This window comes from Dermochelys coriacea, chromosome 16, assembly GCF_009764565.3.
Source record: "Dermochelys coriacea isolate rDerCor1 chromosome 16, rDerCor1.pri.v4, whole genome shotgun sequence".
Lineage (NCBI taxonomy): Eukaryota > Metazoa > Chordata > Testudines > Dermochelyidae > Dermochelys > Dermochelys coriacea.
The window spans coordinates 23164393-23654219 of record NC_050083.1 but is presented as its reverse complement, the minus strand read 5'-3'; the positions used below and the strand labels follow the sequence as shown (position 1 = coordinate 23654219).

Sequence of the window (489827 nt, the reverse complement as noted above, 5' to 3'; positions counted from 1 at the left end):
GGGGCGATCTCCAAACACCACAAGTCAGCAGCTACCTGCTGTTCAAGCTCAGGGCCTGGCACGTCTGCCGGGCACTGCTGGGGAGCTGGGCCTTGTCTCTCCGACCTGCCCGGCACATGGGGCATGTTCCTTAAGCAGTGTGGGAAGGAGCCCCGCGGGAAGAGGGGTCAGCCTTGAGAAAGGGGACACTAGGAAAAATTCACTGGCAGAAGAGTCGGGCTGGGAATTGCCCCCCAGTTACTTCAGGCAAGGGTCTGGCCTGGCTGATGGATCAAGCTTTCCATCTGCGATGGCCATGAGCCAATCTCGGGGGCCCTGGTTCATGGCAGCCAGTACTCCTGTCCCCTGCTGGAGCCAGGCTGCGGGCAGGAAAGGCTTCCCACTCTGGCCAGCGTTGTCTCGCTCAGGGGCTTGTGGAAAGAACAGCGATTTTTAAGGGCAGAAACCCGCCTTGTGGCCTGAGAAAGGAGCTGAGAGGCTTTGGCTGTTTCCCTGGTGCAGCTCTACCATCGGCCTGACAATCATCCTTCAGGCCTCCCTACGGCCTGTCCTCAGTACATACAGCGCACCATGCAGTCTCTGCTGCAACAGCAGGGTCCTGTACCCTGCTGTCCTGGCCCCTTTGGTAACTGTCGCAAGGGAGCTGAACCAGGATCTAGCTACAGTAGGTATGTGGCCCTAGCCCATAATATCTGAGAACCTCTCCGTGTTTACGGCATTACCCCTCAGACAGCCCATGAGTCAGGGCAGGGCTGTTCTCCCATTGTACAGGTGGGAATTGAGCCATGGAGGGGCTAACTGACTTGCCCAGGGTCACACGGGAGGTTTGTGGACAAGCAGGGAGTTGAGCTCATGTCTCTCACATCTTAGGTTAGCGCTCTAACCACTGGGAATCCTGCCTTCTTTGTGTGTGATGCCATTTCTCTCTGAGCGCCACCCCGTGCTGGCAATGGTAAACTCTCCAGTATCCTTGGCACTAGCTTGCCTCAAGCGGAGATCTTTTCAGCTAAGCGAGGCCAAGCCGGACCTGCACTTGGCTGAGAGGCCTTTTAAGTGTGTCTCATTTAATGGAGAAGGCCAGAGTCCATCGGTAACCAGGGTCTGTGATACAAAGTGTCTCTCTCACTGCCAGCAGTGTGAGATTTGCTCAAAGATTGAAGCTGCTCGTAGCTAAGTTGAAGCCTTTCCACAGTAGCTAAACTTTGCTCTCCTCCATTCGTTCAGCCCAGCCCTGCCATGTTCAGCATTGCTCGATGAGAGAACCCATTCCCTTTTGAGGCCAGTGCTTTTTCTGTTCTTTGTGTTTCTGTCTTCCCCAATCTCCTTTCTCTTTGCTGCCTTTGCAAGCCTCCTCCCTCCTTCCCTGCGCAACAGGATCTCTCAGCCCTTCCCTGACCCTTTGTGTGGACACCCAGTGAGATTAATAGGGGCTGCAGGAGCCCACCACTGTGGGTTGTGGGCTCAGGCTCTCTGCAGACTCAGGCCGACCCACTGCAAAACAGACCTCAAAGCTAAGACTCTGCATAACATGAGCATCTCCAGGGGCCGGGTAAATACCTAAAGTGGGGCAGCTTCAGCTCAGGGTTGGGGGCGGTGGGACTGGGGTCTGGGGGCCAATGTGTTTCTTTTCTTAGGATGGACTGTAAGTTACTAGCTCCAGTGTGACAAGGGCTTCAAAGAAACTATACCCCGCCTCTCTGAGTTCAGGGTGTTCCTCGGGAGTGCACTGCACCAGCCCAGGCTTCTGCTCCAAGCTTCTCCAGACGTGTCTGCACCTAGAACAGCAGCATGTCTAGGTCTCCAGGCCCTGGAGCTGCAGGGATGTGGCAGCTCCCCAGCACCCTGCATGGAACGCAGCCCAGGGCCTTTGGGATTCCAGGCAGTTCAAAGCTCTCCCTCTCTTTGCTTGCCATTGAAAGGTTCATTTTCTTTCAACCCAAACAGTGAAAGAATCTGCATCTTTGCTTTTGTCCTTAGTAGAGTCCTTTTCCCTGCTGTTTGTGTTAATTCTTCCAGGCTCTACAGCATTTCTCCTCCTTTGACATAGCTCAACTTGTTTGACAACATGCCACCCTTGTGGATTTATACCCGCCAGTGGGGTGCTGAGAGTTAGTGTTGGGGGGGTTTCTGACATTCGGGAGTGGATAACGACACTTCCTTCATCTAGAAGGATGGGTTTGTCCCTACCTTAAAATGAAGGTGGAGAGTGTGCTGAGAGCCTGGCCACAGCTTGGGGTGGTGATGGCTGCGCTGTGTTAGTCACACAAAGGGCTATTTGAAAACCAGAATTGGAGGAGGGAAAAGTACCAGCACATTTTAATTTTCAGTTCAGCCTCTCCGGACCACTGTGTTTTGATTAGAACTCTGCTGGCCTTTCAGCTCTTCGCTCGGGCTGGTGACAGCGGCCATTGCGTTGTGTGTGGAGCAATAGTTTATCACCGAAGGCCAGCTGTTCTATGAATTCAGAGACAGCGCTGAACAAATCATGCTGTCACTAACGTCAGCCGTGTTAACCTGATCTTTGGTGGATCACCAGTGTCAACATTGCCCAGAACATACATTATGAGGCCCAAGGACTCGGCGCTGTGGTTGTCAGACTGTTCTATCATAGTCGCACTCTTTGACCTTCATGGAGTAACTTCCAAGGATAGGCTGCCTTCCTTTCTTAAAAAAAGCCCCTCTCGGAGGATGTGCACCAGCCCATCCCTGCCGCTCGAGAGGGCCTGGGAGCCAGTAGCCTCCTAGTCAGCGAACTGAGGCTGGATTCCCCGAGTCATGCCCCATGGTAAAATGGCATGTTCTGGCTGCCCTGGGACCAGGGCTGGCTCTAGGTTTTTTGCTGCCCCAAGTAAAAAATTTGCTGCCCCAAGCTCTGAGAGCGCAACTGCCCAAGCAAAAAAAAAAAAACAAAAACAAAACAGGGTGGCCGGAACTGTGCTGCCCCTGGAACTGTGCTTGCTTGGCTGGTGCCTAGAGCTGGTCCTGCCTGGGACACGCTTGTGTCTGAGGAAAGTCTGTGGCTGGTCAGCCTGCATCATTCATACATGGCTCAGCTGTATGCAATTTATTCTGTTTGTGGAGCCTTCCGGCAGAGGGCCAATGACTGGCTGGAGAGTTCTGCCCGGGTATTCCTGTGTGAAACCCCCGGGGGAGCTGATTCTGAGCCTGGGGGGGAGACGTTCTTCCCCAGCACTTGTGGGGGTCTTGCCCAGGCATCCCTTCGGAAATCCCTGAGTGGTCGTCTTTACGTTTGACTTCTAGACCGCTTAGTGGCTGGATGGGCCAGTCCATTTCCCACCCTAGAGACCTGAATGTGATCATGCACCACACCAAGGGATGCAGGACACAGCAGGGTGTAACACCGGGGCTCAATACAATCTGTTTGTAATGGCCAGGAGCCTCCTTCCCACCTATCCAGTGGCAGGTTTAGCTCGTGCGCCCCATTCACTCTGGCTCTCTGCTGAGGCTCTCAGACAGGTGAGGCCCTAAGGAACTGGTCTGATCCTGCACAGGGCCACTACACAGCCAGCTGGTTCACTCCCAACCCGGGCTTGGTGTGACCTGGCGACTCAGAGGCAAAGGACTCCTGATCCTCTTGCCATCCGGTTCCCTGAACTAATTGTCGTCTAGAACCTAGCGCAGTTGGATTAATTGTGGGAGATGGATCCTGCTCCTTTGTTACATCCTTTGCATTGTGTGTTTAAAGTACACTAGTTGCTCATGCAAATGGGTTCCCAGCCTTCTCCTTGGAGTGAATTGGTGGGAGATGAGCCTGCCACCCCTTCACCATGTCAGCAGAAAATCAGGCCTGTCACTAACTGGGTCCCTAGTCTCAGTAGTTAGTGAGCTGGAGCTCTTGTGTGCCCTGGGGCCTCCCCAGGAGGGCTGGTGGGGCTGGCAGGACATTGCTGTTCAGCGTGCTTTCCCGAGGGATTGTCAGCTCTCTGAAGAATCATAGAATACCAGAGTTGGAAGGGACCTCAAGAGGTCATCTAGTTCAACCCCTGCTCAAAGCAGGACCAATCCCCTCTCAGACAGCCCAGCGACAATAAACCTCTCATGAGAACCACTGTAAGTCCTGATGGCCGGACTGTCCAGGGCCATTCGCACCAGAGCCAAGCAGCCTTTGCTTTTAGCCTGCCCTGTTCACCCTAGATTCACAAGACCCCCCAAACATGAACGAAGCCGAATGACTCCCAGGCCATGGGCCAGGGCTGCCATCCCTTCATTGTGAGAGAGCCAGGCGCGCAGCCGGTTGGTGACTAGCAGGAGGCCCCCAGCGAACTAGTGATAGGTTCAGGAACGGAACCCAGGAGTCCTGGCTCCCAATGCTCGTCTCTAACTAGATTGCTCTCCCTCTCCTCCTTCATCCTCCTTGCTGGGCTCGGGGTTGGGTGTGTCTCTGAGACAGGTGATGTTTTACAGCAATTGGATCTAGCGCAGTAATTCAGGGCTTAGCCTAACTTCGTTTCCCAATCATTGTACCAAGATCTTACTGCACCCTCCCAATCACAGATGGGATCCATTGGCGGGACCCTCCAGCCATGCTGTACAAAGTGCTGGTTGCTGCCCAAATCCTCGCATGGTGACGGTCCAGGGGAAGGCTGCTTAGAAGTGTGTTTCTATGGCAGAGAAGAATGATGTCACTCATGCTAGGTACTAGAACAGGATGCTGGTTTGATGATTTATAGATTTACACCTAAACATGCTGGCAAATCCCCATGGTGAGAACAGAAATCTTTGGGGGTTCAGCAGCATCTTGCAGCAGTGCTGGCAGCAGTTAGCAGGCATCTCTGGGGTGCTAGGTTAGAGGGTGGGACTCAAAGCCGTTGCATGGATTCCCATTCATAGCCCTGCTTCTAATGGAAACAAAGGTAAATCCAGCAGAGTGCACCTTCAGGAGCCGCCTGGCTGACCGGCAATGTCCAGGCAGATCTCAGGGGTCTGCAGAGACTTGAAAGCAGCTGCAGTGTCTCCTGCCTGGGCGAAGCTCCCTGGGAACTGAGGGGTGTGTCTGAAGGAAGTAGGACAGGCAGCCATGTCAGGGGCTGAGCAGGGCCTTTTTGCTTGGGGAAGTCTTTTTGGGGGCTTTTAGGAAATAGTAGTGAGCAGAAAGGTCAGACCCCCATGGGCAGTGGCTATGACTCAAAGGGAACCTACAAATGAGAGATGACAAAAGCTCAGCATTGACATGCCCAGATTTTACCCAGCAAAGGGACCTATTGACAATGGCAGATGTTATTGGCTCTGCATTAAATATAGTCTGTTAAAGACCCCTTTCTTTATAGAGGTTACAGATCCCAGCATGCATTGCTGCTTTTTATATGAAAGAGAGCCTCTGGAGCGAGATGCATAAGTGCATGTTGGGAACTGTAGTTCTCACATGCTGCACCTCCCAAATAAGGGTGCAGGTGGCTGCCGGCTGTGTTGTGGAACTCCATGGGCTGCATTTGGCCGGGGGGGGTCACACTTTACCCCCCTCTAAGCCCCAGTCCCTCCCTAGCTGGCCAGTGCATTCTAACCTGAGAGAGTACAGGAGTAAACCTGAGCTAAAGACCAAACATCTCCTTCCCAGCACCCACAGGAGCAGAGGACCCATGCTGTCCCCCTCCGTCCCTGGGTCAGTTTGTCCCAGGTGAATCAGCCCGACCTGCCTGGGTCAGGCTGCTGCTAGCCTTTGTAAGATTGAAAGGGTGCCGGGGGTGCTATCCTGCCCCTTGTGGATGCCTGGGACTCCCCAAGGAGCTGCAGGGCAACAGACACACACATCTCATTGCATCTGGGCACTCACCTCCCTTTGGCTCCTTTAAAAATGCCACTCGGCACGACTAGCGTGTCCCCAGGGTGGGGTGGTCAGTACACGAGGGGCAGATCCTGGCAAGTCGGATCCATTCCCAGGCCGATCTTGCTGATTAGTGGCAGGTGCCTTCGTAATGCCATGGGTCTGTAAAGGGGCACGTCCAATTGGGGCAGAACTCCATGCTTCCTGGTCCCCTCATTTCTAATGTCCCTTATCCTGTCTGTCTTTATCACATTCAACAACCACATCCCCGGGGTTCGGTCTCCAGGGTGTACAGTACACATTTAATTCTGTTAATGATTCCGAACCGTGTCTTCCTTCCAAACCCTTCCATCGGCCTTGTGGCTCTTCCCTGCACTGCCAGCTTGGGGCGGGGGGGTCTGCTCTGCAGGAAGCCTCTGGCTCTACAGCAGCGATATTGGAGGAGGAAAGAGAATACACTTCAAGGGAAGAGTGCCGGTTCTTTCTCATCACTTACTGATGTCAGCAGTGTTCTGTGGCATCATTGCTCAATCCCCTGTCTTGAGCTGACACTACCTTGGACAAAAAGAAAAGGAGTACTTGTGGCACCTTAGAGACTAACAAATTTATTAGAGCATAAGCTTTCGTGAGCTACAGCTCACTTCAAATGCAAATGCATCCGATGAAGTGAGCTGTAGCTCACGAAAGCTTATGCTCTAATAAATTTGTTAGTCTCTAAGGTGCCACAAGTACTCCTTTTCTTTTTGCGAATACAGACTAACACGGCTGCTACTCTGATACCTTGGACAGTAGCTCCTGCTGTCTTAGGGGTTTGGCACCCAGGATTGGCAGGTTGCTCTGGGGGTTGCTTTCAGAAACTGCCCCTCAGGGATGTCCTAGGGTCAAACATGACCATCTGAAAGGTGCCTATTTCCTCCAGCTTGGGGAGCTCAGAGCTGATCCACAGCACATTTATTTGGCAGGTGATTTAGCTGAGATTCTGCGGCAATGGGCCAGATTGATACTTGGAGAGAGACAAACTAAAGCAATTTCAGTCCACTAAGGCAATGAGCAAACACTAAAGATTCTGATCTATTCCTAAGCAAGAGTCACATCAGTGCAAACACTTGTTGGCTCCTGGTTTGTACCAGGGCATGTGGGAAGCCAATCACAACTGCTGTGCCTCCTATCCATCCTGCAGAACGAGCGCAGGTCTGGGAGAGTGAGCTGGGTGCTCTGCCTTGAGCAGTGACAGATCCTCATGGCAAGCTCTTTATTGCTGCCACTGATGCAGGAGGCAGAAAAAAGGACCCTTGATCTTGCAGGCGCAGGACGTCTGCAGCACAAGAAATTAAAGAACAGTCTTCAGGCCGATTGTGGGCTGAGACCAGTTTGCTGAGACGATACCCATGGAGCCACGATGGCAGCCACTTCTCTGGCTTCAGGCCAATTGCAGTCTGATGAAACCAGCCAGCTGTGTATGGCAAATCTGGGAGCACTTCAGGGGAAGTCTGTAGCTCTGACTCAAAGCTAGCATGGTGGTGGTGAAGCCTTGCACTGCACTGATGTGGTCAGCTCCCTCCTGGGCCACTTTCCTTTCAGGCTGCGCCCCTTTCCACTACCCCTTGGTTACGGTTAGTTTGTAAGCTCCATGGGGCTGGGACCCTGACTCCGGAAGGTGAGCCATGGAGCCACCCCTGGCAGTGAGCAGTAATGCTGAATATCATGTCCAGTTACCCAAAGGTAACCAGCTCATGTGCGGCGGGGTCCTGCCTGTCACTGGCACATATCCCAGCGCTGCTCCTGTTTGCCGGGCAGATGCGGGACTCTGTGCCGTTCTGCGTGGAGCCTGCCTGGTGTGGCAGGTGTCACACTGAACTGGAACAGCCACTGCTCATGACTCCTGCTACCCCCCAACCAGAGTCTGAATTGCAACGCGCCATCCAGTCGCTGTGTATTCCGACCCAGCTAATCAGCTGTGAAAGAGGAACAGAATGCTGGAGAGAAATCTTTTCCTCCGCCAACCTCATCACAATAAAGATTCCTATAAAGAGCTTTTATCCTTGAAGAAAACGAGGCACATAAGCAGGAGTAGTAAACAAAAGGCTGTCAGTTTGACCTAGGAGTGCTTCATATTGTTGGCAACTGCCAAGAGGATACACAAAGTGAGGCTGCATCCAAGTCCCAATTATCCAGAACTATGTGACTGATATGTCAGAGCCCCTCCAGGGAGCAGACCACCAGCAGTTCTGAGCACTGTGCGAGCACCATCTGCAAGCAAGGAGATGCGGAGGGCCCTATCTGCAGCCACAGAGCGGAAGGCTTGCGTGGCATTGGAAGAATGTAAGGAACAAGGTTATGTCATCTGGAGTGCTATCAGCGAAGTTATTGCAGCACATGTATTATCAGCAGAGGGCCCAGGAGTCAGGGACTTTGGGGTCTGACAGTAGAGGCAGAGATAACTGGCAAACAGTAGTGTCGGCCACACCTGCTGCAGGCACGCTCCAGGAACGTGGCAGAGGCAAGAGGCATGGCCCTGCTGGAGAATAACTAGTGGATGGAGATAAAGTCCGAGAAGGAGATATGCTTTGCTTAGCGTCAAGGCTATGCACCAGCAAGGAGACCATGTTCCAGCAGGCCTGTCCTGCTGTTGACTGCTCAGAAACACCAGCACTGTCCCCCAGCCTTCCATGGAGAGGTGGATGCGTGTTCTCCCACCAGGGTCCCCAGCCCAGCAGGAAGGAAGCTGGCAAGGCGGACCCTTTCCATTGGAAGCTGCACCAAGTGTTGGATCAAAGGGAAAAGATACACCTGGTTTTGAGGCTATTTGCAGCAGGGCCACAGGCTGTTCACAGCCCAGAAGAGGAGAGAGGCCAGAACAGGCACTGCCAGAACCAAGGGCCAGGTGTTTGGGCACCTAGAGACGCGTATTGGGTGCCTGAGGCATACATGTTTGGAGCTTGTCTCTGCGGGTTCTCGGGCAGGAGGACAGAGGTGGTAGCTAGCTAAGGTTCTTCTCTGGCCCCTTTCAGCGTGGCGTGGGAGCTCCTCGAGGTGGTTACTGTGTTTATCTGTACACCTGCTGTGTGGCACGGCAGGGCGGTTACCCTCATGGCCCAGACGAGGAGTGCAGGCAGAGAGAGACTAAAGGACCCTAACCCTGCCCCAGCCTGGCTCTCTAGCATCCCCCTTCCCTCTGGCAAACGGCATGGAGCTCCTAAGGGCTGCCACTGAGAGAAAACCAAGCAGCCTCCACCCCATCCCATCCTTTCCCAGAGGGCTGGAGTGAAACTGAGGCCAGCTGCTGGTGTGTTGAGCCTGGTAATACACTCAGCTCTCCTCTGGGTAGAGAAAGGTCGGTTACCAGACGCTCTGCCCCCAAAACCTCCCACTGCCAGTGCTTGGTCTCCTTGTTCCCCCTGCCCTTGACTCCCCCACCCTCTGTCTCCTGCTTCTCCTGCCCACACAGGGTCAGTGTTAAAGGGACCTGGCCCATCCTTGCCTTTCCTGGGCTTCAGTCTGATAACTCTCTCCCCGCCCGCGTGGAGGCAGAGCATGGCGCTGGTGCAGGGACTGCAGGCTGCATTGCCAGAGGACTCCAAATGCAGATAGCTCGTCCTCCAGCAGCTCCTCTGAGCTCTTGGGGGGGAAGTTCTTTAGGGTCTCCTAATGGGGACGGTGGGCCCCGGGCTGCTCTAGCCTTCAGGGGGCAAATGGCCAAGCGCTAGTAGCCAGAGCCGGCTCTGGGTCTGGCAGCCAGGCCAGAGAGGTGAGTGGCCCAGAGTTTGTGGGAGGAGGGTTGAACTCAGACTCTGGAGGTGATGCTGTGGCTGTGAGGAGCTCCCAAGGGTCTGTGTTTGCACTGGGGCTCATGAGCTGCATAACTCCCAGTCCTCAGCAGCTGAAGACAGCCCGAGGGGCGGGAACCTAGAGCCATCACTCTCTGTTCTGTGTGCCCAGCCCCTGGAGCTGTTTGTTTCTGGGGTCGGGGGCTGTGCGCTGCTCTTAGTCCATGTCCCCTGTGCACAGGGATGCCCGTCCAAGCCGCACATGTGAGCCTAGGTCTGTATTAGCCCCTTGCAGTGAAGGGTCCTGGCACTCCCCTCTCTGTCAGGCCATTCCCCAGGCTGGGGACTGGTTCTCTAAGGGCTGCCCATGCCAAAGGAGGGCCCCCCTGCTGTGCCCAAGACCACTGGCAGCTGTCGGCTCTGCTTCCAGCACCACTGGCGGCGACATGCTGGGCCCTTTCGCCTGGTCTCCCAGTCCCATGCCAGCCCCACCTTGCTCAGCATGGGAGACCTGCTGAGATGGCAGCCTGGCCTGAGGTGGCTGCCATGCCATGAATTCAAAATGATCCCGGGGTACTTGCTAATTCTAGAAGCCAGGCTAAGTCCTTGGCACGAGCCTGTTCCAAGGCAAATACCCAAGGCCAGCGAGGACGCATTTACCCCTGAAAACACCTAGTTGCAAAAATAGCAAGTGAGCAGTGTGTGGTCGGGGCATCCCAGGGGAACAATGCCCGGCGGGAGGAAGTGGACACTCTGCGAAGAAGCCTTCCCTGCCTGTGTTTTGTGTTGAGCAGCTGAGTCGCTGTATACCCAGCCCGGCCAAGACCTTGAACCTGCCAAAGATTTATTTTCCATGACATTGGCATCGCATCGGAACATCTGGCATTCGGCTGATAATTGCTTGGGATCGTGGCGGAAGCTGCCTTTCCAGAGCCTGGCTCTTCTTCCAGAGCTGTGTTTTCATTTGCTTTCTCTTCGCTTCAGCTGCACAGCAAGGAAAAAACAACCAGGCCTGCAGAGCCAGGGGCTTGTCATTGCAGCCTCTCTCGGCTTTCTGTTGTGCCCGGGGCTGGGGTGTCTCTTCTTGCTGGCTGAGCTCCAGCGGCCTGCCCCGTGGTGCTAGCAGTCTGATGACAACCCCAGAGCCTGGGTTGCAGGGCAGTGGTTGCAGTTGGCTGTTTGTTGAACTGTAGCCCCTTGGGGGGGTTGTTGTCAGCACCAGACTGAGTGGACTAGGAGCCAATGTCTCATAAAGCAGAAATGATGGGGAACCCCTCCCCCCACTCCATCTGCCTGCCCTAAGCTAGACAGAGGCCCTCCGAAGGGTCACATGGCTGGAGTTTCAGAAGAGCTCAGTGGACACAAGGAAAGAGCTCAGTAGCTGGACTCCCTGACCTGAGCCAGCTCTGGAAGGAGTCCAGCAATGGAGCAAGGTCTCTCTCAGCTGGAAGGAGGGTAAGATCTAGGCTCTCCACAAGTATTCAGGACCTGAATTATTAAGGGTCTTATCCCACAGGGCTGGAAGGTTCTGGCTTCTTGACTTCCAGAGGAAGGCTGTTTTCTCTGTTTCCTAGACATGGAGGCTGCTTTTCCAGGCCTTGCTTGGTGTTTACAAACACTAACTAACCCTCCATCCCTTTGTGAGGTGGCAGGATCCCACTGTCATTGTCTTCGTTTTTCAGCAGCTCTGACTCAGTTTCCCCACCTGTAAAATGGGGGTTATGATACCAACCCTCCTGGGTAAAGAGCTTGGAGATCTTAAGAGGAAAAACAATGGATAAGAACTGAGCTTTTATCAATCCCCATTAAAGTTAGCCCTGGCCCAAATAGCGCCCAGCCGCTCTGGCTTCCAAGGCAGAGCACTCCTGGTTCCAGCCCTCTCCACGCAGCCCCTAACCGCACAGCTATCTTCCTCCCCATCTCTGACCAGCTGGAGCCATTGTCTATTCTCCCTGCTGCCTCTGGGTATTCCTAGCACCAGTCCCAAACATTTGCAATTCATGAATCAACTGATCAATTCAAAAATCATGAGCTTTTATAAAAAAAAAAATGGTAGGTTTTCATTTGCCTTCTGGTTTCTCAGCTGTTGGGCACCTTTGGGTCATGTTTTTGAGCTTTTCTCCACTAACGGGAGGAATTAGAAACACTGTAAAAATGAAAACTGAGAGTCTGATACAATCACTTGACTCCAGGAGCTGGGGCTTTATCGTAAACCCCCCAGTACTGAGAGACATGGGATAAAGTAACTAGCGATGCTAGCACTCGACTCAGCTCTGCGCTGCATACACAATGGCCACTGCCATTTGCTCACCAGCGTACATGCCCGTCCTCTCATTCTCACCATGTAACCACTTCTGCTGGCTTATTTCCTCTCCAGGTGAGCAAGCAGCATGCTTTGCAACCAAGGGCAATATTGTGTATATATAGTAGCAGGAGAAATCTTATTTTTAATGCTGCTGAGACCAAACTGATGTTTAACTGCTAACACGAGCAGTTGTCCCCCCTTTAATTCCTCATAGATATTAATTATGCTAATCCACCTCTGCTACATTGGCTCCTTTTTTTTTTCCTTCCATTGTTTTTTTTTTCCACCAAATGCATCCGATGAAGTGAGCTGTAGCTCACGAAAGCTTATGCTCTAATAAATTTGTTAGTCTCTAAGGTGCCACAAGTACTCCTTTTCTCATTGGCTCCTCTGAAGCTCAAACCCTGACCCTTGGCCTGTCTTCCTAGCAGCAGTATGAAATCATCTCTCCTTTTGCTCATTTCTTCTGATACGGCTGATGGAGACACTTGATCGGTGGGGTTTTTAGAGAGGGCAGATCCTGCAGCCTTTTCTTGTGTCTTGAGGCTGAGAGAGACCCCAGGCTGGGGGTTAGAACCCAGGTAATAAGCAGGTGGGACTAGAGCAGACTTCCACGGAAGCTTTCTATGGTGCCTGGTTCTGGTCAGCACCGTATGCTCTGCCTCAGTCTATGCTCCGTGGGGCACTTCCGCTGGACGTTTGCTGTTGGGTCTGTGGGTTGTGAACAACTCTCTCACTTCAACACTTTCCTGCAAAGGCAATGTTAAAATGACTGGTCAAATCCAAGCCCTGGGTGATTTGATGTCTGTGCAGAATGGGTCTGTCCTGGAAGAGGGAAGCTTGGGCAATGCCACCGCAGGGGAATGGCTGCTGTTAGCATACCTTTGTTAGCGCTTCTCTCCCCCCCCCCCCTCCAATGAGCAGGCCTCCACAGCCCTTTTGAATTCAATGGGGCTTTTTGTGTGGGTGACTGCTCACACATGGACCCCTGCCTGAGTGTCTGTCTGTCTGTCTCTCTCTCTCTCTTTAGCTATTTGTTCTTTTCGCCTCCTAGTCCTAAGCCCTGCAGCGAGAGCCCTGCACTCAACCCACTGACTTCAGTGTAGGTGGGTAAAGATCTCCTTCTCCGGGATTCTCTGCAGGACTGGGGCCAGTCCTCACCCTTTCGTCCAATCTGCCAAAGGGGTTGGTGTGTTTAGTCAGGCCCCTTGGGTGCTGATCTGTTTAGGGTGACCTGCTGTCCTGAATTGATAGGAACAGTCCCACTATGCAGGGCTTTGTTTTGTATAGATGCCTATTACCCTCCTCCCCTACCCCCGGCCCAATATTTCACATTCACTATCTGGTCTCTCTAGGTGCGTTACAAGGAGACTTCGTGGTCCCCCAACAAACCTTTGTACGTGTCCCTTAGGCCACTTAAGGTTAGTTTTCTTGCAGTGTGCTTGTTTTAGGGTTTGTCTGTTATATGGAGTAGACCAAGGGGTCCTAAAGGAGTCTCCATGCTGAACAAAGGATTTTAATTTCCAGTCAGTGCCTTCTGAGTATTACTTTCTCTAACACATTTTTTTCATCAAATGGCTTTTTCCCACCTCAAACTTCCATGACTGGAGAATGAAAATATCCAAGTCAGGTTCACTTTCTGGCTTTTATGCACAAGCAAAATGCCGCAATGTTTGAACTGGAACCATCGCAAGGTTATATTTCAATCTAAATTTAAAAAACCTATTTCCATTAAAATATGCTTTACACAAAGTATTTTAACTGCTATATATGTTCTTTGCACTAGGTTTTAGCAACTGGGGGCTCAGTACCTGAGTCTATTTCACACTGGTTAATTAGACACCAGGTTCCTGTGTTATAATAAAATCTCCCCAGGGGCCCGGTGGGGGGGAGGAAATAATGTGACAATGAATGTTCTAGCTTGCACCTGTGTCTGCCTTAGAAGGAACGCTGTTCAGCTGAGGTGTGACCGCTACAGAGCAGAAAGAGGCGCAGCCTGGAAGCTGGTTATGGTGCTGCTCCAAGTTCTCTCTCTCCCATTGGGAACTTTGTGCATAATAATAAAAGGGGAAGCTTTTGTTTCTGTAAATCCAAGCAGCTGTCTGCCCTGGACTTCTCCAGTTCTCTACACAAACATGTCTATTAATAGCTTTCTGTGGCTGCAGGGAAAAGACTGGGGCTGTTCATTTTAGAAAAGAGACGACTAAGGGGGGATATGCTAGAGGTCCCTAAAATCATGAATGGTGCCGTGAAAGTGAATAGGGAAGTGTTATTTACCCCTTCACAAGAACCAGTGGGTCAACCAATGAAATGAATAGGTAGTAGGCTTAAAACAAACATAAGGAAGTATTTCTTCACACAATGCACAGTCAACCTGTGGAACTCCTTGCCAGGGGCTGTTGTGAAGGCCAAAAGTATAACTGGGTTCAAAAAAGAAGTAGATAAGTTCATGCAGGATAGGTCCATCAATAGGACACAACCCCAAGCTCTGGATGTCCCTAGCCTCTGTTTGTCAGAATCTGGGACTGGATGACGGGATGGATCACTCAATAATTGTTCTGTTCTGTTCATTCCCTCTGGGGCACCTGGCACCGGCCACTATCAGGAGACAGGATCCTGGGCTGGATGGACCCCTATGGCCATTCTTATGAGCTCAGATGATGAGCTGTGAAGTGCTTCATTAAGCTCTGGAGCCCTTGAGTCCCCCAAGCCAGACTGGTTTGGACTTTGTGACCCTAGTGACACAAATCCGTGAACCATAGGTTTCCAATCCCAGGAACAGCACTGCCTGATGGAAAGGAGGGAGTCTCTTCCCAGGGGCCCCTGAATTGTGCTCGGCCTGTATGGGAAGGGTGGGTGCACAATCCCCCATTCTTTTATATCTCAGGGCAGGAGAGGGGACCAAAAAGCCCAACCCCATGCTTGAGCGGGGCTGTAAATCCGTCTGGTTCCATTCCCCTCCCTTGTGTTTTAATGAACTCCTTCTCCCCTCCCTGGCTCGTTTGTGTCCATCCCATCCCTCCCTTTGCACGTTTCTTCTCCCTCTTGCTTTATCTATGGCAAAGGTCCCACTTATCTCCACTCCGTCACTTTCTAATGCTAGTTTATGAGCAGGGTTTTGTATCTTAATTATTTTTTAGCGCAGTCACGTGGCCACAGAAGCCAATGAGGCAACTAGTTTGGCCCCGTCTTCCCCGAGCCTAGCCCCCAGCGGGGAGGAGATTGGCTGGGCCTCCAGCACAAGAGAGTGTGTGCGTGTGCATGTTTAAATACCCACGCAAGAGACAGAGGGCCTGCAAATCAGCTCCGTACCCGGCCGTGTGGGACAGTCCATCTGAACAATTAAAGCCAAGGCTCGTTGGTCTGGAGTTTCACTTTGGAGGTGCTAACGAGAGCGCCAACTCGCCCGCCTGCCCCAGCCTGCCAAGCAGAGAGCTGCCTTCTGAGTGAGTATTTCACATCAGAGATAATCAAGGTCATTTCAATCATTGCACTTTTAAAATCCTTCAGCGCTGTCTTGGCTCCTGCCTGGGGGTGAAACAGGCTGAGCCGCTTGCTCTTGGGGCTGGCCAGGACTGTGCGGTGTCTGGCGCGCAAAGCCGCACCAGTGCAGCCCTCTGCTTGGGCGTTGGTCCCTGTCTAACTCTGCGCGTTTGCTGTCTGGGCTGAGAGGGAGGCTCCGGTGGTGCCTTGGGAAGGGAGGCTGAAGCTGCATCTCCCCTTTTCAGTTTCCGGGTATTGGAATAAAAACTTTGGAATCAGTTGCTATTGTGAATTCCCACCAGCACTTGGCCCAGGCCACGCCATGTGGAGCTGGGACAGCTTGTGCCATTGTACAGCACACACCTTGCTGCTTCCCAAAGTGCTGAACCCCACCCCTGCCCCTCCAGGTGGTTCACTTGTTTAAGGATTGGTGCTGCCTTAGTCCCAGGGAACTTGTGGTAATGGGCCCAGGAGAGCTGCCGGTCTCCACACCTGGCCCAAGCCACCTCCAGGGAATGCTGAGGCTTGAGCCACTTTTTCACTTTAATACAAATTGTTTCCCAAACTTTCCTCACAACCAAAACACAAGGGGGGGAGGGGCACTTGGGCAAGCCGCCCACCTAGCTGCTTTGTACTGCTCCAGGGAGCTCTGAACTCCTGTTCTCCAGCTGGGCACCCAACATGAGAAAGTCCCATGAAACAGGATCTAAATACCAACAATTACTTCCGGGGAAATCCCTCACGAGGGCTGTTCTCATTATTACCGCTATCCTAGTTTAAGCCTGGAGAATGTGCTAGGATGAGGTGTATTTTTCCTCCCACAGACAGGAAATTCACCATCTGGGGTACAGCTTATTGTTAATGTACGTGGCACCTCAGCCCATGGAAAAGGTTCCCTACAGCCATGCTGGCTGTGTAGCAGTTTGGCAGTGGGAAGATGGGTTAATTGGTGAGGGGGCAAGGCTACAGGATGTGTGTCAAGCAGGCAAATGTGTCTACCCCCCGGGAACAGGTGCAGAGAAGAGCTACTCGTCTGATCAGGAATTGGAGGAGAGGAGACTGGAACAGCGCGGCTTGTTTAGTCTCGCCACAAGACAGCCCAGAGGGGAGCTGACTGCGCTCTATAAATACGTGAGGGGTAAACACCAGGGAGGGTGAAGAGCTATTGAAGCTAAAGGACAGGGTTGGCACAAGAACAAATGCAGCTAAACTGGCCATGAATTCAGGCTGGAAATTAACAGGCAGTTTCTAACCCTCAGAGGGGTGAGGTTCTGGAACAGCGGGAGCCGGGGGGTAAACCACTGAATTAGTTTTGAGAGAGAGCTGGACACGTCTGGGTGTGATTGGATGTTGGGGTTGCTTGTGAGGTAGGGGAGCAAATGTCCTTCCTGCTGCTGCCTCCTCAGTGGTGTCATCTCTAGGTTTGGGGAGAGTGAAAGATACAAACAGAGCCTGCAAAAGCCTCTGAGGCTGGGGAAGAGGTTAAAGAGTTAGCAATTTAAAACTCCTCAGTGCTGAGAGCAACTGACCCAGGAAAGATTCCTCAGGCCAAGCCGTCCAGAGGATTAGTACATCTGGGCAATGGCAGGACACACTTGCCAGATGTGGTCTTCAAGAATTTGGTGCTTAAAGAGCACAGAAGAGATCTGCTTTATTTGGTGTCTGGGTCCAGCTGGCTGTGCATAACAAGAGCTTCCCAGCACCCTGCCCAGGCTCTCTGTCAGGGAAGCTCAGCCCTTAAAGTCACAGTCCCCATTACCACACATGGCTCTGCTCTGCCAGCGTACTTCAAGGGGTTACAGGCATGGGTGGGAGACCCTCCCTGGACTTCCCAGCTCAGACTGCCACCAACTTAGCACCAGGTGTGCATTTGCAAAGAGCCATCAGCTGGTTCCAGCTTTTATTCCCCTGGCTGACTTAAGGCCAGAGTACTAGAGCAGAGAGGCCTATGGCCCATTACCAATCAGCTGACTGCGTAGCATACAGAAATCCTTCCCTTCAATAGTATACTGTCTGATTTCCCCTCGGGCTCTTGGTTAGGGTGCAATACATGCAGGAGACAGCAATAGTCTTTGGCTCCCAGTTGCTTTCAGTCCTTACCATTTTGGATCATTTCCCCCACCAAACTTGAGGCTGTGATTGCCTCTTCTATTCTGTTCTTTGTGAGACAACAATTCTTTGGTACGACTCCACCCCCGTCCTGCTCTTCAGCCACCCAGCTACTTCCCTGAGATCCTTGGGAGGAACATGATAGTGAATGACGGGGCTGCTGAGCTTTTAAGGGGAGTTTTCCTTCCTCTAACAATAGCCAAAGCACTGGGCTGATTTGCAGCTATTATTAGAGACAAGGTTCTTGTAATGGTGTGTTTGAATGAAGTGATCCTATCCCGCTGGAGTCTATTTCCTGTTCACTGCACAACCCACTGGGAGTGCAGCTTCCACCCCCATGCAAAAGCTCAGGGAGCTGGAGCCCTCTGCTTGGGCAGTGCGTGTGGAAGGCTGAGGCTGCTACCTTAGGAGGAGACCGCCGTGCGTCAGAGGGGCAGAGCCCCACACACGCTGGGCCCCAGCAGAACTTTGTGAGGAGCGACAGGAGTTTTGCTTGCAGGGGGCTGGCTAGTGGCTTTTGTTCCCATGAGATTCGCACTCCTGCAATTTCACTGTGGGCTCCAGAAACTCAGAACCAGCCCAGAACCCCCTGCCGGAAGCTCTGGGCGGGGAAGAGGTGCACCTGAAATGGAGCACAAGCCTCAGGCTGCGAGCTCTGCAAACCTTCCCGGGCCCTTGAGGCCAAAGCCAGCCCTTCTGCACATCCATGCAACTCCATTGGCTTCCAAAGGCTGAGCGCATCATGTTCCCATCGACTTGGAGGGAGCAGAATTGGGCCCTGGCTGGGTGACTGGGGAGTTGTAACAAGTTCTGCCTTGTTTGGGGGGTATCTGAATCCTTTGCACTGCTGGAGTCGTGTTGTGCTGCAGCTGTTTAGATCTGCTCCTCGACTTAGTTAGAATCGGTTTGATGTCAGGGCCAGGTATCGACCCCTCTCACTGAAATGCTACCCAAAGGCAGTCGCTTTTCCCATTCAGGTGCTAGGTGGCAGGGCACTGCACTGCACTGGAGGGGTGAATTTCTGGAGCAACAGTAGCGGAGCAGTTGCTTTTGCAATGGGCCTGTGTCTCTCTCGCATGTTTTGCAACCTTGTTGATATGGAGGGTTTCCAGAGGAGTGAGAGTCAGGACTAGATTTGGCCCAGTGGCACGAGTTAATGCTCTGCACACTGAAGATGAAGTGTCTGTCATAGCGCAGATAGTGCACACCCAGGGGAAGTAATGCACCAAGCTACAGGTGGGAAGATAAAATAAGTAGCTCTCCTGGGCTACACCAGTCATGGGAGCAAGACAGAATGCTGGGCGTGCACTGGGATTTTGTGAAGGGAATTGCAGTTTGCTCGGGCCCATGCCTTGTGTGCAGATACTCCTATAACCCTGTGATGTGCTTCTCTTTGTAACGTCAGTGCTGGCCCCTGCCCAGTGTGGCTGCTACAGAGGGGTTTAGCTGTGACATTATTTATCAGGCATCTTGTGTGTGAGTGTGTGTGTGGTAGGATAGTGTTTGTAGGGGATGGGGATAATGTTTGTGGGGGAATTGTGCAGGGGTGGGGGGGTGTGATGGAGGTTGGATAGTGTGTGTGGGGTGGAATAGTCTTTCTGTGTGTTAGTGAGGGCAGTGGGATGTGGGGAGAGCCTTGACGTCTGTTCTCAGATGGAACATGACAGGTGCCTGTGTGTGGGGTTCACACCTGCTTGCAAGCAGCAAACTTCCATTAACAGAACAAAACCCGCTTGATCAGTAGAAAACGTACGGTGCACATTAGTGCGTTCCCCAGTAAGCTGTGCTTTGTTGTCGCTGCCATGAAATGTTTCATTAAGTGTCTCTAAACTAAGTGAAGCAATGAGTTAAATCCCAGCATTGAGTAACTGCCCTCAGCTGAGGGGTCAGGTCACCATTTGCATTAGTTACTGCACGCTGGACATGTGCAGTGCTCTTATAGTTGTCTTTCAGTATTGACATTATTAGTTTTCCCTAGCAAAGGATGTACACAGCACTTCAGCAGCACTTTTCACCTGAGGATCTCAAAGCATGGGCCAGCCTGGATTTCCTTATGGATGGATTAATAGCAGTTCCCTGGTGAAGTCAGGGGGTGATAGTCTTATCTCCACTTTATGTTTGGGTGAAATTGCCTGCCCAAGGTCCCAGGGCAAGGTGGGCAGCAGGGTAGACCAAAGCTCTGGTGTCTGCCCTGGAGCTGTCAGGGGGAGATGGAGATTCAGTTATCAGGTTGTGGATTTGAGTAACTAGAAATGGGTTCTGGAGCTGGCCCTAGCAAGCATAAAACCAGCAGCAAAAGGCCCATCTCTTGGTAAGGAGGCAAAGCTTCCTACTATCAAGTCAATATCAATCGTTAAAAGGATTTCTACAGCCCTGCAAGGGAATGAGAAGCCAGTAAATACAATGAGAACAGGCCCAGCTGATTTTTAAGAGGCTGTTTTATTCTGGTCATCTCTGGGCCTGCTACAGTTTCAGTGATTGAACTACAGTTCATGCCCTAGGCATTGTCTGTCCCTGATCTCCTAGGCCCAGGTTGTGCATGATGTCTGCTTCCATAGGCGTGTGCAGGTTCATCCTACAGCTGCTTTTCCCGTGTTTACGGGGCCTTGGAAGAGACTTGGAAACAGGAGCACCTCCCATCTTTCCATGATGTGTTAAACCCATGCTCTGCTTGAAAGTAGCCACAGGCAAACTGGGTAAAGACTTCTTTCCAGTCTCTGTTACCAGGGCTGAGGCTGGCACTGCCTGCTGGCCTTCTGGAAGGAGGAGGGTGGCTAAATACAAACCTCTGAAAACCACAAGGGACAAAGCTGAGGAAATGGCTGCCACCCCCTACCTGAACTCTGCTCTTGGCCGTAAGGCCCTAAACTGAGCCTTCATCTCAGCCATCCCCCTACTGGGGCCTTCCCTCAGCTGTGGTGGACAGTGGAGGAGGTGCCCCAGAGGCTGGGAGAAAGTCTTGGGCTGGGTCGTGCCCAGGGTAGAGGTGGAGTCTGGGTGGAGTTTAACAAACCCCAGCTCCAGCCCACCCTGTGGCCCAAGCCTGCCCTGCTGCACTTCTTCCCAGGCCAGCCCCAAGCCTTGCCAGCTGTGAGCATCTGCTGGGGCCCCTGGCGGTGCCCTGTACTGAACGCCAGCCCTCTGCTAGGACTCCCCGGGCCGCCTGCAGTGCAGAGGCCTCAGGGCCGCTGCAGGGTCTGAGTGGTCGTGGCAGTGTGCGAGGCTGGGGAAGCGCGCTCCCCTTCCCCCGGCTCCTGGGCAGACGGGCCCAGCTTCCCTGGGGCAGCCTCCTGGCAGCTCTCAGAGGACAGCTGTTTTCACGGCTCTTTTATACCTTCCTGGAGCAGGGAGCGCCAGGGCCTGGGTAAAAATTCCCTCTGCTCCCAGGCTCCCTCCAGGCAACTTTCAAGCCCAGGTTCTTAGCTTGTTAGCTAAGGGGCTCCCACTGCTCTGGGGCCCTTTAATGTTGGGGGGGGGGGGGTTGGGGCATGTAGAGCCGTGTTTCTCAAGGATGGATCTGCCTTTCAGAGCTGCTCCCTGGGATCCCCGGGCAGGGCGGGGGCCAGGAGCCGGTCCCTGATCTGGAAGAGGGTTGGGAAGCTGCTGCGGGGGAGAGTGAAGGTCAAATGTAGAAGCCGGTCTCAGGGCGGGGGGAGTGGCCAGCACGGTCCCCTTGGCTAAATACGGGGGGCAGGGGCGGGGCTAGCCCATTAGGGGCCCTGAGCAGGCCTATTTGCCCCCCCACACAATAAAAAGCGAACGGGCGGCCCTTGAGCAGCTCCGGGCCTACGCGATTAGCTGCTTATGCCCAGCGCCGGCTCTGGCGGGGTCCAAGCGCAGCCCTGACCCTGGGCTCGGGGCTGCCTGCGGGGCCACCCTGCCCGGGGCGGGGGCGGGGGTCTGGCCGTGGGGCCACCGCTTCGCTGTGAGCAAAGGCAGGGTCTGGTCCGCTGTCTGCGCGCGGGGCTGGGCGGGGGAAGGTTGGGGGGGCTGAATTACCCCCACTGGCCAACGGGGCAGCTCTGGGGGCCAAGCCGGGGGCCCCCAATGAGCCTGCCCGGAGCCGAGCTCTTCCGGGGAGGTGCTGAGCCCCCCCCGCATCCCCCCGGCCTTGAGCGGCGGGTCAGGGCTCTCCGCTGAGCGGGGTCGGGCGCGGGGCGGGTTTCCAGGGTCCGTGTGTGGTTCTGCCCCTGGGCTTTGCCCCGGTTGGGAGCTGAGGCGCCCCGCTCCCGGGAAGCTGGTCTCCGACGTGGGTCCCTGCGGCGCCCCGAAGCCGGTGCAAACGGAGACACCCCCGGGTCCCCAGCAGCCCCGCAGCCGGTGCCCGAGGTGCGCTCCCCGCGCCTGCCGGGTTGGCTGCGGACGTGGGGCAGGGAAACCCCAGTGCCCCGCAGGAGCCGGGGAGCAGCCGCTGCCGAGGCCGGGGGGTCCGGGGGTGCGCGCAATGCAGCCCCCTGGCCCTTGCGCTCCGGGGCTCGGTCTGGGCCGGGGCTGCCAGGACCCGCCTGTGGCAAGGCCCCTGCGCGGCACGGGGGATAGCGGGACATTTGCGCCTGTTCCCCTGGCGCCGCTCCCGGGTCCCGGGTCCCGAACGGGCCGGGGAGCGGGGGTTGCTCTGAGCCCGCGGAGCTGAGCGGCGAGCTCTGGGCACCGGGAGACGGGACCCACCTCCCCTCGGTGCTCAAAGGCCGGCGGTGCCTGAGCCACGGTCGAGTGTGGGGCGCGCTGGGGCCCGGGGCCGTTCCGGTCCGTGCCGGGCTAGAGCGGGGGGTAGCGCAGCAGCTCTGCGCGGGGCCGGGCTGCGCTCGCCGGATGAGTGCGGGGCTAAGGGACGCTCTCGTGGTCGCCGAGGAGCTGGGACGGGCCGGGTCCCTGCAGGGCACTGCCCCGGGCACGGGTCAAGCCCCTGGTGGCTGCAGGGGCCAAGGGGCGGCCCTGCCCGGCGCGCTCTGCCTGCCAGGCCACTGCAGAGGGCAGCCAGGGTCCGAGTCACCCGGGAGAGGCCACCGCGCCGGTGGCCGTGTGCGCTCCCCTGCGCCCCTTCCCCGCCGCTCCGGGCAGCTCCGGGCTCCCCAGAGAGCCGGACAGGGCCTCGGGCGGGCGGGCTCAGAGGCCTTGGGCCCCCTGGGGCAGGGGTGGCGCTGGGACCCCTGCAGGGCCCGGGGCCCGCTCTGCGCCATGGCCCGGTACAGGCGGTGCCGTCGGTGCACGGCGCTGAGCTCCCGCCGGCGCTTGGGGCGAAGTGGAGCCGCCGAGGTGGGGCCGCGCTCGGGCTGCCCAGGGCAGTCCCCGCGGGCGGGCTCGGTGGTGGCAGACGCCCGGAGGTGCCCGCGGTCCGCCCTGCGGCCGAGGCGCGTCCAGGCCCCGGGGGAAGCCGGCGGCGGGGAGCAGGGACAGCCCGAGCCATGACCTGTCCCCTGCCCTCCCTCGCCTCGGGTCTAGGATTGTCCCGGACGGCTGCAGGGACTCGCGCGTAGGCCCGGCCAGCGGGACCCCGAGCCCGGAGCTGGGGACGGGCGGTTTCCCTCTCAGCCCCGGGCCTGTCCCCGGCCGGGAGTTCCTCGGGGCAGGGCGCAGCCAGAGCCAAGACCCCTCGGAAACCCGGCCCGCTCCCGGGCACAGCGCCCGGCCCCTGGCACCCCAGCCCCGCGCCGAGGCGGGAAAGCCGAGGGTGGTGCCGCTCTCCGGCCCTGCCCTCCAGGTCCCTTCCCCCGCCCCCGCCCTCGCCCTGTTCCCAACCCCCCGCGGCTGGTTGCGGCCCCCCCACAGGCGGGCTTGCCGCCCCTGGGGGTGGTCACTTCCCCGCGCCAGCCTGGATCCGCAGCCTCGGGCGCTATAAAGGGTCCACCCGCAGCACCCACCACCTGCCTGTCACGCTCCGCAGCGCCCCGCGCTCCGCTCCGCGCCACCCCGCCGGGCCGGCCCAGGGGCTGCCGGGCTTCTCCTCCCGCGCTGACCCGCTTTCCTTCCCGCAGGCGGGCCGCTGGAGGTGATGGACTATACCTATGATGAGGACCTGGATGAGCTGTGTCCTGTCTGCGGGGACAAGGTCTCCGGATACCACTACGGGCTGCTCACCTGTGAAAGCTGCAAGGTAGGAAACCGCCCAGCCGCGGGCCGGGCACCAGGCGCTGTTGCCATCGATAAGGGACCGGGAGGAATTGTCCGATCGCCCCTTCCAGGCGGGCTTGGCTCCAGTCCCCTCGCTCCGCCGCGAGCTGGGGAGGCTCGCCCTGAAAGGGGCCCCTAGCAGCCGGCTGCCGCCAAACGCGGGCGGGGGCGCGGCGGGCACCCCGGCCGCTCCAGGCTTTCGTTGGCAGGAGTTAGGAATTGATCAGCAAGGCCAGGAAATCGTTGTGCTCTAATTCCACGCGCTCCAGCGCTCGCCAGGTCCGTCTGGTTGGGGGTTTTAACTCTCAAAATGTGCCTGGCGAATAACTTATGGGGGGGGGTTCATTTGCCTGGGAAAGCCCCGATCCCCCCCTGCCGGTGCCCACCCTCGATTTTAGCCGGGAGCGCGGGATTTAACAAATATCGTTTCTCATAAAATCCTGGACGAAGCGCTCGGCGGTTTTGAAGCATGCGACGCTTTGCACTTGTAAAGCCTGAAGTTGCACGTGAATTTCAGCGAAGGGGCTGCCCCTCTCTTGGAGCGACTCCGCAGATACAGGCGTGGGGGTAGCTGTACTTCTAAAATGGAGCTTGCATTTTTATCATAATAAATGCAAAGTCCGCAGTCCAGCACCCGCGAGGGACAGGCTGCATTTGAAAACACTGCCGGGGTTGACGTGTCAAATCGGGGAAATGTGGCAACGCACATAAATATAAAGGATAATTAAGGAACTAAAATAATTTCTGTTCTTGGAGTAGAAATTAATGGGGTTAGTCTACAAACCAAACCCAGACTGACCGCGGGGAAGTATTTAAATCATGGCGCTTTGCTTTAAAGCGTCGGAGAGTTGCTGGATTCTGTTTCCCCGATTTATTTAGTGTTTCTGTTGCAAACCCTGATTAAACTGCCGGGGGAAGTCCCGCAAAGCAAGGGGGGTTTATTAAACAAAATCCGACCCCCGCGCCAGTGTTAAAGGATATCGCAGATACCTGAAGTCCAAAGTAATATAATTGTTGTTTGCATATAAGACAAGTTTCTGGACAGGTTTCGCTGCGTGCCATTTAATTTGTTAAAACGAAACTGCGGCCGCTGCGAGCTCTTTGGGTGAATTGTTGCCTTCCCAGAATACTGGGCAGTAAGTCAGACATTTATGGCCGGAGTGTAGCTCCGGAGCAGGTACAATCATTTCCCTCCGTATTTATATACCTGCATTTCCCCAAGTAACTTAAAAGTTCATTGAGTTTAAACGGCGCAAGCGAGTTGCCGAGCTAGAGTGGTTGTTGTATTTGTGTTTTAGTTTCCGTTTGACTCTTCGGCTCATCAAACAAACCAACATAGATTTTTAGGCTCTTTAGATTTTTTTTAAATAGCTCTTTAGAAGAAATATTCATTTTATATCAATCAAAATAAATTAAATCAAATGGTTCAGGGATTTTTTTTTTAGTTTAAAATGATAACCCTATCATTAGTCCTCTCAGTGCTGCGGGTGATTTAATTTCGCAGTCAGAGGGGTGCACCGTTGCTTGCACCACTAATCTGCACAACAGACTGTCCCGAGCCCCCGTGACGTTGCTTGCTGTAAAATGTGTCCTGTCACTGGGCACCACTGGGTGCTGGCCGCTGCGGTGAAAGGTGCCACACGGGGAGATACTGCCGGAACCGGGGGTGCGTCTAATGAGATCAGAGCGCGCTGTATTTCTGGGGCATCCTGTTCAAATTCCCTCGCAACAGCGCAGGTGACAGGCGCTTTAGAAGGGCCGGAGACAGAGAGAAAATCGCGGACCCACATCCCAAAGTGACTAGAAAGCAAAGCGAAGAGAAGCCGACTCGTGCAGAGTTTTGTGGTCCCTGCAGGGGTGATGCGGGGTGAGGAGAGGCAGCACCCGGGGCGCTGACCGCTGGTCGAGGCCCCTCTGGAAGGAAAGCGGCTCCCCCGACCTCGGAACGTGTTTTCCTTCCCCCTTTAATTCCCACCAGCTGCTTGTATGTGTCCGGCCTGAAGGTGCAATAAGGTGAAATGGGAGGCTCTCCCAGGCAATGGCAAATATCTTTTGCAAGTTGGAGGCTGGCCGCTACCTGTAGCTCTGGTTTAAGCGGTCGGCGGGGGACGGGGAAGAGGGGCCTTTCCCTTAGCACAGCAAGAGTCCCTCCACCTGTCTGGGGCTGGGAGGAACGGCAGAAGCTGGAAAGATCCTCGTTTAAATGCCGCGGATCAGCCAGCCCTTGGCTGTGTTTTATTTCCAGAGGCTTTAGACTGAGGGCAAAATCCGGCTCCTTAAAATCGGAGGGGAGCGGGGAGCTCTCAAATTGCTTCTGAAGAACGGAAACCAGTCTCTTTGCTCTCCGCGGGGAGCATCGCACCCACAGGCCCTATGCAGACAGCCTGGCCCTGCCTTTCATTCTGCCTGAGCCCCGGTCCCCTCTGGGGCAAGCCGACAGCCCCTGAGCGTGGGTCCCGGGGGCATTCGGGAGAGGCGGAGGCCCTGCGGGTGCGCTGCGCTGCGCAGGGGGCTGGCCTGGCCTGCGGGGACCCTGCGCTGTGGTCTGCTTCACATGGGTCTTTCTGGGGCCTTTCTGCGGGGCCCACTGGAGTGTCCCAGCCTCCTCATTGCTCCCGCTGACCGGGGGGCGGGGGTGAGGCTGGGCTGCCTCTCACAGGTTTGGGGCGAAAGTTTGCCCAGGTCTTTGAAGATATAAACCACGCTGTAGACACAGATTTGTATTCAGAGAGCAGGCCCTTTTCTAGCCTCCGCTGTTAATGGAGATGGAGAGGCAGGCTGAGGTGCCCCCCAGGAGGGATTCATCTTCTTCACAATTCCCCAAATTTGTTTAAAAAATAAATCTACAAAAGGAAAGCAGGGGCCTCAAGGGCTTCCCCACTGGAGCCCGGGCATTTCCTAAGCATTCAGCACTAGCTGCTGTAAATAGGTGTAACTCCATTGCCTTGAATACTTTGCTCATTGACACCAGCTGAGCATCTTGCCCATCGTATTTCAGCAGAGCCCTAAGCGGGTGAAAACCATCAGATGTTTCCCGTGGTCTTGCAGTCAGAGTCCTGGAGGTCAGAGCATGTCTGGCTGAGAAGAGAAACCTTCTCAGGGCAGGGGAGTTCAGCCGCTGGGGGAGAGAAGTCAAGCCTGCAGCCTTTGTCTTTTAAAAACTTGAACGAAAATACATGACTTCTGGCTCTGCAGCTCCTGTCTGTGGCTGTCCGCTTTTCTGGCAATGTGCTTCCCCCAGGGCACGGCTCACTGCCGCTAAATCCAGATCCGCGAATTTGTTCTTGCCGTTTTTTAAGTAATTTCCCCCAACTAGAATATAGGGGCCAAGAAAATAAAAACCACCAGCTATGATGCACTGTTGGGCAACAGCAGAGCTATTGTAATTGATGTGTAGTGTCCCGCTCTCCCAAAGCCCCTTGTTCCCCTGCCCCGAGGACGGTGGGGCTGCAATGAAATTCTCCAGGCATCTGTGTTAAACAGCAGCCCAGGGCAGGATCGTCCCTTCCCCGGGATGCCTGCTTAGTCCTGCTCATACTGTAAATGCTGGCGTGGTAATGCCCCGCATTTCTGCCTTCCCTCGTTATCATCAGGGCTTTTTCAAGCGGACCGTGCAGAATAACAAGCACTACACCTGCACCGAAAGCCAGAACTGCAAAATCGACAAAACCCAGAGGAAGAGATGTCCGTACTGTCGCTTTCAGAAGTGCTTGACGGTGGGAATGAGACTAGAAGGTAAGAGCCCGGGTCTGCCACCTCTTGCCACTTAATTCTGTGTGCGCCAGGGGAAGAAAGGAGGGGTCGTCAGTGGTAGGGATGTGGTGTAAACTGGGCCTGATCCTGTGACATGTGGAGCACTGTCTTCTCCCATTGATATCACCGGGACTTGAGGGCAGCCAGAACACAGGATCAGGCCCAAAGCCAGCTACCACAGCTGCTTATAGCAAAAGAAATTATTTCTTCAGTGTGTTGGAATTGTGGTTCCTTCATTTCTTTTTATTTAAACATGATTTGGGTTGGGTCAGTGGATCTGTATCTTCCTGGGCAATATTTTAGGTTATGAGACCATCTGGCACAGCTGTGCCTGGGAATTAAGCAATGACCTCAGAAAGAAAAACAGCCCTTGGTTCTCACTGTAGTATCATCATTCCAAGTAAACTCTCTGTTCAGGGCTAGACAGTTTTTTTTTCTTCACCAGCCTTCAGGATATAGCATAGCCAACCCCTATCATTCAAAAAACATGAGTCAGCCCCCTCCAAATCATGAGATTTAAAAAAAAATGTCGGGTTCTTTTGATTTGCCTTCTGGTTTTTCAGAATTTAGGGTTCACACTTTCAAGGCTTTCTTTGCAAGCTAACGGGCTTGAAAATGTTCTGGTTTTTGTTGTTGTTGTTGTTTTATTTTAAATGAAAGCCAAGATTCCCCTATTTTTGCATAATTCCCAGAAGCGAGGCTTTAAGGAGAACACTGAGTATCGTGAGAATCAGGATAAAATGGCAGGATGCAACAGTGAGAATACAATTTTTCTTTTGCCACATTCACTGTAACAGGAATTTCTCATAATACAAGGGGACCCATAGTAGCACAGGGGGTCTCTCACCAGATTGACATTGGGGTCATTCTAATGATGTCAATGTTGATTTATGCTGGCTGATAGCAGAATCAGGCCATGTTGTTCTCTGTATTATGATGTGTTTGACGAGGTACTTACCCACTGATGTTGCAGAACTTCACACTGCACACAGGGCACAGAGCCAGGAAAAATCATTACAAACACTGGGTAACAAAAATGGAAAAAAGGGACTAAATTTTACACCAAATGAAAAGATCTGGGCAGACAGTTCTGAGGCTAGTGGGGCATCTCTCACTTGTTCAGGGCTGGAGGACTCAGTGCTCCATTCACATGGGGATTAAGGGCAAAGTGGGGGTGGAACATAAAGTACTGCTAATACCTGAATAGAAACTGAAATCATTTCCCAAGCAGGAAGGAGGCAGAAGGCTTTGGAGGCTGAACAGTTAAGAGCAGGACACAACGTTTAATTGCAAAGGCGGGCAATGCAAACTCCCACTACATGGAGCAGGCATCAGCGCTGAGTGTCATTTCAAAAGCAGATCTGAGCCTTAGCCCTGGCTGTGACTGGAATATTAGTTACAAACAGGTCCTGAGCCAACTGTCCAGCTTACCCAGGGACAGGGCTCAATTTGTGCTAAGGCTTGCAAGGGCTGAGCCCTGGCACCTCTAGGCTTGGCAGTTCAGAGCTCTGGCACTTCTGGGCTTGCTGCATCTATCATGAAAATAAAAAAATTGCTTGAGCCCTGGTACCTCTTTCATTACAAATTAAGCACTGCTCAGGGGCTTTGCTAAATCACAGGGTCTGACACTTTGTACCAGCACTCTATCTTGTAACTGAGAACAGTTGGGCAATGGAACAAGGCACAGGTAGGGCACGGTCGCCTTCGCTGGCAGTCCGAACTCATACTCTGCTCCTGTGTGCGGTGAATGGGCGAGGGACACTAAACTCAGAGCCCCGAGTTCCCTGTTGGCAACAGAGTTGCACCCGCCTGACTTCGAGGGGCTTCCCAGGCTTACAGCAGGGTTCAGTGTGATCCTGTGTGTTTGTGGGCCTCAGAGGCAACGCTGGGATATTTGCTGCCCGTCTGTTCAAAGCACCCTTTTCCCTGCCCTCTGAGCTGCTTGATGAAACTCTGCAGTAGCTTATCCACCAGGGATCACCTAGAGGGAAAATGACATTCCAGCGTGACTGTCTGTCTTTTGTAGTGAAAATTGGAGCTTACGTTTCCTTAGTTATTAGTATTTACTGGGCAGAAAATCTGAACCGACACTTCTAAAAAAGATTTTTCAACTCAATAGGACAAAAGCAAGTCTGAAATTATTGATTTTGGGGACAAATATGATGTTGACATAGGCCTCTCTTGATGCTCAAGAAAGGAAACGATCAAGAAGTCTGGACTGTGTGAACAACACAATCTCAGCATATCCCAGACAAATCAGAATGTTCACCTGAGTGCCCTGCCGTAGAGCCACAAGAGAGTCTCTGAAGCTGCTCGGCATTCACAGAGTACAGTGTGTTTTGTGCTGGTCACAGTACAGCTTCAGATAATAATAGGTGTCACATGCAGGCTTCCCCTCTAGAGTGACAGCACAACACGGCCCATGCAAATTCACCCTGGTGAGCATGTTTCACAGAATTAAACGTGCAGCAGAGGGGCAGAAACACAGAGTGGTGCAGGCCAGGGGCAAGAGGGATGCATAGATCCAGTGGAGAAGGCTCTTGCACCAATTGTGGTGCGATTACGTGAAGGGATGGCAAGGAGGCCTGTTCTAGGCCTGAGGGGCAGAGAGGGTCTGTGATATGAGCTGGAACAAATCCAGGGAGAGTTTTAAAAAGAGGAAGAACAATTTCAAAGCAGATCCTGAAATGCATGGTGGGTGCGTGAGGGGAGGAGCTTCAGTGAGAAGATGGGCAGTAACCTTGATCTGTCAGGAATATTCTCCACAGAGTACAGAATTAGTAACCAGATCCTGGTAGAGATGGCTCTTTCTGCACTAACTCCGGAGAATAAAAGAGTAGCTGAGGCCACACTGAAGATGTGTCCGTCTAGAATGGAGATGCGTGAATTCACTTTGCCTAATTCTGACCCTTCCCCATGAGTTGGGAGGTTTACATGCTACTGCCCTACTTAATAGAGTGAAAAATATCATGGCACATAGGGCATCTCCTTATAGCAGCTTAGCTTTGATCCCTCGATCCTTCGCTCATGGCAAAGAGTCGAAGCTAAAGCTGATTGTTTTAAGTTGCCATGTGTATGTGACAGAGAGTGAGAGCAGGTGAGTGTGTGTTAAACTACAGCCAAAAAGATTCATAAACTCAGATTGTGCTGGGAATCCAAGAAACAGTCTAAGTAGCTGCGAAAATCTCAGGCTCCATCATTTTTGTCTGTCCTTAGTTTGGAGACATCTGTACTTCCTGTTTCATTTTGTTCCTGGAGACATTTGAATGAATACAGGTTCCTTGCTTTTCTAACCAGTCCATCTGCCCTGCCCTTGGTTTCCCACTGAGATCAGAATCTTGTGTTTGTGGCAGCCCAATAACACAGTTGGGATGCAGCAAGCAGCAAGGTGTTTATGATCCCAGGTGATGTATAAATAGTTGGCACAGGGGAACGCATGAGAATCAAAGCATGGCTTCTCTCTTAAGGTGTTTGTTTTTAAAGAAAAAAGGGTGTGTTCATTTCCCGCTTGTGAAAGATGCCCCACTGACTGCCCTGGGGCCTGCACGCCTCTATTTATTTGACAGCCCAGGTACAGCCCAGGTAGGAGCTGTGCAAACTTCCTCTGCTCACCCCACTGTGCCACAAGCCTGTGTCGCAGGAATTGTTTCTAAGGGTGTCTTCAAGAGCCATTCTCTCCCAGTGGTACAGTGGCACCGGAGGTAGCAGTGACGTCACAGCTGATGAAGAGAGGGCTCCGGTGGGCATGAAAACCTGCTCTGAGCAGAGAGAAGCACCTGAATGCTCCCTGTGTACTGGGGCTTTTATGCCATGTTAAACTCTGGAAATGGGAACAAACCGTTGTAGTGCAGTCAAAGTATAAGTGTGGAAGGGGAGTTCGGTCTCTCTGGCTCATTCAGTGCTTGGCCTTTCTGTGGAGGCTGCCACCAAGGGCGCAGGTTAGTGCTGACCGTGGAGGCGGTTTTCACATGCTCTCTGTGAGGAACTGGCCTAAGGCAGCCATATAATCTATGACCCAGACACTGGAGGGTAAATCAGGTGGGATCTCAAACAATGATGGAGAAGTGAAGTGTTCTGTATTCCACAGGCATTGTTGCCCTTACCCAGCCAGCCCCCCAGAGAGGCTGTTTCCATGCAAATATCCCTAGGTACGAAAGAATGAGGGAGGAGAAATGGGAAGAAACTGGATTCTCTCTGGAGAGAGCGTTCTCCATGGAGAGCGAGTGCCCCTTCAAGGAAAGTCTCTGCAAACATCTCCTGCCTCCTGGCTGGCTTTCGGTCCCTAATCAATGCTCCCATGTTCCAGCTAGTCTCTGAGAAACTTGGCCAGCACTGTGGTTCTGTTCTGCAGTGAAGGTTGCTAAAGGGGGTTTCCAAGGCTGCAGTGAAAGGAAAGGTTAGTGAGAGGTCTTTTGCAGAAATAACAGCTTAAGCACAAACACTTGATCTCTCCACTCAGAATGGGGTGGCAAAGCTAGTTGCTTTCCCCTTTTGTACACATTTTCCATGGCTTCCCAAGCCCTGGGTTCACCAGCCACCCAGCCTTTCTCACATCCGTCTGCGCAGATCTCCAACGCAGAGCTTTTAGCTATTTGAGGCTCTTCCAAGAGTGTTTTTTTAAGGCAAAAACACCCTTGAGAATGGCCGCAGAGGAAAGTGAATGATCTTGTGAAGCAAAGAAGCACCTGTTTCCTAGAGCAGTGACACATTCTTGTGTTTCTTTTGGGATCCAGAGAGAATATCTGTTTCTTGGAAAGGGGAGAGGTTCTAATGGGATGAGGAGCTTGTTGTAAGACTCCTTGGACAAAGTTTTAAGCCATTTTTAATAACACACACACTGGGCCAGACCCACTGCTGGTGCAAATCAATATAGTCCAGTTGAAGTCAATGGAACTAGGCTGGTCTGCACCAACTGCAGATCTGGCCAATATATTTTGGAGAGCTCTCCTGACCATTTGTCTTGCGTGTAATGGTGTTATTGGAAGGGACTGACAGGAAGGAGTGCACAACTGGATCCAATTCAACAAAATCTCAGAGAAACTATTGTAACTCCCAGTTATTCCAAAATCACGAGTCAAGATCCAGCATATTGTGAGGTTATGTTTAAAAATCTTCAGATTTTAAAAAACAATAACTTGGGGTTGTTTTTATTTGCCTCCTGACTTCACATTTTCAAGCTTTTCTCTGCAAGAATGAGCACTAGAAACTTAATTTGTTTTCCCTTTTTTTTAAATGAAAGATGAGATTCTCACATATTCACCTGACTCCAGGAGCTTGGACTTTAAGAAAAGCACCAATATTGCAAGACTTGTGGTAAAATAGTGAGACTGGGCAATGCTGTTGAGATATAGTTTTCTGCAAATTGATACTCTTTGATTTGATGGCTAGTGAGTGGCAATGCAGGGAGTGGCTGAAGATGGTCTTACTGGTGGGGCTATTCCTGCTGGGGGGCAGGTCTGCGATACTGATCTAGACCCCGGGAAAGAAACAGCTCTGTCATGGAGGACGGGGCCTCAGGAAGTGTTCTCAACCTGATGCTCTTAGTGTTCCAGGGCCAGGGGGTTATACTGCCTCACTAGGACAGCATCCCCTACTCGCTGCTCAGAGGCAGCATAACTGCCCCAGGACAGACTCTGAACCAGGAGCCCTGTGTCCCGATGCAGCTGTCCATCACTCCCATGATGGAACGGCTGCAGGACAAGATGCATTGTTTCACCAAGAGGGTGTTTGAGTACTACCCGGTCTTTTCCCCTCCTCCTCACCACCCTCTTCCCCCCAGTCTATCTGGACAGAGCCCTCAGGATTATTTGTCATGATCTTTTGGGATGATAAGGCTCCCCTGGGCTCAGCTGAATTCCTAAGGCCCTTCTTTCTCTCTGCCCCACAGCTGTGCGTGCGGACCGAATGCGAGGAGGAAGAAATAAATTCGGCCCCATGTACAAGCGAGATCGTGCCTTAAAACAGCAGAAGAAAGCTCTGATACGTGCCAATGGCTTTAAGCTGGAGACTGTGCCTCAGATCGTGTCCCCAGTGCAAACTGACTACAACCTGTCCTCCACCATCCATGGCATCCACTCGGTGTCCAAGAGCCTGCCTCCCAACCCGGCCACTATGACGCCAGTCGACTACGACAGAAGTCCATATGGGACGCCATCCTTGGGAATGACTGTGCCAAGCCATGGGGCACTGTCCAGCTACCATTACCCCTCCTTTCCCAACCGCACCATCAAGTCAGAGTACCCCGACCACTACACAAATTCCCATGAGTCCATGGCCAGCTACATGTATCCAGATGCCTATCCCAACAGTGCCCCACCCGACATCCCAGAGGTCATTCTCAAGCTGCTGCAGCTGGAGCCTGACGAGCCACAGGTCAAGGCGCGGATACTGGCTTGTCTGCAACAGGAGCAGGGCAAAGGCCGGCATGAGAAAATCAGCACCTTTGGCCTCATGTGCAAGATGGCAGACCAGACCCTCTTCTCCATTGTGGAGTGGGCACGGAGCTGCATCTTCTTTAAGGAGCTGGAGGTAGGTGGTTTGCTTGGCTGGTCACTCAAGGGTGGGGCCTGCAGGTACGTTCCAAGAGGCAACCCTTGGGAATGAAATAGACAGTGGGGCTGAAATTTTTCCCAGCAGAGAGGGACCCTGCAGGCCCCTCACACCACTGAAGCCCTTAATAAGGGCCCAAACTAAAGGGTGTAACTGGTGCAGGGGGCCTGGTGACCCCCTGGGCTGGGAGGAATCCATCCTGTGGCATCTGGCTTCCACCAGTCTGTGCACAGAGCAGGATCCCGAGTCACTGGTCTGTGGCAGGTCCTCCCTGCCCCCTTCCCACACACTCCCGGGGGCACAAGGATGCTCAGACCTGGAGCTGGGCATAGGGAAGACAAGAGAGAGGGAAAACCCCAGTGTGAGAACCACTAGGCTGCCCCAGTTTAACTGTGAAGTGTCTGGGTGAGGAGCCTGCAGGCTCAGCACTAATTCTCCTTAGAAGTCTCTGCCCAGGGGACAGAGCAGCTCAGAGCCCAGGCATCACCTCTCCTGGTGGCTGTGTGCTGGCCTGGCTGAAATGGGTTTAATGGGTCTCAGCCCAGTCCCTAACGGAGAGCTGCCTGCACCCCAGTGACACTAACTGGTGCCCTCACTGGCAGCATTGGCCTCCAGACTGGGGGAATTTCCTGCCATAGCAGGGGTGGGGGGACATCACTTGGGCTTTGACCAGCTGCCCACATTGCTGTGCTTGCATAGACCAGAGTCTGGCGTGGGCCTGCCCAGCTGCCTCATGACAGTGCAGTTGCTGCCACATGATGCCAGCCGGGGGTGGGTACCTCCCTGCATGAATCCCCAGCTGCTGCTGACCCAGATGTGGTATCTACAGGCTCTAGATCAGTGACACACCTCAGTGATTCAGGAGCCAAGTTAGCAATCAAAATGACCAGAAAGAGCCACAGAAGGAGCTGCAACCAGCTTGCTCTTCAGCTCTACTTGCTCCAACTCTAGTTCTCTGAAGTGGGAAGTGGACAGGATCTCTGCTGACCCCCAGAACCCTCCCACCCTGTCCCACCTTCCAATCCTGCTTTCCATCCCATACACATTGCAGAGTCTGGGAGAGAGTCTCGTCTTCATGCAAATTACTGCTTTTTTCTTTAAAATAGCTGTCCTGCCCCTTCCTCTGGGCCAAACCGTAAACCAAGCCGTTTATGTGCATCCCCTAGCATTACTGCATGTGGCCACAGATTTGTTTATGTAGGACCTACAGGAAGTATCACACTCAATTCCTTAAAAATTATTTAGTGCAGAAGGATTTTCCCCCTCCCCATAATGACTTGTTTGGAGTACAGGGGTGAGGGAAAGTGGGGGTGTCATCCCCAGAGGACTGTGCTGGATTTGTGTCAAATTCATCCCTGGTATGAATCTGCTGAAGTCAGTAAGGTTACAACAGGAATTAATTTGACCCTTGAACATCTGGATCTGTTGTGGGAGTCACGCTGATCCCCTGTTTCATAGAATTGAGGGTCACGGCATCTTGTGATTTTTTAAATTTTATTTAATTTTTTACAGCAGCAAGAATTGAATATGTTGTTTTCTGACGTTTCCCCAGGCAGCAGGTGCTGCTCCCAGCCCAAGGGGACGGCCTAAGGCAGATCTGTGAGATGGATCTGATTAAACTCTAGCAAAGCTCTGGGGATATTTGGGAGTGGGATTCTGGGGTGCACGTCGGTTCGGGGGTGTGGCTTTTGCTCTGAACCTGTTTGTCCAATGCCTCAGAGAAGCAGTCAGTGGCCTGATGAGCACAGGGAACCGCGGGCCCCTGCTGGGAGTGTTCTAAGGACCGAACGGGGGCCGTTTTGGGAAGAGTCCCAAGACATTTGGACTCTAGGCAAAGTGAGGCAGATGGCAGAGTGAGGTGCTGTAATGGGCAGTGAAACTGGAGATCTGGCCTTAGCTCCCAGTCAGCGCCTGTCACCAAATCCCTGCAAAGCTCCGGCGCTGGGCCCTGTCCCGGAGCTGCAAATGGAAAGGAAAGGCAGCGACCTCCAGAGTAGCTCCCTCAACAGTGTCCCAACGTTCCTATGAGCTTCCATGGCGACTGAGCTGCTTCGCTGGGGACAGCCAGCCCCAGAGTGGCTGGGCCCACGGTTCTGCTCCTCTCCAGACCATCGCAGAAGGTGGGGTCTTTCGCACTTCAGCCCCCTCCTTGGGCCTCCAGAGCATGGCAGTGTGCTTCCCTGCTCAGAATAACCTCTCCCTGCCCCGAACAGTGCCAGGAAGTTGCATTGTGGAAGCGTTTTTTGTTCATTTCAATCATATCAGTGTTCTGCTTGGATTCTGGGAATGGGGGATTGTTGTTTTGCAGGAGATATTGTAAACAGTGGCTTCAGCTTGCTGCTGCCTTGCTGGGTAGCCTTGTAATTCCATTGTCTGCGCGGTTACACCATTCAGACATGGCTTTGCTCCATGTGAATACAAATCCATCAGCCCCTCTTCCCCCCAGAGTGACATGTGCTGTACAATAGCAATGCCAGGGCTTCACCTAGTCAGGACTCCGCCCGTGTGCCGGCCTGGTAAACAAGTGTCACACTGTGTAACAATGCACCAAGTCCCTGGAAACTGGACTCCACAGATCTCCGGGTCTCCCAGTGCCAGGAATGCTAGGAGATGGGGATTGGTGGGCAGAGATTTAAACACAGATCAGTAGCTACCTGCTTTGGTTAGGTTAGAGCAGGGCTGCAGTCCAGCCGTGGATAAGTGATTCAATCCTGTGGCCTGTGTAGTGCTTTGGAGAGCACAGGCCCCGCCCAACCCCAGATGTTCGAGCACGGCAAGCCTTGGGGCGGATTTTCTACCCTTTCAAACATGAGCTGTAGGAACTTGGAGACTCCTGTTTTCCTTTGGCTGCGTTTCCTTCCTCTGCTCGAGGCTGAGCGTGTGGCACTGGCAGGAGAAGCTGCTGTCAGCCCCCATCACTCCCTGGTAAAACCATCTGCAATCTGATGCTGCATGTCCCGCGTGGTTAGTGCCGCCTTGACCTTATTTCGCTGATTTCAAGAATGCCACAGGGCAGATTTCTTGTTTGCTGGGGCAAAGCTGTCAACACTGGGGCCAGAGACTTCTTCACCCACTGTGGCTTGGGATAATTTAATGGCAGCAATAGGTTTGTGTGGCTAAGGAAAGAACACTAGTGAGTGGATTTAGTAGGCAATTCTCCTGGGGCCGTTTACAGTCTATGGTCATGACTGCTATTGGGCATAGGACCAGCAGGTGGAAGCAATATACAGAGATCGCAGCACCCAGGAAAGAAATACAGCCACCTCTGGGGTGGAACATGGCAGCCCTTCAGCAATGCAGAACAACACTATACAACATTTTAGGTAGGAAGGGATGAATGTTGCTTCCTATGGAAGCTGCAAAGGGGAGTGTAAGAAAGTGGGGCTGTTTCTGGCCCCAACCCCTATGTGCTGTACTGGCAACACATAAAGGCTGCAAAGAAGACGGTGCAAGGAGATTTCTATTCCCCTGGGGCAGGAGCTGTGCAGTGTTGACGTGAGTATCTCTGTCTGCCCCTGCCCCCCTGATCTCTGCATGGGGGCAGCCGGGGGCGGAAGGTGCCCTGGGGGTACCACAGCCCTTAGGCAGCAGTAGGGAGGTGGCTGTTGCATGTGCCAGGGGCTGAAGTGGCCTTTGCAGAAAACCAGGTGACCTAAAGCTGCCTCCTCCCCCTGGGCTGGGCTATCTGCGTCCTGTGCCTGAGCACGGATCCGCCTTCCAGAGCAGAACCGCCCAGGATGCTGGGGCTAGGATTATTGCTTATTTGTGTTACAGCAGTCCTAGGGGCCCTGTCAGGACCCAGAGCCCTGTTGGACTACGGGCTCCATAAACCCAGGACAAAGCTCCAGCCCTGCCCTGAAGAGCTTCCTGTGCGGAAAGTGCCCTGGGCCACGCCATGACCGCAAGCGATGGTGACCTTCTCGGACAGGCTGGGTGTTAAGGTGCTCTCTGTTCTCCGGGGCAAAGGGGGTGTCCAGTCTCAGCTGCTGCAGATCTGTGTTTCCACTGAGGCTCACCCGGCCTGTGCACTCTTCCCGGGGAGCCGGGGCTAGGCCCAGGCCCTGGGGGTTTCTTTCACAACAGTGCTCAGCCAGTGCTTCTCTGCCTGTTTTTCCTTGTGGCAGCAGGATGGTGCAGCAGCCCCAAGGATGCCCTTCTCCCTGCTCCCCACATCTGCCTGATGAAAGCCAATGGGTCGCCAAGGCGGTAGATGAACTCCTGCCAGCACAGACTTCACAGCATTAAACTAAGGCCATGAGCAGGGCTAAAAACACGGCCAGAGCAACACATGAATGGAACTGGGGCATTTAGGGACTCTCAGAATGGGGGATGTGGGCTGCCTTGGCCATCACAAAGGCAAGTGCTTTCTCAGACATGTACCCAGCCAGTTTCTGTATTCCCGTGGAGGCATTTGCTGCCAGCTGCCGATGTCGCCCCATTGACAGGGGGTTCATGAGACAGTTCCTTCCCCTGCAGCGCGGTGTCACCCCTCCCCTGCAGCCTCCAGTGCTCTGGGTTCCCCGTCGCCTTTCCGTGGGCAGGTTTCAAGGCCGAGCTGCTGTCTTGTCCCCTGCTACTTCTGAGAAGCCCAGGGAAGGGATGCGGGGTGTGCCGACACTGCCCCAAAGGAATGGGGCTGGGAAGGCTGCCAGCCTCCCAAAGCACCCCTGGTAGGTTGGCGCCCCAGACATGGGAGAAGCGAAGAGTGGAGTCTTTTTAAGCTTCTGCTGCTGCTCCTTTGTGCGGGGGCTCGGGGAGCGAGCAGGGAGCCTCCCAGTGAAGGGACTTAGTTGGTCCCTGTCTCTGTAGCATCTGAGCACCTTTCAGCCTTCAAATGGCTTTATCTTCAGAGCCCCCATGAGGCAGGGCTGTTCTCCCCATTGTACAGATGGGGAACTGAGGCATGATGAGGCTAAGTGACTTGCCTAAGGTCACACTGGGAGCCTGTGGCAGAGCAGACAATGGCCCCCAGGCCTCCAATGGCTAGTGCCCCACACCGTTCGGCTGCCAGGCCGCTGCTGTTCTCTGCACCCTCCTTACCCAGGAGAGCACACATGGCTGTGGGCTCCCAGCATCGAGCAGGAGCCATGCAAGCGGGGCGAGCGCCCCGGGCAGTGTCTGGGAGCGGGTGCTAAGCAATCAGTTTATTTTCCGGGTGGCACATCATTCTCTTTGCCATCCACTCTGCGGCCCCCGGGCCTTAAAGCCAGGCACCTGTGGTAAGAGAAGCAAATTCTAGGGAGTGTCAGGGCCTCTCGCACATGCTGTTCCCATGGGTCTGGTGTGTGTGCAGCGGGGAGCGGAGCACGCTTCTCAGATCTTTTCCACAGGCCGCTTTGGGCATGGGCTGGACAGGGAGCTGCTCGGGCCAGTGCTGTGACCTGCAGGAGACAAACCCTGCCCCCCCAAACAGGCCAGCATGTACAAGGCATTCTGCAGGGAAAAGCCAGCCAGCCTCCTTGCTCTAGGACTCCCTCCTGGGGGCATGGGGAGCTGCAGGAAGTGGGCTGGATAGAAGTCAGCTCGCTGTTGAGGAGGCCAGAGAGAATAGGCCCCACGGGGGGAGCTGGGGAATGGGATGGCTCGGGGATGGAGGGAGCCAAAGGGGGAAAGGGGCAGGTGCGTGGGGTGGAGCAGGGGCAGGGCAATGCTGACGTTGCTCCTAAGGCAGCGGGGTTTGGGGGCTGGGATGGCTTTGTGTGTGAAGGCTGAGAGGCTGCATTGCCTCGGGGGGGAGGGGGGACCATTCTAGGCTGTTTCTAGGCTTCTGTGGCAGAGCAAGTGGCAGAAAACCTGGAAATGGGGGTGCAAGCTAGAGAACGGAGCGTCTGTTGCTAGCGCTGACCATCCCTCGTGCCCTGCCTGGCGTTACAGATGTGGCCGGGCTCTCGCCCTCCTGCCAGGCTGAGCCGTTACCTGCAGTCACACGCTACTCGCGCACTCCTGTGGGGGCAGCTCTCTGTCCAGAGCCCTCCCCGCACAGAGGGTAAGACCCATCTCCCAGTCTGGCTGCAGGGCGGGCTCGCTCAGGGGCCTGGCTTCCTGGGCTACTGTCTGTTGAGCTTTCCCAGCTGGCGGCAGTCTGGCTGGCCTGGCCCAGCTGTGCTGGGATCTCAGCAAAGGATGGCTGGGTCAGAGCAGGGAGCCGCAGGGTGAGCGCGCCTGCGTGTCTCTGATCCAAAGGAGGAAGACGATTCTGGGGCAAAGGGTCCCAGGGGCTGTCACCAGGCTCAGGGAAGAGCTGCTATTTAACAAACCATTGACTTCATTTTGTTTTTCACTAGTAGTTCAAAGATAACTCCCAGAATGAGCGCACCACTGAGAAAGCAGGGGGTGAGGCCTAGCTGCCCCGGGGTAGGGACACATACGGGTGTGCTCATCATCAACTCAAGCAGCCGGCTCTTTGTGATACCATCACAGCCATGGGAACTCCCAGCACCGGCTGGGATAGAGCCCAGGTCCCTGAGCTCCAGGGGAATCTCTGCTAGCCATTGAGTTGGTCTCCATGGCCCTCCCATTCACCTCTGCCTGCCCCGCCCCTTTGAGGTCTTGAAAGAGGATGGGAGACGCCTGTCCCTCCCGACCCAGCTGTATTAGTCTTTCATTAGCGGTATGGGGCACTAGCCATTGGAGGCCTGGGTTCCATTCCCTGCTCTGTGACAGACTCCCTGTGTGACCCTGGGCAAGTCACTTAGCCAGGAGTCACTTTTGCGTGAAGCCAGGTGCCTCTCACTTGCTTTGTGAGGGACAACAGACAGTCCCTGTTCAAGCTGCCTTCTGGTTCCAGTACAGTTCTTTGTGCCAGTACGAAAGCTGGACTTTCAGGGCTGTTAACGGGGCTTCTGGGACGGTGTGTTGCCGCTGCAGCGAAAGGGGGCGCAGAGCTGAGGTAAGAGAGGAGTCTGCCTCCCCGGCTGTCAATCCAGCACCTGATGCCAGCGCTGCATTTACTTGGAAAATAATTTTCAGAGGGGGGGCACGTCTACCTCCCCATCTATTACCAGCCCTGAATGCTGGTGATTTGGATGGTTTGTTTCCAGAGACCAGGGGCTTGTTTCCCAAGTAAATACACAGCAGTCTGCTGTGCCCAGCCCAAGGTGGCTGGTGAGCAGCACGTTAACCCCAGGACTCCCCGGGAGAGAGGGTCAGAGAGTGCAGCTCCTATCTACACACCAGCCCTTTATTCCTTTTACATCAGTCCCACAGTGGCTGCTAGTCATAAAGGGGAACCCTCTGTCTGTCAGTCTCCCTTTCTCCCAGACAGGCTCCCTTTCTATTTGGGTCAACCAAATTGTAACTGCTCTGTTTACCCTGACAGATTTTAGGAAGCTCTGAGACACTTTGCTCCAGAAAGCTCTAAAAGTCACAGGGGAGTCAGCCGGTGCTGGGACAGGACAAAATGCAGGAAAACCAACTCAGCCTATCGCAGAACTGCTTGGCCAGAGGGTGTTGCTGGGCATGGACTGAGCTCTGAGCCTCTTTCTTCCTGGCTCAGGTGTTTGTATAAAGAAAGGCGGTGGTGAGCAGCGGGCAGGGCTTTCATAGACTCATCGACTTTAAGGTCAGAAGGGACCATTATGATCGTCTAGTCTGACCTCCTGCACCACGCAGGCCACGGAATCTCACCCACCCACTCCTATGAAGAACCTCACCTATGTCTGAGCTATTGAAGTCCTCAAATCATGGTTTACAGACTTCAAGGTGCAGAGAATCCTCCAGCAAGTGACCCGTTCCCCAAGCTGCAGAGGAAGGTGAAAAACCGCCAATCTGCCCTGGAGGAAAATTCCTTCCCGACCCCAAATATGGCGATCAGCTGAACCATCAGCATTGCTTACTGACAAGCCTGTGCACAGAGCGGAGGGTCTGCACAGCAATAACGCTCTGTCTGCCCGGGACCACTCCATTGTAAGGAACATAAAAACGTAAGAGCGGCCATACTGGGTCAGACCAAAGATCTATCTAGCCCAGTGTCCTGTCTGCCGACAGTGGCCAATGCCAGGTGCCCCAGAGGGAATGAACAGAACAGGTCATCATCAAGTGATCCATCCCCTGTTGCCCTGATGGCTAGGGACACCATCCCTGCGCATCCTGGGTAATAGCCATTGATGATGAACTTATCTAGTTCTTTTTGAACCCAGTTATAGTCTTGGCCTTCGCAACATCCTCTGGCAAGGAGTTCCACAGGTTGACTGTGCGTTGTGTGCAGGGCAGTTCGTCCAGCTGAAGAACCTTTTGTGGGGCAGTTATGGGGCTGCTGTCTGGGGGAAGATGCAAACTGTGTCCTTGTTGCCTCTTGCCCAAGTGGGCGTTGGTGCTACTAGCCCAGGGTGCGCAGGGAGCAGTGCTTGGGCACGGGAACAGGTTGCAGAGGGGCTGCAGTGCAGCAGCTGGCCTGAATGCACACACTCTTTGTGGGCAGCTTGGGGCTGAGCTTCTGGCAGGCCTGGGCTGGCTGACGTTTCAGACTGGAGCCAGGCAAGGCCTCTTCGTTTGACCCAAACTCAGCTTGTTTGGCCTTGAGTTTCCAGGTTCAAGGCCCGAGCTCAGCCAAGCTCGGGGTGGGATGGGCGAACACACCCAAAACGGGAGCTGGCACCTACCTCTCTGAGCTCTACTCCCTCCTGCTCCAATGCCTGCCTGGGATGTAGGGGGGGCGGGGTGGTAGGGAACACCATGGTCTGCTGGGCTGGAGAGCCTGCCCCCTGTCTGCATGTGGAAGGGCAGCTTGTAAACCCCCAAGTAGATGCTCCTCCGTTCGCTCCCTCACTGTGGTGTGAAGTGGGGTAACTCCATGGCAGGCAGAGGCAGTCTCCTGGGAAAGGAGGGTCAGGCCCAATTTGCTTTTGAGACTTTTCTCCTTGGTGTAGGCTCTTGTTACGCTGGGCAGACTAATGGGGGGGGGGCTTTGGGCCTCTATGGGCCTGCGAAGTGTTGGTGGGGGAGGTATTTTCTCTACAGGTGGTGACGGTTCTATCTAATTATTTCCCCCTCAGGAGCCCCACCAGGCCCTGGCTCAGCGCAGTGTAGCTGCGGGGCGGAGGGGGGCCTTGGAAACACTCCCCAGGGGCTGTAGTTGTGTTATTGTGAAGGCTGTGGGAGGGGGAGCTGGGCTAATGGCCTCTGGGCATCAGTTCACACGCCACGTCCACCTGGAGGTGTGGGGCAGTCAGAATGAAAACAGATTTAACGTCCCAGATATATCGTTTCATTTAAGGGCTAGTAATTCTGTCAGTCTGCCACTGACAAATGAGGGCTGGCCTGCCAATCTGCTGGGGAGAGTGATGCTGCCGTGTTCATCTTGTGTCATCAGACAGAGAATTACGGACTACACTGGCCTTCGGATGCAAGACTAATAATGCCGCTCGACAAAGGGGGATTTGGGGGCCTGCTTGTTTATAGAGGGTCGGTGAGGGAGCCGGGGTGGAAGAGGTCAGAGCTGACACCCATAAATACAAACTTTAACTGAGGCTAGATGAGATGTGTCAAGATTCAAGAGAAGATTTGCAACATCTACTCGTCAGAAGAAAAATATGGGAAGGGAGGTGAAATATATTTTGCCGGGTCATGAAGCTCAGGCAACTTTGTCCTTTCAGATGTAATTTTTTATATATCTATGTATGTATAATGGAAGTCCAGGCAGCAGGGCAAAGTGACCTTTAGCTTAAGGTGAGAGGCCTGGAAGGTTAAACAAATTGCATTTGGTTCAGCAGAACCCCCAAGCCCTACCTGAAATGTGCCATCAGGGGGAGCCTGGTCGCAGCCAGGAGGGGGGCAGACGCCCTGAGGACAGGGAGACACAGCTCCAGAGGAAGGTTTTGGTTTGACACTAATCACAGCCATGACTGGTTCATAGAATATCATAGAATATTCTTAGTCCTTAGTCTCTGGGCAGACAGGCTGGTCCCACGCTGCAGAGTCAGGTCTAGGTCCAGATCCGACCTTCTCCAAAGCGCTGTGCCATGCGGTGGCTGGGTCCAAGTCTGTGCAGACCCTAAGCTCCCTGTTGCACTGTGTTAGGGAGGGTGCCTCTGAGAACCAGCTGGGCACTGGCTGTGCAGATCGCTTGGCTCTGCCCTGCCTGACGAGAGAACTCAGTTTCACTCCCTGTTTTTGCGGAGAGGGAAAAGGAGCAAGGGGGTGATGGGGAAAGGGGAAGGGAGGAGCATGGCAGCAGCACCCTGGAGGAGGAGAGGAGACCATCTCTTCGTTGGCTGCTCTGCCACTTGCTGAGGTTTTATAAAACAATGTGGCCTGTTTGAGAGACAGACTCAGGGCTCTGCTCCCCTCCTGGATCCCTTGCGTTTGCTGGGCAGGCTGGAGGTGAACTTGCATTTTGTATAGGGTGCAGAGATTCTGGGGCATCCACAGTGAAGCTCAACTGTCTGGGGACTCTGCCGAGGCTAGGCTGGGGCGGCTGACAGGGGACACCTGGGGCGGGTGACAGGAGCTTGCATGGGCAGGTTCTTCAACCAGGCATTGTTCTGGATTCAGAAGGATAATTCCCCCAGTCTAGTGCTTTCAGGGCCCTCTGCTAATGCTGCCATTGAATAATCTCCTTGGGCTTTGGCTCCCGGCCCTGGGGTTCAGTTGGGCCCAGATTCTGGGATGCTCTTGAAGGTCTGATTCACAGGACAATGGCAAGTCTTTGACACTAAGCACTAGCATGTTACTACATGGGTCCTCTCTGTGTATGGCTTGCTGGGCTGCTTTCCTAGTGCCGTGAGGCTGTGGGCTCCTGTGGTGAGCAGTGCTGCAGGAATAGCCAGATCGCTGGCGTCCCAGGGAAACGCCGCTAGGGGAGGGAATGTTTCCTTGGGCTGGAGCCCACCCCCACTCCATGTAACTTTTCTAACTTCCAGGGCTTTCCTGGGATGGGGGGCAGAGCTCTGTCCATTGACGCAGCAAGAAGGGGGTATCTGGTGCCATTGAATCCATTGCCCAAACTCGACTCCCTGGGGACATGGAGGGAGATTCGAGGAGCTGGGCTTCATGTGGGGGGAAGGATTCTGAGCCCCCTCCTGCTGCTCTCCTCCGGAGTGGAACTGTGGCTTGTTGCCAGGGGAAGGGGGTAATTATTTCCTCCCAGGATAGGTCACGGAGCAGCTGAAAATCCCGAGGGCATCTCTGTTCCTGAGGGTGGAGGGACGGCCATGGGCTGCGCTCGCCATATCTGCCTTTTGGACGGGTTTCCTTTTTCATGCTTGTGAGCTATTTGTAGCTGGTTACTGCTTTGGCTTTAACACACATGGGTCATCTTGACCCCCATCTCCTGACTATCGGCCAAAGCATTTCTGGCTTATCGAAAATCTCCTTCTCCTCATGGTGCTCTAGCAACAGCTAGCGTCATACGCACTGGGGTTCAATCCAATTCCTTGTGACAGTCGCTGTCTGGTTGCCAGCCAGTCTCTCCCCCCACGGCCCCATCTCTCTCTAATGACAGCATGCTGGTAGGAGCAAATAGAAATACCAAGGGGCCATGACGTGTCTCTTTTTCCCAGTGGGGAGATGAAGTCTCTGCCTGCTGAGTTGTGTTATATATCGCAGTCACTAAAGCCTTGGAGATGTGGGTACCAGTCTCCTTTGGGGAGAGCCCCCATAGGGAGGGGAGGGACCTTGGAAGCTGTGGGCACAGTGCGTGGTTAGAGCGCCTTTGAGGACCTGGCCACTGTAGGCAGAGCTCAGCCGGCTTGTCAGGTGGTAGCCATTGCACATGGTGTTGGTGGGAGACTGGCCCCAAACCGGAGCAGGATGGACTGGTCCTGTTCACTTTGCTAACTCAGAGCGCCGTCGTTCTGCTCCAGGTGAAGTTATTGCAGGTGATTAAAAGGGCACGTTTGGCTGCTTGCATTAGGAAACAGCCATTCAACTAGATGTCTTAGTGCAGGGTGCCTGTCCCTGTGGTTCTGACCAGAGGGGGCGGGGGACAGGGACCTGCATCTGACCATTAACGCCTTCCGCTAGTGCAGAGCTTGGATTGTCAGTTATTGGCAGAACAGGAGCCCACTTTCTCACCTCTCATTTGGCAAGGTGACACTTCCTACCTGCACCCAATAATTGCCCCCTTGTAATTGTTACCTCAATCTCCGCCTCCCCAGCTGATTCTGTCTGAGTGGCCAAATCTGGGGAACAGTTCTGGGCACATCCACCCTTGCTTGACCCTGTGTAGGAACAGGGACCTTTCCTGTAGGCTGCCTAGGCAGGGAGAGGTGCTCACTGGAACAAAAACTGAGATTCATGGCCAGAATTAATGTAACAAAGGCTGTGCATTAATCCTGGGTTTGTCCCACGAGTGCCACTACCCTCCTGAGAAATAATTACAGCTGGAGATATTTTAGTTCAAAACCATCTTTTTAATAAAAACTGGCCTTTTTTCCCTAAAGTGTACAAAGACCATTTTAGGTTTCAGAGTAGCAGCCGTGTTAGTCTGTATTCGCAAAAAGAAAAGGAGTACTTGTGGCACCTTAGAGACTAACAAATTTATTAGAGCATAAGCTTTCGTGAGCTACAGCTCACTTCATCGGATGCATTCAATGCATCCGATGAAGTGAGCTGTAGCTCACGAAAGCTTATGCTCTAATAAATTTGTTAGTCTCTAAGGTGCCAAAAGTACTCCTTTTCTTTTTGCGAAAGACCATTTTAGTTTCATGTTTTCCAGTTTTTTGATGAAAAACGAACAAACAAAAATTATATTCAAAAATATTTTTCCAGTTTTTCATTTTTTTCTCCCTTTCTTCCCCCCTCCCCCCATTTTGCTACTGGAAAAGAGGGGGAAAGGGAGCAAGAAAGGGCAAATAAATGAAAAGCTATTTTTTTTGCATAAAATTTGCAAAAACACCACCACCCTAAACAAACAAAAAAGTGATACAAAACCCCTTTTTTGACCAGCTCTAATAATAATGACACTTTGCTCTTCCATAGCACCATCCTCAATAGCTGTGCAAATGCTTTCCTAGCACAAATGAATTCTAACTCCCTGCCAAAGCAGAGTTATATTATTTCTCAGGTGACACTGATGAGAACAGCCGAGGGCCAAAACGGGTTCAGTGTGTTGGAATTAGGACGCCTGGGTTCCATCCCTGGCTCTGCCCCTCTCTAGCTGTGTGACCACTTCTCATTTGTGCCTCAATTTTCCCAGCCAGAAAATGGAAATAATAATTCTTACCTAACAGGCACGGTGTAAACCTTTAATCAGCATGTTACAAAGTGCTTTGTCACCCACGGAAGTACTACAGATGTACAAAACAGGATTAGAATGATGATTTGATTTATCTAGCACCAGGATTATTTCTGCCAGCCATATGACTTTTCGAACGTTCAGGGAAAGTTAAAGGCAGCCAACTTGTACAAAACTAATAAAGTCACTCTTGCTTTATACCAAATATATCTGAAGATGTTGGTTAGAACATTTAGGTGATAGAGCACTTGGCAAAAATACCTTGAATTCATCAGCTCTTAAGTGAGAGACAGTTGTCAGCCATTTACTGTACACTTTCCAAAGAAGCCAGCTCCATGTACAGTTATTTGGTGCTGTGGGTCAGAATTCTCTCTGTTACAATGAAGTTGTCCTATAAGCTCCTCCAATGTCGCCACAGAAATGAAACTAACCATCTACATACTTTGTTTGATGAAAGGATCTAAAGTGCCTGAGTCCCTGGGGGAAGGAGTGAAAAATAACTCAGCAATCGGACTTTTAAAAATCATATTTCATCACAGAGAGGAACTTCCTGGCACCTTGTTCTGCATTGGGACTTGGCAGGGCAAAGTGGTGCTTCTGGTTTTAGAAGTTCTGGTCTTGTCCTCTGAAGGGGGGGCTGCTGAAAGCTTCCCTGGGTGGGTACGTGAGAACTCTGGCAAAGCACCTACTGCTTCGGCACCACCACAGCAATGCTGGGAAGAGCGAGCTTGGTCAGCGCTCACAGACAAGCAGAGCAGGCCATTGTCTCCTCTGCTTTTTGTGCCAGCTGCAGAGCTTTTCATGGAGACCTTGAGCTCTAGTGAGAAATCTAAAGAGGGTCACAGGTCGGCAGGATGCTGGTGCTGGCGACTTTTGTGGATCTGAAATGTAACGCTGGCAGAGGGCATTCTGAGACCCGCCGGCGGTTCTAATGTTGCCGCGCCTTCTCCAGTAGAACCTGCATGTTCTGTCTGCAACAGTGCAGCCAGCACACCAGCCCCAGAGACCTGCCCACACCCCACTGAAGAGGTGGCAGCGCTTGTCCCTGAAGGAACTGCAGATATTCCTGCAGGCCAAGGACTCTGCCGGATGTATTCCTTGTGCAGCCACTTTTCTGGCTCCTGATTTACGGCTGGGCTGGCCTGGGCTTTAACAGGACCCTCTTATCTTTTGCTTGAACCTCTGCAATGTTAAAAAAGTTAAAGATGCTTCTCTGAAAAACCAGGCGGGTTCCAAGGATCGGGAGACAAGAACCGTGAAAAGGGGGATGTTGCTGCTGAAGGCTCTGAAGACAGTGAGACCTAGACTCAGCCTCATCCTCTGCTAAATGTCACTCGGTTTGTATTATGCTTCTGGAGGGAATCTGACCTGTCTGAGGTACTTCTCTGGCCCCAATCACCACAGTATCTGAGAGCCTCATGCTCTTTGCTGCGTTGATCCTGTGGGGCAGGTCAGTGCTGTTGGACAGAGGGGGAACTGAGGCATCAGGAGATTTGCCCAGCGCCACACAGGGAGTCTTTGGCAAAGTGGGGAATTGAGCCCAGGTCTCCCCAGGCCTATGCCAGTGCCTGAAGCACTGGAGCTTTCTTGAACCTTGTCCTCCTGCTCTTTACGTTGCCCAGCCTGCTTCTGGTGCTAAAGACATAGTAATGGGGCCGGGCTGGGACGCAGCCATTTCGCAGTTCATCTCTGCTGAAGTCAGCCCTACTTCAAGGGAGGAGCACAGGCAGGTCCAGTCTTGGGCAGGGAAGGGGTTCGCAAAATCTGAAATCTCTCCATGACTTACAGGCTTTCAACAGCCAATTGTGGGTCAGCTAGTCCCTTTTTCCCCCTGCATCAAGCAGGACAGGGTCATATGCTGTACTCTCCACTCCGTGGACTCGGTTAATTTTGCCTTGAATGCTCCCAGAAACTTTGCCTCACGCTCACCTTCCTGTGGTCCTGCCTCACTTGTGCATCTGCAGAGATCCACGTTCTGGGGCTTCCTTGCACTCAGAGGGATTTAGAAAGATCAGCCCTAGCAAGGTAGATGGACAGACCTGGGACCAGGTAGGGCCAAGAGAAAGGGAGGTGGAATTCACAGGATGGGAGGCATGTTCGGGAGAGAGAAGCCTGTCCGAGCCAGAGCAGGATTAGGAGGAAAGGAGAAAAGCCAGGCTGGGCTGGAAATGAGAAAGATGGGATGTGGAGTAGGGCAAAGGAAAGCCAATGAGCTTTGGGGGCTTATCTCATGGTATGGGTGAAAGGAGCTGCAACCCAGCCACAGCATATTGGATGCTGCACATCTCCCCTGAAAAGCAGGAACGTGTGGCTAAAGCCCATGGAAATGTTGGGCATGGCTTTCTGAAGCTGTACCTGGGGCGGGGCGCTGGCATGTAATTCCTGCTCTCTGACCGAAGAGCCTTAGGTGTGTGCTGAAAATGTGAGCCTGTGTCACTGAGCCATGTACGAGCTTCACTGCCCAGACCTTTTCAGTGATTTTTAGACAGCCCATGATGGGGAAACCAGCACCAGTGTTTAGTGCTGTGAGGCTATGAGGTGTCTATAATGCATCTTCCATCTTTGTGTCATGGTCATGCAGAGGCATGCATCTTCCTTGCAACATAATGCTAAGGAATGTGCAGAATGCTGATCTAGGCACTTCGTCGACAATTCCATGTCAGATTCATATATGGGTTTAAAGGAAAACGATTAATTGTTAGACACGTTAGTTAAAGTCCCTTCAGATAACTCGTGAAGCTGAATACTTTTCAAGGCTTTGAAATTTCATGTTGTTCTCAGGAAGTATGAAGAACTGCTAGGGAATTTTTATTGTTCACTATATAAGCTTTACTAGCTTTGAACCCAGACTTTTAGTAGTGATAAGTTACTGTATTAGGTGACCATGTTGCCTAGACCTTTAAACAATTTGTGCCTCTTAATAGCAACACCAGGTCTCTGGTAATTTGTTGTATGTGTTGAAATAGCTTCTGCCCTGTCTCTCCAGCCCTCTCTATTCCAAAGACCATTTATCACAGGTAAATGGATTTTTATGTAGAGCTCCGATCATACCAAAAGAAAACCTTATTTAATCATAAAGGAATTTTCTTGTGGATGCTGCAGCTGGGGTGATCGCCAGGTCTTGGAATGTCCGTTACCGGGTTTTGTGAACACGTTAGATGCTTTCTTTTAAAATGAAGAATGTGTTCTCTAAAGATAGTGTGTGTTAGGTCCTTGATAAAGTACTTGATTAAAAAGCATTGACATTAAATAGGAAAACTCTTTGCTTAGCTTTTAGAAGAGTATGTGTGCGTGTCATCTCCGCAAGAAATGATTGATGGATTCTGTTTTATGAATGGCCATCCATTAAGAGTCCTCTTCTTGTTAGAGGACATTGGTAAGTCACAGGTTTTATGGAGCTCTACCCTCTGTATCTGTAATGGAGACATACCAAAGCAAAGCCCCAACAACTGAGATTCATGGAGCTGATGGTCCAAAGTCAATGGGCATGTTTCAATGGCAAGGGGGAAAGCCAAGGGAAGGAGCCTTTACACACTGATGCTGGGAGTTCAGAGAGTTTGAATTGTGATTTTTGTTCCTGCTGCCCTATCCCATTAGAACCTGGTAGTGCATGACATGGGTAGAATGCAGTTTGATCTTGCAGCATAGATGGGATTTAAACTTCCTTTAACCATGTCTGAACTGTGCTATTGCCTTGCAGAGTCCAAGGCTGTTGAGAGATGCTGGGACCCAGTTCAAACACATTTCAATCCCACTTACATGGTAAATCCGAAGCAGGTTTTAATGGTGTGGTGATTCCATAACCACACTGCAATGCAGACACGCCTCCTCAAAGTCATTCAGCCATGCCTGCAATGCTGCTAGTTCCACCCTCCCTCTACCCTGCCCCAAAGGAAGGGCAGGTGCCAGGTTACACTCTGCAGCACTAGAGAGCTTAAGGGCAGTGGGTCCCTCCCAGCGCTAGCACACATGTGATGGGGCAGCCAAATACCCACTGATTTTTCACAATGTATTTAATAGGGATGGACGGCTTTTATTGACTGAATCCTGGAGTTTGGTAGCCCCACTTCCAAGCCCTCTGGGTCCATGTACAGTCACAACAAAGGTTTGCACAATTTGCTGTGCATTCCGGGGACATCAGCAGAGCTGGAATAAAAAGAGGGGCTGCAGAGCAAGTCTGAGCTGCATAGACAGAGGGGCGTGGGGGTCAATGGCTGGAATAGCTGGGGGGCCAGAGCAGGAGGATCCAGTAGCCCTGGCAGAGCTGAGTGTGGAGGAAGCGCCAGGAAAGGCTTCCTTCACTTTGTCTGTCTGTACCCAGCACCGTCCGTCCCTCTCTCCTGAATTCTAACTTCACCCAAAGCATATCAAAAAGAAACCCAGAAATTCTCAAAGGCTGCTGGGCACAGAAACGATAATGCTCTTTCTTGTCTGATGTCTATTCCCTTTGGAATCTACAGGCGCTAGTTTATTGCAGCCCTTTCAGCAGAATGACGATATTATTATCCAGTTCCATGACACCGCATTTGTCTTCCCTCTATTAAAAGCAGCAAATGCAATGGCATTGCAAGGCCCTTCTAATAGACCTGAATTCATTCTTGGTGGAGGTATACCTCATATTCATGATACACTTTCCTCTCTCTTATCTCATACCAAAGTGCTCAGCAGCACTTGGTAGACCACAGCATACAGTAGCATGTGGTTCTTTCCCTCCTGATGGATAAGATGAGGGTGGCGTCTCTATAGGGATTGAAAGCCACTCACAAAATCATTTAGAACCAGGATCCCTTATGCTACCAGATGGATCAGCCTATAGAAAAAGGGAGGGGGAAACTTATTTTGGCTTGTTAGGTTTGGACCCACTGAAACCCCACAAGTTCTAGGTCCAGTACAAAACTTGGAACTCCTGAGGTTCATGCATCCTCTGCTAATTCTCCCATTCCTCCTTCCCCTGACAACAGCGTATTGTCTCACAAGGCCAGATGTTCACGAGAGCCCAGAGCCAGGGGTTCAGCACTTGCAACTGGGGCTTGGATTTCAGAAGAGCTCAGGACTCATCTAGGCACCAAGACAAGGGTCCAGATTTTCAATAGTGTTTTCAATAGCTGCTCCCACTGTGACACTTCTGGCCAGGTTTTCCAAAGGGCTCTGCCCTCAACATGCACCCAGCTGGGTACACTCCAGCCTTCGTGACTCACACCTGCTTCCCAGAGAGCACGACGCAAGGCTGACAACCCGGAGCAGGACTCAGGTGCCTTACTGCTGTTACCCTGATGGGTCGAAACAGGATCCAGCTCTGCTGTTTCGTCCTCTCTCCTCACTGCCCAAATCCTGGTGATTCGCTAACCCAGGCCCTGGCAGCTGGGCTGACGATGGAGAAAAGTGTGGTAAGATGTCGGCAGAATTCCTTCCCCTCCTGCACATTAAAACAAAGCAACATTTCTTCAGTGTCCTTCACCCCGCTGAAAGCAGGGGTGCCCAGGGAGAGAGACGCAGAATAGCAGTTAACCCTGCAGCCTCTGGCTGCTCCCCAGCAGTGGTTGCTATGGGCCTGGTTCTCCATTGCCTAGCACCTTGTCCAGCTCTCTGCATCTGTCCGAGATTGGCCAGACCTGATGGAGCGTGTTTGAACTCCCTGCGCACAAGGTGCTGGCCAGCGCAGATTCATGCCCTAGGGCTGCAGCCCCAGGGGAGGAGAGCGTGTGGCCAGTAAGAGGCAGGGCAGATTGGCACCCTGGTGAAGCCCACCCCAGCTGTCTCAGCCCAAGCACCAGAATGATCCACCTCACTTTGCTGCTGATTCCTGACTTCTCCCAGGAGCCAGCAGGGACAGCTGGGATGGGCCACACCTGGGCTGGGGGCAGTGAGGAACTGGCTCTGCGTGGGCAGCGTGAGGAGCTGGGGCCAGCTGGAGCAAGGAAGCAGCAGTGTGAGGCTGGGGACTGCTGGGATGGGAGAGGGGCATGTTTGGAGGCTTGGCAGGGGGCTGGGGAGGTGGTGGGAGGGGGGCAGGGATGGGGGAGGAGGGTGTGGAGGGGAGGGGCTGGAGAAGGGAAAAGTGCCAGGAGCCGGGGAACTTCCCCTACCCAAAGCTGCTTGTTTTGCATCAAGGGCAGCACAGTGGCTGGTGAGTGTGACAGGCAGCGAGCTATGGCCAGTGTGTGTGTGTGTGTGTGGGGGGGGGGGCTGCAGCTCCATGGCCTTGCCTTGGCCTCTGTGCTCGAGTGGCCAGATTTTTCAAAAGAGCACAGCACCCAGCATCTCGCACAGAGAACAGTGCATGTGTGTGTGTGTGTGTGTGTGTGGTGGTGGGGGGTCCTCTTTGTTCTTTATAGTGTCTGAAAGTCTCAGTTTTGCCAACCCCAATCATGCAATAATCCTGAGCCAGGCCCCCCAAAGTCATGAGGTTGGCTTAAAATTGAGGAGATTTTTAAACAAGAAATGTGGGGGTCTTTTTATTTGCCTTCTAGTTTTTTTGTCAGCAGAGCCCCCATTTCTAGGCTTTTCTCCATGAGAGCTAGAACCTTCTACTTCGTTTTTAAATGAAAGCCGAGATTCTTCTTTCTCCCCTGGCTCTCGAAGATTCCTGAAAAACACCAAAGATCACAACAGAGTGGATAAAAAATAGCAAGAGTTGGCAACACTTGTGGTGCCTAGATGGGAGCAGAATTTGTGAGAAAATCTTGCTGCAGATTTCCTAGAATTACAGGGTGTCTGTGCAGCAATCTCATCTCCTGAGCATGTCACCACAGTCACCTCACGTCATCACGACAAAAGAATTAACCCTCCCCCCCAACTTTGGTTTTTATTTCGGATGTTGTTTATTTTCTCTCTTTGCCTGGCCAGCAGTGTTTGGGCTTCAAATCCAGGGTGGAGTGGAGGGGATACATTAAAATGCAAACTAATAACTGTTCCAGTTGTTATTTATTTTTTAAATCATGAAAAAATTTGTATTAGTTTTTGTAATTTTTTAAATACAAAAGCTGTATTTTGTGCCTGTTGCACTGGACAGTTATTTTCATTTAAACCTGAAAAGGGGACTAGTTATTACAGTTATTCCGATCCCTTAGAAGGATCCTTGTCTGTGGCATGTGGCTGGTTGGATACATTCCTGTCTAATGCCATATATCAGAAAAGACATATGGTTCTAAACATAATAACGTGGAATCTGTTCTCAGTAGGTGGCATCTGGTCGCTCGATACCTGATTTCTGCAACCCGGGCTGCTCTGTCCCATGCCGGCTGAGAGAATGGGGGGTCTGTGGGCAGGGTGTAGAACTGGATCACAATTAGCAGTGGGCCTAAATCACAAAGTCCAGCTTCAGAGGTGGGATCTAACTTGTGGACTGTTGGGAATTGTTGGGAGCTGCAGCTTTGGGACCAGATGCCCAGTTACACCCATTTACACCAGCTAAGCATCTGGCCCTCGGGTTTAGCTCTCCTCTCTCCTCTATTAAAAGAGTGAGTGAGGAGCCCCTCTTTGTTCAGCAGCTGTGAGCAGATGCTCCTGTCCCTGTTGATCTGCCCAGAGACAGCCTCATTACTGCTTCCTGTCTCTCGACGCAGTGTAAAATCGTGAACAGGAATAGGGGGCAAATCAATCCCAAAAGAGCCAGAGGTGCCCCCATGCCAAAAATGGGGTCTCTCACGGCATCGGCGCTACCTGGCTTTTATTGTGGACACTGGCTGCTGTGATTTGCAGTCTGCTCATGTTATGGCAGCAGCTGGGAAGAATGCTGGAGCCAGGAAAAGAGGCTCCTGAGAGGCAGAGGCCACTTGGAAAGAAATCGGGTCACTTCGATTTGCAAGTCCTGGAGCCGGAAATAGGGTTTGCCTGCTCTGAAGGTGAGGATTGCATTTCCTCCCTGAGCTCGGGGCACCCCCCAGGCCTGCCTGCAGAATGCACTCCAGGCCTGGAGTCAGTGAGTTAAAATACGCTTCAGGAGTGACACTCCCCAAAATGGGCCGTCTCCACCCCACATTCCTGGGCAAGGGAAGGATGGACACTGTATTCTTTCATTTAAAAAGTAGCCAAAGCTCCATCCCGGGAGACACAAAGCCTTTGTGTAAAACAACAACATTGCATTCTCTCGCTCCAGGCAGCTTTGGGCGAAGGGCTGCGTCCAAGAGTCATTTTGTTAAAGATTTGTGCATGGGTTGTGTTAGATTCTTGCCTTATGGAGGCAAACCAGTGCTGATAAGAGTGCGAATGAAACAAGCTTACTTGTCTTGAAGCGGTGTGGGGGTGGCAGTAGCACAGCTTGGTGCTTGCTTTGCACAGTGGCTGGCTCCTTCCCTCTCCTGTACCGTGTGGGTCTCTGTTTCCTTAGTGCAATGCAACTTGCCATGTCCTCCATACCTTTGCACCTTGTAGCGCCTTTCGTCTGAGGAGCTCCCAGGACTGTAACCTGAATGTTCACTGAGCACTGACAGCGCGCTTGGTGCTGTACAGGTTCAGAGGAGCAGGCAGTCCCTGCAGACACAGTACAGAAGAGACATACCTCTGCAGACTGCGGGTAGAATGCAGCCGTTGTGTATTCTTATTGAGCCTGTCTATCTTGGAGGGCTTATCAGCATTGCTATCGATGGTAGTTAAGTCTTGCAGCCCCCTTGTGAGGAAGAGAAGAAAGAGCGGTATTCTTACATACTATCTATGGTACAGGTGGGGAAACTGAGGCACATAGCACATAAGTGACTTGTCATCTTCCATGTGGCTTGTGAAGTTACCCCACCAGTGTTGGGAACACAGCACAGGGGCCTTAGCTGGAGTGGAGTGAGCTGTTTGCAGTTGACATTTCTCTTATCAGCTTTAGCTCTTTCCTGTTCAGTGACTGCCCACAAGCAGATCACAACTTCCACAGGTGTATTGGCATGTTGGAAAATACCCCCTGGATAGTTCAGCTGAACATGTTTCAGTCAACGGGCAGGCTGGACGGCTGCGAAAAGTTCAAAAGTCCCTGCTTGAAACTGGAGCTCTTTTGACAGGCTGTATAAGTCACGTAAGTGTCTGTTCCCTGACTGGGTGAGCAAAAGGCAGAGGTGAATTCTGGCGATTACTAAAAGCGATTCTAAATTCGCTTGGTGCAAGTATCTTGCTGTGTCCCCGCAGAGTCACTGCCTGTCCTGCCAGCACTCACTGTGAACAGAGGGTGAAATTCACCCCTGTGCAAACAGTTGACACAGCCTTGGCCCCCCGGGCACTGAAAGGGGTTCTTGTGGGATTTAGGGGGCACGCAGGCTCAGAAGAGTGAACTCAAAATGGGGGCACTAGATGGACCCGGGGTCTAATCCAGTCTGTTTTGTGTGTGCGTATGTAGTGATAACAGACATGTCTATAGCGACGTGCCACCAGGCATGCTGGGACAGACTGCACACACCAAATGAGAGAGCCCCTGCCAAAAATGACACGCCACGGGCTTTCTGGTCTGCATCAAACTCCAGAGCTCAGGGGTATTTCTGCCTCTCCCCTGACTCTGTCAATCTCCATGCGGAGACATAAAAGGTGGGTTTTTTTAATTAATTGGCACCGATTGTGTTCCATGGAAACGCTGTTCAGGAGAGGCAGGAGTACCACGAAGCCATGGGGACCAAGCTGGCTAAATGCTGCTTCTCTCCACCTATGCTCTCAGAAAACAAGGTACAAATCTCGCACCTGACCTGTTTTAACCCAGGGTGACACTGGTCAAATGTTCCGTTAGATAATTGCTTAACAGAAATTATTCCCAGCAAAAATTTGACCTGCCATCACAGAGCACTTCAGCTTATCAAGTGTCCAACTAATCCAACTGTGCATAATGTAGTGAGGGCACTGAACAGCGCATCCTGCTGGCAGACGCCTCTGGCCACTCTCTGCTGCATGAGGTGGAGTTGGGTTAGATTCCAGGGTGCAGCTAGCTGATGTATTTCTTTAAAGTGAGGCCATGCCAAACTAACTCCTTATGCTAAGATGTTAATTGTCACTGTGGTGCATAAGGGTTGCTCTGTCTCTTTCAGTGACAAGACCACTCTTGTTTCCCCAACTCTGCTGTGCTGAACACCTGCCCTTTACTCTTTGCTGTTTGCACTCTGGGGCAGCTTCTAATTCCTTGATCCTTTGGGGGAAGAAGTAACTCAGCTGACTGAACCAGAACCACCCAGTTTGAAATAGTCCAAAGCCCTGACGGCTGAACCAGCCTGCCTTTCTGTGCTGGTAACATGCTGTCTGACTTTCGAGAACTGCATTTCGCTTCTCCATTCAAATTGCTCTGCATTCCTGTCTTCCAGCTGGTAAACGTAAAATGCTTTCTGGTCCAGCAGTTTGTTTTCCATCTTGGCACTCCAGCACAGCCCACAAACACACATGCAGACCCATATCTCTCCAGCGCACTGGCTGTAGAGTGTGGACCATGACCCAACATAGCTGGAAAACTCAAAATCATATATAAATATATGTGTGTAGTGGTGAGTGAGTCAGCATAGATGGAGCTAAGGTGTGCATTTCTATCTATCAGTGTACATACAGGCATGCTCCTTGGCTCCAGCTATGCTCTTTCACCCAATGCTACTGCGTGGGGTGGGGGAATTCTCTATTAATAGCCTTGTACATTTTGTGTACAATCCAATCAATACCGTATTTAAGGGAAATTGACCGACCGCTCGGCTTTGCTGGGGATCATGGCACATGAGGAAAGCCCTGTTGGGAGCTGCCTCTGCTGCTGAACTGCCTTATTCTGCTCCAACACGTGCTTCTTGTGCATTGTTGCGGGAGCATAGTGAGATGTGGGAAGCTCACTGAGGCCCTCACCAAATCTGACATTGATTCATACATCGGCTTTTGCAGCTGACAGTGTGAATTCAGCCTGTCACCGATTCAGGAGCCAGGAGTGCGCTTGATCACACTACTGTCACAATGCATTAATGGGCCATGGACTGGCATTGACAGGAAGGGCTTGAGGAATGAGCTGGGGGAGAGGGGGTATGTCAGAGAGCAGAGGGAACTCTGATGCTGGCTTTTCTGCAGAGACACCGGACAGGGTAGGGGGAGCGCATTCATTTCAAAAGCATCCAAGACCTCATCCGTTGACAACTTTGCATCCAAGTCCAACCTTCCTTCTGCATTGTGTGTTGCCAGGTCCCTAGCCTATGAGCAGATCTAAGAGGTTTTAATGGCTGTGTTTTCAACTGTGTTTCAGGTAGGCGATCAGATGAAACTGCTGCAGAACTGCTGGAGTGAGCTGCTGGTATTTGACCATATCTACAGGCAGGTGCAACATGGGAAGGAGCACAGTATGCTGCTTGTGACAGGCCAGGAGGTAATGCCCTCTCCTTTGATGGGAAAAGCCTTCCAGTGTTTCAGCAGACTGTACCTTTCCACTGCAATTCCTGCATTGCTAAGTGGAGTAACAGCATGAAAGGGTTGGGACAGCACAGCTAATAGTGAGCCTGCATTATTGTTGCAGATGGATAGATGGACACAAAGAGTGAAACATCAGAGGGGAGCAGGCCCTGTGCCTTTGTCGATGCATTGGGATATTAACCAGAGCCGGGTGATATGGGGACCAGATCCTTCCCCATTTGTAACTGTGCTGCTGCCCCAATCAGTTCTCCTGTTCACTTCAGGATTTGCAAATCTGCCATAGTTCTGCAAAGGAAAATCTTCCCTCTCTTACCATTTATTCCCAAATGGGAGTGATGAAAAGCCACTTTTCTTTGCCATTTTTGTTTTCACCCAATTGAAATCAGAAATTCCACTGCTTCCTCGCTGGGTCAGAACCAATGTTTTTAATCCAAAAGGAAAGCACATGAAAGGCACCATGTGCCGGCTGGTTAATCTGGTGTTATTAAGTGTGTTTCATTGCCCTAGTTCGCAAAAAGAAAAGGAGTACCCGTGGCACCTTAGAGACTAACAAATTTGTTAGTCTCTAAGGTGCCACGGGTACTCCTTTTCTTTTTGCGAATACAGACTAACAAGGCTGCTACTCTGAAACATTGCCCTAGTTGTGGTTCTGGTAGCATCTCTCTAGGATCAGAGTTTTGGGTGAGCCTTGGACCAATTCAGGGGCTGTGGGGCAACATTTAAAGTGGGGGAGTCATCGACTCCTCCCCCGCTCTGAAATTCCCCCTCCTCCAAGCAATCTAACCCCCCTGGCCCATCAGCCCATGCAGCTACTCCCTCCAAATTTTAGTGAGTGGATTTGTGAAATGGTGCACAGGGTCACTCAGGTTTGGTCTGGCCAAAAAGTAGTTGGGCCATGGCCCCCCTGGCTCTGCAGTCTATGGGCTAACTGGTTTTGTATGGCAGCCATTGGAAACTCAGTGGCTTTGCAGGGCTGTAGTGTGAAGTCAGGCCAGCCTGGGCAGTTTTGGTTGCTTAGCTTTAAATGTTGGGGCTGGTTTGAACTTCAGACTCCAGAATGGGAGCCCATGGGAACCAAAATCCATCTCTGTAGTTTCAGACAATCTCAGCTACATGGAGCCCAAACTGGGAAGGAAAAATGGGTGACTTTTGTCTTACTTCTTTCCCTCTGGTGAAGGCCCTCCCGTCCTGTCCCGCCTCCTGCATGAACTGAGGCTGACCCAAGCAGATGCCTGGTGTTTTGTTTTTGCTGGGTTCCGGAATTGTTTTTGCACAAGGGGAGAAATAATGATCTGTAGATAGACCCAAGCCATCCCCGGAGCGCAGGCGGCCGGCATGTACTGCCTTCCAGCCAGGGGAGAATTCTTGGGTTTGGAGCAAAATGTTTCTCATAAGAAAAATCAACAGTCATGTCTGTATTTACAGAAACTGGTGTGAGAACAGACCAGCTCTGTTTGAATAGTAGATTTTGCAGGGAACATGGGAACAAAGTCTCCCCAGAATTGCAGCCTGATCTTCCAGCTATTCCCAGGGCAGCATTGCTGTTGTGCAGTGAGGGCTTCCTCTTTAAACACAAATTAGAACAAATAATAACCCAGAAGATTACTATTTTCTCTTGTGTGTCTCCAAGTTACTCCTGTTTATTCTCTAAAGCGAGATTCACGCTGTCCAGAGGACCTGTGCAGCACTGTTTGTGATGCCATGGGACTTAAATAGTCTCTTGGGTTTATACTGGCTACCCAGGGATGAATTTCACCCTGACTCCGCAGTTTTGCTGCCTCTGTCCTGTAATGTTTTAGCCACATGCCAGAATTGGCTGCTGCTCCCTGCCCTCCTGGGAATCAAGGACATCCCTCATCTGTGCCTGAGGTGCTGAGAGCCATTGACCAAACTGCAAACCCTGCATGTGATGAAAACCGCTTCAAGACAGTGGGTGCGGCAGCTCCCCCTACACCCCTAGTTCCAGCACCTATGGCCTGTGCATGCAGCCAAGCTGCTCTGTAGCTAGAGTTTGGCTAGCTGAAAACCCTGCCAAGGAATAGTTTGTTCCCTTCCCTCCACTGCCATTTCCTTATGATAATCCAGCCAGAGAGCTTGAATAATTCTAAATCCCATTCAGCCAGTCTTACGGCGGTGGGGGACACTGTAAGGACACCTGTCCTGCCAGTACCATTATTGTTTCAGTCACTTAGGGTGTATTCACCCTTAGGGTGCAGAGGGCTAGTACAAGACCTAGGCACCACCGAAGTCCTGCCTTGTGCTGGCTCCTCTGCTGGGGGGTGAAGCTCACGAGAGGAGTCTTTTCAAGTCCACTTCCAGACCCACTGCGGTGTTGGCTATTTGCTGTCCCTAGGGCAAGGAGCGGGGGGGGGTTTAAAATGAGCAGCTCATGCCCTCTCCACAGGCAGGGCGTAGCTAAGAGACACAGTGGGGTCTCGACCCCGCTCGATGCCTCGCAGTGTGGTACTCACCACTCCTCAGGCCCTTGCAGGGTGTGATGCTCCTGGCCACTGAGCCCGGCTTCCTTCTTTGCTTTCAGGTGGAGATGGCGACAATCGCGGCTCAAGCAGGGTCCAACCTGAATAACCTGGTCTTGAGGGCACAAGAACTGGTCCTACACTTGCATGCGCTCCAGGTGGATAGACAAGAGTTTGTGTGTTTGAAGTTCCTGATACTCTTCAGTCTCGGTAAGTGCCCCCGAAGGGACTGAGTTCTGCAGGGTGCCGCGGGGGAGACACTGGAATGCAAAGCACTTTCACGCACAAAGCTAGCAAAGGGCAAGGCGGAGCGGCTGCTCTCTCGCGTCGTGCCTGGTTGGTGGAGGCATGGAGAGCTGTTATTAGTGACTGTTCTTATTTACTCGTGGCCCAGGAGCACCGAGAGACCCTCTCCATGACCGAGGGCGCATTGTGCCAAGCACTCTGTGAAGAGACAGTAAAAGACAGTCCCCTGCCCCAAAGAGACAAGGAAGAGGGGGAGAAAGGGAGTATGGTTCTCCCCATTTCACAGGGGGAGTGAGGCACAGAGCGGCTGCGTGACTAGTATCCTGTAGCTTGTATTCAGACAGAATGTGGCTTGTTTTTAAGCTGACTGCACCTCTCACGGTGTGTCCCGTGGAAGCCTTTCATCCTTCGGGTAACCCCTCCAGAGATAAGGGGTTTGCACCACAGACACATTGGTGCCTCCTTGTTGAAAATCCTCCCCGAACACCTCTCTGCTGTCTGACAGCCAGCGATTTCTCACTGTGGTGAGAAGGGGGTGAAGCTGCAAATCACCAGGTGCTAAGTAACAGTTCTCTGCAGTGCTAAGGGGTAGCAGAGATTCGAGGGAGTGACAGAGAGATGCACACAGGAACAAAGCAGTCAGCGGGATATGGGATCTAATCTTCCCCTGGCAGAGAATCTCAGCTTGGCGAAACACAGCCTCCAGGGTATGTCCGCCCAGCACTGGGAGCATGTGTCCCAATGCAGGGAGACAGACATGGGCTAGCTCTCTTTGTTAAAAATCATAGCACAGGGGCACGGGCACTGGTGTGGGCTAGCTCACTGACTACAAGCCCGCCGATCCCCTGCATACATACTTGGGTGGCCAGCCCAAGCCACTGCCCGTGCCATCTTGACCACACTCATGTTCGGCACGTGAGCTCACGCAGTGCTCGCGCCCCTCTGTCACCCTGCACTGGGAAGTGCCCTCCCAGCTGCTGTGGAGATGCCTTGGTGGGCTAGAGGTCCCTACGCTGCTCATGGGGCAGAGGAGTGCTCAGGTACCGGGGCCAGGAGAAACACACAGACAGGGCCTGCTGCTCCTGTTAGGGTGGAATAGCTAGAAATCAGAAGCCTGGTTTCTAGAGACATGAGGCCCCTCCGCTCCTGCTGATGTGTGTCCTGCTTTGGGGTGAGCTGCTCTGAGCAATCCCCTGGCTCCTGCTCGCTTCTGCCTGCTCAGTGCAAGGTGCTGTTCAGAAATGTTTAAGTCCTGCTGGCTGGCTGAGACCAGCTCTCCCCTGTGTCACCCCCACGAGGGCTAAGATCTGCCAGGGTCTCTGCTGGGAGTTCCTGGAACAGCAAGTGCTAGAGCGTTTTGGACAGAGGGCACTTGGCCTGTGTGGCCTGCCAGAGCCAGGGCTGTGCTGCCTTCAGGGCACTGTGTAAAGTGTCACGCAGGGTGTTAACTGACCACCACTGTGGCAGGGCAAGAGGCACTCAGAGGTGGATAAGTGTGCGGCAGCCAGAGGTGATGGGCATTGGGCACTGAAGACATGGAATGAAATGAGCACATGGGTGAAGCAGAGTTTGCCTCGAGGGAGGGGTGGTGCCATGCTGGAAGTCAAGAGAAGAGCCTTTATTTGAGGGGATCCTTAATAGCAGCCAGAGGTTTGCAGTGGATGGACCTTCCCTTCGGTGCTGTATGCGATGAGGGCTTCTGCTCATGGCTCTAGCTTTCTGTGCGCAAAGAGCCGCTGGCTTTCCCGGTGGCCTGGGCCCCAGAGGGGAGGCATAGGGCCAAAGGGGTCCAGAGGGCCAGTACTTCTTCCTGCTCAGTACTGCAGGCTGTTCTGTAGGTGATGGCTTTCTGGGGCAGTAAAGACCAGAGGCAGCAGCACAGATGACAGGTCTTGGCATCTCCCCCTGCCCTGAAGGTTTGCTAGATGTCTAGGAACCTGCCGGGCGCAGCTTGACAGTGGGCACGTCCCTGCTGCGTTCTCTGAGTCGCCGAGCCCAGTTCAAAGCTTCTCTGATGTGGTGGAAACTAAAGGGAAGCTCTCACCAGCCCTGGTCAGAGCCGCACACAAAAATCGCTGTAACCTGCCATTATCTGTAAGTCTGTGGGAGTGGAGCGTGGTGATTACAATGTAGAGTCTAAAGGGAGCGCCAGAGACAAACATGCTGAAAATAAACCTGCTGAGCCCGCAACAGCCAAAGCGCTAAAAGTTAATTAGGCAAAAACCTTTGTAAAATAGCTTGTAATTTTATCAAGAACAAGGAGGGACACAAATCAAATGATGACTCCTCACCTTTGCCCCCCGAGTCTCTCTCTGGGGATGCAGCACCTCTGCCTGAGACCTGGGGCTGTTTGCAGCCGCGCGAGTTCCCAGAGGCTCGTCCCACTGTGGTGTTTTCCAGGGGCTAGTGTTGTAGTGTTGTAGCTCCCGGGGGAGGAGTGGCCACGCACAGCCTGGGCTGAACAGCAGCTGGTTAGATTGCTGCAGCAGCAAGAAATTGCACAGGCTCAGAGGCTGTAATGTGAGTGTATTAGGGCTTCGGGACAGTCTCTGGCCAGTGCTCTGTGCCCCTCTCAGCACCTGGCATCCCTCCTCATTCTGTGTGTATTTATTTGTGTTGCATTAGCATCTCGACACCCAGCCAGGGCTCAGACCTCCATCCTGCTAGGAGCTGTATACAGGCATATAATACGAAGATGGCCCTGGCAGTATAAAATGAAAGACAGCAGGTGGATGCAACGTAGCAGTGAAGGCAGGCACCCGGTGACAGTCCACTGGGTATGAGCTGTGTGACGAGCAGCAGTCACAGTGCACCAGCTGCTGAGCTAGTGTTGGCATCGCAGCAGAGGTGAGCTCTAAGGAGAGAATTGAGGACAATGAGAGGTAGCTTTGCAGACTGAAGTTATTCACAGCTCTCTCTCCCTATTAGGGACCTCATCCTGAAAACGTGTAGGCATGGGACTAACTTTGCTCATGGACACAATCCCATAGATATCTGTGGGGCTATTCACAGGAGAAATGAATATTCACCAGCAGAAATGTTTGCAAGATTGGATCCATGTACTGCAAAGCCGCTGCGTGAATGACACTGGGCCATGCTACAGCTACAGTTAGTTATTTTTAATGTGGCATCTGGTACGAATACATTCCATGGGGCGAGCCCTTCAGAGAGCACTTGGGTGAGAAGGGGGAGCATTAGACAATGTTATTTCAATAGGGCCTGATGAGGCTCAGAAGCTCATCATGGGAGGTGCTGGACAGACACGTAACAGAAAGTTTAGCAGTCTAGATGACCAGATAATATACTGACATCCCTCTGTCTCCCTTGGCTTGCAGCTCAACAGAGACATTTTTAAAGCAAAAATATTTTTATTTTCATCAGAGTGTTTCCCAGAATGTCCTTTTCTCCCCCTGAGCCCCAGAAAACAGTCGTCCTGGCGAAAGGAAAGTGGTGGGTAAGATTCCACCTTGGTCAGCATGCAGGGGCCAGTGCAGGCTCATTCCCCATCTGGCATTAAATAGGGCCTGTTTTGAGCAGTGAAACAAACTGGCTGATAGGGCCTTTACAAAACAGCCGTGTTGACAGAGCCTGGCGCAGGGACTGGCCCTATCTCGCTGGATTGGCGTCAGAGGAATGCAGGGCAGGGAAGCGCAGACTTCTCGTGATATAGCCACCGTCTCGGAGTCTGTGGTAAAAGTAACTCAGGCTGATTCACATAGTTACTTCTCACCTAGACACAATATCCCCAGCAGCCACTGGCTGGGAGAGCTGGCCCTCCTGCTTGGCCCGGCACATTTCTGGGGGCTTTGCCACAGCCTTTGCCAGCCCCTTTTGCTTGGGCCTTGGCCTCCCATCCCGAAAGCCCCACCCTTGCCACAGTTACCATAGCAACACGCAGCTACAGGACCGAGAGCCTGCTGCCGGTGCAGGCTGCTACTGATCCTGCAGGCGTCTAATGCTCACCTGGCGATCGTCCCATCCTCAGGCAGAGCACCTGCCGGGCTGCCTTGTCCCCCTGGCACGTGCACGGCAGGGGCCAGCGGCGTTTATCTGTCACTCGCCTTGGTGATGGAGAGGGGTGGGTGGGCGGCTTTGGGGACTGGCAGCCTCTGTTCAGCCACAGAAGAGGTACAGCCTGGGCATCCACAGGGCACACGTCCCCCCGTGTGCCCACCCTGGCCTGGAGACCCTGTCTGGGGCACTGCCAAGCCTCCGCGTAGCTCTGTCAGAGCCAGAATCGCCCCTGCGGGTTTGAGTCATCTCATCAGCACCTTTCCCTTCTCCCCAGGCCTTCCCCTCGTGGCCTCCATCCCTGTGGTCTCCTCCTCTCCCACTTCCCTCTCTCCTCCCTGCCCTTCCTGGTGACCAACAAAAGTCCCAAGAAAATGAAGTCCTGTTTGCAAAGGTGGGTGCTACACTTGCTGTAGGGTTGAGCCCGGCTTTGTCTGACTATGGCCCACCTGGCTGACTGTTTGCCTGCCTATAATTGTCACTGTGTTCCTAGGGTAGGTGCGGATAATAAGAGATGTCTCTTCTGGCTAGTTTAGCACTTTGCACCCTCGCCAAAGGATGCCAACATTCCTTAGCTCCGAGTATCACCTTCCATTCTCACCCGGCCCGCGGGAAGGCAGATAAGTATCCTTACCCCCATGTTATGGACGGAGGAAGTGACTTGCTCAGGCTTACAGTTGGCTGCAGAGCTCTCAGATCTCACCTCAGCCTAGTAGATCATGTTCCCTCTTGCCCTATTAACACGGATCTTGTTGTTGTTCATTGGTGTGCCAAGGACCTTTATAGAGAGATATAAAAAAACAATGGGTCTAAATTTTCAAAAGATGCATGATTCTGGGGGGCCCCAGTCTGAGGCACCTTCAGAGGATCCTGTTTTTCAGAGGGCAAGTGCTCAGCACTTCCTGAGAATCAGGCCCATTTAAGGTGTCCCAGATTGTCAGTCCAAAATTGAGACACTGCTCACTTCGGCAAACTGAGCCAGTCTCTCCTGCCCACTTCCCTGTGAGGAGTTACAAGTGGGAGTGGGGAATAACAACTGTGTGGTGTAGTAAAGTTGTGTGCCTTATATTACAAAGGCAGTGAGCTCAAATGCTGTGAGGTTATTGCTCTTAGAAATGGGTCACACCTTTGATTCCCTCATTGCCAAATGGATCACTAACTTTTCCGCACTTTGTGAGCTTTAATGAGCTCCATTGAATATTCTCCATTGAATGAAAATATTTACATGCTTGTTGCTCCGGGAACAAACCAAGAGGTAGATACAGTCCAAGGGGTATATTCTGTGCACATTTAATGCATAGAACCAACGTTGCCAACTCTCCTGTTTTTATCACAAGTCTCATAATATTGGGTGTTTTCTTAAAACTCCAGCTCAGGGAGTCAAGTGATTGATTATGTGAGCATCTCAGCTTCTAGCCTTCAGAGTTGTGGAGAGGAACTTGAAATCATGACCTCTGTGCACCTTAAAAGCTCTAAAGCTAGAAAGTAAATAAGAAAACCCCCACATTTATTATTTTAAAAAAATCATGATTTTGAAGCTAATCTCATGACTTTTAGGGGCCCAGTCATGATTTTTGCGCACTTAGGATTGGCAATAGTGGAACATCTCCTGGCAGAAGGCGTGTGTTTTACACCTTTAGTTTTCAGGACACCATTGAATGCTGCGTTGGTTTATTATGGAGTTAGGCTCCCACTGCCAATGCTGTTTCCTAACTGTCTCTCAGGCCCCTTTGGAAATGACAGTCAGAGCTTTCATTGTCCATGTTTTGCAGTTGACCAAGAGTGCTTGGTTATGCTCCTGGCACATTCAGGGCTTAATACCATAAGAATTTCTCCAGCTGTGAATTTAACACTAGCAAATTCCCATGTCTGCAAAGTACCCAGTGTGCAGCTCTATGGCACACAATGACTGAGGTCTGATCCAGTTAGGGACTTGACCTGTGCTATTTAAAAGGTCTATTCACCCTTCCCATCAGCTAATTCTGCTGAGAGAGAGAGAAGGGATAGAATATGATCCACAATATTTCACAAAGCCACGTTTCATCTGCATTCAGAGACCATGGGCTTAATTTTGCCCTGTGCAATGCCACAGGTGGGGAGTTGGCCTGGATATAGCTGATGGCAAAATTTGCCCTAATAGCTCTGGCAGGAGAAAAGAAACTTTAGAGATCAGTGAGTGGAGTAAACGGTTACATTAGCATGATACAAATAGAGCTAATTTGTACCACTCCGAAGTTCTGGCCTGGTACGTGGGGGTTTATGAACCCTAGTAGCAATTAGGTATTATGTAGGATTATTTTTTAACAGATGTGCTCTAGGTTATATCTCATTTAACTGGGCTGCTCAGCAGGTCACACCTATTCAAACCTGGCTGATTTATACTGATTTCTGTAGCTCCCATCTCTGTGCAACTGGGCTCTGCTTGGGAAATGCTGGTGAGCAGACACATATTTAGTCCTTGATCCTGCAATGGGGTCCAGGCATGAGGCAGCTTCCTTGCCTTCAGAGTGGCTGTGTGAGATCAAGGCTTAGCCCAGAGCTGATGAGAAGGAGCTGCTCCTGGCACCCGAGAGCACATTTATAACCTTCCATCTCACTTGTTTCCTTTTGAAAAAGCTGTTTTAAAGTACAAGAAAATTAAATACGATAATTTGCTGTTTAAACAGTGATAAGGCTGTGACACAAACAGAACCCAGATTGGAAAATAAAAGGGCTGGAGATTTGGGATGGCAGAGTCGATCTGAGGAGGGATGGGAGTTTGGGGGAGACCCTAGCCCCTTTCCCACTCCCCCAGTGGGAGCAGATGTTGTGGTGGAGTATCCTGGGGTCCTGCTCTCCACTCTGGCTGTGCCCATAATAAAAATCCTATGGTAGTATCCTCACACATTGTAGGAGGGTAGCTGTACCTTGCAGGGCTGGAGGCCATTCCGGGAGGATGCTGCAGTGTTTTATTAGGATGGGGTGCTTTGCCAGCCCAACCCCATTTGAACAAACCAATCTGTGTCAGGATCCTCAGAGGAAACATTCCCAGTCTGGTGCCACTGCTCCTTGTTTGGGACATGGGAGGCACTGGAACAGCAGGCTCAGCTTGGCTTGTTCCTTTCCTCTATGGGCATTTCTGTTGAATTCCCATTGCCTTTCCTGTGGATGAAATGTCAGTGGTGGCTCCGAGGGTGATAAGCCGCAGCTTCAGGGTGGCCACAGTTTAAAATCCTGTCTCCATTGCATGCTTAGAGCAGGCAGTAAAAAAACCTTTCCAAAAGTTAAGTGAACATACCTGTATTGCTGTGCATTGTGCTAAGTATATTACATTTCTTCCTCTTTTTTCTTTCTCTGTGGCTTTCCAGGAAGGATGTGCAACAATACGCTGTATTTTCCTATGTCTCATTTTGCCCCAAATCCAACTTTTTCTCTCCATAATGCAAAGCTCACTTGGAGCAATAAGAACATAAAAATGGCCATACTGGGTCAGACCGATGGTCCATCCAGCCCAGTGTCCTGTCTCTGACAGCAGCCAGTGCCTGTTGCTTCAGAAGGAATGAACAAAACAGGGCAATTATTAAGTGATCTCCCTTGTCGTCCAGTCTTAGCTTCTGGCAATCAGAGGTCTAGGGACACCCAGAGCCTGGGGTTGGGTCCCTGACCATCTTAGCCAATAGCCTTTGATGGATCTATCCTCCAGGAATTTATCTATGTCTTTTTCGAACCTAGTTATAGTTTTGGCCTTCACAACATCCCTGGCAACAAGTTCCACAGGTTCACTGTGCATTGTGTGAAGAAGTGCTTCCTTCTGTCTTTTTTAAACCTGCTACCTATTCATGTCATTGGGTGATCCTTAGTTCTTGTGTCATGGGAAGGGGTAAACAACTCTTCCCTATTCACTTTCTCCTCACCATTCATGAGTTTATAGACCTCTATCATACCCCCCTTTAGTCGTCTCTTTTCTAAAGTGAACAGTCCCACTCTTTTTAATCTCTTTTCATACGGAAGCTGTTCCATACCACTAATCATTTTTGTTGCCCTTCTCTGTTGCTTTTCCAATTCTAATATCTCTCTTTTGAGATGGGGTGATCAGAACTGCACACAGTATTCAAGGTGTGGGCGTACCATGGATGTATACAGTGGCATTATGCTATTTTCTTGTTTATTATCTGTCCCTTTCCTAATGATTCCCAACATTTGGTTCGCTTTTTTGACTGTCACTGCATATTGAGCCGATGTTTTTAGAGAACAGTGCACGATGACTCCAAGATCTCTTTCTTGAGTGGTAACAGCTAATTTAGACCCCATCATTTTGTGTGTATAATTTGCCCGTCGCAGGCTCAGCTGTGGAGAACAGGATTGCATATTACGTGTAGGATGTAATTGCCTTTAACAAGAGAATTTCCACATTTACCACTCTGCCACAGCACAATCAAAGCCAACGCCACAGACACAAGAGGCTGCCATTTGAGTTCTAAATAGATTTCTCTCCTGAGCAGGTAAAGAGGTTTAATTAAAATTAGGGCTTCTCAAAATAGCAATATTTATGAGGACAACACAGGTTAGCTTTGTTCTACAGAAGGGCTTAATAGAGCCTTAATGGATTGACCTATCATTCGATTTCATGACTTATATTCATGAAGCAGCTTCTCTTGGGGAGGGGAGTAAGAGAGGCTTTTATAGCCCACATTCCCTTAAGCGTTTGCAATTTATCAGCAGCTTCTCCCAAACAAAAGGAGCTGTGAATAGGAAGAACACTTGAGGGCATAGAAATAATCCCAGGCATATCTGTATGTGTGATGCGCTGCTTTGTCACAGGACAGAGTCTTTGCAACTGCTGCAGTGTCTCTAAATGAAGTGAGTCAATGTTATTTGGACAACATTCTTTATTCATTGCAGGAATGAAAAGATTATTCAAATATTCAATTAACCAGTGAATAGGGTCTTTCTGAGAACCAGGTGAGTTCATCAAGTAGAACTAGCTATTGTTGAGCCAACTCAGGGTATAGATTTGACATTTATCAATATAACTTCTGTTTTTTTAAATGACACTCACAATAACCTTATACAGATAAAGAGATTTCATAACAACATGCTGTAATATAACATAGACAGGCGCGTTAAGAACAAATGTGCCACAGGAGTGAAAAGGGAATTCTGATCTGATAAGGTGTATGTTATACAGAATCTCAGCTACTTTGTGACTATGCTACACAGTACAAAACAACAGTGAGATGGGAACGGCCCATTAGATCATCACCGTGTCCAGCCCTCAGTCAGTTCAGGATTGTTCCCTATGGCATATTCTTGTGGGCTTTATTCATCTGACTGGAGCAATGAGGCTTCTGCCACTTCCCTTATAAGACTGCTCCACAGTCTGATAGGCCTCCATGACAGATATTTACCAAAAAGGGTTGCAACTCCTTTCAATTTAGGCCCCAGTTCAACAAAGCACTTAAACACCTGCTTACCTTGAAGCCTAATGGCACTTAAGCACATGCTTGGCTGCTTTGATGAACTGGGGCCAAATTTCAGTTATGCGCTGATTCTGAGTTCCTTTTTTTCAGACCATGTAGAGGTATTTATTAAAATTAAAACATTCTGAAAGGGCAGTGGGCACTGTAGCTGTTGTGAGGCAGAGCAGATTGTGTCACGGCTCTTTGTTAGGGCTCTTCAGCCAGTTTTCATTCCAGGTAACTGCTCATATCACCAGCTGGAAATATTTGTATGGTAATAATGTGTGAGACTCTGTATCAAGTGCTTGCTATAGTCTAGCTACATTGAATCTGCTGCATTCCTTTCCATCATGGAGGGGCCAATCCTGTAGACCCTCACTCAGATAAACATTTACAGAAGTAGGACCGTTGGTCTGCTAAGCCTGATTCTCCATCACTTCCAGTAATGGTATCCAATGCCTGAGTTCATTCTCCAAAAGCCTTGGGGTGCTTATCCTACTGGCCTGCTGATCTGTATATATTTAACTTTTCCAAGTACTCTGTGACCTGCCTCTTATCATCCTATCTCCATTGTCTATTCCAGACTTTGTTTTATTTTGCTTGTTGGAGACAGATTCCAGGAAGAAGTTCAGTAGCTCATCCATCTCAGAAGCACATACTTGATGATTGTGTTTCTCTCCCCACATACAAAGAGACTTCCTTTGCCATCACTGCTTCTCATCTGTCTAATATACTTTTTAAAGTCTTTAATCCATTTGGGTAGAACATTAACTCATTCTACTTTTCTGCAGTTCTAAAGCCAAATTCAGTCTTGGTGTAAAACCCTATGGCAGTCAATAGAATTACCCTAGGAATTTGTACCCTAATCTTTTCCCTGTAAGTCACTGTGTATTCTTGCTCAGTCCTTTCCCTGGGCAATTTCCATTACAGATTCCTTTGTATTACAGACGTTTGGGGCACTCTCACGTTTAGGCATTTCCAGGGAACTGCTGAGTCTTTATTAGACTAAGATCTAATAGTGTCTATAATGGGTAGAAGGAAACCTCTGCCCCAAACACTCCAAACTGCCATGCTCCAAATCTGGACCCAATTCTGACTCTTCACAATATTCAGCTTCGAGATGTTTGAGTTGCCATCTCTCATCTGAACTTGAACCTAAAAGGGCTGGTTGCAGAGGCCCATCTCTCCACTGGATACATGCACACAGACGTAACAGATTGGCTATCAGACATAATGGCACTTGTGGCTGCAGCTCCACCAAGTACAGGCAATCCTGTTAACTCCATCGGCCCAAATGTTTTCAGAGAGGATGTTTATAGCACAGTCTCATGTAAGTCGGGTCTCAGGTATGATCATTGTGTACTTCTGTAGTAGCCTAATAACATGGAGTATGTTTAGTGCCATTTTACCAAAGCCTTTGTTAAATCCACACATCACCCAGATTTCAACATGTTAGATTTAAAAAATGAAATTAATTAGCCAAACAAAAATGGAAAACTCAAGTCTTCTGTATTTTCAAGTGCCAGAATAGCATCCTGCCACCCGCTGGGAAGAGTTGCCGTAAAACTCCTTAAACTTTCCTAACTTTCTGGACTGGCCAGAAAGACTAAAGCCATGCCTACGCTACCACTTATGTTGGCAAAACTTATGTCCGTCAGGGGATGTGGGGAAAAAGTGGTGATGTGCCCAACACTGTCAGTCAGAGAGCTTCTCCCGCCAATAGAGCTACCGCTGCTCGTGGAGGTGGTTTTATGTCATCTGCAGAAGGCTCTCTCCCATCGGCCTAGAGCAGCTACATGAGCGGCCTTACAGTGGCGCAGCTGCATTGGTACAGCAGTGCCACTGTAAGCTCGCTAGTGCAGACTTGGCCTTGGTGTAAGAGAGAGTGAACAAGAGAAATGAACTGCACATTAGATTAGCTCAGTGAAGCCAAATCCTTCCCTTGGGATCTGATTAGAATACCATTAAGTGCTGACATTTGGATAACTCACTCTGATTTTTGTCAAATTACTACTTAATACTGATTGGTGGCCAGGTTCTGGGTCTATCTCACCTGAACGGTGGTACCTCCATCAGAACACATCCCACTGGAGCACTGGGCTCAGCATAGTTCTGGAGGAAGAGGTTCCTCCTCGCAGTGAGCAGCATCAACCCTGCTTGGCTTATGAGGTCATAGTCCAAGATAGCATAGCTGCAGATCGTGGAAGTGAGATGGGTCTCTATGGCTGCTGGGAAGTACCTGACTGAAGAGTGGCTTGATATGGAAAATAGGATTACAGTCAGGCATTAGCCCCACTAGGGCTCTTCACTTTGGAGGGACAGACGAAAGCCAGGGTGCGTTTTCTTCTCTCACAAACAGCAGCAAGTGTTGTTAAGTAATTTTTTTAATCGTGATCTTTTACCAGGGCGGCATCCTGGTCTTATTGATTTAAAACCCACAGCAAGGTGTGTATTATAAGGATAATCTGGGGATGCTCACGTAACTCAATGTGCTAGGAGCTGAGTCTCTCAGTAGCTAGGTGGTGGCTCCGCACCGGAGAGCTTTCTGCCTTGCATTTCAGTAAGGCCAGTTCCAGGCAACAACAGTGTTACCGGAGAATTGTTTAGACACTTGTGAGGCATAAAGGCTCAGGGTTACTATGTTTGCTGAGCTCTGTTGCCACATTGAAAACACCAGGTTTATCAGGGAATTAAACCAGTCTTTTCATAGACATTCAGAAATGGATGAGCTCTAAGGCTAACGGCCTATAAGATTTTCTTTGATTGTGTGAGATGGAAGTGGGCAGAGCAGCCATTAAAAATTCATCAGCTCTAGAAACTGCAAACTTGCTGACCTGGCAGCTGTTTAGCTGCCTGGATTCTGGCTGTACCCTGCTGGCTCTGCAATATCCTCCATGGTTCTGCTCATACAAATGAGGGATGAAAAGGTCCATAAGGTCCTCTAGTAGTTCATCTGTCTTCTGCTACTCTGCTTTATAACAAGGGGCAGAGTTCCTGCATAGGTTTTTCCTGTCCTTTATACAGTATAAGAACAATTCCATTTTCTAGCTATGCAACTTCTCTCTCTCCCACCCCTTTCTGTGGATTGCAGAACACGCCCCCTCCCCACACACACGCATGTGCATATATATACACACACACACTCTCTCTCTCTCACTCTCCTGTTAAGCTGAAAGTTTTCACCTCCAGTTGTTCCTCTTTCCAGAGCTTTGTACTCAGCTGTATAGCCCTGCTATGACTTGCCCACTTTCATGGTTTGATGCCCTCATCCCCTTGCTGCAGACTCTCTTTTCTCTCGGGGGCTGACTGATTAAGTGAACACCAAAACCCACCCCAAGGCTGGTCCTGTGTGGCCTTGCTAGTCCCCTTCCTCCAGCCCAAAGTGCTTCCCTCTCACAAACACCCTCTTTCCTCAAGCTCCAAGCCAGTTCCTAGTGCATTCATGAGTCAAGCAGGTCAAAGAACAGGTGAAAAAGCATAACAAGTTTTTTCACATTTTTTCATAGAGAAAACTCTTTGATGAACATTTGCTGCCCAGCTCTCTTCCCGAGAGTGTCGCCGAGATGCTTCATCACCTTACTAGGGCCTGTGGGATGGTCCACAAGAAACTCTCCCCAAAACTCCTTCCCTTTCCCCACCCTGGTACCTGCAGGATTTGATGGGAACTTGGCAATGCAGCAGGGCTTTATTTCCCACTTGCTGAGAGATCAGGGTTTGGAATTCTCTGTCTCAAAAGTGCTAGTAGATTCAATCAGGTGCAACAATTGTTTGGACAGCAATGGCCTCTCAGTAGAGTACTCACACACGTAAGAACTGGCTCACATGCTCAGCATTAAATTCATTGCTGAATGTGATGGACAGGGTGTCGGGATTTCCTCCCTCCCAGTGGCACACTGGATGGATTTAATCTTTCTTTAGAGTACCCAGCAGTGATCAGAGGAGGCTGTGTCTCACAGTCAGTGTCCCACCATTGCAGTGGTGGTGATACAGCATTGCTGTATCCTTACATCCTAAGCATTGCTGTCCTTCAGTCTTTCCTGTCTCCTCCCAGGTTCCTGTTGTCCCTTAATGCTATGCTTTTCTATACACAAAGAGCAGCCTCTTGTAGACTTAATCACTTTTACTTGAGAGTCAGAAAAACAACAATAATAGGAACGTCCCCGCAGAAGAGCACCAGGTGTGGGCATCTCCACTTTAATGCGTGCAGCCACCCTGGGAATGGAGGAAGTGCTGTCTGGAGCAGCAGTGCAGCGTTCTTAGAGACCAGTGTCTAGGTGCATTGTGGGTCCATAATGTGTGCTGATGTAAATGTGACACAGGTCTGCACTTTCTGCCATTTCATGAGATGCTGCCTTTTGTTTTCCTGTTGCAGATGTGAAATATTTGGAAAACCACAGCCTGTCGAAGGATGCTCAGGAGAAAGCCAACGCAGCTCTGCTGGAGTATACCATCTGCCACTACCCTCACTCCGCAGACAAGTTCCGTCAGCTCCTTCTGCGGCTGGCTGAGATCCGCTCCCTCAGCATGCAGGCCGAGGAGTACCTCTACCACAAGCACCTGAGCGGGGAGGTGCCTTGCAACAACCTGCTCATTGAAATGCTGCATGCCAAGCGGACTTGAGTGTGGCTCGTCCCGACAAGAGACTCGCAACGGAGCTTCTCAGAGACGTTCCCTGCTGGGAGCATGCAGGAGAGGCAGAAGGAAGCTGGGGGGGCTGGCCTAGCAGCACTGCCTGTCCATCACTGCCTCACCCGGTGATTATATTTAACCAGTACTATTGGAAAGTTTCAGATGATTTATTTTAATATACAGTAACTATGGTTTAACAGCTCTAAGACGAATATGTTCCATTCTATGCGGACTGCCCCTCTGGGACCATTGCCTGTCCTACATTTGGCTTTCCCTGTCTACATAGCATCGATTTGGCTTAACACAAATTCCGGGGTGTGGAGGATTGAACCTTAGAAATGGCTTTTCTCTTATTTATGTTCATTTTGACTCATTTTTCCTCAGCAGTTGTCTGCTCTAACCCTGCCCCCTCACCTTCTTCCCACAAACATATCTCAGGACCCCACTTGCAAAGGCGGGAGAGAGAGGTAAAAAGATACCTTGCTGGTTTTACCCTTCCAACAGGCCAGGGCTTCTCCAAATGATGCTCTGTGGTTGTCGCCACCTCCCTGGAGATGAAACACTTTGTGGAGCAAGCAATGGGGCTGCAGGGGTTGAGCAGGGAGCCTGCCTTGTGGAATAGTTTGCAGAACAGAGATGCCAGAGACCCCTGGAATGGACATAGACTGGGACATGGTACTGGGGAAAATGCAACCACCTACATGTACCTGGATCCAGCCATTAAATCCAGGGAAGAGAAATGATCATATCACCATCCTGCTCCTGCCCTGTGTCCCAAGGGGGCCTGGGGTTTTGTGCCCCAGAGCTCAGGAAAGCTGTGAGAGTCCCATTTTGGGTCAGGAGACAGTGCTTGAGATAGGATCTCTGTGTCACCACAGCCAGTGCATAGTTGCAGCAATAGGCCTGCTGACCAGCATCAGGGGCCTTAGCAGACTTTTGGTCACATTCTGACTGGGGAATCTCCTTGTTCTCTGAGGTCAATATTATAGCACAGCCCCAGAGTATCCAAGTGCTAAGAAATCGCAGTTCCTCTGTTCAGTCATTCGTCTCTGCATCTCCTAGCCTGTGTCCTGCAGCCCCTCTGGGCTGGAAGCTGCTTGCGGGCTGGCCAGGCGAGTGTGCCCCTAGGATGGGCTGATGGACTCCTGCAGTTACATGAATCAGGAGGCTGTTACAGGAAGGAACTGGGAACGGGACAGTAGAGAGCCATCCCTTCCCCACCAGCTGCCCCATTCCCCGTGGGGTGAAGAGCAGGTGCAGACTCTGACTGAGGGATGCGGGCGCAGTGGAAGGTACCATTCCTCGTTCCAAGCAGGGTGGAGAGCAGGGTTGCTGGGACAAATTCCTCCCTGGTGTCACTGCACCGGGCTGTTGCTGAGCTGAATGTGGCCGGTTGTGAGTGCAGGGGTGGGCGGCAAAGGGTCCGTTTCTGAATAAGCAGCTTCCTGACTGGCTGCAGTTCTGTTTCTTCAAGTTTTGTGGCTGGATAACAGGAAGGGCTAGCACTCACCCCACCCCCACCCCCAGCCCAGCAGCGATTTCAAGCTCTGCCTCATCCTGCTAATGAGTGTCCGGGGGCTGCCTGCAGCGGGTGGGCAGCAGGGCACCAGGGAGGGGGGTGTCATCCTGGAGTTTCAAACTGTGCTTTATGTCTTCAGTGCTCAGCCCTTAGCTTCAGGTCGGCCCCTGCACACTGACCTGCTACACCCAGGCATGCCAGTGAAAATCCAGAGCAGCTCCATTCCAACCGCTTCAGTGACCCCAGGTCACACCATGGAGCGGAGTCTGGCCCTGACGCTGACATTTCAGCAGGGATGCTCGCAACTCCATCGAGCTCTGGCCCCATCTCTTGGCTCAGCCTCCGTCTCCGGGAAGGTTTTCTCCCGCCTCCAGTCCCAGCTCACTCTCTTTGGAAGGTTTCCAGCTGCAGCTTCCCTTCCTTTCTGCATCACAACATTCCCGTTCCACACTCAGGTGCTTTCTCAGCCTGGGGCCAGGTCCTCCTGTTTCTTAAGCCAACTTCCCTAGCCAGCAGAAATGCAGTTAATGACTCGCTGAAAGATTCTAACAAGAAGGCAGGTGAACCCTGGCCACTGGGGTTGGACAAGACAGCCCTCATCCCATAGCAGCTTGTTCTGCTAGCACCCCCGAACGTCCCTTTTCAGCCGTTTGTTGCTGGTAGTACTACGACTAGCCCACCAGCCGTGGTCTTGTAATCTAGGGACCAGAGCAATTGGGATGCAGTTCCCCCACTCGGAGAGTCAATCAAGAAGCACAGTCTCCTGACCCCATCTATTGGATTTCTCCACATAATGCCTGGTATGTGTGAAGTGGCAGAATTAGCAGGAATGAACAGGGCTGAGATGTGCCACAGGAAATAGACTACGGGCAAGATGTAACCATCAGAGGACTTTTTTTCTCACCATATCTAACAGCAAGTCTGACTGTGACATCTCACCAGCTGCTCCGTGCGTGCTCTAGGGAATGCTTCCCATGGGCTGGAACTGGGGGAACATTTGGCAGTAGCCTAGCACCAAATACTATCAATCGTCTGAGCACTTTCTTAGTGGAGTCAGTCCCTTTTGACCATTTTCTCTGTTTATTCTACTCAGGTTCTTTTACACTGTGCCCATCTGCACCATATTGTAGCCTTTCCACTCTGCCTCTCCTAGCTCACTCACGTTGTATTTTCCTCCACGTTTTTATTTAGTGTCCCTTCTGTTTTTGGACACTGAAGTCAAAGCAAAGCACTTGACCCTGCTGGAGGACTATAGGACCAGGTGGCACAAAGTCCCGGCCCAGGGGTTTTGCAGCTGGGTAATGAAATGGCCACAGCCCTTCTGAGCATCGTGCTGTTCAAGCCAGTGCAGGATACAGAGCCTCCAGAGAGACTATGAGAAGAAAGGGATTTCTTTCTGCTCTCTGGGTCTTCTGTGTGTGCATCTGAATTAGCGGCCATAGTACAAATATGCCAGCCATGTGCATAAAGGCTGCCCTCAGGTTCCTGAGCTGGTTAGTAGGGTTTCTACTCCACTCCCCATTTGCCCGCTTCCTCTGGCTGGGAGTAATTAGACCCACGCCATAACCTACAGCCCAATGGTGAGACGTCCGAGCATCACCCCTGGCCACTCAGCAGTGCATTGCTTCAAGCCCTGGTTAGCAGCGTCTGTCCATTGGCAGCATGTTCATGCATGTCAGTTAATAGAGCTTTCCTACCCAGGGAGGTGAGAAGTGCTGAAGATACAAGAGCGAGCCCCTTTGACCATGGATGCATCCCCCTCCCCGCTTAGTTAGCAGGGCAAGGTAAAACCAGAAGGTGCTTTATTCTGGCTGCCATGTTGGTTTACTCAGCTCAACTGTCCTTTTCTATTCCCCAAGCACGGGACCTTCCCCAGGCTCCAACACAGGCCAGGCTTAAACGCCATTGCTGTGTGCTCCCTGTTCTGAAGCTCCCTGTCAACACCGGTCATAGTCTTGGTGAATAACGGCCCTTTGTAACGGGTGGGGTCTGATATATTTTCCATTCCAGGTGCTTGTTTCTTGTTTAGAGTGGACTTTTGTACCCAGAGAAATGCGGCTTCTCCTGAAGTTTGGTGCTTTGCAGGCCTTGTGCGCTGCTGCCGCCTACCTTCTCAGCAGACTTTTGTGACTATAAGCAGCTCATTTTCTGGAAGCTTATTAGATGCAGATGAGCATGTTTGTTTCTGCATTTTGACATGTTCATGCATTTTCCTCTCCACGGCCGTGGTTCAGTTTCACTTTGTATTTTGTGGATTTAAGGAGCTGGGGAATACGGTTTGGGCGTTAAAATATGTTTTATTTTCAGCAAATGCAAAGTGTCCTTAAGTGTCTCTCTCCCTTCCGCCCTCTCCATTCCGTCTCTGGCAGGAGGTTGTTAGCAATGTTCTTGTCAGGATCAAACCACTGTAATAAATTTTGCAATTCACTTAAAAATACAGATTCTGCATTTATTTCTAACTCCTGTTTGCTGGGTTGCTGTCACATCTCGTTCCATTACTGCTTTATGCAGCAGAGCAAAGAACTTTCCTGGGTTTCAACACCATGCAAACTGAAGGGCAGATGATGATGTTAAACAGTGCTCAACCCTGATGATACTTGCCTGGGGGTTCCCCTTCTTTGTAACTTAGCTGGTATCTTTAGGAAGAATAAATTAGAGATGAGGGTTGAATTGGTTCCAAGGAGCCACTCAGGTCCCGGCTCTCAGTTTGCTCAGTTTGCTAAACCTTGGGGATATTGTGTGGGAGTCACACATTCAAGCCAGTTGCTCTGCTGCAGCTCTTGCCAGACCTTGGGGGCAATAGGCATTGCATACTGGCGCCCTTTTCATGAGCAGGCAGGCAGGACTGTGACACTCGTACTCGTGGAGAATATGGCTCAGGTCTATGCACAAGCACTTCTGTGGCTCTTCTCTCCATAGGATCAGAGTGGCTATTCTTCAACAAAAAAACTTCAAAAACAGACTCCAACGAGAGACTGCTGAATTGGAATTAATTTGTAAACTGGATACAATTAATTTAGGCTTGAATACAGACTGGGAGTGGATGGGTCATTACACAAAGTAAAACTATTTCCCCATGTTATCTCTCCCCCCCCCCCCACTGTTCCTCAGACGTTCTTGTCAACTGCTGGAAATGGCCCACCTTGATTATCCCTACAGAAGGTTCCCCCCCTTTGCTGGTAATATCTTATCTTAAGTGATCACTCTCCTTACAGTGTGTATGATAACACCCAGTGTTTCATGTTCTCTGTGTATATAAATCATCTCCCCATTGTATTTTCCACTGAATGCATCCGATGAAGTGAGCTGTAGCTCACAAAAGCTTATGCTCAAATAAATTTGTTAGTCTCTAAGGTGCCACTAGTCTTCCTTTTCTTTTGACCCTAACAAGTGATCTTGAGAGCAGCAGCATTTAGGGGAGATAGTTAACTTAGGTACTAACCCCTTGATATGGCTCTTAGTTATAATTATCAGGCTGTGCTAGGTACACCAAGCCAGCAAAATCCCTGCTCATACAACTGAAAGAGCTTTTAATACCACACATCCCTAGGGAGAAAACTCACAGCTAGGCGACAGCAAAGCCCAAATAACGGACTGCATGTACTGTGACTCAGTGTGCACCTGTATTTGTTCACACAAACCCTGCAGCTGTGCCTGTGGATCAGCAATATGTGCGCACAAACAGCTGGCTGGGCAATTGCTGACACTGTCCAATAATGGTAACTATGCATAAAGCATTGCCACAGGGTCTTCAGTCACCTGGTTTGAAAATTTGGGCTCAAAAATCATGCAGTGAAGTGTAATTAACCAGGAGGGTTTCAAGGCCCGAGCCAAAACCCAACTGAAATCAGTAGACACACTCCCATTAACTCCAGTGGGAGCTGGATCAGACTGCAAGAGGGGAGACAGTATGAAGAGAACAGCCTCCATGCTGCACTAAACCATCACAGCTAACAGAAGTCACACATTCAAGGTGCAGTGTTGCTGAAGTCTTACAAACAACTGCCAAGTTCTAGCCCCAGAATACTAGCAGACGAAGTGATTCCTGATGATATTTGTAAAGTGCTGTGGGAAGAACACGGCTTCAGGAGTATACTCAGTTCCTGACGGGCCACACGACAGCAGAACCAGGTAGTTTCTATTATTGCTTTAGTGCTACCATGGTGAACACAGATGACACTGGCAGGAAGTACCCACAGTGTCTTCACTCAGCACGGGGATTGTCCGGGTATCAGCTGAACGAATTAGATAATAATGCCTCTATTGGCCTATGGGCCTGATTCAGGAACACAACTAAGCACATGCTTAAAGCCCTGCTTTGCTGAGTGGGGTGGGCCAAAGACCACACTTAACATGCTTTGCTGAATCAGGGCTATAAAAGACAGTGTAGTTGCCCCTCTGTACCATAGCCTGCTGGGAAGGAGGTGGCCATTAGCTGGAAAGGCCTGTATCCTACACAAAGCGTTCATTAACTCTCAGCATAACCCCTGCATGGGTTACTTTGAAAGGGTTCTGAAAAGCAGGGCCCACGGCTCGGCTGGCCTTTGAGATGGAATATTCGTCCCACTCCAGTGCTGACTCTGTGGCCTCATTCCAGCTCCAGTCTGTGCCTTACAATGTCTAAACTATGTTACTGAGCAGAGCGTAAATAGCTTCAGCGAACAGCTGTTCAACTGGGGGCTAGCGTATCATATGAGCCAGCATGTAACAGCCACTACGGGGGCTGGATGGGAACAGTGTCACATCTAGCTGGCCTTTGGACATGCAAAATGGACCAAGTCCACAGGAATCAGCCACAGCATGAAGGCAGCTTTTCGTTGGAGGTAAAGCTAGAGTGGGCTGAATGCCTGCCTTGCCTGTCATTAAACCGGGACATATTAACACGCAGTAACGTGACTCTTTATGAGGCTAAACAACAAAAAATCACAGAGCCCGGTGTCTTTAAAATCAGCATTTACTCAGCTATAATATGCAGCAAACCTGATACCGAGTGCACGTGTACTCTATGCCTAGGAGGAGAAATCTGCTGCTGCAAAGACTAGCGAGAGCAGGATAACACACCCTCTGCCTCTGTGCAGCACTCCACTAGACAGCGGGTAATGAGTGTAGTTCATCCATCTAGCATACAGTGAGATTAAAATTAGCTTGTTTAAAAATGAAAAAAACAAAAACAAAATCCAGCTCCCGTCTGTCTCAGAGTGCCTGCTTCCCAAGCACCCCGCGTCTGACCCCGGTAGGAGGTGTGATGGAAACACTACAGGTGCCTCACATTGCACCAGCCCCCTTTGCTGTGGGCAGTGGTGGGCATCCAAACAGTCCTTTACAATGCAGCACTTTGGCTGGTCCTGCTGTTCACACACCTTGCTTTCCCTTTGCACTCATGGCCTGCAGGTCATGTTATTGCTGGCCATTTGTGGACACCAGCGGTGCAAGGAGATAAAGTACGTACAGGTTTGGTTTGTTGTTGTTCATCTACAAGGCCCTGGCTTTTAACCTGGAAGAGAAGGAAAGGACCCTGCTAGTCTCCAACAGCCTACTAACCTTTGCGGCTAGGCGCGAGGGTGTCTTGCTGAACACATACACCAGGTCTCCACTAACCTTCTCTCACTAACACAGGTTAAGGGGAGCAGGAGGACTTAGGCCTTTGCTCCCACACACCTGGTGGTCACCCTCTCGGGCTGTTAGCACATGGCAGGAGTGGTTTATCCGCTGAGGGGGCGAAGCACACTGTCATGTAACAATGTTGGGGGGGGCACATAAAGCCCCCTGAAATTAGAATTAAATAGGGGCTGTGTCAGGGAGACCCCACAAGGCTTCAATGCTGCTGTTTGTTTGGTCCACGCATCGGTGAGCTAAGTGAGTCCAGCTAGGTGGCATCCGTCTAGAGCTGGGCTGGTCTAGCAAGGCAACCTGGGGAATCTACAGTAATTCAGGAACACACTATTAAAGCCCACTGATTGCAGTACATCCTTTACTGCGCTTCTGAATCATGACCTGGAGAAACAATGCTGAGCTGATGGGGTGACGCTGCCCTCAGAGGTGTGGTCAATACAGTTCCTTCATAGCCGTTAAGGCCAGCGGGGCCCATGGCGAGCCGTCTCTTTGACCTTCTGCAAGGCACAGGCCAGACTCTCACCAAGTGATTCCTGCACCAAGCCCAGCACGTCTGGTTGAGCAGCAGCAACACGAATAGAAAACCGGCTAATGCGAGACTAATGTACAAGCATTGCAGTTAAGGGGAGGGAAAGTTTTATTGTGTGTACAGAACACGAGGGGGCTCGTGCAGTGCAAGAACTACTTTGTGTGCTGCCTTTTAACGTGATGTGCTCAGGCATTAGATGAGTGAGTGGTAAGGAGAGCGTGTTACCTTTTCCTTCACTTTGCCTCCAGCCCAGTTAGTGTCTGAAGGACAGAGCTAACATTAAAGGACTGGTTCTTGCCCTGGCTAGTGAGCCAGAAACGACACTATTCTAGCTAGACACACCTAGTTCTGCCCCGATGTTACACCCACCATTTCACAAAGTACCATGCCCCACTGACTGTCTCATGTTGAGCCTTCAGCCGCTCCAGAGCCCTGCATGGTATTTTCATGAAATGAGTCATTTAGGCTTTTGCCCCTGTATGGAAAGCCTGTGAGCTTTAACTGTTCTAACAGGCAAGAGGTGGGGAGCAGGGAAAGCTGGCAGAGCCATCAGCTGGCTGGGAAGTGTGGCAGTATCACAGCTAGGTTTTGTAGTCTTGCTTCAGTATGGGGGGGCTGGACATTGTGACTTTTCAAGGCTCCTTCCAGCCCTACATCTCTCTGATTACTCAGTGGGCATGCACCCAGTGAGGAAATAGGGCTGCAATCCCCTCCTCTCCTTGGGGGACACTAACCAGCCTGGGGGCTGGAGGGTAGCTTTGCTCACTAGCCCCACTGAACCAGTGAGGTTCCAATCACATTTGGGAAAACAGCTTTCTAGTGGGTGTTTTAGCTGAGCCTTTCAAAGTTTGTCCCTCCCCGTTTCATGGCAGACTAGCAAAGCCGAATGGTGCTACCTAACCAAGGACCAGAGAGGAGCAGCAGCTGCCCATTAGAGTAGGTTTAATGCCAGGTGCAAGGGAAATGGGTCACGTGTGAATGGCCAGTGAGGAGAAGGGCAGGGAAGCATCCTGCCTGGCAGGATCCCCAGGCCTGCCTTGGTTTTAGCTGCATGTGCCGTAAGTAAAAAGCACAAGTTCAGCAGTTTTGTGTGGGAGGCTGTGACTCTCCAGGAGGAAATCAAGATGGCCGTTGCACCCGGCTTCCATGGACCTGCCTTCTGTTTGGAGAGCCCAGGGGGAGAGGGGACTGGGCATCACCTGGAAAAGCTCCTCTCAGAACCCTAAATCCAAGGAGAGAGTGCGTTATTCAGCACACAGAGAGCCTCTGTATCCCATCCAGTGCCTTGCTTGGCCCTCTGCTAGAGATGGGGCTTGGGCTACTTACATAAAAGGGAAGGGGGGCCTTAAGTGCTGCAACAGCAGGGGCATTTAGCCTTTATTTGGTGTACAAATATGGCTCTGAAAACCCAAAGCTTCCAGATTATGGATCCAGGAGCCTAGATTCACACTGCACAGCAAGTTCCCATGGCTTGGTCAGTTGCTGATGCCTGACTCTCTCCCCTCCACCCCCCTACCCCGCCACTGCCTCCCACCCTCACCTCCATCCCAGGTAGACTCCGTAGCTAAGGAGGAGGGCTTCATAAAAGACTAGAGGTCACTAAAATATCAGTTTAGAGAAAAACAGTTCGGAGCTATTGTTATTTACTTTTTTGCATAACAACGAAGTTAAAAGGCAAGAATTTTTAACTGATAGAAAGGATGATTAGAAAAACCACCACAGCAAATAACTTGTGGAACTCACTGCCAAGATGTATCAGAGAGGCCAAGTGTTTGGCAGGATTTGCAGAAAGAGCCTTACACGGTTATACGAATGAGAACAGCCACAATTACATTGGCCATGATGTCGCTTTATGACGGCTATAAACCCTTCTGCCTTGGGCCATAAAGCAACCTCTGAATGACAGTGGGTGGGAAGAACTTTCTCTTGTGGCAGGCTAGTCCTTAGCTGGCCAGCAAGGGCCTCCTTGCACCCCAAGCTAAAGCATCTGGTGCCAGGCACTGTGAGCAGCAGGCTACCGGGCTGGATGGGCTCTGTGGCAGTTCTGATGGCTGTATTTGTCAGTATTTATTCCCACTGGTTGTTTTCCTGACCAGCTAGGAAGCAGTCAGATGTCCAGTCAGCTTTTGATACCTCAGATTAATAGGTTATGATTATTTTTTAAAAAAGAGACTATTTAATGAGACATTGTGATTTGTTAGCTCTGCTTAATATTGATCACAGAAGGATTGGGTCATGGAGACAAGCAGACACTTGTTGCTATGCGTGGCTTAGCAACATACACAATGTATTCAAAGGGAATAATGAAATTATCATGGGGAAACAATGAAGCCATCACTTGACGAGATGGAGGATGTGGAGCTCGTTTGCCAAAACAAGAAAGACACTACTTATTGTTTGCACAAATCTGTGAACTGCCTGGCCCACCCCTCCCTATGTAATGGGGTGTAATGAATCGCTGTGGGCTATGCCGTTTAATGTGCAGCTTTGTACAGTGGGGCAGGAGCTCGCTACTGGGAGAAACGTGTGGCCTCTCAGCATGAACTGCATCCTTAGCAGGGGAATAGCCTGTTGTGAGGCATCTTAATATCAGGTGGAGGTGTGGGGAAGGGAGTGGGGCAGGACAAGAGAATGTCTAGGGGGACTGGAGATCTGTAACTGACAGCTGGCTCCCACTCTAAATTTTAGCTCCTCGCATGTTGCAATAATTTTGTTTTAAATATTTTTGTAAAACTTAGCCACAATATTTCCATTTGAATTGTCTTACTCTTACCTGGTGATGCAGCTTTGCTTAGAAACTGTACCCGCCACTAACACTTTTATAGAGCTAATTAAATTGATTTTCCTAGGCAGTTTGAGCAAAATAGGTGGCGACTAAAAGATCATGGTTATGAGTCATGAATGGCTTTGAATATGATACCAAAGAGAAGCAAGCACTAGGACAGGGCTTTGAGGGGAAGGCTGTCTTTGTGGTTAAAGTCCTGGCCCACTGCTTGGAAGAACTGGTTACAGTCCCTGGTATTGATTTCCGGTGTGAGTTTAGGCAAGGGAATAATTGTTTTGGGCCTCAGGTCCCACTCTGCAAAATAAGCTAGTGGCATTGCCTTTCTCGGCCCTCGTCACGTTAGCTTGCGGGCATTATAGGCAGACCCTGGTACTCACTATGTGGTTCAGTGTGGGCCTGGAGGTGCTACCATCAGATGGCTAATAATCATTACAGCTGGTTGAAATTTCCAAAGTAAACTAACAGCTGTGCTGTGTCAGAGCTGCCCAGGGGGCGGCCAGGCAGTATAGAGCTGGAGAATTATTGTATGTCAGCTCACTTCATCGAAAGCTTATGCTCAAATAAATTTGTTAGTCTCTAAGGTGCCACAGGTACTCCTTTTCTTTTTGCAGATACAGACTAACATGGCTGTTACTCTGAAACCTGTCATGTATGTCTTGTGTGGCGGAAGGCACTTGACTTTGTGCCCAGTGCTTCACAGCACCGCTGCCGCCCTGACAGTCCAGCTGCAGGGGGCTGCCCGTAGGGCCGGATGTAGTTACGGGAGCGTGGAAGAGGGCTTGTCAGGCTGGAAGGGGGGCTCCTCATTCACGCTCAGCCTCAGAAAATTGCAAAGCTGAGTCCTGCAGGCACCTGGAGGATGCTACAGGAAATGCTCTTGGCACCAGAGAGGCTGCTACACAAATCTTAGCAGGGCACAGAAGGTGCTGGGCTGTGGATTTTAGGTCACAACTTGGGACGGGCGTGCGTGTGTGTAAGCACAAGCATTTCTACTAGCTTTAAAGGACTCTAGGGTTCTAATCCCAGTTTTGCCACAGGTTTTCTAGATAAGTCAGGTAACCTGCCTATAAAATACAACTAATTCCTCCCTTTCCGGTGGGTGTGACCCCCACCCAGCCTCTGAAACACCTGCAGCACCTTGACAGGTTTCAGAGTAGCAGCCGTGTTAGTCTGTATTCGCAAAAAGAAAAGGAGTACTTGTGGCACCTTAGAGACTAACACATTTATTAGAGCATAAGCTTTTGTGAGCTACAGCTCACTTCATCAGATGCATTTGGTGGAAAAAAAACAAACAAACAAAAAAAAACCAAAAACAAAATGCATCCGATGAAGTGAGCTGTAGCTCACGAAAGCTTATGCTCTAATAAATTTGTTAGTTTCTAAGGTGCCACAAGTACTCCTTTTCTTTTTGCAGCACCTTGAGGAACTTGTCCCATGGTCGTTCTCCCTCACTCAAGCCTGGATAACGCTGCCAGCATTGTGGGCTCTGGTGACAGACAGTTGCATTGGCCCAGTTCATCCCTTACTAATGTAACGCTCAGAGGGAAAAAATCTCCAACAGGACTCGCTGTGCACACCAACAGGTGATGCATCACATCACCCTGTGCATAGCAGACGTTCTCACCCTTAACCTGGCACTCCACGCTGGATCTATGGGAGCCTAGGCCATCAGAGTAGAGGCCAGGCCCCTGACCAGCTCCAAGCATTGCAAGTTCCCCAGACTTGTCTCTGGTGCAGCTGTCTCTGGGACCCTTTTGTCAGGGGCTGCATGGAAAAGCTAACAGAGCATCTCTGAAGCATCAGTGCATTGGTGAGGGGACAGAGGCCCAGAGAGGCTTTGTGAGTTTCCCCAGAGGCAGAGTCAGGACTAGAACTCAGGTGCCCAGGCTGCCGCCCGTGGCCCAACCCAACTAGCTGAGCAGCAGAAGGGGGCACAAGGACAAGCAGCCATTCTACTCCTGCTCCTGCTCCACCAGGTCCAGGTCTCTAAATCCCCTGGGAAAGCAGCAGTGACTATAGCCAGGCCGTGCTGGGACCCTGGTTCTGGGCATTGCACAAGCCCTTAGCAGGGAAGGCCATTCTCAGCCTGGGTAGCGAATCCTGAGCCATTTATTGCTACTGCCGCTACCATGAGAAGGGCCCAGTCCAGCCTGGGGCCTGCTGCTGCCTGGCAGGGGCAGTGAACCCCCTCTCCTCGTGATAGCAGCAGGAGCTGAGGGTACTCAGAGCCACGCCAGATTAAGCTGTTTCAGCAGAGCATGGAAATCAATGGTGCTCAGATACTGGGGGGCTGCACACATACCTAGATAGGCTGGGCAAAGCTATCAAGCCATGCGAGAAGCCCAGGCAGCCTGCTGGGTTCCACACTGCCAGCCACATGGAGGCATCAGGCAGTGGGAGCATCGATATACACAGGCTGTAAAGAGTTAACTTCCTAAAAGAGACAGGCTCTCTCCCACCTCCTGACACTGGCCCCAAGACACAGAGCAGCTCCCAAGTCTGTGCAGAACTCACTGCCTGGGCTCCAGTGCTGTAAGAGGACTCGTGGGGGTGGGAGGGGGGGGGACCGAAAAGGTGGCTAAGTGGCTTTTGTAGCAGAGAGGCACAATTCTCAGAGAGCTTGATGCCTCGCGCATGTCAGACTGGTGCAGGTGGATGTGCAAAGCTTCCCAGCTGAAGAAATGTTTCTAAGCAATTCAAGGGGCAATGCCTATTTTAAGGAGCTGTTTGGTTTCACTCACTCGCTCCTCATTGGGGTCAAGCAATGCCTCTTACAGGTACAGCCTGCAGGCCTGACAAAAGAGCGAGTTTTGTTTGCACCATGGCAGGGGAGGCTGCATCAGAGGTTCCCCTCAGAAAAAATACTGCACCTGCCTACTGGGTTAGTTTGACTGTTAATATGCAGGTTAGTCTGAAAGTGTGTGAGTGAGAGCGAGAGCGAGCGTACATGCACATATTATATATCTACTGCATGTGCTTCTGTGACCCTAATGCCTGTATTTCCTTCCTCAAGGGGATTTAGTGAGCAGGTCCCTAGAGTGCAAGATTCCCCCGACTACCCTCACTGCACACAGTGCACTGGGGAGCACTGCCCCTGGAAGTGCTGCAGTGGTGACTTCTGCACAGTGGTGCTGCATTGGACCAGAGAGTCACTTACCCAGAACTGCACAGAGGCACCCAAGAAGGTTAAGGCAAATTAACGAGCGTGAAGCCAATGCACATAAACAAAAGCATATTAAACCCCGTCTAGATGTGCTAAGACAGGAGTAAAATTGCCTTAGTTCACTGGTATATTAGGAAGTTTTTCGGGCAAATTTATGTTGGGTAGGAGAGTGAAAAAAATTATAAACCTCCAGTCAGCACCGCTATGCTGGAAAAAGCCACAGTGTAGTCTTTGGCTGGCATGGCTTAGCCTATTTGAGGCCCTAGCAATCCCAGCAAAGCTCTCTTTTGCTGATTAAGCTCCACCTCCCTTAGGAGGTTTCCCTATATAGCTCAACTGATCTAGCTATACCAGAAAAACACTTTTCAGTGTAAACAAAGCTTACGGTCACTTTACTTGGGGTTTAACCAGATTCAATTTATGCACATGGACTTCACCCCTTCAGCTGATTCGTCTTAGTATTCCAGAGTGTCACCAAGCAGACATGGCCTTAGATTAGAGCAGGGAGAAGCATTGGGATTAGATGGGGAGGGAGTCAGAGCAGCTACAACTGGACCAAAGGAAAGCATTTGAGCAGCAGGTGCCCTGTGCCTCACTATCCTGACACACTTTAAGGTTTATGTTTTACTACCTAATATGCTTCTTCAGGTTAATGATTTGATGAGCCAGTAGTTGATTATTTCTGCCTTGCCAATCTGCCCAGAGATGTGGGAAAATTGTGACATTTCTAGGTGACACCTTTTTTAAAATAAAAAACTCAATGTACCCTGCACAACTTCCTCCCCCTGGAGAGAAAACATCATCCGGAGACCAACAGCTGCTGAAGTCCTGCTAATGCAAGGTATGCCCCAGATCAACTTTTACAGCCATCACAGTGAATCTTACATAACCACATCCCAGAAAAGCTTCATCAAATTTAACAATGCAAAAATAACATCCATTTATCCATCCATCGCCGGCATTTCTACGGTCCCAATCACAATATCATCTGCAATAGGTGCTAATACCCTGAATTGAGTCTAAAGAGTTCTCAGAAGAACCAGGCAAAGAAGCCATAAAAAAATTAAAACTGAGCTAATCAGTGGTGCTGGAACATTTTAAATAGTGGGGGTGCTAAAAGCCAGTTCCCTGACCCGTCTGTCATAGAATCATAATCATAGAATCATATGTCCCCTCCCTCTGAGCTGGGACCGGGAGCAGGGTCGTATTTCAGGGGGGCCAAGGCTGGGGCCACAGCTGGGGGTAGGAGCAGGACTGGCAGCCGGGACCCCTCAGCCATGTGCGGGGCCAGAAGTGGAGGCACATGGCCTGCACCCCCAGGCGTGGGAACTGGAGCCCACATGCAGGGCCAGAAATAGAGGTGCAGGGTAGTAGCCGGGACCCCTTGGTGCAGGGCCTGAAGCGGAGGTGTGGGGCTGGGACCCAGTACGCAGGGCTGGGAGTGGAGCCCCGCATAAAAGTTGGGGGTGCTTAGTTCCTGAGCCTATGGAGTTAATGTATGCAGATGGGCCTTGGTGAAGGCACTCTGCCTTTCATTAACACAGTCTCTGTCAGTTTCCCCTTTTAATAGTCTTTAAGAGGAATAAAAGCAGCACAAAACAATCCCCACTGGACAATATCTTCCTGGAGGAACTGTCATCAGGGCGCTTGAGAACTGAATCATGTTTGACTGTGAGATAGAAAGGGACACAAATTATCTTAGGACACAAAGTACATTGTGCAGAGGCTTTTGTGTTCACTGAATATTAAAACCAGAAAGGAAATATTTATTTTACTCCGATACATTTTGTCTCCCTCAATGACAGAGGCAGCATAAAGCCCTCCTTTTGTCTAACTGCTGGCTTCAGAGGTCCTCAAACGCATCTGAACAGTTGGAGGTGTGCATTAGTGGGGCTTGCTAATGTGCCAGGGGAAAGAATTCTCTCACACACTGAGCTGAGCAGGACGCCTTGGCCAAACTGCAAGCCCAGCAAGACAAGGATCAGTCTCCCCGAAGGCTCAGGTAAGTAATTTTCACAGACTGGACTCTGCCCCAGCTCCATTGATTACTACTGAAGTTAGGAGCCTAAACATGCGCAAGGCTCTGGGCTTCTGCCATCAGCGGTGAAGAAATGTCAGCGTTACCTGTGTGCAGCTGTGTTCTCTACTGCGGGGAGCACTGCTTACTGGCCTGGCAACAGCCCAGCTCTGGCACTGATTGTGTTATCTTAGGCAAGTCATTTACCTAGTGAGGGTTTCAGAGTAGCAGCCGTGTTAGTCTGTATTCGCAAAAAGAACAGGAGGACTTGTGGCACCTTAGAGACTACCAAATTTATTTGAGCATAAGCTTTCGTGAGCTACAGCTCACTTCATCGGATACATTCAGTGGAAAATACAGTGGGGAGATTGATATACACACACAGAGAACATGAAACAATGGGTTTATCATACACACTGTAAGGAGAGTGATCACTTAAGATGAGCTATTACCAGCAGGTAGGGAGGGTGGGGGGAAGGAAGAAAACCTTTTGTGGTGATAGTCAAGGTGGGCCATTTCGAGCAGTTGAGAAGAACTTCTGAGGAACAGTGGGAGGTGGGGGGGGGGAAATAACATGGGGAAATAGTTTTACTTTGGGTAATGACCCATCCACTCCCAGTCTCTATTCAAGCCTAAGTTAATTGTATCCAGTTTGCAAATTAATTCCAATTCAGCAGTCTCTCGTTGGAGTCTGATTTTGAAGTGTTTTTTTTTTTTTTTTTTTTGAAGGATAGCCACTCAGGTCTGTAATCGAGTGACCAGAGAGACTGAAGTGTTCTCTGACTGGTTTTTGAATGTTATAATTCTTGATGTCTGATTTGTGTCCATTTATTCTTTTATGTAGAGACTGTCCAGTTTGACAAATGTACATGGCAGAGGGGCATTGCTGGCACATGATGGCATATATCACATTGGTAGATGCGACCCTATACCGGAAACCTACTGACCACTATTCCTACCTACATGCCTCCAGCTTTCACCCAGATCATACCACACGATCCATTGTCTACAGCCAAGCGCTACGATATAACCGCATTTGCTCCAACCCCTCAGACAGAGACAAACACCTACAAGATCTCTATCATGCATTCCTACAACTACAATACCCACCTGCTGAAGTGAAGAAACAGATTGACAGAGCCAGAAGAGTACCCAGAAGTCACCTACTACAGGACAGGCCCAACAAAGAAAACAACAGAACGCCACTAGCCATCACCTTCAGCCCCCAACTAAAACCTCTCCAACGCATCATCAAGGATCTACAACCTATCCTGAAGGACGACCCATCACTCTCACAGATCTTGGGAGACAGACTAGTCCTTGCTTACAGACAGCCCCCCAATCTGAAGCAAATACTCACTAGCAACCACACAACAGAACCACTAACCCAGGAAGCTATCCTTGCAACAAAGCCCGTTGCCAACTCTGTCCACATATCTATTCAGGGAACACCATCATAGGGCCTAATCACATCAGCCACACTATCAGAGGCTCCTTCACCTGTGCATCTACCAATGTGATATATGCCATAATGTGCTAGCAATGCCCCTCTGCCATGTACATTGGTCAAACTGGACAGTCTCTACGTAAAAGAATAAATGGACACAAATCAGACGTCAAGAATTATAACATTCAAAAACCAGTCGGAGAACACTTCAATCTCTCCGGTCACTTGATTACAGACCTGAGAGTGGCTATCCTTCAACAAAAAAACTTCAAAAACAGACTCCAACAAGAGACTGCTGAATTGGAATTCATTTGCAAACTGGATACAATTAACTTAGGCTTGAATAGAGACTGGAAGTGGATGGGTCATTACACGAAGTAAAACTATTTCCCATGTTTATTCCCCCCCACCCACCTCCCACCGTTCCTCAGACGTTCTTGTCAACTGCTTGAAATGGCCCACCTTGACTATCACCACAAAAGGTTTTCTTCCTTCCCACCACCCTCCCTACCTGCTGGTAATAGCTCATCTTAAGTGATCGCTCTCCTTACAGTGTGTATGGTAATACCCATTGTTTCATGTTCTCTGTGTGCGTATATCAATCTCCCCACTGTATTTTCCACTGAATGCATCTGATCAAGTGAGCTGTAGCTCACGAAAGCTTATGCTCAAATAAATTTGTTAGTCTCTAAGGTGCCACAAGTACTCCTTTTCTTTTTACCTAGTGAGGGTAATTACACACTGGAACAATTTACCAAGGGGCGTGGTACATTCTCCATCATGGACCACTTTTAAATCAAGATGGGATGTTGTCTAAACGATCTGCTCTAGGAAGGATTCTGGAGCAGCTCTCTGGCCTGTGTCATACAGCAGGTCAGACCAGATGACCACAGTGGCCCCTTCTGTCCTTGGGATCTATGAAAAGTCTCGGTCCATTTACCCAGCTGTAAAATAGAAGGAACAGGCCTGACTTACCTCCCTGGGGCGCTGTGAGCCTTAAGTCCTGCGGCGGTGTAACGTGCTTTAAGATTCTTCTCCTAGAAGGCAGTGCCAGGCACCCCAGCCAGGCAGTGTTACTAATTAATAATCATTAGTGATTATAAAGACAAAGCAGCCATGCTTTATGCTTCTTTGATTCTATGCCAGCCAACCCAATGCAACAGCCACAGTTCTAAGGGTGATTACCATTTTCTGCTGCAGAACAGCGATTCAATCAGCAGCCTCACAGGCATCTTTGGCTTCTTAAGGGACTTTGGTACACTGGCCATTTTAGGAACTGTCCTATACTTTTCTACCCAACCCTTTGCAATTTCCAGTTTACCATTCCTCTTGGGCTTGCGGAGAAGCCCCCAGGTCCTAAGACCCTTGCCTCTCTAACCCAATAATTCTGTTGTCAGCAATCTACGTCTCATCAGTTCTCCTCTCCTTGGCTGGCTGGATATTCATCTCCGCATAATATGGGGCACGGGTCAGCCATTTGTCACCCAAAGCTCTCACAGGCAGTTACCAAGAGAGGTAAATGTCATCACCTGCACACTGACACTGGGCTGGGAAGAGAATGAGGCATGTTCGGGTCACAGGGTGAATCACCGGCAGTATCTGGGCTAGAAGCAAGTCTCCTGCTTCGACCACTGCACCTCACTTCCCCTCCCTGGGAAAAGAATCTTTCCTCAGACCTCTTCAGTTTGGGAGGTACCCCCTAGCTTTACCCGCACATTAGGACTGATCTGGATGGGGCATTCAGTGCATTGCTGCCATCTTTTCCCTTGTACTATCCTGCATCTGGCTTTGGGAACTCAAAAAACACAGGTTCTCTACAGCTCGGGGCAGGAATTTTGATCCTACCAGCATCAGCTGGTGACAGATTTTCCTTTCACAAAGCTAACAAAGGGCTCTGGCACCAATAGCCAGTTCAAAAATGCACTCAGGAGGCAAAGAGGGGTTTGCATTGCCCGGATGCACAGGCTGGGTCCCTGAACTCAGCCCAGCCAGCAAACCCGCTCTCTCTGTCAGCTGAGCACAATAGTGGGAGACTGGTGAAGATAATGGAAGAATCCAGTCAAAGTCTCTTGCCTTATTTCTGACAAGGCAGAGAGTTGGCTGCCTGGGAACCGATGGGGGCCAGCTTCTGGGCACAACAGTGGGAATTTCTAAGCATGGCATCTGCCTTCAACAGCTGTCCAGCAAAGTGCTCCCCGCCCCGTACCAGGCAGAACCTTCACCTCCTTGGAGCTGTGACCTTGAGCAGATTCCTTTGGTTGTGCCCAGGAAACTCCTGCAAATCTGAAGTGAGTGGTGGGCTGAACTGGCCAGGGGAAGTTGGAACTGGCCCAGCTAGGGACAAAGAACAGGAGCAGAACTCTGCTCTCATGTGAAACCCCTCCCTTGGCAGCGGGAAGGAGCACCGGCCTCTGGAGAGGGGAGAATTCACCCTCTGTCTATTGATGCTACTTACAGAGCCCCCCCACCCCACTATTTGAGCACCCTCCTCTTTACTGTATTTATCCTCACAACATGCCTGGGGGGTAAGGCAGTGCTACTGTACAGCTGGGGAAACCAAGGCAGGGAGTGACACCCAGGTAGCACAGAAGGATTAGCCCACCTTTCCTTCTGGGCTCCCAAGAGTGAGGAGGCAAAGCTTAAGGGGAGGGTCAGTTTCTAATTCTGCTGATTTCTAGTCTGGCCTTGGTCTTTCCTTCTCATGAAGTGTTTCCACACTGCAGGGGCCAAGATCTGCCCCACCAGGCTCGGCAGGGCATTTCAGAAGAGAAGGACATTAAGCAATTGCATTTATCTTTGGAAATCTGGCCTTTCCAACCCATGCCCTCCCTGGCTTCACCTGCCAGCAACAGCATTTTCTCTCCCAGGCACCCAGCTTCAGTCACACCCATTTCTCACTGGGGAGGTGGGGGGTGGGGAGGCGGCTTTAGCATTCCCTAAGTCAGCAAGTCTCTGCAAAGAGCTATTGCTGCTGAAATGTGCCTCTGCCCACTCCTCCCAGCAAAGTGATCAATGATCCCGCAGCACCTGGCACTGACACCCCCCCCCCGGAAGGAAAGCCAGATGGCGTTGTGCTTTGACAGGAAGAGCTCCATGCACTGGGTGCAGGTGCAGTGCGGGATGCTTTTAAATATCTGGCCCATCTGGCACATAAAGCTGCTCTAAGCAGCTAGAGGCGGTAGCAGTGCTCCTTCCAGAGCATGTGGCACAAGGGGTTGGTGACTGCAGCAGAGAGAGGGATAGTGGAGATAGCAAGAAAGGTGTGCATACAGGAGCGCAGAGGTTCTCAACATGGGGAGGCGGGCTGGGCATTGCAAGATGTGGCATGGGCACACAAGACAGCTCTCAGCAAGGCATGGCTCTGGTTGTCTCGAGTACAGCCGGTATGTACAGAGCATGGTGGGGTTTGCAGAGCAGTGAAACAGGATGCAAAGAACACAAGATGGCGAGCTGCTGGGAGATATGGCGCTGTGCATGCAAGGAGGCCCAGGACAGGATGAGGGTAGCTAACATCGCTTCCTTGGCACTAGCCCTGCCTGTGCAGCAAGGGAGTCTCCTAGCTGAGAGCCAGGTCAGTCTGAAAAGTGGCATTTCATTGCGGCTGTGCCATACAGTGCTCTGTGGACATAAGAACATAAGAGTGGTCATACTAGGTCAGACCAAAGGTCCATTTAGCCCAGTATCCTGTCTTCCAACAGTTGCCAGTGCCAGATGCCCCAGAGGAAATGAACAGGGAATCATCAAGTGACCCATCCCGTCGCCCATTCCCAGCTTCTGGCAAACAGAGGCTAGGGATACCACCCCTTCCCATACTGGCTAATAGCCATTGATGGATCTATCCTCCATGAACTTATCTAGTTCTTTTTTGAAACCTGTTATGGTCTTGGCCTTCACAACATCCTCTGGCAAGGAGTTCCACAGGTTGACTGTGTCTTGTGTGAAGAAATACTTCCTTTTGTTTTAAACCTGTTGCCTATTAATTTCATTTGGTGACCCCTAGTTCTTGTATTATGAGAAGGAGTAAATAACACTTCCTTATTTACTGTCTCCCCACCAGTCATGATTTTATGACCTCTATCATATCCCCCTTAGTCATTTCTTTTCCAAGCTGAAAAGTCCCAGTCTTATTTATCTCTTCTCATACAGAAGCCGTTCCATCCCCCTAATGATTTTTGTTGCCCTTTTCTGAACCTCTTCCAGTTCCAATATGCCCCCCCAATATTTCAAGAAACACTTGAGTTGAGATTGTTTGAATGTTGCAGTCTCGACAAAACTCCATATTTTGTAATTAAAAACAGAATGAGGAGAACATTTCTGCCTGTGTGCATGGATCCCCCCTTTCTGCAGCCAGCCCTCCTCAGTGTAGAAACAGGTAGTGCAATATGATTTTTAATACACTCAGCAAGACATTATCCCAAGCACAAAGAGAAGAGGAAATGATGGAGGGAGAAGTTACCTGAGGATTTGAACGCTGTCAGCTCTACAGCCTGAAAGAGGGGAAAATGCTCGTTAATTGAGATTTGTTCAGGGAGGGAGTTTCCAAGCCCCAAGGAGCCCAGATCCGTTCACAGCCATTCCCCAGGTCAGAGTCAAAAGCCCCCAGTCAGGGGCTTTTTTCCTGCCACCAATGCAGCCAAGAGGGGCTTTGCCACATGCGCTCTCCTTTCCCATCACTCCCTGCAGCTCCACTGCTTCACAGGTACGGGAACAACCCTGCCCCTCATGTTCACGGAGCTTTGGTGAACTCACCCACTGGTGCCAGCTGGGCATTCTCCCCAGTGCCCAGCACGTGTGCTTAGGGAGAGCGCCCCAAAAGTGGGCCTGTGGCATGAGAGACCTGCACTGGCAGCAAGCTCTGCTGAAAGTGGGGCTCCCGTCCTTGCTTGGGGCAATGCAGTGGACTGGGCACAGTGCTAGGACATACAGAACAATCCAACGCAAGAGAGGACTGGACTAGCTGACCTAAGCCAGCTTTTCCATCTCTCACTGCACTGGATGGAGCATAGGACCCCCCAGAGCCGGCCATGGGACCTAGCCAGGCTCCAGTAAAGACCACCTGCGGCCACCTCCTCCACCCTCTCTTCCACGAAATATTTACTAATTTAAGGCCTAATCCTGGCAATGGCTTCCCAGCATCGCCAGCCCCACGCATTCACAGATCAGGCAGGCTCCGAACAACCACAAGATTGGCTTAAAAAAAATCACAAGGTTTGTTTAAATGATAAACTTTAGATAGGAATGGCAGAGCTGTTTCTGTCCCCTAAGCGCTGTTGACAAGGGTGAGAAGGATTCACATTAAGATATTTTGATACAAAACAGGAGGCCAACCTGATCTCTTCTTAAGGAAAACAGTATCGGCTGCAGCCTCTAGGTTCTACTATTCTTAATCTTAAACATCATCAGTTTTACTTCCAGTGGGGACCTGTCCTGGCTGCCCTGTTCAGCCAGATGACAGTGAATGTGAAGTGTCTGCACGGTCCACCCAAGGGGCACAATGAGGAACCATGAGGCTGGGGGCGGGGGTTAAACACATTGGAGGTGCCAAATCCCCAAAACCTTTCACCAAAAAATTTGTCACATAAAATGTGGATGAAATGCAGTGAAAACACACTGATGTTTGCACCTAACGGAGCACAGCATTTTGTCATTGTAACATTGTCATGTTTTCAGATTTATTGTAAAAAATGGCTTCTTAATCAGAAGGAGGCTACGTTCAACGATACCATTTTTAATTCACAGCTCATGCCCGTCAATTACGTAAGGGATTCAGTCAGGGAGCTGAAACAATGCCAGTGACTTATGTAACTAACCTGCACCGCAGGCTCTTTCTAGCTAGTCAATTACAAGCTGCATTAACACACACACAGCACAAGCTGCAACAATGCACAAATCTTACATTCAAAACATGCTTACAACGAATATATCAGCTTCAAAATTCACGTTTCCTAAGCATTCACTTGTGGAGCTCAAATGTTCATGAAGAGAGAACATGAAAGAGTTGCAAAAAGTCACTTGTGAAGACAAACGAATATTTAAACAAAAACTGGCTCAGCTTTGCTTCCTCCCCCACTGGCTCCTTGGGTACTAGGGAATTTTGTATTTTGATTGTTGTTGAATTTGTATTGTTTAGAAAAGGAAAATAAAACATTTTAAATAAAAATATTTAAGTAACAAACAAAAAGAGAAGCTCTGGATGACCCCACCATGGAATTAAGCTAATTCTATCTTTGCCCCTAGTCTACCAGCTAGGAAGTGCTGTGGCCTTGGCATTTAGGAAATCTACAGGCTCCTCTATTAATGCCCTGTGCATTAGAAAACTCAAGCCTCCTGGTTAATCTCTTTAGCTCATGTCTCATATTTTGTGCCAAGTAGCTTAGCAATGGTTCTAATTTACAGAGCCAGCACCTGCCTGGGTCAGAAAAGCACCTATTGGAAAACCTGCCAGGTATTTATCACCCGGAAGAATAGCAACATTAAAACAAAAATAAACCATGAGAGACAATAAATACTGATTTTACTAAGTTGCCTTGAAATAGAACAGAATGTTATCTGTAAGATAAAGAAGATAGCACTTCAAAAGCAATAAAGGAGAGAGAGAGAGAGAAATTTTGGTGTATATCTAGACCCTTTGGTAAATTCCACACATGAAAGTAGCATTATGTTTTTTTCTGAAGAAACTATATAGTTAACTTCTATGTCAAGTGCACAGAACTGTGCACGATCATTTCAGTGGTGGGAATGGAAGTGGTATCAGAATAGTCACATTTAAATTATTTTCCAATTTACGGCATGCCTTGTTGAATTTGGCAGAAGATTAGTTGCTGCCTGGGAAATGAAATGGGCCAACTGAAGAATATCCCATTTGCACAGAATGTAACTTGGGTGCTGAAACACAACAAGCCCTTTTCTAACTTGCTTCATTTTGGGGAGGCTTGTAGCCATGACCTCATTTCTGTCTTGACATTCTGATTGCTCAGTTCCATTTGTGCTTTTATGGATGCCCCTGTTATAAATAGACCTGAGAGTTGATTCCCATCTGATACAGAATGGCAAAAAGAGACCACAAATGTTACCAACAAAACTAGGAATCAACATGCTGCAGAGAGACTCCCCCACCGCTCATGTGTCAAACCAACCCATCTCTCCCTCCCCTCTGCAGTCCAGGAGTCAGCACAAATGGGTCTAACAGCACAGGGGCCCTTTATATCCAGGAGCTGGACAGCTGGGCATCTCCCAAACACACAGACAGTTGATTCTCTTTCTACTATTTGTCTTCCAAGGGCAGGGATAGACAGACGCTTCCTTACTCGTTTGCACGGGTAGCAGGTGCGCTGATTGCTTTCGAGCAAGCCCAGTACGATGGGGTAGAGCATGAAGGACGGCAATGTCTGTAAAGGGACTACATGGGCCACTTTACACCAGAGGGTGAGATCCCCCTACCATGTCTGAGTCCACAGCTCACCCTCACCTGAGGAGCCCTCCTGGGGCTGTCTGAGAACCCTAGACATGAAGACGTTAGGCTGTTTGCTGTGACTCCCAGTAGACAGTGCAGGGCTGTTCCATTCTGTATGTTTGTAGAGCCTTTTGTCCAGTCTAGTTCGGGGTGCCCTGAGCCACGGGGTTTCCACCCCTTTCCCTTGGCCAACTTCCTGGCAAGAAACTGTTCAGTCTAACAGGCTGCATTTTCTTATCATAATTTCACCCCATTATTGTTCGTCACACCTGCTACACCACCCTCCATAGGCCAGTGATTTGCAGCCTTCAGATACTTCATTACAGGGTCCTTTCACTGGGGTAAATTCCTTCAGCTTCCCAACCCAATCAATGCTTAGCAGGAGGCGCATACGTACATTGCTACCAACCTGGCTCACAAAGTCTGCTATTACCACTGATGGACCTTCACAACTCCCCCAAGGAGGAGGTAACTGATATGAACCCCATCTTACCAAAGGGGCAGCTGAGCCACAGACAATTACATGATTTACCCAGGATAAGACAAGACATCTGTGACAGAGCTGGGAATAGAACCCAGGAGTCCTGAGTCCTAGCCCTTTGATATAAACACTAGACAACACTCCCGTCGATGTATCTATTCTGCATGTGAAAGGTGGAAAATAACTCAAGACATTACGTACCGGTCTCTCTGGTGACATCATTGAGGAAATCCCCATAGGAATTTTAGCACCGAAGTTTCCTAAAGTGTGAAGTGAGACAATGAATGTGGATACACCTGGAGAATGGAAATGTGCATTCCTTTCAAAGGGCTCTATCATTTATTCCCCCAAAATATCTCCCAAGGAAGTAAAGGGCCCAGCCAGGCTGACTGAAGAATTGCAAGCTAGTTTTCAGAGCTGCCAATCGGTTTGAGCATGTGAACTTTTCTTTCTCTAGTTTAACACCGATTTCCTGCTCTCTCCCCCATATAAATCGATGTTAAAGTACCAACATGCTTCTCTGCCTAGAGGGAAGGCCATGCTGTTCAGGGCCAGCTGCAGGGGCAGGTGAACAGGGCAGAAGCCCTAGGCACCAACTTCCAGGAGCACCAGGCTGCCGTGTCCCTCAACTCCCCCCCCCGGCCCCGCCCCCGCCAAGGCACTGGGGGTGGAGATACTGAAACCATTTTCCGCCCTAGCTGGCAAAATGGCTCAGATCACTCCTGGTGCTGTGTCTTATGGATTGAAGATTCCCCACATCTGCTCGCCTTGAATGCACGGATGACCCATATACACAATAGGGACTGATCCCATTGAAGTCAATTGGCCTTCTACCACTGTCTTCTTCGGGAGCCAGTCAGCCCCTCAGTGCTGTATTTATATTTTCATCAAAGTTTCTTTCTCACTCCAAACCTAATAACATTCATGTCCACTATGATGCTGGCAGGCCTGGTGCCAGCTCATGTTAAGGTGCCCATGTCTCTCAATGGACACTGACGGATGCCGTTAATATTGATAGATGAGGTATTAGAAGATAAGAAAAAGTGTTCAGAGTCTGTTGAATTCTTGTGAGATGCTCCCTGCATTAATCTCACTTCTGATATCTGTGCTCCATATTGTAAGGTAACATTAGATTCTGTGACCATATGAATGGCCATAGAGGAGACGGACGTTAATCAGTGCAAAGAGCAGGAATTGTCATGCCCCTGACCCCAAAGAGGAGACGCGTTGAGAGCAGACGGGCTCTGGGTGGATTTTACAAGTGGTAACTCCCTACGTCAGGATCGAGAAAATGTCAACAAAAGGGGTAAAGACTCTTAGGCCTGGTCTAAAGTGGGAAAGGAGGTTGGTACAACAACATCACTCAGGAGTGTGAAAATCCTTGAGCGATGCAGTTACACCAACCTAACCTCCAGTGTAGACAGTGCTATGTTAATCGGGGCTATGTTGATCAGAGAATTCTCCTGCCAACCTAGCCACCGTGTCTCAAGGAGATGGAGTATCAACACAAGTGGGAGAACCCCTCCCATCAGCATAGGTCATGTCTTCACTGAAGCCCCGCAGTGGTGCCACTGTAACTGTTTATATGTAAAAAGAAAAGGAGTACTTGTGGCACCTTAGAGACTAACAAATTTATTAGAGCATAAGCTTTCGTGAGCTACAGCTCAAGCTTATGCTCTAATAAATTTGTTAGTCTCTAAGGTGCCACAAGTACTCCTTTTCTTTTTGCGAATACAGACTAACACAGCTGCTACTCTGAAACCTGTTTATATGTAGACACACCCTTGTTGTTTATCTGTGAAGATGAGTCATGCAAGTGAACTCCTCCCATCAGCTGAGTTTGCAGCTCAGAGCACATGGCAGGAGGGGGATAAAAACCTCAAACAAAAGGAGTTAGGGATCTCTCTGCTGCTTGGGGGAGCCAGGTGTTTCTAGACATAAGCAAGAGATCCCCAGCTGCTTAGCCTGGGTTAGCCCTAGAGGTCAAATAAAGCTTGCTGATTACAGAAGCCTAGATTACCTTTTGAAACCTAAGGCTGTAACTCGTTCATGGTCTATATTCACTTGTTTTAACCTTATAAATAACTCTCTATTTTCCTTTCCTAGTTAATAAATCTTCATATTGTTTGCTATAGGATCGCCTACAAGCGTTGTCTTTGGTGTGAGCCCTAAAGTACAATTGACCTGGGGTAAGCGACTGGTCCTTTGGGATTGGGCGTAACCTGAATATTGCTGTTATTCTTGGTGTATGGGGCCATCAATATCAGAGAGACACTCACCTGGATGGCAAGACAGACTGGAGTACCCCAGGGGACTGTCTGTAACTCCATTTTCAGGCTGTTAAAGTGCCTGGGGGGTCTGCATATGGTGCAGTTGGTTGGTGAAATCTAAGTCTAGACCTCACAGCCCATCAGGGTGTATCTCCTGGTTTGGAACAGCCTGCCCTGACATTGGCACTCATACTCTAGAGTCACCATTGGGAACTTCATAACCATGTCAAACTTTCCAACTCTGTGGTGTTTAGGAGGGTTCAAAACTATGCAAGGGATGAAATTGCATGAAAACTGGACCCTCTGGAAAGCTCAGCCTACCTTCCCCCGTGCTCTGAATCTGTGCCAGCACCACTGGCAACCTGAATACAAAGCTGAGGTCCGAGAAGGGGCTCTTTACCTTTGTTGGTAATGTTCTTCAGGGTGGGATCTTTCTGCACAGGGCTGGACACGGCGCTCTCGGGCGCAGAAGGACTCAGCTTCCCAGTCTCCCAGGAAGTTGTATTTCTTGGACTTGACAGATAATTGATCGGATGAGAACAGTTCTGCAAAATGACAGAGAAGCAGGACACAACACTCAGGAATCCGCGACACATCTGCCTTTAAAGGATTTTGATACCATGCATCATTTTAAAAACCTGCTGCAGCTGTTTTCTTAACTATCACCTCCTTGCCGATAAGGCCACTCTTCAGTCTGTGTGGATTCTCCAGGCAGGTCTGCAGCAACTGCCCAAACTGCAGAACCAGTGGCATGTTCCCCTCCACCCTCCCCAGTGCTGTTCAGGAGGAAAATGATGTCCCCCGACTCCATGTTCCTGAATATGCCAGGTCCATTCAAAAGACATTCCCAGGGCCAAGTTTTGTCCTACAATGCAAGCCCAGGACATCAGGGAGAGCCCAAATGTATCACGGAGGGCAGACTTTGGCTACAAACCTGGATTTAAAGGGGTACTGTGGAATGTGGATCAAAGTCTCACATCAACCAGAGCAAGGGGAGAGGCTTTTTGCCTGGCCTTGGAGTCAGTCACATCCTATAAACCTGTGATGTGATGACTCAAGCTGCCCTGTTTTGTGGATCAAAAATGAGTCCAAGCCCAACTCAAACACACAACTATCCACAGATGAGGTATGATGGGAAATTTCAGCGTTTGAGCCTTTCTTTAGAGTTTAGTTTGAAATCCTTGGAGAGACTGTGGAGGGCTGAGAAGGTTTGGCCAGCTGCGAAGAAGAAATCAGCATGCCCTATCGGCTACATGGCTATCAGAGGGGGTTGATAATCCCAGTTGGTAGTGAGGGATGCCCACTAAATTCTATGCTGTGGATTTGGGGGAGGGGACACAAACTGGGTTTCCTAGAAATCCACCATTGTGAAAAACGAAAAAAAAACCGCATCCTCTGAAACCATCTTGTGTTTAATGAAACCGGAGCAGCATCTCTGCCTCACACTTACTGTGAATGAGAGCGCTTTCTTCTTCTCCTTCATCCTCTGTATGGCGTTCCTCACCTGAAAGTTGAGCAGGGTCATGAGACAGGGCCAGTGCTGTTCTGATAAAACAACAACATCCTCCGGACAAGTCAAGGGAGCAAAAGCAACAGCTGTTGCAGGAGCAAAGGGCCAAGACAGAATATCAACCTTTGCATTTGCTAAGATTCTGGTTACCAGTTTCATTTCTAATATAGGACTGTTCCAATATGGATCAAAACCCAGTGAGAGCTTCCTCTTACCTCACTGTTATAGATTGCATAGACCAGGAAGATGTACAAACCCTAAAAATGAGAGAAAATACAAAATATTATGGGCTTGCAATAGATTGACCATTTTGAAACAGGGGAAGTAAGACACTGCTACTGTGTGCCCGGACAGCGCCTAGCGCAGGAATAGCTCCTGTTACTGTTCCTTGTGATGCCACCGGAACATACATGCTTCAGAAATCTCAGCACTCAGACCTGCTAGGGTTCATCTCCAAGCCAGTATTGTGCTCTGCTCACAGCTGGCTGGATCTCCAAACTGATTCCACCCGAAACCTCAAACTCTACTTCTCAACACTTGTTCCACTCCCTGCTCTGATTGTGACATAGACAACCCCCGTCAAGGTTGTCCCTGCAATCTCAGTCTTCTAACACGTCCCCTTCAAGAAGTAGAAGAGAACTATGGGAGTGGACTCTCAATACGGAACGATCCCTATACACACTGGCTGCTACTGTGTGTGTGGACAGACCCTAGCACAAGGGGGGACCTGTGCTTGGTGGGTCCCCAGCACTATGTTAATAAATGTGATCCATGGCAATAATAACAGAACTCAGATGACTTCATTCAAGAGCGGTAAAAGGAGAAAGTCTTTTCATTCCTCCCCACCCCTTCCTTCTGCTACCATTGCAGCATCCACACACACTCGGTTTTGCAAGGATGTAGGCACAACCCCTGGCAGGCAGGCAAATGTGCACCTACCGCCTTCCGTGCCCAGGGGCTGCTCTATTGCTCTGTGATAGAGCTGGATGGTGCTGAAGAGCAATTGCAGCTGTCAACCCACTGACTCCATCAGGCCTCCCTACCATTCCCAAGCCCAGGGTTCCCCGCTTCATTCAGTGGTGAATGGGAAAATCCCTCCAGAAATTACTAGGTGGAGCTCACCTCCCCCCTTCAAAAACGTAAACATGGGGAGACGACCCCTGTGTGGGAACAACTGAAATTCGGGAACTAGACATCCCTTCCTGACAACTGAAGTAGCCACGGGGTGAGCCCAGATGGATGCAGCCTTTGCGTGGGCAGAGCAGAGCAAGGTGACGGGGCCTTTTCTTTTTCAGTGTGATACCTCTATTGGTGACACACTATGGCAGCTGAGTGATTGCCAGATAAGCCAGGGGCTGCTGGGGGGGGGTGTCCTCTGTCCTCCTCTAGCGGCGGCCAGACTATCAAGAGTGTGAGGCGCGCACCGCCATGGCTAACACAGCTCTCTCTTTTAGCTCACGCAGCAGTGGCTCATGCGTTAAGGGTAAGATGTACTGGGCTTGATCCCCACTGAGCCATGTCAGTATTACAGCCCATGCTAGGGAGATTCGAGGTAAAATGCGAGGCAGATCCAAACCTTCCTACCAAGGCACTATTGTGAAACCCAAACCCACCACATTTGTCCTCCCTCCCCACTCAGAGAAGGCTAGAGATCGGAGTATGGACCTCATGCTGTCAACTCCACATAAGCTCAGCCACCACCAGTGACTCCAAAATACAGAGCACCAGTCAGAACCTCCTCCCCAGCCTGCTGTCCAGTAGAGAAACAGCTGTAACAAGACACAGGCCTAGAAAGAGCACCACCTAGGGGTCAAAACTGGGCTAAGCACCAGGGACTAATTACAGCTTTACACAAAAGAGTTTGTCCATTCAGGCAGTCCGATCTGGCGCACCAGATTTATGTTATATCTGCAGAGTGTTCGTTATCGCAGCTAGATAAATCAGCGGCAGTAAGAAAAGTAATTCATCTTGTTTTCAATGAGCCTTGCTCTTCATCTGAAAACTCTTGGCAAGTGCAGTGGTAGCAATACCCTGGCATGGTGCCATGACCTGTCCTTCAAACAGCAGAGTTGGTCACTCCTACAGACCAGATTTCTGGTGCGGCTGCCAAGACAGGTCTTCCTTGAAATAATCCTTTTGTATAGAACTGGGAGGAGAGGTGGTGATGTCGGCTGGGAGGGGAGCCCGGGAGAAAGAAGGCCCAGCTGCAGAAAGACTGAATGTGGCTAAAATATGGAAGAGAGAGTTAAACTGGCACAAAATAAATCACAAATCCAGTCCCAGAGGCCACTTTGCAGATTCTCAAAGTACTTTGCAAACATAGTTGTCTTTTCATGATAGGTTTGTGCAGCACCTCGCACAATGCGGCCCTGACTTCTGACTGGCACAACCACAACAGAAATACTCAATAGTGAGAAGACAATCACTAAAGCCTCAAACTTCAATGGTGAGCAGGTCACAATGGTCTAGGGTAGGACAGTGAGAGTTAGGAGAGCTGGACCCTATTCCCAGTTCTGCCACCGACCTGCTGTGGGACCTTGGCCTTCACCACTCAATGCCTCAGTTTCCCCATCTGTAAAAATGAGGATAGTGATACTTACCCATATTTGCAGAACATTTGGGGTGAACTCCTGGCTCAACTGAAGTCACTGGCAATGGCTGTAACGGAGCCAGGATTTCACCCCAAAACTCTGCAGATGATGTGTCCTATGGGTGGGATTTTTAAAAGCACTCTCCACTTGTCTAACTATGCTCCCACTGAGCACTGGTGGAACAAGGTGAGCACTTCTGAAAAGCCCCCTACAAGTGCTAGGAAGTGAGGGGATAAGGTCACACCTTGTGAGCTATTCTACCCAGAGGACTATTATAAGAACAAACACTCCCCACTGCAGAATGAGAGTTAGTAATTGTTTGTTAAGCCTGGTGATGTGCCTGGCGCTATCCAGGACACTACAGCCACAGACAGCATACAATCTAATTCCAGAAACCCAAAAATCTATTGTTTAAAAAGTCAGGCTCTTTAAAATGTGAAGCGTAAAAAATAACTAGATAGGATGGCCTACCACACAGAGTTCAGTGAAAATAAATCTGTGAAGCATGAAATTTAAGTGGATCCGCACACAAGCTGTGGGAAACGTGATGAAGAGGACATCCCAGCAGTGATGAGTCTCGCGCCCAATACATCTCTTGGCTCGACAGCCTGGCCAGGTGGCCAAAGTGGCAAAACAAAACCAGACAGTGTGGGTCTTGGCCCAGAGGAGCCAGCATCACACCTGTTACCCAGCCCAGTGGGATCAGACCACCCGATTCCTCCATCCGTGCTTGCTGCTGACGCAGCCTGCGGGCCATCTCCCGGGGGCAGGAACGATCACTCCGAGCTTCTTTACAAATGGGATCAGTTTGCTCACTCGGTCCTAACGTATTGCATGTCTTAGTCACACCCTGCACGGCCACCCCGGGCTCCCAGCAGGATTGCCCACATTACTGAGGAAGCAGCTGCTATACGGTGAGGGCACAGGACTGACAATCGGGAGATCAGTGTTCTATTCTTCCTGCTGCCACTGCCTTGGGCAAGTCCCTTCACTTTGTCTTGACGTCCCTGTCTGTAAAATGGGGCAGCACTTAAACCAAGTACAGTTAGTCATCAGACGTCAAAGGAGATTTTGGCCTTCTGTAGTAGCTGCAGTACGCGGATTTCAAGCACAGCTCAACACTCCCAATGCTGCTGGCAGGAAGGTCCCTATTTTAGAGACGTGGAGACTGACATGCAGAGGGGTAAGTGACGTGCTCAGAGCACACAGCACGCGAGTCAGGAGTAGAACCCAGGAGTGCTGACGTCCTGTTAGCTGTCCCAGCCACCAGATGACTCTCCCCTCTCTGCCATATGCCACGTGAACTCATGCAAAGCGAGAATCACTGGGCGTGCATTATGGCACATAGCACACAACTGGTTTCAGAGACTCTCTCCTACCATCTCCTCCCCCCACACAGCACACAGAGAGGACTCAAGCATCAGCACATCACCCCAGGACCACAGCAAGTCAAGCTCAAACCCAGATTTCATAAAGTATTTGGTTGGCCGTGATGGAAGGGGGAGGCAAAGGAGTGAGTCTTGGGTGATAAATTCTGCAGGATGCCATTTGGGCGGGGCGCTGGGAAGAGAAGAGTGTGCTGTTCTGAAAGTGCTCCATGATTTTTAAGAGGCCAGCAGACCCTGCACATCTTTGCCTAGATGCACTGTTTAAAAAAAAAAAAAAAGACCAGCTGGTTAGGAGGATGAGGTAGCCCACTTGCTAGAGGGATTTTCAATTTGGTAGCTGGACCAAAACATTTTTAAAAATTTCCCTCGGGTCGACCCAAACCAATTTATTTTTAAATTTTTCGGCAGAATGAACGTTAAAAATAAAAAGTTCATTTCAGTCTGAAACACACATTTCGTTTAGTTTTTGAGGTTTTTTAAACTTTTAAAAAATATTAAATAAAACGTAGTGAAATTCCAAAATTAAACATCTTTCCAAAACTAAAAGGTGAAATATTTTGTTTTGGAAATGCCAAAATGAACCATTCCCACATTTCGGACTTTGTGTTTGGTTGTTTGACCAAAACAGTTTGCTGATGTTGATCCAAATTTGTAAATGGTTTTGGCCAATCTGAACCTGCATTTATCAGTGAAAACACGATTTGTATAAAATGTTTTGCCCAGCTCTAGTTTTAACCCCTACACCTGCCAGAAGCTCCAACCCAACTCCCCGCTGCAAGGCAGAGGTCCCCCTGCAAGTCTGGTAGGTGGAGAATGGAGAGACGAGGGGCGTGGGGGGGGGGCAGTGTGAGCTGCACTTTAATGGTAAAAGAGCTGCATGTGGTTTGCGAGCCACAGTTTGGCCAACCCTGTTTTACACTGTAGTCAAGTCACCTTTTGACCTTCTCTTTGTTAAGCTAAATAGATAATGCTCATGTTTCCTAATCCTTTAATCATTCTCATGGCTCTTTTCTGAACCCTCTCCAATGTATCACCATCCTGCTTGAATTGTGGACACCAGAACTGGACACAGGATTCTATCACATCAGTGCCAAATACAGAGGTAATATAACCTCCTTACTCCTACTTGAGATTCCTCTGTTTGTACATCCAAGGATTGAATTAGTCCTTTTGATCACTGAGTCACACTGGGAGCTCACATTCAGCTGATTATTCATCATAATCCCAAAGTTTCTTTCAGAGTCACTGCTTCCCAACTAGAGTCACCCATCTTGTAAGTCTGACCTGCATTCTTTGTTCCTGGTTGTATAACTTTATATTGGCTTTATTAAAACACACAGTAAGGTCCAGCTTGACAAAGCTCTGGCTGGGATGATTTAGTTGGCATTGGTCCTGCTTTGAGCAGGGGGTTGGACTAGATGATCACTTGAGGTCTCTTCCAACCTTAATCTTCTATGATTGTTTGCTTGTGACCAACTTAGCAAGCGATCCAAACTGCTCTGTATCAGTGACCTGTCCTCTTCATTATTTTCCACTCCCCTTTTTTTATGTCACCTGCTAACTTTATTGGTGATGATTTTATGTTTTCTTCCAGGGCCTTGATAAAAATGTTAAATAGCACAGGGCCAAGAGCCTGTGGGACCCAACCAGAAACATACCCAATCAATGATTTACAATTACATTTTGAGAACTATTATTTAGCCAGTTTTTAAATCCATTTAATGTGTGCCATGTCAATTTTATATCATTCCAGTTTTTTAATCAAAGTGTCAGCATGATACCAAGTCAAATGCTGTATAGAAGTCTAAAAATCTTTCATCAGCACTCTTACCGTTATCAGCCAAACTTGTAATCTCATCAAAAAAAGATATCAAGTTAATTTGACAGGATCTATTTTCCATAAAGCCATTAATTATATACCCTATTTTAATTCTTTATTAATTGAGTCACATATCAGCCACTCCACTACCTTGCCTTGGATCAATGTCAGACTGACAGGTCTGTAAATACTCAGGTCATCCTGTTTATCCTTTTTAAAAATTAGTACAACATTAGCTTTCTTCTAGTCTTGTGGAACTTCCCCAGTGTTCCAAGACTTACTGAAAAATCAGCATTAACAGTCCAGCGAGCACCTTAGCCAGCTCTTTTAAAACTCTTAGATCCAAGTAATCCATACATATGGATTTTAAAATATCTAACTTCAGTCATGGCTGTTTAACATCCTCCTCAGATACTATTGGAATGGAAACAGTGTTATCATATGATGTGACTATATCATTTGTTTTTTCCCCAAATACAGAACAGAAATATTTATTGAACACTTCTGCCTTTTTTGCATTATTATAGATAATTCTATCTTTTCCATCTAATAATGGACTAATACCATTGTTAGGATTCTTTTTTTCCTAAGATACTTTAAAAATTCCTTATTGGCCTTAACTCTGCTGGCCATAGATTTCTCCTTGTGTCCATTTGCTTCCCTTATCAATTTTCTATAATTCCTAGCTTCTGATTTATATTAAAAATGGTCATCTGCCCTTTTCTTCCATTCATTATATATTATGTTTCTATTTTTATAGCTGCTTTCACCTCCCCTCTAATTTATGTCTTTTTTAAATCCATACAGCCTTCTTCCTCAATTGTGGGGGATTGTGGCTTTTTGGGCATCTAGTAAAGTGTTCTTAAACAATTCCCAATTATTATTCATATTTTTCTGATTAAATTCTTCCTTGGAGCTGATTTAGCTCAAAATTGCTTTTAGCTTTGTGAAATTGGCCTTTTTAAAGCACCAAGTATATCTATCACTGGTCTGGACTTTATTCTGTTTGCACATTATAAATGTGATCAAGTCATGATCACTTGTACCTAACTGACTATTAATTTTTAGTTCTATGATCAGTTCCTCTTCATCTGTCAAGATGAGATCTAACACGGACCTCCCCTGTGTTGGATGTAACACTTTTTGAGTAGGAAATCATCATCTCTACTATTTCGAAATTCCAAGGATGTTTTAGTACTGGCAGCATGAGACAATTGTTTTATATTCAGGGATGCCTGTGTGTGTGAACCACTACTAGTACATTTATAGACTGTCATCATAATAATATAGTGTTGTCCAGTCAAGCATCTCAAAGTGTTCAACATCAGTGAATTTAGCTTCAATCCCCCCACCCCCACTGAAGTATTATTGTTACTAACCCTATTTTATGGATGGGGAAACAGAGGCATAGAAAGGTAAAGAGACTATTCAGCACCACAAAAGGAGTCTGGGGTAGCAGTGTCAATGGAAGCCACGGCTCATGACTCCCAGGCCTAGACCAACCAAAAGGACTATCCTTCCTATCTCCTAGGTCAATAAAGACAAAGGCTGCTATTTGGTGTTATATAAAACACTCCCTCATAAGGCAATCACCTTTACCCACTGTTCTGGCATTTACCATCTTTGACCATTTTTGAAACCATGAATGAGCATTGTTGGCCGGCCAGTCTTCTAAGTAACACGCTAAGGGCAGCAGTTAACACAGCATGGCAGCCTGTAATACTGCTGGTCTTGTAGCTTGTTTTCTTCCTCCACTGTCTGGTTAGGAGAATGATTAGTTGGATTTGGCATTGACATGTGAACTAATCTTGAAGACAGATCTGAATTTCCACAGACAAACAGAACACAAGTCAACAACAACAAAAAGTTGTCTGCTACCACATTGCTACATGAATAAACAAATGCACTTTAAACGCAAGTCAAAGGTGATCTGCTGAAGAAATCTTTTTGAATAGGCCAAGCAGCAGAGAGATTGAAAAGTGATGTTGTTACTCTGCTTTCCCTTTACTCTGTAGCCTTCTGGTCAGGATCCCAACTTCTTCTCCTAGGTAATCTTCTAATTAGAATGACCTTACTTGGCAAAGGGGATAAGGCAAACAAAGACAATATATTTATGAGCTAAAAACTCTCCTGGCCCCACTGTTTGACTGTACTGCAAGCAAGGGCGCCTCTGCTATGATTTATGACAAAGTGATTACAAAGATTGTCTTCTTCTTAAAAAACAAAGAAAGAAAGGGGGAAAAAAAGAAGCAGCAGCTTGAATGGAGACTGGAGAGAAAAAAGCAGCTCTGAACTAATATGAATCTTGCCCCTTCAAACACCATTCAGTGAAGCACTCAGCTTCCATCTCACTTCAGCAGTGGAGTTTAATGTGATTCATGATAGATGAACTCTCAAGAAATGTGTCATCCTGAGGATGGCATTTAAAAATGTAGGGATCATCCCCTTCATCCCTGAACTCTCTGCCATCACTTGAAAATTGTAACTTAAATGTGGCTTACAACAATGGACTACAGCACAGTGGCTAGTGTGAAATGAGGATGGAAGAACAGTTCCCGGTTTGCATGACACAACAGCCACGGCTAGGCAACCCTGTTTTTGGTGTATCCGCAGAAGCAAAAGGCTGAATAGGTCATGGAAAGCAAACTCCCCTGGCACCAGCGAGGTGACCCCTTCCAGCCAGGAGTGAGGCACATTAGCAGTGCACAATGAGGAAGCGGGTGCTGCAAGTCCTGGGGATAAATAGAGGAGGGCAGCCCTGAGGGCTGTCAGATCAGGCTATGTCCATGAGAGCTAAATGAACACAAGAGCGGAACCCTCACCCCCTGTGCCCGCAGAGACACAACAAGGAACCTGGAGGAGGAGGAACAGGGGAAATGCTATCCCCAGAACAAGGCTGGGGGCAGGCAGGCAGGACAAAGTGAGATTCCCCACCAAGCCCAGGTTCTCCACACTGGCATTCAGGAATGAACAGAAAATTACTACAATCTCTTCCACAGTGCAGGCCAGGACAGGGTGTTGGACGAGGTTAAAATGCACACAGCTGGGAAGGACAGCAAGACTGCGGGGCTCAGCATGGGACCAGAAGCAGGACTCCATGTTTTAATCTGCTTCCCTCCATTTACTTACACAAAGACCATGCTCTTTAATTCTGACCGTTCTGAAGGGTTTTGTCCCAGTTGGGAAATAGGTTTGTTTTAATCTTACATCTAATGTGAATTTAGAGCGTTGGTGCGGTTCTCTGCCCATCTCTGAGATACACCTTTACAGGAGTGAGGTTGGAAGGAGACAAGAAGCATTGACACTATATTTAATTACAGCTGACAGGCCTCCTGTCAACCTCCCGACATCCCTTAATAGCAGAAACATGGAGAGGTGGCCTTTGGCTGGCCTTGGGCCTTCACCATCTGACAGCAAACGGATGTGCGTTAGCAGCACCTCACAGCTGGACAAGCTCCAGCAACAGGCAGAAAATTCATTCAAGCAACTATCCATCTTGTGCACGTGGCAATAATGGCTTCATTTCAGCTATTGGAAACTTGGAGTCATTATTAAAGTGAAACCTGCCAAATATGCCAGAGTTGGGGGCCACAGACCTCTCCCACCCCACATCACAAAGATGCCATCAGGACCATTTTCTATTTTACAGCAGGAAAAAATTAAATAGTCATTGAAAGCCTTTGAATCCCAGTTATCCAAATTTTGGATGCACCATACAGGAGTCAGCCAGGCTGCTCTCTTGGTTTCCAGTGCCTCTGATTTCGGAGTCATCACTGAGCGTTCGTGAAGGAGTTTGTCAAGTGCATATATAAATTTGATGCACAGAAGGATGGGAACTGCCATCTGGGGCCATTTCATTGTTATTATTAGAGCTGGGTGACATTCATCAAAACTTGCTTGGGCAAAAAATGCAGATTCTGTGAAATCAAAACATTTCACTAATTTATGTCGATTTTGCCAAATTCTTTCGATAAAAAAACCGTAAGAATTCTTTTAAACAAATCAAAACTTTGTATTTGGATATTTTCTGAATGAAATGTTTTGATTTTTCCATTCAAATTGACTTTTCATTTAGAAATTTCCTTTTATTTTATTTTTTTAATTTTAACATTAAAAACTACTCAGAATTGGAACAAAATGGTTTAATTTCAGATCATTCAACCTGAAATGTGGAGGTTTATTCTGATTTTTGATTCACCAAAAAAAACTGTTTTCAGTTCAACCTTAAACTATTTTAAATATTATTCCCCCCACCCACATGCACATTATAGAGCTGATCCAATGCCCACTGAAGTCGATGGGAAGCTTTTTACCAAATTTCAATGGGCTCTGTGTCTGCCCCTACATCCAATTTAATTTAGACCCAGATTCAGGTAAGTATCACTATTTGGCACAGCACTGTGTGTTTAAAATTAGGAACATGCTCAAATATCTTCCAGAACTGGAGGTCTTAGGGCCTGAAGAAAGCCCATTAAAATCAGCGGGAATCTTTCCATTGACCTCAGTGAGGTTTGTGTTAGGTCTTCGGTTTGCAAGCTCCCCAGGCTAGAGATCCTGTCTTCTCTCCATTGGGGAAGGGCCTCTCATCTAATAACAATTAACAGTTGCTGTCTCTTAATAAAGAATTCCACCCTTTATCCATCCATAATTCTTTCTCCGGCCAACATCAGGACCAACTGTGCTTCTGTGCTTCTCTAGCTCCATCTACAGCTGCTTTCTTTCCAGGTTTAGTAAGCCTTTCACATGCCATGTGGCTGATGCTTTGACACACATTGTGGGCCTGCTGTGTATTCTGTGACTTTACTCTGCTCATGATCTGGGGATCTGCTTTGACGCCAGGGTCACGTGAATGGCTATTTCTCAGTTGGACTGCGTCCAGGATTGCAGAGAGCTGCTGGCTGTTACATTTCTAACAGGACTTGGCACCATTCTCTTTCCCAAATGAGGGATAGGAATGGCCTTAAATTCCCTCAAGAAAACCAACAAACTTGTAACCCCAAGAAACAAAATTAAATATGGTTTTCAAATAAAGTTTGTGGTGTGGTTCCATTCTCTCTTGGGGGACTATTATTATTATTCTTAGTTATTTGTACTACAGTAGTGTTTGGGACCCATGGTCCGAGACCAGGATCCTGTTGTCCATGGTGCTGTACAAACACAGCAAAGAGTCAGTCCCTGTGGCCTGCAGACCGAGTCTGATCTGTGGCATCCCACAGCCAATGCCCTAGACACTACACTACAGTGCCAGCACACAGTGCTCCACTCTGAGCACAGTGGAGGCTGCCATTTCCACAGGCTGCACTTCCAGACTCAAGATGATGGCAACTGCAAGCATCTGTGGTACAGGTTTCAGAGTAGCAGCCGTGTTAGTCTGTATCCGCAAAAAGAAAAAGAGGACTTGTGGCACCTTAGAGACCAACAAATTTATTTGAGCATAAGCCTTTGTGAGCTACAGCTCACTTCATCGGATGCATTCAGTCGAACCTCAGAGGTGCCAACAAAGATCTGGGCCCATTGCACATAGGCACTGTGCAAACCCATCTTGAGACACAAGCACTGCCCTGCAGAGCCTACAGACAGCACGAGAGAGGAAGCAGCAGCAGCACGGGCAGGCGACATGACATACCCAAGGCCACACAGCAAGTGGAACGGCGGAGTCAGGAATAGAATCCAAGGTCTCCTGACTCCCAGCCCAGTACCGCAGCTACTAGACCGCAATGTCTCAGTTATTCCATGTTATGCAAATCAGACCCATCCCTTGTGTTCCTAATGCAGCCCTACTTGGACAAAGTGTGGGCATCTTTGGGATCAACTGCAAAGCCCTTCATGATAAGGATTTTAAGGATGAAGTGTTTTAGTCCAGAAATGTATTTGATTCCTAATAACCTGGAATGCGAGACATCCAGGAATAATATCTGTTTATCCACAATTAGACACCAGGGAGAGAAGTGCTGGGCCAGACATCTCAGAGGATTGTATGTGGACCATCCCTGATGAGCACTATTCTTGATGTCAGTACTGGAGTTCATAGTGTGTGTAGGAGTTAGGCTTGTTTTACTGATGCAAGCTGCAATTAGAATGTCTGCCTCGGAGCTTCATTAAAATGAAACATTACACAGTAGTAAATTCTCCGGTAAATGACCAAAACAAAACTCAGATGATATATTTTATGAGGATATAAATTTAGAAGAGTCATTCCAAAGCCATGATTTAATGTCAGGAAATCTAATTATGAGAAACAAGATTTAAACGGCAAAACCGTGACACCAGTCAGCCAACCCAGAGATTCAGGGAGTGGGCTGCAGAGAGCGTTAAATAAACACTCTACACAGGGCTGCATTTCACACCTCATTATTATTTACTTAGGTTCCTCAGATGCTGAACGACAGCTTGGAAAAGGTCATTGGTTCTCGAGGTGACAAATGCCTCCGGACATTAGAATAGAGATGGGACTTAACTACCCAAGGTACACAGCCCACTGCGCTTATTCTGAAAACACCTCCCATTCTGGAGGAAACAGCTAGCTAGTCTAGTCTGAAGAATTCCTTGTGTACTGTCTCTCTAGCACGGTAACCCTACCAGGATGACAGCGTGAGACCTGGGCTGGAACAGTCGGTGCCTAGCACCAGCTGGCTGGGCACAGTCTTCCTGTGTGATCACAAGTCTCTCTATGTTTTGGTTTCTCACCCGTACAATGGGAATCACAGCACTTCCGTATTTCATGGGGTTAGAGGCTCAGATTCCATGGCAATGGAAACCATATAACTTCCAAGATAAAGGACTTGAAATAATTTCATTTTACTAAAGCTGTATTTTGCCAGGACTTTAAAACAAACACAAGGCAGTACTTCTGCACCCAACGCACTATCCAGAAGCTGGGAATGGATGACAAGGGACGGATCACTCAATAATTGCCCTGCTTGTTCTTTCCTTCTGAAGCATTTGGCATGGGCCACTGTTAGAAGACAGGGGACTGGGCTAGATGGACCATTGATCTGACCCTGTATGGCCGCTCTTATGTTCTTAAACTGATAATCTATTATATGGAAGATGAGAAACCACCACAGTAGTCTAAAAGCTGCCCATAAAAGGTCAGATCTCCAAACCTGGCTTCCATTTTTTGCAGGTGTAATTTTGCGAATGCAACAGATTTTAAGGAAAAGCACAAATAAATTATGGATGAAAAAGTGTGCTCCCAAATCCAGATGCCTGGTTTGAAAATTAGGCCTTAATAATGACTTAGTCCTCCTGCAGGTTTTCTGATGACTGGGGTTCAAATGCATAGAACAGGTCAATGGAGATGGGTACTCTGATTGTAATTTAATGCACCATACGGCAAAGGCACTGAGAGCCATGGATCAACCCCTTTTTAGTTAAATTGTGTGAGTCACACAAGGTAAATAAATAGGTAAAGCTGTTGGTTTGGAATAATACAGTTAAGTGCAGCAAGGAATATAAAACTTTGTTCAACTCCAGTTCAAGCTTTTATCAAAATGCAATTAACCACCAGGCTTTTATGTGTTTTACCAGAACTCAAATACTCTGGTGATAAGCATGGTGTAAGAACCTGAAGAGAACAGAACTGAAACAACCCGACACAAAAGAACTCTATGTGGGGTGGGTGAGATATTAGGAAGCAAAAGGCATTACACCAGCCAGCATACAGGTGGGTTTCTGCCTTCTGCAAGAAATCTGCTGCTTATTGCACCGACCAAGTCCCCGTGCCTCCCTGTAACAGGGCAATGGCCTCGTTTCCCAGCTATCTGTTTAGAATTGCTTCATGCTGCAGCAATGTGCTTTGGGGGTATGCACACATCTCCCAGCTGTGAACCCCATTCATGTATTTCTAGTATCAAGACACTGCAGAGGAATCATCAGCTGGAAATTTATGCCACTAATCACATTTTGTTTTAACCCCCACCCACTGAGCCCAGGACCCTCAGGACATTGGGGTGTCTCTGTCTCCATGCAGGAAGGGAGATTCCTTTGCTCTCTGATGGTGTCTTTACCTGCACAGTGCTGAGACAGAACCCTGAGGAGACCTATTGAGAATTTTAATCTTGCTTACCAAGGGACTAAGTTCCTTAGGCTTTTCCTTGCTGGAGAGTGTCCATTCCCCATGGTGCCTTCTCATGCCCTCTCCCCCACAGCATACCAGTTGTTAGACGGGACTGGAGAAGCTGGATAGTTCATTCAGTGCCTGACAGACTCTAGTAACCTCAGCCAGGGAGCTCATTCTCTGAAAACCTTTGGTGCTCCAAGCTTCCCAGTCACCTGAGTGGGGCCTTACCTGGAGGGAGTTCAGCACAATGAAGACATGAGCCCAGATGATGCTGAGGTGAACCAGGACCCCACACACCCACGTCAGGCCCAGGACTGGCAGCAGCACCAAGATGGGCTTGGCCGTGGCCCTGTTAGAAAAAGAAACTCAAAGTGACTTGGGCTCATGGCAAATCTCCCTCATTCGGGAATGGGGGAAACATAGGAGAGCAGGAGAAGCAGAGGCTCTGCCAGTCCCATCCCTGCCCTGCCTCTTAGTAGCGTCCATCTGCCACTTCTCTGGCTGCATCTCCATCCTGCTCTGCAGGCATCCTTGGGTTACAGTACTCCCTGCTATCTTCTCCGGCAGGCTGCACCTCCCGCCAGGGACCTGGGAGCAAAGCCCTCCCCAGCATCCAGCCTTGCTCTCTCCCTGGCTTCACCTCGGGGCACGACTAGAGGGTTTTGCCCTTGTCCTGCAAAATAAAACAGCTTTTCGCTTTGATCTTATTGCTGGGCCTTTCTGAGGTTACAGGCAATGTGAGAGACAACAACCCTGGAAAGACACCTTAGTTTGAGGGGACATTGGCTGATGCTCTGATGTTTAGATTCTCCCATTTCGCTGCTGTGGGGACACCCTGTGCACTACAGAGATCTCCTCCCCTGAAGCATTAGGCTGTCCTCTGGGGCAGGGGCAGGGAATTGCCTTCTGCAAGGCAGCACAAACGGCTCCCCCAGTAGCTAAGCTGTGTGCAGCGATCTGACATGGCAAGAGGGAGGGGCCAAGAGAAGAGGTTGCAAAATGCTTTGAAAATATAATGAGCCACCCCAGAAAGCCAGAGGAAAAATGCCACATGCTTTATCTCCCAACCCCCACTCAGCCACCCCTGCTCTGTATTTATAATTACAAGTGAGCTATAAGGGAACTCTTTGACATCATTAGACACAAGAAAGCAGCCAATCTCCCCCAGCTCGCCATTGCCAAGAGGGCTTCTGTATTTGTTTTATTAGCATGTGTGTGTCATCCTGCCCTCCAGCACCATCCTATCTCTGTGCTTCTGTAAATTTAGTAAAAATTATTTAGGCAATGGAGGAACAATGTGTGTCTAGCAATGGTGACTGGCGCCGGCAAACAACAATAAAGATTCATAAGGAGTGATAAAGTAACAGTTTGAACAGCAGTTTTTAAAATCTCTTTGAATTAACTGATTACTGGAATCCATGTTCCATATCCTTCCTTATGCATGTCACCAAAATCAAAGCCAACTCTCTAGACAGGCACTAATATGGACTTAGTGCTATAGTATTCAAGAGCCTCCCAAGTCCTTAGGGATTTATCTTAACAATTCCCTGTATTATCCCTATTTAACATATGGGGAAACTGAGGCACAGAGCAAGCAAGTGATGTGCCCAAACTCACTCAGGAGGACTGTGGAGGAGCTAAACAGAAACCAGATCTCCCAAATCTCAGTCCAGTTTTTTTAACCACAGCACCTTCTTCCTTGCCATTCCAAGTTTCTGGCGTTCCATAGGGTTTATGCAGTGCCAGCAACTCAGGAACAGAACAGCCGTGGCTGCTGACTGTGTCCATATAAATTTTGTGCTCCTGAGGACTGGCAGATAGATTACAGGGCACCCAGGAGAAAACCAGGAGGAGTTTGCAAGAGCAAAGGCAGGCCAGTTTCACTCCTGCCCCAGTCTGATTTCCCTTCCTAATTTTTGGGTACCAAACTGAACTCAAAGCTTTCAAGTTTCATCCATCAGCAAAATAAGACATCACATAAATCTCATTGAAATCCATGAAGATCCAAATGGCTGGAAGGAACTTTGTTTTTGGGGTAAATATCTGCAGAATAACAGTGAATTCAAATGCTGAGTGATGGATGTGACTGAAACACATGACTTCAGGACTTCAAACTGGACCTACCATCAAAGTTCTAGAATCTGGTGGGGAATCTTCTTCACCTGTTAATCCTCAAGGGATTAAGGAATGTTTAAAACCCAAAGAAAATGATTTGCTGGGAGAGTCAAAGATGCTCGAGTAAGATGCCCAAATCCCATAAAATTGGATGTCTAATGCCCTTAGACTACTTGGGAATCTCAGACAGAGCTACCATTACTGCCTGGATTAAGGTTTGATAAGGTGTTTATGTTCCAGCAGCTGAGCCAGTCTGGCAGCACTGGTAGAAGAACTTGCTTAAGGAACACTGGGCTCAGTTCTGCTGGTACTGGTGTCAATTAGAATTTAACTCTATTGAAGTCAACAACTTACAATCCAACCCGTTGTTCCCAGGATGCATCTGTGATGTTAGCAGCCAGGCATACCATAAAGCACAATAAAATGAAAGGTGTGGAGAAAATGAATCAGGAAGTGTTATTTACACCTTCACATAACATAAGAACCAGGGGTCACCCAATAAAATTAAGTAAGCAAGTTTAAAACAAACATAAGGAAATACTTCTTCACCCAATACACAGTCAACTTGTGGAACTCATTCCCAGGAGATATTATGAAGGCCAAAAGTACAAGTGGGTTCAAAAACAATTAGACAAATTCACAGGTCCGTCAATGGCTATTAGCCAAGACAGTCAGGGATTCAACCCCCATGCTCTGTGTGTCCCTAAACATCTGACTGCCAGAAGCTGGGATTGGACAACAGGCGATTGATCACTTGATAATTGCCCTATTCTGTTCATTCCCTCTGAAGCATCTGGCACTAGCTACTGTTGGAGGGCAGGATACTGGGCTAGATGGACCATTGTCGTGATCCAGTATGACCCCTCTTATGTTCTTACCCTTTGATTTCAATGGGAACTGCATGTGTCCCCACCTGAGTCACTTTGATTTAGGAGCCTAAATGTGGATTTAAGAGCCTAAGTGTAGGCACCCAGGTGTGACAGTGTTGGTCCTACTTCCTGGTGTCCCATTCATCAGAGCATAGATTGCTGAGCATAGATTGTTGCACTGCTTCTGAAATACTATACAGATGAAATGCATAATTACTCTGGAGGAGAAAAATCTGGATAGCGTTCCTGCCTTTAGAAGCTGCTATTACTCACAGCATGTGGCCATACGCCAGATCCTTCAGGGACAGGATTCTATCCAAGCCCAATAAAGACTTCACAATGATATCCAAGCACAACTCAATGCAACCATCGGCATGGAAGTCAACTGCTTCCCGGACTCACCATATCTGGATTCCAATCTGTTTCTCCAGGCTGCTGCTGGGGGTCAGCATCTTTGACCTCCTCCGTGCACTGGACACTGTGACCATCACCACCCGGAACAGCACGAAGGTATTTACCTGCGAGTCAGAAAAGAGCCACTAACTCTGTGCACCAGAACAGGCTTTTGAATTTTTAAATGAGCTCTAATGGGGCACGTATCTCTGCTGGGGCTTGCATGCAATTAAGTTTGCATCTTGTAGAATGATCAGCTTGTGGGATTCTTGAGGCCAGTAAACAGCTCAGAGCTTGATTCGCACAAGCATAATATTTGCAAAGGTATCTGTACAGACCCCAGTCCAACAGGTTCATTATTAGATGTCTGCTGGCTCTGTTGCCTTTAAACATTTCACCTTCCTCTAGCATTGCTTTGTTGTACTATGATGGTGGAGTCATTAAAAGGACACAGGTTTTACCATGCTGAATTGGACCTTTGGATATCGAGTCCAGCATCCTGGCAGACAGTGGCCAATACTCTATCTACTTATCCATCTTTGTAATGTAACCTCAGCATAGTAACTAGTATCTTCTGCTGAGGTATTAGATGGTAGGACTCCCTCCAAATACAATAATGCACCTGCCTATCTAACTGTTAGGTGCTTCATGCACAACTGCAAACATTGCTTTAGTCATTTAAAGAGCACTTGGCAGGAATTCACCCCATGTACAGGGAGATCTTTGGACAAGAATGGGAATAAATCTCAGACACTATAAATGCCACCATCTTCCTAGATTAGAAAAGATCTTTGTGTAGGATCGTTGATCCCTTTGGCTTGGCTGACAAAGCTCAGTGCTGCTTTCTTAAAATGAAAAGTAGAAATTGCTTCTATGTGGAATTATACAAAAGGATTTGATTCTTACCGTCAGAACAAAGAGAACTGGCCCAACAAACGCCCAGATGATATCGGTCTGAACGTTCAGCCAGCAATGATGGTCTGCCACGTACTTGTTAAATGAAGTTGCCAGAGTCACACCAACAACAACAACTGGCAGGCCTGAAAAAACAGGAAAACTGAGGACAGCAAATGCCAAATCTGCCATTAGCTGGTTAGTTGTTTTAAACATACAGGGCCATATCTCCTGCTGGCCTAAATCAGTGTAACCACATTGACCCCAACAGAGCTGCACTGATTTACACTAGCTGGGAATCTGGCCCATGCTGTGTAACAAGACTACATTTTACATCCTACGCATTGCTCTTTATTCTCTCATTCATAAAACATTCCAAAGCTGTGTCACAACACATGAGCAACTTTCTCCTAACAAGCAGTACAATCAAAGACAAACAATGCCAACTATTTTGCCAAGTTGTCTCGTATCCTACCCACTATCTGAATTTGGCGTCTGTCTCTCAGCATACTCACATGAGCCCCAGACACTCTTACCTGAACCCCAATATAGTCACATAAATCCCGCGGCCCTGATGCATTCATTTCAATAAATGCATCTCTTTCCAGCCAGAACTATTTTCAGGTTTCTAGAACCACCTGCCCTGTTCAGTGACACTCTCTGATAGCAGTGAATTAGCAGAGTTTTCCTCTGCAAATACTTTGTGTTAATAAAACAAAAGGTTACAAAATAAATGAGACACTTGGCTAAAAGTCCAGCATCCACAAGTTGACATTTAAAGGTGGGAGAGAATCTGTGAGTGAGGCTGGTCCCCAATAAACCCCCAGGTGAATGCAAGCCCATCAGACTTGTGACTCGATATCAGTTACACTGAAATCTTTTCTATGAGGACTTTTAGTTTGAGAGAAATGGATGCACTGTGTTCCTGAGAGTAAGACATAGATGGGTTTCCATTTACCCCAGCCAGTCACATAGTAAAACTTCATTCTCCTGTCTTCACTCATGTTGACGGCAACCACTTTGCTCCACAGGAGAAGCCCTTCTACCAGCATCCAAGAAAAGGCTGCCATGAAGAAGAGGTGGAGGAAAGCTGTGACAGCAAAGCACAGTACCTGGGGAAAGGGAAATTTCAGACAGTTCAGTGAGGTGGAGGCAGAAATCTTCTGCCAAACTCTGCATAGTGCAGAGTGAGGAATGACTCCTGAACGTGCTGCAGAATATTTGCCCATTCAGGCATTTAAATACAAATGATACCAGGATGATTTCATATAACTATAAAACAAGGACATCCAGACTGTGCTTTGCCCAGCTGAGAGCTACAGAGCACCCTGCACCCAAAGTGCCTGACAAACTGATTTACCAAAAACATCCACAAGGTTCACTTCACCCACCATGGAAACGTAACCAGCTCTTAGGTCAAAGGCAGGCCTTAAATACTCACAACAATGCTGTGTACCAGAAGGGAAGGAGAACACTGTCACTCACTGACAGTACTGGGACAATTTAAGCAGAGAGGATGAGCCAAACTCATCCCTGGTGTAATTGCCCAGGTCACTAAGTTCAAGAAGCCAGCTGAAGTAAAAGATACCAAGTTAGCTTAGAATGGGCCCAGCACCTCTAGCAGCCCCATGCTCCCCAGTGCTAGGACACTGGTCCAGCGCATTCCTGGGGAGGGAATCAGCACCACTTCCTATAGCATCTGGATTTTCCTTTCATAATAACTGGTTTCAGAGTAGCAGCTGTGTTAGTCTGTATTTGTAAAAAAGAAAAGGAGTACTTGTGGCACCTTAGAGACTAACAAATTTATTTGAGCATAAGCTTTCGTGAGCTACAGCTCACTTCATCGGATGCATCCGATGAAGTGAGCTGTAGCTCACGAAAGCTTATGCTCAAATAAATTTGTTAGTCTCTAAGGTGCCACAAGTACTCCTTTTCTTTTTTGGATTTTCCTTGGAAGTGTCTCCTGCAAGTACTGACCAGTGCAGTCCCTGCTTAACCTATGAGGTCACAGGAGGTGGTGTGATCACAGGCTGGTATTTTATGCCATTTTACATGGCAGACTCTTCCTGCAGGATTCTCTGGGTTAAAAATAAATATAGTGCCAGGAGTGGGGAATGGACTGTTCCTACATATGGTGCAAAGCATATTCCTCAGGGCAGTGTGATCCTGTTTATTCCTCAACACAGATTACAGGCAGTCATCAATAAACTAGACAACTCTTTTGTCTTAGGGACTGTAGCCATGATGTCACAGCAAACAAGAAGTCTGGCAGCATCTGTTACCAGGTGAGATGAGATGCCTCCTAGCCTTCTTACCTGATTGGTTTTGGCCAATTCACTAAACATGAGCAGAGCTTCAGCTGCAGCTAAAGCAAAGATCAGATTCTTGTGCACTGTTGTTCTTTCGCTCTTAGGAACGCTGAGGAAGGGAAAATGGAAAACCCTGGTCATTAAAAAGCATGGCTGGATTCGGTGGCAGCTGTGTGCAATTTTCTTACTAGCCACTCGTCAGACCATATGGATTCCACCGTGTGGCCTTTTACCTCTCTGCTGCTCATCACAGAGGTGCAATTCCAAAGAGAGTGGAAAGCATGGGTGAAAAGCGGAAAAATACTTGATGCTCTTGGCAGTGCAGTTACTCTGCCACTCAGGGCTTATTTGGTGCCCACTGGTCATGGTCAGTGGCACTGTCAGGGCCCCCAAGGCACTGGGGGTTTTATTCCTTATAAACCTTCTCAGTGATCTGTCTCCCTGATGGTTTGTGGAAATGGTTTTTCCTTTCACAGCAGTGATCTTTCTACAGTCATATTTTAAACAATGAATTCCAGCAGCCTTGCATTCATGAGCACCCGTACACTAACAGTGTGTGCAGCCCTCAGCTCACAGTGACACCCTCAACAAGCAGTCGGTGTGTGCACCCAGCCCCTGGGAACAATCCTGCATGTACAGCTCTGTGCTTCTGGACTATCCCATTAAAAAAACAAAAACAAACTCAGCACTGGTGAGCAAGCCTCCAACAACAAACCAGCTCCCCCTACATTCAGCTTTCGAACAGACGGAGCCCACTGGAATGAAATGGCTACAGCTGTATAACAGTATTAAATACCACACACACACACAAATCTATAATGAATGCTACAAATGTCTAGGTTCTTCTTACCCGACTGCCAGGAATAAAATGAATGTAACAATCAGGGCACAGAAAGAAACTCCACATCCAATAAATGTCAGGGTCTTCAGAGTCAGCTCCTCCTCTGAGCTCCTCTGCTCCAAAACAGATAAAAACAGGTACTGTTTGCAGCAGTGTGACCCTCACCATATTCAGACACTCATGCCTGCAGAGTGCGCTCGATCATTTCATGAGATTTTGCTTATTTACCTGCACTTCATACACCTGCAACAGCACTGCAAAGTTGGTGGTGTGGTTGCAGAAGCAGACTGTGGATTCCAGGTGAGACATTATGATGGAGCAGCCTACAGTGGACCACATTCCCCCGGTTTCTGGGCTAACATGGAGACAGAGGAAAAAGTTCATGGAAATTATCAGTCATCCCAAGGGAAAGTCAAAGCTCCCAGGAGAAATTCACATTCCCAGAGGAAACAGAATTGTGTTGAGGAGTGATAGGGTATTGAGGACATAGCTCAAGAAGCGGATTTCACACAATACAAACACCCTGCTGGCCAGGATACCTCAGAGATTCAGCAGAAATGGAGACAAGCTGTGTCTAGATGAGGAAAAATAGGCTGTGTTTGAATACATCTTAACTCACATGGTTTTAAGCAGCACTTTGCATCTCATGTGCACTGTGCAAGTGGTGTTTAGAAACATGTTTGTTGGGCAGGGTATTGCTGAGGGGAGATGAGGACACCCACAACCAGCTAACATATTTATAACCATGACTTGCCCTGTCTACACCAGGCACAAATTCTGCTTCAAACTATATAAACGAACCCATGTTAATTACAATTTTTCCAAACACATTCTACATTCCTGCTCCAGACAGGACCCGAGCCACCCAGCTCTCCCGCATGTCCATGTGCTTAGTGGATCCACAAACTTGTGCGCTGTGTTCACAGTTTGTCAGATTTGTTCTCCTTCATAAGCAGCACTACATTTTCACATGCCTGGCCCTGCTCCCCAGGAAAGGTAAAACTCCCATCCATGTCCACCGAATCAGTTCTGTGCATCAGCCACAACACACTGAGCCTGTGACGTGAACATGGCTTGGGGAAGCAGGGTTCTGCATTCAAATGATTTAATTACAGATCCATAAAACTTCATTGTCCCACTGCCATCACCCCAGTGATGTATAGTAAAATACACACCCCGGTGCCAGGCAGTATTTATGAAGTGTTTGCACCCTGCATTCCTGCCGTGCTATAACTCTCAGCCCAGCCCGCCTCTGTCACAGGCAGGAACCGCAATTAACCAGAGCTTTACGTTTTAGTCTCTCATACACCATGAAAGGTCACTTGCTTGTGAGTAACTTTTCCAAAGGAAATCATCCCAGGAAAGAACTTAACTGCAGCAGGTCTGGATATCACAGCTCAAAGACCTCTAATGCGGCAGAGAACAGAAACCAATTTAGCTAAAGGCTTGCTTTACCAACAGGTTGGGTTTTCAACTATTTTGCTTCAAGGGGCCAGTGCTCTCAGCATCACATCTCTATCCTCGCTGGACCCCTGGTCACAAAGGCAATGGGGGCTTGGAGAACTCTGTTTGCGCCAGGCCACTCCCCCAGTGAGCATGTTCTGTACAGCACAAGTTGTGCGAGAAACGCACGAGAGCAGAATGAGCTCACAGACTGGGCACCACACAGGCTAACGGGGTTTACTGAGTAATTCACACACCTCCTGGATCTGCCCTGGATTTAGAGCATGGAGGGGGCTGGGCATGCTGATTCCTGGCTGTCTGAGGTGTGAAGTTAGTCAGAAAAGCCAGTGCCTCTGTTTTTTGATGACTGCAGACATGTGTTTCAGTCTTGCTTAGGACCTGACCATCCTGAACTCTTACCCCAAAGATGCCAATCTTCAGCACTCCCTCACTAACCTGACAAGCAGTGTACACTCCTGGCCCGCGAATGGGATGGGGAGAGGGGAACTCCCAGTTCCAGCGATGTCACTTGCGGGGTTGATGGCTTTGCCCAAATCAGTCAGACGCTGGGCCTCAGTTTCTCCGTTTTTAAATTGGTCATAACAACAATTCATTACTTCCCAACAGCAGCAGTGGGGAAGAGCTGTGCGGGTTCATTGCTGAGTGTTTAGGAAACACCCAAATCAGACGAACATGACCCAGGAGGTTTCCAGTCCCACCCCCTTGAGAAGAGTGGGAGGACCAAGCGTTTGGCCAACGTATTCCCGTTGAGACACCTTTAAATGTAGAGGGAGCTCGAACAGGCTTTGACTAAGCAGTAAGGAATCACTGAGCTGTCCACAGTAATGTTAGCACTGTGCCTGCATATCTTCTTTGCGAGACAGGTCTGTTTCTGTCCCAACTCTGTGGGGAGAAGCAAACTCACCCACTGTGTTATTTTATCTGGGGGATTGCACGGGGGGGGGAAGGAAGAGGACAGCTCAGAAATTGAGAGTTTTAATTGGAAAAAGGCACCTGATGCTGAAGTTCCAGAAAGCGCAGATCGGTTCCACAAGCTTGTCAGACGGGTCCTGCAGGCAGAGACGGAGAAGATGCAATCAGACACTCTAGGGCGTGCTGCAACTTGACCAATGCGCTAACCCAGGCCTGTTCCCCACATTTGGTTTCTAGTCTCACACCTCCCCTCGGAAGCTGGCTTTGGTCTGAGATGAGTCAGAGGCAAACTTTGGAAATTTTAAATTCAAAGGGAATTTGAGTCCTAGGAGACAGGCTCTGCTCAGCCTCCCACTGTCTGCCCAGCTTGCAATGCAGTCCCTGTCTCTGGGCTATGACTCTGCAACGCAGTCTTTGTTTGCTCTTGCTTTCTTCCATCATTGACAGGGGAGGAGCATTGCCCCAGGGTACCTGGGTGTGGTGCTGCAAGTGATAGCGTACTGATGTGCTGATTTCCTGGTAGTCGCTGCGTAGAATGGATGAAATAATGGCAGAGCCCACCTGTGTGCTCAGATACCTGGGGACAGAGAGAACCTTCACAGCAAGCAGGAGAGCTGAGCAGCAGGGTCATTTCTTAAACTGATGAATAAAATCTTTGGGAAGATCACTGACAAGGAAACAATTATTCCAGGGAGGGGGCCCCGATGCTGAAACAAAGGCAGCCAATGGCTTATCTAGCCTAGTGTCCTGTCACCAATGCAAAAACTTCAAAGAAGTCATCGCTTCTCCATAATGGACTCATAATGGACTCCCCCATGGGGAAGATGCCCTTCTGCCCTGGCTGATGAAGATGTGTTGATGTACCTTAGCTAATGTACCTGTAGATGCTTTTCTTGCTCATATTAATATCAGATCCTCTTCTAAACCCTAACTCCAGGCTACCTCCCAGGGGCATGTACCATAGGTCAGTTATATCCAGGTGATGTGAGAGACAGCTGAGCTGGCAGCCTGGGCAAAGGGAGCTCAGGGTCTCTGTCTATCAAGCAGGGACCCATTCCGGCTGACACCTGGGACTGGAGTGATCAGAGCCACCGGCCCTTTGCTTCAGGGTGAGCTGATCAGACACAGGTACAGGGATCTTTAGGACAGAACATATTGGGGGTTAGCAGGCAAACAAAAACCAGGCAGCCCCTCCCCCATGGCTAATGTAAATGAGGCTCCCAAGCCAAGGAGCAGCACAAGTAAAACTGCAAAAGGCAGGAAGCGAGAGCGAACAGCTTGCCTGGTGGAGGTGACAGGCTGCTGTCCCCATCTAGTGCTCAGAGAGCTCCCAGGAGAACAGCCAGGCACACGGTGCTGCAGCCTGAGACGGCGAGTGCTTTGCTAAAGCCACTTTCCAGCCTGGTGCCCCTCCAGTGTCTGTGCTGCCCCCCCAGCCCCAGGAACCTCCGCTTCAAATTCAGCCACCGAACTGAGGTGGGGACTGGGCCAGTCCTTTCTGGCTGTTAGCTCATCCCAGCGAGAGGAGCTCTCCGCAGGCTCGTCCGTGTCCTTCTGCAGTGGGCCTACTGCGCAGGAGAGGACCGCCTCTGGGCCCCTCAGCAGAGTCTTAGGTACCAGCCACCGTAGAATGGACTAGCCTGCTCCCCTCTTTAGTGCAAGCCCATGCGCCCTGGGACCAGAGTCTATCACTGGCTTTCGGAGACATTTGCTGTGCAGAACTAGTGGGTGCCCGTGGCTGCGGCAGCGGGAGGACACCCAAAGCACTGATGCTGCTGCGGACTCCCGGAGCCTGGCCAGGTCTGACTGGAACATCCCCGTTTATCGGGGGCGGGGGGAGCAGTGCAATGACCTGGCGAATGCGCCCTCACCTCCGTCCTCCGTCAGACGCGGCCCCATCCTGGAACATGGCGCGGCTTCCCGGGAGGAAGCACTGGAGGGAGGAGTAGCCGTACCACGTGTTGATCGCAGTGACACTGCGGTGACCTGAACGGAGACAATGGAGTGGGAGAAGCAAAAAAGCCTCTGCTCGGTACTCCTGATGACGACGCTCGGTCTGCTGTCGGCGCCAATGCTCTCCTTTGGAGTGGGCCAGCCCAGGGTCGCAGGCAAAGCTGACAGAAACTCACCCGGGTCGATGCACAGGGGGCCTTGGCTGATGAACAGCCATGTCCAGGGTTACGCCCTCTGGGTTCACCCCCTTGCAACTCCCTTTGAGGTTTAGTTTCAAACAAGCCCAAAACTTTGGGACAATGGCAGAGTCTCACCTCTGGGACGATCCCTAGTTCCACCCCATGCAATGGGAATCACAGAACACCCCTCCCCTGCAAGACTGTGGCAAGGACAAAGTCACTAACAACTGGGCGGAGCTCAGACACTCTGGTGATGGGAGCCAGCCACGGACCTACAAGAGACAGGCCACGTCTCAGCTGGCCTTACGATGTCAGAGAAATCCTCGTGCATAACATCTCTACCACCGCTTCTGTTTCCCCTCCAGCAACTGCCTCGTGAGAGACTATTGAGCCTGGGGCAAAGGATGCTCCGTCTCTGGTGCTCGTTGCAGAGTTCGTGTCCAGGGAACTGGCTGGCTTAGGAGATAGGCAATGAGGCCACAGCCAGTGCCACCAGCCAGGGCTGTACCCTAAGGGGGCGCGGGGCCCAGGGCAGAAGTGATGAATCAGTCACGTCGGGGACCAACCCGTCACTTCCGGGATCGACCGCACTGGCCAATCGTGCGAGCCCGCAGGGTCCCCCAAAGCACAGTCTCCCCGATTCACTGTACCCTAGGGATGGCACTGACACCAGCTTTGACCCAACCCCAAGTTGTGACTGAAAGTCATTTGCCCCGATATGGCTGTTGAGTGGGTTGTGTGCCAGGAGCGGGTGGTCTCAGCTCCGAGCAGTGTCACTCCCTATCACACAGCCATGCCTGACAATGGTGAGAAGCCAGGCAATAAAAAGGCCAGGAGCCAAGCCCCGTCTCTCCAGGTCCTGGTGGAGGCACTCGGATGGTGTGCGCACACGCACTGCTGCAGTCTCTGAAGTACCTGTGCCTGGAGAGCTCTGAGACCCAGACCCATTTCCCTCTCACTGAGAACAGCTTCCATACAGCTGCTTTCCATGCAGAATTTGAGCAGAATAAGTTAACTCAGGTATTACCTCCAGCCCCTGTTATGAAGCTGCTTCACAAAGCTTCCCTCCTCCAAGTGGAGTCAGGGAGGGCCCCTCCAGGATGCAGGACATGGCCTCCACCCTACCTTTGGCTTTAAGTCTTTCTACTTCTTCAGGGGGAACTTCTATGAGGTCAGGCCCGCCTGCCTCCTGGCTTTGGATCAGATACACGTCACTGCTGGGTTCCTGCTGGCTGAGCTCTATCTTCCTGACTTCAACCCCTGTGGAAATAACCCCAGTCAGTATTTCCTCCAAAGCCACTACACAAAATGCCATGGCCTGAGGATCTGAGCAGAATATTCAGGATAGACATCGGATTCCTCTGGAAATCAGCCAATCACATTCAGGCTTAGTTCACTCCCCACCTTAACTCCAGCTGAGCAGCATGATATTTGCCCTTGGGGGTAGTCATGTAATAATCTTTGGCTACACAGAGGGAAAAGGCTGAACTAGAGGACGGCATATCTATGGCATGGGGCTTAACAACACACACACACACACACACACCTTTCCAAAAGGGGCAAAGCAGACACACATCAGCACAGTGTCAGCCAACGTCCTATCAGATCCACATATTGAACACAACAGAGCCAGGTGTTCTCAAACCCTGGAAAATCTCGCCTGAAGCCCTTCCAGCCAATTGGAGCACAGCAGCCCCCTAAGTACCCCTAGGATCAAGGAGAGAACAAAGCAAAAGAACCCGTGGGGGAGGTTCCCCCCCACCCAGCCTCCTGGTGAGCCCTTCAGATGGTAAAAAGAAAAGAAGTACTTGTGGCACCTTAGAGACTAACAAATTTATTTGAGTATAAGCTTTCGTGAGCTACAGCTCACTTCATCGGATGCATTCAGTGGAAAGCTTATGCTCAAATAAATTTGTTAGTCTCTAAGGTGCCACAAGTACTCCTTTTCTTTTTGCAAATACAGACTAACACGGCTGCTACTCTGAAACCTTCAGATGGTGACATCACTGGCCAAAGGAAATGGTGAGAACTCAGAGATCTGAAAACTGAGCGAAGTCCAGGAGAACAGACGGCCGGGCGCACTCCTGCTTTGTGTGGGTGAGAGCGTGGGGGGAGGGATGGGACAAACTGACCTACTGGGGGTGCCCCATGTCTAGGATTCGGTGGGGTGTCTGCATGATCCCTTCCCCACACTACCCCCACCTCCCCAGACACCCCAGCCCTCACTTCAGACCCGTGATACTACCCACGCCCTCGGAGTGTTTTATGGAACAAGGCCCGGCCCAGCCCAGCCCAGCCCACCCCACCCGTTTGCTCAGACAAGGACACTGCCTGGACCCTCAGCTTCTCCTGCCAGCGCCTGAACTCAAGTTTGTGGAAAGCCCTTGTTAAAATAGTGGGAGATCTGAGCTTGCATGTGTACCTAGCTGTGAGGTGCCACGTGCGGGGGAACATCACCCTCTTGTGGAGACCTTGGGGAAAGTCACGCTGACTGGAGCATTCCTCACTGCTACTGCACGGAAAGGATTTCTTGTAATTACGCTTCCCGGTTTACAGTTTAAAATGAAACTACAGTGTGATGTTAAATGATCAGGAAGGAAGGAAATACAGCCACAGCCTCACCTCAAGCATCCCCTCCCACCCTTAAAATAGCCAGTTCACTCTCTGCAGCCAGATTTCCAAATGAGGCCTCCAAGTGCGCAGTGTCAGACACCCGGGGCCAGATTTACCAAAAACAGTCAGTGGGAGCTATCGGCTCTCCACATCTCCGACAGGCAGGCCCACCTCCAGGTGAGTGCCCACAAACCAGGGCACCTCAAATCAGCAGATGTAGCTGAAATCGTTGGCCATAATGCTTAGCCCTTGTATACCCAGTGTTACGTGATCTCGGGGGAGTTAGCCGAGGCGTGCCTGTTCCCCCAGTAATGACACAGGCATGGAGGTGGTTCTATTCACTTAACCCATTTCTCCCCAGAGAAGGGTACAGCACAGTTCCCCTCCTGCTGCTGGAGCTGCTGATACCAGTTTCCCTTTCTCCCGGAGACAGGACAGGCACACGCTGCCAAGAATTTCCTCCCTAGATTACTTCCTGAGACGGGATCCCCCTGGGAGCAGCCACGCTCTTTCTGGGCCGCATGTGGGTGTGCAGAAAACCCCCACTCCTCCAGTCAGGAGGGTAATCCTGTTACACCACTTTCACCTTCAAAGTGCTGGGCTAGGAACTTGCTGGGTAAGAGCTCCCAGCTGGAGACACACCCCTGCCCCATCACCATCCCAACCCAAACTAACACTGCCATAAAGGCTGCTCATTCTTGCCCTTTTCAAGTGCTGCCCGGAGCCCGGCTAGTTCATACTCACCAATGTTCCTGTGCTGGATCGTTATCTTTGTCCTTTCTGCAGTCAGAAGTTGATCTAGGTTTGATGCCATTCTGTCCATGTTCTCTACAACAGTCATAGGCCCTCTGATAATCTAAGAAACACACAGTCATTTGTGAGATTTCCTTATATCAAATGGTGCAGCTTAGAACCAGTGTTGCCAACTGTCATGTCTCATGATATTTGGTTTTTTTCAAAGCCTCATCTACAGGAGTCAGGTGATGACATGAAAATCTCAATTATCTGTTTTCTTTTCACTTTGTTTTAAATAAGTCTCTTGACCCACTGGCAGCAGAGAAAAGCTTGCAAATTTGCTCAAAAAACCAACAAGCAAAGAAACAGGACTCAACTTGATTATTAAACCTCATGCTTTTGGGGGCCTGACTCCTGATTTTTGAACACTTGGGTTGGCTGTGCTGTAGCACACACCCACGTCCCCTGAAACCTACTCACAAGGGAAAGAGCTGCCCACAAGAAACTGAGCCATTACTTGAAGAGCTACAAACTCATGGCCTGATCCCAAGAGGTGCTGAGCACGTGGACCATCCTGTGTATCACAAGTGTGATAGTGCTGCATAACGTGGACACTCGGAACCTCATGGCAACAGAGCTCACACCCTCCAGCTCCCCCTGCAGAGGTTGCTACCGCTCAAGCTAAAGGGGAATCCCTGGGAGAAGTAGTGGGTTTATGATGCAGCTGAGAAGTTCTCCAGGAGCAGGCTGTGCCGTGCACGTAACCCCTGGCCACTGCATGTATCCCAGCCAGCGAGCTTGACTTTTGAGCTCAAGCTGAAAAATTCATGCCGTGATCTCTGGAGGTCCCTAGTTCAATCCCCAGTGGATTGGCCATGACAGTAGGTGTTGCACATACACCCAGGAGGGGCCAGGTCATGCAGAAAGGGCTGACATGAGAGGACAAGATAAAAGCAATCCCAGCATCTAATGGAGAAGGCCCCTGCTGAGGGGGACATGATGAAAATTTCTCACACAAGGCTCTACAGTGTTTTGAACAGTTTGGGGTATGGAAACAGATGCTGTCTTGGCATCCCATCTGCAAACATTACAACAATGCACTTTTAAAAAGCTAGTGCACCATCGCTGCCAGGCACAGCGGGGGAGGTGGGGGCACGGGTTCAGTGATTTGCCATGGAGTGCGTTAACCCCATAGGGAACAGGCCCCTGAAAGGCAAGTGTCATGGTGTTAGGCAAGCCGGCTTGAACAGGACAGAAGCCGAGGGGGGCTCCCAAGGGAACTTGCAAGGAGAGGGGCAGCCTGGAGAATTAGCAATGGACAGCAGCAAACAAGACAGCATGCAATCACCGGAGCAAGCAAAAAGACTGCTGTAGGTGGACATTTGATGTGCTGCCCGATGGTGCTTGACAGCATCGGACTAGGAGTCTAGGGTTTGCATCTTCAGACACAGCAATACCTGGTACTGGTGCTACTCTAGGGCAGGGCGAGACAGTTCAGAAATCATAGAATATCAGGGTTGGAAGGGACCTGACCCTCTCGCTGTCCCTCAAAATATTTATGCAGCTCTGGAGCCAAACTGGATCACTGCAAAGGTTCAGAACGCCTGGTTAATTCCTCCATAGATTCCTCCACCCCTACCCCCTAATAACCTCATTTTCATGCTGTCTGTGTAATCCCAGGCTCCAGCCAGGAGCTGGACTGCAAGTACCATGACATTGCCAGGAAGGCTGTTTGCATGAGACCCAGAGCGCCTACAATCTCTAGAAAAAGCCTCCTCTTCCCGTTCCAGCCAGCCCCAAATTCTGACCTTTGGAGGTTTGCCCCACACTCGGCCCACCCACAGGATTAGTCATCAGATCATTGTGATCCAGTGAATCAAGGAACTGCAGACCCCAGCAGTATGGGCAGATGTGACATAACCCTAGTCTGCAGTGTCTACAGACCCCACTGAAGCGAGGCAGGTAGCTGGGTTCATGCATACATCACAAGCCTATTTCACCTGGCTGATTTCTGACCACTTGTCAGTATTTTGCTCCTCCAGGATCAGTCCAGTCACTTCCACGTAATACTGGCTCAGCTGCTCCAGGATCTCCAGCTGTTCCTGCTCCTGGACTTCAACGTCTGAAACTTCCTTTAGAAACTGTACCACGCCAAGCAGGTCAGCTGGCTTCACCAGGGTCTCCTCTTCCCTCAGGACAATCGTCAGAGCATGGAGAACATTGACAGCTGCTGAGATGTTCATGTCTCTAACATCGCCCAAGAAAATATTCTCAGGAATCTGCCAAGGAAAAGCCTTTTACCCCAGAGCAGACCCCACCTCTGCCCAAAGACATCAAATGATGTGGAGTTTATTAAGGGCTATGGGTGATGCTCTGTGACCACCCTCCAATACACAAGGAGGCTGCCCTACCAGTCACCTGCAAGCTGGTGACTAGTGCAAAATGTACCACGTGCAAGGGAAGGGAGATCCACCCCGCTCTGCCACATGGGAGTATATGGGTGTTTGCTGAACTCAATGTGCAAACAAGGCCTGGAATCACTACTGTATACAGGGCTCCCCTGCTCACAGTAACGAGTCCCCCAGATCAGGCCCCGGTACTGTGAAATGGGCTCAGTTTGTCAAAATGATGTAAAGGTAAATATTTTAAAAGCCAGAAAAAGAGGTGGCAGGTCTATTCATGAGGTTCCTCCCATGCCTTGAGTGCGGGACTAGAGGGGCCAAGGATACACAGCTTCTGGCTGGGAGGAAAAGAAACATGCACAAGAATGAACAATGGCACAGCAAGTCGGCTCTGGCCTGTTCTCAGCATGGGGAATTCCCAGCAACAAAAGGTCCCGAAGGCCTGGGTTCTCTCACACTCACCACGGTAGCATTTGCAAGGGTATTAACCCGACTGATCAGTGGCGGGCTGGATTCTGACTGGGTTTTCTTCAAGAGTAAATACATATCTGAGAATAACACAAAGACACAAGTGTTGCTGCAATCCCCAGAAATGTCCCATTTTCAAATGCCTGGACAGTAGCTCCTTGGGACTCACTGATGTGCTGGGAGGACAATCAGGACAAGTGGCTGACACTTGGGGAGTTAATTTGTGCCTTTTACCTTCAGTGCAAAGACATCCTTGGGGAACACCAAGAGCTGACATTTCAGCTGCTCAGCCAAACTTTTGATCTCTGTGACCTCCCCTCCCTCAGCCCATCTCCCCACGCAACAGGACCAAAGACGCTTGGAGTTGATCTTATCCTACAGTGCTGTCACTGTAAGGGAGACAATACCCAGGAGTCCTGCAACGTGCAGTATGGATAACAGAAAACTGAAGATAAAGTTAAAATCTGTAAGAGCAGCAAGCAGGAGCCTCTCTGCTTTGTATTCAGCCAGGACACACTCGTCCTGAGGCTTTGGCTACAGCACATTTTGACATTTATTTAATTCAGAAAGTTGAAAATGTTAGAAATTATAGAAGATTAGACTGTAAACTCTTCAGGGCAGGGACTGCATCTTCCTCGGTGTCTGTATAGGGTCCGATCCTGGCCAGGACCCCCGAATGCTACCATAATGGAAATAGTAAATAGATCACTGGCTGTACCCTTCTTGTAGTGGCAGACGAAAGGCAAGGAACGCGAACAAGAAGTTTCACGGACTCCACCACTGCCAACATCAAGAACTCTGCATTGCTCCACGGGCCCTGGGGAGATACAAAATGAGACCCAGAATGCTGAGACATGCACTGTCCTGTCCCCCCACGGGGCAGGACATTTCACAAATGAGCCACAAACTTTGTTTTAAGGCTGAAAATCACCAAGTGCTCCTTAAATAGCCCCACTGTTCTCCCATACACGGCCTGGCGCATGGATTCCTTGTGCTGCTCCGTAACGCAACTTCTCAGATAGCCTGCACAGTTAGATGCCCACCTCAGATACACCACAAGGAGACAGAAATGCCAGGGCTTGAGTTTTGGGTTTGATTAGGAATTGTCAAGCCAGCTGGGATAAACTGCGGTGTTAAACAGCGCCTTTCGATCAGGAGGACCCAGAAGCACTAGGAAAATGATATACAGGGTCCAACAACAGTAATCAACGGACAACAGGGGAGCAAGCGTAGACTATTTCTGTAGAGGCTATTTCTACACTGTGCCGCTACAGCTGTCCCGCTAAAAGGTGCGCAGTGTAGCTGCTGTTGGTCAGTGGGAGAGAGCTCTCCCGCCAACAAAAAGCTTCCACCCCCAACGAGCAGCATTAGTGTGGTTGGTGGAGCACTCTCCTGACGATAAACCGCTGTTCACACAAGCGCTTGTCGTCGACAAAACTTTTGTCTTTCGGGGGTGTTTTTAACATCTCTCTGAATGACAAATGTTTTGTCTTTCACTTGCCAGTGGAGACAAAGCCTAATTTCTCCAACTGAAATTAGAGGGGAAACATGATGTAGAAAGAGTATAATTTAGCCCAGTGCGAATTTGCCCAGGACACTGGAGTTCATGACAGTAAGTGCCATGGAATCTTTAATGACCACAAATGAACAGGACCTTGGTCTCAGGTCTTACCTGGATGGCAACCGCCCCCCTTCGCCCAATGTTCAAACCAACCTTTCTTTCCTTCCCCAAAAGATACACCTCCGAACATTCCCCAGCTATCCGTCCTCCCAGTGCAAACCTCTCTTCCTATGGGTGATACTTACGGCCACATGGAAGCCTGTTGTCTTCGGTACAGCTGCACCTGGCAGAAAGGCGCTGCCTTTTGCTGATCTGCAGCTCAGAACCTAAGCCTGGAAAGCCAAGTATGTCGAGGCCCTGACGCTGTGAAGGAGTCTTACCTGGGCAAAGGAACTGTGCTGTCACTTCTTGTACAGTGGGCTCAATCTCCAGAGTGTAACTGCCCCACCTGAAGATAAGTTCATGTTCTATCAGGCAGCACGACCGGACTCTCTCTATTTGCTCTTTGCTAAGGACTCTCCGCCACACGTTCAGGTCAGTGATGTTCCCACTGAAGGACTCTTTCTCCTTGAAGGTGCCCCCTAGTGAATCTTGGTCTTGCCCAATAATAAAAGTCCCATGAGCATAAATAGCCTGGCTGGCCGGTGGCCCTGCGGCACACAGTCCAGAGGCAGAGGCCTTCTTCTTCCCATCGGCGTAGATGGCCCATGTCCCGTTCCGCTGCTGCCAGGTGACACAGAAGTGATGCCACTGACCGTCGCTGCGGAACACGGGCAAGTACGGGGAGTGGTGTCCGTGGACAATGATGGCAAATCGTACAAACCCTTCCTCATCAACAAAGCCGCGCAGCTGGAACTCATTAATGAAAGCAGGGACAGCATAGGAGAAGATGGTGGAAATCTCCTGGGTCTTGTTGTCCCACTGGATGTGGGCACAGGCGCTGACAGCAGGCATCACGGGGAAGTTGGCCAGCACCTTCACGTACTTAGTGTCTGTTTTGTTTCTGAACACCAGGATTGGTGCTGTGTGAATTCCTGGAAGAGGAACATTCAAAACTTCAGCCAAGACAGGGCAGGAACCTGGACCAAATCCTGCTCCTTCTCTCTGGGAAACAACCATTTCATTTATTTCATCCCCACAAATGCTAAAGACCCTTGACCCCAGCACACCACAATACCAAAAATACATGCTTGAGGGGTCTCAGCTACTTCTAAAGGGGATGGTGCTGGCTACAGTGATGCCTGGAGAGGGAAAGGGAGTTTGATGCTAGAGCATTTCTGCAATTGCCACTTCTGGAAAGTGACGCTTCCAGCAACCAGGATGGTAAATAATGAATTTGGGATTAACTGCTCATCGCCAATGGCCCATCTTCTGGAGGCAGAGCCTAGAGAAGACCTCCCAGATCACCCGAGTATGCTCAGCACAGTGGTGATATGTGACTACCCAGCGCTGGATTGCTACAACCTATGCCCCCAGTCATATTACTTATAGAATTACTTCTGCAGCTATGTTCCAGGGGACACGTCCAGCAAAACAATCCTTGCCTTGATGCTGAGGTGGAGCATGGAAAATTAGTCCATGACACGCCAGGGCATGAGATCCCTCCTTAAAACTCTCCTTTACCAGGATACCTACAAATAACTGGATACCGGTGAGACATCTGATGTATACTGTCTGGCCTGCTGACCAATACTCTCTCATTGTTTCCTTGTACTCCCCCTTCTCTCTGTGTCCATCTGTTGTGTCTTGTCCTATACTTAGACTGCAAGCTCCCTGGGGCAGGTTCTGTCCTTTTGGCTTGTGTCTGTACAGCACCTCGCGCAATGCGGCCCTGGTCCATGCTAGGGCTCCTAGGCCCTACAACAATACCAATCACAAGAATAATTTTTCCAGACTAATAACTTCCCCTCACAATATCCAGACACATCTGTTTTGTAAAAGATGTATCTGACCTCTGGGCCTTCATGGGTTTCTTTGTCCCTGGCTAGGCCAGGCTAGTTGCCCCAATGCCCATCTTATACTCACGTCTCTGTTTGTGTTTGTGCAGGAATGCCTCCCTCTCGTCTAACCAGACAGAGCTTTCCACTTGGTGGGAGCGCAGCAGTTTGCTGACCGAAGCCAGCTCGCTGTCCCTGATCTCAAAGAGCAGCTGCGCAAAGCGTTGTTCACAGTGTCTGTTCGCATGCCACCAGTCCAAGGGGACGTCCACATATTCATAAACATCTCCCGAGGTTGCGATGGTGGCAGCTGCAGCACCAAAATCTGAAAGGCAGATGTGCAAGCTGGGCCACATGCAACACCATGCAGCACAGAAGCCAGGAGGACACATGCCAGTTTGGAGAAAGCACCAGAGCTGTTTCCTCATTCCTGTCCCATTTGCCCCTGGACGCCTGAGGCCTTCATGTCAACAGCCTCATTAATAATTTTATTAAGATACTAATTACACGCCACACACCCACTCGTGCCACCTGGGGTCAGCCTCACGCAGGAGATCAGCCATGCACTTGCAGACATAGGCTTTGCACAGCCCTTGGAAAGTCAGAAGCAGAATCTAGCACCAGTATGCAGCACAAAGGGACGTTGGAGAACAGGGACAGACTTTAGCCGATTGCCTCGGGCCTAAGATGAGGGAGATCTGAGAGCTGCGCTTTAGCATGTGTCTGGAAGCATTGGCTTTCCCCACTCCCAGCCCTCAGATCTGATGCATCCATATGAAATACCCAAAACAGTGGCAATGTCAGGACAAAACAAAACACGCTGCCGTTCACCTGAGGGATACACTTTAAGACATCTTAGTGAGACTCACTCAGGGACTGAAGGACAGAGCTTAGGCCCCATTTTTCAGCTCCCCCCCCACCCCAGTTCCATATTTGCAAGTGGCAATTTGCACTCACAAAATTGCTCCCACATTGTTTGCACTCCCAAATGCATCACAGGCACAAATATCAGCAGTTGGACAGCACTTACCTGATTTTCACCTGCTAACCTGGTAGTTAGCTGTACAAATACTAATATTTACACCTGCAATCAAATTTGGGTCCAACAAATGTTGGTTGCAATTTACAACCATATAAAAAGGGGTGTTGGGAGGGGAGCGGGGTGTAAACGTTAGCTCTTACCATCCCAAACGTATTTTCATAGATTCTCTGTGCTGAATATTCACACAAAAAGACTCAAGTGCTGATTAGGACACTAACCTTTTGAAGTGTGATTATCAGCAAGGGCAGTAAAGTCTAAGACTTCTCTGGACAGGCTAGCAATCTGCAAGAAACAACACCGCACGGTGGGAGCAAGGTTTAGGCAATAAACAAAGAGGGTACGTTTACTGCTGAGTTCCCTGTTTAAGCCCATGGAGTCTGGTGTGTCTGCTCACACTGCACTGTTCTAGCAAGTTTTCCTTGTTATATACAGGTCTATAAAGAACCTCTGAAAATAAACGTTTCATAGCGAAATACCCTCCTCCACACAGCTACATGGGATAATCAGGAAATTAGAACTATAACAATATCCATTGCTGAGGCAAAGTGCTATTATTAAAGTACCTGAATCTGCCAAGTGAAATCCACCTCTTGCTGAAACCCTGGAAGACGGAACCTACCAGAGCATGACCAGTCGCAACCATCTCCTTTGGATTGCGCCATCAATAACAAGCCAATGACTAAATACATCGAACTATCAGAAAAAGTATAGAAGGATTTATTCATTTTATTTTAGGAGCTTAATTCCAGTGTCACTCAGAATGACCTCACCTAGGACTCAGGCCCAGTGTTTCAACATTCTGACTGTTAGGGAAATGTCTTTGGAAAATTTCTAGCTGTTTTAAGAATTCAAATTATCCAGCTACTATAAGCAATTAAGTCCTTATAAAACTTACCAGAAAGCTGAGGAACCAGTACTCAGGTCTCGAGGGTCGCCGGACCATGTCGACTGGTTGGAAATCTTTCCCTCTCTGCTAGAATGGACAAAGCAATGCTAGATAAAGATGTACTGCAGCCGTATAGCTAACTCTTGCATACAGAAAGGCGGGGAAAGAGACTCAACAGAAAATATCCATCCTAGGTAGTCTGCTAGGCCCACTCGGTGCCTGGGAAGATGAGATACCAAAAGCCAATAACTCTGCAGAAACTGTATCACTAGTTCATAAGTCGGACGGTTAGTGAACCCGCCTTACCTGCTTTTAATCAAATCAAGTCAGATGCATAAATAACATTTCTGAGCAGTGTCAAATGAGATCTTTGACAACATTTCCAAGTAGGTGAGCTGGCCAGACAATGGGATCTTGTAAAGGTTCTGATAAGATGTAGCAATAGATACTAACCATCACAAATTGGTACAATCCTTACACCTTACAGGTGGGTAAAACTGAGGTGCAGAGAGGCTAAGTGACTTGCTCACAGTCACACAACAAATCAGCATTACAGTTAAGAGGAAAGAAACCAGGAGCACTCCCAATCCCCTGCTCTTAACCACTAACCCTGTGGTGCTCCTGTACATAAAAAATCTATTTCTCAACAGCCAATCCTTGGCACCTAGAGTCCTATGAAAATGATACCACATGGAGATTTCAAAAGCTATCTTTTCAAAAAGCAAGTGGGGGGGTGACATTGCCCAAAGAGGAAGTGCTGATCCATTTGGCAGTCAGAATTTAAAATAAAAGCATTTGGAGACCACGTGAAAGAGACTCTGGTTCTACCAGAGCAGCCTGCAGGTCTGGAGGAAACAGACATTGTTAGCTGGCCAAGGAACACCCTCCTCACCCTCCCTCCCCCCAAAAAGAAGAAAAAAGCACATTGACTGAGAAGACAAACGAAAGAACGCATTCAACATGACCAGAGTGGGAGGGGCCAAAGACCAAGAGTCAAGGGACTCTCATGGGACTGCACAGAAGACAAAACTAGAGAAGATGACCATGTAGCAATGGGATAACTGACTATAATGAGCATTACGTCCAAACACCTTGCAAATATCACCAGTCTCCTGTGGCAAAGCCAATTAATACAATGGAAAGCTAAGGGATGTCAATTGCACTTTAGGACAATGACACTTTGCTTTAGTTTTATATTAACTTGTATCAGAGACAAAGACATCTGAACATTTAAAAATCTGATTGAAAAACAAGCTTCTTGTCCATTGGAAGGGAAAGTACACTAATATTATTTTACCTTCTCTAGTGCCTTTCACCCCAGCTTCATAAGGCCCTTTATCAGCAATGGATTGAACTTCCCAGCACATCCCTTAGGTAGGTGTTGGTTTCTCCAGGTGTAAACTAGGAGGTGATGAGTCAGAACCCAGGGCAGATCACGACACACTTACTTCTAAGACCATTTTCAACCTATGAACCACAGGGAGAGCTGTGCTTCTCTGGGACTGTGCGTATCCCAAAGCCCAGGACACAGCGTGTGAGAGCAAGGGACAAAGTGTTCTTGGTTAAGGGGATCCCGCAGCAGAACAATCTTCCAGAGCAAACCAGGCCAATCCAGAGTCTGGTCATCTTTAGGAAACATTCCAAAGCCTTCCTCCTTGAGAAAGCCTTTCCAGCATAAGGAATGAACACTCCTTCTATTCCTGAACCCCACCTGCCCCCCAAAACAAACAACAAACACCCTAACCCAGAGACTCCATTTAGTCTGCTAGTGACCTTCCTGTTTCTACTAAATTTATGTGGCAGACACCTAGATGCTACGGCAATGGGTGACATGGATAATAAATCCGCTAGGTAGACAGTCGGGGCAGAGCCAGGAATGAAACCCAGACTCACTGTGGACTAGCTCTGTGCTTTAGCCTCCAGACCAAACTCCCTCCCTATAATAAAATGTGGCTGCTAAAGGAAGACTTCATGCTCCAAACCCAAACCAGCAGGACACCTGGTATTTCCCACCATCAACCCTTCAGGGGCCTAAAGGTTTAAAGAATCTATTGTTCTCCCAACACTGTAACTAAGAACCAATTATTCTATCCCCTTCATGCCATATTAATTCTTTCATACCCGAACAGCACTGGACACCAGTCACACACTTACTCTTCTTGCTCCAGGATTTCTTCACTTCACTGTAAATTATGTACAATCCATACCTGTCTGGTGGGTGAGTCTGGCTCTGAGAGGGGTCGGGGCAGAATGGTTCTGGGGTGCAGGGTGGGGGGGAACGGAATTGCTTCCACAAGAGGGGTGTTGTGTGCAGGTTCAGCAGCTGGAAGGCTGATATTGTATATAAACACAAAAAGAAAAGGAGTACTTGTGGCACCTTAGAGACTAACAAATTTATTTGAGCATAGGCTTTCGTGAGCTACAGCTCACTTCATTGGATGCATCTGATGAAGTGAGCTGTAGCTCGCGAAAGCTTATAGTACTCCTTTTCTTTTTGAGAATACAGACTAACATGGCTGCTACTCTGCAACCTGCCATTATATAAACACAGTATCTGAGACCCGCAGGATGAATCTGTTAATTCTCACCCCACAGCGATGACCCAGGGAGAACTTTAATAACCTCCTCTCCCCACAAGGAGCCAGCCATGCACACAAGCGACACAAAGCAAGAGACAAAGCACTGAGCAGCTGTACTATCAGCTAGTGGTTATGCTGAGACCACCTAACTCCCTACAGGTCTCTGACGGGACTGGAGCCAATACATACCTAAGAATTAAGGCGATGGGCTTAAAGACTTAGTTATAAAAGTTGTGGGATTTCTTATTCTTGGGGGAGGTTTTGCCTGCACAGACTTCCTGTCTCACAGCCCATCTGGATATTGCACATCCACTTGCAAAGTTTTAAAAATCATTTACTTAAATCAAACTTGTCTTGTTTTGAGAGAAACTAGCTAATGCTGAATAGATATCAATCCGTTGAAACTGGACTTCGCACCAGATGCAAAAATAAGCAGGAAAACGCTTAAAAGGGCTTGATTTTAAAATCCAGCATTGGTCCTTTGCGGCAGGAAGCTGACAGATAATCTTCCCTGGGTGCTACTTGGTATTGTGTTATTCTGAACAGTTTAATCATTTAATGTTGTATTCGAGTGGGTAAAACCCATAATTGTTGTGACTATTTTTGTAAATCCTCCTTCTTCTCCCCAACAAATCTTCAAAGACTGACAGACACAGGGCAACCCGCTCCTCAGCTGCACCAAATAACCAGCCAGGCAACTCCAGGGGAAAATACCCCACTCCCCCAATACAGTGGCTCTCCACCTTTCCAGACTACTGTACCCCTTTCATGGGTCTGGTTTGTATTGTGTGCCCCCAAGTTTCACCTCCCTTAAAAACTTGCTTACACGATCAGACATAAACATGCAAATGGGTCACACTATTACTGAAGGTTTGCTTTCTCATTTTACCACATAATTCCAAAATAAATCAAGTGGCATATAAACACTGTACTTACCTTTCAGTGCGTAGTACATAGAGCAGTACAAACAAGTCAGTGTCTGAACGTGTGGTTTGTCCTGACTTCGCTAGTGCTTTGTAGGTAGCCTGTTGTGAAACTAGGCAAATCTCTAGATGAGCTGATGCACCCTGGCAGGTCTCTGCGTACCCCTGGCTGGGAACCACCCCCCCAAGGGACTGCCTGGGCCGACAGCGGGGCTTTCCGCTCCGCAAACGCGGCTCTGACCCGGGAGCGGTTCCAGCGCGGAGCGTCCCTGCGGAAAGCGCCCGGGGCCAGACCCGGTGGAGGATCGCGCCAGTCCCGGGAAAGCTGCAGCGGCTCCGAAGGGCTCCCCGGGCTCGGGCCGCGCCCCCCCTTACAGCGCCCCAGCCCCAGCCCCAGCCCCGCCAGGCTCCGGCAGCCCGGAGCCAGCGCCCCGCTGACACCCCCAGCGCCCCGGCTCCTACCGCGACGGCTCCGGGCTCACGCCGGCCCCGGGGCGCAGGGCGCTGCTGCCCGCATGGCCTCCCAGCTCCGCGGCGCCCGGCGGGAGGGGACTCGCCCCTGGCCGGCCCCGACGCTCCCTGCCCCGAGCCCGCGGCAGAGGCGGCTCCGGGCGGGGCCATTCACATGCAAATCGCAGCCTGGGGCGTAACCGCGGCCGCCTTCCCTCTCTGGGAGCCGCCCGGGGGCCCCTCGGCCGGCGGCCGCCGCTGTCGGGGGAGGGCAGCCGGCTCCTGCTCCAGCCCAGCCGCCGGAGTAACGCCGACAGCTCCACCGGCTGCACTGGGGGCTCCGGCAGCCAGGCCCAGCTCGGCGCCCCTCCTCCGGCTGGGCACTTGCCCCCCTACCCCCTTGGCGCCTGTCTAGAGCCCAGCTGCTGGAGAAAGAAGCAACAGCAGGATCAGGCAGAGGGGCTGGCCCCAGCCCACTCCTGCCGGCAGCAAGGAGCCCCAAGGACAGCTGGTTAGAAGGGGGGCAGCTTGCCCAGGGGCTAGCTGCTAGGGGAGGCTCCTGGGCTGCTGGTAAGAGAGAGGGTTAGTGTTTCTTGAGGACCAGTCCCTAGCCCATCACCAGACCCTCAGCTCTCCCTGAGAATTTAGGAAGGCACCAAGCCAGGCTCTGGTATCAAAAAGGTTGAGAAACAGCGATAAATACTTCCGAAAAACTAGCTTAGAGAGCCATGTATCTCCCCTAAGGCTGGGCCTGATAGACATGTGGGTGCCACACAGGGGGATGCTTTAACCGGCTTTGCCCTTCTATATCCTACTAAAGCCTCCAGTGTTTTCACCTAGCACCACATAGGCAAACTAAAAGCAGCCTTCACAGCCTAGGTGAGTTTCTCCAAATCTGTTGATTTTACATTAGAACAAAAATAACAAAACATTGGCTTTTTAGTATGAAAAAATGTGGAAAGCATAGACAAGTCAACATGAAACCTTTTGGACAGCAAGAGTGGAGGGACATGATTTAGCCAAAGCAGGTCAGAGAGCCCTTTTGACAAGAGATGCTCTAACAAAACTAGTTAAATTCTTTTTTAACAAGAAACAAAAAGGTGAGAGAGATAGAGATTGTGTTGCTAATGTGCATCAACATATTCAGGTGTCTCTGCTTAATACCTTACAAGCAGTTTGTGCCACTAAAGACACCCCCATGAAAGAGGTGAGATCATTAAGGTAATTATTACATGCCTGAATTTAAACACTTTTTTCTTTTGTTAAAGCTGAGTTGCTCCCACAATAAATAAGCATTATTTAACTTCAGTTACAAACTATTTGTTTTTCACCACTCTGTAATCAAAGGAGTAAAACTGACATTAAATGCCTAGGGCCTTACAGATTAGAACAAGGTTTATAAAGGTTCCCAGGTCGGACAATGTGTAAAGTGCTGTTGTAATTTTCAAAGCCACGTTCCCACAACAGTCCCTGTAGCAGATCTGGAGGCAGGATTTTAAGACTAGAGTATTTGGGCCACCTCCACAGTGCCCCAGCATTCTTAGCCTCTCAAGGGTGAGGCTCTCTTTTGATTAATGCTCAATTCAGCTTTGCTACAGCAACAGGCACATAGTTCCCACTCCTCCCCCGTAAGTGAATGCTTGAGTCAGGCCCTGGATTCATGGGCAACTGCCTTTTGTTCTTTGGGTCTCCATCCCGGAATGAAGGCAATTATCATAACCCAGTGTCTCTGCTAGTTGCAATAAATCTCTAGCAGAAGAATGGACCTGGAAGGCAGCTGCTTTGGTCTGCTTAGTCACCACTGCCAGTTGGTAAACTGACTGATGGAGGAGATTCAGCATGAGCAGCGCTGCACAAAGCATCAAAAGTCTTGACTTGTTTCAGCTTTGCTAGGTCTGGGTCCTGGTCTGCTGCGAGGAGCAGGGGAGGTGGTCAGAACCAAAACCAAAAAAAGTTCAGATTGCATCTTTCATCAAGTTTCAGAGTAGCAGCCGTGTTAGTCTGTATTCGCAAAAAGAAAAGGAGTACTTGTGGCACCTTAGAGACTAACAAATTTATTTGAGCATAAGCTTTCGTGAGCTACAGCTCACTTCATCGAATGCATCCGATGAAGTGAGCTGTAGCTCACGAAAGCTTATGCTCAAATAAATTTGTTAGTCTCTAAGGTGCCACAAGTACTCCTTTTCTTTTTGCATCTTTCATCAAGTATTTAACTAAGTACTTTCCTGCTTACAGGGAGGCCATTAGGACTTCCACAGCACTTAACTAGCTAGAGAACTTTGCAAAACCATTAAATAGTTCTAACACTTCAACTCAGGAGGTAAATGTTCCCATATACCCAGGTGTAAAATAAGGTTAAACAAGTTTTCCTAAAGCAGAGTGCTGTCACTGGTACAGCCAAAATGGAGATGCAGGTGTCCTGACTTTGTGCTTGCCTGGGCTATGCTGCTTTCAACCCCCTCCTGAGATATGGATATAGTACCTGCCTTTTACGGATGGGGGAGGAGAGGAGAGAAGCAGTCCTCACTAAGTACTGCCCCCCACCCATTCTCCACTCACCTACATGAATTTACAGTGGTGCAGTTTCATTGACCTACTGCAGATTTAAAGAACCAAAACAAAGATGTGTAACAGACCACCACCCAGTGTTTCCTGAAGACAGTTTAGCTGTGGAATCAGTTAACTCTTGGGCTGAAAATCTTCCAGAGTTGTGTGCCAACATGTTTCACTCTAAATATTTTAAACAGTAGCTGGTCCTAGTGAGGATCAAAGAAAGAGCCAATTAATTATGTTCAGAAGCTGCATTTGCCTGAAGCATATTCTCAATATTCCTTTCAGAGTAGCAGCCGTGTTAGTCTGTATTCGCAAAAAGAAAAGGAGTACTTGTGGCACCATAGAGACTAACAAATTTATTTGAGATCCGACGAAGTGAGCTGTAGCTCACGAAAGCTTATGCTCAAATAAATGTTAGTCTCTAAGGTGCCACAAGTACTCCTTCAATATTCCTTGTAACTAGAAGGAAATCTGCAGCATGTAGTTGCACCTGCAAGCAAGACCACCCAGCAATTTGAAGACCATCTCCAAATAGACCAGACAAGAGTAAAATGAGTAACTGTGAAGCAGCATTACCTTTCAGACACTGCAAAGCAAATGTAGAGGCCCGTTTCCAAGCCACCTGGAGAGCATTCAAGTCACAACTTAAAGTTTTATAAACAGGAAACAAACACTCTTGAAAACTCAGATTTGGAGGTTTTTCTGACTTCTGTTGTTTGAGGGATTCAAATGCCCTCTATTTAAAAAAAAAAAATTATGAGCTAGACTAGAAACCTGTTCTCACCTCTTCTCTGCTATTTAGCAATTTTCCCTGAATTCTGGGCTATTGTTTATATTCCAAGAGGCATCTCTGCAGAGGCTGGGGAGGAGCAATCACTTGCAGTGTAAATTAGTGAAGCAGACATATGTCTTCCCATGAGGCAGGCTCCTCAACAATGCAGCAACTCCACAGTGTGCCTTGGACACAACGAAAGAGGTACTTTAGAAAGCACTTTGTATGAATGTCTGTATGTCAAGCTAGACAAGTGTCAATGCCACATGAGTTCTCACCCAGAGAAGTTACCATGTGACTTCAGTGAACAACCCATCTTTTACCATGCCCAACCAATGGAGATTATTCCAAGAACAGCTGCACAGCCCCTGCCCTTTCCACATACACATGCAGTCACCCAGAATATTTTGCATTTCTCCATAAAACACTACAGAGAGCTGCCAACAGAGAGGAAGTGTCTTCTGACTTCCTCTGCCAGCTAAAAAGGAGAAAGAAGTGAAGCAAGCACAGAAAGTGGGTCTTGGGGCACCAAGCAGCAGGTATCTTTGTGAGTGAGAGCCTGCACAGCTGTAAGGAAGATGGTGGGCACTGGCTCAGAGTCAAGGTCTTAGTCTGGTAAACTGGACGCCCTGTTGTAGAGGCAGAACCACTGGTGAAGAGAACATTGGGAAGCAATATCAGGGCAGGCTGTTGGATTTGAGGCCTTTGTCTCCTCACTTCATGGGGTAGGGGGAGAAGAGAGAAAGAATAAATGTGAGCAGATTCTCTCCATCCCCAGATAATCAAGAGCAAAGTCAGCACTGATTGGTGCATCCTGTGGGTTTTGCCTTAAATTACAGGTAGCCTAGGTGAGCCCCAGTCAGACTCACTGCCACAGTAAGCATAGGATAGTCCCAGAAGTGTGCCCTTATCCACCACCCTGTAAGCCAACTCTGCACGTGAATTCCCCTCTCCCCAATTAAAATGCAACACTGCAGTTCATTTCCCATGCAGGGAGCAGCAGAATCCCTGCCAGCCATTCAAGGGACACCTGAGAAGAGGGACGAGTGTCTACACAAATGATTAATCTAAGTGTAAACAGTAGTCAAGCCATCAGTACATCATCTCTCATGAGGCAGTTATAAGTACAAGAGACATTCTAAGGCACCCACTGTCTGTGTAAGTAGGAATAAGGCCATTGGGAGAGTCGGTTGTGATACAAACACAACCTGCTTACTCAAAACGTTGCGAGACACCTGAAGGTTTCCAGTTAGTGATGGAATGACAGAGCAAGCTGTGCTGTTGACTCTGGGGGAGTAACCAACCTTGGGTTTGCTTCTATTTAAGTATTTTCAAGCCTGTTAAATATCTGATTACATGGGATTGATTTAAAAAAACGATATTAGTTTTAGGAGGAATTATACCATATTAGCAAGAGTTCTTGATCGCACATCACCACCACAGCTTGCAAATCTTTCACACAGCTTCAGAGCAGAGCTTCTCATTTACAGGGCAGTGATATCTGTATACTCAAACACACTCAGCAAATATTTGCCAAATCAAGTAGGAACCAGTGTTTGTAAATGAGATGCAGAGGTGCAACAAAGCAAGGGAGCGTGTTCATTAGGTCACTTTGCAGCTCATGGACTCCTAAAGTTAAAGTTTTCCCCAACCCAGTAGGGGGTGAGATTCCACATCAGCATGTATTTTTGCCACTCCTCCTACTGCGCAAGGCTGGCCTCCATTGAGTTTCCCCTCAAGTTTTGTTTGAAAGGTTTGCACAGGTAGTGAGAATGTCTGCCAAGTCTTCCCTGAGAGGGCATTCGCAATTATTGTGGTTAGAACAGCAACACCTCCGACACACTCCAATGACAGAGCACTTTGCTCGCCCGCTTTATTGCCGCAGCAGCTATTCTACAATAGCCTCCACGCCTGGAAAGTTACAGTACCTGCTTTTCTGAAGACAAGTTCTGGCGCTGCAGGTCCAGGAGTTCCTCTGTGCTCTTATGAATCTGCATATCAATATAGCTTTCTGCCCCTCAGTGACTGCCTCAGTCACATTGTTTGGAAGGAACTGAAACCACAAACATTCCATCTTAGTGAAGTGTCATCGGATTATCAGCATTGCCTATTTCACAAAGCATTCTGGGAGGGACAACTCAGAGCTGGTCTTATTCACTACTGTGGAATCCATTGATGAATACTGGGGCAGGGGCTGTTGGGATGGCTAGTTGCCAGGATGCAAGAGTAGGAATTGAAGCCTACATTTCCCTCAAGCTCAGTCACTTCCCTCCCATCCCCATTGCAAGCTACAAGAGGAGACAAATCAGCTCCTCAGGACCAAAATTCTCAGCCATTTCTGTCCCCCACTCCGACCCACCAGATCCCACTCTCAGCAGTCAAAGCCTCCAGAGCTGCCATCAACACAACTCTTACGATGCAGATATACATTGGCAATCTGCCAATTAGCCTCCAACACACTGAACATTGAGAATTTGGATACAGTATAAGATGGATTTTAGATCTATGAGCAGGAATACTGGGCTACTCATAGTATTGTTAACCTGGGCATTTAATTCAATTAAAAAAACCCTATCACCTTCACTTGGGAGATCAATCCATCACAGAGATTCCACTTTGCCACAGAAACAAGGGAGATTACTGCAGAGTTTAGCTCCAGCCAGTTAGAAGGTACACCAAGCCTGGTTTCTATCCCAGCTGAACCCGCAGGTCTGAGTAGGAATGTGTGGCAGAGAAACTTTCCAAGATGAGAGTTGATCAGTATTCAAAGAGTGTTTGGCAAATATTTGGACTTGGATGGCTTTTTTTTTTTTTTTGGTAGTGTAGCGAGCTGTTTGTCAAGCAGCACAATGCCCAACTCCCAAGGAGGTTTCCACAATCCCAGGGAGCAATTAGAGAGCATAGGAGTCTCTGAACTATCACCCACGGAAGGGGCTTTCATCAACTGGCTTCTCACAGACAGGGAGCAGCGTCAGCATCCGTGGAAGCAGCATTTTGATTGACAACTGGACAATCATCCCCACCTCCCCCAGGCAAAGATTCAGCCTTACCTCAGCTCATTCAAGATTGGCTTCCAGCCCCACAGCAACCATTAGCTGGCCGAGCCAGTTAGCAACAGCGACCACTGACTGCTCAATTTGCTCCTTGAATTCCAGGATCATAGATGAAATTTCACATTTCATCTGCAGAAGGGAGGCAAGAAGGCTGGCGGCACATGTTCAAGTTGACTTTCTTTAGATTTCATTACAAGCATCATCTTTACAGTGAACACTTAGCGCAGCAAGGCTTTTACAGACAGACACTAGCTCATTAGAGCCCCAGGTTTACACACATTTTCTAGGCAGAGCCATTCTTGCAGGCTGCTTGCTGCCAGATAGAGTGGGGGACATTTCCGCTATTTTCTCCCCTCCCCCATTTCAGCGCTCATTAGACAGATTATTCCGTAGCAGCACAATCACAATGCACACTTAGGCGATGCCTCACCGCTGCAAGGATTAGTTTGAGGTGCATTATAGCCTTAAGTAACATGCCAGAAAAAGGACTAAATCAGCAGATCTGCAACTCTGAGTCAGGGCCACCCCTGTGCTCTGCAGAGGTCCAGGATTCTGTGGTTCCAACCAAATCAGGCAGCACTATGGAGGCTGTGTGCTTTGACTCAACTCCTGGCAAGGAGGAGGGCGAATTAGAGAGAGACACCCCTCTGGTCAGATCAGAAGCAGCATTAAGGGCTCCCAGAAGGGAGGCTGGACTGAGTAGGCTTGAAGATGTCAGGTGTCTTGTCACCTCTCCAGCCTTCCCCCGTACAGTCCTCAGGCTGAGAATTCAGAGTGCAGAAATTCAGGACATTCTGCCTGGTTCTCTGCACCATGGTACAGGCTCTGTCACAGGCTCCTGCCTCCAATGGATGGCAAGAGCTAGGGAGGTGAACTGGTCCAGCAGAGATGTACAGCATCCAGGGTCACCACCACCTGAGTCTATCCTCCCATGGGAGCCAAGCTCCCGACTACCAAAAGGGTAGGACAAAGTTATTAAACTAGTAATGGTGGCAGTATTAAGAGTTTCTGCAGCCACCTTGCTGGTATTTGAGACCCCACATCCTGTGAAGCAAATGGTCCAGTCTTAAACATAATGCAAGATGACTTCTCAAGCAACAGCTGCTGCCCGTTCACCAGCTTCTCCTCCTCATTACAGGGTTAGGAGAGTCCATCGCCATGGTCAGGCAATGGAATGGCCTTCCCCAGGAGCTTTAAGGGGACAGTGACTTACGTTCAGCAAGAAGGCAATATTCCCACCAAGGTTCTTCACTTCAGCCTCTAGATGGTCCTTCAGAGCACCAGATCCAGGAGCACAGGTCTCCAAAAGCCTGACACAGACTGCTAGTTGATCGATTGCAGAGGAAACCTTGATGATGAGGTAGGCCTGGATGCTTCTATCATCAGACACTGGGAAGGGTGGAGAGGAAAGAAGGGGGATCCCTATGCTAAAGGGTGAGAAAAGCCTAGGATGGGTTCCAGGGTCTGGAATGACCAGGCAGACCCCATCCAGCTGCTGGTGTAACCATGACCCAGCCAGCACTTACCCATAGGCAGTGCTGTAGACACACTCTTCGCAGGCTTGAGCAATGGCTGCACTAGAATCCAGTACTGCTTTCAGGTCCAGCAGCATCTTTAAGAGGAGGCTGCCAGATTCTTCCTCTTTTCCAAGAGCCTTCATTGCCGAATCGATCAGCAGTTGGCAGACAGCCGCACAGCTGGCATTTTGAACGGGAGCATCCAGAGGCACTGGGGCGTTAGGCAAAGGGTGGGGGGGGAACTCAACGTGCTGTTTTGTACATGCACTAGGTAGCTGGACGAAACCTGGAGAGCAGTCGAACAGACATGTTCTACGTTGAGAGGGACTGAAAAAAAGGGGGGAAAAAAAGTCACTCTAAGGAGAGAACTGAAGGGTCTGAACCTCCCCGACCCCAAATAAGCAATTAAATCAACTGATTGTCAACATTATTGTGTATAAAAGTGTGTCAAGTCAAGTATTCTATGAAGAAGGCCTTCAATGTCCTGAACTTTGGCCCTGGAGATATGGACCCAGTTTATGGCGGTGAATATGTGAATGCATACATGTCTAGAAAATTGTAATTGAACCATAGTGCAACTGCAGCAACACCTCACAGCTGTGTACAGAGGCAGTTGGGCAGGTGTCCCTGGCCAGATGTTTTGTATGAAACCCACTCCAAGCACCTAGCATTGTTCAGCCAGGAAGGGAAAATGGTTGATAAAAAGTTCAGTTGTTCCAATATTTTCCCATTAAAAGAAAACCCCAGTCTGGGAAACCCCCCTGCTCTCTGTACCCATAAATTACCAGAGTTAAGAAAAAGCCCACTGCAAGCCCTGTAAAAGGGAAGGAGTTTAAGTGAAGGCTACCCAGAAATGGAGGGCCAGCATCTAAGCTAGGGGCTGTCTGACGTGCTGGATCTCTGTAGGGCAGAGGGCATGCTGGGAAGCTGTTTGCAGTAGGAAATGGAATTTAGCCAATAAAAGAGTGCAAACTCGGGCGTTATGCCTTTATATTCATTTTCAGTGTAACTTGTGTTTGCTTTCTCTCACTATTTCATCTTTGAAGCTATGATTTTTCTATTAAATACACTGTTTTTACCTCAAGCAGGTCTGTTGTACAAACTACGTGCACCAAAGCAAACTGACAATTGAGGGCCGGTTTCACACCTTTGGGGTGACAAACCAGAGGGGAAGTCTGAGTGGTATCTAAGAACCTGAGGAGACAGATTTGGGGGGCCCTCATGACCAGATGGGATTTTGAGGTCACCCTGAAGGTCCTAACTAGGCTAATGGAAACCAGAATGGGACCTTATGTCAGCTGGCTACTGGCGTCAGAGCACTGAACTGTAGCATTAAGATACCCAAAGTTACAAGGCAGGCAGTGACAGAACCCCCATTGGTCTGGGTGCTCCCAGAAACATATAGGAACTATAGCTGGCATTTTTTTAAATTTAGTACCCTAACTTCAGAATGACTCAGTCTGGGGTAGGGAGGAGGGGTCAGAGGAAATACAGCAGTGCTCCTCACCTGGCCAAGCCCAATGTCTGAAAATAATCACACTCCCCCACACTTCAGACTCCAAAGTGGGTGACAGGCTCCATGTGTAGCCAGTGGGCAGCACGGGTTACTTGTGTGGTTACTGCCTAGTGCTGTTTTCATTAATGGGAACCAAATCTTTTCCTTCTGTTGGAGAAGGAATTAAGGAGCACTTTGATCTCCTGATTGTCTTAGTTTTATTACCTTTTTTTAACCCTATTTTGATATGCGCAAAAAACAGAACCAGACCCTTCTAGTTCATCATTACATCTAATACTGCTGGGTTATTGATTTTAAGCAGCATTAGCACAGAAGAGGTATTCAATGGTGTATAACAAGCCTACTTACCTTTCCCTAGTAGCTTTCCTGATGTCTGAGAGGACTCCTGCCCCTGACAGAAAACAAGGAGTTTGAGATTAGCTGGCCAAGCTGCCTGCATCCTTGTGGGTTTGTTTCCCCCACCTTAAGAAAAGGATCCACTCCACAAGGGTTAAAGCATAGATGGGATGCTAGTGCTTCCCTTCGATGTAATGGGATTACATCCACTTGCTCAGGGAGCCATCTCCTGGGCTATGGGGCTTTAAGCAGCACGAAGGAAGATTCACATCTGCTTCTCCCCAGCCCTTCCTTACCGTTTCGTTTCCTAGGAGAGCCATTAGGAGCTATTCTGCACCACTTGCAGAAAGATGGGAAGCTGGACTTGGCTCCAAGGAATTTAAGCCCCATTCTTTGACAGCACAAAGAGCAAAGTAAAGTTTCTTAGATTTCTTACCTGGAGAACTTCAGGCTTGTGACTTAAACCCAGAAGATAACTGGGCCTAGTTCCAGCTGCAGTTAGCTTGAGCCTACAAAGTCTTAAAATGGTTTGAGTTATCAAGTACCTCAGAGACCCTTCTTTATGTTGTCTGGTGTAAGGCCATGGCAGTGGAGCTGAGCCAGGCCACTCGAGCTAACTGCACCCCACTTTAGAGGTCAGGAAGGGTGTGTTAGTGGGACACCTGGGGAAGTTCCCCCCGCTCCCGTTTGGTTCACCAGGGTGAGACGTGTTAACTTTCAAGTCAGGCTGCGAGCTCTATTTGTTCTGTGTAGTCCTTCCTAGGAGTCAGGGTGAGTTGAGTGCCCAGAACTGGGTCACGGGAAATTCAGTGCTTTCAGGGGTGGAGGAAGGGGGGGCGGTTGGAGTGCAGGAGGGTTTATGTGCTGGTTCACTTTGAAGTTCATCCATCTATTTCGAGTACTGGGGCAGCACATTTTAAACAGAGAATTGTGCAAATGCTAATTCCATGTGCTATCTGCATAGTGTCTAGTACCCAGACCTTCACATTAGTAAATGTGTTGTGTTTTGTAACTAAACTCCCACAGAGACTTTAAATGGTGAGTAGTCAACCCTTGATGTTTTCAGGGCACCGTAGAAAGATTTTATATATTTAAGTCTTGCTGCAGGTTGTATTTAGACACTACTTGAGGACAGTAGTTGGAGGAACTGTAGCCAAAGTTGGATTTGTATCAAATCCTATTTGATGTATATTTTGGATGGGCCACATTGCACCCAGCTGACTGCTCTGGTACTGCTCAGGTGAGGAGAAGACATTCCTTCCTTTCCTAGGCTCAGACTCAGTGTTGCTGGTTCTATTCCGACACCAGCCTGCGTCCTAGGCTCGTTTGAAGAGTCAACTTTGACAATTTTTTTTTGAATGCCTAAAACAAACCTCACTGAGGTGGTTTAACAAGCTCCTGTAGACATGCCAGGCTTAATCTTGCTCTTCCAGACCCTTCGTATTGTCCAGACTGAAAGCTCAACACAGAGCCTCTTCCATTAATTGCCAGTTTTATGTTTTCTAGTGACAGGCATATTGTCTGCAGGAACAGACTCAATTGTGTCCCTGCGCAGCAGGACACCAGCTGCTGATATTTCAGAGTCTTTCGAGGGAGGCTGGGCAAGGCTCCTATTTAGCGCTATCGTCTGTAACAAAGCAGAGTAACCTAGGAACTTTTAGTGGAAAAAATAGGAGCCGTAGCCATTATTCTTCTTATTCAGTTACTCTCACGCCACTGACTATTCCTGTCTGCCATCCACCCAGCACTCAGACGGGCCATTCGGTTCTATTCCCAGAAACCCCTCCTCCCTACACCTTCACTCCATGCACACAAGTCCCTCCACACACTCCATCCCTTCTCTCCTCCTCCACCCCCCATCAGTTTCTCCTAAAAGGATTTGGCTGGCTTCACCCACATCACATCCAGACTGGCTGTTGAACAGAGTTGGGAAGCCTGTTTAAAGCTGGATTTCAAGAGGGTTCTCACTAAGCCCATTTCTAGTCCCGGGCTAGCCAGGCCTCGAGAGCCCAAAGCTGAGCACTCCCTGCACTTCAACAGGATTTCAAGCCTCTGCCCCATTTTATAGCTCAGGCCCCTTTAAGCTGTATTCTGAAAGCTCACAGTGTCCACTAGCCTCAAGGTAGTTGTCCGAGGGTCATTGTGGTAACTGAGGACCGGTCAGCACAGATCTCAGCCATGTCCTTCAGTTGCTGGTTTTCAGAATAATGCTTCTAACAGAGTTTGACCCAGGCAATGCCATGCTAAAAGCTGCTTTAGCTGCAGCAGAGTTTACATACGGTCCTTGCTTCCAGCCCACATGGATGGGGCCACTTTTGCTAGATCTTCCTTACTACCCCAGCAGCAGTGGACTCTGCAGACCATTCCTTCTGACCTGTAAGGATGTACAACAGAGGCTGACCAGGTTCCAAACAGCAGGCAGGTCTCCAGATTATCGAGACAGTCAGAGTTCCCTCTGATGCATGGGATCACACATAGGGGTAGGGTAGAAATCCCTCCCACATAGAAAGGTTCAGAAAATCCCATCTCTTCCCCTCACCCATCTCTTCCATTTGCCTCAGCTATAAAATTCTAGCTTTTGTCTTAAACACCACACTATGAAGTGCTATCAGAGCCATTTGTCTTAGTCTGTTTGAAAAGCAGAGACCAGTGGTTCCCTCTCACCCAATGTCTGGAGGCAGCTCAGCATCTTGAGACTGTCCTGGAACAGCTAGGAGTTCCTGCCATGGACTATCTAGCCATTCCCTAAGGCTTTGTGGGAAACTCGCCTGCATGAGGCTATACACCCATTAATTCTAGTGACAACAAACTCTAGCTACTTCACTTGCCACTATTTGTGCAAGGCAGTCATTTGTTTGCTTGCAATCAAGCACTGGTTACAGGCAGGGATACAAACAACCCCCCTTAGTGAGTGCCATCTTAAAGGGACTCAGTCAGATTGGTTTAAAAACTAAGTGTTGGGCTTCCACCAACCAGTCCCAATGTGCCAGATGGTTCTGTCACAGTGAGTGGTTTTACAGTTCAAGGACTGGCCAGCTTCCTGGGACAGAGAGAGGAGTGTGGTACCTTTTGGGGAGTCTGAACCAGCACAGGACTCCAGGGCGGCATCAGTGACAGCTGGTCACACCTCCCCTTCAGCTCCCAGCCACTGTCAAGGCAGACAGTGGACATCATGTAAGCATGTCAGGGATGCATGATCCAGAACCGTAAGTGGCTCTGTTGGCCTTCTTTGGGAGAAGGCTAGACTGGAGCGGAACATTCTCATCACCAAGATATCAGACAGCTTCTTTTACATTAAGTGTTTTCCTGCTCCCCTGCTGATGTCCAAAAGAGTCTTTTCAACAAGGGAAAAAAAACGTGGCCAGCAACATAGGGGAAGAGTGAAATTGGCTGCACATGAGTGTGGTCAAATGCCAAAGTGAACTAAAATAAAGACATTCTTTTCTTATTATCTTTTCAATTTCACTCCCCCTACATTACTTGTAACTAGAGCAGCCACAACATTCAGACAGAATTTGATGTGCCCTTTTTATCTTCGTTTCATAGAGACAGTAAAGCTCAGCAGGTCTCACTATAGGACTAAAGCACTAATGCTGTTGGACTCCTCCTGTCTGCCCGTACCTGTTCGGTGATGGAGATGTCACAACTGTTTTCCAGGTACCAGTCAGATCATAAAAGAGGCCATCTCCATTGCCATCACAGGGTCCCTGAGAAGAAGATGGGAAGCATTTAATACAATGTTTGAAACCTCAATAAAATACACCTAAAATTGGAGAGAAAAAACTGAATGAACAAAGCATACTGGAAGGTGTGCCCTCTGTTCTGAAGGGTAAGCACTTGCCAATAGGTAGCATTTTCCTCTGCAAAAGTTACATTAGGAAATAAAGGGGGAAACTGAGGCCAGACCTGTTGACGTACTAGACACGAACATGGGGAGACCCGTGGTGCTTCAGCCTTTGGTCAGCAAGCGGGGAGAACTTGAGCAGGGTAGATCTGTCCCCACCCTGAGCATAGCAGGGTGTACCAAGGTCTGAATGTAGTTTGAACTCTTGGTTTTCCTCATGTCAGTATTAGCCAGAGGGGTAATTTTGCCTTATTTATTGGTATCAGAACATACATTATTTTCCCCTTAACCTCACATTCTGGTGGCTTTTAGCAGATTTCCTGGGCTTGGACTGGCTATTGCAGGAGGCATTGCTAAGAAAGAACATTTGGCTTTGACAGCCATTTTTAGAGGAGGGGATTCTTGTTAATCTGTGTCTGGTCTTTCAATCTCCACAAAACTGCTCTCCTTCTATTGCATCCCCAGCAGCTCATAAGGTAAAAGTGCTGTGTCTGGCACATCTATATCTCCTAGGACCTTCAGGAGTGCCTACAAGAGCCAGGATTGGAGGTTGAAGAGCTCACTAACAACCTACACAGGTGTGACAATTGCATGAAATGTCTGCACCAACTTTTAGTGACAAAGTTTAAACAATAACTGTAGGGAAACATTGAGAGTTTCCTCTTCTCCCTGCCCTTTTCCCCCTTTTATTCAGGCAGTCACAGTATCCACTGAGATTCCTCACAGGGCATGGGCAGCGCTCCAAAACAGTAGCATTAGTAATTTAACAGGCGTTCCCTCATTAAAAAAACAAAGTAGTCCAGGTAAAATTTAACTTGGTCTCAATGCTGAGGCTTTGATTTGTCAGTCCTGCAGAAAGGATAATTACTATGATGTCTCCACGAACAGCACTACCCCTCCTAGGGAACAGACTAGCACTAGTACTGAAGAGCAGGAAGGATGCAGACCCAGAAGAGCTGCAGCAGACTCAGTTTCAACACTAAATCTCAGGCTGGCCATGTAAAAACATTTGTCTCCACTGCCGTGGGTGGGATGGCTGCACACCAAGAGAGCACAAAGCCAAATTTCCCCATGCTTGCTTGTGCCATGGCACAAGAGAGTCTGGAGTTGGAGTGAGTTTTTTTCAGAATCACAAGTTACCTGGCTTCTTTCAATTTCTTACCCTGCCCAAGTAGCACTGAAGTAGCAGCTAATGTACCTGATGCTTGTCTCAATGAGAGAAATGTTTCTCCTCAAATTTTTCTAGATTCTACAGAGTGCAGATCCCAGTTTTGTGTTGGTGACTCGGATGCACACAGTTGTGAGTTCTCCATTCATAGCTGGGAGGTCATACCTAGAAAACCATGCACTGTTCTATCATTTGGAAGTGCGACTATCGGTCTACTGTTAATCTAAGCCCAGTAGCCCTAGCAGTGACTGTAGTTAGCAGATGGATGGAGAAGAGATTTCATGCGTTAACATTTCTCCCCCATGAGCAAGCTGAACTTTCCACCACATGCCATGGTAACTGGATGCATTCTTAAATTCACAAGAAAGCTGACAGCAAGTACATGCAAGCTCTTGTTAAAGATATACCCCTCAAATACATTCACCAGCCATCCAGAGTCGTGCAGGAGAGGCCCTGCTGGAATGTGAAGCCTGCTCCAAACTGTTACTACCCCATTACTACTCTGTTATCTTCTCTTAAAACAGCTTTAGTGATGTTCTCTCTTAGCCACCCACTTTCCCAGTATCCAAGTTTGCTCCCACTAAAGGCATTATAAAATCACAGTGGAAGTTTCATGACAATAGTGAACCAATTCTCATCGTTCTGGTTCAGACATCTGTCCACAGTTACCACACCCCTTTTTCCATTTTGTGCCACACAAGACTGGTGTGTGAAGGGTACTGGGTTCCATCCACACCGGTGGAGTTCCTTACGGAAGCACATTCAAGTTGCACTCTACATTGGACTATGTAGCTGCAGAACCAATATCTAACAGAATGCAGAACATCTAGCTTCATTTTAAGAGGTTAGACCTCTCTGCCTTTTATAAATTTCTTGAGCGGGGTTCAGACCTAACTCCAGTAAACAGGGCTACCTGCTGAAGATCATGTGCTTGTTTAAGTTCTTGCTAATGACATTGACTTCTTGCAGCATTATAGAAAGCTGGAGGGCTGTCCACTGAGCTTGGTCTAGAAATGGAAACAATTCCAGTAAGTTTACCCAGACAAGAAAAGCCTGAAGTTTAGTTTGCGGAGGATTTAAAAAAACCTTACTCTCAGTGGACACAATCTTCCTTTCCTGTTCTTTGGTGGCATACGTCTGCAGTAGCAGCTCCATCTCCTGAGCTAGCTTCTCTTTTTCCTGCTCAAGGAGCTCCAGGAACATGCTGCATTTTTGCTGGGTATTCTGAGCCTTTAAGAGACATCAGCCACAATTCTTTCAGCACACCACTACAGTACCAGTTAAGAACACCAGGGCTCTCCATCCCCAGACTCTTCCCTAAGGCCATCACTCCTTGAAACACTAAATTCCCAACTCTTGTGACTGACCAGCCATTCCATCTTAATGCTTGTAGTCACAAGTTAACCATTTAAAGAACATGACTCTTATTCATCAGGTGCAGAAGCGTGCTAGACTCCTCACAGACAAGTCTAAGCCCAAAGAGTTGATAATCTAAATGATGCACTAGATGGGATAGCATCCCAGGGAGGGGAAATCCAAGGACAAATATAGTTAGAGACAGAATTATGTAGTTGCCCACATTTAGCATCTAGTACATTACTGGTGGTACACACAATTTTAGGGTGGGCTATTCAGAAATGCTCAGCATTGACCAGACTGTATTCCCAATGAAATTGGATTACCGCTGAGTTCAACAGGAGTAGACTTAAGCCAATACTGAATGCTTTGAAAGCCATTTAATTACAAACATTTATTTTCTAGCAGTGCAGCACAAAAGAGGTTTTAGGAATAGGTCTTGATGCTCTGAACTAAGGGATAGTTTGAACGGTGTAGAGGGATCTGTGAGAGGAGACAAAAGGAGTATCCAGGCAGGAACCACTGCTAATGGAGAGAATGAGGCAGGAAAATGCTAAAATGGGGGGGAGGGCGGGGGAGGTAGGATGACGTGTTATGTAATTTTATCTCAATGTAATTACAATGTCAGCAGGTACTATGGAAAGAAAAGTCAAGTCTGCCATCAGTCATGTATGGGAAAGGAAGCACTAGCCACATTTGGTTTATAGTTTTTGTTTAAAGCAAAGCCATTGGCACTGCAGTAGCAGAATCTGTGACTCCTCCAAGGACAGTCACACACTGACAAACACATTCTTTCTTATATAAACTACTTCAGAGCTTGTTCTGCTGCACCACAGAATGAAGCGCCTTCCACTTACTGACTTGAGCGAGGGCGGGCAACTGCACAAGTAGCTCTTCAGCAGCCTTCCTTGTACTCAGGAGTTTCTTGTTCATTTCTTCTTCTTCCTGAGGCAGGCAGAAGTGTGAATTAAGGCCATTCCCCCTCCCCCCTGACAGTTACCAGCTCCCACTGAAATATCTGCCAGGGCCTCAATATCTGCATCTGCACGCCAACCTGGAAGCCTGAAAGCAAAGCCTCGGGAATGGGCATTTCCTCTCCAGCGCATGGGCTATTGCGGGGCTGCTCATGCAGGTGTGTGGGCCATACACTGTACATCCTGCAAGGCTGCTTTTGCATGACTGCCTTGCTTCCTTCCCAAATCCACTAGAGAACAGAAGGTTGGAATTTTAACTTCCTGCTATAAGGTGAGGGTGGAAGGGAATCGCTTGTTACATGGATTTCAGGTGGGTCAGAAATATGAAGCCAGATTTTCCTAGAGTTCAGAGGTGCTTAGATCAGGCATATTTAATTCAGAGCCTTCTACCCTTTGATAAATGTAGGCTGCAGTAAATGCTATTCCTGAGACCCACTAGCTTCGAGCATGACCATTAACATAATCGGCTGTTTCTCATTGATGCAGTTTGAATGGCTGAAGAGTTGGGGGGGGATTTCTTGCTGTTGCTTTGAAATGGGGGGAGGCACTCTAAGAAACTTACCATCTATTCTTCCAGCTGTTTGATGTTATTCTCATAAAGCCTCCTTTGAGCCCATAGCTCCAGCTGAGCCAGCTCCTTGGCCATCTGAAGCTCTTCTATCATTTCCTTCTGTGCCTGCAGTCTGGCTTCCTCCACCTCTATTTCAATTCTGGAAGCAGAAGAAGAGCAAAAGCAGAAGTGGCCACAGCCTGGGCCTACTTTACTGCTTCCTCATGTTATGGAATGGGACTTTCAATGAACTGTTACAGATGGCCCCAAACTCTGCCCATGAGTAGAGCTAAATGCAAAGGGAACCCAGAAAGACATCAGTTTTGCAGAGGGATCAGCAGGTTTGTGTCAGAACACCAAGGACATGGAAGTCAATTCTCATAGGATCTAGTTAAATCCAGTGAAAATAAGAGGGGGAAAGTTATCCTACAACATTCACCATATAGTGGGATTTGGTGCATCATCACTTGGAATGAACATCCTCTGAAATGCATGCTCTTATGTTCCCTCTACTGGCTCCTTCTGCATTACTGTTAAGTATTTCACACCAATACAATATTAGAAGTTTGATAGAATATTGATTAGAATATTGAAATGATTTTATGGGTGTTTATGTCTAAAAACTGGAAGCACTTTGAAACTGAAGAGTGTCTAATGGAAAACTCAAAGGTAGCAGTTTCAGTATGAGTTGTTCAACAATCAAATTAGAAGAGATGCAGGGTGAAAAGACCTATTGAGTCCTAGCCCATCCCTGCCCAGTGTTGGTAGTATACCTCCAGGCTCACCAACATTCTCGCCACTCATTTCAGAAGGATCAAAACCAGTTTATTACAAATTGGGGGTGCGACAGGGAGTCAGGGTTCCTGTCTACTCCCAGGAATCCGATAGTTTCTGGTTCAATAAAGATAGAATTTGAGACAGGTACTTGACAGCATGATGGCCCGGTCAGCTATGCTCCCTTTGAGATCAGAATCTCTTCTGAGTCTCGCATTCATTCAAGTTTCCATGTACTCTGTCTGACATGGGCAGGCATGCCACATTTACCCTAATCCTGCTCTAGAGGAAGAGGAAGTGCAAGCAGACAAGCAGAGTTTCTAATTGAGACTTGTGCAACATTGCCATGTTGAAATATTGATTTTGCCCTCCACATGTAGCCATGAGCAAGTAGCACTGTCTGGGGCAATCTAGGAGCTACAGTCAAGGCAGAACCAGCCCTAACAAATGTTCGTTATTTCAGGAAGTATTTTTGAAGCAAATCTATAGTGCTTGTGAAAGGTGCCAGATTCTAGTAGCACAGTCATTTAGCTATTTTATACTACCTCCCCCCCCGCCACACCCACACCCACCAACCCACTGCCAGCTGCAGGAAGTTTCCCTTATTCCCCCTACCCAGACTAACATGCAAGCATAATTAGCAGAGTCCATTGGAAAATGACATGATCATTCTTATGCACGTGCAGTATTCTACAAAGCCCAGCATTATCCCTTCATTATACAGCAAACAGAGGATCCTCAGCACATAAAGCTGTTAAGACAGAACTGTAAGGGCTCAAATTGCTCGCAAAACGCTTTAACCCTACGACACATGGGGCATTTTCCAAGGCTGCTAGACAAGTTAATACACAGAACAAACTGCTTCTGTCTGCAGTTTCCAGAGTTCCTAGGACTGCAGATCAAATACTTTTGCTCAAAGCAGATATTAGGGAAGGTCACAGAACACATCCAGTTACCTCTGCTTCTGAGCTTCAACTAGCTCATTTTTAGCAAATTCAAAGTCCTTCAGCCCATCAGCTCCCCCTGCTGGCATCAAAGAGGCACGGCACCCATTCTTGACCTCCATTGGGTGATTGAATCTGAAGTAATGGTTCCCACCAAGAATCACTCTGTCCCCCTAACAAGGATAAATAGGAGAGTCACAAGGTATCAAAGCAGTGATCTGAAAGAGGAGCACCATCCCCTCCCAGAAAAAGCCATCTCATTTCAGTATATCCAGTAAGCGAGTTATTAACTTCACACACTGAAGTTATGCCTTAAATATCACAACACAGGGTATCCTCACTGAAACATCACATCTTAGAGTTAACATTATAGGAGACATTCCCAGGCCCAGCCCACAAGGCCCAGAAGAAGCCAGTTTAAGGGAACCACTCTTCTAACAGGGTAGCTTTCTATTGTAATTTAGCCTCAAATGTGCCAGAGTTCACTATTAACCAGTTATTGATTTTAAGAGTGTTTTTCCCTGTTTAATAAGATTGCCCTTGAAAAGGGCTTGAGTGAACCTCAGGGTCACGGATTTGGTATTACAATAGAGATTCACACACAGAAAGATAGTCACTGGCAAAGTGGGTTTACCCCACACACAACCTCCATTAGATATCAAGAACTCTCTTTTCAAGGCTTGTAAAGATCAGGAATAAGGGACAAGAACAGCAGCTATAGCTTTAATAGTTTAAGAGTCATTCTGCAGGTTAGTTCCTCATCTATCCCATACACACTTTACACAAAATCATGGGGAATTGCATGTTAGCTACTGACTGTACATAGGAACACAAGAATGGCCATACTGGGTCAGACCAACGGTCCATGTAGCCCGGTATCTTATCTCTGACAGCGGCTGGTACCAGATGCTTCAGAGAGAATAAGCAGAATAGATCAATTTTAAGTGATCCATCCTGTTGTCCAGTCTTAGCTTTGGCAATTGGGGGTTTGGAGACATCAGGAGCATGGGGTTGCATCACTGACCATCTTGGCTAATAGCCATTGATGGACCCATCTTGCATGAACTTGTCTAATTCTTTTTGAACCCAGTTATATTTTTGGCCTTCAGAACATCCCATGGCAACAAATTCCACACACTGACTGTGCATTGTGTGAAGAAATAAACACTTTGTTTTAAGCCTGCTGCCTATTAATTTCATCAGGCGAACCCTGGTTCTTGTGTTACGTGAAGAGGTAAAACACTTCCCCATTCACTGTCTCCACACCAGTCATGAGTTTAATAGACCTCTAGCATATCCCCCCCCCGATGTCTATTTTCTAAATTGAGCAGTCCCAGTCTTGTTAGCCTCTCTTTATATGGCAGCTGTTCCATACCCCTCATCGTTTTCACTGCCCCTCTCTTCTGCACCTTTTTGAATTCTAATATACATCTTTTTCAATATGAGGCAACCAGAACTGCACACAATATTCAAGGTGTGGGTGTACCATGAATGTACACAGTAGAATTATATATTCTGTTTTATTATCGAACCCCTTCCTTACGGTTCCTATCATTGTTAGCTTTTTTGACTGCCACTGCACATTGAACAAATGTTTTCAGAGAACTGTGCACGATGACTTCAAGTGTTAACAGCTTATTTAGATCCCGTCATTTCGTATGTATACTTGGGATTATGTTTTCCAACATGCATTACTTTTTATTTATCAACACTGAGCAGTAGACGAGGATCTCTACACGGTGTAGGGCGACTGCCTCAGCTAGGAGGTTTCCATTCACAAAGGTCCTGGCATCTGGGATAGGACTTAAGGTGACCACTCCTTGCACATTGGCGATTGGAGGAAAGAAGAGAAAAACCAGCCGTTAGGCCTAACTTCCACTAGACAGAGAGTGCAGCTTTTTGCAGAGTAAGATCATGAATCCTTCAGAATTACACAACAGATAAGCTTGTGAGAAATTGCACTAGTCTTTGAAAGGATACAGTAAGTATCTGCTAGTGTTATGGTTCTTATTTCCAAGGCAGAAGTGGACATATTTTGGAACCCACAAGGTTAAGTGCAGCTCTATTCTGAAAAGAGACTGCAAATAGCACCATGGCATTCCCAGATCATAGTCTCAGTCCCTCCATCAATGGGGGGAGGGATAGCTCAGTGGTTTGAGCATTGGCTTGCTAAACCCAGGGTTGTGAGTTCAATCCTTGAGGGGGCCATTTAGGGATTTGGGGCAAAAATTGGGGATTGGCCCTGCTTTGAGCAGGGGGTTGGACTACATGATCTCCTGAGGTCCCTTCCAACCCTGATATTCTGTGATTTACAAGTAAAGACATTTTTCTACGCGTCAGCCCTTCAAACTCAGTCTGGGACCATAGCTTCAAGCACTCATCTTTCATCCTCAGTCATAAAGGTTCTGCCAGGTTAAACTCAGCCATTAGGGTTTTACAGCTATCACCCCATCTACTTCAAATTGTGCTCTGAGGCAGTGGGTGGCTATAACTGGAGTGCCACAGGCCATTCTGATGCCCAGGTCAGAGAATCCATCTCTTTCAAGGCTGTGATGGCTCTGCCAGGCCAGCCAGAGAATAAAGCAATAGTAACCGACTTCACCAGCTAGGTCTGACTACCCACAGGGAGCAGAACCCGTTGAGTAAGAAGTAGTTTGAAAAGTGAAACTTTTTTTTTTTTAAGACTAGAACCCAGCTATAGTCTGGTATGTACATCTGCCACCAGCATGGACAGCTCCCCTAGCTCAAGCAGAGTGGCACATGACTGAGAAGCTAGCAACCTTTGGGAAGAAAGTCCACGTTCAGGAGTTCAGTGGGGAAATTCAGCAGTTTAGACTCTGGCTAGAAGGCCTGCTTGGAGCTCAGGGAGATCTCCCTTATAGGTGGTTTTAAAATGGTGTCAACTTTAAGAGGACTTACCAGTGGTTCTCTGAAATGAGTGCTCCTGTCAGTTGGATGTCATGCTCAGAGTCTGGATGAAGACTCCCCACTGTGGTTTCTCCCTTTTTGATGATGTAGAGAAACATCTCTGACAGCGGTGGTTCTTTGTTTAGATTTACCAGGTTTGGCAGATGGTTGTCAACTTTAAAGCACACTCCGGCTTTCTATGAGGTGGCAGCAGATAGAACAGGGTTGTAGTCATGAGCGGCTAGTGGGTTAAGGCTAACAGGTGAGAACCTAGCCCTCCCCTCTCACAGTTAGGGGATTTCGTATTTAAAAGGAGGCCTCAGAAACTGAACTCCTTCTAACCTTCAGACAGTCCCCACTACCAGGCAGTAACTTCAGCAGACAGCTGTCAAAGCTGGATTGGCCAGTAGAGGGCACCAGTGTTCTCAAATACAACAGAAGTACACTGAAAATTTAAAGCTGTATATTGTTCTCTGGTACATACAGATACCCAATAGAATAGCAGCCTCTGTTGTAGGCTGGAAAGAGTGTTATGGCAACAAGTTGTCTCACCTATTTTTGTGCAATCAGTTTTTCCAGCTAGAGCTCTTATTGGAATGGGATTTTGTACGAGACAAGTTCTATCACAGAACCCGTCTTCCCATTCAGACAGTTTGATCCTGTACAGAGGATAGCAAGTTTAATATTCCCCCTCCACTCTAGCTTGCTGGTAGTTTTTCAGGACTAATGGGGATTGCTTTGCTTCCCATAAAGTGAGTTACACACTAGGATCTTTTCCTGCTGCTGCAAGGTGACTCTGACTTCACCTGTATCAGTCTTATCCACACATTTAGAGAGAGGTCACCAGCCTCTGCTGGTTAGGAGAGCCTCCCCTCACTCTGGCTATGTAGGATATATGCTTCACTCTCCATACCTGCAGTTCTTGCTCCTCTTCTGTCTTGTGGTGTTCCGCTAAAGCCAGCTTCTCCTTCCAGGACCTAGAACAAGTTTTCAGCCTTACCATGATATCAATTCTACAGTTTCATCACTAACATTACATACATTAGAATACAAAAGTAAGTGTGATTGGCAAAATTAGTGAACAGGAAACCAAAAATCCAGGCCTTTGTCCTAGATGAGTGACATGTGAAGGACCACAGCCCAATGATATATAGAAAGTGGTGTGTTTAAGTAGTAGAAGATCAGAACAGTAAGCTCTGAAATATTTGCTTCTAGCATACTAGAACATTTAACTGAGAAGACCCACATGGCCTATCAAAACCCCGTTCCCTACATGGAGGGGGAGAGATTTCTTACTTCTGTGATTCTGCCAGTTCACTTTCGCGTTCAGCAAGCTGTTCTTTCAGATACTGGATTTCTTGGAGACTAACTTCGTATTTCAGCACATCAATCCCTTGACTGCATTGCTGGGCAGCTCTCAATCTCAGCTTTTAGTTCTTAAGAAGAAGGAAAACACCTCTTTAAAGTTTGTCAGTTCTACTAGTTACATTGGATTCAAACAACTCAAGCCTTCCCCTTTCAGAAGTGACAGCTTTGGCAGTATGGGGCTCCATGGGAAACATCCCTAGGAAAGAGGAAGTTCTCAGTCTGGGAAAACGTATTTTATTAAGTTTTTGCCTGGACTTGTTCTTGACTGTATCCATCTGTGAACATCTAGATCTGATAGTGACAGAATTATTTGAATAATTCTGATAAAAGGTTTTTTGCCTGCAGCTTGTTAGCAGTTCATTGGGAATGTGAGAGATTTGAAAGTAGAGCAGTTTGGATAGAAGAGAATCACATAGTACTTTTATTCTCCAACTCGGAGGATCTCTCTGCCTAGTTCCAGTCCCAGTACCAATTCACTGTGGGACATTCTACAGTAGTTGCTGGCTAGCTACAGGAGTATTCGTCTAGTGAATGTGTTCGCTGGAGTCATCACAGTACATAGATACCCTACGGGTACAGGCACAATTGCAGCAAACATTGGTTTTGGACAATGCATGTCACTTTTGGCCACCTCTAGTAAAAACCCCTGGTGAACTTGGTCAATGTGTACAATACCCTAGCGTAGGAGATTTCTCAGGCAATTATTAAATATAAGAAAAGAAAGCAGCTAGTCACAATATTAGTCTTGGCTCCATACAGCAGAGGCACAAGATAGCGACTCTCGGCTTCAGAAAATATTTCCTTTGGGTCCCTCTAACTTACTGCCCTGTCATGTCACGGTATCAGCGTAATTTGCCTCCCTTCATTTTGTACCATTGTAGGCATCAATCCCAGACCCACAGGCTGATAAGAGACACTTCTCAGCACCATACCTCTGATCAGCACTGCATTGGAATCCTCATTGACCGGGCCACATTAATGATGCTGCAAGCTTGACTGGCGTAGGGCAGCATGCTCAGGGTTTCCTTGACATGTGCAGTGGTTGGGCTGATGGTGGCTATCATGGCTGTCTTAGAGTTACCACCAAGGCTCTCCTCCTAAATCTGCTTTGAGGCTTTTGAAGACAAATTACCAGTGACCACAAGTCACTGGGGAAATGGCAACAAGATCCAGTTTGCAAATCCACCCATCCTCTATCCCACCCTTAATTAAAGGGACAGTGCCATGTGGAATACTAGTTCCTGCAATAGCCTCTAGGGTTAAGGCTCTAAGAAGCCTGGAAGTTTAGCATTAACTTTTGTACCTCACTTACATTGATCAGAAAAGCTCACATGGGAGCCAGAAGCAAAAGTGAAAATGTAAGGGGGAAGTACAAGAGTCACTAGTCAGAGAAGACACTTTTGCTTGTTTATAAAAACTTTGTTAAACCAGAACTATGCAAAAACATCCCTTTAAAATTAGGCCCAATAATCTACAAGGTTGTTAGGCACCCAGATACTACAGTATTGGGCAAATTATAAAATGCCCATGATATTTTAATATCTTGCTTCATTCTATTTTATTAAAGATCAGGTGTCTAATACAGACTTAGGCACAGATTCAGTTAGCATGCAAAGCTTTAAGGAGCAATATCAAGAGACCAGATGGACTAAGCCTTTGATGAAAAATCCCTTACTATTTTTTTCAAAATCTGAATTTGCAGTCCAGCTTTAAAAGCTCCATCAATCGTCCTGTAGGACAGCTCCGTTTCAGTTACAAAACCATGATGTTTAACAAACATGCCCAGAATGGGATTTTAATGGGAAAGCCATGTGAGGGTGCCAGTAGTTTCCTTGCCATACCAGGTTAAGACCAAGTCTCTGTAAGGGATGAAGCACTTCCTCTTGAATAGGGACATTTCAGATAGTGCAGAGATCACCTTCCCGAGGGTGAGCAGGGACTTGTTGATACTAGCACCTTCCTGGAAAGATGCAGTTACCTTTGTAAATTTGGTAATGTAACAGCCAGAAGGGGATTTTGATACAGAAGCTAACTGAATTAACTTAGTTTCTCCCTTTCAGATCCCAGCTATGGCATTCCATCATTATATGGTTACAAAAATGAGAACTGGATCCCAAGACTTGTTCTCTCCCAATAGCTTCCAGATCCAGTTTGCAAATCAGAAGCAAATTTTACATGCTGCTAGAGGTGCGGCTACCAGTTGGATTCTCACATCAGCCCTACTCAAATTCAGCAACCGGAATCAAGCTGCCAGCTAAATTCACAATGTGTGTGGCAGCACAGAATCCAGCTCAGTTGTCTAAAACTGTATTAGTTCTGCTGGATTACCTGTAGCAGGAGACTTCATTTGTCAGTAGAGTAAGCAGATGTGGCACAGAGGAAACATACTATATATGGAGTAAGGTGTGCCAGTTTTATACTGTTACTTTTCTCAACATGGTATCCCATAGAGATCCAGATATTTCAAAGGGTATCCATGTTCTCAGAGTTAAAATAATCCATCTTGCTTAAGTGTGGAGTTTTCCTTGGAGGCTCACATTTTGGGATTAGTTAACCATCATGCTTTAGAGACACCTACTTGGCTGAGAAAAGTCAGTTAAAAATTTAATCAATAGCAGGATGTCAGGACTGGGGATTGTCAGATAGAGGTAACAAGGAGAGACTAACATCAATACTCTGTACTTCTACAGCACTTTCCAGCCAAGAATCTGTTACCCAAGCACTATGAGGTAGGTATCAGATAGGAACTCTGATAAGTAGAGGATCAGGGTCACACTTAATTGGCTTTCCTCTTGGAGACACAGAACCCAGATCTCCCAGTTCTAGTTCTAATGGTTCCTCCAAGGTTGCTACTGCTCCCTTGGAGTTTCATAGACATCATGCCAACTCAGTGGAAGATTTTGCATTTGGATTTAGACAGTTTCCCATCCTCTCCCACCCCAAAGAAAGAAGCATCACCCAACCTTTGTTCTCAGCCCACTGGTTTATGCCAAATTGCAACGCTCACTTCCTGAGAGGTCCACCAAATTCACGTGGCTCACCACCACGTGAGCCTGTGTCTCTCCTCCAGGTGTTATCTCTGCAAGACCACACAAGGGATTAGATTTTGTTGCCACCGAACATAGTGTATGAACATCCAGTATCTTCCCTGCCTCCAGCCTTCAAATCATAGTGGACAGAGCTACGTCATCACATGGCTAGGCAGCAGTCTGCACGCTAGTCCGGTTACTTTAATAGCTCCAAATCTTACTGCACAGGCACGAAAGCCAGTACGGGAAGACTCCAGGGGCCATTTGAGAACAATCCCAGACCTATCCCGAGTCACCAGACTGGAGGGAAGGGGACCACTTGCCTTACTCTGAGCCACGACCAATCTGAACACAATGAGAGGGGGAGCGTCTCTCATTCATGCTAGTGGCTGCTGTGGCTCGCTGCTTGTTTCCAAGTTCCAGCCAGGTCTAGAATAGAAACAAAAATTAGTTTCCACATTGATCCTGCTCAGTGTCCCTCAATGGCTACTCTCCACAACACTCAATGGCCTGGGCCCCAGTCTAACGGTCGCGGTTGACACTTTGCTCCACAGACACAGTGGAGTGGGAAAGGGTAAAGCTAGTCTGTGCAGGAGACAGCTTTTCCAGGAGCCAGTCCCATAGTGTGAAATGAACTCCCCCAGAAGCTAACCCCCCCCCAGTCTGCTTTCAACGGCATGGTGCACTTGTGTCCAGCCTTTTCCAATGGAGAGAGACAGACGTTAAAACAAGTCCCCACACGGCACACAATCCCGCTGTTAGGGAGAAGACAAGAGAAAGAATGAGCCACGAAACAGAGGTTAATCACTTTGCACACTATGGAAACGCGTTCAGACACTGCAGCAAGGAGGGAGACACAAGCACCCGTACAGAACAGAACATCAGCTCCAAGGAATGACTGCATTCCAAGCTATTGCGTGATGCTTTGCTGTTTAAGACTTGCCTGACCATAGCAGCTTACCACGAGACTGCAGGTGTTGCTGATACAGGTTTGCGTCAGGACATATTAACTGTTAGTTCTGACGTGCCCCCCCAGGATACTGGGTTTGCTGCCCCTTTTAGTCTAGGAAGCGGTTCAAAATATCACATAACACTCAATTGCTCTGGCGAGTAAGGGGAGCCACTTATTTATCTGCCTTATCAAATACTCATTACAAACTCCAGGCTACCACATGTTAGCAGCAAATCTGGAGAGCAGCTGCAGCAGACAAGGACAGTCAGTCCCTAAGCTGGTTCTCTCTCTGCTCACCTGTGATTTTCCCCTCCTCCCCTTCCCCCCAGCCCGAATTCTGGATTCGGCCAGCTCCTTATGTGCCCTGGAAATCGGAACGGTTTTGCATGACAGTGCCATATGTAGTTTTGAAGAGAAGGGCTCAGACTTTAAAAAATCTGCTTTCTGTTGATTTTGATCAGCTTGACTATTCCTAGAAGCAGCATTCTCCCTCTCCACCCCTACCCCCCCCCCCAACATTCTCAGCCTGACTGGAGAAAGGAGCAATTTTGTTCCATTTAGCAGAGGATGTCAGTCTCAGCATGGAGCAGGTTAATTGATTTCCAGGTCAGTTAAGAGAATTAACCAGATGAACTGTGGAAACAGCCAAGGAGAGGGGAAACAATAGATGCATGGCTTAGACATTTTTTTTCTTAAAGGCTTTGAAGATAGTTGACCTGGAAACATAATTCATTAGTGAATCTCGTTCTTCCAAAAAAGAAGTCTCAAAGCTTATTTGCAAGCACCGTTGATGGGATAAATGGACAGTGAATCTATGGCATTGCTTACCCTGCAGTACATTGATGCTGCCTTGACAGAACATTCGATAGTCTATTTTATAGTTATAGCCAGCAACTCAGCTAGTAGGGCTCTCTCTCTCTCTCTCTCTGATGTTAGATAGGAAAAACTGGAGGAAATCAGCTCTTTGGGCCAACATAACAAATGCCTATCTCCAGTGCACAGGAGAGAGCTTGGTGGACATTAGAACTAAGCACTGGGATTGGAAGGAGAGACAAGTGTTGACCAGACAGCTCAAAAATCAGAAGTAGAGACAGATGAGATCAAGCATGCCTATTTCATTAGGCCTTGAGTATACCATAAAAATTCAGTTTAGGAGAGATAATATCTTTTACTGGACCAACTTGGTCCACCCTTGTGTGAATATCATCCTGGGCCCAACATAGCTACAACACTGCATACAGATTAGGAGAGCAAGCTAGAGAGACAGAAACCCTCTGCATTTTCAGAGGAGAATGTTATGTGCATTGCTATAAGATTTAATGGGGGAGGTTCATTCATCAAACAACTGCCCTGAAATTGCTGGAAGAGGGCACAAGTTACTGTTATGGAAAGAAAGAACCAGAAAGACATGCCACATGAAATGGTCCAGAAGCCCTGGAAGAGAGACCAGACAAAGCTGCAAAACAGGACAGCTTATGGCATCATCCATAAGAGAGCCAGGAGAAGAGGTTCACTCCTTAGGGATTGTAGAGATAGAGGAAAAAAAAGAATGCCTCAAAACAAAGGAGATGAACAAGAACATTAAATGGGAACATTTCCACTTGCGCACAGGGAATGGACAGTTTGCTAAAATGGCAGGAGCACAAAATTATTCAGTGAGTTCGATAAATCAGCAGGCATTTGGCAGATTCTCCAGGACAAAGCAAGTGCCAAGATTTGTACTTTCAGTACCCTGTTTGATAAATACTACCAGCTCCTGGAATGCATTCAGCACCCAGAGTACCTCACCACGCAGCAACCCACATATGAGAAGGGATTGCAGGAGTGAATGGACACTGATGACAGAGTCATCCCACATCTTGTAGGATACTATGCAGTGCCATGCTTCCTACTGACAGATTTTCACAGGAAGATCCACCAAGCCCCGAGAGCACAAACACAGCCAGGCTAGATACAGCAGTAGCAATACTGCAGTTACTTCCTAAATTATCATTTGTTGTTCCCCTAAGACCTGTCACACAATCATTACTGAAAGATAAGCAACAACTAAAAGATTAAATATTGATGCTACCCAGAATTCACGTACAGTACATTCTTCAGTAAGTTAATGCCACTGATATGCTCCACAGCCTTTCAAACTGACAGGTGGGCAGACAGGTTGAGCCATAGTTTCAATTTTACTGAAATCCCCTTTTGCATACAGATCTTCACCTTTGGGAAAGGGCTTGTGCCAGTGAACTGAATGACTGAGCAATAGAACATCAGAGCATTTTTACATTTAGTAGCCTGGTACCTTAACTATTCATTTTACTTGGCACTCTTTCCCCAGAGGCAGCTATGGGAGTTGGCAGTGTCACCAGGTTACCAGAGAAAACACAGCAATACAATAGACAAACAGACGGCCTAAATGTTGTTTACACACACTCTCTCTCTCTCTCTCTCTAGAGTGAGCAAGTCACTAGCAAGAGATCTTATTTCCATGGGACAGAGCCACTCTGGTACCCAGTGCTTCAGACCCAGCTGTCCCTCTTTACCCAATTCGCTCCTCATTGCAAAGCAGAGAGCATTGTGGGAAAGCAGTTGAGTTTTGTTGTACATGAACATCTGTTCACACTGTACTGAAGGACCAAGCTCAGTCTCACGTCCCAAGTTAATATCGGTATACCATTTGGCAGTATAAAGTACAATTTCTAGCCATTCCAGTCTGTGATTAGACTTATTCAGTGGCCTTAGGAAGTACTGCATGACCACAACCTCCTTTTGAGAGGTGCAACCCCAAAGTTTTGCCTACATATGCTGATCTGCCCCTTCCTGCCTACCCCCTGCACACACTGAGGAAAAAATTGTTCCCATACCACTCAGAGGTAACATGATCCAGTGGACAGGACACTAGACAGTTTGGAGATGTAGGTTCTAGTCTCAAGTCTGCCATACAGCTGGTCCATGGCCTTGAGCCAATCAGTTCACTTTGTGCCTCGGTTGACTCTCCTCCCCCATTCCCCCCCCAAAAAAAACACTTGAACTGCTTTGTAGTAGTTCAGTTGTAAGCTCTTCAAGGCAGGCACTGTCTTGTATCTGTACAGCACCTACTATAAAGGGGATTTGATCTTGGGTATTGCCATTAGGCAAATAATGCCCATCCCCCACAAATTTCCCCAACCTGAAAAATAACTAAGCTCTTACTATTTTGCATTTCCATACAAAGTGCTGTACAGCACGGTGGGATCTCCAACAGGACACAGCATCGTACAAGTAAAAGGCAGCTGGCGCTGAGTCTACCACACAATAATGGGCAAAGGAAAGGGTGGCCTGGCTAAGGACAGCAGGCAAGCTCCTGGCATATTTAATGTCCATTCACTACAGGATGGACACTTATTTTCAGCCATAAAAGTGATTGGAGAGAAGCAGAAATAGCTAGTTTAGATTCCAGTTAGCCACTATCAGGAATAAAGATGAAGGGAAGAAGACAGCAGTAGATGGAGCTAGTGATGCATTAACAGAGCTTTGAACTAAGGCAGATTTACCTGCACATCTGCAAAAGAGCCAACCACATACCTGGGAGGATAGGAAAGAGGCACTATATTACTAGAAGGTAAAATAATAATTGTAGGACATCTGCTTCGTTGTCAAGGACCATGAGGGAAATAAAGCTGTTGTCCCCTCTAGCTAAAGCCTGCTGTTTCTTTTTCCCCAGACTCCCAACCACCAACTGCTCCACGGTTTGGATGCCAATCCAATTTTGACGCCTCTAATTCACTCCAGAGACTGTTTATTTTAACTTTATCAAGAGAAGAGAAAAACTGTGTTAGACTAAAAAGAGCATCTGGCAACACAATGGTCTCCTTTTGCTACCAGGTACCAGCATGGTCCGGGATATTAGCTGAATGAGTCGAGAGAGCAATACACACCATGCGTTGAAGTGCAGGCTTATGGAGTCCCACAACATAGTTACCCTGATCTGGAAGGATAGCTTGTAGAGAGCACAGCTCCCAGTAGGCAGCCCTCCATCTTGAGCCAGACAGCTGGGCCACATGAGGGACCTGCAATATTTTTTCTATTAGAAAAGGAGGCCAAAATGCGGTCTAGCCTGCTGGATTTGACCAGCTGACTAACGCAGCCCTTAGCTGTGCAAGCACTGGGTGTCCAGGCCTGCAGGGTCTTGTTTGGAAGTTAATGTTAACTACAGGAACAGTTAAGAGATACAGCCACAGTGGTTAGGTTGTTCCAGTGTTTCCAAATCTCAGGCTTCCTTTCCCCATTCCCCCATAAGAGTCATGCAGCCTTGCAACAATGGCAGCATATTCCTCAGAGTCCAGCTGATGAGACGCTACCATCCAGAACTAGCAACACTTAGGAGTTCTCCTTTTCCACCCTCTAAAGCAAGCCCTCCCTTCATATCTTTGACAGGCAAGTACAGGAGTTTCATTTTGATTTTAAGAAGCCAGTTCTAGGCTGTCTGGATACAGTCAGTCTGAACACTGCACAACTTGTGTGCCATGAGGTTGCATTCTCTGTTTTGTGCGAGTCACATACTCCTGCAACAGCAGGATCTGCAATAGTTCTGAAGAGACTTCTTGCAGTATAAGAAACAATTGTTTACTGATTAAGCCAGGGAATGTGAGTCCAGACCTCTTGAGTTCTAGTCTCAAAAGGTACCACCAATTTGTTGCAGGGTCTTGGTCAAATCACACCACCCATATGCCTCAGTTTTGCTATCTGTAATGAAAGCATCTTCTTATCTTGTAGGGATAATTCTTAACTATATTCACACAGTGTTTTGAAGATAAAGCACAATGTAAGTGCTATGTATTTATCTGTTTTACTTGGAAATAAACTTTCCAGTTAATTCTACAATGAGAACCTTAACAGCAGAATCAATATGATAGCTTCATGTTGATCAGAGTGCACTGCAGCTACATAGCACGCACAGTGCTGAGCTGAGCAAACCCTGTTTTTCATCTGGGGCTGGAGAGATTAGAATCCTGTTAATACTAGTCCCTTGAAATTAATGCAGCCTCTGCTTAAACCTTGGAGAGTTGTCAAGTGCGATACTTCCTGTTTTAATAGATCAGTATCAAGGAGTTTGGTCTCATGTGCAGATACTTGTCTGGAGTCCCTATAATTAGGCCCATCTTTGTGTCCAGAGCTCTAAGCCTTTGGGATAAGAGCTATAATTCAGTGGACAGCCTGTTGTTAATAGCAAGCGTCAGTTTTCCAGGATGGCTTATCTGAAAGGCACTTGTTAAGCCATTATATACATTGCTTTTCGTTTGGAACAATTAAGCTTCTCTTCACCAGGACACTCCACTAGTGGTAAAACTATGCAGGATAGCTGGTGCCCTGAAGGCTTTAGAAGCTGGAACCTACTACCTAAAAAGCTCTTTGGCGAGGCTTCTCTCCTGTGCACCCCAGAGTTATCCCAGGTTATGGGAGCATTTCCTCATGTACCCCAACTCTATCCATTTCCCAGGGGGAGAGCAAGGCACCCTTCTATATCCTACAGGACACAACTGAACTGCTCACTGGTCTGACCACAAAGGGGAAGAGCAACAACTTGAGATCTAGAGAAAAGTTTTGGAGTCTGTTTAGAGCTGGATTAGACAGAGGCTACTGCTCAAATAAGGCCTCATCAGGATAAGGGGTCATCTGCACTTCTGCTCAGACTTCAGCTCTGAGTAGCAGCAGTCAGGGAAGCTCAGATCCTGTCAGATCCAACACCAGTTCCAGGCTGTAATCAAGACTGTGGGGGCAGTTCTGCCTCCAAGTTTCCGGATGCCCTCCCATCTCCAAGAGGAAAGCCTAAAGGAGTTTAGATTTGGGAAGATTCTCATTTTAGACAGTTTAAAGGAAAGTTAAACAGTAAGGGACAAACTGTTGTTATACCTGCGAGCCACCCGTTGACTTCAGTGCAGAAATCTCTGGATATGTCAATACTGGAAAAAACCCACACACCCCACCTCCCCTGCACACAAACGACAACAAGTCTTACAGCCTGGGCTAACTGTCTCAGGATAGTAGTGTAGACGTTCCTGCTCTGGCCAGAGCCTGGGCTCGGAAACCAAGCAAGAGGAGCAGGTCTCAGAGCTTGGGCTACAGCCCGAGCAGGAGTGTTAACACGGATATTTTTAGCCCTATAGCATAAGCCTAAGTCTTAACCGGACTACAAGACTCACTGCCATGGGGCTTTTTTGTAGTGTAGATATAGAATCAGTCTTCATTTTTACAACTGAGCATGCAGTAAACTTGGAGTTTGTTGCCTAAACAGAAATGTATCTTTAAAAGTAGGATAATTGTACTAGATACAGTTTGGAGGCAGAAGGATGGTGACTGATGCAGGAGTTAGTGCAGTTTCACAATCTAAAATAAATAAATAAATAAAATTAACAGACTATACTTACGTAAAAAGGCCAGTTACATGAGGACCAAGGATTGATGTTCTTGTACTTTCAGCTAAATCGGGTGTGTGGGTGTGTGAGAAGATTGATTATATTAGGATTACTTCTTTAACACAAGCAATAGCAAGGCATGAAAGGTGGACACCTTGGGAATTTAGACACATCATGATAGAAAACACCAAGCAAAGACTGAAGGAGAGATCTTAATAGTCTTGCATTCTCCCACACTGGATTCTCCCTCCAGCAGCGAAGCCTGTAGTCTCTGCTCTGACTACAATGGACTCCTCCAGCTTCTTACCCCATCCCCGTATTAACGGTCCCAGATTGGGCCTCTGCTTCAGCATGCAGTAGTAAGACCACCATCAGGATCCAGGGAGTGATTCTCCCATGCAGGTGCTTGAGTACCACCACTCACAACCCTCTGAACTCCAAAGCATGTTCTTCCCCTCAATTAAGGGCCACACTGATAACTTCTGCTGCAATAAGAATAATGCCAGGCATTTGGCAAGAAGTGACACTTGTCCCAAGCTGAATTTTAGTGATTGCTCAAATAGAAGAGCCCCAGGAGGGTCTTCATCCTGGACTCCGACTAGTCTAGGAAACTGGAACAACTGATTTCAGAGTAGCAGCCGTGTTAGTCTGTATTCGCAAAAAGAAAAGGAGTACTTGTGGCACCTTAGAGACTAACAAATTTATTAGAGCATAAGCTTTCGTGAGCTACAGCTCACTTCATCGGATGCATTTGGTGGAAAAAACAGAGGAGAGATTTATATACACACACACAGAGAACATGAAACAATGGGTTTATCATACACACTGTAAGGAGAGTGATCACTTAAGATAAGCCATCACCCACAGCAGGGGGGGGAAAGGAGGAAAACCTTCCATGGTGACAAGCAGGTAGGCTAATTCCAGCAGTTAACAAGAATATCAGAGGAACAGTGGGGGGTGGGGTGGGGGGGAGAAATACCATGGGGAAATAGTTTTACTTTGTGTAATGACTCATCCATTCCCAGTCTCTATTCAAGCCTAAGTTAATTGTATCCAGTTTGCAAATTAATTCCAATTCAGCAGTCTCTCGTTGGAGTCTGTTTTTGAAGCTTTTTTGTTGAAGTATAGCCACTCTTAGGTCTGTGATCGAGTGACCAGAGAGATTGAAGTGTTCTCCAACTGGTTTTTGAATGTTATAATTCTTGACGTCCGATTTGTGTCCATTCATTCTTTTACGTAGAGACTGTCCAGTTTGGCCAATGTACATGGCAGAGGGGCATTGCTGGCACATGATGGCATATATCACATTGGTAGATGCGCAGGTGAACGAGCCTCTGATAGTGTGGCTGATGTGATTAGGCCCTATGATGGTATCCCCTGAATAGATATGTGGACAGAGTTGGCAACGGGCTTTGTTGCAAGGATAGGTTCCTGGGTTAGTGGTTCTGTTGTGTGGTGTGTGGTTGCTGGTGAGTATTTGCTTCAGATTGGGGGGCTGTCTGTAAGCAAGGACTGGTCTATCTCCCAAGATCTGAGAGAGCGATGGCTCGTCCTTCAGGATAGGTTGTAGATCCTTGATGATGCGTTGGAGAGGTTTTAGTTGGGGGCTGAAGGTGATGCATCATGCATTCCTACAACTACAATACCCACCTGCTGAAGTGAAGAAACAGATTGACAGAGCCAGAAGAGTACCCAGAAGTCACCTACTACAGGACAGGCCCAACAAAGAAAACAACAGAACACCACTAGCCATCACCTTCAGCCCCCAACTAAAACCTCTCCAACGCATCATCAAGGATCTACAACCTATCCTGAAGGACGAGCCATCACTCTCTCAGATCTTGGGAGATAGACCAGTCCTTGCTTACAATCTCCCAAGATCTGAGAGAGTGATGGCTCGTCCTTCAGGATAGGTTGTAGATCCTTGATGATGCGTTGGAGAGGTTTTAGTTGGGGGCTGAAGGTGATGGCTAGTGGTGTTCTGTTGTTTTCTTTGTTGGGCCTGTCCTGTAGTAGGTGACTTCTGGGTACTCTTCTGGCTCTGTCAATCTGTTTCTTCACTTCAGCAGGTGGGTATTGTAGTTGTAGGAATGCATGATGCATCACCTTCAGCCCCCAACTAAAACCTCTCCAACGCATCATCAAGGATCTACAACCTATCCTGAAGGACGAGCCATCGCTCTCTCAGATCTTGGGAGATAGACCAATCCTTGCTTACAGACAGCCCCCCCAATCTGAAGCAAATACTCACCAGCAACCACACACCACACAACAGAACCACTAACCCAGGAACCTATCCTTGCAACAAAGCCCGTTGCCAACTCTGTCCACATATCTATTCAGGGGATACCATCATAGGGCCTAATCACATCAGCCACACTATCAGAGGCTCGTTCACCTGCGCATCTACCAATGTGATATATGCCATCATGTGCCAGCAATGCCCCTCTGCCATGTACATTGGCCAAACTGGACAGTCTCTACGTAAAAGAATGAATGGACACAAATCGGACGTCAAGAATTATAACATTCAAAAACCAGTTGGAGAACACTTCAATCTCTCTGGTCACTCGATCACAGACCTAAGAGTGGCTATACTTCAACAAAAAAGCTTCAAAAACAGACTCCAACGAGAGACTGCTGAATTGGAATTAATTTGCAAACTGGATACAATTAACTTAGGCTTGAATAGAGACTGGGAGTGGATAGGTCATTACACAAAGTAAAACTATTTCCCCATGTTATTTCTCCCCCCCCACCCCAGCCCCCACTGTTCCTCAGACAGACATTCTTGTTAACTGCTGGAAATAGCCCACCTTGCTTGTCACCATGAAAGGTTTTCCTCCTCCCCCTCCCCCCGCTGGTGATGGCTCATCTTAAGTGATCGCTCTCCTTACAGTGTGTATGATAAAACCCATTGTTTCATGTTCTCTGTGTGTGTGTGTGTATATAAATCTCCCCACTGTATTTTCCACCGAATGCATCTGATGAAGTGAGCTGTAGCTCACGAAAGCTTAAGCTCAAATAAATTTGTTAGTCTCTAAGGTGCCACAAGTACTCCTTTTCTTTTTGCGAATACAGACTAACACGGCTGCTACTCTGAAATCTGTCAGTAAGCTTTAAGCTTATCATTGTCACTAGTGCAGATGCAAATGCTATTTTCAATTCAGCTAATAGGAAGAACTATTATAGATAATCCTTTACAACAGTATGTGTATAAACCTACCTACAATATACGTGAAACATGGCTTATTAGAAACAGTCTTTTTTTTAAACGGAAGGATTAAAACTAGCATAAGGCACAAAACTCTTTTCTGATATATTTTGTCTTCTCCCTGCTGAGGCTTGGATGAAGCTGATACTAAAAATAGAACAGTTTTATAGGAGTGATAGCTTTTCATCCAGATTAATGGAGGGAGAGGCAATCCCATAAGGTGCCCTGGCCAATTTTTGGACAGCTCTAATGGAGAGACTGGGGACTTTATTACTACAAAATATTAAGCAAAATGTTACCTCCTCTTGTTGAGTCAGATTTACTTTCCAGACTATTTCCTTGCAAAATCGTGGAATTATGCCCACCTCATCAGCAGAGCCCGTCATTGTGTTGAAGACGAGACCCATGGTTAGTTGTGCTGAAAACCCTAGTCAGAAAAGGGCACTCAATTTTGCTCTAGTCCTTAATATGGCAAAAATGATTTCCATCTGGCCAAGTCACAAGTACACCCCACAGATGAGAGAAAGCCATCGTGTTTCACTTTGAGACAGGAAACAGATGCACTGTACTTATTAAAATTCTATTCTGAGCATCCTCACTATTCTATAGGCTAAAGAGTTGTTACACAAGCTAGTTTAGAAAAAGGTTATTTACGACAGTTGCCATCTTTGTCTTTACAAGAGATTAATTTATGATTTTGCTTCATTCTGAAACAGTATTTGATTCTTTGGTTGAGTTATAGGAGTTTCACCACCTAAGGTTTTGAAAATTAAACTTCTCTAGAGAAGAATTACTTAGTGGCAGATTCTTATCAAGTGGCTGGATTTAGTTTGTTGCCTCAAATAAGCCTTAGATGGCTGGAGATAGCAGTTACAACGTTAATAGTAGAGGTCTTATGTATAAGATTTCCAAGATCCAGTTTGTCCATAAGCAAATAAGCAAGTATTGTAACCTTCAGACTGTCTAGAAGTGGCTGGGCCAACAGACAGTACATTACTTCTTGACTGGCATATCCCTTATCCTCTGGATTCCAAGACCCAAAACAACAGTCATAGGAGAAAGTCAGCTGCCTGTTTGTGTGAGGATGATGGATCAGAATTTCCTTTCCAGAAAGGGACACAACACATTTTATTCCAACTTGCTGTTCTCTGTGAAGTCAGAAAAATTTTTATTGTAGAGATAATTAGTTTGAGTTTCAGAGTAGCAGCCGTGTTAGTCTGTATTCGCAAAAAGAAAAGGAATACTTGTTAGTCTCTAAGGTGCCACAAGTACTCCTTTTCTTTTTAGTTTGAGTTGTCACAGTTGGAACCCAACTGCTTTTTGGAGTCTGCTGTATTTTTAAATGTAATAGTCAATGCTAAACTCTGCATCTCCTATCAGTGCAATAAATTGTGCTTGGTCAGGTGACGTGCCTGCTCCTAGCATAGCATGCCTACATTAGATATAGTTCCAGTGTACCACCATCTCAGGCTTTGCCTTTCTGACATGTGAGAATTAATATTCTGAACCCAAACTTTATCTTGGGCTTGGCTGTACCTCGGCTACGACTCTGCTCCTGGCCCCAGCTCTCACTGCCTCAGTGGAACACTCAAACAGTTTTACACTCTTCAGTTGGAGCTAGTAGGACTCACTTAGTCTGGTATCAAGTTGAGTCAGAAAAGCTGTGTGTAGGTTTCAGAGTAGCAACCGTGTTAGTCTGTATCCACAAAAAGAATAGGAGTACTTGTGGTACCTTAGAGATTAACAAATTTATTACAGCATAAGCTTTCGTGGGCTACAGCCCACTTCATCAGATGCATAGAATGGAGCATATGGTAAGAAGATTGTATGTGTGTGTATATCTCCATACACACACACACACACACACACACACACACACACACACACACACACACAAGTTGAAGTTGCCATACAAACTGTGAGAGGCTAATTAGTTAAGATGGAGCTATTATCAGCAAGAGAATATCAGTAGGTAGGATCCTTCTATGTGCCTTTACTCAGTACAAACAGACAGCACACCACCTGGTCTATTTCAAAGTATACAGCACAAGGAATAGAATCCAGGCTGCTCCTCTTGTTGCTGGCCTCCAGAAAGGTCATCAGAAAAAATGTTAAGTCTGATTCCAAACAGAGGACCACTGCTACCCAGGCTGGCCTGTCAGGTGTAGGATGCATATTTTAAATATTCAACCGGCCCCTCAAAATTTAGAGGAATTTGAAATCTAAGCCAGATTCTGAAATTGGCAAAGAGAGTCATTTATCTTTACAATGGGCAGAACCAAAATCCCAGGCATTCAAAATTCAGATCTGGAATACGTTACTTGAGCCCACTGGCATTTAAAGAGTACAGTAAGACTGAGTTTAATGTTAATGATCAGTAGTTGTAGATTAAAACAGAGAGATGGAAAGAGGAAGAGGATTAGCAGCACATCTACAGACTGATCATACTGGCTTCAATAGGAGCTGCTGACAAGCACAGCGGAGCCAGTAACTACGCCCCGTCTATTGAGAGTCTGAGGTGGTTTCAAGTTCTGCTGTTCAGTTTTTATCTGGGGAGCTGAACCAACAGGCAGGACACTGGATATTCATACTGGAGGCAGGCTGGGGAAGGAGATGGGGCAAGGGCACAGGAAAGGGCAATTCTAGCTGTATGCTGGAACTCAGTATATGACTCCTTGCTCTCATGGATTAGATCACTGCACTGTTTGAAAGTTACCTTTGGGTCAGTGGCCTGACTGACTGCCATACTGATGGCACTGTTATCTCCCGAACAGCCTCCTTTGGAAGAGGTCCTCCACTGTTCTTTCACATGGCCATGGCTCCCCATTTTCACAGAAGACATCCATGGCTGAAGAACTATCAGATGTTGACCTCACATTGCCAGAAGGTTGAGCCACTTGGCTTTCACTGAATGTCCCCTACAACTCTTTCAGGTTCTAATCATGGCCACCCATAGATGAGCAGCTAGTTCCCTAACAGGAGTTCCATGAGGGTGTACAGGGCTTTGTACATTTGCAGTGTTCTTAACAGCTTCCTTTCTAGGGACATCAGAACCTTTTGGAGACTTTGCAGTTTTGCTGCCTAATGTTTTGGTTATCTGGTCACTGTTGAGGAGTGGGACCAAAGTATTTGACAGAGAGGAGTAACCTGCTCTTTGCCACGTTGGGCCCATTTTCCAAAGTACACATCTGGCCAGGAGAGCACCTGAAATGTTTGCTAGTCTCTGGTTTTGTCATCAGAGAAGGATCATCAGATGGACTAGTTTGGAAGGTGCACCTCTTTGAAACAGGCACTTTAATAGAAACAGTTTTATCCTGTTCACTTTGTTCTGTACTTTCCTTTTCAGAGGAGGAAACAGAGATTGTATGACAGCTTTGCTCATCCACTCCATTCTTGGTAGCACATTTTCATCTAAAAAATGTGTTGATGCGCTATCATTCTTTTCAAGAGAAATAGAGAGATTAGAGACATGCAAGCTTCGTTCAGACACCCGAGACATTGCATTCATTCTTGGGCTGTCTGTGATTTGATTACTGTTCAGCAGGAGTCTGCAAGATGTTTGGCTGGCTTCTGGTGTAAAAGGCATCATATCTCCAGGATTCAAACCAAAGCTGCTCATTTCAGCATTTGTAACTACTCTGATACTATTGTGTCCTAGAGATCGAGCACCTAGCGTAGAATGAAGTTTTACTGGGGAAAGAACCTGGGGTAGGCTTCCTTTAGACTTCAGTTGAGAAGAAGTTGCTGCACTGCTTATTTTTCCAATTCTGTTCTGCAAGAGGAAGAGAGTCATCGCATATTAGAAAGCTATCTGTAACCCTGGCAACTCCATAGGATACCCAGATACTTTAAAAAAAAAAAATTTGTAGGTTTGACAAAGACTGAATAGGGGTGAAGGAGCAGTTTTCGCTTTACCGTTCAGAACCTGAGATGACAACTATATGCTGCCAAACTTCTATTAATCACACACACAAAATACTGCTTCAGGAGGTGCAGAATTTTAAAAAAGTTCTCCCTCCCCACCACTAACAGACATGCGTTGGCAAGCCTTAGAATGCCAAGTATTAACAAGCACTTCAGTGAGTTTTGAAGTCTCAAATTCTTATTTGTGTCAATGAGAGTTAGGTGCCTAGGCAGTTCTGAAAAATCTATACATGCCTGTTCTCCACATAGTCCTTTCTTGAAGCCTATGGAGTTTCATTCCTTTTCTCAATCAGTGGGCAGGAAGAGTAGATAGACCAGAGGATTCATTAGTTAATATGGACCAGCCTTCACTACCCCACATCACGTAGACATCATTTGTAACTGCATCTTTGCTCACCCAAAAATGTGTCCTGGAGACCATTGTCCAGATAACACACTCATCTCCTAGGACAATATTTATAATAAGGGACTCTCTTGCAAAACTCTTCACAAAATGCAGTGAACGAGCTTTTCAGCTAAAACAAACTTTTCAAAAACTTATAAGAGGCATTACGGAATCCAGGCTCTTTTCCTCAAAGAAAGAAAAAGAATATGGTAGTGCCAGAACAAAATTTCTAAAAGCAGCATTCTGACTCCTATCGGTGTAAGGTTTTAGAAGCACAGATAGACTTCAGTATTTCAGCCTGTTGGTCTTCTGGCCATTCTGCTAAGAACCTCTCTTAATTCCAGGCTTTTGAGGCATGAGAAGATGAACTAAGAGATGGGATTTGTGCATTGAGGGATAAGATCTATAGCTGAAATGGATTTCCCCTTCCTCTTTCCTCGTTTTTTTTTGGGGGGGGGGAGAAAGAGGAGGAGGATTTATTTTTGATTGTACTAGTAGGGTTGCATTTTCAATATGGCAAAAGCCATACTGAGCCACTGACGGGAACTTTTTTTGTACTGATCCAACTAAAGTATGATTTTTAGTAGTATCAGTCACGCAAAGCCCTCAAGGAGTTTTACAAGGGCAGTTAGTTGTGTCCCACAACCCTAAAGTGAGATAAAATTGCATTACTCTCATTTTAAATATGGGGAAACTACGGCAGAGAAAGGTAACAAGACTCTCTAAGATAACACACAGACACTAGCAAAATCTTGACTAGAATCTAGATTCTGTATTTCCTGATCTAGGAGGAGAGGCTAAATTTTTTCACAACCCTCTCTTTGTCCCCCAGTTTAGTTCATGTGGCTATTTCCTACAGTTTCAGATTAGAACAATGCCAGCATTTGTATCCCCTAGGGTTCAAGTGTGCCTCTAGCTTCATAATATGGACTAATGCATTCCTCTTCACTTCCTTTTTCTGGTCCCTCTGTCACCTTTAATAGATTTCTTGGGGAACTAATGATTTGTTCTTGACTCCAGCTTCACATTAGAAGTTAAATTCCTATAGGACTAGGTGGACAGTCAGTAGGTGCTCAAAGCCCATCACTGGAGGAAATACTTAGGTTATTCATACCCACTCAGTAAAAGTCTGTTCATCCAATTATAAGCTGTACTCTGCATGCCACAGTCAAGCTCAGGGCCATTTGTTTGAAAGCCTTCCTCTGGACACACTCTAAGTAAGCAAACTTCAGCAATGGCCTGGACTGACATGCAAGATTTATACTTAATTTCCTGCCAAAAGGAGGAACTGTCACTCACATCTTTAGGTTTGTAAATAAACTCATTTCACATAACAATTCTAGTAAATCACTCTTGATTTAGACATCTCACTAGGCATGAGTATGTAGTGGTGCTCATTACAGGCCCCACATTGTCAGTTCACACATCCAACAAGCCTTCCCCCTCAACAACAGGGAGTAATTGTTTTCTTTTAAGCAAGTCTATCATAGTGGTTACAGACTGATACCAGATCCAAACCTTGTGAAATGAATTTAGTTTTCTAGGAAAGTCAGATCAAGGTTACATTCCTTATGCCCCCCCCCCATCTGTTTGGAAGGGATGTGTGGGTCTCAAACCACCTTCCCACTCCAAACTCCAGGAAAGTACAGGAGAGTCAATCCTAAATACTAGAAAGCAGCAAGTCTCTCCTATGTCAAGAGGGCTACCACCACATTTGGGCACACTATTTTCTCTTCACTGCTCTGCAGAAGCTATGCTGCTGCTACTCTGAACAGGTAGAAACAACATAAAGTGCCTCATTAAATGTTAATAGCCTCACATGCACAGCTGCATCTAGATGAAGATTAATATTTAAACACAGCAGAGAGAGCTCTAAACATTTCCTATCTTAAAGATCATTTCTTAGCAAGTACTCTTGAAAGAAGAGGAATAGATTTAAAAGCTAAACAAAAAGCTCTTAGCTCACACTGACTGAGTAAGAAATAGACATTAGGGTGAGGGAGGGGGGAAAAAAAAAGCTGGCAACCATTGAAGCAAGAATCACAAGCCTTGGGAGGTACGAGAGGGCACTTGTTGCAGATGAAGAAATCAGAGACTTAATCCAGCATCATACTGGCACATACACACACACACACACACAATGTATTGGCTTGTATAACTCATGCCCGTGAATACTTGATAGTTTAAATTTTTGTTTTTTAGTCATAGGCATATAAAATAGAAAGTTCAAAGGCTTTAGAGGAACATCTGAGGTTTGCAGCACACGTTCTCAGAGTGTTAAGTACAAGTACAGCTACCAATGCCAAGCCCATCCAGTTGACTGAATGCTGTTCAACATACAGCACTTGCAGACTAGCAAGAACAGCTCTGTTAAGCAGCCCCTAGGCAGCAGACCAATAGCCAGCTGGACAAGCAAGCTTTGGAACATTGTTGAAAAGAAATGCCTTCCGAAGTCACATTAATCTATCAGCCAACAATACAGTCTTCTGTCAAGAGAAAGACATTCCTTTGAGGGAGTTTTGATCAACTGGAATACTTAGTTTCACAGAGAGCTACAATGAGATCAATAGGGCAGAAATATCTAGCCACCAACACTAGTGCGTATCTCACATAGAATAGGAACATCAAGTACATTTTATCTAGTGAGTTCTCATTGCCAGGAAGCATTTCTCCCAAACACTTACACAGAAGTTAATTGAATTTAACAAATGAGATCACCTATAGAACAAGGTGATAAAAATCGTAACAGGGAAAAACAAGCCCAAACTCTACCCACCAAATAACAACCTCACCATTCCACCATTTCCTTCCTTTTTATTGCTAGCAAACACCTAGCAACTCCAGTAGAGAAAACTATATAGGGATAGCAACTATGTAAATTAGACAGATAGGTATAGTATTTTATCTACTACTACAGTCTCACAAACTACTCTACCATCTCTCCTCTTCAAAAGACTTGTGGAGGCTATTTTGCTTGGTATATTCCAGCTGCATTAATAATCCCAGCTGCTCTCTCCAAAACCAACAACAGTATCAGAAATTCAACAGCTGGTGATTGGTTAAAGCAGCATCAGACAAGTAATCACTAGGATAGAGCTAATTTCCTAGCAGTCTTAAGCCTTGATTTGGCAAAGACTTGCTTAACTTTATGTACCAAGTAGTTACATTGACTTCAATTAAATGATTCACAGTATGTATGCAAGTTTTTGCAGAATCAGGGTCTAACACTTAATCAAGTTTACTCTACTCAATGGTTTTCATGTGCCTATACTGTTTGCTCTCATTTTACAAGTTGGACTGACTGTCTCTAGAAGAAGCTCCATAGCCCCCTTTGCTCATTTGTTTTCCTTTACAATTTCACTTTCTCTCTTGGTTTTACCTGTGGCTTTTCCTTGTGTTTTTTTTTAAAACATGGATGAGGATTTTTTAAATGTATAGATTCCTTCTCCTTTTCTCAAAAAGAAAAGCAGGACTTGTGGCACCTTACAGACTAACAAATTTATTAGAGCATAAGCTTTCGTGAGCTACAGCTCACTTCATCAGATGCATTACGAAATGCAGACTAACACGGCTGCTATTCTGAAACGTCTCCTTTTCTGTATAAATAGGAAACTAGGACATAGGACTGCAAGGGACCTCTTGGGTCATCCAGTCCATATAATCCCATTCATAAATGTATCAAATTTAATGATGCAGACATAGTTGTTTTCCTCCCCACCTTGGGAGTGGCAACTGGTGGCTGCTGAGGCCAGAGCTCCAGTAGTTTAGTCTTTACCAAAGTGAGAGGCTGGTGAGAGTGGGTGAAAGACAGGATCAGATGATGGTGAGAAGTACAGGATGAAACAAGAAACAGTGAACAAAATACTTTTTTTGGAGGTATAATCAAATAAACCAGACATAGGTGGTTGGTATAACAGGCCAGGGGAGGCTAAGCCAGCCCACCACTTTTAGAGTGTACTGCTGTGAAAAGGATAGGTATCCTGCCTGCACTCCACCCCAAGGTCCCGGTCCTGATCCCACTCCTCCTCTTCCCCCAAGGCTCTACTTCTTCCCATCCCCACTCCATCCACATGAGAGGTGAGTGGTCAGCTGGCTGGCCAATGGGAGGGTGGGGGAGGGACAAAGAGGCAGGTGAAGGGCTGGCCAGGTGGTGGGGCAAAGAAGTGCTAATGGTGGGTGGAGGGGGCCTCAAGGAGGGTGCTGAGCAGGGACAGGGGTGGAGCATCAGTGGGGCTTCTGCAGGAGGAGGCTAATTGGGGCCAGCCTCAGGGGGAGGCCACAGTCTGGGTGTGTGCAGCCTCCCCAAATGGTGGAGTCACATGCCACCCATGAAACTAGATTAATGATACACACTCACAATTGGTGAACACTGTGCTGCCTTGTCTTTAAAACAACTTTTCTTTTGGTATACCTCCAGAATCACCCTCCTTTTGTCCCTTAACTTTGGTTCCCTTACTGTGAAAGGCTTTACGTGGTAGTGGCCAACCCTTTGCTATTGGATTTCTCTCTCACTCTAAAACCTTCAGTTCTCCACCCATATAGAGCAGAATGCACTGGTCACACAGAGCTCCAGAGAGATAACCTATGATCTTTCACACTTGATCCTGCTCCCAACTCAATAGGACCAGGTTCCATGGTAAGGTTTACAACTTCAGCAAGTTAGGTCCCAATCCTGATGATTTTCAGAGTAGCAGCCGGGTTAGTCTGTATTCGCAAAAAGAAAAGGAGTTCTTGTGGCACCTTAGAGACTAACAAATTTATTTGAGCATAAGCTTTCGTGAGCTACAGCTCACTTCATTTTCCACCAAATGCATCCGATGAAGTGAGCTGTAGCTCATGAAAGCTTATGCTCAAATAAATTTGTTTGTCTCTAAGGTGCCACAAGTACTCCTTTTCTTTTTGCGAATCCTGACAATGCTTATGCATGTACTTAATTTTCCTACCAGAAAGAATCACATTGATTTTAATGAGACTACTCATGGCAGTGAAGCTAAGCACATGCAATGATCAGGGTCTTAGCCTGTAGCATATGACACCTATAGTCAGGCATACAGTTCAGCTGACATTTCTTCAGAACATGTCTTATCATCACCCATAGTTGTTGCTAGTGGGGTTTTGTTGTTTTTAGAGCTGGGAGAATAATTCATGATGAATAATATATTCAATAACTTTCACCACCTACCCCATTGTCCATGAACGGACTGTGATTGTCGCAAATGTACTTATTTGAGACACGATTCTTGGTCTGCAACTCATTTGAGAGCATTTCACTGAGACTGTTTGCTATTCGAAACGCAAGATGTTTTGATTGGCTAACCAAGCCACATGAGCTGCTTCTGTTTCCTTAATCATCATCATGTTCCCCTTATGCCTCCTGCATTTAGGGCAGCGATGGAGTTCCTCCACTCCTGTCTGTTTGTGGCAAGCCTTTCAATGGTTCCCCTCTGTGCCCCAGGGTTTTCAGCTCAGTTTCCTTAATGGATGAGCATAATTCCTAGAATGTGGAGAGTGTGCAGACAGACATTATTACAAAATAAAACCTACGTACTCTTGCAATACTTGCTTAAATTGGCTGTTTCTGTGAATATTCCTGTACACTTCCTTACTAGGGTATTTGTAAAAAGTGAGTATTAAAGAGGTGAAAAAAACCCTGGCAAAATCGTTTACAAATCGCATGGGGAAAGCTGGCCCCAGTCACACGGCCCTGCCTTCCGGCTGTGAACACCCTGCTCCGAACAGGCTGCTGGCGGGACTTCGTGCTGAGCCTCGTTCTCCTGGAGTCAAGCGGCCGGGCGCTTTCATCCGCCAGGGGAAAAGAGGCGTCTCGCCCCCGGGGCTGAGAAAGCGCCAAAGGGGGGGCCCGGTGGGGCCAGCAGGCTCCAAAAGCAGAAGCCAAGTGACCCCCCTCCCCCGCTCCGTTCCCCAGGCTCCCGGGACTGTGAGGCCCAGCTCGTGACTCCCGAGCGGCCCGGGCCTGGGCCCCGCCCGGCCTCTAAGGGCCCGATTCTGCAGCGGGCGCGGCGGGAGGGGCCTTCCGGCTCCGGGGGAGGAGAGAGGCGGTGACCCGGAAGCGGTTGCGCGGCCGGCGCTCGCTGAGTCACGCGGCGGCGCCCCGGCGGGAAGATGGCGGCGGTGTCCGTGCTCCAGGCTCCGAGCAGCGGCTTCGGCTTCGACAACTGCGCCCGGTGAGCGCCGGCGGCGGGCGGGCGGGCGGGCGGGGAGGGCGCCGGCAGCGTGACTCGGGTCAAGCCGCGCAGGGAGGCGGCCTGCGGAGCCTGAGCCGTGGGGCAGCCCCGCCTGGCGCAGCCGAGCGGGGCGTATCGTTCCCCACATCCGGGGCCCGGGGCTGAGGCCAGGCGTCAAGGGGAGGGGGGCCGGTGGTGTGGCTGTGGGGGCGGGGCAGGGGGGCGTAGGGAACGATGAAAGCCTTGCTTGTGAAGGTGCCGGTCTCCTTATTCTCCCTCTGGATCCTCCCCTTGTTCCAGGAATGCGCTCCTGGAGGCAGAGTTCACTAAGACGGGGCTTCGGCTCCCTGCAGCCCGGAAGACAGGCACCACCATTGCCGGAGTTGTGTTCCAGGTGAGGTTAGGTTGCTCCTCTACCTCGTTCCCTCCGGCACGTGCTCCTGTAGCATCACAGTGCAACACGGAGCAGCCAAGAGTCACAGGAAGATGTTTATAATGGACTCAGCTCTTCACATTTTCTGGGGTTAGCAGCTGTTGCTTAAGGGGTTTTTGCCCTCAGTAAATGTGGGGAGACTTCTGCTTTGGGTTCCCACATGAGTTTCTGTGTGGGGATGTGGAGTGAATACATCGAGAGAGATCTGCATTCTGTTTTCCCTTGCTGTTTATCAGGAGAACTGTCAGCTAAATTCCCTTTGCAGAATCTTCTATTCTGATGATGAAGAAAAACAGAATTACATCCCAGATGGCCTGTACAGGTCTCACACTTAGGAATAATCATGCATTAAACTCTAAATAGATCATATTTTATCTGGAAGTTAGAGATGAGATGAAATGTAATGTTTAGTCTCTTGTGTCACTGCACTTTAAAAGCCAAACTCCACACACTTGCTGAGGCAACAGCTGACCTGTAACCTGGGTTGGCTGTTCCTTCAGATGGCAAGAGATACTGTGGTGATGCGCACAATATGAAACCTAGTTGGAAAATAATATGAAATCTTACCTCTTCAATTAAGGTCCGCTAGCCCGTCACCTCACTGGAAAGTGCCGAAAGCGTCTTCCTCAGCTGAACACAGCATTCAGTCCACTGCTGACTTAATCTGTCAGCTTTCTTCACTCACAAGCTCTGTTTAGCGTGCTTGCCCTTTCCTGACGCGTTGTTGTATATTTGATGGTGACAGTCTCTTTTTGGTGCTGCGGCAACTTCTGTCAATTACAAATTCTTCTGCAGCCCAGTATTTACCATTTTCTCTCTCTCAGAAGGTACATTATTATTGTGAGAATTGCAGGCAGTGACAGTGGTCATTGTCATTGCATGTTACAGACTACCATAACATGAGCAGTAAAATAATGTTAAATCTTGTCAAAGTTTTGATTCTAAGTATCTCACCTTTTCTGTAGGATGGTATAGTCCTTGGAGCAGATACAAGAGCAACTGAAGGGATGGTTGTTGCTGACAAGAACTGTTCAAAAATACACTTCATTTCTCCTAATATCTAGTAAGTATTAAAATTGTCAGTTTTACAGTAAGTAAACTTTAAGCGTAAGTTTACTGTTGATTCTCGTAAACTGTACACCTTATTGCTAATGCTTCAGATTAAAGATGAGAACTTTAAAATGGTAGTTAATTTCACCAGTAATGCCGTTTGTTTCCTTTTGGTAGTCATTCATGCCAGACCATGAAAATAGGTTGGTTAGTTTCTCGGTTAGTATCCTGTTAGTTTAATTTTTTCTCCTGTACCAGCATAAGGCTGTAACGCTCATGTTGAAAAAACTGCAGGAGTATCTAAATAGGAAGCAGTGAAACATCCTACCTTACAGGTTTCAGAGTAGCAGCCGTGTTAGTCTGTATTCGCAAAAAGAAAAGGAGGACTTGTGGCACCTTAGAGACTAACAAATTTATTAGAGCATAAGCTTTCGTGAGCTACAGCTCACTTCATCGGATGCATCCTACCTTACAGTTGCTATTGGAAAGACTTCTGTCAAAGAAAATGCCTATTGTTAGTTCTGAATGTATGTGAGTGGCCTTCGTATAGTAAAAGGGACAGGAAACTATAAAAATTATGTGAATTGGATTAAATCAAAGCAAACTAGGGGAGGAGACAATGAAAATCTATCTTAATTTTACCTCTCCGAATAGCTGGTATCCACCTTGGTAGTAGCACTGCCTATTTTACACTTCATGGAAGGTTAGAGTCAGTTCCACTTCTAGTGACTAAAAGAAGAGGGACATTAATTAAATACAGTGTTTAAGAGTTTTTAACTTGGTGACTTGCTAAAAATGTTTTCCAGTTGTTGTGGTGCTGGGACAGCTGCAGACACTGACATGACAACTCAGCTGATCTCTTCCAATCTGGAGCTCCATTCCTTGTCTACTGGACGGCTTCCGAGAGTTGTCACAGCTAACCGAATGCTCAAACAGATGCTTTTCAGGTAACTCCATGAATTCACTTTTATATTTTTTTAAACGCTCGCACTGGGTAAAGCTTCAGTTTATTATGAGTAATGGATAACTGGAAGATATATTTTTAACTTGGAGGAATATGCTTAATGAACACAACCTCCTTCAGGGTAAACAACATAAATACATTTTACAGCCTTTGTATACACTTAGCCAATGCAAAGTTGCCTTTTCACTATTTATTTTCAGATTCATAACCAGCTAAAAAGTGAAGCCAATGCTATCAGATTGTGAATTTTACAAAAGCTGGAAATTTTACTTTTAACTTAAGGAAGCTTTCTACAGTTTCGATCTTTAAGTGAATATCGGTGTTCTCTTATTCTGTGTCTTTTACAGATATATTAACAGTACTGTAAATTCCTTGCAGACACTGACCCAAAGTCAAAAAGTATATAAATGTTTTATCATAAAACTGCCATGCACTTTTGTTCATTTTGCTTTGTCAGACAGAAGCAAAGAAGTAATCTGAATTGTTTCTCTGTTTCCTGCACTATATGTGGTGAATTTAAAAGCATAGTCTTGTATCAAAGGACTGAAACAAAGTGATTACAATTTAATACAACAATTTTATGCAGACAGTAATAATACATGATACCTCAGAAGCACCCTTCACCCATGGGTCCTTTGGCACAAGACTGTGCTTTTAAATTTTTACAAACATTATTTAAACATCCACCACCTTTCAGGTACTGTGTAGCTAAGTGTTATATCCATTTTACAGATGGGGAAAATAAGATAGAGGTTGCAAGGCCTCCAAGGTCAGAGTCAGTGGCAAAACTGGAAAAACAAACTGAGTCTTGAAATACTTGACCCTTTCTTTACTGCTAGTCCAACGTTCCCTCAGTTTGTTTGGATCACTTATCCCAGCCAAACAATGAAGGCAGAGGCAGGATGATGGAGAGGAAAATACAGAGTCCCTCAGAACCATTTGGATTTCCCATTTCTCCCTACAACATTGTCCTCTCAAATACAGCTTTGCAAAGAGATACAAAGGTAGGTTAGGTATTTACACACACTCCATAGGATACAATTAGCTGCTGAATTATTTAAGGGTCTAATAGCTGAGGTTTGTATTTTTAGTGGCATTATCTATTGCTGAGAGAGTTTTTGAATGATCAGGTTCTGAAAGACTACCACCAATAGAAACTTATTCTTGACTTATGTAGTCCATTCCCCTCAACTGACACTTCAGACATTTGCTACATTCTTCTAAACAAACTTACGAAGTAGAACTTTCCTGATCTTAATGTTTTCCCTCTTTGCTGTAACCTTCCTCACAGCTGTACAGCCAGCCCTAGTAAACTGGATCTAAATTATGCAGCAAGAAGTCAGAGTATATGAGGAACCATTTTGCCAAAGACTAGGAATTCTGCAGCATCTTCATTTAAATTTAAAATGTGTTTTTATTTAATTTAAAATTAATTCAATCAATATACCCATTGTCACTTTGATATTGAATATTTATTTAGGCTAGTGTCCTCAGATTTTCCAGGTGGCCAATATGCCAAAGAGTTTTTGGTTATTGTTTGGGGGAGGGATGGGAGGGAGACATGCAAAGGAAATACAATGTTTCACTTGGAAATTGTAGGGCATTCATCTTAAAATAGTTTCAATTGATGGGTTTGCCATCAGAATCAAGCATTGTTTTGGGGGGTGGGTATTTAAACCACATTACCAGTTTTTCCAGGCTAAACAGACTGAGGGCATGTTCTCCATCACTTTTTTTTACACCGTGCCAATGTTATTTTAATACAGTGTTTTCCATAAGTAAATTGTGGGTGGGTGGAAGGTGAAAGAATGAAGTATGTGCATGTGATTAAAAAAAGTTTCCAGCAATCGGGAAAGTTCCCAGAAAATTAAAGTCTGGGATGGAAGAAGGAGGAGGAAGAAGAGGGAAAAAAAAAAAACATTCCATGAAACCAAATGATCTGGAGTCAGGATGAGTTACAGTAATTCAGGTCATCAGGTTGGCAGCTTGCTGTTGGCCAGCTTGGCTGTTCCAACGGGCTGTCATGTGATGGTCATTAAAAGCAATCCAGATCTTTGGACCAACCAAAGACTAAAAATAGAGGTGGAGAAGGGCCTGCATTTTAAACTCTTTCCAATAAAATAAAAACCTGTTTCAAATGCAGGAATTACGATTCTTCAAGTAAGACCTGAAAAAGTTAACTTTTTGGCTTCTCTTTCCATTAACGAAAGAAGGGCATGCACAGGATAGTAGTGCTCTAGCACAGCAAGTGTGCCAGTCAAGAGATCCAGCACATTTGCTGCAGCTGAACATTTTTATTCTCCAGTTTCAGGCGATGGTGGTTTAATACTACAGTACCTTTCTATGCACTAGAGTTAATTTTTCTTAATTCGAGTGATCACATATTGCTAACATTTGCAGAGCGCTCCTGATAGGTAGCCACACAGTTATTTTTTCTTTGTATAATAATGATTAAAAAAAAAGGGGGGGGAGGAGATTAACTAGATCAGATAAGGTGTCTGTATTTAATATTGGCTAATAGGACTGGCATGTTTTTGAAAGATAAACATTTAGGTTATTATGCATGGAGAAACAACCTGTTATAATAATGAAAAAGTACTTCAGTTTTTAGAATGCACGTGTTATGTTAAAGTAAAATTAAGTTTATCAATGTCTAAATTCATGTTTGTACTTTGTTCAACAGGTATCAAGGTTACATTGGTGCTGCTCTGGTTTTAGGGGGAGTAGATGTGTCTGGACCCCACCTTTACAGCATCTATCCCCATGGATCAACTGACAAATTGCCCTATGTCACTATGGGTGAGTAATGTTGCTACATTGCCTGCTAACTGAAATGCTTGTGCTTGAATTTCTTACAAATTTAAATTCTGTGATTCGTAAGTGGTGTCAGGAGTTCAGAACAAGAAAGAGCCTCTGTAAGATACTGATGGTTCTACGTTTCAAAACCACTTCTGTAGCTTCTCATGCCAAAAAAAATATGGTGAGTTGTAGAAGAGCTGGTGTTAGATAATGTTCTACATGGATTCCTCAGCAGACTTGACATGTAGAATCTCTACTGTTCTTGTTTACTGGCCATTTGAAATAAAGAATCCATGGCTCTATTTGTAAGAATTGGGTTACTAACCTTCTGTCTTGCCCAAATTCCAACTTGGGTAACTACATTCCTTCTCATGTTTGTTTCCCTGGTGGTTTCAGTGGAGTAAACATGCCTTACTTAGTGTCTGAAATCTTTGTGCAGTGTTTCTACACTGCAAAATAGCAATTGTGTTCCACCCCAGATGCAAGTGTCTGCATTTCACTGATGAGCGAAGTGATCTCTGTGTAGCCTTCTCCCTGTCTTGATAGGATAAAAGCTTAATTAATGTGAGTTTCTGAAAATGGTAAGGAACAGAAATTCTCAAGCAGTCCCTCTCTTTAGTGTTCACTGTAAATTCTAGTGTCAGTAACTGGCCTTATAGACTGCCACCTCAAGTCATTTAACCGTTACCATTTTAAGACTGTTCAATCCCACTCTTTTATAGTATTTTTCTGCAACTGAAAGTCTGAAGAAAATGATATACATTTAATTGCATTTTAGATGGAGTCCTCAATTACTTTATAAGCTGTTTTAGTTATTGGGGAAATGACCTGTAAGGCTGATGTAGTCAACTTTATTCAAATATACTCCTCCTCACACTCTGGCCATCGTAACGTCTCATGTTTTTTCATGTAGCTCTGCACCTAAAACAAAATCCCTCTGTGTGCACCTAATATCCTCATTCTTTGAAACTCACTTTCCCCACAGATTTCCACTCCTGGGTTGTCTGCTCTTCATCTCTTACCGTGTGCAGTATCTATTTAAATATCAAATCTTCTAAAGCATTGAGGACCACATGAAAGCTAAAACTTAAAAGGCTTTTCTAAAACATACACTAAACGGGTCTATAATAAGTAGAGCCCTGTGTGGATACAAAATTTGTATTTGCATCCACTCTGGCATCCTCAAACATGGTTAACAGATATCCACATCCATGGATATAAAGCGGATATTCGCAGATTTGCTGGGCTGTAATAACAAGATCACTTATCTAGTCTGGCATCCCATCATCCAGGCTTCCATTTCCCTTTACAAGTCAGTAGTCTCCCTTTGACTGGTGCAGAGATTCGAGGTTTTGGTGGATAGGTTAGTGAATGGGGGCGTTTTCTTGTAGCGTTAACCCTCTGACCAAACAAATGTTCTCTCCTTCTATGGCAGTGGTTCTCAAGCTTTTGTATTGGTGACTCCTTTCACACAGCAAGCCTCTGAGTGTGATCCCCCTCATAAATTAAAAACACATTTTTTATATTTAACACCATTATAAATGCTGGAAACAGAGAGGAGTTTGGGGGTGGAGGCTGACAGCTCAAGACCCCCCACTTAATAACCTTGCAGTCCTCTGAGGGGTCACAACCCCTAGTTTGAGAACCCCTGTTCTAGGGCAACCAGAAAAGTCCAAACTAAATATAATGCAATCCTTTGGTCCTCCCCAAGCTCTGTCTTCTACTCCATTGTGAAAGATTAGCCAGTCTCTTGATCCTCCTCAGTCTAAGCAGTTCCTTCCCAGGACCTCAATTCTCACCCCTGTTAATACCAGGGAGTGAAGCAGGGCACTTCTTCCTACCCTTGCTGGAAGCCCCAGTCTGGGTTCCTAAACAGGTGCCAGCAGCAGGCCTGCTACCCACATCATTTCTGTATTACCTCATGCTTTCTCCTTCTCATGCTTTACCCCTTCCCAGAGCTCTTCTCTCTTCTCCCAGGCCTCTGTGCCAGCCCTTGTCCGTACCATCTCCTGAACTGCTTCCCCATCTCTCTTGGTAGAAAGCATGCATTTCGGTAGCCTACAATTCCCAGAATCCCTCTGAAGACTAGATCTCCTAGAAGGCCCCTGTTTCACACTTAGCCAGGATTGGGTCATGCTTCATCTACAGTCTGCCTTAAATAGCCAGTGCACACCCAGTGACAGTGCCTGTGTGCTCAAAATGTTTGAGGGGTCTGTAGACCAGAAAGATCACCCTTTGATGTTCCTCAAGAATCCAGGGCTTTCGAGAGGGAGGGAGAAGTATACCAAGAAAAAAAAATTGAGTCAGAAACCCTCTATATATTACATTTCATTTTGGACTAAGGAATGTAACACTGAAAATGGGAACTATAAAATAACAATTTTGTGTCCCGAGTTTGAAGAATTAAGTACCATTGCATCTAGGAGACCAAATAAAAGTAAAATTCAAGGGATGTATAGCAAAGTATTTATAGGCATTTTGCCATCCAGTCCTTGTATCCTTTTTTACAAATATAAAAGCCCTGCTTGGGTACAGCACCTGGTTATCAGAGAAGTTGTTGCTTTTTCTGTTTTACAGCTGATTTTTTGGGGGGAGGGTGGGTACCATGGTGGAGTCAAATAAATTTCCTACTATCACGCAGTGAGGCACTTGCTCAGATACGACTGGAATCCAGGGAAATCTGGGCCACCTATTGACAACTCTTGCCATTAGAGCACATCCTCTTAGCTTTTAGGATACGTCTACACTTCAGATAAACACCCAGGGCTGGCCTGTGTCAGCTGATTAAGGCTACAGGGCTATTTACTTGTGGTCTTGGGCTGGAACCTGGGCTCTGGGACCCTCCCCCCCATGGAGTCCCTGAGCCTGGGCTCCAGCCCGAGCCTGAATATCTACACTGTAGTTAGACAGCCCCATAGCATGCGCCTGTGTCAGCTGGCACGGGTTAGCCATAGGTGTTGAATTGCAGCGTAGAGGTACCCTTAGATATGTTTTATTCTTTTCTAATTGGTGAATGTTGATCATCCTCTTAAAAATCTTGACCTCAACAGGATACATGTAAACCCCCATTATCCAAATGTCTGAGACGTACCTGCAATTTGACAAATTTTGAGTTGTATAGTAGGAGTTCACCTATGCGTGGTGTGTGAGCATAATTGATGTTGAATGTTCAACTTTTGTGTTTCCTCTGTTGTCTTTGCAGCAGCAGAACACCAATCATTGTGCACCTTGGCTGAATTGTGCCTGTCTTTCTTAAAAAAAACAAAAAAACAAAAACCAACTTGTCCCATTCTTTGACTCTCCATCCTAGGGGTAGGAGGCAAGTGCAGAGGTTATTACCCTTGCAACTCCTCAGTTTTGCTCACTAGCAAAAAGCATCATTGCAAACCATAAAAAGGAACTTGTGTATTATCTTCTAACTTTCAGACCTCCTTAAATAAAGTTGCTGAAGAAAATATAAATGTCTCCAGTGAGTATACTAGGAGGTTACTGTGTTATCACAGAATACAGAATCTATATTCTGCTCTAACCTTTGTTCATTGACTTTGCTCAGAGGAGCTTGTCATTCTCTCTCTCTCAACCAGTGTTTGCACTTCATGTCTAAGCAAAGCTCTTCTGCAGTAACTGTTTAGCTTTGCCTTTGTCTGAACTAAAACTGAATAATATTTTAGGAAGAACCTGGAGGAATACTCAGAATTTGTTTTTTCACATTTAATATTGCTTATTTTGAGTAACCTCTTTCTCTGAAGAGAGATGCTTGAACAGTCAAGTAAAAAGAAAACTTCCTGGGGTGTCCAAATTTGAATTCTATGATGCTTCAAAATCTAAAGACTTGTGAAAAATGCTGAAATCTATGGAATGTTCCAATGCAACTTGGGAACTTAGGGCATTCACAGATATTGTGTTACACTCCACTATTACTAAAATAGTAGGAATTACAACAAATGACTATTTAATATTAGAGAAGCTAAAGCAAAATTCTTCATAATTCCATTATTCAGGAAAGTAATCTGATGGCAAGATTTGGACTCTTCAGATGCTTATAAGGGCAACCAAACTTTTGCCCAAAAAGGATTGTACCAGCCAGTTGGTAGTGACATGAGGGCCATACATGACTTCCATAAAGTTAGACAGTGACTTCAAGCACTCATAGTTAATATGGAAGAGATGCCATTTTTGGCTGACAAGATTAAAATGGAGCATATTACACAGGAACCTGTTATCTCTGCTAGCCATGTTAAAGAGACACTGTCTATTTAAAATTCACACTTAAGCGTGGAAATTCTGTATCTGCTATTGTTATAATACTTCAGATTGCTGTATTTGAAACAGATGTAGTTGCTAGTGCTCTATTTCCCCTGTATAGTCAGTTATCTTTATTTCCCCACGTAACACGTGTGACTATTGAAGATATATTTAGACTTTATGTTCTTTTAAAGGTGAGTTGGGGTGTGGGCTACTTGATAAAAGTTATGTATTTGCCCTCAGATGCACTCTGGCCACCTGTATTATATAATAAAATAATAGGTAATGCAAGCAAAGTGTATTCTGCCATGGTAGTAGAAAGTGATCCTCAAATACCATTTCTATAGTGGGGGCTCACCTATGGTCACTTTAAATTACTGTGCTTACTTGATATCCCCACTCCAGTTACTGCGTCTTGGCTAATCAGATGAATCATTTTAAAATGTGTTAGGTAGATTCCTTGTAGGCAGTGTTCTCTTAATTCTCTATTAATTAACTCTACTTTGTTGGGCAGACTTAGCTTCCAAGTTGTAAATGATTGCTTATCTCCAGTTCTTGGCTTGCTGACGCTTCTTGCAGGAGGATTGGTAAAAGTGGATCAGTGTGAACTTTCCAATTTATCCTCTACAAGTTTTTAATACGACTAGAATTATTTTTAAAGAAACAGTTATCTGGAGACTAAGGTATCGGCTGTGTCAGAGTAGCAGCTGTTAGTCTGTATCTGCAAAAAGAAGAGGAGTACTTGTGGCACCTTAGAGACTGACTAACTTAGAGAAAACTACTGCATGCATCCGATGAAGTGAGCTGTAGCTCACGAAAGCTTATGCTCAAATAAATTTGTTGGTCTCTAAGGTGCCACAAGTACTCCTTTTCTTTTTAAGGTATTAGACAATCTGGAAATACTAATTTACAGAATAAACATTATGCCTTCTCAGGGAAGCCTTGGGATATCTATCTAAGTCATCTAGATAAGATTTTATTTCTAGGTATATTGATTTCAATTTATTAATTATTCAGACATGTCCAGAGGACCCCTGTGTTCAGAATCTTGTAGTATTTAACAAGCTCTGTGACTTGCAGGTGACCCATAATGGCTGTCACCTTTGTAGTTTTGTTACGGGAAGGAAAATAGCATGGAAATATAGTGGAAAGTAAAGCCACAGAAATGTCAGTATCTCAGCATTTCACCCCTTCTTTCTCCTAAGTGAGCATTTATAGCAGGAGTGTCAGACTCATTCTTTGGAAAGCGCTGAATTCTATTTAGAATTATGGTCTGTGGGATAAATTTAGGACTACTTGGGTCCCTGCACCGACACCAGACACCTAGTGATGTTAATAGGAGGTTTGCACAAAGTTCAAATATAGAAAATATGGCCTCTAGCCAGTAACTAAAAGTTGTCGTCTTTATTATCTATCCGACTGCAATGTAAATAAGTAATGAAGTACAAATAATTTGTATTTCAGTAGTGTCATGATTGGGCTTTATAGTTAATGCTCATCTGAAATTAATGTGGCTGAGAATGTTGACATTGCTAGAGCCATTATTTCAGGCTTTCTGCAGATTCAGGAAGTCATCTTCGCATCGTTTGACTCTTGGCCTTATTTTGGAGGTTGAGGGCTTTTTTGTTTAGATGAAAGTGCAGATTCTGCAGAATCTGAATGTAATGTTCAGGCCACATAAACGTATCAAGTGGGTTGGATCTGTCCTTCCAGCCAGGAGTTTGACACCCCGATTTACAGTATTTAAATTTGTCCTCATCTCTAGTATGGTTACTGTCATTCTAAGACAGGTTTCAGAGTAGCAGCCATGTTAGTCTGTATTTGCAAAAAGAAAAGGAGTACTTGTGGCACCTTAGAGACTAACAAATTTAGCATCCGATGAAGTGAGCTGTAGCTCACAAAAGCTTATCAAATTTGTTAGTCTCTAAGGTGCCACAAGTACTCCTTTTCTTTTTGTCATTCTAAGAGTTTCAAATGGAGAAAGTTTGAACTGAAATTTAAATTAGGTTACTTGTTTCCCTCTACACAGGCTTGTCAGACTCCTCATATCAATTATATAAAATACTCTATGGTATAATCTTCAAAGTTTTAAAGGGCTGCCTTCAGTAAAAACTTCCATCTAGCTAGAATATCTTTAAAATCAGCTGCCACAACAACTATGTCTAGAAACAGGATGACTTTTTTGTTGCTGCTGACTCAGACCCCAATGGCCAAAGATTCTGCTTCTCTAAAACACTGACAACCAAAGGAATGGATCACTGATGTTTCCCTGGAGGTCTGGGGTGGTACCTCTGTCCAGAATGAGGTGTTATAACACTTTAGGATATCTACCTCAACCTGTGCCTCTCCGTGCACCACCTAATATGCATCCATCAGTTTCTCATTATAATTTGCCCATTCTGCAGAATGCCACCTTAGCGAATGGATGGGCTGAAAAAATGGATGTTTACTAGGGATTGTGGCTAATTGAGCTCCTATTTACCAATCCATTTGACCCTCATGCCATCCTCTTTCCTCTCCCCTGTCCCCCCATGCTATTCCCTACTGAATTGGCAAGAATAATAGGGCTATTTTTATTGGCATCATAGCATTCTACTTAATTTGTTAGAACTGAAGAACACAGGTAGAAGAGAGTCTTTTATTGACTGGATTATAAAAACATTTCTGGTGTCTGCAGAGTGTGTCTTTGAGAATAATTTGGCGACAAAAATGTGATCATGAGAACACTACGATTCATCATTACTTTTGTGTAATTTTAATTTTTTTCTTCCATGTGAGTGAAAACTAGATACATTCTAAACTCCTTTATATAAGCTGATTTTAGACAACTTACAAAAGCTTTCCTTCTGATGCCTCTCTCAAACATCACTGAGAATGGGTTTCTCATTAGTGCTAGAGAGAGAGATATACACACACACATCCATTTACAAGGTAATTGCTTGAAAGACTATGGCCTTTAAGAACTGATTTAATATATTAAACAAAGAGATAATGCATTTAAAAAAAACTAACATCTAACACATCCCTATTTATAACACAGATCCTTTAGCAATTAGGATTTTAAATGCCTTTTAGGTTGCTAAAGTAAAACACTGTAAATTAACAGGATTGTGCAGTTTGTAATGCGAATTCTGATTAATTTACAGATATTCTGCTAAAATGGTATTAGACCAATAGATGGTGCCATTACCTTAGAAACTGGTAAATTGTTTACTTAGCATATAAAATTAATGAATCAGTTGTATTATATGTGATGTCATGATCTACTCTAGCTCTTGATAGAATTAAATTATTATTAATTTGGTTTTATATTTTATAATGTGCTCTAAAACCAATACATTATCAAATATAAAACCATAAATTACTTCATAATGCAAATAGGTAGTGATTGATTAGTGAACTAGTGGTGTTGGAATACAATCTGCTTTTATCGATTTATGGTTTCTTTTGGAACTTTTGCTTTAAAAAGTATTAAAGTCTGATAGTTCTCTAGACGGGTTACAGATTGTGACTTAAGAAAATCAACTAGCAGGAGCAGTTCATATAAGATATACATACAGTTCTAGCCATTTTATTTCTCTTTTGGTTTTTCATTTTCTGATGTACAGTTCTGTGGTTTATTTAAAAGCATAAGCAAAAAGTAATCTCCAGTTTACCAAAGAACATCCTGTATGCTGCCATACTCAGCACCAAATGTGCTGTTTCTACCCCCTGTCTAGTCCACATTGTGCAGACAGGTTCCATGCTTAATTAAAATAAATTTGGTTAAAGCTTGTATAGTAGCAACGTTTAAATAACACCTAGAGATTGTGGTGGTGTTGTGATGTGCAGAAAGAAGTGGTGTGGATTACGAGGTTCTTGGCAGGAAGTGGTAGATTTGACTGGTTTGGGGTGAACTGCCTTTAAGAAGGAAAGAGAGAGAGAGAAAGTCAAGAGTAGTGGTAATTATATGGCTGATGGGTGCGAAGCTGGGGATAACAGGCTGGAACTTCGAAACCTCATTACAGACCAAAGACAGTTATCAGTATTTGAAAAATGGCACAGTATGAATCTGTCTTCATACGCTGTGTGTTTGAAACCAAGTTTATGGTGTTTCAGCTGGTTGCTCAGTACCTAGAACAGGTACACACATTGTATGGTTTACAAATAGATTCCATTTTATAGGGGTTGGTTCACTGAGTCAGATGTGCATAGTATTTGTAATGGAGATGGCTATACCCTTCTCTTTACAGATTCATCTGGAACTTAAGGGTTTTTTTGTTGTTGTTTAATGCCTAATTTAAAAAAAAAATACGTACATTGTCATACTTAACTCCAAAGAATGTTTTCAAATGACAAATTAGGACGAATTAACTGGTAAATTTTTTTGGTCACCATGGATAGTTTTATATAAGGGCAATATGGATTTTTCTGTAGTGAGTGGTAAAAGTACTTTTGTGGATGCAGAGTGTCTTCCTTTGCAAAGGGTTTAAAAGAAATTCAGTGCTTACTCAGGAGCGAAAGCATCAAATTAAACTGTTTATGCTGACAAAGGACAAATTTGGATTTCAGCAAACGATGCAAGATTGTCTGATTGCTTGTCTTGTCTAGGAAAGCTTCTAGTCAAGACTTATAATGAAATACATGCATAAAATTAAACTGCTTGAAGTCTGTAGTTTAGCTTTCGGCAGCAGTAAGATGTATTCCAGTGGTCTCTAGTGGCTGAACCTAGTCCCTTGGTACCAACATTGTTTTATATTCATAAATCAGCTCTTCATGCATTGGCAATGTCAGCCTGCGGAGCAAGCAGTACCACCGAGAGACTAGGCCGCTGATCCAGGAACCAGATTGAAAAATGATCCCAATCGATGGGGCTGTGGAGAGCAAGGAAATTTTACCTAGAATGAGCAGCAAATTGAATAACAATGAGTGTGTGTGAATAAGTGCCCTGTCAGGGAGCCCTGACACTGATGGATTAGAAGGTTCTAAATGTTACTCTCTCAACGCTGAATACCTCCTCCGGAGTGGCAGACTGAGGTAGCAAACAGGTCCTTGGGTGCTGAAAATGGACTGCTGTTAAGCAGTAGGAAGTTCTCTGCAGTAAAAGTTCTGCTAAAAAAGATCCAGTTAAGCTGATTTTAAAAAGCCATTGCAATTAATTATGAAACTGGAGGGGTGGAGGAATAACTTACAACATCTGGATTTTTTTAGTGCAAATACTAAAATTTTAAAATAAAAGTTAGCTGCAAAGACAATTTGAAAACTCCTAGGTTATGTAAAGGACAAAGTGTGATTCTAACATAAAATTCCATTACAACAGAGTCCGTTGTTGTTGTTTCTTAACCTAGTGGCAGATTCTAATGGAATGCCACATTCCATAAAGCAGTTTTAAAAATTAATCAGTTTTGAGTTCAGAAATGCTAGATCACATGGCCATATTAATTACCAGATTAAAAATTTTTTATTACAGATTTTAACCTCTCAAATCTTTAGTTTAAAATTTTATTTGTATGTTTCAACATGTCTAGCAATTTACAGTGTTACTTGCTTAACTGTTAGGTTAATTACTAATTCTTTAAGAAGCATCTTCCTAAAATGATGCTTATGGAAAACATGTGCAAGGTTAACTGTGTTTTAGGGCTGACAGATCATTGGAAGTGCTATACTATTGTATTTTTTGATGTTTACTGAGTTTTTACAGTTCTTAAATTGATCATTTATAGAAATAAAAACTAGTTTAATATGATGAAGCTTTCTGACTGAAGCTGTGCTTCTGAGGTCTACATATCTGGAAGTGTGTGTGTCTTTTAAAATGGACCAGACAATGCACTTTAGAAAAACTTGTTCTTCATTATAAGATTGCTTTATTAATTAAGCATGGTAATTAAGCAGCTTTCAAATAACTTTTAAGAAAAGGTGTTTGTGTCTGTGTGGATCTGAGGAAAGAGATGCTGTTAAACATACCGAAAGCAAATATGTAATATGATTATTATGTTGAATATGAGATTAGTTAGAGATGAAATAAATAATTCATTGAATTACCAAGTTTGACACTGCTTTATTAATCCTTTCAGTGGCTTTGAGACAATTATTAATTAATTGAACAGCTATGCTTTTGATAATCAGTGAGGTTGAATCTCAGCTGCTGGTATTTTATATTGGATGCTATCTATATAAAGTCAGAGCACGTTTCCAGATGAATTTCACATATCCAAGTTGCTGTTACAGTTGGCAAACATAACTGTTGCTGGTTTTCCCTTTGTGCCCTTGTACTAAGTGTGCACTTAGAAATTTGCCCCATTCCTTCTTTTAGTTTTTATGGCCAGATTTTAATAAGAAGTTGTGTCCAATGGCTTCTGTGATGGGGCATTCCACTCACCGCATGGATGGCGCCGCCTCCTGGCTATTCTGGGGATTAGCTCTGCAAGGCCGATGTCCCTTTCTGCGGTTGCACACCATTACTCCATCTCTGTCTTTTGGTCTGCAGCGCCTATCATGCTTCACAAGCTGCTGCTGCCTCTTCATGACTCAGCCTTATGTCCGGGTCACTGTACGTTTTCCCTTCCAGGGTATAGTCCTTCAAAGTCTCTGACACTTACACAGTGACCCAGGCAGTCTTCCCGTTGACTGCCCCGCTGGTGCCATTTCCCCAGTGCTGGTAGGGGAACCTGGGCCCACCTCTACTAGGGTCCCTGGGCTGGAACCAAGAGAATATGCAGTGAAGGTCTGTTCAGTCCCCAACCTGGCTGCTTCCCATACCAGCATGCACCCCTGTGGGGTTTGCCAGCCTCTCTACTCCCTCTTCCCAGGGAAAAACCATGGGCTACTTGTCTCTATAGCCTCCAAGCATATCTTCCTTCTCCTAGGGAATGACTGCAGATTACTTCCCTGGCTTTGTAGAAACCCCACCTGTTCCCACACAGGTGAGCTTCCCCTAATTAGGGTTCTCTTCTCAGCCATCAGCCTAATAGGTTAATTGGCCCATCTGGCTTTCGTTAACCCCTTCAGGGCAAGTGTGAGGTGGACACCCCATCACAGCTCCCATTTGAGCACCTGCTTGAAGTAGGCAGTCTTTTAAAAGTACTCCACTCCCAGCAGCTTACAACTTTTCCCAGTGACAGCTCCTGGGTGTTGAAAATTTTTGAAAAATCTGTCTCCAATTCATTAAAGACAGCGGTTTTATTGGAGGGAAAATGAGTGGTGTTTTCTTTACATCCCTAGCATGTCCTCTTCTGATGCCAAGTGAAATGCCACTTACCAGTAGATTGTTCTGATGTTTATAATATGATTGCCTAATAATTTCATACTTTAATCAGGGGTTACCCTAGTTTACAGATAAGATCAATAGTCTGTATCATTAACGTAACATTGAGCTGAATAGGTGCCATTCCCATCTCTGTTAGAGCTATTGTTTAAGGGTACTTGCAGAGATCACTATACCAGTTACATTTGTTTCACATTTGAAGTTTATTTTTCAACTATGAGGGCTAGAAACTCCTTTTTTTAAAATTAAAGCTTAAAATCTCAAGCACAAGTGGCAGCCACCAGAGAAGCACACTGGTTCACTGTGTTTCTGTGAACTGGCCCAGTTTGACCCCTGCTTAAAGTTCTCATCAGAAATTCTAGTAATTTGCAGTGTTGTAGCCCTGTTGCTTCCAGGATATGAGAGAGACAAAGCGGGCGAGGTAATACCTTTTATTTTGTCAGAAATTGGTCCACTAATGATACTACTTCTCCTACCTAGTGCCTTTTCTAGTAATTGTATTTCTTTCCTTAACTAATAGACAGTAATGGATTATATTTTGCAATGTTAGGATTTTTACATCTCTTCAAGCATTAGCATTGGAAAATATTTAACTTCTTTCTGCATGCTTGTTAGAAATTGTTTGGTGGATATAGAATACATAAATGAGAGAACAGTTTTGGTTCCCACATACACATAGGCTACCCACAGTCCCTTAGGACGTTGGTTTTTCTGTGCTTTCAATGGGCATTGCAATGAAAAAAATTGGATGTCCAGCTTTCACTTAGTTCTATGGATTTTTATTGGCTGCTTGCCAGTCATAATATATAACTTTCCCAAGGCTTCCAAAATACCTGGAACATTGTGGATTTGTTTGGATCATACATTTGACAGCCACTGGGAAGTTGGTGTGTGATAGGGAAGTTCTACAGCTGTACTTGGAAGCAACTGTCCATAGCTGGCGTTCTGCCAGGTCTGAAGCTCTATAGACAGCCAAACATCTCATCTCATGTAATGGCTGAATCCATCATTTTGTACACAAGAATTCAAGCAGTTTTTGCTAAACTGTTTCAATTGATGCATTTTTTTTTAGTGTGAATGGATCAAGCTCACTCTCCAAAGTACCTCACACCAGTGTAGTCAAGTAGTGGATTATTTGGATTATTAGAGGAATGCAGAATAATAAAATGTATTTATTTACTCTTCTAAAAATGCATCCATAATCTTGGGTTGCAAGTATAAGCATAAAAATACAATTTATAAATTTCAGATATTACGCAAAGTCCCTGTTGAGCTCCATCTTTCAAAAATCCATATATCCTCAGAAGACTTGAACTCTGTTGTTGTATATATTGTTGGGCTGTTCAGTAAGCCTGCTATCAGGGCACTTTTCTTTAAATGTGAGGCAGTAAAACTGTACTGTAAATATAAAACAAATACTCAGGATTTACTAACTCAGGACGTACAATTCAGAATTTGTAGAGAAATATTGCACTCCTGCTCCAAGCTCTGCTTTCTATTTTTCCTAGTTTTGTTAGCACCTTCATGGACTTCCATTGTTTGTGGATGTATGTAGGTTAACTAATGTAAAAATACAGGTCTCAGAATTTAGCAGGCTTTCAGCACCTCTTTGAAAGCTTCTTTATGTGTGGGATAAACTAAATTCATTTTTTAATTTGAATTTCAAATCTAATACTTATTTGTTATCTTCACCAGTATAAATAAGGGGAAACTCTAAGGAGCATTTAAATTGTGCATTGTTTTTATTATGTTACGTAACTTTTTTTAAACACTAGAGACTTTCCTTTCTTTAAAAGTTTGCTTTGTTCTTGTCCTGGGATTCTGAACCTTTTGGGCTGAAAACTCACTTAGGCTTTTGTCTTTGGGATCTCTTTTCCCCAAGCAACTGGTGGAGTGGAAGACAACATGTGTTCCGTTTGTGCTTTCTTTGAGATTATTGCTTATAAGGAAAAACCATTCTAATTGGAAAGAGATCAACACAAGTGCTATGTAGAATAAGTGGATGGTTAAGAAAGCTATCTATCCTCTTCTCTAAGAGTATCCACTGGCATACACAGGAAGTGTATGTACAAAAGAAAGGTATATAAAATGGGGGACTTTTAACAGAAGTTTTAGAAAATGAAGGAATATACATTTTTCGCTTATGATATTACTTAAGAGCAATAAACTTGTCTTTGAAATATTACTTTTACACTTATATTCTGGAAACTTTATATTTTGTGCAATCGTACTGTTAATCATGTGAAAGACACCTAGATCCTAGTATAAGCAGTTCTAAAATCCTGGTTTCTGGTATTTTCAGTAGGCTTCCCATCCTGCTTGCAGAAGGCCGTTTCTGAATTAAGGAGGCATCTATAGTTTGGGGATCCATACCCCATGTGGCTCTTTATCTCTCCAGTTAGAATTGCTTTTCCATATAATTTCACTTAGACTAGCTTTGCTTTTGCATCTTCATTTATACATAGGGTCCCATATCTATTCCAGAACACAATTTATTTTGCCCTTGGTTAGAGAAGCAGTGAAATTTCTTTTGTTTGCTGTTTTGTCTGTTGACAATATCTGTTTATATGGTTCTCTTCTGCTGCCAGTCCCTCAAATTCTTTTTGTTTCCAGTTGTAACTGTTAAAAAAAATGGAATCACATATTGCTCCAAGGCCTAAATGAATAGTCATTGCTTGTAATACAAGTACACACTTGGAGCAGCCTACTGCTTTTAGATGTGATGTATTTGGTACTGTAAAGGTAATGATCCTCAACCACAGCAATATTCTGTAACAGGAATATCTGTCATATTCATTGGGATTACTGTGTTCATTGATTTGTGTCTGTAAATCTGCTGTTTCTACCCTTTAAATTTGATCTATAATTGGACCTCCTTAAATGGTTCAGATAAGGTAGTCTGTATTTCCTCAACAGTGTCACTCTCAGCTTCTCCTTTTTCATTATACATTCAGCAGACTGGATAAAATCAGCAGGACACCTCATTTGAAACTGTTTAATCGCTGTCTTTTTCTTTTGCTAAACCATTGAGCTGGTCAAGCGATGTACACAAATCATTTTAAATAGAAAATACGGCTTTCTTTGTGACCCAGCTAAACAGATAGTACTATGCAAAACACTTTAAAAAGTAATAAATGCCAAAAAAAATTTTAATTGGAGTAAAAAATTGTAGATAACTTTATTCACTCTCCTAAACTAGAGCATCCTGAAATATTGTCAGGGCCATGTGCAGACAAGATGGTATCTTCCTAAGAATCCACTCTTTTCTGAATAAAGCAAGTCTAAAATTTCAAATAGTGCTGAGCTGCTTTTTGTCCATGTGTAGGAAGTGCATATTTATGTATAAAGCCTGCAATTACATTGCTTCAGGAAAAGAGGGGTTTTGTTGCATCAGTATTCTTGTAGTGCAATCTTTGAATGGATCAGAGATGTGATATTAAATGCTTGGCTCCATATTTGCCATTTTGTCTATTTTCCTGTTACTCTTCAAAGTACAAAGTAAAAATAATGGTTCAAAATAAATGCTGCATAATAAATTGTTTTAAAGTAGACGTGGAAAATAACCTAGTGGCAGCAGCTATTGCCATTGCTGGTACTCTTGTCTCCATGTGTCAAAATGACTATCCCAGGGCAGCTCATTAAAACAATCTATTCTTTCTAATTGTCTTGGTATTTAGTGTTACACCCTGCAACCTGGCAAGGCACAGGAGTGGGACAGGAAATATAAACTCTGGCATTCATTTAACTCACTTTCTATAACCTTGTTTTCATGCTTCGGCATTTTACTGTAAATAATTTACACTAATAAAAATAGGACCACACTAAGTTGGTATGGACTAGAGGTAAATTTGGGACTCAAGTAAGTGTCACCTGTCATGAGAACAGACATTTAAATGGCATATGGTAAAATAAGGGTCAGTATTTTAATGAGCTTAAGTCAGGTTTGTGGTGTGTTTCCGTTTTATTGACACTCTTGTTTTCTTTTAAAAATACTCTTTAGCAATTCAGCAGTTACTTTACAACTACATCAAAATTTAAATAAATGTCTTAACTTTATTATTGTAGGTTCTGGATCATTGGCAGCAATGGCAGTATTTGAAGATAAATACAAACCAGACATGGGGGTAAGGAATGTTTTGGATTTTTTTAGTATTTTAGTATTTCTTCTTTCAGTAATTCTCAAAACACTGACATACATCGAATGGGTTTGATGCTAATATTGAATGTTGCTTTAGTTTAAAACAAAACAAGTAACCCTCCTGCTCCCAGTGTCACTCTATAGTATGCTGGCTCATTGCAGAGCTGTCAAAAAATTCAAATGGACACAGCCAATTTACAAATCCCAGTACTGCTGTTTGTAATTTCTTTAATTGGTTCTTTCAAAGGCTTCTATGATTAATGTAGGTGAAAGATTGGAGGATAAATAATTCTCTTTACAGGTTACTTTAGGTATATGAGAGTCCCTGTATAACCAGTTTCACTCTTTCCCCTGTATAGTCATTTCTTCATTCTCTCCCCTCTTTGTATATCTTTCACATTCTTTTAAAGAAAGGACAATGTGATTATAAAACCACAAAAATTGGCAGAAGCCAATACCTGAAACTACCTTTAACTCATTTTTGAAACTGACTAGATTTCAAGTTGTCAGTGACCATTCAAATAACTGTACTCCAATCTTCAGGATCTACCTAAAAGATGTTATCAGAACATTTATAAGTTGTTTTGCTGATGGTCTATATCAAACTTGAATAATCTATAAATGCCTGTTACTATACAACCGTAATAATTTAAGAGTAAAAGCTGAAAGCAGTGGTGCCATGATCAGGTTTTGGATACATGATGCACCAGAATAAGATGGTTCATTCTCATTATATCTGTTTACGAACACATGCGTTGCATTATTTTTATTTATGTATAGCTTTTCTTCACACCTATGTAGAATATAAGGTATACTAGGATTTTTAAAAACCAGTTATTGTTCAATAACTATTCACCTAAAAAGGGAAAAATCCACAGTTGTCTGCAGATACACTACTGATGAAAATAACACTAAAAGAATTAAGATGCTTCTTATGACTATATCTGGTAAAATGCCTCAGTAATGTCAAGGCCTCCTTTAAACCACATTAATCTCTTCAAACTTTCCTTGAATGCGTGCTGCTTCTAGTTGCAATTGATTAATGATTCCACGTGTTAAAGAAAAATAATGAGAATCGAATACAAAATAGAGAGTTTGAAGTAGATTAAAAATGACACTACACTTAGTTATTTTTCATAATTGTCACTGGAATATCAAAGATAGCTATAACATTACTTTAAGGTATTTAGTGTTTAACTGAATCACATGGTGGCAAAACGGAAAGTTGATAAACTGCAATAAATGTCTTCAGATTTCACTAATCTGTGTTACATCTCTGCTATAGACCAATTTCTTAAGTCTTTATGCAGTTGTATTCAGCAGTGTGATCCTATAACTCCACTGAATTCCTATCTGAAGTTATTTAAATTTACAATTTTAAGTGCATTGGTTTATTCTGTTAAATTTTCTTATGGAGTAACTTCACGTGGATTAACAATTGATTAAAAATTAGTACTGAGTGCTTTTCCGGTTGTTAACTTCATTAAAAGATTACACAATGGGCAATAAATGGATCACTTTTCAAATTACTCCTAGAGAGACTCTTCCCAGAACGTTTCATATGAAGTAGTTATAGTTCTATTAAAATGTTTTTTTAAGTTTTGATAAACAAGATCATGATTGCAAAGCTGCTGTTGCAGAGAGCACCTAATGAGACAGAACTGTGTAGAATGTATAAGCAATGTTGTCAGAATTTGGAATATTTTTAATGAGGCACTCAGACTCACTCCTTCATTTAAATAGCATGAAGGTTGTGCGACTAACAGAAAAATCCATTAAATGTAAAATAAAGGTAGAGTCTCCACCCATGTAATGCAAAGCATTGTGAGAATGGCACATCACATTTTTGACTCTGTCCCGTTTCCTATATAACTGTGTTTTTTAACATGTGCTGCCTGAATTGACAGCAAGGCCTAAAATCCTTAGGAACAATAGCTACTGCACAATCCCTTCTTAAAATTCAATAGCATAATTTTTTGCCATCTTGAAAGGAAAACCTTAAATCTCATTTTCAATTAGTTATCAAGATCCTTGGTTTTTAAAGTCATTTTGGAGTGTAACTTTTTTTTTTAAAGCACCAAAAATTGGTAAACTTCCAATTGTTTTTACTTAAAAAAGTCAGCCTAATTAAATTGTCTTCATACACAACCTTAAATGGCAGGAGAAATTCACTATTGTATCAAGCATGCAGAAATGTAGTCTACCAATTTGTTGAAATTGATATGTAGGTCTCAAGACTAGCATATAATTTAAGATTGGTTTTATGTTTATTGAGTGTTCTGTTAATTAAAATAGTGATATAATAACACATCAGAACAATCTAATATACCTAAGAGCTAACTGAGAAGACTCAATTGGACTTTTTTTTTTTTTTTTTTTTTTTAAGACTTACGTTCTTCTCCATTTTTCTACTATGGCTAACAGGTTAAAAGTCTAACTGTTAATTCTGCATTTTTGAACACTGAAAATTAAGTTACTGTACACAGTGGGAAGTTCAACAAGATTAAAAAACAAAATAAATATTAATGATAGTTCTATTGATAGGAGTAAACAAAATCACATAAATGAAGCAAATCTTTGTATTATATGGTATGGACATAAATTGTCACTTGCTAAAACACATTGCAATGATGAGAAATGTAAAATCCCTGGAGATTAATTCATTAAAACTGGGTAGTAGATTAATATTTTTCTGTCAAGATCAATACTGCTTGCTTTTGCATTAATTGTCAGAATATCTTGCTAGGGCTACTGAAAGGTAGTAGCGTGCTGCAAGACCATCACATCACAGAAAATGATTCAAAGGCAAACTGTCCTGCACCCTCTGGTATCGACTTGCAAATTAGCATCTGGAATCTAATTAAACAAGCTTAATGAAAGTAGCAGCTGAATACTGCTGGAAAAGACAATCAGCTTTTTTCCCTCTGATATATATTCTGTACTATTGAAGCTGATCACCAAACACATCGTGTGAGCACAGTTAAAAAAAATTAGCATTTATTTGAAGAATAGGAACTGTTTTTCATTCTGTTATGCTTTTGGCATGCACTGGCGTCCCATGAGAGCCATGCCACAGCAGATAGTGCACAATATTTATAAATCCATGACAGGCAATAATAGGAACTTGAAAAATTCTTTTGCTAGAATTTCAAGTTGAGAGCTGCCAAAAGCTGAGAGGATCAAATCTGCAGTGGCAGCTGCTGTGCCCTACAGTTAGAACTGTAGACTTTGAAGATGCTCAACTTAAAGAAATGAAGACTGCAGGCTTAGCCAATTTTTGCAGGTTTCTAGAGCCCTGGCTCTCTGCCTTTTGAAGATGAGTTACTGAAGCTTCTCCCACTGCCTCAGGCATGCTAACACCAACAGGATGTGTTTTTTTTCATAGACTTTGTGTGTCTTCAGTTTTGAGTAGCAAATGCTTTGTCGATGCCAGCTGTGATGGTCCTTCTCTGGTTGCAATGTTGAGAGATGATCTTTACCCAAAATCCTCCAGCGAAACTGCTAAGATGGATAGTGACGTACACAAGTGCTACTTCTGCAGTCTGATTTATGGAGTCATGTTTCATTGAACCAAGAGCTGGCCTCTAGAGGAACTGTTATAGATTGAAGAAGTGAACACTTTCAGCCCTGAAGGACTGTAGATGTTTCAAAATGTGATGCCAAGCACCTGACTGCTGTAGAACAATATTAATTTGTCATGTAGGTAGCTACAGATCTACCTTAAATAATATAAGTGGAAGAACAGCAGAGCTAATCCAGAGTTGTGAGCTTAATCAGTTTTTCCTTTTTGTGGAGTACCACCTGGTGTTAAACACCACATTCCATTTTTTAAGTACATTAATGGTTTGTGCTGTTCAGAAAACAGTATCGATAGATATGGCAATCATCCTGAACTAGGATAAATTCTGCCTACAATATTAGGTGCTGGAGCTTTTGTATTGTCTGTATCCTTGTGGTGATTGGATTCCTAGGGATATTTGGGGGGGAAAAGACCTTTAATAATATAAATGTTGGTGATTGACCCTGCCTCTCATGAAGGAGAAGTTTTTGTAGGTTTATGGAAGAAAATTACTTGATTAAAATACAGTTGTATGCGCCTGTATTTCTCAATCACCTGACGAAAGCTTCATGTTTGACTGAGCAAAGATACAGGCCACTCATGCTTCTGCTTTGTCTTCCATATTTTAAACCAATAAAAAGAGAAGCCAAAATAAGGAGATTCTGGAAAGATGACCAGCAGAAGTCGGAGAGAACCATGATTTCAGGGAAATTTAGTAAAGATGTTTTAAGTGTTCAGGATCAGAGGAAAAATAAGGGTGTGGGGAAGAAATGCAGGATTTAAATAATTGAATCTGAAATTGATCGTTCTAAAAATATGAGAACATGCAGTATTTTTGATTGTGCAGTCTAACATTAGTTTGAATAGTAAATGCAGACAAACATTATACATAGGGGAAGGAGAGCTTTCTGAAACCTATGGACAAAATTTCTCTCTCCCCCCCCCCAACCCATTCTCCTGACCATATTCCCCTTCTTTAAAAGAGTGTTACTGTACAAGACAGGGAAAACCATGGACTGCTGGTTAATCCACAGGAGACAGTGGCACTATTTCTGGCTCTGCTGTTGATCACTGAGACACCTGAAAACCAATGGCTCCATGCACTAGTTTCCCCATCTGTAAAAAGGGGATATTTTCTTCCTCAAAGGGAGATGAGTCTTCATGGACTTAGTCATTGATATTCTAAAATGGAGGGCTTTACTGCAATTTTATTTCTATTTAAACAAAAATACTTAAAAGAGATAATTCTGCAATGTTGCGAAAGCATGCCATTTTCTTCCATTATTAAACATTATTAAAATATTTCATAAGTACTTTGGGGGACAGTGGGAAAACATGAGTGTAGCAATATGTAGCTGAGTATTTGTTTTTACTAACTTTTGACAATAATACTGGATTATTTTTTGACTGTCAAAACTCTAATCTTCATCAACAGTAGTAGTCTGCATCTGTATGACTCGATGCTCAAGAGCAATGACAAGCTGCATATGAATTTTGTATTAATTAGTAATGGTTGATCAAAACGTCTGTGTCCCTGCCATAGGGCTCAGGTGTGGAAGTCTGCGGGCTAATCCCACCAGCTGACATTCAGAGGTTTAATGACTCCATGGGAAGGTGACCACTTGCTGGGAACTTTTCTTGGCTGAACTCAGACAGCAGACATTAGAGATCAAGCAAGACTATCCGAGTTAAGCTGAAGAGCCTGCTTGAGATACTCGAATTCCTATTAGTGTCAAACAGAGCTTAAGTAAACAAAACAAAACAAAATTAAAAATCTGACCCCCCTGCACAAAAAGAAGTGCTTAAAATGTGTGCTCTGTGTATGTGTTTATTTCATTACACAGTGATAAGAGATTAGGCTGTTTAGTAAACGTCTTTACTACTGCTTATTGCTAGAGCTCATGTTAGAACAGATTTGGTATTTCCATTATGTGACTGCTCTACTCCATGCTTTGGAGCTGTGTATCTCTGCACAGACTGGTGTCGGGTATTAGTGCAGACCATCCTTTATTTTCAGGAGTTATATCATACTGTTTCCTATTTTTAAACTAAAATTATTTAAACATGTTAACTCAATACTTGTTTGATATATTGGACAGGTTCTGTTAACTCCTTGCGTGGACTGTCATGAAGAATTGATTTCTATTACGGAACTTATGAAAAACTGGAAATATGACGTTAATTTTAAATGTATCCTACTACTTGGCAGCTAGATATGCTCTTAAATGGCTGAGATTACTGGAGAGGAGTTCTTAATATATGCTCTTTTCACATATCAAAGCACAATTTCCAAACGAAAGTCAGATAATAAAACTGCCTAAGGGTGATTTTCTTCTGAGTTACCACTGATACCCAAAACACTTCTTTGTTCTATACAATGACTATTTCCAGATACAGGAATCCTGTCTAAGTTCATCCATTCTTTAGTTTAAATTGGACCCTGCTGCATGGCAAAGGAAACAATTTCCTTACCTTTGCAGAGGTAACACAAAGTTTGTACATAACAATGTAGACAAGCTATTCACAAACTGTGCTGAACGTTAGAGAACATTTTACAGCACATAGGATAGATGTAGGGCAGGTAATTATTTTTGATGCATTCTCAGGAGCAGGTGTTCCAATCTAAATTGTTTTAGTTTGTATGTTTCCTATAACTGTGGAACAGGGAAAATGTACTGAGAAATATTTCACATTGTACAATGCCTAAGTACTGCCCCTGCAGTGAGAATCTTGAAGGCAGAGTGTAATTTCTGTACGAGCAAAGAACATCGAATTGGAATAAGGTCCCAGCAGAATTTAGACTAGGCTGAGAGAGGAGAGTGAAATGAGTGAATACTTACCAAGTTTATAAAGCATATGGGTAAACTTAAGTGGAAAAAGATTATAAGAGGGCCTAGGACTTTTTCTTTTTAAAATAAAATGTTGATCTTTCTTCATCCTCATCCGTCAACATTTTTGGTGATAGTGAGATGAGCATGGAGTGCTTCATCTGAGGCAGAGGTGTCATTGCTGGACTTTGTTCCTATGGGGTATAATGGCATACAGTTACTTAAAATGACCCCTGTGCTTGGTTTGCTTTTCTCTCTACTTCCCTGTAGCTAAGATCCAAAACGTCACTACAGGGTGGTGGTATAATATTAGGCAGATTGAGGATTTCAGGTTATCAAACTGAAGTCTTTAATGTGGTAGAATTATCAAACTCCTTTACTGCTGAACAAGTCCATTTCATTCTGAGAATCTGTTCCTTAAAAACTCTGAATATCAGAACATCACAAGTGATGGATTAAATCTGTTCTCATGTTAATTCATAGTTATTGTGAATATAGAAGCAGCCAGAAACCCTACAGATTCAAGATGAGGCTTGTAATTTAAGATTTCATACCACTGGAACAATGTATTGTACTATTCTTTATGTAAGGAATGAAATATAGGAACCAATGTTACTGAATAGTATCTTGGAATCGTATAGGTTTTTCTTTTGGCAGGTAATTTGGCATAAATTGTTAATGTAAATCCAGGTTAGTGGGGAAGACATTATTTTACTAAAAAAGATAAACTGCTGATTAATTCAGTATAGAACTCAATTACAAATTGAAAGTGTCTCTGCGGGACTCCAGTACCCTAAAGACAGCAGATGTTGAATTGATACTCCAGCATATTTCACACTGGTATGAAATATTAACATGGTTTATTATACTTGTGTGGTGTACAACATCAGATGGGGGGCGGTAGTGATGAGTCTGGGCTTGCAAGCATGTGTACTAATGAAATATGAAAATACTGTAATTACAAAGAGTAAGGACTTTGAGAGGTGTATTTTATTGAAGAAAAGATCTCAGTAGAAAATGGTAAGTTTAAAATAATATAAATTTAAATTTTGTTTACATGGTATATATAATGTACAAGATAATACAAGAAAATACATCATACAACACAATCTTTTTTTAAATGTACAAAATCAAAGACATTAATATTAAGCTTAAACTGCTGTGTTCACGGGACTGCTACCTTCAGTGCCCTGGTACAGATCCATTTTAGGTAATTAGTTACTGTCTACTCCATATTTGCTGTGTAGTTTCAATAGGATGTCATTCCTCATTGCTGTAGTGAACTGTTTCTTTTAAATAGATGCTGGGTTCACTACAGAAGCGGTTACACTTTGGTGGTGGGTGAAGTGACGTGTGTTAATATATCACCACAATGACGGCAGCATAAATGTTGGCTAGGACTAGGCTGAAAACACGTTTTTAAAAAAACAAAAAACAGGGAACCTTAAAAATGACAAGAATAATCCTATTTTAAAAGCTTGCAGAAAAATTAGGATCCAGGAAAGTGTGTATTGGTTAGCTTTTATTTTATAACAATGTATCACTCCAAATACTACACAGTTTGACCCAGAGTTCCAATAAGTAGTAATTTGCCAAGGGATCCAAATCTAATAATTACCATTTTTTGAGCTTCTTGTACCTCAAAGCTTTGAACAAAAATTGAGAGATTTTCATAGTGGTGTATGTATACAAGATACACAGATTTGTAGGAAGGAGTCTCGGTGTAAGTGCAAATGCTTCAGAATTTGGAGTTCTTCAAATTTGTTCCTAATTAAAGGCTGCAAGCTGGATTGGAAAATAAAGTAATAGTTGCATTATCTTGATCCAAAATATGAAAAATGTTAGTTCTTAGTTTGATCTCTTTATTCACCATTATTCTCCCATCAGCTGGAGTGTTCGTAGGTTTCTTTATGTCCTACACTTTTTAAAGTCTATCTACTACAGCTAAGTAAAACCTTTGTGTGCGATTCAGAGAACCCTTGCCCTAAGAAAAACACATGCCTTCAAGTACCACAAAGTTCCAGAATTCTGTAGGGGAGAAATTCAGCTCTGATTGTAAGGCTCCATTTTTATCCCTGTGCAGGTGGGCCTTGCAGTTCTGGGAATGATTTTGAGGGCAGCAAGTGGCAAGGAACACCCCTATCTTTGAATTATACAACTACAGAGTTACAGTAGTAGTTGAACTCTGATCTAGAAATAGATTTTTTTATTTTTTTTATTTTCACCTGTCCTTGTATCTAGACCATCTATTCTGGCATTACCCTAATTTCCTTCAGTCTTTCTTCTATACACTCTAGAAAACTAATGACTGTTTCTGGCACTTATCTAAGCACCATTTTGAATACAGAAGCAGAAAATTCATTAAATCTTTGTTTCCCCCCCATGTCCACAAACTAATCTTGCAGTGAGCGATCTCATGGTGATCATCACTGACTGCCTTTTCTTCACTGCTGCTTTTCCTTTTTTACTATGTGCTTTTTGTAATTATTTCAGCTGCTCTTTTAACAGTTACTTTAACTGTTGCTTTAATGTACTTTAGCTTTAAACCAATCTAGCGGATTTGAGTGCAGTATTTTTTTCACATTAAATATACAGTAATTCTCTTTAAAGAAATTCCACTTCCCCTCTGTGCTCTGTTGTCATTCCTCCCATGCCTGTCTTTGTGGTGTTAGACTAATCATGACAAGCGGAGCTGTTTACTATGTCCCTCTTCTCGTTCATTTACAGTAAGAGTGATGTATTCCAGAATATCTGGATGTTGTATCACTTTATGGTCCAGCCCCTTACTCCTCTCATCATCCTGGTGCTGCCACATAATTAACATCCTCTTTGCCATCTGCTTTTTTACTTTCATTAATTTCTTAGCTGCTACTTAACCTCCTACAGTCTGGTCTCCAGAATCCTTCTACATTTGATGAGGCCACTTTGAACATCACCCCTTTGAACCTCTCATTCTCTTAAACGTTTTAGACTGTGATCAGTTGTGTGCTAAGATGAGCTTGTTTTTTTCAGGTGTTCAACAAGCCCCCCTTCCACACCCACATGCTCCAGATGTGCTTATTCAGCAATAGCCCCATCTTGCACTGCTGAAACTATAGGATTTCTCTCTACTTTGTGCCCATAGCAGCTCCTTCATGACCCTTTAGAGCATGTACAAAAGATGGTGGGGAAAGAAAAGGCAACAAAACATGATGTGAAGGCAATGTCAGTAACTCCCCCAAGTCAGCACCAGGTCCAGTTCAATTAAACTTAACAATTCCCAAGTGGTCACTCACAAGCACTCACTTCACATAAAGAAAGTGAGATGAAAACAAAGTACAGTCTTTTGATTCGGAGATCCAGTACGATAACTTCATAAAAATATTTTTCTGTTGTAAAGCATTCATCTGCCTATGACATTCATCACCTAAACTTCATTGGATGGGAAGCTCAGTGATTGGGACTTTCAAACAGTCTGAGCTATTAAGATTGTATATCCCAGCGCCTCCCCTCTCAGTTCAAGTTAAAAATGTAGCCAAACAGATTCGTTCCCGACTAGATGGTTGGCTTTCAACCCTCTCTTTAAAAAAAATTAATAAAAATGCTTTGCATCAGAGCTATCATCTTGGTTCCACTGTCTCCTTGGACTTTCCCAAAAGAATTTAGTGTTGCTTCCAGTCACTTATTGATCTCCAACACAATTTCTCCCAGCAGACAGGCATAGCCACGCTTTCACATCCAGCAGTCTGTTGATTACACTTCCAAAGTCTAATTATACTTCTGTAGCCGCTTATGTCCTTCAAGAGGTATTGTTTTCCTAACTCCCAGGCCACCTTTATAGATTTTTTTACTATGTCTCTGTCCTTGGGCTCCCAAATACTCTTCCTCACCCCTCAGATTCTCCCTTAAAGTAGTTGTATATTTTATTTTTTCAGTACAGGAAGGACATGGGACAAATTTCACCCCAGTGCAAAAGTACCACCATGATATTTTCAAAAATTCTTCTACCCTGTATAAATGTACTGCATGCTGATTCTTCAGATTTGTGATGAAAGGTTAAACTTGTTAGAGCATTTTACTTATGTATATGTTAAATTTCAAAATAGGATATTGCTGGTTATCTAGTAGACACTCATTCATTCCAGTTTGATGATTATCTAAATAACTAATTAAAAAAACCTCTCTGTACAATATATAAATCTGTGGGAGAAAAAAAAATTAGGTCTCGTGTATAAATTGCTTGTCAAGTTCCCAAAACATCAGGGAAATAATATTCTCTAAACAGCTGCAACCATTGTATTTGTTTGAGACATCAGTAGGCATAAGCGATGTAATTCTTCTCAAAAGCTTTTTGCAAAAAATAGGATTAATTGGCTGTAGACATAACCAACATGCTCCATAGAAAAGGTGGTATTCCAAATCTGAAAATCATTGAAGTGCGAAGAGAAATTCGATTCAAGCTATATAAAAGAATAATATGGAAAAGTTCCTTATCCTTGCTATTTGGGACTTGCACCATAGCAGATGTAGAGAGGTAATCTATCAGTTTTTGAGTGTCTACAAAATGCAACTCTCCAGATAGCAGGTTTAAAGTAAAGATTTAATACAGTCTCCATCTACTATGATGTTGCAGTGACAGTTTAAAACTCATTCTCTAAATCTCAGCAGACTTTATAGCTAGCAGTGGGCCAATATAAAGTTTAATGGCATTACAACACATAAATCATCTTTTAAAGATGCTACTAGTAGCTCCAATATTAAATGCAGACAATTGTCTACGTTATAAATAATTTATCAAACACCATTTTAGATTAGCCTTCCATGCTGAGTTATTTATTTTAGCCTTTACTGTAGTATTCCTAAGGCACGTTTTGAAAGATCCATTACTGGTCAGTTTAATGAACTTGGGGGGTCTGTTTTGTTCCCTTCAAGCACTATGGTACAGCTGTGGTGACCATTACATGGCTGATCTGGACCTCTTTGTGCCTTTTACAAGTGCTACCCATTTGTCATGCAGTGGTAAATGGAGTTGCACATTGGAGTCCTGGGACACATTGTGTGATGTAGTGATGGAGACAAACAGATAGCTCTATAAAGTGCTGCTTGTCACAGCTGACTTGTATTACAGTACATCACTCTGACTGTAATCTCATTTAAGAAGCAGTGTAGACCCAGGAGAATGATATTCCCAGTTAGCTTGGTCTTTCCAACCATAAAGCAGGAAGTGCTCCTTTTATATACTCTGAACTTTTAGGGTTTTTTTAGATTAATTATTACAGTGACTCATTCATGCCACTGTAGTTAAGACTGCGTCAGCACTTCCATTATTACCCCCTATTTTCTGACCATAAAATCTCACTCATTTGTATGCAGGGTCCCTACACAGGAACAGTTTAAAAAAAACAAACAAACAGTTTTTACAAGGGCATTTTGGTCATCTTTTTAAATTATGAAAGTCAGAGAAAAATGTCACATTTGGGTGCTGTTTAATTAAATGTCTTAGATTTAATTAAATAGGCTGAACTATTCAAATTATGGTCCTATAATATTTAATATTCTGAGAGGATCTTCTTTATAATAGGCATCTACCAAATAGAGACTGTTTTGGTCTATCAGTTACTTTGGGTTTAAGAATATTTTGCTAACAGAGTAACATACATGGTGCATTTTAAAAGCAAAAAAATGCTTTTTTTACCCAGGAGACTGAGGCAACTCCGAAGGAGGATTTAAAATTGAGCACAGTTGTTTTTATGTTCAAATAGAAAAGGCCTCATCTATTGCCAAAGAGAACTAAAGTGGATGTATTGTCCTTAACCTGTGGCCTATAATGTGTTTCTTAGTTTAAATTTCATTTGAGTTTGTTTAAAACTTGTACAAAAGGATTTGTTTAAAATAGTGGTTAACTTCCAGGTAAACAAAAAAGTGTAATTTTATTTGGTTTACTGTGTTCATTTCCATAGGCAGTACTAAAATGTTCCTGTCATGCTAGGATTCTAATTAATGAAATTATTCACTACCACGAAACACTGAAATGATGTGCAGAAATTTTTTTATGTGGCTTTGCTGTTTTGTTCTGCTGGGTGAATCTGTACAAAGTGCAGCTGAATATATTTTAAAAGCTTCCATCTGGTAAAATGTGGGTAAAGTAAGAAACCACACTATTTCTGTGGCTGAGTGCAGACCTCTTGGTCAATGTCATAATTAAGCTGTGAGAATATGAATACTGCTAATAACAAACTCTTGTATGGAGGGTCACTGGAGAATGTGAAGTATGCCTTGGGTACAGACGTCATTGTGGCTGAGCTACTTTGGGGATCCTCTTCAGCTGCACTTCAATACTGGCACTTGTGCAGCTGCTGCTTGAATCTGAAAACATTCTAGGACTAGCACACATACGCTAAGGGTCGTTATTTCCTGTGGCAGGGTTTAAAAAAAAAAGTTTGAGGGCTGTACATGAAGTGAGCAGAGCTGCATTTACCAAAAGCAGCTTTGAAAGCTAATTTGCCAGTGTATTCCCGATTTCTAATGATGGCAAGTCAGATATTCAAACTGCTACATGAACTATTAAGAGCTTGGATAAAACTGGTAACTTTGGAGACTCAAATTTCAATTGCTCCATTGTGCCTTGCTTGTACGTCATGTTTAACTCAACATCGCCACAGTGTTGGAAATGTCTGCAATAACTAAACACCATCTTGGTGAGTTAAGGATAAAACGTTGACTTGGAATTTCCTATACGCATATTAGAGTCATGGTTTTTAGTATTGTTTTGTTACATTTATCTGAATTAACATGTTATGTTTGTTCAAGTCAGAGAATAATCATTTTTTAAAAATTTTCCTTGATCTGATGCATTGGAAGTAAATTATAAAAGTGGGGGTTAAAACAGTATACTGGATGTATAATTATAGCAACTTCACAAGGTGAGATTTACACACCAAAGAGCCCAATCCTGCAGTGTCTACTCAGACAAAAGTCCAGTTGAAGTTAATTCTAGCGCTGGCACTTGACTTAAGTAAAAGTTCTGACAGAGTAGAGCTTGCAGGACGGGTTCTAAGTAATGTTTTCCCCTTGATGAGTATAAATTCACATAATGTATTAATGTAAGTATTATTTGGCCATTAAGAAGATAGTACTTTCTCTTCTGTTTCCTTAAGGGAGTGGTTCCCAAACTGGGGTTTGTGAACTGTTACAGGGGGTTCTCGGGGGGGGGGGGGGGGATTCCCTAATGGCAGACAGAGCTGTCCCTAGGAACCCTAGCAGCATGGTACCCCTGAACTTCCAAGAGCTAAGCAGATCAAAGCAAGCATTTCTATCACACTGAGGAGATTTAAACCTCAAGACTCCTTATAAGACGGAAAGGAAGGTGGATATTTTGTGCTGTTTTTAAAATTAAATAGGCAGCCAGTATTGTTTTTAAAATTATTATGAAGAACAAGTTTAAGCTTTGTTGTAACTTTGTAAGCTTTTTTGCGTTATTTGCCTGGACTGCTGATTGTTTATGTAGGAGGACCTCTGAGTTGGCTTCTTAAATACCTTCATGCTGTTTCACATCTGATACTCCTTGATAAAACACAGGAGCCTTGTGTTACAACAGGCTTATTCAAAGTGATACAAGCTATGAAAGTGAGATTTTGGAAGCTTCTTGCTGTTTTCATAATGTAATAAAAATACTGTAATGATAAATAAGTGTGTGTAATAAGCATGACATAAAAACAAATTTTATATTTCTAAAATCACTGCTTTTCTACTCGGGTAAAGGAGAAAATCCGTGGAACCATTCATTTTTATGAGAGGGTTTGTGAGACTTTTCATTTTAGTGAAAGGGGTTCACAGGTTGTTAAAGTTTGGGAACCGCTGCCTTAAGGTTTAATATATTGCTGCAGGAGATTAAATTGTTTGGGTTTAATACCTAAAAATCACGTTTTGCTTCATTTCATCATGAGTGGGCGTTTTAGTACCTGGGTGTGTTTTTGTTTTTTTAATACACTGTGTATCCAGCCCATTTGTACCAAGTAGCATTGAATTTACTTCACAATTGGTATTGGGCAAGAAACCTATCCATTATCAGCTGATTATCAATGGTCAGATGAATTTTTGCTGCCTGGGTGACACTTGCAAACTCTTCTCCTCTCCCCAGGAGTGACTTCTGAGGATGAGGGGAGAGTGAACAATTTCCAAGGGTCAGCCGCCAAACAATAATTAACACACTAGACAAGCCAGCCTCCAGGTATTTTTAAACAAAAAACAGGCTCCAAATTTCTCATCCCAACAGTGTCTGGAGTGGCTTAATCTTTCCAGTTACAGTTTAGAGAGATTAGAGGGGACCAGTACTGGAATGGAAGGAAACAAAAACAAAACATTTTTTCAGGCCAGTAAATCAATTTAAAAAAAAAAAAACACATTTGTTGTCCCAACTCTCATCCTAGTCAGCCCAAATGAGGGAACATCTTTTAGAAGTGGCTTCAGTGATTGTCTCTAATTTCTGAGGACCATTTGGTCTGTTAGAGATCACTGTCAGTCTTTGAATAGTACATGAATCTTTTATGTGGGTTCTTTTTAATCTCTTTGACTTTAAAACCAATCAGTTGCTCTTTTGGTTCCCAGAGTTGCAATTCATGGATTTATGAAATTTGTATGTGACTTTTCCTAAATAAGCGAGCATTCGTAGGACATCCACTTGTGGTATTATGGTGTGTGTGGAGGACTATTTAGTCCATTCCTCCCCGATGAAGCATGAGGGAACAGTGGGTCCTAAGTTGTGATTTGAAGAGAGCTGGCTTGTTAAATCTTATCTAACAGGTTGGAATAAGGAAAAGTTATATATAATATTCTTACTATTATCTTTTAAAGCAATTGCTGTAGTTGCTACAGGGATGTTTTGTGATCATGAATGGCAGAGAAGGTGAACCATGAGACATCTGTTAAATTTCAGCTAGGGACTGCATCTTTTCCAACTGCGAGCCTTTTCCAGTTCCTGCTGGATGTATGTGAAACATGCTGATGAACTACTCTACCAGTAATATAACCTTTGTCACCTCAATACAACTTTAATGCAGTATGTTCAGTTACAGTGTGAAGTTGCGGATTCGCTTTGTATTGTCTCACAATACCTACTGGCTTCCAAAATTGTTTGCAACATCCCTGGATCTTGTCAGGGATTGTCAGTTCGGAGTTGAATTTGAAATGAACCCTAATCCTTTCCTGTGCTGAGTCTGTAGAGGGAGCTAATGTAGCTGTAATAGGCTTCCCCTTTCTACTACAGAGCAGCTACAATTATGCGCATCCTTTCAGGCCACAACTTGCTGTACAGAATGCATAGTTTGAGGCCAGTTATTCAATGAAGGTTTTTGTTGTAGTTGTGTATACAATTAAATAGATTTTTTTGTCATGTGCTCTCTGGGGGAGAGTTTTGTTGCTTAGAGCACTAGGCAAGCATGGGGCTGATGCATGGAACTTTCTGCAGTGTCTCTCAAAGGTAAATTAGATAGTTTCCATTAAATAGAGAACAATTCAAATTTCCTCTGAGAAACTGTGTAAGGCAGCTGTCTGTATGGTATGTTATTCTTTAAAGCATGCATGTTCTTGAAATGCAAACTCTTTGAGCATTAGAAATCCTGTGCAAATTAGTATGTTGGCATCTCAAATACACATTTGTAAACTTATGTAGGACTAAAACAGTAGTGCATAATTTTAGCCATAATAGGAATTTTCTTTAGATTTGAGGTTTTCCCCCACTTGAAACAAGCATCATCTTTCCTCTCCTAGAATATCCAAGTCTAGAGATGAGTAGAATTGTGCTGCTTCATTAACTCTGAACTAGTTAATGAAATTGCACAGCAGAGTGTCTGTACTACTGACAGAAGTATAAATGTATTACGCATTCATTTAATAGTCATAGTTATAGTCCATTTAAATTGAAAAATTGTAAATCGGTATTTACAAATACACACTTCACTTGGATTTATATAAAAGTGGCCATACTCCCATTCCTGCTATAGATCTTGTATTCTCAAATTGTCTTTATCAACGTTTTTCTTTTAATACTCTTCTCCCGTGCACTACACTGGAATATGAAAACATTAGCTAGCTATGATGCAGTGCAGATCAAAGCTCCCCTGTAATGCAGCTATTCAGAGGAGTAGAATAAATTTTGCGATCCAGGTTTGCTATGTTACAAAACATACAAATTTTCGTACTATAGAGGATGATTAAATCGTCTCTACTCAAGACAGTCTTTAACTAAACTAGTATGCTATTTGTATGCAAGTGGTTTACACAGGGCACTACAGGGAAACTTGCATTATAGATTGCAGTACATCTATGTATTTAGGGTCTGGAAGATACTAAATCATTATGAAGGTTAGTTTCTCCCCTTCATAGTTTAAGGTTTTTCGTTTCTTAAATTTTTTCACCCTGACATTTTCATTATAATCGGTTTGACATGTACCACTGATGGCATTCATCATGACTGGAAAGCTGGCCCTTTCGGTAGTGTTGACCATTGTTCAGATTCACAATACTGCATTATAAAGATGATGCCTGTGTTTCTACCTTTTATCCTTCTCAGACAACTTAGGGCATGTACAGAAATATACATCTCCATCTGATAGTATTGTCTTAGTTAATAGGGCAAGTGATCCTGTTGAATCACACTTCAGTAACCTCTAGAAAGTAGCCCCTTAATTTGATCATTCGTAATTTTACTCCTTCTGTACATTAGATTATTAGTTTTCCCTTTTATTTAAATGAAATGACAATTTAAGAATGTTTCTATCTGGCTACACTGTGCTGCACAATTTCCACATTTACAGGAGTTGGTAAACTAGATAAGCTTTATTTTATATTCCCCCCCAGGAAGAGGAAGCCAAACAGCTTGTGAGAGATGCCATCGCAGCTGGCATATTCAATGATCTGGGCTCCGGCAGTAACATAGATCTTTGTGTTATAAGCAAAAACAAGTTGGATTTTCTCCGTCCTTACAATGTGGCCAACAAAAAAGGCGAAAGGTTAGTATTTCCGAAGCCGCCTATTGTCCAGTCTTTCCCTAACATTCCAGACATTTCAGTCAGATCCTTCCCAGTACATTTTGATACTGCTTTTTCAGTGTCTACCACCATTAGCTCCTGCCCTCAGACAGAGGAAGGGCTCACCCATGTTTGGAGAATAGACACTGCATGTGGTTGCTGAATTTAAACTCACTCTCTGGCTCACTAGCATTTCCTTTAACACACAGAAGGTTGTAGAGGTTTTTCTATAAATCATTGTGGGAGGAACTGTCAATTGTTCTATGGCTAACTTAGGCCTAACAAAAAAAGTCAGTATAATGCAAAGAAGATAAGGAATTTAGGGGAACAAATGTTGCAGTTGTAAGCAATGCTCCTTTCCCCTGGAACATCCCTCTCTTGACCTTTTCACCACCTAGAGTTTTGTGCTATTTATGTTCTCCAGCTCCCTAGTTTGACAGGCCACAGCAAAAGACAGATCCTGCCATAGCCCTCCTTTCACCATGCTGTGTGTAAAACTACAAATGTGACAAACCATTTTATGCTGTTGCTCTTTCTTCCTTCAAAGCCAAAGCTGATGCATTTTGAATTCTCTGAATTTAAACTTCCAAGAAATTAGTTAAGTACAGCCACTCTACCCTATCTACATATGATTCCGCAGTGCAGTTTTCATGATTGAACTCAGAGAAGTGACAGAACCTTTTAGGAATACTCAAGGCATGGAGATGGTGAAATTCCAAAGTAAGCAAATGTGGGTGCAGTTAGTTGGGTAAGAGACCAGCTGAAAGTTTAACTGCTAACCATGCAGCAGTCACTCCTGCACACTGCATTGCCTAATTAGTGAGTCACAGCTCCTGCAAGCAGTTGAAAGATTTTGCAATATGTATATTTACACAAGGTGTAATGTGGTTGTGCAATCTTACATACCATTGCAGAAATAGTGGAATGGAAATAAAAATTCACCTTTCTTTAAAGCAAACAATAGGCAAAGGCACAGCCAATCAGCCCAACATATTCATAGTAGTTCTACTTGCATAGCTCTTGTCTGTTAGCCTTTCCATTATAAACCTCCATGGGATATGATATTGAATTCCCTCTCAGCTGGAACTTGTTCATATAAGTCCATGAGAGAATTCTGCAATTGTAGGGTAATTCAGATAATTTTGAATTCTATGGTACAATCATATTGTGTGTGTGGGGCCGGCCTCTAGGCTAAGATCAAATGTGGTGTGAGTAACAGTCACTGCCTTAGTCTTTCAGGCTTGCAGAGTTTTTTTAGACTGCAACTTTAAAAAGCCAAAGTAAATTTAACATTTTTGTTGAGCAAGATGTAGCAGTATTCTGCTACTGACTATGAAAGTTAGTGCTGTCCTGAACAGGACACCTGCAATTATGTGCTCATCTATTAAAAAATGCAGCATTCAGGAAAATTACACTATTGCATTTACTTCTGGCTTAGCTGGGGCTTCTCTTCATTTAAATTGTAAGGTGTTTCATGTAACTTCACCACGCATCTGTTCCTTTAGGTTAAGATTCAGCCTTAATGTTTTTAATAACCTCTTCTTTGATATCCACTTTGTCTGGATTAAATTCTAGGGAAATTCTCTTATGTTGGGGAGTTGCTCTGTAACTTTCATTGATTATCTTTTCAACAGGTATGGTAAGTACAGGTGTGAAAAAGGAACAACAGCTGTTCTTGCAGAAAATGTGGCTCTCCTGGACCTTGAAGTGGTGGATGAAACAGTACAAACTATGGACACTTCCTGAAGTATTGTAACACCGAATTACTACATTAGCCAGGTCTGGTTTATATTAGAAGCCTTCCTGCATGGAAAAACCACAATTTATAGTAAATAAATGGGTTCTGACCAATTTGTGGGGTGAGTTTTTCTGGTTTTCATTGTTGATTGGTTCTGTAAGTAAGGAATGGTAAGTCAGCCAAACAAAAACCTCTTACCATCTTATTAATGATCCGCTGTCTGAAAGGTTGTCATACACATTGTAAGCTATGAGTGAGTCACAGGGCAGAGGTCTGAAGTACATGTTCAGCTAGTTGGGCCATTCCCTCTTGAGTGGATGCCACTGTCATTAATCAGTTGCTACCTGTACTTTGGGTAGTCAAGATAGGACTAGCAGAAAAAGCTACTACCACTAAGTTCAGTGGCTTCTCCATCTCTTCTATTTCAACACAAAAAACAGCTAGACATTGGTAATAGAGTCAGGATAGCCTCTAACCTGTACAACAGCACAGTGGTTAGACGTTCTTAGAAAGCAGAATTTGTCAGCAGAACTGGTGTAACTTTGATTTAGTCCATTTCCTTACAAGTTGAGCTTGATGCAGTGTGAAACACTTTACAAGAACAATTTTAGAACTGGACTCAGTCATTTTGCACCAAAACACTTTTTGTTACTTAACACTGGACTCAAATATATAGTTTTTTTTTATAAAGGAAGTTTATTTTGTAAATCATGGTTTTATTTATCTAAATGCACAGTTGCAAAAAATTTACCTTTTTAAAATACATTTACTTATAAGCACTAATAGATCTTATGTAGCAAGGAAGTGACCAGACTTATCAAAACACTCAAGTAATTTGAGCCTTGTTGACAGCCAAAGAACTTTTATTCTACATTACACCAACAGAGGCATTGCACAACCATGTCTATGAATGTGTAAGTTGTTACTATAGTTCAAAGGAAACCTGCAGTACAAAGGTGACAATCTTTATTATATTTAAATATACTAAAAATCTGGCTTCTTGATCATTTCTGAACATGTTAGCATTGGGAATGGAGGAAGCATTCTAGCCTCTCTCCTACTGAATTGAATATCCTGGCTCCCACAGGAGAGCAATAGCCTGGACTTCTTAGCGGGAAGTATCAGTAAAATGGCATCTTACATTTAAGAGATACCAGCATCAGTCACAGCAATGAATATCTTTAGCCAAATATTTTGAAATTCAGTTGAAAGGAGTTTAACTGGACACTGCAGTTTTCCTTTAAGTAGTGAGAATTAGGTTTAAAAAAATCCATTCAAAGCATATACATGTATTTAACCCTCTTACCCTAATTTCCAAGCAACTATGGATTTTTTTTTTTTTTTTTAAAAGAGTAAGGTGTCACAGGCTGTATTTAAACACTTGAACAACTGTCACCCACAAACATACATTATAGCAATGGACTCTACCTCACACAGAAGAAACACTATAACAGTACAAGTTTATTTCCCCTGGATGTTGTCCTTTGAGATTAACTGCAGCAGTTCCCTTGAACAGTTAGGTGAAATGGAAACACTTGAACGTGAATCCACAAGTTTGGTTTCTAAAGCAGTGAATACTTTTCATTGTCACTAATGAAACAAAGCATTGATTCAATGAATGAATTTTGTTGACTGAAAATTTTTAAGTCTTTAAGACTATTTTTTTTAAACAAAATGTCTCCTTCAAATCAGCTTGAGTTTTATAAAAATTCACATTTTATAAATTAGCTTTCACAGTTAAATAGGTATGGGCTGATCCTTATTTAAAATTACACAAAGCATTGGTCTTATTTCATGCTAAAATGTAAATAATATTACTATGTTTGAAAAAAAACACTGCTTTCCTTACATTTTATTTATGAATGGCTAAAGTACCATTGGATTTGGTAAAAGTATCTTCCCCAAAATAGAATTGGCTTAGAGTAATACTGGTTTTATAATAGACTTTTAGCCTAACAAGATTAATGCCAAAGGGGAAAATACATTTATAAAAATACATTGCTTATAGAAGCAATGCTTTTCAGGTATATGCTAGACTCACCTCATTGTCTATAACCAAGTTAACAGATAGATGCATCTGCAAAATTTTCACTCTAAATTTTCAAACAAGTGTCCCTCCCTTCCTGTTTTTGCAAAGGAGGGGATAAAACACATAGCTGAATGCTTAAAAAATATATGAACTAAAAACTGAAATTGCTATTAACCATGTGCAGAAGAGGCAAGGTAGCAGTTATACAAATTACACAAAATCTACTGCAATTCTTACATTAGTATAAAGTGATTTCACTGAAGGAATTATTTCAATATTTCACATTACGGTTAAAATAAAGGGGTGTGACAAAGGCTCAATGAGACACCCCTGTTAATATAATCTATTCTAGATTACACACAACAGTTTTAAGAAAGGACCCTTAAATGATCTACATCAGTAATATGTTATTGGCTTTGAAAAAAAAAAATGCTTGCAATACCTCATAGAATCTTCACTTTAAAGCATGACCACCTGGTAAGAGTCCTTGTCAAATAACCTGTAGAAATAATGGAGCATCTTGCTACGAGTGCTCAACTCTCTCACTTGAGTTTGACTAGGCACCGGTCGGTTTCATCTGAGAAATAAAAATTCAAGTAAGACTAAGCTGTGATGGCTTTTCTTAGAGAGTGTTTGCAGATGATTCAAGTGCTGGAGGTCCAAACATGCATCTGTTTTGCTATTTGGTGCACATAACCAATGTCAGGTCTCTGATCTGGATCAGGGTATATGCACATGCTGACCAATTCCCGTAGCTGAAAAGGAAGGAAGAATTGCATGAAAATATAATGTACCACCCTGTTCCTTTTTGGAAAGGGGAAGGGACTATTTGAATGCAAAGAACCCTGGATTGGAATGTCAACTCCTGTATTCTTTTTCACCTGCTATCTGTTCATGGCAAATCAGGAAGTGTGTGTGTGTCCAGTTTCCCTATCTGTAAAATGACTTGTCCCTACCCAGACAATTCACTTTATAGCACTGAAGTCTAATATTCAAGTTGGTGCATTTAGTTATGGCTTCTTAGACACATTCTGTACCCTAAAGAGTTTGCAATCTAAATGTAACATAGGAGAGAGGAGGCAACAACCAGTGGTTAATCAATTACATTTAGCATTTTATTAATTTAAAAAACTTTGTAATTTCCCCCCCTATGTTTAATGAGTCAGAGCAGGGGTGACCAGTCAAAGGCAGATGGCTACCTGAGCGAAGAGAACAGTTAGCAGGTGCCTGAAGGAGGAGTATGTGTTTGCTTTGTGTACAGGAGGTGAGACACTCAATCATGAATGGGAAGGAGGCGGTGAAGGGTTCGGTAAGGCAGGAAGAGTAGGTGAAACAGCAGTCGGGATGAAGTAGGAGAGTAGAGCTGAGCTTAGCTTTAACAGCGAGGACAAGGAACTCAAACTGGATAGGAAAAGATAGGTAGGAAGGGCTACAGAATGACATGATCAAGATTTGGATGCAGGGGAAAAGCATAGAAAAGAACAGAAAATGAGCCAAAATTGCAAGTTTGCAGAGATAAGATGGAGAAATGGAAGTGAACTGTGGTGTTCAATTCAAGGAAGTTCTGTTCAGAGCACACTTCTATATAATGATTCTGCATTGCATCGTGGCAGTTAGCCAGTTCAAGATTGAATTAAGTTTTGAAAAGCACTTTGAGATCCTTAGACATAAGATAGAGCACTAGCTGTGCGAGACACAGCAGCGTGACAGTGACACTCTTGACTCCAGGACCTTAGTGGAGAAAAGAGATGGGTCACTGATTATAAGTAATAAAATGCAGAAGGACCAGAGTCTCCCTACCTCCCCATCCTCTTTATTGTACACATGAAAGATTGTAGCTTTTAATTATACAGACACCGAAAGCTGCTCGTACCCCCGAGGCATGGGGAGAAACAGTCTTGAGCCTCTGATCTTCTCACATCCTCCCAGTAGCCACACTGCCAATTATTTTAATGGTAATTAAAAGCATGACCGTACAGCCATCAAGCACACATCTTCAGCTGGATTTACACAATTGAGGTTTTTCACTTCTGAATGGCAGTAGGTCCTGTAAAATGACAATTGTTTCTGGGCTTAAAGCAGATTACACTAGGAATGGTAGCACAATGGTACAGAGTGAACAATGATCGTGTTTATATAAAGGAGACATACCACAAGGGAAAAGTGCCAAAATAGACTTAATAAACTACAGGTACTGATATAGCCTTACTACCTAGGATGGGGGGGGGGGTGGAGGGGAAGAGGAGGATGGTATGCTTTGTCATCTCTGCTATGGCCACAGTATAAACTCATTACTATTAATTTTAGTGAAAAGTGCTCAGATACTCTAGTAAAGTCTATAGCGAACTCCATGGACCCTTTGACTCTCTCTTTGAGGGATAAAAACAAGTGTATGCTGTTTATATCTGATAACAGCTAAACAAAGTCTTAGCATGTGCCTGTACCTTGAATTATAAAATGGATGGTATTTTATTAATCTCAGATGATGCCAACCTCTTTAGAATGTATTAAAATAATAAGCAGTCAATGTAAAGTTATGTGAAATCAACCTGCTGCCTTTTGGTAGGGTAAATTGTGCTGCTCGAACTCAGAATGATGGAGAGGCAAAGATTTTCCTCCAACAACCATCCTAGCATGCAAGAGCTATATACAACTTCCATTCTTATCTACTCGTAGGTCACAGATGAAGGCTTGATAATCACTGCAAATAAGTGTTTGAAATGATTTGATCAAATTCCCTTAAGCAGACAGACTGGGGAGTTGGAACATAAGAAAGGCCCTACTGGGTCAGACCAAAGGTCCATCTAGCCCAGTATCCTGTCTTACGACAGTGGCCCATGCCAGGTGCCCCAGAGGGAATGAACAGAACAGGAAATCATCTAGTGATCCATCCCCTGTTGCTCATTCCCAGCTTCTGGCAAACAGAGGCTAGGGATGCCCAGCCTGGCTAATAGCCATTGATGGACCTATCCTCCATGAACTTATCTAGTTCTTTTTTGAACCCTGTTATGGTGTTGGCCTTCACAACATCCTCTGGCAAGGAGTTCCACAGGTTGACTGTGCGTTGTGTGAAGAAATACTTCCTTTTATTTGTTTTAAACCTGCTGCCTATTAATTTCATTTGGTGACCCCACTTCTTGTGTTATAAGTAATAAACAACACTTCCTTATCTACTTTCTCTACACCATTCATGATTTTATAGACCTCAATCATATCTCCCCTTAGCTGACTGTTCCAAGCTAAAAAGTCCCAGTTTTATTAATCTCTCCTCATACTGAAGCCGTTCTATACCCCTAATTGTTTTTGTTGCCCTTTTCTGAACCTTTTCCATTAGATCTTTTTTGAGATGGGGTGACCACATCTGCACACAGTATTCAAGATGTGGGCGTACCATGGATTTATATAGAGGCAACATGATATTTTCTATCCTATTAACTATCCCTTTCTTAATGATTCCCAGCATTCTGCTCACTTTCTGATGGCCGATGTTTTCAGAGAACTATGGCCATTTCTAGTTGTCTGTTCCAGGGAGGGAGCCTATCATGACAAGAGAAAATATCTGGATGGCTTAGCTTTAAAAAGCCCCAGACCAGGAGCAATTCATTTTAAGGAGCTTTATTAAAGCAGGGCACTTTAATTACTCAAGTTTACTCATTTGATCTGGAGCTGAGAGCATAGTGTACGTGAGAGATTCATGGGATCAGAAATCAGCCTGCAGTGTAACACATTAGCAGAGCTCAACCTTAGCTTCAAGATCGGTGTTAGAGAGGCAAAGGGGAGATGTGCCATGAGCTGCCGAGGATGACTGAGAAACATTCAGCCTCACGGCGTGGGCAAGAGAGAGAGTCAGCCTCCTCTCAGCTCCGATCCTCAATGCGTGAGGATATGCAGGCTGCTTTTTCACATGGCTCACGGGCCAACAGGCCGTGACAATATTAGAGCGGGCTCAAGAATTCACCCATAGCTACAGCATTTTCCGGAGAGACTATTGTGGTGGCCTGCTCCCTGAACCAGCTTCACTTTGTGCTTGCTTGGTTTAGGAAGTCCATCTGCTCCCACCCCTGGCCATTCACTCTGACAGTGTTACCATTTGGGTATCTCATACCGTAAAGAACTAAAGCAAACACGGCCCATACTACAGTCATGTTCCAGCATAAAAAAATTAAGCTTTGTGGCTTCATGTAACAGCAGCAACTAATACGGTGAAATAAGCCAGAGCCAAAGGCCTAGCCCTCTCTCAGACTTCGTCAGGCATTCAGTTAAGTGTATGAACGCCATCTGTAGTCTAGTTCTCTAGGACCTGGTGCTTTTGAGCTTTAAACCATCCTTCTCACCCTAGACTGTATCACTATACTACACACACTCTTTAGCAGTGCCAGAGGAAAGCAAACAGACAGTAATTGTAAAGACAGGAAACACATCTGTCAAGTTACACTAATTCCTACTGCCAGCAGGCATATCATGAAGTGCATGCTATAACAGCACAGCAAATGGAAGTTACTCTTTATGAAGGCTGTCTGGAAAAACAGCACTTTCTAGAAGAGTTTACAATTTTTTTTTAAGTTGGTTGCTTAGCAAGAATGCAAACTCTGTGAAAACCAGAAGCTCTGGTGTCTCTTCAGGAACACAGCACCCCTTAAAGCCAAGACCCTACAATGTATGTGCACACGAGACAACCAGCATTTAGAGTCTGTTATGGTCAGGACACTATGGGTATGTTTCTTGCCCACAGAGCAGGACAACTGAGAAATAAACCAGTTCTTTGTGACCAACTTGCTGACTCACAACTCAGGGTAGGAAGTTAATGCTTAGAACAGATGCTCTGAAAGACAGCAGTGTGTGTGTGTTATCCTTCACCTGAAGAGGTGGGGGAACTGATTGTACATGTACATTCTTATCTTAATATTACTACACATTTGCTTTGACTACAGTGGTGCCTTTTGAAACCTCCCAGAATCCATTTCTTCTGTAAGGCACTTGGGGATAGAGGTCTCCAGAGGGTACTGAAACTGAAATGGCTGGTGTGGATGCTGTATATCATTTGAGTCAAAGCTGGTTCTATCCCACCAGTTGAATTAGGAATGGTTCGGCTCTCTAGCACAGACAGAGTCTCTGCCTTCAGGCTCAAGGAGACAGCACCATGCTAGTCCCGCTGGAGAGATGCTGTCTTGTGAGAAATGTCATGCTTTAAACACCGAAGCTCAAATTCTGGTGAGTAACGTGAAATTATCGGAAGTCCCTAAGAGTTTAGTCTCCCCTCAGTGACTGACACCTCCCACATGTGCCCCTTTCACTAACGGTGCCTCACTGCAGCCAATCCAAGTCTTTATTAAGGGGGAAAAATCTACTGGCTTGGCAGGTTTAGGGATCTGTCCCCTCCAGGCCTGTGACTCCTGTTAACATTACGGGGAGCGATCTGCATCCATCCAGAGGAGACATAACCCTGCAACGAGCATACTGGATTTTTCCAGAAGTGCACACTTCATTTCACAAAAGCTGCTGTGTGCAATGGAGCCGGAGCCAGAGCCCAGCTGCTCAGCTTTGTCTAGTACTATTTCCCAATGCTTTGTGCACAGATCTGGCATGGTACCTTTCCCTGGGAGCCAAATGTCAGCAGCTTAAGAGGATGTGCAAGTGAACTGGTTGCCAATTAAAGTGCTCTCAACACAGTTTTATTTATTTTGTCGTGTCTGTTTCTACAGCGTTTACAGGGAGATTGGCATATATCACAAACACAGGGGAGGGGAGGTCACGGTATGGATGCCCCATTTTTTGAATATGAAAAACTGATTTCAAACCCCTTTTGTTTTATGAAACATTCCGACTCCTTCCTTCCTCCAGCATCCTCTTACCTCTAACTAGTTAGAGAGTATGTAAAACTAAGTGGGGATATTTCTCTAATCCCAGGAAAGACGTACTCAGGCTGAGTTCTCTAGATTACCTGCATCTATGTAGTTTGTTGCTTCTCATTTTTACCAGGCTGCCGCTGTACAACCCGATAGCAAAGATGTTTTGAGCATCACCACAGTCCCCTTCTGGGGAATAACCTTGGAATATACATGGACTGTCTGCTAGCTGCCCTGGATTTTATTTCCCCTGTACCCTGTCTCTCACTGCACAGAGCTCTGCTTCTACTGAAAAACTACAAGTTAGACTCTCTCAATTCCTTAACTTCCTTTCATACACTAGGCAGCTATTTCTGAAAGAAGAAATGGAGGGAAAGAACTGGTTGTTTAGGGCAATTCATGCACTTATCAGGAGACTTGGTTTCCCGTCTGATTTAGGTCCACATGAAATGGATTTGGTGGGCTTCAGTCTAGCTGACATTTGGCCACATTGAAAAAGCGCCACACAACTGTCATAAAAGGTCCACTGCAAAAGAAGGGGGTGGCTGCAACTGGATTTAAGCACAATGGCAAAGGGTTGGGAGCAAGCATGCTCAGCAGTAACTTGTGATATCGCTCAGTCCAGCCACTGCTTTCCGTCTCTTGCTTTCATAGCAATAAAATTAACCAGACGTTAAAAAGCCCCCATATGGCTCCTGCTTAGATGCTTATTGTACTAGGCTAATCACTTCCCTTCCTCCTTTTAGTATCATTTTTCCCTTGTTATACATTTAAACAAACCGAGGACTTTATAGACTAAATTTAAACACTGTTTTATGGTATGTTATTGTAGGGAGAGGTGTCAGGTTTTCCCCAGGTTTCATCGTCATGTTTTGCTAGTGCAGGAGCGCTCCAGATCAGACCACTCCTCGTTACTGGAAACTTCTTTTTGTTCCCCATTGGGCTCCATTTACTTTGCTGGTGCTTGGATACCATGGTGAGAAGTATTTTAGCCAGATGTATGCTAATCTAGAGGTCCCCAATCCTTTTCAGGTGTTTGGCGGGGAGGGTCTACTTCAGATATAGCCAAAAACCAGTTCCCTGTCTTCATGCACACTCTGCCCCCTCCCTCCTGGGTCAGTTATTTTACCCCCACTGGTCACCACTTTCCAATCTGAGCAATCTCAGGTGCCCAATTTACCTTTTCAGAATAATGTTCAGCTGGAAGAGGAGGGTAGTCACATTGTTCTATCTTTTGGCAAAGAGAAAACAGATTCATTTTATCTCCATAGAAAGGACTCTGAAGAGCTGCCATCTGTAGAGAAAAATGGAAGACAGTTTTAAACTGTGAAGGGTTAGAAGCTCCCAGTACTGCTGATTTGCAATAGCAAGTTTTTCTCTGTGACAAGGTACAAATGATTGATATCGTTGCTCTCTGACAGTGTACGCAAATGGATACCGTTGCACTTTGAGACATCAGTTTGTACACTGCCAAGCACCTATTACCAGATGTACAGCATACTTGCCATTCCCTCATCAGCCCTATGCAGTGGATAAAAGCTTTTTAGAAACCACGTGTTGTTTAGGGAAGAGGATTCTAAAAAGCTTTTGTCCCTATGCAGCAGATGTCCATAAGCAAACAAAAGCTGTGTCAGGCAACAGCAGTTGCACAAAGCACCTCGAGTCACAGAGCACCCCATCCACAAGAAAGGCACGAGATTTGGTATTTCCATAGTGAAGTCAGACCTTTGCCTGTCCCCTATTCAGAAGGCTGGAACTCTGGTTTACCATGCTGCAGGGACACACACATAGAGGTCTCAGGCAGCTAAACTGGTTTCCTGGGGTCCCCAAGGGGTGAGAGAGAATTCTTGTAACCAAAGAAAACACCCAAGCAGAATGGAGAGTCACAGACCAAACACCTCCCCCCACTTTCTTCAAATGATCAATGAACACTCATTACACTTTCCTGGCCCTCATTACACAGGAGAGGCTTCTATGTTTTCCCCCAGCACTGTAATTATTTTTTCCTAAAATGTCTTACATGTGGGACTCTGTGAATATGGCTGGGCAGCGATTTTAGATGTACACCAAAGAAAAATTATAAATATCAATGTTACTTAAACCAAGGAAATGGGATTTCTGTGCTGCAAGAAAATTATTGTTCTAAACCAATTGCATGAAGTGGAATATGATAACCTATTATAAAAGTGATAATCTTTTAAAAGTAAAAGCCCTTTCGCCTTTGATGCATGTTACAGTTTCAATCTACTTCAGTTACAGTCCTGTTCAGAACAGAGCATATTTGCTCTCTGAGCCTGCTCAATTTTTAGTGGACTGTTGTAAAGAGTAAATTGATGCTTTCTGGACAACAAGCTGCTACCTAAAATTCGAAGTCTTTATAAATATGAACAGTCTGCTTGATATTTTGAATAAAGCAAAACCACGTGTTGTTTAGGGAAGAGGATTCTAAAAAGCTTTTGTAACCAGGCTACTGTGTCTTTTCCTAATCAGCTTATTTTTTTCATTTTAGTTTCTTTGGTTCCTGAGCCCCTAATCTCAGTATATTTGAATGTACTTTTGAATGGAAGATTCAAGCAGCCAGGATAACACGATGGAGGGTTTTTCAGGAGCTAAGATACAATTGCATCTTTGTGGGAGGAAATCAATTATGCTGCAAGTCCTTAACTGAGAGCTCTAAATGAACTTTAAATGCTGAGCCCCAGAACAGCAGCCATGAAGAGATGTGTGTTTGTGCACTTACAAAATACGGCATGAATAAATAATGCCTATTTAAAACAAACATTGTGAGTTGAGTACCTTTTTGCTCTCTCTCTCAAACTACGATTCAAAAACAACAAGCCCACGATCCAGAGTATGTTCTGGCAATGTCAGGCGCAAGCCCAAGACGGTTCACCGTTACAACTGTCTCCAGGAACAGGAACAAATGAAATTTGCCATTTACATATAAGTGAACCAATAGCACTAATAAGAATGGTCTTCAAAAGAGAAAACCATGAGCAGCAGAGAGGCTCAGTAAGCAAGAGGCATGTCACCTCAGCATGCAACCCACACGGTGCCCCATCTGCTTATTACTCTATAACATTGTTCAAGTGCTTTTTGTCACTCTCACTAGCTGTCACATGCCACACCACACAGCAGCGTAATACCTCCTCCTAATGAAGCGCTACCGGATAGTTGTTGATATTATCTATTCTGTTTAGAAGATCTTTTAAAACCATTTTGATGCAAGCTGCATCAAAACAGCAAGCTTTTCATATTAACGCCGGCTGAAGTTGATGCTTCTCGCTATGGTTTTAATAAGGGGCTATTTGAAAATTGTTAGTCTTTTGCTCATTATCATGTACTGTAAAGCTATCCAAAGAATATCTTGTTGCTGACATACACAGCAAGCTCCCAGCAGTACTTAAAAAAAAAAATCAACTCAAGACACTCTGCTCTGAAATTCTATAGTTTAGATACGTACATTGACAGATTATTAGTGGTTTGAGGACAGAGGTGCAGCCCATGAATTACATCAGGTTTTGAAGACACTGCTTTCAGGCTTGCTCTGTGCAGGTAATAGAAAGTTTTTAACTCAGTCAAACCTCACCAATAAACAAACCAGATTGTTCTCACAACAAAACTGGTGGACTCACTACACTTCCCAGCAAAGGTTTTTGTTTGTTTTAAAGAATAGCAGGATTCTGCAGTGTATTTTACTAAGAGTTCACTAATATACAAAATATGTCCCATGTATTAGCAGAGCAGGACAAATTATTAAAATTAAAGTATACTTGGTAAAATAAAAGGACTAAAGTACATTTTGTGGGACTGTAGCCACAATTTTTATTGGTACATCACTCACTAATTTGCCAGATATTAATGGAAAAGAGTTTCATTGTCAATTTAGAGAAACAGTGATGCATTTTCAAGTTTAAATATATTTCAGGTAATTCTTGCCTATGTCGTGTCAGATGTCCAAACATGCTTACATATGGCAACTCAGGTGGGATTTTCAAGGTACCTAAAATTACTCTGAAATTCAATAGATGTTAGGTGCCCAATTCCCTCAAGCTCCTTTGAAAATCCCAGCTTCACTTTTCTTGTAGATTTCCAGCTGTAGCTACTTTGTGTAACATGTAGTTAGGAATGTTTGCAGAACTGAATTTCACAGTACGAATGAAATCTAACATCATGTCCTCCTGTAGCAGGCAGCTAGATATGCCTACTGAACAGACAGCAACTGCAGGCTGGGAGAACATAAGAAGTGTACATGATGCACACAGATAAGAATCTTTCGTCAGTGTCTACTTTGTATCTTTTTGTGTTTCCGAGTTTCACAGATTATCAGTACATACTGTATACTCTTAAATGTCATCAGTGATAAACAGGATCTTCAAAGAGCAAACTGGCATTAGTAATTTAAAATTAAAAAAGGGAGCACAGATTCCATGGTTTCTCTGAGATATGGTGACGATCTGTGTGTTACAAATACAAAGCAGAGTCAGGAAAATGGTAACCAAAAGCATACCAGATAGGTCTTGTAGACTTCAATAAAAAGTCAGTAATTCCTGGCAATTTGAAGATCTTTCAATTACAATTAAAATCCCTGTCCATATCTCCTTACATAGCCATATGCAAAGTAAAACAAAAAATGAGCACAATACTCATGTTCTTTTCAAGACTGGCAAATAGAAAATTAAAACTGAAAAAGAAGATGCCTTATAAATTCTGACTAGAACAGCCAAGAATGTGAGCTGGAGGATTGTGAGTGCAGGCATTCCAAATGTATTGCGAACAACAGTTTGTGATGCCACATTTGGGTTTGGTTTTGACATTTTGGTTAGAACAATTACAGCAGAATGGCCAGATCTCCATTTAAAATTGACCATCACACCGCATGACTGGTTTAAAAAATATGAAATCCTGTTAGTGTTTAAATTGATCATCTTGTTAAAAGTGCTAAAGCCATCGCTTGTGGCTACATTCTGGAAACTGAGAACTTAATTTTATCCCCTTGAAGTTATTTGGATGACAGATTTCCAAGGGAAGTGGGGAATGAAGACACCTCCCACTATTTTGATAAGATTTAATAAAAATCAATGTGTGATTGTAAATGTCACAGGAAGATGGTGCTATATGACATAACATCTTCCCCCAATATTACTCAAGTGAATTCCAATTGACATGCACATCTCTGAAGGTAATTTGTACAGTAAATCTCTCGAGTTTATCTCCCAAATAATGTCTGAAAAGAGGTATCAGAAGTGATTCATAACCAGCCAAACATCATTATTTTCCCACTTTTTAGCCCAATGGGAAAAAAAAGTTTTTTATTACAAGAAATCGGCATGAATAAAATAAAGATCCTTCAAAGAGATGTATAGATTTGATTTTTCAAATAATTTAAGCAAAGTTTAAAATGTCTAAAAATAATAACTTCTTATTCACTGAAATCAAACGGTAACTGGCCAACATTTCTTGCAAGGTCAAAATATCAGACCTTGTCCACAACTTAAAGGGTTTCCTATATACACAGTAAGTACAAAAATGCTTTTCAAACCACAGATTGCACACACAATTATACAATTACCACCACAAAAGCATATTTATTTTACCAAGCAAGCTAGCATGCTAGGACGCTTAGACTACTATACAAAGAGGGGACCCTAATGTGCAGCAAAACCATATCTTAGCATAAGGTTAAATACGTCTCTCCAAACAAAATCTGAGATCTTCTCTACAGCAGAACTCATACTTAGGAACAAACTTAAAGCAGTCTGACCAAGAACTCACTTTGAACTGATCAGTGATGGGGCAGCACCATTTAACCTGGGTTACTGTCAATATTGCTCTTATCACCAGTAGGGCTAATGGTGCAAATAAAAGACATCAGAGCTTCAAATGAGCAACAACCTTTACTGGAAATCTCAGTTTCAGGTCAAATCTGAACAATTCCAGCTATTTTTAATGTAAACATTTTATTAAATTCTTAAAGCCCAAGTTTCCTTCACAATGAACCTATAAAGAGAAGTCTCTGGGATGCATTTCAGGTGATGGAAACATGATACACACCTTTTAGATACTGCTACACTTTATAGTTCCATTGTGTATACTGCTAGTATCTTTAGATACTAAGGTTCCATGCACGTAAAGCAGCAGGCTTTTTAAATTGGTTTGTAGATTCATCGGTTTTAAGTCCAGAAGGGACCAATGTGATCATCTGGTGTGATCTCCCGCACAGCACGGCCATAGGATATCCCTGAATTAATTTCTGTTTGAACTAAAGCTCATCTTGTAGAAAAACATCTAAATCTTGAATTCAAAATTTCCAGTTAAATCCACTACAACTTGTGATAAGTTGTTCCTATAGTTAATTACCCTCTGTTAAAAATGTGCTTTGTTTCTAGTCAAAATTTGTTGTTGCTGCTGTTGCTTTAGGACTGAATTAATTTGAAGTCTTTTGTATTCCTTTCCTAGAGGTCGCATGAATTTTAAGCATGGACCCAGAAACATTTTACTCAGCTGGAGTACGTTTCCACAATTGTTTATGATAATGAGAGCCTAGAACCAAGTTGTGCTTTCCTCCTTTTCCAGCACGAGGCTATCACACACTGCTGTTAGCACCTAAGTTCCCACTATGCTGCGTAGTCACGCAGCAGCCTATTAAGCGCCGCACAGATACTCAGGGCTGCGGTGGGGAGAGGCGCCTCTCCCCCAGCCGTGGACCTGCCGCAGCAGGGAAAGGCACCTCTTCCCGCCAGCCCCAGCCCAGCCCCGGCAGAGAGGCACTCATTCCCCGGTCCCAACCTAGCCCTGGCGCGGCCAGGGGAGAGGTGCCTATCCCACAGCCCTAAGGCCAGGTGTTGCTGCGGGGAGAGAGAGCTGGGGAGAACCTCTCTCCCCACTGTAGCCCCAGGGCAGCCTGCACCCCAAGCACTTCATCCCTGGCCCCACCCCCCCGCCAGAGCCGTCCCCAGAGCCCTCCCCTCCGCACCCTAACCCTCTGCCCCAGCCCTACTCCAAACCCCTCGGCCCCACCTCCATATTGGTGGACATAACAAAATTCATTCCGCACAAGTGTGGGAACACTGGTTAGCACAGCTTTTTCATTAGGCTAAAAGCCCTCTTTCCCATCTGGGCCACATTGCCCTGAGTAGGCAGCATGCTCAGGACAGCTTTTGGCACATCTTAACATTTCTTAAACAAATGCTAACACGCACCTATTTTCTCATTGTTAAATAGATATTGAAATGGTGCGATTAGCCAATCTGCAGGATTTTCCAGCTCTGACAGAAGTGGTTTCTTTTAGTGAGCTTATGCTGTTTTAAAGCTCCATTTTATTGATTGAACACTTTTCCCTATATACAAATATTAGTTTCCCAACTGCTTTTCTTGTATGGCTGTCTCATAGATTTCAAGGTAAGATCTCCTTTAGGACCGTAGGTCTGCACCGTACAAACCCCACTTGAAAGGCACTATTCACAATGATTTTAGAAGCAATATGATTTGCTTCCACCCTTCTGGCAGCAGTGTCAAACTTTCTAATCACCTTCCCTCAGCCCCACATGCTACCTTACAAGGTCTTCCTGCACCATACTGAGGATGAGAAGGCACAGAAAGGGACCAAAAACTGGGAAGACAATTTGTGAGAGAGGAGCAGCAGAGGAAACTACCTTCTACATTATCTGCTTCCTGGCTCTAAGTCGTCAATAGTCCTGCCAGAATGTTTTTGTCTGTGGTTTGCATTATTTGGCAAAGGTCTAGCAATTCCCTATTGACCGTGGTGTACAGCATCAGACCTGTGTGTCCCCTTAGCCCACCCCTCTAATCCCCAATGGAATTTTGCACACAAGTCACTGTTATGATACACCACTCATCTCTGTCCAAGCAAGTCTACTTCTCAGCAGGTCCAGCTGCTCTTTGCTTAGAGACCACCAAGACCAGCCCTTGGCCTTTATGTTCACGGCAGCCATTCACTGCATTTGTACTAAATCCAGCCTCATTGTTTTTCCATTAACTAAACTCTGTGGCACATCTCTGGCCCAGGACAGCAGGTAAACATGCATTAGCTGTCTAAGGAGCATCTGCATTTTCTTTGCCGTGGAAAGAAGCACTTCAGGTGGGCATGCGTCAGTGTTTAGATACCAACATAACAGGCACCTAAAAACGGACATGCAGATAAATTTGGTCCAGAACGTTTTTAGGAACAAATACCAAAGTCCTAATTGCATCTAAACAGACAGTGTTGGAGTTCACACATGTAAGCGGCACCCATCTGTTGACTCAAGCAGCTCCCAATGGATGCTTAATCCCTCTAGCAGGATTTTGTTGACTTATTTCACTGGCTTCCCAGCACCGATCTCTCTCTAGGTGCTCACCACACAGCACTTTCACACCCTGCCCACCCACAAATCAGCACCCATTGAACAGCATGACTCAGGCTTGGTACTGTGCTGACGACAGGACATGACCTTGTTAAACAAGCATTTAGCCACGCTAGACGAGTATATTCTTCCCAGCAGTAAACAAACAGTAACAAACACTTTTAATTCTTGTGGGGAAGAGCACTGCCGAGTTCGCTTTTAAGATAAAATTATCTTTAAGAAAAAGTAGGATTTCTCTAGTTTATTCAGAAACCTAGCTAAAGTTGCGGTACTATCTGATCAGTTTATGCCAGGTATTTGTATTTTGATTTTTTTTTCACGATTGTGAAAAGTTGCAATGACAAACATTATTTCATTTTGACAATCCTTTAATTAACCAGGAAAAAACAACCAAAATACTTAAGCATCCAAAGCTTTGAAGTGGCCCTGGGTTATACTCAATTAAACTTTATTATAGTGGGCCCTTAACTGAAATGGGGGGGGAGGGAGGAATCGTATCACGCACTTTCTAAATTTTGGGTACCCTCACTTGAACCCAAAACTGTTTCATACATTTATAATGTAACCTTAGTATTTGTTTAAATGAATAAAAAAATTTTATGGATTTCAAATACCATTAATTGATCATTTTTCTGAACACCTGAAAAATCTAATGGCATAGCATTCTTACAAAAATCATAGTATCAAGAGAAACTTTCTTCTTAATATATCTAGTATTTAGTACACACTAAGTATGTAAAACTATGTCGTTCACACTAAGGATCTCTGCTTTGAAAACTAGATTCTTGCATGGTTTTGCATGGAAAGCCATGCAAAACCATGCAAGAATCTAGTTTTCAAAGCAGAAATTTGGACTTACACTTACCAAACACTTACAAAAAAATCTATCTAAATCCTCTCAGTGGGAACAGTAAATTAATTTAAAAATCACAGTAGTTTTCTTCATCAAGAGCTCTGGAAGGTCAAAGTATTTCAACTCTTCAGAACTCATTGCTCTTTACACTAAATTACATTAAAATGACATGTTCGGTCTTTAAAACAAACCTAATATTTAGGAAAGAGTTCTAAATATGCTCTTCCAATAACTGCCCAGCTTATAGAAGTAAAGAATGAGACAAATTGGCTTGCTGCTATCTGTATCTCTAATATTTACTGTGATGCACTAAACCAGCTCTGAATAAAATCTGTTTAATATCTTCTTTTTTTTAAATACTCAAAAAGAACTCAAGATAACTAAGATTTTATAGGGTTTCACAGAAATCAGATATAAACAGGAGTTAAACTGTTTACTTCATTCATTCCTGTTTTCTTTTATTATGTGCTTGTTTATGCAAAGATGAAAAAGTTAGAGATGCTTACCTCATACAACAAACAGCCCAAAGACCAGATATCAGATTTAAAGTTATAGCCATTTTCATGTATTCTTTCTGGGGACATATAGTATGGAGTTCCCACTGTAACAAAACAAGCAAAAAAAAAAAAAAAAAAAAAAACAAAAACAGGAATTATCTTTCTAAAGAGCAACAGAGTTTGATCTATATGAAGTACAGATGTTTATCTTCGTGAAGAGCAATGGCTCTGGCAAACTACACATTGGAGATAGTTTGCACAATTATGAAATAAGCAATGGTTTCAAAAGACTGTGGAAGAAATGTTCTTTTTTAGAACCATAATAAGGTAAAAAAATCAGATAAAGAACAGACGGGCATGACTGTGATAATTTTATGTTTTTTGAACTTTGATGAAAACAATCTTCTTTTCTACCCTTCTGGGCACTTTTGAAATGTATTGCTTATACAGCACAATGGTAAATGATCACTCTCCACTTGGTTCATTCAATGGCACATGAAGCTGCAAGTTAGATGTTATGAACATTCACTACTAAAACAGGAATCCTGTGACAGCATATCAATTGAATATGTTCACTTGACACACACTGAACCAGCTGCCTGACAGACCAACTCCAAATGTGATAAGATACCGTTCCTCTAACAAGCTCTTTGCGATCTCAAGAGACCATTTGCTGCAGTGAAGAAATAGTAGTAATAAAGTAGGCATTCAAAAACTTTTCTGAAAGAGCCAGGATGATCTATAAAATTCCAGAATTAAAAACTCTTCTGCAGTTCTCCGTCATACTCGGTGCTATGAGCTTTCAACTCTGTTTTCAAAGTTTGTATTTTCTAAAGATAAATTTGCCAGGGCATCTTTGGACAGGAGTTTGAAATAATTACTAATAAATCCCTTGTACCAGTGAAACACATTTTAATCCCAAATCAATTTAGTGGGACTGAAAATACAAGATACCCTGGTATCCTCAATTACATCCAATAATCCTCGGCTACTCCATTTATAAAAAAACATCCAGGTTCAGTTATCTTTTTTTTCTTTTTTCCTTTCTCTGCTTGTCAAACCCTCTGTTAATTGTTCTTTTTCTGATCTTGGTATTCCTATCTAACCTTCTACTAGTAACCTTAAAGTGGCAAATGTTAAATTGCCTCTCATGTTAAATCCACAATTTCTTCATTCAAAACTCTGGCTGCAAATAAATTGTAGACTTCTGAGCAAGTGTAAGTCAATGGGCCTTTCTGGTGCTAAACCATGCAAAATTGAACAGAAACAAGGTCTACAAGTGAGAGTGAATGTTGGAAATGAAAGGGGTGGCAGCAAATGATAACAAGTACTAGTAGCTCAAAACCCATGCTGTCACACACTTGGGCTAAGTAATCTCAGCAGTCTCCCTCATACAACCAATGAAACTGTTGCATGCAAATTAGCTGTAGTGGGTGATGGCCGATTGAGTTACCTCTAAAAGAAAAGGAGAACTTGTGGCACCGTAGAAACTAACAAATGTATTTGAGCATAAGCTTTCGTGAGCTACAGCTCACTTCATCGGATGCATTCATTTTTCCACTGAATGCATCAGATGACATTAGCTGTAGCTCACGAAAGCTTATGCTCAAATAAATTTGTTAGTCTCTTAGTCCTGGTCTACACTAGGTGTTGAGGTCGAATTTAGCAGCGTTAAATCGATGTAACCCTGCACCCGTCCACATGACGAAGCCCTTTTTTTTCCCCGACATAAAGGGCTCTTAAAATCTATTTCCTTACTCCACCCCCGACAAGAGGATTAGCGCTGAAATCAGTTTTGCTGGGTCAAATTTGGGGTACTGTGGATGCAATTATATGGTATTAGCCTCCGGGAGCTATCCCAGAGTGCTCCATTGTGACCGCTCTGGACAGCGCTCTCAACTCCGATGCACTGACCAGGTAGACAGGAAAAGGCCCGCGAAATTTTGAATTTCAATTTCCTGTTTGGCCAGGGTGGCAAGCTGCAGGTGACCATGCAGAGCTCATCAGCAGAGGTGACCATGATGGAATCCCAGAATCGCAAAAGAGCTCCAGCATGGACCGAATGAGAGGTATGGGATCTGATCGCTGTATGGGGAGAGGAATCCGTGCTATCAGAACTACGTTCCAATTTTCGAAATGTCAAAACATTTGTGAAAATCTCCCAGGGCATGAAGGACAGAGGCCATAACAGGGACCCGAAGCAATGCCGCGTGAAACTTAAGGAGCTGAGGCAAGCCTACCAGAAAACCAGAGAGGTGAATGGCCATTCCGGGTCAGAGCCCCAAACATGCCGCTTCTATGATGAGCTGCATGCCATTTTAGGGGGTTCAGCCACCACTACTCCAGCCGTGTTGTTTGACTCCTTCAATGGAGATGGAGGCAACATGGAAGCAGGTTTTGGGGATGAGGAAGACGATGATGAGGAGGTTCTAGATAGCAAACAAGCGGAGAAACCAGTTTTCCTGACAGCCAGGAACTGTTTCTCACCCTGGACCTGGAGCCAGTAGCCCCCAAACCCACCCAAGGCTGCCTCCAAGACCCACCAGGCGGAGAAGGGACCTCTGGTGAGTGTACCTTTTAAAATACTATACAAGGTTTAAAAGCCAGCATGTTTAATGATTAATTTGCCCTGGCATTCGTGGCTCTCCTGGATATACTCCCAAAGCCTTTGCAAAAGGTTTCTGGGGAGGGCAGCCTTATTCCATCCACCATGGTAGGATACTTTACCACTCCAGGCCAGTGGCACGTACTCGGGAATCATTGTAGAGCAAAGCATTGCAGTGTATGTTTGCTAGCGTTCAAACAACATCCGTTCTTTATCTCTCTGTGTTATCCTCAGGAGAGTAATATCATTCATGGTCACCTGGTTGAAATAGGGTGCTTTTCTTAAGGGGACATTCAGAGATGCCCGTTCCTGCTGGGCTTTTTGCCTATGGCTGAACAGAAATGTTCCCCGCTGTTAGCCACGCGGTGGGAGGAGGCAAAATGTGACCTTGTAATGAAAGCACATGTGCGATGTATGTAATGTTAACAGCAAGGTTTACCGTGAAAGAGTGTACCCATTGTTCTATAAAATGTGTCTTTTCAAATACCACTGTCCTTTTTTTTTTTCTCCACCAGCTGCATGTGTTTCAAGGATCACAGGATCTTCTCCTTCCCAGAGGCTAGCAAAGATTAGAAGGTGAAAAAAACGCACTCGCGATGAAATGTACTCTGAGCTCATGCTGTCCTCCCACACTGACAAAGCACAGACAAATGCATGGAGGCAGACAATGTCAGAGTGCAGGAAAGCACAAAATGACCGGGAGGAGAGGTGGTGGGCTGAAGAGAGGGCTGAAGCTGAAAGGTGGTGGCAGCATGATGAGAGGAGGCAGGATTCAATGCTGAGGTTGCTGGAGGATCAAACTAATATGCTCCAGCATGTGGTTGAGCTGCAGGAAAGACACCAGGAGCACAGACCGCCGCTACAGCCCCTGTGTAACCAACTACCCTCCTCCCCAAGTTCCATAGCCCCTTCACCCAGATGTCCAAGAATGCGGTGGGGGGGCCTCCGGCCACTCCACCTCAGAGGATTGCCCAAGTAACAGAAGGCTGGCATTCAATAAGTTTTAAACTTTTAAAGTGCTGTGTGGCCTTGTCCTCCCTCCTCCATCACCCCTCCTAGTGCTTCTCTCCTCCACCACCTCTCCTGGGCTACCTTGGTAGTTATCCCCCTATTTGTGTGATGAATTAATAAAGAATGCATGAATGTGAAGCAACAATGACTTTATTGCCTCTGCAAGCAGTGATTGAAGGGAGATGGGGAAGATGGTTAGCTTACAGGGAAGGAGAGTGAACCAAGGGGTGGGGGGCTTCATCAAGGAGAAACAAACAGAAATTTCACACCGTAGCCTGGCCAGTCATGAAACTGGTTTTCAAAGCTTCTCTGATGCGCACCGCACCCTCCTGTGCTCTTCTAACCGCCCTGGTGTCTGGCTGTGCATAACCAGCAGCCAGGCGATTTGCCTCAACCTCCCACCCTGCCATAAATGTCTGCCCCTTACTCTCACAGATATTGTGGAGCGCACAGCAAGCAGTAATAACAGTGGGAATATTGGTTTCGCGGAGGTCTAACTGAGTCAGTAAACTGCGCCAGCACGCTTTTAAACATCCAAATGCACATTCTACCACCATTCTGCACTTGCTCAGCCTATAGTTGAACAGCTCCTGACTACTCTCCAGGCTGCCTGTGTATGACTTCATGAGCCATGGCATTAAGGGGTAGGCTGGGTCCCCAAGGATAACTATAGGCATTTCAACATCCCCAACGGTTATTTTCTGGTCTGGGAAGAAAGTCCCTTCCTGCAGCTTTTGAAACAGACCAGAGTTCCTGAAGATGCGAGCATCATGTACCTTTCCTAGCCATCCCACGTTGATGTTGGTGAAACATCCCTTGTGATCCACCAGTGCTTGCAGCGCTATTGAAAAGTACCCCTTGCGGTTTGTGTACTCGCTGGCTTGGTGCTCCGGTGCCAAGATAGGGATATGGGTTCTGCCTATGGCCCCACCACAATTAGGGAATCCCATTGCAGCAAAGCCATCCACTATGACCTGCACATTTCCCAGGGTCATTACCCTTGATATCAGCAGATCTTTGATTGCGTTGGCTACTTGCATCACAGCAGCCCCCACAGTAGATTTGCCCACTCCAAATTGATTCCCGACTGACCGGTAGCTGTCTGGCATTGCAAGCTTCCACAGGGCTATTGTCACTCGCTTCTCAACTGTGAGGGCTGCTCTCATCTTGCTATGGGGAAAGCAAGTCACAAAGTTCCATGAAAGTGCCCTTACGCATGCGAAAGTTTCGCAGCCACTGGGAATCATCCCAGACCTGCAACACTATGCGGTCCCACCAGTCTGTGCTTGTTTCCCAAGCCCAGAATCGGCGTTCCACCGCATGAACCTGCCCCATTAGCTCTATGATGCCCACATTGCCAGGGCCCGTGCTTTGAGAGAAGTCTGTGTCCATGTCCTCATCACTCTCCTCACCGCGCTGACGTCACCTACTCGCCCAGTTTCGCTTTGCCAGGTTCTGGTGCTGCATATACTGCTGGATAATGCGTGTGGTGTTTAATATGCTCCTAATTGCCAAAGTGATCTGAGTGGGCTCCATGCTTGCCGTGATATGGCGTCTGCACAGAAAAAAGGCTGGAACGATTGTCTGCTGTTGCCCTGACCGGGGGGGGGGGGGGGCAACTGACAACATGGCTTACAGGGAATTAAAATTAACAAAGGGGGTGGCTTTGCGAGAAACTGAATGCCGCCTCAAGGATAGAACTCAAAACCGGGTTTAGAAGGCCGTTGATTTCACAGAGGGAGGGAGGAGAAAATGAATACAAAACAAATCTGGTCTATTTCTTGTTTTGAGCCACTTCATCTATCTTTATACATCATGCTGGCAGCAGACTGTGCAGTACGACCGCTAGCCATTGTCACCTCCTGGGTGCTCGGCAGAAGATGGTGCAGTATGACTACTGGCCATCGTCTTCTGCTAGCTGCAGATTAAAAGACAGTGCACTGCCGGTAGGACTCAATCGCCATGAGACGAAACAAGGGAAATGACCTGGCTGAGTCACTCTCATGTTTGCCCAGGCGCCCAGTTAAAAGAGCACCCAGGACTACGTCGACGATGGCTACCAGACATACTGCACTGTCTGCTGCCAAAAGGCAATAAACTGCTGCTGTGTAGCAATGCAGTACGATGTCCGCCAGCACCCAGAAGACATACGGTGATGGTTAGCTGAGTGGGCTCCATGCTTGCCATGGTAACTTTTTTAACTCAAGAAAAAAGGCGCAAAACGATTGTCTGCCCTTGTTTTTACGGAGGGAGGGAGGGAACGGGGGCCTGATGATATGTACCCAGAACCACCCGCGACAATGTTTTAGCCCCATCAGGCACTGGGATTTCTACCCAGAATTCAAATGGGCAGTGGAGACTGTGAGATAGCTACCCACAGTGCAAAGCTCTGGAAGTCGACGGTTGCCTCGGTACTGTGGACACAGTCCGCCAACTACATGCACTTAGAGCATGTGTGTGAGGGGACACACACTCGACTGTATAAAAACGCTTTCTACAAAACCGACTTCTATAAATTCGACCTAATAACCTAAGGTGCCATAAGTATTCCTTTTCTTTTTGCGAATACAGACTAACATGGCTGCTACTCTGAAACCTGAGTTACCTCTGATATCACAACAGTCCAGGACTCTTGACAGAGAGACGCATTACTGCAACTGAAAGCCTGTGCTGTTGCACGGGTGTACTGTAATTCATAAAGTCAAAATGGCTGAGAACTTTAAAAACTGGATGGTAACCCACCGCAAATCTCAGTGAGGATTGAAACTGGTGATATTCTAAACAAAAGAGCTCTCAGCCATGCTTGTAGCTGCTTCCATCAGTTCACACTGACTCATCAGACATTCTAGGCTGCAGAGTGACAATCCTGGATTTTTATTACACAGATTTTAGTGTAAAGTGCCTTCCTCCTCAACCTTGAGGCATTACTGAAACAAACTGGGACATTTGGTAACTAGTTATTCCAGCTACGGACCAATTACAATCTCTCACATATTTTTGTTTATTGAAATAACCAATGCATTTCACAAGCCCATAACCTCTAGCTCACATCTTCTAGTACTTTCATAAGTCACCTGGTTCCCAGCAAGTATCATCTTTCTAATTAGGTATTCATATCTACTTACGTTTTGAGTTTGTAAAAACCTTCCCTTGGGAAATGTATGCCAAATTCATACCTGATTAATTTCACTGCCTTCAATTTGGCCCTATAAATACAGACTTGCTCCATCACCAAGTAATCAGTTTCCAAATAATCTGATTTTGTGAGACTTGAAAGTCCTACCACACGAATGGGTGATTTCCTGTCATATGGGTAAAAAGGGATCTCATTATTCACCCCTCATCCTATGTGAAGGAACATGGGGCAATCCAAATGTGTGTCATAGTCTTTCACTAACCCTTCTGTAGCAGAAACATGGCAACATAGGCATACAGATACCATGGTTATCCATGGTGAACTCCTAGGGCACAAATGGGAGAGGTCTGAGTTTTTGGTGCTGAAGGCTCCAGGGTGGATCTCTGATGATAACAGAGATATCTGTATGTGTACGTAGCTAAGGTAATTACATTTCCACCCCGTCCTTCCATTTTAACCTTCCCATCTCTCGTACACATGGATTCCCATCCTCCTCTGGGAGCTATGACTGCAGCATGGACCCCCTACAGCCCAAGGTTTTAATCATCCCTGAGATGTTCATCCATTAGAAAGTGTTTGTGAATGAGGCAGTATGCACCTAACTCCAAACAGCACTCCCATCTGCTTTCAAGATTCACATGGTTAGCCTCAAACTCAAGCCTTCCGCATAATGTGTGGTGAGTCTCGAAGTCTACCAGTGCCAAACCCTAGCCATTTTAATACTGGGCTATTCACAAGGGGAGGAATACTTTAAAATACTAAGCATATTGTCAAAGCAGGAGCTGTCAGATCTGTGTGATTCACATAAAAATAGTAAAATGAAATAAAACCTACTTCATGAATGTGAAATTACTGGATTAATTCATTACCGTTCCAATAGTCAGAAAATATACAGCATAACATAGGAAGAAGGACTGCTGTACCTGACTGGATCACTCATTTGGTCCTCCAGTCTAGTATTCTGCTTTTGGCAGTGGCCAGTAACCAGTTACCATATCTTGTGGGGGGAGGGATAACTCAGTAATTTGCGCATTGGCCTGCTAAACCCAGGGTTGTGAGTTCAATCCTTGAGGAGGGCATTTAGGGATCTGGGGCAAAAATTGGGGATTGGTCCTGCTTTGAGCAGAGGGTTGGACTAGATGACCTCCTGAGGTCCCTTCCAACCCTGATATTCTATGAATCTCATAATCTTAGCTTGCATTTATAGTTCATTCAAATAAGAAATTACATGAATCTGAGTGAGGTATGCATCTCTGGTTGGAAATTTAATTTGCACAAATTCAACATAGGTACATATTGTGTGAGAGGGAAAGTGACTTTCAGAAATTATTACATCTCCATGTCTGTCTACAAGTCTCTGTCTATTACAGCATTACTTATTAACCCAGTACTATTACCCAGCCTAGGAATATTCCAACATAGACCTTGACCCAGTTTTGGCCTGATTTAGCTTCCTGTAAAAGGTAGCTGCACATGGGATAGACTCGAGTCCTCTCATTAGTTACTAAACCTTTTAATGAACTGCATGGAGTGACATAACGGGAGACAACAGAATACTGTGAAAGCAGACAGAGCTCAGACCTCCTATGGATCTCCTTCTATTTGCATGTAAAATGCATAGAATGGGCCAGTTGATCACTTTACATAATTCCTGTACACTTTGCTGTTTTCTGTAAAAAAAAAAAATGCATTGGACACGTATCATTTACACATTTTTTCTGTTTAAAAACATGAAACTGCAGCAGAAACTCAAAAGTTATTCATTCTCTTCAGATCATTGTGAAGAGTTTTCATAATTCTTCACTGAACACTGATGTATAAGATGTTTCCCCACCTCTGCCTTCTCTATGCTTCTCCTCTTCTCAGATCTGCCAAGAACGTTACAAGTACTGGAAGGAGCCAAAGAGAATGCCACCCCGTTACTGTCTGAAATTTACTGAGTAAATTCCAGAACATGCAGTGGTATGAATAAACATGGAGAACATTTATTCCCATAAGTCTCAGTGTGTCAAAATGCTTTGGTGCCACTGGTGGCCTCCAGCCTTAAGTGTTCTTGAAATCGGTTGTTCCGGGTCACTGCACGACAAGCTCACAGTAAATAACAGTGTGTGGGCTTGAAAGTTATGGCCTTGCCTTCCATGTTAGCATGGGTCTGTTTGGAAGGCTTTGTTCAATTTAAAATTGTCATTTTGAATAATGCCTGAAAGCGACCTTCGATCAAGGCAGAATGACAGTGTTTATAATACGGATGAATGCGTCATATTCCTTATTTGATTTTTGTGCATTACGCTGTTCCATTATATTAAATAGGTTTGTGGGGCAGCCCATGCCTGAGCTGATTCTATAAACTCTACCTTGCACATTTACCTATCATTACTGTAGTGTTGTCAGCAAATATATGAACAAGCAGGTCTCTGCATTTCAAAAACGATACATTAATTTTTAAATAAGTGTCATGATAAAAGACTGACAAGCCCAATTCTCTTTATGGCCTGTCCAACATTATGTGGGAATCTCCTGTAACGAGCATCTTCTAGAAAACTGCACAAGACTTCCAATTTAATCAGCCACGGCTCACCAATGCATTACATTAGTCAATTTGACAAGAACAGTCTAATCGGAGACTATTAATCAGAAACTTTCTTTGGCATTTGCCCTGCTGAAAATACCAAATATTGTTCAGATTCACTATTAATCACCAGGTGGTAGAGTAATGCTTCTTAAGTTATAAAGGTCACAGAACAGTAGAGCAGTTTATGACTAAAGTCAGCATCTTCCCATTTCACCTCTGAAAGCCTAAGCACTTCTCTTGAACACTGCCATACTTGAGTGATATCAATAACCGATGCTTATTCCTTCTATCATAGGTACTGTATTTGCTACAGCTAAACCACCCCAGGGCAACAGAACACCTCTGGATCATTTGTAACATCCGAGTGAAGGAGAGGCTGATTCTTCAGCAGGTAGATTATGGGCAGCTAGCCCATTTGTTTCCCACATCTCAAAAATATATGCAAAGGCAGTACTGCAAATGTAAGATTCATATTCCCTCCCTCTCAAATATTCTTTGAGTCAAACAGGGAGTGTGAGATTATGGAAGCAAACTAGGAGTAAAAAGATTTAGGTTCTTTTCCCAACTCTGCCACTGAATCACTTCGGGACAAATGGGTATGTCACTTCTATGTCTTGGTTTCCCCTTCTGTAACACGGGAGTGACAATGCTCACCCATCCTTGTAAAGCACTTTAAAGGTAGCAGGAGGGGAGTTTTCTGTCATCATTAAAATCATCACTGCTGGCTTCTTGGTTTTAATGTGAATTTTTTTGTTTGTTTTAACTTTTCGTATGCTGGGTTCTATCAGAGTTCTTTCCTGTGCAAATACAATGTATTCAATGTTCCCTATGAAACAGTTTCCTGTTTCTTCACAAATTGAAACAAGGACAAAATCTAATTTATACTGTTAGGGTTCTCCCTCTATCCTTTTCTTGTTCAAAACTAGCTTAAAACTAAGGTATTCAACACTCTCCTGTGGCCATGTTCTCTCACGCAGCCCTCCCATTGCCTTCAGGCAGATTGTCAGACTGAAAAGGATGGAGAGAGTTTCAAAATATTTTAGAGGGTTTATGTGGTTTTGAAAAATATAGAAAATTAAAATATCTACTTGAAATTGGTCAACCAAATGCCAGAGGCACAACTGGTTGTGATATAAACTGAAAGGCAATTTGACAAGGAAATACTGAACTGTGTTTCTGAATCTATCACTTTGCTTTCTCCCAGCAGCGAACAGAGTTCTGAATATGAAAGAAGAACCTAACACATTCTGACCTTTATTGTGTCTTTACAGAGCATTCCCAGTTTCAAACCAAGAAATATCAGAGCACAACATGGGCTTCCACCGGGTAAAACTGATTAAAGCATTCCTTTATTCCAGAGATGTTCCCAATTCTCTCTAAACAAACTTTGCAATGTTTTGAAATACTTGTGGTTTTTGAAACATGCTCATTCCATCTGAAAAGGCGAAGCCCAGGTCTCAGAAAACTCAGATGCCACACAGGTCTAGCTTAGTTTAAGAAATGTTTCAAATAAATAATTTAAAATGTTGAGGATTGTTGTCTTGCCATTGATATGCAAGACACATACTGAAGTGTCATAACCACAGAGTTAGAAAATCACTTTTTAATATGGTTCAAGCATAATATCTATTTCGTACAAGTAAATCAAAGGCCCTAATTCAAAAAGGAAATCAGTACTCACAACTCTCAAGTGCCTCACCTCTTAAAATAAGCCTGTAAATTGTTACATAGGAGAATTTACAGCTATCCTAAGAAGGATAGTCATCACATTGCTACTTGAGGGTCTAAATGCCAAAACAAAAGTTTTCATATTTTGATGCACACTTACTGAAAAGAATCTTAATCTTCCTCTTGAAAGGCACTGAACTCTTACTTTTGTAAGCTACTAAGATTTTTAAGACAGTTCACCTACTCCTAGTCCTTTGTAATCTCTTCAAACCTTAAGAAACTATAAATACCCAAAAAAACAACAAGGACTCCTTGTGGCACTTTAGAGACTAACAAATTTATTTGGGCATAAACTTTTGTGGGATTCTAACCCACGGAAGCTTATGCCCAAATAAATTTGTTAGTCTCTAAGGTGCCAAAAGAGCTCCTCATTTTTACTGATACAGACTAACATGGCTACCTCTCTAAAACCTATAAACACCCATCAATTGTCTCCTACTCTCAATCACCCAGGATAAGCATGGTCTACAATAAAGAAAGTGGTCAGTTGAGACTGGATGCACTGCAGCTTCTCCTATTACAAGAAAAAGAAAAATCCAACAGTTTGAGAGACTCAGTCAAGTCAAATTGAGATGGCATAGCACTTTATGTTGCTCTTGCTTTATTCATTCATTAGTTGTAGAACTACTGTAAGATTGCTGAGTTTCTGACAGGAGACGAGCATGCTGTCTCCATAGCAGAGTCTATGCAGATTCTTACAAGCAAGATAAAGGTGAAAGAATGGTCAAAAGCATGAAATAAGTTTACTCTAAATTCCTTCAGGTATCACCATGAAGTATGAATTCTATTCCAATAACTTAAAGAAAGATTTGATTGAAATCTACTTATTCCTACAGCAAGAAGATTAAATGCAAATAAGAAAAGGAATTATGAGAGATTAATGCAATATAAGCAGATTATAAAGAACTGTTCCACCAAATGCATCCGATGAAGTGAGCTGTAGCTCACGAAAGCTTATGCTCTAATAAATTTGTTAGTCTCTAAGGTGCCACAAGTACTCCTTTTCTTTTTGCAAATACAGACTAACATGGCTGCTACTCTGAAACCTGACAATATAGACAGTATTCCATTAGGAACAATCCACCTACTACAAATAATCAAAAATCCTTTTATCTGTTATGTACTCTAATTATATCTATTAACCATAACAATAAATTAACCAACAATTCTTTGATTAGAAGTTTGCATTTTACCCCACAAATACTGTATCTACTGCATATACCAAAAGAACAAATATTCTCAGAACACTTAAAATTTTAAGCACAGGTTTCCTCTGTCCTTTGATTCTCAATGACGTCTGTTTTCTAGTCATTGCAGTTCTAAATGTACCATGAATCTGCTTGGAATGGCACACTGGCTTGGCAAGCAGAACAATGGGGACCAGTGTATTTGTGCACCAGATCTTCTCAAGACAAAAGGGGTACTCCCTCGTTGCCCTCTAGCAGAGCAGATAACACAGAAGGAATGCGTGTTCAGCAACCCACACGCAGTCTGATCAATGGCTATTTGTGTGTTCTGTTTTGAGAAGGTCTGACATGTATGGTGGTATCCCCCAAAAAAAAATCTGCTCTGACACAAGGAAATGAGAGTCTATTTGGCAAAATAAATGTCAAAGTATTTTTTTTTCCAAAATTTTTATGCATATTTGCAATTTTTGATTATACCACTAGACAGGATTTTCATTAATAAAAAAATATGGTAATCAATTTAATAAAAAAGCAGTCAATTTTAACATTGATGGAAATTATCTAGAAGCTATTAATTGTTGTACCAGGTAAATGTTTGGTACATTTAAAAAGAAACCAAAACTACATCAATTTAGTGTTCAATTTTTAGTCAATATTTGACCATGTTCTGCTGTTTACAATCTTCTCTAAAACTATCCTAACTTATCCTGTGGGACCTATTTAACAGCTTTACACAAAGCATGATAGAATACCATGCACTGATGATTTATTCCTCTTTTTGCTCATCTCACTGAGAAGTTCACAAAAGGAATGATGAAATGTATAACATGGTCTTTACAACGGAGTTTTAAGACAAGTTTAAAGAGCAGCATATGGAAAAGATAGTGTGGGAAAACTGCAACTCTGCCCATTCCTGTTACTTGCTGGAAGAAAGCCACTGTAACTCTGAAGCTGCTATGCACCGTGGGTGGGAAACAACAGAAATCCAATTGTTACATCTGATTTCACTTTTGTTACTGGACAGGAGGTGTTGGGTTAAATTTAATAACTTCTTGTACTTAGCAGTGAAATAGGGAGTCAAGGGGGTACCGTATGGTACAAAAAGGGAAATACCTAAGCAAAAGGAAAGATTTTAAATGTAATTATGCATGCACTGCAATAAACAAAAGAATTGGAATGTGCATTTTTTGTTTTTCGTGAAAAGGGTTAAGCAATATTTTCTCCAAAGAAAGTAAGTTTAAAAAAAATCCCACTTACCAAAAACTCTCTCTCTCTGTTTTGGGGAAAAAAATCTTAATAACTGGAAGTTTTAATGATATGCATCTCCACTCTCCTTTCCAGATAAAACCTGGGATTTATCCAGGGAGGGAGAGAGCAATTTCTTTAACTGGAGACAGGACAGAAGGGCAGCACTGCTACCTGGCAATGGCAGCTAATAAAATACACCTTAACAAGTAATTCAGCTGCAAGGGTTTGCTTTAAAATGTGGAAGATTTCAGGTAAAGCACTGAGCAATGAAGAGTGGTCCTGCAATAACAGACTTCGAGAACAAGGGATCTCTTTACAGTGAAAAGAGCAGCAGCAGAATATGTGGTACCCTACAAGTTCCCACAAGTTATTCCTCTAACCATCTAGGAAAAGTCGATTTCACCATTTTATTTGTGGGGTTTACCATTCATCCAACACACTTCCTTTCCTTATCAATACAAGGTGCTGGTTTTACTGCAGTCAGGGCCAAGTGGGACCAGCATGCATCCAAGTTTTTGTTCGTTTGTTCATTTGTTTTTGCAGGTCTGTCTATCAGGATGTGGGCCTTACTTTCTCTTGTTTTATGAATGCAGACTATGGTGGTGAAACAGGAGCCTCAAAATCCAGCCACATAATTTGTCGTGCAGCCTGCTGTTGCTCCAAGCAAGACACTCGCTTGTATCTTGTGAGCTGTGTATGGGCAAATCTTTCATTTTTCTTTCATTACCCCGGCGTGTACTGTCACTTAATTGTTATGTATGCAATCCTTCCTGACAAATATGATCTGCTGCCTGGTAATTCGTTTGACGTTCATTCTGTTTCTTGCTCTAATTATGGCTTCCATTTCTGACACTGAGGCGGCTGTGCTGCTGCCACAGCCAGATAGTACACCTGTCAGACGGGTTGTGGTACTGCCGAATGCCCTTTTATGCCAGTCTGATATTAGGAAATACAAAGAAAGAAAAAAATTAGATGAATATATTTGCATAAGCCCTGTGTTCAATTCATGGGTCAGCAGCCTTAGAAATTATGGTTCAGGGTGGTTGCTAGGGCAACATGGCTACAGGAAGTATCAGATACCACAGACTAGGCCTGTATAAGATCATGTCTATCTATATCTAGCTACCTTAAATATAAAATATGTATGAAATATCATTCACACTTACTAAAATGTAAATTTTCAAATGAAAAAAAACCTTTCTAAACCAGATTCTGTTTCTGGCTGTTACAAAACTACAAACCTAGCCAATTACGTAAAAACCGCTATTACTCCAAATATTATTTTTCTCCAAACAAAATATCTTTTGAACACAATAATGTACTTTTTATTTGGAAACAAGCATCACTGTAAACAGTTCTTTTCCCCCTTGGAAACCTGGATTCCTTTACCTTTTCACATTGGTTTTCATTTTGCTTTCAGGATGCTATTTCTTTGGAGGAAGGACAGGATCCACAGAGAGGAGCTTTAACTCTTACTACATGCGCTTTCTCAATTAAAAGAGAGGAGCTCTGATAAAGGTCACAAGCCTGGTTTACATGTTCAGCCAGTTTCCAAGCCCCAATTTATTCTTATTAATATAATAAGCACAGCAGTCAAACTAGATAAAATCAAATTATTGGACATGATCATATTTTTGCCCATTCCTGATGATGTGATTTTAACTTACTCTGATGGGGATTTTTTTCCTCTTTTTATAAATACTTTCTAGACTGAAATCTGACAGTAAAATAAAACTGTCCTAATATTTTGAGTACGTACATTTTAGAAGTACCTCGCTTGCTATTACATCTTTTTATAACAAAGGTTCATACCTCTGCTCTGTTTTTCAGTATGCTTAAAAACCTCACTGGTGCATGTGACACAATTACCAAATAAATGTCGATTCAGTGCAGGTAATGGCAATTTAAGCTAGACTCTTCTGCTGAACGTGAGAAATGGCATAAATACAGAGAGAAATAAACACCTTGTGTAGTCCAAAACTGACCTTGGGAACTAAAGGTAAAGAACTTAAATAGAGGCACTTGCTCTTTAGCGAGATAAGACTTCAGTATTTTTGAACATGTTAATACAGTATACAGATATAATTAACTAGGAAAAGAAAAGAAGCAACCTCTCTGAGGTGATCATACCTTTTACTTAAAAAGAGGTGACAGAGTTAAAAAGATAAACAATGCTCTGGAATAGTAAATGCTTTATGCTCTCAAAAACTAAAATCTTATATTAGTATGATGCAAACCATATAGCCATCTAGAGCTTTATAAATAATGCACAGTAACAAAGTTTACATAAAAAATCAAATTTTACATACAGTCCCTTAATATAAAGAAAAAACATTCATGCTGTTTATCATCTTGCATACACTAGAAAGGTGTATTATTCAAACAGAGGAACTGTTTGAAAATGTTGGAATCACACCACTCGAATTGTGGAAATAGGGGAATAAACAGAAGTGTGTGACTACAGTGATATTTAAGGATGTTTGTTGGGTAGTGAGAACAAGGTTTTTGAAAATTCCTACTGCATCTCTAACTGTCTGATTTTTAGCAGGGCTGCCTTTTATAACAACGGCAAAGAGTCTGTGGCACCTTATAGACTAACAGACGTATTGGAGCATAAGCTATCATGAGTGAATAACCACTTCGTCGGATGCATCCGACGAAGTGGGTATTCATCCATGATAGCTTATGCTCCAATACATCTGTTAGTCTATAAGGTGCCACAGGACTCTCTGCCGCTTTTACAGATCCAGACTGACACGGCTACCCCTCTGATACTTTTATAACAAGTAATTATAGTTTGCTTTACTAATTTTATATCCATTTCTATTTGTTTTCATCACTCTAATATCTTTGTAATAACATAGTAAATTAATTTTCCACAATTGATATGAAGTTTTGGTGTTAGAAATAAATACTGGATGAGATAAAGCACTTATCGGATACTTGTATATTAACGGTCACATGGTATCCATGCAACAATTTACATTTTAGTGCAGAAGGTATTGCATTAATGTACAACAATTAATTATGCTCTAAATTTCCAATTCCCTCTCACTGTGAGAGTAAAAAAAAAAAATCCTGTATAGAAGTTTATCTATCTACACAGGTACTGTGGCCCTCATCACTGTAGAATCTCTCTCAGCAATTTCTAACCCAGTGTCACAAAAACATCTACTGAAGAAATCAGAGAAGTAAAAAAAATGCAGTGAAATCCAACAGTGGTACTAAATATAGCTCTCCCACTTACTATTTCAATGCATTAACATGAACAGCTATGTGCATAACACTACAACACAAATGACATCTGCACTACACTGGGACTTTACTTTCCACTCACCAAGTGTATTGTATGCTGTAAGTGTATGCCAGTCTAATTCACAGTAAACTTCTTGGGGCAGAGTCTTCCGTTATAATCTGTACAGCACACCAAACACTGACAGTGCTCAAATAAATTGTGTGTGTACATAGTCTAATAATCTGCATGTGCATATTACAGACATCTACATACAAACATCAGTACACACACACTATGTCATCACACACTTTGTTAAATAAAATGGTGTGTGTTGTGGATTTCATCTCATCCTAAATCTGGATCAGCTTGGATCCTTTTAGGCTTAGTTTTCATGCTACAGTAGCAGATGCTTAATGCCTTGTTAAAGCAAGTAATTAGAAATGTTTCTGAAGGACTTCCAAAGGAAATGGATCCTCAAAACCTGGTTTGCTACAGAGGTGGGAGGTTTTAAGTATTATCAAGTAACACAACCTAACTCTAGGAAGAAGAAGATACCATCAGGTGTCAATGGCCATTGTTCTCTCTTGAAAACTTATGACAAGACAAAGAGAAGCCTAAATGACCATAGTGCGCTTTGCATCTTGTGCCTTCCAAGGACCATGCTGCTGAGCTCAAAGCACTTTAACCCTTTGCCTGTTTTTCAAATAATGACCTGATGGCAAGAGAGTGAAACCTACTATTGTTATTCCTGTATGAAAAGGAATAAAAATGGTAGTTTCTTCTGCCGCATCTGTGGAACTCTGAACAGTCCTCATCTAACCACACACATACATGCACCCACCCACCCCTTTTCAGGGTTCAATTCCATTTTAAAAGATCCAATTAAGGGCTAATATTAGCTACTATTAGTTACAATTCAAACTAGTGCCCAGAGAACATTAACACTGTAGTTCTGTCAATGACCAAGTTAGCCAAACCTTCAATATAGTATGTCCAGAGCATGATCAAGATTCTTATTTGTTAAGCAAGCCAGATAACTGAACAGGTCTATTTTCTTAGCCAAGTTAACAGAGCAAGATCCCTTCTCCCCTCCCCTTTTGACTACAAATGCAATGAATCACCAAAACGGGAAAGAAAGGACAGTTAACCCTCTTTCACTGAAGCCAATGCTGCTCCATAAATTATCTAACTGGAATAAGAGTAATGGTTGTTGAGTCAGAGAGACTGCAGATTCATGTTTCTGAAAAACCCCAACCAAAAGAGTTTGTTGGGCAATTAGTGGAATATTGATTTTGTGTCCTTTACAGACGCTTGAATATGCAGCACTGTAAGCTCTTTGGGGCAAAAAGCAGGTTGTCTTATACATAGTAACTATCTAGCACAATGTAATCACTGCTGGAAACAACAAACAGTAATTATAGAGACACTACTGCAACTGTATCCTAAAACTACAAATCTTATTGTGGTATACTGTATAAGGATGGATATATCCCAACTGCAGTATCAACCCGTGTGGGGATCAGGAGCTTATAGAAAACCTCCCTAAGAAACAAACTTTGTTCATAAAATTAATTTTAGGCTGATGAAAGGTGCCAGATTGATAGCCCTGGAGTCAGAATGTATATTTATTTCCTAAAAGATACAAAAAAACTGCCATTGCCACACTGAAGTCTTCCACTTTGCTCTCCTCTACCATTGCCTGACCACTAGATTGTCATAGTGCTGTTAAAATCTGTCCAGTAGATGCATCAAATTAGATACCACGCACCCCACCTCCCCATTGCAGGGGATGAAGGCTTACAGTGATATCATTCCTAAAGACAGAAAGGTCAAAAGTACTTCTGCAGATGCCACTAAGAGTATTATGAAACAAACCACCACACAAGGACAGTGGATGATTTTGAAAGACGTGTAATTGCACAGCAGAAAACTTCAAAGCCTTACTGCACTATTTTAACCAGCTTATTATGAAAGCATGTTACCTTTAAACCAAGCTGCTGTTGAGCAGGTTCACTGGAAGCGTTTAGAAAACACACACTTTCACCTGAAACTCAGCTCAGGTCTAAAGAGCTTTATGTTGCTCTTAGATGTTATGGTGGTTGTTTGAGAAAACATCCTTGTTTGGAACTGAACAGAAAGGCTTCTATGAAAATGTGCTTTTACACACTTCCCATTCTCAGAGAGCAATTGCAATGTCATCTTGGAGGGAGTGAGCTGATCAACATTACCAAAAGAAGGTGGTGATGCAACAGTTGACATCAGTACAAAAAAGAAATTAAGGAAAGGGAGAAGGTATCTTGGATCTTATTGTTTATTAATCCTCTAAATACATCACACTGCATTGCACACTCAGACGTGCTATTTAGATAAAGAAAGTTGCCTATGACAACCTAATCACATATCAGAAACCATTATACTTACCACAGTGAACAATGCTGCAGAAAAAAATGTCATGGAGAGTTTTAACTAAAAAAACTATTTAAAATTTGCATAAAGAAACTCTCTCTTGATAAACAGCATTTAAAACTTGTATCACAGAAAACATGTCAGAGGTACCCGCTGAACCAACCTTTGTCACATTAAGAGGACAGATATCACTTTGTTTGAACTTCACAGTTATACATTGTGTAAGTGTGTTTAATGGCTAGAAATGCCATCTTACCTAAGGAATGTGCTGCAGTGGTTTTAGAACTAAAAAAGCGGCCTAATCCAAGATCTCCCAGCTTCACCACTCCTGTGGCTGTTATAAACACATTGGCTGGTTTTATGTCTGCAAGAAGGGACAAGGAGAAGGTCAAAGCCACAAAAGGTTATCCGTTGTAATACTGCAATAGAAACATAGCCTAGAGCCTTTTCTGCACAAAAGACAGATGCAATCAGAACCATGTTTCTGCACAGCTTTGATAGGCTGAATCTTCCAAGACCTCAAGTTGCATAAAAAAACCAGAATATACTTCTCAGTGCAGCAGAAATATTAGCAATGGAAAAGTTGTCAGAAAACAGCATACAAAAGAGGTAACCTCTCTCACTCATGGAAATCAAAGAAATATTTAAGTCCAGCTTCCCTTTGGAAATGTCACACTTACACAGAAAACTATTTATTATGGTTGACTTTCCCCTTATATCAAAGGTTGATTTACATGTCCTAAACTGATCCATATTTTGTGAATGGGACAGTGATTTATATAGAAGTTCTATATTTTTTGTATCAAGCTTAAGATGCAAATTTGCAAACTGTATGTTAGCAACATGTTTGTTCTATTGGAAAGCTGGTCTTGTGGTTAAGTTAGAGGGGAGGGCTAGGGAAGTTGGATTTTATTTTCAGTTCTGACTTCTGTCAGAAATGGCCACTCAAGGGCCCAACAAAATTGGTTGCTTAATAGAGGGAAGGCCCTCCTAATGAAGGTGGAGCCATATTACACTCAATACATTTTGAGGATACGAGAGAGAAGTCACCTAATTAGGATGGGCTTGTACATGGTTCATTCTGCCACTTACTCCCTTTGATTATCAATTTGCTCACTGAATATCAGTCCCCTGGTAAGTAACAAATGCATTTGTAAGATACATTAATGTGATTTTTTGTGCATCTTTCACATTGAAATGCACTGCAGTGGGTTGGAATTGGCTTGTGAATAGAACATGCAGTTACAAGCATGCAGGGAACATGCCAAACAAGGGTCCACTTTAAGTAGCGTAACTTAATAATTTTCTCATTTTTAAAAATGGCTGATTGTTTAAATTTTGGTTAATAGATTTTTAAGGCCAGAAGGAACCATTATGATAATTTAATCTGGCCTTCTGCATGACACAGGCCATAGGATTTCCATATATATAATTCCTGCTTCAAGTCCAATAGCTGTGGTAAACAAGAGCACATCTTTTAGAAAAACATCTAACCTCAATTTAAAAATTCTGAGTAATGGAGTGGTCTTTCCATTCTAAACACTGCATGTTCATTACATCACTATATATGGATCCGGATACGAGACTGATCCAGAGCCAACCTGGGGCTCTTTCTATTGACTCCAACAGGGTTCGGCTCAGGCATTAGCATATTGACCCCTGCTGAGACTCTCATACAACAAAACAAATGTCATAATCTGAATGCAGAATGATTTCACCACATGGATCACATTGTTTTCAAAATCCGAACATCTTATCAAGTAATAATGCAAGCCCCCTGCAGTGACTCATACCTTACATTGAATCAAAAATAGCTTCCAGGGCTAGGACAAGAAGATGTAACACTCTCCCTGTAGAGTTTTGTATGAGGCAACTATTTTGGGGAAACTCAAAGAAATCATAAGCCAACAGTGCATTAGCACAATGCATTTTTAATCAGAAGTGTCTGACGAGTGTTCAAGTCCAACATTTGAGGCAAAGATCATTCTAAACTGGAACAGCCGGTTCTAATCAGGGAGAGGGTAGGGGGATTGGATTTTTTAAAAACAAATTTTTTAAGGATGTCTCGGACAGCTTCCCCTCATCTCCCTTACAAAAAAAAGGGCACAATTTAGTTTTACAAGTCTAATAATGTAAAAGCAAAGCAGGAAAGCTCTGAATTGCCTTCACTTCACTCAAACCCTTCCCTCATCTTTGCAATGAAAACGAACAACTGCAAAAAGTCAACGGGGGAAGAGGGAGAGGCCCTCCTCAGAAAAGCACCTAAAAACTTGGACAATAATGTAGCTAGCCCTCCCAGCAGAGTATGCATCTCACTCACAAAGCAAAGTTCTCACTCTGCCCAACACATCCCGCCCAAGAGGCTTTATACAAAAGCCAAGAGGCTTTATACAAAATATTTTGTCAGCTTATAAGACAGTCAAAGTAAGTGAGGCTCAGTTTCCCTAAGCTAAACCCCAAGTCATGGTATGCACTAGTAAATCCTCTTTCCCCCTGAATTATAGTAGACTGTATATATGACAGACTACTATCATTTATTGTAGTCTAAATCAGGCATACCTAGAAGGCTACAAGAGGCAACTACATCGGAGCGGAATTCTAGTTCTCCCTTTGCTGGCGAATTGAGTGACGCATTCGCCACTTGTAAAGGGAACGGAATTAATGAGCAGCAGAGATTGGTATTTGCTCCTTTGTGGTGCATTTGCACTTCCTGGGTCAAGTCCTTCACAAAACATTTCATTTGTACTATAAGGGGGAAAGTAATTTTTGGATAGAGCCCAAAGTGATGAAAAGTTCTAAGACAAGAGCTAGAAAAATAATGAATGAACATTGAGAATGGGGTAAAAAAAATTTGGAACATATTTATATTAATATTCCTAAATCTGCTTATGAGACAGAAAAACTCCCCTAAACTCTCTCTATGGTTGTACTAAATATAATTAAGACTATTTCTTAGTGTTTGCTGCATCCACTAGTCTCAGCATTTTACTTCTGGCACATTTGTAATGGCAGATTTGACACTTCTAGTTAATATCAGTGTCTGGAATAGAAAGTAGCTCATCTTCATACTACTATACTCACTTCGGACTGAATCCTCTAACAATGAGGCAAAAGACAAGGAGAAATCCATCTCACAAGCACCAGTCTATCTCTAAACATGCATTGGCTGAACATCAGCATAATTGTTTTTGAATGTGGGCGCTTACTAATTGGAACATTATATTATTATTCAGTGAAAAGAGACTGAATTAATGTTACCTCTGTGCATCACCCTGCGGGAGTGCATGTGTTCAACTGCACTGCATAACTGCACAAAATATTTCCACACCGTCCTTTCCGGGATTAATCGTTTCTGCTTTTTAAAATACTGTGGAAGGAAATAAATAAAAGATCAGTGAAGAAGCAACATATCTGTCTCACTGCTGGACTCAGTGTTAGTCAGCCGTCGACTGCTCATGTCCACCAGATCAACGGCGGCATGGCTCATCTTCTGATTAGCATTTAACTCCTTCTCTGTGTATGTAAACTTCAATGCAATTCACTAATTAACAACCATTATGAAAAATATGCTTAAATAGGTTTGACATTTTTGAATGGACACCAATTATAATTAGCATTAATCTCCTTAATTACCTTGCAAAACATATTTAATGCCTCAAAACAAAAAATGTCTGGAGCATTTTGCCTTAAGTAACAAAGGATTTTTTTTAAAAACCAACATCTTGTAGATGTTCATCATTAATGTACAGTCTATTAACAAAGAAAATCAATGTCTCCATTTTCTTCCCCCAGCCTCCCAAAACTACCATGGAATCAACTGGGTATCCCCAATTCCGATGTAATAATACATCCCTAAGAGTTCACACATAGACATAACCCTTAGGAAAGCCAAACTGTCTCAAAAATAAAAACAGACTACAGGAGAAGAAAATATTGAGACTGTAAGCTCTTTGGGACAAAGACTGTCCTATCACGGTTTTGTATAGCACATAGTACAATGGAGTCCCAATCCTTTGGGCCTCTGAGCATTGTTAGAATACACATAAATTAATCATAATCATCACCACCACCACATATCACAGCCATAAACCGTCTATGTTTATCTGGAGTAGTTTTACGTGCTATTCCCCAAGATGTAAATAAAGCCAGGCACTGAGTTATCGCCAGTATAATCCAGGGCAGACACTGCTGGAATAGCTTCTCTAACCATGCACCTCTCCCTCTAAATCTCTTCTCAAAACTCACTTACCTTTTCATTGCCGGCCAGCACTTGACTCTCTTTAGCGACCCTCACTCCAGACACTAAACCAATTCTTTATGTATACATTTATATACACAGAACCAATAAGATGCATATAAACTTTAGTTGTTTAATGTTTATTACTGTTATCCTTTGCCATGTAAGGTATAATTTAGAATATAGTGATCTCCTCTGGACAGGCAACTGTGATTTTTTGGATAAGGTGTCGTGCACCCTTATGATGCTCTACCATTATATTTGTTTTATACCATATAATTAAGATTTTTAGTGAAAATTCTTAGAATAAAGGTGCTAGATTGGTTGAAAGATGCCCATCTTGTATATGTCCCTCCTGATACAGACAGCTGTGACATTCAGCATTTTATATGAAAGTTATCTGAATCAAATAATGGCAAAAATTTATCTTGCAGATCAACTGTGAAAGGGTGCAACTGTGCAATTCGCCAAAAGGCAAACCTGACAGCTTGCACCAGTTTGAAACCAAAACCCAGAAGTGGAGTACAGCAGAACTGCAGAGGATGATGGATAAAGTATTATTTACACCATAATATTAGCTTAATTCTCATTAAAGTATTTAAGTGAAGATATGTTATACCACAAGTGGTAATTTTCTAAATGTCATGTCCAATAAGATTTGCCTGACATTTACCAGAAAGCCAAAATTCTCCAGTGGGTTATACAGCAACACTCTGTTACATCAGCTTTATAACAGCTCATAAATAATGCAGGCGACAGGGATATGACAAAGACAGTCCCTGTTTTTATCACTCTCACACCTTCAGAGTGTTGTTATTGCTGTTCCTACCGCCTCCCTGAAGCACAAGACTAACATACGTCTAAACAGAGGGGGGTGGAGGGAGAGAGAGGAAGGGGGAATCAAACAACTTTATCCATTAATATTTTGATTCTATTTAAGCACTACAAAATTCAGGTCCTTTTGTTTCAGTATGGGGACCTGGTTCAGTAGAATATTCTGGCCCGAGGAATTTCTCAACAAGACCACTAAGCAGAGCTGGTTCTAGCTTTTTGCTCGAGTGGTGTTTGCTATCCCATGAAAGAGACAACCAGAGTTCTTCACCTAGTCTATGATAGTGCAGGCTTGTAATCATGACGATCCTAATGCCAACTACACTATCATGCAAATAGACTCTTTCATTTTTCATCCTTGTTTGTATTTAATTTTTTAAAACTTAATTTTTTCATACGTCAAAATTCTATCTACAGGTTTGTCACATATGAAAATACACTATTTGTATCATGCAGGAGATGGAGGGTGGGAATCAATACCACTTTCCTTTTACAATTATTTTGGGAAACAGGCAAGTCCATAAAGTATTTACTAGTTACAGCATCACAGTCTTGTCCAAGTTATCCAACTAAGGGCAGATCTGCATTACCGCTTAAATTGATGCAACTTACTTCACTCAAAGGTGTGAACGACTCCCCCTTGAGCAACGCAAGTCAAAGCAACCTAAGCAACCAGAGCATCTCCTGTCAGCATAGTGTGTCTTCACCAGACACACTACAGCGATGCAGCTGCATTGGGGCAACTTTGCTGATCTAGCGCTTCTAGTGCAGACCTGCACTTAGAATCACCAAAATTAATTTGTAGAGAAAAAAGAAAAGGAGTACTTGTGGCACCTTAGAGACTAACAAATTTATTTGAGCATAAGCTTTCATGAGCTACAGCTCACTTCATCGGATGCATGAAAGCTCACAAAAGCTTATGCTCAAATAAATTTGTTAGTCTCTAAGGTGCCACAAAGTACTCCTTTTCTTTTTGCGAATACAGACTAACACGGCTGCTACTCTGAAATTTGTAGAGAAAGACCCCAACTGGAAGTAAAAAATATGACAAGCTGAAATTATCAATCCTGAATGGTACATTTGTGAAAAGCTCATTTAAGCCAGAACCTACACATGACAAAAATGTGAAATTTCTTCATCAGATACAAAAAGAAAAGGAGTACTTGTGGCACCTTAGAGACTAACAAATTTATTAGAGCATAAGCTTTTGTGAGCTACAACTCACTTCATCGGATGCATTTGGTGGGAAAAAAAATTTAAAGTATTCCTGTATCTTCATCAGATACAGGAATACTTTAAAATTGTGCAAGCACTACTTTTTTCAACTAAGCAAACTCTACTCAAAGATTTACACAGCAGTATGGTCATTACCACCCCCCAACACTTGCTTTCAGAATGGTTCTTTTCTTTCCTCAAATCTTTAAATGCAAGTACTGAAAAGCCTCTGATAAACCTTGATGTTTTCTGGGGTCTCTTGGGAGAAGGAGCAACATGCAGTAAACAGCAACAATGGCAATGTTAAAAGTATATGCAAGATGAAACAATAATCATGAGCTCCCCTCAAGGGCCTGCTCTCTGTAGGTTAGCATATTCAGGAAGTAATATCTCCCTTAGCACAGGTCATTGCGTGAAGCCGTCGTCAGCACTAGAGATACACTAGCATTACTATCCACATATACTTTTTTGAGTCACCATCAGCGAATTCAGGTTTATGGATGTTAACAGCATTAACTGTTTGTGGATAAAAGCAATGACTGAAAGCTTTAGGCAATCCCCCAAAAACTCTCTACCATAGGTCTATTTCCAGCTCCCACTCCCCCAGAGATTTTCACTGACACTGTAAATGTAGCCACTAACTATGGGCTAAATGGCTAACTTGTTTGACAGCCTTTGGCCTGGTGCCTTGTAGCTGAGCTGACAGAGAAAACAAATCTGTTAATCAGGTATTTTAGCTGTGACAACAAGGAGGAGGTGAACTCTCCAAAATGTTCATTTATGATAATTACAGAATAATGATGGCAAAAGCAGGTAAAATATGGAGAGAAGGTTAAGAGTGCTAACAAACATGATATACCACATCTGTTCTCACAGGGGATGTATGTCTAAAGATTAACATGTCAAGGAAAATACAAAAGCAGGTGATAACAGCTTAACTAAAGCTGGTTCCAACAATACAAGTATTCCTAAGAGCAACATCAGAGAAGAGAAAGCACTTGAAAATGTTCTCAATCCTAAATCCCTGTTGTGAAGAAAAGTTAATATACTTTTTTAAATGTCTTCAATGTAGCCGACAGGCTACCTGGCTAGTTACCCTACAATACTTAAACGTGCCTATCAATCACAGACCTGATAAACCAGCCTTGCAAAATTATACATGCCCACTTGCTATAAGTGAATACTTTTTTTGACCAAACATTTGTTCCTTTTTCATTATCTATCCTCATGGTGAAAGGTAGGTTTTGTGAATGAGCTAGTAAATTTTTAAGCAAGTTTTGCAAGGCTTGCATGTCATAGGGCAGACTTCAGGTCCATGCTGATGTTGCTTAGAATTAGAATGGATGAGGAAATAGATCTACAAGGCTACAGTGTAGAGAACCCCAGTTCAGGTACGGCCTTCAAGACTCCTAAATTCCCAGGGGAGAGGGCAAGCCCACCTTCCTTCATAAAACAACTATGGAAACAAAGGTTAGAGAGAGGCAGCTCAGGAAGGCGGAAAGGAGCAAAAGGTCAACACACTGAAGAAAAGAACATGAAAAAAGCAGAGACAGACAGTTAAAGAGAAAGCTGATTTGAGAGAGGTGAAAAAAGAAACCTTATGAATATTCAAGTTCATGGGACTAGAATACACTATAAACAAGAATGCAGAAAAGAGCAAACCAGCACTAATGAAGAAGTAAGATTCGCAGTCTAATGAAATTCTTGCAAGTTCAAAAACATACTTGTGCCTTCCCCAGTAGTGCACCAATACAATAAAATACAGATGGGGAGAGGAGGAGAAATGCAGGATAAGACAGGCTGGGAGATTCTGTCAGTCGGAAGAAACCAAAGATTATAAACATTCTCAGAAGAAAGATGTCTATCAGAAAGATCACAAGGGGTGACAGTAAGTGTAGGGCAAACTTCACACACACTAAAAGAATCTATATATTCTTAACCAGTTTTCATATTCCATGCTCTAATTAAAAGCCCAAGACAATAATGGTGTAAACATGGTAAATGGCTGATGAACTAATATATTAGATTCCTGTGAAAAATTAGGTGGGGTCATGGTACTCTGTATAAAATTTCCAAGTAGGAAGACTTTAGGGAAATGAGTCTAATCCCAAAAGGAATTTCCCCTCTTAAAAATCTTTTTTTTCCCCCCTTGCCAAATACACCAGGTTCACCTCTCCTCCTCCCCTTTCTTTTTGTATGTACACAAAAGGTAGAGAGAGAAGCAAGACTACATCAAATATGCTAGCTTTGCATTTTGTTCCACAGCCAGTAAAGGCTGGTGATAATTCTGGTGTATTCCAAGAGTAAATTCTGAAGACATGGGCTAGACTCAGAGAAAGCACTATCTCCCAGGCTCACAAGTTACACAAAATAAAGGGAGGGAAGGAAGGCTCTAGTAATACTGCAGACTGGAAGGACGTGTATCCTGACTTGCTTGCTTGCTTGCGTGTGTGCCCGCACCTGCTCCATAATAAATCTCTGAAGTTACATTAGCTAGAATAAAAATTACAAACATCATCAGTCCTCATGCTCCTAATTTAAAAAACAAAAAAGCATGAGAACTGTCCGGATCCCGTTCCCCCTTTCCTTTTTGTCATATTTTCGTTTTACTTATATAAGGAATTATCAAATGAACAAACCACGTTACAAGTTTCCATAACATTTTCAGGCTTAAAATGATTCCTCACATTTTTTTTTAAATCAGAACTGGAAATCACTTTCACTTATTCTCTAAAATTCTAGTGAGCATCCATTCCAACACCACTCATTCACAATGCATTTTTTAAAATCGTTTTTCTATATTTCCTTGTATTATGTCACTTTATAGAGTTTAATCTTTGGTTTGTTTTTGTTTTCAATTAGGAAACAGTTCTGGTTTGGAGCTTGTTGAAATTTTCATTGAAATGACCTCTTGCATGCAAGCAAGCAAGAGGGGAATCGGGCCCCAAGTTTCTAGAATAGATCTGCTTGTATCGGTCCCCTGAACTTCCAGAATAAATGTGACACCCCTATTTTGCCTCAAAAATTGGTGTGTCCTTACCTTAATCATCTGAGAGAGATCACCTGCATCTGCCAGTTCCAGGACAATGTTCAGTTCATTGTCTTCAATAAAAGAATCCAAATACTTGATTATATTGGGATGGTTCAGTTGCTGCAGAGGAGAGAGCGCGCAAAGTGAATGTATATTACATGAAAGGTGCTTCAGTAATAATGACCCAAAATACACTGCCCATCAGTGTTCGTTCCTGTAACTGTTCCACAGCAGTGTCCTTAACAAAAGACAAGGCTGTGGCATTTGCTGCGTGTCCATATACAAACAAGGACGTGTGGTGAAACACAATTCAGATTATATCTCACATGTGTACCAGACAAATAAGAAAACCAAGCAGTCTTTTGCAAAGAGCAACTAATTCCAGTCTTTTCTGTTGCAGGTTCAGATAATCAGGGTTTAACATCATGATCTTGGGAGAAACTTGGTCTGAGCTACTATTAGTGGGATTTAATTTTTTTTTTAATTAATATCAAGCCCCACCACACTACTAAGATGTTTGTTATAGTAGAGCTTCAAGTCCCCATTCAGGATCTGTGTACCATCTTGCTAGGTGCTTTACAAACATACCACCAGACATTGTCCCTGCCACCAAAAAATACAAAGGGCCGGGAAAGGTCTACAACAGGGGTAGTCAATAGTGGACTGCAGGCCAAATCCGGACTGCCAGACACTTCTGAGCGGACCCCAAGATCTTTTTATTGACTTATTATCATTGGGTTTTTAATTATTATTTTCTCTGGAGTCTTGACCTTGACCAAGAAATTTGGACCTTGCCAAAAAATAATTGACTACCCCTGGACTACAACATACAGATTACATACTGCTTGTTAGTTCCGGCTTTTTCTTTTAAAGCTGTATTTACGGATAAATCTTGATTAATTTAAAAAACACAATTTGAACAATACCTTTATCAGGAGTATATTTTTGCTTTTAATCCTAGCTTTTTTCTGTTGATATGTAATTAACACTAGAATATGAAAAATCTTGCCTTTTTCTAATGTGTTATATTTAACCATACCCATCCCTTTTTCTATTTGTTAAAAAATATTTTTAATCTTTGTCTATTATTTTAGTGTATTTAACCCGTAGTCTTATTTTAAAAATTTTAACCCTTACCATTTTCAAAATATATTCAATCCTAGTCTTTTCATTTATTTACAAATTATTTTTACATTTATTCTTCTTTAGTAACCCTGGCCATTTTAAAAGTATATATCTAATCCCAGTTTTATCTATTAATATTAAAAACATTAAGTCTTTCCCTTTATTTAATTTAACCTTAGGCTTTTACTATGTTTGTATTTACTCAGAGCCTTTTCTATTTAATAACCATTTTAACATTTGTTTTTTTAATGTACAGATCTTTTTCAGAAGAGAGAGTAAAACAACTGCAGATTTAAACAATTATAATTTAGTTCATGGAGGGTGAAAAGAGCAACTTGGATCCCATTTCAGACCTTTTTCCCTGTCCTGGATATTGAATAAACCCAGTGAAATATTAATTTTGCCACAATTAATTAAAGGTTTGCTATAATCACTACAGATGAAGATGCTGAACCTACAAACACTTGTGCAGGTGCCCACCTTTATCCATGTAAGTACTCCCACTGACTTGAGTGATGCCAATTACCAACAACATTTTGGGTTAAATGTGTGGTTAGATGGAGCTACTATGTGAACCACTTGTCCTGTAGCATTAATAGGTTCACTGCCACCACTGTGTTCCTTAGAAAGTACAGCACATGAGAAAGTGGGCTCCTTCAGAAATCATTTCTGCCCTACACATTTTACAAAAATCTGCATCTTCTGGGATGCAAAGATGGAATCAGTATCAGAAAAGCTGGCTGTTTGAAATTCTTGCATACCTGACACTGAAGATCATTATGTAGACAAATCTACAGGAGAGGCTTCTAACTAACAAAATACCTAGTCAAAAGTAGCTCTTCAACAGAAGGAAAGATCACAAACTCTGAAAAGCCAAGTGTGGACTGGAAATGTGTGGATTCTAGGCTTTCCAAACAATTTTGGTACTGTACCCTAAGTTATGGAAAAACATCTCCAAAAAACTTTCTGAGAACAGATACATGAGATGCATCCATCTATGATGAAAGAAATACTGAATCCCAGTATATGCATCTGGAAATACAGGAAGCATCATTATACTTTCTGTCTGATCCTAAAGGAAGTAGGTGACACTGCTTCCAAAAGACAACAAAATCTAGTTTCCACCTGACCCCAGTCCTATTAATCAGGCCCAGCATAAGGAAGCCACTATATTGTTCCATGCACAGTATTATTCATGAGGAAGTGTATATTACCTGAGACACTGATTCTGCCGAGTTTCATCTGGAAATTATTCTTTAAATACAGTTAATCCTGTCTTAGCATGGGGGGGGGGGCTAGACAAGATGACTTCTAGCAGTCCCTTCCAGCCCTACATTTATATGATTCCACACCTATTCTAAATGTCTTGAAAGAAGAGATATCACTTGCCTGTATTCCATTTCTATTGCAGGGCAATGATGAATTTCAGGGGTATTCCCATCATTTGCCACCTTATGGTAGACAAGCTCACCATCTATTCTGTGTAGTTGTGTGCTTTGGCTTTTTTGTCTTGTTTGTTTGTTGTATTATAATTGTTAATCCAGATTTCACTTATTTAAATAGCTTTTGTTTTTTATCAAGTGCAGCATAAGAGGACTTGTACACTAGTATATACTATAATATTTTTATCTTGTTTTCTGGTCTTGTTATGCACTATTCCCAGGACTAAATTAAGATATAAAACATATTAAAACAGAAATTTTAATGTCGTTCTCCTAACAAAGCTGACAACTGTAATTACATTGAACATACTGTATGTATCTTGATTTCTGTAGTCTCTCTTTGCCTCTTTCTAAATTGCATTTCTCTTTGTAAGCCTAAAGTCCAATAAAAATAAATTTAAAAAATAAAAAATGGGCATTTCATCTAACAGACAGCAGTGACTCCTGTGTGTCTATTTCACGGGTAACTGAGCCGACAGAAACACTGTTATAACCCACCACGTTAATCACTCTGCTCTGTATGTACATTAGGCGATAGATTCTCCTTTGCAATGCCTGGACACTAACTCACATTAGGGTTAATGGGATTCATGTGTAGGCATCAAGAGAAGACTATTTCTACAAGGCTGAACTGGAAAAAAAAATTCAAAATAGTCAAGACATTGCAACTGAATATTTTAAAAAATGTCTTCCTTCAGGTGTGCTGATCCACTGCCCTTCCAGCCGAAGAGGGTCAGATGTTCCCTGCGGACATTGCTCTCCAAGCAATACTGGAGTTAGGTGCATCTGCCGCAGGCTTCCCAGGATCTGCCAGGCTTGCCTATGAACTTGCCTCCCAGTAGTGTCTGATGGCTCAGCAAGCTTAGCACATGAACTCTCTCCAAGCAACCCATGTCTTAGTCTTTTGATTCATACCTTAAAACTTCTTATATGTTGAGATTAACTTCTACCTTTGTGGGTAGTTCTCCCATGATTCCCCTTTTAACCTCTGTTACTAGCAGTAGGAGCTGAATACCAATCCCTCTAGAGTCTGTTAAAGCTGTTCCCACAGAGCTAACTGGAAAAGTTCCCTACTCCACCACACAACATCTCAGACCAGCCCACCCACCAACATATGGAGATTGTATAGAGGAATTTGTTTTTAAAAAAATTCTTTACACCTTATTCCTGCCCCTCTCTACACCCCCACGTAGCCCTCACGCTTGTGCATGCATGTGGCAGGGAAGCAATGTTGGAGGTTACTTGAAATTTCTAATCTTTTGACAGAAGGAAACTGCATAACCTTAATTCTCACAAATCTTTAAAGACACAAAACAGCACAAAATGCCCTAGCTTGGGTTATTGACATTTTCTTATTTCTTTAATGCAATCTAAAAGTTTGATGGCAGTTAATGCCTGATGTGTATGCACAGCAATGCTGTCAGCAAGAGGCATGCAGAAAAGCAAGTCATCTCCAAATGAGTGAGCAGGTTGGCTCCCTGCTGCCGATTACAGCCATATTACTGAGTTGTTTTACCTCTCTTTTTTTACTAAGCTGGTTTTTGATGGGGTATTCTATTTTTTGCAGCTCCAGTGAAGTTTTTATTACTTCCCAAATGCGAAAGTTTTTCCAATTAATCTACTAAGCACAAAACAACATTTATTTCGGTATCGATACAGGAATTTTTGATCAAAAGAAAGCAGAGGCAAAGCATCATTTTGACACAGATTCACGACAGCAAGTCTGTCCAATTCCTTCAACAACAAAAAATGTACGAGTCTAACTCAGTATATTAAAAAAATGGGTAAATTGTTTTAATTTGTAGTTTACACAGAAATTATTCTAGACTTTGGAGTGATGCGGTAACTTAGTGTACAACAGTAGATATCATGGGACAAAATTCACAAATGTAAGTATCCGGACTGGTTACGTGGCTAGGCTCCAGATAAAACATTACAGTTAGACATTTATTGTATATCAATAGACCCACAAGTAGTACACTGACTTGAACTGGACTTAGCACATGTTTAAGTAATTTACTGAATCCATTACCCTTAGAAACTTTAAACTTTTTATTTAAGGTAAAAGAAACAATTGCCTTTCTTAAAACTAATATAATACTTAAAGGACAGAATATATTCATTTTTACATAATATTGTTATGTTAGGAGCTGGGGTGTTTACATGGATAGTGTGTGTTAAGTTACTCATTTAAAAAATAGTATTGACTTTCTTGAAATATATTGCACACTAATCTAATGAAAACAATTATGATCAGTTTTTGTTAAAAATGGAAAAACGTTTAAAAGAAAAAATTCCAGGGAAATTCTTCATGCCATGCCAAGGGAGATCACGTCTTCTACAACACAAACTGGAGTCACACTGTTAAAACCCTACTCTTCTCTCAGAACATGCACTCGCTCTGCCTAATGCCTTACACATAGAAACATCCACTGCACCATCCTCAAATTGTACTACAAAGCACAGTAGACCTGTCAAGTTTTGAAATGTGAAATACAACTTTTCCTAAGAACCACCTCTGTAAAATGGCCTTTAGTTATTTATACGTAGCTGTAAGAACAGCCAGCATGGGAGCTATCAATTAACAAGAGATGAGTTGCAAATATTGATTTGACAAGTTATTAGCTTTACAGCACTGAGTGAAGTGCATTCCAGTTGCTGACACCGACAGACGTACTGAAGCTGGCCTCTTAAAATCCTCTCTAGTCTCTAAACAAAACCTTGAACTACTCTGCCTCACAGCCTTTTGGGAATAGAACTTGCCTCTGCATCAAATTATCAAAAAATGCTGACCTGTACAATGTCATTAAAAACTGCTTCTCAAGTTGACATTTAGAACTTTGATTACTCTTAGTTGTGATTTGTTCAATTTCTCAGAAGCTGACATATACATCGTGGGTAAAATCAGTCATATTTTGTTTGATCTTTCATTTGAAAACTAATATACATTTGAAAGAAGTGCCCTATTGGCAGTATCAATGAATATATCCCTTGTGCATTTGCAATACAATATGATTTATTGAACTGACTTTTTAAACCATACTTTGAACTCCAGCTTATTTGATGGGGCTATCTAAGTGTTCAACCTGCAACGATTGTTCACAGCGCAGCACGATAATTCTTTACTGCATTTTTCAACCAGGATTTTATATTGTCAAGACAGGAGAGAGACTTATGAGAGTAATGATTAAAACTCCCCAATTCACAGTCGTTTTATGTAGCAAATAACTAAAAAACACAACTCAAAGTATGTTGTCATAGGGCAATAAATAAGGATCAAAATGCAAAAACCTTGGGAGACTACAGCATCTCCTGAAAAGAAAAAGGAAAAAAAGAATTTAAAAAAGAAGTTCCCTGCATTACTACGGCTGTGGTTTTTAAAATGAAAGAATTTTAAGTTTCTTATTTGTCACCACTTATGCAATTTGTATATGTTCTGCACTTCGTTCAGATAGGAGAGTGATCATCAAATATCCACCTTCACTCTTTTCTAGTCAGTTTCGCTTCCTGCTTCTCATACACAAGTACAATGCAGAAATGCTTGAATTGCAAATGTTGAAGGAGAATGGTTGATGTTAAAAAATAAAAAAATAGGTTTAATTTGAAATACTTATAATACTTTTGAAAAATACATTCACTGAGCCCTATTAGTACATTTGAACATAAGCAGGGTATACCTACCCAGTGTTCCTACAAGTTTCAATGTAAAATGGACAGAAAAATCAATTCAGATACAAAATATCAATTGGACTAGATTCATTTCCAACCTCAAAGACGCACAGATTTTGTTGATTTATTTTTGAGTAAAACATTTTTAAAAATCTACTGCTACATTTTGGGCTTAAGTGAGTGGGCAACCCTTCTACAACGGAGATTTCAACCCACTAATTTTCATCAGAAAAATCTCATTCCTGGCTGTTTTAGAGCGAGCAAAGGCACATATTAATTTATTCTGGCAGGATTACTCAGACTTCAAAAATACTTAAGCTAAAATTTAACATTATCCTTAAAAAAACCCAGAAAAATGATGCAGTTAAAGTTTTCCATAAAGATAAGTGATATGTTAGCATAAGTTACTATAGATTCCAAGCTAAAATGGCTTTTTCTTCATAAAAGTATGTATCTTGAGTAATGTGTGCATCTGTGGAATATTAGCTGGTAATATTTTCAAATAAATCAATTCAATTTAAAGAAACAAAATACAAAGGAGTAATGAATCTAGTCTACTTGTATAACTGGAGCCAATTTGCTACTGGGATGAAGTTCCAGCTATGGAAAAGAATCAAACCAAGTCTCTGTGGCCTAGGATTTACAAAAGTGGCATATTTGCTGCTCTTTGGAAGATAGCAGTCACATTTTTTCAGGACACACCATGACTTGCTTGATCTTGAACCAGTAAAGCTGCCCAACTTAAACATACCAGCTAAGTTACAGCCTGATCCAACTCCCATTGACCTCAAAAGGATTTGGATCAGGCCCTCAATTCTGACAGTTGAGGCTATGTATAGCAAGAGATACTTGGGAGAACAAGAAGAGTCGAAGAGCTAAGAATAGAGGAAATTATGTATGTATATTTATTTTTCAAAAAGCAGTACAGTGGATGGGGAAGTGCTAATTATCCACCATATCATACCATCTCTTACTGCTCTTTTCACAACCAAGACAGTACAGTATTCACAGCTTGACATCTGGCTCCCTGGTGAGTTTTACACAGGAAGATTTGGAGTTGCTTCTGGTCATCTCATACATGTAAGATGATAATTGACCATCTATGATCCCTTGTCATCTCAGATATTTTATTTTCACTCACCTTTGATTTTGATAAATTTGCACATACTGTTCTGAATAAGTCCAGTGCAAACATATGACAGTGCCTAACAACTAAACAATCCTTGTGTAAGATTCCACAACTGAATTGCCAGGATCCAAGTTTCTCTTGGTGAATAGTAAGTTCAGCATTATTTTCTTTTTCATTACAAACTCTTTAACAGCTAGACTAACTGCACACGTAAAGAGCTTTGCTATAATTCTAACTATATGTCCATACCATGCAACTGCCACAGGCTGACCAGACTTTCACCTACAGTAGTAACATGATATCTGATATTCATCAGAGGAAGAGCTAATTCCTATTGCTACACTAATATTCCATTTTGTAGCTGTAAAGAGAGATGCAATAAGATGGCTTCCAGTTGGATACACTCTTGTGTGAATTCCAGCTGTTGCCACCATGAAGCGAAAGAGGGATGTTCTCCTCAAGCAAACACTTTGTTTATATACAAACTCACACCGATAGCGGTTATCCATCCCTGCCTGCCCTGCTACCTTTGGAAAGGTAGACCCTTGTACTCTAATTAAACTATGAAACTCATCCTTGTCATGAAAGAACAGCAACAACAGTATGATCCAAATGCAGAAGCTGAAGCTTGTTTTTTCTTACCAGAGGTTACAAGCGAAGTCTATTGAGTGTAAGCTACCTGATTAATGAACCACTACCCAATGTCGGGAGTGCCAACAGGGACAAGATGCACTGATTCTATCCTGCCACCAATTTCCAAACTATTTTGTTCATCACCTACTGGCAGAGCCTGTCTCCTTATGCCAAAATAGCATGCAGTGTCTGTGGCATATTTAAATTTGTTCCGTCCTCTATTACTGTAGAGAAAAAGATGGATGCGTGGACTGTGGAAACAACCCATACATTGTCAGCACTTAAATAACCCCAGTTCACACATGACATAGAAATGCACATGTCCTCTGGCCAAAACCTGGCCAGCAGGTGATGCATAATCACTTTGAAGAAAAAATACCTCCCAGCCAATACACCTGCCTTGCTGCATGCAAGATCTGTGGAGAAGAAAAGAGATACTTGTGCATAAGGCAAAAAAGATCAGAATGGATACCCTAGAGCTTTAAAGGTTAGAAAACTAAAAAGAACCAAGAGGTGGGCCAAAAGGAATGTATTGCACAAAACTGCTATGGAAACTAGTTAGATAAAACACCCTGCAACCAAAGAAGGGTCCACTACAAAATTCCAGACAGGAATTGTAAATATATGTCATCTAACTTGATTTGTCACCGAAGACAAATAGTAATCTGCCTGCATGGATATAAAACAAAATATTCTCGAACAGGAAAAAGTAAAAATAAGCCTCTGTAGAAATTCTTACCTTCAAAAGGTCAATTTCTTTAATGCAATCCTGTCTGGCCTTGGCATCCATCATTTCGAATATCTTCCACATAAGACAAGAGTGAAATATTTATTTAAAAAAAAAAAAAAAAAAGAGAGGCAAGAAAGCAGATAAGCTCTACTCATTTTAAAACAGCATTGGTTTTCTTGTTCTTCCTTAACTTAATGAATGTAAGTGTCCTATTGCAGTCACCAGACTTGCATCTGGTTGACACATTCTTTGTTTTAAAACCACTACGAAGCAGCAAAATTAACATTAGCACCTTTTGGCAACATGCTAAATGGTGGGGAAAATGAGATTTTAGTTTGTAGATGTTTTGCCTATTTGTTGACCTTAAAAAACAAGTTACTTAATTTAACACTGTTTTCACATTGTGCATGAAATATTTTATATATATATTTCTATTCTCTCTTTAAACAATTCAGAGTTGTTTTTTCTTTTCACAGATTCCCCTCCATTAATTAAGAGTAATTAGCATTAATATTCATTCTCTAATAGTCAGAGAGCAAGTCACAATTTAAAAGATACGTTGAAGGATTAAAGGCAAATTTCTTCAAGAAAAACACTGTTCTAAACACTGTATGGTATTTTAATCCAAGTTTGTAGTATATTTGTGTGATGCATCTTCAGAATTTTGTTTTAAACAAATATAACTAATTACAGTAGAAAGAAAACTAATTTCTTTTTATTTAATTGTGTTCCACCAATGAAAGTCTGGCCACTGAATATCTTTGTTCATCATGTCAGCTGCTCCTCTACTTCTAAATACTAAGGACTCGGATGAGAAGCGCAGTGAGCCAGCGTTTCCATCTCTAACTTTATGTCCTCAACAATCTACGCCTTTTCAGTCATCCGGCCTTTCATCACACTCAATATTCTCGTATGATAGCCCATGTCAAGGTGCCAGAGTCTTAATTTTATGGCTATGCCCATTAAAACCTTTGTTTTTATACATATCAATCAAAAATGAAATGGACATATTCTAATAAAAAATAAAGAAAAATTAAAAGTAGTATGAAATGACAATCCTTTTTATACTGGTGATACTAGAAGTGTCTAGCCATTCCTAGATGCAATGGTCACAAGAGATCAAGATTAGGCGGCACAAACACATTAACTCGAATCTGGTCAAGATGGAAGCTGGATTTGTCTGCCCTATGTGGAATAACTGAAGAAGGCAATTAGGAGGAGGAAGCAGAGAGTCAGGGGTTGGGTTCTACTCCCAGTTTAAACCACTGACTCAGTGTGTGACTAAATTAAATCAGTTAACCTCTGTCTTCATGTATCCATCTGTAAAATGGGTATGATAGTACTCACATACCTCAAATAGGCCTTATTCTTCTTAATTAGTGTTTATGAAATTGAACCTTTCAAAGGTGTTGCTCTATATGGGAGCCAAAAATAACTAATGTTTATGAAGGAAATTAAGGAAAAAAAGGACTTCTAAAAACAGCTTTCTGCTCCTCTGGTTTCCTTCACTGGTGAGAGAATTCTCAAGGAGAAGCTAGGACTTCACCTGTAACATCTGTGCAAAGTAAGCAGATATCTCAGAAATCTTCCTTTTACCTGCAATACAATAAACTACAATTTTAAACGCTCACCTGAACTTTCTTTAATGCCACGGTTTTTCTGTCCAGAAGGCAAGTTGCTTTGTAGACTTCACTGAATTGCCCACGGCCAATCTTTTTCTCTATCTGAAAATCTGCCAAGGTGCAGCGATATGGGTATGACGTCAAATGCCTCTGCTTATTCAAAAGAAATAAAAACAGCCATTGAACTAGACAAATCTGACAAAAACATGAGCGTGTATTTCTCCATCCCTCTCCTTTTCTCACTCAGAGATAGCACTTTCTATGGCTTGATAATTGCACCTAAACACTCTACATGGGAGCATGAAAAGCCAGGAGGCCAAAAAAACCCTCTACTTCATGGAAATGGGCTGAATTTCTCTCTTCAATCACGACTTCCCCTTTCTGCTTCAGATCACTTACAGTTCAAACCACCTTGCACCAGAGTACTGATCAGTGAATATTCAGTGTGGCTGAAAAAAACCCAGCATAGATCCATAATGTTCCACAAAATGTATCTGTTTACAAAAATAAACTGTTCATGGAATCAAATGGATCGACTACATATTAAAGCAAACAGATCCCCCAAATAGTTCATAAAATTGTTTTACAGGTCCAATGGGTGTAAGGAACATAATACTTTCAGATCAAATTAAATAAAACCGATCAACTTATCTAATATTTCATTTGAGCATGCAAGAATTTAAATTTTTCTGTAGTAACCACAGCAACAAAATTTGCATTCCATAACACTGGCAAACATTTTCACTTCTTATGCATTTCTGTGTATTACCCATTTAAAAATATTACCCATAGAAAATCCAAACATAAATCTGAGCACATTAGTTAACACTAATTATTACAGAACAATTGCACAGAAAGAAGCAAGTTTAAAACTGTAAACATGCCAATACTTTGGTCTTATTTCTGATGTGCAAAGAACTGAACCTTAATCTATGGACACATATTTATCTGTCAATATATCCATTTTTCGTCTAATTCCATTGATGTTACTAGTGCATCTAGTTTAGTTAGTTGAAAAAAGGAAATAAAGGAGAGTGTGCTGGTCTCCTGTGTAAATAATGTATTAGGCCCAAACTGCTGTCTCCCCAGTTACTTGCCCTCAAATCAACTTTGCATATTATTTTCACCAGGGACAGATTGAAGCCTACTTTTGAGCAGAATCAGGTAAATATGTGGTTAGGCAGGTATATACAGTATAACAAGCATTATGTACTATACAAACCAGGAACTACTCCCTAGAGCCATTCTGGTCTCTTCTATAATTAAGATGAGTGCTAACCAATGTTTCAGAACTAAATTAATGACTAAAAGTTGCTGTTGATGCCAAGTACAGTATTTTTAACCTTCAATATCTTAAGCCATTTTTGAGTTATTGTAACAAAATAAAAAAAAAAGTAAACCAGTCTGTAAATCAATCCTTTGTAAACTTTCATTCTTTAAATATAAATTATTTACAACTGATGCCATAGTTGACAATCCCAGCAAAGGTGCCCAGGATTGAACAGGACATGAAAACTACATTCTGAGGTGAGAAGCCAGTCCCACCTACTATTGCCACAGCCTAACCTCTTCTGTGGATAAAGCGTATTTATCAGTCCAGTACCGCTCACTAGCACTATGTTCAGGGCAATATAGAATCTCTTTGGACTTTATATTTGTTGACAAGTCAGATTACACTTCCTTCTTTGCAACATCGGCAGAAATAAAAGTTACTAAAACATACAACTCAACACTAAAAAGTATTTTTAAAAATACCTTCCAGGTTTATAGCTGTTTGCTCAATTCTGAACTATAACCAAAAATAATGTAAATATCATATATTCCTCACCCAAAACACCGTAAAACTCCATGTTCCTCACCTGAAATTTTTGAGACACATGAGCTAAGAGATTGTTGAGCATTACAGTTTGCATATCAATGTCAAATCATTTTCAGGAACTACCATCACCTTGACAAATACAGAACAACAACAATGGAATGCTATTCCACTGGAGCTATAGGGAAGATGAAAGGGCAAGTTGTAGTAAAGACTATGATATACAAAATATAATTCTGTATAATAAATTCTCAATTAAAAGAATATCCAGACCTTTCATCCTTTGTCCCCTTTTCCCCATGTCACTTTGTAGCGGGCAATATGTTTTGTTGCTACACCTTTTAATACATGTCTAAACTACTTCCCCATCACAGTCGTTCCAGGGATTGCTAAATGAGCATTAAAATCCAGGATAATTCTCAAAAGACTACACCATTTGTGAAATATACATATGGGTGGTTATGAATTCCAGCCAAGATGAAACTATCACAATACCATAAAGTTCAGTCAAAGTCTCCTAATGCAAGTAGGCACATGGTTGTGAATTTAACTCCAGGTATCTTCATCAACTTTCCCAGGTTAATGACAGGTTTCAGAGTAGCAACCGTGTTAGTCTGTATTCGCAAAAAGAAAAGGAGTACTTGTGGCACCTTAGAGACTAACAAATTTATCTGAGCATAAGCTTTTGTGAGCTACAGCTCACTTCATCGGATGCATCAAGCTTATGCTCAAATAAATTTGTTAGTCTCTAAGGTGCCACAAGTACTCCTTTTCTTTTTCCCAGTTTAAGTGCCCTAAAAGAGCAAAAACACTCATCTTCCCATAAAGTGACACTCACAGCAATTGGTTTTGAAACATCAAAGACAAGGGTGAATTTTTCCATCCCCAGAACTCCTAAAGACTCTTACCCTACTCTCCGAAATTGATTTTATTACTCTGGGCTGAAGAGACACAATTAGATTTTAACTCAAGTACAATAATTTATACAAACAATTAGGTTAATTAATGACTGGCATTTAGTTAAAAAAGGTCAGTCATGTGCAAATTGGAAGCTAATTACAGGGAGTGTTTTCTTTTAACCATTATATTCTACGGCTTCATTTCTTTTCCTTCCCCAAAATCTGTACTTGTATGGAACATCTCTATATGCTCTCCCACCATACTCCTCACGTGGGCTGTGATCAAAATGTTTGTTTTATTCAATAAGATGAACAGACTTATCAAGAGTTTTGCTGTGTCATATCATGTTTACAGGTTAGGATGCACTGCTATTAAAATAACAATTTTACAAACAAAATTATAACAGGGCAAATTTCTCCTCTAAAGTGCTGCACTGCATATTCTACACTTGTAGGGCAGTAGAACTTTCACGGATACTGTCTGGAGAAGAGAAATTTGGCCTAAGGTTTGTCAGGTATGTACAACAATGTTTATGCAACAGCTGCTTCAGCATCCTATGAAGTATTGTTTCATTTACTCATTATCAGTCTAAAAATCTCCTGCTAATATTAGGAGCAATTGGGAGGTTGTATTGAGTGAACTATATATATGCTGTATACAGATGGACATCATACCAAAAGGACTGAACGTAAAAAATCCATTACAATCTACATATCACACAGACTATGCTGACAGCTTGTGCCACACGCTCTCAAAGAAACTGCGGAACCACCTGATCAACATCCTCTACAGCAAACAGGGAAAGATTAAGAATGAGCTCTCAAAACTGGATACTCTCATAAAAAAACCAACCTTCCACACAAACTTCCTCGTAGCTGGACTTTACAAAAATTAGACAAGCCATTTACAATACACACTTTGTTTCTCTACAAAAGAAAAAGGACACTAAACTATATAAACTACTACATGCCACAAGGGGCCATAACAGTGGTTCCCTTAACCCACCCAGCAATACTGTTAATCTATCCAACTATACGCTTAGCCCAGCAGAAGAATCTGTCCTATCACGGGGCCTCTCCTTCTGTCCCTCCACCCCCACGAACATGATACAGTTCTGTGGTGACCTAGAATCCTATTTTCGACACCTCCGACTCAAGGAATATTTCCAGCACACCTCTAACCAACATACTAACCCACAGAGAGCTTCCTACCAAGACTACAAAAAGAAGGATTCTGGGTGGACTCCTCCTGAAGGTCGAAACAACAGACTGGACTTCTACACAGAGTGCTTCCGCCAACGTGCACGGGCTGAAATTGTGGAAAAGCAGCATCACTTCCCCATAACCTCAGCCGTGTAGAACACAGTGCCATCCACAGCCTCAAAAACAACTCTGACATCATAATCAAAAAGGCTGACAAAGGAGGTGCTGTCGTCATCATGAATAGGTCGGAATATGAACAAGAGGCTGCTAGGCAGCTCTCCAACACCACTTTCTACAAGCCATTACCCTCTGATCCCACTGAGGGTTACCAAAGGAACTACAGCATTTGCTCAAGAAACTCCCTGAAAAAGCATAAGAACAAATCCGCACAGACACCCCTAGAACCGCAACCTGGGGTATTCTATCTGCTACCCAAGATCCACAAACCTGGAAATCCTGGACACCCTATCATCTCGGGCATTGGCACCCTGACAGCAGGATTGTCTGGCTATGTAGACTCCCTCATCAGGCCCTACGTTACCAGCACTCCCAGCTATCTTCGAGACACCACTGACTTCCTGAGGAAGCTACAATCCATCGGTGATCTTCCTAAAAACACCATCCTGGCCACTACGGATGTAGAAGCCTCTACACCAACATTCCACACAAAGATGGACTACAAGCCGTCAGGAACAGTATCCCCAATAATGTCACGGCAAACCTGGTGGCTGAAGTTTGTGACTTTGTCCTCACCCATAACTATTTCACATTTGGGGACAATGTATACCTTCAAATCAGCGGCACTGCGATGGGTACCCGCATGGTCCCATAGCATGCCAACATTTTTATGGCTGACTTAGAACAATGCTTCCTCAGCTCTCGTCCCCTAATGTCCCTACTCTACTTGCGCTACATTGATGACATCTTCATCATCTGGACCCATGGAAAAGAAGCCCTTGAGGAATTCCACCATGATTTCAACAATTTCCATCCCGCCATCCATCTCAGCCTGGACCAGTCCACACAACAGATCCACTTCCTGGACACTACTGTGCTAATAAGCGATGGTCACATAAACACCACCCTATACCGGAAACCTACTGACCGCTATTCCTACCCACATGCCTCCATCTTTCATCCAGATCACACCACATGATCCATTGTGTACAGCCAAGCTCTACGATATAACCGCATTTGCTCCAACCCCTCAAACAGAGACAAACACCTACAAGATCTCTATCAAGCATTCTTACAACTACAATACCCACCTGCTGAAGTGAGGAAACAGACTGACAGAGCCAGAAAAGTACACGGAAGTCACCTACTACGGGACAGGCCCAACAAAGAAAATAACAGAACGCCACTAGCCATCACCTTCAGCACCCAACTAAAACCTCTCCAACGCATCATCAAGGATCTACAACCTATCCTGAAGGACGACTCATCGCTCTCACAGATCTTGGGAGACAGGCCAGTCCTTGCTTACAGACAGCCCCCCAATCTGAAGCAAATACTCACCAGGAACCACACACCACACAACAGAACCACTAACCCAGGAACCTATCCTTGCAACAAAGCCCGTTGCCAACTCTGTCCACATATCTATTCAGGAGACACCATTATAGGGCCTAATCACATCAGCCACACTATCAGAGGCTCCTTCACCTGCACATCTACCAGTGTGATATATGCCATCATGTGCCAGCAATGCCCCTCTGCCATGTACATTGGTCAAACTGGACAGTCTCTATGTAAAAGAATAAATGGACATAAATCAGACATCAAGAATTATAACATTCAAAAACCAGTCGGAGAACACTTCAATCTCTCTGGTCACTCGATTACAGACCTAAAAGTAGCAATACTTCAACAAAAAAATTTCAGAAACAGACTCCAGCAAGAGACTGCTGAATTGGAATTCATTTGCAAACTGGATACAATTAACTTAGGCTTGAATAGAGACTGGGAGTGGATGGGTCATTACACAAAGTAAAACTATTTCCCCATGTTTATCCTCCCCCCCACCCTCCACTGTTCCTCAGAGTTCTTGTCAACTGCTGGAAATAGCCCACCTTGATCATCACTACAACAGGTTCCCTCCCCCTCACCCCCGGCTCTCCTGCTGGTAATAGCTCACCTTAAGTGATCACTCTGGTTACAGTGTGTATGATAAAACCCATTGTTTCATGTTCTCTGTGTGTGTATATAAATCTCCCCACTGTATTTTCCACCGAATGCATCCAATGAAGTGAGCTGTAGCTCACAAAAGCTTATGCTCAAATGAATTTGTTAGTCTGTAAAGTGCCACAAGTACTCCTTTTCTTTTTGCGAATACAGACTAACATGGCTCCTACTCTGAAACCTATACTAGCCAACATTCAGATTCCAGAACCATGGCAACTCTTTAAATTTACTTTCTATGGGAGCACAGTATGAGAATTCTAATTCTACTCCATAGTTACAATCAGATTCTGGGTAGATACATTTTTTTTCTCAGGTTAACTCAGAAGAAGAAGAGAATACACAGATTTGGCCACAAATATTTGCCCCACTTGGTTGGTAAATATCTAACTATGGAAGCTTCTCTCATGTTCTGTCTCTACACAAATGCACTCCAATGAGAGTTGATTCATTCTGCTATTCTTTGTTATACAGTCAAATCATCGTACTAACTGAATACGGCCAAGACTAATCTAAACAAGGTGTCTCACTGTTTAAACACTCAACATGTGCTTATTTAAAGAAACAATCAAAAGCTGCAATTGTAAATAAGTGCCTCCTCACAGAGCACCTATTGAGTAAGAACTGGATGTTTGTGCAAGAACTTGTATAATTAGGGGATCTGTATTTCAGAGCACCAGAATGACCAGAAAGAATTGCTGTAGTTGCGTGGCAATATGTGCTTACCACAGGACTCTCCTGTTCAGATGTTATCATCTCAAGGAAGTTATTTCAAGAAACATTTAAAAGAAAGATAGAAGCCTAGTAAAAAAATATGGCCTTTGCTTATGTCAATAATGATATCAAGTACAGCTAGAGACATGTTTCAGAGTAGCAGCCGTGTTAGTCTGTTTTCGCAAAAAGAAAAGGAATATTTGTGGGACCTTAGAGACTAACAAATTTATTTGAACATAAGCTTTCGTGAGCTACAGCTAGAGACATGCCTGCTGATCTGCTATTTTGGTTTCACTCCACTAAGGCAACAAATGGCAGCATTTCCAACCAATTATTTAAACTTACCATCCTTACAACACATTGGGCTATGTTTGCACAAACCCATTGTTTGAAATTTACATAGACTATGAAACTGTGATCAAAACCAAATTTGTGTTCCACCAACTTTTAAATCATCACACGTGCTAATACCTAGCCATACACATGATTACTCCTGAGGGCATTCTGTGCCAAAAAATTAAAAATTCTGCACATAATATTTTAAAATTCTACAAGCTGTATTTGTCAATAAATAAATGCAGAGGCTCCAGCATTGGGGAGCATAGGCCACTGGCTGCACGAAGGTGGGAGATCACTGTGCTGCCTCTCCACCCTTCACCCAGAGGACACAGACTCAGTGGTAAGGCTGCACCCAACCCTGCACCCCACCCTGTCCCAGAAACACCCTGGGGCCCTGCCTTTCTGGGCCAGGTGTGAGGCAGGCAGGCTCAACCAGGCAGGATCCAAGTGTGGAGGGGCTCATTGTGAGGGAATCTAGGTGTGGGATGAGAGCATTCTGTGTGGGATAATCTGGGTGCAGGCAGCTCAGTGTGGGGGTCTAGGGGTGGGTGGATCTGGATGCACAGAGGCTTGTTGTGGGGAGGTTCAGGTGCAGGGGCAATGGGACTCTGCAGGGGCTTCCAGGTGAAAGTAGCTGGAGCTCAGTGGAGTGGTGTCGGAGTCTCAGCAAGGGAGTCTGTGTGCTGGGGGAGTGGGGCTCATCAGGATGGGGGTCTGGGTGCAGCTAATTGGTGATCAGTAGTGTGGGGGTCTGGATGTGGGGGCTCAGGGTGGTGCAGGGGGCAGGGCTCATCTGGGTGGGGGTTTGAGTGCAGGGAGCTCACTGGAGGGTGGTCAGGGTGCAGGGGTGGGGGTCTGGAGGCAGGGGGCTCCAGATGCAGGGGTTGAGATTCAGTGGGGTGGGGTTCAGGTATGGAGGGCTAGTGGGGGTTCTGGGTGAGGCTTGGTGGGGGTGTCTGGGCATGGGAGGTCCGGATGCACAGGAGTTGGGTGGATGAGGGAACAGCTGCCTGTACAGTGACCTGTCTCCCTGCAGCTGAGGAACAATGGGGGCAGGAAGCAGGGGAGGATGCTGAGCTTCCTGCAGCTGGGGGAGGTTTCTGGGGGTGGGTATGACACAGCCCCAGCCACTCCTTGTAGGGGAAAAGGAAGTCCTGCCCTCTCCTCCCTCCAGCCCAACCGGGACTAGCAGCTGATCCTGGCTCAGGGTAGGAGCCACTGGATGGGCTGGCCCTGTGGTGATTTACCTCTCTGCCAGCTGCTCTGGGTGCTTGAAACAATGCATCTGCACAGCTAGGGAGTGGTGCATGACTGCTCTTGCAGCTTCCCTTTGCTTCCCTGTCAGAAAGTCATTTTTCTGCAAGGATGCTAAGTAATCTGCGGGAGACATGACTAGAAGTACATGATGGACACCTGAATGCAAGGAAGAGATCCACGTTTAACATGAATAGTAGCCATTTGCTTTTAATAAACTATCATGCCCTAAATATACATTTAAAATGTTAATTTATATATAAAAACACTCTTGGTTTAAGTGTGTGCCAAAAAATATATCTAGCAACTTCTTAACTTGAAAAATAAATAATGCTAATAGAGTGACGGGGGTAGGGGTGGTGTTTCTCTTGCTCCCTCTTCCCTCTACCTTTCCTCCCTCTACCTTTCCTTCCGCCCACCCGCACCCCAACACTTTTAATATGGCCAGCAGAAAAAGTCTGCTTGCCATTCTGGAGTTAACACTGGGTGATGACTGGACACCTCAGCTGATACATTCTGGCATTCTCCAAGACTACAGCTTCACATTTACATATTGTGACAAAGTTCCTGCTCTACCTTGGTGGGTTTTGCGCTTATTGGCAGATTTGCTCGCCTTGGAGCTTCAGGGCAGCGCTCAGCTTGGCCGTTTTTCTGAACTCACAGTCCAGATCGACTCCACCTGTGTCTGACCAGGAGTTGGGAGGATTTGGGGGGAACCCAGGCCCGCCCCTCTACTCCAGGTTCCAGCCCAGGGCCCTGTGGAATGCAGCTGTCTAGAGAGCCTCCTGGAACAGCTGGGCAACAGCTACAACTCTCTGGGCTACTTCCCCATGGCCTCCTCCCAACACCTTCCTTATCCTCACCATAGGACCTTCCTCCTGGTGTCTGATAATGCTTGTACTCCTCAGTCCTCCAACAGTCCGCGTTCTCACTCTTAGCTCCTAGCGCCTCTTGCTCCCAGCTCCTCACATGCACACCACAAACTGAAGTGAGCTCCTTTTTAAAACCCAGGTGCCCTGATTAGTCTGCCTTAATTGATTCTAGCAGCTTCTTGATTGGCTGCAGATGTTCTAATCAGCCTGTCTTAATTGTCTCCAGAAGGTTCCTGATTGTTCTGGAACCTTCCCTGTTACCTTACCCAGGGAAAAGGGACCTACTTAGCCTGGGCTAATATATCTGCCTTCTATTACTCTCCTATAGCCATCTGGCCCGACCCTGTCACAATATGCAATGACCTAGATTTGCATTTGCTATCACAACCTATCAGACCTAATTCAAGTAATGGAGTTTTCATATAAAATAGGAGAGGATGTTAGATTACAGCATGAACCAAAGAGCATGCTCAGGTCAGATCAAACCATACCAAGTACTCCCCGTTGATTAGTATAGTGCATTTTTCCATATTCCTATTTAAAAATTAACCACTTCCTATTTGTTCTTGTATCTAATTCTAACGGTGACTTCTGTAAGTGTGTGTAATTCTTCTGACTATTGATACAAAGGAAAGGAACACACTTTACTTGGCTGGTAAATACCTAACTAGGAAAATTTCTCTCCTATTCTGATGCTTGTACAAATATATTTCACTAATTTCATTATTTAAGAGGAACTATGTTTTCCTACGTCCTTTTCAGTTCAATCCCCAACAATACTGTTCAGCAAGCTGTCAAAGAACAGATAGAACTGCAGAAGTAAAAGTCATGAATTACAAGTGGATCAATTTGCAAATGTACAATTCTGTAAAACTAAAAGGTAAGTTCAGTTGACCCTTCCACCACTATCCTACCTAGGGGACCTTCCACATTTCCAAGAGTGCTTCAGTCTGAGTGCAGGTGCCAGTGTTTGAAGGAATACGAGACAGAACCTACCAGTGGATCCTTCAGAGCGAGCTTGACACACATTGACAGGGCAGCTTTGTATTTAGTCATTTTTTGAATGTTCAGAGTGTGTGAGAAATTCAATAATCTGAACAATCTTAATTCCAGAGCAGCTGTAGGACTGGGGAAAAATAAAATACACAATAAAGTAGTATTTTTTCTATTGTTCCGTAAAAGAACAAGACAAAAATTAAGCTCAACTATAACCCTCATTCAAATAAAGCAGATATTCATTTTTAAGGAGAAAGCCAGAGATCATTCCAAGAATCAGATTGGGCAATGTCTCTGCAGCATGCATTCCTTGTGAACTGTAACCGTTGACACAACAACAACAAATCTCAAAGTCAGGGGAGAACAGTATGGAAAAAAGCAACCTTTCTCACATGCTTAAAGAAGAAGTTAACCAGATCTTTCAGCACCAAACATTGGTGGTCAATGGGATTTCCTGCCAAACAAGAGAATTAATGAGGTTTTACATTCTAAACAACCTAAGAGAGAAACTTCTCAGAGACATATGTAATAAGATGACTAATTATATCAGCTGCAGTGATATGAACCTTAATTATTAAGGAATTCCAGCCTATATACATGTCAGAGTGCAAAACAGTTCACACAGATAGGGTGATGGTAGATGGATTCCTACTTATAGATTTATATATTTACCCCTTTGTAGTAGTGCTTGGAGTACAGCGATGGAGGCCCTGTTATACTGACACAAGGAACTACACTTAGAAGGCTCCTCAGTTCCTCTAAGAAAAAGCCAACTTTAATATATTCATGTTCAGCAGCTAGGTTAAGTTATTCTACGAGAGAGGGTGCAAAATAGAACAGAGACATGCCTCAGGGCTCTTACAAATATGTTCTTTTTTCTGTATGGTCACACTTTCCAACCACTGGGTACAACACACGGATCTTATTCCTTATCAAGCCATCAGTGCCTTTCTCCACAAACTACTGCAGAGATGGAGAAGTCATAGTAACAAATACCAAAGTGGAAGGCACCAGCGGAAAATAACGTTTTCTTTCTGTATATGCATGTGTACACACATCTTAGAATGCACAGGTGCAGCAGATGTCTTTCAGTGCTTCCACCCAGCACTAAATGTCTTCCATCCAGTATTAAAATTGTTCAACCTTTCCTGAAGGACAGCAGCTATCACCATGCAGAAGTAAAGAGCCACAAGATTTGGGGAGAATTTTTGGAGAATTTTGAAATGGGCACCTAAGATTTTACTTCAGAATTTGAAGGAGTGTGCTGGGGGCATGGGAGGGAGAAAAGTGTTCTGCAGATAGACTTTTTCAGCATCTGGAGAGACTGAAAATGCATTTTACAAGCATTAAATTCATACTATTATTAAAAACCTTAGTATTGAGAACTACTGCATAATTCTTTGATAGCTGGCTGAGAAGCAGCCATTGCTGCTGCTGACCTGCAGTTTCAGGCAGAGACTGGGACAATGTGGTCACTGGAGGATGTGAGACTAGACAGCAAAATCTCAGCACAATAATAATATGACATGGAGTTGTGTCTATGTGACTGCTTCTCAGAAGCATGGAGAAATTTGAGTCTAGGTGTGGCTAGAGGATGGAAATATCCTGTGATCATTGCCCAGTGTGTAAATAAAAGCTCATGTTAATAAATAAAAGTTCTGTTGTTTTATTCCAGCCTCATTGGCATAAAAGTAAGTCAGCACTTGCCATATGTCTGAACTAGTGGCAACCAGGTCACAGAATGCTCAAAATATTTCTGACCTACCTAAAGAGTCTTAAAAATTGGTTAACAAATAGTTAAAAAGTTAGCCATTACAATCTTTAGTTACCAATAAAAACATTTTCCCCCTGTAGGAGCACGAAATTAAATATTTCTTATAAAAGAACAAAAAAGCATTCGCCCAATTAATTTTCTGAAATCTCATTAAAAAATTTAGCCTGACTAAGTCATAGACTTCTGACCTGAATTTTAATCATCTTTACGCTGGATGTAAGCTTTTTTCTGATATTTGCAATGCATCATTAATTTTAAGGCAACTGCTTCCATGCTTTTAAAGTGCATGCTTCATCTGAATGACATTTACCATAAACTAATTTCACCTTTGAAAAACATCTGTGTTGGTACATGGGGAAACCTGAGCATATGCAGTACAATGCATATGTATTCAAAGGACTGATTTACTAGCATCATCAATCATTCAAATCTCTTTATGATCTGTCAAACTGTACATCCATATCCATAAAATAAAATCTTGCTGAAAAAATTTGTTCATTTTGAGATTGAAATTCTTTTTCTGGTGTGGATTTATAAAAATACACTAGAAGAATAAATTGATTTATGCAGAGGTTCCAAGCTTCACCAACTAGAACAGGAAAATACGGGGCTTGTAAATGTGAATTATCGTTCAAGTATCAGACAGCTATTATGGTAATGACTGCAGCTGATGACTGTATGCTCTCAGCTTTTGGACTTCATAGCTTCAGAAACCAGTATGATAATCTCCGATATCCTGAATCTGAATTGTTAGCTACAATTCAAAGTTTGATGAACAACTTGGCTCCAGTTTGAAATGTTATCTTCTCTACCAGTGAAAAATTAATACTAGCTAATGAAAAGTCGACAGGAAAATAAATGCTAATTTTGAATGTGTAGGCTAAACCCAATATTCAGTAGGGGAAACTGAATAAAAAGCTGGATGCCTCAGAGAATTATAAATGGGACAGAGACTTTCACTGCTAAGTGAATCCAATCTAAATCAGTAGTGACCAAAATTAGTTATCACAAGCAATCCTAGTATCTGAGAACTCTAAAAATAAGGGTCAGAGAACAAACATTGGATTGCATTATTGTTTTTATAAAACCAATTTTCAGTCAATAAAAATGATGAAAAAGCTACATTTTTAGAACTGTATTTTACATACCTTGCATAATCTTTACTCCTCTGCTACCCAGAGCAAACAAATGATCTGGGTATTACACTGATTGCCAGCTTGCAGGAACATTACCAGAAAAGCATTGTTTCTTTTTACAAACTTCATAGGAACATGGGCTGATATCCTTGCTATGATTTTATACAGTCTTATCTCTATATATTCACTTACTCTAATTATAAAACTTCTAAATATGAAGTTCTATTGTGAGTCATCAGGAAAAGGTTAACTAAAACACTAAATATAAATACTGCAGATGAGCAGCTAGGGATGGCTGTAAACTAGCACTGCAAAACTTCGGGGGAAAGTTTGAAACAAATTGTGACATGAAGTTAATTTATCTCTCTTAAAGTTGAAGTTCTATACCTTTTTATTGTATCTGCAACTTATAAAAAAATAAACATCAAGCCACCAGAGTACAGCTACTATAGTCCCAAATTTTTATTTAATGGAAAAATACTCCAGAACGTGAACTATACATGAGGCAGGCAGCAGCAAAGATCAAGCTACAACTGGAAAACTATGCTGGTACTAGCAGCTCACGTAGCATTAAGAAAAGCAAATACCCTTCCCCACCTGTGCAGAAGCACTTTAGCAGCAGCATTAGATGCAGAAGGGCACTGCATAAAAGCACATAGTCTTATTATGGAAGTGTTGTCTAGTAGTTGGAGAAGGGGAGGGGGAGTCAGCGGTCCTGGAATTCTATTTCCAGCTCTGCCACTGATTTGTTATGCAACATTAGGTCAGTCATTGCCTCCACTTTCCCACCTGTAAAATGGAGATAATACACTTTTGTGAAGCATTTGAAATTGTACGATGAAAAGTGCTAAAAGGATTTTTCAATCAAAGAGTGAAAACTACCGTTAGGAAAGGCCTTTGGATAGGAGTATACTCCTGGTCTAGTCCGTCTGCAGCTGAGGGCATAACCTTGACTGAAGAAAAGAAACCATTCCATTTAGTTTATTCTCTCTCTCTCTCCACCTTTTTTTTTTTTTGCTGAGACTTTAAAAGCCAACACAGTACCTGCTCCGCAGAAACACTGAAGCCCCATGCATGACACTTTTCAAACGAGATGTTTAACGAACATTTCCCTCCTTCCCACCCTAAACTACAGCACAGCATGCTAGCATTACTAACACCCTCAGAGACAAGGATCGCTGCATTTCATGGTGCAGAAATTATGAAGTTTGGGATACTTCCACGTAAGAGGTACCACAAAACTAAGAAGTTCTCTAATTACATGTATGCCAAATGAAAAATCAGATATACTGCAATAAACAAACCATCATCATCATGACACACAAGGAAGTTGTGATAATCTTTGCTTCGGAAGTTACTATATTATGTTTCTTTTTACAATAAACTTAAGTTTTAAAACTAACATTTCACCTTCTCTGTAACACTGATGTGATGTAGCATCTGATGAAGTGAGCTGTAGCTCACGAAAGCTTATGCTCTAATAAATTTGTTAGTCTCTAAGGTGCCACAAGTACTCCTTTTCTTTTTGCGAATACAGACTAACACGGCTGCTACTCTGAAACCTGTAACACTGTGTTTCTCTGGTTTATTCAGCATCAGGGCTTTTAAAAAGGAGCAAAGATGCAAGAGCTCTTTTCTCCACCCGCAATTTCCAACGTGGATCTTCCTTGGAACAGCTGACATACTCAGACACCTCCACTGATATCATTTAGATACTAATGGGAAAGGTGAAAATCTTCACTGAACAATGACCATTCAGCAAAATGAGGTTGCTCAGCATCAGGGTAAAGGCAGAACATAGAGTATTACCTACTAATTACACTTAACTATGTCATTACAAATTCTAACATGTGTTCCACAATGCCATGAATGTATCTGCTGCTTAAGAACACTTCCTAATCTTGTTCATGAAATAATTACAGGGGCTATACCCTGCCAAATGAGGCAGTAATTAACCCTAATTGCTCAAAATGCAACTGGCTAATTCTAGGAGATTAATCAAGGGGATTCAATTATTACTAAATGATTTAATATGACAAATTGCTGCATTAGGAGAGGAGGCTGTGCCCATACAATGTATTTTCAGAGCAGCACTACACAAAATATATTCATTGTTGTACTGTATAAGCTTCACTGTTTTTGGAATCTTGTACCTATGTTTTACTACAGCTTTCCTAATGAATCATTCCTGTCCAAAGAACCTCAAAACACCACTGGATCCAATACTTAATGTGGCAAATTAACACACATTTCCCAGCAAGACTTCTAGCACTCTTCTCTCTACCTTTAAGGCTTTTTGTTAATTGCACTAGGCACTGTACAGGTAAAAGCTAACTGTTCTGATAATATCTGCAGCCTTAAATATCCTCCAAGGAGGGAGATAGCCCCAAGCCATACCAACAAAAATAATCTCTTGGTTAAACTGAAAATCTGCAGTTAGTCTGGAAGTAAGACCTAATGATATCTTTATCCCCTACCCCTTTTGTGGACTGCCAGTTACAAGAGGGAGATCATCATATAGGGAAATATGGTTGTGCTGACAAAAAATATCAAGAAATGATGCTTCCAGAGGCTCAGAAGACAGAAAGAGATCATACAATTTAATCTGGACTGACATGTTTCTTATATTTGGTAATTATCACTAAAATATTCATTATTAAAATATTCAAGTCGATGAATAAAGAATATATTTATCATTAAAATTCAAACAACTTCTTTTCTTTGGCCTTCCTTTAAAGAATCACAGCAGCACAGAAAGTCAGCATTGTACCAATATAAGCTTTTTATAAGCCAATTTCAAAACACTTGCTATAGGCAACATTGAAAATGTTTCCCATTCCTCCTGTAATCATCAAAAATGGGTTTGAAACACTGTCAAGCTCTTTAGGCCCAAAAATTTATATATCTTAAAGACTATAATAATCTTAACATTTAAAAATGAGTTATAAAAAAGGACTCCATGGGGTCTTTAAGGGAGATTAAAGAGATAAATGTGCTTACTTGAGGATCATGCTGATATTCCTGCCCTGGCACTTTACAGAGAGGGTTGTTCTGGTCCCCTAGATGATGTGGATGGTTATGCTGTCCTTCCATGGTAACATGCCAATCTTTGCCCTAGAATTCTGTTGAAATACGAAGAAAGAAAAAAAAGCCATGTCACTGTTACCAATCCAACACATTGAAAGTAGAAAGAATTTGCAACACGAGTCTGTCTGACTATGTGGATGTATTTGTACATAAACAGAGAAAGAGAGGATAGTCTTTTCCTCTCCTTCACTGCAGTGGAGGTTCCAGTGCACAGAACTCTGAAGCAAGAATACTTCGTCTTCCACCATGGCCTCCAGAGTCTAATCATGTCACAAATACACTACTCAGAGTCCTTCCAGCTCGTGTATGCAGAAAGCAATGAGTCAAGCAAATTCTGAGTCTCCACAGACAACAGCAAGGGAGGAAGCCTCATATCATAAGCATCATTGATTTCCATGAAAGCTTTCAAACTGAGCAGAATATCAAAAACAGCTAACGTCTGTATGTTCTCTCTTTATGTTACCCATAAAAGACCTTGCTTTCACCAGTTTAAATATAAATTAATTTTGCAGCAATAGCCGGCACTGCCACCAATAAAGCTGCATGATTTAAATGTAATTATATACACGAGTAAGAATAATATATGAAAGGTTAACACTTTTTTCACTGATAAAAGAAAGGAACTAAAAAAAAAATTAATGAGAGAGAGAGAGTAAAAGAAAAAACGGTTTCTTCAAGAAAGTACTTCATATATCTAATTGTTCTGCCTGGCACACTACCTTGCACTGGGAGGAATTACAGATCCGATAGGTCTCTCTCATCCCTAGTAACTCTTTAAATCGGATGGCATATCAATTGTAAACACATTGTGCACTTTTGACAATTTAAAAATACAGAATTAAACTGACTGTGAGCCAATAATGTTCTCCAATGAACCTGTATTTTGACATCTTTCGACATTCAGAGCCTGCATTGGTTTGTTGGTGTCCTCCATCCCACCCATATCTATTCAGTGGAATCTATATAAAACAAAAAAGTGAAATCCCCCATCTAAAGTGCTTTTATTTCTTTCTGGAGGTACGTATTACCCTGGTGATGGCCTGTACAAACGTCCAGATGCACTTAACAAGGGTTAGCAGATGTAGAGTGATGCAATAATGGACCCCATGTGTTTTTCTGAGCCATACTTCCCATTTCCTGACCAGACAGTTCCTCTTCAAAGCATCCCAAAGCCAACTACCTGTTTTTATTTATTTTAATTTATCTTTGGCAGCATGACAAGTGCAAGTCTTTGGGTTAATCTCAAACCAGAAGCACAGAAGACAGGCTGCAAGGTCAGGGATTTTCTGAATGGAGAGGAGGAAAGATTAAAAGGGAAAAAAATCCACAGGTATGTGTGCTCCAAGTAGCTTCATTAAGGAGAAGAGCTGTCTTTTTGATCTTAAGGAAAAAGAATTTGATGGAGCCGAAAATGAAGACCTTCTTTGCATCGGTCTTCATGGCTGAGGATGTGAGGGAGATTCCCAATCCTGAGCTATTCTTTTTAAGTGACAGATCTGAGGAACTGTCCCAGATTGAGGAATAATTAGAGGAGGTTTTGGAACAATAAAATCCAAATCCTCAACTGTTAGACCATGCCTAACAATCACACTCTGTAAACAAAACCTGTACTTTGTAAGCCATTTAAAATAGTAAAAACATCAGTGACTGTTATGCATGCAGACTTATAGCTCTGCACTCTACATCCCCAACAATAACGTTTGCAGGGTGGGCACCATTTAAAAGATTATATAGGTTGAGGGAGGGCTTCAGGATCATCTGTTAGTAGCTCAAAATGCCAAAGCTGACATTATAGCGTGACCTAGGGTCAACTGAAAAGTTAAGATTCAATCACACCCAAAAATGTTCTTTTCATACAAGTTGGTGTGTTGGAGAAAGCAATAGGTGGAAGACCTGTTAGAATACAGTGACACCAACGCACTAACCTAGGAACAAAGAGGAAAAAAAGACCAGTACTGCAGATAAATTTGTTCCATTTTTCCCCTTACAGCAATTACTAGAGAGACACATCCCAATAGAGGCTCCTACAGAAGTTACAGAACTGAAGGGGGGAGGAGGGAAAGAGTATACAACTGCCAACAGACCAGTTTCTGATAAGTTATTCTATCAGCAGCCAATAACCTGCAATCTCTTATTTCATTCGTACTGTCACTTATTCCTCATTTTCAATCTAAAATTTCCCTTCATCCCACACAAATTGTGTCCCATTTTTTAGCACTGAAAATGTATTATCGTTATAAATGTGTCAAGTCAAAACACAAAAGGAAATATAACTTGCATTTAAGTTGCCAGTAATGTGGTTGCTGAAAGGAGTAGTGAAATCCAGTACCCACACCACAACTCAGATTCCTGCACCTCAAGACATCACATCTAGGCTTATCTTAAATCTGTAGAGAAGGGTGGGGGATTATCAAGTGGTTTCAAGTATGACTGGATTACTTTTATACCTCTACAACTTCATATAAGACTAGGTAAAAGTTTGTGGGTGTTGGGAAGGAAAAGACTAAAAAAGACATGAATGAAAGGGCACTGAGAATGTTATAGATCAGCCAAATTTACAAGTAAGCTGCTGGGAATCCAATCTTTGTGCAATAACTTTTTGAAAACACAAAGTCAGATCAAAGCAACCCTGTCTGGAAAAGTGAAATTCCCATGTTGGCTAAACAGCGTGAAGCAGTTGTCTCCCTTAGTTGGGTACAGTAATCCTTATTCCTATGCAAACGGATCTCCGATATATATGAAAGCACCATCTAGATCCAATGTAAACAGGAGCCACAGGCATAACTCCTCTTTTACTTCCTAATCTTTATTGCCACAAGTTCCCATCAAAGGTAACTGATATGGTATGGTATTTCCTTATAGTGTCACATGCAGCATGAAAATAGCTTGCATAACATCTTAGTAAATGACATAAGGGCTGAAGGAAAGTAAATGTCTTTAAGCAAAGGAATAACTGATCCACGTTATCTTTGTTTAAGCACAAAATTGAGTATACACCATAGCCTTTCTAGGAGGAACAGTGAAATGTACCTGTCACAATGAATCATATTTACAGATTCAAGATAATCAGAATGACTAGAGGCAGGGAATGACTGTGAACCAGATCCCGATACCTTTACTCAAAATGAAAAAATCCCATTAACAGTTAGTAGAAGTATGTGTGGATTAAAGTACTACTCAATATGAGTAGATGTATCAGATTCTGGTCCTGAAAGCAAGGCTTCTCTTCAAACTATTTATTCAGAATTTACACATTAAATACTAAATGACTCAGGAAATGCAAGAAGACTTTGAACAGAGTGTTTTTGGCTAGTAAAATAACATGCCTAGTTATTCATCCATCTGTGTTTCAGGTACTGTGCCAATATTGGGTCACCTCTTTGTGGCTGGTCTGATAACTTCCAAAAGTATAACAACTGTGACAAGATAAGATTTAGCGTCCAAAATGAATTTTGTCAGAAACCTTTGTTCCAGCAGTCTTGGCAAGCACTGAGCGAGACAGGGAACTTTGCTATGTATTAATAATGCACCAAGGGCATCTGGGCATTGACTTCCTTTTACTTTAAACTACAACAGTTGGAAAAAAGAGGAGGATCATCACAGCTCAAGTCATCAGAAGAATTTTTGCATTGGAGGTTGTATTTTGTTCTATCAGTACTATTCGTTAAAGAGCCTTAAGAGCAGACAGAATTTTGCTGGCTGGGTGTAACACAATCTACCATAACTCATGGATGTACGGTGACATTTTAAAAACATCCACTGTCTTTTTAGAAATATGAAATGGAGAATTAAACAAATGCTTTAAAAAGCTTCCAGTGCCAATACTCAGAACCAGCACTCATTATGCGAGCCACAAAGTTTTAGGTTATTCCCCCTATCCCTCAGAGACTACATCATGTTACTTCCCCTCAGAAGCCATACAAATCACAGGAACAAATTCTGAGTTTTCCATGTTGCAGCAGAACAAGCTACAGATTCATTCCGAGACCTGATGCCATTCTTTCTGTTTTTCCAGTGCTGGCCATTTGCTTATGAAAAGAGGTTGGGGCTTCCATGAGGAAAACATCAAGGATTCTGTTGTATTGATCTACCAACCAGGAAAGCTATAAAAGCAACAAACATTCATCAACAACATTCCCACTACCAAAGAACTGCAAGAGCCCTATAGTACAGTACCTGCCAAAAACAAAGTGCTGAACACTTCTGGGTTGGTCTAAATATAAAGAAGTATTTAAAAAGCCATAATATGAACTTCAGTTTGTTTTCATTGTCCATGGGTAGAGGAGTACAAAGAATCAGCATGAGTAAGAAAAAGTAACATTAGACGTTAACATTCTTTCACTTTTAATAATCTGTAGGTTTATTAGTAACATAGATAAGGAAGATCATGGTGGGTTTGTTTGTTTGTTAAAAAAAAAAGCCCCTTTAATAATAATACCTGTCTCTTATATAGCACTTTTCATCAGTAGATCTCAAAGCCCTTTATAAGGTGTCATTATTCCCATTTTACAGATGGGGAAATCAAGGATAGAGAGGGAAAGGTGACTTGCCCAAGGACACTCAACAGGCCACTGGTCAAACTGGGAACCCAGATCTCCTGAATCCTGGTCCAGTGCTTTATCCACTAGACATATGGAATCTCTCTTAACGCACAAATTTCTTGCGGATGTGTCTATGTGTTGCTGTCAGAGCCGTCAAATTTATAATTCTTTAAAAACATGAGACCTAAAATAACTAGGATTTATAAAGGTTTCTTATTTAAAAAGAAAGCATAATAAAAAATCCTACATGCACAGAGAACATACTGATATGGGCTACTGACAGATTCCCTTTTTGTTTAAAGAAAAGGAGTACTTGTGGCACCTTAGAGACTAACAAATTTATTAGAGCATAAGCTTTCGTGAGCTACAGCTCACTTCATCGGATGCATTTGGTGGAAAAAACAGAGGAGAGATTTATATACACACACAGAGAACATGAAACAATGGGTTTATCATACACACTGTAAGGAGAGTGATCACTTAAGATGAGCCATCACCAGCAGCGGGGGGGGGGGAAAGGAGGAAAACCTTTCATGGTGACAAGCAACGTAGGCTAATTCCAGCAGTTAACAAGAATATCAGAGGAACAGTGGGGGGTGGGGTGGGAGGGAGAAATACCATGGGGAAATAGTTTTACTTTGTGTAATGACTCATCCATTCCCAGTCTCTATTCAAGCCTAAGTTAATTGTATCCAGTTTGCAAATTAATTCCAATTCAGCAGTCTCTCGTTGGAGTCTGTTTTTGAAGCTTTTTTGTTGAAGTATGGCCACTCTTAGGTCTGTGATCGAGTGATCAGAGAGATTGAAGTGTTCTCCAACTGGTTTTTGAATGTTATAATTCTTGACGTCTGATTTGTGTCCATTCATTCTTTTACGTAGAGACTGTCCAGTTTGGCCAATGTACATGGCAGAGGGGCATTGCTGGCACATGATGGCATATATCACATTGGTAGATGCGCAGGTGAAGGAGCCTCTGATAGTGTGGCTGATGTGATTAGGCCCTATGATGGTATCCCCTGAATAGATATGTGGACAGAGTTGGCAACGGGCTTTGTTGCAAGGATAGGTTCCTGGGTTAGTGGTTCTGCTGTGTGGTGTGTGGTTGCTGCTGAGTATTTGCTTCAGATTGGGGGGCTGTCTGTAAGCAAGGACTGGTCTGTCTCCCAAGATCTGTGAGAGCGATGGGTCGTCCTTCAGGATAGGTTGTAGATCCTTGATGATGCGTTGGAGAGGTTTTAGTTGGGGGCTGAAGGTGATGGCTAGTGGCGTTCTGTTGTTTTCTTTGTTGGGCCTGTCCTGTAGTAGGTGACTTCTGGGTACTCTTCTGGCTCTGTCAATCTGTTTCTTCACTTCAGCAGGTGGGTATTGTAGTTGTAGGAATGCATGATAGAGATCTTGTAGGTGTTTGTCTCTGTCTGAGGGGTTGGAGCAAATGCGGTTATATCGTAGCGCTTGGCTGTAGACAATGGATCGAGTGGTATGATCTGGATGAAAGCTAGAGGCATGTAGGTAGGAATAGCGGTCAGTAGGTTTCCGATATAGGGTGGTGTTTATGTGACCATCGCTTATTAGCACCGTAGTGTCCAGGAAGTGGATCTCTTGTGTGGACTGGTCCAGGCTGAGGTTGATGGTGGGATGGAAATTGTTGAAATCATGGTGGAATTCCTCAAGAGCTTCTTTTCCATGGGTCCAGATGATGAAGATGTCATCAATGTAGCGCAAGTAGAGTAGGGGCATTAGGGGACCAGCACTCCCAGCTATCTTCGAGACACCACCGATTTCCTGAGGAAACTACAGTCCATTGGTGATCTTCCTAAAAACACCATCCTAGCCACTATGGATGTAGAAGCCTCTACACCAACATTCCACACAAAGATGGACTACAAGCCGTCAGGAACAGTATCCCCGATACTGTCACGGCTAACCTGGTGGCAGAACTTTGTGACTTTGTCCTGACCCATAACTATTTCACATTTGGTGACAATGTATACCTTCAAATCAGCGGCACTGCGATGGGTACCCGCATGGCCCCACAGTATGCCAACATTTTTATGGCTGACTTAGAATAACGCTTCCTCAGCTCTCGTCCCCTAACGAGAGACAAACACCTACAAGATCTCTATCATGCATTCCTACAACTACAATACCCACCTGCTGAAGTGAAGAAACAGATTGACAGAGCCAGAAGAGTACCCAGAAGTCACCTACTACAGGACAGGCCCAACAAAGAAAACAACAGAACGCCACTAGCCATCACCTTCAGCCCCCAACTAAAACCTCTCCAACGCATCATCAAGGATCTACAACCTATCCTGAAGGACGACCCATCGCTCTCACAGATCTTGGGAGACAGACCAGTCCTTGCTTACAGACAGCCCCCCAATCTGAAGCAAATACTCAGCAGCAACCACACACCACACAGCAGAACCACTAACCCAGGAACCTATCCTTGCAACAAAGCCCGTTGCCAACTCTGTCCACATATCTATTCAGGGGATACCATCATAGGGCCTAATCACATCAGCCACACTATCAGAGGCTCCTTCACCTGCGCATCTACCAATGTGATATATGCCATCATGTGCCAGCAATGCCCCTCTGCCATGTACATTGGCCAAACTGGACAGTCTCTACGTAAAAGAATGAATGGACACAAATCAGACGTCAAGAATTATAACATTCAAAAACCAGTTGGAGAACACTTCAATCTCTCTGGTCACTCGATCACAGACCTAAGAGTGGCCATACTTCAACAAAAAAGCTTCAAAAACAGACTCCAACGAGAGACTGCTGAATTGGAATTAATTTGCAAACTGGATACAATTAACTTAGGCTTGAATAGAGACTGGGAATGGATGAGTCATTACACAAAGTAAAACTATTTCCCCATGGTATTTCTCCCTCCCACCCCACCCCCCACTGTTCCTCTGATATTCTTGTTAACTGCTGGAATTAGCCTACCTTGCTTGTCACCATGAAAGGTTTTCCTCCTTTCCCCCCCCCCCCGCTGCTGGTGATGGCTCATCTTAAGTGATCACTCTCCTTACAGTGTGTATGATAAACCCATTGTTTCATGTTCTCTGTGTGTGCATATAAATCTCTCCTCTGTTTTTTCCACCAAATGCATCCGATGAAGTGAGCTGTAGCTCACGAAAGCTTATGCTCTAATAAATTTGTTAGTCTCTAAGGTGCCACAAGTACTCCTTTTCTTTTTGCGAATACAGACTAACACGGCTGCTTCTCTGAAACCTTTTTGTTTACTGACAGATTCCCTTTTTGCTTCTTACCACCCAAGAGAATTAAGTTTCACACTTAAAAATTGAAGATACTGGAATGCATTAAAATATCAGGTCCCAGCTGCTATACTCAAACATTGATTCATATCTATAATCTAACATTGATCTTACATCACGTCTACCACAGCCTGCCTTAGGGACAGAATAAAGTCCAAAAAGTTATCCAGTTATTTGTAAATCTGAGAAGCCAAGCCAGTCAGCAGATCACATGAAACTCAGGCATTTCTAAGAGAACCATAACTCTGTAGGAAACACAAGGTATGTTCACTTACAAGGAGAGATTAGACGATGGGAAAGTAATTAACAGCTCAGAATAGCATAGCTACCACAAGCATGTAGAAGAGTTTATTAGGAAGAGTATTAGGGTTTGGCCAGTGTTTGCTTAAAGTACTGTAGCTGCAAGCAAATAAAGGAGTAAGAATAAAATCAGTTTTGAAAAGAGATATGGCTCAGCTCACATGACACCAGCTCTGATCCCCGCTGACACCTAAGGGACAGAGTGTCCTGCTTGAAACTGGCAGTTCTGCTATTCCAGGCTCTTATTGGCACACACTCACACTATAGGTAGACTGGTAAGTTTATCCTCAGCAAGAGGACCGACCGATAGAGGGCCTTCAGATTGCTGATAACAATGGACAAGCACTTTTTAATGTCAGCAAAGGCTCCTGAATTGTATGTAGAGAACTGTAATTCTACAATAAACTGCTGCATATTTTTTAAGTTTTATGATACTTTAAATAAAAATCTGCAAAAAGCTAACTAAAGCCAGTATTCCAGTTTCACTTTTAAACATGAATACAACGCAGTAGAGGACACTGGAAATGCCTACTATAGCTAAAAACTGCAAAACTGTTTACAATCTCCCATCCAAAACCCTATTTTCAGATGCTTATACTTTTCTAACAAACAAGCAGAGAAGATTGTTTGAAAAGCTCACATTCTGGGCTCAAGTTTCCCTGCCCAATCTCTGTAAAGTGAAATTTATGGATTAAAGAAAGCTACATGTGTAAAGGCTAATTTGTAACTAATGAGTATATTGAAGACTGAATTACCAATTGATACTTCAGTCATTCTAACTTCTTTGTTTACATAATTAATATATTTGTAAACCTTTGTTATTTAAACCTGGAACTATTCGGGCTATGTTACATTCACAATATGGGGCAGACTATCCCACCAACTCCTAAGAGGTAACTACCACAAAACCTTAAACATCACTAGGATAATGATTTTCCAGGATTGAATGTAAGGGAGCACTTCAAAATTGTGCCTCTCGGTCTTAACTGTTCTTTTCAGAATTGCTCAAGTCCATGGGATATTACAGTCTTGCACCTTATATTTTGGCTGTACAAATCAGGATGGGATGCTGCAAGCAGGGACATGTTGTTGTCTGCAAGCAGCACTCTTCCTATACTAAACAGGAAATAAATGCAGGCTGCACTGTAAGAATCTTCAGCTGATTTTAACCATTTTATACCGCCAGAGTCACAAAGGTGTCAGTACATCACTGCTAATCAAGACAGTGTAATACTTTAATGACTTATCTATTTTTAAGATTTGGAATTTTAAAAGGTAAAGTTCCACTGAGGTTGGAAGTAAACAATCAAGAGGATTTTGGCACCATCTGTACCCAAAGAAATTGGTCAAAGAAAGGTAATTAAGTTACAAGAAATCCAAGACCATCACTGGGTAACAGAATTCTGCTAGATCTTGGATCCAGTATTGCTACCCAGTTTGTTAACAATAAGGAAACACTTGTCGGATGGAAGGTAAATCTACACTGCCGTTGAATGATCTCAGCTCAGATAGGCATACTCTCACTAGCTTTAATTTAACTGGCACACTAAAAATCACAGGTTTCAGAGTAGCAGCCGTGTTAGTCTGTATTCGCAAAAAGAAAAGGAGTACTTGTGGCACCTTAGAGACTAACAAATTTATTAGAGCATAAGCTTTCGTGAGCTACAGCTCACTTCACCAACACTATAAAAATCACAGTAAAGATACAGTGGCAAGGGTTTCAATGCCAGACATACATGCCTACCTGATCCCCTGGGTACATAGTCACGTGGCTAGCCCATGCTGAAGCTCGTGCTGCCTCGTCTTCATTGCTATTTTTAGCATGCTAGCCAGATTAAAGCAAGTGCAAGTGTGCCTACCGGAGCTGCAAATCACACCTTCAACTGCAGTGTAGACATACTCTGATGCTTTTTCCACAATACATAAAAAATATAGCCCACATTCCCACACAGTAGATACACAGCATTCTGAAATATAGCAAACCTCAATCTGAAGGAATCATTATGTTGATTTTACGGCGCATGCACTCCATCTTCAATCATGTATTTTATGTAGCTTTCTTAAAAGGGATACTTAAGTCACTGACATCCAAAATGTAAAAACTTAAAGGTATATTTTACATTTCCATAGCAAATGTGCTCCTGCCAAAATGAGTTTTTTTTAAATTAATCCCTGCAAAGATAAATAACCCAGAAAACTGTTCCAGCTCTAGCTCCTGTATTCATAGCTGTACAGCAGTTTCTAACTGAACCACAAAAGAAATGTACACTAGATTAACAGACCTGAAAATTAAAAATTTTCTGTTTATCTGTCCACAGCTTTGCAACAGCAATTTAAGCTTCCTCAAGATTTGTAAATTCCAAGAGTGTGCCTCAATTCTAACTTGCAGGAACTATATCCAGGGATAAGAGGAAAATGTCATCTCCATGGCCTATTCAGACGTTGAGACCTCTCTTGAGACACACAATAAGACTGCAAAAAAAATTATTGCACTGTGATGGCAAGTTTGAAGATGTGATTCCACTGACAACTGGAGAGAGATGAACAAACTCATTTTACCTAATGCTTTCTAGTCAACTTTTAATACATAATCATTGGCACAATACAGCATCAAAGAAATCAGACAGAAAAAAATCTAGTCAAGTCCTGGTTAAGCAAAATACAAAAGGTACACAAAACCAACAGTAAAGAACGTTAATAAAAGACCAGAACTCAAAAACATTTAATCAGACTCCTTCTCACTTCCTTTTCCCATTTGGTAATAAAAACATAATTCCAGAAGAATATTTGAAGAATTCTTCATCTGTTTAACAACCAAAGACAACAGTAGGAAACAAGTCAAGAAGTCTTGGAATGAGCTCTCCTTACCCACTGGCAGTGTTCAACTCTGCTTTGTCCTAGCCCTGCACTTTCATTACTCAAGAGATGGGGTCTCTCTTATTGTTACTTCCAAGGTACTTAGGAAGCTCACACTGTTCTTGTTTGGGCCTTGCAGCTGGGGAAGTGTAAACAGATATACTTTTAAAATAGCACAGAGATGTGCCACACATTCCCCAAACTGGATGAAAAAGGGAAGTTATCACTATCACCTGTGAGAAGAGTAAGTTACAAAAAGTAACCAATGCTGAATTTCTGTTTGAGGCTATTACAAATGCTCACTTTACATATTTCAAATGCACAAGATCCAAGTAGGTCATGTGCCACAAAAATCAATATATGTAGAGGCAAAGTCATTCTCCAAAAGTATGCATGTCATTCATGGGATCCTTTGTAGTCAGTGTTAGCCAGTTGTTGAAATCAGGCTCACAATCTATTTTTTAATCAAATTTTAAATAAATATTTTTGCTTCTGGACAATTATTTATTCTAATAAATATAATTTATTAATTATTCCAAAATTCCTGTTTGGACATATGGTTCCTTTTTACTGTGAGGTATGAGTTGTCATAGTTGGGGTTCCATTCCCTATAGGCAGCACAGAGTGACTGTAGAGTGAATATTAATCTTCTCAGCTTCTAGAAAGTGAAATGTAGGGAGGAAAACTTTCATCACTGCTTTTTCAAGCATGGCACTTGGAGAATTCTGGGTAAAAATTATTAACGGCATGCTACGAGTCTTGCAGTATTTGGGGTAAATTCAAAGTGACCACGCAAGTTCTGAATGATGCTGATGACCAACCAATCTAATGAACCCAGCAATACCGCATACCAATTTTGGTCAGTTTCATACAACATTAAAGCATAAAATGTCTTTAGTTAGTGCTGGCACTTTACTTATAAGTGAAAAATGATAGGGATGCTTCTTTTGAAGGGTTCAGAAACACAAGTATGATCATACAGGAAAAGAATAGATGGCCAGTTCCGTCAAGTATTCCTCCTCCTGCCATGCCAGAATAGACCATATGACCCATCCATGCCAGTGCCTCAGTCTGTGGCCAATGCAAGAAGTGTCAGAGGAAAGAAAGTAACCCTGTGTTAAACTAATTGTATAATACTATGCCACAAAGGGAAGCTTCTTCTTTACCTCAACCAGTGGTCCCATATGGCCTGAAACATAACTGGCGTTTATAATTTTGTCCGAGACTAGTGTAATCACAGGTGCTTGTCCAATTTGCATAAATGTCTACTCAGTTTTGAAATTCACAATAATTTGTCTTAGCAATATCTTGTAGCAGCAAGTTCCACAGGTTTATGGCATGTAAGATTTCATGAAAGCAGTATAACCTAGCCCAGGGGTTCTCAAACTGGGGGTCAGGACCTCTCAGGGGGGTTGTGAGGTTATTACATAGGGGGTTGCGAGCTGTCAGCCTCCCACCCTAAACCCTGCTTTGCCTCCAGCATTTATAATGGTGTTAAATATATAAAAAAGTGTTTTTAATTTATAAGGGGGGTTCACACTCACAGGCTTGCTATGTGAAAGGGGTCACCAGTACAAAAGTTTGAGAACCACCTAGCCTCTTTTGCACACAAGAAGAAAATTTGCAAATTACGATTAAGCAACATTAGCAAAACTGGCTGTGCTGTTTATATGCAATCTTCAGTATGTCACAAGAATGGATACAGGCTGGTAAGTGGGACACTATCTCTGCATCCCCACCAAATCTACAAAATCAAGGAACAAACTTCTTTTACTGAAAATAAAGAGGAGAACTCGTATGAACAAAGAAGCCAGTGACATGCTTCAGTTATTAAAATGCTGGCACTTAGCTGCACATTATAAATAAATGAAGCAACACTGTCTCAGTTAAGCACTTAGTTTCGTAAAAAGGACAGTCATCAGGACATCATACAACCACACAAAAACTGGCAGGTCTTGTATGACTGAATATGCTGCTTACCTAAATATCTGCAGTGGAGTTACTGGCGCAGGATTGTTTGCCTGTACCCAAACCAGTAGGGAAAACAGTTTACTGGAAACAAAAGAAGGAAATAAAACATGATTAATTAGAGCTGAACCCAACTTTAAAACAAACATTTTCAGAAAAGAACAATTAACTCAGCAGAATGCTGCCTTCCTTCCACCAAAAGATCTGAAGTTATAAACTCAAAGGCTAGGAAGACAGCACTCTGAAAATGTATAGGATATCAAACTTCCAACTCGCTGTCTTTTGACATGTGCACGCACATATATGTCAACAACACTTTAGGAATACATCCCAAATACAGCGATCCACCCAAACCTCAAATGATGTGGAATCTGGTCCTCTCTCAGCCCACATACTAGAATAGGTTTGTCTAATATTTGCTCCTGTATTTGAAGAAGTGGCATGACATGAAAGGAAAATGCATGCCAAAGCACACTCCAAACACTCACCCAAAAAGGAAATTCCCCTATCAAGCAATTATGAAAATAACTGCCGTCCTAGACTCTAAACATCGTAGCACACACTGTCATCATTCTGAAGAACAGTTATTACTACTACAATATATTCATTTATATATTGTAGCACTATTCACAAGCAAAATGGAATTTTTGCAAAGCCAGAAACAAGGTACACAAGCACAAATAAGTAAAACAGGCTTTGACTTAGATTGGAAATAAATGAACTTATCTGCTACCTCAGCTGCATCTTTGCTAACACCTGTGAAATGAACAAACTAAAATCAATAACGTAATTAAAAATCATCAGCATAAGATCATAAAGAACTGTAACCACACAAATCCAAAGTTTTTATAGCTAGAAGTGCACAGATCTAGAACCAAATTCTGCCCTGACTAATATCGTGTGCAGTCACACTATTCCCGAAACTTTGTCTTCAGTCAGCTCCACTACCATCTGCCCAAGCCAAAGCAACCTGTCAATCGAGATCCCAATTCACCACCTCTCCTCATATAAAGTTAAACGAACCCCTTCACCTGAAGGGGCCCACAAGTGTACAACAAGCTCACATTCTCATGGGAACTCCTCCACAGGACTATATCTCCCAAACAAATCTGCCTCTTGCTCTTCTCCTTTGACTCAAATATTCCACTTAGCCAAAACAAAGCTTCCAAAATCCCCTGCAGGTATCTGACGGGTGCCTTTCATAGGGCGGAAGAGCCCAGGGTGCTTGGTACTGGAGCCCAAGATCATTAGTTATAAGACGTACATTAAGGAACAGAACCTCATCAGCATTCAGATTCTTAGGCACCTAATCCCCAAGGTGCAGCTCCTCTCCAAACCAGCCTTGGCAACAGCTGCAGCCAGCTTAATCAGGTATTAGCATGTGTCTTTGGTTGCCTAAAACTCAACTAGAGGCCAAATTATCCTCTCCCAGATGAATACGCAGTATGACTAGTGCCGAAAACCTCCCTAACAGACAGTGAAGCAGCAGTAATTGCGCCTAGCACATGCCTGTTTCCTGAGCCAGCACACCTCCATCTTATTACCAGGCATACCCAGCTGCTTTCCTTATGACTGGCATTCAGTCCTTTTTGCTGCCCGCAACGCTACTGAGTGTCAGCAAACCCAAATGTCCACAGATGAACTATTGTTAGCTGATCTAATAGGTAGGAGACAAAAGAAAGGATTACACTACACAGAGTAGTAGTGCCCCGCTGTCCCACAGAAATAAATTGTTCTCATCTGGCCCTGCATAACAAGCCTTTTGTTAATCCATTAGGGCCATTGAGGTAGTTGCTCCTATAAAGACGAAATGAGCCAAATAGATTACTGCTTTCCTTAGAATTGCTACAAACAAATAGTAGAGCTTTGCACTGTTACAACATCTTATACTGGAGATGATGGGAAATATGAAGCCCAGAATCTAAAGTGACTTCCACAAGGCCATTATGAGGCTCAGTATTCCCATCTGTAAAATGAGGGTAGTAGTGCCCTGCCTTACAGACATGCCAAGTGGCCTTTTGCATCTGCCATATGGTTTGAGATCAACAAATAGAAGGTGGTACAGCAATGCAAAATATATTAATAGTGTGTATAGACTATACACCCACATATGTACTTTTTCTCCAGTTTACTATATTCCTCTATGTTTCTTCCCCACCCTCAATTCCTGGGGGGCCGAATGGGGGAAAGAACTATATTTGGATGAAAATAGCTAGTGTAACAAAATAAGCAATCAAGATATTGTTATGATATGAATACAGAATAACTAAGATGTGTTCTATGCAAGATGGGCCATGTGGGGCATCACTGGAAAGGTTATGATTTACTGAATCTGATTATCCTATTTGTATGTATGTATCATTTCTGTATCTGAAGTTAGGAATATGGACTATGTATCAATTACAAAAGTGTTTGCACCTGGGAAACGTCCACCAGACAGAATGCAGTCAGTCTGGCTGGTTAGTCAATGGGCCATTAGGGAGAACAATAGGACTTTGAAGTTGCTAATCTCCCAACTTCCTGAGAAGCTTCCTGGGATGCTACTTTGACACTGCAGGGTCATGTGATCATGTCACCTGGTATTGGACCCCATCTTGGCCTACTAGTATTTTTCCACTAATGGGGCTGGGGACCAAACTGGAAAACAAAGGATTCCCGCCATATGTAAATTCTATTTAAGGCAGGGAAGTGAGTTAATCTTGGTCCGTTCTTCGTTGAATCCCTGCCCAAGTTGACTGCTGAAAACACCTAAGACTGATCCGGGGAAGAAAGGACTGGACTCAGGCTAGAAGGTGTCTGGCCTGTGAAAGGAATATCTGGAGTTCTCAGCTGCAAGCAAGAGCGGTTTGTCTTTAAGAATCTCTGTAACCTGCTTAAAACAACATTTAGGGTGAGAAATTACTTGTAGCCAGTTTCTTTAGTGTATTAAGTTTAGTTTGCATGTTTGCTTTATTTGCTCAGTAATCTGCTTTGATATGTTTGCTTTCCTTTATCATCACTTACAATCTATACTTTCTAGTTAACAAACTTGTTTTGTTTTCTTGAAACCAGTTTGTGCAATTCATAACTGGGGGACAAGAAGCTGTGCATATCTTCCTCCACATTGAGGGAGGGAGCGATTTTCATGAGCTTACACTGTACAGATTTCTGTGCAGAGCAAGACAATATAATTTTGGGTTTGCACTCCAGAGGTGGTGTGCATTTGAGTACAGGGCAATCCCCTAGCTGATTCTTGTCATGCAAAGCTGATTTCAGTGACTGTGTCTTTCTGCAGCTGGGCGTGTCCCTACCTGTGTGTGTGCTAGAGGAGGCTTGAGGGCCTGGCACAGCAGGACAGGGTGAGGGAGCCCAGGCTGGTGGAACAGGCAGGCTCAGTTGGATTGCAGTACATCAGGTGGCACCCCAGAGTGGGGGAGCAACCTGTCACACACACTTTTCTAGATACCTGTGCATGATTTGTCCACATTCAAGTGGGTGCCCTATCAAGCCCCTGCCAGTCACCCTGTGGCATACACAGAGGGATCCAACACTTAGTTGTGAATAAAAGCTCTAATATTACGTAGCTTGATGAGCAGGCTCTTCGGTCAATGACTGATGTACAAATCAAACATTTTACACACAGGAGCCAGGGTTCCCCAATCTCTAGTGAGTGCTGTGTCATTTACAGTAGGCTCCCTGAAAGAATGAAGTGATGCAAACTATTTTACAAAGTAACCACTACCACAATGATAATACTTTCTTCCTCTCTGCTGCCCAATAATGTTCTCTCTCTGGCTTACTCATAAAATAAATCTGTCAAGATGCTATATGAGATTACCTATATTTTTAAATGATGATCTAGGCTTATGATTACATTATCTCCCTGGTTCAGTGTACGTGCGGTGGAAAAGGCAGTCCAATCCTAGGAGAGTGTAATTTTTGAGTGACTTTTATTGTCCATTATCTTACAGCATTTATGCCACAGCCATGATGTCTGGTAGGAATATTTCACAACAGAAATATCTCTGTCGTTAGTATTCTCATTGCAATTTAGTCAGATCGACCTTTAAATCTCATCTATCATACTGAAGTGCTTTGGCAATGCAAGCACAGTAATATATGCTTCCATGTAGAACCTAATTACAGGCTAGGTTAAACAGCATACTCCCCCCCCCGCCCCCCGTATTACGAGGAGATAGGAAATCCTGAGCAGGCTTTGGTTTCTCACCCTCCCTTTTTGTTGGTGGAAGTACACGACCAGTTCGTTATAACAGACTGATTCTGTCTGGCACATGACAAAAATTCAGTTGAACCTAAACAAACTTCTGACAGCATTTCCAACAGCAGAGAGTATTTACTGTAAATCCCTGACAAATTTTTCCTCAGTTCGTCTCTCTCTCCGACAGTCACCTTAAAATGACTAGAAATTACCATAAGTAAATAGCAGTTTAACATCCAAAAAAAGAGTGTTAACATTTAATACACACCTGCCAAAACTAAAGAACTATTAATAGGGACGTTGAAGGAGAAAACTTGAGACATGCCACTGAAATGCATTAGATAGGAGAGAATTCTGCAAGAAATGAGTAAGAAAATACAATTTAGCAAACATTTTGCTTAAAGAGACTAAAATCAGACCACATACGTAAAGGTGGCTTTTATACCACAGTGAAGAGAAACTTATTAAAAAGAATATAAGCTCTTCAGAGCAGGGACTATGCATTCTGTCTTACTAACAGCTAAAAAAAGTGACAGGAATTCAAGGTAAAAACTGTCAAACCTGAAGCTCACACATATCAATTGAGAGTTTCAAAATCTAGGGCTTGGTCTGCACTTGAAGATTATGTTGGCATGGTTACATTGTCCAGAGTTGTGAAAAACTACACCCGTGACAGAGCTATGCCAACATAACCCCCAGTGTAGACCCAACAATGTTAACGGAAGAGTGGTTCCATTGACATAGCTAACATTGTTCAGGCAGGTGGTGTTCCTACACCAACAGAAAAACCCCTTCTATTGGTGTAGGCTGCATCTATACTATGGGGCTTTCCTGGCATAGCAATAACCCAACCTAAAACAATGTCAGAGGAAGTTGTACAGTATTCTCCAAAATATAACTCAACATGAATAATGTACACCTGCAAAACCCAGGGAGATACATTATTAATCAGTATGAAGACTGTGTAAAGGCTATTGAGGTCTCCGTATAATATGCCTGTTGATCTTGTGTCATGGTGATCTTAGTTCATGGATACAGTTCCTAAAACTTACAGCTAATATATTGTCTAATTCAGTTTTATTGTTCCCCAAAGGCACAAGCTCTAAAGAACTAGAATAGCAAAATTCAACTGTCTCAATCTCTCAAGTTTAAAAAGTTTTTAAAGTGTGCATTGTGGAGCCAATAAGTAACAAAAAAAGGCATCACTCATTACAGTCAATGCAAATACATATGGTGACAAGGCTGAAAAGCAGATGAACTCACCCAATAGACCACAATGGTTCCAGTCCAGGTGTTCTCAACCTTTTCCTTTCTGAGCCTCCCCACCTCCCCATTCCCCCTAAATCCTATAAAAACTCCACACACCCCCTTGTGCATTAACAACTGTTTTTCTACATATAAAAGCCAGGACCAGCGTTAGGGGGTAAAAAGCAGGGCAACTGCCTGGGGCCCCAGGCCACAAGGGGGCACAGGAAGCTAAGTTCCTTGGGCTTCAGCTCCAGGTGGCAGGGCTTGGGGCTCAGGGATTCAGCCTCATGCAGTGGGGCTTCAGCTTTCTGAGCTATTGAAGTCCTCAAATCGTGGTTTAAAGACTTCAAGGTGCGGAGAATCCTTTTGCTCCAGAGCAACAAGGCATTCATTCAGTCTTTAAAACATGTAATTGTTTGGTAGTAAAATGTCTTATGAAACAGTTCCTGACTGAAAGCAAGAGTTTCTTTTCAAAATTTTTTGACCATATTTTTAAATCCCAAAAGTTATTAATCCACTGCAATTTTTTTAATTCAGTCTTTCTTTAGATTTATACAAGTGCAGAAAGATATCTTAGTCAAGATTTTTTTTTTTTTTAAAAAGTCTTTACTGTTCCAAGTGGAGTATCACCTAAATGGGTAACTACCTCTAATGAGAGTTACATATGTACATGGCAAGGTGAAATATTTAAATGAAAAAAATATTTCTTTATTTTTCTTATATCTGAAAAATAATATGTAAATATCTGCTGCCAGGCTCAAATACAGAAGCCAAGTTTCAGCCCTCAGCAAAAATTTCACATGCAAGTTATAAACCCCTAAAAAAAAAGAGAAGAGATGCTTTATAATGGAAAAGCTGGCAGACCTTAACTGGAAGCAAAGAACTGAAATCTTTTTAGTATTTTAGTCACACACATCCCATTTTATGAGTGTTAGAATAATTTATCCTGAAAGCAGGTGCAGATGAGATTTTGTTAAGACTCTGTGTAGTCTTTACTAGTTGCAACAGCTAGAGTGCTGAGCATTGTTTCCTTCAAGATATCAAAATTCATTAACTGAGAACACTTTAGTTAAAGAACTGAAAACCCAAGAGCTTTTTTCATATTATGTCATGTCAACAACTGATATTCATTAAACAAATGGTGACGACCACTGTAATTCACTGTTCCATACTTAGGAGCAAAATGACATGCTCAGGGTTCAGCTGATCGCCATATTTGGGGTCGGGAAGGAATTTTCCTCCAGGGCAAATTGGAAGAGGCCCTGGGGGTTTTTCACCTTCCTCTGCAGCATGGGGCATGGGTCACTTGCTGGAGGATTCTCCGCACCTTGAAGTCTTTAAACCACGATTTGAGGACTTCAATAGCTCAGACATGGGTGAGAGGTTTATTGTAGGAGTGGGTGGGTGAGATTCTGTGGCCTGCATTGTGCAGGAGGTCAGACTAGATGATCATAATGGTCCCTTAATATCTATGACTCTGTGACAGTAAGTCAACAAAACTTAGGGCTTGTCTACACTGGCAATTTATAGTGCTGCAACTCTCTCGCACAGGGGTGTGAAAAAACACCCCCCCTGAGCACAGCAAGTTTTAGTGCTGTAAAGCGCCAGTGTAGACAACGCACCAGCCCTGGCTGCTACACCCCTCGTGGAGGTGCGGGTTTTTAAGAGCACTGGGAGAGCTCTCTCCCAGCACTCTGCCGTGACCACACAAGCCACGTTAAAGCGCTGCCCTTAGAGCTATTCAGAGCCATTCGCTACAGATGTCAATAGAACTAATGCTACTTGCCAATATTTAAATATCTGCAGCAAACTTCCCACTTTGTTTCAAATCCTTCTTCACCCACTGCTCAAGGTTTACATTAGTCACTGAGATTAATCTTTCAACAGAAATACTACCGAATATTCTACATCGTAGTAGCTGGAAGAACTCCCCAAGAAACCCAACTTATTTCTAAAAAATAGCATGGTTTGTCAGTTTTCTCCATTATTTATCACCCTGTTTAAACTATGGAAAGACCATCAAGTACCACATTTTAAAAGTAATAATAATAAAAGTGCTTCAGATCCAAACACTTTACAAACTTAACTAACCAGACCTCAGCACTCTCCTGTGCAGCAGTTACATAACTATCGTAGTCTTCATTTTACCAATTAAGAAAATGATACAAACAATTAAAGGCAAGCATCCCATGACGTCATTCAAATATTTGTAAACTTATGTCCATCAAGCTATGTATATTTAGCTTTCTTAATGCTTTGTACATTTTAATCTTTCCAACCTCAGGAGCCATCTCTTTCCTTACAATACGTGCCGCCACATCAGAGGGAGTCAGCTTGCAAACACTACTGAAAGTCCTTAGATTTAAACATACGGGGCCTAGAGCTGGGACATAGTCAGTGGACAGCCCCTACCTTTGGAATTTTTTCCTCTTACTGGCCCAACAGAGCCCAAGACCCTGCTGTCCAGTTCATAGTCACAGTTTAAGGTCCATCACTTCTCCGAGCCATCCGCCTGGGGGAGTGATTTTGAGATTAGGGTTTTTTAAATTTACTTTGTTGGGTGACAGTATTGTAATGGTCATTAACATTGGCCCACAAGTCTCATTCTCTATTTAAGTGTTGTGTAAGCAGCCAGGGACAATGTAAAGGCCACTTTTTACAAGTCAGAAATAAGTCTTTCTCCAATCTCCTTATTTTCTGTTGCTTATCTTTAAATCTTCATATCTTTTGACAATCAGATGCCCACAGCCAAATGCTATTTTTAGATGCAGTCATACCGGAGTCAGAAAGGGAGGAGCTATTGGCACTCACCTCCATGGCAGAATGCTTTGGAATATGGAACCCAATCCTACTTTGACTTTATCCATCACATCATCACTCATGTCTATTTCACAGTCCATTATCACTCTTTTCAGCATGCAGGTTTTTCCTTCCATTGAACATGTATGCTACAGATTATTTTCCCATATATATTAGCTTTCATTTGTTCAAAGTGGGTCTCAGCACTGATTCTTTCAATACACTCCTATACCTCTCCCAACAATCTAATATACAGATCTTTATTATCACAATTGCTTACAATTGCTTCAGCCATAGATCATTTTCTCTTGAAGACTGGTCATACAATTTACTTTTCTTCACTCTTCTAATACCAAACCAGCCCACTATGACTTTTCAAGAAGAGTTGTCAGTAGTTGGAAAAGCTTGTTGGCTCATTCCCTTAAAATGCATATCATCCAAACCACCCAATTTGTACATGTCCACATTTTCCATCTGCAGTATTCACTCACTATAAATTATATTTACAATGTTTTTTATAAACTAAAACTAAAGCCACAAACCAGCATGGCATGAACTAGCATAGACCCTTAAGGAGTCCCAAGGAAGTGGCTCCCAAACTGCTCAAACTACTTTTCTTCAGAAAAAGAAAAAAAAAATCTACCTTTAAATAAAAGGTGTTTAATATCTCTGCCATATTTGAATCCTTATTAATTTCTGTTTATTAATAGGCCTATTGTTTCTACTAATAAATATCCCCGACATTTTTGAAGTCCTTATTATTCTCCTTTCTCTCTCACACACACACCCCCACTCACCCACCCTTCTTCACCACATGTGAAAGGTTTAACTCAAGCTAATTTAGGCTATTTCTCAGGCAGAGTGATCTGTATTTTGTCTTGTACCGCTTTCCTTTTGCTCCCCTTATTTTTCCCTAGAAGACTTCTAAAACCCCATTTGCTTGTAGATCACCTACTCCACTGCCATTTGCAATATAGATTTGGAGGAAGGTTTTGATTTGGAAGTGTTTATGCTTTTTTTTTTTAAAATGCAAATCACTTACAAAATGAATTCCTTAGAACTTGGGCCCAACTGAAGTAAGATATCATTGTTTTTAAAGAAAGTCTCCTGAATATGGTTTTAAATGTAGCTCACACCATTCATTAAAAGATTGTTTCACATGGCTCCCATTAAAGAATCCTAGGATCGGTGCCAAGAGCACTTGGTGATTTATAAAAAGAAAATGAGTACTTGTGGCACCTTAGAGACTAACACATTTATTTGAGCATAAGCTTTCGTGAGCTACAGCTCACTTCATCGGCATCCGATGAAATGAGCTGTAGCTCACGAAAGCTTATTCTCAGATAAATGTGTTAGTCTCTAAGGTGCCACAAGTACTCCTTTTCTTTTTGCGAATACAGACTAACACGGCTGCTACTCTGAAACCTGGTGATTATAGTTATGACTGCATAATCAATGTGACAAGAGGTCAATGTGCCTTCACATCAGGCTAACTATACTATTTTTACCTCTTATTTCTGTTCTCAGACACACACACACACACACAAATGGGTATATGTATATTTAAGACATTAGATAGATATCTTTTTTAAATTAAAGGACCTATATATTACAGATAAATTGAGACATAGGGCCTTTCAAGTGCTTTTCTGTGCAACCTTGAACTCCATATAGATATCCACTATACAAATGCATCCGATGAAGTGAGCTGTAGCTCACGAAAACTTATGCTCAAATAAATTTGTTAGTCTCTAAGGTGCCACAAGTACTCCTTTTCTTTTTGCGAATACAGACTAACACGGCTGCTACTCTGAAACCTGTCACTACACAAATGTTCACATTCTTTGAAACATCATCAGCAGACACCCCATGCTACTACTGTAACTAATATACGTCCATATTAAAACTATCTGGAATTTTACTGTCCTGGTTATCAAGCATGCAACAACATGCTTACCTTTTAATTTACAAAGAATAAAGCTTTCAAGCCTGAAGCCAAAGTTATATAAAAACATTTCTGTTACCATTCTCAGAATTTGTGCATTCCTGATTAACAGAAGAATATAGGCTGTAAATATGTTATTTATATAACATGACCTTGCTGCATAGGCTGCTAGACACATTAATATCATTAAAACAATACTGAAATCAGTATTAGCCATGTAATGCCATGAAAGGTGCAGTGTCTAAACCAATCCCCGGAATTACAGTTTGCCACCATAAAGAGCACAACTAAGATGCCTAACTATTTACCCAGCCCACTTCTATAAACCAAATATAATTAGCACTCTCAAGCAAAAGCCTTAGTAAACAGATGGGCCTTATACACCATTCCCTGGGTCAAACATAGACTCTAGAGACTCAACAAGAGAAGAAGTCAGCTCCAGTGTACAGCAGGACCTTCCATCAATTTCTACCCCTGCTCTCTTAAAACTTTAATCTAGGAACTGTTAAGATGAAATGTCTCAGCTGATCTCACTAAATGCTAAATAAATACAATAGTATTAATACTAAACCCTAAGACATCTTCCTAAAAAAAGTCTAGTGATAATAAACACTACCGTTTTGCCCGGGTGTAGCCCCTTTTAATTGAACCATTTCAGAGCCCTTTACAAATATCAAGCTATCTTCACAGCACACCTCTGAAGTACTGTTGTCCTTTCTCAGATGTGTTTAGGCACCAAGAGGTACCACAGCTCCGGCTGTGAGTCAATGTCATAGAGCGGCAGACAGCCCAGAAGTCCGTCCTGACTCTTAGTTCCCTGATCTAATCACTATGCCCATGGACTCAGTTTGTGGCCCCATAACATGAATATTCTACGGGATGAGAAACCAGGAGCCAGTATACCTGTCCTGCTGCAGAGGCAATCTGCCAAAGACTAAGGGCAGGAATAGAAAACATACTTGCACTTAACTTCAAATAAGCCAGAACAGCTTGAAGTATTTACATTTCTCATAATCAAAAGTAAGAGGAAATGATGTTGAGAATTATGCAAGTCAGACACTCTGAAGAATCACGTGATTCAAATCCAAAGGCAACTTCAAAACCACCTCATAAAAGTGTATGCAAAACTTGCAAAGCAGCCAGATGCTAACATTGCAAGGATAGCTTTCACAGCATCTGGATCCTGCAACTAATAGCCAAACGGAAGCAGAACTTTTGCCTGTATAAAAAGATTAAACTTTTTTCTCCTTAAATTAAATAAATAAATAAGAGACTTTTTTTCCTGAGAATATATGTCAAGAAGAGTACTAATTTATAAATGTGTTCTATCTCCTGAATAAAATCATTGTTAATAATTTTCCTATATATTCTGCAAAACCATCCCATCACATCTGGAACTGACAGCACCAGTTTTTAATTAACAATATTAACAGTTGTGTTTCACTTTGAACAATAAAGTTGCCTTAAAGTAAATACAATTCCTTGCCCATATGGACAAGTTATTCTCGAAGAATAAGGGTCACACCGATACTTTTCAGAGTGAGACTATGAGGTGATCCTTCTGCAGTCTGCACAGCAGCTTTTATTACTTCTTCTGCTGATGACTAGGGTTAACTTTAAGTTCTTGCAGAGAAGGGGACTCTCCCCTTCCTGGGCTAAATGCCCAAATTCCTTCAGGATTCACAAGACTGTCTTTTTTTAAATCAAGTCCAATTCTTCTACAGAAAGGTCTGCACATAATGTTCTGCAAAGAAACTGAGAATCAACCTTAAAAGAAAATTATAAATAAATGTGCATGCACAACACAATATACTGTTTGTCTGTTATATTCTGCCCTACATGCAACAATTTTGTATTATTCTAATACAAATGTTCTCAATACAGTAGCACAAAGCTAAGTACTATCTGAGGAGTCAGTTGGTAATGCCCTTAAGCTGATTTTGGGGGGGAGGGGGGGAAGGATTTGATACCCTGTCTATCCCCTGCATTTCCTTCCCAACCTCCTTTGACTGCCAAGATATTTGTGCCTAGACACAGCACCGATCTCAGATCACTGCTACTTTATGTACCATGGGGTTCATATTTAGTATTTTAGAGATCCAGAAAAAGGAGGTTTTACTCACCAGGGCAATAGCTATAAATTCCCACTGCCGTCTGTCCTTTCTCTTACAAACGCTGCAGGTCTCATACCTCCAAGGTGATGCACTTTCAGCCACTTCTCTGCAGCAACTTCCTCTATGGCAATATTACCTCAGAAACTGAGCTACCTTCTCCCCTGACAGCTGAGTGAAAGTTAATTTTCCAATAACCTTCTTGACATTATCAATCTCTGTCAATAATGCTCCTGAACAGACCCAAGAAATTACACCATGGACCAATCCATCACCATTTTCAGGCAGCTGCATGCTATTACACATTTACATAAATGCAACAGCCAGTTTGTTTCAAAAGAGGCCCTAAATATTTACCTTATTTTAAAACTATCTGTACTCAATGCAAATCGTGCTAACAACTGTGGAATGCCTGAGTAAAGCAACACCACTTATCAGAATTTTATACAGAGACAGATTCTACCACTGACAAGTTGTATTCTTTTCCCCAAAACATGAAGGTTTTAAAGCATCCATGCCCATTAGCCCTAATGAAAAAGTATTCCAGCTACCATAGGAATGAATGGGAAAACTGACCCAGTAACAGGTCACAAACATGAACCCAACTTAAAATCAGGTTCAGACAAAGCCTAAGTACCAGGCAAAAATCAAGTGCTAAAATGACAAAGATAAAATTAAGGAGTAGTGACAGCTGGGAAACAAATCAAACCAATTTAAAATAAAACTGATATAAACAACTAATTTAGTCACCAAATGTTTAATGGTCATTATCTAGCCAATGAATGGTCTGTGATTATTAGACACTCTCTCTCAGATTTTCTAAGTTTATTGATTTTACTCCTACATTTTCATCTGAAATTCTAACAAAGTTGATGGATCAAAAAGCCATACACAGGTACCTTATTTGTAGATGCAACTCCAGCTTTGTGTTAAAATGATTTCACCTGGAGGCCGTTTTACTATTTTGCCTATTTAATTTCCTGCAATGAAATTAATTTAATAGTGGATATAATTGTGCAAAAGCAAATGTGAGCCTGACACTGTTTTGCATTACCTTTTTGAGAAATTCTTTCCGAATAATTTTTGTTATATTTATTAATTTATTTTTGACTAATAGCAGTAACTGATAGAACAGACTGAACAATGTAGCCAGCTAGATTCTTCTGCTAGGAAGGATGAAACTGAACCTTTTTATGCTTATGGGAAACCATTACACTGCATCAGATATCTTGCTTGGTTCAAGTCTGGACATCCAATGAGATTCTTGGGTTATTCCCTCAAGGGAGTTACCTTAATAAACAACAGCAAACCTTTGTATGTAGAACACTATGCATTCAAGGATCTGAAAGTGTTTTACAGATATACTTTCTAATGTTTCTGTGTGGTAGGCTTATTAAACACCCAGCGGTAAGTAAGGCACAGAACTATTAAGTGACCTTTCCCAAGGTCACAGAGAGAGTCAGAGCTGGGAACAGAACAGATCTGTCCTGACTCCATGCCCTGCTCTAACCACTAGACAGAATCACAAAATAAATATGTAGATTACTGCAGTGATTTATAGATGTTTAGAAGTGACATGGGCTAGGTGAGCAAGGTTTTTATAAAAAGAGCAGAATGTTCTGGTAGTGCAAATTCCCGCAAATTGAAAAAGTTGTCACAATACAGCCAGCAGCCTTATAACCATTTTCAAGAAAGTAACAGTAATGCATGAGAAAGGAGGAACACACAGACAAAAGAATGAGATATTAGGATAAATAAAAAATGTTTAGTAGTGAAGTCAGAATATTTATAGTTGATTAGAGTGCTGCATAAAATATTGCCACATTTATTCAAGATTTGCTGAAGCTCAAACTACCAGTGAGAAAACATTCTATTCCGCATTGATTTTTCTTCTTGCACTAACAGATAATTTGTCAGTCAAAACAGAAAGAAAGCCACCCCAGTGACAAACATGTGGTCCACAAGCATGAAAAGGAAGAGGTATCATAAAGATAACTATCCAGGCCTAGCCTTTTCTACACTCTAGAGCACAAGGATTGCCAAGGGGCATACAAAACTCAGATACGCTGGCATTTCAGAAACTGGACCCTATGAAAATGGAGGTTTCATCTATTTATCCTCTTACTTCACAATTCCATTAGTCAGTGCTACTTTAACTCCACCTAGTCTTTCTTTCTATATGATATCAGAGACCCTCATCCCATCTTTTGTGCAAGTTAAGATTATTTGATTTTAAATTTCAATGATTAAAATCCTAAGTTTATAGTATCAAGCATAAAAAATTAAACGAGTCCTACATGCAGTTGTTCAAATCTTCAGGAGGACTAAAATCAACCTTTATATCACTCATCTTCCAACCTCATCATTGGTCCTTACAATACTGAAGTGAAATTCATACTTAGACACCTCTTCATAACAGAAATCTGTTTTGGTGGACCACTGATCTGATGTAGTAAGGCATTATTCTATGTTCCTTCCTATAGAACCAATCTTACCACATAGTTCAGCTACTTCTGCATGCTTGATATGTCCATAATACTCACTGGAGCTCTTGAGACTTCCTGCTTTCAGCAAATGTTCCCTAATTGTGACACAGACTCTACAGTATTGTAGGTTCAAATGCTGAATGCAGACAAAGCTGCCTTTCACCAGCTTTGGAAAACAGACTCACCCATTCTGCTGACTCTCTCCAAAAGCCATGCATACCATTAAGTACTCATTCAAGGTTTTGTTTTTTGGTTTGTTTGTTTGTAATTCTAGTGCTTACAGCAACATGAAGCGTGAATAACATTTTCTAAGCTGTGATACATCTCACAATACATGTATGTAAACCAAAGTCAATCTGTGAGTCAGAATGGTCCTGGGGGTAATGTACTGGATAGAGGAGTAAAGAGATCTGGAATATAGTCCCACCTTTACCACCAGAAGAATTTTTCCATTTTCCTAGCTGTGTCTATACAGCTGTGGTTAGGTTGACCTAACCACATCACACAGGGTGCAAAATTTTTCACAGCACCTGAGCAATGTAGCTAGGTCAATCTAATTTTCAGATGTAAACCAGGACTTATTCTATCTGTGCCTCAGTTCCCCATCTGTAAAATGGGGATACTACTACTGCCTTACCTTACAGAGGTATTGCAAGGATCAATTAATTAATGGATATGATGTGCTCAAGATAGAGCAATGAAGGATGTAAATAAGTGAGGAATTTTATTTATAAAACAGAAAAAAGTGAAGCAAAGAATGTATGTGGAGAGCCATAGCAAAATATTCCATTTTTAGTGTGCTTTTTTTAATTGCCTCTCTCAAATAGCGAGAAGTTCAATTCAGTTATTTTAAAAAAACAGAAGAGCAATTCGTCTGTTAATGGTTCAAGTACAATACTAGAGACTATACATATGGCCAATACATCATCACACAATTAATCACTGCAGCCTATGGCTGGGTCTTGATAACTGTGAGGTACAAATCAAATGACTGAGTTAATAACTTTACAAGCTATAGCTTTACAGTATGGTATATTGTGTTGTGGTAAATCTGAAAAACAGATATTATAAAAATCCTTTCCCACAAAGAAACTTATCATGAAAAACTTCACTAAAACCATAACTCTTAGCTGGAAACTGAAATCCTAACTCCCTGCTAGACTTCATATGCAGCAGCTAAGAAAATGAGCTTATAATCTTACGGATATATCATCTAATAGTTCACGCCCCCCCCCTTTTTTTTTTTTATTAAACAAAACACATTTTATTAGGTATCCACTCAATACAGCCTCATATGCAAACCAATTCCCAGTCCAACACAATACAGTATTTACTAAAAGAATTCAACTCACTGATCTACAAAGTTAAGTTCAAAAAGATATATTATGGCCAGAATTACATTCCTTTAAAAAAATTAAAAAAGTAGGGTATCTGATACTTCAGGAAAGAAGTGACTAACTGGGAAAGGGTGGGGAAAATTTTTACATAGCCATGTGGTTTCTGAAACTCAGAGCCATGAGTCAACAGATTCAGACAATTTCAGACCAAGACAGGAAAAGGAGAAGTGAGTTCTAAAGTCAAGGGGACCTCACAGAGAATACTCTGCCACCATCTTCCTCAATTTTATATTGAGGAGGTTCCAGTTTGAGCACCTTTGCTGATCTCAAATGTGATAGCACAGCATGGGGAGAGAGTACATAGAGCCCAGAATCTCAGGGCTTTATAATTATTTATATGCCTAGAGATCCCAGCCTCACTGTGGTAGTCACTCTACAAACCTATAACAAAGAGATGATCCATACCTCAAAGAGAAGCCAAGTCAAAAGTTGATCAGGAAACCAACTGGTAGCCTGAGCCAAGGTACCTCTGTAATAAGCTCAGAGCAATTCTGCACCAGCTTCACTTTAAAAAAAAAAAAATGTAGCCCCACTCTGTGATAACAGCGTCAAGGTGAAAAAACACAGATGACATCAACAAGGTTTATATTATAAAGAAACAAATGCAGCCTCTTGGCGACAAATATCTGAAGGAAAGCTGCCCAGGCCATTTCTGCTGCTTGGTGATCTAGGAGCACTAACCTGGCCACTAGATACAATCCTGAACAACAAATAGTGGACTCACACTCTAAATGGCAGATATTATCCTCACCACATCTTACTGTTGTTTGGGGGAAGCAACTGACACCACCTCACTCTTATCCATTTGGAGTATCAGCCAGCTAACCCTCAATTGTGCCCCAATGTCAACCAACCACCAGGAAAGGCAAGTGATTGCTTTGTTTAGGTCAGAGGAAATTGGTTCAGTATGCTGATGACACCAACCAGTTGAAACTTTTTATACACTTTACAACAATACACTCCACATACACATGCTGAGAGAGTGCGTTTTGTTTTGTTTTTTGCAGGGTGGGGGTGTATTGTTTTATAAATGCAAATAAACTATACCCAACTTCCTTTCAACCTATACTTAGCTGGCCAATTTCTCACAGAAGTCAAGTGATACTGACAAATTTTCCTGTCACCCTCACATCTGGGCCTTCAAAGTAAGACTGAGACACACTGGCAGGATGCATTATGGGAAATCTTCACTGCTGCTCATGCCACATATGCTTCTCCTGTGGATAGAGGACTCCAGTGTGCAGGGCTGCCAATCTGGCATTTGTCACCAGCACAACATGCATATGAGACGTCATCGTTGTTTTAAAAATGTAAAATCCTACAGAACTGCAGATACTCTGACAGTTTTGCCAAGATATGACATCAGAGCAGGGGTGGAATATCTCCTTGTTTTTCACTGGCTGCTATTACTGATGGAGCAAGTGGTGCTGAAGCAGTGAATATAGTCATTCTGGATTACCTGATCCGAAGATATAAAGTCCTCATTTCCTTTATTACCAATTTGACAGTTTTTAATGTCTAAGCAAACAAAATATAAAGGTTTTTGCAGAGACAGAATTATACTAAAGGCAACACTGCAGTGCGACTTACTTACAACACAGCCAATTCCAAAGGGCTGATTTTGTCTTTCAAAATGTTACAGTACAATTCCATTAAGAACCAAGACCTACAGTATGTTTTACCCAAAATGTTATAAGAGTTGCTTTTCTCCATGAGAACGAATCACAGTTTTCCTCTGGGAGGAAAGGAAAGCGTAACTGGAACACTTGCTCCTTGGGGGACTTATTAGATCCTCAAAGAGTCGTTGCAGTTGCTGAAACCTGCTTTTGCCAGAAGAAGCTTCATCTTACAAATATATAACAGAAAAGCATAAAAGAGAGGAAAACCCGGAAGATTACACTTCAACGTTCCCAGATAACTGAAGAAATACAGTTCAATACTGAAGTATTTAGACTCTCTGGCCTTGTCTACACTGTGCTTTTCTGAAAGCTTCCTACCATTGTACTTCCACTACAGATAGCAACAGCGGATGCACCAGTGTAGACAGGATACTGGCATTCACTGCTGTGTGACATGTTTCTTGCTTGTCCTTACTCCTCCCAAAGACACTCTGGGCAGGGTAAGATGACACAGCAGTAAAAAAGGCCAGCCAGCAGCTTGCCTACCACTAGGACTCCCACCAGGGCACCAACACTGGTGAAAAGCAAAGGTTGGAAATGTTAAGAAAAAGCACTCTCGGCACAGTTTCTAACCCCCTGTTTTAATAAGCATATTGAAACCCTGTAGAGTTGGAAGGGGCTTTTACTTTAATTAAAGAGCACTATTTAATAATAGTCCAACAGAACATCTGGAGAAACAAACAACCCTTTCCTTTACAGAACTATTAAATCCAAACACTCCCACAGATGAGAATGTGTCCACAAGAGAACCTTAAGAGTTCTGACAAACATTTTTTTTAATTGTAGCTAAAAAGGATATAGAAGCATTATAAGACTTATCCTGATGAAGAGGGCGAGGGGAAGCATTTCCTACAACAAATACTGAATTCACCCATTTTCTGCTTTTAAGCTTTGTAATCAATGCATACATGGCAAAAGTTGAAACAGTTGTGACATGATTAATGGTCTTTTTCAAAGATTGTTGATATAATTGCTGCTGTTTTTCTTGCCCCTGCCTTTCCCCTTTTCCTACTTTTGTGAGAGCAAAGACAGTTAATAAAAATCATCATAAAAGCCCCCCTTAAAGAACAAAGCAGAGACTAAAAGAAATCTCACCCAAGAAGTTACAAAATAAGCAACAGCTTTCCCTAATGTTCCATGAACTAAAGCAAACACAGGTAGAGAATTGTACCAACTGTTTACTCTTGGATGGTAACATTCTTACAACTGACAAGATGTTATAAATTAAGTAGCTGACCTGTGAAGGAAGTAGGGAGTTTAAGTGAGTTAAAAATTTCCCTATACAAATGTGTAATACCCACCAAGAAGCACTTACTCTAAGTACAACGATTATGAAAACACAGAGAAAATATTTACTACAAAGCAGTGACTTTAGTATATACAGCCTGCTACACAAAGCAGCACTGGTTCTTAGGATACGTCTTCACTACCCGCCGGATTGGCGGATAGTGATCGATCTATCGGGGATCGATTTATCGCATCCCATCTAGACGTGATAAATCGATCCCTGAATGGATGCCTGTCCTCTACCTCAGCAGGAGGAGTACGTGGAGTCAACGGGGGAGCCACCGCGGTCGACTCGCCGCTGTGAGGACGGCCAGGTAAGTTGAACTAAGATACTTCGACTTCAGCTACAGAAATAGCGTAGCTGAAGTTGCGTATCGTAGTTCGAACCCGCCCAGTGTAGCCCAAGCCTTAGTGTAGTAATAGCTCAAAGCCACCATTTAGATTTTCCAAATTGATTAAAGCTGACCTGCAAGTGAAAAGACATAAGGCTGTTCATTTTCAGATTCTTGGTGTTGTATAAAAAAAAGCCTGAAAGATAGTTACAAATAACATTTCTGCTTCTCTTCTCCATTAGAAATTTAAGTCTCACTTCCCTTTGAAGAACTAATGAAATTATCACAACTCAAAAGAATGAAAGCAGAGCTACTGAGAGGGGAAGGAATTTTTAGTCAGACTGTTAAAAACATACACCAAAAAAAGTTTAACAACCATTTTAGTCAAATTCCTGATAAACACTTGGGAGAAAATGTAAAAAACTCTATCCCTGTGTGTTTTGTTTCATCCCTTTAAGAGCTCACAAAACACACACACACACATCCTGAGATTCCCAGAGTCCTACAGCAAACCAGGGACTTGATATTCCTGATAATTCTAAATAAAAAACAAGTAGTATTTATTATTATTTTTTGGATGGGAGGAAGCAGAAGGGAAAAAAACCTCTCAGAAGCTAAAAGAGGGCACAAAACCAATATTCTATAAATCCTCTGCAGGGCACTTTTCCTCTTTGATGAACCATGCCAATTTTCTGTGGTGTTACAATCCATTTTTTAGCTAAATTCCAAAAAGGAACCACCAGTTGCAGAGTCTAGCCAAAGCACTCGCTCATCCTTCAATTTTAAGTTCCCATTATGGCTTCAAACTCAATGAAGAGTTACTCTCTGGTCACAAGGAGGACAGTTGGTTCTATGGAAAGAGAGAAAACTGGAACTTGAGTCATCCTACACCAGTTGAGCCAGGAGCAGGCTGCTGACTCAGAGGCAGGCAGCAACAGGCAGCAGCTATGGGTGAACTTGCTTTGGTTCCAGTCTACACATTTGCACACACACCAACTCTCCATGAAAATAATCCCAGCTATCTAGTTGTACACTTCGCTAGTCTACAAAGAAAGGAAGACTAGTCCTGAGTTCAAGAAACTCAGTTCTCCTGAATGCTAGTCCGGTGCAGTTCTAAGATCTGCCACAGACTTCCTGTTGACTTTGGATAAGTCAGTTAGGCTTCAATTTAGGCTGAAACCAACACAACTACTGACATGCTTGAAATGAGGAGTACATAAGACTTTGCCAGATCAGAGTTTGAGGCTATAAGCTCTTCAAGACAGAGACTGTGTCTTCATGCACCTTTGTACAGAACCAAATACAAACGAGCTAGTACAATGAAATAATATTCCTAACTCTTATTGATCCCCAGAGTAACAGAGGGCAAAGCACAATCTCTTCATGGCTCACTTCAGCAGCCATCTCTAAAGAGGGCATAATAATGATGCCTTGCCTGGGTAGGGTATAGTGAGGATAAATTAAGTAACATCTGTAAATTGTTTGAGATACTTGCATGAAAGTAGACATATATGCCAAGTATTATTTAAACCTTTAAAAAATAAATGTTACAATTTTCTTCATTTCATGACACTGGTGAACTTGCTTAGTTCAAGTATCGGACAACTATTTTCACAAATTTTCTATTGTTGGGTAGTATTAATTCACAAATATTAAAATAACATATCAGATCACTATAACATATGGTCTAAGACTCAGTTAATGCAGTCCTGTGCAATAACTCAATTTTAAAAATACCAATATAAAATAATATATCCATTTTTTAATCATGAGCTCTCACATTCAATCTCAAAATGCTGAACAGAGCAAGAGATTCAATTAAAAAATCATGACCATACTCAATTTTCATATCTGTTCCTCTTAAGTCTGCATTCTACTTGCTACTGCTCAGGTTGTTGTTAATAAAGAAGGATTTGCTACTCATTTCCCTGAGAATTCTCCAGGCTATCAGACCTTGTTGTATAAGAGACAAAAAAAGAACATAGTATCATCTTCATTTGCGCAAAACACAGCCAAATCATCAGACATAATTCAATAAATGCTGCAAAAGTATGGAAAGAAAAAATATTAAACACATGCAGTAATAACGTCACTGTAGAGACACCAGTTGCATTTCAAATGAGAATTACTTTTTCTAAACAGCTCTGGGCAATGTGTCAAAATAAATATTAAATAAAGTCATCTGTATTTCTAAATCTACTTTCTTAACAAAGATGTATTAAGTAATGCAATCTGCCTTGCAAGGTAGAAACATTTTACTTCCAAGAATATGGCAACAATTTTACAAAGTTTCTAGGTTTTACTCAGTATTTAACATGTGATTTGACTAATTTACTGAAGTAGTACTGACCGATTTGTACTAAAAAAAATTGCAGACACTTTAAGGTTAATCAGAATGACAGTTTTCAGAGTAGCAGCCGTGTTAGTCTGTATTCGCAAAAAGAAAAGGAGTACTTGTGGCACCTTAGAGACTAACAAATTTATTAGAGCATAAGCTTTCGTGAGCTACAGCTCACTTCATCGGATGCAATAATAATAAGAATGACAGTAACTCTTCAAAGTAGGCCCTTTTTATTTTAGTTCACCAAATATTTTGTGCTAGAAGTGGTCTGTTGCCTGACTTACCTAAATAAATAATAGCAAATATGAATTTGACTAAGATGCTTTCATTAGATTACTGTTGGTTTTGCATGAAAACCTATTTGGAAACAAACAGCAAAGGGGAATTTTTTTTCTCTCCCATCTGTGACAGGCAGCTTCTCACTGGCTGGAATCTATGATGATACCAGACACTTAAAGTAGCACCAAACCAAAGTAAACATTGCATAAATAACTTTTAAAACGTCTGTCCACTTAATAAAATGCAATTTCTAACATAGCTGTGCAATGCCATGACAGTTCTAATTGCAAGAAGTGGGCTATGTTAAATACGTCCATTATTAGAAATTAAAAGATCATTTTTCATATTTGTAAAATATAAAATAGTTTATTTTGGACATTAAAAAAATGTATTCAAAAACCAAAACTGAACCCCAGAGATCTCTCAGGCATTCAAAACTGTGGTACTATAGGTACAGATGTTTAACTACTCAGCACAGATTAGAATGCAAAGTAATCTTAATTTGATCCAAAACAATTCACATGTAAAAATAAGCCAAGATACAAAAAGAACAGTTCAGCCGTGTAAAGATTTGTAGCTATACAAACTACCATGTCTGAACCACAGTTAACATCAGGAAGATGTTGGTTTAGTTTTTCTTAAGACATCTTGTCTTACAACTTTTAGAGTTATTTTGCCATGTATTCAAATAGGATATTCATTCCCCATGTCCTAAACTACAGAAGAATTAAGACAGAAGCTTCCTATTTAGTTATTTTTTATTATAAATGTTTTATTTAAGGCATTTTTAAACAAATATTGATTTGCTCTATAATTTAAATGTACGGATTAGAATCTGCCACAGTAGAGTTTTGCTTTAAGAGCAGTTTTTAATCTACATCTGTATTCAAGATTTCAAAAGATTATGTATTAATAAACTGTCTGGAACTTTATCATTTGGGCCACCACCACCTCTATTTCAATACATACTCCTCTCCTACACCCAATAAAATACTTTGTTTTTCCCTGTCTCCAAATCCGTTAACGATATCAAAATACAACCTGAATCATAGAATTTAGAAATGGAAAAGACCTATTAGATCATTTCCAGCCCATGCCGCAGTCAGTGAACAACTGCTCCCTAAAGAAAATGCTCTAATGTCTTGTCTAGTCCAGGTCTGAACAACCCCGCAATAGTGATCTCACATCTTCCTTGAAGAGACCATTCCATAAACTACCACAATGTATTGTTAGTAATTCCTTGCTGATGTCCAACCTAAACATTCCCATGTTGGTTATTCCTCCATGCATCATCCCAATGGCTCATTATTGCTCAAGGATTAAGGGGAGACAAACTTGCAAGCTTCCCAACGCAGTTCTGGCTGAATACATATGGTGTGTAACAAAAAAGTCCCAGCAGAACCATATAGCTTTTGCAGCCTGAATGTTTCCTGAAGAAAGCTGGTGGCTTTTAAAGACAAGTGGTACGCTGAGCATCTACAAAACTTATTGTATTTTCATCTCACTATTTCTTAATTTGTTTTTCTAACAGGGGTCTGTAATGGAACCTCTGAGAACTTTTTCTAGAACTTGTATGAACAGTGCAGTGCAGAGAGGAGGGCACTGGACTGGTAGACAGCACTCTGAGTTCCGTTCCCAGCACGTGTGACCTTGGACAGGTCCCCACCTCTCTTTGCTCTTGTTTCTCTAACTGTAAATTGGGGGTGCTTACCCAGCCTTCTGAAGCACTTTTGAGATCTACTGAATAGCAGTACTAAGTATTATTGTGTGTTTGTACTATAAACTTTGCAAACAGAACGGCTGTATGGAGAGAAAATGTTAAAGTTAATAGGACTAATTACAGAAGCAAAGACTATTGAAGACCTCTTAATCTTTTAAGGGCAACTTCTTAACATACCCTCCAAGGTAGCTTTCAGGCGAAACCTTAAAAACTTTTTTGTTCCACATGGACATTAAAGGTCTTGTCCACACATTGTGCTGAAACGTTTGTGAAGACGCTCTATCCAAACAGGAAAGGCTCTTCTGCTGACATAGCACTTACGTTGGTGTAATTTATGTCACGGGGGGGGCGGGGGGTTGATTCACTCCCCTGAGCTACATAAGCCATACCAACCTAAGCTGTAGTGTAGACATAGCCAAAGAATCCATGCACTTTATATATTAACTGAGCTTTGTACAGTTTAACAACATATAACCTTTTGTAATCTTGAATGGAAATATAGATTCCATCCTTCATGCCAAAGATAAAATGATCTGGTGTTCTTTGGATAAAAATTATGCAAAATATAAAATACATAAATCTTTAGTGTTTGATTTTGCTGCACACAGAGACAGAAAGGAAATCTGATGTTTACCCCATGTTGACTTTTTATTTAAATTTTAAATTAAGAATTTTATTAAAGCAGACATCAACTTGCTAGATCAGGCCCAAAGTACTTCTCTCTAAACACAGTGTCAGGAAGTTAAACTAGTGGGCGACTGGATCTTAAAAAAATTCAGCTAATCTGGCAAACAGACACAATACTGGTACTTGATTCTGACAAATCTAAATATTTGGAGTTCATTTATGCCATCAAACGTGGATAGTAGTGGACACACACCCTGGGCATTCCCAAAAATGTTTCTTTAAGATTTCTTGCTACTGTCTTTAAATAAACTAGTCCCATAGGAACTTGTAGTTTATGAAGAACCTGATTTATGCAGCAGACAGGTGAGTTTTTCAGAAGTCCTCCCCTTTAAGAAACCGAGCAGCAGAATGAAGTTATTTGCTGCCAGAATTAGCTGAAAGTGTCTCACAAGCAGACACACAAGGTGTCCAGATGACTGGCAGCTACAAGTTGAAAGATGCTAGTGACATCCACTTTACTCCCAAAATGATCCACATGCTAACAATTGTGCTCACAACTAACCTCACATTTAAACATCTATCCCACTTTAGAAATGTATATTGGCATGAAAGACTTATAAACAATAAAAGTATTAAATATACTTCCTATGTTTGAAAAAAAACACACCTTAGAACTTTATCTTCAAAGAGCTGTACAAGTACTTTTTCTTTTTTAAACAAAACAACTCTGTTAGGTAGGTAAGCAAGTGCTGAATTATTTTCTTCCATATATACATGGGGAAAACAGACAAAGGTTGGTTAAATGATTTTCCAAGGCAAAAGGGGGAGTCTGTGTCAGAGATAGAACTGCATTTCAATAGTTAGTGGCTCCTAATTCTCTGCTCAGACCACACTATCATGCCTCTCTCTCTCTCTATGAAGTACAATCAATGTACAAAAACTCAAAGTAAAATTCTAAAGATGTTAAGAATATGTTAGGTTTCAGAGTAGCAGCCGTGTTAGTCTGTATTTGCAAAAAGAAAAAGAGTACTTGTGGCACCTTAGAGACTAACAAATTTATTTGAGCATAAGCTTTCGTGAGCTACAGCTCACTTCATCGGATGCATTCCGATGAAGTGAGCTGTAGCTCACGAAAGCTTATGCTCAAATAAATTTGTTAGTCTCTAAGGTGCCACAAGTACTCCTTTTCTTTTTGAGAATATGTTAATACATGATTTTTATCTTGACCTTAACATGTTGAGGAACCTCCTAGTGATAAGCCACAATGCAAAAAGGAAAGTTTGTTTAAAAATTAAAAGCCAGCCTGTTTTCTGTAATGAACTTCCATTGATTTCTGATCTGGTAGAGATTAAACCAAGTTTCACAGCTGTCAGAGCCATGAACTGCCTCTTCCACATCATGCAAATCTATCAGGATTAAATTAGAAAATGTTTAAATCACACAGTTATAAGACTAGCCGGGTTTCTGAGATGCTGTGTCCCCCAACTAAACACTGTGTAATGCAACTCCCTCATCCCTTCCAACATGCACACTGACAACTTTTCTTGCTTTAAACATAAATTGAAGATGTTTGTATTTTTCACTTCTTACCCTATTTACCCTGCTGACTGTTCTAGTTTACATTGTCTGATTTTTTTATGTTTGCTTGTTGAAGTCAATTTCTCAGTGCCTTGATGTGAAAGATATTTAGCACTTATGGCTCCTCCCATCTTCAAAATTCTGTATGCACATCACCTAATTAATCTTCACAGCATATCTTGGAGCTGAAATATTCACATTTTACAGAGGAGGAAATTGAGGTGGAGAGGTTGAAAGAAAAGTCGGAATCAGGAGGTTCTGGCTCTTAGTCCGGTGCTCAGAGTACTATATCGTACTATGTAATTAATGTGAATAGACCCCACAATGCAAGAAATATCTTCCATTTAAAGCCTCTCAAGACATCAATAATCTCTGAATAAAACCCAAAAGCACTTTGTTAGGTAAATCACAAAACAATTTTCAGATCATTTGCTACTGCTGCTCTTCCTCCTTCATGGGGAGCGATTAGAAAAGACAATTTAGGCCAAAGGTATTCAGTACAAAGTATAAATTTGTGTCATACACCTGAACAGTGACTGTCAGGCAGGAGGGGGAAAGCAGGGGTTAAAAACAAACTCAATTTCCAGAGCAGACATGGGCATACGGATTTTGAATTGTTATTAATTTTGCCCACTTTTCACAGAACTAAACAAAACTGAAATTTCATCAACTTAATGAGAAACTGAACAGTTCAGAACACTATAACCAGAACAAAACTCATAATCAAGTTATTGTGACATTCTTCTCCTTAGTTGAAATATATTTCTTTCATGGAGACGAAGGAGGGATGACAGTGTTTTTGCATGTTAGTACCCATAACTGGGGTTATTAAAACAGAGGAAAAAATGTTGATTTTGTACTAATGAGTTCCTCTTTGGGTTATAAAAATCACTTGCATTTTGAAATCTCACTTCTCACTGGAAATACTTCTCTTCCATTACAGTGAAGGCTTTCCCCACCCATCCCCCATTATTTTTAAAATGTAAGCCATAGGAAATAGTACAGCAGCCCCAGCCTAAAAAAAGTTCTTTTTTGTTTGTTTTAAAAGGAACTTGGTTCTCAGACAGAAAATCTACAGGAATAAAATTATTCTGACAATAAAAGTTTGACTCTGTGTCAAGAAATATGTCAAAATATCAACACAGTGTAAATGTCACATACATTAAATGTTTCCTTGTACTGTTTCCTAAAATATTAATGGAGACAGTGGGAGGACAGGAAGAAGTTCATATGAGGAATTTGCATCACTAAACTTTCAATTGTCATAGTATTTCCTATCAGATTATTTATTCTGTGAAATACCATAAAACTCTCATTGATAAAAAATATACAGACAGATGGAGTTGTTTAGAAAGCTGTTCATCATTCTAAAATAGTGCAAATCACACTTTGGTTTGAAGAACATGTTAAAGAAAATGGCATTTCACTGTTCAGCCCAAACCAAATATTCCAACCACAGAGAGATTTTGTGTCTCCAAATGTACTAATTTTATTCCAGATATACTATACACCATTTAAGAATAACAGAAAATAAAGCACTCTAAGACTAGTTAGACTCCTCTCCCTTAAAATGTACAGCAGAATGTTAAAAAACAATAAACAGAAAAGTCCCCAAATGGAAAATGTCTGGAGGTAGAGAAGTTCTCAGACTAGAGTCCATAGACTAACCAGTGATTGCAGAGCTCTATCCATGGCACACGACCACAGAAGAGAAGGTAGTAGAGAAGGTAAGGGATTTTAGAGCAGTGGGTATCAACTTTTCGAAACTACTGTACCCCTTTCAAGATTCTGATTTGTCTTGTGTACCCCCAAGTTTCACCTCACTTAAAAACTTACAAAATCAGACATAAAAATACAAAAGTGTCACCGCACACTATGACTGAAAAATTGCTTACTTTCTCATTACCACCATACAATTATAAAATAAATCAAGTGAAATATAAATATTGTACTTACATTTCAGTGTATAGTATACAGAGCAGTATAAACAAATCACTGTATATGAAATTTTAGTTTGTACTGACTTCGCTAGTGCTTTCTAAGTAGCCTGCTGTAAAACAAGGCAAATATCTAACTGAGTTGATGTACCCCCTGGAAGACCTATGCGTACCCCTGATTGAGAACCACTGTTTTATAGGATAGTAGAGCACCTATTCCATGAGGTGATTTCTCTCTCCCAGATCAGAATAGAAATATATGGGAACCAGTGGCTAAGGCATGCGTATCTGGCAGCACCACCATCTCAAATGTTAAAAAAAAAGTGTGCAACCTGACACCAACCCACATAAAACCACACAAATAGCCCTATTTTTAGAGTAAATTTTAACTTTGCTTAACTCCAGAAGCAATATTGCCTACTAACACCTTTCCTAACAGCACTTATAGATCAACAAACCTCCAACAAAGAGGGGAAAATACTGCACTTTGGGGTCATTTCAACTCTTTTCTCAGATTTGTCCAGATATGGGTTAGCCCCAAAATCAAGAGTTGCAGTAAACTGGGAAAGTCACCTGGCCAAAGGGAGCCCTGGCACTATCACTCAACACTTCTCAAATTTCTTCAAAGATTACTTATCTCCTCCTCCTCTCTCTGCCTCTCATATTTACATTGTTTCTTTCCCCTACATTAAGACTGATGTCCACATGTTCCCAGTCCGCTAGCACATTGCTCTGTGACACTATGATGCTATTCTTGACAGTGAGTTCTAGTCCAGGGGTTCTCAACCTTTTTATTTCTGAGGCCCCCTCAACATGCTATAAAAACTCCACAGGCCACCTGTGCCACAACAGCTGTTTTTCTGCATATAAAAGCCAGGGCCTGCATTGGGGGTAGCAAACATGGCAGTTGCCTGGTGCCCCATGCCACAGGGGGCCACTGTGAAGCTACATTGCTCAGGCTTTGGCTTCAGCCCCAAGTGATGAGGTTCAGAGCTCTGGGCTTCAGACCCTGTGGAGGGCTTCAGCTTTCTGCCATGAGTCTAACACTGTCCCTATTTGGAGGACCTCCTGAAGCCTGCTCATGGCCCCCTGGGGGCCCCAGATGCCTGGTTGAGAACCATTGTCCAATCTAGTCTGTTATGGACTAGTGTCCCAGAGGAAGTGGTGGAAGCCCTATTTGCCCGGAACATTTAGAATGAACAAAGCACAAAAACATACATTAGGAAACAATCCTGCACTAGCTCTGTTGAGGGTGGGAAGAAATAATAGATCCTCATAGGACTTTTCCATGTCTAACTATGACTCTAGTCCTTTTCTCCTAATGATACCACAAACACCTGCCTGGATGCCACACAAAGACACCATCTAAGGAAACTAAGGAAGGCAAGTTTAGGGAGTAGGAAAGACTCCAGAATATTGTTCCTGAGCATTACACCCAAGCCAGTCCCTAACCTGGCCACTAAATACATTTTAAAAGTGACCGAGTGGAGACAGGTGTCCCAAAAGAAGAGAGCCGCACATCCTGTTCTCCTGCGACATGGACCTTCCCCCCCAGCCCCTGCAGCACAGTCCACGAGCCCTTCCCAAAAGCCCTGGAGGCCAGTGGCCAGTCCGCATGCCCCCATCACAGGCCTTCCCCAGCCCCCTTGCAGGCCAGCCCATGGGCCACGAGCCTTTGCCAGGCACAAGCACGACAGTGGCCAGCCCCCATGCCCAGTCCCAGGGGCTCAGTTCACCCACACACACAGAGAGCACACCACACCGCAACACAACACACACAGACCACACCGCAACACAACACACACCCCTCCCCCCACCGCACACAGACCACACCGCAACACAACACGCACCCCTCCCCCCCACCGCACACAGACCACACCGCAACACAACACGCACCCCTCCCCCCCACCGCACACAGACCACACCGCAACACAACACGCACCCCTCCCCCCCACCGCACACAGACCACACCGCAACACAACACGCACCCCTCCCCCCCACCGCACACAGACCACACCGCAACACAACACGCACCCCTCCCCCCACCGCACACAGACCACACCGCAACACAACACGCACCCTCCCCCCACCGCACACAGACCACACCGCAACACAACACGCACCCCTCCCCCCACCGCACACAGACCACACCGCAACACAACACGCACCCCTCCCCCCCACCGCACACAGACCACACCGCAACACAACACGCACCCCTCCCCCCCACCGCACACAGACCACACCGCAACACAACACGCACCCCTCCCCCCACCGCACACAGACCACACCGCAACACAACACGCACCCCTCCCCCCACCGCACACAGACCACACCGCAACACAACACGCACCCCTCCCCCCCACCGCACACAGACCACACCGCAACACAACACGCACCCCTCCCCCCCACCGCACACAGACCACACCGCAACACAACACGCACCCCTCCCCCCCACCGCACACAGACCACACCGCAACACAACACGCACCCCTCCCCCCCCACCGCACACAGACCACACCGCAACACAACACGCACCCCTCCCCCCACCGCACACAGACCACACCGCAACACAACACGCACCCCTCCCCCCCACCGCACACAGACCACACCGCAACACAACACGCACCCCTCCCCCCCACCGCACACAGACCACACCGCAACACAACACGCACCCCTCCCCCCACCGCACACACACACCCCCTCCCCCCACCGCGCGCGCACACACACACACCGCAACACACCCCCCCTCCCGCCCACGCCCACGCCCACACACACACACACACACACTTGTTGCCTCCCGGGAGGGCGCCGCCGCGGGCGCGCGGCTCAGGGTGACCCCAGCGGACGCCGGGGCGAGCCCCGGGCGGCCCCTACCTGGGCTGGAGGCGCGCGGCGAGTCCCGCGGCCCCGCTCCGAGTCCCGGACACAACTTCGCCGCGCGCTCCCGACGCCCCCACCCGCGCCCGCGCCTCGTGCTCAGCTCCCTCCCCCTACGCGGGCGCGCGCAGCCCCGGCTGCCACGCAGGCCCTGCCGCCCGGGAGCGCGCCCCGGCCTGGCCCGGGCCCAGCGCCTGGGGTGGGGGCAGGGCCGAGGCGCGCCCCCCTCACGGGGCGGCTCTGCCCGCCCCAGCCCGTGGGGTCCGGCCCGAGGAGGGGGAGCTTGGCGGCGCCAGGCCTGTTAAGGCTCCGCTGGGGGGGGGGCCCAGGCCGCGGCAGGGCAAGGGCTGGGCCCCCGGGGGCACCAGGGGCTCGCGGGGGTGCAATGGGAGGTACCCGGCCCCCAGCTCTCTGCCTGGGCCCGGCTGGCAGGCAGGAGGCTGCCCTGGGGGTTGCCTGGGCCCTGCGCGCAAGCGGGAACAGCGCCTAAGCCCTCAGCGTTTGTACAGCGCCTGACACAGCAGGACCCCAAACCCACCGGGCCTGCGGGTGCTACTGCCCTAAGGATAGCAACAGCCAGGGCTGGGCTGGAGCCGAACCAGGACTTCTCCTAGCTCGGGCTTGGCTGGCTGTTGGAATTCTACAAGGGAGCCTTAAATCCTGCCAGAATGGGCCCGACTGCTCATATCAACAATAGAGATTTCAGAGTAGCAGCCGTGTTAGTCTGTATTTGCAAAAAGAAAAGGAGTACTTGTGGCACCTTAGAGACTAACACATTTATTAGAGCATAAGCTTTCGTGAGAAATGCATCCGATGAAGTGAGCTGTAGCTCACGAAAGCTTATGCTCTAATAAATTTGTTAGTCTCTAAGGTGCCACAAGTACTGCTTTTCTTTCAACAATAGAGAGAAATTTACCTGCCAGTTTGTTTAACTTCTGTTTTTAATTTGTGGGTTTTTCCACATCCTAAGATGAGTCATAGCAACAGCAAAACTGTACTGTGGAAAACAGAATTAGAAATGCCCTCCCACCACCATCACCATCTCATCACCTTTACTCCCACGGAAAATTATGTTCTCAAATGCTTTATATGTCAGGAGACGATGCTCACGTCTTTTGCCTTCGCGACTGACAGGATGCACATATGCACCTAACATTTTGTTAATTTATACCTTTGGTTTCCCCCTTGTGATCCTGATAAAATTCCCCTCCATCTCTGTGGTTAACAGGAAATGAGCAGTGACAGTGAGAGAGTTAGAAATTAGTTGCAACAGAGACAAAGTAATAGATTTAGAGTTTCTTTCCCCAACATTTATATTTTTCTTTTCCGATTGATGTATGTACATAATGTCCAGGCAAAAGACACTTAACTTAAGTGCCCCATCTTACAAGCACATATGCACTAAACATTAAGAACAATGTGAATAGTTCCACTGAAGTCAACGGGACTAGTTTTTATAAAAATAAGCCTTGAATAAGTGGGTAGAGGATTGGGGCCGTAGTCCAAGTCTAAAATTTAGGCTTTGCTATACATTTAATATGATTTTTCAAAACAAAAGGAACAGAAATATTTCCATTAAGTTTTTCTTTTTTTAAATAAAATACTATTTTGTAGAGAAGGGTAGATTTAAACATCCCTCTGCTCTGTTTTAAAACTAAATGTGATAGCGTTTTTTTACTAGTGAAAGAGAACCCAAAGGTGAAATTAACTAGAAATAGAAGTGAAATTAACTACTCTGATTCATTGTTTATGCTTCTCACCCAGCTTTGACAAACAGTTTATATGGTGAAAAATACATTTGATTTGTAAAATTATGTTTTTGTAAACTAAAGTCTAGTCTACACTCAAAAAAGGTTTGCTGGTATAGCTACACAGGTGTATTCTTACAAAAATCTTCCTAGGGCACAAACAGACAGCTTACACAGGCAAAAAAAAAAAGTGTTGTTAGTATAGCTTATACAAGTTTGATGAGCAAAATAAATTATACCAGCAAAAGCACTTTTATGCCAATATAACTTCAACTACACTAGGGCTTTTGCAGGTATAAAAATGATGCAACACAATCATGCCCATAACCAAAATTGCTATACCAGCAAAAGTTTCTCATTTTAAACTTGGCCTAAAGTGTCAAAAGGTCCCCTATTCTTTGCAAATAACTCTCAGAACTGAACATTTCATTACACCAAACACGTCTTACAGTATATTTACCCATAAAAAGTAATATGTAAGGTATCTACATAAAACTTATGACTAACAAGACAATCATTCTGAGATGTATGTACCGGTAATATTAAGGAATAATGTAACTATATGGAAAGTATGCTTTATGGACTTGGAGTAGAAGTTTATCACCAGAGGATAAGTCATCTTGATGGCCAATTCGAAAAGGAGGGCGCTGTCATCCTGCCTTATTTAGCCAGTGAGGTATTGCAAGGTTCAGTTGTCTTGCTTCCTAAGACTATCAATGTAAAACCATCAGACACAACTGCAAACAATCAAAACCACTTGGAGGTAAAAAAGGAACATTACAACAGACCGGTTTGCCCTGACTATGAATAAAGATGAAAGACTATTTCAGTATAACAGAGGAGGGGGGAAAACCCTCTACATCCTTTCACTGAGGAGACATCCTGGTTCTCCTGAAAAATTGGATCCTGATTCCAGCCAGCCAGCTCTGCAGCAGACTGAACTTTGAGGGGAAAACCTACTTTATTAGATAGGAAAGGTAACTTAAGTATAGACCCAGGTTCACATTTTTTATTTTGTTTTCTATTGTAAATGAGTTTCTACCACTCCCTCTCTTGTTTCTAGTTAACCCTCCATTCTTTCTTAATAAAACAAAAGTAAGTTTAACTGAGCGCTTATGAATCAACAGGACCAGTGATTTAACGTAAAACTACTAAACTGGGTCACACTGTTTCCTTGGGTTGCAGAAGATTTGGGATTTCTGAGAGTAGACAGTGTTGGGCTGGATATCACAGAGGAACGATTCAAAGAGATTTGGGGTTCACCTACTGTTAACCTGCAAGACAAAGACAAGGCTGGTGTAGCCCAGAGGCAAATCCTTGAGTGACTAACAAGCTGGCAGTGTCAGGGAGCTAACAACCAGTTACCACAAGCAAGACTCCCTCACACTGGAGGCCAGGGATAAGAGGGTGACTCACAGTCTTGGGTACCCCAAGAACCATCACACAAGGCATTATGCTTTTTAACATTAGTGATAGATACATACATGTATCAGCTAGGCAGGGTTTTACCGTCTTTTCCACAATACCCACTCCTGTTTGATTTCAACATATCTTCCTCACATGTATGTTTAATAGTGAAATTCAGGCAAAAGGTAGCTTTGAAGGAGCTCTTTAGTTCTCAAGGAGTGCCCCCAAAGGAGCATTGTTTCGGGCTTGGGTGTAACTATACAGATCTAAGGGGCAGTTTTAACGTTTTCTTGATTTCTCTCCTTTGACTTCCATTCCCCATGGTCCCATTTGTATTTTCTCCTAAAAAGGAGGATTTCTCATATGTTGTTGTTACCCTGCATGTGGATTTGACCTATCAGACAATGTGACCAGTCAAACCAGACTGGTTTATTAACACAGGATGATAGGCAAGTGGGGCATAACATTCAGCACACAGCAAACTCCCACACGTTGTGACAAAATTATCACTAATATCCCACTTGCTCTGTTCCTTAAACCTCTTGTGTTTAAGAATTATTTTAGATACCCTGCAACTGGAATATAGTTGGCTTGAGAGGACAGTCCCAATTCACAATATCAAAGGTACCTTATCAATAACATCTTGTATTTTGTTATTTATTATTTGCATTGAGGTAGTATCTACAGGCCTACCTCTGAGATTGGGGCACCACTACACTAGGCACTGTATACCCCCCCACACAGACACCCCTGTCTTCCTTCCTAAACCAATGTTCTCTTGCATAAAGAGATTACAATTTAAATAGAATAGCATTTTAGATTTGTAAAAGAGCCACCTCTCTTTGCAGACAGTCTGACCACAGCATGTAAATCAGTGCTGTGTGGAACCTGTTAGCAGACACATTTTGGTTAGAATAAGTTATTTTTTCCTGTAGGTTTATCTTGTGTGCTTTCATAAGGTCCAAGATAAGTTTCTATTTTGCATTAACCTGAAACTTCATGACAAATCTTGTCTTAAATTACTGAGTTTATCAAATGAAATTCCTAGTTTCAGGCAAACTTTTTGCCAGAACAATGCCACCTCTGGAATCCAGAGACAAGAAGATATAGCAAAAGGTTTGTGTAAATTGAAGGCAATTGCATCAGTAGGACCTGAAACCATTTGACCAGGGGAATTTGACTGGCTTGGAGTTTTGTTGCAAAAGTTTCTTCCACAACTCTAATGTAAACTCGGCTGTGTAATCAGTTTGGGTACATGTAGACAATAATCTTTCAGAGGCTCAAGTCCCTAATATGTCTGATACTTAAGATGTTGCAAGAGTATATACTATCTCCTTGAACATTTTGGATAACGTAAAGAGTTTTCTCTCATGGGTACAGATGCTTACACAGCTATGCTATGCTTCTCACTAGAGACAGAGTAATAGACACACCAGATGGAAACTAAGAGGCCACCTGGTTTTAAAGCAAATTATATCATCAGTCCATCAGTACAAAATCTGAAACATAAGGGAAGTGCTTAGAGTGAAACAAAATGAATTCAGTTTTTTTACCCAAACTCAGTTTTCCCAAGATTGGTGGAGCATGGTCTTTCTAATATGGACAGAGGTGTAAGGACTTGTTAAGTGTGTAACATCAAATGAAACACAAGAGAGTTTTTAGTTAATCTGCTTTCAGTTACTGTCCTTCTAGGTAGTAAAGAAGCCTTTAAATATGGGCTACATTCTTGTGCACCACTCCAACATTCAGGCTCTTTTATTGCCGAGTTAGATAGCCCAGACAGAATTACTTTAGATTACCAACAGAATTCAATTATAAAAGAAAATTTAATTTCCTCAATTAAGTCTCGACAGAGATGTGCCTAGTTTAATATAGTGCATTATTGTTCCATGTGAAATTCCTTTCTGAACAACCCAAATATGAAAGGAAAAATTTCAACAATAATTTTTTTCTGGAAGTTTTGTGTGTCAAATATAATCAATTTTAAAACAAAGTTATTAATGGATCCTACAGCCTGGCTCTGCACAGCAATGTTACAAACTGTGTGCCTGAACACCCAAAGCTTCCTTTTAATTCAGTGCAAGTGCTGACTGCCCAAGGATTGCAGTATTAGGCCTTTAAGTCTCTAAGTCAACAAATATTTTTGTGAACACCCATTTTAATGAAAGTATTACCATTCACAGGTCTCATTAACCATTTTCATTTGATCAGATTAACTGTGGTACACAGTGCAATTATGTGTTGATCTAGGGACAGTTTAAATCCAAAGTTTAGGCTTTTTTGGGGGCAGGGGAGGAAGGGATTGCACAAATTAATAGAACCAATTGAAGAACTTAATTTTTTTAACCTAAATGAAAACAATCTTATGTTTGGATACAAACAAGTCTTTATGTGTATAAAGCTCTATGTGTATATGTTCTAATGGAAATATTTTGTAATAAAAACAAACAGCACTGTTTATGTGTTTCTTTAAAAATAAAGGGAATATGCAGCAGGGCAAACAGTGTTTGCAACCTAAACATTGCCCTAGCACATGTGAAACTAGCTAGTCTATTTTCATTGTCCAGACTGAGTAAAGTGCAAAAAGTAAACACACAGCATAAATGGTGAACCACAAATTACATCTGATTTTTTTTCCTTTCAGTTTCAAATGATGCAGACAAAGAGATTTGTTTTTTAAAAAACTAGGATTTTTAACTGGCAGTAATACTTAAGGATTTTAAATCAACATACAGACTGATGGATTGATTTTTAAAGTTTACTCTGAATGCTAAATGCTATTGTCATAGATTTTTTCATTCTTACTCCATTACTGGTGAAATCCTGGCTCCACTGACTTAAACAGGCCCTGGATTTCACCATATGTATCATATATGCATGCTGTCTTATTTGTTAGTTTTCTTCTTAACAGAGTATACTGTGAAAACTTCCTGCTAGGAGTTATTTTCAACAAAAGTTTTTTCAACCCTAAATGAAAATAATAGACAACGTTTGGAGAAATGCTTTGGTCAAAGTAGAGAGAGAAGGCAGCTGCATATTCTCCTTTCTATTATAAAGCTGCAGCATGACCTCTCCACACACAGTACATGCAGGCTACTTTCATAGCATATCTGCTGCATGCATGCTCCATTCTCATATTTCTGTAAGGTTTGAGTCCCAAAGGAAACATAAATGCTAAAGGAATGCATACCAGTATGTGACTAGTCTAAAAGTCAGTACAAAAAATCTCCACCAGATTGCCCAAAAAAATACCTCTTTTTTTACCAGATAAAGATCTGCAGATTGATCTCATGAGCATTTGTGCAGAAGTATATTCTCAAACAGATAAAAGTGCTGAAAAAAAAATAAAAAATTCTTAGAATCAAAAGGGATTCAGAAAGAATTGGTGTTCAGAAAGATAGGGCAACCTAGACATGTCATATGACCCATAAAACAACTCCAGTCCAGCTGCCTGTGGATCTCATCAGGGAACCAGATGTGACCAGTGGCAGAATATCCTTCCCAGCATGGGATCTGGAGTATGTGATTGCCGTCCAGGAAAGGGGAGATGGGAAAATATGATTGAGAAAATGGCATGGTTTTAAATGTTTAATTGCTTAGAAAAAAGACACGTTTTCTTTTAAAGAAGAAAAGATGCTAGAAAGCAGGTTAGGGAAGGTGTCTGGAGAAAGAAACAGAAGGATTTTCTCAGACAGACAGAAAGGATTTAACATTGTTTCCTCCACTTTGTTAAATGTGGATTTTAAAGGATTCATTGACCTAATGAACCATTACTATTCTTTTTTTTTCTTGGTCAGAAAAAAAAACCTAGGATGGAAAATTAATACATACTGAGGGCCCTATTTTTCTCTACCTGGGGGGACTGGCAACTGTGATACAGAATTTCTTCAATCAGGCAGAGAGGGAAAGGGAGAGGTGCTTTCACCTGAGCAGAAGCTGCAGGAGGTTCAACATGCAAAGCATAGGTACAGCAGCTGGACGGGGATGAGGGGGACATTTCACCTGCAACTCTTTCCTGTGCTTTTCATGTTCCTCTCTATGTGGCATTAGGACTGTCTGTCTGTCTGTGTTATATGGTCTCCATCACTGTGTATCTAAGGTCCACCCAGCATTATGAAGTGCACACATAAGCTCGCTCGCTCTTCTCTAGTCAGCAGGGAGTGGGCTTGTGTGTGCGTGTCCTGATATTGTGGGAAGACTGGCTACATAAGAGGTTCTGCATGCACAGAGGTTTGTGCACACTGATCTCTTTTTGGGGTTGGGTTCCAGACTGATGGGGTAGTTACAGACAAAGTTTGGTCTCCTGCACACACAGATTTCCCTCTTGACGCTGGCTGTGGGAGGCTATGATCACATAAGAACAGCCATACTGGATCAGATTAACGGTCTATGTAGTCCCATATCCTGCCTTTCGACAGTGGCCACTGCCAGGTGCTTCAGAGGGATTGAAGAGAACAGGGCATTTACGGAGTGATCCATTCCCTGTTGCCCAGTCCCAGCTTCTAGCTGTTGGAGGTTTAGTGACACCCAGAGCATGGGGTTGCATCCCTGACCATCTTGGCTAATAGCCATGGATGGACCAGTCCTCCGTGAACTGATCTCATTCTTTTTGGAACCCAGTTATACTTTTGGCCTTCACAGCATCCCTTCACGTGTGTATAGAAATACTTCCTACTGCCTATTAACTTCATGGACGGTGAGGGAGTTTCAGTAACTTGTGTCAGTCCCGTGGAGGGCTCTGAAGATTGAAACTCTGAATTTCATCCAGCATTCAACAGGGAACCAGTGAAGAGAACAGAGCACTGGGAGGACTGACTCCCATGAGCCTGTGCTACTGCCCAGATGGGCTGCTGTGTTCTGAATCAATACAATGTTGTTAAGATCAGCAGTTGCATGCCTAGGTACTCAGCATTACACTAATCAAGCCTAGACATCACGAATGTACGGATCACCCCAAACTCATGCATTTTCCTTCTGTCCACAATGCTACACTAAAGCCGGCAGATCCCTCTTTACAGTATACATGGAGGCCCTATGCCAGTGGTAGTTAATTATTTTTTGGCAAGGTCCAAATTTCTTAGTCAAGATATAGTCAAGATCCAGACTTCAGAGAAATATTTTTTCACACCACAACAACAACGATACTAATAGGTATATAAAAAGATTTCACAGTCCATTCAAAGCATCTGGCCGTCCAGATTTGGCCTGCAGTTCACCTAATGACTACCTCTGCCCTGTGCCTTAATACTGGCTTTTGCCTGTCAATGGTTCCCTTCAGTTTCCTGTCAGCGAAACTCTTGTAGGTGCTTCATGGCTAGTGTCCCCTCCAGTGGCTGCTTCTCCCAGAACCCTCCATCAGGAGTTTCACATGGCAGAGGAAGAAACAGAAAGGGCCAGCATTAACTCTCTCAGAAGAGTACTATGTGTTTGGCGGACAAAATCACATAAAAATGCTGATCCAACAATCCCCCCCACCCCCAGCTATATAGCCTTGTCCCCACAGATCCTCCATGCTATCTCTTACTCTGGGCTGTGACTAAGTGGCATGATCTGGCCTATTGTCTCTAGTGATCTGAACTGGTGAAGCTGTGTCATATCGCTAATCATCGCAGCCATCCAGTCACCCTCCAACCTTAGTTTTTGGCATAATATGAATTTTTTGAGTGGTGACAAACTATACCCAGAATATATAGGCACCAAATTGCACCTAAGCAATATGCATGGAAAGGAAACGGTTAGAACAGATTGATCCAAAGTCTAACACACACACACCACACACACACACACACACACACACACACACACTATGTGATTCCATCGACTTCAGTAGAGATGCTTGAGATGCAAGTCATAGCAAATTTTGGCCCTGTGTGTCCTTGTCCTCAATAAGCAGAGATAAGGCCCAGCCCCCTCTCCCCAAGCTTTGGGTTAACTTGGATCCAGAGCATCACAGACCCAGCTCTTGAAAACAGTGCATGTTATTGTGCTAGAGCTGTGGCTTATGTGACATCCAACAGTTAATGTTTTCACAATAGCTCCATATTCCTTTCCTATGCGATTTCGCCTAGAAAAGGTAAATTGGTCAGGTCTATTCAGGGCCCTTTCCAAAGTATGCAAATCTTTGGTGAACAGATCTACAACTCAAACCCCATCATTAAGTCCCATTCAACCCATTCCCTCTGGCTGACTGTAGCATTTGTAAAGACCTGCCAAAGTCTATCATATTTTGCTAATGCACTGTCTTCATTTGGGCCGTTTGTTTATTTGCCTTTCTGATTGTTAATGATGCTTAAATGCCTCCCCTTGCTTAGCCATGCTGGAGTTTTCATTTTCTAAGCATTGGTTTGATTTCTGGCAGCTCCATGTGTGTATTTTTTTTTAAATTGAAATTGAAGCCAGATTGACCAGTTCTGACTTTAACAATCTTAAACCCATCCCATTTTTCCCTGACCTTCTTCTTCCCGTGATCACATCCAAGTGTTCGGGCGAGTTTCATTGGAATGCATAGTTACTCTCAGTCTCAGTGCCTACTATTCAAAATGAATTGGCTGAGTTTTCTATCTTTCACAGCCAGATGTTACAAATGGGACCCTGCCAAAAGCTGCAATTCATGCACCTTCTCTTCCCCAGCTCCCTTTTGAAGGGGGAATTTTCTAAAGGAGCTAGTCCACATAATGATTTTTTTCTGGAACTTGCTCTCTCTTCTTAACATTTATTATTTTGGTTTTTCACTTATTACCTTCATTTTTAAAGTATCTGCATCATGCTTTTCACCAATTTGGTCATTTATTCATAGGGAGAACCACAGAGACGCTCCCACCCCCTTTCTAAACTTTGTGTTCAGTAACTTCTGGGACCATGGTGAGAATTTTGCCATTGACTTCAATGGGACAGGATCTAGTCTTGTATTTTGCTCCTCCCCCCTATATATTCATGTGGTTTGATAAACACACTGCCATACACTAGTTACGGTGCTCCACATTTTTGGGACCTTCCTATACTCTAGGAAGTGTACAGATAAGTCATTCCACTCACTGACTGATAATGCAACAATTTAGCTATTATACAGGACCACCAAGTTATGCACATAGGTGACTTATACCACCATAAGATTCCACTAATTATCCTCATCCACTCTTCTCTATCCTCTCCTATTATATGTTAATCTCATGTACCGTGTCTTATTTTAATTAAATTATAAACTCCTCTTCTGTGCTCACCCAACACACTGGAGCCCCGATCATGACTGGGATCACTGGGAGCTACTGCAGTACAAATACTGACAAGATGACAGTTCAGCTATTGATTCGTCACTGAAATTCTCTGTGCCTCAGCTTCTCAGTGTGTAAAATGGTGATAATACTCACGTTGATGGGACTTTGAGACGCTTAACTGAGGACCATTTTGTGTCCCCTTCAAATCAATGGTTAGTTTTGCCTTTAATAATAACCAGTGCTACAATATTGTCCTTAATGTTTGTAAAAACTGTTTGAATTCCTCCGATAGAAGGTGCAATAGAAGTGCAGAATAGGAGATTTATTTATTGGCAGTCCTGCAAAGGAATTTTCGTGAGCACCACTGGGGAATGTCTGACAGGTGACATGGGTGACCTCCTGCCATGAGTGACATCTTTCCACTTCAATTTAGATTCTCTAAATGGATTTGACATCAGATTCCTTAAAGCAGAGATTAGTTCCCCCCCACCACACACACACACACACACACACACACACACACACACACACACACAATCTTCACTTATGCAGCCCCAATCAAACACCCATATTCAACTATTTGTTCACAGAGCCATGTTAAAACATGGAACACTGACTCCTGCTTTCAGGACATTCCATCTTGGGAAAAGTCACATGCCCAGCAATTTGATTCATGGACTCGCTGTATCAGGCAACAGCATTATTGTCAGGTGAAGATGGAGATACAGATCGCTGTCCTTGACAAGAAGCATTTCTGCGCTGTAATTTGATTGTGCAGCCAAATAGACCAATGGAATGTTCCAGCCCAAGTAAAAACAAGTGATCAGTCTGTGGTTTGGTTGCACAGGGACCAAAAAGACTGTGGAGCATAGAGATTTTGAATATTAAAGAACAAACCTCAGGTGTTCCTTAGGTGCTGCAGCGACTCTAACCACCAATGGCAGAGAAGTGGTTACGGGAATATATTACGGGTGCAAAGGGTCTCCTGACCTCTGCCACTGTCAGTCCTCTCAATGGGTCTAGAGACACTAGTGGAATAATTATTCCCTATATTTAGATTATGGATGCATCGGGAAGGCTGAAGGTTGAACATGAGGAACACAATTGTTTGCAGTTCATTAGCAAAAGGAGCAGCCAAGGGTGTGAGCAGGGCACTGAACTGGATTCATGCCACCTGGAGTGCTTGTGCCAAGCTGCATAACATTAAGGAAGACAGATCTGATTATGTGGAAACAAAAGCAACAAACAACTGTGTTTGGATTGTCACTTGCACAGTGCCGAAGGAAGGAAGGAAAGGAGAAAGCAAGACAAGTTGCTGGCCCTCAGCCCCACAATTACTTTAAGAGTGGTTCTAAAAGTCACCAAGAAAACTCTCTGCACAGAAAGCCTAGAAATGCTTGGGCAGGAGGTTGAGTGTGTGACTGGGTTTGAGTGCACTAGTGTGTGGATTGGGGGTGTGTAAATGTGCTGTGTAATCAAGTGCATGCAGGTGAGCATGTGTTGTGGTAAGAGAATGGGAGAGTGAGTGTGCTGTCATTGTGAGTGAAGGGGTGCTATGTAAGGGTGTTTGTATGCATGTACCTGGTGCGGATGAGTAAATGTTGTATGGGAAGGCTGAGTATGGTAGGTGTGTGGCAAGAGCTCATCCAGGTGTAAAGGGGCATGTGTGAGTATCTGTATGGGTATGAAGATGGTGTGCGCACAAGAGTAAGTGGGTCTGAGTGCTGGGTAAGGAGGAAGTGAGGTCTGGGGACTGGTGATTTAAAAAAAAAAAAGTAGAAAAATCCAGTGGGTACAATTTATGAAATAGTCTCAGACACTGTGACCTCCAGTACTGTCTTCTAGTACAGAATTCATTTCACACAGAACATTCTTAGAAAAGGACAAAATAAAGAAGATGGTGAGATCAAGGTAAAACAGCCAGGAGATAGAGAAAAATGTATATATTTACAGGCATAGTGTCAAAACTAACCTTGTAATGTCCGATTCCTAACCCTGAATATCTCTCTGCAGTGCATCATCATGGTTCACTGCAACACTGAGGAGAAGCTAATCCAAAGGAATGGGAACATGACCTGAATCAGAAGACTTTCTCTCTCTCTCCCCCCTTTAGCAAATTACTGGAAATCTTTGTCTTGTACTGAATCATCTAGGAAGCTGGATGAGGGAGTGAGTCCCCATATTAATTAAAGACTGTGCCTGAACAACCACTGCAGCTTAGTTTGGAAAGGAGAGTTTAAGTTACTCAAGTTTTAATTCTGCATTTGTCCCCTGAGCTCTTGCAATTCTCTCTTGTTTCGGAATGCATGTCCTCCAACAAAAAGAAAAGAAGGACTTGTGGCACCTTAGAGAATGCATCCGATGAAGTGAGCTGTAGCTCACGAAAGCTTATGCTCAAATAAATTTGTTAGTCTCTAAGGTGCCACAAGTCCTCCTGTTCTTTTTGCAGATACAGACTAACACGGCTGCTACTTTGAAACCTGTCCTCCAACAGTAACACTTGCAAAAATGCTCCATAAATGTTAATATTTACTAATTAACCCTCCCAACACCTCTACAGATTGGTAAGTAAATATTATTATCCCCTGGTATATTCAAAGCTGTAGTGCCAGGGTCAGCTAGAAAATTAAGGAGGTTTCACTCTCAGTCTTGTGTTCAGTCTAGACCACATCTAGACAATAGACAAGAGCTAATGTTTTACCAAAACAAGCATTGCTAGAGCAATAATGAAAAGCAGGATTATCAAGGCTATATCACTGACTTCTGCTGTCTACTAGGTCGTATGTTAATTGCTTGTTGGAAGCTAAGAGGAATCCCCTCCTCCCATTATCCCCATTTTGCAGAAAGGGAAATGGAGGCAGAGAGAAGGGAAATCATTTGGCCAAGGTCAGACAGCAAGTCAGTGACAAGTTGGGAAGAGAACAAAAACTCCAAAGGACTCTGGTTCTAACCACTAGGCAACCTTCTTGACCAGAGCTAAAGACCAGATTGAAAGTCCAGGAGAAGGGAGGTTGAGCTGAAAATGGCTTTGTGATGATAGCTAACAACATTACTGCCTATGTCCATTTCAACCATGGAAGTCCCCTGGATGTCACAGCAAAGGCCTTTTGCTGCTGACCGGGTGTTGCAGCCATCAGTAAATTTAAAGTCAAACATGGAAGAAGTGCAGGGAAAGTAAAAACGGGAAGCAGATGCCATATGCATTGTTATTTTTCAATACAAACAGTTGCTCCCATCAACCTGCCTGTGCGTAGTCCCCAATCAAGTGGCTGGCAAAGCTCCTTCACTCCAACCATTGGGGATAATGAATTCAGCAGTTTTTGAACAGCTGCTTTTCATGGATCATTTAGAATTTGTGATGCAAATATGAAAAATCCATGTTAAATGCCCTCAACTAATTGAGTAAAGTACAGCAAATACAAGAGGCCAGATTGCAGTAAAATAGCACAAAAGCCTTAATCTGCGCAGAGTGACTACAGAGAACAAGGGAAAAGCTGGAACCTTGTGTATCCCAGTGCCAATTCACAGTTCTGCTTACCAATAAATAAACACTTGGCTCTCCCAAGGGATGATGTAACAAATCCCTCAGTGCCCCTCCTGTCAACCTAGGGCTAGGGAGAGAGAGGTGAGAGGCAGTTTGGAACCATGACAAACTTTGTAGATTTGTTGTTTCAGAGCAGCACTTAACATCTGGGTTAAGGGAAGGGGGGGCGGTATTTTTGCTTAGTTTAGTTTAAAACACAGGATGCAAAAAGAAGAAAGGTGATTATAGGCAGGATGGAGGCTGGGCAGGAAGCAGAGGTTGGCCTTGGGTGCACATGGTCAAAAATCAAACCCATGGGGCTATGGATACTGATGTTCTTAAGGCTGATTCCCCATTCTGGCACTTCGAGTGCAGAAGGTGAGGGCCCGCAAGGATTCTAAAAATTAATACTGGCCACTCCAGGCTTGTATTAAACTCCCAAGATTACAGCTTCTCTCAGACATTGGATGGGTAGAGGCTGTCACCACCCAAGTGCAGAATCCCTTTGAGAACCCAGGAAGGCGCACTTGGGAATTCCTTCCTGTGGGGTACCCTCAAGCCCTTTCACACACACCCTCCCCCAGGGAAGAGCTGAGAAAGAGAAGGGGGGGGGGGGGAAGAGAGAAGGAAAATCAGCTGTTGTCACCAGCTAATTAAACATGTGCACAAACCTCTTAAGACACAAAAATCCAATACTGTTCTTTTTTTATTAATAAAATTTACCTTTTTAAGAAGAAAATACATCTGGGAACTCAGGCTGTTGCTAGATTTAAAAAAAAAAAGCTACAAGGATTAAGCATCAAGAATAGCTTTCTTGAGGTTCATCTTGAAGTTACAAGCAAAACAAAAGCACTTGGGGTTAGCAAAAGCCATAAAGAAATAAAGAGAGATAAACCTAATCGCGTCTTTCTTGACATTTCCTGATCTACTTACATATTTGGTGTTTTAGATGAGTAGTTTCTAGGTATGATACTAATGATTTTTCATAACTAGCTCAAGCTTCTCACAGCATAACTCTGCCCTGTCCCCTCTCTCCAGGCAAACAACCACAGACAGACAAAAGGGGAGTCATTTTTCAATTTTATAGAGTCCTAGCCTTCCCATTGGCTCTTTTGGCCAAGTACCCACTCAATTCCTTTTACCCACGCATAGCAGTGAGACTTTTTAACCTTTTATGGGTAGAGCAATTAGAGAACAGCTACTAAGGAGGATTTTATAGCTTCTGGCTGGCTGGGTGTCCATAAAAGGGAGCTACCCCCCTCTCCCTTCATTTATCACAGATGTTCATATAGATCTCTTTTAAATAAGCAGGAGATGGAAGGTGTGATAGTGGCAGGAGAAAGCCAGGAAGACTGCAGCTTTCCAATGAGGCTGGCAGAGCTGCTCACCCTGTATAGACTAAAAGATGTTTGTGTTGCCTAGATCTTTATTGTGACTATCCCAAAAATTCTACATTTGCTAGGTATATGCTATACTGTCTCACTATGAATGTATTGATTATGTACCTATGATTGCCTAGAATAGGGGCTGTTACACATCTCAGAAGGTGGTAAAGTTATCTTTCCCGCAAACCTTCCTTATCTCTGCATACTATGTGCGTGGAAAGTAGCAGCTAAGGCCGGCACATGAACAAGTCTCCCCCAGTTGTAGTTTTCTAAAATTGGAACTTGCACATCTGCTGCACTACATACCAGCCACTGGTCCTTTCAGCTGTTCTTCACTTTATCATTATATTCCTCTGAGGGAGCCCATCTAACTGTTTTCTCTTTACTATGGAGGTAGCTTTTGCAAGTTGGGTGTCTGTGAGGAGCAGCAAAACAAAAACACTGATACGCTCACAAAAACAATACAGGCCAATCTATCATGTATACCCACTTTCTCCCTATTGGCAAAAAGCTCATTTTAAAAGCCCATAATTGTTGCTCAGATTCCAAGAGAGACAAAGAATTGTTGTAATAGTTTCAAAGCTATCCACAAAGGGACGAAAAGTGGCAGGTTCACTTTAATTAGGCAGATACCCAAATGGATGATATTTAGAAGATTAAACATTTATTTTAAAAGATTTTGCTCTGTGTGTTTCAGTGACACAAATCTAATACAGTCTTAGGTTTCTTTGGAAATCTTCTGCGTTCATATTGACTCAGCCCCATAGTCCTGCCTCTGCAATAAGCATTAGTACTATCTGTAACAGTTAGGATGTTCCAGGTGCTGTCTAGGCACTCATAAGATACTGTAAAGTTTCTCTGTCCCCGCTTGTCTGATTACAAATAATTACAAAGCAGAAATTATTTAGTGTCACTGGTTCAAAGGCTGCATGGATATAAGCCTCTCTCTTGAGCAGGAAGGAAAGAGGAGGTACAAGGATGATGCCACAATTGTCAGAACTAAGAGCAAAAACAACTGAACAGACCAAGTGTCAGGAAGGAAAAGAGAATCAGAGTCAGATACTGTACGAGAGGCCTGGGAAAACATTTGATTTGTATTATAACCCTTCTACTCAGTCAGTGGTTTGAGCATTGGCCTGATAAACTGAGGGTTGTGAGTTCAATCCTTGAGAGGGCCATTTAGGGATGTGGTGCAAAAATTGGGGATTGGTCCTGCTTTGAGCAGGGGGTTGAACTAGATGACCTCCTGGGGTCCCTTCCAACCCTGATATTCTATGATTTTCAGTAGCATTGCAAATTCTCAGAGCTCATCTTGAATACCACCAAGACTGCTGCATTTTGAAAACCCCAGTCTTCAGTCTGGATGGTGACGAAGAGAGGATGAGTTACTCTTCAGTACTGATGAAATGCATCCGATGAAGTGAGCTATAGCTCATGAAAGCTTATGCTCTAATAAATTTGTTAGTCTCTAAGGTGCCACAAGTACTTCTTTTCTTTCTTCAGTACCTAGAGTTACATGCCAGCAACAGAACATATAATAAGTATAAATTCTGCTAGATAATTGAAGCCTTTACAAGCTCTAGTCATCCTTTTATTGATTTAGTACAATCCATATTTCCCATTAAGTCCAAAAGAAAATACATATATATTAAAGAAAAATATCAAAATTCTGCATGTGTTTGCGCCAGCCTGTGTCCTGGTTTTACCTGCTTATACAGTGTGTATTAGAGAAGGGCTATTCTGCAAAGTTTTAATCCAAATGCAAACTCTCCCAGAAATTTGGAGTGTTCTAATGCAAGGTTCTGTCTGGGCCAATCACTAATGTCTCTTGTGTATGAACACCCTCACTCACAAAAGTGCAGTTTATAAATGACAGCAGAACAATTCAATGGTCAACTAAGATATCAGGGTTGGAAGGGACCTCAGGAGATCATCTTGTCCAACCCCTTGCTCAAAGCAGGACCAACCCCCAAATTTTGCCCCAGATCCCTAAATGGCCCCCTTAAGTACTGAACTCACAACCCTGGGTTTAGCAGGCCAATGCTCAAACCACTGAGCTATCCCTCTCCAAGGGATTATCTGCAGTTTACCTCATCAAAGAAAATATATGGCTAGATGCAAGTTAGTTTTGAAAATACAGAGCTCAAGGTGGGGGTTGATATCAGTCTCACCTGAGAGCTTAAAGCCCCAAAGCATCAGAAAAGTATCTGTCTGTTTAAACATAAAGAGGCACTGACCAACTAAGCCCCAAGGTTGTATGTTTTTAAAAGTGTTTTTCAGAACTCCCTCTCAACAGAAATTGTTATGAAATGAAATAAAACCAATGAAAACTTTCCCCCTGCAGTTTGAAAACCCTAACATAGTGCCCGGTAGAGACACAGAAAGATAAACTGACAAGAATCAGGTGAAACAGGGCAGGCTATTTACCCATACCAAGTGAACTGCAAGACAGAAAAATAGCTTTAAACAATGAAAAGTACATTGTTGCTGTTCACAGTTGTCTTTGTTCATCATAAGGGGTAAAAGTTAAGGAATTTCTTTTGGATATGGAATTTTTATTTTAAAATCCCTTTATTTAAGACTGACCAGCCATTGGATACAAGTTGGAAATATTTGGGTCATGGACATATTAGGTATGCCTGGACACAACAAAAATTCTCATGAAAAGCAAGACAAGCAGGTTGATTGGGTTAGATGGTTGTTTGGTGAATCTCACAACTTTTTTCAGTTGCATGTATGTTTTTAATATTTACCATACCTCATCTAGGTACTTTGTTACACAAACTACATTAAAAAGTTATGAAATAAATGAAACTATTATCTTATTTAGTAAATAGCCCACTGGGAGTAATGAATGGCTTTGTTATACTTCTACTCTTCAGTGCTTTTCATCAGTAGTCTTTAAAAAGGTGAGGTATCATTATCCCCATTTGACAGATAGGAAACTAGAACCCAAGAACCTCCCCAGTCACAAGCAAGTCAGTGGCAGAGTCAAGAATAAAACCCAGGCCTCCTGACTCTCAGCCACACATGTAATCCACTGGCCCACAGCTGCCTCCCTGTGTGTTCATACCACCTCTGGTAACATGCCCATCTGCTGTGACAGCAGGCCCTCCCATTGATGTCTGGATGTAGGACTCTGATCTACTTCACTGGCTGGTGTTTCAACTTATGTAGTGCATGACCTTGGATTTCCCTGCTGAGAAAACTGCAAAACAAACTACAGCTGTTCAGCTGCAATGTAAGATAAGGTGATGTTTGCACTGTAAAAGTACACTTCACAGGTGAGGTGTAGAGAGAGAGAGGAAAGCAGTGTTCTAGAAAGGAGCAATTGATGAGGGCTGACTTTAAAATGACTCATTTAACACAGTGCAGTGATTCGCAAAAAGAAAAGGAGTACTTGTGGCACCTTAGAGACTAACAAATTTATTAGAGCATAAACTTTCGTGAGCTACAGCTCACTTCATCAGATGCATTATGCTCATTTGTTAGTCTCTAAAGTGCCACAAGTACTCCTTTTCTTTTTGCGAATACAGACTAACACGGCTGCTACTCTGAAACCAGTGCAGTGATTGTTAAAATTCACAATTGCTAATAAATTCATAATCACCATGTTCCTGAGTGATCTTACGGCCTTGATCCCATCTCCTGCTACCTTAAACATGAGCAGAAAATACATTTCCTTGCATTCTGGTGGCAAGCTTTGAAGCAAAGCCCTGTCCCCCTAAAGACTGTTAATGTGCGCGTTTACTGCATGTTTAGTTGCAGCCTAGAAAAGACTTCTTCTATGGCTAAAACAACATTTTTGTGCCTATAACAACTTTGTTTGTTGGTTTTGTTTCTCTAACATTTGTTAAAGTTCTCAGAAGTTGCCAAGTGCTGCTGTTACATTCAATGTACCAAGAATGTTTGCATGAGAAAACCAGAAACAAAAATAAGGGTGTCTGGCAAAACAGTTGGGTTTTGACCTGCAGTAACATTACTGGCAGCAGAGGCAGGTGAGCAGGTTCTAATGGCTAATACATACACTCAAGGACAAATAGGTTTAGTTTAAAAATGCATAACAAAGGAAGTAAATGAACAGGAAAATAAGATTTCTTGCACTGAACTTTCCAAAGCTTTTAATGGAATTCAACATCTTTGGCCATAAAACAGATTTAGGTTGCTTTGCATTGGATTTTATATGTCCAAGTTATAACCCCACACCTGCCCCCTGAAAACAGGGCTTTAGGATGGAAATGCTGATCAATACTTAATCCCAAGAGCCTGACAATCCATCTACAATACTCCACTGCAACTCTGGGAGAACGCCAAAAGTCGGGCCATTACAGGAAGCAGCCACCATCGTACCAGCGAAAGGGAAGATGGCCAGGTCATGCTACAGGTGGGATTTGATTTCTAAGAATTCATCCTTATCTGAGGGCCTGGGATAAGATTTGCAGAATTGTTAACTGAAGCCAGAAAGCAGAGATTAAAAGAATAGGGCTAGCACTGAAAGTGGGGGCGGGGGGAGGGCGCAGTTAGAGGCAGATCGGGAGGATGCCTTTGGCTGACAAGGCAGTTGGAGGTTTGTAAATCAGGAAATGCAGTCAAGTGAAGGTACATTAGGCAGGTGATGAAGTCTGACCAGAGGCTCAGATCTGATGCTGAAAGACTCTCACAATTTTACTCCTTCTCTGAAAACTTCTCAGAACATTAGATAAGGACTTGGTACAACAAATGGTGCAGGTATTTCAGCCACGTTCCTTGGAACATTTTCTCTGGCAACCTCTGAAATCTCCTTTGCAGCTCCTTTTGTGCAGCATCTGGCCCAGGACAGACTCGGTGCTCTTTGGCACTTGTCATTTTTCTTGGAATACTGTATATATTTGTGACAGATCAGGTCACAGAGACCCCCTTGGGACTGTCACCTGATGTGCTGAAATTACCTTTGAGCCCGTTTTCCCTGCCAGCTTGGGGCTTCCAGAAGCCTGCCTTGTTGAGCCAGACATGCTAGCCTGCTGCAACACAGATCCAGGGTCCAGGCCACACCCCCAAAGCTGCAGGTGTTAAGTAAGAACAGCTCTGCAGGTTACCTGACTCCAGCACCCAAACACTCAGCTCCCAAAGGGATCCAAACCCCAAATAAATCCATTTTACTCTTTATAAAGCTTATACAGGATAAACTCAAATTGTCTGCCCTCTATAACCTTCCTGTGTACGTGTGGGCCAGCCCAGGAAGAATGGAGGCCTGGGTCTCACAGGACATGTGACCATCTTAAATCTGGTACTTTTCCATTTAGAAGGAGGGGTGGGGACCAGAGGAAAGGATTGGGCCAGACTAGGAAGGAGTCTAGTTTGTGAAAAGAAAAGGCGTACTTGTGGCGCCTTAGAGATTAACAAATTTATTTGAACATAAGCTTTCGTGAGCTACAGCTCACTTAAGCTTATGCTCAAATAAATTTGTTAGTCTCTAAGGTGCCACAAGTACTCCTTTTCTTTTTGTGAATACAGACTAACACGGCTGCTACTCTGTAGTCTGTGAAAGAAGTTTATTGGAACATCTCTGGGGGTGAGATATTACTTGTAATCAGTTTCTTAATGTATTAGGCTTAGACTTGCGTGTTTTTGCTTTATTTGCCTTGGTGACTTACTTTGTTCTGTCTGTTATTACCTGAAACCACTTTAATCCTACTTTTTTATACTTAATAAAATCACTTTTGTTTATTAATGAACCCAGAGTAAGTGATTAATACCTGGGTGAGCAAACAGCTGTGCTTCCTAGTTGGGGCCCAATCCTTTCCCTGGTACAGTCCTCATTAGTTCCAACAGAGACTCAGGTGGTAAGCAGGGGCACTCTCATGCCTGGCTGCCCCTTTGTCCTGCTCCACGCCCTTTTATAGCCTTGGCACAAGCCAGGAATCTTTTGTCTCTCTAGGTCCCAACCCCTCCTTCTAAATGGAAAAATACCAGATTTAAGATGGTCACATGTCCTGTGAGACCCAGGCCTCCATTCTTCCTGGGCTGGCCCACATGTACACAGGAAGGTTTGCAAGTAAACAGAGCCATTTACAGCTCATTGATTCTGGAGCACCTTTAATGGCTTCCACTTAATATGTTTATATCGGTAATACACGTTTATGTCTTATTCTCTTAACTCCAGACCTAGAAATAATACATGCAAACAAATAGGATGAACACACTCAGTAGATCCTAAGCTTACAAGAGACCTTTTGCATAAAGCATATTCCAGTTACATCAAATTCACATTCATAAGCATATTTTCATAAAGCATATGGAGTGCAACATCACAATATTTAATACTGTTTCCCCCATTGCCTGCAGACAACTGTGAGATACAGGTGCAGCTTGCACAGAGCTAATGAGTGTCAAATCCCAGCTCCCTGAACACCCACTGAAACAAGATGCCCAGTGGTTTGAAGAGAGAGAGAGAGAATGAATGCCTGTGACAGACACAGGGCTCTCTTCCCCACATCTGGCCTGGGGGGGGCTGCCAATGGGGCTGCGTGTCTCAGCCAGTGCAGGATGCTGCATTCATTTCAGAGTCGGATGTTGCCCTTCTGTGAAGTTCTTAAAAAGTGTGTCACAAAGGTTAAACCTCCACATGCCTGTGAAGTGGATAGTTGTTACCCCCACTTTTCAAATGGGGAAAATAAGGTATTGAGTGTGAGGGGAAGTCTTTTGACCCAGGTGTCATGCTGAATAAGGGGCAGAGGTGAGAATACAACATAGAAGTCCTGTTCCTTAGTCTTGTGCTCAGACTTCTAGCTCACACTCCCCTCCAGAAGAGCATTAACTTTGGAGCCTAAGGCTTCCAGAGAGAAGTCTTATTTCATTTTTGTGAGGTGGCTATGCAGGGAGTGACCACACCTGGAAACTTAAAATAGGGTTTAGCTGGGAAGAAAGTTACATTGCTCCCTATGTAGGCACCATTTTAACAGTGAGGGGCGTCAGGTCAGATGGGCAACAGTATGAAAGCTCTGAACTGGGTCAGGGCCTAGAAGTTGCAACATGTGCACCACCTACTAACTGCATCGCTCAGCTTACAGGTACTTTCCAAACCAAAACTCACAACCCTTCCATCAAAACAAAAAAGAGAAAATGCATGCAAGGGCTACATGCCAACGGGGGGGGGGGGCAATTCCTGACCTTCCATCTGAATTACTCAATAAAATAATAATAATTATATTTATTATTTGTATTATCGTAGCCTCATGCCCCTACGCTGCTTTCACCCTGAATAGATTGTCCCAGTTAAGGATCCTCAGGAATAAAGCACATCATGGTGGCAGCTATAATCTCTCCAAAGTTGGTGGGAAAACAACTCCTACACGTTTAGTGTGACCAAATATCTATATGGCTGCACACCCTGCCCTGTTTATTATTAATACTCTCTAGTGTCCCCTGCAGATTTTCACTGGGCACTTTATGCTTCTAACTTGTGACTGGGACACATTCTGCTGCCTTCTGAAGATGTTCACTACATGAGGGTGGGGACTGGGGGCAGGAGGAGAAAGATGAGCCTGCTGCATTAGTTCCCCTGGAACAGGTCTGCTGCCAGGTTGCCCTATTGTAGAGTATCCATCACAGCAGCAGGCCTCTCCCCAGGGTGAAGATATGGCTTGCTGAATTTCCTTCTCTGGATGGCAATTTTCCTCTGGCAGGAACCTGCAGCACATCTGGTGCAGGGAAGTGACTGGAGTGGAAGGAAAGTACAACAGAAAACACAATCTACCACTTTAGCCCCTTGGTGAGACGTAGCCCTACGCCAGGCTTAGCCATCTTCCCAGCCCTTCCTGGGCTCTGTGGCTCTATAATCATAGGAGTCATGGGATGAGACGGGATCTCCTAGCTCATCAAGTCTAGTCCCTTGCTGTCACAGCCAACCCAGATATAGCATCCCAGTCAAACTTATCAAGCTCCATCTTAAAACTAGCTAGGTTGTTTGCCCCCACAACTCCCATTGGGAGTCTGTTCTAGAACCTCCCTCCTCTGAGGGTCGAAACCAGCCTGACTTCATTCATGGCCAGTGTCACGTATCAGGGGAACTGCACCTGTATTGCCCTTCTGGGATCCAACCAGGATCCAACCACACTCAGTCTTCCAGCTCCCATCACCTCTCTTGGGTGGAGACCCGCATCTCACTCCTTTCTCACCAGGAGATCTCCAGGCTGAACAGTTCCCTGCCTTCACTGTGTTATTCCCAGCAGAGACAGGCTGATCAAGCGGGTCTGCTTGCTTTCTCTTCAGAGAAATTAACAGATGTGACTGCCCACAAGCATAGTTACCACACAGCACTTCCTATGCAAGCTTATTTTATTCTTAAGGCAAAAGCACTGCAGAGAAAACATTCAAAAACAATAAAAGCACTTATGCCCACGTGGATAAGCTTACCCAAGGTCGCTCCAAGCAGACAGGAGCTCTGGCAGGAGCAGTCCTTCAGCATCCCACCTAAGGGGTTTCCTTGTGGTTTCAAGTTCATCACAGCTTCAGCTCAGGACAAGCTCCGTCTTATGGGGCCTCAGCAGGCCCAGTCCTTCCAATCCTTTCCTGTTAAGGATCGGGGCATTCCATGGACCACAGGTCCTGTCTGTTTTGCTGGATCAGGAAGAAGGTCCCAAGCCTGTTTAAAACCAGGCTATTTAGCCAAAAATCCTATCTCTGTCTATTGATCACTGGAAAAACCCAGTTTGAACTACTACATGCAAGCCTCTCTATAGTAGCTTCAAAGGGCTGATCACTGGAGGAATTACATTAGCACACACACACCCCCACAGAGGAGTAATTTACAATAATACATACAGGATTGCATGTTTAATACAAAACCCCAAAAGTATTAAACCTAACTCAGGTTTAACTTAACTCCATAAAGTTTATTTTAATTCCATAAAGTTTGTCCAGGATACTGTCTGTCCGTCACAGCCAGTTCAAACCCATTTGTTCTTATGCCATGGATTGTCCTCTAGCTTACATAGCTCTTCTTTCTTCCTGGTGTTCCCCCCATGTATTTATAAAAAGCAGTCAGGTCCCTCTCAGCCTGCATTTTACTAGGCTAAACAAGCCAAGCTCTTTTAGTCTTGTATCAAACAGGCTCTCCGTTCCCCTGATCAGCCTTGCAGTCTCTTCTGCACCTGTTCCAGTAATTAATCTTTCTTGAACATGGGTGATTCGAACTGTTCCAGATGAGGTCTTACCGGTGCTTTGTCCAATGGCACTAGCATTTTCCCATCTCTACTGAAAATGACTCAACTGACACAGCCTAGGATCACATTTGCCTTTTTCAGAAGTTGCGGCTCATTGTGCCAGAGTGCTAGGTATGGAAGCCTGAGTCAGCACTCTGCTCACAGCAGCTCCAATCAGGCAAAGCAGATTAAAGCTGACTAAGCAGAGCTGTGTCTAACTTGTGGGTGGGGCAGGGCAGAAAGGCTAATTAAGCCATTAGCCAGAGCCCACAAATAAGCCCAGGAAGGAAGTAAAAAGGGGTGGTAAGAGGCAGAGAAAGGTGCTTGTTAAAGGTGCTATGTATGTTGGAAGGTGGTGGGATTCCTTTATAAATAAACTATACAAGATGTTGGACCAGCACAAGGGTATCTGCCTAGTTTGTTAACCAAGACAGAAGCAGGACAAAGGAGGCCCTGTTACACTTATAGTCCCCCTGTGATCGATTAATACACCCTTGTCTTTCTTCTCTTCTGTTGTTTCCTACTGAGGAGCTTCTGGCTTGTAACAGAAATTCTTGTTGTTAGTCCCCAAGTGCATAACCTTGCATATTGTACTATTAAAATTAATCTAATTTCTATTATCCCAGTCCTCAACGTCACCCTCTTCTTCCTGGGTAATATTTCAATCTTCCTCTGTATTGACAATGCCTCCTCACTTTGTGTCATTAGCTCCTATTTTTTGTGCCAAAAACTTTCTCCACCCTCCAAGCTCTGTGGCTTACTGACCACTAAATGCTCCAGCTCTGTGGGAAGCTGCAAAGCCCCTGCTGCTGCTAGTCACTACCCTGCATGGCTGGCCATCAGGGGAACTGAAAAAGGTTGGGAGGAGGGCAACACCACTTCAGGCACTCCGCTGAGCATCCAGCTACTGGGTTTCTCCCTGCAGAGAGAACAATGGACCGATTCATCCCTGGTGTAAGCCGTTGCATCGCCCACTTACTTCAAAGGCCAGCTTAAAAGCAGGGGTAAACTGGATCCAATGGGGATAGCAGCACACAAAGGTGCAGAGCTCTGAGCTGAGATCAGCTGCTCATTTCCTGAGCCATAGCCTCAGCCAGCATGCCTAATTCTCCTCTCACTTATTCCAGGTTTACAGCCATTCAACTCCTCTGACTTCCAAGGTGCTACTCCTGATTTACACCAGTGGGCACATGCAGTGAATCAGGTCCCTTCTCCCAGAATTGTGACTCTGTATCCATAGGGCACGTTCACCCTACGGGTGCTACAACAGCACAACTACCACGCTGCAACTATGCCCTGTAGCGCCATAGCGTAGATGCTCTTTCCATCGATGTAGGTAATGAGCAGTGGTAGCTAGGCTGACAAAAGAATTCTCCCATCCCCTGAGCTGTGTCTACACTGTGGATTAGATCCGCTTAAGTATGGTGCTCAAGGGTGTGAGTTTTTCCACACCCCTGAGCAATGTAGCTGGGATGATCTAAATTTTAGTGTAGACTAGGGCTTAGAACAAATAAAAGGAAGTTCTTCCACACACCACATAGTCAACCTGTGGAACTCCCTGCCTGAGGAGGTTGTGAAGGCTAGGACTATACCAGGGTTTAAAAGAGAACTGGATAAATTCATGGAGGTTAAGTCCATTAATGGCTATTAGCCAGGATGGATAAGGAATGGTATCCCTAGCCTCTGTTTGTCAGAGGGTGGAGATGGAAGGCAGGAGAGAGATCATTCGATCATTACGTGATAGGTTCACTCACTCCAGGGCACCTGGCATTGGCCACCGTAGGCAGACAGGATACTGGGCTGGATGGACCTTTGACCTGACCCAGTCTGGTCGTTCCTATGTTGTGTAGATTTCACACTCACAAAGACCACTGGGTCGCCTTTTTCTCCCCCATTAAATCGTCCGGTTTTGTTGACTCCCTCTCTGATTGGAATTCTTTTTTTCATTTGCATTAATTTTGCACCGATCCGACTGTGACCCATGTTTATGAAAGGGGTTTGCGAGCTGCAATGTTAACTAGCCTCACTTTGCTGATTCAGCAACAGAATAAATAGATAATTACACTCTGCCATATGTGCCTCTAATTCCGAATAGATGGTGTCCAAAAGGCACCGCGTGTTACCAGCGGATGACTGAAGTTGGGACTGTAAAAATGAGTAAATTGGTCCCCAAGGCCAGAAATAGCTCTGTCAAATCCCACTGTTTATATCATACTGAGTGGCTGACTTGTGGTTATTTTGTAATTTAATACTGCTAAATGTCAACTGGAAATCCTTTCAACCACAGTTTGATACCTAGTGACAGAAAATCATTCACGACTTTCACAAAGCAGCCAGCACCTCAGAGAGGTGTATTTTTTTCTTTCAATCTTTGCATAAACAGTGATCTAGCAGAGGCTGCCATGGCCTGGAGGAAGGGGGCCAAAGACATTAGGTGAGACCCTGTCCCCAAAATGATGCATTCTTGATATGCACAGCTGGAAGCATTACCTCTCTAGGCACCCTGTGGCTTCCTGGTAGAAAGATACACATGTTCAGCTCTCCCACTGGTCATCCCAGCCAGCATTAGCTGTTCTGCAATTTCCACTGGCATCGCTATTCCTACTGGTGGCACAGCCCAAATGTTACATGAGCTCCATTTGAATTCTTTGGGATTTTTTTAAGTAAGCAAGAAAACCAAGAAAGGTCCCACCCCCAGATGTTTCTTCTAAATAAACACAAAGAATAATGGTTTCTGCAGAGGCCACTCACTCCATGCTGGGAGACAGAGCTGGGGAGCAGGGTTTGTGACAGAATGGGATGTGTCTGTATGAAATTATGAACTCCATCTCATGCTACATGCTGAACAAATGTCTAAGATATATTAGAACTGGAAAAGGTACAGAGACGGACAAAGAAAAGGATTAAGGGGATGCAGGAGGAGAAAAGAAACGATTAAGGGGGGGATATGACAGAGGTCTATAAAAGCATGAAAGGTGGGGAGAAAATGAGCGGGGAAGTGTTATTTGCCCCTTCACATAACACAATAACCAAGGGTCACCCAGTAAAATTAACAGGCAGCAGGTTTAAACAAACCTAAGGAAGCGCTTCTTCACATAACACACAGTCAACCTGTGGAACCTGTTGCCAGAGGATGTTGTGAAAGCCAAAAGTCTAACTGGATTAAAAAAGGAATTAGATAAATTCTGGGAGGATAGGTCCATTATTGGCTATTAGCCAAGATGGTCAGGGATGCAACCCCATGATCTGGTGTCCCTAAGCCTCGGACCACCACATTTTGGGACTAGATGATAGGTAATAGATCACGTGATAATTTCCCTGTTCTTTTCATTCCCTTTGAAGCTTTGGCACTGGCCACTTTCAGAAGACAGGATACTGGGCTGGATGGGCCATTGGTTTGACCCAGTATAGCCATTCTTATAAGCTTGCCCATGGCTGCCTATTGCACTGCAGTCCACATAGTAGCCCTGCCCAGGAAAGGTCCTTGACATCTCATTGATGGATGATCAGATAGATGCTGGAACTAGGGAAGCTGCTGCACCCCCTGGCTTGAAGCACTTATCATATACAGGGTTTACAGTTGGGTTCAATAGCTCTCAGCCCTCCTCCCCCCCCCACCATACACATTGTTCCAGAACCCCTGTCCAAGCAGCTATCTGGACCCATCCATGTTGCCTCTCAGCTGCTGCAACACCCCCATGGAACAATGACTCATCTACACTGTGGCCTGCAGGTAGAGTAAGCATGATTGGGGGCAGGGGGATAGCTGGAGTGTCCCAAAGGAGCATGGAGACAGACTCTTCTTAGGAGAGGGGATTGGCTCTGAGGTGGGGGCCAACCAATGCCACACAAAAGGAGATGCTAGTGAGAGAGGGTAAGAGGGACTCTGCTCAGCCTGAAATGACGACACAGTTTGGACTCCCAGAGGCAACGCAAGGTCAGCCTGCATTAGACTCCAACGCCAAGCCCACTCCCTCCGCTTAGGGCTGGTGGTAGCAACATCAAGGGGGTAGCAGGTGCAAGGAAAGCATGGGGATGTGGAGTTATATGGAGGGGGGGAGCAATAGAGGGATCCTCAGAGCTGTCTGGGGAGAGGGAGGACCCCTTCCTTCCTTGGTCTTGTCCTAGTCCCACCTCAGATAGCTCCTTCCCCTTGGTCACTCTCATAGAATTATAGGACTGGAAGAGACCTCAAGAGGTTGCTAGTCCAGTCCAGTCCCCTGCACTCATGGCAGGACTAAGTATTATCTAGACCATCCCTGACAGCTGTTCGTCTAACCTGCTCTTAAAAATCGCCAATGATGGAGATTCCACAACCTCCCTAATCAATTTATTCCAGTGCTTAACCACCCTGGCAGTTAGGAATTTTTTCCTAATGTCCAACCTAAACCTCCCTTGCTGCAATTTAAGCCCATTGCTTCTTGTCCTAGCCTCAGAGGTTAAGGAGAACAATTTTTCTACCTCTACCTCCTCCTTGTAACAACCTTTTACATACTTGAAAATTGTTATGTCCCCCCCACAGTCTTCTCTTTTCCAGACTAAACAAACTCAATTTTTTTCTATCTTCCCTCATAGGTCATGTTTTCTAGACCTTTAATCATTTTTGTCACTCCTCTCTGGATTCTCTCCAATTTGTCCACATCTTTCCTGAGATGTGGTGCCCAGAACTGGTCCGTACTGCTGTTGAGGCCTAATCAGTGCGGAGTAGAGCAGAAGAATTACTTCTTGTGTCTTGCTTAAAAGACTCCTGCTAATACATCCCAGAATGATGTTTGCTTTTTTTGCAACAGTGTTACACTGTTGACTCATATTTAGCTTGTGGTCCACTATGACCCCAAGGTCCCTTTCCGCAGTACTTCTTCCTAGGGAGTCAATGCCCATTTTGTATGTGTGCAACTGATTGTTCCTTCCTAAGTGGAGTACTTTGCATTTGTCCTTATTGAATTTCATCTGATTTACTACAGACCATTTCTCCAATTTGTCTAGATCATTTTGAATTTTAATCCTATCCTCCAAAGGACTTGCAACCCCTCTCAGCTTGGTATCGTCTGCAAACTTTATAAGTGCACTCTCTATGCCATTATCTAAATCACTGATGAAGACATTTAACAGAACCAGACCCAGAAATGATCCCTGGGGGACCCCACTCATTATGCCCTTCCAGCATGGCTGTGAACCATTGATAACTACTCTCTGGGAATGGTTTTCTAACCAGTTTTGCACTCACCTTATAGTAGTTCCATCTAAGTTGCATTTCCCTAGTTTGTTTATGAGAAGGTCATGTGAGACAGTATCAAAAGCCTTACTAAAGTCAAGATATACCATGTCTACCACTCCCACCCCCCAACCCCCCATCTACACGGCTTGTTACCCTGTCAAAGAAAGCTATCAGGTTGGCTTGACAATTTTTTGACAAATCCATGCTGACTGTCATTGCATCCATCACTTTACATCACTTTGATGCAGTTAGCAAAGCTCTGACAGAAGCCCACTCTTAAGCCTTGTCTACACTTTAAAGCTTTGCCAGCATGGCAATACCAGCAAAACTGTCCTAGCATAGACACAGTTGGAGATTTTTGCCAGTATAACTGTGCCTACACCAGGACTTTTGCTGACACAGCTATGTCATAAAAAAATCACCCACTAATGGATATAGTTATGCTGGCAATATTTGTAAGTGTAGTCCTGACGTTTGATAACAGGGGTCTGATTCAATGCTGCCCTGCGTCTCTGCAATCATTTGCATCAATGCGGAACAAGTGTAAAATGCTGCCATTTTAAGTGGGTAAAATGCTCTGCACTGACTTTGTACTGTTGTGAACGACACAACTGGGCAGAGCAACTGTGAAACTGGCCCTGACTGCATAACCATTCTCTGGGCCTTAGCTGCACAGCTGTCAAGCCACAAACACAGAACACACTGTGTGACAAAGACCCAAAACAAGAGAGACAAACACTTATTCTGGCAGAGAAGACAACACTCTACAGGACTGAGTTCATTAGTGTGAATGACTCTCTCAGTACAATGATTCTGCATTTCTGATGTCAATTAATAAGAATGAGAGAGAGAGAGGACACCAGCATGCATGGAATACAGGGAGCTTGGGAACTGAGCAGAACCCATCTGCTTGGCTGCATTGGTGGGAGAGCAGAGAGTGTGGCCCCCTTTGTGCCCAACATCCAAGCTGTGTTTGGTTTTCTTGAGCACTGCGTGGGCTCGGGCCACGTGCCAGCTCCCTGTTTTGAGTAGCAGCAGCCATGTTTCAGGGCTGCTACCCAGAAATGGGCTAGAGCTCCTGATAGCTCTTGCTCAGTTTCACTCCACAGGGGGTCTGTCCTCTCCAGGGGCTGGACACAATAATTAGAGGTTTGAGAGATGGGCAAAGCCCATCTGGTGTATGGGATAATTTACCAATGCCCAGGCCGTCCGCATTTCCAAGTCGAAGGGGAAGCTTAATTAGCATCATTGGAGACACTCATTTGGGAGGAAACTAGGGCAGTGAGATTCCCCACCTTCCTCCCAAGAAGCTAGCAAAGGGAAGAAGACAAAAGAGAAAACCCTCAGCCGCCCCCAATCAACTCTAATAGATCCCCCTGATGATGGGGGTGCAGGGCAGATCTGTGTGTACTAAAATCAACCTGCAGATCTGTAGTTAAGACAGAAAAAAAAGAGAAGAATAGTCCAGTCCCCTGGCTCCCTGCCAATTCCTCAGCGCTGGAGCTAGAGTCATTGACTCTCCCCTCCCTCCTGCTCTAAAACACTCTGAGCAAATGCACCTTACCAGCTCTATCACCACTGTGGGGGTCTGGGGCCCTTCCCTGTGCTCTGTGATTGCCTGCTCTTACTAACGAAGTCTGCAAAGAAGATATTTCACACTTGGGTCTTCAGTTATATGCTGTTAGCAATTGTGAGGCTTGACACAGGCAGTTCGGCCTACCTTTACCCCTAGGGAATCCCCCAGGATCCCACACACTGCTCTTTAGGGATCCCCCAGGATCCTGCCTGGCACCTCAGAGTTAAGACAGAGCATGCTGGCACACGCTGGCTACAGGGCTTGCATCTTCCTCTTAGCCAGATGGCGGATGCAGGTCACATTGCAGAAACCCCTGGGCTGCATGTAGGGACAGAGCAAAAGGGGCACAGGGATCAAACACACTGGTGCTTAACAGTGACCAGAATTCTGCAGTGGTGAGTGATTACCTCAGAGGCGATTGTCTTCTGGGGCTTTTGTTAATGTAGATGGCATCTTCAAGAGAGCGCTTTGCAGGCAAATTTCCTACAAAACGGCCGAAAGAGAGAGAGAGAGAGAGAGAGAGAGAGAGACCTAGCCCCCAGTGATTTACAATAGAATACTTCTTTCAACCTCAAAATGTACCTCTCCTCTCTGGGCAGGCCGAGCTATCTCCTGGTTAGAGCACATGGTGGTTAGGGCAGCGGGATTCCTAGGTTCTTTTTTCAGCACTGACAGTGACGTGGGCAAGTCCTTTAATCTCTGTGCCTTAATTTCCCAATCTGTAAAGTTGGGTTAATAATGTTTAACTATCTTTCAGGGAGTTGTTAGGCTTAATTTGTGCCTGTAAAGCACTCTGAGTTCATCAGATGAAAGGAGATACAGAAATGCGAAGTATTATCGTACTGCATTATCTATTGCACAGGATAACACATGTTCATCCTCCTCCTCAGACACTCATTATGCATTATCCACTTGGCAGCTCTTGGCATCCCCAGAAATGCTGCTTAAACAGTTTGAGTGCTAAGGGGGAAGTCAGCAACATCCAAATTATAATTGTGAAAAAGGCAAAGAGCTGTCATCAGAGACCAAATTATTAAGAGTGCAAAGCATCCAAATGTATATGTGACTGTCAGAATCCTCATTCCTGCCACAATGGGCAAAGGCATCTGAATTAATTTTCTAATTCTACAGAACAAACATTACTAAAATAACAGTCTCTCTTATCTGATAAGAGATTTCATTGGGCCCTTTGCTGGCAGCTAGAGCACAGAGGCTGAATGGGCCATGGCACTCGACACTCCTTTGAGCCCTCGAGATGGGTCCCCTCTGGTTTCAGGAACATTGCCTGCATGCACATCACATGCTATGGGAAAGGGGGGGCAGTTTCCCCCACCCAGAACTTGGTTCCCCCACAGACTCTGTGGTTCTAGACAGTCCACTTTTTGCCACCTCCCTGATTTTGCAGAGTGTAATATAATTATGTATAATGTTCCATGTGCTGACACAGCTTTGCCCCACACAGTTTTTCTGAAATGATGCCCCGATTGACCGGTCATGGTGGGGAAGCCTGGACCGCTGCAGCCTCTGCTCCGTCTGCTCTGTAGAGAAAAAGAAGATTCAGTCTCCAGGGATGTCGAGCCAACACCTGTCATGAGTGCAGAGTTCTTCTAATAAACAGAAGAAAGTGGCCTGAAATATCCAGCTCTTTGAGCCCCCTGGGGCCTGACAATTCCAGCCTTGATTCTGTCTCATCTCCTCAAATATAAAGAAATCTTGGGTCTGGTTCCCCTTTTCCACCTGGTAATGAATGCAACCTAAGTGCCTGTTCACATCTTTCTTTTTCTCATACAGGAGCCATGTTTTGAGTTGGGAGCATCCCCTGCCTGATTCCCCTAATGCTTCCCAAGGAAACACAAGAATTTTAGCCAGCTGAGTAAAACAAGCTTTGGGGATGTGGGAGCTGGGACAGGTTAGCTCTTTGCCAACACAATGTGCCCTGGGGATGGGGTGATTGTAATAATAAGCAGTAGTGCGATGGTACCAGCTACTGTGTGCAAGGTACCACATCGACAAAGGAAGAGGCAGTCCCTGCTCACATGAGTTTTATAGTCTAAGAAAGTATCACGAGGTGCCTCGACTCTAGCATTTGCATTTATGGCTGGTTGTGGGTGCAGAACTGCAGGAGCAAAATGAGAAGCAGGTTTTGAAAATGTGTCCTAAAGGGGTAAGTGTCAGAGCCAGGATTAGAACTCAAAAGCTCTCCTCTCTCTCCCCCAGTCCTGTATTCTGTCTACTATGTCACATGCTACCATCCAGCAAAGGCCACCTATAGAAATACAGTAGCTACAACAGAAGGATTCTGAAGGGCTAAGATTTAACTTTATGGAGGAGGAACAGGGCTAATATTCTGACCTCTACTTTCTAGCTGGCCTGGTTCCTTTTTCAATTGCTTCCAAATAAATGCTTTAATGCCAATATGTTTTTTCTCAGTTCTTAGCTGCTATGATGTAGGGGTGACCAGTTTAAATTAATGAGTGGTGGGGGTTCCTCCTGTATCCCATAGAACAGCTGGCCAGGTGCATTGTGGTTCTGTTTCTCTATCTACTTCTGAAGAATCAAGCACCGGCCATAGTTGGAGGTGAGAGGATATCAAGATCATGATAGACCAATGGTCCAACCTAAGTTCCAGTATCCGGGCACTCACCATTCATAAAGGAACTGCACTGTTCTTACTAGATAATGACTTTCAGTGACAGTGTGAAGTGGAGTCATTTTATTTAATCAGTTTTATAGGGGTGTTCCATGGGCTGTGTTCAGTGAGAGAGATCAGTAAACAACCCAAATGTATTCATTTTGCACAGTGGAAAGAGGAATCCTGTTACAGGGATTGATTTGAGCAACCCCTGTTCAGATTGTTCCAAATCCACCAAACAGTGACACTCCCAGAGAAGTAATATTCTCTGGCTTGCAAAGATAGAGCAAGAAATTTTAATGGCAGGCCAGGTTGGTCAGGTTACAATTGGCTCCAGCACACATCCCGTGGTCTGCAACTATCTTTACCTGCAGCCATGTGGGCCACAAGGAGAAGAGAAATTTCTGCCATCTGTTGGAAACCTCAGCAAGCAGCAAACAAATTGCTCCCATTCTGAACCCTGTCTCCCTACTGCACCTCTGATCTTGGAAACCAAATGCCATAGTGCTCACAATATGCTACAATCTCTACAGAAGCCTTTGGCAACTACGGCTGCTGGGCACGTTACATATACATGACCTCTCGCTAATTGAGAAAAACCTGAGGAGGGGACGAGATATGGTGTATAATAGGAATTTCTAATCCAGTCAGTGACTCAGATTTCAGCCGGCCGTTTCTCATTTTGACATCTCAGGCACTAAGGAAGAGAGTCTGCAACTGGCACAATACTCAGAATAAATATCCAACTCTGAGAAGACAGACAGACATCCTATATGCAGCCAAAAAGAAGCCTATCCAGACACACATGCACAAATCAGGTTAGCTGGAGGTTTGCTCTTCCCTAAAGCTCTCTGCACTGATTGCCTGCCCCAACGGGCCTCCTCAGGAATTCCCAGGGCTGGAATCCAAAGGAAAATTCCAAATACCCAGGCCTCAGTCCTGCAAGCCAGTTGGAGATTTGCCTATCCAGGGTCTGCAGAATTGAGCTCCAATGAAAGAAATAATTCAGGTCACACAAGCTTGCTGCTGTCTGGTCATTGTGCCAGCCAAACCATTGCCAAGGGGTGAGAGACACTCCATGTTGGATGCACAAGAGATCTATAATGGTGGGTATGGATTTGTATGCTTGGGAACAGAATACTGCCCAAGAACGTGCACCCAATGATTTGCAATGTGCATTGTGACAGGTTTCAGAGTAGCAGCCGTGTTAGTCTGTATTCGCAAAAAGAAAAGGAGTACTTGTGGCACCTTAGAGACTAACAAATTTATTAGAGCATAAGCTTTCGTGAGCTGTAGCTCACGAAAGCTTATGCTCTAATAAATTTGTTAGTCTCTAATGTGCATTGTGTTGTCCTTGTTGATCCTAGCCCACACACCTACCCTAGGTGCCTTATGTAGGTGACAGGCTTTGGGTGGAAACATAATAATTAAAACAGTCTGCCATTTACATGAGTGCACTTCCCACCCAAAGAGTTCGGCAAATTCTGTTCATTCAGCCACCTCTGAGTGCAAAGCTCCAGGGCCAGTGGCACAACAATGAAGAGGGAAGAACATAAGAAAGGTCCCACGGGGTCAGACCAAGAGTCCATTCAGCCCAGCATCCTGTCTCTGACAGCGGCCAGTGCCAGGTGCTTCAGAGGGAATGAACAGAACAGGATAATTTTGAGTGAGGGACATTCCCTATTGTCCAGTCCCAACTACTGGTGGGTAGAGATTTAGTGGCACTTGGTGCATGGGGTTGCATCCCTGACCTTGGTTAATAGCCATTGATGGACTATCCTCCGTGAACTTATCTTATTCTTTTTGAGCCCAGTTATACTTTTGGCCTTTACAACATCCTATGACAATAAGTTTCACAGGCTGACTGGGCATTGTGTGAAGAAGTACTTCCTTATGTTTGCTTTAAACCTGCTGCCTATTCATTTCATCAGGTGACCATGAGTTCTTGTGTTATGTGAAGGGGTAAACAACACTGCCCCCATACCATTCCTGATTTTATAGACCTCTAACGTATCTACCCACTAATCATCTCTTTTCTAAGTGAAACAGTCCCAAGCTATATATATATATATATTTTGAGATGGGATGAGCATAACTGCACACAGTATTCAAGGGGTGGGCATACTATGAATTTGTATAGCAGCATTATAATATTTTCTGGTTATTATCTATCCCTTTCCTAATGGTTCCTAATATTCTTACCAGCCTTTAATTGCCAGGATCACCTCCAGAGCCATTTTTTAAAAATAGGTTTACACGTTAGCTACACTGCAGTCATCTGGTATAGATACCCTGATATAAGCAATAGGTTACATACTACAGTTAGTAGTTCTGCAGTTTCATATACAAATTCCTTCAGAACTCTTGGGTGAATACCATCTTGTCCTGGTGACCTCACATTCCACTTTATCATCAATTTTTCCAAAACCTCCTCTACGGAGATGTCAGTTTGGGACAATTCCTCAGACTGGCCACTAAAAAGAATGGCTCAGGTTTGGGGCTTCCCCCATCCTCTACAGCAAAGAGAGAAAGAAGAAATTCATTCAAAAGGCCCACAAACAGAATGGCCTGCAACTCAGTTTATCTTGTAGATAAGAATAAAGGGTTGAAGTCAGCACTTCAGCTGTATTTACAGTAACCTAGGGCCTAGGCAGTTAAAACCAGAGATCTGGCCCTCTCAATCATCCCCCTCCAGATAGACAGAGGCTCCACAGGATGGAAGCCCAGAGTGGCACATGTACATCATACTACCTCAGCAGGGTCACCCCTCCTAGCTTCCATGAAAGTACAGGTGGCAAACCCAACTATAGACATGTTGAACTGATTGTAAATCTTGCATTTAACTGAGTATGATTAATACAAACAGGATTGGCTTTTAACTAGTGTCACTGCATGTGGAGGCGAAGGGCAAGTCCAGGGGTCCCCAGCGGATATCTAAGGAGGAGCAGCAGGGATTGCATTGTGCCAGCCTAGAACCCAAGTCATTTGAGGGACACATCCTGAGTTCTTTCCTAATGGGAGGCTGGGGGGGCAGGGTTCAATATGGGGAGCAGAGATTATGGAGTGGGAGCCACAGGGACAGTACAGCACGAATTCCTCATTAGTGGAGCTCTGCAGCTAAAGAAAACCACTCACTTCTGGGACACAGAGCAATTTCCATTGCAGAAAATGGGTGATGCTGAGGTCTTGGCATTGGTGTACACAATGCCCAGGGCTCAGGCTCCAGCAGCACTTCTATGGAGGGGAGATGGGGCTTGTGGGTGTCGGAAAGGATCTGGCTGGCTGTCTTACAAAAAATTGTGAAGTGCTCCTGCAAACACTTCATCTAGGCCTCTTCCTTGGTTTGTGAGTTCCAGCTTTGTCCTAGATGAGCCTCTGCATTAAAACTGATTTGCTGTGATGCAAGGCAGCTGGCAAGCAACATCTGGGTGGGAGGCCAACTTCATGGAGTAGGCTGGGCTGTCCTGAGCACAGAAACAGCAGGCTCCCAGAACGGCAGGAAGAAATTGGGATTTTCTTTGTATAAAGATGCTTGAGCTCCTGTCTCCATGTGAGGAGTGCTGGGAGGGTATAGGCAGGCATGCCATGGGCAATATGGGCTCCTTCCAGCCTGGAATCTCACAGCAGTTATACTGCTCGTCAGGCGCAACCCAAGAAATTTCTAGTCTCAGTGGTAGGAAGGGCAGGCTGTTCTTGCATCACATTATTCAGACCCCGCAGAGAAAACACAACACATTAGAGTACACAGAACGGCCAGTAATACTCTCCGGGGGTGGGGGGGAAGTCAGCTTAAAATGATGCTTTCAGCTTCTCATACCTAATGCCCAGAGTGGGGATTTCTGGGACTGTTTCCAGGCGGGTTTGAAGAGATGCTGCCCTCATCCTGCTGTAAATCAGAAGCCAGGCCATTTAACTCCATGTAATTGCACTGGTGTAAAAGCAGTAGGAGGGAATAAGGCCAAGGAGAGTTAATGACCATAGGTGCTGGAACTAGCGGTGCAAGGTGGAGGTGCTGTAGCACCTCCTGACTTAAAGTGGTTTCCATTATATATAGGCTTTACAGTTTGGTTCAATGTCTCTCAGCCTCCCCCCCACCGACTATAAAAATTGTTCCAGCCCCCATTAATGACCTTGGTCAGTACAGGCAGAACAGACCTGCTATGTGCCAGTGCTGCCATGTGGCGCAGGAACCAGAGTGACACCTGCCAAGCTTTTTCACTCAGAGGAGGAGAAAGATTAAAGGACAGGGTGGTTGGCAGATAGGGCTTAGTTCATTAGAAAGAGCCCTATTAATTAGGTATTAACTGGGCTCTGCTGGGGATCAGGGACACATGGGCTGGGAATACAGACGCTGCAGTGTGATGCTTGTCAGACATTTGAATGCTGGCAGCCTCATAGCCCCTATTGCTGCCAGGGGAAGGGCAGCCCCAGCCCTCAGCTGCCTTGTCAGGCTGTGCCCCTCAGAGATTCACTGATGCTGTTGTCATGGCCAGACTAATCCTCCTCCCTGGGACTTGGGGCTGATTTTCTTTCCAGGGCCAGGCTGCATATTATGCCTCCTGAGCTCTGCTCAGTTTAAAAATACACGTTTAGGTTTAATCCATGCTGCCTTAGGGCACAATGACCAGTCTGGCACTGAGATCACCCAACAGCCCCGAAACGACCTGTCCCCCAAAGACAGAGCCCTCAGACTCTGGCATCTGAAGTCTCAATTCCTCTTGCTTGGAGACCCAATAGGATGTCTCTGTTAAGTGGGATTATGGTTTAAAAAAAAAAAAAACAACAACACCCACATACACCTTTGTTACTGACTCTGTCTGCTCTGTGGATGACAATTGAGTCATAGCGGATTAGAGGCTCATGATTAGAGCCAAGGAACTGGATCCAGGACTCCTGGGTCCTATTCTCAACTCTATCATTGAGTTGCTACGTGACTTTGGGCAAGTCACTTAACTGTTCTGTGACTCACTTTCCTCTACCCGTGAAGTGGGGATGACACGGGTCTTCAGCTGATCAACTGTTTTGCCCCAGTGAAGCACTTGGCAGATGGGCATTGCTATATCAGCGAGAGGCATTATTGTTATTTCAGCTTCTGTCTGTGACCTGAGAAACAAAATACACACACACGTGCCAAAAAATGAGAGAGCCCTGATCACTAGGAATAGGCGGCTTCCAGCAATTACTATCCACTGTTGTATAAAATTACTGCAGGATCCCACAGCTACAGTCCCCAACACTACAGGCCAAACCTATGCCTGTGTTGTGGTGGTGGTGATGTGAAGCTGCACTACCCCAGAGGCAGCTTGGGGGAAGCATAGGACTTCGGGAGGCATGATCCTTCCCCAAGCAGCCCATTGCACAGGCCGGGCTCATAGGCTGCACCCTTCCAATGGATGCTACCCCATTTGCACCTCACTGGTCCTGCACATTGGTATAGTGGGGAGGAAGCAGGGCTGTCTCCTCTCCATGTCCTCTGCAGTGAGGAGCACAGCTGGGGGGTGCACAGAGGCATGCAAGGATGGTGGCTGCTCCACACATCAGGTGCACATGGAGTGTGGTTTAGGGCCTCCTTCTATGCTTCACCACACCCTGATAAGTGTTGGTCTCAGTCTGGCCCTTAATCTCAGGCACTTAGTATTAGAATTTTAGGCAAGCATCTCCGAGTGTATGAGGCAATTACTGCAGATAACAGTCAATTTTTTAAATCAGGGAATCCACATCGGTCCTTGTGTCTCATCCACAATAGACTTCAGGCTGCAGCAACCCATCGTCCCTGACAGAAAGCAAAAAGCTAAGGGGAAATGACAGTGCTTTCTTACAGACAATATTGTGCCCTGGGAGCTGCTCCAGGGTAAGGAGAGGCAGATCCCAGTTAAAGTGAGAGGGGAGAGAGTGCATGTGTGCATGAGATCTATACCTCAGTGCAGTGGGAGGGTGTGTGTGTCTGAGATCTATACCCCAATTAACATGCACAGGGAGAAGGGGATGAAGGGGTGGTCTGCACTCCAGGTAAAAAGAAAAGGAGTACTTGTGGCACCTTAGAGACTAACAAATTTATTAGACCATAAGCTTTCGTGAGCTACAGCTCACTTCATCTAATAAATTTGTTAGTCTCTAAGGTGCCACAAGTACTCCTTTTCTTTTTGCGAATACAGACTAACACGGCTGCTACTCTGAAACTCCAGGTAAAGTATTTTCTACCATGATTCTCCTCACTATCAATGAGTGAACACCCCAAGAACTTTCCCCAGCTTTCATCTGAGCCACAGACACTGGAAGTTGGCTTGCGTGCCTTTCGCCATGGGGCTGCAACCAGCTATCTTCCACTGGCATTTACAAAGCAGCGTAATGACTGAAGCCTCTTTACCTTTAAGGCATAAGGTACAGTACACACAGCAAGAGGGTTTGCCTAATTAACTCTGATTGTATATGACATTGTCATGTTGATTTACTAAATATACATAAGAAATCTCTATTTCACCAGCTGATTGGTGACATAAGCTGGGACTATCAGGAGCAGGTTTGACACCAATTCCCTCTGGTTATGTTACCTGTCTTTTCCACCTGCAATTGCATCAATGAAGCCCACAAGGAACTTCAATACCTAATTTATTCATTTTGCTTCTGATTTATTGTAAAAAGGGAAGACTGTCAGGGTACACTTGTCTGGAATGACAATCAAACCTGGAATCCTTCAAAAGCTGGAGCCTTCTCAACAAGTATCAGGCTTCACCCATCAGAGTGTACATCATAGGGATCATAATTACTAAGCATCTTTTCACTACTGTGTAGACCCATGTAGGCTGGGAGAAGGGTTTTAGCCAATCACAGCTTGGAAAAATCAATTACCCTGCCTTGCCATTCACTAAAGACACTGGAAACCATGACTGACACATGACATCTTTGATCATGTTACTCCTTCTCATATTTGCCCTTGGATCATTATTCACTTTTTACCAAGCCACACTTAGGAATGGATTTTGAAATGCTTCCTTATATAAAGGGCACCACTGAGGCCCATGAGACTAGGTAGCGTGGGTAGGGGTTGCAGAAGCAAGTCCAAATGTAATAAAAATGAAACTCGTGCTGATAGCAGCAAAAGCCTGCTCAGGTTAGATCTTACTCATCATTCATTAGACACCGAGGCAAAGATTTCCAAAGCTGCTTAAAGGAATTGGACACCCAAAGCAGCTTTAAAAATCTCACCCTTAATATTCACCCCTTCAGGATGACTCAGATTTCAGAGTAGCAGCCATGTTAGTCTGTATTCGCAAAAAAGAAAATGAGTACTTGTGGCACCTTAGACTAAAATTTATTTGAGCATAAGCTTTCGTGAGCTACAGCTCACTTCATCGGATGCACCCGATGAAGTGAGCTGTAGCTCACGAAAGCTTATGCTCAAATAAATTTGTTAATCTCTAAGGTGCCACAGGATGACTCAGAGCTACTCAAACAAGTTTGCTCTTGGCAGCAACTGGCTTTCTGCCCCCTGGTGCTGCTCCAGAAAACCAGATACTCCAATGCACTGGGTGAGTTTGCTCTTTAGCGAAGAGGTATTTGTTAATGTCAATGGGCAACACTGAATCACTCTTAAACACAAAAGGCTGGGCTATTCCTCCCAAATCAAACTAGGTTAATTACATGCATTGTAGAGTACCACTGCAGCTTTTCATTTTCATATAATTTCTGAATGACATCTGTGCAGGTTTGTGTGCATGCAGTATGTGGATCTTGGGTAAAAGCTAGGAGGAATTTTTCAGTAAACTCTTCTCTTCAGTTGTCCCAACCACAGAGAGGACAATATGCAGGATGTTACAGATTTTCTATTGAAAGTCCAGGTAGGAATGGAGAGGCAGGTAGACTCGGAACCTGTTTGGAGGGTTGATTTGCAGCATGTTTATTTATTAAATCTGTGAATGTTGAAACTAATGAACCTCTCAGTCAACTTTAGATTTTTTTTTTAACTAGTCAAGAGAATTCAAACCAGCAGAGGAAGGCGACGCTGATGTGATCAATGCAAAAAAAATTTAAAAAAAAAAAAAAAAAAAAAAAAAAGCTCTCCGGGTAAATTGAAATTCCTTTTGGGTGCACATTATTCTGGAAACATTTTAATCCTGGAGTACTTCCAAGAGTCCCAGACATTGATGGGATGTGGATTCTTCCACTTCTAGTTTGTGAATTCAAATACAGCCTTGGGCAATCATGGCCAAAGGTCATCCCATCTCAGCTGTATTTCCAGGTCTGTTGGAAATGAGCTGGGGTTGCAGCCTTGGTTATAGACCTTGAACCTGCAACTGTTAGTGCACCCATGTGCAGCTAATTGCAGGATCAGAGGCCTAGCAGACAGATGCCCACATCCCATCCCCCACAGCTAGCATTAAATGACATTTTCCAATGATCTCCACAGAGAAGCGAAGGAATGAGTGGGGCTGAACTCCCCCCCTACCTCTTAGTCCCTGCTCTTTGCATCAATCAGGGATTTCACTCTTCAGGGCTTCCCTCTGGCACTTTCTACCTGCACAAACATCATTTAATAAAATTGCCCAAACCTGGAGAGTCTTTTTAATATCCTGTCCTGCTCCTAAATGGGAGCAACTTTCTCTGAGCTGGTTCACTTTCTCCACAAACTGATGCCTGGAATAACTCAAGTAACAAACCCAAAACACTTCCCCCTGCACATGGCCTACCCTCATCATGGCCGCACTCCTCATCACAGTGAAAAGAAACCCTCATTTGGCAGAGCAATCAGGAAGAGCAGGGTTAGCGGATCAAAGAGATTTTCAGATATTCTGTGGCAGGCATGCTGCCCAGCTCGGGAGCTGAACAAGCAGGGAATAGGCCATCATGCAACTCCATTGGATGAGAGCCTAGTTAAAATCTGTCCATGTCAGCACAAAACCTAATCTGGATTGATGCAAACTGCAGAAAATATCATTAGAGGCTGTCTGGGGAAGTCAAGGAGCTTCACTGCTCCCTTCTTGTCTCCCTCAGTAATAGAGATATTTCTGTTTACAGAGGTGGATTTGATTCTCAGAATTTCCTCTCTAGAGGGCTAATATTCATGTGTGTCACCCTGTTTCTCCTGGCTAATTAATCACTCACTAAACTTGTCAAATTGGAACCACGTTTGCTGTGTGCCTTCAACCTGATATTCAACCTGGGCTCTGGGGTGAATTTTTCTCCCTTTGCTTTGTTGCTGGCATTTAGGAATCCAGCCTGGAATACAGTGGCACCTCTTAAAGTCTTTTGCAGTGCACCCACCAGGTCCCCATATTGGAAAGGTAACAATGCACTGCTAAATCTGCAGCAGGCCGAGATGAGAAGGAGGCCTACAGTATCTATTAGATTGGTTGCATATAGAGCTACGAATTAGTAGAAGAGCCTTGCCAATAACAGTTTATGCTACAGCTACTCAGTCCCTTGTCCGTGGGATGCTCTGGAATCCCCAGTCTAACACTGCCCTATTATGCATGCTCAGTGTTTAATCTTTTTAAACAGGGAGCACTGCGATTTTATCATTAAAAAAAATCCCAGAAAACTTGCCATCAGATTGGAAGAGCCAGGAAAGGGGAAACTTGCCAGAGGAAGGGGAACATTTGGTATTTTCCTCTAAACCAGTGATGGGCGAATTCCCAAAGGTTCAGGAGAAGTACAGATCTTAACCCAAACTATCTGAACCTCCTAGATCTGCAGAACTATGCAGGAGATCTCAGGAGAACAAGTGGGCTCTAGCCCATGAAAGCTTATGCCCAAATAAATTTGTTAGTCTCTAAGGTGCCACAAGGACTCCTCGTTTTTGCTGATACAGACTAACACGGCTACACTCTGAAAGATTACTCTGGGATTACCAAGCCTTCCTACTTCTAATCATCAGAAGCAAGCTCCACACAACCTAGGACACATCTACTCAAAGTGGCACTAAACCTGCAGACATAGCCCCACTGCTACAGTATTCAATACCCCCCCCCGCAAACACACCTTTCAAGATCTATGGGTCCTATGTATGCCTATCATAGCATGTGGTGTATTTCATCCAGTGCATCACATGCCCCAACAGCTGCTATGTGGGTGAAATCAGACAGTCACCATGCTCTTGAATGAACTCAAACAGAAAAATGATAAAAGACAAAAAACACCATGTCACCTGTGGGCAAACGCTTTTCATGAAGCAACCACTCCATATCTCACCTCTCCGACCTCGTTCTCCAAGGAAACCTATACAACACCTTCAAAATACGAGTGTTGGCCCCTAAATTCATAACTCCGATGGACTCTAAAAATCAGGGATTTAACAGACATTGCTTTTGTGGTCCATTACAACAATTTGTGACATACTATCCTGCCTATTAACCTTTAATTGCCTGTTTCATTTAAAGTGATCTTCTAGAGAACTCGTGACCCCGTTATAGTTAACTATCTGTCCCACCTTGGATGCTCCAGTTACCTTCTTCAGACCTGCTCAAAAGCTTGTCTCATTCACGAACAGAAGTTGGCTCAATAAAAGATATTTTCTTGCCCACCTCGTCTACTTCTAATAAAGTCAGAAATCCCTTGAGAGCACCTCTCGTTGTGATGCATTGACCCTTATGCTACAAGTCGGAACCCAGCAGGGCAGTTGTATGCAAAAATGTACAATGGTGGAAAAAGTGAACTCTGCACTCATCTCTGAGTGAGACAAGTGGGCTGAGTGCAGAAGGAACCAGGAGCTCCAGTTCAGCATCTGCCACTAGCTCCCTCTGGGCAAGTCCCCTCCCCTCTCTGCCTGAGCTTTCCCATCGAAAAAGGGGACGGTAACACTTACTAACATCAGACTCAGTTTGTCAGAGCCAGATCTCAGCTGCAATAGCATGAATACCAAGTAACCCTACTGGTATCAGTGTGGTTTCCCAGACTTACGACTGAGGTCGTGTTGGACTCTTAGAGCGTGTAAAGTGGTGCAGTGGGGACTAGTCTCTGTATTAGTGATGAATGAAATCTGAGGCCTGCGTGACAGTTCCTGAGGGGGAGGGAGTTTGCCCAGGGAGTGCTTTGGGCCAGTTGCAGTGATGAGGAGAAGATTCCAACCTCACTCAGGGTGGCTGAGAAGTCTTTGTCAATCTCCTTCAAAGCATAGCGGTTGGGATAGACGCACTGCTGAATCCCTCCACACAGAATTTGCTTTGCTTTGCCTGTGTTTGATGCATGGGAGACTGGGAAAAAGTTCAATTTTCAGGGTCAGATCCTCAGAATGAGTAAGACAGCGTAAGACCCTTGAGGCCAATGGTGTCACACTGATTTACACCAGATGAGGATCTGGCCCTTAGGATAGTTACAGCTGAAAATATTACTTTGAAAGTGTGCAGTTCACTGTAATGTTCCCCTTGAAGTCTTATCTGCTTATAAGAAAAACTGTACAAATATCTAGTTGGATTCAATTTACAACTATTCAATTTCCAGGCCAGTCACTAAAATAAAAATAATATAGCATTTGAAATAGGTCATCCAAGGGATAAAGAGAGCTAACTACGAGAACAGTACAAAGAAAGCCTTGCCCTGTACAGCTGCAGGGGAAGGACATAGGATTGTCACTGGAGATTATAACAAGCTCGTTATTTTTATTTTATTTTGTTTATTTGTAGTTTAGCAATGGACTACAGAGCCTGAGAAGAAACATCAGGGAAAGCTAGGAATCTGATTCCAGAGAGTCACTTAAAGAAAAGATTTTCTAATAACTTTTTGTATTAAAGGTCTTCCTTGACAAGTCTGAGAGAGAACTCAAGAACCCACCTTGTTTAAACCTGAAAACTGAACTGACATGTCCAGGGTTTAGAGGTTTGAGCCTGCTGGTTACAGTTTCAATTTATGGAAAGGAAGAACTGGTCTGGAGAAGTGAGAATGACCTGAATGTTAGCTCCAACTCAGCCCAAAATCTATGCAGAGTTACAAAGAGTTAACAGCTTTTTATTTTTTTGCCTTAAAAAAAATAAAAAATTCTTTTCACCCTTGCTCTTTCCGATTTCAGCCAAGACTGGAAGTGAAAATACTAAAATGCTGTGTGAAAAACTACTTCTGGCGAAGTGGCAAAATTTTCAGCCAGATTTCTAGACTAATGTGTGTACTAAAATGCTTTAAGACCATGAGATAAAAGCAAAATATAACTGTTAGTATCAGAACAAAATTCTCTGTACCTCCTGAGGACCCTGCAGATGAACCATTTGGGCTGTCTAGGGATGGACTCAGGGAGGACGCATACCATCTCCATAGTCCTCCCCATGATTCTGTGCTGCTGTTAAATGGAAAATGAGCGAGAGGAGGCCCAGAAACCAGAGTTACCTGTTCCTGTTCAAAGAAAACAAAGGCCCAAACTCAGCAAACCATCCCTTTTCAGTAAATCACTTCAGTCTGGTCTTAACTTTAAGCACATGTTCTAGACCGGGGTGGGCAAACTTTCTGGCCACATCGGGGTGCTAAACTGTATGGAGGGCTAGATAGGGAAGGCTGTGCCTTCCCAGACAGCCTGGCCCCCGCTCCCTCTCCCACTTCCCTCCTCCTGACTGCCCCTCTCAGAACCTCCGACCCATCCAACCCCCCTGCTCCTTGTCCCCTGACCGCCCCCTCCCAGGACCCTCTGAAACCACCCCCCCAGGACCCCACCCCCTATCCAACCTCCCCTGCTCCCTGTCCTCTGACAGCCGCCCGGGACCTCCTGCCCCTTATCCAACCCACACCACCACCACACCACCATGCTGCTCAGAGCAGCAGGAGCTTGCAGCCCCACGGCCCGGCAGGAGCCAGCTGCGCTGCCCACGCAGCGGACTAACTGTGGGGGGGAAGGGATGGGGACAGCAGGGGAGCGATCGGGAGGCCAGCATCCCAAGCCAGGAGCTCCAGGGCCAGGCAAGACAGTCCCACGGGCCACAGTTTGCCCACCTCTGTTCTGGATCCATTGACTTGAATTTAAATGCTGTGCTAACCTGGGGCCCTACAATATTTTATTTTTCTTTGATTTTCAGTTCAGACTAATCTTTTAAAACTATACAGTGTCACCAGGATCACTGATATACCTTGAAGAAAATAACTATTATTATTTGTCTATTGGTTCTTCACTCGGGATGGGTGGTAAAGTAAAACTGTTGAACCTGCTCACCACTCAGGATTCCAGGTTTTAAAATTAATTTGCTATTGTCAGGGATGAGACCAGATTAAATACCCCAGACTGACATCTGAAGAGTCAAGACATATTCCTGGTGTTGCATTTAACAATTTACTTTTCTTTAAAACTAGCTCATTATAATGCTCGGGTATTTCTTTTCACTCTTGTCTTCTCGCACATCAAACCAAAGCAAGTTACTATGGGACTGCAACCAAATAATTTATGTTTGCTTAAAGTAAATACTTTAAGCAACCACTGGATTGTTTTTTTGCTGCTCGTTGTGGACTCAGTTCATTTTCTCCTCTTCACTAGTATGGTCAAACGGATTGAAATGCAGGGGACCTGCTGATGCCCCAGGGCAGAGTACAAATAAAGTGCATAAACCAGGCAAATCATCCCATGTTAGCCTCAGGTCCTCTACCTTATCCCAGGGGATCAGCAAATGCGAGAATTAGCCACGCAGAAAGCCAACTGTTCGTTCCTCTAATGAAATGAGGCTGCATTCCTTCAGGGACAGAATGTTCACCATCACCAGAATCAGCAACATGAAGGGTCAGCAGGAGTGTTTGGTAGATAGGGAGACAAAGAAGTACAGTTATATGGCAACTGGGACTGCTGTGAGCACATGTTCTTCACAGTGAAGAAGTTTGAGAACAGGTCCCTGGTCACTTTGTGCATCTGGCCTGGATGGTGCATTCCAGGGAGAGGATGTTTGCACACCTTGAACACTCAGAAGTATGTGGGCACTGTGCTTACATTATGACAGACAACTTCATAATGGAACTTTGGACACTGAAATGGTCCCATCCACTCTAGCCCCCAGAGGCCAGTCCAGGACTGCACCCCACTATATATTCACCATTTAGAGTAATGCAAACAATTCCCTTTGACTTCCCCAATAGGTCTGCGAGGGACATGCTATGCTATGTTCCTATTGCGCTGATTTTCTGTGCACATATGAGTATTTAAGTATTATGCGGGGGGGGGGGAATCGTCAAGAAAAGCAAATTTCAAAGTCACAGGAGTCAGTATCACCACAAACTCAATTTTTAATTTACACATGTGGGTCTTTATACCAAAATTGCTTACAGGCTCATCCAATCTCGGGACATAATAGCTTGTGACTCATCTGACCAATCACAAAAGAGCAGAACAGCCTGAATTTTGAATGTGTGTGTTCAATATATAGAATGAAAAAATCTGAATAGCTCTTCACAGAATGGACTAGAATGGCAAAGCACTCTACGACATGCCAACCTACTCCCAGGATAGACACAGAAGCTAGATCAGCCACAGAGATTATTCACTCAGCAATGTCACCATTGATTTGGCCAGTCCAGTGTTGTATGTCCCAAATACTTGGGCTTCCACGAACTCCCTTGGGAGACGATTTAAGGTCTAACACATCATTCTGCTTTCCTGATCTTTTGCCCAACTTCACCTTTTCATATTTTCACCTGTCTGCCTAAATACTGCTTATCCTTTCACACACACTTTTCAAATTCTTGTAAAGACAGTTGTCAATACATGTCATGAGGGAGTTCACATAACTGTTGTCATATCTTTTATTAATTCCCTGCTAGGTCTGTCTGACCACAACTGCTCTGACAATGACTACAGTGGGCCTGGCTTGCTACTTGCTGACACCAGCCTATGAATGAGGAGCCACTCCTTTGATGCCAGTGGAGATACACCAGTGTATAACTGAGAAATTCTGGGCTTGTCTACACTGAGAAACTAGTTTGGATTAAGGTAGGTTGTGGATTTAAAGCAGAATACCTATTCCTGATTAACTCCCTGCACGGAAACTCTTATTCCAGAATAAGAGTGCCTTATTCCACATTATCTTAATTCACGGCCAAAGCGGATTAAACTAATTCAGAATAAGGCACTCTTATTCTAGAATAAGAGCATCCACTCAGGGAATTAATCAATCAGAAATAGCTCTTCTGGAATAACTCCCTGTGTAGACAAATCCTAATAGACTATTTATCTTGGAACATGATGGGTAGGGTTTGGGGTGCAATTAATTGATTGTGTGTACATGTACGTACGTACTGTGACAGAGTTCCTCCTCTCCCTTGGTGGATCCTGCACTTTCTGGCAGATTTGCTCACCTCAGATTTTCACAGCAGCCCACAGTTTGTCTACTTTGCTAGAGGCTCAAACCTGCCATTCACTCAGCTAACCTCATCACTGGCTAGCATGGGAGAAATGGAGAACAAACTGCAGTCTCTATTGTCCCACCTAGTGGGTCAGGGACAGGCCAGATCCCTTTCCAAATTAGATCTTCCCCTCTGGTATGTCTCACAGACCAGGTCAATTCCTCCTGTATCAAATAGAGAGTTGGGGGGAACCCAGACTCACCCTCTGCACCGGGTTCCAGGATAGCAGCCGTCTACAATGTCTCCTGTATCAGCAGCATGACAGCTACACCTCCCTGGGCTATTTCCCCATGTCCTTCCCCCAGCACCTTCTTTATCCTCACCACAGGATCTTCCTCCTGAAGCTTGATCATGCTTGTACTCATCAGACCACCACCACCAGTATACCTTCTCACTCCCTGCTCCTTGCACACCCTCCACTAACAGATGCCAGGTCCTTCTTAAAAGAGGTGTCCTGATTAGCCTGCCTGCCATAATTGATTCTAGTAAGTTCTTAATTGGCTCCAGGTGTCTTAATTAGCTTGCCTGTCTTAACTGATTCTAGCAGGTTCCTGATTGCTCTAGGGCAGTTCCTGCTCTAGTCTCTCTGGGAACAGAAAACTATTCATCCAGTGGCCAGTATTTTTGCCTTCTATCATGAGCAATGGACGCTGTCCGGGGTTATCTGCTCAGTGTCCCCTTCTGGTTCCTTAGTTTTGTCCCTTTTACCCTCATGCCTGTTCCCGTTATTGCCTTTGTTTTCCCCCGAACTTGTTTGGGTTCTGGGTTCAGTAGTTCCTCCCTAGGCTGGGGGAGGAGCTTTTAGAAGTGGGCAAGCTAGTGCCTGCCCACGTCCTGGTGCTCAAAAAGGACCAGACTCCTGCACCCAGTTGGTTTGGGTCTGTCACAGTACATACGTGTGTGTGTGCGCGCACACACGCTTCTAGGTGTTAGTCACACTGCTAAGTCAAGTCCTCTCCTCCACGCAATAACCTTTTTACCAGCTCTGCAAAGACTCACATATTCAGCAGGCTGGAAATAAGACAGGGCGAATTCGCCCTCTTTGATTCATCAGCAACTTTCACCTCCCACTTCCATCCTGAGCTAGTAACATGAGCAGAGCAAGTGCCTGTCTGGGGAAGATGCATTCTGAATCCTTACTGCCCACATTCCTCTCCACAGGTAGATGCCCTGACATCAGTGCTGTCTTTATTCAACTTTATAAAAAATCTGTGCTTTAGAGTGACACACAGAGGCATTTACAGTAAAAGGGGAAGAAGCAGAAGAAGAATAAACATACACATTCCAAAAGCTAAGTGCAAAAAGAATTAAGCTAGTAGAAACTACAGCTGGAGACCTTGATTCACACTGAGTAGCTGGAGTCCTTGTCCTAATTGTGTTGATGGAGGCTTCCAATTGTGTTGATGTTCTTCAGATAGCTATTGACCACTGGTGCATTTCTAGATCTATTTGAAAGTCTCAGTACGGTTTCAAAACAACCCTCCCAAAAGAAGTTGCTAGAATTGCAGAGCAGCCTCATAGGCAGTTGCAAACATGGCAGCTCCTGTCCACTGGGTATAATTTTTAACAACCCAAACAAGAACCAGAATAAAGCAGAGAGAATGTCAGCCCTTTGTATGAAAGGCTTTTGAAAAAGCCAAACTGATTCCAATTTGCTGGAGGTATTAAAACAGCATGTGTCACAGCCGTGGGGAAGGGAGAGGCTAAAAGTTGGCTACAAATGTGTCAGATAATGGAGCTGCTGTTACAGGGCCCCGAGAGCCCTGGCTGTTGCCCCATTTGCACACTCGCAGCTGCAGGTTTCTAGAATGCAGACACTCACTCACCAGTGCAGGCCACATCTGGTTCCGTCTGAGGAAATTGTTACTTATATTAGCAGTCCTGCCGCAGTTCAGCTGATTTGCAAAAATCAAGTCACAACATCAGCAGCTTCTATAAGAAGCACCAAGAGGAAAACTGACCTCCTGGAGTACAGGGGTGGGAGGATCTCCCTCCTCCCCCCCCCCCCGCCCCACCACACACTGCTTGGATGCAAGAGCCAGATCAGATCACTACAGACCAGAGGAAACACACAGAGGTGCTTCCACACACAGCCAACACCCTGTGCCCTGCTTCAGGAAGAGCGTCAGCAGTGCCAGGCCTGGGCATCACAAGGAGCAGAGCTCAGCCCCTGGTTGGTGTTGAGCTGTCTGAGATATTGCTCTAGGCTTTGCAGGACCTAATGGGCGGGGGTGTCCCATGCAGCTCCCTCTCTATCATAGTCTGAGTCCCCTGACTCCATGGCATCTTTCCCACTGCTTGCCTGTGACTGCCCCCTCATGCTGCGGAGATCCCTCTCCCTGGACAGTAGTCACTGGCTTCTGGGAAGCTGGGATGTGCAGCTGAAGAGAATTCAGTCCCCTCTACAGCCTGTCAGTGCCAGCCAGGGAAACATCCCATCCCACCATAGCAGGAAAGGGATGAAATGTGCTTGGAACCCTGAGCAGTAAGGGTCAGGATTTCTCCTTACAAAGCAGGGGAAAAGCTCATATCCAGCCTTTCATCTTGAAAGCCTGTTGTGTTGGAGAGGGATGGTGGCCATGTCACAGGGGCTACATAGGACCCCAATGTCTGGTGGCAAGAGGCCCTTCTACCTTAATTTTAGTTAATGATGCAGAGAAACCTGCAGCGCCTATGACAGAAGGCCTTCCCTCCTCTCCAAGGAGAGGCTGTGTCTGTGAAGATGCAATTCCCTCCCAAGTCCTCCCCAGGTGCACATTTGCCCAACAAGCTGCAACTGGCAGCCACTCCCCGTCCAGACTGGCTGTAAAACTCATCCTTTGAGATTGATCATTTAATCAGATTTACAACAGAGCTGGAGTCTGGGTCTGCACCAGTTCCCCATGGCAACTAGCTTGGGAACAGGACTGAGCGAATGCACAGCACACAAAGAGAACTTGTAGCGATCAAGTGGTGGCGGGAGCTTTTGAGGCAATACAACAGCAGCAAAAGGTGACGCATGCCCAGAGAGCAGTAGAGAGCCATGACAGCACAGGATAATTGAATGTTACCATCTCTTCCCAGGCCTGGCCTTTATCAGAAGCTTCTTCCTCTTCTTTAGATCCGTGTTTCCCAAACTTGGGACGCCCCTTGTTCAGGGAAAGCCCCTAGCGGGCCAGGCCGGTTTGTTTACCTGCCGCGTCCGCAGGTTTGGCCATTAACAAGTGGTGTCCCAAGATTGGGAAACACTGCTTTAGATGTTTCAGAGTAGCAGCCGTGTTAGTCTGTATTCGCAAAAAGAAAAGGAGTACTTGTGGCACCTTAGAGACTAACAAATTTATTAGAGCATAAGCTTTCGTGAGCTACAGCTCACTTCATCGGATGCATTTGGTGGAAAAAACAGAGGAGAGATTTATATACACACACACAGAGAACATGAAACAATGGGTTTATCATACACACTGTAAGGAGAGTGATCACTTAAGATAAGCCATCACCCACAGCAGGGGGGGGAAAGGAGGAAAACCTTCCATGGTGACAAGCAGGTAGGCTAATTCCAGCAGTTAACAAGAATATCAGAGGAACAGTGGGGGGTGGGGTGGGGGGGAGAAATACCATGGGGAAATAGTTTTACTTTGTGTAATGACTCATCCATTCCCAGTCTCTATTCAAGCCTAAATTAATTGTATCCAGTTTGCAAATTAATTCCAATTCAGCAGTCTCTCGTTGGAGTCTGTTTTTGAAGCTTTTTTGTTGAAGTATAGCCACTCTTAGGTCTGTGATCGAGTGACCAGAGAGATTGAAGTGTTCTCCAACTGGTTTTTGAATGTTATAATTCTTGACGTCTGATTTGTGTCCATTCATTCTTTTACGTAGAGACTGTCCAGTTTGGCCAATGTACATGGCAGAGGGGCATTGCTGGCACATGATGGCATATATCACATTGGTAGATGCGCAGGTGAACGAGCCTCTGATAGTGTGGCTGATGTGATTAGGCCCTATGATGGTATCCCCTGAATAGATATGTGGACAGAGTTGGCAACGGGCTTTGTTGCAAGGATAGGTTCCTGGGTTAGTGGTTCTGTTGTGTGGTGTGTGGTTGCTGGTGAGTATTTGCTTGCAAATACTTTGCAGAGGGGGGAGGTAAAAATTTCAAGGAAATTTTCCAGTTTTTTGAGGAAAACTGAAATAAACCTACGTTATTTTCAGTTTTCAATGAAAATAAATTTTTTTGAACAAAACAGAAAGGCCATTATTTGACAGAACCAGTTCTACAGCTGGACAAGTGTTAAAAACCTGCTTCCATGAATATTCGTATGGAAATGCATTTGCTGAGGCTGCGTTCACACCCCTTTTGCATTGGCCTTTATTGATTATTCCAGCATTTGCATTTACTAGCAACAATGGTAACAAATCAGCAAGCCCTAAGCCACCCTGGGAGAATATTTACAACTCATAAAGGCCACTATTTGCACCTGATTCCAAGAGTTATGTTTGTCCAGTCAGGGAAGAAGAACACTATCACATGCCCTATTTGTCAAGCCAAACTAGCCTGAACTTTGAATCTAAATATTCCCAGTGCACTGCCCACAAACAACCTACGTGCTGAGAACTCTTCATTACTGTCTGAATCACTCCAAATATCAAATTAATTAACCGTGATCTGATTGAGAACAGAGAAAGAGGCAAGGTTTGTTGAATAAACAATGTATGCCCATTAATCTCCAAGCTTTAACCTTAAAGAACACTGGCATTTTGAAACCAGGAATGTGATTTTTAATCTGACTGTGTCCCTTTAAGCATATGCAAAGTAAGTGACAGCTTGGGGCCTTCCACCCACATACCCTCCACAGCTCACAGCAGAGCTAGGGAAGCTAAACAAGGCCCAGCTCCTCCCCTCAGGTTCCAGCAGTAGGACCAGATGAAAAACACCTCCCTGTCCAATCCCCCTGTACAGAGACTTGGGGCCCCACAGACCACAGGGACTCTGCATTCAATTAAGGGCAGTAGTATGTTGTATGAATCAAGGTTACAGAACAGTTCACCATGAAGGTATTTACCCTACACCCCAGCATGTATGGGTTTATCATTCTAGATTGGGATGTTTCAACTATTCTGACAGGCAAAAAAGATGTCCAGATAAGAAGGGTGCAAAAATTGGTAACTAAAAAGCTTATCTCCTTAGAATGCAGTAGGACTTAGCTCCTTGCACAGTAAAAGTATTGCTAAATTGCAGGGTGGGAGAGGAGCAGCACAGAGAGCAGGAGACAGGGAGGCAGTGTACAGTGGTGGTGGTGGAACCGGAGGCTGGTGAAAGAAAGCCAAGCTCTCAGAACTCAACCCTGAGCTGGAGGGGCCACCTCTAGGAGCCGGAGAGGAGTTCAGCCTCCATCAGCTGTCAGTCTTTTACCTCTGCTGAGTAGCTCACAAAGGGCTGGGGATTATCCATTGCAATGGCTGGATTTTGTGGTGTAGGAAGCACCCGGATCCCTGTGAACATTGAGAGAAGCCACTGAAAAGCCTTCCCAGGGCAACAGCTTTTGCTCTCTACTTCCCTTCACAGACTTGATCCAGGGGGAGTCTCAATTCATTCCTGCCACTTTTCCTCTTTGTGAAAATGAGGACATTCTGCCTTAGGGCAAAGCTGTGAATTCACCAGAGGCAGAAATCTAGCAACTCTGCTTTGCCACCTGATGGCAGAAGTCTCTGAGGCCTGAAAAAAACCCCAAAAAATCCTGACTGGATTGTGATTTTTCTTGATTGGCATTTTTGGTGACACCTTTCTGGTGCCAGATTTCAGAGTAGCAGCCGTGTTAGTCTGTATTCGCAAAAAGAAAAGGAGTACTTGTGGCACCTTAGAGACTAACAAATTTATTAGAGCATAAGCTTTCGTGAGCTACAGCTCACTTCATTGGATGCATTTGGTGGAAAAAACAGAGGAGAGATTTATATACACACACAGAGAACATGAAACAATGGGTTTATCATACACACTGTAAGGAGAGTGATCACTTAAGATAAGCCATCACCAGCAGCAGGGGGGGGAAAGGAGGAAAACCTTTCATGGTGACAAGCAAGGTAGGCTAATTCCAGCAGTTAACAAGAATATCAGAGGAACAGTGGGGAGTGGGGTGGGGGGGAGAAATACCATGGGGAAATAGTTTTACTTTGTGTAATGACTCATCCATTCCCAGTCTCTATTCAAGCCTAAGTTAATTGTATCCAGTTTGCAAATTAATTCCAATTCAGCAGTCTCTCGTTGGAATCTGTTTTTGAAGCTTTTTTGTTGAAGGATAGCCACTCTTAGGTCTGTAATCGAGTGACCAGAGAGATTGAAGTGTTCTCCAACTGGTTTTTGAATGTTATAATTCTTGAAGTCTGATTTGTGTCCATTCATTCTTTTACGTAGAGACTGTCCAGTTTGGCCAATGTACATGGCAGAGGGGCATTGCTGGCACATGATGGCATATATCACATTGGTAGATGCGCAGGTGAAGGAGCCTCTGATAGTGTGGCTGATGTGATTAGGCCCTATGATGGTGTCCCCTGAATAGATATGTGGACAGAGTTGGCAACGGGCTTTGTTGCGAGGATAGGTTCCTGGGTTAGTGGTTCTGTTGTGTGGTGTGTGGTTGCTGGTGAGTATTTGCTTCAGATTGGGGGGCTGTCTGTAAGCAAGGACTGGTCTGTCTCCCAAGATCTGTGAGAGTGATGGGTCGTCCTTCAGGATAGGTTGTAGATCCTTGATGATGCGTTGGAGAGGTTTTAGTTGGGGGCTGAAGGCGATGGCTAGTGGCGTTCTGTTATTTTCTTTGTTGGGCCTGTCCTGTAGTAGATGACTTCTGGGTACTCTTCTGGCTCTGTCAATCTGTTTCTTCACTTCAGCAGGTGGGTATTGTAGTTGTAGGAATGCATGATAGAGATCTTGTAGGTGTTTGTCTCTGTCTGAGGGGTTGGAGCAAATGCGGTTATATCGTAGAGCTTGGCTGTAGACAATGGATCGAGTGGTATGATCTGGATGAAAGCTAGAGGCATGTAGGTAGGAATAGCGGTCAGTAGGTTTCCGATATAGGGTGGTGTTTATGTGACCATCGCTTATTAGCACCGTAGTGTCCAGGAAGTGGATCTCTTGTGTGGACTGGTCCAGGCTGAGGTTGATGGTGGGATGGAAATTGTTGAAATCATGGTGGAATTCCTCAAGGGCTTCTTTTCCATGGGTCCAGATGATGAAGATGTCATCAATGTAGCGCAAGTAGAGTAGGGGCATTAGGGGACGAGAGCTGAGGAAGCGTTATTCTAAGTCAGCCATAAAAATGTTGGCATACTGTGGGGCCATGCGGGTACCCATCGCAGTGCCGCTGATTTGAAGGTATACATTGTCCCCAAATGTGAAATAGTTATGGGTGAGGACAAAGTCACAAAGTTCAGCCACTAGGTTTGCCGTGACAGTATCGGGGATACTGTTCCTGACGGCTTGTAGTCCATCTTTGTGTGGAATGTTGGTGTAGAGGCTTCTACATGCATAGTGGCTAGGATGGTGTTTTTAGGAAGATCACCAATGGACTGTAGTTTCCTCAGGAAGTCAGTGGTGTCTCGAAGATAGCTGGGAGTGCTGGTAACGAAGGGCCTGAAGAGGGAGTCTACATAGCGAGACAATCCTGCTGTCAGGGTGCCAATGCCTGAGATGATGGGGCGTCCAGGATTTCCAGGTTTATGGATCTTGGGTAGCAGATAGAATACCCCAGGTCGGGGTTCTAGGGGTGTGTCTCTGCGGATTTGTTCTTGTACTTTTTCAGGGAGTTTCTTGAGCAAATGCTGTAGTTTCTTTTGGTAACTCTCAGTGGGATCAGAGCGTAATGGCTTGTAGAAAGTGGTGTTGGAGAGCTGCCTAGTAGCCTCTTGTTCATACTCCGACCTATTCATGATGACGACAGCACCTCCTTTGTCAGCCTTTTTGATTATGATGTCAGAGTTGTTTCTGAGGCTGTGGATGGCACTGCGTTCTGCACGGCTGAGGTTATGGGGCAAGTGATGCTGCTTTTCCACAGTTTCAGCTCGTGCACGTCGGCGGAAGCACTCTGTATAGAAATCCAGGCTGCTGTTTCGACCTTCAGGAGGAGTCCACCCAGAATCCTTCTTTTTGTAGTGTTGGCAGGAAGGTCTCTGTGGGTTAATATGTTGGTCAGAGGTGTGTTGGAAATATTCCTTGAGTCTGAGACGTCGAAAATAGGATTCTAGGTCACCACAGAACTGTATCATGTTCGTGGGGGTGGAGGGGCAAAAGGAGAGGCCCCGAGATAGGACAGATTCTTCTGCTGGGCTAAGAGTATAGTTGGATAGATTAACAATATTGCTCGGTGGGTTACGGGAACCATTGGTGTGGCCCCTTGTGGCATATAGTAGTTTAGATAGCTTAGTGTCCTTTTTCTTTTGTAGAGAAGCAAAGTGTGTGTTGTAAATGGCTTGTCTAGTTTTTGTAAAGTCCAGCCACGAGGAAGTTTGTGTGGAAGGTTGGTTCTTTATGAGAGTATCCAGTTTTGAGAGCTCATTCTTAATCTTTCCCTGTTTGCTGTAGAGGATGTTGATCAGGTGGTTCCGCAGTTTCTTTGAGAGCGTGTGGCACAAGCTGTCAGCATAGTGTGTGTGGTATGTAGATTGTAATGGATTTTTTACCTTCAGTCCTTTCAGTATGATGTCCATCTGTTTGCATTTGGAGAGGAAGATGATGTCTGTCTGTATCTGTGCAAGTTTTTTCATGAAGTTGACAGATTTCCACTCTATACGGCTAAATTCAGTGCCTTGCATAATGACAGGTTTCAGAGTAGCAGCCGTGTTAGTCTGTATTCGCAAAAAGAAAAGGAGGACTTGTGGCACCTTAGAGACTAACAAATTTATTAGAGCATAAGCTTTCGTGAGCTACAGCTCACTTCATCGGATGCATTCTGGTGCATGTAGTGGTATTCAAAACTTTACACATGTAGCTCCTGTTATAGAAATGTGTTGTTCTGACATCAATCTAATTTTCATTTCTTGTGTGAACAGCTGTATCCAGTCCCAAGAACCTGAGCCTTTCCCCTAGTCCCCTCATCCTGGAAATATGCCATGGCCACCAGGGTTATTACAGTGTGCCATAACAGGATGTGACATCTTATATATCTGCCTCAGTTGTTCAGGCACCATGGTGATGGGCATGAGAGAGATGCATTTCCATTTTTAACCAAGAGTCTAAAGCATGTTTCATACAACATTTGTGGCTAATTACTTCGGTATTTCATTAAAGACTGTGAGGCGCTCAGATGCTACAGTAACGGGGTCGTATAAGTATCTTAGATGGATACTGTAGTCTTTGAGATGTTTATCTAGTTTCAGTTATTTCTGTAACTTGTTTCAAACAGTGGATGGAGCCCCTCTCTTTTTCCTTCCTCCAATGCCAGTGCCTTTCCAGAAAGAAGGCTCACTTTATTGATAACATTATTGGCCCTTGGTTGTAACACTTTGTGCTATGTTAAATTACAGTGAAATGCTTCTGCGCCATGACTCCAAAGCCCATCTCACAAATATTAGGAAATTTTCCCATCCTCTCAGTGCCCTTTTCTATTACACAGAGCTAGATCTGAGCCACTCTATATACTTCAAGTATAACCCGAACAAAGGGGTATTTGTTTCTGGCTCTGCACATATGCTGTATGTCCTCATAACTTCCACTGCACCCTGCAAAGTAGGCGGGGAACAGCATGAAAGTGGAAATTGTCTAATGCTGCCTTATCAGCCATATGCTTTAAAGACTAGTCTAAAAGAAAATGACATTTCTTTCCTGGAAAAATTCTATTCTCTCCTGGCTTCAAAGGCAGCAGGATCACAGATTTTTAAGAGTGCCGAGAAAGCAGCTATTATACCAAAAAAAATCTTGGCACGGACTGATTTGTGGCTGCCATGTTTCTTCCACAGCCATGACTGCCAAGGAGGCTCAACGTATATCTAAGATGGGCTGCTTCTGATTTTCTCTTTGTTGATATTCTCTTTGCTTCCATTCTAGGACTCTAGAGGCAGATCTAGTCTCACCGAGGTCCTTGTTTTCCAGGGATAAGAATAAGATCTATTAAAACCATCCTGCATTTGATAGTATGTTTGCAAGAAAATAGGCAAGGTACACACATTTGACTCATTAATATCTATCTCATTTGCAGCTACCCCATCTGCTATTTGCATGTGAAAAAGGAAAGCTCAGCACAGGGACTCAGACAAAGGCCTCTAGATCCTGCCTTTACTGAAAAGTCCATGTTCCAGCCCCAGGTTTAGTTCTGCTGCCTGTTACACCGATAGTTACCTAGGAAGCAGAGTGGGTTCCTTTGTGAAGGTTCCAGTCAGGGTACCTGTAATTTGACCCAACCCTCAAGCAGAATCCTTCCTGCCAATTTGTATAGCTATTGATAGAGAAAAAACACAATGGTTTACAGAGCACAGGTGATTCCAGACAATAATGTAGTAGAGACTGAGCAAATACACTTCAGTGTAAGACTGACAACAAAGAATGGAGGGTGGCTCGTGACCCATCTAACTCCCTGGAGGATGGTAATAGAACTACTGTCTTAGGTTATCCAGCACGGACAGACAGATGGACACACCTTGCACACAATGCTGGAGTCAATGGGGGAGAACATCTGCCACTTACATAAGGCCTGTGGTACCAGATAGACGTCCTCCTTCTTTGGGACTGACTAACTTACAGTCTGCAATGCTGACTCCAGGACTGTAGAGCAATGGATAGGCCACTGCACTTAGGCAGATCTAGTGTTAACCTGGTTGCCGTTTCCAAGGGATCACTCACTGCATCAGATCTCAGAGCATCGAGTGGAGTCTGTGCTGATCCAGATGAGTCGAACAGTCTCTTCTGCTCACCTGGCTCAGACTCAGACCATTCTCCCCACCATTGGCTTAATAATTAAGAAGTTGTTCTTGCCAGGTTAAAGACAAACTTTTTTCCAGCACAGCCAGCTCCACTCACTTCTAATTGCACTCTAGATAAAAGGTTAAGAGGAGAAAAGATCTCATTATCTGGGTGAGTTGAAGAGAATCCCCCTACCAGCAGGGCCAGTGCAGCTGTTCATGCCTCCACGGATAGGGTTCCTACCTTTGACATCTCCTCAAATCCTGATCCCTACCCTGGAGAATTAATTATCTGCTCGTTGTGTTCAGGCAGAAAATGGAAGATCTGATGTATTTGTATTAAGGCAGAAATTCTGAGAAGGGTGAATTAGGTCTATCTCAGTGTTTAAATTCAATTGCAACTTAGCATGGAATAGCTCTGATCTGCATGTGATCTATACGATATAGTTTGTACACACACACACACACACGCACATACACACACTTGACACAGTTCAGGGCAACTGCACCTGTATTCCCCTTCCATGGTCCAGCCAGAGCACCCATTTAGGCTTCCAGTTCCTCACTCCCTTCTGACTGAGAGATCTCCAGGCTGCACAGTTCCCTGCCTACACTGCAAATTCCCCAGCAAGTCAGCCCTGCTTTGCTTTTCTCCTCAGAGGCTATAAATGGCATAATTGCCTACAGTTACCACACAGCTCTTTCTAAGCAAGCACATTTATTCTTAAGGTGAAAGCGTTACAGAGAAAACAAGAGAAAAAAAATAAAAGAACCTGAACGCATGCTACTAAGCTTACCAGAGATCACCCCAACTCCAACAAGGCTCTGGCAGGTGATCATCCTTCCAACCCTTCTCTAAGGAATGGGGCCCTCCCCTTGGACTGACATTCCTGTCTCTTTGCTGGATCAGAAAGGTGACCCTGAGTCATTTTAAACTCAGGCAGTTTATCCCAAAGTCCTTTCTTTGACTTTGGCCTCTGGAGAATCCAGTTTGGGCTAGCAAAGGCAAGCCTCCCCAGCAGGTGCTGGTTGCCTCTCTGGAGAGGATACAACTGAATGCATTTGTCTAATCACCCCCTCACTGTTCTGAGTCCCTGGACGGTCTGTAGTTACCCTCTCCCATAGAATTACAGACAGGCCCTGGCCCACAATGATACATCAACTGAACACAGTAAGATCTCCCAACGACATTACAGGACATTGCTATGTCTGTCACAGTTGCCTTGAAACCGAGAAGAGGTCCATTTCAAGGGGCTAAGCCTGATCAGAGAAATCCTGTTGATTTGGCCAGGTCTGCAGGATGAAGAGCTGTAGGAGCTTGACATTGCTCTTAGTTCCATGGGCAACACAGAATGCTACACATGAGATGCCAGCTGCTGCAAGGCAGCCATGAAGATGCTGGTTTCAGGGCGCCCGGCAATAAGCGTCCATGTATTGGAGGCAGCTGTGGCTCTGCCGAGTGAAGCCCTGCCCCACACAGAGAAAGGAGAAAATAAAGCCCAACTAAAACAAATTCACCCTCAACTCAGCCACCTGTGCCAGTCGAAGCTGAGAATGTGACAGAGCAGCTCTTCCAGATGAAGGAGCCCTGTGAGGCAGCTGCTCTGCCAGCCCAGGTTTGAGTCACGCAGAACTCAGTAAATGGGAGCTGAATAAAGAAAATAGAGAGACCTCAGAACACCCCTCAGGAGAAGGCTCTCAGCCAAGTGGAAGGATGAAAAGTACAGAACTGGGGGCCAGGCTGTCAACCTTGTTCTCGCACAGATGAGCAGTTACTCACACAAATAACTTCAGTGAGCTACCTTGTGCGAGTGACTGCTCACTATTACTAGCACCAGTAAGGGAGATCACAGGCTGGCTGTTAACTGGATTAATAAGAGAGATAATTGTATTTCGTTCTTATTGTTATTTTGTGTGTGTTTTCTTTTTAAAAAAGAAAGTATACTTTTTAAAAGTGAGAGTTAATTACTATCCTAGGACTCAGTAGCTGTATAGTGGCACGCACACACACACCTCCTTAAGTAAATATTCCAAAAATGTCCTGTTCCTGCCTTGCATAAAAACCTGTAATAGATTAAGAAAAGGAGTACTTGTGGCACCTTAGAGACTAACACATTTATTTGAGCATAAGCTTTCGTGAGCTACAGCTCACTTCATCGGATGCATCTGCTGTAGCTCACGAAAGCTTATGCTCAAATACATTTGTTAGTCTCTAAGGTGCCACAAGTACTCCTTTTCTTTTTGCAGATACAGACTAACACGGCTGCTACTCTGAAACCTGTAATGGATTAGTCAGGGACTCGGTTTCTGTTCTTCCAAAATCCCAGTCCCAAGCCAAGCTGGTTAGAAAACAAAAACCTTCCCCTCCCCCAATGGAAAAACGTGAAATCGCTTTTTTTTTATTTATTCAGAGAATATTCTTGGACAAAATTTCCTGGTGTCTCTAATCTCAAATAGGGTGGAGATTTTCTAGAGCATGAGAGGGACTGTCATATGGGCAGACTTTTTTGGTCAAAGAAATGCAAGGCCCATTATAGGAAGACGTAGTTTGGGGTAATTTGCATGAGAGAGATAAGCTCTCTGATACCATACCCACACAATTCAGAACACATGCTCATCTTCTCCAGTTAGGAATAATTCTTGACTTGGCTAAGAGATTCTGGAACAAATTCTCTGTGTGAAGCACAGTGAATTCGTGGCAGGAATCCCCTCCCAATCTCCTACTAGCGCCAATCAAAATTTTGAAGCAATTTCCCCCCTCTGTTAACGATTTAAAGCCTTGACAGATTACCTAACTTAAAAAAGAATTTTCAACTGTACTTATAAAATATTTCATGGAAACACTTCTTAAATACATTACCACCTTCACTCCCCAGCCATCACAGTGCCATTTGAAAGGATATGGCAGAGAAATGTCTCTCTCTCATTTAAACTCGCATCTCTTGAAATTTCTGCTCCTCCAAGCTGATATTTATATTCTGTATCCACTTAAAAGGTGGGGGAAATAGGCAGATTTGGTATCAGATTTTGTTGTTTAAAAACTTGTGGAAATAAATACTTTGATCTAATTACATGTAAATTATGTGTCACTGCTAAAATATGGAACTGCATGTAAATCTCATATACAAAAGAAGCCATCACCATATCCATGTAGAATGAAAAGAAATGTGGATTTTTAAAACCAGGGCGTTCAACTTTATTTGCATTACAGCTTTAGTTTATATTCATAAACAAAAAATGCACTCACAGCAAAATAACTCTAAAGAAACTGGACTAAATCCCTGATTCAGCAAAACACATGCTTAATCTTAAGCAGGCATTTAAGTCTATTCAGCAAAGCACTTAGGCATGTGCTTAAGTCCCACTGAAGAAAAGTGAAGTTACATGCTCTTAAAGGAAGCATAAAGGAAGCCTTGCAGAATTGGGGCCTAAATTTGGTGTCTCTGGTCTAATAAGACACTGACGCTCATCTAAATAATCCAGCCTTACTGGGCCAATAAAACTGGTCTAGGAATCTCATTAGATTTCCAGTATTTTCTGCTTCCAGTCAGGACCAAACCAGGAAGGATAGATGTATTAAAATGAAGCACAATCCATTTGTAAAATGTTAGATGAATGTTTGCAAACATAAAAAATCCTCCACAACACAAGGTTGGGGTTTGTGGTTCAGCTAAAAAGTTGGGCAAGGGATTGGAGCAGTTCTTAATTTTACCTGAATCATTTTGTCCAGCCCTAGACCAAGCCCTGTAAATTCAAGAAATCCATTACATGTATTATCCTCTGCAAGCCAAGGTAGCAGAGCTCCTGGAGAGCATCACTGTTCTTTAGAGAAGATGGGATCATCTCAGCAGCAGGAGGTGCAATAGCACAAACCACTGAGGATCTCCAGGGTACTTGGAGAGAGGTGGGCTGACATTTTTCTCTCTCTGAAATGGTGCTTAGTTTGCGGAGAGATCCAAATCATACCTTCCTCTCCTGCTGGTGGGGCTGGCAGCCTAGCACACAGCACCTCATGGGATCCAATGCTTGTTCCATCCTCCCTGCTCTGTGGGGGTGTGGAGGAAACTCCCATTAACAGCAGTGAGTTATATGTGGAAACGTCCTCAGTCCCTGTGCAAACAGAGAAGGGGTCTATCTGGGCAACTGAAATGGCTGTGACAACCGCAGGCCACTGAAGTGGATCTCCGCCCCTTCGGAGCAGTGGTGAATGCATCATGTTTGCTTTGCAGGAGGCAGTTTTAAGTACTGGTTTCTGGTACTAAGGTGGCTGGGGCTACTTTGTATAGAGAGTATTGACCTAAGGCTTAGAGAATCTACAGTGTCATGTCAGAACACTTACAGCTTTCTCAGCTCACTGATCAGTGACAGCTGTTACAGGCCATCCAGCAATGAATCCATGGCTCTGTGTGCGTGTGTGCATGCGTGTCCGTGTGTCCATCTGTCCCTAGCCTGTAATAATCCAAAAAGATTGTATCCTGGGAAAAGTCATTACTAATAATTCACAGCATGGAATAAAGAACAATATTTCTGGATGCAGGAAAAATGAGGATGGTAAAAGCTGACTATAATAAAAATAGTAGGGGAATCGTTTTCAAAACACTATTAACCGGAGAAAGCCAGTTCTTCAGTTCTTTCCTTCCAACAACAACATCTGTTCTCAAAGCAGAGTGAAAACGAGAGCTTTGAAAAGAATTTAATCTCAACTCAATGGCCACATCACAAAACCCGTAAGTGCAAGTACCTGAGTCTAAGGCTTGAAGAGACATCCAAACCAACTCATCTTTTCTCCCTCGAGGTGGTTCCAGTAGGATATGGGGAGAGCCCCACACCTAAACCATTCTTTTTAGGTGACAAATACGAGGAACTGTCCTGGACTGGTGTGTCAGTTTAGGGGGGTTTGGAACAAACTGATAAATTAAACCATAAGAAGTCACCAGTACCAGAAGCTATTCACCCAATGGTTCTGAAGGACCTCAAATATGAAACTGCACAACTACTATCTGTGGAAATGTAACCTGTCACTTAAATCAGTCTCTGTACCAGATGACTAGAGAGTAACAAATGTAAAAAGGCTCCAGATGCAATCCTGGCAATTACGGGCCAGAAGTCTAACTTCGGTACCAGGCAAATTTGCTGAAACAATAGCAAGAACACAAAATTATCAGACATGATCTGTTGGGGAAAAGTCAATATGGCTTTTGTAAAGGGAAATCATGCCTCACTAATCTATTAGAATTCTTAGAGGATGTCAATAAGCATCTGGGTAAGGGTGATCCAATGCATATAGTGTACTTAGACTTTCAGAAAGCCTTTGACAAGATCTTTCACCAAAGATTGTTAAGCAAACTAAATAGTCATGGGACAAGAGGGAAGGGCTTCTCATGGATCAGTAGCTGGTTCAAAGACAAGAAACAAAGGATAGAAATAAAATGGTGAGTTTTCACAATGGAGAGAGGAAAATAGTGGGGTCCCCCAAGGCTCTGTAGTGGGACCTGTGCTGTTGAACATATTCATAAAAGATCTGGAAAAAAGGGGTGAACAGCGAGGTGGCAAAATTGCATACGATACAAAATTACTCAAGACAGTTAAGTCCAATGCTGACTGCGAAGACTTACAAAGGGATCTCACGAAACAGGGTGACTGAGCAACAATATGGCAGATGAAATTCAATGTTGATAAGTGCAAAATAATGCACACTGGAAAAAATAATCCTGACTATACATACAAAATGATGGAGCCTAAAATTAGCTATTACCCACTCAAAGAGATCTTGGAGTCATCGTGCACAGTTCTCTGAAAACATCTGTTCAATGTGAAGTGGCAGTCAAAAAAGCGAACAGAATGTTAGGAACCATTAGGAAAGAGATAGATAATAAAGACAGAAAATATAATGCCACTATATAAATCCATGTTATGCCACACTTTATACTGTGTGCAGTTCTGGTCACCCCATCTCTGAAAAGATATATTAGGGTTGGAAAAGGTGCAGAGAAAGGCAACAAAAATTATTAGGGGTCTGGAACAGCTTCCCTACGAGGAGAGATTGAAAAGCCTGCAATTGTTCAGGTTTGCAGAGAGACAATAAATGCGGGATATGCTAGAGGTCTATAAAATCACAGATGGTCTGGAGAAAAAGTGTTATTTATCCCTTCACATAACACAAGAACTCGAGGTCACTCAATGACATTAACAAGCAGCAGGTTTAAAACTAAACAAAAGGAAGTACTTCTTCACAGAAACAAAGTCAACCTGAGAAACCTGTAGCTATGGGATGCTGTGAAGGTCAAAGTGTAACTGTGTTCAGAAAGAACAAGAAGTTCCTGGAGAACAGGTCCAACAATGGCTAGTAGCCAAGATGGTCAGGGATGCAACCGCATGCTCCAGATATCCCTAAACCTCAAACTGCCAGAACCTGGAACTGGCAGACAAAAAAGATGGGTCACTCAAAATGGCTTAAGATCTGATATCAGGAACTGTGACATTCAAAAACCGGTAGGAGAACACGCCAACCTCTCTGGCCACTCAGGTAAAAGACTTAAAGGTGGCAATTTTGCAACAGAAAAGCTTCAAAAACAGACTCCAAGGAGAAACTGCTGAGCTTGAATTCATATGCAAACTAGATACCATTAACTTGGGTTTGAATAGAGACTGGGAGTGGGTAGTCATTTCACATATTGAATCTATTTCCCCATGTTAAGTATCCTCACAACTTCTTGTCAACTGTCTAAATGGGCCATCTTGATTATCACTACAAAAGTTTTTTTTTCTCCTGCTGATAATAGCTCATCTTAATTAATTAGCCTCTTACAGTTTGTATGGCAACTTCCACCTTCTCTGTATGTATATATATCTTCTTACTATATGTTCCATTCTATGCATCCGATGAAGTGGGCTGTAGCCCACGAAAGCTTATGCTCTAATAAATTTGTTAATCTCTAAGGTGCCACAAGTACTCCTGTTCTTTTTGCAGATACAGACTAACACGGCTGCTACTCTGAAACCTGTCAAAATTGCTCTGTCCTGTTCAGTCTCTCTGAAGCATGACACTGGCCACTGTCGGAGACAAGATACTGGGCTAGACGGACCTTTGGTCTGAACCAGTTCTTGTGTTCTTATGTCGGAAATTATTCCCACTGGTGAGCGGGAGTGTGTGGGGAGGGACCTTATGGTGCTACCACCTGGACTAATCCTGTCCTTAAGATAAATGGAACTGGCCATTTAGGTTGTAAGCTCTTCAGGACAAAGACGGTCTATGACCCCGGATTTGTGCCATGCCTACCACCCTGGGGCCCTATTCTCAGCTGGTCCCTAGGCACTACCGTGATAAACACAATTAATAATAATAATTATTATTATTATTCTCCAACACAGAAATCCACTTTTTTGAAACAAAGAAGAGGAAGAGACAGACAGATTAATATTGTGGATAATAGTCTATCCCTTCTGCAAAACTGTGATTCTAGCAGGAAGAAAACTCAGAATTTTTTGACATCCCAGATGACTCGATGCTATTCTCCCTACCTAAAGGCCTAAAAGTCCCTTGATAACATTAACTTAGCCATTTCCCAGCAATCTTCTTATCTGAGACTGCAACAAGACTCCCCCTTTCAGGATGACTTGTGGCATCACAGAAAAGCATGCAGGAAGAGATCAGCACTCGCTCGCTCTGCACATTAGGTGACTTCACTCTATTTGCCATATGCTTTTGCAATAGGTTCCTTTCATCAGCTGCCTTTGAGGTTCTTTGAAAAATGGAAATAATTAGGCACGTGTATTTTCACTGGCACGGGGATGCTGAAGCCTGATCTGAAAGGTTTCACCATTGCAGGGAAATAATAGTCCCAATTAAGTGTAGTTTATTTATTCTATGAAGTTCAAACACCACAGCTTTGGGGACAAGAATCTTATGCAGAGCAGGAGTGTGGGTTTATACAAAATCAGGGTTAAAAATAATCTGCTTGGATTTACAGAACAACAACAAACCAAAAAAAAATAATGGACAGTCAAAGAATACAAATTGCATTATGCATGTTTATGTGAAATTCATCCCTATGCAGAGGGCCAGTAAAAAGATCTAGGCACCTTTTCAGTCCTGTTTCTACTAATGCTAGGGCCAGGGTTGCAAGAAGAATCATGGGGTTCCAGTCTGTTGGTTTCATTTGTGTGCTCAATAATTTAACAGATAGCTAAAGAGATGGATGCAGCTGTGACAAAAACTGACTCCAGGGGGAGGAGGATCAGGCCCTTAATTATCACTCATGAGTTCTTGGTCAGCTGATACTTCCAAGAACTTTCTAAAGTTTCAAAGGAAAAAAAAATCTCATCAGTGCATTTTAATTGTACACAGGTGAAAGGCACCATGTCATCCGGCTTGGGCTTGAGGGGAGGGAGCAGTTGTATTCTGTGGGACCAGTGCAAAAGGGCTGATGCTGCATTAGAACATACAGAGAAATCAAAGCCAAATAGAATTCTTAACCTACAGCAAACCAGTATTAAAAACTGGAGAGGATGCCCTGAAAATAATTAAAATGATGCCAGAGAAATCAACATGCTCCTGTGATTACAAGTCTCAGGTCTCCAGGGGCCAGCTCCTGTCTCTGCTGCCTGCAGTGGCTTCCTACCCATATGTTTGGACAAAAGGCACTTTATTACAGTAATTTATCACCCCATAAAAGTGGCTTTCTTGCACTGCCAAATAATTTTGAAAGAAATATGTTTTAAAAATTAAAAATGCAGTCCGTGTATGCACACTCAGGTCTGCTGGGAGACATTTTTGCAACTACTGTAACTGCCTGGGTAGTTTTAATACCTCTACCTTCCATTATTTAAAGTATGATGATATTTTTCCTTCTCTGAGCTTTGTCAGCTATAAATAAAAGATAAGGGTTGAACTGTATAAGGTATCAGTAAGCACTTCCATTATTGATACTTAATGTTACTCCGAGAGGGGATGGGGAACTCAGTGCTTCTTGTTCGCACCTAAATCCTTGGGCACAGGCTAGGAAAAGCTGAGGGTTTAAAATTAAGAGGTTATTTCTCTGCTTATGTTTCCATTTTCTCATCCAGGTGGCACATCTTAAGGCACAAACAATGCACTTTCCAGCTCCCCTAATGAACCATTTAGCTAATGCAAACACTTGGAGAACCAGGGAAAGGCTTTTGCTGGATGGCCCCCAGACTGATCAGCAAGACACCCTCCTGCCCGTCCCCAGGCCTGGGAGGGTGCTCAGACAAAGGCCTGAAGCTGGGGCTGCATTCCTGAGACACACAAGATTTATTCACAACCCCCCTCCTACTTTCTGGGAAGGAAGAAGGGTCCTTTTCTGTGTCGAATCTGAGCCACTGGCTCCTCAGCTGCTATAGCAAAAAGAGCACATTTTCCTGGTGTTCTGTGGCATAAGGGTGTGCATACTTTATTAGCATTGTTGTGTAAATCGCTAGCTCCTCCAAAGGCAATTAGCTCAACAACAACAAAAGGCAAAAGGGACCCAACTACAATGGGCTTATTTAACAAATAATTCACCAGACAGACCCAGCAAGGAAGGGGGGGTTTAGGGTTGTTTGTTTTGGTTTTAGCAACAAGGACTCTTAAAAAAAAAAAAAAGTGCCTCAGATTTTCCACAGGCTCTGGAGCCCTGATCAGTCCTCTCTGTGGCTTCCATTGCCCCCTCCAGTACCCCCCCCCACACTTCTCTATCAGCCCCAATCCGTGCAGGTTATGGGATTTGGGGAATTTGTCCCAGTGCAGCCACATCAGTGCAAACCCTTAGTGCAGACGTGGTGCTCTAGTGGGAAGCAGGGTTTGGATCTGTGCAGCTTACTCCAGAGAGTTCCCAGAGTTCGTGGCACCCAGTGCAAGCCCCACTTTGCACTTGGAGTTCAACCCATTTGATGTGGTTAAACCAGGGCAAATTTCCCCAATGTGGACAGACTCTTTAGCTGTGCAAGACCACCTCCGCCCTACAGAATCCTCAAACTCCTCCCTGCACCAGAGTTGCAAAGGGGCAGAGACTGTGACCTTTAGTGCCACCTAGCCTAATGGAATGAGGGGCCAAGGCCCATTAGTGGGGCAGTATGGGGCAAACTGGCACTGTGCCTGCCATTCCCTTAGATGGGGCTGTCACTCTGGCCCCAGCCCTCAATTTGTTACAAAAAACAAACAAACAGTCTGGACATATACAGCAAACACTTTGCCTTGCAGGGAAGCATAAAGGACTGAAGAGAAAGCCTTTCTAAGGGATGGCATCAGCAGGAGACGTGCACTCCACACTGGCTCTTCAAAGCTATCTAATTCTGCCCCCCTACCCCCCCACACCAATGCAAGTTAGGCGTGACTCCCTCAAAGTCACTTATAGCCCAATGTCAAACCTGGGTAAGCTCCAATTCAGGGCCTGCCCTCAGGGGGTCTCCTGAGCCAAAGCTGAAACAAGCTGATATGAGGCAAGAAATCATTTCCTCCTAGTGTCTATTATTAAATGTAACCCTTCACGTAAAAATCTCCCCTCAATTTAAGTGCCACCGAAAGGGGTTTTTAAGTGCAACTGAACAGTTTTGTTTAATCATTACATCCTGGCATCTTTGTAGCTGAGCACAGAGAGCACAGGATGACTAGGTACCCTGGAAACATTTATTAAGTCAACTCTCCAGTAACTTCTATATAGCAAGATTTGACAACTGAACTGGTGAGGCCATTGTAGGCTAGGCTCCCCCTTCACATCCCTGGTTTTCTACCTTCCTCCAGAGCTGGAAGGGATTGCATCAGCCATTCATGCCTGCCATACACTAAACACAGATATGCAACTAACCCTGATGTCTCTTCAAACCACAGGATGACAGAATTAGCACATTACTCATGTCACCCTTTTTGCAACAGATCATCATGGGGATGTGCCTATCTTCAAATTCTAAGAAGCAACTTCAAGATTCAGAGAATGAGAAAAAGTGAGTCATGCTCAGAGGTTTCTTTAGCTGCTTTTGTTCAACCAGCATTAACAGAGAGGTAAGCTTGAATCTCTCTGAGTGCACAGACCTTTAAAGGACGAACAGACATTGAGGCCATTTGCTTTTGGATGTAGGGCTGAGCAAACATCAGACAGGAGCACAGAGTTGCAGGCTGCGGTTAGGCTGAATCAGACTACATTTAAAAATGGAACAGTCTATTCAGGAAGTCTAAGGCATTGGGGACCCATTGAAAGCCATGAGGAGGGGCTCTGCATCATTCTGCCATCACAGGGAGAGCCCCTTGGTTATTCCACAAACATGGGAGACTCCCTTGCCACTTGGCACATGCTTAGGGTGACCAGACAGCAAGTGTGAAAAATCAGGACGGGGGTGGAGGGGTAATAGGAACCTATATAAGAAAAAGACCCCAAAATTGGGACTGCTAGTCACCCTACACATGCTCAAAGTGTCAAGTGAATGACAATTGTCCAGCAATGTGGCCTAAGTGGACTAGATGCTCAGATAATACTACGAGTAGAAATGCCTAGATAGACATGTCCATGAAACAGATGGTGTTGCTAACCTGATGATTGTGAGCTTGGAAACTTGTGGTACAATTCTAGGCCTCCATGGAAAAACAGTGCACTGGATGTAGCTGGCCAGAACTGCACCTTCCTGTGAGTCCCTAAAGCCCCCGTCTCGCCCAATGGAACATGCAGCCACATTGGCTGCTTAGGGATTAGCTTGCAGTCAGTTTTATAAGCTTTTGTTGAGCGAGGTTCTTTAAGTAGTCCCCATCATTAGTGCAGCATCACAAGCACTTGATACACATGCCACAGTCACACTTTAGATTAGGGTTCCCCTTATGCATGGTTTATGAAGGATTAATAATTAGCCGCTGTAATACGCCTGTTACACACATGAATAGTATGTGTTTTAGATGGTTATAAACACATCAGAAGAAGTTTTTATAGGTTGTTATAAGCCATAGTTATATGCAACCTATTGCCCTGGTGGACTCTATAATAAATGATTAACCACTTATTAAAAACAGCTACTAATATTTTATTCACCCTTTATAAATTATTTCTACATGGAGCCTTACCACAAAGCGTGACCCATGCCATTTCACCTCTGTTACTTCTCCCCATGCCACTGTGGCATTGAGGGGTATGTCACTGCAGGAGCTGGAGCGCTTTCAGTAGGGTGCCAATTGTGGACATTAGCATCATATATTGCATATCCTTATGACCAGTCTGTCTCACACAGCACAGAGGTTTCACGCAAGTACCATGCTTTAATTTTTCCCAAGGGTTGCATAGCTGGGCGAATCACCAAAGTCAAGTCCGATCACTCTCTAGGGAACAGCTGAAACTGTTCCCCAGTTTTGTTGCATAGAGTAAACCCTAAGCAGGTCTGTTTTCCCAGAAGCTAATTTTTGTAAAGAGGTCTTGGGTGCCTTGTACCATTCTGTCCCTGAGAATGTATTCTCTTAATAGTACTATTCCTTCAGTTGGATCTGGATTTACATAGACATATGGTGGTTGGGAGGTCATGCAAAAGACCCTGCTCTGATCACATACTATTAGCCTTGCTAATTACTCCCAGCAGCACTTACTGCTGGGTAAGAGAGGCTTTCAGAACTGAAGTGCTTCAAGGACTCTGCTTCCTTCACTGAAGTTTGGCTGCTTCTTCACAACCCACTACTTGAAGCTCTCTCTGTCTGTGGCAGCTCTCTCACGCAGAAACTCAATCCATTCCAAGAGGGTTTGTGACCAACAAAGGGGTGTGATTTTGTAAGTGGTGTACTTTTGAGAGCCAACAAGACAGTTTACTTGAGAAACAGTGTTCAGAAACAGCAGAAAGTACCTGTTCAGCAAAAAGCATTAGGAAAGACAAAGCATTAGCACCACTGAAGAGCTATAAATAAAGGTACTTGGGAAGTAAAATCTCTTAGCACCACAGGAATACACTGGGTATGAAAACTTTATGAAGAGAGATACACGTAAGGGTCTAAAGTGTTGAAAGACAGGTGCTGTCCTTTCAGAATAGGCATTCCCCTCTTCCTCCATGCTGGTCCCACCTCCACCACCACCTCATGGTATGGTCTTGACCCTTCAACTTATGGTCTGATTTTCAAAGGTGCTGAGCACTGATAGCTCCTGCTGAGCTCCCCCCCATTTCCATGGACTTTCTACCTCAGAGTCAGCCCATTAATCTCTCTGCCTTATTTGCCCAATTTATGAAATGCAAAAAACCCTTACCAAGCTCCCAGAAGTTCTGTTCGGTTTTAATGGGTTAAAACCGTGGGTGCAGCACTTTGAAGATGTACTGTGCTATATAATTGCTGAGCATCATTACTCCAGTCAGCCCAGGCTCACAGAATGTTTGGGAACCTTTCCGTGACCCTGGGATAAGTTTCAAGCCTGTAACATAACCTGATGAGTTTCATTTTTCATAGCTCCACCTAAGGCAATATATAATTAATAAGTAACACATGAATCTTGTTTTCCTTTGGGGGTGGCGCACTGTGCATGTGCGTGTATGTGGTGGGGGTTCCCTAATACTTTCTACCAGAAACATAAGGATTAAAATACCAAGTGGCGGGGCAAAAGCACCACGTCTGAGACACAGCAATGCTTGATACAAGGGATAAAATCTCTCCTCTGCTGGTATGTATCCAGGAACATAGGAATTGCAGTACTAGATCAGACATGGGTTTCTCTACTCCAGCATCCTGCCTTGAACAGCCACCAGTAGCAGCTGTTTCAGAGAAGGCGCAACAAACCTTGCATCTATGCAATAAACTGACCACAGTGAAAATTTCTTTCCCAGTAGCTGGAGATTGGCTTATGTCTCAAAGCAAAGAGGGTTATTTCCCTTCCAAAACCATTTTGCTCACGTGCCAGTCGAGGGTGGACCGAGCCAGGAGGAGGAAATCTTGGTCAAGGATGTGGAGGGGTAGGGGGACCCAGAGGCAGAGGACAACTCAGGCCAGAACAGGGTGTTGATTGACTCCCTCACTTCATGGGAATCTGCTTCAGATCTCTAGGAAACTCTCATGGAGATACTGGGCAATCTGCTGCCACAGGTTCTTTGGCAGAGCTGCTTTGTTTCTTGTCCCATTAAGGGTAACTTTCCTGCAGCACTCTGCCGTCACTGGGGGGGGGGGGGGGAAGAGACCATTACTTCACACAGGCGAGTCACATAAGGGCCAGGGCGGAAGCCGCAGTCTTTGAGAAGACCCTCCCTTGATTCTCTGCTCACCTTCAGCAGTGAGATATCTTCCATAATGAAGATAGCCTGTGGAAAATGTGTGGACAGTAATGATTATAAGGCCCCCCCTACAGTCCTGGCTCTCCCCAAGAGCCACATGCCCAGTGTACAGTACAGTCCTGGAACACAGATTTCCCCTGCCCCTGCAGTTACTCAGCATTTTGGGGGTCTTGTGGCTCATGTGTGCTTGCCTAGGGTCAGCCAGTTAGTGACAGGTACGTGAATAGTGGCTGTGTTTTAAATCACTGAATCAGTGGTCTGTGTGTTGCAAACAATATCGCTTCCATAAAATGTTGCATTTTGGCTTCACAGATATGACCTTGGGAGCCCAGCCTCCCTCTTTGTTATCACCAGCTGAACGGCTGCTCAGAATTAGAAAGCGGCCACGAAGAACTAAAGAGGACTTTCTGCGTAATGTCATGATGCACTCCATAGCGGAAAAACAAGAACTGAAGGAGTGGCAGGACAGCGAGAAGAGGGACCGAAAGGAGAATGAGGTGCACCAGAATGAAGCTACAGAGCAGCTCTTAAAAGTTATGGAGCACCAAGCAGACACGCTCCAGGCGCTACTAGCACTGCAAACTGAGCAGCTCCGCGCCCGCCCTCCCCTGCAGCCGCTGTCACAAAACTCTTTGCCATACTGCCCCCAGACACCACCAACACACTCTTATCAACCTCCTAGCTGCAGTCTGTACCCGCTGCATTCCACTCCTGCCCCGTCACAGTCCAGCACTGCAGACTCCCAGTACCCACTGCACTCAACACCCATCCCTCTGTAGTTTGGCTCTGCTGTAGTACAGTACCCGCTGCACTGTACTCTAAAGGACAAGGTTGCATGATACCTGGACATACACAAATCTTTAACCATCCCAGAACCCCCCCTCCTCCTGGGACCTCCCTTCCCCTCATTCCCCACAGTGCTGATGTGTTTTTTTGTTTGTCTCTCTTCTCCAGTTGTTTTTTAATAAAAGAATTGTTTTGGTTTGAAAGCAATCTTTATTCCATTAATTGAAAGCAAACAGAGCCCTGCAAAGCAACAGGCAATTTTCTGAAACCTTCATAGTGCATCGTCTGCACCAATCACCATCTCCTCCTAGCATTACAAGCACTGCACTCCTGAGCATAGCAACGAATATTACCGGATTTCAGCTTCAAATTGCTGCTTCAAGGCATCCCTGATCCTTATGGCCCAATGCTGCACCCCTCTAATAACCCTGATCTCTGTTCACATTCAGCTTCCAGGCACTCAGCCTCAGCGGTCCAGCCCTGAGTGAAAAACTTTCACCCTTCCCTTCACAACTATTATGGAACGTACAGCACATGGCTCTAAGCATAGGAATATTGTCATCGGCCAGGTCTAGCTTCCCATAGAGGCAGCGGCAGCGGGCCTTTAAACGGCCAAACCCACACTCAACAGTCATTCTGCACTTGCTCAGCCTGTTGTTGAACCGCTCCTTGCTGCTGTCAAGATGTCCCATGTATGGCTTCATAAGCCAAGGCATAAAGGAGTAGGCAGGTTCTCCCAGGATCACAATAGGCATTTCGATTTCCCTTCAGTGATCTTCTGGTCTGGGAAGAAAGTCCCTGCTTGCAGCTTCCTGAACAGGCCAGTGTTCCAAAAGATGCATGCATCTTTCCAGCGTGCGTTAATGTCAGTGACACGTCCATGGTGATCCACAAGCGCCTGGGGAACCATAGAGAAATACCCCTTCTAATTAATGTACTCAGTGGCTAGGTGGTCTGGGGCCAGAATTGGAATATGTACACCATCTAATACCCCTCCACAGTTAGGAAAGCCCATTTGTGCAAAGCCATCTACAATGTCACACATGTTGCCCAGAGTCACAGTCTTTTGGAGCAGGATGCAATTAATGGCCCTGCACGCTTCTGTCAACATGAGTCCAACAATCGACTTTCTCACTCTGAACTGGTTAGCGACTGATCGGTAGCAGTCTGGAGTAGACGGCTTCCACAGTACAATTGCCAAGTGCTTCTCCAACGACAGGGCAACTCTCATTCTTGTGTCCTTGCACCACAGGGCTGGGGCGAGCTCATCACACAGTCTCATGAATGTGGCTTTCCTCATTCGAAAGTTCTGCAGCCCCTGCTCATCATCCCAGACGTGCATGATGATGTGATCCCACCACTCAGTGCTTGTTTCCCCGAGACCAAAAGCAGCGTTCCACTGTGGTCAGTACCTCTGTGAATGCCACAAGCAATCTCATGTTGTAGCTACTACGCGTGGCGAGATCAATGTCACACTCCTCTTGCTTTTGTACTTTAAGGAACAACTCCACTGCCACTTGTGACATGTTAGTGAGAGCAAGCAGCATATGGGTCAACAGTGCGGGATCCATTCCTGCAGATTGAAGAGGCAGAGCGCGCAGTACACAAACCTTTGAAAGATGGCGCCAAATGCAGACAGAAGCACAGGGATTGCTGGGATGTGAAGCAATGCAGCACGGGGCATTTGGACAGGACCCAGGATGCCCCACAACCCCCTCCGCCTTCCCACAACTCTTAGCAGTGGAAGAGGAAGAGATGCTCTGTGGGATAACTTCCCAGAGTGCACCGCTCCGAATACCGCTGCAAGTGTGAACACGCTATTGTGTGGGCAGCTGACAGTGTGAACATACAACAGCAGTTTCCCTTCAGCGCTGTCTGAGCAGCCGTAACTGCCAGTGTAGACATACCCTCAGTCTTTAAGACAGAATATTTGTACTTCATCCATACTTTTTTTTTTTTAAACAGCTAGTTTTCCAATGTGTATGCGTGCATAGGGCTCAGACAAGAGGGAAAGTTGTGAGCTGCTTTCTAAAGCACAAATTATTTTAAATTATATTTCATAGATATAGCCCTGAATACTTTATACACAACTTTAATTAAAAAAACAACACACACACACAGGTCTCACCAGTTTGGCCTTATATTCTTCATACCCCATGTGCCATTTGTCCCTTTAAAATACAGAAAGTACTCTTTTCTCCCTCAAAAGTCTAAAGGAGGCAGGCCTTGGAAAGGCTCTTTCCTGCCCAGGCTGGGTCCAAGGGCTCTACACCGTACTTTCTGAACTAAGTTATCAATGTATGTTCTGAACGAGTTCATTGTTTACAGAATCAGTGAAATTTTTTTCTACCCTTTGTTCCTCTCAATTCTTGGCACTTCCATGAATTATGAAAAGCTGAAGAATTTGTAACTTGCCAGCAACTGATAAAGATAGAATTTTCATCTTTCATGTGCTGTTTGTCAGAGCCACACTCGTCCATTCTTCCACCAAAGAATTTGTATGCCTTATCTTGAGCAACATCTGGGCTTCTAGCATGTTCTCTTGGCGTGCAAGGTGGCTCAGGATTCCACAGCAGACCAGGGCTGGGTGTTCTGCATCCGAGATGTAAATTTGCTATACAGGTCTCCATTCTCCCTGGGCAATAGATCTTGTATTACATCACAATTCAATGCGATGTGTGTTTCCCCTTTTATTTATTTCAACATATACTTGTCTATTTTCACCCTTTCACCCCAATTTTCCAGTTTATTTCATCCAGGAAAATAATTGGCATGTCAAGTGTCTGAACTAGCTGTTATGAGTCCCTGCTGCCCTCGGCTTCATGCTGTTGAGTCCTTTGCAGCACTGGAGATTTTTGTTTGTTTCCTTGTTCTCTCCTGACAATGCGAATATAAAACTGGTTTGTTTCCGCTATGTTGGAGTGAGTGCAGTTCCCCACAGAGAAGGGCACAGCACTGTATGGTTGTGTGTTACACGAGACATTAGGGCCTGATTTTCAGAAACGCTGAGCACTCACAGCTCCGGTTAAAGTCAATGGAAAAGCTGGTGCTCTGCATCTCTAACAAGCTGCACACACCTGCGCCGAGTGGTGGGGCATGCACAGTCTCTAAAGAGGAGCTGTACTCTGAAAAGCAGCTCTATAAGAACAGCATTGCGGGTTTCAGTTTTATTCTCTCTTATAGACTCCATGCCCAACTTCGCCCTGTTTACAGGCTGTGAGGTCTTTCTTGCTGCCGGTCATGCTGAGATTTGTCAAACCAAGCTGGGCCAATTCTGTCTTTGACATCATCACCAGCCAGAAAGTCCCCATGAATCTTAGCTCACACTTCTGTCAATTCAGGCAAAATAGAGGCCAGCTTGCTCCCCTGCATCTCTAGTGGCCCACAGGGCTAACATGAGGTACAAACAAACAAAATCAACCTAGTCCTTTGCAGTAGAGTCAATGCAGAGGGAGCAGACAGCTCAGGTCAGAAGCAGATCATTTGGAGTTACTTTTCTGGCCTTACTGTCAGACTCAGGGTTAGATCCACAGCTGGTATAAAACAGGGTTATTCCACTGAAGTCAACAAAATGGCACAGGTTTAAAGCAGCTGAGGAGCTGCCCTGGAGCCCCATGCCTCCTTTTGCCAGTGACAAGGCAAGTGTTGCTTTCATGATTGGCAGCTGCTTAACCCACAGCATTTCAAAGCGAAGGGAAGCACACAAAATAACGCAGGCAGGTCAGCCTGGATTTTGTTCGAATAAGGAGGCGATTAGCAGAAAGACAGACTGGTGCAAGCCATTGCATGATGTCAATGCATTGTCCCATATCTTGAAGTTTAGCAGCAGCCGTTTCTCCTCCTGTTTCTATTCAAATATCCTTATGAACAGACAGCCAATGATAAAGAGGAGAACATGGCTGTGAATGGCTCTGCTCTGACAGACTCTGTAATGGGAGCTGCAGACCCCAGCTGCGTGCACTGTAAAATTCTCTTTGACACTACCACAGTCTGTGTTCTGCTCAAAGCCCTGGAAAGTTTTCAGAATTTTTCAGACAGTATCATATTAAGTTACCCAAAGTATTTTCAAAGAGGGTGATCGCTTGCCTAAAATTTTGTTAGCGTTAATAAAAAGTGGCAGAATTGGACAGAAAGCAAAGCATATGCACTTGTGAAAAGAAAAAGTGGCCACTCAACAAAAATGTGACCCAATGGAGGACAAAGCAATAGGAAAGAGTCTGAAATGTCTGCAGTGTGGGGATGGGAGGAGGAGGGGCAGTGCCGAGTGTGAGGAGGAAGCTGGGGCAGGAGGAGGGCTCAGTAATTCAAAAGCCGTCCTTTGTTCCTTCTAACCACTGCCGTTTCTTAGGCTAGGTCTATACTGCGATTAAAAACTCTTTGGGCTAGCAGGGTTCGGGCTAAGGGGCTCTTTAATTGCAGTGTCGATGTTCCAGCTCAGACTGCAGCCCGAGGTCTGGGACCCTCCCACCTCACAGGCCTGCCCTCATTTGTTTATTTAGATTTAAATAACTCCAGTTAGTTATGGATGCCCCGACAATTAAACTCAACGCTCATCGGAATGGCCACGTACACGGGCCCCATAAGTAAAGTAACTCGAGCTGTATTTTAAAGAAAGAAGGTTTTGGAATCGTGCTTGCTCTGACTAAGGAGGGAAGCTGCAGGAAGGGCTGGCTGCGCTCAGTGTGTACCCATTTGAGAAGCTAGGCACACACTTGGGGCAGCTCTCCCATCCCACCACTGCAAGCGGCTACACTCCATTTTTAGTGTACTAGCTCAGTCAGAGCTAGCATGGGTATGACTCCTTGAGCTAGCAGTCCCCCTCCCACCCCGCTCCACTCAGATATATCCTCAAATCGCTGAGCCCCAGCGACCCATCCTCCTTTCGTCTGAGCTGTCTTGTGAGATTGTACATTTTCCGGGACAGGGACTGTCTCTTAGTTTTTGTACATGCAGTGGCTGCCTAGCACAAGGGCCAAGATATTGGTTGGGGCCTTCAGCATACTAAAGCCATACACATGCTAACAGTAATAAGCAGAGCCTGTTTTAAGATGAGAGATGAAAGGACTGATAGCACTCAGATACCACAGGCCTGATCCAAAGCCTTTTTAACCTTTCTATTGGACTTCAATGGGCTTCAGATCAGGCCCTACGAGCCGTCTATTTTGTCTGACCGTAGTCACTGTACAGAGCAGCAGACTAGGAATGTACTTGCCCCTAAAGGTGGTCTCTACAGAACAGGGCTGAGATGCACTGGCAGGGAAGTTTGCCTTCTCCTCAACCAGACTGTACCTGCTCTCTAGGATTGACAGTCTGGCACCTTTCATCAGCACTAAATAAAAGTTGGTGGGGAGAGGAGGAGGGGGTTCTTTTATTTTACTTTAAAGAGCCAGAAACCAGAATTAAATTTTATGTTACTTTTAAAGTCAGACACACATTTGCAACACTGAGCCAAGTCAGATGCTAAATTAGCACCATCAGCTAAAAAGAAAACTATAATTTAATTACCGGTGAGAACTTTTTTTTGAGTTTCTTAAAGTTACTTCATTTCTAGATACACAAATGGGACTGAAGATTTGCTAATTTTCTGAGTTTTAGTTTATTTGTGAGGTGCTAACAACACTTTTCTGCCCTGAAAAACTTTTCTTCATCTCCTCTTGTTACAGAGGGACCTTTAGAAAGTTGCCAGAAGTATTCGTGGGCAGTAAATCCCAGTGTTGCAGTATGCCAGTCATGTTATTCCCCTTACTATCATTATTTGTGAGCCCCCAAAAGCCTGCCTGGCACTTCACAGAGACAAGAAAGAAAAAGTCCCTACCCTGAAGGGCTAGCAAACTAAACTAGACGTGCATGAGGAACTGAGACACAGAGAGCTTAATTTAGGGCATCTAAATGGGAGCTAAGCTTTTTTTTAAAATCTGGCCTTATGCCACTTGTATAAGGTGACACAAAAATTCTGACAAAGCCAGAAGTTGAATCTAGATCTTCTGAAACCCAAGACAATGCCTTAACCACAAGAACTGCCCTGCTACGCACAGTGAGTAGATCTGCAGGGTACAAAGGTTCATACTAATTTTAAGAGCTCCCACTACCTATTTGCTGTAGAAATGTTGCATTTGCAAAAACCCTTTAGTGATACTAGAACTGGAAAACCAGCTACCTATCTTTTCTTAATTTATTTTAGTGTCGCCACCGCCCTCTACTGATTTGAATCAGAACTGATTATGTATGTGCCCTGGGAACTATACAGCTATCAGATACCAGGAATTCTGCTCTAGTTGATGCAGTAAGGACCAGTGCTTCTGGAGCCCGAAGATCTGCGTGCTCTGTCTGCTGGGACCATGAAGTTCCAAGAGGTCATGCTCTGTAGCAAAGTCACAACGGTGAGGTTGCCTGAACAGCCACAATTTGTGATTGTGTATTACATGTTTTACACACACACACACACACACAAAACATCCTCATAACTTTAAAAAGCCACGATTTGCTACCCGTGTAGCCCAGAAATGCTAACAAACACTAACGTACAGCAGAATGAACAAGGTTGCTCTGATAATGTGCCTCTCTGGATTCTTGTCATGCTGCCCTAGTGATATTCAGCTCAGTAATGAAGGTGGCAGGAATCCTAAGAAAGGAAGAACAGAGAAAATAGCAAACAAGCTTGGAATAATGCAGAGTTGCCATGAAGAGTCACAGTTTCACTTACAGGGATTTAGAGAAGTTTGATTTTTTCCCTTACCTCCCCCACTCCCCCTTGGTCCTCCTTGTTGTAGCAGGAGCAGCAAAGTCAGTCAATGGGAGCAAACAGAGTGGAGGCCATTGGTGCCCAGCTGAACACGGCTTCCTAAAAGGTTGTAGAGGACGTTCCATCATCAGGCTCAAATCGAAGTCACACTTCATCTATCAGATCTGGTTTCTCCAGCCTTGGGAATTAGAAGGCTGTTGATATCATCGGGGGAACAGGGACATCACTTCACAGCTCAGAGCCGTCCTTATTTAGGATGGGATTGTCAAAGGGTGGTAGGGTGGGCTGGGGAGGTGTCTACCTCCTGGGACCTGAGAAGAGCCCATACAAATGACTCAAGAAGATACAATGCAGTTGGAAGTGACAAGGTAGATAAAGACACAGGTGGGAGCAGCAAAGATGGAGGTGAGGAGGCCATGAGACAAGGCATCAAGTAAGGAGCCCACGCTCTGCGGAGGAGCAAGGCTGAGTCTCCCCAGGGAACTTGTCTCTGGGGGATACTGCAGTGTGGGTGAAAAAAGGGATGGAAGGACAAAGCAAAAAAGGTGGGACCTTTCATTGTGGAGGAAGAAGGGTGGTGGGGTGAGGAATAGCACAGGCTTTCCCCCCACCCTCAGCTCTGATAATGCATCTCAGTCCTCTCCTCCATCCAGGGGCGCTGGAACTACAGTGCACCATGGCTTGAAGTAATAGCAGCAACCAAATGCACAGCTTCCATCATACACAGCATTTACACTTTGGTTTAATGGCTTCCAGCCCCCCTGCCTCCATCAGGACTCTATTCCAGTTCTGCCCTCCACCACCTCCCCACATACAGAGCACTCCCCCGATGTACCCCAGACACGACGTATAGCATGTCCTACCAGCCCAGCCCTGTAGTTTCTCATTTGCGCCTTTTGCTGAATATACTGTGCAGATTTATACTGGCTGATTTATAGACTCCATAAAAACTAGCTTCATAGTATATAACAGGCAGTGGAATCAGGTTAATTCATACAGGAGAGGCACATTATCCTGACTCAAGCTATAGCCAGAAGGTAGAAGACCCCAGATCTTGGATTCCTCTGTGCAAACCTGGAAAGGAAGGAAAAAAGAGTCTGGAAGAGAGAATTATGAGATTTTGATCTCAGCCTTGGTTTTTTTTTTTTCTGGAGGTAGATAAAAGAGACCTGAGCAGGACTCTTGGCAATAGGGAGTGAGATACTAGAGAGATACACCAACCTGCTCATTCCACTTCCCACTGTAAAAACAAAGCAACTGTCAAAAGTCAGCAGGGATGGGACAGATAGGAGCCTTCTATCCACCCTTCCTCCAAAATACTGGCACTTTGGATACAATGGAATCCAGGTGTGAACCAGAAATGATCCCTGCTTGGGGAACCAATTGCAGAAGGAAGGGGCAAAGTAGGTGTCCAAGGTACCATTACGCTAGCCTCACTCCTGCTGCAGTCATGGCGCTAGCTACTAATGGATGTGACCCGAGACAGAAGATATGGGCCAAGGGGCAGAATTCAGTCCCAGATCCAGAGCCCTGCCCCCTTTAACACTGGAGCATCTGTGATCCCAGCACCTTAGTTTAAGCCCATCTCTGATGGTAAGTGAAATGAGATGGAGGAGGGGTGCAACTAATGGACATGCATATCCCTCTGCCCTGAGGACAGAGCCAAACCCAGGAGGTCAGAAGCTTGTTCAGTGTCACAGCTGTAGAGCGCTGAACACCAGAACACGTTCAGGTACAAGCCTTGCAGCCTCTGCTTCAAGATGACCCTGTGTGCTCCCTTGCTCCCCTGCTCAATCATGCTTCCCCTCCAGCAGGTTAGATGGTGGGAGACCTGGGAGGTTGCAGTGTTACTTTGTCCATGGGGGCCTGTGTGAGCTAGTTACCTCAGGGCACAGGTTCTGCGACCCACTTCCAAACCAAGCCCTTGGATCCTTTCTGAGGACCTGGGTGGGAGATAAGGACTCCTCAGTCTGCCTGAGAGGGGAAACCATTACTCTGAAGGGATAACAGGAAGCACGGCCTGCTACAGCAGTGAGCAAGGAGGGAAGTGGATTAGAGCAGAGGAAACAGAGCAGCTTTCTGTTATAGTGGAAAGGCAATGATTTATTTGAATAAAAGTAGGGCTATCTTGCTATCTTCTTTCCTGCCCTTCTCAGCGTTGGCAGGCTCACGTGGCTATATTCTGTTTGCACAAGGCAAAGGGCCCACCCGCACCAGCACAGTCTGCTGTTGCCAGAGCTCAGCGCACACACCAGTTCCTCCAGCATTTTAAAGTCTATCACCGGAGTACAGTCCCTCTCCCAGCTTTGTCCAGGGGGATCTTTGCACTCAGTGCTCTCAGCAGAACACCTCCACGGCAAGGACATCAGTCAGTGCAACACACCCGATTCTGAGCTGCCTTGGCCCATGTGTGATGATTTACACTCGTGCAAACTCAATGCACAATGTGACCTTTCTGACTGGGTAGCATTTTGCACTCACACTGCACAGGACACCATGCATGCAGCAGAAATGACGAGATAAGCGGCAGGGCAGTAGCGAATCTGACCTGCTGAGGATATTAACATCTTCAGCCCGGGGCCATTTTGAGGTGGGCTAAAGTGAGATCTGCCTGGTGCCTAGGCCTCTTGCACTGGGGTGAATTCCACCCTTACCGGTTCCTTCTTGCATAATCACCTGATGGACTTCATGACCCAAAGAATTCAGCCACCCTGTCTCAGTTATAATTCATTCCATGAGGTCAAGACGGCTGCATTTGTGCGTCTAACGGGACAAAGCTATAGAAGCAGAGAAATATGTGAAGGCTCTTTCCTATTTTCTACAGACGCTCCCTAATTCCTGTTTTAGTGATTTATGAGATTATTTTTTAAATCTTTCCATTTGTTTGGAGTCCTCTGTAATAGACACAGATAATGTTTAATTTACTTTAATTAAAGATATTGGGGTTTAGTGGGTTTTCTGTCTGTTCCCATAACTCATTTTGATGGGAACCCATTGGATTTTAATGGAAAACCTATTAGATGAACATATTGTGATCTTTAATGAAGCTGATGTGCGATTATACAGGGAACCACCTAAAGGTAATTAAAACCTATTGAGGCCACTAAGGAATAAAGTGAAATGAAGTTAGTCTTGTTTAAGACAATTAATGGAGACAATGATCTGAGAACAAATTAAATGATCCTTGATGAAGAGAAGCTGTGCAGGTGGCTACTCCAGAAAATATAGGACACATGAGCAAGGCTTTTTTTTAAAAAAAATCCCCATAATAATGGAAATATATTTGTTTATATTACAAGTCAGGCCTTCCCAGGGAAGCTCAACCTTTTCCTTCCCTGGATGGAATCAGTTCCTGATCCACCCACCCACTTCATATAGAACACATTCAGGGTTTCAGGAGAGGGTTTTCATCCAGCTAACAGTAAGCACAGAAGCTTATAAAGGAGTATTGCCAAGTGGGGAATGCACAGAACTGGAAGGTAGGAGGGCTTGAGTGAGATGCAAGTGGTGCCTGGGCCTTTGGCGGGCACTCTGAACAAGGAATTGCACCCGCTGTGACAGATAATAAACGTGACTTGGCAGCGTGTCAAAATGCTCAAGAGTAAGTGATGGCTGGTTTACCTGTACCCAGGTTCCACTAGGGAGCGTGTTCATGGATCGCCGAGGTCAGCATCTGCCCTTGTCATCTCCAAACTCTCTGCCTACACAATGCTGCTGCCGCCACTCTGTGGTGTTCTTGCGTTTTGTGGCAGTCTCAGCAGGTGACATTGCATACGTGACAAAGTATATATATTTTAACCCCTGGGAGGCTTTTTCTGGCAGTGTTTTTGCAGTGAAGGTCTGTCTACTCTGCAGCAAGTGTAGACTTACCAGAGCTATCTTTGGTCTAGCTAGCTTGAACAAAAATATCTGTGAAGCTGACTGACAACATGTGGCAGCATGGGCTAGCTCCTTGAGTAAAGACCCAGGGTCCTGGATGGGGTTGTGCAGCCCCTGGTGCGGCCTGCAGTGCCACTGCCTCCCCGCTATTGTTTTTGGATCTAGCTCAACTGAAGCTCACACAGGCTGTAGTCACACCTCTGATCGCAGCGCAGACATGCCCAGAGAGAAGGGCAAGCTGGATCTGCTGCCCAGATTCAGGACAGTGCACTTGAAGTGAGGAGGCGAGGGGGAAACTGTCACCCTAACAAACCACATGAAGTCAGACATTCTCCCAGGATTATTATTAAGAGCTTCAAGCTGACTGCAAACCATCGCACCAAACCACACCCAGCCACTACCATAAATCAGATGACTAACGTAGACCCAACACTGCTGTGAGTGACCTGCATGACACCAGGACATACCATGCTTTGATGCAGAAAGGTCCAGGCAGTAACATAATTAACTGTAGGTATTGTCCACTAATGTTGTTTCTTAACAAATCTGATCTGATCCCTATTCACCAGCCTCGACAACCAGGCTGCCTCCCCATCCGCTGGCAGAGGTGTTAGCCAAGATTTTAGAATTCAACAATGAAACGGGTCTGCAACTAAAACATTTATCTGGCAGTTTTCCCTCTTTAAGTCAAAGTGTTATGTTGGCATGCTGCACTGTAGGTGGCGATTTGCCAGAGGAAAGCATGTGCTGGAAAACCTTGCTCAATATTACAGCAATCTCGTGCTTGTGTGTCTCAGACAACTCCAGGAGGAGCATGCCAGCAGGGCTAGCAGCAGCCAGCCCCCCAGGCAAGTGGTGAACAAGGCTCAATGGTGGCTCAGAGCAATCAAAAAGCAAGGGGCTGCCTAAAGCCACTCTCCATGCAGCAAGGTGGGTGCCGGGAATAAAATCCAGCGGTGTAGGGCCTAATCACATCAGCCACACTATCAGAGGCTCGTTCACCTGCGCATCTACCAATGTGATATATGCCATCATGTGCCAGCAATGCCCCTCTGCCATGTACATTGGCCAAACTGGACAGTCTCTACGTAAAAGAATGAATGGACATAAATCAGACGTCAAGAATTATAACATTCAAAAACCAGTTGGAGAACACTTCAATCTCTCTGGTCACTCGATCACAGATCTTAGAGTGGCTATACTTCAACAAAAAAGCTTCAAAAACAGACTCCAACGAGAGACTGCTGAATTGGAATTAATTTGCAAACTGGATACAATTAACTTAGGCTTGAATAGAGACTGGGAATGGATGAGTCATTACACAAAGTAAAACTATTTCCCCCTGGTATTTCTCCCTCCCACCCCACCCCCCACTGTTCCTCTGATATTCTTGTTAACTGCTGGAATTAGCCTACCTTGCTTGTCACCATGAAAGGTTTTCCTCCTTTCCCCCCCTGCTGCTGGTGATGGCTTATCTTAAGTGATCACTCTCCTTACAGTGTGTATGATAAACCCATTGTTTCATGTTCTCTGTGTGTGTGTATATAAATCTCTCCTCTGTTTTTTCCACCAAATGCATCCGATGAAGTGAGCTGTAGCTCACGAAAGCTTATGCTCTAATAAATTTGTTAGTCTCTAAGGTGCCACCGGTACTCCTTTTCTTTTTGCAGTGTTTCCATTGATCTGCATTAGTATTATGGGCAACTCAAAAAGAGCGAGATTTGTAGGGGATATCGAGGCATGTTATCTATTCACAATTATTTCTCCAAGATTGGCTACAAGTTGCTTGGAAGCAGCCCAGATTTCAGACAGTTCTGCTGGGCTATTTAGTTGCGGGTAGATAGTGCCTGAGAGGTTAGGAGAGATTTACATGGAACACATGACTTGTGAAGACACCCTGCCCAAAGATGAATAGTCACCTTTCCCCACTAGGCAAGGCAAGTATAGCCTGGGTTCAGAGGTCAGGATGCTCTTGACCTGCTCTGTGGCATTGTCTTATTAGTAGCAGTTAGAGCTCAGGTAATCAAGCTCTGGCATGAGCAACATGCTTCCGCCTATACACAGAGGGTGTCGTGGCTTCTCTAAGATCAGTTCCAGCAAAGTCAAGGAAGAAGTTAGGATGAAAACAGGAGGATGAAAAAGGGATTTATTGTATAAAGCAAACAAAATCAACCACCACCTTTCACATCCCCAGTGAGTCAGGTCCCTGAGGTCTCAGTCCAGGACCCTGGTGGTTTCAATAGAATGTGCATGCACCACAAAGAGCCCTGAGAGCTCTGCTTTTCTTTATGTCTAGTGCTGACAGGTGAGGGAGACTAGAAGGTGCAACAGATAACACATCATCTTAAACCATAGCAGGAATTCAAACAATGGTAACAAGCCTTCCCATAAATACACAGGCCAGTGCAGAGAGACAGTGCTGAAGTTCAGGGCGTTTGAGTCCTATAGAAAGCAGAGTCCTGTGAACAGGGTCTCTCTCCCTTCGGAATGCCCTGAGCCTTACTAGAAATCTAGACAATCTTCTGGGGTACCTGTAAAAGGAAATTCTCCATCACTTGCAGTCTTTACAGAGGTTGGATGTCTCTTTCTAAAGGAAATGCTCTAGTTCAAACACAAGTTATTGGGGTCAAAACAGGAATTACTGGGTGAAATTCAATGGCCCATGTTATGCAGCAGGTCAAACTGGGGATCTTAAAGGTCCCATATGGCCTCTCAGTCTACAAATCTACAAAAAGCAGTGCAGTGCAGTTACAGGGCAGTGGGGAGCCTTAGAAATAGAGGTTTCTCAGGAACAGGGACACACTGGTCAGATCGCAGTGATCAGTCCATATTCAATCCAACAGAAGCTAAAGTATAATTTTTTAAAGACATTTTTCATTTTTCAAGCTATTTTCCAACCACAGGATGCGTGCCCATAAATGCCCAGCTATGTCACATATCAAATAAAAGCCCTGAATTAAGTTGCCATTCCTTTTCTCATTACATTTGCAAAATTAAAGATGTCTACAGTCCTAGCCTAGGGCTTCAAGCATATATTTACACACACAAAAATCAAGACCAGACATTCACGAAGGAGTCATACAGCTGATCCCTAAATCCAGTCAACAATGGCAGCTAGCAGCTTCTCTATATTAATTGACTTCTGTCCCTGTGCGACAGCTAGAGAAACAGAGTCTTTCTTAAAGCCCAGCTAGTTACTAGAAGATAAAACTGAGCAATAACCTTCTGCTCCAGCTGGAGAAATATTGACTGGTTGCAGCTGTACTAGGGAAGAGTCAGGATTGGGTTTGTTATTAAGTGGGAGTTGGTGCCATGTGTGAGAAGCACAGTTTTAAGTCTGTGTTTCCGGCCCTCAAGTTTGGATTGTGTTTTTAAACTCCAATATTCAGGGGAGCTATTATGCACTCACACCAGTTTATAGGCGCATACAACCTGAACTTCACTGTAACAAAGCTTTTTGAAGCAAGCTGGTATGAAAGATATTATATAAATACAAACTATGACTGTTTACTGGTGCAGACTCTAGGATAAATATGCAGCATTCACAGAGCTCAGCCAAAAAAAGCAGGCTGGATGGTCTAACCTGGTGCAGTAATAACACAGTGCAGCTAGAGCAGAAATGATTTCCAAGTAAAAGATTCACAGAAATTGGTTTGGGTTTTCTAGCATTGTCATCTTCTAGGTCTTGCTGTTCTTAAAAATACCAACTGAGCAGACTTCACACAGGAAGCCTCAGTGCTGGACAGCTAATGTTCCTGCACAACCACCTGCAAGCAATAAAGCCACTGCTCTCTTGAGTAGCACAGAAGCAAATCCTGGAATCTAGCACACCTCAGTGGAAGTCAGCAGAAGAGCCCCAGTGTCACAGCTCCCCAGACTGGTATAGCAACTGCTCCGGCTATCAGTGAGAGCTTGATGAGCCGTTTAGTGTCACAGATATTAGGAAAAGGCAACCACCTAGAGAAATGGGTCAGAGAGTGAAATTATTGTGCAATGGGTATGCCACAGGAACCCCTGCTCCACCGGCGTTGTTGTTTTTTTTTGAAAGAGTGCAAGGATTAGCAGGGGGAAAGCAATGCAGCTATGATTAATATTTCATCCTTAATAATCTTTTATAGGTCTAGCTGCTTCAACCTCGCTGACGTCAGGAACTGTTGGGTATCAGTTTGTCATGCAGAGTGCATAGTTTTACAAGTTTGCTTGGCGGAAAAAACCCCTAAAATATTATGTATGTGCCAGTAATGCATAGAGTGGTCCTTCTGTCACACTTCAAAATGCATCCGTCCCAATATAACCAAATGCAATGTATGTGCCCACAAACCGCCCAAGACATGAGAACCTGATTCCTATTTTCCTAACTGCTGCCTCCTACATGCTAATAAAGACACTTCTGGTTGAGGGGGTGGAGGGAGAAGATCTTGTCATTTTGTTTTTTGGCCTTTGGAAAAGCACCAGATGCCACCAAAGGGCAGGTACAGGATTTGAAAATATTTCTCAGATGCAGGACTTTCCTTCTCCCTTCCTCACCTCCCTCAAAAAGTTTTATTCTCTCTTCTCCTCCCCACAACCTTTGAAAATCCTTTGATTTTAATGCCCTGCTTCCCCTCTGACTGGTTCAGTAACTCAATTCAACATTTTTATAGGTATTATAGGAAATCTAACAATCAGTTTCATACAACATCGGAAGCTCCTCAAAGTTACTTTACATGGTCGGGACTCCTGAGCAGCATTTCAGGTTTTGGAGCTGCACGTGCATAATTCAAGCAGATCAGAGGTGTAGAGACATGGCAAAATTGGAATGCAGAACGGGAGGGGAAACTGGAGCGACTGTTTTTTGTCCTTTATTTTGTAGCTAATCTCCATTAGACAGTCTTTGATCAAAGTTATAAGCAGTATCTGAAACCATCAGCCAGAGTGAATTGATAGCACAGAATCCATGTAGTAATTTCCTCTACATGATGCCAGTCTAATGTATATAAATATGGGGTATACTAAAATTATTTTTGGATAGATTTTTTTTCTGTGTGCTGAGTACAAGGGAATTACACTTAGCCTGCAAGAACCATTTCAAACCAGTCCAAGCTGGATGAGCCCACAATGGTTTTTCCCGGCTACTAGTATCAAGCCAGAACTATTTCCAGCCTTGTACGACCATCCTGACCAGCACCACATTGAGCCCCTACTCTCCTGAGACACACTACTCCTCTCCACCAGTATATCACATTAGCACTGCAATAGCCTATTTTCATCTTGATCCCCACACTTACTCCTTTCAGAGTAGCAGCCGTGTTAGTCTGTATTCGCAAAAAGAAAAGGAGTACTTGTGGCACCTTAGAGACTAACAAATTTATTAGAGCATAAGCTTTCGTGAGCTACAGCTCACTTCATCGGATGCATTTGGCTCTAAATTGTTCTTTATAAAGAGATCTGCAGGGACCTTGTTATTTTTATTGCTGTAATAAGGCAGATCTACAGGAGAGAAGGAAAAAGTGTTTAGAAAGGTAGCAGGGCCTGGAAGGTTGTCTGCATGTCAGTGAGGGCCTTGCTGCAGAGGCCAGGTGACCTAGGTGCTTGCTTAGGTGAGCGCTAATCAGCTCAGCTTGCAAAATGGGCATCAGAAAATAAAATAGAGACGCTGCCTAATGTAAGGGTTAACCTGCTCTGAGATCTCCTTCTGCAAGGGGAGGCAGAGCAGTGATTTACAATCTCCTCAAATAGAGTGCTGAAGTGATGATCCTGGCCCTCCGCTCCTCCGGGGTTGGGTGCCTTAGATAGAGGGGAAAGAGTGTGCCCACACATTGAGCAGATCCAGAGAGGGCTTCTTGCTTAGAGGAGCTTCCCAACATACTATTCTTGTATCCCAGGTGACAAGCTCTTTAAATCAACGCACTGCAAGTTGACAGTATAGAATGATGAACTTTACCGATCATGTCAACACTGCCAGGCTGGGTGCACAGCATCCACTAGACTCCCAAACTCCTGTCCCAGGATGCACTAGACTGAGTTTACCACCTGGGAAAGGCCCTCTGGAACCCATTTCTTTGGTTGTTCAAAAAGCTGTGGTCAATAATCTGGAGGGGAAGCCCCTAAGAAATGGTGTCTCCAGCAGGATTGCTCACATGCCACTGATTGCCTATTTAGACTCAACTCTTCCCATGCAGAGCCCTACATCCAGCCCATTGTTCTTCCAGCTGGAGAAAACTAAAGGAGGTAATATTTTATGTTACATTGGGAAACAGTATGACATATTAGCAGGGGGAAAGGTGTTGTGCAAGTGGGTATGGAAACAAAGTCCAGCTTGAAGAGATTGCAATGCAAACTTACAGAGTCTGCAAACCCTGTTTTTTTAATCAGCAGGCAGGATCACTGCTACTGCAGGTGATGCAAGGTACTCAGCATTCTCCTACAGGTGAAGAGTGCATGGCCTTGAACATACTCCCAGCATGGAGAGTGAGATACTGAGACTCATACTTGCATGGCAATGCAAAGCATGACCACCAACCCACCAGATCCATCTGTCAAGACTCAAACAGGATAAAGTTTTTCCAAAAAAAGCTAGAGACAGACAAGACTATCGTTGGATGGTGCGGAATTTTAGTCATATATTGACCCATGAGAAATGATCCACTGGCAGAGCCAATGGAGTTGCTGAAACAAATAGAGCAGCTACTGAGTTAATTGGTGATAATGTCTCAATGAAAACAGGGTCCTCAACACTTTGTACACTAGAAGGGCATGGTCTGGATGTGGATCTATTTCCAAATCATTAGTTAATAATGTTGAACTAGAAAGTGCTAAGGGCAGGGGGAAAAAAAATCAGTCAGAACTGGGACAGCAAGTGTCAGAGTCCCACAGGACTTGTGCCCAAAATAAAACCAAACGCTGGCTTTGAGTGGGATGTGTTTAGGCATGCCCATCCTTGGGGCACCAAGCCTCTTTCTGAGTGGAGCGGACTGAAACATTTTCAGCTCAACCGCTTTCCATCAGAAATTGCTGTATCGTCAAAATGTAAATCTTACATGGGAATATATTGATTTCAACAAAACTTCAGATGGAAAAGTTTTGAAACAATTCATTTAGACTTTCTCATTTCATTCTGACTTTCTCGTTTTATGTATATTATTAATTTTATAATATTCATATTTGGTATAGTGTTTTCACTTGATCAGTGTGAAAGGTTTTGATAAGCTCATTTCAATGTTTCTGAATGTTTCATTCAGTAAAATAGTTCAATAGTTCATCCTTTTGTCATAATTTAGGCCCAACGCAAAATGCGGTAATTTCAATATGCGGTAATACCGTAATTTCCTGAAGACTGTAAATTCTGACCCGTTCCGTTGCTGAGACACTAAAAAGCTAGTGTCTTGAGAGGAGATTGTACTGCACCAGCAGCTGAGACAGGAGAGTGCGCAGTGCTAACCAATGAGGCTTAATGGAAACTAGAGCTCCAGCAAACAGTTCATCTCCCTGGTGAACGACCAAGCTTGGTAGCTCACTGCTGTTTGCTTTGCAGCTCCCTTGTCATTGCCGCAAGGCCAAAACACATATATCCAGTTCCTTCACCATTGCGGCAAGACTTAATACCCCTTCCAGGTTCTCTCTTGGCATGGAGAATTCACCAGCTTGGTTCAAGCAGTGAATGAAGCTGTTCATATCGCAGGCCCATCGCTTTCAGCAAAATGGCAACTCGTTCTTCACAGCATCTCCTGGGTGCACTGGATTGACAGGACAAGCTCTCCGACACATCTCCGTGCAACCCAGAAGGGCTGGTCTTGGAAATTAGCATTGAGTCATTCTGCTGCCATTATCTCAGAGCTTCTTCTAAGATCTTAAAAGGCAGCAATTGATCTGCCCATTGCAATGGGCCTGACTAATATTTCATTACCTATCCCCACTAAAAATGTTGTTTGATTTAGGTTCAAAGAGCTCATTATTTAGTTTTTCCCAGACAGGAAAAAAAAAGTATCAAATTCAGAAGAAGAAAATATCAAATGCTGAGCTAATTACAATTCACCAAGTTTCAGTTGGTGTACAACTGAATCGGAGATCTTGCTCATTACCAGTTGTATAATATAACTTTCCACTGCACTGTTAATTAGTGCCAAAAAAATAACCTAAGGAATTCATACTGGATAAAACTACAAGCACACGTGGAGGACAAGAAACAGATAGCTAAGGAACCAGTCTACTGAAACTGTCCTCGTCTGAGAATTTCCAATGATTCATGAACTGCAGAAGGTTCTGATATTCAGAAAGGATAGAAGTTTTAGGGGAAACTTAGCTAGAAAAATCTCAGGAACAGACTCCCTTTTTAAATTAAATTCAGGGTCCTTACAGGAGTACTGGGCTGCTAAAACCCTTTCCTCTGTACTCTAGGGCACACTCTGACCATGTGAGCAGGAGAGAGAGACAGACAGACAGACAGCAGTTTGGCAATGGCTCAGAGACTATCCACAGACCTATGGGGCTGACCTCAGCTGGTGTGAATTATCATAGCTCCATGGAGTTATAAATTACCACAGCTGAAGGTCTATAAACTCCAAGGTTGTTACCCAGGCTTCTTCTAGGTGCATAAAACTACAAGGATTTTCTTCCCAAGCTGTGACGTATGACCATTAGAGTAATCTCGCCTCTTCTACAATGGCCTCATCTTGGCCAGTGCTGCCATTCCAGCACGTAAACCTTTGGTTTTGAGGCAGAAGTGCAGGTGCAAGGGCTGGGTTTTATTGTGTGTGTGTGTGTTCTTGCATTTGTGCTTATTCAACAAGTTGGCTGAACTATTTTGAACCTTTAAGTTGAATGTTTTGATGGAATGTTCAGAATAATTCTGATTTCCATCCATACGAAATTTATACATTCCTACTTTTAAAAAATACTTCTGCAGTTTTTAAACTTATCCTGTTGTTGTCCCCTCCAATGAGGAATAAAACAAGTATAAATGAAGTATACATTCTGTAAGACCTCTTCCAGCAGTTCGGCAAGAAATACAGCCAATTGGGATGCATTAAAACCAATGATAGCCCCAGAGTGTTTAAAGAGAAGTCAGATACCAATAACCAAATATGTTGCTGTAAAATTTATTGGTCTGTCTGGATCAAACTGTATTTGCCATCTTAGTGCAGCCAGGAAACGATCTCCCATTCCTCTGAACCTGGATGCCGTGTGCCTCATTACTCGCCGTTCCTCCCAAATCTAGTGAAATCTGCAACTACGAAATCTTTCTTTCTATGTTCTCAGCCAAGTCTTTCGTATAGTAGAACAATCAGAAAGACCAGGACATGCCAGCAGTCTCCTACGGTACACGCTCCTTTATTAAATTGCCTTTCATCTTCAAAGTCTTCTATTTATGGCTCCTTTCCCCACTCCACTCCTGTCCTCTGGTCAATTTTCAATCAGCCAGCCAATTCTTCCCCTTCCCAACTCCCCACCTTTAGACATTAACCTCTGACGTGGGACCCTGTCAAACACTGTCTGAAGATCCAAGCCTCTCCTGGCTGCTGCTTTGACTCTTGTCTACACTGACAGGAATGTGTGTTCTAAAAAAGGACATTTCCAAAAGTTAGTGAGGCAGAAAAAGTCCTTTCCGGAAGCCACACTGGCTATCTTTGGTCAAGCTGTGCTTTTCTCAACATGCCACCTTTAATCTATTAAAACATTTTCTAAGACTTCCCTTCACCTGAAGGGAAATGAACTTGTCTGCAAGACCCTGGTGTTTGTCTAGGTCGATCCTTAAATAATGGTGGGAGGTTGGACGTCTTCTACCTTTGAGGAATCTCCTGTAAAATACTCCAGCTTTGTGAAGTGCCTGCAAAAATCTTTCCAATTTAGAGCTGCAGTTCCTTTAACCTTTCTAATAAGAGAACCATAGGATAGGAGGGATTGGTCCCAACCATACACTACATGCTCTCCAGCTCTGGTCCCTGCAAGCTTCATTTTCTATGCTCTCTCTTCTTTTGAGGAATAAAGTCTGGTTTCCACCTTCCTACTTAAAACTTTGGTCCAGGTGTCTCTTCTCCAATTCAGATGTATTCTCCCTGCTGATAGCTCAGCCTGACATTTCCATTTGCCTCTTTCACATTTCTCTCTTCCATGTCCACTAGATTAAAAAAATGGTAGCTTCCATCTTTGCAGCTTGCCCTTTCCTTCCAGCTGAAATGTAGATGCCACCAGCACTCTCTCCTCTAACTCAGCTCCATTGCTAAAATGTCCCCAATTATCAAAGAATCCCATATATCCTGCTCTGCGTGAGCAACCCTACACCATTATCCTGCTGCTCAATTCATAGCCTCTACCTAGGAAAGGCAGTAAACCTGTCTGAACAGACCACTTTACATTCACATTGATTCTCCCTGGTCTCTAGAGGAGATATCTGAAGCCTCAGCTTCACTATCTCCTTTGCCTGGTGTCATTCATACAGATGTGCGCACACACAGAATGGCTTCACTCCTTGCATGCTCGATGAAGAGATGAAGTACCAATCTCATACTGCATCCACAGCCACATAAACAGGCATTTTCCCAGGCCAGTATGTTGCCTTGCATTATTAGAAATAGCTGACACACACATTCAAAGGACTACAGATGGGCTAGCTACAATATAATATGCAGGGGGCTTGTAATTTCTTTATCCTCTATGTAGCTGTATTTCTTTCTGTCAAAAGAGCTGCATCTTTTGCACTGTGAGGAACAAGAACAGAACTTTCTTCGTCTAAGTTTGGAGTCTCTGATGGGGCCGAGCAGGAAGGGGGTAAATGATCAGCCAAGAATAATGTGTGTTTTTAGAGCAGAGAGTAACTCCTTCTCTAACTGCCAAGTAAATATGTAAAGGCCTAAGATTTATTAAACTGGGGAGAAAATGAAAACCATTCCACTTAGGCCACTCCAGCCCCACTGCTATTTGCATAATACACCTTGGGTATCAGCCCTTCCCCCTTGACTTCAGCGGTTTCATTGTTTTCGTTTCAATCCATCCACCGCAGTGCTAATTCCTGGCCAGGATCCTTTTTAACCTTTTGGATGAAGACTGTATAACAGCAACAGCTCTGATGTCAGCTGGTGGAGTGCAGCAGCCACAGATAAAGTCATACAGAAGTTTGCCTCCCCCAGATTTTAAAGCTAACAAGAAACCAAACATGGTTTTGCCCCAACTGCTGAGGGGGGGGGGGTCGCAGGGGAGGGAGGGGAGAGAAGGGGCACAGCCCAAAGGTATGAAGCAGCTCCATAGAGCTCTCCTGTTTTAAAGGCTGTTTCCAGAGCAAGTCGCTGTTCTCCTTGGTTTCAGAGTAGCAGCCGTGTTAGTCTGAATTCGCAAAAAGAAAAGGAGTACTTGTGGCACCTTAGAGACTAACAAATTTATTAGAGCATAAGCTTTCGTGAGCTACAGCTCACTTCATCGGATGCATTCTCCTTGGGTCTCCCTGCATTCCCCTGAAAGCCTCTTTGGTCCTGCAGCCCCAACTCTGCACTATACATTTTCAAGGGATCTAAGCAGAGTTTTAACTCCTTCCTTGCTGGTCAGCTTCTGTCGCCTGTCACAAATGCTATGTACTAGTGGAGTACTTGCTATTTGGGTATCTCATAGTGCCATACAAACCTTATTGCATTAAACTCTGTGTGGCAGATGGCGAAAACAGAAAGATGATGGGACTTATCCAGAGTAACACAGAGTCTATGGTACAGCCCGGTGCAGAACGCAGAGCATGTGCCTCCCAGCCCTGCAGCATAACCATCAGACCATCCCCACCCTCCTTGTATAAAAGGACTGTTCTAGCTACTTGCTTCAGGCAAATTCCTTTCCCTTGCCTCCCTGCCCCGACCCCCAAAGCTACCCAAGGTCACAGCTACTGAGTTACAAGCCTCAAAAGAGGCTTTGTTTGTTTCAAAAAAGCAGGGAAGTGGACAAGACAGAGTCAGTCAATGTTATCACAACTAATGCAGCTCATTAGAATAGTTTTAAACTCAAAGCAAATGAATATCTAATGAGATTTCCCCCCAGGTGTAATTAGCGATAAGCTTTACATTGCTCTAAAAATACCCTCAATTTTTTTGAAAACTAAATGCAGATAACTGGAAGCTCTAGTTACACTTAATGAAGAGAACAAAGCATATTGAAAAGTAAGAATATTTTAATTGTGTTTATTTAGCCTTCAGCAAAGGAGCCAAGACATTTTCACAATCATCAAATTAATTCCAAACCGCTTCCATAAAAGTTGTCCAGTTAGCAGTTACATCCATGCTGATCACATACAGTGGGCTATTTACTGATCAGTCAGTCAATTGACTAAATGAGGCATTATTCAAGGAAATGAACCCATCTCTTTACCAAGCCTTTTTTTCTTTCTGGGGCTGTTCAGTATAAAAGAGTTTATGAAGCCAAGAAGAAACACTGCAATTATGATTAGTGAAAATAATGATATTTACCTATCTCCCTTTCTGTCCCCATTCCCTCCTGCTCCCCTGAAAAGGCGTGGAATAAATATTAGTTTTTCTTCAAAACTCTAAATTACTATTGTGATATTTTTCAGAGTAGCAGCCGTGTTAGTCTGTATTCGCAAAAGGAAAAGGAGTACTTGTGGCACTGTAGAGACTAACAAATTTATTTGAGCATAAGCTTTCATGAGCTACAGCTCACTTGATCGGATGCATTCAGTGGAAAATACAGTGGGAAGATTTATATACATAGAGAACATGAAACAATGGGTGTTACCATACACGTAACCAGAGTGATCACTTAAGGTGAGCTATTACCAGCAGGAGAGCGGGGGGGGGGAGGGGATTATCACTTTTGTAGTGATAATCAAGGTGGGCCATTTCCAGCAGTTGACAAGAATGTCTGAGGAACAGTGGGGGGCGCAGGGGGGGAATAAACATGGGGAAATAGTTTACTTCGTGTAATGACCCATCCACTCCCAGTCTCTATTCAAGCCTAAATTAATTGTATCCAGTTTGCAAATTAATTCCAATTCAGCAGTCTCTCATTGGAGTCTTTTTCTGAAGTTTTTTTGTTGAAGAATTGCAACTTTTAGGTCTGTAATCGAGTGACCAAAGAAAGTGAAGTGTTCTCCAACTGGTTTTTGAATGTTATAATTCTTGACGTCTGATTTGTGTCCATTTATTCTTTTACGTAGAGACTGTCCAGTTTGACCAATGTACATGCAGCCTGGACCAGTCCACACAATAGATCCACTTCCTGGACACTATAGTGCTAATAAGTGATGGTCACATAAACACCACCCTATACCTGAAACCAACTGACCGCTATTCCTACCTACATGCCTCCAGCTTTCATCCAGACCACACCACTGTTCATACCACATTGTCTATAGCCAAGCTCTACGATACAACCACATTTGCTCCAACTCCTCAGACAGAGACAAACACCTACAAGATCTCTATCAAGCATTCTTACAACTACAATACCCACCTGCTGAAGTGAAGAAACAGATTGACAGAGCCAGAAGAGTGCCCAGAAGTCACCTACTACAGGACAGGCCCAACAAAGAAAATAACAGAACGCCACTAGCCATCACCTTCAGCCCCCAACTAAAACCTCTCCAACGCATCATCAAGGATCTACAACCTATCCTGAAGGACGACTCATCATTCTCACAGATCTTGGGAGACAGGCCAGTCCTTGCTTACAGACAGCCCCCCAACCTGAAGCAAATACTCATCAGCAACCATACACCACACAACAAAACCACTAACCCAGGAACCTATCCTTGCAACAAAGCCCGTTGCCAACTCTGTCCACATATCTATTCAGTGGACACCATCATAGTCACCATCACTAATCACATCAGCCACACTATCAGAGGCTCGTTCACCTGCACATTTACCAATGTGATATATGCCATCATGTGCCAGCAATGCCCCTCTGCCATGTACATTGGTCAAACTGGACAGTCTCTACATAAAAGAATAAATGGACAAAACAGACGTCCTTTTCTTAAAGTGACATTAACTTTCATATTCACTGCAAATGAGTTGTAAGATGACTAATATTACTAAGTAATTTTGGATGATTGATTTAATTCTGTAACAATCAGCCCAGAGCTGTCCAAACACCTGACCTCTATCCCTTGGAAGATGATAAATTGCAGTTTTGTACATATATTGTGCTTCCCCAACCAGAGTTGCAGAGACATTTTTGGGGCCCGGGGGGCAAAGATCTGAAACTGAGGCCCACTACCCTTCCCCCCCCAAAAAAAGCATTACCACTTAGGCTGGGGGCAGGGAAGGGGTGTAAGAAAGCAAGCCTGCCCCACACTTATCCCACAGTGGTCGCTCCTGTCCCTCAGGGCTGAGCCCAACTCCCTGTTCCAGGCATTATGACCTGGCACACCAGGTCACAATGCCACTCAGTTTGGGATCCCTCTCAAAGAGGGGAGAGGGGAGTTAGGGCAAACTGCTCACACACACACTCTCCGCAGCTCTGCCTCCACGAGATCATGGGAGCCAAATCCTGGTCCTGATGAAGTCAGCAGGTTTTGTAGAACACTCACTATCCACTCATGAATGTGAGCACCCCTCCGGCTGTCTCAGTTGTGTGTTTGAGGTCTAATCCAGCACTTCATGGGCTGTGGGTACCCACTTGTATTCAGGTGCCTACAAACGAGTCTCCTTTACCCAGGGCTGGAGTCACCAACTGAAAAAAAAAAGGCACTGTACATGGTAGAGAATAGACCATTGGATCACTGCAGCAGCACTGAGAGACACAGGGGTCTAAAGATTAGTCAGTCCCAAAATATTGCAGCCCTTTCACACAATTAGCTCCCAATGGAGTCAGTGGGAGGCCAGCATATGGGGCCCTGTACAATGCCCCTTAAAAATCAATATACAGACTCCCATTGGCTTCAGTGAACATTGGATCAGGCTCACGTAGGGTCTGCAGAGACCAGGTAGTAGAATCCATCCCTTTCAAAGGGTTTTCTATTCTACATTCCTAAACTAGAAAGGAATAAGGGAGAGCACCAGGTCCAGGTTAAATAATTTAGTTATTAAATTACTGCCTCACCTGGGCATAAGCTGTATTTTTAATGCTGCCATTTACTTCCCTCTAATCTAGGTAAGGAATGTACTGCAAATTCCCTATTGCTACTCTCTCTCCATCCCTGCACAGGATGCTGGGATTATATTAAAACATGCAGGGTGACCAGAACAATGGAAACCACTCAGGAAAGCAAAATCTGTGTATTGATGCTGGTGGGTTTTTAATTTCAAACTATTACCAGAAGAAGCAAGGGGCAGAGGAACCCAGACAGAGTCTAGACAATGAAAAACATACGGGACCGTAACTTCGGTCAGATTATTATTATTTAAATATTTCCTAAAAAGATTCAAAGTACCATCAATATTACAATGAGGTAGGCTCCTGGGTATCTATAATGGGACAGCCATGTTGTGTCTGGATAATGGGATGGCTGCTCTTTGTGGACAGCATGTAAGAACTTCACTCACTTGGCCCTCAATGACCATGAAATATCAGGATAGAATGAGGGCTCCTGGCAGCTCTCCCTTACGCTTCTGCTGGTCCTACTCCACAAAATGTTTCTGAGAATTTGGTCTTGGTCCAGGAATCAGAATAACTGGAGCAGCTCATCTCTTCACACGGCTCCAGGTAATCAGATCCCATTGATGTCCTTGTGCTCCTATGCCTGGATCGCTGCCTTCCTCCAAAGCTCTGCCAAGGAGAGTTAATTAATTCTGACCATTCCTAATAGTCTTCTAGGTCAGAAATTGGTGATTCAGCTTCATTAATTTGATTTCTAATGTTTTCATCCTTTGCACTCTCTGCCCGATTAGCTTCTTGAAATTTAGTTTCAGTAAGTGGGATGAGCAAGGCAGAAACTTCCAAAGAGATTTTCCTCATTGACACTTGGAGGGTGAGTCACTGAGCTGCCCTCTTGGACATGGAGGGGCTAGGACAGGGAAGGAGTGCTTAGGGATTTAATTTGATTCACAAACAGCTTGATGGGTTTTGATGACATAGGTACTGCTGCAATCTGGGTTGCTTGGCAGACGAAAGGCTTGGATTGCCTTTTTGCTCAGACTGATGTAAATCGGGAGTAACTCCACTGAAGGCAATGGAGTTAATTACACCAGCATAAAACCAGCTTGGGAGGAAAATCAGGCCCAAAGTGCGTTTGAAAAGAGGAAGCTGCATGAATCCCTGAATTTCCCCCCACACTACCTTTTAAATAAAGACTTGTATTGATTCACATATATATGAGCACAGATTATATTATACATAAATGTATTTTATTTCCCCAGACATATATCCATGCAGTGCTAGTGAGGCAACAAAGCAAATGATCTCAGCTGCACTATCAAAGGATCCTTATCTTCCTATTCTCCAAATGCTCTTCTTCCTCTAGTTTTACATGTTTAAATATGTCATTGCTATAAAATACCCTACAAAGGGAGTTATGTGAGAGGAAAGTGAATTTACTTTCTTATCCAGGAGATTAAGACCTGCTGTACAGGAATTCTCTGTACAGTCATTTAATTTATTGTATTTTTGATCAGGAAACTTTTTCCACATGTACTAAAGGCATGGGCAACACCTCTGATTTCCAGACAAGCAGATGTTAATGTGACCTGTTCCTATTTGACAGTCTGGTGTTTGGAGGATCTTTTCATAGATTACAAGGCCAGAAGTGGCCACTGTGCTCACCTGGCTTTCTGGGTTTTCTTTCTATTCCACTGAATAGCCTGCCCTGTCTTCAGTAGAAGGTAGGACCCTAGTATTCTAGTAAATAGGACAGGGACAAGCACAAAAAAAATTTGCCTACTGAACTGCCATCCAGACACCCTACAATCATGAGTTCTCAAAGATGATCTGCACACTTTTGTAGATGGTGACAGGGCGCCCAGTTCAGCTCAGATTGGAACTTGGATCCTTGAGGTCTCTAGGCAAATGTGATGTGGAAGAACTGAGCTCATTTCCGCTGGTGGTTATTCTTCACAGATTTTGCAACACTTTGTATTAAAACTATTCTGTACTTTTCTTTTTCATCCGTGCTTGGGCATTGGTTATTCTCTGGTACTGAGACAGAAATGAGCTCTTGGTGCACCAGAAGTCTCTAGATCTTTTTTCCTCATCTTAACTATTATAACTACTACACAGACTGTCAGAATAACCAGGAGTTTTGCTGTTTAGCTTTACACAGAAAGCTACCTATCCTAGAACATTTCTCATTTTCCATTCACCACAAATCTGATCTAGACTTCTAGGTTATTTTAATTAGATCATACAATAAAATGTGAAAGGCAAAGTCTTTTCAACAAAATCATGTTTCAACAAGCATGAGTTTACACAATAAAAACCATACACTTTAGGACACAAGGTATCAATTTAGAGCTAAATCAGGTCCTCTCCTGGACAAGAAAGAAGATGGAAGAAGCAGGACTGCATTCCCCAACCTCATTTCCACATGGACCACCAAATATATAGTAACCACTTTCAGTTATTACTGACCTAGGCCATTTTTAACCCAGTGACCTGGAAATGAAAGGGTGTCCATTTAATTTCCACTCTCCAGAGCAATCCAGAGCTGGGTGCTCCCCCTACTGCTAACAGAGAACGAACACTTCCCACACATATGGCATTGTATAAATAAGAATGCCTTGAGTTCAGAGGATACCCGAGATGCTGCACTACATTGAGTTGCCAAGGTACATGATAACAGAGTAAGGATCCCTTCTACTTATAAAAAACAAACAGTCATTTCAGCTGTGTTCAATGCCCCACACTGGGCAGATGAGAGGGAATCAATATTAGTCAAATGCAAAGAACAACATTTTATTTTCAAGTTACTAAGAGAGTTTGATGAGAAAGTCAGAGGAAAACTAGAAACAATTCTGGGGCTGTTAAATTCTCATACAGGGAAGCTTGTTTTCATTCTCCATCCATATTGGAGAAGTACCTCTATATTTAGCTGAATTAACCTGAAAACTCATTGTGAACCTCAGCCTAAGCCACTGACTTTTCATTTTGGTTTGCCTAGGGAGTTTCATGTGGTTTCAACTTAAAACCACAAAGCAGCCCAAGTTTGGGAATATTCTATTCAACCTAGGCTGTGTTTACAGGGTCGTGGAGAAAGCCAAAAGAGGTCACGTCACACCTGGTTTGTGGGTTTCATTGAAATCACATCTCACAGTTCTAGCTACAAAAAAACCACCACACCAAAAACATTTTTGCAGCCAAAAGGATATATTGGGGTAAAAATATTTTCTAGGAAATGAGTTGAAACACACTATAACCAGAGCACAACACAACCTGAGAGAGGGGACAAACCCACAGCCACAGCTCACAAATGAAACGGCCATCTCTGCAGCTCAGCTTTTCATGTCACAAGAGCCAATGAAAAAGTGCTCGAGTGTTCTCACTGCTCAGACATGTGCAACCTGGACCCATTGCTGGGCTTATTGTTTGCTTGCAAAAGGCCCATTTAAAGCAAACCAGGCAAGGTCTGAGTGGGGAGAAAGGACAATGGGCAGCCTCTCTCATTCACCACCAGAGGCCTAGGAAATATTTGCTACTCCAGGAGAGCAGCAGCAGTCTCTTTTCAAAGCTCCCTTTGCTGTATGCTGAGTGACAGCTGAATCGCACTGTTGCTTTCCAAGAGCCAGATCTCACTAGCATTGCCAAGAGTGGCCCGTTGTATTCAGAGCCCCGACACAGCTGCAGTTACTGGGAGGTCCCGCCATTGTCCTGCCCCAGCAGAAAGATGCGTCTCTCCTCCCTTTATAGACTTAGATCACGGCCCGATACGAACAGACTGGTTAAAAATATCAGCAATAAGCAGTGAGCAGATGTGAAGGGAGCGCACTCTCTGACCTTGATTCACCTACCACGTGGGGTCAACACTGGTTTGAGAATAGCTTCGTAAAAGACAGTCTTCAGGGGGCTGAGACTCAGCCATTTTAAACACTGTCAGCCTGAAACTGCATCCCAAATCAGATAAACTCAGCCGTGGCCCAGGGTAGGCAAGGAAGAAACTCTTCCAGGAAGACCACCAGGTAAAGGACTCTATATTCTAGACATTTAGTGTGTCTCCTATTCATGCTCCAAGAGTTCATTGTACTCACCCACCTCCAAAACTCTCATTCACCCCCCTCCTGTACATTAACTGTTTTGTTGTCAAAGTCATGGTTTTTAAAGTGACAATCTGAGATAGTTTGGGCCCACAATTTAGTCTTTGGGTAAAATGTTTACAAAACCCTAAAAACAAACAGAAGTGTCTCCATGAAATATAACCAAAGAGAAAAGAAAGCAGTCTTTGATTTTGATGCAACATTTCTCTGCATGTTTGTAACCCAGCTATGGCAACAGTGTGCTATTGCATGGGAGCATGGAAGTGAAACTGACAAGAAAAAAAACATGAAACTAACTAGCCTAGGGTCACTGTCCAAAATAACAAGGTACAAAGAGGAAGAGGGAACTCTGGAGGGGAGACTGGGAGGAAGTGCAGGAGGAGTCCATGTATGTTCAGAAAGTAATTTGAAAGGAAATTTTGTCCCAACTGTGTTTGTGATACTTCTGCATTCATGCATTCTGCATGCTAGAGTGGCAGAGATTCATTAGCAGGAATACTCACATTTTAAGCTTGAATATTCACCAAAAGTGAATTAAATCTTGTGACTGTAACAATCTAAAATTTGCACTGTGTCAGTACACACATTGTCCAGTCAGGAAACTGACATATGACTTGTGTCATTAATAGGGCTGTGGATTAAATCACAGTTTTAATTGTATTGTTATACAATAGAATACCAATTAAAATTTATTAAATATTGGTGGATTTTTTCTGCATTTTCAAAGATATTAATTTCAGTTAGAAACACAGAATACAAAGTATACAGTGCTTACTTTATATTATTTTTTATTACAAATATTCACACTCTTTATCATGAAAATGCAACATACAAATGTAGATTTTTTTGTTTTGTTACATAAGTGCACTCAAAAACAAAACAATGCAAAACTTTAGAGCCTACAAGTCCACTCAGTCCTACTTAGAATCATAGAATATCAGGGTTGGAAGGGACCTCAGGAGAGCATCTAGTCCAATCCACTGCTCAAAGCAGGACCAATCCCCAATTTGTGCCCCATATCCCTAAATGGCCCCCTCAAGGATTGAACTCACAACCCTGGGTTTAGCAGGTCAATGCTCATTCAGCTAATCGCTAAGACAAACAAGTTTGTTTACATTTACAGGAGATAATGCTGCCCGCTTATTTACAATGTCACCAGAGGGTGAGAACAGGCATTTTCATGGCACTTTTGTAGCTGGCATTGCAAGGCCACCATTCCAGAGGACATGCTTCCATGAGGACTACTCTTGTTAAAAAAAATAATGCGTCAATTAAATGTGTGACTAAACTCCTTGGGAGAGAACTGTACGTCCCCTGCTCTGTTTTCGCCGCATTCTGCCATAGATTTCATATTATAGCTGTCTCAGAGGATGACCCACCACATGTTCATTTTAAGAACACTTTCACTACAGATGTCACAGAATGCAAAGAAGGTACCAATGTGAGATTTCTAAAGATAGCTACAGCACTCGACCCAAGGTTTAAGAATCTGAAGTGCCTTCCTAAATCTGAGAGGGACGAGGTGTGGAGTATGCTTTCAGAAGACTTAAGAGAGCAACATCCAATGCGGAAACTACAGAACCCGAACCAGAAAAAAGAAAATCAACCTTCTGCTGGTGGCTTCTGACTCAGATAATGAAAATGAACATGTGTCGGTCTGCACTGCTTTGGATGGTTATGGAGCAGAACCCGTCATCAGCATGGATGCATGTCCCCTGGAATGGTGGTTAAAGCATGAAAGAACATATGAATCTCTAGTACATCTGGCATGTAGTCGGCATCACAAGATATTTACAACAGTGCCATAAGAACACCTGTTCTCACTTTCAGGCAACATTGTGAACAAGAAGCGAGCAGCATTATCTCCTGCAGATGTAAACAGACTTGTTTGTCTGAGCGATTGGCTGAAGAAGAAATAGGACTGAATGGATTTGTAGGCTCTAAAGCAGTGGTGGCCAATCTGTGGCTCTTCAGAGGTTAATATGCTACTCCTTGTATAGGCACCAACTCCAAGGCTGGAGCTACAGGCACCAACTTTCCAATGTGCTGGGGGGGGCTCACTGCTCAACCCCGGCTCTGCCCCAGGCCCCAGCCCCACTCAACTCCTTCCCCCAAGGCCCTATCCCTTCCCCTGAGTCTGCTGCACCCTTGCTCCTCCTCCTCCCCCTAAGCCTCCTGCCGACCACAAAACAGTTGATAGCGGAAGGCGGGAGGCGCAGAGATGGAGGGTTAGGTGCTGATCAACGGTGCTGCTGGTGGGTGGGAGACACTGGGGGTGAGGGGCTGCTGATGTGTTATGTGGCTCTTTGACAATGCACTTTGGTAAATTCTGGTTCCTTCTCAGGTTCAGGTTGACCACCCCTGCTCTAAAGTTTTATGTTGTTTTATTTTTGAACACAGTTATTTTTTTGTACATAATTCTACATTTGTAAGTTCAACTTTCAGGATAAAAAGATTGCACTAGAGTACTTGTATTTTTTTTGTTTTTTACAGTGAAAGTATTTGTAATAAAAATAAATATAAAGTGAGCACTGTACACTTTGTATTCTGTGTTATAATTGAAGTCTGTATCTTTGAAAATGTAGAAAACATCCAAAATATTTAAATAAATGGTATTCTATTATTGTTTAACAGTGCGATTAGTCGAGATTTATTTTTTTTAATTGCTTGACAGCTCTAGTTATTAACCTATGCAACAGCTGTTAGGGCCGGAATGTATGCAGCAGGGCCTAGTGAATAATGTCGGGCGGGGGGCTGGGTCCCCATGTCAGCCAGGGGTCAGAACCAGAAGTCAGGCACGGAGAGTTAGATACCAGGAAACAGGCCGAGTCAGGAAATCAGGTCATCAGGATCAGGAGACAAGGTGGGTAGTGCTGGGTGAACAGTCAGGAGCAGGATGGAACCCAGTTGTACAGACAACTCTCCTGGTTTAAGTAGGGTGACTAGGCCAATCAGGAGCTCTCCAGTGTTCCCCCAGTTGGAGCCCAGAGGTGGAGCCTTCTCTCTGAGCTGGCCTTCAAGGAGTCTCAGTTCTAGCTCATGCCAGTGAGCTGTTGTGAGGCGAGTTGGTGCTGATGACCCCTATGGAGCCAGGTTTGAGACCATGGGTCATGACAGTAGCTTACCTATGGGCACAGAGTTCAGGGATCTGAAGAAAGGACCAAATTAAATGATTGATCCTTGGACATAATGTAATAGAAAAGGAGGGGAGGGGAGAAATACAGGTCGGTCACTAAGGTAGGTGCTGTAATCTAGGGGAAATTTCAGGTTGTTTGGGAATCACAGCAGGAGTCCTAAGGAGGGGGCCAGATTCCTGAATATGGAACAGGCATGCAGCTTCCTTCCACAGTATGTCAAACAGCCAGCCAGATCAGAGACCACTCTGCATCCAGTAGCTGGATGTGAGCCAGCTGTACTAAATAAAGTTGGAAATACCTAAACTGTAGTGATGATAATTTCTCATCAGGTTGGAAATGCAGAGGAGGGTCAGAAGTAAGGGCAGTGACACAAATCTATTGGAAAAAGAAAAGGAGTACTTGTGGCACCTTAGAGACTAACAAATTTATTTGAGCATAAGCTTTCGTGAGCTACAGCTCACTTCATCGGATGCATTTGGTGGAATGCTGTAGCTCACGAAAGCTTATGCTCAAATAAATTTGTTAGTCTCTAAGATGCCACAAGTACTCCTTTTCTTTTTGCGAATACAGACTAACACGGCTGCTACTCTGAAATCTATTGGAGTTGAGAACGGCTGACGTTGAAGGGATCTGAAACAAAGCTGAAGGAAATTGGCTGGGATTCAATATAGCCTGAGAAACACACAATGGGAAGGGTTTAAAATACAGTCAGGGAGTAATTGCATTAAAATAATTCCACTTTTGCAATCTTTTTTTCAAAAAAAAACCGGAAAGAATTCTTTCCACACTCTTGCTCAATCGGTGGTAAAAACCAGGAATGTTCAGAAGGAAACAGTGTTGCAACCCACCCTAAGTGCCAATGGTACAAAGACACTGGATCCACAAAACATGATCAATCCAGGGAGTAGCCGGCCATGGGGTGAAGTAGAGCAGGCGCTGCAGGAGTGAAAGGCACTAGTGGAACCACAGGGGGAAGTGGTCTTTAGGCAACGTACACCTAGCACTTTGAGTGTTGAGAAGAGAAATAACCACTCGGGTCAAAAAGCTCCTGGATGAAAGGCCAGTGCCGCCACTGACAGACTAAACTGGATGGAATGGGGAACTTCTTACCCACACTTCAAACAAGTTAAGTGCCAGTACAGAGAGCACAACTGGGCTATTGAAACTACAGTCTGAGACACAATGGGAAGGAAGGAGGCACCATAAAACTTAAAACCAAAGCAGATTCTTCCCAGAATTGTAGCCCATGAAAGCTTATGCTCTAATACATTTGTTAGTCTCTAAGGTGCCACAAGTACTCCTGCTCTTTTTCCCAGAACTGGCTCCCAGAGGCATTGCAAACTGAAGGGAAAAACAAGAGGGTAAAAATAGATTCGACTCTGATCCACAGTAATTGCACAACAGGGATAATATGAAGTCGAGAGATGGAGATAATAAAGTATCAGAATTTTTTAAAGTGAAGACTGTGACCGCTGACAAATCAAAGCAGGGGGAAGGGGGGCAATTCTGAGAGAGCGAACAGGCTGGGCTGGCAAATTTGGGAACTGGTTTCCTTAAAACTGCTTCAACATAAGCCAGGAAGGGCCCTGTCTCAAGGGGATGGGGTATTCATGACAATTATTACCCCTGACAAACAGGGCCCACTCACTAGCAGGGTGCCATCTGGTCCAGGCACACTATGAATTTTATATGGCTTAAAGCTAGACTCTTGTAAGTTCTCTAAAAACCAAAGAGTAACTCTGATTGCTTTGAAATTGTGAGCACCTCATGGGGATGCAAGATCAGCACCAGTGACCCAAATTAGGAGACATTTGAGCAAGGGGCTCTCAAGTTACAGCTCCCCCCACAAAAATCCCTAGTTTCTTTCTGCTGCCTGGTTCTATTAACCTGAGAGGTACTAAATGACTTGAGTCACAGACCGTATTGAAACGGATGGCTGTGAACTCATCCATCAACTACCATCACTAAAGCTAATATGTCTACCCTACCACTTATGTCAGCACAACTTATGTCGTGTAGGGGTGTGAAAAAACAGACCCCTGAGCAACATAAGTTTCACCAATATAAGTGATAGTGTGCACATTGCGGTCTTGGCAGGAGAACTATCGCCACTTGCGGAGGTGATTTTATGTTGTCGGCGGGAGAGTTCTCTCCCATCGGCCTGGAGCAGCTACATGAGCAACCTTACAGCAGTGCAGCTGCATAGGTACAGCTGTGCCATTGTAAGCTCGCTAGTGCAGACATGGCCTAAGTTAGGTGTGTGTGTGTTTGTGTTTTCACACCCCGACCGATGAAAGTGCAGTGTAGACATAGCCTATCTACCTCTGACTGACAAAAGTTTTACCCATGAAAAGCACCAGTGTGGACAGCACTTTGCTGGCAGGAGACGCTCTCCCATCAACAAAGCTACTGCCCCTTGTTGGGGGTGGTTTTATTTTGTGGGCAGGAGAACTCTCCCCCCCATTGGCGTAGAGCAGCTACACTGAGTAACTTACAGCAGCATGGCTTCTGCTGTGGTCAGGTATACTGTGTAGACACAGCCATAATCACAGGTGACAAAAGGAGTTTTGGACCCAGTGGCTGGAAGTTGATATTGAGAGTCACAGCTGGCAGGGTTTTGGGAGTTCGGGGAGGGGTAAGGGTGGGAATTAAACATGGGAATGTGTCCTGGGAGGGGAAAAGAGTGTGGGGTTGCAGTGTGGGGAGGGGGATGTGTGAGATGGGTGGTGGGGAGGAGAGAGGCTGGGGGCTCAAGTGAAGGATACGTGGGAGTTAGGAGGTTTGAAGCGTTGGGACAGTGGGAGGGGAGTGGCAGAGGGACTGGGGAGAATAGAAATAGGGACACCTGTCAGCCTCACATTCTCTCCTCCTGTGCGCACACCCAGAGCTGGGGGACTCTTGCCCCTCTGGACATGTCTGAGCCCCTCTTGCGGCCTCCCATTCTTCAGGATTTGGGGGAGGGGAGCCTGTGCCCATCTACAGAGGTTGGACACCTCCTCCCTATCCCTTTCATATGAGGAAAGTTAGAAAGGGGCTTGCCCTTTGGGGAGAATTCCCAGGTTGGGGAGCTGAGAACAGGTACATTTAATGCATGTCACACTCTCTTAAGCAGGGGTCTCCAAACTTTTTGAATTGTGCATCCCGAGGGCCAGCTCTGGGGAAGCAAAAAAAAAAAAGCTGCCACCAGCAGGCTGCCCGAGATGGAACAGAGAGAGCCGAGCTGCCACTGCTGGGCCACCCAAGATGGAGCAGGGAGAGCCGAGCTGCCACCGGTGGGCTGCCCGAGACGGAGCGGGGAGAGCCAAGCCACCACTGGCAGGCCGCCGAAGAATCAAAGGTCCAGGAGCGCTGCTGCCGCACACCCCACATTGGAGACCACTGCTCTAAAGTACTCAGGAGAGGGATGGGAACACCCACTGAGATGAATAATCACAGGTTTCAGAGTAGCAGCCGTGTTAGTCTGTATTCGCAAAAAGAAAAGGAGTACTTGTGGCACCTTAGAGACTAACAAATTTATTAGAGCATAAGCTTTCGTGAGCTACAGCTCACTTCATCGGATGCATTGAGCTGTAGCTCACGAAAGCTTATGCTCTAATAAATTTGTTAGTCTCTAAGGTGCCACAAGTACTCCTTTTCTTTTTACTGAGATGAATGGAGCAGTTCACTGGTCTTAGAGCTATTGTTTCAGGCTGTATTCATCTCCATGAGGTGTTCTGATTCAGTTGAGATCATCACATTGAGATAATGGGCCACTTCACACCTCTCAGAGCATGCTATGCTGCAGATGGATGTGTAGAGGAGCCCTTTCCTTTCTAACCCTTCTTGTTTAAAGGATGATGCTTCTAAGTGCTAAATCCACATTTTTGCATGGCTTTTCTTGAAATTTGCTATGCCCCATGTGAGTGCAGAGTAAGGCTAGTGAATCAAATTTGGGGTCATTTGAGCCAGGATTTCTGGAGATAAAAGTCCTGGAAGAAAACAGCCATTTTTCAAGGTTCTGGTGGTTTGTTTTGGGGGGGTTTTTGCGCAGGAGCTAGAGATCAAACTATTGTTGTGATGCATGTCACAATGGTCTCAACTGGTCAATTTTTACCCAAAGTAGTGCCTGACACGCACTAAGTCTGTGGGGGTCTCAAATTGTGAACAGTATTTAAGAACACTTTCACTTCCTCACTTGCACAGATGTGCAGTCTGGAAGGATTACACATGTGCCCGTAAAGAAAAAAAAATGCAAGAGGGTTTTTATGCAACTACTTTACATGTGCCTGGGTAGGTCGAGGGACTATGCCAACAGCATTGCCCCTGGTGAATGCCCCGCCACTGACACTTCTAATCCAAACTTTTGGACATCTGTGCAATAAAGTTTTAATAACTCATGTTGCTTGCTATAAGTTGTCTGTTATAACAACATGCTTTTATTTCATGGAGAGGTTTACTGTGAACACAGCAAAAGTGAGCAGCCATTCTAATCAACATTCTTGTTATATTGGGTGGGGAGGAGCCAAAGAGAGAGGACTGTGGGTGGGAGCAGGGATGGGCAGACACCAGGCAGGGAGAGGAGTTGTGGCAGTGCAGGGACTGAGAAGTTAGGATGGATGGTAGGCAAACCTTGGACTGGATGTTTGAGAAAAATCTGAATTTTACTCGCCCCTGAGGGAAAGTGGTGGGGCAAGTGACTACTTATTGATCTCAGGGCAGATTAATGTGGCATTTCCAAAAATACTCAGTATGGAGGTTTGGAACAGACAGTGCAGGTACCTTGACCACTGAGGGAAAAGAAATGTGTGTGCTGCCAGAGTTGCCAGTTTGAGGATTCTGGGGGATTCCTGAATCATGGCGTTGTAAACATCTATGGGAGAGCAAGGAAGGAGTACACCACAACATGGGATTGCTGAATACAGGTGGATTTGGCTCAGTATGCAGACTGTCAGACATGATATGTACAATTGCTTAATTAACTCTAACAACAAATCTTTTCCTGTTAAAAAAAAAAAGCTAGGAAATTTAATGGCAAAAAACTATGTTAATGCAACCTGAAGGTTGATTGGTGGTATGCTGTCCCCCTGCAAAATGCAAATTGAGCTAAACTCAAACTTCTGAAAACCAGGAAATGCAGTTAAGATTGCCCATACAACCCTAACTCTACCCTCTTTCTGCAATGCCCCGCTACACACCATTAGCACACACAATTTACTCTGACAACCTCACAGTTACTGAATTGTACAAACTCTTTAGCTCCTTTTACAGCCCATTCACTTACCCACAGGATTCCATCTAACACTTTTAAAGGACAAAAAGGAGAGTGTGGGGGGTGGGGAGGAGAAGGTTGCAGGTGTCCAAGGCCTTGAAGGTTGGCTTCCCAGTGGAGAAGTCAGTGACACAGCAGCTAGGCATGTTCTAAGAATAGTTTGTTTTATTTACTCCACCAGGCCTGGAACAGAAGCAGTGTGCCAACCTCACATGTTCAAAAATCATGAGTCAGACCCCCCCCCCAAATCATGAGATTGGCTTAAAAAAAATCATGATTTAAAAAATAATAAATTTGAGTTTTTCCTTCTCTGCCTTCTGGTTTCTGAGCCATCACGTTCCATTTATTTCATGTTTTCAAACTTTCCCCCATAACCAAAAGGACTAAAATCCTCCTTTTTTGAAAATGAATGATGAGATTTCAAGAGAATCTCTTTCCTCCAGCAGCTGGGGCTTTAAGAAAACCATCAAACATCACAGGTGTTGGCAGCACTACAGAGAGGATGCAGGCAATCCCCACCACCACGTTCCCAGAGAGCATCTCTGCTCTACTGTTGTGCGGGGAGGTGGAGGAGACAGCTTGTTTGAAGCTTTTAATTGGACAATTGCTTTTATTTAATGAGGACAAGACACAAAGTAGCCAGGAAAAATAAGTGGGGGGAGGAGGGGAAGAACTCCTAATAAACATGAGCAATTTTAGGGCTAGAAAATTCACTTGTATTGTCCGGTAATTTGGGGTTTATCTTCTAGAGACCCAGCAAGTACAGAGACCCCTGTGCACCCTTCCCCAACAAAAGTCTTCCTGTAAGAGCAGCAGGGAAAGGTAGGCCTACCTCTGAACATTTGAGCATTGAATTGTGCTGGGTTTATATCTCTGAGTAACGCCATATGTCTTTCCTCTCTGATTAACACATTTCTAATGGAATCCAGAAAAGCCTGGGTGGTTGATGGGGGCAGCATGAGCGGAGATGATGTGGTTTTGATTGAAGCCCTGATCAGAGTTTCTGTGGCCATCATTAGACAGACTTTTTTAAAAAGCAGTTCAAAACTCTGCACTGTATCCAAACCAAATGAGAAATCGGGGAAGTCTGGGGGCACCAGGACCCTGCAGACATGTGGGAGAGCTTGGGGTGGGGATGGCTGCAGGTGGCATGTGTGCATTGGGAGTAGAGGGAAAGCTGATGAAGGCCAGTAGAGTTGAATCAGACTTGGATGGGGCAGCTGGGGAAGATGCAGGGCAGCTTCTTGGGGACTGAATGCCCAGGGAGGCTGCTGGGCTAGTCTGCCTACAGCTGATTTTAATTCCCTTAGACACTGCAGGCCTGTTGGCTAATAAGTCACACATTTTCAGGATGGTAAGGAAAGGATCCCTCATGATTTAGGGCTTGTCTACACTGTGACGTTGTTGACATAACTTGTGTCTTTCACAAGTACTTACAAAAGCCTCCCCTCCCACCTCGCCCCCCCACGAAAGACAAAAGTTTTGCCGACACAAGTGGCAGTGTGAACGCAGCTTTGTTGGCAGGAGCGCTCTCCTGCCAACAAGACTAACGCCGCTTGTGGGGCTAGAAGTATTTTGTGGACAAAAGTGCTGACAAAATACCAACAGAGAGCATTCACACACGCTGACTTTTAGCGACAAGGCACAGCCCAGCCTTGTCACTAAAAGCTGTGTAGTGTAGACAAGCCCTCATTAAGGTGCCATTTTATGGCTGTGGTGTCACAGCCTTCCAATGGCAAAGTCCCAAGGAACAACCAATTAGGCAGCAATGCACGGCCTGCTCTGTAGTGCAATCTATGGACTAGTGTGTACACAATGCCACTGAGCCTTCCTGGATAGAATCACAACTGCTCCTCTGTATAAACATAACGAAACCCTCTCGTGCGAATAGCAGAAGGAGATCCCCCTCTCCCTTGTGTAGCTATGGCCCATTCTTTTACAACAGGCGGTATGGGTTTTACCTTTGCTGGGCCCAATCATTTTGAAGTGGCCAGAGTACGCACCAGAATGTGCAAGGCATTCTAGCAGCCCTGACCGCGTTGCAATGGAATCCAGCATGTTGCTACTTAATCGCAACATGAATCCCAAAGTGCTTTAGGGAGAACCTTTGCCCCTCGCACTTTATGCACTCTGGCAGTGTAAAGTTGCCTTCAAGTGAATGCATGCATATAGAGCAGTGTAAAGGAGCCCTACCGTAAGTGAGAATCAGGCCTATAAACTGATTGTATGAACCATACAGAGGAACGATCGGAATTGCTGCCATCTCTGGGGCAAAATTTAGCAGCTGTTTCACAGCACACAGCAACTCTGCACAAACCATCACAGAGGGAATTTGAGAGAGACAGCATGTGAGAGGACACTGGGCTGAAATAGCCCTGGCTTTGTGACAAGTGCCCTAGGAACCTTAGGGGTATGTCTACACAGCCTGTGCCAGCGAGCCTCCCAGCCCACTTTGACAGATGGGCTAGCAGGGCTCACACGAACTCTGAAAACAACCTGTGTGGACAGAGCTTTGAAGTTGCAGCTCGGGATGGAGCTTGGGGTCAGCAGTCCACCCCCTCCACAGGCTTTAGCGACCACAGCTCTAGAGCTGGGTTTTATGTCTCAGCTAAAAGTTGGTTCCCGTAACAGCCCAGCATCCCCTCCCACCACACTCCAGCATTGGCCAAGGCATGACTCAGGGGGCAGAGTAACACTAACTGACCCAGGGCTGCTGCCTGTGTGAGCAAAGCCTGACCTGGAGATCTCCCCCCCAAGGTGATGACAGAGCAATCCTGCCTAGCTTGAGATCTGCTCGGCTCACAGCACAAGGCAGTGTGGCTAGAGGCATATGCCCATAAAGACAGCCAAATGCATACACAGGCAAACAGTGCGTTTCGTGGCCACCAGACTTTTTTTTTTTAAAAAACAAATTTTTTTTCCCCCAAACTGCTTCTCTTTGCTGCAGGGAAGGACAAGAAAATGGAGACACATGGTACAAGTTTGCATCTTGAGAATGGTTTCAGAGTAGCAGCCGTGTTAATCTGTATTCACAAAAAGAAAAGGAGTACTTGTGGCACTTTAGAGACTAACAAATTTATTTGAGCATAAGCTTTCGTGAGCTACAGCTCACTTCATCGGATCCGATGAAGCTCACGAAAGCTTATGCTCATCTTGAGAATGTTTGTCTTAAATGTTGCTAACAAAAGGAAAGAAGAGACCTTAACTGCATGGTTACAAGTCCACACCTTATGGTGTATCACAGAGAAAGTGAGGGATTTGGGCACAGAGACTTGAGAAGCCTGGGCCAGTTTGCTTTCTGCCTTCCACAAGCATTTCTAAGCAGATGTCATTACAGCACCTAGACACTGTAGAAGGGCTATAGGACAAAGCAGGATCTAGCCAAAAGGGACAGTCAATGCTCTGTCTGACTCTTTGGGTTAACTGGTGGTTTCAGCCCTTAAAGAGCACAGCCAGGTTCGCAGCTTCGGCACTTCAGAGTATGTGATGGGGAAGAGGCTTCACCAGGAGATAGAGCCTTCTGTTCTCCTTGCCATCCCTGCCTCTAGCTCAGCAGAGATTGCTAGACTCACCCCACCCCAGCACTGCACAGTACAAGGCAGGTCTCTGGCAGTAACGGCAGTCGTCAATGACCTCTTTCAGTGCCCAGCGTTGCCCTTTGAACGCCACCACTTACTCTGAGGAGCCTAGGTTGTTTCATATTTAAAACACGGGCATTTTCTTTTTCAGGAGATTCCACAAGGGTTTTAGACACATCCAGCCTCCTGAATGGAGCCCCTGGATAGGCTGCTGCTGCTCTTGGCTGCTTTTGGCCCCTGGATAGGCTGCTCCTGGAGGGCCCCATTCTTTGGTGTCAATTGCTGTTGTGCTGCCTGCTGCAGCAACTACTTCAACTCCCTAGTAAATATTGCAAGTGTTTCTTGAAGGTAGTTTCATGCATTAAAATCCACCAACCTCGTCCTGGGATAACAAGCTATCTCTGGCTGTAAAGAGCTGAGCAGAAGAGAGAACTGTAGCAAAAAGCGTCAAGGTTCTTAGGGAATTTGGCACTTCAAGGAAGGATGGGGCTTTCATGTCTCCCTTTCCACTATAACATGATGAGAGAAACATTAAATATCAGTAAGATACTAAGCTGGCTGAAAAGGACAAAACAAATCCTCACAGACTGTTGTTGCTTGGTAAGTGACATGCCTCTTCGGGCTGAGTCATCACCTGTAGGCAAGCTTTGCTTCATACATGAGATCACGGAAATGAAAGTCAGTCAAGGAGACTTCTGCTGGTACCTGGGACAGATCTGATCTGCTATCATCACAAGCAGGTGCAGCTTCAATTAATGCCCAATAGGACATGAAGCAGAGATGGGTTGGTGGATTTGATCTGATCACTTTCCTCTCCCCCCGCCCCTCTGCCACAAAAAATTCTCTCTTCTACAGATCACATAACCCTTTGTGTTTCCATATACACAGTCTGCAGATATCAGTGTGCAGCAGCCATTTCAAATAAAGGATCAGAGTTACAGACCCCCAACGTGAGAGACAGAGTGAGAGCGATTTGGGAACATTTCTTTGGTAGGAAGTTTGGACAGCCAGAGCACTTTGTTCTTGTCCAACTTCGTTCTAGTCCACTAAGCCAGTTAGGAAGGGAAGAAAATATCCCACAACAAGTAGCCACATGCTGAGAACCTGCAGCTCTGAGGTTTTGGCTCAATGTAAGGAAAACATACTCAGATCAGGAAGCAAACCTCAAAATCCTTCCTCCTACCCCCAGCAGAGTTGGTGATGCTGAGCCAGCTCCCTCACCCCGGAAACTAGGATAAGCCTACACAAACACCCCTGCAACCTGGAGGAAGGTAGGGATTCAGAATCTGAACCCTGACCCAGTGCTGCATCTCACAGCCGGCCACTGTCTCTACTGGGCTGAACCCAAACCCTGGATGCAAACCTTTCCAAACTTTGGGTAGGTTCAAGTTTTTTGGCTTGGGCCTATTTCTGCCCTGAAATGACCTCATATGTAACGCTGCCACTCTGTCAGCAGCATGACAGCCATGGGAAAGCTTAAAACACAGCCAGCTCTAACAGGGGCTTACTCAGGAGCTAATAAGAAACACAGCAGCCACTAGATGGCAAACTCACAGCCAGAACTGAATATCATTGACCCTAATAGGATTCCCAAAAGCCAAAAATAAATAAAATAAAATTAAAAAAAAACAAAGTAAAGATTTAGGGGCAAATAGGCAAAACACCCACAGTCTCATCCCTGGCTGGGCTCAATCTTTTTGTGCTTGTGCTGTGTCCTCACCCACTGCACAGAAATTAGCAGTAGCTACCGCTGTCTGTGCTGCAGTAACCCCTCCTCAAGTGTTAGTGGCAGGGTTGAAACAATACAGACACAATTATGTCTGAAGGGACAAAATAAAATTCCAAACACACTTAAAGGAGAAAAACGTTATCTAAGCCAGCAAGAACTGCAGCTGCAAGTAGCATGGCTAAGAGGCACAGATTGCAAACAATGTATTATTCATTGTTATCACTGTGAGCCTCTCGCAGATCTAGATGTATGCAGTTCAGGCAGGGGGAGAAGTGGGACTATTATGCAAATCACTAATATCTGGAAATGGAGTCTTACAAATTAGCTTCATGTTTATGAAAAGCCATGCATTGCATGGTATCTAATGCTTTACACAAACCACAATCTTTTGTATTTTCTGTGTTTCTTAGGGGTCAGTCCTTGAACAAACATCGAAGCTAGTCCATTCATAATAGTCCTCACTCACTGTAGTATACGGATAGTTCTTCTGAAAGTAAGAGTGAGACTGTTCTCCAGGAGCTGGAGTCACAGGCAAAGAAGCAAATATCCTTAGTGATGCGTGTAGGTGTTGCAAACAAAAACAAAGTTGGGTCACATTGCACCAGAGTTCAGCAGTGATGCAGGGTATGGCTTCCTTTCCACCACATTCATCATCAGGTCAATATGACAAGCAGTGGTTGATTATTCAAGTTCTCTGAAGTGTTTACTGAAATGCATGGGCAGCAAAGCCACCAACCTGGGGGAGATTTTACTGAAAACTTCAACTTCGTCATTTTGCAACACGAGAAAGGATCCCTGAAAGGAAGAAACAGCAAATGCCCATCATAATATTACTGTACAGACTCCAAAGGGACAACCTGCTACTAGTATCATGTGACAATACAGGACCCTAAAACCTCTAGGCCAATGTCACTGCCATTTGTTTTGCTGTAGCAAAGAATTGATCGAAACAATCTTCATTTCTGAGCCAGGCTTAGAAGTTCATTTTCATCATTTCTGTACAGTTGTTTGCCATAAACAAGGCAGATATAGTACTCTGCAGTCCAGTTTTCACACTGGTCATTTTACCCAAAGTTCGTTCAAGGATGCAAGCAAAATGATAAACTCTGACTCCTGCAAGGCATTACAAAGAATATTTGCATCTTCTGCTGAGGTTCAGACTTTTAAATCCACCAGAATATCCAATATATATAAAACAAAACATAGTGCATTGTCTAGATCAATGCTCTGAGTGTCTCTAAATACGCAGAGCTGTTCATCAGGAGCACTCTTGACACGAAACAGGTTACTCCTTGGTCTTGGTTATTGATGAATGTTGGGCTTTTTGTCATTAAAAATAAAAAATTATCAATTGCAGGAGCCTTGCTAGATTTGCCGATCACCATTGGAGCCCAAATCCAGATACCCTGAGATCCGCTCCTGTGATTCATAACTCTACCAATACTCTGTCTGTTTCCGTGGTACCAAATTGTGCAAGCTGGAGAAAGTCCTCTTTCTCCATTATTGTGCAAACATCTTAAACAACTGCCATATTGTTCTTTCCCCCCTACTCTCTATTGTTTCTCTAAATTCACACTCACAAATTTTGATTTATTGAAACATCTCATTAGGATGTACTTTATTTCTTGACCAATATATTCATTTATCGGACTTTGAGTAGTTCTGCTGGAGTGCTCTGCTGTCTATTTTATGGACCATATTTTAGATTTTCAAACTCTTTCCCATCAGTGTCAACTAATGAGTATAAATCTCACACACGACTCCATCCCTCTGAGCACAGTCGTGCTCTCAGACAGAACTGTCACCTCGGTGATCACAACACAGTGCTCTCCACGGCCCTCTGGAGCAGGTATTGCCTCTACAATTTTACAGAAATTCTCTGTTCCTCTCAATCCCATTACACTTCATCAGGCTAAATTGCCTGTAACTAGCACCCACCAGGAAGTCCTTCGCCTCTCTGGCGTGCTGTTTGCAATGCTCTCCTTTGCTGTGTGTACACAGCACTTTGCTAAAGTTCCTTATTGGCTCTCTCACTAATCTCTCTGATTTTTGTGCATTTCTTGCCTGCTGTCCCTGTGCTTGCTTGCAGCACATCAAAGGGAGCTGCATTACCCTGCTTTTGAAGGGGCTCATGACAAAGATAAGGGGTGGTTATGACCCATTGCAGGTTGTTCGAGTCATAATCCCAACTCCCGTCATCCCCAAATTCAATGGGGTTTGGATGAGAAAAAAATGCAGAGTATGATGAAACTATGAGCTAATGATGAGTGCTGCCTAGTGGCCACAGCACTTAACTGGGAGCCTGGAGACCTGAGTTCTAGTCCCTGCTTATCCACTAGCCTGTTGTGGGATGGTGGGTGAGTCACTTCCCATCTCTGTGACTCTGTTTCCCCTCCTGCCCTTTGTCTTGTCTGTGTAGACTCTAGGCTCTCTCTTACCATGTGCTTGTACACCCAGCACCCTGCAATCTCCACTGGGGCTTTAATAAAAATCATGGAAACAACTGGTACAAAACAAAGGTATACGCAGATGAGAAGATACTCAGTGCCTGATCCAGAGCCCATTGAAGTTAATGTGAATCTCCTCATATTCTTGAATGCACTTTGGATCAGGCCGTCAGAACGTCACAACGACTGAGAACACTTAATGACTTTACAGATTAGTCTTGTTAATGGCAATAACGGATCATATGACCAGCAGTGCCAACAACAACAGGCTAAAGGGCTGAACGAATTACAGCAGTGATAGACCCATGACCCTTGGACCAGTTTTTTTGAAACCGTTAGGAATCTATCATCCATCCTAACATCCAGAGTTACAAAGAGGGGATTAACACAGAACATCAGTGTCCAGGTACACTGATGGTCCCAGAGACTCCTGGCAAAACCAAGGGTTCATCCTCCCAGGGCACAGGGAAAACAATGCAGTCATTAATCCCCTGTTAATTTGTTTGTCTGTCATGCTGAAAATGTTGCAACAATAAAGGTTTAAACTGTGAAGAGAGACTGCAGAGTTTTGGGCTGGAGCGGAAGCCTAGTTCCAATGATCCCATAACATTAAAGGAGCTGTCAGGCAGCAAACCATCTAGCCGCTAAAGAGGATACTGAATATCTAACTCACCAGTTACAGATCAGATGTGTGTGAGTGTGAGTGTGTCAACAGCAGATTTTGTGAAAGCCAGACTGAGAGCCGTGAAGCAGCCCCTCAGAAGGGTTGATGTGCTGTAGTGAACTGACACAGCAGGTAGGTCCAGCTTGCTGAAGAGTGCACGGGGCTTTGCTAACAGCATACAGCCCAGCACAATTAGACGCAAGTAAAGTTTTGCATCATCTTTATAAGAGGAATTCATGCTCTCTTGATCTCTCAGTAGCAGGAAGCGACTCCTCTGTCTTAATCAGTTTCAGCTGGGGCACTCTAGGCTAGCAAGGAAAAACAACATGGCATAACTTAACTGAAGCTTTCCTTAGGAAGGACATCTGGCTACCAGTTTCAGTAAGATACGAGTCCTGCATCCAGGTCTACATAGCGCAGCTCAACAAGCAACTCGAGGCAATTTCCAAATGCTTAAATTCCTTTTTTGGAAATGATGAAGGGAATAAGCTACGGGATGATTAGGCCTTCAGAGTTATTATGGCCCAGGAAGGCCAAGGCCTCTGTGAATCTTTCTGCAAAGCTATTAGAGATTTCATTTTTATTTCAGACATTGATGGGTTATCATGCTATGGACAACATGCCCTTATCTGGGGCATGAAGAAGATACAGTGACACCTTCTTAAAAGGGACTGGCACAATTCAGTTGCTTCACAGTGGGGTTGGGCGTCTAATAAAGATGATTGGAACAATACTCCATACATATGGGGATACTTAGGGATGATCCCTAAAAACAGGAGGTGACATAACAAAGCAGAGGTTCACCAGGATAATCTCCACAATCTCATTGCCATTGCTTCACTAGCTGCAGAGATGGGCCACACACCTTACAGGGTTGGAATATACAAAGCACAGTCCCTGTCCCAAAGAGATTACAACCCAAGGCATCCGATGAAGTGAGCTGTAGCTCACGAAAGCTTATGCTCTAATAAATTTGTTAGTCTCTAAGGTGCCACAAGTACTCCTTTTCTTTTTGCGAATACAGACTAACACGGCTGCTACTCTGAAACCCAAGGCTGAAATTCATCCCTGTGCACAGGGCTAGCTCAAGGTCCACGCACTATGCAAGTCTCAGTTAAGACTTCAAATCAGGGCTTAAATAATGTACGGGACCTGTGTTGCTCCTGATTTTCACCCACTTTGATTAGGTTCATATTTCCCCCACACAATCCCTTGAGATAGGATATATTTATAGCAGCAATTGAATGAATATAAATATTATGAGCCAAATTGTTTGCTCATATAAATAGGTATAACACCACTGAAATCAGTGGAACTGCGTCTGCAATCTAAATATTCCTACTTCCACCCTCCTTTCCTCCCGTTAGATGACTGCGTTTTTCATTCCCCAGAGAGAGTCCTAACATTGTTTACACCCCAGAAGCATCGAATCCTTTGCTCCCTTGGAAGCCATTCAGAGCTGTGTTACAAAAGCACTGGAGGGGATTTCTTGCTTCTACTGAAAGAAGAAGCTAAATCCCAGAAAGTAAAACAAGAGCTATTAGTTCTAGAAAAGCCATTTAATGGTGCAACTTGCTCACAAGACATGGTAACACATATGATGCCTGTTCAATTCAAAGAGCACTTGTTACGTGCAAGACATATTCAGCAGCTGCTAAGGAGGCAAAGATGATCAAATCAGTGGGGGTGGGCAGTGATTATGCATAGGCTCATTGGGGAGTAGCCACCAACACCAAGACTATTCTGGCTATAAAACTGTAATTGGGAAATTACTAGAGAACCATAAAAATTAATGGCAGATTCTATGACTCTGATAGAGATGAATTTTATACCATGCACATGAGCAGACTGACAGCAAGGTGCAGGGTTTCTTAAGAAGGGAAGAGCTTATGGGGTGAGAAGAAGAAGAACGTAAATCCCCAGCAGGTTTACTTATGCACAGACTTTAAAGGGGGGTGAAGAGGGAAGTAGTACTATTGAGTTAGTACAGCATGGTCCTGCACTATTCCAGGATCAATTGCCTACGGAAGCACAACAGAATAGAATGCATAGAAACCCCAACATAGCTGAGTCACACTCATCACTGAGCAGGCCAAAGAAATTGGTATGCTCTTCTCAGGAGACTAGAATGTATTTTGAGATGTTTGAAGGTTCGAGTCTGTGTGGCGTGTACAGTCTAAGACTCAGATGCCTTTTATATTCCTCTGTATTGCATCTGCCTGCTTCTAAGAACTCTCCTGTGTACAGAGTTCAACAGTTATTTTTGTTTTTAGAGCATCTGCAACCTGTAACAGAGGGGACACATGCATACACAGCATTCTCTCTAGGGACTAGACTTTTGTTCTTTCTTGCTATGATTTACCTAAATCTAAAACACAAGTCATTTTATGCTGTGCTCTTTGCATAAGGAAGTATCACACACAAGTGTTTATTTGCCTGTGAATCTTATGATCGTCAACATAGATCGATATTAAATCCCTCCACACTTATTTTCACTGCCTAGTTCAATTGAACTTTGGAATTCCAGGGTATCCTGAGAGAGTGCTGAACAGCTGCAAACTAACCAAGGGATCACATTCCCACAGATGGTATTAAAATCCAAAGCCCTTCATGTTTGTGGGATGTGTACAGGGCAGATGAGAACTTACACTGCCTCCGAACAAAATGTCAAAATCCTTGTGAGCAGAATTATATATATTATTGTTCTTTGATTTAATGGAGTTTGCTTTTAAATGCTATCTTACAACTTCCATTTGGGGAAGTGCTTGCATGAAGACGCAACCAGTTTCTGTGTAGAAATCAGAGCTTACAAGCTTTTATTAGCCCTCCCCACGAAGTGATCAGTTAAACAGAAGATTTGGAGCACTGTTTTCAATGCTAATCTAACTGATGTCCAAAGGAATGCTGTGCACCAGACTACATAGCAGTCTGAGCACAGGACTAGGAGCCAGGAACTCGAGTTCTAGTTGTAGCAGTGACCTTTCCACATACAGCAGTCCGACAGAAAGCAAAGGTTAAAAAATGAAGCATCTTCAGATCTGAAGGAGAGCTGTTTCAGCAAAGGGGTTACCAAAGGCGGCACCCAGGAGCTCCAGTTTTTGGAGTGCAAGATTATTAATTATGCTCAGCCAAATTTCCCCATCATTTACAATTCCATATTTCAAAGATAGTGTTACCAGAGCAGGGCTGCAATGTGGCTAGTAAGATAAAAGGCTGCCAATAAGAGTAATCTTATGAAGAAAGCAAACAGTGCGGCAAAAATGCTGATGCTATATTCAGTATCTTCATCATCCCTGCAATGAATGGTACCACAAAAGCTGCTATAAAGTCCAGTGATACCAAGAGACCCAAGGACCCAGCATCTGTGCCTAACCAAAGTTCGCTGCTGATGCTGGCGACCGGTCTGTGAGTGCTGTGCTGACTTGCAGAATTTACAATAGGAAGGCAGTGACCTTTCCACATACAGCAGTCCAACAGAAAGCAAAGGTTAAAAAATGAAGCATCTTCAGATCTGAAGGAGAGCTGTTTCAGCAAAGGGGTTACCAAAGGCGGCACCCAGGAGCTCCAGTTTTTGGAGTGCAGGAAGACCGCATGTACAGCCTGTTACAAATCCCTGCTTAGTTCAGATGGACCTCTTTTCAATTAGCTAAAACTCAACAGATGTTGCTACATGGTGCAAGAATGTATTCTCTTGTATGTGACCAAGACGCCCAGCCTGTTTCTGCTGAAATTTAGCTTGTGCACATCGATGGGGCCAGCTCTTGTTCCATTCTACAAGCGAGTCCAGCAGTATGTATGGCAGCAGGGCAGCAAGCAAACCTCATAGAATGGCACTGATCAAGGTGGCAGCATACCAAAGTAACCAAGCTAATGAGCAAGTAGGCTTTGGAAATCAAATGGGGGAGGAAGGAGGGGAGGGGAGGGGAGAAGGGGGGGAGAATAAAATACTAAGTAAAGTGAAACTGTAATGGATGACCTTATATTTATGTAGCACCTTCCATTACAAACTGATGTCATAAATGACATATTTTCTTAGATTGTAAACAAGGTACACGTAATCTCTTTGAGGCAAGAACTGTGTCTTCCTATGTGTTTGTACAGCATGATCACGGGTCCTTATTGGGGACTTCTGGGTGCTACCACAATATAAATGTTAAATAATTGCTAGGGTGATGATGATGGAATGGCTACACATTTTATTGACATTCAGCCACTTCTGAAGTGAACATTATTCTAATATTAGTGTCCTGTTTGACACCAGCATCACCCTCTGCAGAGCAATGGTATATGTCAAGAGCCTTGCAGGTTGGCTTCCCAGTGGAGGAGAAATCAGTGGCATGGAGTCTGGGTATACTATAAGTGTAGCTTGTTTTATGTACACATATGCACCAGTCCTGGAACAGAGGTGGTCAAACAGTATGCAGTCCCTGCTTCCAGGAATCTCAGCCCAACATCAGTGCTGGTTCCCAGAAAGAAACTCTGCCTCAAATATTGTCTGTAATCAAAGCCCAAGGCAGAGAATAAACCCTCCAACTGTTCACACAGCTCCCCCTCTGAGGGCTAATGTCTTTACACAGAGCCTTGCATAACAAAAACCAAAAACATAAAAGTCTTAAGATTTGATCATGCGCTAAGAAAGACCATGTGGAATGGCGCCATCTGGTGACACCTGTCATAACAACAACAATTGAACCTCCGGATTGTTAAATGACCCAAAGCAATCAGGATCTCAGTTAAGTCTCATTGAAAATTGTCACATCAACAGTTGAAGGAACCGGATCAGAGCAGACTTAAAAGAGGGCTGCTACCTATTGAGTCTCCAACATGCCTTTCTACAACACCAGACATTTCCGTGGAGGTTTTCCATCAGGTACTGAACATCCATATTCTAGAAGATCTGGCCAGATTATAGCCAAAAACTGGCATGACCATGACACAGAAATGTGAGAAATATTTAATCAAATCTGGATATTACACACTTCAGACACAAAAGCTGCTTCTAGAACTTCATGTGTAGTGAATCCATATTAAAGAGATACTTCCTTGGTGTTGTAAGTTTACATATACCATTATTTGTAGCAGGCAACACTAAAAACTGAGCATTCAATGGCCTATATACCTTCAGTATTTTCCTGTACTGAGGACAGGAGATGCAATGCTATGATCACTGTGGAGTGGCAAACATTGAGTGTTTCAAGGGCATCCACTGTACCTTTCTGTGAATGGACTTCCAGGATTAATCATCAGTGCATAACTCTTAGAGTTTGGCTATACATTCCTTCTCCCAGCTGACAAGAATTGATTGAAACAAGGGCCATCATCAGGAAAAATAAATGATTTTTCAGCTAGCAAGGCAAACACACACCAGCAAGAAAAGGAAATCTGATCATCAAACTTGCTTGCTTGGGCTTTTCAGTATGCAAGAGGCTGTTTTTCTCAGCATTAGGGTGACTGCGACAATCTGCTTTTAGACAGAGTTAGAACCACAAGATAAAAGAGGCAGGAATCTTCTCATCTGCATATTTATCAAAATGCAGCTACTGCATAATTTAAGCTTAGTGTTAAAAATATTGTACGTTTATTTTAAGGTTTTCCTATTCAGGTGAAAAGGAGACACTCTTTCATTAAGGTGCTTAATTATTTCAGAATGGTGTGAAAAAAACAAAGATAAAAAATAGGAATCAAAAGGAAATTTCTTACCTTCCACCCATCCATGAAACTAAAAAGAGTCATCACATCCATCTCTCTCACAAACATAGAATGAAGAGAACCCTGGGTGTTCCAAGAGGGATTGGGACAGTTATACACATGCACAAGTTTATAGTGACCTCCGGGGAAAGTTGTGGACTCTCTTCATTATTTATTTGCCCTTTCATCTGGGGAATGCAGTGTATTTGTGCCTTCATCTTGGGGGGGGAGCGGCGGGGAGAGACACAATTGACTGGGTGGGTAGTTGTGCCACTCAGCAGGGAGTGCTTTCCATGCTCTTTGTCCATCATTCTACAAAAACACGATACCAGTGAATACCACCTCCACAACTGGCTGTGCCCCAGAGGAGGGTGCCACATGCCAGGTGGGTTCCAGGGATACAGTAAAGTACATACTGCTTCTGCTCCCCCATACATACCCATATAGGGAGGGGAGATACTGCTTGCTGGCTCACATTCTGTTGGGAGGGAATGAACTAAGCATGGACTTTTTGGACTGGTGATTAGGAACCGAGTCTGCTCTTTTTTTGGCATTAGGAGATGGCATAAAGAAGAAGGATTCTCCATATTTTTCTCCACACCCCCAACACATATTTGACTCTTTGAAAGCTATTTATACTGACTCTACTTAGTTGGAGGTTCCATCCCCTCAGGAGGCTGGGCACAATGTTCCTTGGCACTCCCAGCTCCTGCCACCCCTGGAGAGAACAAGGGCCTATGGCCAGGCTCTCATAGGACAGGACAAAGTAGTCCTACTAACACTAGCACTAACAGAGGTTCATTTAATAGGAGTCCAAGCAATTCTGCATCCACAGCTTAGAAGCAGGTGAAGGAGTCTTGCAGACAGCTGGCAGGGGGGCTTGATTGGTTTGATCTCTACCCATCGTTCCCCCCAATTATTTCTCCCTTTTTTATGCCCAGTTCTCCTTCCCTCCTGGCCAGTCCCTTGAGATGCAGCTTCTTTGTATGTGTCTGACATCCCTACACATGCTCCCAGGCCTTTGGGAAGATCCGCCTGGTCTTTTTTGCAGTCCCTCCTGAGGGACTACTCATTCCTTTCCTCGCCATTGCCAGGAACCCATCTCCAGCTGCCCTCCTGCACTCTGCAACACAAGCCATCTTGCCTGCGGCATGATCAGTCACTGCTCAAAACACATCTCTATGAACTTGGCATTTCCCCCTGCCGAGTATTGCAGAGCTGGCAGTCTGGCCCTCTAGAGTCAGCAGGTGCTCAGTCAGCTGACATAGCTTTCACATGCTCTCAACTGGCTGTATCCACATCCTTGCACAGCCCCCGATTCCCCTGCACTCTAGGTGCCTCATCTCAGATCCACCGTTCCCCCTTACTAGCATATATAAATATCTATAGTGAGGGGTGGGAGGAGGGGAAGGGGTTGTAAGAAAAGCTGAAAGGACAGAGTAGGAACAATGAGACACAATCTGAAGACAGCCAATCAAGCTGGTAAATCCCCACTCACTCCCCAACAGCTGTAGCCCAATTAAACTCAACAGTTCACAGGTGTTCGCAGTAATGACTTTAACACAAAAAGCACAGCTCCCTTTAGGGCCCTTTAACAAAAATTTAGAGCTCTTTAAATTTTATATACCAACAACATCAAACCAAAGTAGGAAATAATAAAGGAGGAAAGGAGATACTGTGAAGAAAACACACACACAAGTGTGGCAGCATCAGCCTAATTAAACAATCGCCAACAGGAAAATACACATGCTATTCACCAGACAAACCTCCTTCCAGGAGCTTGGGATTCAAATGCACAGTTCTCTTTCTTGCTCTTCAAATATTTTTGCTCCATTATCAGTTTTATTCATCAAGTCCCTCCCTGTCCCCTCAAACTCAGCCCTTGAAGGGGGCTCATTCCTTAGCAACGCAAGGAAACATGGAACCCAAAGGCCAGCGATCTGGACTCTTCCAACACACATATCTCTCTGCCTCTCTTAACTCCCTCCCTATCAGAATGTTAAAATGGGGTTAGTCTTACTGGGATGCTCGGGTAGGCAGAGTTACTAGACTGTGAAAGTGACTAATGGCCTTCCTGGTTCTCTCTTGTCCTGCACTACAGTAGGTGAGTCGATCTAGTAAGGGCTGGTGTTGCTGGCTCTTTCATTGTTCAGACAGTGCACCATCTGCCTGCCACACTGGCAGCATGCTTTCATGACTTTGTGCCCCCCCCCTTTTTTAGATTTTGAAACACCCAGCTAGCAGAGGCCCCAGTGACAACCACATTTTCTTGTATGCTCTCCCTGTCAGTTTCAGGCCATTTTTTCAGCAAAGCAGCAGGCATGCACACATTCAGCCCCTGTAATATCATGAGCTCAGAGAGCAGCTACCCCCTCTTCACCAGCTAAAGGAGGGGCTAGGAAGGGATGTCTTCTGCTGTGCACCTAAACATGCTGATATAAGCACTGGGTTCGAGACAGAGCAGAGATTCCCTTTCATAACAGGGTTGTGAGTGGAGTTGGGCCCAGAAGTCCCTCAAAACACCCGTGAAATTCAGATCTAGGTGCAGCCTTGAGCTTTCTAGCTCCAGCCCTTGACTAAGAATTAACCTGTTGGTTCACTTTCTCCTTTCCACTGCATGAGATTGAAGTTGAAGGGGATTTGAGGATTCTGTTTTGAAGCCATCTGGGACCAAAACAAAACAAAAACACCATTCTTTTTTCTAAATGAAACCTTTTGTCAAAAATTTTAGTTTCTTTCAAAATGTTCCAGTTTAAGGAAAAACAATTTTCAGGAACCATTTTTTGTTTGTTTCTATAAAAGTTGACAAGAAAAACTAAACCATATTGAATCCAATTCTTCTGAAAATTTCCCACAGAAAATACTTGATATTAGAGCTGGTTCTAAAGTGTTAAGTAAATGCATCAACCTCATACTAGGTCTTAGCATTATTATTGAACTATACAACCTGTCTACCTCAAGGACTGTCTAGTGTCTTACACGTCTCATTGTGCAGTGGAGGCTAGAGGGGTTGTTATTGCTGATGGCCCTACAAACTCATCTGGGAGAGACAGGACTCATGGCCCTCTCAAGAAAGCCTGCAATATAGAAATGCTCTCCCAGCCAACAAACCTCACACCATACCTGAGGCATTAGCTCTCGTGAGCCAGGACCAGGCTCTCTGATGTTTGCAAGCACATAGCACATTGTAGGCACTACTGGAAACAAATAGTAGTAAATATTTTAAAGGCAAGACTCTGGACTTTGTTTGTTCCCTCCTACATATGGATTGGAATCAGTGGTCTTCACTGTATGTTTGGGGAATCTGTCCTCCCCTTGCCAATTTGTGAAACAATTAGGACATATGTTGCCTTTCACTCTTTGATTGTCTTGTTTTAAGTTAGATTTTATCTCTGGGGACACCCCTGTATCCCAGCACTCCACAAACATACGTATTGGTAATTTTATTAACTGAGATCATGGCTTGCCTTTGTGGACTAACTTTTTTCCCTTCCTGCAAGCACGGTTTTGGAAGGAAGAATCCTTACATGGCAAAAGTGGAGGAACCCTCTCCTCTTGCAACTTGGTTGGAAGGTGGATATTTAGTGACCAGAGAATGCAGAGCTCTAATAATATTGATCCTTAGCATAAACCGTAAGGTACCACAAGTACTCCTCATTCTTTTTGCTGATACAGACTAACACGGCTACCACTCTGAAAACTATCATGTCAGTGCACTACCTTAGAACAATGCATAGTGGGGGCTTTTGCAGAGTTCTTTTTTAAAACATTAGCAGGTCATGCAGTGTGTATTCTGCAGAGGATTGGACTTTATTCGGAGGCTTGACAGACCTGGCTACAGAACTCCTCTTTATCTACAGTACAGGTTTATCTCAGACAACATAGGTGCAAACTTCCCCACCGTGCCCTTGGCCAATGTGCTAGTCCTGACCTGAGCAGACTAATGTGCAGAAGCAGGAGGATATTGGTTCCAGGTGGTCTCACTCATTCCTTGTCCTCCCTACTTAGAGGGCTATTGAGGGTGCCCAACCATCATGCTGGGTCCGTGATGTGGAAAGCCACCTGCCAGGAACAGACTAAGACCACCAGCTCTTTTCACAGTGCTCAGTGAAGCTTTTTGGAGAGAAGGGGTTATCATTTATTATACATTTGGGCCCCATTCTGCTAGGGCTTTACAGACCACTGCAATATAAATGCTAAATAAAATAATAATAATCAAAGGGCAACAACTTTAAGTCATAATCCCAACCAGTGATGTAGATACAAAAGGCAATGCCATTGTCTCGAGATAACCAGTCACACTTGTTAGATGACTGAAGAGAGGTGCAAGCTTGTTATAAAGGGGAAAGCCTGTTATATACAAATCTGATAATAATTCTGGAATGATGAAACAAGAAATTGAGAAAATGCCCAAGAAAAATTCAATGACATTGCTGAAAAAAGGTTAATTCTTGAGATTTTGTGATTTTGACTCTCCTTAAAAAACAAAAATAGTTAAACCTTTAATAGCACCAGCAAGAGTCAAACCAGACATACAACCTAAAATGAATACCAAATACAAATAGAACTACTGAACTGTGGAAGCATTATGACAAATATCACAACAGTTTCATTTTCTTAGCATAGTTTCCCTTTATAATTCACACAAGTAGCTTAAATGCAACTATCTGAGATCAAAACAGAACTGCAGGTTACATAGCATCTGTTCTATAGGAGGATGCTATGTGCATTGAGATAATTTTAGATGAATGTGTTATAAACAAGATCTGTGGAACTTCACAGCATGGTGAGTTTTGGGAGGGAGAAACATACAGTTTAAATGTATAAATTGTTTAGAATGTTTAGCATGTAGTTGTGATCATCCAAGTAAATGCTGTTTTCCTGCACACGGTGGCTCAGATATATAGAACAGCTGCTTTCTAACTATTTACCGTGAGGGTGGATCAAAACCCAAGGAAACTGCATCCTGTACTGTGCAATGTGTGTGATGATAAATCAGCAGGGTGTCGGTCGCGCACGCTCTCTCTCTCTCTCAAAAATTCAGAAGGTTATAGTGGCTGCCACAGCATTTTGCCTGTGTGTGCGCAATTTGCTCTGGCTACTGTAAGTTGGGTTGGAGAGTAGCTTTCACAAGGCCTTATTTGACAGTGTAGTGAAGGCTGAAGTTGTGATATTACTATTTCAGGGTACTGGTGGTATCGTTTTGGGCATATCCATGAACTATAGCTATGCCTCAGTGGATGACACAAAATGCCCAGGAAAACTCTTATTTGTATTGTTTCCATTTTATAATGTAAGTGCATTTATTCAAACATTCTGCAAATCCTCTTTCACAGAGAGCAGTCAGGCTGCCTGTGATAAATATAACATTTTAACATTTATGAGTCACCATACCATCTCCTGGATTCAGAAGGCTGCCAATGCACCTCAGTCCTGACCTTCAGCACCTCTTGTTCTAGACCCTTCTCAGAGCTCTACAAATGCCTCGCAAGGCACCCCACTCCAGTCCTGCGTCACTCTTCAGCCTACCTCAATCGTGAGAGTCTAATCTACACTTAGATGGGAGAATAAGAATCTAAAGCAGATTCCACACACAGAAGTGAAAAGTTAGTGTATTAATAAACATTTATAGAACTTAGGGACTTTGTCGATTTTGTGAAGAGCAGTTATACATGCAACATAGACATTTCTGATACAATAGGTATCAGAACACCAGTAAGGAAGTAGTCTTCATTTCAAATATATATGTAGCCAACCCTGAATAAAGTTTTACAGGAATGGTGTTGCTAAGATCGGAAGATGACATTCATTCTACGAACTTGCATAAAAAGAGTTTTTCTTTTTCAGTAGAATCATACTTTTTTTTAAAAAAATGACTATCCAATGATGTGACAAAAAGCAGTTCAAGTGGAGACTGATATTCCCGCTGGTCCTGGGCTGTAAAGCAATGTCAGGGATGGAGTAGGACATTCACCTGAAACATTTCCTCTTTTACCATGTTATTTATATTTTCTAATCTTCAGGCGAGTGCAGCAGCTGACACCCTCTCATGGGTCAGGAGGGACGGGGAAGGACTAAAGCAGACTCCCCCATGAGGCAGCCTAACAGTCCGACCCCAAAGCAGATGTATCTTCTGACTGAGCCATCACCACTTCTCGCTACATGAGCGAAATAGTGTTTTAATCTGAGCAATAGGTCACATGCACCGAGTCGTGTTACTAAATACAGAATGCGTATTGAAACTGCAGCTTGAGGGTCATTTGAAGAGGCCTTGCATCTTGTGTTGGCTTTATTTTGAAACGGAGGGCCAGGAAATCTCATCTGAACATGCTCAGACTTCAAGTGCCCTATGAACTCTCACCCCAGATTAAGTTTTTGCTGAACTGTGACATCTCCCAGTGAATACATGAAAAGCCCAATTTCCAGAGGGCTGAGAATCCAACTGGAGCCTGAGGATCAGAACTTTTGTCTTAAGAGGCTGGTCCGAATCAAGTGCAGTAATTATAACCCTTTCCGTCCAAGGACTGACTGCCACCTCCTTCTCTCTGCTGCACCAGCCTCTTCTTCTATGGGTATGTCTATACATGAAGCTAGATGTGTAAATTCCAGCTCAAGGAGATCTCCCACACAAACTCACATTGAGCTAGCATGCTAAAAGCAGAGTGAACTTACCTGTGGCAGTACAAGAGGCATGAGGGACTAGACATGCTAGTTGCAAGACATATTCACCAGTCTGAATGTGCTGTTGCAACATGAGACATCCCCATGGAAGATACTTGCTCTGCTTCAATGAGAGAGGATGGCCCATTCTGCTGCCACTTGTCTCAGCAAACAGCTCAGACACTGCCCCAGCAGTAGAGGGACCCCATCTCCTGCAAAGGGGTAGGAATGGGGACGACTGCCTCTGGGTCATTGTCCCCTTTGTCACACTCCCAAGGAACCCTCAGTGCAGCTGGAGAGGAGACAGGCTGGGAGTAGAGCCTGAGGAACTTCAGACCCAGCACAGTCCAAGTCTTTATTATCTATTCTGTCAGCCCTCCTCCTCTCTTCTGGGCAAAACTACCAACATGAGCATCTCAGAGGCAGAAGTGGGCAGGGTCATTTCTGGGGACATGGCTCCAATGGGCGGAAGAGGGGGCACAGAGCCTCTATGCAGGTAGCTTTGGCCTCTTGCAGTTCCCCTTGGACCCATGGAATGCTAGGGGCAGAACCACTCTCTGTTCTGCAAAGGGGTGGAAATCACACCCACCCCCTGGAACAAGTTAGGGGAAACTGCCAGGAGATCTTCACAGGAAGAAGAGAGATAGCCTTATGTTAAGGCAAGGCTCTAGTTATAGGGTCTGTACCTACTGAATAGATCCCCAATTCTATCTTCATGTGGTGTGCGCTAGCAGCAGAAACACTTGAGTCAGAAAACAATGTGGGTGAGTTTCTCTGCCTGCTGTTGAGTGGGATCACTTGCCAGGCATGCTACGACCTCCTCACTCTCTCCAGACACCAGCCGCTCCCACACATTAGTCTCGTGGTATATTCAGCCAGTGCGCTGTCAGTCACAATGCTTATATTTAAATAAGCCCTTACGTTGAACTCAAATTAAATATAACTCCCTTAACTCTGACACCATGAAAGAAACCAAGACAGGAGGCGAGAGAGGAGAGAGAGATCACAACTGAACAGAGACATTTAAAGCTGCAAAACGAACAACAGGCAAAATATCTGACTTTAATATTGGGTTTGTTTCATTTTACCTCATTTACACTATTAGCTGCTGGGATGTCATGCTGTTCCATTCATTTTCACATTGCCTAATAGCCACCCCAAAAATTCTTTATCTTAATTTCACTCTGTTTAGAAGTTTAAACAGTTTGGATTTGGCTGTTTAACTCTTCATCTAGGCACCTAAATAATGGCCTGATATGCACCGGGGTTGGAATTCATAGACTTTAAGGCCAGAAGGGATCATCTAGTCATGATCATCTAGTCTGACTTGCTGCATATCGCAGGCCACAGAACCTCACCCACCCACTCCTGTAATAACCTCTGGCTGAGTTACTGAAGTCCTCAAATCTTGATTTAAAGACTTCAAGATACAGAGAATCCACCATTTACTCTACTGTAAACCAGCAAGTGACCCATATCTCACACTGCAGAGGAAAGTTGAAAATCCTCAGGGCCTCAGTCAGTCGGACCTTAGATAAAATTCTTTCCCGACCCCAAGTATAGTGGTCAGTTAGACCCTGAACATGTGGGAGAGATCTACCAGGCAGACACCTGGGAAAGCATTCTCTGTAGATGGTAGATACAGAGGGGTTTCACTTCCATTTTTGGTACAAAATCTGGTTAACGTAAGAAAGGCCCTACTGGGTCAGACCAAAGGACAATCTAGTCCAGTATCCTGCCTTCCGACAGTGGCCAGTGCCAGGTGCCCCAGAGGGAATGAACAGAACAGGTAATCATCAAGTGATCCATCCCCTGTCACCCATTCCCAGCTTCTGGCAAACAGAGGCTAGGGACAAGGTATGGCAGTTTCACATGACCCATCAGATGCTTTCTTTCTAATCAAGATGCTTTTTGTTTACTTCTGCTATTAAACAAAACCGCAGGATCATCTGAAGGGCCATGAGCTAGGCACGAGGGGGGTGAATGGTGCTCTCTTAGCAAAAACCCTGAGACGGCAGCTGTTCTTGTGAATGGCTTAAGGGGAGACTCTGTGCACAAATGCTTCATTGCTGAAATAAAGTCTGTGTTTGAAAAGAGGGGCTTAGGAATGAGGCCCTAGTGGACTGCTTTATGCCCTCTCACACCAGGCAGATTTTCACACACACAAAAGTTCTAGTTGATATCATATTGCACCCTCGTGCAGCCAGGCTCTCCATGGAACATACCAAATCACATTTACTTTCTAATAACTTCTCTTCCTCGTAAGTGACTATGGAGTAAACAAACATTTTAATTCAACTGCAGTGTGCTGGAAGGATGGATATCTGAGGAAAGATCAGAGTTTATCGTGTACTTCTGAGCAAAGCAGCAACAAGACCTTGGGAACACAAAACCGGCCTTTCAAATATTTAAAGGTGGTGTGAGCCCCAAGCAAGGAGAAGGGTGCCTTAGCATAATTGCAGGCGAGATAGCTAGAAATAATGGGATGAGATTAAGACAGACATCCCTGGATGGGCTTGTCAGGAGCCTAACAGATTTAGGTGCCCAAGTTCCACTGAATTGAAGCCTCCTTATCTAAGGCTGGGATTTTCAAATGTGCTTTAGGTTGAATAGGAGGAACAGCTTTGGCTTGGTGAAATGTACTGGGTTGGAATAGTCAACCAAGGAAGAGCAGGAAGCATCAGCATTAGTAAATAGATATACGAGAGAGAACAATCCTGTGCATTAGGCTACAGGGTATGTACTAGAGAGAGACCAAGAGGTCCTGTATCCTGAGAGTCTGACTTACTTACTGGCCCCTTATTTTACTACTCAAGATAGTTAAAGCAAGCTGCAAAGAGATCTCTCAAAACTGGGTGACCGGGCAACAAAATGGCAGACAAAATTCCATGTTGATAAAGGAAAAGTAATGTGCATTAGAAAACATAATCCCAAGTATACATACAAAATGATGGGGTCTAAATTAGCTGTTACTGCTCAAGAAAGATCATGGATAGTTCTCTGAAAACATCCACTCAATGTGCAGTGGCAGTCAAAAAAAGCGAACAGAATGTCAAGAACCATTAGAAAAGAGATAATAAGACAGAAAATATCATAATGCCACTATACAAATCCATGGTACGCCCACACCTTGAATACTGCATGCAGTTCTGGTCACTCCTCAAAGATATTTTAGAATTGGAAAAGGTGCAGAGAAGGGCAACAAAAATTAAGGGTCTGGAACAGCTTCCATATGAGGAGAGATTGAAAAGACTGGGACCGTTTGGCTTGGAAAAGAGACGACTGATGGGGGATACAGATGATATGATAGAGGTCTATAAAATCGTGATTGGGATGGAGAAAAAGTGTTATTTACTCCTTCTCATAACACAAGAGTCAGGGGTCACCCAATGAAGTAAATAGGCAATAGGTTTAAAACAAGCAAAAGGAAGTACTTCTTCACACGAAGCACAGTAAACCTGTGGAACTTGTTGCCAGAGGATGTAGTAAAGGCCAAAAATATAATGGGGTTCAAAAAAGAACTAGATAAAATCCTGGAGGATAGATCCATCAATGGCTATTAGACAAGAAGGTCAGGGATGCAACCCCCCATGCTCTGGGTGTTCCTAGCCAGAAACTGGGAGTGGGCCACAGGTGAAGGATCACTCAATGATTGCCTGCTCTGTTCATTCCCTTTGAAGCACCTGGCATTGGCCACTGCCAGAAGACAGGACACTGGGCTAGATGGACCTTTGCTCTGACCCAGTATGGCTGCTCTTATGTTCTTATGATAGCTATGAACTCTAGTACTCTTAGCTATGAAGGGAAAAAAAGACTGCTGAGCAGATCATGTGTAGGCTTCCAAGAGTTAAAAGCTGTATGTCTTAGTGCCTACAGACTGTCTCCAGCACCAACACCACAGTGTGTGTTGAAACATCTGCCTGGCAAGCCATGCTTTGTCCTGCTGCAGTTTCTTCAATTATTTTTTGTGTTGTGTATTTTACAAAGGATAAGTCAGGGAACATTTCAGGAAGTGTTTTCTCATTCTAAAACATATCAAAATATTGCTGACACTGATCCATAGCTGGGAATGTCATTCCTGAATAAACATGATGTCATTCTCATTCCATTCATACTCCTCCTGGACAGCTGCTGTCAGCATCAGTGAAGAAAAATGCCACCTCACTGGTGACAGCTGCCACTTGAGGTACTTTATATATCAGCCTTTCTAGAAAAAAAAGCCAGTCATGCAGATGCTATTTAAAGTATGTTGCATCTTGATGAGAAATGCAAAACCTAATGTGTGGCAGGTTGCTCTGTGCCCAATCCAGACATTGAAGGATGAAGAATGTATCTGGTCTCAACCACTTCACATGAAGCACTAAATCCTGCATTGTAATTGCTAAAGAAAACTGACTTGCTAAGATGGGCCTCTCCTGGGTTTTTTTTTTTAAATACAGAAACTGAAAAGCTGTCTCATGAATGTTTGAAACTGCCACAGCAAGTCATCTAAACCAGAGGGTCTTTGGCAGTGGTCTGCACAGCCATGTGGTGGTCCATGGAATGAACCCTTTGAATGATAAACAGTGAGGGTCTGGGAGAAGAGATGGCACCATAAGAGAATCTGTTTATACAGAGTTGCCAACAGAAGGGAAAAAAGTCAGAGGCCCCTAAGCTAAGTGTTACAGTAACAGTTTTATCTAACAGAACCAGTTCATTTTCTGAAGAACCTGTAGAAGTCACTAAGCACTATAGACTTGAGACCCAGATGACCGCAGTGTCATCCACAATAAAGGAACCTAGCTATCTCTATGAAGTAAGCATGCTCCCTTTTTTTTTTTTTTTTTTGGAGACTCTTTGCTTATAGAAGGGTGAAAGCATCACACATGCAAATCGTGAATAATGCTCAGTGCAACGCTGTCCCCTCAGTGTCTATGGCAATTACTTAGCAATGAAACACATTGCTTTCCCAAATAGACATGTAGTGAATTAAAATAAGGCATGTAATTATTTCATTTTGTAAATGTAACTCTATTTCAGGAGCTAAATTGTAATGAAGAGGGAACATTCTGCTTTGATTTACATCCTGTGGAAACTTGTTTGGTCCACAGTCTTCTAAGGTTCACTCATAACTGTTATGAACATCTGGCAGTTCTCGTTATGCATCAGCTACTGGTCCTCATTTGAAGACAGTGGTACATGCTGAGAGCATATCATGGATTTGGGCCCAGTGCCTTGTTTATCCCTGAAAGAACATAATTCTGAATAGAGATCAGCTTTACAGCTCAGCTCAGAGAACTCTAAGGTTCAAGAGTTGTAGTGTTAATTCTTGATTCTTCAGTGGAGCCCTGAATAGCTCCTATGGCCCTTCGTGTTGCACAGTGATTGAAAAATCTTTGGTAGTGCTAATGAGAAGGAGACCACAAACGTCCCTTCCTTAGAACCCTCCTTAGTGTCTGCCATCTACACGCATCTCCTGCTCTTCTCCATGGGAAAGTAGGATACATCTCTGTGGTAAGGATGCAACACAGAAAGAGAGAGAGAATATACAGGGACCAAATATGCAATAGTGGTGAGAGCTGTAATTGTGGAAGGATTTTAAATACTTATGGCATGTTATTCTAAAGAACCAAGCACAACTGGTCTGTGACATAGCTGGCCTCGAGGCAATACCAGAATATTAAATGATAATTTCTAATGATTTTCTCCTTCTGATAGCTTCACCTAGTATCATGTGCTGATCACTCTAATTCCCCCTCCAATTCTTCAAATAAGGGATATTCAGATATTTCTAAGTACCAAGTATTTTTGCTCTAAAACCACATGACCAATACAAGAATAATTGATAACATATTTGTTATCAACAATGGTAATTTTCTTTGCTAATCTCCAATTGTTAAGCAAAGTGTTTCAGTAAATGTAGCCCTGTTGCTTAGAAGTCTGAATAATCTCATTCACACATCTCTTATGTCACTTACATATGTTTGAATGTAGCGAGGGTGGATTCCAGGGGCCTCTTGTGAATCTGGTTTGGGTTGTTTATGCTTCTCAATTTTTCCTCCTTTATAAAAAAATAAATGCCATTAAGTGAAAAAACTCCACACTTAACCATGCATCTAGTTTTCTGAAAGTTTCCTCAGTTATGTCTCTACTTTCCTTTTCCATGTAACATGTAATAAAAAGGTCACCTCAGTTTATAGAACATGATTAAAAAATCAATCAATCAATTCTTGACTGAATCCAAGAAACAAACTCTCTACCTCTGTGTAAATCCTAATTACTTAAGTATGACAAGAACTGGTTGGGAATTTTCCATCAAAATGTTTTTTTCCAACAGAGAATGCAGTTTCTGCAAAATTTAATTTTCCATTCGGAAAAATCAAAATGAAATATTTCAGCTTGAGTCAGCATTACTCAGCATCCCC

General features: G+C 44.3%; 4 protein-coding genes, 3 long non-coding RNA genes and 1 pseudogene across 18 annotated transcripts; 3 read left to right on the top strand and 5 right to left on the bottom strand.

Annotated features, from left to right (window-relative positions):
• Positions 1-15183: 15183 nt before the first annotated feature.
• NR5A1 (nuclear receptor subfamily 5 group A member 1) lies at positions 15184-79730 on the top strand. Of its 2 annotated transcripts, XM_038375202.2 has the most exons (7): positions 15184-15300; positions 23422-23540; positions 27151-27292; positions 33198-33838; positions 58204-58323; positions 60907-61054; positions 74912-79730. In XM_038375202.2, the coding sequence occupies exons 2-7, from the start codon at positions 23439-23441 to the stop codon at positions 75157-75159; spliced, it is 1401 nt and encodes a 466-aa protein (XP_038231130.1). In that variant the 5' UTR covers positions 15184-15300; positions 23422-23438; the 3' UTR covers positions 75160-79730. The 2 variants fall into 2 exon arrangements, with proteins under 2 accessions (XP_038231130.1, XP_043354951.1); XM_043499016.1 differs by lacking the exons at positions 15184-15300; positions 27151-27292 and having other exon boundaries at positions 23416-23540.
• A 1882-nt stretch (positions 79731-81612) lies between these two features.
• ADGRD2 (adhesion G protein-coupled receptor D2) lies at positions 81613-151820 on the bottom strand. Of its 2 annotated transcripts, none has more exons than XM_043499009.1 (27): positions 151716-151820; positions 150594-150718; positions 141398-141472; positions 140721-140784; positions 139549-139785; positions 137904-138557; positions 136681-136779; positions 135957-136042; positions 135093-135371; positions 133102-133213; positions 130870-131004; positions 129484-129598; positions 128084-128189; positions 127694-127749; positions 125465-125591; positions 125246-125349; positions 124402-124504; positions 123045-123198; positions 122099-122232; positions 121202-121317; positions 118044-118164; positions 104171-104212; positions 103896-103949; positions 102846-102990; positions 100377-100435; positions 96698-96728; positions 81613-84051 (listed from the first exon to the last, which is right to left on the bottom strand). In XM_043499009.1, exons 2-27 carry the CDS (start codon positions 150660-150662, stop codon positions 84044-84046), a joined length of 3285 nt encoding a protein of 1094 aa, XP_043354944.1. In that variant the 5' UTR covers positions 150663-150718; positions 151716-151820; the 3' UTR covers positions 81613-84043. The 2 variants fall into 2 exon arrangements, 1 of the variants encoding a protein (XP_043354944.1); XR_006276096.1 differs by lacking the exons at positions 81613-84051; positions 150594-150718; positions 151716-151820 and adding exons at positions 90428-91001; positions 92963-95859; positions 144904-145274.
• Positions 151821-152858: 1038 nt separating this feature from the next.
• On the top strand, positions 152859-154232 carry LOC122456922. Its single transcript, XR_006276098.1, has 2 exons — positions 152859-153078; positions 153507-154232. It is a non-coding gene; the product is annotated as an uncharacterized LOC122456922 (long non-coding RNA).
• Positions 154233-162311: 8079 nt separating this feature from the next.
• LOC119844342 lies at positions 162312-179692 on the bottom strand (annotated as a pseudogene).
• A 6127-nt stretch (positions 179693-185819) lies between these two features.
• LOC122455418 lies at positions 185820-190309 on the bottom strand. Its single transcript, XR_006276097.1, has 2 exons — positions 189694-190309; positions 185820-186325 (listed from the first exon to the last, which is right to left on the bottom strand). It is a non-coding gene; the product is annotated as an uncharacterized LOC122455418 (long non-coding RNA).
• A 2577-nt stretch (positions 190310-192886) lies between these two features.
• PSMB7 (proteasome 20S subunit beta 7) lies at positions 192887-233163 on the top strand. Its single transcript, XM_038374145.2, has 8 exons — positions 192887-193047; positions 193348-193441; positions 194446-194543; positions 195337-195477; positions 198178-198293; positions 213847-213905; positions 231143-231294; positions 232947-233163. The coding sequence occupies exons 1-8, from the start codon at positions 192986-192988 to the stop codon at positions 233056-233058; spliced, it is 834 nt and encodes a 277-aa protein (XP_038230073.1). The 5' UTR covers positions 192887-192985; the 3' UTR covers positions 233059-233163.
• Positions 233164-233737: 574 nt separating this feature from the next.
• NEK6 (NIMA related kinase 6) lies at positions 233738-349650 on the bottom strand. 10 transcript variants are annotated; one of them, XM_038374141.2, is made up of 11 exons: positions 349501-349650; positions 318675-318746; positions 305618-305739; positions 289443-289586; positions 287821-287883; positions 279093-279203; positions 273028-273136; positions 270026-270133; positions 250651-250745; positions 242106-242219; positions 233738-235656 (listed from the first exon to the last, which is right to left on the bottom strand). In XM_038374141.2, the coding sequence occupies exons 3-11, from the start codon at positions 305708-305710 to the stop codon at positions 235636-235638; spliced, it is 858 nt and encodes a 285-aa protein (XP_038230069.1). In that variant the 5' UTR covers positions 305711-305739; positions 318675-318746; positions 349501-349650; the 3' UTR covers positions 233738-235635. The 10 variants fall into 10 exon arrangements, with proteins under 10 accessions (XP_038230069.1, XP_038230068.1, XP_038230072.1 ...); XM_038374140.2 differs by having other exon boundaries at positions 233738-235834; positions 289443-289583; XM_038374144.2 differs by having other exon boundaries at positions 289443-289583.
• A 31423-nt stretch (positions 349651-381073) lies between these two features.
• Positions 381074-399118, bottom strand: LOC119844300. Its single transcript, XR_005289217.2, has 4 exons — positions 399009-399118; positions 396942-397025; positions 395556-395706; positions 381074-382294 (listed from the first exon to the last, which is right to left on the bottom strand). It is a non-coding gene; the product is annotated as an uncharacterized LOC119844300 (long non-coding RNA).
• Between the last annotated feature and the right edge of the window lie 90709 nt (positions 399119-489827).

Bases quoted from the DNA above. Each gene is read 5' to 3' on its own strand.
- NR5A1 (XM_038375202.2), top strand. From the start codon at position 23,439: ATGGACTATACCTATGATGAGGACCTGGATGAGCTGTGTCCTGTCTGC. The intron at 33,839-58,203 runs GTAGGTGGTTTG...ACTGTGTTTCAG, and splicing joins TCTTCTTTAAGGAGCTGGAG to GTAGGCGATCAGATGAAACT. The intron at 61,055-74,911 runs GTAAGTGCCCCC...TTCCTGTTGCAG, and splicing joins CCTGATACTCTTCAGTCTCG to ATGTGAAATATTTGGAAAAC.
- ADGRD2 (XM_043499009.1), bottom strand. From the start codon at position 150,662: ATGCAGATTCATAAGAGCACAGAGGAACTCCTGGACCTGCAGCGCCAG. The intron at 127,750-128,083 runs GTACCCTGGGGC...CTCTGCCTGCAG, and splicing joins ACTTGCAGCACCACACCCAG to GACCCGTCTGACAAGCTTGT. The intron at 121,318-122,098 runs GTAAGAATCAAA...TCTGACTCGCAG, and splicing joins CAGTTCTCTTTGTTCTGACG to GTAAATACCTTCGTGCTGTT.
- PSMB7 (XM_038374145.2), top strand. From the start codon at position 192,986: ATGGCGGCGGTGTCCGTGCTCCAGGCTCCGAGCAGCGGCTTCGGCTTC. The intron at 194,544-195,336 runs GTAAGTATTAAA...AATGTTTTCCAG, and splicing joins TTCATTTCTCCTAATATCTA to TTGTTGTGGTGCTGGGACAG. The intron at 195,478-198,177 runs GTAACTCCATGA...TTTGTTCAACAG, and splicing joins CTCAAACAGATGCTTTTCAG to GTATCAAGGTTACATTGGTG.
- NEK6 (XM_043499010.1), bottom strand. From the start codon at position 305,710: ATGGAAGGACAGCATAACCATCCACATCATCTAGGGGACCAGAACAAC. The intron at 279,204-287,820 runs GTAAGAATTTCT...TCTCCTCTGCAG, and splicing joins AAGAAATTGACCTTTTGAAG to CAACTGAACCATCCCAATAT. The intron at 235,835-242,105 runs GTAAATTGGGCA...CTTCCTTTTCAG, and splicing joins CTGAACATTATTCTGAAAAG to CTACGGGAATTGGTCAGCAT.